At 37.8% G+C, this 474,365-nt stretch overlaps 10 protein-coding genes across 25 annotated transcripts; 6 read left to right on the forward strand and 4 right to left on the reverse strand.

Moving 5' to 3' along the window:
- Positions 1-3,989: 3,989 nt before the first annotated feature.
- On the reverse strand, positions 3,990-102,290 carry LOC134533057 (uncharacterized). Its single transcript, XM_063370250.1, has 8 exons — positions 102,021-102,290; positions 41,070-41,280; positions 39,199-39,537; positions 38,057-38,211; positions 32,730-32,901; positions 30,307-30,485; positions 28,795-28,950; positions 3,990-6,391 (listed from the first exon to the last, which is right to left on the reverse strand). Exons 1-8 carry the CDS (start codon positions 102,264-102,266, stop codon positions 6,116-6,118), a joined length of 1,734 nt encoding a protein of 577 aa, XP_063226320.1. The 5' UTR covers positions 102,267-102,290; the 3' UTR covers positions 3,990-6,115.
- Positions 8,473-21,292, forward strand: LOC134533056 (serine/threonine-protein phosphatase 4 regulatory subunit 2). The gene is made up of 2 exons (XM_063370249.1): positions 8,473-10,416; positions 18,260-21,292. The coding sequence occupies exon 1, from the start codon at positions 8,598-8,600 to the stop codon at positions 10,389-10,391; it is 1,794 nt and encodes a 597-aa protein (XP_063226319.1). The 5' UTR covers positions 8,473-8,597; the 3' UTR covers positions 10,392-10,416; positions 18,260-21,292.
- A 10,194-nt stretch (positions 102,291-112,484) lies between the features above and the next one.
- LOC134533059 (uncharacterized) lies at positions 112,485-116,529 on the forward strand. Its single transcript, XM_063370255.1, has 3 exons — positions 112,485-112,698; positions 114,049-114,194; positions 116,269-116,529. Exons 1-3 carry the CDS (start codon positions 112,617-112,619, stop codon positions 116,443-116,445), a joined length of 405 nt encoding a protein of 134 aa, XP_063226325.1. The 5' UTR covers positions 112,485-112,616; the 3' UTR covers positions 116,446-116,529.
- Positions 115,434-144,067, reverse strand: LOC134533058 (cap-specific mRNA (nucleoside-2'-O-)-methyltransferase 2). 4 transcript variants are annotated; one of them, XM_063370253.1, is made up of 14 exons: positions 143,943-144,067; positions 142,508-142,672; positions 139,325-139,510; positions 137,925-138,086; positions 136,074-136,232; positions 134,687-134,794; positions 132,796-132,907; positions 131,319-131,525; positions 130,842-130,942; positions 130,057-130,218; positions 127,963-128,130; positions 121,814-122,215; positions 119,213-119,378; positions 115,434-118,641 (listed from the first exon to the last, which is right to left on the reverse strand). In XM_063370253.1, the coding sequence occupies exons 3-14, from the start codon at positions 139,463-139,465 to the stop codon at positions 118,472-118,474; spliced, it is 2,058 nt and encodes a 685-aa protein (XP_063226323.1). In that variant the 5' UTR covers positions 139,466-139,510; positions 142,508-142,672; positions 143,943-144,067; the 3' UTR covers positions 115,434-118,471. The 4 variants fall into 4 exon arrangements, with proteins under 4 accessions (XP_063226323.1, XP_063226324.1, XP_063226321.1 ...); XM_063370254.1 differs by having other exon boundaries at positions 139,325-139,526; XM_063370251.1 differs by having other exon boundaries at positions 115,435-118,641; positions 134,687-134,881.
- Positions 144,068-204,939: 60,872 nt separating this feature from the next.
- Positions 204,940-215,446, forward strand: LOC134533067 (large ribosomal subunit protein P2). Of its 2 annotated transcripts, none has more exons than XM_063370270.1 (4): positions 204,940-205,206; positions 207,626-207,798; positions 211,452-211,553; positions 215,312-215,446. In XM_063370270.1, the coding sequence occupies exons 2-4, from the start codon at positions 207,627-207,629 to the stop codon at positions 215,383-215,385; spliced, it is 348 nt and encodes a 115-aa protein (XP_063226340.1). In that variant the 5' UTR covers positions 204,940-205,206; position 207,626; the 3' UTR covers positions 215,386-215,446. The 2 variants fall into 2 exon arrangements, with proteins under 2 accessions (XP_063226340.1, XP_063226339.1); XM_063370269.1 differs by having other exon boundaries at positions 205,082-205,206; positions 211,413-211,553.
- Positions 215,447-216,280: 834 nt separating this feature from the next.
- LOC134533062 (alpha-actinin, sarcomeric) lies at positions 216,281-357,409 on the reverse strand. Of its 2 annotated transcripts, none has more exons than XM_063370259.1 (16): positions 357,004-357,409; positions 239,766-240,000; positions 238,327-238,501; positions 236,514-236,674; positions 234,283-234,368; positions 233,411-233,503; positions 231,979-232,209; positions 229,354-229,430; positions 227,387-227,780; positions 226,294-226,530; positions 224,752-224,836; positions 221,383-221,486; positions 219,157-219,284; positions 218,614-218,863; positions 217,996-218,154; positions 216,281-217,605 (listed from the first exon to the last, which is right to left on the reverse strand). In XM_063370259.1, the coding sequence occupies exons 1-16, from the start codon at positions 357,118-357,120 to the stop codon at positions 217,447-217,449; spliced, it is 2,691 nt and encodes an 896-aa protein (XP_063226329.1). In that variant the 5' UTR covers positions 357,121-357,409; the 3' UTR covers positions 216,281-217,446. The 2 variants fall into 2 exon arrangements, with proteins under 2 accessions (XP_063226329.1, XP_063226328.1); XM_063370258.1 differs by lacking the exon at positions 234,283-234,368 and adding an exon at positions 236,109-236,194 and having other exon boundaries at positions 357,004-357,340.
- LOC134533063 (uncharacterized) lies at positions 357,276-380,478 on the forward strand. Of its 3 annotated transcripts, XM_063370262.1 has the most exons (10): positions 357,348-357,615; positions 358,948-359,027; positions 362,997-363,193; positions 366,063-366,189; positions 367,052-368,419; positions 369,925-370,086; positions 370,263-370,405; positions 374,603-374,855; positions 375,969-376,069; positions 379,803-380,478. In XM_063370262.1, the coding sequence occupies exons 3-10, from the start codon at positions 363,092-363,094 to the stop codon at positions 379,923-379,925; spliced, it is 2,379 nt and encodes a 792-aa protein (XP_063226332.1). In that variant the 5' UTR covers positions 357,348-357,615; positions 358,948-359,027; positions 362,997-363,091; the 3' UTR covers positions 379,926-380,478. The 3 variants fall into 3 exon arrangements, with proteins under 3 accessions (XP_063226330.1, XP_063226331.1, XP_063226332.1); XM_063370260.1 differs by lacking the exon at positions 358,948-359,027 and having other exon boundaries at positions 357,276-357,615; XM_063370261.1 differs by lacking the exon at positions 358,948-359,027 and having other exon boundaries at positions 357,346-357,615; positions 370,266-370,405.
- A 1,688-nt stretch (positions 380,479-382,166) lies between these two features.
- Positions 382,167-406,798, reverse strand: LOC134533064 (uncharacterized). 3 transcript variants are annotated; one of them, XM_063370264.1, is made up of 11 exons: positions 406,537-406,798; positions 405,354-405,495; positions 403,755-403,840; positions 402,548-402,623; positions 399,853-399,996; positions 396,648-396,807; positions 393,217-393,387; positions 389,570-389,684; positions 387,092-387,223; positions 384,165-384,274; positions 382,167-383,390 (listed from the first exon to the last, which is right to left on the reverse strand). In XM_063370264.1, the coding sequence occupies exons 1-11, from the start codon at positions 406,628-406,630 to the stop codon at positions 383,235-383,237; spliced, it is 1,386 nt and encodes a 461-aa protein (XP_063226334.1). In that variant the 5' UTR covers positions 406,631-406,798; the 3' UTR covers positions 382,167-383,234. The 3 variants fall into 3 exon arrangements, with proteins under 3 accessions (XP_063226334.1, XP_063226333.1, XP_063226335.1); XM_063370263.1 differs by having other exon boundaries at positions 387,092-387,226; positions 406,537-406,792; XM_063370265.1 differs by lacking the exon at positions 387,092-387,223 and having other exon boundaries at positions 406,537-406,791.
- Positions 406,799-413,092: 6,294 nt separating this feature from the next.
- On the forward strand, positions 413,093-436,551 carry LOC134533066 (fumarylacetoacetase). Of its 3 annotated transcripts, none has more exons than XM_063370266.1 (9): positions 413,093-413,594; positions 416,890-417,000; positions 417,949-418,070; positions 420,988-421,128; positions 424,045-424,298; positions 425,345-425,551; positions 426,294-426,439; positions 429,985-430,102; positions 435,374-436,551. In XM_063370266.1, exons 1-9 carry the CDS (start codon positions 413,511-413,513, stop codon positions 435,448-435,450), a joined length of 1,260 nt encoding a protein of 419 aa, XP_063226336.1. In that variant the 5' UTR covers positions 413,093-413,510; the 3' UTR covers positions 435,451-436,551. The 3 variants fall into 3 exon arrangements, with proteins under 3 accessions (XP_063226336.1, XP_063226338.1, XP_063226337.1); XM_063370268.1 differs by lacking the exon at positions 413,093-413,594 and adding an exon at positions 414,516-414,615; XM_063370267.1 differs by lacking the exon at positions 413,093-413,594 and adding an exon at positions 414,744-415,217.
- Positions 436,552-463,862: 27,311 nt separating this feature from the next.
- On the forward strand, positions 463,863-471,310 carry LOC134533071 (fas apoptotic inhibitory molecule 1). 5 transcript variants are annotated; one of them, XM_063370281.1, is made up of 4 exons: positions 463,863-464,082; positions 469,232-469,577; positions 469,691-469,740; positions 470,746-471,310. In XM_063370281.1, the coding sequence occupies exons 1-4, from the start codon at positions 464,080-464,082 to the stop codon at positions 470,893-470,895; spliced, it is 549 nt and encodes a 182-aa protein (XP_063226351.1). In that variant the 5' UTR covers positions 463,863-464,079; the 3' UTR covers positions 470,896-471,310. The 5 variants fall into 5 exon arrangements, with proteins under 5 accessions (XP_063226351.1, XP_063226350.1, XP_063226352.1 ...); XM_063370280.1 differs by having other exon boundaries at positions 463,876-464,088; XM_063370282.1 differs by having other exon boundaries at positions 463,876-463,922.
- The last annotated feature ends 3,055 nt before the right edge of the window (positions 471,311-474,365 follow it).

A 474,365-nucleotide genomic window follows, 5' to 3' on the forward strand; every position in this document is an offset into this window, starting at 1 on the left:
TGTCTATTCATTTACAGTATCTTGAACTGTTGTGTAATTAGGTGTTATATACTTTGCAGTTATTGTTACTTACAGTGATGTATTTTTATACAATTTTTTGAATTGTAAAATATTTATTTTTAACTAGATATATTTATAGGAGAAGAATGTGGACAGTAGATTGTCGTTGGAGTCTGTATTTTATTTATTACCTTTTATTTGCAACTGTCCGCACAACTGGATCATGACTAAGTACAGCGGATGGTCATTTTTAAATGTAGCTTTTTATACTGAAAATATGTACAGCATTTTTAAACACGGAAATCCATCGCTCACATAATGCCTTAAAGAAATCAGACTGACAGTGATAGTTAAAGCATTATCTAATTTTTTTTTTGTATTATTGAGATTTTTGAATGATGCATTAGATAGTAGACATATTTTAAAAGATAAACACTACACATACTGAACTATTTTTAATATGGCTGTGGGACTTTGAGCCTCCAAAGAAAATTAAAAAGTTACAAGACATGAATGTAGCTTGTGGTTAACTGCAGTTGAATGTTTGTAAATTTAAAGTAATCAATGTTTAATACAATACTTTTTATCAAGTTATATACACACATTTACGTATTCCTGTACATTGTATAATAATATAAACATGTATGATCTTCGAAGTTTTGCAGGTATAAAGAAGTTGTATTTTAGTTTCCAAAATAATAATATGTAATTTTTTGTGGGGGGGATGGGTGGGTGGGTGGGTGGGGGCTCGGAGAGTGAGCGAGAAATGTACTTTCATAGATCGTAAAGGCCACATACATTAGTCATGTAATTTTTTTTATTGCTATAAAAAGTGTTCTGATTTTGCTGTTATGTGAACAGCTAAAGATGAGTGGATGAATAAGTTCCTTTTGATAGACTTTGTAGTTGTGTTAAAATTTTTGTTATATTATTGTATATTTGTGGTCACATCTTCATTGTGGTCTCGTGTTGGTCTTTGTTTTCAGTCACAGAGATAAGAACAATTCATTAATTGTAGATAATGGCTCCTATTTTACATTAAAAATTTGAAATATTTTTATTAAATTTTTATTTTTGCATTTACAGTATTGATTTGTTATGTTTATTGATAATTTTTTTTAATCATACAAAAATATTTATGCATTTTTGGAAAAAAAAATTTGATGAATGATTATGAAATTAGTCCCTGACATGAACTTAGTAATTCAGTTCATCAATGCAAACTTGAGTGTGAATTTACAAATACTCTATGCTAATAGAACTACAGTAAATGCTCATGTTATCCTTGCTTAAATTTATTTTTAAGTATTGATTCCTTATATTTTGAAGCACTCCGGCACACTTCTTCACTTAGCTGTTTCATATTTTTCTGTCACCTTTGTCCCTCCCACTCCTCAGCTGTCACATTTGTCACACTTTAAACCTGAGGGGGGTGCCCTAACACTGCTTCACGTCTCCAGTATCCGTCTAGTTTGTTTCATGCGCTGTTTTTATGCTTCCTCCACCCTCCACCAGTCGGTCCGGCGAGTGATGTGACTGGCTGGCTGGCGGAAGAGATACCAGAAAAATCTAAAAATAACAAGCCAGAATTTTTGTGAGTGATCTTATCTTGAGCAGTGGTGGGTTAACTTTACCTCTTCTGCGGTTAAATGCCCGTGAACAAACAACGTACATGAAGGCAAATTTACTTGTCTATCATGACCAGTTTTCATGAGACAACTGTTTTCCAGCAATATATTTTTCATGTGCTATTTATTCCTCACTGCATAATTTCATGCCAAACATTGTAGCCACCTCTCCGTAAGATGCGCACGTAATGCAGCATCCATCTTTGATGTATAGAAACTTTCCAGTGTTAAGTCCGTGAAAAGAATGCCTCGAAGAATTGGCGTGTTGAAGTGTGACTTATATTCCCCCAGCCTGGCACAAGTTTCTCGCTAACTGTAATGTGCGTGCTAGTGCTAGTTTTATAAGAGGACAAGGAACTAAGAAGAAAGAGCCGCCAGAGAGTAGAAACATTAAATACAACAGAGATTGGGCAGCTGCCGCCTTTCCCCTTCCCGCAGTAGGCAGCACACAGCAAGGAATTGGAGAGGACTGCATGGCGAGTCAGTGCCGTATTGTTTACGTTCCAGTAAGTCGAGACACATTACACAAATAATGCCTCATAGAATTCTATGAAGATATGGTACGACCCAAATTAGAGGGTGGCTCTTGATGTGGAACAATGGGTCAATGGGTCAATGGATTAACACGGATAATTGAGAGTTTGCTCTATGTTCTATGTATATAGAAGAGGGTGTAGCTGTATATTAATTTAGGTGATTTTTTTCTTCTCCATTTTTCAACTTACAAAATTTTCTCAAATTACCTAATCTTTAATAAGAACAGAATAATTTTTAATGCTGGTATATTGTTTTATACTGTGTGAGATTGATCACATTCATTTATACATGTACATATATATATATGATTAATAGCTGTTCAAATAAATCAAGAACTAGTAGATATAACAATTACCTGATTTTTCTTCAGTGAAACATGGCATTCATCTTGAAGTCAAGGGGATTAGGTCTTGACAGTACAGATACCCTTGTGTCTGGTTCACCACAGATTTTAGAAATCTGTCATTTATTGCAAACTCTCTGTACAATCTGCAGTCCTGTTTAATTTTGAATAGCATGGCAATAACAATCCACATAAATACGGTATATAGGTAGGGCATATGTACATGTGTAATTTTTTTAATTCTCAGTAAACTACTATATTTGTGTTTGTGTTCAAATGGGTTTTCAAAAAGCAGTTATTAAAAGAAAAAATTTGTTTGAGCAATACATTATTGTAGGCGTTAGAGCATACCTTTTTCATTTGTTGCATGCATTTAAATCTTTGTATCACTGCATAATGTCTTAATGTCCCATAATTGCAATTCAACATGACAAGTGAACTACAAGCCATATAGAAATGATGGGGTGCCATTTTAAGGTGGTGGCGTTCAAAATACTGCCTATTTGTGCATTTGGAAGGGATTGGCATGAAAGTGCAGTACAAGTGTACACACAGTGGCAAATGCTAGCCATAAATTCAAGTGCTGTATAGGCGTATGAAAATATCACTGTCTCGTATGTGAAGCACCTGATAGGTATATATGTATTTGAATTCAATTTTAAAAATTGAATATTGCCCATATTGTCTGTGAAATCAAATTAAACTGCATTCTACCAGAGTAAAATAGAGCAATAATAAAATATACTAAAATTATGATACACAAATTTTAATTTCAAACAAATCTTTTTAGCTATTTTCTAAATAATTTGCTTATTTCGGCTAAGTTAATTTAAAGTGGCAATAATTTGTAAAATATTTTGTTAAAATTGTATTTCAAAATGGATCATTTCATGCTTAAAATGAAACAAACCCGTATTTTAGACTATCACATTATAAGTGACCGGACTCATCTTATTGTAGTACTTTGGATTTTGTCTATGACACATGTGTATGTATAATAAATTATTTTTTTTATTTATGTTTGTCACGACTTACCAGCATTGAAGTTAATACACAAAAGCAAAATGTCCACCAGACAGATTTTTTCATCTCATGGATGGAAGGTTTATGGTTGGCTAATAAAATGAAAACCAAACATGTTTTACTCCCTTGCATTTTGCTTTAACATGAGCGTGAAGTGAACTACAGCAGTGACCACGGTAGTACTACAGGTACTGGTAGTGCCTTAAATGTTACACTTGACTCATGTAGCGATTTTCTGGTTATCATTCTCTACACTAGTTTTTATAACCAGCGTTCTTCGTGATACTGCCATGTCTTTGTAAGGCAAGGCTAATTTTACAATAATAGATTCTAATTTTATAAAATAATAGATTCTAATTTTGAAAAGAAAAAAAAAAGATAAGTTTTCCCACCCTTAAAAATGTATAAGAATAATTGTGTTCTAAAAATTAAGTGCAATAAATGCTCTTTCAATTTTTGTTGAACTTCAATGATACAATTTATTTACAATATTGGATACATTCCTATATCTAAAGGTAATTCACACACACCTATATAAGTAATGCTGTTATAGTTTTTTTTTTATGTAAATAAAAAAAAGTAAATATCCCAATTAATTACAGCATGATTTGAACTAGCATTCTTTTATGTGATTTTTTTTTCCATGTGCACAAAATGACAATGGTACTTGTGTAGTATTATATACCATGCAACAAATTAATAATGTGACAAATGAACAAACAATATTTTGCTCTTTCCTAAATAGCTATGTATTTGCTTCATTCATTGTGTATTTACTTAAACTCATTTAATATAGTTGTGTGGTTTATATTATGAAGAAATATCTCCGATGCCCAAGTGTTTAGCCCCAGTTGCTTTCAGGGTTAGTTTACCTCACATTTGCCAGGATGCACTATTGGCAAATCATGGCAGAAACACATTTGGTAATAGTGTCTGGAATTAAGTTTACAGGTTTAATAATCTTTCTAATAATAGAAAATAATAATTTTGTAAATCAGAAAAGTTGTTAGTGCCTGAACTGTACAAATAAATTTTTTGCAAATATGAACTGGTATGGTAATGGCATCTTTACTTGTTTAAAAAATATAGATACAAAAATTACAATAGCGTTAGTGTTCATGGTTTGAGGTTACGTGTAATGCAGCAAGTAAAATCATAATATCAGAGTTATTCAATATCTGAAGTTAAAACACTGCATTAACAACATACAAAATTGAAGATATACAAAAATGTATAAAACTCGTTTGGGTTTCTGAATAAGTAATAAGTATTAAATTAATTTTCACTAACCATGTCCATAACTCAAGAAAATGTTAATGCATAAGTTGTTGATGTGCTGCTGTTTCTGCTCTTATGCACAATTATGGAGTCTTACAGTGTAACAGCAGTTCTTATTTTAACTAAATCATTACATAAACACTTGATATGTCTTAATATTACATATGTTATCTTTACCAGAGGCATACCAAAGGTGAAAGTGCCCTCTTCTTGTTCCCTCTTTTTTCCTGCATTGGTTCTGGGCAGTAATTGCAAACGCACCATGCTCACATTGCGAGAGTTGTGGGTTCGATACAAACACTCTGGTATGACTTTAGTATATAAGCATTTGTTTCATACCAAAGTTGTTAGGACTCCATTACAATATTGGACCAATACAACATACGTGTTTAGGTAAAAGGTGATCTATTAAAAAAAATACTTATGTATCACAGATTTAAAAAATACTATTTTGTGTGTGTGTGTGTGTGTGTGTGTGTGTGTGTGTGTGTGTGTGTGTGTTGGGGGTATTTTACAGTTTATACCAGTAGAAATAAAAATTACATATTTATTTATATTTTTGAAGAAAAAAAATTTACATATGTCACAAGTACACTAAATTCTAAGTTAACAATAGTGAGGATTGGTTTACTTACAATCTTCTTTCTTCCAGAAAGTATGATAAATGCATGGAACCAAAAGCTAAAAAATGCTTACAACCAAATGCAAACAGCTGCAAATCAATGAATTTCCTAGCAGTCTGACAACCAGCAAATGCAAACAATTTTATTGGAAAAATCTGTGGAAGTGTACATCTAAACAAAACAAAACAGTGTGTAGCGAACGGTTCAAGGAGCAAGACATCACAGTCGCAAGACCCCGAACTAGCGTTCCTGGGTTCTGGGTTGGATCGTTATCCAAGCAAATCTGATTTTGGCCTCCACTGGGTTTGCATGACACCACCAGGTGAGTGCTGGGATGATGGTTTCTATGGCAGAATGGATCACTTTCCCACTGCACTCCAAAAACTTTCTTCAAAAAGTACGAGAGATCGGATATCTTCTCGACTGTTTTAAAATATATACATATTATTTTAATATAAATTTAGTGTCTTCAGTCCCACGTTTGTATTTGGGTGGATTATTTGATCGAAGGGAAATAATCTGGCATCCCCGTCAAGGTGATGTGTCAAGGTGGCCCCCACATCTCTCAACTTGTGTTTCGCCACTGATTTTTTACATCTCGCCAGTTGCTTCAGGTTGTAAAATTCACTGGTATTAAGTAATAATACCTCAACCACTCGAAGAATTACAAAATGATTGTCCAGTCACACGAGCGTTTTGAGCTGCTGGCGCAGCACCTTGCCGGCAGGGCTGCGTGGTATCGCGTCCACGAACCGCACGCCGCCCGCCAGCCTCTTGTACGGGGCCACGCGAGGCTCCAGGTGGTCCACGATGTCGCACTCCGTCACGGGGGAGTCCTTGCCCAGCACCACGAACGCCCTCGGGATCTCGCCGGCCCTCTCGTCCGGGACGCCCACCACTGCCACGTCCGTGACCCCGGGCAGCTCGATGATGATGTTCTCCAGCTCGGTGGGCGACACCTGGGGCACACGGGCACATCACTGCACTTGTCTGCGGCAGGCTGCGTGTTTCTCGAGTATAATTAAAATGTAAATAATTTAAATTACACTTTGCTGAATGTACACCCGTTTCAATTGATTACAGAACAGAAATTTTCCTAATTCCAATGTTATATCAATGTAAATCACAAAAAAAAATTTTTTCGTAGTAGTAAGTATTAAATTTAATGTTTTCAAACTTATGACAGCACAAACTACGCCGAACTGCAGAAAAAGAATATTTATGACATGATTATTGAGAATAGTGTAGTTAATAACCATTGATATTTTACGAACCTACTTTTAAGAATTGTTATTACCATGCCATAGAGTAACAATTCAGATATTCTTTATTAAGTAATCATTGCAATCGTTTTTATGAATTATTTGAATTGAGGGAGGTCGGAAAACAGAAGTTAACAGCAGACTACTGTACAGTCGAGAATATTGCAATGCTTGTCAGTGATGCATACTGGCCATTTGGTCTGGTGGTCTGGACTCAATCCATAGTGTTGTTAAGAGGACATGAGAGTTATGGCCAGTGTTGTTAAATGGTGAAAGTTAGTGAATATACCCCCTGGATTCAGAAAAGAGTGCATCTTAAAGCTATATTTAAAATTTAAAAAAAAATACTTTTATTGTTGTATGAACTAAAAAGTAAAACATAATCTATAAATTTAAGTAATTTTTTCAACAGTGATAGAATGATCTACAACTCTGTATAGCCTAATTATTTTAATAAGCTTAAAATCAATTAAATAAACAATACAATTTTTAATTAAGAAAAAGCATGGGGTTCTCTCTTCTTATATTTTCATAATGACTATCATAACAAATAGTCATTATGGATAGAAATACTTCCGACAAATTTCCCACCATACCCCAGCCTCATGGATACACAAAAAGCATGTAGTGGTTTTTGCCTATCTGAACCCCCCCCCCCCCCCCCCTACTTTTTTTCAGGTCATAGTCATGAAATTATTGTATTGTCATCAGTTCTTCATGTTCTTGAAATTTAAGTAATACTCCTTGCAATGCACTGCAAAATCAATTTTCAGTCCCATAAATTTCGGGGGCAATTGACTTTCCACCCACCCCCCCCCTCCCCCTCGGCAATTGACTTCCCACCCCCCCCCCCCCAACCCCCTTCTGACACCACAACACACTAGTGAGTATGGTGGTGCCCAAAGACCTCAAGAGCATATAAAAATTAAGTACTACTTAAATTATCTTGACTTTCGAAAAATCAAGGGCAAATTACCTCCTCTTGACTTGGGGAAGGGAGAAGGGGAGCAGTTGAACCTCGGACACATTTTACACCATGCCCCAGCCTCTTGGATCGGAAACACTCCAAATCAAAAGAGAATATATTTTTTCAATTTCAGATATTTTGGGGGTTGGCCTCCAGGTGAATTTTATCCCTGGGCTTATTTCCCACCATGCCCCAGCCTCATGGATAGACAAAAAGCATGGTTTCTGTTTATAGCCTCTATAACCGCCCCCCTCACCACTTTCAACAGGTCATAGTCATGAAATTATTGCATTGTCATCCAGATTACATATACTTGCGAAGTTTCAAATCGATACGACAATTATTAGAAGTAGGTATGTTAAAATTGACTTACAATATTTGATTACATAGTTACAAGTGAAGCTAATACAAGCATGTTAAGAGCTCTGTACAATATAAAAGCAGTACCGCAGATTTTTTTTTTAAGCTGAATAATTAATTTACTTTGAGAATAAATGCAGTAGTATAACGTACAATTCACTCTACATAATTTATCAAAGTCGCAATTCAAAATTTGGCGGGTCGGAATACTGCCATTTTATTCCTTTTGATCTATTCAAGAAATATACTGAGTTGGTCACAACTGAGTTGGTACAACTGGCAATAAACAGTACTAGAAAGTAATTCATTTAGCATTCATACGTATTTTAGTCTTGTTTAAATGTCATGAAATATCCATTTTAATATACATGTTTATACTTCTTGAAATTTAAAATAAATTTATAACATGTGTTCGATAAAATCAACTCATTTATTACATAAGATAAAGTTTGTTATTTAAGTATCTGTTGGTTGGTGAAACTGATAGTAGGAAATGTATGTTGTTGATCGAAACGAATGATTGTGTGCGTTGGTTTGTTGTGTTTAGTTTAAGATCTTTAAAATTGTAGTAACGTCATGGAAAACGCCGAAGGAATTTTACAAACATTGGAAGAATACGTAAAGTTAAAGCCTAACGATATACCCAGTGAATTAAATGATTACCTAGCGCATGTCGCGAAAACGGGTGACCCTGTTTTTCAGTGGTCGGTGGTGAAATTTTTGTTCCGAGACAAACTAGCAAAAACTATAACAGAGTTCTATGAAAGTTGTCCAGCTATTGATCTGCCACCGTGTCCAAACGTAGATGCATTTAATTATGAAGTACTGAAAAACAGTTTATTAGAACGTTTGGACACATTTTCAAGCGCGCCCTTTACAGTGCAGAGAATTTGTGAGTTACTTATATACCCGAGGAAAGAGTACAGCCGGGTTGACAAGTACATGCGCGCTATCGAAAAGAATATTTTGGTGGTAAGTACCAAAGAACCGGGAATCCCTAAGCGACCAGAAGGCATTCAGTCAGAACCTGTAATGAACGGAGTCATTGACACAAGGGGTATTGAACTAGGCGAAGCTATTGAAACAGTTAGTAGCGAAGGTGTCAACTTGATGCATGCTGATAGCAGTGATGTGCCTGTTCCTGAAAGTGTAAGACTATTGGATTGCTCCACTGCTGATGAAATGGGCATGGAAGAATGTACTAATAGACCACTTGCCAGCATGAAGGCGTGGCAGAAAAATCAACCAACTGTTCTACTTGTTACTGGTAATGGTGATAGCAAGACATATGGAATTAAGGAGCAACAAGACAGTCTATCCACTGGTGACAGAATAATAGAAAACATTGAGTTAAGCAACAACGATTGTACAAAAATTAGCAATATATCGGAGCCTGACACTTCTGCAGAAAGTGGTGTTGAAGCATTCAATCAAGTCATCATAAATGAAGTGGCAGATCAAGTATGCAGTTCGAAAAACGAAAGCCCTCTAATCGATGAAACAGACAAAGCAGTTTTTGACATAAACTTGTCAGAAATTACGCCAAATAAAAGTCCTGAAGAAGATGTTGAAAACACCATTTCTTCAGAAATCGAAAGCACAACAGAAAATATTGTTTCAGAAGCAATCGCAATAGTCGAAGAAAACATCAAGAAAGAATGTGAATCTGATGAAAACACTGAACCATCTACAAGTACTAGTGAAGTTTGTCACGAGGCTTCCGATCAGTTACATTCTTCAGCAGAACAAGAACCAATTGTTGAACCACTTCCAGACACTTTAGATAAATTGACATATGAAACTCCCCCCACTCTTGGTACCGTAATAACAGTTCGAGAAGATGTAACAGAATCACCTGGTAAAGAAGATGATAAAGAAACATGCAGTGTAACAATATCTGAAATTGTTTGTACGCAAGAAGAAGAAGAAGAAGTATCTGAAAATTCTGACTCCCTTGTGGAATCTCAAAGTGTTCACGAACAAGATGACAGTCATCAGTTTGTTGTAGCAGAAGAAAGTGACGCATCAGTTAACATAGAACCTGTGAAAGTGGCTGTTGACGAGACCAGTTTATCAGCTGCACCTCAGCCGTCTGCAGCGACTGAGGTGCTCTTGCAAAGCGAGCAGAGTGCAACACAGGAAGAGTGTGAAAGCAGGGAGTCGCTGGCGAGCGGTGCGATGGTGGCGGGTGGTATCGAAGAGGACTTGTGTGCGGAGGCCAATGACATGGAGCCAGTGGAGATAGAAGCTGCAGTGGAGCAGGACGAAGCGATGGATGTTGACGAGACCAGCCTGCCCATGGAAGTGGCCACGGAAGAGGAGCCCATGGACCAGTCAGAGGAGATGCCAGGGGCTGGAGGTGGCAGTTAATGGTGTTATTCTTAGCTGTTCTAAAGTAAGTTGTAAAACTAGTGCACCGTGAACAGCTAATGTCAGTTCTGTGAATAAAAGAATGTTTACTTAAATTTTTATGTTATATGATTTGGTTTCTTGTAGAGGTAAGGGCTTTTCTAAAAAAAAAAAAATGAATGAACAATTAGGGCTATTTATGTGGCCTGTATTTAATATTGCTTCATTAACCTGCAAAGGAATGTTTTTTTTATCCTGAATGACAGCTATTAGTGGGTCATTGTATAAAAATGAGGAAAATATAATGGTAAAACTTACTTAAAACTAGAAAATATAGATGGGAAAGTGCTTAAAATTATGATAAACCCTCAACTAATGAAATAACATTAAGAATGGAAAATTATCTAAAAGTAAAATTCTAAATAAAGTACATAGCTGTAATCATTCCATATCACTTATCCAAGTTTATCCCTTGATATTGATTTAATGATAATGTATATAGTATTGATCCTGTGGTTTATGATGCTTGCTGTTTTAAATTATTATGTTGAAAGATCCTGGCCAATCAAAAAATTGGACTATCACAATACAAACTATGTGTCTTGTGGAAATTTATTCATTTGTGTTCGACTTATGATCATAATTCAATGTTACAAGTGTTTGTTATGTCCAGGATCTAAAATTTGATATTAGATAATATGAAACTTTTAGGTTAACAACATTTAAAATACTTAAAAATTAATGTGGATAGCTGGTTAGGTTAGGTTAGGTTAGCTACGTTAAAAATACTGTAAAATCGTTTGAACGACTGGTTAAGAATTACCAATATAAAATGTAGCTGACTTAATATAACCAACCATCCTTACTATTTTAACCCATTCGCTCACTTTATTTTTCTCTACAAACGCGGCCCTTTTACACCAATTAATTTAGTCCAAAATCACAAAAATTATCATGAGAAAAATTACTGGTTAGAAATAGTTTCGATTACAACATATTAAAATTTATTTTAAGAACCACTTATTACAGAACTGTGCATTGATTAAATAAACATATCAAACCATAATTAAGATTCAATAATTGGTTTTTGTATGATAAATCTCAAAACATTCTGGCACATCAATAATCATAACAACGTGAAGTGCAACCACACAGCGCTTGCATTCCCAACGTGTTTCGCTCTTTTTATTATGAGCACTGCACACAACACAACGTCTGGATGGGTTTTGCTTGCCAGGATTCGGTGGAATGAATCTTGGGAAATGAGCCCAGTGAGCAGCTTGAAGCCTCATTGGAGTGTCACCCGCAGATCTGCGTCCCCGCCGTTGATAGTGTGGCAAAGTCAGTGATGCCATCAGTTCTTCCATGACATCAATTCTGAATGCACTGTACTTGGCCTTTTTTCCAGTAACTGACATCCACAGCAAATATGTGTTGTAAAGTGCCATGTCCATTACATAAAAGAAAACTTTTTTGTAACCTTTTACATACCGCCGCATGATGGGAAAGGATGCTAACTGTTGGTCCTGCTTATCTACACCTCCCATCCAAGTATTGTAGTTGATTACAACTCTCGGCTTCATGACAGCCATCTTTGTTTTCCTGTCTACCTTTTTTGTCATAGCATAGTCAATTTCACTATTGCATGTAGACAACACTAAAACTGGTTTTTTGTCCATCCACTTTACAACGCTCATACTTTCACTGTACCTGATCATACTTTCCCCTCTGTGAAACTTCTGTTTGAATTCAGTATCTTTAGGCATGTTTTTTCTGTTATGCCTAACAGTGCCAACATCATTAGTTCCATGATTATGTAACTCTTCAAAAAGTTTTGGCGAACTGTACCAGTTATCCACAAACAGTGTGTGACCAACCCCTTGATATGGTTCCATTAGCTTCATTACAATAGCTTCACTGGCTAGTGTAGCTTGTTTGCCTTCTGTTTTCCCTGTGTAAATATAAAAGGAAAAACAGTACCCAGTTTTCGAGTCACAAAGTTTGTATATTTTTATTCCAAACCTAGCTCGCTTTGAAGGGTTATATTGTATAAAACACAAACGGCCTCGAAACTTCATCAGGGACTCGTCCAATGAAAGGTTTTCCCCTGGACAATTTAGCTCAGGAAATTTTTTTCTGAAATAATCTAGCACTGGTGCTATTTTACACAAACGATCATGTTTGTTCAGAGCATTGTTGTTTTGGAAGTGAAGATACCTGGAGATGTCCAGAAACCTCTTCAAAGACATAACTTCACGAATGCCTGGTGTACGAGTCATACCTTTGCCACTCCAATATGAACGAATGCTGTGTTTTTTTGCTTGTGCCATCATAACACACAAAGTGAAGTATGCTTGTATTTAGTCACAAGTGATGGGAAACCAATTAGAATTTGGTTTTACTGCAATGCACTCTGTGGCATAGTCATTGGTTTCAGTGCAGATTGACTGCCACAAATCATGATCAAACACTAACCGAAAACAGTCTAATTTTGTAGGGTTTGGTGGAAAATTGTGGGTGAGTAAAGCCACTGGATTTACACCAACATTACTGTGAAATGGTATTTTAGTTATAATTTTATTACCTTTTTCGTTGGACCATTCGTGAGAACCGATAGGCGCAGATGTGTCAGATTTTGACAGATTGTTGCCTTGGCCGCACTCTTCTAATTCAGAAATGTTCACTGATGAAGAATAACTACTTTCACTGTCACTATCACTATTATCTGACATTTCCACAACATCAGAATCACTTTCATCCACCGCATTGCTAATGTCATCAAAAATCCGCTTACATTTTGAACACATTGTCACGTGTCACCAAATGTCATAACAAAAACACGTGCGTGAATAAAAACAAATATATTTGTTTACAGCAAAGATTAGAATAAGACTTAACCACCAAAGCAAAGAATAATACTTAGGAAAGAGAGTAAACACGCATTCTAGTGAAAAATCGAGGAACTAAATTTGTAAAAAAAGTTTAAAAATGCTATGGATTTTGGACGTCTGTCAGACCGACTCGTGCACGAAAGTCATTTAGGAATGCGACGGCTGACAGACCGATCTGTGCACGAATGGGTTAAAGTATTTTTAATGTAACTAAAAAACTGTTAACATAATTTATAAGGCTGTGTATGTAATCTGTATGGAGGCATAAGGTACTATGTCAGCTTTCAGGCAAAATGTACTTAACCATAAACTTGACCATCGTTTGACATTCATTCTAGTGGCACAACTTTAAGATTTATGATATGTCAAAAATATAGATTTTTTTGGTTATAAATAGCAGAGCACTATTTAAAAAAAAATTTAATTGCTCTAATAAAAATTTTTGTTTTTGTGACACAATGTCTTATACCTTCAAAGTCCAAAAAATATATACATATAAAACTTATTTTAAATGTCGCTAATCTAAACTTACCAACTGGAGCATTGCAATATTTCTAGAACTTGACATGTAATTAACAGTTTTATCGTTCGCCTGTGCAGTAGCGCGCATACGCTGCCATGTGTAAGTCCTTGCTGTGCTTGCAAACAGTTTGCATCAATAATGATAGGAACGTTAAAATCAGACCTTCCACATATGCGACAAGTATCAAGTGACGTAACAAAGAGAAATGAACTCTTAATATGCTACTCTAACTGCAAATTAATAAATAACCAAATACCTACTACATAGGCCTGCAATTAATTAAACTACTTAGTCAATATTTTAATCATCTTAAATACAATGAAGTTACTTCATAAATATTTTATTATATTTGTCATTAAGATAGAAGTAAAAACAGCCCATTACAAATGACTAGTATTGCTGTAAAATAAACAATTAATTTTCTAACATTTGGCACATTTGCATGGAATGTGTAGAATGCTGTATTCAGTACCTATGAGGCAAAAATATGTTTTAGGAGAATAAACCTGCTTAGGGTAATAACAAAAATGTATTACCTAGTTCAAAAGTTGTCTTTAATTGCAGCAAGTATCTTTCTTATGTCACTTTTAAGGTCCCTGTTATCATTGAGGCAAGCTGTTTGCAAACACAGTGGAGACTCGCACATGGCGACGCCTGTGTTACTGCATAGACAAATGTTAAAATGGTAAACTACTTGAAGTACCACAATGATTCCAAACATGTTAATAAATGGATAAAAGCATTTTGGAATATTTTGTTTTCTTTCAGAAAAGTTGCTTTCTTTCATAGTTACTTATTATTGCTTGTAATTTACAGAAAGTTTACAATTTTGAACGGTTGTTTAGGTTGGTTACATTTAAAATACGATTAAATTGTGTGAGCTGTTATTTTGGTTAACTACATTTACAGTACCTTAAATTGTGTGAAACAGTTGTTAAGTTAGTAAAATTTAAATAACTCATGCTTACAATAAGCATGAATAGTTACAATGGCACGTGTGGAATATGTTCCTATAGAGGTGTTGAGGGGATGACTCACGGGCCATCTGTGGCGGTTAGAAACCTGGGACGAGGTGTGTTTCAGGAGACAAGGTGGATGGAGAGGCTGAGTTAATTAAGGGGTTAGCAAATTGCAGAGAAGGCTACAGAAAGGATTTAAAGGAGGTGGAGGGACAATGAGAAAAAGTTTCATTGGCAGAGTTTGTAAAGGTCTTTAATTTACGATCGATTAGAAATCTAAGAGCCCATAAAAGTCATTATCTACAGGATATCCAATTATAGAAAGTATAGAAAAATCAGGGAAGTTGGAATTTGCCATGGAAAGTCAGCCAGGAATCAAAGTAAAATCCTGAAGTCCTGGAAATTCCTTAGTGATAATAATTTGAGGGGGAAATATCATGCTCCATTCTGCATCACCTAGGCTATTGAAGCTTTTTTTCCCAGATGGTGTTTTAATGTATACACTAAAATGGCATACATAAAGTTCTGTTTGAAATTAAGTACGTGGAGAGAGAACTAGGGCAGTAACGGGGATGGTGAGGCTGAATTTTCTTTATTTCTTTCTGAAAATTGCAATGTAGGGAAATTTGAAATATTGATTAGGGAAAAGCCAGAGAAATCTTATTAGCTCATATTGCATTATGTAGCAGCTTATCACCCATTAACCAAGCCACCACAATTCAGACACCTGTTTGGGAGCAGCCTTAAAAAAAATGCAAAAATTTGAATTTTTTTTTTTTTTTTTAAAGTTTGTAACTTTGGCTCACAACTGTACCGGCTGTTCCGACACTAAATGTCCTCACGAACAAGTTATTTAAAATACTAATCAAATATTTAAAGAAGGTGCTAATTAGAAGTGCCTTAATGAAAGGTAAGGAATAAACTTTTATATAAAAAATCTTATTGGTGGAACATTAACATTCGGGCTTTGAGCACAACAACGAAACCAAATCTTGGATTAAAAACTCAGCTAACTCTATAAGGTATATATAATATACACAATCATTATTGTTACAATAAGCTTGCATTTACTAATACAGCTAAAATTTGCTGTAACAAAAGTTATTAGAGCTTTTGCTCTCCAAATAAATGTGTTACCAAAATATCATAAAAGCTTTACGGCCTGTTACAAGTAAATTTATAACATACATTCAAAAATTTGTATACAAAAAATTCTACCAAAGGGATCCGGGTCTCCATAAAAAGTCTCAAAAGTTCTCATCAGTGCACAATTTCTAACCTGAGCTCAGTTTTAAAGTTTTCATTCAAAATTTGGTCAAAACAAAATCACTATAAAATTTATTTCTTAACTGGAACGTGATTATTCCTCTCTGGAAATTATTAACCTTGATTCACACGTCCATGCAGTGGTGATGTTCTTCGCGTGTCATTAGAGTCTAATCAGGAAACCTTCATCAGCTGACTCAAGTTCATGACTTTCCAGGGGCAATTCACAAACTACGGGTGTGTCATTCACGTGGTTTAGAAGTTCTCAGCAGGAACTTGCATAATAATAACCACTAACTAAAAACCTGGTTACTGGCCTGAAACAACATGCTCTTGAGTGCATGTTTCCGCCGACTTTAGCACCACAACACACACCCATACCAGGACGTGCTAGCTTCAACCATCGCCTGTGGTTCAGTAGCACTGTCTCGAATAAATTGGAGCACGTACTTTACACCAACATTTTCACTCGTTCCCGTAAACGAAAGAAACGTGAACATGCATACAACAGCTCTGTCCTTGAGCACGGCCCAGCTTATTCTCTCCAGACCGCGTGGCGTCAACAGTCACCCCAACCACCCCGCTCTCTAGGGGCCGTGAAGGCAACTCAGTTCCGCCTCTCAATAAACATCTGGTCTCACACGTGAAATGTACACTTATGTTACTGATAAATACAGCCACATTACGCAAAAACTTTTAATAAATCTGAATAAAAATTCAAATGGAAACAGGTAATTAAAGAAAAAAAATTTTAATCTTACCAACCTTTACACAATTTCAATAAAGCGTAAATAAACAGGCCGTAATATAAAACTTAAACAAATTAAACTAAGAGCTAAAACGAATTAAAATATTATCACCATTCTAAGAAATAAAACAAAATACAAAAAATAAAATTATTAAAAACCAGACAAAAAAATTAAAGTATGGGAACAGTCCAAAAGCCAACCATGCAATGGGGCTTCAATTAAAAATGAAAATTGTTACTTGTTGCCGAAGTACTTTAAACGATAGAGACCTACTTGAAGACAACATGGCTGCATCTAATAGTGAACATTTCATAAAACGAAGAATATTACAGGAAAATTGGGTTCAATGATTAGAATGACAATCATTGAAAATAAAATCCAGTTATGTGAAGTCTAAAATAAAGTTAAAAGCAACTATGTTTTAAAATATTTTTGATGTTGCTAATTTTGTGACATATTTTTGAAGTAACAGTCTCAAACTTCTATCAACTGCAAAACCTATTTATTTTTTACTTTTGCAACATATTTTATCTTCAGAAAGACAGACCTGGTACTGAATGATCTATGTTATACTTAAATTATGTTGTCAAATATCATTAATTTTTGTTGCATTAGTTTATAATAAGTCATAAACAGTCATTTTAAGTCCTTAGGTTTTTTTTTTTTTTTTTGCAAAGTAGGATTTCTAAATTGTGTGGAGGAGGCTAGATTGCATTATAAACTAGTTTAAATAAGAGTTGTTTAGGGGATCAATTGACATTTAATGGTAAACAGCAAATCATAATGAGTTGTGCAGCCATGAAACACCATCTGTATAATTAATGTTAAGGATGCCATATATTCCACCAAATTATTGCTCAAAACAAGTAGGTTTAGTATAGTAGGTACAGTAGGTTTAAAATACAAATTGTACCCAATGCCAACAAACTATCCAAATTATGTTCCTAAAAAAATTACACATTGAGTAAACTTTCTTCAGTGCTATTCCATGAAGCAAGATAATGATAATGTGATAATGAGAATGAATAGCTAAGCTAATAATGAATGGCTAAGTACTGAAGAAACAACATGGTTAGCTCACTTTAAAGGCAATATATGAATATTAATGAATTTGCTACATACTCCAAAATAAATGTTTAAAAGACCATCTCTTATCTTCTCCAGAAGAGAATGTATCTTGCAATGCATTTTTCTTGTAGTAATGATTGGATTTGTTTTCATTCAGGACTTAAAGTACATATCTATAAAATAAGCAGCTGTGTACGTACTTGCATGTTGACATCAAAAGGTGTGTTGTGTTTACCTACCTGATAATATCGTGAGAGGAGTATGTTCATTCACATTGGTTTGGGAAAATGTACAATGAATTGAATGAAGCCAGTATGAAATTATTGCAGGTGTGGCACAACTATAATTTATTGACAATAAAACTGTCCGATGCATGTTTGCCAATGTGTTTTGTAGTTAACTGTGCTAACCCAGAATATGTGCGTTTTTCCAGGGTGGTTCGTTCCAAGAAGTTTGGTTTCCCCAGGATGCATTACTACCATGTTCGTTACTGCCTCAACATGATGTTCAGCTTATCACAAATTTTGGTTGTTATCCTAACGAAACAAATTTTTGGACATTCTGAGGTAGGACAGCCACAAATTTGCAGTATTTCTTTCCTGCAAGTATGTCTTACATTGGCACATCAACAGACTGCGATTTATCTGTGCCTTTTACCACTTGACCATTGTATCACCAACATTTTATGCAGAATACTAAAAAAAATTATTTTGTAGGTGTTGATTTTTTACTACACTGGTTGATTGTCATTTTAAGGTATCACAAGTGGTTAGAAAAGGTAATAACTAATAAGTGTTGTTTATAACTTAAGGAAAGCAAAAAACATTCTGATAAGCTAGATCTCAGATTTTCAGTGCAAGATAGTCCGTTAACTGTGTGAACATAAGGAACGTTGGTTGAAGAGTGGAGTTGGTGCAGTATTGTAATGCTAAAGGTGACTGAAATATCATTTAATACACAAAACTGCATAATTTTGATGATGCATTTGCGCTATTTATTTTCAATGTGTTGTGTTTAACATGGGATAGCCCAGAAGTTAAATTATCTGAATGCTGTCTACTGTATTTGTGTAATTTTTTTAGCAAATTTTGTAGAAATATTTGTGTAAGTGAACATGTTTCCCGCGTGTGAAGATATTTGTAGGAATATGTGTGTTGGGCTTGCTGTTGTGTTCATTTTAGTGCTGTACAATGTTTAACAGAACTAGGCAAACCAGAGAATGTTTAATGTTCGGATAGCAGTCCTTGACCGTATTGTGTCCATTGGATGTTTGGAAAATGCAACATAATCAATAGAGCAGTGATATTGTTATGAATTAAAGCATGCAAAGAATAATTCATGTAGTTGTCATACAGCTGATAGAGCAGCCAAAGTTTTTGTAGCCTCAATAGATATGGGCCCTGCCCACTTTCCATAGTACAAAATGGAAATAGAAGAGGAGACTTGTTTGCATGTGTAGCTGAAAACAAGACACGGCATGCCCCATGCCTTTGACTCTTGTGGGGAGGGTAGGAGGTAGTTCCGAGGTCTGGGAGGGGCAGACTCACTCAAAGCTGTGTGTGCAATGTGTTGGTCCATAGTAGTGGAATTTCTCTATCCAATTGTAACTTGATGGTTAGCAAAGGTTTTTTTTATACAGCTTTCATGTTCCAACTATTAGTATCAAGGGACAAAACTGCATATGCATTATTTTGTAAATAATTTGTTTTCAGTGTGGCTAATGATTGATTAGTAACAGTGCAGATTCTTGGCCTTTAATTTGAAATTATTTGGGATTTAAAAAAAACTGTTTTCATTAATTATTTGAGTTCATTTAGAGTTAAGTTTGGTTAAGTACTATGGTCAATTCATTGTTTTTTATTGCACAGCTAAGCATTTTCTTTGACAAATACATGTAAGTACGTAACTACCGACAGCAATATTCACTTCAGAAATTTGTTTAATATATTTTAAATGAAATAGAGTGGCTTCTAATCAGAAGTTGTGAAAGGTTTTTTGATTATATTTAAAAATTAAAATGTTGCTATGGATGAAACACATTATTCAGTTTTTATTTTCCTGGGCTTCTGTGAAGAAGTATGAAACTCAGTATAGTGAACAAAGTATTCAGATTGTACTGTTTTTTTAGCTCATCTGTGTAAGTGCACGTGTAATTTTTATCTTTGCTCATAAACCATAGTGAGTTGCTTTAGCAATGATATTTAAAGCATTTTTTTTTGGGACCAGTGTTAATATTGACATCTTTTAGCAGTCTTCAGTATCCATTAGCAACATAATACAGGGTGTCCATAAAAGAATGTCCCAGTTTCAATGTTATAATATAACATTAATTTAGATTATTTACAACAAATCATACATCAAATTGAAGGTAAACTAACCTAGTTTTTTTTATAAATGTTTAATATGTGCACCTTGTTTAGTTACACTACTCATATCCAACCTAAAGGCCAATTCTTCCCACACTTTGGTTAACACGTCTGGAGTAATGGAAGCAATAGCCTCTTCAATTTTGTGTCTCAACTTTGGCCAATCATTAGGTAGCGGTTGAACGTAGATACAATCTTTTATAAAGCCCCAGAGGAATAAAACTGCATGGCGTTATGACAGGTGAACATGGAGGCCAGCGAAATAGAGCTCTGTCATGTAGACCATTGCCACCAATCCAACGGTGAGGGACTTCGATGTTCGACCACTTTCGTACAAAGAAATTCCAATAGGGAAAGGGCTCCATCCTGTTGCCAAATAATGTTTACATTTTCACCCTTTACTAATTGGGGAAAGAGCCGTTCTTTTAACATAGGTGGCGCTGCAAGCGAGAAAACAACAAAGCAGTGCTCGTGATTGCGCTTATCTGAAACAGTTATAATTACTCTTTAACTGTGACCTTGAATCAACACACTACAAAACTTACAATTGATGCTATAAAATTTTATAATCGGGACATTCTTTTATTGACATATTGTATAGTGTTGATTGAGTCCATGTACTGAGAGCAAGACCACATTACGACAAGGCTCATGTTTTGCTATAAAGGCCGTCAGCCTTTGCCTGTCCCCATTGTTTGTTATATGAAAAACTACACAATGTACGAGTCCTGCTATAGCATTTTGTTTATGTTCTGGAAGCCAAAATGTTGAAATTAACAGTGTCGTAACATTAATGTTTTCCAGCGAGAAAAGTGAAGAGCCTCGCACTTAGGTTCTGGGGCCCCCAGAAAATAGTGGAAATTTTCTTCATAGCTATTTAAGCCATGCTCTGTTTGGAAAGTTGTTACAGGTATAAGTAGTAGTCAACTGAGAAATAAACCATTAGTGTTCTGTACATTTTCATTGTATCACTTGCAAGTTTTCATTTTCTTAACAAAAACAAATCATGATCATTTCCCAGGTGTGTACATTTCTCAATTTTTGGGTAAATATTGCTATAAAAAATTATATAAATTAACCAATAAACAACATTTATTGTATGATTTTTTTCTGCCAAATGTGTTTTTAAAGATTGTTGCCCCTGCATATCTCACTTCAAAGACTAGCAAATAATACACTTTTTGTGTCCAAGTGATATTTCACCATTTATAAAATTATTTTGTAAAATATCTTAGCGAAGGGATTTTTATTTCTTCAGAACACCCCACTCTTAGATTGCAGTGCGGAAATAAATGGGCACATTCTCTTTCTTTCTAACACATGCCGACTGCCGTCAGCACTGTCCTTGTTTCTGTGCGTGCTGCTACCACATGTCATACGAATTTAACGTTGTGTTTTTTAAGGCAAAGCAAGTTTGCATATTGTATAGCATCAAAATAAGCATCAGGCAATAAATATACTTTGCATACTTAATGGCATTTTAAGGAGCCAAAAAAAAATTACAAAAACCCAATTTCCTCACTGGAAACTGTTTTGAAGTATTCCAAAAAGCATCAAATCAAAAAAATTAACCTACAAGTGTATTCAATTAAGATGTTTTATGTTAGTAAATTCATGTTTTAGGATGCCAATAAATATGCTCTCTGTTTCAGTTATATAAATTTTTTAAAATCCTAAAATACGTTTCCTCAGAAACTGACACATCAAAAAGTTGATCAGCTGCAAAGTTTTTTGCTGTTAAAGTTATATGGGGGTCAAAAGTGTGAAAAATGTTCAAAATGAATGGCGTTTGTCTTTAAATGTTTAAATGCACACCATCTCAATTGCTCTTACAGTTTTCATGTCCATAGCTGTGAAGATGTGTCTTATCAACGCAAGAGCGCACTGTCATACAGGCTTGCTACCAAACTGCTGACATAAGATGAAACGAGGCTTGTGTGTTTGGAGGAGTGAAGTTCTAACCTGCAAGCAAGTTCAAAAATTCAGGTTTCCTTAGTTCAGCTATTCCCTTCGACGCACATTTCTGAATACCAGTCTGCCAGTTAGTGCCATGTATCGTGACCAAGCAACACATTTTATTTGGTGTCTCGTTACAGTTACAATTTTGACAGGTTATTTATCCACATATATGAATTTATTATCTGCCTTTATGTGAATTACATAAATGTAAACTATGCAAGAGACTGTGCTGAAAGTATTTGAGTATTTTTCAGAAACATGCGTGTGAACAATGCAATTAGATAGCTTTGGTCAACTTAAGTCGGCGGTAGTGATTAAAAGGTATGTGTTTATTAATTTACTTATCAAGTTCACTTCACAATTATCACATGAATCCGTTCCAATGAAAGTGTGAACGTTTTTTGTTGCAAGTTAGAATAAAAAAGTTGTGATTTACTATAAATTTATAAGCATTATAGTATAAAATAGAAACACATCTAATGAAATTCGAAATGTGTTAGAAATCTGGTAAAAGTGCTTACCATGGAATGCAATCTAAGAATAATAGAAAATAGTGTAAATAGAAAATGCTACATTATTAAAAAGCTAGAATTTTTTTTTCAGTCAAATATTGCAAAATAAATCCTAAATAGTAGTAATTTTATAAAATGCAAGCAGACATATTTAAGGTAAAGGAAAGTTACTGTCTTGATAGTGTGCATGTGCCAACTGAACAGACTGAAACAATGCACTTGTATTACATGAATCATATTTTTTCTCAATTTAGGAATGTTGCGGATGTAGCTGTGATCGGTTGGTTTTCTCGGAGTACTCCCGTTTCCCCCAGCTATGCATTCCACCAGTGCTCCATTAGCATCTCGGCATCTTTCGTTGTGTCTAATGACCTCAATGTCTATGAAATGTTAAGCTCAATACACTACCTTTTTCACCTTAATACATGAGCAGCAAGATAGTTTTTGTAATTTGATGTAAGTGGCGTATAACATAATGGTATCATCTCCATAGCATAATATAATGACCACAAAGAAAAACACAAATTGAAAGAGCAAAACTTACCACATTTCAACCACATTTTATAAACCACAGAAATATGAAAACATTAATATGTTATACCAACCAAAAAAAATTATAATTGGACAGGATACATACTACTCATTTGTTGATGAACAAGAAATGCCAACTGCTTTTAAAATAGCTATGAATACTGTAGACATAAATAAGACAACCCTTGATACAGGCTTACAAATGATTAGATAAATGTGGTTAGATATTTATTATGCTTGTTGCCATACCAAAATATTACATTAAATACCTGTGTTAGCAGTGGGGAATGAAGTATGTTGTGTTGCCTGACACATACACATGTGGCCCAGAATTAAGCATTCCACAAGTTCTACGGATAAAAAAAACTTGCAGAACGTAAAAAGAAAATTTTAAACAATGATTTTTAATATTCCAGTAATGTTAGCAGATAATTTACAAATCTATAAAATATAAGCTCTAACAGCGTGTTCACATTCTGGAAAATCAGGGAAATGTCTGGGAAGTTGGAAATGGTTACGGAAAGTCTGGGAATTTATTTGAAATCCTGGAGAAGTCATGAAAATTCCTCAGTGATGATAATTTGAAAGGATAATGTATGCTTCAGTCTTTAATCAAACTATAAAAACTTTTATTTTTCAGTGTTTTTTTAAGGCATAGTCAAACATTCTTTAAAATAGGGTAGTAAGGTTTTCTTTAAAATAAAAATAGTGGCTGGAGAACAAGGCCAGCTATTTGGTTGGTGAGGATGGATTTTCTTTATTTATTTAGCCGTACTGGCCATGTGTTGCTGAGGCTCAGTCTGATTGAATGGGGGGAAAAAGAAAAGAGAAAGAACACAATTTTTTTTGTAGTTTGTTTGAAGTAGGTACAGATATACAAAGCATCTCTATCTAACTATACTTATCTCTATATATATTCCTATCTATACCTTTATTTTTTAAATCAGAAGATGAACACACAAACATTCATATTGAATACACAAACATGTTTTTACCTGTTTATCTATTTACCTGTCACAGATGTGACACAGGTATATAAAAACACGAGTGTATTCGAATGCAACGTTGTATAAAAATTTCAAAGCGATCGGTGAAGAACTTTTGGAGATTTAAGGTTTTGAACAACAGAACATTTACATTTTTATTTACATAGATTTGTTGAGGAAATTTGCAAAATGGGTAAATTGTGTTTTAAAAAAATTAGGGAAATTTTATTACAGATTTATAAAGACAGATGTCTGACCAAAATTAGTGATCACATAGGCCACTCTGATCCTGAGAGAAACACTGCCAGCCAACCAATGACCGGGAAAAGAAGGAAGGCCAGGGATGTTCAGCCTCGTTCGTGGCCCATCCGGCACACAGTACTGAGATGTACGTCAGTCAGTGGGCTGCACATTGTGTTTCCTTATATACTAATGATGGTCAAATCTGCACCAAAGTATGGGACATTTAAGGGTTTTACCAGGTTTATGACACATGTTTTTTATGATTTAAATCATTATTTTGGACATACGCCATTGCCAGTTTGCACTGTCTGTCGCAGGTTGTTGTTTGTGTGAATTTACTGTTATTGTTGCAACTGTATCGTCAGCCCACTGTGTTTGTTTGTGCTGTAATAGTGGTCTGACTTATTTCTTCCACTAAATTCTTTATGCTGGCTGTACATTTAACATTAGCAGATTTTGGCTTGTTTTCTGTGTGTTTGTGTATTTATCTTTGTCTGTTCCTCGGGTTTTCTCTATGACATATAGTGCACACTAACAATGGTGTAGTATGTCCAAAATAATCATTCAAATAACTTTTTTTTTTTTGCAGATCTCTGTTCTGGTGATGAAATTCAAATAAAATTGGACATAATAAGTATTGCAATAGTTTTAAGCTACATGTTTACATGAAAAAGACATTTTTTTAATTTGTATTTGTCATTGATGCAGTTTGGTCACGGACATCTCACTCTGTGTATGTTGGGCACAAAATTCTTGTACTGCGCAGCTCATTGCACTTTTTTTAATTAATTATGTTCACTTTCACTCTGGTTATAACAGCTTACTTATTGCAATCCAGCACACAATCATACCTCATTTCCCATTAGTTCTAGGGGGCTGAAAATATTTTAGCTTTATGAGTTTGATTTTGAGGGTGATTGGATTAAATTTTGTACCTTATCGAACAGCTTCTGTGGAGTGAAAAATAACACTGAAATTAATTTATACCTCAGTACAATGGTGATACAGCTCAAAATAGGAAATTTTTCAGTGCACTCCTTTTAGTAAATTGCTGTTTCTTCAACTGGATACTGTAATGTGTTAGGATATTATTGTAACTTTCAGCTAAGTTATATATTTAATATTTTATGTAACATGTCATAAAATGATTAATAGTTACAATTTTTTGAATTGCCTTTTTCTTTAATTTTTTTGAGATGCAATAGTTTTCTCAAACATTTACCCCCATTGTGTGTTCTTTGGAATGTGAGTATTACATGAGTACTTCTATAAAGTATACCACATTTTTAATAACTATGGCTGAAATAATCACATACTTACAGAAACAAACCAGAATGTAAATCATGTTTGATTTTTAATCTGCATTGTCTGAAGTAGTCACATTACTAGGTCCCAACAATTTTCATAAGAAATAATTTTTGCAGTTTAATAGTATTATTAAAAAATGTATCAAAAACATCAAAAATATTTTTAAAAAACACATGTGAGATAATTTCTCAACACTGTACACTGTAGCAACACACTTGTTTCATGTTTTATGGTTGATCAGATTTTAAATTTCTGTAGAAGTCCCAGAGTACACTTGACATAACATAATCACTACACAAAGTAATAAGATAATTTATGTTCTTATAATCAACTTTCAAAGCAGAATCGTAGGCTTATTTCAGTTCAAACTGTGAAGTTGTTTTGGCAAGCTCTTCCATTGACACACGTGTGCTCTTTTTCTGCAAAGTTTGTTTTGTAAAAACTTAAAAGGTTTACATTTTGCTACATGTAATACTTTTATATCTGCCGACACGACTATGTCACTATCTTCATTCACGTTGTAGTTTCTTACTATACTGTCCGCAAGTGATTTGAAATAAAATATGTCAGCCTTGTCCATTTGTACTACTTTCTTTATAAGGCGTTTTTCTTTGCTAATTTAATCACAGGAACTCGCTGAGATGGATGACTTACAGAGTTCTTCTTTCAAAACTCTCTTCTCTTACTAAGTCATTTTAGTTTTGTGTTATGGATTCAATACCATTCCATAAACTTCATGACACTTAAGTACAAAGACACAATATGCTTATTTTTATTTTGGTCAACATATGTCAGCTTAAAAAAATTAGCTTCTTCTTCCCTGATTCCTCCATTACTTTGATGACAGCTGCAAAATGTCATTGGCACCCTTCTTATCTATTGCTTCATGCCAGTAAAAACAAGTTCCACCCCTTAGTAACAACATCAAAAATGGCAAAATTGAAGCACAATTGTTTCCTCTTGTAAAACAAGGATGAACATTCTCCACAAGGAACTGGGAGAACTGTGTGTAATCCAAAACAGCAAACTGATGATGTGTCATTGGTTTCACTGTTTGCAGTGTCACTTTTCATCATCCTCTATTGCTTTAATACGGTTATTGTAATCTATTTGCAGTGCTTCTCTATCTGCACCACTTCTCAGTCTTTAATTCATTTTTTGGCTGATGAAAGAGAGTGTGTGAGTGTGTGTTCAGTGTATTAAAAACAGAAGAATAGTAATTTTTTTTTAATTGCTTCCCTGTTTCTAAACATTTCAATTTATATAACTCATCCATAGTATAAATGTTTAAACTACCATCTAGGTCCTCTATTGGTTCTTGAATGACATTAATGGGATTCAATTCTATGAAATGACTGTGTTTCTTTACATCAGCTTTCAGTTACTCATGAAGCTTTTTCTTGTTCTTGTGTTTACCTCGCATGTTATTTGATGAGGTGCCTTCTGTACTTGACTTGCTCCAAGATGTCTGTATGTTACTATTGCTAAAGCTCAATGTTTTCTAAAAACATCTTCTTAAACTTTTAGGTTTATTATTTACTTCAAAGTGAAAACTAAATTTTTTTTGACAGTGTGGATGTAACGATACTTTGGCTCAAACTTTTTTGTGTGTCTTAATGTAAACTCTCAGTGCTGATTTATGTTTCTCATTACCCTGAAAACATTTTTTAATGTTAGTAGCTGGTCTTCGCTGATTTTGTCGGAACATATTTACAAGACAAGGTGGTTGAAGTTTTCTTGCTTCAACTTGTCTTCCTTTAGAGTTGATATAAGGTTCACCAGAATTCAACCTCCTTTTGGCAATCTACCTTTTCCACTCCGAGATCAAACTGTTTCTGGATTCCGTGTGCCTTTGATTGTTGAAGTTGTGGCATAAGAAATAAGGACTCCTTTGTCCTGACATGCTAAGCACACCCTCACCCCTCTAAGGAAGAAACTGTGGCTAGGCATGTTTATTTCGACAGCTTCCCCATGAAGTAAATGTAGCCAGCCAGATGTTTATCTTGACAGCTCACTCAATTATCTTCCCCCTTTGCCTCCCTGAGGATTGATAAAGAAATGGGTTGCTTCACAGCACAAATAAGGCAAGAAGACATTTCCCGTTTATCCAAAAAGACATACACAGGACATACAAAGAAAGTATCATGTTATGTTTCTCTGGTTTCTTACACTTTAATTTAAAAATAAATAAATTCATAAATTAAAGGGAACTTATTTTCACAATAAGAAAGAACTAATTAAATGATAAATGTTAATAATCTGCAATAGCAGCTAAAAGTTTCTCAGTGTATATGCTATATAAACAGAACCCTCCAGAAGTGGGTGTGTGTGTCCACATTTCTGGGTGGAGTGGAACTACACCACACCGCTTTTGTGAAAAGTCCTTTGTAAGTTTGGATTATTTTGCTGGAAGACAGGCACGTCGATGATACGCCAAAGCAACAGGGCGCGGATTGCCAGCGTTTTTTTTTAGAGCAGGCGACAATATTTTTTCAGGCCCTGTGCAGAGCATGACCAATGGTGTACGCTGAGAGGTAGCGTACGATGATCGTGGTGGCAACCTGCAGTGAAGCTTCAACCAAGTAAGTGTCTGGCTGAGTCCTCCCTTTGCCCGGATACGAGTTTTTCAAGAAATTATGTATGTTTGTGACAGGAAGTTTACTACATATAAAAAGTGGCATTTACGAACTTAATTTTTTTTTAGTATGAAAGGTCTTACCAAAATTTTGTGATAAATGAAAAAGGCACCAGTTAAAGACAGAGATATATTAAATCTACAAGGACTTTGATGCAAAAACTTTGGTTAAAATGGGAACTGATTTTTTATAGGGTTTAAAATTTTAAATTTAATATTTTGTTTGAGATTACATTTTTGTACCGTGGCCAAGTTTAAGTTTGTAGTTATTTTTTTTAATGAAGTGCAGCTTTGTGCCTTTTTTGAAAGTAAGATCATGCACAGTTTCATCAGTCATTTATACAAAGGTTGTGGAAAAAGCTGGATTTCAACATCCAAGTTTGATGGCCACCCTGACTGCTGAACTGTGGCTAGCACATGTTGCTCACCTGGTTGCCCTTCACCTTGATGAGCTCCTTGGTGCGGTCCACGATGTACGTGTAGCCTTCCTCATCGTAGTAAGCCACGTCGCCCGTGTGCAGCCACCCTTCCTCGTCCAGGGTTTCCCGCGTTGCCTCCGGGTTGTCGAAGTAGCCCATCATCACCTGAACAGCACGGTTCTACGTTAAATGGGACACGACGTAATAAAACTCACGAAACAACAAAAATCACTCAAATTTTCGACTACATGGTGGCCTTCGTCAGGAGCAGAGCAGACACCACACTTAAGTGTCCTGTCTGCTCTGGATGAAGGCCATGCGGCAGAAATTTTGAGTTATTTTTGTTGCATTCTGTGTTTTTATCTTTTCGTGCTGTCTCGCTTATTATCTGCACTATGTTCATTAAACATACAATGGTATTTCCTATAGTGATGCGCTCTGATAACCAGTACAAAAATGGATTTATTACTTTTCGTAAATAATCACTACGCAAGTCTCCAGAAATTCAATATTTGTATCTAAATAGTCAGTACCTTAATAAAATTCTTTATTAAAAGGATTTTTCATAGATGAAGAGGTATACTTTCATGCATAAAATTTGTGCACAGCAAAATACCTATTAAGCCTTTGACTAATTAAACAAACACAACTTTAAAGTAAAGCCTTAAATTACAGAAAAATTGGAGTTACGATGTGTTCAGAACTATAAACAAGTGAATAGAAAAGATGGGTGATGTCTGACGGCATGAAATTAATATTACTGTTTCATGCGGGTCTCTGTTTTTTAAGTATTGGTTGGAAATGATTGAGTTTGAAATCCAGAAAATTAGGAACATCATACCGATACTAAAATGATTAACGTCGGTACATCATTAATAGTGAAAAGTAACGTGTACAGTGTAGCACGGCAGGGCCATAGGCGTGCCTACAGGGGGGGCCAGGTGGGCCATGGCCCCCCCCCTAATGTAATCACTCAGATCGGTATTTTCTCTAATGCGTTCGTTAATATTCGTATATTCGTGGCACTGTGACACTCAAACTGTTTTTCAGTGTTGCAGCGTGCTAATTAACAATATTTTTAAACATTTTATCGTTCTGGAAGTACAGCCGCCTTAGTTTATTTAAAACACGAGGTCATGGCCAAGCAAAAAAAAAAAAATATGAGAGGTTTGTTAAAGTTCTGTTGTCTGAATTGCTGTGTTTGCATTCACTAAAAAGAAGTTCATTTCAAGGTAGATCTGGACCAAGCTATTGGAAAATTTGAGGGGGGAAAATGTGTAAGTACCCTTTAAACATTGTCTATGGGAAAAAAAAAATATGTTCAAGATTGTTAAAATAATACGGATATAAATATTTACTAGTAAACATATCTCGCTGATACTGCACAAAAATATAAACATGGCAATGAGTGAATGTATTTAGGCTATTTAACATTCTAAATTCAGCTTCTGATTTAAAAATATAGCAGGGCCCCCCCCCTAATGGAAATGTCTGGGCACGCCTATGGGCAGGGCGTGGTACCTGGGGCCCCCTGAAGAGCAGCTGCCCGGGCTGGTGCGGGCCCAGGTCCCTCCCGGAGTCCACGTCCACGACCCTGCACTGCGTGGAGGGAGTCACCTGGCCGGCGGAGCCCGTCTTGCTCCTGGGGAAGTGGTGGTGAGCCACGAGCAGCACCGGGGATGCCTCCGTCATGCCGTAGCCTGCACACCATCGCGCTGGACGGTTATCCCCTCACCCAGGGGCGTAGCAACCGGGGGGACGTGTCCCCCTCAACTCTTTGGGTGGAGGGGACTGTCCCCCCCCCCAACTTTCTACACCGTGATATTTTTATTTTATAATATTATTCTGCCCAACTTTATTTTTTAGTTCCTTCACTCGTCAAATTTTATATTAAGGAAACAATAATAATTTTAACATCGATGTATCCAATGGTTAGATACGAAAACTGCTTAAAAAGCGCTATTTTGCACTTTTAAAATCGAAATTTTCCGGTTGAGGACCCCCGGACCCCCCCATCGTCTTAGTAAGAGGGGAATGAGTTTACATGACATCAAAATCATTATTTGTCCCCCCCTCCCCCCCAACATTATGAACACAGCTACGCCAATGCGCCTCACCCCTTCCCCCACTAGAATTTATATAAAAAAAAAAAAACCTATAAAATTATATCATTCCCACCAACAAAGGGAAATAATTTCAAAGCCTAACTGAGGGCAAAGTGATTCAAATAACCCCATCCCAAATGAAATTCCGCACATGCTCCTGTTTTTCACAACTGCTTATGAGTTTGGTTACGTACAGGATGTCTTCCACTAAATGAGAGATGTATCAAAATAATTTTTGAATTGTACCAAATGCAATGCACACACTGCTCTTACGAATGGAGTGAAACAAGGGAAAGCGTAGTGACTGAAAGAGAAGAAACCAGCAGGAAAACAACATGGGCATGCGGATCGAAGGAAAGGAAGCCGTGTTAAATGATGACTACACACTGAGAACTGACTACATCTGCAAGAGTGATGCAGTGACACTGTCTTAAGGAATTCTTAAATGTTTCTCTTTACAAAAAAATATTTTAATATTTAAAATTTCTTTCATTAAATTAACATGCATTAAAGTGCATACAGTTCCTAGTAACTCTGATACCAAGCATAGTTCATGACTGTTGAGATAAGTTATGCATGTGAATGAGGATGAGAGCAGAATGTAATCTGTAGGGAGGGATGAAAGTCAAAAATAAATATCCCCACACAGATATATCTGTAGATGTGAAACAGTTTATGCATTTATGAATAAGAGGAAAACTAACTTATACGTTTCATTAGAACAAAATTTATTTCACTGAAGGTAGGTGTCAACTTCTGATCAGTTTTTGACATTTACAATATTCTTTACTTTCAGAGCATTACATGACAGTGACATAAAAAGAAAAGTTTTACAAATATAAACACATCAGCTTATTTTTTTGTACTTAAACTCTCATCTCAAAGTTTTTTTTTTTTACAATATATAAAATTATATTTTAAAAAAATCTATGGACTGAAATTTTAAAAATAATCTTAAATTTAAGTAATTTGTTCAACAGCGATAGAATGAACTACTTTTCTGTTTAAAAAAAAAAATTTTTAATAAGCTTAGAAAAAGAATAAAATAATAAACAGTACAATTTTAATGGTAAAAAAAGCATGGGGTGCTCTCTCGTGCTAGCAATATTAAGACAACTGATACCCAGCACCCCGTGCTTTTTTTTTTTTCATTAAAATTAATTGTTTTGTTTATTACTGGATTCTTATTTTAAGGTTATTGAAAAAAATTTACGTTATACATAGTTGTAGTTCATTCTATCGCTGTTGAACAAATTACTTATGTTTAAAGATTATTTTTTACTTTTTAGCTCATATAATAATAAAAGCATTCTTTTTAATACAATTTTATTTTTTACTTTTTAGTTCATATTGAAAAAACATTTTTTATAAATTCCTCTGAGTGCACCACAAAATCAATTTTCGAAGTCCCAAAGAGCTTGGGAGCACTTAAAAATCAAGTTGTGGTTTTTTGCTTATAGCTCAAAAGAAGTGGCTTTTTGCCCTCCCTCTTCAGGTTATAGTCATGATATTATTGTTTTTTTCATCTGGATTACACATACTTGCAAAATTTCAAATCAATACGACAATTAGAAGTAGGTTAAAATCAACTTCCAAGATTTGATTACAAGTGAAGCCAATAAAGGCATGTTAAAAATATTTTAATAGAGAGGAGAACGCTTGTTTCCATTATTCAGTAGTTCAAGATAGGTAGTCTGGTTGTTCATGCAATGACGAAACAAATCATTCATACTGACAAGAACTGCGAGCGACATCTTTGCCAGGCTGTAACACGTTACACAGAGAGTTTCGAGATCCCTCGGCAAACCAAGACCCTTTGGAACACCGTACGGCACGTACCTTGCATGGTTTCAATGTGGTCGGCTTTGGCGCGAAACTTCTGTATGAGGTTTTTTGGGGCAGGTGCCGCCCCGGACATCATCTTTTCGACCGAGCGGAGATGCTCGGAGGTGACGGAGGGATGCGTGGCCAGGAACAGCATCAGAGACGGCACCACGAACAAGAACGTAGGCTGCAACACATGCGGAGGAACACAACTGCAGCTGTGCAGCCACTACGTACAGTCCATTCAGACTTGTCCGAACACTTCTAACTTCTACCTTTGGATAAGTGACTGGCCATATAAATTGTTTCATTTCCACGTTATGTGGACAATTAGAGTAAAATTCTGTCAGGAGAGTGTGCAAAATTTAATTCTGAGGGAGGGGAGGGGGGGGGGGTGTGTTTATGAACCTCTTGCATGTTTGCTTTTTCAATTTCTTTCCATTTGTTGGTGTGATTATGAAAGGAAGTTTCATACATGTTTTAGGATTTCAGAGGAGGTTATATTCCCTCCCCACACATACACACACTGTACGCCCATGGTAATGTGTCAAATTTAAAGGTTAAAAACAGAGCTTCCAAAAATGTTCAAACAAATGTGAACCAACTATACTTGCACATTGACAAACAGTGTTCCCACAAGTGGAAAGAAAAGGCAGTCAATCAGCAACAAATGTGTATCCACAACAATTTAAGCTTCCATGCAATAGACAATAGTTACCGTAAACTGGGGTGAATAGGGACAGTTTTTAATTGTTTTTACAAGTAACTTTTAAATGTAATTTTTTTGTGAACAGGCAGTATTTTTTCCTTCTTGCACTACCCTTAAGCTATTCATAGCCTGTTATAAATGTTTGCTACCTGCGGTCATTTAACATATATTAATTTTTTTATTGGTGTCCCTATTCACCCCAATGTCGGGGTTAATAGGGACAATGGTGTATCATTAATGGTAGTCCCTATTTTTTAATCACTGGGGTGTATAGGGACATAATTTACAAAGCATCAAGCAGACATTTACATTTGTACCAAATAAGGAAATAGTAATTATTTAATTTTACATGGTATTTTCTATTTTATTTAATGAAAGGAGGCTCCTAACGAAATGTTGACAATATTGACCTGTTTACAAAAAAAAAATCTTTATAGCAATGATCAATGCACACTAATAATATTTGGAACACATGTCAATAATTATAAGAATCATGAAAATGCTCTCAAATTTACACTGAGTTCAAGTCGAAAGTGGATTTGGAGTGAATGAGTAACGTCCCCTGCGCACAGTTGGTTCATTCAGGACAGCTAAAATGTCATTCTTTGAGAAGTCACTTTCATCTGGCACATTGGGAAAAACAAATATGTTTGAGCACTTGGTTGATTGCCGCAGAAATGTTCCAATGTACCGGTGCTCATCCGTCTCAAATTTCTTCACTATCCTTCCTATGAAAATCTTGATGCCCCGATCATATGCAAATCTGACTTTTACCCAGTCCCCTTCTGTTGGATCTTTTTCTCCTTCCTTGCCGTTAGGTATCTCACATTCACTGGATGCGTGTCTATTTAAAACCAATTCATCAAGTTCTGACATCACATGTTCTGATTCAGAATCACTTGTATCAGATCCCTCTAAATCTGCAACTGTCACACTACGCCCTGCAGGGACATTTAGTCTCTTTTTTCTGCCCCTTGTTACTTCTTCATCAGAAGTTCCATACCTCATAGTTTTTAGGAATTCTGTTAGGCTGCTGTCTACAGTCTGTTCTTTTTGTTCATCCTCATTATGTCCAGAAGGTAGCTTGTCAAGCACTCTTTTCCTGTTGAGAGGAAAAATGCCTGCCTTAGCAAATCCAGCCTGGATGTTATGTTCAAGTTCCCTCTCCATCAAATTCATGGTCTTTTTCAGGAGGGAAGGGAAATATTTCTTATCAAATGGCTTGTGTTTTCCTTGAGCCTTGGCCTTCGTTTCTTCTAGAACTTTTCTCCAGCTCATCTTGAGAGGCCTGAATAGACTGACATCCAAAGGCTGTGTCAGATGTGTCGAGTTTGGAGATAGGAAAACAAACAAGATTTCATTTTCCTCGCATAATCTGACTACTGTAGGAGATAAGTGTGAGCTTAAGTTGTCACCTATAAGAAGTTTCTTTCCTTCGAATCGACGACAGTATGGGATGATAACTCGTTTGAACCAGTCGAGAAAGCAGTTGCCATCCATCCAACCGGACTTACTACGATTGTAAAAGGTTCCAGGAGGTCCACCTTCACTCCACAAATCGTACAAATATGTGGACTTGTAAATCACATATGGAGACAACATCTTCCCAGAAGCAGTTGCAGCAAACATGACAGACACACTTGCTTTACTCTGATTCATTACTCGTTCTGGGTACTTGCAGCCTCTTTTGAAAATGAGTTTCCGCCGGCCTGGGTCGTCGGAGAGTGCTGTCTCATCATAATTAATTATTAAATGTGATGGTATGCCATCTGCAGTCGCTTCTAGTTCATCAAAGAACTTATTGATGACAGGAGGTGAGACTTCTGCTCTGCTCCTTTTAATGTTTTGACATAATCTTTGAGAGAGGTCAGTTTTGTGTCGAGTTAAAAAGCGAAGTACCCACTCATAGCCAGGCATGTTGTTTTTGAATTTTGCTATGGTCTTGCCCTCTCTGTCTAAGTGGTATTTGACAAAACAGCGTAAGTCGAACACACTTAGAGGATATCCCCATCCAGCACAAGTTTGGAGGCACGCAACAATATCCTTCTCAAAATCTGAAGGGAGCAAAGTTTGACCACCTTTACTCTTGAAATCAATATGTTTACCTTCATTGTCTCTAAACTGCTTCAAATAACGATGCAGGGCAGACTTTGAAACACCAAATTTTTCTTCAGCCTTCCTAATAGTCATGCCATTTTTAACTGCTTGCACTGCCAGATTCACCTTTTTCCTGTCTATAGGACGATGCTCTTTTGAACGAGGATCCCTTTTGTATTTTCTAGGCATTTTAATCACTGAAAAAGAAAGTAAAGTCCTAAATTACAACTTTCAAAACAAAATATAGAACTGAATAATGTTAGTTATAATAAATTTAATTTAATAATATTACTAATAACAAAAACTGTAACAACAAAATTGTTGTAAGTGATTTGTACAAGTTGATTTTATGTCCCCATTCACCCCATTTTTATGAAGAAATTACAAGCTTGATAAAAATCAACTGACAATTTTTTTAAAAATAGGAGGATCTTTAATATTTTTTGTGTAAAAACTTACCAGACTACACTAAAAGCTGACATTTACTTCAAGAAAACATAGAAGCTGAAATAAGCTTGTAGCAAACAACATTTGTGATGGCACAATATGGCCTCCCAATTCAACAGCTGTTAACTAGGGCTGCCAACATGAAATAAAAGCTACAAAATACAATTGCACTTGCTATTTTAGATAAACAAACAATTTTTTAACGTAGTCTACTATATATAAATTTAATACTCATTAGTTTAAGCAAAATATATTATAAATATAGTTTTTCCCAGTTTTTGTCCCTATTCACCCTCATGTCCCCATTCACCCCAGGTTACGGTACTGCTTTTTCCTTACTGTAATCTCCAAAAGCTCTTAGTAGGCTATGTAGCATGAGAATTTGAGTAATCTTCTGGTCCCGCTGCACATAAAAATTTCCTTGAATAGCCAATTACATCTTGAGACTGGTGTGAACTTCATAAGTTTACATAAACCTTTGTATTAAAATCAACCCAGCAACAGCAATGCTTGTGTTCTGGACAAATGTTGACACTGCACATGCATACTCATGCATACACACAACAACACACACAACACACAAACAAAAAAAATCACTCACTCTCATTCACTTTACAAATGTACAGGATGTAGTAAACTTCCTTTCCTAATTTCAAAGGAAAATCTTGCTCTATGTTAGACTACAAATAAACTATACAGTACATACAAACTTATGAACAATAACATCATAATAATATATAATTATGGTGTAACAAGTGTGTTCGGTTTACATTCCTCATTTATTTTTGGTTAAGGTGTGTTTCTGAGTCTTCACATTCTGTTATTTTTCATTTATAAAAATGTATTTGAAAGAAATTTCAAAATTAATTACAACAAACATAATGTTTTCCTTTCAATTAAATTTAAAAAAAAAAAAGATAGAATGCATTACCTTCTGAACTTTCAGCTAAAAATACTATTTGCTTTAATTACCCCTTAGCACACTAAACAAAATGCTGTTGTGACCAATTTGTACGTAAAATTTATTTAATTACAGTATGTTACCTACACATAGTTGAGCATGATTTTCCTTTATGCTAAAGAAAATACCTAAATTATGTTATTAGCTATTTATTAAAGAAAATTGTTAGTGTTAACATAGTTGAAAATACATTAGCTTTAACGCTGCACTTCGCTTCTTTAATAATATCATAGTTGTCTCACTCCCTTAAAGGGCCTGTCCACAACAGTCCGAACCTGTGGGTGGTTCATGCCTTATCCTAATGTGAATTATGTCACATTGTCACACGAAAAACTACCCTGTCTGCAATTGCAATGTCCGATGTCCAAAATACTGATTTCTAAATTGATCACCAGAGCACAGTAAATATACAGCGCCGAAAGAAATGTTATTCTATTGTCTTTGTTTAATTTATTAAGTGAAACTTCTTTGGGCACAATGGGAGTAAAATTTCAAGGCCGAATTTTAATGCTACGTTTTCCTGAAACTTTGTTCTGAAACGACTTCTGGCGCTAGTAGGTTGCGGGCAGTGCAGAGAATTCCCGGGCCTCATTCCCTTAGGCGAGCTCCACGTGGTGGCATGCGGCTCAGGTTGAACCCTACCATGCTGCAGGGTTAGACGGGTCGCGGCGGTAGGGACCCGCCTGCGCCTGATCCCACCCGACTTGGGCAGAGGGCAACACAACGGGGTTTGAGCTTATTTTGCACTATGCCACGGGCCATATTCGCAAGAAAATATTGTTCTTTCAAGTACGCATTGTTTTAGGTACTTGTGTAAATCAGCATTGTTAAACAATGTTATACGAGTATTAATTTAGCTGTGTAGCTAACTTAATATTTTTTGCTTGCACATATAATGCTTTTCACGCTTTTATTTTACAGGGTAATTATTTGTCATGAATTATCATTTGATTAATTAAATCACACACCGTATTATAATTATGAGCCCACAAGCATGTAAATATATTACGCCCAACTAAGAATATTTTAGTTAAAATAAGTTTCAACAAATCCTGTGCGTGGAATATTATTTTTTTTTTTTTTATTTGCAGCCGATAAGGTCCGGCTGCAGCGTAGCGCCATGCTCACCTTATATTTGAGCAGCGCATTGAGGTAGTCCTCGGGCACAAACTTGGGCAAGGTGATCAGCTCCGCCCCACATCTCAGGACCACGTTCATGATGGTGTTGTAGCCGTAGATGTGGTACAGTGGGATCACACTCAGCACTCGCTCGTGGGAGGTTGCTGTGAAATGGCACGGCAGAGTGGGCGGTGAATCGCTATGATCCCACAAACAAAATACGCTCGCAGTAAGCCCTGATATGAAGCTGACTTTAACATAAATACACACTGATGTCAAATAATATCTAATTTCATTATCGTAATCCTAACAATTTCATTGCTAAAATAATGTTTTTATAGTGACAAAAAATGAACAATACAAATTTGTACAGATAAACCCAATTGTTAGCAAAATTATTATTTTCTACAAGAACGTAACTGAACATCAAGGCATGATCAATTAAAGGAAAATGGGTATGGGGAGGACTTCTATTCAATAAAATTCAGTTTATGAATGTATATTTCGGGCTATATGGTTTTATTTATAACTAGCTAATGCCCAGTGTGCGTTGCTATGCCTCTTTAAATTTTTTTTTTCGTAATTTGTTTGAAGTAGGTTCACATATACAAAGCGTCTCTCTCTATATAAGTCCCTCTATGAATCTCACTATATATATCATCTCTCTATATATCTTTCTATATATATATTATAATATAATATTATATATCCATATCTCTGTATCTCTCTATGTATTTATGTTTCTATATTTATATCAATCTATCTCCTTATCTATCTCTCCACATATGTATCCCTCACTTTATCTCTCTATATATCTGTATATCTCCCTATCTTTATCTCTCTATGCCTCTCTCTGCATATCTATCTTTCTATGTCTATATCTTTATCTTTACAAAACAGAAAACGAACACGCACACATTCATTTATATTATTTATATACACACACACACATACATTTTTACACATCTATCTTTTTACCTTTCACAAGTGTTATAAAAACACGCGCGCATTCGAAAGCAACGCTGTGTCAAAATTTCAAAGCAATCGGTTTAGAACCTTCGGACATTTAAGATTCTGAACTCACGAACATTTACTGTAACGGTTAATGCCGGGTATTGCAGGCTGCGGCCAGAAGAGGGGGCCTTGCTGACCTGAGCTCGGCCGGAAGAAGCTGAGGTCGGGGTGGTGCACCATCTGCAGGTTGCTGACGAGGTTCCTGTGGCTCAGCATGACGCCCTTGGGCGCGCCGGTGGTGCCGCTGGAGTAGGGCAGCGCAGCCAGCGAGGCGGGGTCGGCCCGCGGCAGTTCGGCGCGCCGCGACTCGCGCACCAGCCTGCGGTACGACAGCGCGCGCGACCCCGCGCAGTCGTCGTCCGCGTCCACCACGACGACGGGCAGGTCCGGCGCCGCCTCGCGCACCACGCCCAGCAGCGCCGAGCTGGTGACGCAGCAGCGCACCTTGCTGCCCGCGTACTGCCGCCGCACCTCGTCTGCACCAGTAGCGCCACTTAATGTCGTACAAACTTTACAACTTAAAAAGAAAATATAAAGTTTTCCGTTATTTGAAACATGGCTCACCCAGTTGGGGTAATGCCATATGATGGAATCAGGGGCGCAACAACAAGGGGGGGGGGGGGCAAGGGTATTTTGCCCCCCTTCCTTCTGAAACCTTGAAGTGGGGGCAAACGGGAGCAAAGAAAGTGCTGTGTAATCAATTTTTAGATAATAAAACTGCTTAAATAGCACCATTTTCCACCTTGAAATACAAATTTTCCTGGGGGAGAACCCCCGGAACCCCCCGCTTCAATAGGGGGGGGGGGGATCGATGATTCTTTATAAAAAGGTGTATTGCCCCCCCCCCCCCCCCCCCTTTTTGGAAATTTAGTTGTTGCGCCCCTGGCCGTGGCAGTAGTGCATTTCCTCCCACAACAAGCGGCAGTTGCAAAGAAGTCTGTGTCACTTGTCTTTTGTACAAACTTTAAAACTTAAAAAGAAAATATAAACTTTTCCATTATTTGAAACATGACTCACCCAGTTGGGGTAATGCCTTATGCTGGAATCACAATACAGCTACGGGCACATCACGTTTGACTCGTCTGTGACGTCAGGGCGACAAAGTTCGCGGGCGCAACGTTACTGAAATGCGTTATTAGTATTCGTATGTTTCTATTGCTTTGCGTTTCTAAATTTATCTATGAAATCTAATTAATGTGTTCACGCAAATTATTATTTTTTAAAACAAACGATAAATCTGGAAAAAAAAAAAACTTTTTCCTCAAACATGCCGATTAAAAAGAATTTGTAAACATGGAAACATGGTGGCTGTCGTAAGTGAAGTGCATATGTATTCGGTGGTGGGGAATTGTTCCCTACGTTTTTTTGTCACGCAGGTGAAACCCTCATGTTAACAATACATATAAGGCCATCAAGAGATACTTAGTGCCAGGGGGCAAATCATTTTGTCGGGTGCCTCTCCCCATTATTTAATGTACACTTCAAATCCTTAGCAGAAAAAAATAACTGAGTATTTCAGTGCTCGCCAGAGATGTGTAATTGTGTATAACACCTAACTTCGGTAACGAGCAAATTCATGTGTTCTCATGTTGCAAATAAACAATAATACAAAACTCGGACACAAAATTTAAATGTAGGATTTTTTTAAATAATACCAAGCGTGATAAATATACGCCAATTGTGTTTCACACGTAGTTTCCGCAACGCCGCTAGAATTCGCTTCCGGAGCAGATACGTCGTCTATTGAATCATATAATTAGCAGACCGAAATATTAAACCGTATAATAAAACGGCTCCAATAACAGCGACAAATACTGGACAAAAAAATACTAAACCCCCGGCTTTGTATTTGATTTTCGACAATGAATTTTATTAAAATACTGCCCATCTGGTTAAAATTCACTGTACAGTTAAGTTTCCCTAAGTTTTGTGAAGTTTGTTTCGCGCCACCCGCACAGATGGCAGCACCGTGGTCTACACGTGGTTGTTGGCTGGCGCCGCCATGTACCTGGGGTGTAGAGCGGGTTGGAGAAGGTGACGACGAGCGCCGCCTCGTTGGCGCCCAGCACGACGGCCGCGAAGAGCGGCGAGTTGTGCAGGTGCACGCCCAGAGTGTCGCCCGGCCGCAGCCCCAGGGCGAGCAGCAGCGCGCAGGCGAACCCGCGGCTCTCGTCCCGCAGCGCGCGGTACGTGTAGCTGAGTCCCGACGCGGCGCACACCTGCGACCAGGGCCCCCAACTTCGCTCACTGCGCCCATCCCTGCAGTGTTCACACGGTTCTGTTGACATGTCATGTCGTGTCACATCCCTGCAGTGTTCACACGGTTCTGTTGACAAGTCGTGTCACATCCCTGCAGTGTTCACATGGTTCTCTTAACATGTCATGTCACATCCCTGCAATGTTCACATGGTTCTCTTAACATGTCATGTCAGATCCCTGCAGTGTTCACATGGTTCTGTTAACAGTTAACAAGTAGTGTCAGATCCCTGCAGTGTTCACGCGGTTTTGATGTTTCCTTGTGTCTTTAGTGTGTGGATACTTTGCAGGGAGCATCGTTTTGTGAAATAGTTGAAATGGCTGAAAGTGTTGTATTTCCAGACCAACTGGATGAAGAGGAAGAATGTGCTACAGCAGTAGTGTGTGTCGTGTTAGCTCTTCGCGGGGAAAGAGAGAGTTATGTACGTCCTATAAATGTAAAAAAATATCATCTGTCTTTCCCATTTCCCTACCGATCGCTTCCCAAGCTTCGCCCCTAGCCTGCCTTGTAAGTACGTACCATTTCAATCACTTGTTCCTCAATTCCTAGTATTATCTGATGCACAACACGTCTGACGAAATATAGAAGTCCAGAACGTAGCATGATGCGTGTTACGACGTGTTAAGACTAGCTCGACATCAGGTAACGTAATAACAAGTGTTAACACTGTAAGACAGAACAGTGTGAGCACACGCATACGTATGAAGTATTGATGTATTTATCCTGTAACACGTGTTAACACGAAACGTCAACTTAGTGTGTATGCAGCTTAACAACGCCATATCTACCAACACCAACATCACTGAATCATTCACTTCTTATGTTTATTTACAGACATTTTTGACGTGACGTCTAATAAATCGATGAACGCCGGCTGCACGCACGAAAAAGTGTCCCGTTACGCACATTGTCGCGTTTCGCTGTGTCCCGTTACGCTAATTTTATATTGCTCTTTGCTTTGCTAACCTGAACCTCCTAGCATTGCGACCGAGTTCGTGGCGTAATTCTGTTTTCATGCATTTCAATGTAACATTTTCATTGCTCTTTGCTAACCCGTTGTAGCATTTTCATTGCTCTTTGCTAACCCGTTCCCCCTAGCATTGCTGCAGAGTCCGTGGCGCAAATACATTATTTTTGACTGCATCTTGGTGTTGGGTAAGCCATTTTCCTTCACGTCATCCTTGAAACACTCCCATTCGTTTCCTACTTTTCCTATCATCGTCCTATCCTTAACAGAATAACACAGATTGGAAGAAGTTAAATAGAAAACATGTATAAAAGATATAGTTAAAATAATCTTTTCGTTAAAGTAATAAACATATTTGAATTAATGAGTGCAAATAAAAGTAAATTTATCAATTAAATTGTAGATTTAATTTCACTCCTTCTTTGTATCCATACAAAATAGTGATAATCCAATAAAAATGATTCAATTTTATTCATAATAGTATGCAATCATTTCATCAATGTTTTGTTATGACGTCACGTTAAACTATCGTCCATAAACCGACTTTACAGACAACGTTTTTTTATCTCTAACGTATTAGCTCTTGGTATACGGCGTTTGGTGGGAGTAATTTCGTGAATGCGGCGCTTGGCGCGAACCAAAGATCACAAAGCCAAGGAAAAACTTTAAAGCATTAACTGTACATAGCCGGGGTTTGGTTTATTTAAAGATGTGCTTGCACATGCCTCTCTGATGAATTTAACATTATAAATAGGATGCATAACTATAATTTGTATAGTATCATTTGTGAAGGTATCGGGAGACCTCGGTAAAGTACATTATTTAAAACGTTATATAAAACCTTTCTAAAATATTAAATAAATTTCTTTATCAGGTAAATTATCCCGCCAAAGATTGACATTTTTTTTATTTGAAATTTTTTTTTTTTTTAATTCTTCAAGAAATATAGCTAGGGTGTTTTGAGGACTCGTGGCTCAGATGAGTTTGCTCGTGCTGACAACACAGTCTGCGACACGAGTGTCGCGAACTGACTATATCGTCGCAGCCAGGGGCGCAACAACTAAATTTCCAAAAGGAGTGGTCGGGGGGGGGGGGGGGCCAATATACCTATTTATAAAAAATCATCGATCCCCCCTATTGAAGCGGGGGGTCCGGGGGTCCTCCCGCGGGAATATTTGTATTTCAAGGTAGAAAATGGTGCTATTTAAGCAGTTTTATTATCTAAAAATTGATTACACAGCACTTTCTTTGCCCCCGTTTGCCCCCACTTCAAGGTTTCAGAAGGAAAGGGGGGGGGGGCAAAATACCCTTGCCCCCCCCCCCCTCTGTTGTTGCGACCCTGGTCGCAGCCACGGCGGGCTTGCCGTGACGTGGCAGTGACCCGGGGGTGGGGTGGGGGGACCGCGGGGGGTCCCGGGCCTCGGAGCGCCTCTAGACCGTGGTGGGGGGAGATGACTGGGGCTCGGCTGAGAGCCTTGTAGCAGCTTGAAGCTCTTGTCGGGCAGCCTCCGTAGCGCGCGGGCTCCCAATTGGCCGCGTGACCGCCAGTTGACACGGCGCGGCGCCGCACGATCGACCACGCCAAACAGCTCGTCGAACGACACCCGGCTGTTGCCACATACACGCCAAAGAGCACGAAAGTTTAAGACACGACATTTAAAATTTAAAAAAAAAAATGTAAGGAAAAAAATTTGGAATGATACAATTCTGAAACACATTATCATCTTGTGTTTCATCAAGAGCATTTTTTGACAATATTCAATTCTTACTTTTTAAAAATCGTAATTAAAGACGCCATCTTTGTTTCAACCATTTCCCCCCCCCCCCCCCCTTCAATAGCTTCATCTTAGCTCTCGGTATACGGCATTTGACAGGAGTAATATCATGAATTCCGCGGCAGTCGCATGGAACGTAGATGTGTAACCATGGTACTGCATCTCTGTGGCGGATGACGCGATCCAAAGCTCACAAGGCCAAAGGGAAACGTTTTAGTAATAACTGTTTGATGTGTTTTAACAAGATAGGCAGTATTTTAATAAACATTCCCTGTCGAAAATCAGGTCCAGAGCCGGGGTTTCATATTTTTTTTTTCAAATCTTTTTCATTATATTTTAATCTTTCGCTCTGCAAATGAATGATTCGATAGTCGACGTATCTGCTCCGGCAGCAAATTCTAACGGTGGGTGCGGAAACTAAGCGTGATTCGCTTCAAGAAATGTAATTTAAACACAATTGGGGTATATTTATCAAGCTCGGCATTGTTTTAAAGAATGTTACGTTAAATTTCGTGTCAGAGTTTCGTATTGTAAGTGTATTTGCAAACTGAGACCTAAATTTGTTCGTCACCGAGCTTGGATGTTAAACATCACTGGCGAGTACTGAAAGACTCGCTCACAATTTCAATTATTTATTTTAATATTAAAAATGTTTTTTTTTTTTTTCTACTTGACCACAGTACTTTATTAATGGAATGCCTTGTTATTAGTGACCAACAGTTACAAATAGTTTCTCCTGTGAAATAACAATTAATGTTTAGAATTTATAAATCCCCCCCCCCCCCCCCAGAATTTATACAACTGTAGTATCAGTGTCAAACGACAGTCTTAGAAAACTCAATAAATAGTAAAAATGTTAAAATTATTATAATTATCCATCATATAACTATAATAATTTTAATGTTAACAAGCCGGGTAGCGTCAATCTGGCAACAGCGGGCGTCATTTTCTCTGAGCTGCACAGCCTACAGCTCCAGAACTATCGCCCGCCGCCTCCGGGCAGCGAACACAGCACCAGGACAAGTACTCGGGGTCACCGACCTCTACGCGGTGGACCACGCTCTCTTCGGGGCCTCGGCGGGCCTGGTCCACGTGGTGAGGATCGCGGATTCGACCCCAGCACGCTAACTCGACTCTCGAGTAACGAGCGCCGTGTCGACACCATAGTGAGTGGTTCGGGGTCACACATCTCCGTGATATAGTAATAGTCGATCCATCTCCTGGGTCCGAACCCTGGTTAGGGTATACTAGGAGTAGCTGTCTTCCTGCCATTCTTACAGCAATACATTTACCAATCTTCTTTTAAAACTCAAATTGTTTTCTGGGGCACGCGAGGTTTTGTTATAACTCTACGGCATTTAATTATTTAAACCTTTATTTTGAAATTAATTTTCTTCATGTCTTCAATTCATAAAGCTTCATATAATCTAAGATTCTCAGTCAGTCGGTTGCTACAAACGTTCATTATCTTAATTCTTTTAAAATTTCATTATTATTTTATTATAGTTCGGGCTGCTCTCGATTTTCCTCAAATATTTTTAATATTTCCTATTGTGGTTTGGGGTCAGCTTTTATCATGGATGTAACTGTTGCGTAACTGGTACCAACATATAAACAAAACAAAAATGTCACCATTTCATTGATCAGTCGACCTGTGAGACGTAAGTGGGAGAACATTAACACGTTATCATGGTTACAACTTTTTTTTTGCAATAACAATTTTCTATCAATTTATATTCAAAAGTCATCTTCGTTAAATCACTTTAATGGAATCCCTTAAGTTAATAGCGACAGACGGCTAAAAATAGTTTACCCCGAGAAGTCACTGGCTGTTAGTATTGAATTCATTTTTTTGGGAATGATTACAATTGTAATAATACTGTCAGTAGACAATATGTCATGGGCTTCGCGAATCTCTTAACATTTGACATGCATTCATACGAAATTTCAAATTGGTAGGATATGATCTTGTCACAGGGATACGATCTCGTCACAGGGATATGATCTCGCCACAGGGATATGATCTCGCCACAGGGTACGATCTTGTCACAGGGATACGATTTCAACAGTAGGATACGATAATACAGGCGTGACTACGTACAATCAATGAAAAGGACGTACATTTACACGAACATTCAACTCAGTAGGATGCGATCGCCAATTTACGCTAGGATACAATGCCTCCAAAAATCTTTGATTCCAGAAGTCATTGGCTCTAACAGTCATTGGCCACAAAAGTCTTTGACTACAAAAGTCATTGGCTCCAAAGGTCTCTGGCTCCAACAGTATTTGGCTCTACAAGTCTTTGGCTCCAAAGACTTGTAGACAAAAAAATTCATAACTCCCTTAGTAATGACACAATCGAATCCGTTAAATTTCTTTGTAAATCTTATAATTTTTATCTAAAACTTTTGTCTGGAAATGTTTTTGATAAGATGAGCCATTGCTGCAAGGGAGTGAAAAAAACAAGGGTAGAATTTTTAAAAATTCATAATTTCCGTACCATGTACACTATTAAATTCGTTCTATTTGGTTGGAAAATCTTGAATTATTGCCTGCAACGTTTGTCTGAAATAATTTTTTATACTACCTACCATGACTGCAAGGGGTGTGATAAACAAGGTATGAATAACAAAAAAAAAACCTCCCTTAGTAGTCAAATAAACTTGAAATACGAAACTCGGACACGAAATTGAAAGTATAATTCTTGAAAATAATGCCAACCTTGATATACATGCTGAAAAATAATTTTTTGATTTTCAAGTACATGCTAATATTTCTACAGGCGAATCACACACATACTTCCTGCGCCCGCCGCTAGAATTCGCTGCCTGAACCGTAAACGTTGCTTGCCACCATCATCCGCAGATGACAGTACGAAACAAACGGAAATTTTTAACAAATTAGAACCGGCTCCGATAAAAGCAAAAAAGACTTGATAAAATCCTAAACCCCGGCTTTGTACCTGATATTCCACAAGTAATATTATTAAAATACCGTCGAACTTCTTAAAATTCATTAAACAGTTAATACTTTAAAGTTTCCGCACACGTTAAAAGTTATACTTCTATGGAATTACTAAAATATTAACCTGAACCATTTTAAAACACATATTATAAAACATAGTATATGTTTGTATATTTGTTTTTGTTCCTTGAATGACTAAAATCAATTTGTTAATAATAATTGCTACAAATAAACATTAACCTTACTGAGCTGATTCAAAATTATTATAATCTTATTAAAATAAAGTAAAAATGTTTTCCAGTGACCAGATTTTAACCAGGTCCCTTGAGGTTAGCCAACGCACGCTCTATCGCTGTGCTACTAAGCCTCTTTGGAATTTAGAAGGAGAATATATATTATAATGATTGCAATAACATTTTTCTTAGGTATTTTAAAACTTGAGAATACTTTATACTATGACTATTTTAGTTTACGAAATATATTCCGGGGTAGTTTCACTATCATAAAGTTTCAGTTGGAACATCAACACGTTTGGTATGTATTCTAATGTTTATACGAAAGTGACTATATACGGATTTATTCCGTTCATAGACTCCCGTTCCATTAAAAAAAAAAAAAAAAAAAAAAAAATACTCCTACCAAATGCCGTATACCGAGAGCTAAGATGTTTACACATCCAAAATAAAATATATATTTACAAAGATACAGAGGACTATGAAACAATCAGAGCTGTGATGTCTAGCTACTACCTTTGAATATATATACTGTATAGAAGTCGCGAGTGGATAGGATTTACTCTACGTTTTTCAGAAACGTATGATGAGCAGCTTGGGAACTTCATCGCTGCAGTGCGCTGCCGTAACGCCCTGTATCGTCTTAGTTGTTATTTACACGTTAGAGCGCAGACCTGTCGCCCGCTGTCATTCCCCGCACCCCCCATTCATCATTCACTGCAGCTCAATGTCGTTCAACGGGAGGGGAAGGGGTGTTTGAAGAGTTCGACACTTGTCTGCTAGGGACCACCACAAGTCGATGCCCTAGAGATGGTGGCGATTGCGGCGGTGAATTAACCAACTACCTCAAAACCGTATTAGAAATTTTAACATGGGCTGGCGACTTCTATACAGTATATATATTCAAAGCTACTACGGAATGAGCAACCATTTCCACTCCCCTGCCCTATTTCCGCCAATATGAACATTACAGCGCAGGAAATATGGCAGAGTAACTGGACCTGGATGTGGTCGTGGTCAGACCGGTCAGAACAGGCGAACTAAAAGCGAAGCTGCGAGAGAGGCGGAAAGGTTGTTAAAGTTGGTCATTAGCACTCGGGCCTTGGCCCGTATCCCCAGCGAGTGCCGGACAAGACAAGTCACTTCGCGTTTGTAGGATGATGAAGGCGTAGCGTACAATCTGCCTTCGCAACGAATGAGATGCCACGCAAAAGTCGGGTTGTACTTATTATCTGGAGGAATCAAAGCTATACAGAAGTTTATGGCGCTAAAATAAATCTTTAGTGTCCTTTATGTGTTAATGGTTTATTTTCGCCGCAGAGACGAGAATAACGAATGGCATCTCGCTATAAAAAATAAAAATAAAACAGCGAAGTGGTGTTATGCCCTGAGATGACCCCTCCCACCCCTTTCCTTTTTGTCTGGATGTGTCTTTCACCTTGTCTCTAGGCTCTAGCTGTTATTGTCTTAGCGCGCCATTTGAGGTGCCTGTGAAGTAGGCAACCCGCGACTCGGCGGAGAAAACGTTTCCCAGTGAAAGGGGAAAAAAACGCTCCAGCGACTACACCGATTGTGACGTCAGTGGAAGGCGGCCATTGTGGCGAGGCTGTTGAAGACTTTGGTAGAAGCTTCTGGGTTGTCATCGCGGCCGTCGCTGTTTTGACTGCTGGAGAGCAGCCGCCCACCGAAGAAGACGGTCACCACGCCGCGCCGCCCCCTTACGACCCGACTCGCCGCCCGAGCGCCGCTGGAAAACGCGATATCGGTACGACAGTTGAACGTATGCTGACGTTCGGCAGCGGCTGGTGTCGTTTGAGCTTGCCGGTGGCGGCGAACCCTTGACCCGACTCTAGTCAATTATTACAGCTCGGACCAAGTTACATGCGGGTACGTAAGTTAACGTAACCAGATTCACGCTTACGTCGTACGAAAAAAAACTTAGCAAATAAGGGCAGTTTTGAAAATAAAAGAGTGTTTTCTTGATTTGCGAGTTTCCTCTGCTCGAGTTTACAATTGGTTACGTTGGTAGGAGAAGTTTTTGTTAGCCTCAATAGAATAATTCGCAAGCGGTAACACCTGGCTTAGGTGTACCATATCAAACGGACATTCAAATTTAGGGCCAGAACCGCCGACTTCCAGCGGTTGTCCTTATGTATGCGCATGGCCCCCACAAGAGTGGGGCTGGGTGGAACCCTGGGTCCAGGGCCCGGGCCTGTTTGTTTTGTAATGTTTAACTATTATAATGTTTTAAAAACTAGAAAAAACATATTGAATATTTTTTTTATCCGATGAGATTTTAGAAGATTCTGCACCTACATCTAATTTTATTTTTCTGTAACTATTTCCATTTTTATCTCAGTGTGTAAAATAAAATATACATACTCGCTGTGGTTATTTTAAAGTAAAATAATTTTATTAATAAAGCTTAGTTTGGACTTATAAAATAGTAACCATAAATATACCCTGTATTTTCAGGTTAAATAACATTTTAAAAAGAGTGTAGGTAAGAAATAACCATGCAATTATAATTTAGCACGTGACTGTAAAATTGTTGGGGGGGGGGGGGGGGTTCCATTCTGGTTCCAGAGCCCGTAATCGAATGTGGGGGCCATGTGTATGCATCTGCGTAGAGACGTGCTTGCGGACGTATACGCGGACGACCGGCAGTGCTGAACACTGCCGTGGACTCGCTGGAGCGCTCGTTGTCTGCGAGGCGAGTTCGAGAACGAGTACGCCTGCGGCCAACCACCGGTGTAGCGAGCGACGGCTCGCTGTAGCTGAAACAACACCAGGCAAGTGACGACGAAACTTTGAGACCACTGTAACCGAGTGGTGCCAACTGCGAAAGTTTAACGTTTTTGTGTCACCATGACTTTTCAGTACGACTGATTAACCGCTTTTTAAGTAATATAAAGGAGAAGTTAGATGGTTAGCATTGAACTTGTGCAGACTTCACGCGATTCTGAATTATTTGCTATTGCTGTGGTAATAGTATTAATAATTTTTAAATAAGTTGTTAAAGAAATGTCTAATGGTAAACGTAATATTTTTTGTAACTAGCAGGCTTGGTATAAATATTTTTGTGAATATTGGTCAGTTCCTAATATTGAGGGCATGACCACAATCCACAGTTTTAATATGGATGTTGTTTATTTCTAGAGTTTTTGTATACTGTGTTCATTGCCATCGTGTAATAGAAACTTTAATTTGTTGCTATAATCATCACGGTGCAATAATAATAATCCCCGGTATCGAGTTTGTATCAAGCAAGAGCCTCTTTGGTTGACCTATGTTTGTTATTGACATCACTGCTGTTAATAGTAGTAAATAAAAATGTGTTTGTGGCTCTACGCACCTGCTCTTTGCTTTCGAGTTTCCACCTAACACACCCAAATTTCGGAATAGGCAACAGTGGAATAAAGTGGAAGAAACACATGACATAGGAAGCAGTCGCACTTTATCGCCGAGTGGACTTGCAAATAGGATCGTGTAGCTTTGTGGTGCACCGTTACATAATGCAAGCAATTGTTTCTGCCTTTGGGAAGCGGGTTTCAGGAATTTTCTATTCAAGTAACTAGTCTCAACTTGAACAGTGTCAGTGGTACCAATTACCCAACTGCCGCTTGCAAAGCAACCCATGGTGTTTGTTTGCGCACGCTGATAACCACGTGAAGCTTGTAAGCTGTTTACAAACATTGTTGACAGAACAACACCGACAGAAGGCAGGAGCACACGCAGAATTACATTTCGTGGGGGCATAAACCACTTTGCCCGATATGTGCTTTCAAATCCTTTCCTTTTGTTGGTGGGGATAAATAAATATACATATTTATATTTTTAAGTGAAAACTTCTTTAGCCGCGTTGAGCGATTTTTGGTAGGGTTGAAGGGCTGCACCTCGCGGGTTTGTCGGACAGGTAGGGCGATCGCCGCGAATTTTGTTTGCCAATTTAAAAAAAATGAAAATGACGCAATTCAAAACATAAACAAATTAGCTACAAATAGCAACTTCGTTATTAAATTTCGCCTTCTACGTAGAGAGAGTTAATAAAGTCTCGCATTCAGGACATGTGTTCAATCTTAATGGCTCCATTAAAACGTGATTATCACCACGTGGGTAACCATCGCTTTGGAGGGATGCTGGTGCGTAACATTACCACCATTTATACTTTCCTTCCAAATAGTTAAATCATTCCAGATAAATTCTGAATGTGAAATTTGTTAATTACAAGAACGTTATCAAACTTTGCTAGTAACAATATCGCAAAAAAAGTAAAGAAAAAAATTTAAAGTGTGTAAAAGAAACCCAATTGTTGGAAGTGACGACTGCTCTTATTAAGGAACCGCATGTAGACTACACCGGTGTCTTTGTGGGTTTTTAATCTCAATTTGAAAATTGTCTTAGACTGTACCATGTATCCAATGTCATTAACTTAGTCACTTCGTCACTGTCAACGGCACAAATTCGTGAACCGTAACATTACTTCATGGAGAAGTTGGGGGGGGGGGGGGGGGGAGAGAGAGAGAGAGGGGGGGGGGGGTTGCAACCAACAAGAAGGATAAATAAGGGGAAAAGGGGAAAAAATGATTGTGTGTTTAGACACAAGCATATAGAAGAAATTCGGGTTCGATACCCGCTTTGTGCCAAAACCAGATTTTCACAAGTGGGAAAAATTTATCTAATTTGACACCGAGATCAATCGCAGACCCTTAACTAAATATTTTTTGGAAAAAAAAATGTATATGTATATAAAAATTTCCAAGCTTTTATAAAAAATAAAAATAAATGTATAAATAAAAATGTAGTAATGTGAGTGAAAGTGATGAAAAACCACCGGAATGGCTGTGCACGAACTGTAATGCAAAGACGACCGATCGTAGATTATCTGCCGAACTTGAAACAGGTACAGGAATCATTGAAGAATATGAGAAGAAAATCAGTGATCTGGTAGGAAAAGTAAGTAGTTTAGAAAAAATAATTAATCTTCTGTATCAAGATATTCAATACCTGAAAAACAACAATGATAACCAACAAAAAACTTCAGAAACATGGTCCACTGTGGCTTCTAAGCAAACATCACGCCAACGACTTCAAAAAACACCAGATAGAACTATTCCTCTTAACAACAGATTCATACCTCTTCAACCTGATCAAATATGCCAAAATACTATGTTCAGAGAAACTAAAATACAAAGGACAAAAAATATTAAAATTTTGCCTCTTCAAAAACCTGAACAATATTCAAGGAACAGTGTTAACAATGTTAAAACAAGAAAACAAGAAACTAAGACAAAGAATAATCTCTTAGTGCTGGGAGACAGCCATGCTAAAGGATTAGCAAGTGAAATCAAGTCGCAAGATCAAGACATAAATGCAGTAGGATTTGCAAAACCAGGAGCTCCACAACAAGAAGTTCTTCGGTGTTTAAAAGAAGACCCCAAATGCCTACAAACTTATAACAGTGTGGTGATTATAGGAGGTTCTAACGACGTGGCAAGGGATCAAGGAGCCCGAGCGGTGCATCTACTTGAAGAAAGCCTGGAATCGCTAAAGGAGAAAACAATAGTGGTCGTAAGTTTACCTCACAGGCACGATTTGGTCCCAAACTCTTGTGTTAACCAAGCAATCAAAACAACTAATAGTAAAATCAAGGGTGTTTGCATGCTTTACACAAATGTAAATTTTATTGATGTAACTGATGTTAGTCGAGACATGCACACTACTCATGGACAACATCTCAATAGAACTGGGAAATCTTATGTAGCATCCAAAATTTGCAGTATTTTTAAAATGGTTAAACAACATCAGCATGATAAACCCACTTTTTTAGAACACTGGTTAGCAAGTGGAAAAAACCTTGTTAAAAATAAAACAGTCAATCATAGTCCTCAACTACAACCCAACAATAAAAAATCTACTTTTCTTGATAAATGGCTACTTGGAAATAAAAATAAAAACATGAAGCCACCTTTTTTAGATTAAATCTTTTAAAGGAAAATAAATGCACACCCCTTGCATTTAAAGTTAAAGTTAACCAACCTCAAAATCACACCATACGAAACTCTAAACTCTCAAATGCTTCCACGCCAAGTTTATCTGAAAAATTTACTATCATGCACCAAAACATGCGCAGTTTGAGAAATAAAAAAATTGAACTTGAAAATATTCTATACTTGCTGCAACCTGACATTCTATGTTTATCAGAGCATTGGTTAAAACAGGAAGAGATTTCCTGTTGTCATTTCGATAAATATGTACTTGCAACAAGCTATTGTAGAGATAAAGTTAGTGGGGGTGGAGTCTGCATCTATGTAAAAAACAACACAGCCTTCAAAGTCTTAAAACTGGAAAACTGGTGCCAGGATAAGGTTATCGAGGCAGGTTGTGTAATACTACCTCATCTAAAATCTTGTATTATTGTAGTTTATAGATCACCTATTACCTCTAACTTAAAAATTTTTTTCACAAGTATTGAAAAAATCTTAGTTATGACAAGGAAACAGAGCAGATATCAAATAATCTGTGGAGACTTTAATATTAATATGAGTGAAAGTAATAATAAAACAGACACTTTCAAGAACCTCCTCCTACAATTTAACTTAAAATGCTCAATTTCTGAACCCACTAGAATAACCTACTCAAATAGAAGCACCCTAGATAACATCATAACAAACATAAATCACATACACTACACATCTCTAAACTATGTAACAGCCCTGTCTGATCATGATGCCCAAATCATTGCACTAGAAAAATCTATTTTAGATAGTAATATCAAAATTAAAAAGTTGTTTACAACTTACAATATAAGAAAATTTAATGATGATAAAATTACTCTTTTCAATAACCTGCTACAGAAGGAGAACTGGCATGAGGTATACTCTCAGAATGACTCTAATATGGCGTGGAATGTGTTTTCCAACACATTCTCACGGATATTTGAACGAGCCTTCCCAAAAGTAACAGTAAAAGATAAAAACAACACTTCCAACAAATGGATGACTAGAGGACTTCACATTTCATACAATAGACTTAGATCACTCTACCAAGAAAAAAGGAGAAATATAAGTGAAAGTCAAAAAATATACATTAAAAATTATGAAAAGATATATAAAGAGTTAATTAATACAGCTAAAAAGCTATATAATAATAATATAATAGATAAAGCACCTAATAAGTGTAAACAAATGTGGAATTTAATAAAACAAGAAACTAAACAAGGTCACTGCCATGTAAATCTATCTCTAAAAATAAAGGACTGTCTAGTTGAAAATCCAATTATAATTGTCAATGAATTTAATAAATTTTTTACAACAGTACCTCATGAACTAGTAAGGCAAGCTGACCCACAAATAGCTGATATCACCATCCCTCAAAAAGACAAAGGTTCAATAAACATAAACCAAGAATCTATAATTTTCAATCCAATTACTGAAAATGATATACTTAAAATAGTAAATATTCTAAAAGCAAATAATTCAGCTGGCTTAGATGAAATACCTATGACCATAATAAAAAAATGCTGCCATGCCATTAAGTATCCACTAACATATATTTTTAATCATTGTTTGCTAAACGGAGTGTTTCCTGATAGGCTAAAGTGGGCTAAAATAATCCCGATCCACAAAAAGGGAGAAGCTACTAGTATGACCAATTATAGGCCTATTGCAGTACTTTCTTCTTTCTCAAAAATTCTTGAAAAAATCATTGCCCACCAGTTAATAGCATTTTTAGAAAAATATAAAATAATATCACCAAATCAGTTTGGCTTTTTAAAAGGGAAATCAACAGAACAAGCAATATATCACTTTATAAACAAAGTAGTTGACTCTTTCGATAAACAAAACCATGTCTTAGGTATTTTTGCTGATCTCTCTAAGGCTTTTGATTGTGTAGATCATAAATTGTTAATTACAAAATTAGAATCATATGGGGTAAGAGGAGTACCACTTAAAATATTTCAATCATATTTACATAACCGTTATCAAGTTACAGCACTTACTCATAGAAATAACAATGGAAGATTAATAGAATACATTTCGCAAAAAAATCCAGTAACCATTGGTGTACCTCAAGGCTCGATATTGGGGCCAATATTATTTATACTATTTATCAATGACCTTCCACAAACAGTAAGATTAATTAAAGGTGAAGCAACTATGTTTGCTGATGATACAAGTGTAATAATATCAGGAACTGAAAAAACAGATTTTATAAACATAACAAATACAGTGATAAGTGAACTCAATAAATGGTTCCAAAAAAATAAACTTGTCCTCAATATTTCTAAATCCACTATAATGAAATTTTCACGGTCAAAACATTTAATTCTGGAAGACGAAATTAAGCCTATTGGAAACAGAAAATTGGAAATTAAAAATGAAATAAAATTTCTTGGTTTAGTAATTGATAAAAATCTATCCTGGAATGTGCACATAAACACTATTTCTAAAAAATTAAGCACTATGTGTTATGCTATGCAAACCATTAAAAATATTTGTTCGACTCAAGCTGTCCGAGCTCTATATTTCTCAAACGTTCAATCTATCCTTGAGTATGGTATTATTTTTTGGGGAAACTCAAGTAAAGCAATTAAATTATTTCGCCTTCAAAAAAAAATACTAAGAATAATAAAAGGTAAAAATAAAAAGTACCATTGCAAACCTCTCTTCAAGGAGCTAAACTTTCTTACACTCCCCTCCTTGTACATATATCATACCATATTGTTTGTAACTCAACATATAAATTTTAAACAAAATAGTGATATACATGAATATAATACCAGGGGTCAAAATAAGTTACAGATAGTAGGGCATAGAACCAATATATTTGCACAAGGCCCGTACTATTGTGGCATAAAATTAATTAATAAACTTCCAAGACAGATGATAAATACTAGAAATGATAAGAAATTTAAAAAGGAATTAAAAGAGTATTTAACTAATGAAGCGTTCTACTCTGTTAAAGAGTTTTTAGATGGGTGATTCATATTTTTTGAAAAGTGATTATATTAAATGCTCTGCAAATATAGTTATTGTATCTGTTTTGTATATTAAATGCTCTGTAAACATTGACTATTTATGACTTGTATCTGTCTTGTCTTGTATCTATTTATATATGTATATAAGTCCCACTTTTGTTTTTATTTTTTAATATATGTTATATAATTTAATGTATCAAAACTGTATATTAATTGCTACTGTATATGATTTGCTGGTAGCACCATGACAAAATATCCGCTGTACTGAATTTGAGTTCTGTATGTGAGTGTCCTATGTGTTTTGTATTGACAACTCCCCTTCAGGCTGCCTGGTGAAATGGAGGCTTATAAATAAATAAATAAAAAAAAAGGTATGAGATTATAAGTCTATTGAATAGCTTTACTACATTATAGTACTAGTTCTCAATGGCTTGAAATGTGCTTTCAGCAGAGTTTCTAAAACGCAATGAATTCGTTTTATTTTAACTGCTTAGTGAGTCAAATTTTCTATTTTTAAGTCATTCAATTTGACCATAGGATTTCATGAGTAAGAGACGGAAGGGCCTTCGGCAAATTCATGAAAACGTTTTCTGGTGGGGTGATGAGAGACAAACATTCACACAAGAAGGCGCACAGTCAGCATCTGCTGTTAAAACATATTTTTTTTCTAAAGGAGTTTTGTTGACTAAAAAAATTGTTAAAGAATCAATAGAGCGGCTATCGTTACTATATATTTACACTGCGATTCTTGACAAAAGTTAATATCATACATTATGTAAAAGTTTAATCATTCTCTTGTGCATTTAATAAAGAAATTTTGAATTGGCATGAGTTTTTTTTAAATTTTTCAGACAAATACACCGTATTCGCAAGAGGGATGGTTGTCGTACTCGCGCCACTAAGGGAATAGAAGAAGGCGCTGTGATTACGCCAACTGCGAGTAGTCCATTGCGTCCGCATGAAAGCGATCTCAGCCTGGAGACATTCGCACAGGTTACGGGGCTCAGCTCCGAGAACGTTCTCGTAGTAAAACGAAGGATCTGCGCAGAATATATGTTGAAGAATCGCAAAGGTTTCTATGAAACTGCTAGTTACTAGAGTTAAATAGCCTGTAAGAAGTTCTGGATTGTATATTTCATTTTTAGTAACCACTGTTAAAATTGTCGTCAACAGATCGGTTCACGAATACATGCTCACGTACTTCGGTTTTCAGGAATGCAGCGGGAGCAGTACGAAATTCATTTTTTCTTTATGTAATAATCCATACAACGATGCCGCATAGATTTATTGCCACGTGTCCCTAAAAGCATCGAGGCTTTCGCGGATACAATGAAGAACTACAATTGGTAAGACCTCTACGGGTTGGTTGATCAAAATAGGCTAAAGCAAACAACAATTACAGATGCTTCCGAGCGTACAGAGTCAATTGTTTTATTATTTGCAACGAAGAATTTATTAGGAACCTCTCAGAGAATGCAGCTGTAATGACTGATACAGCAATCGACGGAACTTTTAAAGTAGTGCCCCAACAACCACCAGGCCTTTCCCAGCTCCTGACAGTAGTCGTCTTCTTTAGTTTTAAGTTTGAGGCTGCTGGCGAGCGAGTTGATAAGAGTCTGAAGGGGAAACTTTACAATTGGTTTTGTTGTTTTGTGTTTAGGGTGGTTTTAATAGTTCTCCGCGTTGTCACTTTTTCTCCAGGTTTTAATTAACTTCATGAACTAGTTAAATTCTTGAAAGGAATCCAAGACAAAGCTAGTAATTATTTTTATATAAGCTGCAAATAGATCAAAACAATTTTTTTGTGTGCTTTAAGCTGAGTTTTTCATAAGATTTATCTTTAAAATTTCTCAAGCAAGTGTTTTTGTTAATGTAGTGATTACTGTGCTTCCCTGTGTACTATTTCACTGTGTCTTCCTGTTTGTAAAGGAGTTTATTTTTTTGCACATTTGTTCACCCTACTCTTTCTCTTTCGTTCTAAGTATTTTTTATGTTCCTTGTGTAAATTATTTCACGTGACAGTAATGTTTAAATTTCTTTCGGTAGTTATTTTGGTAACTTAAATAACGTGTTTTTTCTGATAGAAGTGATTTGTTACGGGTCATCTGATTTGGTAATTTGTACATATTCTGCAGCCATTAATAGTTACAGTGAATACTCATTGATTCTATTTCAGAGAGTGGTTCGCCCAAACAAAAATATGACGTGGATTAGAATTCTGAGCAAGGCCTAGATATTTTGGTGTGTATGTGTACGTCAGGAAGTAGTTGACATAAAAGTTGGAAATTATATATATATATATATATATTTTAGAAATTTTTCATAGGTTTTTCAAAATATATTAAATTGTTTACTAAGGAATTTTTTTTTTTTACAATTTATGTTTTAAGCTAATAAACATCTGAAGCATATATATTTACGCAACTGACTCGAGTTAAACTTACATGACATTTTATAACTTATGGGCTTCCATTTAAAGACCCTAGAAATTTAACTTTATCTTTTATAAAAAAAAAACTTTTCTCTTTGGGTTGCGTGAAGAAGGTACTCACTTTATCTTCATAGAGTTTTTATCCTTTGTTATGTGGCTCTGTATATTTAGGACTACACGACTTTCATGTGGCCTTTGGGAATAGTTAATTTTTGTTGGAAAATTAATAGGCGTGGTTTAATTTTTCTGTGATTAATTAAGTTTACCATGTGGTGACTGATTTTATCATACGTTGTTTCAGTCCGATAGTCCTGTTTTTTTTTTTTTTTTATTGTAGCAAATACCAGCGCAACAGAGCTCCAGAACCCTCCCTCCCCTCATTTTCCCTACACCAAAGAGAAAGTATAGCACGGTAGTCACCAAGAGTAGCCAGAGGTGGTTTGTGCTGTTTGGCTTAATGAAAGCCATGGTGCAATTCAAAGTGGATATTGTGACTAGCGGATGGCTTTCATATGTATTATTCCTTCCCCCAAACCGTAGTTTCAGATTTCTTCCTCTCATCGGCTTATCCATAGACATATGTTGTTCAATGGGCGGTGGTGGTGGTGGTGAACAAAGGAGCGGGAAGGGGTAGAACTCTTAGAAGCACTCACTGGTGGCAGAATCTCCAGCTATTTTACAGCGATTTAAATCTTTATTTATGAATATAATATTACTAGAAATTAACTGAAATTTGTTGAAGTGTAAACTAATGGATGATTCAATTTTTCAAAAAAAAAACTACATTAAAAAGTTTAATAACATAATTTTAATATTCTTAATTTTTAAAGCTTTGACTTTATAAACATATTAATGTTTTACATTAGGGAACGTTTTACAGCCTGACACACAAAAATGTTTAGTTCTTTCGAAGAATTTGGCTATGAACCATAAGTCATGTAAATAATTTACTTATTAAATTAAACATCATTGCAATGAACCCTCAACTTAAATTGAGTAACGTAGACTTAACTGTATTACAATATATGTTCATATTTTAAAAACATAGTTGTAAAAACACATCCATGTTATCACCATCAATATTTCGAATGCTGTCGGCAGACACATTTATAATTCCTCCTCTTTTTTTTAGGTCGTGCGGTGAGGAGGAACGGCTTAGTAACTCTCTGCAGAGAAAACACAAACGTCGCTGCTGCTATCAAGATGTTGGTGGCCACACCCTACCAGCCAGCACCTTACGACACCACAGTACCTGCTGTCAATATCGAAGATGGAATTGCGATAAAGACATACAATAATAATATAATAATTTTCACTCTTCTAAAAATAGTTTAAAAGTAAAAAAAAAAAAACAGTCATGGGGACTGTCTACAGAAGTGAAATCTTAAAACTTTGTTTTTAAATGTGTAACAATACATAATTTCTACGTCAAATGTACGTAAGAAAATGATTTTGTTATTATATCAGTATGATGTCAGCATACCATTTATATTTACATCATTTTTTAGTCACAACAGATGTGGTATGTCATAATTACGTAAAAATTCATTACCTAGCTATGACTTACCAGTGATATCAGACCTAGGTCATGTGTTCACTGGGCAATGCACAGTATAATTGAATTAAACTTTTCACGTGGTCCATTTAACTTCACTTACTGCTACTACAGCATGACGGTGACACACGAACTCACGAGATTTCACCCAACCAAAAAGAGTCCAACACGCACGTGATACACTCGAGTATATACCATGCATTAGTGTATATAATGCGTATACATGTACACAGGCAGCTGCGCGTCGCCAGTCTGGGGCGCTACACGTCGCTAGCATGTCGGTGACGCGAACCCATAATTTTTTGGCCCTACCAAAAAAAATCGCTCAACGCTGCTAAAGAAGTTTTCAATTCAAAAAAACTGAAATAGAAGTACTCTTCCGTACTCAGTGTGTTCTTAAATTTTTTTGACGTGACAACGTCTAATAAATCGATGAACGCCGGCTGCACGCACGAAAAAGTGTCCCGTTACGCTCATTGTCCCGTTACTTTGTGTCCCGTTACGCTCATTGTACGCTTGCGCCGCATCTATCATTTCATCAATATTTTGTTATGACATTGTCACGTTAAACTATCGTCCGTAAACCGACTTTACAGACAACCAATTTTTTTTTTTCTTAAACAGACACCACGGGGATACGTTGAGTAGTTTTCAAATCGCGTGTTTCCCCCCCCCCCCTTTTCTTTTGACGCTCTGCACACCGCGTGTGTGCCCGGGTGAGCGGAGCCCTGGCGCTCAAATTAAATTTATATATATAAACCCGCTTGGATCTGCACAACGCCAGTGGGCGGTGGCGGTTAAAGGTCGCGCGAGTGGTCGTCATAACGCGGCGAGATTACCGGTATCAGTCGCTGGGGCTTATCGCCGGCGGACTGTGGACGTTGCCTCGGCTTCCAAGGGTCGCACCCGCGCAAAGCTATAGTCGGGCCCACAACAACCGACAGTTCCCAGAAGTGGCAAACAACTGACACTGCGTATCCTTCTGCCCGCTCTTCTTATGTAACTAACCACGTTCGCAAACAATCAACATGATGTGTCGCTTTGCAAGTGACAGTTGGGAAAACGGGTGTGCCACTGGTATACTACTTTCGAAAACTGCCAAATTTGAGACTCGTTAAGTGACACAGCCAGGGGCGTAGCCAGGGGGGGGGGGGGGGGTTAGGGGTTCAACCCCCCCCCCCCCCAGCACTAAATCTTTAATTAATTTCTTATTCATCACTCAAACAAATTTCATATTCAAATTAATAAAACTTTTACGCTTACAATATTTAAATTTAAGTACCGAAAACTGCTAAAATAGCACTATTTTTCACCTTCAAATCCAAATTTTCCCGGGGGAGGACCCCCGGACCCCCCGCTTTAATACGGGGGGGGGGGGCCATGTTTTTAACACCCCCCATACACAATTCCTGGCTACGCCACTGGACACAGCCTATACAGAAACATTTTTTTGTACATTTGCAAAAAGATTCCTTTGGAAACAATTTGCCAAGGAATAGATTGTAATACTACGAGTAAGATATTGTAACTTTGTACAACACATGGCTATTGTTATTTCTGCATACATGAAATACGTTTTCAGAAATGAACTGAGTACTTATTACGAAAAATAGCGCATACTTTTATATTTTCATTGATAGTTCATTCAAGCATAACTTATTTTTTTACACCATGGAAAATATAATCGAATATTCATTAATTTGATTTCATTGTGTAGTGTCATGAATATTATGTGCGCGGTTAATACCGGATAGTTACTCAGGGAACCGTCCTAGAGAGCTAGCATAAGCGGGAGTGCGTCGTTTGCCCTACAGGCGTTTGCCCTAAACGCATTTTCGAAGCATATTCTCGCATTCCTCATTCCAAACAGGCGTTTGCCCTAAAAGCGTTTGCCCTAAAGGCGTTTGTCCTAAAGTCGTTTGCTCTACAGGCGTTTGCCCTACAGGCGTTTGCCCTACAGGCGTTTGCCCTAAAGGCGTATGTACAAAATTTTTGATAATCACATTCGGGCCAAGCTCCGGCATTTGCCCTAAAGGCGTTTGCCCTAAAAGAAGTTTTTCGACAGTCGTTTGCCCTACAGGCGTTTGCCCTACAGGCGTTTGTCCTAAAAGTTTGCGAATTTTCAATAATCCGAAAATGAATGCTTGCCGGCGTTTGCCCTAAAGTCGTTTGCCCTACAGGCGTTTGCCCTACGAACCTTTTCGAAGATAGATGTCCTTACGTGTGTCGCCCCTGTTGACAAATGTTGGAACCATTCTCCAAATGAGTACAAAGTACAAAATTCACAAATTAGATGGCAGCACATACGGTTGGCTTTTCCAACGTTTAAGTCTAAGAATGCAGCTGGTAATTGAACCTTACAACAGATGGTGCGCCAATTTCAGTGACTGGATTGTATTTTTTAAATCAATTTTTAACAGAGAGGTTGATGATTTAATATTTCCCAAGGAACTAGCGAACGAATTAACATAATTTAATATTGCTGCTATATATAAAACAAGCGTTAACAAAAGGAGCTTACAAAATTTTATTATCCTTGCCTGCTGGAATTTCCAATAAAAGTCGTCTTAAAAACGATGAACCTAAAATAATTTAATGCAGAGGATTAAACATATGCATTTATAAAAACATTTTCAGTGTTTAAAAGTTACTGTTAAAATAGCCTTCGAGACCTTCATGCCTATTTTCAATTTTTATATAACACGTGCCCAACTGAATCAGTCGTTTCATTAATATGTTTGTAGAATGCGGTGAAAATACTTCCATCGAGAGTGTGCATATTTTGCTAATTCGCCCAGACCATCTATAGCTTAACCCCTAATAAGTTTTAAGGGAACAAGTGAAGTATAATAAAAGACTGATTTTATTTGTGACAGCCAATGAAATGTACAACTTTTCAAAATGCATTTAATCAATTCATCCATATTGCCACAATATTTGAATGAATGTCATAGGTATGAGTGTAAACTAGGAACGATTTTGATATGTCGTGGAATGTACAATAATGAATTACGTAAAAGTATAATACACAAAGAAAGATCATTAATTATAACTCTGTTTCAGATGCTAATGAATCAGCATATTCGTAAAAAAAGTGCAATTTTAGTTAATATATTTTCAAAACAATTAAACAAACAGAATTTACTGGAAAATATGTTATTCATAACTTAGTAGGAGCAAGTGACGTCTTTTCACCATCACCTATGTTTAATAAATAAATACGTTATTTGTTATTTTTTTTTGTCTCATTGCTATGTTCATGCTGTGCTGGAAGGACTTCTAGACTTCTAGATTGTAATGACAGTTTTATTTTTGAGCGCGCAGTGTATGCCATGTTGTCTACGTGTCGTCTTTGAAATCGTACAAATGACTTGTAGTTTTTATTAGTTTAGTTTCATATTTTGACATGGTTTATGAATCAAAACAAAACATAAATTTGTATACAACCTTAGTACACATAACATGGTAATTGTATGGTTTCTCAGCCGTATTTATAGTGATATGCGATTACGTAATAGAAAAGGTGTTTTCGTGTATGCTGCTGAAAGAGTTCACTCCTTAAAATTTTATTTATGTGCTATGTGATGAATGCCCTATTGCGATACTTATGTAGGCCCTACCCGGCAGCCTAGTATTGAGAGCTAGGGCGGTTTAGCATTGAGCTTGAAATCATTGTCATCAAATCCCACTCGCAGAAAGCAGTGCTTCACTTGTTTTTATTTCGTTCTTATTCATGGACACTATTACTAAAATTATTTATTACCACGATTTGTAATTTTTTTAATAAGAATATATGTATAAAGTTACACAAATGTTTCAAATTAATAGTTTTTAGGGTATTCCTTAGTAGGCATACTAGGCAGAGATTTGCTTAATTAAGTGTGGTAGGGACGACATTTGGAAATTTCTGTGATTGTTCGGAAAATGTCTTATATATAACATAATATTATTTGTTTATATTTATATATATGCAAGTGATTGATTACTATCATGTGTTGAATATTATTATTACTAATTGCGTGGGCTGGTTTCAAAATTTCCCGATATTTTATAAAATTTATTTTAATTTGTAACTTATGTTTTAATATTTGTTATTAAATATGAATATATTTTGTCGCATATAAGGCAGGTTTGTTACTAACAAACTCAACATTTTCGGTTAATTGGAAGACAGTACCCTTCCCCCTCTTTTTACCCATGTATGTGAAGTATAATTACTACAGTTCATACTAGGTAACTTATTATCCATCTCAAGTTTCTTTCGACACATAAATAGCGTGACTTAGATAAATCGAAAGTAATTAACCTCACAAAAGCTTTGAAGTTAAAGGCTGTATTTTTTTTTGTCCTTTTACATTTTGTTTCCGTGTCATACTCATTTGAATCGTAAACAATATGGATCGGTATGAACTGATAGACTGTAGTTGATACCGGCCCAACAATATGTCACATTCATATGAAAGCAGTTAACATTTTTGCATTGTTGCAACGAAAGTATTTGTATCAGGAATTCAAATATGCGCTTTTTTTTATGTGCCTTCTTTTCTTCCCCTTCCCCTTCTCCCTCTAAGGACATAATGTAACGCATTAAATAACAATACAACGGAGTTGACAGTTGTCTTTATCGTAACATAACCGTCAAATATCGAGTAAAAATATATTTAACAATATATAAAGTATTAATATTGTATAAACGAACATATATTTTAACGCTTTGAGTTTATTATTCGCACATTAACCATCATCACTACTAATGCATTTTGACAATTCAGATAGGCGCTATATGCGTAAGTAATTACTTATTATGTTTTATTATTTTTATTATTAATAACGTATGCTTCACAATTAATACTTAACTTAGTAAATTTGTTTAATTTTTCTTTTCAGGTATCAATATTATTTATTTATTTTTGTTTTGTGTCTGTCAGGTTACACAGCTTGTTTACCTCTTGTAACATGGGAAATTACCTCGGCTACCAAATCTATAGATTATCTATTTTCGAGATGAAAAGTCTATACAAAAGTACTGACGAAACAACTATTAAACGCCTATTTACATTATTGTGAACTGGAAAATATAGTTTTTAAATTTTTTTATGTTTGTCTATTTGTCTGTATTTCTGTTCCGGCATCAATTGAAAACTACTGGTGGTATTTTGATAAAATTTTTTTTTCAAACAAAGGTCTTCGGATATCGTATATACTATGCTATATGAAATTGCGGAATTCCACCCCTAAAGGGGTGAAAAAAGTGTAAATATGGTTTTAAGATTAACAATTGAATCTCCAAATTTAATGTAGCAAAATGAAAGATATTTGGTGCCAATAATAAACGTAACTTACTGGAACTAATAACCGCAAATTTTAATTACTAAATTCAACCCCTAAGCGGTTAAAAAGGGGTGAAAATTGTGTTCATGATTATAATCATATCTTTGAATTTAATAAAGTTTTACAAAATATAATGGGAACCAATAATAAACACACAAAAACTATAAACAACAAAATCATCATATTTCGAAATTCAACCCCAATGGGTGAAAAAGGGATAAATATGGTTTGAAAATTGAAAAATTATATCTCCGAATCTAAAAACGCGCAGTAAAATACCATGGGTACTAATAATAAACATTCAAAAACTACCAACAAAAATGTTATCATTTTGCAAATTTCAACCCCTAAAGAGGTGAAAGGGGTACCTATATATATGGTTTTAAAATAAAAGTTTTATCTGTGAAAATAATCTATTATAAGAAAAGATATTGACCACCAATAATAAACATACTAATTCTACCAACCACAATTTTTCCATTTAGTGGAATTCAAGCCATAAGCTGTGAAAAAGGGTTATAAGTATATTTTAAAAAAAAAATAACTAAGTATAAAGAAAAGAAATGTTAGTAATAATAAAGACTTAAACACTACTAATCAAACTATAATCATTTAGTGAAATGCAATAGCTAAGAGGTTAAAAAGGGGTGAATATGATTTTGAGGTAATTAATGCAAATTATGGAAACCCCAGAACAAAACAAACTGGAATACTTCTTCATTGTGTACTTCAGCTGTATGTTGTGTACACATTACGGAATAAAATAGTATGAACAATATGTAGGAGTTTAACCGCATTAGTACTATTATGCTAATTAAGAAAATGTTTAACAGCTAGTATTCGCATTATTTACCTATATGCTCGTAATATTTAAAGTAATGATAGCGTAATGCACGTCTGACAGCTGAAATTGAAATAAGCAAAGCCCCGGGAAAAAAGTTGAACCTTTTTCCAGCGATATTTTTGTTAAATCGCCAATACTGTTTTTTTATCATACGATTTTTTTTGGTCGAAGACCTTACATCACCTTATGTTCCGAAATATTTTACAGAAAAAATATTCGATAACAATGAACTTAGCGCAGGGAACCATCTGTTGGTGAATCTAGGAAGTTCTAACCAAACGAATTCCCACCAAACCTCGATATAGGCTTACATACGTGCCATCTAGCGACGTTTTTGTAAACTTTGCATTTAGAGGGAAAACATTAATTGAGGTACTGCCACCTGCGGAGGAAATATAAACTACAAGAACACTGTTTGAATCGATACATAATTGAAAAAACCTACATTACCCAAAATAACCTAAACTTCATTTACCCTAAAGTCATTTGCCCTACAGGCGTTTGCCCTAAAGGCATTTGCCCTACAGGCGTTTGCCCTACAGGCATTTGCCCTAAAGGCGTTTACACAAAATGTTTCATAATCCCATTCGGACCAGGCTCCAGCATTTGCCCTACAGGCGTTTGCCCTAAAAGAAGTTTTTCGACAGTCGTTTGCCCTACAGGCATTTGCCCTACAGGCGTCTGCCCTAAAAGTTGGTGTGGTTTTGTTAATCCTAAACATAAGTGCTTGCCGGCGTTTGCCCTACAGTCGTTTGCACTAAACGGCATTTGCCCTAAAGTCGTTTGCCCTACAGGCATTTGCCCTACGTTTAGGGCAAACGCCTGTAGGGCAAACGATGTGTACCCGCATAAGCCATGTTCATGTTGCTGCGTAACGAAATGTGGCGTAGCAAGTTTAAGCCTATCGGGTTTTGAATGATTGGATGTAGTCAGTTCTGAGGATGAGTGTTGATATGATTAAAATGGATCGTCGACGGAATGAGCTGGCAGAGGAATCTGGAGTGCCACGAGGGGTCGTTACCACAACGCCGAAATACTATAACGCCGAAGGTCAAAATTGACCACAACGCCGACAGCTAGAAAACTGCTGTGTACCACAACGCCGAAATAACAACTGAATGAATTTGTGATTCTTGAATGTACCTTAACGCCGAAATACCACAATCACACCCAGTGGCGTAGCGTGGGTGGGGCGGAGGGGGCGGCCCGCCCCGGGCGGCAGCTCGCGGGGGCGGGTCGCCGGTGAAGCGGGTTGAGATATGATCTATGATTCATTCATTACATGTGTCAGACACACTATAATGTTACATTTTTATCTAAAATTTTGCGCACCAGCTATTTTTTAATATTTATTTAAAAGAAAAACTGCGAAATCACTGATAGAGCTCTTTATAACGTTTGTTTGTTTACATACGAACGGCAACATCGCATCACGCTGCGCCGCCCGGCCGCCCGGCGCGCGCGAGCCGAGTTGAGCGGCACTCCTTATTATGTTAATTACTCATACAAAATCTTTTGTTTCACGCGTCGGCCCGTGTCGATGCCTCTCTTTCGCACTCATTGAATTTAGTACTACGCATTGTACTGTAAAGTTTGACCTTAACCCAGGGCAAACCAAACAACTTCCGCGAACCGGGACACAGTAAAACTCCTATATTGCCCCGTACCGCGAGCGCAGGTAAACCCAAAAAAATATTAAAACCCAAACTAATAGCAGGCTTAAAAAATACTAATAAGGTTGCGAACAGTGAGAGGAGGCAGCAAGTTAAAAAGACGCAAAATTTATATAACAACATTTATATATATATATATATATATATATATATATATATATATATATATCATAAAATCGTTTCATCACAAATCGGCGCATCCATCATAAAATACATACCCTATTACTACTTATAAAAAATAGCTATATAATAATACTAAAAAATACTTTAACAATTTCCCCAAAAAATTATAATTTGATCATATACTTCGGAGCTCCGAAAATTAAATATAATTACCAAAAAGGCATTAAAAATATATAAGAACATATTAATACAAATACAAATACAAATATAGATACGCACCGGGCGTATCACCGCTGTAAATACCAATTAACAGGCGAAATCTAGCAAAAAATTGACACACCTTAACATGCAAATAAATATACCAAAAATTTAGCAAATTACAAATTATGGGTTTACAAGCCATTTTCTAACGGTCGACGCCTTTTTTATTCTAGGTCTGGCAGGAATTGGGTGAAACACGCTGAACGTAAAATCCCAGTTTCAATTTTATTAGTCCGTTAATTTAAATCCCAAAAATCCACAAATTATAGTTTCGCACCAGGGGTCAAGGGGGTCAACGGGGCAGTGGCACGGCTGGCACTTACTTGCTTTTTGACGTCGTGATGTCCGGTCACCAAATACACTCGTTTGCTCACGAGTGTTTTTAATGGCAAACCCTTGCCATTATACGTTAGCGTAGCTGCAGGTAATTGTACGGATATGACGAATCCTTCGCCATTCCGTCTTGGAGTTTATTTCGGCGCACATAATTCATCCTTGGAAAATTCTCGCGATATTCACACACGCCTCACCAACCACTCGCGTTCATCGTACCAAAGCGTTCTAAATTATATAAATGAACCCCGTTCATATTCAAAAAGGAACACTCGTATACAGTTACTTCGATGTGGAACCATAACCATGGCCAACCCGCGTTTTACTTCACGTGCGCGCCCGCCTGGGCCTACCAGGCGACTCCGCTCGCCCGTCTCACCTGACGTCACACAATCAGCTGTTCTGCTCGCGCGCCGTCTAGCGCAGCGATTACCAACATATTCGGTAGTGTCCTCGAACTTTCCAGACCAATTTAATAACTTAAAATCTTAAACTTAAAAATAATAAGACTAAACAAGAATTACAAATTTATTTTTTAAAACAACATATAACAAACTTAAATCCAAAATAACTCGTATTACCAGGGCATCCGAAATATTAATAAAATACGTTAACCATTTCTGCCAACATAAACATTATCAAAGGTAGCAGCTGTAGCACACATGCTACAGTACTGATCTTTGTTTGTTTTAGTGCATCGTGAAGTACCGTTACGCAATCACGCTTTACTCGTATGTTTGTTTCGCGAGAGTTTCGGATACGGAACGAAAGTCATTTTGACTGTGTTTCGATCTTTTAAATACTGTCGAATCTTCTAAAACTAAACATTTATAACTTTACCCAATCTTTGAACTAGTTTTTGAAAATGAAAAGAGTCAAAGAAAGCGGTGCGGAATTCCGCAAAAAAAAAGGCTAAGAAAGAAGCAGATGCGAAGAAGTCTCAAGGTGCATTACTGAAATATTTTAGTTCCAGTTCTGGTTCGAAAGCCACGTTAACGTCTTCGGTGGCATCCTGCAACAGCGGAAGTGATTCCAGTGTAAGTAGGTATATGATTCCTCCATCTAGAATCATGCATGGCCTAGAATTAATCCAGTTATTTATTATTATTATTTATTTATTTATTGTTTACAAAAGTTACAATATTTCTTACATTAGTCTCGCAAAACCTATTCACCTAGGTTTGTCTGGGAGTACGGAGTCACACTCGTTCATTAAAACTTATTTTATAATACACTTAAAATTGCTCTAATAGCTGTTTGAACATTGATTATTGTTTAAAAAGTATGGAGTGTATTAACATAAATTACATTGAGTTAAGGTACATCTTTTTAAGTTTACGACTGAATTTTGTTCTGCTACTTGAATAAAACTTCAATAGGGGATGTTTTGTAAATCTAGTAGTAGTCTAGGAATATTTTTTTGTTTTTTTGTTTTTGTTTTTGGATAACTTGATTATTTATGGTACCTGTCATACAAAGAAAACATAATTTTTCATTTAGCTCAAAAATGGCGCCAACGATTTTTCTCAAATTTCTCGTCATTTTATCTTTTAATAACATCTATAACATGGCTTACTCAGTCAGTTTTTACCGGGAAACTCTAAAAAAGGTAGCTGCCATACAAAATCGATTTTGTTTGTAAATCTTCCTATAAGCCCGGCAAACCGCGCCGTCACCAAAACCACTTTTGTTTTGTGATAGATAAAATACTTATTTGAAATTCGAACGTGTCCTCCGGCCAATATTCATGGGAATACATAACTTATTTTACAGGTACAAGAAGAAGACGTACCTGCCGTCGCAGTTGGAAGTAGTTCTGGTCCCACCACAGAGCAGGGTCAAGACGAAGTCGACTCATCAAAAGTACCTCAAGCATCTAGTCATAAGCCTGCAGAAAAAGTGAATGTTGCCAAAGAAGACATAATTGAAATCGTGCCTTCTGCTCCTGCCGAAATCAAAGATGTGAATCTCGACGATGTAGGTTGCTGGCCTTCTCCTATGACCGACGAAGTAAGAACGCTTCTAGTACGTCGCGGATCTGACGCACAGATTTACCTGCAGCAACGAGGACTAAGTGTGGATAAGTGTGCTCAGAAACTCTGCGCTTTGAAAACCCTCTTAGTGGAAAGTAGAGACCGTTTCGTGCAAGAAGCAATTGACTTTGCTAAGACTCTCTGCGAAAAACTCGGAATCGAACTGAAAACGAGAAGAATTCGCAGGAAAAAACGCATGCATGGCGATGAATCTTCTGGTGATGCAGCTTTGTCTCACAAACAGGAAATCCGTCGAGAGATTATCGCATCATTCGACAAGATCATTCAAGAAATGACGACTCGATTCCAGCAAATTCAAGAAATATCGGACAAGTTCGGATTTTTGATGCCAGCGAAACTTTTGGACAGCAAGTTCGAGTGTGATCTTTCCCATGTATTAGAAGACATCGACAAGGACGAGTTTCAGATGGAGCGGAAGCGTCTTCAGCAGTTTGTTGTTGTTGCCTGTTCTGAATCAGAGGAAGATATAAGTGGTAAAGGACCACTGGAGCTCCTCCAGTTCATTCAAAAACTGAATCACGGAATTTCGGTTCCAAATATAGTAATCTTGATTCGTATATATTTGACTTTGGCGATTAGTGTTGCAAGTTGTGAGAGAAGTTTTTCGAAGTTGAAGCTAATAAAAAATCACCTCAGATTTACTATGAGCTCCGCTAGACTATCAAACTTGGCTATATTGTCGATTGAACAAGAATTGACTGCTAATATTGATTTTGACAAAGTTATTTCTGACTTCGCTGCTCGTAAGGCCCGTAGAATCCGCTTGTAAAACCGCTCATCCTATTTTAACTTCAATAAAAGGTACCTCATTGCATGTGAAATTTAATTTTAAGTAAGCACCTATTGAATGGGGGCGGCAAAATGGGTCTCCCGCCCCAGGCGCCGAGATGTCACGCTACGCCACTGATCACACCTAACCTTACCTAGCGTAATATAACATAACCTAACCTAACCTAACCTAACCTAACCTAACTTAGCCTAACCTATCCTAGCCTAGCCTAGCCTAACCTAGCCTAGTCTAACCTTACCTAGTCTAACCTAACCTAGTCTAACCTAAACTAACCTATGTGGCAGTCCTGCAATGACATTTTTCGGCGTTGTGGTATTTCGGCGTTGTGGTATTTCGGCGTTGTGGTAATTCGGCGTTGTGGTACACAGCAGTTTTCTAGTGGTCAATTTGGCATTTCGGCGTTGTGGTATTTCGGCGTTCTGGTGCGTCCCCTGCCACGAGCACCGACCACGGGGGCGGCGACCTCGCTGGGAGCCTGATGGCAGGCGCTCGCTCTCGCAGCTTCGGGGTCTGCGAGGGCAGGGCGCGAGTGTCGCCCGCGGCATGCCGACTGCTGGCAGCTCGCACACTTACTTGCGTGGGACTTCTTCGCTCCCGGTGCACGGCACTTGGTGGCAGGAATTTCGCGATGAATGCGACGGCGACCGAAGTCGCGTGGAACTAAGGTGCTGCCATCTGCGGCGGTTGGCGCAAACCAAAGTTCACAAAGCAAAAACATAATTATAATTTGGAGAATTTTTAACACGACGGGCAGTATTTTAATCAAATTCACTGTCGAAAATCAGGTCCGAAACGGATTTGGGGGGGGGGGGGGGGGGGTAGTATTTTTTGTCAAGTATTTTTCGCATTTATCGGAGCCGTTTCATTATATGGTTTAAAATTTCGGTCTACTAATTTGCTTGATAAACGTAAACGTCAAAACTATGTTTCATGGAAAACTTCGAGTATATTTTAAAGTTTTCTGCTTATTGCATGCATACAGGCCAAAAATATGGGCAGTTTCATATTATACGTGTACTTCAACATGAAATCTCATGTATTTACTCGTTACCGATGTAACATGTTACAAATCTCTGGCAAGTATTGAGAGACTCGCTAACTTTTTTTTTTATTATTACAAAAACCACAGGAGCAAGTGAGGTTGGTTGCGAATGTACTTATAATAGATCGCATAGCTATGAGTTTAGTTATTTTGGTAAGTATTCATTATTGCGTATTCAGTTTAATTTTAAATAAAATACAAAATGAAGAAAATAAATGGTTGTTTTTGTGTTTATTAATTGTAATTACCAAGATATATTTGATTTTGAAAATAAGTATCAAATATTTGAGACATATTGTTCCCGTAAGCAGATGTTCTGTGTTACATATTCAATTGTACTTTTAAGTGAAATATTAAAATTAATTAATCAGCTGAATATGTTTACGATTTGTACCTTATAATTACCAAAATTTTATTTCGAAGATATGCATTATAAAGCAACTAGATACGCGATAAGGAACATTTTTCCCGAGAGCAATTGTTGCATGAATCATGTCTTATTATAGTTCAACGTAATATATTAAAATAAAAAAAGCAGTTAAACATGTACTGTCAACAGTATGTAACCTCTAATATAGGCAGTTATTTTTTAAGTCTCTTGGAAGAATATAGTTTCACGCAAGAATTTTGGGAAATTTCTCTTGAATCTTGGTTTTTAGTTAAGCCGTATTAATCTGAATTTGGTACACCTTGCGACTTGACAGAATTTCAAACCCGAAATGACCTTAATCTGGTGCTCTCACAGTTCTTGGCATATCACAGTATGCTGCATGTGTCGCGTTGACCTCCTCGTTCAAAACCAAGTGTTTCCAGCCATAGGCGTGCCCAGATATTTCCATTAGGGGGGGGGGGGGAGGCTGCTAAATTTGTAAATCAGAAGCTGAATTTAGAATGTTAAATAGCCTAAATACATTCACTAATTGACTTGTTTATATTTTTGTGCAGTATCAACGAGATATGTTTACTAGTTAATATTTATATCCGTATAATTTTACAATCTTCAAAATATGTTTATGAATATATGTATATGAAAAATATGTATTAGACAATGTTTAAAGGGTACTTACACATTTTCCCCCCTCGAATTTTCCAATAGCTTGGTCCAGATCTACCTTGAAATGAACTTCTTTTTAGTGAATGCAAGCACAGCAATTAAGACAACAGAACTTTAACAAACATATTAAAATGTTATTTTTTGCTTTGAAATACATACATTATCGAGAAAAAAAATTAAATCAAAATTATAGATGACACAGACGACACTAAAAAGGTACATGTTTTTTAAACCACAATAGCTTGAATTTTCAACTGACCTGGTTTTACAATGAATAAATGTTCAATCCATCAAATTTTAAAAACATTAAACAATATTTTGATTTATGTGGTGATATATTGTACTCAAGTATTTTCAAGTTAACTCAAAGCACTTAATTCCAACACAAATTTTAACAAACCAGCAAAATATTATTATTTACATAGTAATACATTCTACTTAATTATTTTCAAATTAACATAAAGTTCTTATAAAAGACACACATTTTAACAAACCTGCAAAATATTTTCATTTACATGGTAATAAATTCTACTAAATTACGTTAGCGCAAACTTTATCCCAAAGTTCTGATTACAATCACAAACACAAATATTAAAAACCTGCAAAGCATCCTATTTTTTTTTCAATCAATTACAAAATTTAATAGACTCAACAAATTGAGAACAGTTTTGATTACAAAAATAAAATTTTAGAAAAATTCTACTGTATTTAATTACGTTCAAGTTAACCCAAAGTTTAAGTTATGGTTACGAACACGCAAAGAAGTCAAGGTAACTTTCTCTCAACAGCTTGGAAATATATATCATAATTTTAAGTTGTTTTCCAATGAACAGAAATATAATGATATCCAGGCAATTGTAAGTTAAACAAACCGGCAAGCATTTTTATTTACCTGGCAATACTTGCACAGTTTCAGTGTCACAGTGCCAGGAATATACGAATATTAACGAACGCATTAGAGAAAATGCCAATCTGAGTGATAACATTAGGGGGGGCCATGGCCCACCTGGCCCCCCCCTGTAGGCACGCCTATGTTTCCAGCTACGATCATTCCGTACTTGGTGCTCTCCGGCAGCACGCCGACCAGTCGTTGCAGTGGTCACGATCATGACGTCACCGTTCTATAAAAAAAACCGTAAGCTACGTGACGCCATGCGATGAGAGAGCGCACCGCGCGGTAACCTTGCTATGTAACAGACGTAATAAGTCAAAAAGGAAATAATTGTACTCGTTCACCTTCGCCACATTTGTCCATATACAGTGTCGCCACTGCCACGTCACGTGATCGTGACGCTGGAGTCACAAAGGCGGGATGGGCGCGGCCCGTATCAGATAATATTCACGTGGCATGTAAATCCTTACTCCATCCTTTTAGCCATCGACCACCCAGTCCTGAACGTTTGCAGTTTTCGTTACACTCGGATGAGTCACCGCCTCGACTAACGTAAATAAGTTTCGATTCAAAGAAGATCCGAATGGGAACGATTTTTTTTTTTTTTTTTTTACCTAACCCAACAAAAAATAAGTGTACTGGGTTGGAAAGGGGTGCGTCTCTGGCCGCAGTCACGGTGGGGATTAGCCATGCAGGGAGAGGGTAGCATGCATCGTGTGCTTTGTGTGGGGATTGGCCAGCCACGACAGTAATTGGCGCCATGACTAACTCACCTATCTACCCGGACCCACATACAGTGCGCAGAGCTTCAGAAAAAACAACGCGATATCAAAACTACTCAAGATATCCGAGTGGGGTCTGCTTACGAAAAGCATTTAAGAGTTCGCTGAGGCCCGAAAAGTACTTTTGATTTCGGATTAAATTTTTAAACCGTATTTTTAGAAGATTTAAAATGGCTAAAACGCATGTTTTCAGAGTAATTTTTTGGAACAACCAGTACAGATCATTGAAAGCACTTAAGGGACTTGCATTACACCTTTATCTTCATTTCTCCGCCATATAACGTTACGGTCACCGATCAAATTTCACAGTTATTCTGTGACGACGAGAAGACTTCGCGCCATTTCAGAGCCTTGCGCTTAGAGGTTATACCGCGCTAGAAGCACCAGCTAGTATCGCGCTTATCATCCTGCCTCACTAACACTCATACACCCCTGGCCTGGGTAAAACCAGCATGGACACAGGGAAAACCCTGGGCACAGTCATGCGGGGAGCAAAAGTCATGCATTAGTAACGTAGGATGGTCTGGATGAAGAGATGGTCGGGGCAGAAAAGAATCTACCATGCAGAGGTTTTTGTAACCAGAGACGAAAGCGCTCCTGGTGGTGGGTGACTGCACTAAACACCCACCGGGATTCCAACAGCACCTAAATAATAACGAAAGAAGAAAGATAATACAACTTACAACTATGCACTTGATTAATATATTCTACAGTGCACAGTGCGCCCTGTAAATTATTTTCGCATGGGCGCACACTGGTTTGACCTTACTCAAAGGGAATTAGGCCTCTCCGTCTTGCAATTTCCAATATTTTGATACCGCTCGCAGTAAAGCTTCAGTGCTATTTTATGTTTTTGTTTTACACGGCATAGGACTTATCTTTGGCTACTTGTTGTGAACTGGTGAGGTTATTACTATGATTGTAGTCGCCCGCGTGAAATCCTCGCGGCGTGTATACAGACTAGTGCCTGTTAGTAAATATTTAGTTGCAACAAGACATATAAGGTATGGGAGATGTGATCGATGCCTTGACATGCCAAAATTTGGGATAAATAGTTCAAAATTAGAATTTTAGCACGAAGAAGTAAAAATTCAAGATTGCGGGGCCTTATCTCTCGAGACAATAGGTTAGGGCTGATTATTTTTATAGTCTATTTATATCGGAAGGTGAACTAACGCGGATTATTCATACGTGCGACAACGGGGCCTCCCCCTCCCAACTCTCCGCAAGTAGCGCACGTACGGCGCTCCGCGGACTAGACGTGTGTCATTAGCGCCGCTGCGCGCGGCAGAAGGTAGCGGCCAAAGAAGAGTCTAGCGACAGCAATGCTACCTTCCTGCAACTGGCAACTGGCAACTGGCTCGTTCCGGTGCCGGCTGTCGCACCGCTCACGCTCGTTCCGGGGCCGGCGGCACGATCATATATATCATCTGAAACTTCTATTTGTCAAATATGGCCTCGTGGCTGAGCGCTTAGCGGCGATATCATCTAATCATAAGGTTGCCGATTCGAATCCCGGCAGGTGCGAATTTTTTTTTGTACTTGTAAAAATAAATACGAGCACGTATAATTTCAAAAGTAATAAATATATTTGAATAATGAATGCAAATAAAAGTAAATTTATTAATTAAATTGTAATTTTCAGATAAGGACATGATAACTAATGGTCAATTAGGTTAGGTTAGCTACATTATAAATACTTTAAAACTTTGTGGATGGTTGATTTGGTTAGGATAGTTACATTAAAGATACTTAGAAATCATGTAAACGGTTTCCTAGCGCTGGATAGCTACATATAAAAAAGTTATTTGCTAAGCAACCATAAAATGATTTTAGAGTATTTTTAATGTAGCTATACTTACCTAATATAACCAACCATCCACTAAACAGTCTATGTGGCATTTTTATACTGGAGAGAAAAAACGTGCGCGTAAAAATAAAAAACATCCAGGGGGTAGGCGCTCCCGATCGGCCAACTTCGGAGAGGATCGGCATTTAGAACCAGTTGCAGGACGGTAGCATTGCTGCCGCTAGACTCTTGTAGCGGCCAAGCCGTGCGCGCGGTCACCTTGCCGTGGGAGCTTGTTCCACTCCGCGCGCAGTGTTGCAACACTGGCTCGTCAGCTGGCCAGGCCGACAGCTGCGAGCCTCGACACGCCATCAACTGTTCCCGAACATTTTCCTTCGTTAAAGCGGATAACAGCACACAAGGAGATGGTGTCTGCTGACAGTATTGTGGTCAGGGCCGCAACTAGAGTCTCTGGCACCCGGGGCATGAATGGATCCATGCCCCCCCCCCCCCCCCCTCTTTTTTTGCACATACCACACCAATAAAGCGGGGGGTCCGGGGGCCCTCCCACGGAAAAATAGTGCTATTTAAGCATTTTCCATACCTACATGTAACAGTTTCTGTGCTACTGTACCTTCCATGAATGAACCCACTATGTCCATAAAGTAACTTAGTCCGTATAATCACTAGACTTGTTCATTAAATATGTTGAGACGTTATATTGTCAATCAGATTAGACATTCCTGGCATGCAAGTTAAAAAACTATTTACCAGTTACCAGTTGTAGTAGGAATTACAATGCAAGCGATTTCGGCGCCCCCACAGCTTTGCGCCCGGGGCGTATGCCCCGCTTGCTCCCCCCTAGTTGTGGCCATGATTGTGGTTACCTTTCGTAACTGAACCGAAGGACACCATGTTGGTCTCAACAGGTTTTATGCTGTAACAAATATTTTTAACGTTCAGTATTGAAAAATGTAAGGCGAGGTCACATATTATGAGATTTTCACTATTACAAAGTTTCTATTAACAGTATTATTACATACATTTGCAGTCATTCATAAATAATGAATTCAACACTTAACGCCAATGACTTCACAGAAGAAACTATTTGTAGCAGTCAGTCAATATTGCTTCAGGCATTCCATTAAAACGGTTGAAAACGAAATTGCGTCATTAGATTCCTATCTCTGTCTCACACGGCATGTTGATTTTTTTCATCTTTACTTTTATTTATTTATTTTTAATTTTTAACTCGACTCCTCCCTTTCAATTGCTGTCCCGCCACAAAAATATTGTATTTGCAATATGTTTTTAAATCCTTGGCCTAGCAATTGTAATAGAGATATACTGTAACTGTTACAAATCATTGTACTCATCTTCGGAATTTAAATGGGAAAGAACCCTCCTACTCAGTGTGCTTTTTTTTATATACTAATCCACAAACCTGTAACAAACGTTTTAGAAAATTCTATATTTTTTTCGTGAAACAAAACTTTTTTTAAATTTTTAAAATGTTTAAATTTTTAAATTTTAGATCCGCGATGATGTTCTAATTTCACAGTTTGATTTTTCAGCAAGCACCGTCATGTAAACGGTACCGACGGAACGTGTGTGTATGTATATATGTATGCGTGTGTGTACATATAAAGAACGTTTAGGATCCGGACTCTAGTCTTGGAACCACGGGCATAGACACTTGGAGAAAGGGGGAGGGTGCAGGGCACAGGGGAAGAGGTAGACGAGCCCCCCCCCCCCCCCCCCCCTCAAGAATTCATAAGCCCTCGCCGTGAAGGCAATCGTAACCGTGAAACGGGAACGATAAACGGAATAATAACGCAAAAACTATGTTTTAAGAACAACATTGGAATAATATAACGTTTTACGCTTATAGCATGCATATGAGCACAGGTGTGATTCCCAACATCAAAACTGTGTTCCATGGAAAATTTTCAGTAAATTTGTCTGCTTATTGCATGCATATATGCCCAAATATGGGCACTGCGAATTTCCGCGGGACCCCCCCCCCCCCCTTGCGAATCCTACAGATTTGCTCATTGCTTGAAACCATCTCAGAACACTGTCTTGGACACAGAACTGAACTCGATCTGAAGTCAAGTCACGTGGTGGTCTCGAATGGAGCAACAGTTTTGTCTTCGCTCACAAGCGAACACTTATCTCGGACCTTTGAATATATATACAGTACAGAAGTCGCGAGTGGATAGGATTTACTCTACGTTTTTCAGGAGCGTATGATGAGCAGCTTGGGAACTTCACCGCTGCAGGGCGCTGCCGTAACGACCTGTATCGTCTTAGGTTGTTATTTACACGTTAGAGCGCAGCACTGTCGCCCGCTGTCATTCCCCACACCACCACCAATCATTCACTGCAGCTCAAGGTCGTTCAACGAGAGGGGGAAGGGGTGTTTGAAGAGTTCGACACTTGTCCGCTAGAGACCACCACAAGTCGATGCCCTAGAGATGGTGGCGATTGCGGCGGTGAATTAACCAACTACCTCAAACCGTATTATAAATTTTAACCCGGGCTGGCGACTTTTATACAGTATATATATTCAAAGCTCGGACTGAGAACGAAGCTTGTGTCCGACCACGAGAGTCGGCCTAGGCGAACGTGATAGTGGCTCGGAGAGATGAGAACAACACGGCCTTCGCTTGGCCCGCGGCATTCTTGGCAGCACACTTCAGAGCGCAGCACGCGAATCATCCGACGATCCAGCCAATGAGCGGGTACAGGCCTGTGCGTGCCTTTGGGAAGCACTCGAAGCCAGTTCCGTGTATGTAGTTACATAAGTAAATTACCTGTTAACTTCTGGGAAATGCTTCCACTGGTCAAAAGCTATGATTACTATTCCGAATTTGTAATGCAGGACACGTAAGACCACCGTGACCCAACCAACCACTCATTCCGGGTTTTTATATGCACGTACTGTTTTCAGTGTTAATAGGGAGGGCAGTTAATGTGCCATCTTGGTTCAACAGGTTTTTAGACCATAACCAAATTTATGTTTTTTAATTTTCCAAATTTGGATTCGTTAAAGCATAACACGTAGCTTATTTGAATGCCTGGAGTTAATAGTGTTTGGATGCTGCAAATGGTTACCCCTGTGAAGTCATCGGCGTTTTGTACTTAATTAATTTCATTCCAAAATTACTGCAAATGTAATACTACTGTTAATAGACACTTTGTAACAGTGAAAATCTCATAATATGTGATCTTGCCTTACATTTTTCAATACTGAACGTTACAAATATTTGTAACAGCATAAAACCTGCTGAGACCAATATGGTGTACTTCGGTTCAGTTACGAAAGGTAACTCCTTCGACAACTATTAACACACTGGAATAAATCTGACGAGAGAGAACTGAGATAGTAAAAAGGAAACAATAAAGAGCACAATATTGTACAGACTAGAAGATTATCTACTGTAACATGACTACCGCTTAATAAAAAACATTTTCTTTCGTTGACTCGTCTACTAGAACTGCTTAGGGGCTTACAGACCTCCGAGGGAGCTTAAATCCAACGACTTTCAAGCTAAACAAATAAAGTAAGCCCCTGGAAGTCTATAAACCAGAATATTACCAAAAATATTACGTCAAATCATACGATCTACTGACCAGTGAATACAGTACGATATTGTTACCCATAGAAATACATTTTTACTACTTGTTTATAATTACTGCAGACAACAATAAATAATCGTTATGACTTATGAGTAATTAACCTAGAAAACAATATATAATTAAAAGGCTAGCTATGACATGATATCCCATTTGAACGTTTCTAAGTAATACTTGCAGGTGCTTCATGTCACCCATTTTTAATTTTACTAGTTTTTACGTCACCAGGAATACAGTATGCTCGTTGATAGGTACTTGTTACTGGTTTACAAATTAAATTTTGCAGCATAAAAATGTTTTTATATCAAATTTATATTAAATAATTATAATGTAAGCTTTCGATTTATAACTTTGATCATGTAGATTACGGTAAGATTAATTCCTGCATCAATTCAATGGAGTTAACATGAACAAGTGAACATCGTTAAGTGTTTTGAAAATGCACTTAATGCATACAGTGGGAAAGTTATTTTTTAAGAATTCCGAGAAATTTTCGATAGGCTACTCCTTTCCAATTATCAGTCGCCAGTAACGCCTGTTTAACTACTAAATAAAATCGTTACACGCTAATTTCACAAACATTTATTCTCACTCGTTGTTTTGCACGTCATGCCAGATTAAATCAACAGTATCCGGACAAACGGAAACTGAAACCCCTGAGTCATGCACAACCGAGTCAAGCGATAAAACTACGGCTTCTAACTAGCCAAAAACTCGATTCTCTGATTTTTCCTTCGTTCTGTTTTCAGACTCAGTTAAAACATTGACCAACATCAGTTCAAACATTTGTGAAATTTTTCGAGATGTGGGTGTTTTGTTTTAAAATCTAGAAAATATACAAAAATTTTTACAATTTTAATGTTTTCAAAATTTAAATGTTTGAACTATCTTGGGTGAAGATTGAAAACAACATTTTCTTACAGCAGGAAATATACAGCTATTTCGAATGGTACGATTGTATTTATTATCACCTCAGTGTGTTTGTTATTAGCATTTTTATAATGTTAAAGCAGCAAAAAGTTGAAGAAAAAAAGTGATATACCTCCTGAACGAAGGTTTATTTTAAATATTTTATACGTTTTTTGTTGTTGCTTTTTAACCATACAATTTACTATCAGAGTTTGGTCATTAAGAACTGAAATATCCTGTGCAGTGCAAATATGCCAACATGAAAATCAATCTTGTTGAAATATTACTGCGTGGTATCGCAAATACGCCCAACATAAATTCCAGTGACATATTATTGTTTTATTTTTATTTTGTAAATGTGCCTATTTGAATTCTGACATGGACAAGCACAATAATAAAACGAGAATGCTAGTTTCTCTACTAGAGAAAAGTTTTGGAAACGATTTGGTATAAACTTTTCAAATTAGGCATATTTTTCACAACATCGCTGTTACTTCGACTTGGAACCTCCTAAACGGATTGTTCATTGAACTGCAACAATCGTTTTCCAAGAGAAAGAAGTCAATGCTATAGTCAAACTATGACTCAGTGTTAGAATCATTTTTAGATGCAACTTTAGTTGCTCCTGTTGGTTTATTACAAATATATTTACAAAATAATGCACCGTATTGGTAATTTGAGGGGAAAAATACAGATATGAATCTTCAATATTACGGTTTTAACTTGTAAGAAAGTTATTTTGTAAAAATGTATTATTTTACATTTTTTTTTAGTGCAACTGATAAATTTAACCTCTGTTGACATACATTCACAAATACGTTGATAAAATTTCGGAATGCCATTTAGCTGGGAGATCGTATCAGTGGCGGCTGCAGACTTTGCGGATCCCTGGCCCATTTACTTTTCCAGGGTCCTAATGTTGTGGATAGTGGCTTTACCAAGGGAATGGATTGCCTTGGGGGTTAGAATAGTCCACAGAGAAAAGATGGCTCCCGGAAAAATTTGAAAAATGAACTCATTAAATCATCATTTTCAAACCAACCAGGAGCTTAAATTTTGAAGGGGGATTTGCTAATTTATTTATATCTTAAAAGTACAAAAATGAATAACAATAAAAATGAATTAAAGATATTAAAATTCAAATAAATAACGTTTACGTTATAAAATGAATAGGAGAAATCGCTTCTCCACATTTCCTACTTTTTATAATATCCGGTCCAACAATGTTCAGTAAAATTCAAAATCCCTTGCTGTCATTCTAACAAAATTCTCGCACCCACCTTGGAGACGTAAATCTTTCATTAACGATTTATAGGCTTCTTCCGAATGTATTTTCCCCAGAAAACTTCTAATCCATCTCGGTCGTTTTCGCCTTTTTTTTTTTCAGTAGTTTATAGTATGAGCCTGCCATTACCACAAAAGCTGAAGAAGCTGAGCTGTCCATTTTCGGTCAAAATCGACAAATCACCCAAGAACACACACGGGAAAACACTGAATTCTGATTCACTGTACAAACTTAAAATGTAGGCTTGCACTCTAGACCTCTATAAAAATGTCGTAGGTATGGCAGGTAATTGGAAACAGTCGAAACAATGACCAAGAACTAGTCAGAATGGAAACATACTTTTAGTAACGGAAGGACCGGCGCGGAGTCCTAGCTCGCCGCCCCAGAAGTATCACACACCCCCCAAAACCACTGTGTACCCTCCTCTCTTCACCAAATCACCCCACATAACCACAGATGTAAATGAATTCCTAATCGTCAGCTTAAGATACGTCAGTTTGTGGAAAGAAAAGCGCAGTTTTATCAAGTGTGAACTCGAATGTTAGAGCAGGGAGGTGGTTGCCGAGCGCCTTTGGACCCTCCTCCGGTAGTCTCCAGGTCGCTGGACCCGACGGTATATTCCCGGGCTCCATCGTACAACGAAGAAAGGCTGCCGACAGGGCCGGCGCGTCCATATAGGCGAACTAGGCAACCGCCTAGGGCGCCAAGTAGCTGGGGGCGGCGCAGCACGACACATAACAGCTCATATAATATGCCTAACGATTATTGAAACTAGATGAAAATGGATTTTTGTAACAGTTTGGAATGTTTATATTGATATAAGTAATTATTTAAAGTCCACGGTGACCTGTTTATGATTTGTAATAAGTAAAATAGTAAAAAAAAACACAAGCCTGCTTACATTTGATTGTTGACAAAATCTTAGGCTTACGTGATGTATTTTGAGGCAAGGAAAAAACATTTGGTGGGGGCCGGCGGGGGGGGGGGGGGGGGTGGAATAAAGTTTTTCGCCTAGGGCGCCAATTTACCTTGCACCGGCCCTGGCTGCCGACGTGAACACAACGTAACGTGGGGAAAAATCAAATGTAAAGACAAAAGGGGTTCTTCGTGGTTTATCGCTGTCCGTGTCCGCGGAGCGCCGACCACTGCACCGCGCGTGCTCCGACAGTTTCCGGAGCGTGACAACTCGAGCGGTTGACCAAATGTCGCGACTGACAGACTTCCTGCAGCCGTGACCCCGGCGGGAGGGTTATCCTGCTTGGCCGACACACAGCTACACCAGGGGCCCGGTGCTCGAGCGGTCAAACCAACCCCCCACCCCCCCTCCCCAACAAGCACTTTCCCGCAATTTGAAAACAAGTGGTGGAAGTTGCCGCCCCGATGGACAACAACATATGTATGTATTTATTTGGCAAAATAAACTTTTAGAGTGTTAACTAAAAATAATTATCTCGTCGTAAAAGAAGGAGTCTCTAACAGTGTTAACAATTGATTTTAAAAATGAGAATTTTTTTTTAATGTTTAGTGATTGTTTGTAACTTAAACGTATTAACACTCAAGAAAGTTTATTAAAGCTAGCGACAAATCGGTTTAAAGGTCATCCAATGAAAACACATATAAATATAGTTTCAATATTATTTAACAGATTGGCAACATATGAGAGATATGACTACGGAGGAAGAAGCAATTATAGCTATAGAGAGCGTGTGAAGGAGCCGCGATACTAAACTACGTTGGGTTCCTTTGCAACTCTCGCCGCCGCAACACCTACCCCGGAGGGCACGGGCGGCCTCGGGTTCGAGGCCCGGCAGAGACCCGAGACTCGGTGTAGAGCCTCGTGGCGAGACACGATCGAGGAAAGGCAAAAGAAGAAATACGAAAGATGAAAGACAAAAGAATAAATACGAAAGATGAAAGAAAAAAGAAGAAATACGAAAGATGAAAGGCAAAAAGAAGAAGTACAAAAGATGAAAGACCAAAGAATAAATACGAAAGATGAAAGAAAAAAGAAGAAATACGAAAGATGAAAGACAAAAAGAAGTACAAAAGATGAAAGACAAAAGAATAAATACGAAAGGTCAAAGAAAAAAGAAGAAATACGAAAGATGAAAGACAAAAAGAATAAGTACAAAAGATGAAATACAAAATAAGAAATACGAAAGATGAACAAAGGAAGAAATACGAAAGATGAAAGACTCCCTCTTGATCCCGACCCACTTGCTTTTTAAATCTTGGGGAATTTTCACCGTCTGCAATACGTGGCACGCTGACCTGGCGAATTCTTGCGCATCAGAACGCTGACTTGCACTTAGCATTATTTCGACATGACTTCCTACAGCCACTGCTTTCGCAAGAGTCCACGTTCAGTTGAATCGGATCCGCTATCGCAGCATATCGTATAGCACTCGTGCTATGGGGCAAAGGTGGTGCAGTGCTAAGACAGGGGACTCGCACCCTTGTTCAATTCGATTTTGATTTGATAGAAGTATACAAAGAGGCTTAAGGCGACCCCAGCCACGCAAGCGCGTAGCGCGTTAGCGATAAAAACAGCTGAGAACCATCCTGTGCTTTGGAGGCTCCTCCCTCACAACAGCCAATGAAACATTCATTTCTCAATATCCTTGTTCCGTGCAGTGTTAATATTATGGAAGGTATAGCCATTCTTCTGTATTTAAAAAAAGTTCCCAATTTCTAGCCCTTTGTCGGATTTTGCCCTTTAACGAACTCTACCGAGATTTTCCTTACTGTATTTTATGTATCAGTTCAGAAGTTATTCGTGCAGAATTACGGCAGTTATCGTTCCCATAAATAAACTTTCTAGTTGACGGTGGTTTTGGGGTCTATGGACCACGAAACGAAAAAAATAAATATATATATATATATATATATATATATATATATATATATATATATATACTAGATAATGCCCGGCATGCGTTGCAATGCCTCAATCAATTTTTTTTTGTAATTTTTTAAACGTATACTAAGCATCTCTCTTTATCTCTCTAATTCTCTATCTCTCTATGTATATCTCTATAACTCTCTCTATCACTCTCTCTATCTTTCTATTTATATCTCTATCTCTCTATATATCTTTCTAGCGGACCCGACAGACATGGTCCTGCCCAAATGTACTTTTTGTGAGATATGGATATGGCGGTAAGTATTTCTACGCTGGACATTTTGTATCTTCTCATTATACATACCCCTCCTCTTGGGCACGCCACTGCCGTTACCAAAAACCTTTCCCATGGTTACGCAGAAGGCAACAACAATGCAAAATCCCGTTGCCATGGAGGCTAATTATCAACAATGCTTATTTTTTGCTTTTAAAGCGTGTATTTTTAGTTTTTCTTAACTCAGAATCGAGATAAAATATCCAATTGTGAATCTAAACCATCCTCGAATCCCCGTGAACTCACACACAAAATTTCATCAAAATCGCGTACAAACAGACAGACAGAAAAAGTACTGTTTTATTATAGTAAGATAGATAGATTATTCTTACATGTTCGCATCCATGCAGTATATGAAAAATCAGCATGCATATCCCCACACCTATAACTATACGTATCTGCTGCACACGACTTTTTCCGCATGGAATTTTGTATTATCTTGCACCATTTAGAAATTTAAACATTATAACATAACAGTTGATACAGTTGTAGTATGTAGTTTTCTTACGTTCACAAATGATAATTTTTCTCACCTCTATTTCAGTCTTTGCAATAAAAATATGTTACTACCTAAATTTTGAGTAAATATGTTTCTACTTTCAAATGTAATGACGGGAAGACACTTCATAAAATGTCTTTGTAAACCACATTTACTGTTTTTTCCGTCTTGAGCTAGAATGTAAAGATTGTCTGCATTACTGACCCGCGAGCAAGCTACATACATTTCAGAGTGAGAGAGAGAGTGAGAGAAAGACACCTATTGAATGTCTATCTAACTAATTTTTTTATGAGAGCATATTTTCATTAAATAAATCATGAAATCATTCAACGATGAAAGCTGTTTATTTAATTAAGCGGACGGGTTCGCTCCAAGGAGAAAATTGACGCGGCGAGACCTCGTGGACATAGAGAAATGACACACACTCACTATTTGTGTGGCTATGAAACATGATTTTTTTCTGCAATTTAAATTGTAATATACAAAAAGGGTATTGAAAATTGAAACAAATATGGCGACACTATAAACTGTCAGGATCTTTATTTTTTTTCTTACTCTCTACTTAGTTCCTTACAATAAAAAAAACATAATGGCTTCTAATAATGCTTTGCAATTTTTGCTTTTAAAGCGTGTTTTTTTAGTTTTTATTAACTCAGAATCGAGATAAAATATCCAATTGTGAATCCAAACCATCCTCACTATTTGTGTGGCTATGAAACATGATTTTTTTTCTGCAATTTAAATTGTAATATACAAAAAGGGTATTGAAATTTGATACAAATATGGCGACGCTATAAACTGTCAGGATCTCTATTTTTTTCTTACTCTCTACTTAGTTCCTTACAATAGCAAAACTTAATGGCTTCTAATAATGCGTTGCAATTTTTGCTTTTAAAGCGTGTTTTTTTTTAGTTTTTCTTAACTCAGAATCGAGATAAAATATCCCATTGTGAATCTAAACCATCCTCGAATCCCCGTGAACTCACACACAAAATTTCATCAAAATCGGTCCAGCCGTCTAGGAGGAGTTCAGTGACATACACACGCACACAAGAAATATATATATAAAGATAAAACATTTTCTTGGAAGTCGCACCACGGTAACGGCTACAATAGGTAGTCTTTCCTCGGAATTTACCTAAAAACCAGCCTTGCGTGTGATATCGAGCCTTGACCCTCTCCTCGTGTTCGCAGCGACATTGATTTTTATCCCTCCCACCCTTACTTGGGCGTGTGTTTTGTCTGCTTCCCCTCCCCTCCCCTTCCCAAGGCCGTATAGCAGAGTCTTCTTCGGCAGTCGGAGTGACCAGTGGCGGCTCTAGACTTTGCGGGGCGCTGGGCCGTTTACTTTTCCAAGGTCCTAATACGTTTCGAAAACAAACGTTTTTAAGCCAACTTGGAAATTAAAATTTGACCATTATTTTTGCTAATTTATCTTAAGAAATTTTGATTTTTTTTTCTAGAAAAACTATACTCAGATTAGTTTTGACTAATGCTAACAGTCAAATTCCGGTGAAATCGCTTCATCATATGAGGCAATTAAATCTCTGAATTTTTTTGTTCTATGTAAATCATGAAAACTCAATTGAAATCGAAAGGTATTGGTCACCACTTTAAATTATATGCTAATATATATATATATATTTTTCGTATTTCCAATAATGTAATTATTCACAAACAAACTAGACAAACAAGGATTACAAAAAAAAAATAAGATGGCGGGCGCGGGGCCCTGGGCGGTTGCCCGGCTCGCCCTGCCTTGGTCACCCCTGGTCGCGACCACGGCTGCGATACGTTGATAACTGCGTTCATCTGGAACCACCGAGAGGAATGAAGGGTTCCGATTGAAAATGTTTCCTCCTAGTAGCTACTCTCGCCCGTAACGAACGACTGGGCACGCCCACCTGGGCCCACGCACCATGTACACAGCTTCAAAATAAACCAAGCGATTTGAAAACTGTTTTGAGATATCAGAGAGGGGTCTGTTTGCGAAAAATCATCTGAGAATACGCCGAGGGTGTATGAGTAGTTCTGTCTGCGTATTTTGTTTTTAAACTGTTTTTTTCGAAAAGTGAAAATGGTTAGAATAAATTCTAGGCATTAACACCGAAAACAAATTCTTAAAAGCACTAAAGGGATCTGCACTACACCTTTATCTTCAATTATACGCCATCCAAAGTTTGTTACGGTTACCGCTCAAATCTCACAGTTGCCCTATGCACGAAGAGACGACTGCGCGCCAGTTCAGAACCTTGCCCTGTAAAAAAATAAGTGTACAATTGCATTAAATGTATGTGGCAGCAGAGTCTCTACCAATGTTAGTGTGAAGTTACACCTAAACGTGTTACATTTAGAGTAAAATTACATTTTCTATGGTTTGGTAAACATGCCATAGCCATGGGTGAATATTTACACCGTGTTAAATAAATTTATAAGTGCGTGTATTTGTACATTACCCACATAACTGTCAGTTAATTTTACTGCAACATTCACTAGATTTACACTAACACTGAACTGTTAATTGTCACTACTCCCAAAAATATTTTACTTTTTTGTAGCTTATAGATGTTATTGAACAATGTGTACTTATTATTTCATTTTAATTTTCTCATATATTTTAATGACAATGTCAATACTTTCTATATTCTCATTGACCTAGCGGAGGATCTAACCCACAACCTGCTGCTGCTGCTAAGTCAAGCATATTAACCTCACGACCATCGAGCACTTATAATAAGATACAACTATCGGAAAACATGCTCGGCCCATTTCCTCCATCCTCACCACAAATACCTTTCCCAAGCGATTACTCCCTGAGAATTTTGCAGCGCGTTTTTATACATGGTAGGCTAATTGAGGGGGCCCGCCTATGTCAGGGGTGTATTTGTGTTGGTGAGGCGGGATGATTCGTGCGACGTTCGTTGTTGCTTCTCGCGCGGTGTCGCCTCAAAGCGAAAGGCTGTGGACTGGCGCGCAGTCTTACTATTGTTGCAGCCAACTTCTCTTCTACAGTACGACGCTAGCCCTGGCTCGAACTGGAAGATAGTCTGGAATAACACGTGTTCATCCGAGGACAAGCGAAAGTTAGGCTCTCTGAAGGAAAACTATTTTGTCGTTATGTAATTTTACCCCGGTAAAGATTAAAAAAAAACTGAATGAAATGCCCCACAAACACCAACAAAATACTGAAATAAAATACTGTTCTAAAAACAACAACGCAAATGAAAAAAAGTAACTAATGTGCGTGAACGAGTCGTTAGTTCCCAGTCAGCCAGACCCACTGGGAATGCGTCACAGATATTTAATATGGAGAACAAATCTTGGCGACGTCATCGACGTTAATTCGTCGATCTGCTCCCCTTCTCGTGGAATGTTTACTTGGTCGCGGGTTCAACCAACCGATGCCAAGCACGTATAATGCGACAAGAAACTAAAGAGCCTTCTCCGACGTCCCTGTGCGCATCAACAGCCATCCCCCCTACTACGGCGGGGAAGGAGGGGTGGCAAACCAAACAGTCGCGCGTGAGTCAATCTTACACGATCAGCAACGGCGTAACCCATACAATTCATCATTTGACCACACTCTTGGCCAAGGGTGGATTCAGGATTTTTTCTAGGGGGGGGGGGGGGCACAATGGTCGTAACGAACATAATTTTAGCGGGATCGTAATAAACTCCATGTCAATTTTTAAGCGTCGAGGGGGGGGGGGGAATCGGGGGCACGCGCCTATGCTCTTGGCCCGGAATTTAGAAACTGGTTTTCTAGATCGGATGATGGAGTTAGTCGAAACAGTATATGGCCATAATGGCAGTGTTCTTATATTTGAATTTTTTTTTGTTTAATATCATGATGGTGTTTTGATTTAAAATTAATGCATCGATTCTCTGTTTAAACCACAAATATTTAAAATTTTTAATATATCTAAAGGCAAAGGCTCATTCAAATGCAAGGCTGAAGAAACTTAGATGCACCGAGTCTAATTTACGGCACAGTTAGCTAAAAAATTATATTTGCGCCGAGATTATACCGAAGTGGTTTAGAATCCATTATGCATGAATGTCCCGCTTCAAAACATTAAAACAGGAATAGAAAATTACCAATGTGCGTAAAAACAAAGGGGGAAAAACTCTACCGAACAATTAAAATTCTCACCTATTCCGAATCACAAAGACTGCTTTCCCCACTGTCTGAATCGCTTGCAATGTCACTGTCACTTTAACATCAGAAATTTATTATTTTATCAATTTCAAAGTCAATTCTCCCGTCACGTTTCACATAGTTCCCTTCAATATTTTTCGTGCTTGCAACACTCTTTCCAAATAAATTAAGTGGTCTTATTGCATTAATAATATCAATTTTAATTCTTATAATTATACCACTTTATAAAAGAAATTTTCAAGGAAACACGTTTTACCCTATTAATCAAATAACTTTCTGATCAATAGTGACTGTAACAACACTTCGAACAATTATAGGAACTAAACCAGTAGAACATTATATTACAATAAGTCAAATCATAACAGTAATATATTTTTCATATTTACTAATAGATAATATCATCATAATATTATGAGATAAAATACTAAAAAAAACTAAAGTTTTTATAAACATATAATTTTTGAAAATATAAAAGAAGAGATTAATATCTCTATTATTTTGTACTAAAATTAGTTCAATACAAAAATATAGAAACAATTAAAACATATAAAAAATATATATAATTTAAAGATAAAGGCAAATATCAATTTGAGAACAGCTGCTGAACAACTTTTCGCACAATGTTTCTTTTATAATCTAGCGATGAAGAGATTCCTTCCCCCATTTTTTTCTTAATTTTTTATTTCTGCTCATACCAGCTCAAACGGGTTCAAATCAGCATTCTATTGAGGCAGGTAGGTGAATGGCATCAGAGCCACATTCTGTGATTGACGCATCTGTTTCAAATTGTTTTGTTACTAAAAGAAAAAGACTCATTTTCATTATTGTTGAAGAAAATGAAATAATGTTGCCAGTTAGCCAGTTTTAGGTGTCTCGTTTTAGGAATGGTGCCGAGGATTCGAAGACCCTCACATACACGAACGACCTTAACTCCTTCAATGGCCGGTCTCTTCTCCTTATTTCCTCCTAAAAGAAAACTTCTATCGTTCAGTTTGTTGTGGCAACCAAGGAACAAGGCTGCTAAGAGAACTGACTGAAGACTGTTGTGATATGGTAGTGAACTTAGGATAGTTATTATCGTGGTAGATTTGGAGGAATGAAACCATCTAATAAACTTTGCGTGGTGCATGAAAATAATAAAGCGGAATATTCAACCAAAGAAATATGTAGATCCGACAAACATTAAAATATAACCAAATTAATGACTCTAGCTGCAATGAGATGTGGTTTTACCAAATTGCTCTAGTTCACTTACATACATATAGACTATCATCAGATCAAAACGTTGATTAATTAAAAAATAATAGTTATGATAATAAAATATGGCAACAATAACTGTAAACATGCTCACTGTGTACAACATTTAGAACAAAAAAATGCAGTGAAAGTGGTTGTGCTACTGTCACCTGAATAATTTCAAATTATTGCAATGTCTATTTCATTACTTGTAATACAGTGTTGCATCACGTAATTGTATTAGGAACAGTTATGCTACTATGCTGTCATATTACAACACCGACTGCATCATATGTCACACATAATCATTGGCCACGCTAAACGTTGTGGTTGTGTATGTGTATAAATATCTCCACTAATATTAAAAATCAGAATGTCTGTCTTCACTTTCAATGCTCAATTGTTCATTCAATCTCCATGAAATTTTGCGAATTTATAGCTTGTGATATGGTAGTGAACTTAGGATAGTTATTATCGTGATAGATTTGGTTTCCCTGGTACATGTAAATTACAGATTGTGGTTACTCATAAATGCTATTCCAGTAAACATTTACAGCAGCAAACGTAGGTATAAGAGTATAATTTGTTCCAAGGTTTTTATTAATAAAGCATTCAAAAATAAGCATTTTATATTTCATCCATTATCAATTACTTGCATGTTGACAGAGATTTTCTTTGTTTTAGATCAGGCTAATTTCTACGCAGGTTCTGTATTTATATTTGAGTATTGTTTAATATAATTACACATCATGATGAAATGTATCTAGAAACATTTTTTTTAGAATGAGACAAAACTTTACTAACAGCTTGTCACAAATGAGTGCTAACAATGTTAGAACAAAAAATTACTTACAAACACTACAGTAGTAATATTAATAGACATACACACTCAAACAGGAATCTTTTCTCTGAAAGTTGAGGTAGTGGTACATTTCATTAGGTATGTTATTGCAGGCATCACTTGTACCATTTTTCTTGTGGAGTTAATTTTTTCTACCCGTTATTATTAAAGGCATTTCAGAACTTATTTGCCCAGAAAAAGCTGAACCAACGTTGAAATACATTAAAATAACTTCTAATCAATTTTTAGAAATAGTAAATACAAAATTCCCGCCTTAATTTCAAACGTCCCGCCGGACCGTAGCTGGCGCAGCTACACCGCTAGAATGCGTTTCAGAGATTGTTTGGATATTCAGTAGATGGCAGCAAAGTCGCGCGTTTCAGTCTGGGTAAATAAAAAAAGCATTGGCTTTCCGTCTTCCTCTTTACTTGTCTTTGACGCTATCGTCACGTGATCTCCCAGCCAGAAACCTTGGGATCTGCGCAGGTTATGTTGCTTCTTGTCGCACTACAGTGACCTTGGACTTGACTCACACGTTTGAGGTCATGCAAGCAATGATGCCAACTGGTGAACGAACAAGCGCGCACAGTTTAGGTCAGGCGCACAACTTTACAGTGCTGAGAGAAGTCACGGAAAAACGACCCAGGAAAGCAGCAACCCTATAACGATATGATAACGATTTCAGTTTATGTTTTTAAAAACACAAGTTTCTGAATTTGCAAAAAAATAGATATATAATTATAGGTTCTGTTGCCAACTAAGGTGGTCACACAAAGGTCAAATTGCAGAACATGATCATTTCTTTTTCAATGAAAAATAGAAAATATTACGCCATTTTATTTCTAACAAAATTAGAATAATTTTCTGCGAAAAATACCTAATGCCATAGGCGTGCGCACGGTAGGTGCCACAGGTGCCTTGGCACCACCATTAGGGTTAACGTTATTTTGTTTTTTACAAGCAGAAATAATACATACTTACAAAAAACCGTATTATTTCCAAAAAAATATGTTTTCCAATCGTGTCGAGTTACAGATATGTGCTCATAACACTATCAGTATATCAATTATCAATCGAACCAACTATACACACGGAAACAAGCCAGTTGCAATTACTTGTGTTGTACACGCGGGCCGCGGCTACGAAACTTCTGAAATGTAAATACTTCTCCTAGTTCTTCTCGAATTACATAGAATGCGCGCTCGGTGTCCACTGTTCACTCCACTCGGCAGGCGCACGGAATAATAGCCGCCGTCCGCCAGGGTTTATTTAAAAAAAAGAGAGAGAGCTTAGTTAGTTAAAATGATAGCCTTACTCGATGACTTATATGCAGTCGCCGACAAAACATTTTCGTTGTATTCCAAAAGTTAAAACTTTTGCCCACTCTTATTTGCGTATTTTTATTATTTTAATATTTTACATATTTAAGGTATGTTACAAAAACTCCCTTGATTTGTTGATTTTAAAACTTAACATTTGAGAATGTTTTTTCTAGCATTTATTTGGCGTCTTCATAAAACATGTTAAGTACGGTTTTTGAAAGTCACCAGCATGAATTCCGTGCAAACAATTTGTGCAATTTACTTTATGGCTCAACAAAGCTTAAAACTGTAATTAGTTTAGTAGTTTTCCTGGTGATTATAACGTTCAAAGCCATAATTTGTCATAAAAAATTTTAAAATTTTTACATCTGTGTATTTAATGTTTTTGTTCGGAAACACCTTAAATAGCACCATTTTGCGCTTTCAAATAAAAATTTTTACGGGGGAGGGCCCCCGGACCCCCCCTCCCCACCCCCCGCTTTAGGTTCGGGGTCCATTAATGACAGGGCTGTTGTGTAATCTGGCACCACCAATACTGAAGTCCTGCGCACGCCTATGCCTAATGCAAGTAACTGTAACTTAGATTGTTATTGATCGCAATGACAAATAAGATATACTAACAATAAGTTAAAAACACTAGGTTTTTTGAGTATCTTGTGATTCCCTTAGCCTAGCAATAAAATGGTAGGATACACTCATAACAGGGAAAACTTTTTATTTTATTTTATTTAACAATGAATACCGGTTTTATGATGGAACACGGGCAGCTTGTAGGTCTATGCTATGTATAGCGATGAAGGGAAGGAAGGGCAGGATTGTCTGTGCCCAATAGTAACTTTTTTTCTTCTTTTTTTTTTCCCACGTACGAGCAGCCTCGGGCTCACAGAGACGGATTAAAATTTTTGTTTGGTTAATTTTAGTTTACTCCATACACAAGGTATATTTTGTTTGTGCGAATTTGGACAGATATATCGGAAGAATAACGTCACGCAAAATTAACTATGACAAATTAAATAAATGAAAAGACCAAATATTTGTTCTTGACTTAAAAAAGCTTTGAAACCTTTCTTTGTGATGAGTGTGGCCAGTCAGGCACCAGTTGCCCCTTCGCTCTGCCTCTCTGCCTCACAGCTTACCAATATATTTATTTCCGCTCCCCCTCCCCCCGGCACATCTATTCAAAGACATACATGCGTAAAATATAGGCTAAAAACCATAAGTAGTACCTACCTATAAGTGAGAGTAGTAGGGGGCTTACACTTTTATAATATTCTACATGTAGCTTATTAAATGATATAATTAATTTATCATAATCATAAAACAATTACGTTTAATTTTTAAAAATTTAATAATAAAAACTTTTGATGTTTTGAGGTAATAAAAACTCAATTTTACACAGTACTTTTGGATTTAATTAACATGTGGCCTAACTCGCAATAGCCTTTTTAAGTTGTATAAAAAATGGGAATGAAAAATTATACCTTTAAAAGAGTTGAGGGAGTGAGTTTAATCATATAAATTTAATTCCAGAGTTAGTCTGTGAATGTGAGATGCTTTGTCAGTTAGCTTGATTCAGCCTATTTACAATTAACAAAATCTAGATCTTTTGAAATTATAGCTACATAATATGCACTTAGTTGCCTGTCGAGATCCCTCTAAAGGTTTTTGATGTGTAAACATCTTAGCTCTCCGTATACAGTTAGTTAAAATTATTATTATTATTATTGAAAGTTTTGTTTACTATATTATTTTGCAAAATATTTTAAATTGTTCACGCAAATGATTTTTCCAAACAATTGTTAAATTTGAATGTAAAAAAAAAAACAGTTTCTCAAACAGTTCCATTAAAATCAAATTTTAAAAATTAATGGCTGTCGTATAAGGGTTATCATTTTTTTTTATTTGTCGAGCGGTGAAAAAAACGCATGTTCACAATAATGCGATATTTTGCTTTCGCATCGCGTCTGTCGCGATACTGCGGTTCCAGCATGATAAATCAGAGGTCGATGGTTCAACGCTGAACAGAACGACTCATATCAACTGGTGAGCGCAAAGTCGAGCACAGGGAACGGCTCCAGGAAAGAACTATTGTGCAAAGAAGGATGCAGTTGCAATAAAAGTTTTAATTTTTACATATTCTCAGTCTAATTCTGTATATTTATTCTCTTAGGAGGAACAGGATATTTCCATACTCGGTTTTGTTTAAATTAGAGACTAAGTCAGTATAATATGAAACATAAATATACCTACTAACTTTTTTTTTTTTTTTAATAATAATTATTGGGAGGTAGGGGCTATCCTTGGTTATTTTCGATAACGAGGTACGTGTTTCGGCAACACTGATCGCTAAAATAAAATTTTTCATAAACTTCGAAATTTTTTCCTCTTCAGGATGTCAATTTTCTTTTCCATATTCAAGATCATTTGTTGTTGTCATATTTTTATCTCGATAAAGACAATTTATCTGATTAAATACAGGGTTTAAATACTCGGTATCAATAAAATGATAACAATCGAGATAAGGTTCGAGGTAAAACGTAAATAACAGATTACTGACATGAGTTGGTACTTTGATTAGATAAAATTCTTAAACTACTGTGGAGTAAACCCAAGGGCGAATCCAGCCCTCAAAAGGATTTTCTTCGGATCACGTAATTGTATGTGTGGATCGTGAGTAAGCCACGGTTGTGCGTGCGTGTGTGTGTGTGTTATTTTTAATGTACGATTCTGTCCTCTTCATAACGAAACCTACAATTGCACGCGTAAGGCGGACAAGAATATTATTATGCCACAATCAAACGAATTCAACCGCTGTACTAAGCGAGTTCACCGACCGATAAGTGAATGACAAACCAACTTCTCCTTTGTACATCGCGATAGGAATATTTTGCTCACGTTTTTGCATAGTCGTTCTATGAAGTTGGCTGCGTAATGATTCCCGGAAAGTCAAATAACGCAAAAACGTACGTATATTAATAATGTCAATGAACAAAGTCCAGCAAACAATATAAACGCGTAGCTAACAGCAACAAGCAGTCATGATTTGTGCTGCAGCTAGCTATGTCTCCAACACTGGCGGTCCCATCCACCCATGCCAACTGGAGGAATCCCACTATCCTACTAATAATATAAATGCGAAAGTTATTTTGTTGGTTTGTCCGTCTTTCACTCAGCAACGGAGCAACGAATCGACATGACTTTTTGCATAGAGATAGTTTATGGGTAGGAGAGTGACATATGCTACTTTTTATTCTGGAAACAATTGCACGGTTCCTGTGGGATGGATCTGGAGCATAGTTTTGTAATTACCTCTTCATGCTAAGTATCCATGGCAACTGGCTTTCGCATTGTTGATACCTTCTGCGTCTCCATGACAACGGCCATTGCATCGGTTGCCTGCAGTTCGTGTTGGATTTGTCGATTAGTTAACATTTCTACTCGATTTTGATTTTGTTTTGTTACTGGGAAAATCAGTTCCCAATGGTGGTTTGGACCGGGTAACGCCGGGTACGTCAGCTAGTATAAAATAAATGTAGCCTACTCAAGACTTAACATGACATTTAAAGTGAGTTTATTTCTAAAAATTAAATATCATTTTTCATTTTTAGTGCTTCTCTACGCGTGTTTTTTTTTTTTTTGAAACTTGAATACTTTAAAATCAGGTAAAACCACAGTTTTAATCATGACTTTCAAAACACCGGAAATGCGTTCAATTAGCCTCTAAGAGGCCATGATTTTTTTTTTATTTTTTAATTTTAGACTTAACATTTAACTGGTAGGTTTTCCATTGTACCTAAAATCTTCCCGTAGTACGTACTCCCCACAATCCCGAGCTGGGTCCGCTACTGATCTCCAACGAGATGGATGCGTAAGCAAATGAAGAAGAGAAGGCCGACATGCATCGCTTGTACGGACGGCAATGCAGTGGAAGGTGGAAGGCACAAAGATTGTAACGGAAAAACGCACGCCAGGTGCGAGAACCTTTAAGCGACTACACTTGCATCTCTGCTCCTTGTTTGCGACTTACAGACGCAATGGCGCGAAAAGTGTGTGGCTTCTCATTCGTTCTCTTTCTGTCCCTCTAGCGCTTCACTGGTTGAGTACTGACCATGTATTTTGTTGTGAATTTTGCTTGTCTAGGTGTGTTCTATACCTTTTAAAGTGTGCACCACGAATTTTAAAACATTCTGATTATATAAGTTGCACATATACACATGTGTAGCAAGTAAACTATCCCGTCTAAGTGCAATACCGGTAATGACATCGTCAAAAGTGATATAAACATTTATTTGTCTCCGTAAAGTTAAATACGCGTATAACATCAATCTGAAAACTTAGACAGGAAATTTATTATTTTAGCTTCTGACATAACTCTGGCTCTAGCTAGTTGTCGTAGAAACACCACCAGAATCGATGACAAAAATGAATACATACGCGTTCTGAGAACACGCTATTATCAGTTAGAATGAATTAACTTCAATAAAAAAAAAAAAGTGAACGAGACTATCAGTACTTGCCAGAGAAGTGTAACATCTAACCTCCGTTTACGAGAAAATTCATGTCTTCTCAAGTTGTAAATACTCTTATAATATGAAACTATAACACGTAGAATTATAATAAATATACGAAAATTGTGATTTCAACTACATTTCTCTTGACACGAATCAAACGCAGTTTACGAACCAGTCGCTAGAATTCGTTACTGGAGCAGCTACGTCGACTATCGAATCATTCGATTTTCACAGCAAAATGTTAAACTATAATATAATGAAACAGCTCCGATAAAAAAGAGGAAGAAAATTGAATAAAAATTACTAAACCCCGGATTTGGACCTGATTTTCGACTAGGAATTTTATTCAAATATTGCCCATCATGTTACAATTCATTAAACAGTTAATACTTTAAAGTTCCCTTTGGCTTTGTGAACTTTGGTTCGCGCCATCTGCCGCAGATGGGAGCACCGTGGTTGTTACATCTCCGTTCCATGCAACTTTCGTTATATTCATTAAATTACTCCTTACAAATGCCGTATACCGAGAGCTAAGATGTAACACATAAAAAAAATCACAGCACATACGGTTTTACAAAACATGGGCTCGCAACGTAAATCCAGTTGCAATATTTACTGTTATTAGCTTGTTCTACGCGTGTTTATGTATTCATCTTTGTGGTCTATTATTGATGTTTCTCTGTGACAACCTGTGTAAACTATCAATGGCGCATCTCCATGAAATTATTTTTAATCAATCTTCTTCACTACAATATTCATTATAAGAGTGTAATGTTTCTGCAACGTTACATAAATGTGTCTAAGACCTCTGAGTTCACCATTTTGTGTGTGCAGTACGCTTCAATACGAACTACTCTTACTAGTTGCTTTTACACCCAGCCACTTATAATCTCGAACTGTTTTTTTTTTCTAGCTTACCTTGTATATGGACATTTTACACGCGAAGTAAAATAATTTGGTAAAATAGGTTAACCTAATCGGCCAGTTTCCGTCGTACGGCAACCAACAAATGTTAAGTCTAAATTTTAATTACGTATCTCGCATAATAATGCTGAATTGTTGTCATATTTTAGTTGTCAGGCCTCTAGCCTCCCGTTGTGGCGTACCGGGATCAATTCCCGACGGAGACAAAAACCACACGCTATCAGGGGCGTAGCCAGGGGGGGGGGGGGTTTAGGGGGTTCAACCCCCCCCCCCTTAGCACCAAATCTTTAATTAATTTCTTATTCATCACTCAAACAAATTTCATATTAAAATTAATAAAAAATTTTACTATTACGATATTTACATTTAAGAACCGAAAACTGCTAAAATAGCACTATTTTACACCTTAAAATCCTAATTTTCCCGGGGGAGGACCCCCGGACCCCCCCGCTTCAATACGGGGGGGGGGGAGACATGCTTCTTAACACCCCCCATACACAAATCGTAGCTACGCCACTGCACGCTATTACTATCGCGGTATGCACTCCGGTAACACAGCATAGCTTCATATTTTAAAGATAACTCCGCGGAGAAACGGGCCTAGTAACACAGGCTGATTGTGGAGGGGCGATGGTCCCTCTCCACATCCTAAACCTCTCCTATAAAAAAAACTGTAGAGATTACTAAGTAAAGGTAATCTACTCAAGTCTGCACCCGACCTTTGAAGTCGGTACAATTGTTCTGTGTAAAATTTTTATTATTTTATTTCAATTGTTAAGTGCTACTTTACTGTGGTAATTTTTTTTTTTACAAAGTTCTCTTAAATACAGATAAAAACATAAATTTGATAATGATTTTTCAAGACTTCAGAAATGTGTTGAAATATCAACTTAAGAGATTATAATTTTTTCTCTCGATATTTTGGGATTTCTATTTAATTATAAGATATTCAAATACTACCAAAAAGGTCTCAAAATAAAATTTCGAAACTGGGTCCGTAACTGATTGTGACTAACCAAACCAAATTATATTGATATATTTTAAAACTATTGCTTGTCATGCTGCGATTTTGGAAAAATTTGCAGAGTATTTGTTTGATAGAGTAGATAAGGATGAGAGTGTACATAAAAAAAAGAGGAGGCGGGATTTGTATATTTTCTCGTGCAATACTGCATCTCACAATGCAGTCCACTCCCAGTTTATTAACGAGTGCATTCAAGATCCAATTAAAATCGTTACTAGTTTTTATTGCCAGATTTAAACTATAATTTCAGTGGATGACAGTGTTACTTAATTTATAAAAATATTTAATACCGACTATCTATATAACAGTGCTTTTTTTCTGAATGGACGTTAAATTTCGATTAAACACATTTCTCTGAAACATGTCAATTGAAAAAAATACAAAAATTTATGGCGTGTGAAATCGCCAGAAAAATTTTATATACAATCGTATAATTTTTGTTCGTCGGGCGGGTAAAAACAGCATGTCAACAATAACGCGATAATTTGCTGTCACATCACGTCCTTCGCGTTGCTCTGTCATCCTGTCGTGACTCCAGCATTAGGGACATGCACACATTATGAAAATCACTCTACTTATTATTCAGGTCTATGGTGAAATTTTACACAATTGTATGACTACCTCCGTGGTTATGCATTTAGTAAACACTTAACACACAGTAGAGTGCGCACCAGTAGTAGGCTCTTGATATAAGAAATAGATCATTATGCGGGTCTGTTGATATTCAAAATGTAAACAAGTGCACGTGGAATGTGCCATTGTTTACATCACATGAAGGGCCATTCGTATTGGCAAATAGTAAACCACCCAAGAGGCGCGCGCGCATAATATGAAAAGCAGCCTACCAAGCTAACAAAAAAAAACCGTCGTAGTAAAAACGGATTTTATATGGTACCGATAGTACATTATCATATTCAGTGACATTATTTCACTATGTTTACCGTGATGATATCGCTCCCTAATAAGGATATACAAACGCGATAGGACCAGTACAAGAGGGAAAATAGGACATACGTACAGAAAGACCTAATCAGAAATAACCTTACTGTGCAACACATATTTCGCGATTTTCTATCAACAGGCGGTCCTGGTACTGTACATAAAACGAGTAAACATATAAGCACGCCCGCTCAAACTGCATGGGACATGGTAATTGATCTAGCGGCGTATGCGTGAATTATTATTGTGAACGTTATCTTATGAAAAATAAAACTTATAACAATAGGCGCTAAACAGACGGCGAATAAACCGAACAAATAGCCGGTGTTTACTAAAGTACTGCCAACTTTACAGTTACTCACCATCGCCGTGCTATCAGCCCACTTGTCAACGTTCTGCCAAACATACTCCGGCAGCGTCATGTCGGGAATCGTGACGGGTGGGAAAGGCGACTCAAGTATGATCCTTCCCGGTCGACTGGGGTAATCTTTGGTAGCGTCCTGTGACCGATACGAGGACGACGACAAAATTCTACGCACAGCACGTGGAGGCAGCACGAACCTGCCACGGGTTGGCACCACTGCGCGGAACACCGACAACAGAGCCATGGCTGCAAGATGACTGACCCGCCACAGCTGTACGACTAGTGTTTTGTCGCCACGCCGATAGATATCTCTCCCTTCCCTCTCTCTCAACCAACCGCTTGCTCCCTCCTTTTCCGACCCGCTTTGCGGCTGAGAAAATGACTTGCATTTCTCACACTTCACTCGTACACAGTTAATCTTCGTATCTACGTTGTATGTTTGTGCTTATGTTTACGTAAGGGGCGTGGCCGGACGGAGTTCATAACACCGTTTCATTACAGAGCGTTCAAGGGAATTTATGTACGCTCCATGTCCCTATTCCTCAGCTAGGTAATTGAAAGGTCAAGGTTGCATTCTCTCTCCCCCCTAACTTTCCCCTCGATCTATTTTAGGCTTCAGTCAGCGTTCGCTCTCGCCGCATCCTGCATTACAATTCGATGCGCTCAACCGGGTCAATGAACATGATTGCAAACCTGGGGCTTTGAATATATATACATACATACAGTATACACATATATACATACAGTATATACAGTACATATATTCAAAGCCTGGGGCAAGCAAGTCATTTGAAGCATGGGACTGCGTTTCTTATATTCGCATCACAAATGTTATGGACAGCAGGATTTAGAAACCATCCAGGTATTCGTCCATCAACTTGTTTATCGTTGTACTATGTGGTGCGTCATAATTTTTAAACAAGTTTATTGGAACATCTTAGGGTCATTTTTATACGATCTTTATTAACTTACAAAAAAAAAACATTTTCTGCAATAATAACAATTACAAGGAAAAAATGTAGCAATCACAATCGTGTTATCATTCACATTTATACTGTTACGAGTGGAAAAACAGATCCGGAAAGTATAGCCCAAATATTTGACTAATATTTATACTATTAATTAAATTATAGCTATATATATATATGTCCACAAACAAATCACATCTTCGCAAGTCCACTTTTTACTCTCCACAAGAAGCTTGGTTCGACAGTGGCTCTCTCTAATCGACTCTCACTCATGGCCCCCACATTGGAATACGGGCCCTGGACCCAGGCTCGGAGACGCCCCCCCCCCCCCCCCCTCCTCATTTGCTACATTATAATTGCATGGTTATTTCCTACCTACACTCCTTTTAGAATATTATTTAACCTGAAAAAACATAGTATAATTATGGTTACTATTTTTATAAGTCCAAACTAAGCTTTGTTTATAAAATTATTTTACTTTAAAATAACCACAGCAAGTATTTATATTTATTTCACACACTAAGATAAAAATGAAAATAGTTAGAGAACAATAAAATTAGCTGTAGGTGTGTTAAATCTTCTAAAATTTCATTATATAAAAAAAATATTCAATTTTTTTTAGTTTGTAAAAAAATTATAATAGTTAAACATTTAAAAATAACCCTCAGCCCCACCCTTGTGGGGGCCTTACTCTTACTACGCACTTCGGTCCCAACACACTGCCCCGCACCACTCGCTCGTCCGCCGCGCACACAACACTATATATCAGACCAGGGGCGGATACAGGGCCGGGCGACCCGGACAATCGCCCAGGGCCCCGCGCCTAGTGGGGCCCCGCGTCTGCCCTCACCCTGGCACCTGTCATGTAAGGTGTTCGAAATTTAGTTGTACACCCCTAATGTCTATTAGAACCTCTTTTATATGTATTACCCGCAAAATGCAGGGGACGAGTGTCAGATAATAGGGTTGGCAATATGTGGATCACATTACCTGACACTTGCCAGCTGTCGATGCTGATAAGTGTTTGATTCAGGTTACAGTTATCATAGATACGGCGACAACAAGGCTTTGCTCTGAGTGTCGTTTTCCTCTAATATATCTCTGGGGAAGGGCGGTGAAAAGTACATACAGTTGTGCTTTTTTTGTTTTATGTTTATATTACTTCTGCCAGTTATCAAAGGAATTGAAAGTATAGGTCGCTATGTAAACCCTAAACTTCCTCTCAACCTTCTAAATTTACGTGACTTTAGTCAGCGGCTGATAATTAGGCTTCCCTTCCCTTTTACGATATTCAAAAGTGGAGGGGGTGTGAACGTACGCGTTACAGACCGATGTTGTTACTGCAGTGTCGCCAGATCAGTGGAAATATTAAGTCATGTATCGTGCAGTACACATTTTGAATCTCTATTCGTTCGTCCTGTTATTTTGTTGTAACTACTTTCAATGATATTTATTAATAGGGATATTTATTTTTATTAGACAGTTTCATAATCAAGGCTGAAATTTTTATTTGTTAGTTTCAGTCAGATTAATTTACAATGAGCTCTCGTGATCGTGACTTTGGTAGAAAATATGATTCTGGCAGTTCCAAACGGAAAATAATTGAAAAACACAAAGAACTTGAAAAAAGAAATTAAGCAATTTTTTAACAAAATATTTAAAGACTGATAAAATTACTGGAGATAAGGAACAGTTGAACTGTAATATTTTGCCTTGAAATGTTGTTGTTGGTTTTTTTTCTCCTTAAAACCATTTATTTTCGTAAGTGAGGGAAAAAAATTACCCATGTGATTTTTGTACCAAATTAATTTTACGACTAATTTAAATAATAGCCTAAACAGCTATATAAATTAACCCTCATTTACATGTGGCATATATTTGAGTATTTGTACAAAAACAATCCAAATTTATTTTCGTATTTTTATTTTTCTTCTTTGTAGGTATAATTTTATTTGATGTGAAAAAATATCGTATGTGTGTAAATAAAAAAAAAAAGGAAATATTGTTTTTTGTTTTTGCTTTTGATTTTTATATTTTTATTATGATTTCACTTTTAAAAATATTGACAGCTTTTATAGACTTATAAAATGACCAGATTTCACCAGAATTAAACTGCATGCATTAATAAAACCAACCCAATTACAATTTCCACGAAAGAAAATTTCTTACCATCGTCGAAATTTTGGTTCAATGTATGCTCAAAAGTTTAATTTTCTATTTTTCCGGGTGAGTGACCACAAATCCCCCTTTCTCCAGTGGTATTCCATACTCCAGTCTGATAAGACACCCCCTCCCTCTCCGAGATACAAGGGCCCCGCTGAAATAAATTGTCCAGGGCCCCGCACAGTCTAGGTCCGCCACTGTATCAGACGCTCGCCAAGCAGGGTCACTCACCCTCTTCACTTCACTCAATCTTGCTCTTGCTCGCCGGTGTCGTCACCAGCATACTTCACTTACGCGACGACTTACATACTTGAGAAGCTTAAAATAGTTGCATAATGATTTAACACCCGAAGCGCCGAGAAAAAAAGGCGTTCTAGTTACGCCTCTTCACGCAGACGGGACTACGGAAACGTGACGAAACTTTGAGGGGTACAGATAGGGTGCCGTTCTAATCGCATTACCATGTAGCGAACTGACGGGCGCTACCTGTGTCCAAGGGCGTAGGAACCGAGGGGGGACAGGGGGGACGTGTCCCCCTGAACTTTTTGAGTGGAGGGGACTGTCCCCCCCAACTTTCTAGACCGTGATATTTTTATTTTATAAAATTATTCTGCCCAACTTTATTTGTAATTTCTTCACTCTCAAATTTTATCTTAAGGAAACAATAATAATTTTAAACATCGATGTATCCAATAGTTAGATACAAAAAACTGCTTAATAAGCGCTATTTTGCACTTTTAAAATCAAAATTTTCCGGACCCCCCGTCTTAGTAAGAGGGGAATGGATTTACATGACATCAAAATCATAATTTGTCCCCCCCCCCCCCCCCCCAACTTTATGAACACAGCTACGCCTATGCCTGTGTCCCGGGCAGTGGCGTCTCGTCAGGGCAAGCAAGGCAAGCAGTGCTTGCCCAGGCAGTTTCCAGACATTGTATTTTTTAAATAAATATTTTATTCAGAATAGTATTTTACTTTGGCTCGTGCCATTAGGTGTATGTATTTTTTACACTATCTTCTTGGGACCCAGTACTGTGCGCTGTGCGCTATAAGAAAAGAACTCGTTGACACACAAAACATGCTGTTTTAGAAGCGTTGCTAGGTTTAGAAGCGCTGGTAGGACCGCTTTCAGCAGGAAGGCTGCCGCAGTAGTTTCCTTTCGGGAGGGGGGGTGGCATGGTACAAAGGTTCGAGGAGGTGATTGGCTGTAAAAATACGTGGTAGAAGCTACGAAGGTAGCGCTTTCTTGCCGAATTGAAGCGAACATGGCCGAAGCAGACGGTGGAATTCTTCCGCCGACTGCTTCGGCTTTGTCCGCCACAGTTCGGCAGGGCAGATGGCGAGGTCGCGTTTCAGTCGGCGGTCGTCTCTCGGGGCGCGTGCATCTCTCCCGCGGGCTGTTAGCTGGCAGTGCGTGGGGGATTTGTGGGCGTACGCGTCCCGCGGGTGGCGGATGCGGGATCCCAGCTCGAGAGTTGCAATCTCGCTGGGGTGACTGTGAATAACCAATAGCAGTCCGCGGACCAATGGCCGGCCTGTGGAGTCGTTATCACGGCTATCGGGGTGAAAGGTAGCCTGAATGTAGCTCGGCGCGTGGCAGGAAGCAGCTTCATCGGCGAGGCACCGCAGGGGAGCTCGATGTGCCCTGGATGCGAAGTGTAGACGAACTGCGGGCTGGAAATTGCGGAGCTGTGAACTGCCGCGCGCGCAACGTAACTGAACAGCATCGTAACTCTGAAGGAAGAGATGGCGGCACCTTTAAGTTGGGGCCCTGTTGGAGCCAGTGGTAGCCTGGGCGGCGCGACCTTCAACCGTCCCGGGATTTTGGAGGACAAGAGGTTCCGACTCGCAAGATACTTAATTCGCCTGAACGACTTACCCCCACCCTGGCTTGTAAGGTTGTTGGCTGTTGACTGGAAGAAGGAAGATGAAGATGGCACAATGTCAGGCTGCCTTTCGCCCTGTACGCTCGCAGTTCGAGCCGGTTTACTGGCTCGTCTGCCCACATCTGGTTTAACTGTGGCTGCCTGGGCAGCTGTGGCTGGGCTGACGAGTGAAGTCGCCCGTCCCTGGGGGCGCATGCGCCCCTGGTTAATAATAACCCAGGAGTACCCAACATTTAAATGCGGGCCGCAAGGCCCAAGCACCCAACTCCAGCATGGTTGATTTTTCAGCCCCTCCAACTCTTCTTACCTGGACCCTTCTTCCCTCTTGTCCAGTAGTTACCTGCTTGCTTAATGCATGTTATTTGATCCCCGCATGAAACGGCCCAGGGTTTTCCCTGTGTCTATGCAGGTTTTACCTGGGTCACACTTAGCTAGCTTTTAAGCTAGGCGACCAATGGGGTGTCAGTCATGGCGCCAATCGCAGCCATGGCTGGCCAGTAAACCCCAATAGCATACGATGCACGCGCCCTTGTCCCACATGGTTAAAAACCCGCATGGAAGAGTGTATAGGCCTGAGACACTTAGGTCCTCCCCTAACACTTAGAATAATTTAGGCTAGGAAAAAAAATCGTGGCGTTTCAGGAATGATTGACGTGCCAGTTTCTTGGTACACGTACCAGTTAACAGAGTTTCTGATCACGTATGAAGATAATTTCTTTTATGTTGGTACGAAAAATACCAAGATTTAATTTTTACTATTCTAGTACATTTTTATGAGGTTCTTCTCTTTATTTTAAGTACTTACTTTGCCATGTGTTGTCTGTTTATATATTTTGTACCAGATATCGATGATACTACACTCCCACTTAGTATATAAGTAATGTAGAGTAGGTATTTTACTATCAGAATAATGTAAGTTAAACATTATTTTTTAAAAATAATTTATTTAAAAAAAAGTCAATTTTTCTACCTGTGGAATAATCAATGTTCAGTTAAGAAAACTACTTAAATAGCACCATTTTGTACCTTGAAATCCATATTTTCCCGGGGGAGGGCCCCCGGACCCCCCCCCCCTCCCCCATCATGTTTTGATGTGAACGGAGTTGTTGCTTCCCCTCATGTAAACCTCACGCCTCGCCACTGTGTCCGGGAGGTTGGGTCTCCCCTGGACCTCCCGCTGGCCGGCACGCCGGCCTGACTGTCTTTTGTAAGACATGCCAGAAGGGCCGTCGAGAATGGGAAAGGGAAGAGGAGGATGGGCAAAATTCCCGGGTCTCGTTTGAGTTTCAAGAATTTTTTTTAATGCAAGTGTTTACCCTGATAGTAAGAAATTACAAGTTTATTGCGTAAACAAGTTTATGCAATACTCGCTACAGCTATGGCCACGGTACCATTACTTTTTTTTTTTAGTGAGGGGGGGGGGGGGGGCCCCTTCAAAATTGTTCTTTAAGTAATAGGGAGGTGCCCGTAAAATTTTTCCCCCGGGCCATTCGTTTCTATCGACGGCCCTGCAGACATAGAAAAAAATTCAGCGTTACCTAAATTGTTAACATAATATAAATTACTTGTGTCATTCGGTGGCTTTTCATTCCAGGCGTTATTAAAATTATACAGGTTCTTTGGAAATTATCCCGGAATATTTCTAGAGGTAATACTTATGGAAACTGAGGTAGAGTTTAAAAGCCACTTACAGTCTAACTAAATTTCTACGCATTATATCATTTAGAGAAAATTATTTGTGCACAGTTAAAAACAAAAAGTATTTTTAAGTATTTAATTCGAGAAAAAATGTTTTATTGTACGGCGTTCTTCGTTCATTAAAAAAAAAAAAATTCATTCACATCTCACCTTCAACAAGATAAAATAAGGTAGCATTATCTTATTGCATAAAAGATTTATGCCCTTCTAATGATACGGATATTTGATGCATTTGTGACCTAAACGCAAGTTTCCTATTTTTTACTGTTTCATAGACGCATCGTTTCTTCGTACAATACACTAAACAATTTTTAATGGTAATTGTTTAACGTCTGGGACGTAGGCAATACTTTGAGCACGCAGAGGTAAACATAGTATTTAGATCGGGGAATCGCAGACCGACTAATTGTTACCAGGCACAGACAGCAGCAGAAATCACGTTATCGCTGTAGTTCGTTTGTTTGACATGCAAGAGGAGCCGTATGGTTTTCGCATCTCCGCTGGCACACGTGGCGAGCTCTCGGGTCATTGAAGCCTGCTGCGTGTCGGCGAATCCCTCCCAAGAGAACCGTGGTGCGTTTTCAGGTCAGCCGAGTCATTGCCGCTGAAAACTTCTGCAAGCATTGCACGTCCTAGACTCCTGGGCAGTTGCAAAAGAGAGGGGCGTTTTTGAACACAGGTGTAGATAACAATAAAATAGCCTATGCGTAACATCAGAAGGCGCAAATATGCGATAGCGCGAAAAACTCCAGCATTATTCCCTACTAGCTTTCCAAATTTTCGCAACTAAAAATAATTTTACTTAGGTAGTTTGTTCTTTTTCTCTCAGGAAAACAGAAAAAAATATCCACTAGGGTTTTCTTCGGTTTATTTGTTTGAATCGAGTTAATGCAGGAGCGTATGCAGAACTTCATTAGGCGGTAGAGGCGGGGAAGGAGGGTAATATAACCATTTTCCCTGTTATTTGTTGGTGGGAATGATATATGTTTTAAGATTTTAAGGGGGAAATATACCATCACTCCCTTCCCTAGGGTGCATCCCAAACAAAAAAAAAAGCCAAATGTGGGTTTTTTAAACATTTTAAAAATTTGTGGGGAAAAAGCAAGCATTAATGACTAGACATGGAATGACAGAACAATTTTGTACTCTATTCGTGGATGGATTTGGAAAATCGTCGCGTGAGATCGAAAGGCCTGCGCTCACCAGTGACTAGGCGACGAACACGCCGGTACAAGGGCCGTGCGGGACTGGTCAGGAGTGACAACCCTTGCATTGGGGTGTACGTGTATGTAGAGGCAGGAACTAATGTTGCCCCCCCCCCCCCCCCCAACAACCCTGTTCCACCAAAACTCTTGTCTAAAACAATTTTTAAACGTTTAAGAACAGAGCATGGCTTACTGCACAGAAATACATATATTTTGAAATTTAGTCATTAACAATTTATAGTTTTGTTTGCGAAAAAATATCGTTTCGTGAGGGTAAAAAGGTTACTTAAGCAGTCGTAGACTACACTTAGATATGTGCATAGGCAACTTGCAGTTGATACTCTAGTAACAGTTAGTTCAAACTTCGGAATTTGCTTTCTTATAAAGAATTTTTTTGTCCCTGTAGTTCCGTGAAAGGTCCTAGGTCCTGTACTGTCATACGCGAGCGACGCTGACGGGGCGCGCTGCTGCGGGTGACCGCGAGCACTGCCACCTGGCGGTGGATCCAGAAGCTCGCGAATGAGAGGGCTCGTGTTCGGAAACAGGCGTTTGCCCTCTGGTTGCCGTAGGAAACGTCACTCAATCCCGCGTGATTCGCAATCACGCGACAGTAGCTTCTTCAGCCCCCGAGTGTCACAGTCCGCCAAACAGAAGCGCCGACAGCACTAGCGTGCCGGAAATCACACGTGCGGTCCACTCAGGAATGAGGACAAGGCAGATAGCGCGAGGCCGAGCTCAAACACCGGAACCAGAAAAACCGGTACTATTAGGTTTCGTTTGTTCAACTTGCAGTAAAGAGACGGCAGACGTCTATCCCTTCGTTCGTGTCCGGCGTGCATAGCCTAAAATGTCTACATTCCCAATTAAAGAGCAAGAACAATGGACACAATTACCCCTACTAATACTCTCTTAGAAAGTGCAGAAAATTTATGTACTATTCAAAGAAGAATTCACCTAAAATAAACGAAAGTTGTTCGTAATTTCATAGAACTGAATCTTCATAAAAACTTAAGAGTTGTGCTTTTAGGGTAAACACACACACGTAGAAAAAAAATTTTTTTTGCAGCCCTAACAATTTTTTTTAATGTTTCGCTAACATACCAAGATAATTATTGTGGATTCATGTTCAAAGTTAGTAAACTTAGCACCTGTAAATTAACGAAGATAACGAAACATTTAAGAAGATCCCTGGAGAATACGTAACCAGCATTCTTTGTAAATTTAAGATGTAAATTTCTAACCGTGTAGATGCTTTAATCGCCGTGTAAAGAGGTAAACACGTAGTGATTTTGAGTTTAATTACGAAAATATTTTGAAATCAAATTTGTAAAAACAAAATTCGTACCGGTATGTTGCTCAGTATGTTACTCATTAATTCACTGATTGCCTGCAAAATTGCCAGTCAAGCCCCCAATGTCGTTTATGTGACCCCCCCCGATGTTACGACATGAGTACAAGCAATTGAGATTATATCAGTAAAAACACAGCTCTCATCAACATCAATTGATAACGAGCAGGCTAAAATTAACACACTGAAATTTTGCAAGACCGTGTTGTTTTGTTTTATTACAAATTTATTAAAGGTAAAATCTTGGACATACACCGTTGCTGGTTCACACTGGTTGTCGTAGAAAAAAAACAACCAAGAATGGTCAACAAACAAGAATACTTGATAAAACCTCAGCAATGGACAACAAATATGAATGCCTACCCCCCTCCCCCTTTCCGCTATAATGGACACTAATTTCCCCCAATTGCAAGTAAATTAACGAAATCGTTTAATTGAAATCAATCAAATCGTTTGTTAGTAGAGTAGTGATTCCCTGATGACGTGGTGGGTCCGTGTCGGGTCCATCTGCAAATTGTGTGTGTGCGTGGGGGGGGGGGGGGGGGGAGGTGACAGGAGATTTTTGGGTGAGGGCATGCAATACCCATCAGTCAGATTGGGAGTCCAACATTTTGGCAATCACAACGCTTTTCTAACGTCTTGAAAACTCATTACCAAAACTGTGGTTTTTTTTCTCTAAGATATTTTAGAGTACCATATATACATATTTTTTTAATCTACACAATACAATAGCACCAGAAATGTAGAATCATACCTACAGGCCAGGTTGGCTCCAGAGCCACTCCTGTCGGGCAACCGCCCAGGGCCCCACGTTAAACTTATTATTTTTATTTTCCTAGTTCGTCTAGTTTTCTGTGAAAAATACCGACAAGAGTGGTACTACTATAAACAGAAACAAATGTAGTTTTGATAGTGGTAATTCAGTTCAGAAGCTAAGTAAACTTTTCTTAGCAATTTGAAGTGTAAGGTTAGTTCATTCCTTAAGCTTAAGTTTTTAAAAATGGCCTTTATTTGACTATTAATGAATAAACAATGCAACATGAAATTTCTCCCTTAAAAGTTACCATTTATAACAGAGTTTTTAAGGTTGTAAAAAAAGTATATTTCTCCTTAGAGCACATACTTTTCACATTTTTTCCTGTACTGTTGCAGAAACATAGAGAAATATTGTGAAAAAATTAATATACATCTATTAAAAACAAAATGAAACTTGTTTCAATACACAACAGAATTTTTAGGCATGCTGTAAACATAAATAAAAACAGTAGCACATTCAAAGTATAGAATTAAAAATCAGTTTATTTTTTCCAGGTATTTTCAGTCAAAATGGACACAATGTATGACGAAGAGTTCCAACAAAATTTGAAACTGGCGAAAAATCTCCTCGACAAGATAAAATCTTATGAAGGTAACAAAATGTCATTATCTCACTTCAGCATCAGTGACATTTGTGAATAGAGAAAATTATCACAAGAACCCAGGGAAGGATCTGGGAAGGGGGGGTTGTGGGTACAGGGGGGTAGGGGAGGGTCTGTTTCAGGCACCAGGTTGTAGACTACAAAAAGTGTAATATAAAATTTAAAAACTATTGATTTTATTCATTATCAATAATCATACAGGGTTGATCAAATTTAACTTAAAATGTTACATACATTGTAAATGGATGCAAAAAATTTATGTATAGTATGTTTATTGCTGTTGGGAAGGGGAATGGGCATTTGGAGGGAAAGAGGGGTGGCTAACACAAATTTTGCCCCGAGTGCAGGAATGTGCAACTCTTGCCACCCCCAGAAGCTATCTCCTGCGTCACACAGGTACGGATGTATTGCCCCAGGTGACCCCACCTGTAAAGATAACGACACCCACGGAACCAACTGCATGTTGCGTAACAAACACTGTGCACTGTATCAAATATATTACTTGTGTACCGTAGCAAAGAAGTGGGGCCGCTGAGAGAAACTAAGGGCCTGGGGGCAAACAATTTTGTCGGGCCCCTTCCACATTACTGTGGGAATAAGTGTAAACATGATGTTGTGTCTACCATATAAATTGCAATGTTTCCAATGAATCCTTTTTTCAACAATAGACTGGTAATTATTGTCTATCAGGGTACACCCACGCATTAAAAAAAATTTGTAAGTAAACGTGGGGTCCCCCCTAGTGCCAGGGCCCCAGAGATTTTGCCCCCTTGCAACTCCCTTTCGATGGGCCACGTTGAATGAATGCCAGCTCACTTGCCTCCTGCAACAGTTCTCCAAGTAGGGTCGAATTCGCAAGTGGAAACTAAGGCGGGCGTTGTAATAAGCCTGAGGGTTTTCTTTCAGTACTCACGTTTCCCCCACCCTTGCATTCCATCGCTGCTTTATTCAGATCGCTTCACACCTCATCTGTCTCTATGAACTTAACGTCGATGAGCTGTTAAACCCAAGTTAATTGAAACATTTATAACATACTAACAGAAGTCTCAAGTTACCTACTCTTATCCGATAGTAAACAACTTACCTGTATCAAATAATATTACAATTTGTTCTTGAAATAACTTATTATACAATTATTAACTTTATAATAATAATTTTCCTTTATCACATAATTTTTGTACATTAATAGCAAAGGTAGTACACATTCACAGTTTTTGTCATTTGATACTTAGTGTTTATGGTCTGTGTTTCATTACAATAGTCTGAAGTAAGAATATTCTAGAGGACTGATAAGACGGTAGACCAGAAGTGCTAACCTGAAAGTTAATTTTTCCTTCCAGACAAAGTGATATCTGCTCGTTGGATCTCAAAGCTGTGCAATTTGAAGTCGAACGACATCCTTGTGAAGAAGTACAGGAATGCATTCTTCCGGTACATGCTGCGGGTAATCCAGGAAGAGGCGAGGCATGTAGATGAGTGTGCAGAGGTTGGTACAGCTGTAGGTGTCGACTTGCGAAGTAAACATTCAGATGCTCATATATATTTACCTAGGAGTTATCTTTTTTTGATTTGCAAAATAATACTTTTCTCTTCAACAAGGACAAACTTTTAGTAAATTATACAATTGCTGATTTTTAAATGCACAGTTTTCTAAATTCTACAAATGCTCATAGTAATAAAACCATGACAGCTACATATTTTACTAGCGTTAGTAGTTTAGCCATTTCTTTAGTAAAAAAAATCATAGTAGTGCCTTAAACTGCTTATTCTACATTCATAGTTAATGTTAAGTCTAATAGCAGACTAAAGAACTTTAATATTGATTAATGTTAAAAAAGTTTCTAATTTTTTTGTTAAAATAAACAGCAAGAAAAACTGACATTTTATTAGTACATAAACTTGTAAAAAAAATCAGGGTTTTAAAAACCACATGTTTGGTTTTACCATAGAAATTATGCTTAATTTATGATATTATTTATAATAAGTATTGTAATACATATAATAAGTTTACCATCTCCCATTGCTTGTTCACAGCATATTTTTAACTTGTCTTTAGTCATGACTCAAGTATCAATGCTTGAGTTCTCAGAACCTTGACACTGGAAGCATATCAATGATAACATGTAACAATTATTAGTTCAACGTAAATGAACATACCTAGGACACTTACCTATGATCTTTTAATGCATCTAACTTGACTTGAACTGAAAATTAGTTTAAAGCCTAATGATTTACTTCCACATAATCAACAAAGTAAATAGGGAAAAGGTTGAAAAAAAAAATTTGTTATTATGGGAATTATTTTTCTAGTTACACTTTTAGAAAGGCTTCAACACTTGAAACTGCTTTCCCCAGTCAGCTGCCAATGTAACAGTGAACATGTTCACCTACTCAGCAACTCACAAGTGGGAAAACATCGACAGGCATCACCATGTCAAGGCGGGTTTCCCCAAGGTACTCCTGTTTCCCCCACCCATTCAATGGATAGGGACAATATAATATGGTGAATTGCGATACAGCCGAAATAACACCAAAATGCAAGTTAACACACCATAAAAAACTGAAATTCAACAAAAAATCATGAAATTAATCTGCATATTTAATAAAATTCAACTCAGATTACAAAAAAATAATATTTTAATATACAAGTATTAAAGTTATTTGGCATGGAGTTATTGCCAGAATGTATATACAAAATAGATTGGAAAAAGTTTTTTTTTATATTGCTACTGTTATTAGTAACTAATTTTTACATTACGACAGTGGGACATTTAACAAAAAGCACATATACTTGTGATTTATTTTTATTGTCTCCAGTAGTTAGACCTGCTTATTACAAATTATTATATTTTAAAAGTGGATCATGTATCAGTCAAATTTACATTACTTTGAAGTAATTATCATTGAACAAGTTAAGTGTCATATTTGTTGAAAATTGTGCTATCTATAAAAAAACAAAATAAAAAAAACAAGAGTTCATAAAAAAAACAATAACACAGAAATCTCATTTTAAAAATGAAACCATAAAAGCTTATGTCTATCAATGGAGCACAAAGGAGCAATGATAAGCCACTGGTCTTGGATTTCATAGGACCTGTGATTGACTCCTGGTCCAGCCAGTTTCCCATCACTCCAGGCTGGGATGGTTTCTTACCATATGCAATGGCTAGAGACAAGGTTTAATGGTTATATTTTTGGCCCATTTTCATATTTAAAACAGAAGATTTCATTGTTTTTATTGTTTTTGAAGTTTATAAATTATTTTTTTGTAATACTTATTCTAACCAAAACAGTGTAATGGCTCATATGCTGCATTTTTACAATAGAATAATTTGTAGTAAATTGCCTAAAACAAAACAGGAGAATAAAAATATAAACCATGGTGTATTTTTGTATTTTAAAAATCATTCCATAAGAGATGCATGCTCAAACAATATTAAATATAATCTTCTAATCCATTTGTGCAAATTCCTTGAATTAAAAAAAAAAATAATAAAGTTAAACGCTGCTTAATTGGATAAGAGCCTTGAACTGTGCTTCTGATGGGGACGCTGTGACAGGAGAGCACGGACTCGGAGTCCCAGGAGGACCTGCACTACAAGGCCACGTGCCACTGGTCGCCCGACAAGCGCAGCTACACCGCCATGAAGCCCCTGGGCCACCACGGCGCCCTCATCTACATCGCCACGGCCAAGGACCTGGCCCTGGGCTGGGACGTGCCCCAGAAGCAGCACTGAGTTGCTCACTCTGACACCGGCCTTCCTTGTACTTCCACAGAGGCATCGTACGAATCACAGACTGAAGTACATTAAGGTCATTTACTACTGCATTTTTTTTACATTTGTTTTAATTAGCTATATATACATTTTTTTTTTTCAGGTGATATTACAGTCTCACAAATTTATCTGCATTTCAGTTGGTAATGAAATGAGGAATACCTAGGAAGACAGATTATTTATAAATTTTTAGGGCTAACAAATACGTTACACGCTGTAATGTAAGTAACCGTATCTTGCCACCATAAATTTAGACACACTTAGTTGTAATAAGATGGAATCCAGAAGTTAAAGTTCACTGGTACTTAAATAATACCAGCAATTTGGGTCACAGTTTTGAAATGACATATACCATAAAATATGTTTAGCATTAATTAAAAATAAATTAAAACAGACAATTTATATTTATCATCCTTTAGTTTTTTAAATTTTGTGAAAATCGACAGCCTTAGAGAAACCTTTAATCATCTCACATGTATTCCTTTGCTACAGACCCACAGACTTAAATGTAAGACGAGTCTAGAAACACACGTAAATTAGTATATCCTTTTGAGACACTTGAGAGATCCAGGTGAGTAGAAGTGTGTCAGACGACCAGCAGACACAAGGATCAATGAATCTATGTTAAAGGATGGTGGCAGTCAACTAATTGACTTTCAGCAGGGCTTTAGAACTTCTGCAACTAAAACATCTACGGAGAAGTACCTTTCCTTTTCTCGAAAAAGAGAGAACGCAATATCAATTATAATTTTTAATATTAAGATAAAAAATATTATTTTTAATCGTCTCAAAGGACAGTGTAGGATAAGTTAAGTACAGCAGACTCCTGATTATTCAGATGCGGGTTATTCGGTTTGCAGATTAACCATGCCATATTTCACTTTTATAAACCATAAAAACAAAAATCATTTTGCTTTTCCTCAGTAGCTGCTACAAGACAGCACCTTTGCACACGTCATTGTTTGCCTAAACGAAAATTATCATTACTACGGAATACGTTTATGTTATGAATGTTTGTTCATAATTTTTTTTAATAGTCACTAGTCTATAGTTGTTCACTCGCCTCGCAGTAATTATATTCTGTGAATTCTCAAACAGATGTGACGAAGCTCCTCTAAAAATACTCCAGACCCAAAAACAATATAAACAAGAGCCTTACTGGCACAGAGGTGCACCAGTGACATTACACATACTAAAACAACAGTTGACTAGCCACCACGTTTCTTATCCTACATCCTAAAATACGTTCTTACCAAATAACCAGTTCTAATTAATTTTATAACCTGCCAGTACACGGGTAAAGAAAAATTACATGATTGCACAGGTTGAGTGTCTCAGACCCATAAATACATTTGCACATTGTTTTTGTTTAAATGCTCTGATTATTTTGAATTTTCAATTCATCGCAAAGCATTTTCATGCACTATACTCTGCTTTTTTCTGTATTGCAATGAAATTAATCAATATTTGCAAAATTATTACCATACAGTGAAAGGGGAAAAAATTTAGATTTGTGTATTTTACTGTAAAAATTAAACTCAATATTACTGCCGACAAACATTTATCTAAACACAGGCAGAAGGCTATCGCTATTGTGACCCATGTTGCAGTTGAGTTATATTTGTAAACAAACTTTAATGGATATTTTATAAGAAAATTATGATTTAATCCAATATATGGGATACCTTAGTTCCAAAAATCATAAAATTTATTCAACAATAAAGGCATGATTGAGGAAGAAAAATACAACACTTTCACATTTATGTATTAATAATAGGTTTTTGAGCTTTTTTAAAAATGATAAGTTTGGGAACTGTGCAAATAAAGATTGTATACATATAAATCAAGTTTCACATCAGTCTTTGGAATGCACAACACTGACAACACACTTAAAATGGCAGGCAGTCATTTATAGGTATATTTATGTCTTATTATAAAATGGCAGTGCCTCCGTCACATGACTAGTGTAGCTGTTTGTGCTCGTTGATTACTGTTGAGCCACTACATGTTGTACAATGTCTTCAACATGTTCGGCAATGCTCATATGGTTCATGTTTATAACACACAAGTAAAACTCTCCTTCCACTGTTAAGGAACAGTTCTCAGCACTCGCTTCTTCAAGTTCAGAACTTACTTTGTCCTCGTAACTGTTAATACCTGGCAAAGAAAAAGAAAATTAAACCCTAAATTAAAAAAAAAAAGCATGAAAAATTACAATTAAGCTCTAACTGGAATTTTTCAAGCATTATTTCAATATTTTAACTTTATAATTAAAAAAAAAAATTAGGTTCTAGTTCTAATAACAAAATATCTCCTAGTAAATTTTAGATCTGCTGTATGAAGTGTGTGATATTTTTGACAGTTGTGTACACACATTATAGAGTTGGACTCTGATAATTTGAAGCTGAAGGGACCACTGAAAAACTTCAAATTATCCTAGATTTAAGAAGACAAAAAAAAAAAAACACCTAAAAATGATAAATGTTTATTTACACCTAAAAGAGGTCCATTGTCATCATTCAATCAATTGGTTCTTGAGAAATAAAGATGTGTGAGTGCGTGCATGTGTGTGCGTGTATGTGAAGAAGAAATGAAGAATGCATGAAAGCAAGCTAGAAATACGGAGAGGCAGCCAGCCTTTCAGTCATCCGCCTGCATAAACTAGTTGAAAGACATTAGAGATGATGTCTGGGCACAGAGACAGAAAGTTAACAGCTACAGTACGTACCACAAAGCTTGTTTATAGGCAACAGGGACAGCACGCTCTCATGCAGATCCATCCTGCCGAGCTCGAGTTCTACTTGCTCCAGAACGCTCTTGCACTGCTGCACGTTGCGTTGCAGACAGCGGAACAGCAACGCGCAGTCTCTCCCGCGAGGTCTGATGAAGCCAACCTGAACACACGTGGCTATTAAAAACACTTCACCTGCTTACTGATTGCAATCTAATGAAATCTGGAAATCACCATTATGATCGTTTTAGGTTTCACTGAAAAATTTTGATGCTTGAAATAAATACTATGCCTGTGCAAAGGTTCGACTAAGCAAACCAACTGAAGCTCTTTTATGATATTCAATTTGGCTTCGCCAGGAAATTTGTTATTCATTTTATTCGAAGCTTTGAATGTGATGCAAAGCTTCACGTTTGTTGCGAAGCTTAAAAAAATCGGAAGCCTAAGATACGCTAAGCCCAAAATTTTAAGTGAAGAGAAAGTTTATATTTTGACAATTTAAGAAATTATCTTCTCTCACCTGAATGAGAAAAACATTTGCCTCACGTTGCAAGGTTGTAAAAACAGTGCTTTTTACAAAAGCACACATGCATTCGGGAGAAAATAAAAGGTATGTGCTAAATTTATTCTTAACTAAGTTTAAGACAAAATTAGAATATTTTTACAGGTTGCTGCAAGTAACATTCAGAATAGAGACAGAACTCCGAGATTTAAGTGATCTCCAAACCCCTTGGGCATTGCCCTACTACTCCTACATTTAAATCATGCCATAGTGTTGGGATCAAAAACATGAGCCCAACACGTTAACATCTTGGATAATAAGTACACAGAGATAGCCTTAGTTTAAAAAAAAAAATTAATCAGGAATGCACATAATTACATCTGCTTCAAGAGTACCTATAGAACCATAAGTCTATTTCTATTGTACATAAATAAAAAAAACACATTAACAGCCAGAAATTTTATATACAGAACTTTAAATAAAATTTTATTTCAAGGAACTTATTTTCTTGATTTGATGACAATCTAGATTGATGTACATTAGAATGTGAATACCGTATTTACTCGTGTATAGCGCGCCCTCGTGTATAGCGCGCACCACGATTTTTGCAACAAATTCCAAAGAAAAAAATTTTTTTTCCCCATAAATAAATTTTACTAACATTTTGTGGTACCTGTACGTGTGAAACAAATTAATAATTTAAATTGATGTGTGGTGATGCGTCAGGAAAATACTTAAACTCTGCTGTGTAGACGGAAGATAATGAAGCGCTGTATCGTCACAACTGGTAAGTGGACTGTAGAGATGGAGGGAGGGAGGCATGAACGTGACGCGGAGGACTAGATGACTCACCGGTAGCAGCTTCAACGAGGAAGCGAAGGAAGTGGGAGGGGGAATGGCGACAACATTCTCTCTTTCTCTCTCTCTCTCTCTCTCTCTCTCTCTCTTTTATTTTACTAGCTGCGCTGGCTTTCTGTAGAGGGGGAGGTCTAAAAATAAACAAGAGACGTGCGAGCTTGCGCGCACATGTGTGTGTGTGTGTGTGTGTGCTGTGAGCGTTATTGTGTGCGAGAGACCAGGTTGCGTGCCTGCGCGCGTGCGTGTGTGTGTGTGTGAGAGGCCTTGTTGCTTGTGCGTATGTGTGGGGGCTGGCCAGAAACGTCACCCCACCCGGCAGTTAACGACTTCCACTCCTCCTCCCCGCCACACCCCCTCATTTTTTTTTCCGTATATAGCGCGCATCCTTATTTTTTTCCTTTACTTGAGGGGAAAAAAGGGCGCGCTATACACGAGTATATACGGTACTTCTTATATTCCCAGTTTACAAGCAGCATTGCTGAATAATAGGGATGGCAAGAGACTCAAAAACTTTAGCCGAGTCAAGTTCATTACACTCGAGAGGACGAGACTTGACTAATATTTTTTTTTGTAACATGATGCATGCAATGCATACATACATGGTAGATGGATTAATTTTTGTCTACAACATAATTTATTTATTATGTATTTTACACATAGTTAAATTCCATTTTTACAAAGAAATTCTTAACGGGACATTTGTAAATGTCTAAGAATTGCCATTTTTGAAGTCAGACTTTCATGTCTAATCCGAAAATGGAAGAGGAAAAGGAAAGCTAATACCGAGTTAATATTCTGTTTATTTAGATTTTTAGTTTTGAAAAGGTTATAAGTTTATATACATGATTTTGGAACGTTCATTTAAAGATGTCAAAAAAAAAAAGCATTCAAGGAAGAAGATAGGTTTTTTGAGAGAAAAAAAACATATATAAAAAAATTCAGAGTACTAATGTTGCTTGATTACATCAGAAAAAAAGAACAGTTTCTTTTTATTTGACCCCTTTTTTTATAGCCTGGAGGACTATGAAGTCTAGGGATATAATTTTGAAGAAAAGCCATTAAAATTTCAAGATTATTTTTTTTTACTTCCTGACATGTTTTCAAATCTTTCTTCGATAGGACATTGTGATACTTTAAGTACGTAGTTTACCAGTAGTTCTCCGTTTAAATGAAACTAGGCTCAGCTCGACTCGACCCAAACACATGCAGACCCGCCCATCTCTACAAGGAACCAGCACCTGTTGGAAGGCATGGCAGAGCAAGTAGGCGACGGCGACATTGAACTGCGTGAGCAGCGGGTAGCCGAGGAGCAGGAGGTGCTCGCCCTCGCCCAGGTCGCGCAGGGCCGCCACAATGGCGAGGAAGCACGCCCGCTTGGCCTCCTCCTGGCCGGCCGCCACCGAGCGCCTCGGCGCGTCGCCGCAGTCCACCACCCGGACGCTCTGCCAGTCCAGCTCCTCCGGGAGCGACGGTCGCACGCCCTGTGCTGAGGGCAGGGACCGTGTCCTCTCGAGGGTCCCCGTGGCCCGGCACGCCTCCGCAAACACCCTCAGGACGCAGCCACGGCAGAACTTGGAGCTGCTCACACGCTCCACCGCCTTGCCCCTCGTCAGGCTCACGCCGTCCACTTCCCCGGAGAGCTGGAGCACACGCGTCAGAACACACTGTAAACATCCTTCTCTGCTTGTAGACACCTCATATTAATTGAATTCATCTGTCATTTACACACTTATAAAAAACCCTATTCTAACAAAATGTTTCACAAAAAAGTCTTTGTATTAAAAATTCCTCCTACTGTCACTTCTGACAGAAAAATGTGCTGAATGGCTGAATGCACAATGCGTTATACTTATAGCATAGTCTCTGGCACATGTAATGAGATTCCACATTTGTAAGATGCGAAAACACTAGATCTTGGAAGAATGCAATTATCACAACCTTTCTTACTAATGGCACCACAGTCTGATGTCACTGTTTAGCGAGATTCAAATCAGTCTGACAGAAAGACGAAGGTAAGGTACCTGATCTCATAGACTCCACACAACAGCGACATAAGTACAGTTACATAAGATGAATACGTAGCAGCTTTACACACTTCAGATTGGCTTAAAATTCATGATTTTACATACTACATGCTGGAAAATACAGCATGCATTTAAATACTATATTGCATTTGTAATGCAGGCAGTTACCCTTAAATGTAAAGTATAGCTTGTCAGGTACTAGGAGTATGTTACTGGTACACTCAATACAGAATTATGTATTTAACCGAAAAAACTGCACACAATTTTTTGTCAAGCTCCAAGGTTGGTTAACCTGCTGTTGTTAAAGGATCAAAGATAACATGCATAAGGTTTGCGAGAATGTGTTTGTGAGAAAAATATTGAAGTGATTACCCCAGGTATGCAGTTACTATAATCTACAGTTGCTGAAAAAATTTTAGATAACGAAAAATGCTCAGGTATGGGAAATCGCGCTTGGGAAAGGAATATGTTGTCGCACAAAGTCGTACATGTGACTGAAGTAAAAACAATATTTTTGTTTCTTAGTGATGGTGGTATTGTAATAAAAATTCTCTTTGAAAGGTGAACATATTGCCTGTGCTTATTCACCAATTTCCCAATTTATTTCATTAGTAATCTTTATAAGATGGCATTGATTTTGGTCATTCATGGCAGAGATATTATTGCGATTCAGCCTAGTAAACAAATCAGCTGTGGTTGGTAGACATATTAAATTTAAGAGAATTTTTATTATTATCATGGTAAATGTGTTCTCTTTAAAAATTAAAACCATAATATAATTACTTACTGCCTAATACCATTAGAGAGATTATTAATGGAAATATTTAACATTTAATAGTAGTACTGTTATGGCATTAAAGAGTGCTGACAAAAATAACAAGCAGACAACACTGGTTAGTTTTACAGAAAATCTTAAAGTAAATAATATTTACCTAAGTCTAGAATAAACATTTTATAGAAACTTGAAATATGGTCACAACTTTTGTTTTTAAAAGTTTTGTGCGATGCTCATTCTAAAAAACTATTATTTGTTGTTATAGTCTAAAAAATGGGTATAAGACATACATGTTCAAAAGTGTGGCTTATTAGGTAGGAAAAATACAGTAATCTGCAGTTGTTATACACACCCAAACAATGATATTACTAGTAGGGATAGACCAATCAAATCTCTAAATACCATAAAATCCTTAGTATTCAAAGGATTGAATATTCAAGGAAAAATATACAAATAAAAAGATTAGAGGAAATAAGAAAATTAAAAAATTTGACACCGATAATGTCTGAAATTTACTATCCCAACTTTTTCTTCATACCTATGCTGTTATCATTCCCCCAAGATATTTTACTTTTAATATTTACAAATAAATTACAATGTATTGATTCTAGAAACTTAGTTCGTGAAATAAACATTTAAAGGGTTGAATGTTTCTACACCATACTTAATTTTTTTTTATTTCTTGTACATTATTTAAGTTTAGATCCTTGAGACCTATATTTATGTTAGAGGGGTATATTCAAGATACTCTTGGGGATTTGAATTAGAGATTTGTATTTGAGAAAATTAGGATATAACCCATTACTAGAGATGGTGATTTATAGCATTTAAAATAATAACATTTAGCATTTTGAATTTGAAATTTAGCATTTTGTACCATTATGAATTTGAAATTTAGCATTTTGTAGCATTTTTAAAAACAATATTTAGCCAATTCTCTCATTTTACATTACTGAAGAAAAGTATATTTTTAAAAAGAATTAAATAATACACATATTAATTATTAACAACCACAGAAATAAAGATCTAGTACAACTACAAAGATAGCCTATCTTGGCAGGTTTCCAAACAACATTTTAGCACTTATGAGTGCAATAAATTGAATACTTAAAATCACAATAAATATTTTTTAGCCGTGTTCATGGCCATAGTTGATGTAGAGTGCACAAATAATGTTATTGAAACTCGTTTTTTTTCAAATTTTTTTTTTTTCAATTTTTCGTATTTTCAATTTTCGCCTTCTTTTGGTTTTCGATCATGCCAGAAACCGTTGCTTGCCGTTTTACCGACCTTTTCTTCATCCAATTTCTCGGTGAATCTTTTTTTTGCAGCCTGATGCAAGGTTAGTAGAGAGAGGTTGCCTCGATCGCTTGCGCATCGTTCTGCGCATCGCGTCACTTGCAGCCCCGGCTCGGCTTGCCAGCCCGTCCGCTCCTATCAGTTACTTAGTTTACAATCACATCTGCTCGTAATAACGTGTCAAACTACAGCGTAATGCGGGAAGAGTTATTGTTGTGAGGAGTTTAATTGAGAGTGCGTGTGTAATAAAATGTTAGTGCTGCTTATATCATAAGTGCACAGGTGCTTCGTTAATTATAACTAGCAGGCAAAATGTTAAGAACATGAATTTAAAGTGAATTTGTTTTGTTAGGCTAAACGCTGTTAAAAAGTTGTATTTAAACATTAAAATGCCAGGTACGCGGTGTACAGTGGCTGTGTGTGCAAATAGTTTGGTAAAAACAAAATCTTTACCTGAAACAAATCATATAAAATATCATCGATTCCCACGCGATGATCATCTGTTGAAAGTGTGGGTTCAGAAATGCCGACGTGATGGTGAGTGGAATCCAAAAACAACTTACATATGTTCAGAGCACTTTACAGATGATGATTACGAGCCCGACTTGAAAGCTGGGTTGTTAAATACATGCGCTATAAGATGTCTTAAACCAAATGCTGTACCTTCATTAAAACTTGGAATTACAACACCTGTAGAAACATTGGAAAGTCATGTGCGCCGAGAAGACCGAGTTAAATGCAGGGAAAACAAAAAAAAAATGTTATGTAAATTAATCGTAGATTCAAATGAAAATGTAAGTAAGGAAGAAACATGTTCTTGAAGTCAGTTAAATCATTCAAAGTCTTGTTCTAACAATGTCTCGGTTGAAATGCTTAGGAAGGAAATCCAAATTCTTAAAGAAAATTTGTTTCTTGCTGAAAGAAAGTCAGTTTTAAATTTGGAAGTCATGAAAAAACTCAAAAAAAGAAAACGTAAATATTAAAAACAAACAAAAAACCGTTCTTCGTTAGAGTTCCGCATGCGGAATATTCTTTCAAGTGTTTTTTCAAAAATCAAATTGACTTATTACTTTCGTTGAAAAAAAGAGTAAACTGGGCCAATGAGGAAATAGCTCTCGCTTTCACGTTACGTTATTTCAGTAAGCGATGTTATTTAATTTTAAAACAGAAACTTAACTTCCCATTGCCTGGACTTTCAACTCTTCAACGATGGGCATCTTTATTTGACATGAGAAAAGGTATTCTAGTAAACCATGTTTGAACTTCTGAATGTAGCACGTTCTTCGTTGCTAGACTTCGAACGCATTGTTGTTCTTTGACGAAGTAAAAGTGAAGAAAACGCTCGAGTATGATGCAAAAGAGGATGAAACGATTACACGAAAAACTGCTCTATTCATGTTAGAAATTTATTATTAAATCTAAATTCAGTTTATTTATATTGCAAACATTCCCAAAACGTTTTAATGAGCTATGGCTACTTGTATTAAACATTAAGAAATTGATATGCAATTATTATAAATATTATAATCTTGCTGAGAAATAAATACAAATAAACCATTTTGTTTACTAGTTACATATTAATAATATTAATTTTTAAAAAAATCTGGATTCATCATTAATATTTTGAAAATTTTTACTGTCACTGAAAAAATATGTTTAAATTAATTATTCATCTTTGTTTTCAGTCACAGCATGTTGTCATTTGAAAAGCATATCAAAACGATTATAATTAACAGTAATCCACAAAGCATAAATGAAATACTATAAGTATTGCGTATCAGACATGTGAAACGAGCCGAGCTGATAAGAGAAAGCCGTCAGTCAGCAGGTGTAGTATTACGGCTGGGAACGGCGGGGCTGCAGATGACGTCAGAGCGGAGTGTCGGGCTGTCTACATTGTTCTTATGGGATCGAGACAACCTCTCTCTACTAACCTTGAGCCTGATGTCCCTCAGATTTAACGTGCTTTTCAAGTACATCTTTTTTTTTCCACTCCAGACGGCGATTACATAAATTGCACATTAAAATATTCGTATCACTTTCGTAGAACTGTACTTTTGTATTCATTTATGCGATCGCGAATGGAAATTACGTTTCGTCCTATTTTTATCACGAGAAATAACAGTATACAACACATTCACGAGTATGCACGTATTTGTAAACACACCACCTTCCACAGACTACACAAGAACGCGGCTTTCACGTGAAACACAGCCAGAAAATGGGACTACAATTGTTAGTGCAGCGAAGCAGAGATGTCGCAGTATGGTGGCCTAAAAACTTGTACTCTGCAAGATGACAGACACTCTTCCAGCTAGTTGTTCTTTGCTTTGTTTACAATCGCGAGGCACGGATGGCCATTCTTCATTTAATATTTACGAACAATATAGTGTTGTGAATGACGTGACACTAAGATACTTGTGCTGAATACGCCATAAAATGATGGGTTTCTTTTGATACTGAACTGAAACGAAATACAATCGGTAAATAAATTGTGTAGAGTGAACACGAATCTATATTTTTTACCTTGATTTCGCATTTATCTCGGAATAGACTAGATTTCGCATTTTATAGCGGAAAAAATATAATTTAGCATATTTTCGCATCTATTTCGCGAAAACGAAAAATCGCCATCCCTACCCATTACTAATTTCTAGAAACCTAAATAAATTATGATGCATTCATCAACTGTATATCTGTCATTCTTGCCAATATTCTCGCTACAGGTCGCACTCATTGTTGTAAGATGGCACATGACATTCAGTTAATTCCATGTAACATTTATAAGAACATATTTTGGTTTGTTGAAGTGAAACTTCTTTGGTGAGGATGCTACAATTTTCAAGTGTTACGAAATTTCCAATCGCATGAGGGGAATAGTTAGGTATGTGGTGGGGGAACTGGTAGAAGAGGAGTGTGTGTCAGCGGTGATGCCACTCCCAACGCATGCACTAGCGGTCGAATGGGAGATAGGAAGGCAAAAAAAGAAGGGGGGGGGGGGGTTTATAGGTATTTAGCATAGCAAGCTATATGCTACTTGTAAATAAAGGCCGGGATTGGGAGAGAAAGTAGTGATGCTAGCTACGGAATTTTCGTAACGCTGCTTGTGTTTGTCTACTTCTCATTTTTTTTTATTTGATATCATACCTGCATCCTTACTAAAAAAAAAAAGAGAGAGAGAGAGACACACACACACACACACACAAAACTAATAAGTAAGAAGTTTCACTTGAGTCACGTGTGGACTTGTTTTCTAAGACACAGACTGAGCCGGGAAGCAGGGCCTCACCGCCAGCCACTCGACGTCCTGCTGGTAGGGCCACGCGACCTGCATCTGGCGCAGCTGCTGCTGCAGGACGCCGAGGAGCTGGGCGGGCAGGAGCGCCGCCCTGCCGTGGCGCTCGCTGTACGAGAATCCCTCCTCCTTCGGCTCCTTCAGCAGCTCCGGGATCGCGCACTGCGCAGCCAAGCATTGCTGCTGCACTCTCTCCCTCTCTCCCACACACGCAAGCACACACGCTCTAGAACTAGCAATGAGTTCCTTCCGACGCATCTCTTTCTACCACACTTTATTCAGGGTGAGACATTTTTGGCAGGTGTGTCAGTGAACATTTAGACTTTTACTGGCTGAAATCATCTTCATTTATAAATATATAAGATTTTCTGTGAGTTTGTATTGTAAAAAAATCCTCAGTGAAATTTTGCATACTTGATCTTCAAAACAAGAGGAAGGTCACAATTTACATGACAATAAAAAAAAATAAAAAAAACCTTCCCAAATCATTCTAAATGAAGTCTCTTCACTCCGTGTTGAGTCCAAGAAATGCCGGGAACTTCAGCTGGTATTCTTTAAATTTGACAAAATAAATACTGATATATACGCAATTAGCTTGTCGGGTGATACATGAACCTGTGTGTGTTTATTAAATCACAATATTAAGTTCTCAAAGTTTGGATGTTTGGTGATGAAACCTGTCAAAAAAAACTCATATCGCATAGAGTGTACATGTGTTCAGAAAACAGGCAGAAAAATAAATTAATTTATTTTTGCATAATTTACAACAATAACACATACCTATTTAATTACATAAACATTAAGGTATGTTAAGGGAGGGGTTACCAAAATATTTAATTTTGATTCATACTCATGAAAAACCATATTTAAAATTGATTTGGTTTAATGGAATCAAACCATTCAAATTATAAAAAAATTACGAGAGAGACGTACAGAATCACATTTCTAAATAAGTATTTTTTTTTTAAAAATAATCTATGCTTTTAATACCACATTTATTGGCACATAGTCACCACACACTGAATTTAATTTTGCCCCAAAAACTGGCAAGGAAATTTCATATTCAACCCCACAAAACTGACATATTTGACCACCAGATAGTGGCAATCAAATTCACACAATTTTTTAAATGACATACCATGTAATTTTATTTGTAAAAAAAAAATAACTATTCACTGCCTGGCTTCAGGCCTAAAATTATAATTATTTTATCTCCAATTCTAAAAAATAAAAAGCTTTAAAATTATCATCATCTTTGATAGTACAGTAACTAGTAACATACTGTGCCAAATTGGTTGGAGTAACAAATCATAACATCATCAGAAACTAAACAATTTAAAATGAGATCAGAACAGTTCCAATAGTTCCATTACAAACTTTGGAACATAAGAATTAATTTTTATAAAATTTTTTTTTTATTACATAGTATATATTAGTTAATTTATGACTATACACAAGAACAAGCAACATTTATACATAGTTCATTTAACATTACATAAATTAATATACATTTATAAAAATTAAATCTATTATTTCACTTTATTCAAAATTACATGCAAGAAAAAATTTAATGAATAAATATAAGGAGTTAAAACAATAGTATAACAAAACCTATGATCCTATGTGCACAGTGCCTCCTCCACTCCCGATAAAGGCTGCCAAAAATACTCTAAAATTCCAGTTTTTTTTCCCGTCATTAATGTTGTGTTTTGTCTGCTTTTCCATGTTTGGTGGCTTTATAAGTATGTAAATCAGTAATATGAGAACTTAAGCATCTCATTAATATTTCTTCTAGTTCTGAAACATATTTAACTATCAATTTTGAAATCTTTCCTTTTGTTGGAATTGAATATAAAATTATAATCAACATTAAGGTGTTTTTCAATGACCTATACTCTAATCTATACATCAAGTGTCACAGTAGAGCAATAAGACAATCTTGCTCAACTCATTTAATTTTTTGAGCTAGATTATTTTTGTTGTATGTAAAAAGCAACACAATGAGAATAATGTATGAATGAATGAATGAAAGGATGAAATAACAACTTTGACAATCAAAATGTGAAGTGAGCAAAGGAATACACTCACCATTTTGCTTTTGTTCAGAATCTTTAGGTTGTCATCGATCGGCTGTACCTGGTACCTCCAGAAGAACTCGTCCACAACCATGCGACGCAAAGTTTTCACTCGTGACCAGTCCACTAAGTGCCTGAACATGAACGACTGAATGTTGTTTTCTATGACGGACACCTGTGGCGAGATCCCGACTGTCACATAAACACAGTGCAATTTAAACACGATGCAACAACAAACACTCTTAACCTGCGCATGGTAACAAGACTGCAGTGTTCCACAAGCGATTTCCTGACCCCTCTAAGGTAAAATATTTGGGTAACCCTCTTTGTCAAATCATTACATACCCTGTTATCTGACTACCTATGGCAGGCTGGAAATAAAAATCAGCTCAAATAAGCTGCATGCTTCCCTTTACTACCAAAATTAAATCTTCCGATTTTTATCAAGATAGAATGAATGAATTAGGGTTTAATGTCTCGTCCACATCAGGGTAATAGGTAGAGAGAAGATTTTATGGTTTTGTTTTCAGGCCAATTTTGTTTTTAAAAGAGGTGAGTTTAATGGTTTTTTTTGTTATGATTTCAATTATATCTGACTATTAAATTAATTTATTTTAGTTTTTAACTATGTTTCAAAATTTTTGAACTTCAGAAGATCAAAATGCATTCCTTTAACAAGCATTCGTATATAAAATATTAAAGGCTGATATATATACATCCTAAATGCGAAAGATGCACCTACACCTTCCAGAAATGTAAAACTATTCACGACTACCATAGAAAAATAATTCCAGCTACCTGTATCTCCTTGAACAGCTTGGCACAGCTACAGAGCTGCCTTAGGAATGTCTTAGGTATGGCTTCTTTGGGGAAGAATGCCTCTGTCTTTGGTTCTGGTCCTGTAATGATGGAGACAAAAAAAATTTACTGTTTTGTCCACACTCCCTACATGTATTAGTTGACGGATGATAAATAACAAAGATGGAAAGGCACGTTCAGAAGTACTAGATGAAAAATTACACACACACACTAGTGATATACTGTTAGTGAACGATCGGTTCAAAATGAACTAATCTTTGAGTGAACGAAAGAATATGATTCGTTCCTTCTGTCAAGAATCTGTTCTTTAAGAGTCGATTACTCGAAAGCAGAACGTGACGGAGAATGTAAAACGCAGTCGAAATCATCAATACTAAAAATTATGATGGCCATTCGGAGTGTTGTAAAAAGGTTCGGAGAGCTGACGGATAATGGATGTAAGACTGGCCAGCTAACCGTAGTGAAGCCTCAGGACGGACAGCCAGGGCTGGACGGAGCTGGAGCCAGCATACTCGCGGCAGCAGAGGTACACCTCCGAGTTTCCCTCCCGACTGGTGGCGGGCTTGAACACGACTACGGAGCGGAACACGCAGCACAGCAGGTACACCAGGCAGGCCGTCTGGCCCTCGTAGAACGTGAACATCTTCAGCAGAAGGCTGCCTCCTGGAAAACCGACAACACACCCACTTTGTCGTGTACATCAGTGATGCTCGATAGGAGCTTTATGTACCAGATGTGCCGCAAAAATTCACCTGTGATAATGCTGGTAACAACAATCCTCTTACTGCCCAACTAAAAGAAGAAAAATTAACCGGTACAGGGTGGCCACGGTGGCCACTCTTTTGGCAAAATCAAATTCCAGGTTTTTTATCCAGGATTTTAAAGTTTTTCTTAAAAATTTTCATGAAAATCACTACTCTAATGAAAATATATATAGCTAATAATTTTGGTAACAACAGAGCGTTTAATACTGTTTAAACAATGGGAGTAGCAAACAACAGAAATAATAATTAGAGACTGCATTGGTACAGATAATACAGAAAGCATAAGGGCATAACTAAAATTACTTCAACAGCTATTAGGGATTAAAAAAACTTTAGATATGACAATAATTATTATTAACATAATTATATAATTGAAATTCTCAATGTCATATGAGCTACATTCCTAGTTTTAATTCTTCACAGAGAACTATTATATCACATGAATTATGAATCCTGAGTTGTAAAACTACCTCCCTACTTGATCATCCATATTTTTTTTATTATTTACTATCATAAAATAACTTTAATACTTGTTGTAGAAGAATAATACCTCAAAACTAATTGTAATGATAAAAACTTTATAAACACATATTATATGTTACTCACTTTGTGTTGTACTGAAATAGTTACATGCTGCATAATATGGCATAAAAATAAAATTTAAAAAAAATAATGTCGCGATCTGCTAATCTAGTTTCATTTGTGTTCAATGTCATTTTGATTTTTTTGTTGGTTTTACATTGAAAATGAGATCCTCCATTCTTTCACGTGTCAAATCATGGTATTATTTTTTGGTCATGGCATCTCTTTACTATTACTGTCTGTGAAAATCTTCACAAGTAAAAGTAAAAAAGAAACACGAGAGATGAAAGAAATTGAGCGGCAGGCTTTCCCTCCCCCCTCAGCCCAAGGACATTTCAGGGCAACCCATACGTCACATGTCACACCAACTGCCACTTCGAGGTTTGCCAGTACACAACGTTAAAAAATGGTATAAGTGACGCAGTCTGTTGGCATGGCGAGTTGTACATTTTTTTGTGGATTTGCATGCATGTTGCTTGGTTTGGTTTCACATCTGAACTGCAGTCACATCTACTACGTGTGTGCCTCTAACACAAAAATCCCTTGAGAAGCCAGTTCCTCAACCTGACTCGCAGCTGTACACTCACCTGGGGCAAGGACCATCAGGGCGGCCACTGCCTCGCAAAAATGGAGGGAGGAGACATGACACTCCTGCTCCCCCGGGTCGTCTTGGCAGTCTATGCTCCCATCTGCAGTCACCTGCAATCATAGTCCCCACAATCAGTTAGCCTCCAGTTTTTTTTAAAATAAATAAAAAAAATCACATATTTTACAAGGTCAGCCTCTCACCTACCAGAATCCTTTCCACACTCTGCCTCAACAAAACAAATTTCCAACACTGAATTTAGTATTTGTTCATGCCTATAAATACACTGCATAAATGTTCATACTGATTTCTCAGTTCACAATGATACTTGCTCTCCCCACTTTCTAAATACGTAAGTTTATTAAAGGTTAACCAGTATTTTGTAATCAGAAGTAATACTTAGTTAAGTTTTCTGGAATGATTTAAAAAACAGTTATTGATTCTTTCTGAGCGGTATTTGTGCATTTGAAGCATGTTTTATTAACATAATTTACATTTATTTTAAGATTTTTTAAAAATATTTCTGATTTTTTTTTAAAACTTTATTTTGAAAAATTCATTTGACGGTACTTCCACCTAACTTGTTCTTGGTTGGTTAAGATTTAGTTAGCTCATGTAATTTTATTTTATATTTTTTGCTATGGTGTTTATCTGAAAGTGGGTTGATGCAATTTTCCAGTCACGTAAGAGTTAGAGAGAGACAGAGTTCTGTAAACGTGGGAAAGACTCTAGATTTTGTTGAAATGCTGTTGCAATGTGTATGTGATTAGCTGATTATATAAAGTGTAATTTTGTGATTGGTTGAAAATAACGAAACATTAGCATCCTTGCTCCTTAATCAGAAATAAGGGCAGCCAGGTTAGTTGTTGTGTGGTCATGGTACCAAAAGGTCATGATCGGGCGATGGCTCAAAAATAATATAATTATGTAATTGAGAAGCGATTTTCACAGCTGTAGTCCAGACGGCGCCAATTTATACACATTTTTGGATCTTTTTTTAGAATTCTGTCCATAATACCTCAAGTTGCGAGTGATATTCTCGCCTTCGACAAGGCTACAACTCAGAAGCCAAGCAACTCCAGACAATGGCCACAAAAGCCTGAGATCTTTAACCTCTATGAAGAAAATACTGCCATCTTAGCCAGAAATCTTGACCAGCTGGGACAGAAAAAGTCAAAACTTCTTAGTTCTCTGGCATTCATGAATAGATGCACACACTTCTACAAAGTGCTTTCCAAGTTCACACAAATCCTCCAAAACTGTCAGACTCCAGCAGCACAGCGAAACCATCGAGCCAGCAATTGCTATCTCCTGCAAGATAGAATAAATCAGACTCAGCATCAACGCCATTTCAATCCAGCCAACCCACACAGTCAGTTGGCTCAGAAGTAGAGATGCAAGTGGGAAAATATATCCACTTATTTTTCCCGAAAATATTTTTTTTTTCCAGTACCAACATAGATTACATGAATAAAAATAGGTTGATATACTAAGATAACAGTACAGTCTTTGTGTTCTGTAGATGTGTATAGTGTTCAGTGTTTATCCTCTATTATGAAACTTTCATATTACTTGTAAAAATTTTACACTGCAAAAAACATTAAAGTTATAAAGTAGGTACAGAACTGTATAGTATATCTGTATGTAGAGTATATTTTGTCTTTCTTAACCAACTATTGACTCACTTATTTAATTATTTAGTAATGATTGTATAAAATAGTTGATAACATTTATTTGCGTGTTTCTGTAAAAGTATAACCAGTTGGGAAATTTTTCAGTTTTCAAACATTTTTTCCAGTAAATAATTAGAAAATTTTTCCAAAACTACTTTTCTGGAAAACTAACATCTCCAAACAGAAGCTAGGTCTACGAAACAGAGCCGAGCAACTTACCAGCAGCACATCTCCCATCTGCACAGCTTCCGCCACCAACTGGTCCAGATTGCTCCGGTTCATGAGGTCACCGGTGAAGTCCGTCCCGAACCTCCACCGCTCCAGGGTCTGCAGAATGAACCGGTCATCGCTGATCATACAGTTGAGGGGGTTGCCCTCGTAGTAAGGGTTCAGGGTGGTGCTCAGCCAATGCCACTGCAACAGAACCCCATCACGCTGAACAGTCCAGTGTGAACCCTTATACACATTGTAGTAGTAGGGAGTCCGTAAATACATGCTCAACTAATTTCAGCACTTCTTTCAGGATCGTTCAATAAAATTTTCTTATACCTTTATATCACAGGCTCATTTTTATACATCCTAATAAGAAAAACTGAACAAAGCAAGCAAAAAAAAAAAAACAAATCTACTATTCGCACAAACGTGTAGATTTTTAAGATATAATGCTGAAAACTTATCTTCAAATTATTTAAGTGGACAGTATACAACTATATATTCATATAATATGTGACAATAAAGTGAAGCGAGTATTACAAAAAAAAAAAACAGGTAGGAAAAGGACTTCTGGAAATTAAATTTTCCTGACTTCCAGCACTGCTGCTGTTTGTTTCAGGCCTTCAGTTTTGTGCACACTCAGACACATGGTACTCACTGCTGCTAATCCATCCCGTCTTGTCATCACTCCCCGTCATTTATGGTGGGGGGAGGGGGGGGGGAGGTAACAGATTTTAAGACAGAAGTCAGTAGTAGTTTAACAGTATATCAGCTAAATTCAAGAATTATGAAACCACTGTAACAGTCCATGTCTGGTTTTCTCCAACTCATTTCAATCTCGGACCACAGACCTTTGAGAATTTATTCAGTGAGTAATTTCACACGAAGAGTACAGGAGACTATCTCAATATTATAATTACATTGAGGAGTTCCTATTTCCTTCATTTCTGTACTGTCATTGCTCCAACATCACCCTCACTCACTCAGGAGTGATGCAAGCTGCTTGAAGAAGGCAGCAAGCTCCACCTAGCACTGGCACTAGCCTTCTCTCCTCATTCAGACGGGAATGTGCTGTAAATGCATTTTCATTTACCAATTGGAAAATACACTACGTGCAAAGAAGCCTCCTTGCGTAACAACCTTCAATAACTTGGCAGCCAGTCTATAAACACCACCAATAAATTTACATTTTTAAAAACATTTATTAATATAGTTTCATTGTATTAAACACATAAAAGTTAACAATAGCCTTTTGGTTACTAAATAAGTTACAGTCACAAAAATCGTCAAATGGGAAATGAGATCATACAACTTAAAAATTGCCCAAATACAATTCGCAACTGGCAATGGTACTGCAGGTAGAGCTGAACTAACCAACGTGGTGCAGACCCACCTTGATGGTGGGGCATAGCACCCTCAGGTAGTGGTTGAGGGATGTGATGAATGCCCCTGGCGCCTCACACAGGTGCAACGTGTTCAACGATCCCGACACGAACACAGCAGGTGGCACAAGGTAGTTTGATGCCACGTTCTCATAGAGCTTGCACCATGCCTGGGACACAAACACTGCTATGAAGAGTCGTCATAACACCATCAAAATGACTCACCTTCTTACCTGAAAGTGAACAAACCAACCCTCAATTCTTCACCCCATGATAAGAACAGCAACTCCATTCAGTTTGTGCAACTTATGGGCCAATCTTGTACTATCAGTAGGAACATCAGATAAAGGTAAACCAAATGTAAAAAATTTAATGCACCTGCCTTATCTACTACTAAGTGCATGTTTGCAAGCAACCAAATTTTCATGAAATACAAGCTGCTTAGTAGGACAGTGTGCACGTCAGTGTATAGGAGGAGGCAGTCCAGTTGGGTTTTGCAACCTGAAACTATCAAGTAAATTGTTTGCTCGGGCTCATTAATCATGAAACCAACTCAAACAGAGGAATTGGCATTCACTAAAGATTCTGCTTTTGATAAATGTTGCTCTGAAACAGGCTCTAACCCAAGAAAAGAAATCCCCTTCAAGTCAGATATGACAACAGATCTGAGATCTTACCCTAACAAATTGGGATACTACTTATATACTCAACTCTTTAATATGAGGGTGACTGACTTCAAAGTATGATTTGTACTGCGAGGTTTTTACCTGTTGATAGCTAAGAAACAAATTGTGTTAACTGAGAGATGTTTCTTTCTGTGTTTTGCGACCACTTGTCCCTAATGTTTGGCACCAGGAATGCGGGACACCTTGAGAGCCTGTGGCCTAACAACTGTTAAGCGTGTTCGATGCTAAGTGCGGGCCAGGTCAGGAGAATTGGGGCAAATACCAGGGGGCAGAGTTAGAGTCTCGTCGCACAAGGGCGACATCACGACCCTGCAGCGAGAGTTTTGCCAGGTGATAACCCTCCCACGTGATAAGCGCCCATTTACCATCCATTCTCATGTAGCACAAACCTGTAAAGGCTCCCGACATCAGTTTCAACTACCATTATACTTGAGTTGCTTGGCTTCTGGGTTACAGTTGCATCAAAGGTGAAGATTTTACAGACTTTGTTGACCTTGCAGTTGCCATCACGGTATCAGTTACTTTAGTACCTAGTTAAAGGTAAATGCTACCCTGTTGATGGCGACTGAAAGGTAGACCAAAACGCCGGTGAAATCTTCACTTTCGACGTGGCTACAACCCAGAAGCCAAGCATCTCGAGACAATGGTCATGAAAGCCTGAGATCTTAATTAATATTATACTTATGCAATGTTTGGTTCAGTGTATGTTGAGGGCAAACACTTATAAATTAAACATTTTTCCAAAATGATGGTATAACTTTTTGTAGGTAATTTTTTTTGACATATGCTTTATTTTTCTGTCCTAAATCCTTTTAAAAAGTAGTACAGTACAAAATATATTTTTAACCACAAGTGTAGCAGTCTTAAAATTAAAATCAAATTTCACAATCCCTAAAAAAAAGTACTTTTGGTGCTTGATAAAATTGCAAGCAATTTTTTCCTTGGAGCATTTTCTTTTTTTTTAGGTGTACTAGACGAGAAAAAAATATTTTTAACTTTATTTGAATTTGATTTAGAAATTATATAAATACTGTGATTCTTGTATTTTATAATATTGTGGTTAAAACAAACATCATTATTGCAAAAATATGGTCCCTTCAGGTTTGCATTAATAAGGTTTAACGGTATGCAACACTACATTACAAGAACGAGTTAATGTTCTACACTGCGGTCTACCTGCGTGATGAACTCTGGGTCAACCGCTGCACGCAGGTGCCACAGGACGTCTCCTGCCTTGTTCATGGAGCGGGTGTGCGCGTGCCATTCCTTCAGAGGCAGGTCGTTGAGCTTGCTCTTCACGCCGTTCAGCTCCACCTTCAGCTGCTGGAGCTGTGGCAACTGCGAGACACACGACACACTGTTCACCGGCGCCTCGGGTCTTGGTTTCTTATTCCTACACGAGTGTACCTACATGTCATGAAAACCTTTCACTTATACTCGAACATCAGTTTGTATTACTGGAAACAGCAATTTTAAAAGAAAAAAGAAGAAAAAAAAACACCTTTTCCTTACGACCAGTGTATTTTCGCAGTTGCTAGCACTGTATTACAATGATTAGACATTTATAACCCTTGTGTCTTATTTAATAAATCATGTAAAAAGCAGTGTCTATGAACTAAAAAAAAATGCATTAGAGCAAAAATGAACTGGTTCATCCTATTTTATCGCAAACCTGCACTGTTCTACATCCCAGGGCGTGAAGGGTTACCTGACGGAACATTTCAACACTTATTTCAAATACTTTACTAAACAGGGAGGAACAAGGAATGAAAAACTCCAGGTGGACAGATGTGATTTTTGGGCTGGCTCCACTAACATTCCAGGAACAGAGTAAAGCATATGTGCAGCACAGATGTAGCAATCATGGTAGAAAAAGGCCAAAAATAAATTTTCAAGCCACTTTCCAAGTTAAATATATATTAAATAATTAAATATTTTAAAATAGTAATTACTTATGTAAACCTACATTTTGTACTCGTAACGACACCATGTTGCTTATCACTCCAAATGCACTACAGCATTTTGCCAATCACACCCTATGTCAGGCACCCTTTAACTGGACCAAATTGTTGTATGTTACTTGCAATGTTACTGCATTGTATATACTTAATAACTACAAAAACCTTTTACATGAAGATCTGGAGGGTATTAATTTTGTAGACACTCAGAAATACTAATAATGTATAGTATTATAGATTGAAAAATTACATTTCAATTAAGGAGCTTAATAATGAACAAATGGACTATTTTAAATTAGCTCTAACATGTTGGTCCCTTGTTCAGTACAGGCATGAATGATGATTGTATTGCATTAAAATATGTACACGACCATTGAAAAAATGTTTAAAGTCACAAAAATATACCAGTAAAATATATTACATATTAAAATTTACAGGTGAAAATACTAAGAACTACTAATATAATGAAAACAAGCTTCATGGAATTAACAAATAAATAAAGTTAGGTGTTGAAACAAAATTAAATTTATTGATTTACCTGTTTCAGAAAAGCAGCTAAAATTCCATAATTGCCAATCCAATAGTAACAAAATAATTCCTTAATTCCTTCCATGTTACCTGCCAGGCAGCTTCCTTGAAAAGCGTTTCCGGGTTCGGCAGTTGCCAGCCGCTTCCCGGGGGCACAAACTGGAACCTCTTGGTGAAGTGACGCTGCACCACATCTTCCAGCTTGTCCTGGGCCCCTGCGGCCCAGTACATGTCGGCCCGTACCACTCCAACTCCCGAGGTTCTTGCGCTGGGGCTCTGCACGTCACCAGAACTAGTGTGTGTAGAGTTCAATGGATTAACTTCAAAATATTAGAATAATATTTATTTTTTAGCACAATCGTTTCTTGGTCACCCTGCAACAGCATGTGTTCTAATAATTCCCATTATTTTCACTCCTCTCCAGTAATAAATGCAAATCTGCACCACTTTGCTTCTCTGAAAACAAGCAAAGCATGTGGGGAGGGCACACACACATCTACCTCCTGCTTTTCTTCTTTTTTTCTTCTTTTTTCCCCCCCTATTTAATTGATGCTCTGGTAAGCAGACTTGGAATGTTTCAAATACAACAGGTTGGTACAAATAGTATTTTTTTTACTACTGCATGACAGTCACTATGTATATGTTTTAGAGCACTTAAAAATATAAGAATTTACATTTTAAAAATGTGTGCGTAGAGTCCACTTGTAACAGGAGTGAACCTGCTTGTTTATTAGGTATAGATAGAGATAAATTATTTACACTGTCAATCACACTATTCACATAAAAATTAATGAACCTTACAAAGTTAATTCCACAAATCAATATCTCTTTTCCACAAAATAACTAAATTGTAAATACTTTAAATAAAATAAAATAAACATGGTAGAGTTAATTGTTAGCCGTTACGAAAACTGACAAATAGACAAAACACAAGCAGCTTTACGAGAATTCCATAGCATCACTGCTGCGTCATTTCTACCTCTTCCCTGCCCTCTCCCCATTCGGTCATTACGACTAGAATATAGCATGCTACACTACTTACCTATCTCCCCTCCCTTGCAGTCTTCCCATTCGACCACTAGTGCATGCGTTGGAGTGGTGTTGCCGCTGACACTCTCATTCCTCTACTACCGGTTCCCCCACCACATATCTAACTATTCACCTAATGTGATTGCAATTTTCGTAACACTTGAAAATTGTAGCCCCCTCACCAAAGAAGCTTCATTTCAAAATTATCCCAAAATCTTTATTGGTCTATAAATTGCACTAATAATATAAGGAAGGGTACTTTTACACATTTGTTCATAACACATGAAGAAAGGAACGAATAAAATTTGCAGGATTTCAAAATGTTTTATGGGTAGTTCTGAAAGAAAGCCTCATAGTATTTGTAAAACTAAGTACTCTTTAAAATGACGAACTACTGAAAATACTTCAAGTGAATACACACTGGCACTTAAACTAAAACAAAAGCAGTGAAACATTGCTTAGATAATGCTCGTAATTTATATTTAGACCAGACCACATGTGGCATCTTTTTCTTGGTTTGCTGTTGATGGCCGGTGTAACAAGCTTTGTAAAACATAAAAGTTTTCTTGGATTGAGAAAAATTGGAAGCCTACTATTCAAAAAGATTTTTTGGCATGCCCGATCATTTACGTTTGTATATTTTGGATGCTCTAATACTTTCAAAGTTTACCAATGTTTGCCTCTAGCTCATACAACTTCGGTAGCACCTATTATATGGTTATGTACAATTTAAATACGGTGAAATCGTTAAACGGTAGGTTAGGATAGGCTAGCTACATTACAAATGTTATAAAATAATAACAAAAATTTATTTCTTTAAGGTATCTACATTTTAATTTGCAAATTCCTAAGGACAGTATTTTAATGTAAATAAACTTACCAAACCAACCATCCACTCTTTTCAAGTATTTAAAATGTAGCTAACCTAAGCTAACCAACCATCCATTCTTTTAAAAGTATTTTTAATACAACCACCTTAACCTAACCAAGCATCCACAATATTAAAAGTATTTTTTATGCAACTAACCTAGCCCAACCGACCATTCTAAAAATATCAAAAATTTGTAATACCAACACTTAACCTAACCATTAGTTAAAAAGATAAAACTACTAACATTACGGAATTTTTAATTTTTATTTCTAGGAAAGTGAATTTCTTTCAGAATTAGCAATTTTTAACCAATCAAGGGTGGACTTCGAAGTTATTAATTCATATAATCAACAAACAGAAAATTTTTATAATCTCTTTTTGGTAAAAATGTACGAAAATTCATAACCTGCAGCAGTGAGTAAATGTACTTCCCAGTCTCATGTTTATCAATATCTTTTGTGTAGAATGTTTGAGGGTTTGTAATCACGCTCTAAGACAAGAACCAAAGTATTTTATTGGCCAAGTGAGTCGCTCACCATTCACAAGAATACGTAATTTTGCAATTTTTTTTCGCTCTTAGAATTACTAATTTAATGTTTTCCTACATCTAGCCTTTGGGAGGAATATGCTGTGTTTTGGATATCAGTGAGTATGTGCTCTGGTTTAATTTTGTCTCGAATGTCCAAGTTAGTTAAACATCAGTTTTAGTTCTTCCGGTGACAGCTTTGGCTTAAAGGTCCGGGGCTAAACAAAGGGAATGCAGGATCACTATAAAAGTTAATAAAATGTTTAAATGAATGCAATGTTCTTCTGTATTGATTTTATTTAACGGATCCCACCCTAGAATTTTCACGACTATTTGCAACTATGCGAGTAATATACTTATCTGAGAAGTATAACATAAAGCCAGGAAGAAGATGAAGATGACAATTATGATGATTATTATTATTTTCATATCGAAGCACAGTGAACATTTGTTGGACCATAGTATGTAAGCAGCATTGCAAATGCTGTTTTTAATGGACTGTAACCTAAAAGTGTAATAACATAAAATATTATACACAGTGTGTGTGTCAAGTAGTATATAACATTGATGTTAAAAACCCGCAATGGTGATTGGCTCTATGCTCCTGACCAAGGAACTTTCACTCGGATCTACTATTATATATACTACTGAGCGTTGATGACAAAGCTGATCAGAACCTTTCAACATTAGAACTGGCTGACACAGAAAGGTATTCGTTTTTATTACCAACTCATCCAACCAACTACAAAGAAACACTAATTTTTGTGCTCCAAATCTACTTTGAGAGGAAATAATTAATGTAGTCAACAAGCCTCAAGTAACAACGTTGAGACAGATGGACACTCACCAAGAAAGGATGTGCTGAGTATGTTAGGATGTGCAGTAGCCACTGTGACGTTTCCTGGCCCACTGCTCTGCCCCACACATCCAGCTGACTTCGCTGCCACTCAAGGACACAGCCCGCAATGCAAACACTCCCATAAACTCACCCAGGTCGTGTTCCTACAGCACACTGAAGATAAAAAAATAACATAACCAGATTTCATTTACAAAACAAAAATGTATTGTAACAATCACAAACTTACCGATCCACATATTGAATTTAACATTTACTGGTTATGAACATTAAAACCATTGTGTGTGTAATTAAAATAAAAATATTTTTAAATAGTAATTACTGACATCAAGTAGTTCAAATAATATTCAGGACTAAGTCAACCTAACCAACCATCCAGTCTTTTATAGTAATTTTAAATATATCAAACGTAACCTAACCATTCATCAACTTGATTCAAAATATTTTTAATGTAGCTAACTTAACTCAATAGACCATTCTCATGATATCACATATTTGTAATATATAAACCTAACATAACTAGTTAAAACAGTATTTACTGCAAACTATTTGTAGGGTAAATTTCTTGTATAGGAAATGCTGCAAAAAAAAAATCTTTCCAAAACAATGTTTTTTTTAGTACTATTGACCCTTGCAGTGATTATTTTAACCAAAGGATCAGGTTTGTTACAATTAAAAAATTGGGAAACTATTTAGGCCTACAGGTAAAGTGGTATATTCACATCTGTATCAAATTAGCACCATATTAACTCTATTAATAATAAAAATTGTTTCATAGTAACAAAAAACATGGTTTCATGATTGAAACTAACGTGTACGTAACCTAATTGCGGTAACGCAGCCACCATCTTGCCCGAGTCCCTACTATGTAATAGAATGAACCATACTACTGTGTTACTAAACAGCTTGACTCAATAATGACAAAGGCCTTAAAATCAGAACGAAGCAAAGCGACAGTATCAAGTGGCTTGACAAGATACTTGTTGAGTAATTGTTCCATATTACACATCCCAGTTTATCCCTTGATCCTGATGTTATGATCCTGTAAATATTAATCCTGTGGTACGTGATGCTTGGTGTTTTAATTTAATCTGTTGAAAGATCCCACACATAACATAATTTTTTGATAAAACAATGAATAACGATTTTTGAGTTGAATAAAACATATTTTATATGATCAACTAACAATCATGACTCATTGTTACTACAAAAGTTTATGTTGTGTATAGGATCTTTTGACGTAGGCATGCTTAATTAAAACAGCAAGCATCATGTACCACAAGATCAAATTATCCAGGATGTCATCAGGATCATGGGATAAAATTGGTTAAGTAGGTACAGAACTTCTAACATAGTGGGAGATATGATTGTATAAAAGCAATTTCAATTTTTTTTTATGGAAAAAGCCTTTAAACTACAAATTTACCTTTACACCTATAAAAATTATAAAGACCTCAAAAGGAGTACACTGAGTCAAAATAAGGTGTGATCTCCTTATCTCAGCCAGTTTTGTTTTGACAATTACTACTTACAATCAGCATTGCCAACCCTTCAGCAAAAAAGTCCGTACGAAAATGTCATTTGGACCGTAATTCCCGATCCAGGTCCGTACATTAATTTTTTTTTAAGATTATATTAAAGAAAACTATTGAACAATAATGACTTCAAGATTTAATTTTGCCATGAAATAGAATTACGAAATAAACGAAATAAAATCTTGTTCTTACCCAACACAGTTATGGAACAAACTACTTGTGACGTCACAACAGATTGCATGCTGGGAAGAAACAGCAGTTTTTTTTCACAAAAAAACCGCACGTCTGCGGTCTGCCGCGTTCTGCCGTAGGATCAATGCTACGCTTCGTGCTTGTAACGCGACTTCAGCTAAAGTATAAGATAAACACCAAATACAAGTTTGAAATTACTGCCCATTATTAAAATATGTTTAAACGCTGAGAAATCTGCGAGAAGTACTCCTTTATTGTCAACAGCAGTAAGGGTTATTTTCGTCGACTCGTTTATTATGGATGAAATGCCTAGTAACAAAAGTCTGCAATCTTTTAAAATTTATTGATGAGAGCGAATTAGATGTATAAAATAATGTATAAAAACTGTTCAGCCCATGTTATTACATACGTTTTCAGACATTATTTGTGCAAAATCAGCTGTTCCTACCCATGATTTAGTGCACAAACGCTCTTGGCAGAGTCGTCTATTGCGTACCTAATATAACACAACGTCGGGTCATACATTAACGTAAATGATATGTGTAAATCAAAAATCTTATCACTGCTTATCAAAACAAAATATATTACAAACCTGCTGAAAACATTGCCCCACTTGACCTATTAAATTAAAAACAAATCCTTTTGGCAGACAAAACAATGAAAATATGCCTTGTCACTTATAAAAAGAAAAAAGGTTACCTACTCACCAGATATATCTATTACTACTGGCCAAAGACTATATACTACTGGCTCTTTTTTATCAGCGTCCAACTCCAACCAGATAGTACGGGCATTCCCCTTCGGTAAAAAATTACGAAGCGCCGTATTCCCCGCACGGTAGCCATAATAGCCCTAAGTAGAAGTGTATTAAATGTTGAGATTTTCAAAACTAGTTAGATATTATTGAAACAATTGTGTCAAATATTTTATTGGGCAGAAACCACATACTACTTATGTTGATTGTACCGTACAAATGGCGTACGATCCAAGGGCAGGACCGTACGTCTGCACGCACAGTGAAATTACCGTACATGTACGGTCAGGACCGTACGGTTGGCAAAGCTGCTTGTAATAAATATATGCTTATATTAGTTTAGCTATCTATGGTATGTTATACAGATTAGCCAACTTTTATTTTTACAGAAATGTTTCACCAACCCCACAAAAGTAGGGTTTTTTTACTATTAGTACTTCAAATTTGCTGTTGGAAGATAGTGGGAAAAATGGCTGCCATCATGTTTTTTAGGTAACTTGGAGCTCGTCACATGATAGGTATCTACACTTTCTTTATTTGTTGTAGATATTGTTAATACACATTATATGCATCTTAGTAGGTAATGCTTTAAATTCTATTTTTAACAAGGTAAAATAAGAAAATATTAAACAATCATCATTATAATTGGATGGCTGTACATAGGGACATGAAATTTGGCAGACTACTGGTATTTTATCAAAATAGGAAATTATAAGGATTTTGCACTGATTGTTATAGAAACTGTTGTCTTGTTCCTTGGTTGTCATAGTGAGTAGGTACTCAAATGTTTAAAAACACCAGTAGTCAGCCACTTGACTTGATTGGGCCTGTGCATGGCTGACCTCTGGTTCTGCCAGTTCCCTAGTACAGCCACAAATATTTAATTGTTTATAATGAATTTTTAAGTCAAATTTAAGCAAATTTGATAAAAAAATATATAATACTTAGTCGTTAATCTTTGTCTTAACCAGATAATATGTTGGTTTAGTGTAGAACCGTTCAGTTTTAGTTAACCTATTTAAAGACAAACTAACATTGTTAAGTAATTAATTTTATAGCTACATAGCCTATTCAGTTAATTATCGGGAAAAATGTTATTAATATAGGTTTGGCACAACCAGTTAGCATAAAATAAAGAGAAACGCAAGGTTTAAGAGATGGCAGCATCAGGAAAACGTGTCATCCACAGTTACACTGAAGATGCTATGGCTGAAGCTTTACATGCAATAAGAGAAAATGAAATGGGTATTAGGGCAGCAAGTCGTGAGTTTGGGGTGCCAAGAAGTTCACTACAAGATCGGCTTCATGGAAGAGTTAAAGAAGGTCCAAGGAAAATGGGTCCGCCCACAGTTTTGACAGAAGAAGAAATAAATTTGTTACGTGACTAACAAATTTAGCTAAAAGTGGTTTCCCCAGAAAAAGAGAAGACCTGTTAAATACTGTGCAACAAATAATTAAGGCATCAAACAGAGAAACTCCTTTTAGGGACAGCTGCCCTGGAAAGAAATGGTATGCTGCATTCATGAAGCGACACCCAGATTTGGTCTGCAGAACAGCTGAAAGTTTAACAAAGGGCCGTGCAATCGTTAGGTACTGAAGAATTTATACGAAAATGGTTCAGAGACTTTGATGAATATTTGGAAGAGTGCAATTCCAAGGATATCTTGAAGGACCCAAGTCGGATATTGAATGGAGATGAAACAAGTTTTAGTTTATGTCCAAAGAGTGGCAGAGTGATAGCTCCGAAAGGGTGGAGAGATTTGTATGAAGTAAAATTGTGAAATGAGAAAGAGACTATTACTGTCCTTTTGGTTTTCACAGCCAGTGGCCAAACTCTTTTCCCAATGGTGGTTTTCCCATATGTAAGGCCTCCTCGTGAGGTGATTAACAGTATTCCTGAAAAATGGTTGGATGAGAAGTGAAATTTTTTACGAATACATAGCCAATGGAGTAAATAAGTGGCTGGAGAGTGAAAATGTTACGAAACCCGTCCTATTGTTTGTGGATGGCCACAGGTCACATTTGACAATGGATCTGAGTGATTTTTGCAGTAAGAATGGTATCATACTTTATGCTTTACCGCCCAACACTACCCATGTAATGCAACCAGCAGATGTGAGTGTTTTCAAACCACTTAAGTCGGAGTGGAAAAAGACAGTAAGGGAGTGGCAGCAGCGTCCACAGAAAACACAAATACTTGTGTGACAAAACAAACATTTTGTCCATTATTAGCAAACGTACTTGAACAACCTTCACTACGGGAGAGTATTCAGAAAGGTTTCCGCAAGTGTGGACTCTACCCTTTTGAACCAAATGTAGTAGATTAGGGGAGGTAGGGGAGAGTTGATACACAGGGAGAGTTGATACAATAAAAAATTTTCAAGTAATTATCAATGTTGGTACCAATGATAAGTTGTGAATTATATGTTAGGTTCTAATAAAAAAACACACAGGTAAATCAAGATGGCAGCTTGAATAGTACACGAAGAAAGAAGCTCATAGTGTTTCTTCCAATGTAAGTTTTGTTTCAAGCCTACTGAATTCTGTTCTATAAAAGTTTTATACAATGAAAGCCTGTCATAAAACTTTTAAATTCAAAGAATATATACACTCAGTGAACCATAATTGCTTTTATTAGTTTGATTCTAACCTGTATGAGTGCAAGAGATTATGTTTCTTGTATAAGGCACAACAGGGGAGAGTTGATACACCCGAATCAGGGAGACTTGATACAGTGAATCATTTCTCCTAAAAAACATAAGACTATTTTTTATTTTGTTTTGATAGCCTGTTTGAAGAATCTGTTTACAGAATTTCTTGATATTATTTTATTTAACTGCTGTAAGCCTTTAAACTATGGTTTAGAAATGAAGTTAAAAAAATATTGCCATATTCTGTCACATTTATTAGGGCTCTGTTTGGATTGTACCTACATTTGGTGTTAAGACTATTTTAACCTTAATATGTTTGTTCTTTTTTAGATGCCATTTTTGTACAAAAGAAAAAAGGAGAACTCCAGGACAATCTATGATCTAGGAGAAGTATTTGGACAAGCATTCCGAAAATCATTTACTCCTGCAAACATCCTAGCCGGTTTCAAAAAGGCTGGAATTTGGTCCTTCAACAGAGATTGTTTTACTGATAATGATTTTATGCCATCATTGGTTATAGACTGCCTGCTAAAAAATGCTGCTGAACCTCAAGATGCTATTATGAGTCACGAAGAGGCATCATCCAGTTCCAACACAAATAACGGTTGCAACAACATGGTGTCACCTTCAAATATTAGGCCCTTACCTAAAGCTAAAGCTAAGGACAATGTCCATAACACCACTAGGAAACCAAGAAAGAGAGCCAAGTCAACAGTGCTGACAGACACGCCAGTGAAAAATCAATTAGAAGAGGAATATGCTGAAAAACAAAAGTCCACAAAAAAGGCTCTTTTTCCTAAAAATAAAACAAATAAAAACAAAAAACCGTTATCCTCAACAGTGTGCAACTATTAGTTCTTCTGACAGTGAAGAATACGAGACAGAATCTAAGAATGAAAACATCAGCAGCTCTGAATCGAGTGAAAGTGAAGCAAAGCGTATACCTAAAAAGGGATAAACATAGCACACATAAAACATTATAAAATGCTTTTAAAATTATGGAATTCTATTTTGAGGAAAATAATCATGTTCGGTTCTTGTGTCATTCACAACTAAGAAAACAATTGTTTATTTTGTGGGATTAATTGAAAATCTCTTTGATGACTGTGTGTAAAATAAAATTTGACAGGTATGTTTCCAATTCAAAGTTTAAGTGGCCAGAAAAAGAAGACATTACTGTGATAGATGAAAACCAAATAGTGAAAGTTCTTAGTGAACCCACATTTACTCTACGAAATGACAGGATTGAAGGATTCAGTTTCTTAGAAGGTTTTCATGGTTATAACATGAGGTAATGCTGTTAAAGAAGTTTTTTTTTTATGAGACTATATCGTTTTTTTTAGTGTTCAAAATTATAGGTAATTTTCATGATCTGTAGAAAAAAATGTAATATAGGCCTATTTTGTGAAAAATGTTAAATGTGTAGTAGTAAAGTGTTGTGAAACTGTTGATTCTGTTTTGTTTAGTTTAGTTAAATGTATTTATGGGTATTATTTCAAACTATTTAGTTTCCTACCATTTAATTTGGTAAATCTTCATTTATTAAAACATTTATTTTTATTTAACATACTTTGTTTATGCTTCTGTGCAAAAACAAATCTTTGAAACCATTATAAATAAACATACTTAACAAGTGTATCAGCTCTCCCTAACATACGTATCATCTCTCCCTAGCATGGGGAGATTTGATACACTATGCAACACTGTGTAATATTATAATTTACAGGCACTCACGCAAACATAATTACTTCATTATTTTTTATTATGTGCTAATAACACCATGGATTAGGCAGACATGAAGATATGAAATATTTGGCTTTTATTGAGCACATAAAAATATATATATATAAAAAGTGTCTCAACTCTCCCCTACCTCCCCTACCTCAAATGTGTTCAGAATCGACTTGAAGTTCTCAATGAACCAGTTCTAGTTCCATCATATCCATTTAGTAAAGAACAGACGTCTGCTGCAGAGTTGGTAATCTCTAAATTAAGACCACAGCTTTCACAGAGGGGATTAAATACTCACCATGTACTTGAGGAAATCCAAAAGGCCAAGAAGTTTTCAATAGTATGTCAGATGATAGTTGTCCTACAACTGATGAAAATGAGTCAATTTCTTTGGAAAACACAACTGAATTGAGTGAATTAGATATTACCAATATGAAAGTCTTTTTATAACCAGAAAGTTCATCACTGTGCCCTGTTCTAGTACAGATCACAAATGAAAATGAACAATGCAATCCTGCTGTGCTTCCCAACAATGACATAGCTCAAGTCTTGAATGGACACGAAGGCTCTAGAAACATACAGGAAGTCAATGCAAATATACATCAATAATGTCTGTTACAGAAAATGTAAGGAACATTGAACCCCTATCAGCTGAGAGTTTGTCTCCTGTTTCAGATGACGAACCAAAAGTTCAAGAAAACCTTAGCCAGCAATCTGAGAGCAAAATACCTGCACAGAGTGACTTAGCTCTATCGCCTTTTAAGAGACGCTTGTTTTACCCACAACCTATACAAAATATTAAAAAGAATCAACCAAAATAAAGAGCTCCAAGTGCTGTTTCATCGATGAAATGGCGATAGTTTATGGAGAAGAAAGACAAATTAAAAGCAGACGAACTTGATAAGAAACGAAAATATGTGCTAATAGAGAATATCAGAAAACCACAAATAAAAGGAAATAAAAAATAAAAATGGTAACGAGAACACAGACATTGATGAACCTTCTTGTACACCAGAAAGTGTCAGTATGAAGGAAAAACTAACTTCAAAAGTATGGAAATTTGGCAAGACTTTCCCTCATGTACGACCAGTAGGAAAAAATGAAGAGGTAGGTACCTGTGCTTTTAACCATTATTAGCTATACTTTCAGTAAACTTGTGTTAAATAGTATTTGTTGTACATTCTTTACTAATATTCGAAATTCTTAACTTTCAGGTGAAGATTGAAGAATGGATGCTTGTTTCCTTTGAAGAAGGTGGACATAATTCAAGAAGATTTTTAATAGGAAAAGTTATTGGCGTTAAAAACGATGGGTTTGACGGGAGTTTCCTCAGACCAAAGACCACAAGAGAACATTCTGGTTACGTGTATGGCTTTCCAGATATAATTGATGAGTATCCCTTCATAAAAAAAGATATTGTGGGCAGACTACAAAATCCTGAACTCTATAGCAGGGGACTTTACAGATTTCATATTAGCCACAAATATATTCAATCAACAATATGTTTTACATAGGGACTCTACATTTTTGAAGATAAAGTGGCAATGCTTGTTTAAAAACATGTTAAATAATAAGTTTTATATGGTGAATAAATAAATATACTTTTATGTTGTAGGACCAACAGAATAAATTATTACTATATGCCAGAAGAAAACACGTTTCTTGTGGCTAGACTTCGGACTTCGGGGTCTGTATGGCTGACAAAAAAAGACGGCTGGCTGAGGACTGGTTAATGTCGAGTTTTGTGATAATTATTATTTTTTATTAAAATACTAATAAAATTTTGATCATAAGCTTTTTACCTTACACTAGAATACATAGTTAAAATGACATGGCTAGAATTTTTAAACTAAAATTATGGGTCTAAATATTTTGAGAGTAATGGGAATCATACTAGTGTCTTTAAATGGCTGCCTACTGGTGCAACCACCCTACAGCATTTTTGCCTGGCGGTTAATAACGTGATGTTTTATTCCTCGTGCGTACGTGTCTCGAAGAAATTGCAGCAATTTCTGACGATCGGAGTCTGAAATTAACTACAGATTTGCCATTAAAACTAGAACGTAAAATTATTAAACAAATGAATTACAAATACGGTGTCTATTTAATAATATTACATCATTAAATTATTGAACGTTTTAAATGGCACTGTGTAAACTCTGAACAAATGAAATTTAAACTTCAAAGGCTTGTATTAGGTATTACGATGATAATTTACTAATGCAACCAAAATAAGGATAAAATCCACTTGTAAACTCATCATTACCTCTTTTATTTATGAAGTAAAATCTGGAAAAAAAATTATATATTTTAACTTATAATTATAAGATACTAGACTATAAAATATGTGCACTAGAAAACAGTCGGTTCACGTTGCTTTTATTATAACAAGTCTATACAAATAAAATTTAACATTTTGTTCGTCAAACAAAAAAAATTAAAGCTGGAATCATAATAATTTGTAGCGTCAGTCCGTCACCAGTCCGTCAACAAGCCACCGAGCGATTCACAGTCATCTGCACGTCAGTCAAATACTTTTTCATCTTAATGGTGCCAAGAGACCAGAAATATTAAATACTGGTGAAAAATTATCTTGTATAGATATATTATATTATCATGTAAGTTAGGCACTTAATAAATAATTCAATTAATTTTTTTGCTTTAATATTTATTATAATATTTCCAATTGTAAAAAATATATTCAAACGTATGTTATGACACCGTCCCCGCTGCCTGATTACTGAACTAATGATTTAAGCTGTGGAAATTTAGAATTTTAACTCGAGGGCGGGGTTCTTTGCCTCGTGGCTGCAGGCAGGGACGCGTCGACAAAGGACTCCCCGGGCTGTTTAGGCCACCCAGGACGCCGTACCGATGAAGGGAAAACACTTGAATGTTAACTGATTTTATTCACACGTCACATGGTACAGTACGTCACATGGTACATGGCGCCGTCACGTAACTGGCCGTATCATCGTCTACCTTCTAATCTCCGCACACGCAGCCCTCGAACGGCGGCACTGATTCACGACTTGCGGAACGTCCCGGAATTACCCCACCAGGGGTTGCAGGCTATCCTGAGACTATAGCGGTAGGGAATATGATGGCGCGTGACGCGTCGGGAGGTTGCGAATAAGGGTGCGCCGGACGGCGAAGCAAGGAAATGTCTATGATTAACTAATTAAAATACCTTTACATTAAACTAGATAAAATTATGGAGTTACGAAAATACATGTGGTGGCTATCTCTCCACTTAGCACGCCCTTGACAAGTATATTACACACGTGGCTGATAGCCAAAACTAAGACTAGAATTATTGCCGCAGGATAAAAGCTGACATGGAATTGTTCTGCAGAGCGAAGCGAATTCGATACAGAAATACAGTTCAGGTTAGCTTGACATAGTTACCAGAGTTCCGTCCTCGCTGTGGCTTAGTGGACACGAATGCTGGGTGCGGGCGCGGCGGTACCGGGGCACGGAAACTCACACGCGACCGCGGCACATACCAGAAACTGAATCGTTAGTAAATCTTACTGTGTGCGTTTAGCTATTAAGCCGCCCTGCGTGGGCAAAGTCCAAACTCCTGGCGGAGGTATTACAGCGTGAAGCGCGGACACATCTACGTGATGCCCTTAACAATAGTACTTACATATTATAAGAAAAAATGCTCATGCCTGAGACACATTCAATAAGTAAAGGACCGCGCATAACTTTGCACGGTCGGTTTAGGGCCGGCCGTGGAGCAGATGAAAACGGATTACGAAAATTGAACTATTGAAAACTACATGCTGGTTTTGGCGCGAAGGTGAAGGCTCCACGTGCGCGGGGTTGCCGGCTCTGATGAGTGCTAGACTGCGACTGACGCCGCTCCCTGGCAACCCGGCGAGGGAGGGCTCGATTTCCCGCGGAAAGTTACGGAGCGCGGGAAGATGGCGACGGCCAGCATTGTAACACAAAAGCACCGGGATCAATATGTATTAATTATTTGGAGATTTTAAAGACATAAAAAGTTTTAGTTTTTCCCTTAATTACAATTGCATGTGCACTATGTTCCGATGGCGCATCACCACACCCGGCCGGGCGCGTCACACAACACAGCCGGCCGTGACTAGTGTCACGCCGTTCGGTGCACTGCCCTAACTTACTCTTTTTGGCACGCGTGGGCGTGTTTGTTACACTCGTCCTAATCAGGTGTTGAGGACACATAACGGCATGTGCTCTCAGAGGGAGCACCGACGGTGGCGTCAGTTACTAACATTTAAACAAATAAATATAATGATAAACCTTATGAGACATTACAGGTTGCCGGCGATAAGTATCTTGCTAACATTTTGAAGGTTATTTCATCCGTCCGTCCGTCAAATGTTAAAGCTTGGTAAGGTTTTGACAGACGGATGGAATTTTCCGGGCCATCTGATTGGCTGCAGATCAAGTGATGGACGGACGGATAAGATGGATTATTGTGAGTCCAACTTTATAAGTTATTTATAATTTACAAGCTTACTACATCCATATTTTCACAATAAACTTCTAAATTGAGTAGTGATAAAGAACACTGCTGCTGCTTTCAATCATAAAAAAAATTATAATCGTACTGTTTGAGTTCAAATATAAATAAAACAATAAATGACACTCTATGGAAGTCTCCTTAAATTTATAGTGCCCAGTTGAACTAATATTATAGAAAATCTTCTAAAATAATGTAAAATATATGGTTTTGTACCAAACCTGTTGTTTGACAAATAAAAGGATACATTTTTGTAATATATGAATAAAACACCGAAAAGGGAAACATTTATAAGTGCAAATAGTTAAATATATGCACACTTGTTAATCGTTTACTATCTAAAGTGCTAAAGTTAGGTGGTATGCTGGCAAATGCCTTCCAATGTCATTCTATTAATATTGTGATGGTTTTGGTCATTCTTGAGGAAACAATTTCTACATTTAATTTTTATCGAATTGACAAGTATATTTATTCACAGGTTCTCTTAGTGATTACCTCACCAAATCAGCACTTACAATATATATTTTTTTTAATTTATGGAATTTAAACAAAAGAGATTCATTACTGGGTCTAATACTATGTCTTGAGATGGCTGAGAAACACTATCATGCAAGACGAACTTCCTTCTAAGCCCTCTTATTGCGATCGTGAGTGAGCATCCTGCCGCCCACATGAAAAATAAATTTTACATCCGCGCATCATGCCATGACACCTGTTGTTAAATAGCAGAACTACTTGGTCATGAGTATTTAAAAACTGAAAATCAACTCTTGCTGACGAAATATTAAAAACTTTATTTAAGTATCAGGTTTTAATGAGGTCTTTGTGTAGGAATTCAATTCTGCCCTGTCCAATTCTTCTTTTGGATCCATCCTGCCACCCAACTACACCCTGACTCCCACCACCTACCAATGATAGTTGGCTCCCAGCCATAAGGGGCCAACTCCGCCTCCAGCACCGATCCACACCGCAACAACTCGGGCCTCTCCAAGGACTCCTGGGCCTAAATGATCTATTATCAGTCCAGTATAGTCAGTGAGGTGAGTTAGTCAAGGCTGGCTTAATCCCCCTCCTAACATGTGATGGATGCTTCCTCTCCTGCATGGCTTAAACAATGAGAAGCACTTAGAGTCTCTCCCTAACCCAGACCCCTCCCAAATACACTTAGTTTTAGTTAGGTTAGGGAAAAAAAATCACTTGGTATGCATCCAGTACTAAGCAGAGAAAATGTCGTGAATCTTTTTTTTTAATAATCAAAACTGCACCATTATAAATTACGAGTTTACCTTGACACAGGATCCTTAACGCCTTGAGAGGAGCGTGTGAAATATATGTCCTCACTTAACTCTAATTGGTTGTTAAGGGTCAGAAATCCTTTGGCCGAAGACATTTTTCAATTATTATACATCGCAAGACCTGTAGGGGGCGCGGAAGACTTGTTGAAGAATTGGACCACTTGGACAATTTTATCCTGAAATACATTTATATAATAGGTACTTATTTATATTTTTTGAATGATAAAATAAATGTAATGCAAACTAAAAACTCTAAAGACAGTAATTAGTCTCTAATTACCTCGCTGTGGATGAGACATCAGGTCTAATCAAATTAAAACACGAGCTGAGGTTGACGGCTCTACTGACTTTTGCATTTAGGCGAATATCGGTCTTTATTCGATATCGTATCAACAAAAGAGCGAGGCGGGGTCTCAAAACCATCTTGAGGATACCTGCGTTTTGTTTTCGTACGTATTTAGCAATAAACGACTTTGCCCGACGATAACTTTAGAACCCCTGAATGGATATTCATATAATTGGGTAGGTAGGCATGAAGGTACAATATAATTTTCAAATGTGGACATAAGATAAATCGGTCGAGTGGATGTTAATTTAGTGGGGAAAAAGGAAGGATAAAAGTAGTGTACAAATGGGGCTCCTGGCCACAGGCTTCAAGTTTGTGAAGTCGGAGCCGAACCCAGCGGCCTTTGTCTTCTAGAACTTTCCGGCGTTTTGAATTATGACATCACACTCGCCATTTTGTTTTATAGAACTTTCCGCAATCTTGGATTCCGCCGTTTTAAATTATGACATCGCGTATACCATACTGAAATTTTGTAATTATTATCCAAAAAATCATAAAACATATTAATATTTATTAACAAAATTTTTTAATTACACAAACATTGGTAGGCCTACACATTTTTGTTTTATTTACAATATAGTTTACACCAATCATCCCGCACCAGCCATTTACGAAGGAAACCATATTTATAGTTACATAGTTTCTTTAAACGGTTTAAGGATATTTTTAACACACATCCATTCGTTTCTGGAATATATAGCAGGAAACATATTTGTATACTGCTTACATAATTAAAGGACATTTTAGCTTAAAAGATCTCTGGAAAAAAGATTTTAAATTAGGCCAGCCATTTCCGTTTGTCTTCCAAATAGTTGCAAATATCTTTACAGACTCGCTGATGCAACCTCTCGGTAAAGGAGGAATCACTCATTTCTTTCCATGTACCCTTGTTGACTTTGAGGGTTTTATGACGCCAGCTTTCAATAAAATTGAAATGATAGTCTGTTGCTTAGCTTAATAATTAGAATGTGTAAAAATTAAAATTAATCTGAAAATTTTGCAAACAATCACACGACTGCCGCAAAAAAAAAAATTATATTCTAACAACGAGACTGGTTGCAGCAAAAGACTTTGAATATAATTTAACGGCTATTGTCTCACTGAATAAACTTTGAAGTCAAATGGCTCCGATAAGGCTGCATGACTAATGGGCATATCTTTACAATGTAGGAACAACGTTTTGTCTATGACCTCCCGCAGCATTAGCATTTTTTGAGTTTTAGATTTATTGACTGGAAATATCCACACCCGCCATTTTATAGATTGCCTCCAAAATATACTTACTAAGATTTATTCACTTCTCGTCCCACGAATATTACATTTTAAATCTCTCCTAACCGATTACATGCTACGTGTTAAACAGCGATGGTTTAGTTGATATATTAATTCTTTTATGAACTGTTTACTTGACAAACATAAACTTTTTATGATGAACTTAAAATTTTCTTTAAATTTGTTTGATGTGATCCAACAATTAAGAGATTAGTGCCCACGTTTTTTTTATTTTTGCATTACTGGGAATAATGGAAATCGCACTCTCGGTTCTACCTGGTTCGCTATTCACAGTGAAACGTCAATACCGAGTGAGATTTCATTTAATAAAGTTAAGACTATTGCAAACATTGACAGTGGGCTTATTGCAGAATATCTGATTAATCAGCGAGTTCATTAATTAAATCTTTGCGTAGTTTCCAGGCCGTAATTGTAAAGGCTATATGTTATCGTTTCCGAACACATCTGAAGTTCGCCGCTCGTCGGGCAACTTCGCGGTCGGAAGATTAAAATAATCATTTTCGGGAGGGGGACAGTATACTATTCTTCACTATTTGGAATGTTTTAAATGAAGTTAAATTGACACAACCAATTTTAGTCGCGGTCATATTGACGTGCGGAATCCTATCATCTCGGAAAATATTAAGAAAATATTTTGGTGAGAATTTTAATACTTCAGCAACTATGTTACGTGTTATTTACGTATGTAACTAAACCTTACATTAACAAATTTTCATTTTAGAGACGATGAATTAAACATGCAAAAACTTACACTCACGAAAGAGATTTTGCAATAATTTAATTTATGTAAACTACCTTATCTAACCAGAGTTTTAATTTTTTTCATAGAAAAAATTCCGAAGATGCACGAACGTTGATTATTCAGGTGCGTGACTCGGGGTTATTCTAGGCGGTTATTAAGGCTCAGGTTTTACCCACTGCAGAGAGTCATCGGAAAGCAACGAGGAAGCTCTCCCCACCGGATACGACACCCTGTCGTTACGCTGCCAGAACATCACTCAGCCCACCAACGCAAAAACCAGAGGATTGGTCGCACAAAGCTGTTAGTTGGACTTCAACATTTTTTCCCCGACGTTCGAAATTACCCCAGTCAGCGCCGAGGTATCAGGAGAACATAGCCGCAGAAGAGATAACTCGTTGACACCACGCACGGAGCTAGTATCCACACGCTGAGCGAGTTTATATTGAAAGACCACTCTGCAGATTCACGGCTTTTGGGTAAGGGAAAACTGCCACCAAAGTGTTAAAATACTCGCCGACGATTGTTTTTTTTTGGTTTACTCGTCGAGTGAGTGCGAGTGAGAAGGGCATATGTGGTAAGATGCTTAATAGAGGACATAGTTTGTGTGACTGGGGGCAGCGGTGACATATAAGGCAGAGCAACTCAACCCGACTTTGACCTACCAACATCGGACTTTGCTGTGTGAAATACTGAAGTGGGATAAAAGAAGTACGCAGACAGAGGTTAACAACACGAACGTCGTGTAGGGCTTGGTTCGTTAGTAAATCAGTTACACTAGTGTGGCAGATCACCGGAGCCGACGAGTCGGAAGAGCGAGGTGTGGTTGCTCTTTTGCCCAGCGGTTGACGGCGTCATCGTAGCCTGGTGTTCTACACCCGGTGGTTGCCAGGAAAGCCCGCATCGAGCGTCGCGATGGAAGACTACCATACTGGAAGACTACCATAATGACAATATTCCGCCTGGCCTCTTCGAAAAAGGCGGAAAAGTACCACAACGGAAATATGCCATAAGTCCAAAGGACGAGACGGAATTCTGCCATATTTTCTTACACTCTCCATGGAATGAGTACAGCGGCATTGTGTATAGAATACTCGGTAGGTAGAGCTGTCAACCCTCTAGCTGTTTCTGAAGTTAACTTTAAAGATTTCAGATAGCGCTTCAGACGATGATAGTTACAATTACCAATGTTTCCAAAAAAGTTATATGAGAAGCACTGTATTCTTATTACGACGATTAAAAAAAAATGCATGTGGTACCCAGTATTCCTTTCTGTCAAAATTTCTTATACATTCTACGGAATGAGGAAAACGGCTTCATAGAATTTACATTTTTGCACACTGGAATAATTGAAGTAATTGTAGATAGTTATTTAATGAGTGCAAATCCAACGCAAATATTCAAGGATTTACTTATGTAATGTTTTTTGTGACTGAACACAAAAAACTTAAATATTATAAGGTTTTTAATGTCTATAATAAATTATTTAAAGTCTACAAAATGTGTTTTTAAGATGCTGAAATGCGAGGGAAATATTTTTGGGGTAGTTTGTTGGCACAGGGCAAGCAGCACAGGCGCTCTAGGGGAGATATAGGCTCGTACATCAAATGTTGGTGGGCTTTACAAAAGTTTGCAGTCTTTCAAAAATATTATATTATATTATATTAGAAAAAAATATTACTATGCGTAGCATATTATCCTGCTTCATTAAAACTGTTAGATCTAATTGAAATTCAGTTTTTGTGCCTTACAGCACCTATAAACGAATTAATTATGACATAAAATAACAACAAAAACACATTAACACAAGATATACATCAATGCGACAAAACATGAAACAACACAACACACAGATAGATAAAGATTGATAAAGTTCAGTTAACCAATTAGTTACTTTGGTTTTCACAAAAATCTTAAACCGAAACTAAAATGGTGTATACAAAATAAATATGTAGATTACAAAAGTTTCTCCAATGAATATTTGTAGATTATTCAAAATGAGTTATAATTTTTTACACATTTTATAGTTACTAATGGTTTTCAAAGTGTCACTAATTCTGTAATTCCAAGATGGAATTCTTAATCCAAACCGAGTCATTATGTCTGAACCAACAAAAATGGTAATAAAATGTTTATAATAAAAAGTGCATCACTGATCGAACGTCTAATAAATAGACATGCAAATAGGTTATATAAGAATGTAGCATATTGAAAATAATTTAAATGCCTGAAATTTTTAAATATTAATTTAAAAAACTTTATCTACATACTTTCAATTTTTTTCTAATTAAAATCTTTTGATGCAGAGAAAGTTTTTAATTTAATAAGACCTAAAGATCTTCATGTGTTGCTAATATTATTATCTACATGTTGGGGATAAAAAGCTTGGCATCCAATATAAATCGAAGGTGTTAAAAGAGGACACCACGTTTAATATCATTACTTACTATGTGATAATTCTGATTAATTCAATTAGTTTTTTGACTAAAGGTTATACAATAAATGCTATCGTAATTCAGAGACATTTCTTGACTTGAAAACCAGATTTAGACAGCTGAAATATCTTGCTTAATAGTTTCACAAACATATTTTTTTTTCCTTCAGCATCTTTCTTGATCAATTCCGATTGTAGTTAGAATATCATTTATTAAAATATTAAAGAGTAGTTGAGATAAACTACTACTTTTCGGAACACCTAATACCATGAAATTGCATTTGCAAATTTGACTGCAAAGCGTCTATTTGTAAGATAATTAAAACAAATATATATCACGCATTGTTTGACGAGACCTAAAATTGACAATTTTTTAATCATAATATTATGTTGGAAAGTATCAAAGACTTTGCTCATATTGAAATAAATAGAATATTTCATTTACATTTGGATTTATACTGGTAAACACACATATAAAAAAAATTGTGTGTTAAAGACGATATTCCTATTTGAAAACCAAGTGGTTTTACAGAAATAATATTTTTAGGAATAAAATTCATGTGCCTATAAATATTTTTTTCGTAAAAAAACTGCTAAAATACTACAAAACAAAGGTTTCTGACTAGAATTTAACCGTCAATAATACTTCAAGAAAATATATACCAATAAATGGTTGAACACATAACCATTCACTGACTGATGCACAAATGATGTACAAAAGCAAAAAATTTTTTAAATGTTTGTTTGAGCTTTATTTATAACATGTTGGAATGATAATGCTACAGTTACTAAAAACTAAAACACTACAAAAAATATTTTTGCAAAACTCCGTTCCCCCAGAGAAACCCCCGGAATGGCCACCGCATGGGGAGCCCATTTGGAAGCCACCTGGAAGGTTTTTTTCTTCCCGATTGAAAACTACGTGGTTTTTCAGAAATAATATTTTTAGGCATAAAATTTATATGCCTATAAATATTTTTTTTTCGTCAAAAACGTCTAAAAAAAACTACATAACAGAGGTATTGATCAATAGTTTGTGACTAAAATTTAACTGTCAATAATACTTCAAAAAAGATATACCGATAAACTAGCTGCCCGACCCGGCTTCGCACGGCTATACTAATGGAAAAAGAATTATGCCACATCTCCCATTTACAGTAATGGTAAATAATAAAAAATTCCGTGAAAATTTATTACAATTCTGTATAATGTACCGATGGTTTCCCGACTCGTGCACGCAACATAAAACTGATGTACCCGTACTTCGCTACGGCAGTCTACAGGCAGATCACTCTTGCGCCGCTCATAATACATGCCCCTCGTTGTGGGTACGCCACTGCCGCGCGATGCCTGTTGCCATGGAGACGCAGAAGGCATGAACAATGCAAAATACTGTTCTCATGCAGACAAAGTACCCACTGTTGCCTGGTTTTAACCACCTATGCTATGGGATCTAATTTTCGGAAAATGTCATCCTGCGTAACATAAGGAACATTACTGTGAAGTTTCAAGTCTGTAAAATATATATACTTGAAAAAAAAGGGCAATTTTTGATATTTAAAGTACTTGCAAAATTTCAACGGTGATGAGGACTGCACTAACAATGAAATAGCCGTTGCCATAGAGACGAATGAAGCATCAACAAAGCAACAGCCGTTGCCATGGTGATTTCCTACCAAAAACTGGAAATAAAAAAAAATTTAGGGGTGGACTACCCCTAACATTTAGGGGGATGAAAAATAGATGTTGGCCGATTCTCATAGATACCGGATAAGCACAAAAAATTTCATCAAAATCGGTCAAGCCGTTTCGGAGGAGTATGGCAACGAAAACTGTGACACGAGAATTTTATATATCGGTATACAACTATTCACTGACGGATACACACTTAATTCAAATATTTTATGTTCAAAATCAAAATGTTTGTTTGAACTTCATTTATAACATGTTGGAGAGATAATGCCACAGTTACTAAAAACTAAAACGCTACAAAACTACAAAAAAATATATTTGCAAAACTCCATTCCCCGGAGAAACCCCCGGAATGGCCACCGCTTGGGGAGCCCAAGAAAAGAAACGGGCTCCCCATTTGGAAGCCACCTGGAAGGTTTTATTTCTGTTCCACCCACCGTTTCTTTGGTAACCTGACTTGTTACAAGGGATTGTATTCCTACCAGAGAAAATGCCACCATTTAATCTGGGCAATCCGCCTTGGAGGAGCCGGGGCGCGAACCCGGGTCCTACAAGTCACAAGGCAAGCGCTCTACCCCAGAACCAGAGTGGTAGAGCGGATACTTGCAGTCTTTTTAACAATGATATGATGTTCTTCCACGAGATTACTGTGGTTTCGTGTGTCATTAATACGTGCAGTACATGCAGTAACATCAAACCTCGGTAACGAACAAATTTATGTGTTCTTATGTTGTTCGTTCAGCATGAATTATGTAATTTCATAACAGTGAAATATAATTTGTATAACTAGTCTGGCAATTTTTTAGTTGATTTCCTGCAAACAATCTTACAGTCCCGTTGTAAAATAATTATATAGAAATATAGACTATAGTAAAAACAAATGTAAGGGCTTGCACTGTCGATGGTCAAGTTATTTTGAAATAAATGTTAGATATTAAAAGAGTGTGTTTAGTTAAAATAGTTTGGTCTAAGTCAAAACATGAAGGTGGCTGGTTACAGTGTTCTATATGAAAACGATGGGCTTATGAATCATGCTCGGGTTGTGATGACAATGATGATGACATTCTTTGCGAATTTTGTTCTTAAGAATATTTGTGTTTATGATTAATGAACAATGAAAAATAATGAATAATTAAGATACTTTGAGTCCCTTATCACATTTGATTATTTCCTGAGTCAAATATATATAAAACTTGAATTAATATAAAAAAAATGACATTTTATTGAGACTATGCCACTTTACCCGCTTTGTGGGTTTATGGAGGCCACTTTACCCAACCTGTGTAGGTAAAGTGGTCAATTTCCCATTTCGGCTTTAAACTTAAAAAAATTACTATAAAACGTCTTGATGTAAGTCAAAATAAGAATGTGATATCAAAACTACATTAGTTTGAGAGAATACATTCATAAAGTAACTTTAAAAATGCTGATATTTATCCAATAGACAGCCATTCGAGCTTCAGGGTGGCTACTTTATCAGACCTTCTCCTCTCGGAAAACACGCTCACATATCTGTTTTAATCAGAGCCGTCGTGAATCGGCCCGTCGAGTGCAGAGGCGCGGGACAGCCGCATATCTCCCCCGCCGATGCTAGGGGGTGTTGACACGACGCTCCAGCCCGCGATACGGCCCGCGCGGCGACAGCTGTGCCCCAGTCCGCGCCGAGGCCCGACGTGCGCCGCCATGAGGCCCCTGGAGCGCGCGGCGCGCTGCGAGGTGCACCAGAGGGAGTTCCTGGCGGAGGTGAGTCCCCCCGCGGCCCCTCGGCGACTGGGGGACACCGGTCGAGGCCACCATCGGCGTCGCAACCGGGGGGGCCCGGGGAGGGGGACACGTCCCCTCCAATAATATATTTAGTTTCGTAGTTATATTAAAAATATGATTTCTGTGATACAACCCATATGTTGCGCATGGTGCATTTAGTCCAATCGTGGTAATGTGAGCACTGTGTTTTTACAAATTTGTTCTCTGAAAATATTCTTTATAAAAAATAAATTATATATTGCAACCCACTATAATTAGAATATTTAGGAAAGAAAAATGTCTAAAAACCACCTTTTTGCACCTTCAAACCCCAAATTTTCCCGGGGGAGGACCCCCGGACCCCCCCGCTTTTTTTCCAGGGGATGGATATTCCTCAACAACTAAATCAATTGCAGTCCCCCCCCCCCCCCCCCCCCAAAAAAAATGTATCCTTGCGACGCCCATGGAGACCACACAGGAAGCTACCCCATGTTCGCGTCGTATGCTGTGTTCGCTAGGATCAGATCAGTCAGTCAAATGATGATTCCGAAGATGATTGTATTCTGCTGGCTCTCAGTACGTAAACGTAAAAATAAATTTGGTTCATTCCTGTAAATATTTGGTTGATGTTCTCCGTGTGCCGCTGATTATTATTCTTGACGGACTTCTGCTGGTATTCTCCGAGTGATTCTGGTCATTCCTGAAAAAAAAAAATCGCTGCATGTATTTCTTTTTTCAATATGAGATACGCAGTTGAATTCAGAGTTTCGTTTGATTGCTGAATTGCCTGTTGCCGAATTAAAACGGAGTTCCGACATCTTCTACTACTCATAAGTTCTCCCAATGAGGCGAGCAGACCGTACAAGTGCATAGTAGTTTTCAGGAATGTTCAGACAAAAGCGTTATTTTTAATGTTTCTGTTTACATGTGAGTGTTTATAAAACTTTTCGAGAGTGTTCCACAGGTGGAAAAGCAGATGAGAGAGGCAGAGAAGAGATGCCACCTCAGGAAGTGCGGCTACAGCTGGCTGGTGTCCTGTCCGTCCCAATCCCGCCTCACCTCTTGGCAGTACTTGGGTCTGCACGACTTGGCCGCCAAGGTGAAGCGTCATGATGATCACGATATTGACATAAGAATACTGTCAATTGCGCTTCCTTAGCGTGGAGGTGACTTTAGGCTCATTCTCTTTCGCCATGTGCAGTGTTTCATTTTCTTGTCATTGCGATGCTTTGAGGGCTTTTCCAGTAACATAGTTGCACTCATGCAACTATGTTTCGCCTAAAATATTTTGAAGAGATCTTTTCTAAAGATGATCCAAAAAGCGATAAAAAAATCTCTTCATAATTAATATACCTTGCGTTTAGTAAATATCTGGCGAGGAAAATTTTCACCCAACAAAAAATTTATTTAAGATAATAAATTTACAGCAAAATCCTTTAGTTAAACATAAGGTCAAGAAAATTCAATATTCAATTCGGCTTGTGATGCCGAATCTTAATAAGCTCTTTAGTGGCCTATAGTAAGTAATAAACATCACGATTATAATCACACGCAGTAAACTTCCTACAAAGCTCAGGGTCAATTAATAGTGAATTTTTTTCCTTGCGACAAAATTAATAAGGAAATGGTCTTGAACATGGCACTGAAGATTTTGAATAATCATAACCTCTGCTTGGAAGCCAAGACTGTGTTCAGTGTGTTCAGAAAGCACATTGGTGTTTGAGCTGGTCATGAAACTGAACTGAGTCATCATGGGTTGTATGACGCATGTATTTCAAATTAGATGGCTTGGAAATATGAAAGTTACGTACAATCACGTGACCGAAGTGAGGGGACGCGACAGCATCGTAGTGGAGATGATGGGAGTAGCTATTGTGTCATAATTTATGAACTCTGTCTTCATTCTTTGTCGATTTAAATGCATTGTCGTATTCCAACAAATGCAACTATCGAGGCAATTCTGTATTGGGGGCACACGGTAGTCAAACGCCACTTGCCAAGACGATCCGGGTTCAATTACCGTCTAGGTGGAACGCGAATTTTTCGGAAGTGGTAAACGTGGCTGACGTTACCCACGAACAGGTGAGTTTTCTCCGGGAACTCCCGATTCCCCGCCTATTCATTACGTAAACCCTCCATTCTCATCTCATCAGATTCCACTCTCTCTCTGAAGACCTTTATTTCGACGAAACGTTTAGCATGTTTCTTTATTAATTCATTCATTCTCTAATGACCACAAAACAACAATTGTCTGGTTTCACGTGTTGGTAAGACAGTAAATGCATATTTAATAAAATAATATGCTTTGGGGAGGAGAATTTCTCCTGTTTTTGGAACAAAGAACTTGACATTGTGTGTACCAAGCATAAAATTAAATGAACAGGCAAGTTGTTTATATATTTTTAAGTTGATTTAAAAAGTGCTCAAACGAACATGAACCGACATAATCTTTGAAGCTAGCCGTGAATTCACTACAGCATAAAGACTCTTTTTTTTCTTCCAGCTGGTGGCCTGCGCCATATTGGCGGGACTCCTTAACATTGGGTGAAGTGTAGTTTTTGCATTGCATTGTTGAAATGTAGCTTCATGGGAGTTTTTTTTAAAATTGAAAGTGACTGGGTTTAACGGCAGAAATTCTAATTCATACTTGTTAACCATCATCTAGCATGGTAAAGTACCATTCCAGTTTCAGTATGGCGATGGTGTGGTACAACGTTACTGAAACTACGTCACGTGTTCTCGCCTGATCGTCTGACCATTCCTAACTCCGCGATAGAAGCAGCCCGTTGTGCGCCGGTTCTAAAGGCCCTGTCATACTGTCAAATTATCGCCTCCAACACTTCCCAATATGTTGGGTCAGATAAAGTTGGAGGGCTACGACGTCACAGAAAACTTCACTATCGCAACCCATGTTTGTTTGACAAGTTGGATGATATTTTGCGTAAAGGACAGGTTCTAAAATATGTTGGATCCAATCAGCCTATTAACTTCTTTCCTATCGGAAACGGGAATGACATCCGTTTCCATCACAACGAATCTTTAAAATGTCAATGAACACATGGGCGAATAAAGAGGCTATAAAATTGAAATAATTAAAATAAGGAAATTATGTATCTATAACTTTGAAAAGTCTCTGAATTTACTTTTTATTGTGTAACGAATATTATCGTGGGGTAAATTTAGATATGTTTAACAAAATTAAAAATCCACAAATAGCATGAAAAATTCAAAAAATTCATTCAGAAGTCAATATCAAAATAATATTAAAATTGAAAAATTTGAGATACCTCATACCAAAAAAATTAACTTTGATAAAGTGACATAATTTGAAACTTATTTAAGGTTATATATCCAAGTTGATTTAATGAAGAAAATTTGAACTTATTTCCATTCAATACTCCCCTCCAATTCTATTGTCAAATATACTCGGAGACAATTATTTGACAGTGTGCCAGGACCTTAAAGCCTTGTTTGCACTGGTCGAGTAGGGAGGTCGACTAAACCGGGCCGAGAACTCGGCCTAGCATGGTCGTGGCCAAGTCGTTCACACGCAAGACGACATGGAGACACGCAGGAGGAAGGTTAGCGGTCGAGTCGCTGGGTCTCCAACCTGAACCAGGGGTCGGCAGACTCTCCAGTGAGATGATCCAATATTAAGTAAACAAATTCTCCATAATTTTTTTTATAGAGAGAGCCGAAACATTCATTTCCTCTGTATCTACATGGGTGATTGAGGAGTCCCAGCGTGAGGTGGGAGACTGGGGTAGGCGCCAGAAGTGATGACAACTCCAGAGGGCTAAGGGAGCATCCAACTTTCTGGTTAGCTGAGTGGGGTAGGGGGCCGAAGGTGGTACATATGCTGGGATGGGTAGCCTCAGCCCCTGTGTATAGCCAAAGCTAAAACGCCCTTCCTGGTTGCGTATGCGGCGTATCCGCATCCAAGCCCATGGGGGCCCCAGGGCGGTAGGGCTACTAGGCTAAGAGCGCTGGGTTAGAAAAGAAAAGGGGGGGGGGGAACCCTTGCACGGCATAATAATGTATCTATATGGAAAAGAGATAAAATCAAAATATTTTATCCACAAATCCAACATAAAGTCTTAAAAATAAAGGTTATTTAGGGGGAAAAAAAACATGTAAATGTAAAAAATATATGGTAGTCATTAGTAGAGATCTACTGATAAAACATGAAAACCTAAACTATTTTAGTTAACTAATTAATAAAATAACAGAGCAGCTGGGCGAGTGTAGTGTTGAGGCGGTGACGGTAGGAGCGAGCGCAGGTTGAGGACATGCCTCGTCTGATTGTGGTCGGCGCTGTGGCAGCGCAGTGAGTTGCAGAGCCGTGAAGTCCTGTGGAAAGAGCCACATGCGGCTCGCGAGCCACGGTCTGCCGACTCGCCCTCCGTCAGTGTCAAGTGGGGTGCTCGACTTCACCCGACACTCGCCCGACCGTTCGCACGGGGGCGCGGAAGACTACCATATCGGAAGACTACCATAATGAGGGTATTCCGCCTGGCCTCTTCGAAAAAGGCGGAAAAGTACCTTAACGGAAATCTGCCATAAGTTCAAAGGACGAGGCGGAATTCTACCATGTTTCCTTATACACTCCATGTAATGAGTACAGCTGCTTTGTTCTCGAAGTAGTGTATAGAATACGTCGCTAGGTAGCACTGTTAACCCCCTAGCTGTTTCTTAGGTTATCTTAAAAAGCTAGTTATAACTGACGGTTATACTTTCTGTAGTTCCAGTCATAAATCAACTCAATATATCGCGCACTAATGGAAACAAATGTTTCCAAAAATAGGTTAGATGAAGCAGCACTGTATACTTATAACCGCAACCTGTAAAAATAAAAATATGGTATTTTTCAATTATGGCACTTTTTCTCCTGTTTCGATGGGGGGCGACGGAAAACTACCATAAGTTAAAACGTGACCATACAGTCCTAATACTCGAATGATATGAGAAATTTATGTCTATTATCTTAGAAATAATTTGTATAAATAAGCAGCAAACAAAGTCTTGTGATTCTAATTCATGTGTTAACTCCAGGTCACTAGTTGAAATGAAAAGTAATCTAGTGACTGAAAATCTCAATTTCTGACAATCGACGGTTAAGTAAGTAAAATATTGCATGATTTATATCATATGTTTAAAATGCCACGACAGATTGTTACCAACACATGTATAACCATATATAGTACTGAGGTGGCAATTCAATTCATTTAATTTTACGTCATGTATATCAAAAGAACGATAAAATAAGTTTGTTTGAGGGAAATCAACTAAAAATTGCAAGACTAGTTAAACAAATTATATTTCACTATTATGAAATTACATAATTCATGCTGAACGAACAACATAAGAGTAGTATAGGATAGTATTTTCTGGGACTGGCTTCTGGCTGTGGATTGATGATTGTCGACCGCCATCTTGGATTGTGACGTCACAGCGGCCATCTTGGATGACCTTGACCTTGACCTTTGACCTTGACCTTTAATTTAATCCTCAAAAATCGCCAAAAATGACCAAAATTGGGCAAAAATTGCCCAAAATTCCTCAAACATCGCCAAAATTTCAATTTTTTTGAAAAAAATTTCCGCCAAAAAATCTCAAATAATTCCACAGTTCAAAAATTAGGATTTCGAAAATCCTCAAAAGTCGCTTTGCCCTAGAAAAAACGAAAACTCCTAAAAGCGGCTTAAAACTCCTAAGAGCTAGCCGCTTATAAGCCGCTGACCTTGAAAATAAGGATGTCATGGCAGCCATATTGGATGATGATGTCACCGTTGCAAATTTTGTTACGCCCGCCATCTTTAACTTTTTTATTTATTATCCGATTTTAATGAAATTTTTTTTAAAATTTATAAAAAAATTTAAATAATATAAATTTAATAAAATATTTATAAAAAACATACTTTTTAGACACGGAGTTCGGAGTCCTCGGTTCGAACCCGACGAGTGCAAAAAAAATTAAAAATGGCTACCGATCCTTCCCTCTCAGTGGACGCAGGCAGACTGACCCCCACCACTTATGTCAAAGTATACATATCTTCACCTAGTATGACGTCATGTCCGCCATCTTGAAATTTGGACGCCATCTTGAAAATCTTTATTTATTATCCGATTTTAATGAAAAAAACTCCAAAATTCATCAAAAAATTAACGTATTTGAATTCTGTTTGATTATATCGATGTACGTCCTTGGTTCGATTCCCGGCGAGAGTAAACGGTTGATCCTTCCTCCATGAAAGCTACCTAGACTGATCTACCACCTCCAGTACCAAGGTATATATCATCAACTGGTATGACATCATGTCCGCCATCTTGTATTCATCCGCTGGAGACCGTCATCTTGTTTTCATCTGCTAGAGTGTGCCGATACCATGTAGTATAATTTTATGTTCACCATACCTTTGTCCTCAACTGTTGACATTGAACTTTGACCTTGACCATGAACTTTGACCTTGACCTTGAAATTTGACCTTGAACTTTGACCTTGACCTTGAACTTTGACCTTGACCTTGAAAATTGACCTTGACCTTAAAATTTGACCTTGACCTTGAAATTTGACCGTGACATTGAAATTTGACTTTGTCCTTGAAATTTGACTTTGTCCTTGTCGACCATCATGGATCCGACATTTTATGTTCAGTACATGCTACCAGGAGCTACCACCTGCCAGAGTACTCCATCTTGTGTGTGTACTTGTATTATGGAGTACATTTCCATCTGGTTAATTTTATTCTAACCCGCTACAGTGCAGTAATCATTTATTACCGAGGTGCCCCCGCCATCTTGAAATTCGACCGCCATCTTGAAATCATGTAATAATGTAGCTAGAAAAGCGGGAAAAAAATCCAAAATTCATTAAATAAATCACTCATTAACTTACATATTGATTCGATCCGCTCCCGTCCTCGGTTCGATACCCGATCGATGCAATAATGTTTAATTTTATGAAAAAATAATAATTTCAATATACCATGTTCATCATTCTTAAAGAGACTTTAAAACCTCTACTAACATCATCCTATCAGACATCAAGACCACCATATTGGAAATTCATAATTGTAATGTTAGAGATTCGTGAAAAAGTTCAAAATTCATTAAATAAATTTGTAATCTATATACTGATTGATTAAATCGACTAAGGTCCTTGGTTCGATCCCTGGCCGATACAAATCAACTTTAATTTTAAAAAAGTACCAGAAAAGTGTAAGGTTCGAGAAATAAAACACCTCAAAGTCTTTTACAAACATAATATTTATTACACAATTTCTATCCTACTACAGAATCACTTGCGAAAGCCAGCAATCTTATAAACATTTAGCCCTGCATAGACGTGCATCGACTACTTCTTAGCTCCAAATGGCTCCAAATGCTTCAAAAGGCTCCAAATGCTCCAACAGCTCCAAAAAAAGGCTCCAAATGCTCCAATAACCACCAAATGCTTAACACAGCTCCAAATGGCTCCAAATGCTCCAAACGGCCTCCAAATGCTTGACAGCCTCCAAATGCTTGACAGCTTCAAATGGCTCCAAATGCTCCAAACGGCTCCAAATGCTCCAAATTGCTCCAAATGTTCCAAACGGCTCCAAATGCTCCAAATGCTCCAAAAAGCTCCAAATGCTCCAAACGGCTCCAAATGCTCCAAATGTCTCCAAATGCTCCAAACGGCTCCAAATGCTCCAAATGTCTCCAAAAGGCTCCAAATGCTCCAAACGGCTCCAAATTGCTCCAAATGCTCCAAACGGCTCAAAATGCTCCAAATTGCTCCAAATGCTCCAAACGGCTCCAAATGCTCCAAATGTCTCCAAATGCTCCAAACAGCTCCAAACGCTCCAAACGGCTCCAAATGCTCCAAATGTCTCCAAATGCTCCAAATGGCTCCAAAACCTCCAAATGCTCCAAATGTCTCCAAAAGGCTCCAAATGCTTCAAAAGGCTCCAATTGTTCCAAGAGCTCCATCTTCAATTGATTCCAACTGATTCCAATTACTTTTCTTATCGAACTTGGCATGGTTACTAACATGTCTTTATTAGTATACATTTTGACTGGCAGTGGTAACGTATTTTGCACCTTTAAGTTATAAGTTTTATTTAGAAATCAGATTTCGATAAATGGTAGATACCATTTGGAAAGAAAATATATTAATTTATCTTCAAGTTTATACACATTTAATTTAAGCCATTATTGTATGTAGCCAGCTTCCCTCAGTTCTTTGAGTATGAAGGATATTTCTTTAATGTTCGAATAGTTTCCTGCACAAAGCGATCCATGTAGTAGTCGTAGCCTGTCAACCAATATGTTAGGATCTTCCCATGAGGTATAATCAAACTCTTCTGCTGCGTTCATCATCCTTGCATGTTTATAATAAATATTATTATCACTGGTGTCTATCGTTTTAACACCAACCTCAAGGTCACTTTCGTCATCGTGACAGTGATTATCACAAGCTTGATCAGGATAATTTATTTTATTACGACGTTTCCATCGTTTTGGTCTCAAACCACCATCACAGTCTTCGCTCTTGCATGCTTTTGGTGCTTCAGCACAGTACTCAATCATGTCAGCCTTAGATGTGTCAGCACAGTCTTCGTTCACGCCAGCTTCTGATGTGTCACCACAGTCTTCAATCATGTCAGCACCACAAACTTGATCAGGATAATTTATTTTATTACGTCGTTTCCATCGTTTTGGTCTCAGACCGCCATCACAGTCTTCGATCTTGCCTGCTTTAGGTGCTTCAGTACAGTACTCAATCATGTCAGCCTTAGATGTGTCAGCACAGTCTTCGTTCACGCCAGCTTCTGATGTGTCACCACAGTCTTCAATCATGTCAGCACCACAAACTTGATCAGGATAATTTATTTTATTACGTCGTTTCCATCGTTTTGGTCTCAGACCGCCATCACAGTCTTCGATCTTGCCTGCTTTAGGTGCTTCAGTACAGTACTCAATCATGTCAGCCTCAGCTGTGTCACCACAATCTTCAATCATGCACGCTTCAGATGATTCATCATAGTCTTCGACCTTGTAAGCTTCAGATGGTTCTCCATCTTTCTCATTTTCATGGAGACGACTAGATATTGGAGTAAATATATTTTCATTTCTAATGTGGTTACAACTTCCTTCGTTTGTTTTAGATTTTAAATTATTATCTTGATCTAGATCAGTAATTTTAGCATTAGCTTTTTCGCCTTCGTTCTTCTTCCGCGATGTTGTAGCCTAGTCTTCGTTATCTTTATTCATCTTAATTGTACAGGTCTTGTAATGTCTATCCAAGTAATATCTTCTACCAAAGGATTTCTGACACTGACTGCAATGAAATGGTTTTTGACAAGGACCCAAATTACACTCGCTTCTCTCATGTCGTTTAGCATTCTTTCTCAAGGTAAACACCTTGCTACAGTATCTAGAGTGATGACGTTTCGATACAGCGTCAGATCCTAAATCGGAATTCATATTAGTTACCGAGACTAATGCCAGATGCAAACTAAGTGTTTTAAATTAGATATATTACTTAAATAGAATTTTTTAATTATTTCATCAGCGAGAATTAATTTATCTCATTCAAAGGTACTTTTTGCAAGTAGTTCTGCTTTTCAACAACAGATGTCGCCACATGTTACTTGCAGGTAAATAATATTTAGTTCTTTTATGCGGGATGCGGGATGCTCACTAACGATCGAAATAGAACGATGGCTTCGCTAGACTCCAAGGAGAAGGAAGTTCGTCCATCCTGTTAGTGCTTCTTAGATTTCTCAGAAATTATTTGACTGAGTAATGATAATTTTTTTTTTAATTTCCGCCTGATAAAAATATTACAAGTAATGATTGAGTAGCAGAAGTTCACTAATTATATGCAACCTTGAATAAAAAATGACATGCTTCATTAAGTAAAAAAATCCTTCATGCAGAGATAAATTCCTCATCAGTAACCAGAAGCACTCGGAGAAAACCATCAGATGTATAGTCAGGAATAATCAGAAGCACCCAGTGAAAACCATCAAAATATTGTCAAGAATAATCAGGAGCACACGGAGAAATCCATCAAAATATTGTCAAGAATAATCAGGAGCACACGGAGAAATCCACCATAATACTGTCAAGAATAAACGGGAGCACACGGAGAAAACCGCCATAATATTGACAAGAATAATCGGAAGCACACGGAGAAAACCGCCACAAGTTTTCTTTGATATCATAAAATTTCAGGAAAAAATAATAAAAAATAAAAATAAATTAATAAAAAATTTAAAAAAATAAAATAAAATAAATTATCCTGATCAAGTTTGTGGTGCTGACATGATTGAAGACTGTGGTGACACATCAGAAGCTGGCGTGAACGAAGACTGTGCTGACGCATCTAAGGCTGACATGATTGAGTACTGTGCTGAAGCACCAAAAGCATGCAAGAGCGAAGACTGTGATGGTGGTTTGAGACCAAAACGATGGAAACGTCGTAATAAAATAAATTATCCTGATCAAGCTTGTGATAATCACTGTCACGATGACGAAAGTGACCTTGAGGTTGGTGTTAAAACGATAGACACCAGAGATAATAATATTTATTATAAACATGCAAGGATGATGAACGCAGCAGAAGAGTTTGATTATACCTCATGGGAAGATCCTAACATATTGGTTGACAGGCTACGACTACTACATGGATCGCTTTGTGCAGGAAACTATTCGAACATTAAAGAAATATCCTTCATACTCAAAGAACTGAGGGAAGCTGGCTACATACAATAATGGCTTAAATTAAATGTGTATAAACTTGAAGATAAATTAATATATTTTCTTTCCAAATGGTATCTACCATTTATCGAAATCTGATTTCTAAATAAAACTTATAACTTAAAGGTGCAAAATACGTTACCACTGCCAGTCAAAATGTATACTAATAAAGACATGTTAGTAACCATGCCAAGTTCGATAAGAAAAGTAATTGGAATCAGTTGGAATCAATTGAAGATGGAGCTCTTGGAACAATTGGAGCCTTTTGAAGCATTTGGAGCCTTTTGGAGCTGTTGGAGCCATTTGGAGCATTTGGAGCCATTTGGAGCATTTGGAGGCCGTTTGGAGCAATTGGAGCCTTTTGAAGCATTTGGAGCCTTTTGGAGACATTTGGAGCATTTGGAGTATTTGGAGCCGTTTGGAGCATTTGGAGACATCTGGAGCATTTGGAGCCGTTTGGAGCCATTTGGAGCATTTGGAGACATTTGGAGCATTTGGAGCCGTTTGGAGCGTTTGGAGCTGTTTGGAGCATTTGGAGACATTTGGAGCATTTGGAGCCGTTTGGAGCATTTGGAGCAATTTGGAGCATTTTGAGCCGTTTGGAGCATTTGGAGCAATTTGGAGCCGTTTGGAGCATTTGGAGCCTTTTGGAGACATTTGGAGCATTTGGAGCCGTTTGGAGCATTTGGAGACATTTGGAGCATTTGGAGCCGTTTGGAGCATTTGGAGCTGTTTGGAGCATTTGGAGCATTTGGATCATTTGGAGCCGTTTGGAACATTTGGAGCAATTTGGAGCATTTGGAGCCGTTTGGAGCATTTAGAGCCATTTGAAGCTGTCAAGCATTTGGAGGCTGTCAAGCATTTGGAGGCCGTTTGGAGCATTTGGAGCCATTTGGAGCTGTGTTAAGCATTTGGTGGTTATTGGAGCATTTGGAGCCTTTTTTTGGAGCTGTTGGAGCATTTGGAGCCTTTTGAAGCATTTGGAGCCATTTGGAGCTAAGAAGTAGTCGATGCACGTCTATGCAGGGCTAAATGTTTATAAGATTGCTGGCTTTCGCAAGTGATTCTGTAGTAGGATAGAAATTGTGTAATAAATATTATGTTTGTAAAAGACTTTGAGGTGTTTTATTTCTCGAACCTTACACTTTTCTGGTACTTTTTTAAAATTAAAGTTGATTTGTATCGGCCAGGGATCGAACCAAGGACCTTAGTCGATTTAATCAATCAGTATATAGATTACAAATTTATTTAATGAATTTTGAACTTTTTCACTAATCTCTAACATTACAATTATGAATTTCCAATATGGTGGTCTTGATGTCTGATAGGATGATGTTAGTAGAGGTTTTAAAGTCTCTTTAAGAATGATGAACATGGTATATTGAAATTATTATTTTTTCATAAAATTAAACATTATTGCATCGATCGGGTATCGAACCGAGGACGGGAGCGGATCGAATCAATATGTAAGTTAATGAGTGATTTATTTAATGAATTTCGGATTTTTTTCCCCGCTTTTCTAGCTACATTATTACATGATTTCAAGATGGCGGTCGAATTTCAAGATGGCGGGGGCACCTCGGTAATAAATGATTACTGCACTGTAGCGGGTTAGAATAAAATTAACCAGATGGAAATGTACTCCATAATACAAGTACACACACAAGATGGAGTACTCTGGCAGGTGGTAGCTCCTGGTAGCATGTACTGAACATAAAATGTCGGATCCATGATGGTCGACAAGGACAAAGTCAAATTTCAAGGACAAAGTCAAATTTCAATGTCACGGTCAAATTTCAAGGTCAAGGTCAAATTTTAAGGTCAAGGTAAAATTTCAAGGTCAAGGTCAAATTTCAAGGTCAAGGTCAAAGTTCAAGGTCAAATTTCAAGGTCAAGGTCAAAGTTCATGGTCAAGGTCAAAGTTCAATGTCAACAGTTGAGGACAAAGGTATGGTGAACATAAAATTATACTACATGGTATCGGCACACTCTAGCAGATGAAAACAAGATAACGGTCTCCAGCGGATGAATACAAGATGGCGGACATGATGTCATACCAGTTGATGATATATACCTTGGTACTGGAGGTGGTAGATCAGTCTAGGTAGCTTTCATGGAGGAAGGATCAACCATTTACTCTCGCCGGGAATCGAACCAAGGACGTACATCGATATAATCAAACAGAATTCAAATACGTTAATTTTTTGATGAATTTTGGAGTTTTTTTTATTAAAATCGGATAATAAATAAAGATTTTCAAGATGGCGTCCAAATTTCAAGATGGCGGACATGACGTCATACTAGGTGAAGATATGTATACTTTGACATAAGTGGTGGGGGTCAGTCTGCCTGCGTCCACTGAGAGGGAAGGATCGGTAGCCATTTTTAATTTTTTTTGCACTCGTCGGGTTCGAACCGAGGACTCCGAACTCCGTGTCTAAAAAGTATGTTTTTTATAAATATTTTATTAAATTTATATTATTTAAATTTTTTTATAAATTTTAAAAAAAATTTCATTAAAATCGGATAATAAATAAAAAAGTTAAAGATGGCGGGCGTAACAAAATTTGCAACGGTGACATCATCATCCAATATGGCTGCCATGACATCCTTATTTTCAAGGTCAGCGGCTTATAAGCGGCTAGCTCTTAGGAGTTTTAAGCCGCTTTTAGGAGTTTTCGTTTTTTCTAGGGCAAAGCGACTTTTGGGGATTTTCGAAATCCTAATTTTTGAACTGTGGAATTTTTTGAGATTTTTTGGCGGAAATTTTTTTCAAAAAAATTGAAATTTTGGCGATGTTTGAGGAATTTTGGGCAATTTTTGCCCAATTTTGGTCATTTTTGGCGATTTTTGAGGATCAAATTAAAGGTCAAGGTCAAAGGTCAAGGTCATCCAAGATGGCCGCTGTGACGTCACAATCCAAGATGGCGGTCGACAATCATCAATCCACAGCCAGAAGCCAGTCCCAGAAAATACTATCCTATACTACTCATAAGAACACATAAGTTTGTTCGTTACTGAGGTTAGATGTTACTGCATGTACTGCACGTAAGAAGACTGCACGTATCCGCTCTACCACTCTGGTTGTGGGGTAAAAGCGCCTGCCTTGTGACTTGTAGGATCCGGGTTCGCGCCCCAAGGCTCCTCCAAGGCGGATTGCCCAGACAAAATGGTGGCATTTTCTCTGGTAGGAATACAATCCCTTGTAACAAGTCAGGCTACCAAAAAAACGGTGGGTGGAACAGAAAAAAACTTCCGGGTGGCTTCCAAATGGGGAGCCCGTTTCTTTTCTTGGGCTCCCCATGCGGTGGCCATTCCGGGGGTTTCTCCGGGGGAACGGAGTTTTGAAAAAATTTTGTTTTTAGTTTTGTAGCGTTTTAGTTTTTAGTAACTGTATCATTATCATTCCAACATGTTATAAATAAAAAAAAAAATATTTTAAAAAAATTTGCTTATGTACAAAAATATTTTAATTAAGTGTGCATGAGTCAGTGAGTGGTTGTGTGATCAACCATTTATCGGAATATATTTTCTTGAAGTATTATTGACGGTTAAATTTTAGTCAGAAACCTTAGTTTTATAGTATATTTTAGAAGTATTTATAGGAAAAGTTTTTTATTCCTTTATATATATATATATATATATATATATATATATATATATATATATATATATATATATATATATGTGTGTGTGTGTGTGCGTGTGTGTGTGTGTGTGTGTGTGTGTGTGTGTGTGTACCAGTATAAATTCAGATGTAAATAAAGTATTCTATTTATTTCAACATGAGCAAAGCCTTTGATACTTTCAAATATAATCTTATAGGTGCTGTAAGGCTGACAGTTTTAATGAAGCAGGATAATATGCTATGCATAGTAATATTTTTTTAATTTTCTAATTTAAAAAAATACTTAAATTTCAGCAGTGTTTATTTTTGAAAGACTGCAAGCCTGTGCAAAGCCCAACAACATTCTATGTACGAGCCTATGTCCTCCCTGAGCTCTTGGTGCTGCTTGCCCTGTGCCAACGAACGACACTACGTACACAAAAATATTTCACTCGCCTTTCAGGATCTAAAAACAAATTTTGTAGATTTTAAATAATTTATTATCGACATTAAAAAATTAATATCTGAGTTTAGTTGTTCAGTCACCCTAATAATGAGAACATTACATACCTAACGAAATCCTTGAATATTTGTGTTGGATTTGCACTATTTAAAAAAATGATGTACCAATTACTTCAATTATTCCAATGTGCAAAAATGTAAAGAATGTATAAGATATTTTGACAGATTGGAATTCTAGGTACCACATGTATTTTTTTTTTTTTAAATCGTAATAAGAATAGAGTGCTGCCTATAATACATTTTTGGAAACATTTCTTTCTTCTCGTCCGCTATCTGTAATCTTTAAAGTTAACCTGAAAAAACAGCTAGAGGGTTGACAGCTATACCTACCGAGTATTCTATACACTACTTCGAGGGCAATGCTGCTGTACTCATTCCATGGAGGGTGTAAGAAAATATGGCAGAATTACGTTTCGTCCATTGGACGTATGGCACTTTTCCGTTATGGTACTTTTTCGAAGAGGCCATGCGGAATACTGACTATATGGCAGTCTTCCGTCGCCCCGTTCGCACTGGCGCACGGGGACAGGGCGAGCAGTGACTCGACGTGAACGAGGCTTAATGCTCTCAAGACGCACCAGTCGCGGCAGTCGCTCTGACTTCTCCACAAGTACCTACTTGCACCATCGTGGACGTGTATGGGAAGGAAAAACAAAATTACGTTTTGCTGTATAATGATTCAATTATTTAAATGGAAAAATCGTAAGATATTGCGGGTTTGCTCGTTAGCTATAGTTCAAGGTTGCTCAAAGGTAAATTTCCCAATTCTGTTCTTTGTCCTTGATAAATTATGACGTGAAACAGCAAACAGTTCATATTTTATGTCAGAAACTTCCCTAAGGACTGTGACTTTTTTTTCCTGTCAATAGCTCTGTGGGAGGAACCTCAGCCATGGTCTGCGCGTTGCCTCGCTGCACACGAGGTGTTCACCGGCGCCTCTCGCGTCGGTGCTGCGGCCTGGCTCGCCGGACGCCGGCGCCGCCGATCGTGTGTAGAGGGGCTTAGGCCAGTTCCACAGAGGCCATGGCCCCCACTTTATATTACGGGCCCTGGACCTAGGAGCGGAGACAGGTTCCCACCCCCCTTATTTCTTACCTACACTCTTTTTAGAATGTTATTTAACATGAGTTACTATTTTATAAGTCCAAACAAAGCTCTATTTATAAAATATTCAATATGTTTTTTTTCTAGTTTGTAAAAAAATATAATAGTTAAGTATTTAAAAATAAACAGGGATGGGCCCGGGTCTGAAGGGTCCAGCCAGCCCCACCCTTGTGGGGGCCATGTCAGCGGCACGTGAACCGGAGACGGATCTCACGGGATGCAGCAGGCGGATCATCTCTTCCGTTGACGTGACTCCGTGCGAACAACAAGAGCCGGAGTATTTGGCTGCGATCAGAAATGTTTTTTTCGAGTGCAATGCAATATAGTGAACATGTGATAATCTCGTAGTAACCATCAGGGGCGCAACAACTAAGTTTCCAAAAGGGGGGGAGGGGGCAATATGTCTTTTTTATAAAGAATCATCTATCCCCCCCCCCCTATTGAAGCGGGGGGGGGGTTTCGGGGGTCCTCCCCCGGGGAAAATTTGTATTTCAAGGTGGAAAATGGTGCTATTTAAGCAGTTTTATTATCTAAAAATTGATAACACAGCACTTTCTTTGCCCCCGTTTGCCCCCACTTGAAGGTTTCAGAAGGGGGGGGGGGGGGGCCTGTTGTTGCGCCCCTGGTAACCATGTAAGTGGCTCGTGCCTTGCAGCTGGACGCCCACGAGTGCGCGCTCGCCGTGCGGGGGCTGCGGCGCGCGGCGCGCGGGGACCCCGCCCTCCAGCCCTCCGCCCTGCCCGCCCTCGCCCGGGCCGTCCTCCAGGACATGGTCCGGCAGAGGCAGAGCGCCGACTCGCTCGCGTGAGCAGCCACTCCCCGCTCGCCCAACACGTGCACCGCTGTCCCGCTTCATGACCATGGTTCCAGGCGTGACGTCGTCTCCGGGTCCCAGGCTTTCATTCTAACGTCACTAAATATCCCCGTCCTGCACCAAATTATAACATATGCGACTAATAAAAATGTTTGTTAAGTAATCATACATAACCCTACTATTGATAAAAATTCGAAATAAATTCAAAATACTCTGCTAATTTTTTTTTGTGTGTGGGTTGAGGTGGGGGGGGGGGGGGGGGGGGAATTCTTTACATGACTTATGCGGCAACAATTTCTAATCGGTAAACAAAAAATAACTCTGTTCACTTAGTAAGTTATTTTCTTTAATTAGCTATCTTTAAAAAAACTTGCTTCGTTAAATATATATATATATATATATATATATATATATATATATATATTAACATTATGGATAGTCAAATTTATACGATTAAAAATTTTTGCCACATAATTCTTACAAATATTTTCCCACCTGATTTTATTTTTATTTGTTATTAATAGTAGAGTTAATTATGGTTGCGTTCAAAAATGTTTATTTAGTCACAGTATCTAATTATTTGGCGCAGTGTGTAATTTGAAAACTTTGGAAATACATGCCCATAACTCGAAAACTATACGACATTTTTTGAATTTGGTTTTGTTTTATTTAGAATCTTAATTTACTGGCCCATAAACTAATATCGGTTTGACGCTGAGTTACAGGACATTTATAATTATTTCGTATGCCGAGAACTCAACTGGCGATGCGCTAGAGGACTTTACTTGCTGTGTTATGAAATGATGACAAACATGACAGAAAGGAACGGAATAACAGGACACTGACGAATTTAAGGAAGATTTTTTATTCAACAACTTACAAACACTAGAATCAAAATTTCATCAGAAATGTCTCGTTTATGGTACACAATCTTTGTGCTTCCCTTGCATTGCCGTCCGCAAGCCCGTACTGTTTATGTAAGTCACCTTCTCTTGATAAGTTTACGCATCCATCTCGGAGATCCGTAGCACAAATGACTATACGATTGTTTATAATAGTTTGCTGAAAAGCGCCCTCTAGCGCTTTACCAGTTTAGTTACGAGCATAGATTGTATGGTGACTTGTGCTTGTCTACTTGAGTTATATCACCGCCTAGCCAATGTACCACAGGTAAAATCATTCCCCGTAATCTCCTAAGATAAATCCTGTTTCCACAAATATTTACGTCAGTCTAAAGTAGTTTACAACTTAAAGTTTTCTTCCGTTGTAAAAATGATAATACCATTTCCAACTGGAGCACTATTCTTGGAAGGGTGATTAATTTCAGTCAATGAGTTCATCCTACTACTCGCGTTCCCCCCCCCCCCCCCCCCCCTTATTATAAAACAAATGTTAATTCAGATTCATCAGAAGTGTATGCTTTAATAATATGGCTGTTTCCTCTGTCTAGTTTTACTTCTTGAGGATTTTCTCATTTTCGTGAGGTCTGAGCAGGAAGTATCCAGCCATTTACAATGCCTCGTTGACGCTACGAAACTATTGTTAGACAATCTTATCGCGCACGCGAAAACAGTTATTAAATGTCAATAAGAAACGAAAAAATGACTATCAGGAATAACAGTAATTATTGCTGAGAAAAAAAAAATTTTCCCTCGTTATTTGTAGAGCGATTGTTGAGAAAGTTTTCGATAAATTTTTTAACGCCCGTTTCAGTTGTTTACAGGAAAGTATCGACGCAATACTGGATCTGAAACTGCCTGGTAAAATTCTGATGTTTTTGTTTAACATTTTGATTTTTATATGGTTCAGTAATGTTTTTTTCTGAAAGCAAAGTATTTGTATGAGTATCGATTAAGTATTCATAACCAGATTCACTTATATGTTTTACTTGCTGTTTCAGGGATTGAAATGATAAGATTAGATATATAAAATATTAGATATATAAAATATAAGTTTATGTAGAATATGTGTTGATGTTTACATAAAAAAATGCGGTATCCAGGTTGATTTATATATTTTTAAGTGTGTGCATCTAATTTCGGGTAATACATTTTATTTCAGTTAAAGATTGTTAAACTTGTAGAATTTTTTATTGCTTAACTTTCACAAAGTTAAAAATATATTGCATACTTTTTGCATAATTATATTCCAAAGTTAAAATTTTAACGTTTACGGGGCTTACAATTTATGACAGAACTGAAAAATTTTAGGTTTAAAGACATTTATACTGACTACTTTATGATATGGTTTGAAATTCTTTTAGAAAAATTATTCTTTATTTTACCTAGCCTTTAAAAATACTCTAATTTGTGAGTATTTTGACATCCAAGTATAATTTTAAAAATGATAGTAATATCGGATTGAAAAAAAAATTCAAGCAGTACATAACTTATAGAAATTTATTAGTAATAATTCAAAACATTTTCTATTGACTATGCGGGATGTTGCGGTGCAATGTCTCACAGAATGACTGTATTTTTTCAGCATGTTGGTTCGTAAGAGGCGCAGCTTTGCGGGAATAATCGTCGAGATCCTGCGACTTGGACAACTGACCAGAGTTTCTCCGGATCCGACCGCTCGGACGTCGAAGCTCGATCCCATACACACCGTGTCCGGGCGCGTGGAAACAAGCAGTGAGACACTCGCAGTGGCGACTGGCTGCAAGTTGAGCGGACACTAGCTTCCTTTGCTTCTTCAGCATGGGTTGCACGAAACTACGACAAGTAAGCATAAGCAGAACAGATTTATTTGAAATAAAACAACTGTCCGTAGAATGTGTTGGCCAATCCAAGCCCGAGGTGCAAGGTGAGGATTGAAAATTGGGGGCCGCCACATGGATTCCTGAAAAGTCCTCAAAAATGACTCAAAAATCCTCAAAGTGACTAATAATGTATGTGTTTCGAGGGAATACTATCCGTTAAAGAGAAAATGTCCTATATTTTCCACAAAATATTCAGAGGGACGAAAGACCAAAAAACTGCTTAAGACTCCTTAAAAAATTTATATTCAAGCCGCTGAGCCTGAAATTTGTCCTTTGGCCCTCATCACGACTGAAATCTGACACATTGCGTGGAATTTGACAACTCAATTTTATTTTATCCTAAAAACTAAATAAAAAATATTAAAATATTTTTTTATATCGCACTTACGTCATAGAGACCAGAGTCCTCGGTTCGAACCCGGCTAGGTCAATTAAGTAAAACATTAAAAATTATAGAAAATAAAATAAAATGGGACATACGCAATTTAGTTTAGAGTCCTCGGTTTTATTTCCGGTTAAAGCACTTGTAAAAAAATGTCAACATATCCTTTCTTCACAACATTTACTAAGTAACTGAATCCACCACTACTATCAAGAAATATATATTACGCTAATCACTATGACGTAATGGTGACCATATTGGACGCCGCCGTTTTGAATTTACTTGACGTCTGCTAGAGTGGCTGCCGTCATACTGGTTTAGTTTTTAATCACTAGGGTGCAGTAGTGTATCACCATAACGACAGCTGTCGAGGTGTCCGCTATCTTGTCGATCATCTTGGTCTCCATATTGTAAATACGTAATAATCAGCCAAACAATTGAAAAAAAGTTATAACGTAACCAGCAATGACGTATGTCCAAAACAACATCTTAAAATGAGATTATATATTATGCGAGTTAAAAAATACAACGAATTTAGTTTCTTGGATATTTTAAAAACTGCATTTTATTATAAAATTTATACTATACACATTACCTCAGAACATTATGGCTTACAAACAGATATTTCCTTTTTATTTATGAAAATCCGGGATTATTTTTTTAAAATACACGTACAGTAAATTTAGTATGCCATTATTTTTTTTAATTGATTAAAACCATGACATTGAATTTTTTAAAAATTAGATTTAACTTTTATTTTTGGGTTTTGTTATTTAACTTAAGGCTCTACATTAACATAGAAAATTGTTGAAGTCAAAATTTGTGTCTTGGTCTGACTCTTACTTCTGTGCAGTCACACACGCCAAGTGAAACAATTAATTCCTCTCGTGGTCATATAGCAGAGCCTGTTAATTAACACCAAGCCTACTACAACACAAACAATTATGAAGTTTTTAATGTTAATAATGTGGAGAAATAATTATAATTTGAAATAAGGGAAATAATTTAAAACCAAGATGGCGGTCCCTTAAGGGCGTCTTATAGTATTTATTTTACTACTGTTGTATTATGTGTGATTAACCTTGGTATTCGATACTTTACAATTAATAAAAAGGCCCCTCATAAATAACTTTAAGTGTTTTTTTTCTCTCTTTCAGGATGGGTGCAGAAATTCTGAAATAATAGCCACAGTTCATCATGCGACATCACGTTTCCTCAGGAAAATAAAACATCACAAGTAAAGCAGGCTGAAATTGATGAGCTACCTAGTGACATAATATAACTACTGTCAAAGAGTAAATAAGTTGTGTTACAGATGTTGAATCTGTACAATAGAATAATTAAATGTGTATATTATATATCAATATTTGTCTTATGCGCATGAGACTATAATTGTCTGACGATTTGCCATCATAAATGTCAAATTAAATTTGATAAACAATGACACGTGCGTGTTTTTACAAATGTTGGTTAAACATTTTGTTCACTACTGATGAAAATGTAGTAACTTTATGCATACCATAATAACGACACAAGTTATTAAAATAATATAAACTGCACTAAAAATTTGACAAACAAAATGATAATGAGGTTTTATAACATCAACTCTGTACCTCCCCACGACACATGTTATTCTTGACACTTTTTTTTAAACTAAGCTGTTCAATGTTGAACATGATACTTTTCTACCACACAGTTTTGGTGCGCAGTCTATATCCATATTTAGTCTTATAACCTGTAACACTAGAGTTAAGCCAAATACACTACATCTAATATAATATAGTTTCATAATTGTTGTGCAACAAATCTGCTGTTGCTGTCAAACCAGTCCAATAGCTGGCAGAAGAGTGTGCAGTATAAGTTATACACCAAAACCATTGGCTGAAATATAGTGTTTGCATTGTGGAAAAAGTGTTAAATTGCTGCATTTTATGGAGGTGACTGTGTTTATCGACGGAAATTCTAATTCATAATTACTAATCATCATCAAACTTCCACAAGCACCTTTTCCAGCAATGTTTTGGGCGTCACAATATGACGATGGCGAGGTAAATATATATATATATGTGTGTGTGTGTGTGTGTGTGTGTGTTAATACGTCACACCATGTCCTCCTGATAGTTCCTAACTGCATGAATATTGATATTGTATTTGTTTAAATTTAAGATTACTGTAAAAATATATTATCTTAGAATAATGTTACATTTTATTACGTAATTTAATTAGAAAATGATTGACACCAGAATATAATATATTATATTTAACTATTAGATCATTAAAATTATTGTTGTGTCACTCCATGCTATAATATTATTTGTCCCATGTTTGCCTGTGTTGATAGCATAGAGCTTCCCATTATTGGTCTTAGTGTATTTGGCTAAGCACCTTTCTCTACCAAAAATTTAAATTTCAAGGTTCATCTCACATGCCGAGTTGTTTAAATAATTTGCGTGACATTTATATGAATTATAGCACACATATTCCTGTAAATTTATTTCCACAGTTACGTTTGCCTTTATTGTTGGATCACAAATTTCCTCGCCAAATATTTCCTAAAGGTAATTTTAAAGCTGAAAAAGTTCACGTAAGTGATCATGATAATACAAACTAGTCTGACATGTTACCGCTATTGGATAATGTTTAGTAAAACGTAGGGAAGGGCCAATAAAATCTTCTAATCCTCAAATACCATCAAATCTTTAGTATTAGAAGGATTCAATATTCAAGAAAAAAGTTTCGAAGAAAATTCCTTGATAAAATGAAGTAAATTTCAAAATGCAACACTGATAACCTCTGAAGTTTACTAGGTTAGTTTTTTTCTTCATACCTATCTTGTTACCATTTCCCAAGATATAGTACTTTTAAAATATAATTTTAAAAATAAAATTACAATATGTATTGATTCTGGAAACTTAGTACACGAACAAACCATTTTAAAGGTTGAATGTTTCAACAGCATAGTTTGACGTCGACCCATCTACTTAGCTTCCGCAGCCCGTTATGCCACGCCAACGTCTTCTCCTGCCGTATGTCGCGAGTGCGCCATATTGTGCTGTGCAGTGCGGCTAGGACTGGAGGGAGAAGGGGAAGCCTTCTTTTCACAGACGAGAGAGCCAAACGCCCGATCGTGCATCTTCGGTTTTTTTATTTTATTTTGGACAACTCATGATAACTAATGGTCAATTAGGTTAGGTTAGCTACATTATAATTACTTTAAAACATTGTGGACGGTTTATTTGTAGAGACCGGAAAAATTCGTGGATTCATTTCGTGATAGGCTGAAATTCAAACATGTGTTTAATTCTGCTGGTTCTGCTATTGGCTCGCGGTTTAACTGGAGCTCTCTGGGCGAATGAGAGACTATCGACCAAAGAAGTGTCGAATCACAAGCTACCCAGTGGAGACGACTCACAATTTAGTAACCAATGAACACGCGTGTTTACTTGAGAAGTGCAGAGGGGTGTGGCTCTCTCGTCTGTGAAATGAAGGCTTCCGGGGGGGAGGGGGGTGAAGGAAGAGAAGACTCGCGCGTCAGGGGGGCCAACGGCCGAAGAGGAATTTCCTTTGAGAAGACTCGGAGGTTGTGTAAATAATTATATTAATTAATAATTGTAATAGTCTCCCGCCTGCGACACGTCAGGGATGCGGCGGGACCCAGAGGGAGGGTAGAGAGACGCGCGGAGCGCGGAGCGGCAGTCGCTGACAGGCCTTCACGGTGGACAGACGTGCCACGCAGGACGCCGAGGCGGGCAACGCGTAAGTGGGCGCCGGCGTTGTGACGTGGGGAGCGGCAACGGCTTTCCATACTACTGGGGGCAGTGCCCTGGTCTGGGAGCGAGCTCGGTTGGGCAGCGCCGTTAGCTCTATAGGTAGGGACCGGAAAAATTCGCGGATTCATTGACCTCTAGGATAGCCTCCATTATCCTCTGCACTTCTCAAGTAAACACGCGTGTTCATTGGATACTAAATTTTGAGTCGTCTCCACTGGGTAGCTTGTGATTCGACGCTTCTTTGGTCGATAGTCTCTCATTGGCCCAGAGAGCTCCAGTTAAACCGCGAGCCAATAGCAGAACCAGCAGAATTATACACATGTTTGAATTTCAGCCTATCACTAAATGAATTCGCGAATTTTTCCGGTCTCTATCAATAGGTAGAGACCTGCAAAATTCGCGGTTTCGATGGCCTTTAGGATAGACTGCACATACCCCTCTACACTCGGGCAAATAACGCAAGTTCATTGGCTGCCGACTTGTAAGTCGTCTCAGCTGGTTTGTCTGTGATTCGATCCTTCTTTGGTTGAGGGTTTATAACTGGTTGAGATTCGTCCAGATGAACAGTAAGCCAATGGCAAAATTATCTAAGAGGTATATGTGTTTGAATTCTAGCCTATCACCGAATGATTCCGCGAATTTTGCAGGTCTCTATTAATAGGTCAAGCAGCAGGCACGGGCCAATCGCGGCATGCCGACAGCGACAGGATAGACTGCAAATTACCGCCACGTTAGCGTGGGACGGGGAGAGGCCAATGATAAGACCGCACGCTTTACCAAGGAACAGTCATCTCTCTTTCCCGCTTAGTTTGCACATATAGCCTATGGGTTTAGAGTTAGATTTTCAGTGTTGCATATAGTTTGTGCAGGACAGTGTGTCAGTGGTGGAGTAGGTGAACAATACCTACTCGCGTTGCCGCGCAAAGCTTCAGACTGTCGCAGGCGGAGCCGGGCCAGCCCCATGTAATGAGTCCTTGTGCGAATAAAACATAAGTTTTGCTAACACAGGCTTTTAATAATTACGTATTCGAGCTGGTTCCTCCCGGGCCAATCTGGCCGAATCCTTCTCTACCTAGAGCAGCTGGGTAGCCAGGCATAAATCAACGAGGTAGGTACAGCCTGGCGACGTCAAGTTGATATTTTTAATTTCTTGTACATTACTTTATTTTGGATTCGGATTCTAGAAAATTGGAATTGGACCCATCACTAGTAAAAATAATGAGATAATCAGAGACGAAAAAAAAAAATTAAGAGAGCAATGACGATACATGAACAGAAGTTTTTACCTAATGGCACTGATAATGAAGTTGAAATGAAATAACAGATGTTGCTAGAGATCCCGAGCCTTCAGAAAAGGCACAGGAAAGCACGGCATAAGTTGGCAAAGAAATAAGGGAAATAGTGCAAGCTAGCACAAGGTAGCACTGGCTCCTCGGAATCTGCCGCCCGCAGGTAGCCACCGCAGGACAGCGAGTACTTTGTTGAGGAAGGTAGGTGCGTCAAAGTCTGGAAAGTAAACTAACCAGTAGTTTGCCTCGAACTGACACCTCGCGATTTTCCATTTTTGGTGTATGATAGGAAGAGCCGATAACATTGGACACACGTTTTCTGGCAATATCTAGTTGTGAATTTTTCAGTACAACGAGCATTATTATTTACATGATTACTCTAGTTTTAGAAGGAAATATGTAAAAATACACTTCTTAATTTTATTCCAACCTGATTATTGTTACACTTTGTAAATTTAAACCCCATCTTGCATCGATTGCAGGTTACTAAATAACGCTTTGACTATATTTTGGGTTATTATGATTGAAAACATAATAAAGACCTTTTAGAAGAGTCCTCACTTGACTATATATCTGAACATTTTTACTTTCCCTTTGACCCCAATAAATGTACAACCCCTCGAACGATTTAACTCATTGTGATGAAACGTCAGCACATAAACTTTAATGTATTGTTTATTTTTTCCAAATGTGTTTGTTGATGTTTAAAACGATATTATTATGATTTACGCATCTAAAGTAATGTACTGTAAATTACAAAAGTCACTATATTTTAATCATGCTCTATGAAGTCGAGCAGCCGTTTGCAAATTCAATAGCTGAGACCCCTGTAAAGGCCCTAGGTTTGTTTGACTCGAGGTCTCTCGTGCTCCTCGGGAGTTGAAAGAGTTGGGAGCAAGTTGACCTGAGGGCAAAAAGAGTCGGTAACTTTTAATACACGAAGAAAACGCGATTTGTTGTAAAACAATGATGGCGGAAAATATAGCAGACATCGTGAGAAATTTGTTGTGAAATGAAGATTCATCTGAAGATGAAGTAGCTATTTATTTACCATATATTGGACTACAAATTATGAGAGAGCTTTATGAAGGTAAAAAAAAAATATAAATATTGCTTTTTGACTTTAAACCGCCTGTGGTATGCATAAGCTAACCTGTACTAGGAAACTATTGCAAATCTTTTGATTGTTAAATAAAGGATGCCAAATAAGTTATATTGTAATGTTTTTCCGCTTCAATGTCGTCATCTATTAAAATATTACCGTCATCACCAAATGTAGCTTGATAACATATTGACTCCGTCAAAGTCGCGCCAAAACAACCAGCAGACGACTTGCCCTGGCAACTCTTCCTCGAGAGGAGAAGCATCGAGAGCATGACCTGAGTGACCTGAGAGCAACTTGCCCCCGCGAGTAGAACGACCATCCGCCATACTGCTTCCGGAAAAGGGCGCCCCGAGAGTTGACAGGTCAAAAAGAGACCTCGAGTCAAACAAACCTCCTGTCACACTGTCAAATTTTAGCTTCCAACACCTTCCAATATGTTGGTTCCAATATCTTTGAGGGTTGTGACGTCACGTTAAACGTCACTATCGCAGCCATGTTTATTTGAGAGATTGAATGTCTAGAGTTTCCTTCAAATATTTTACGTATAGGACTGGTTCTAAAATATGTTGGATGTTGGATGGGATCAGCCAATCAGAGTTATCTAAAATAAAGCGGCCGCTTTTGTTTCCGTTTCCGAAGTGTAATAGTTTAAGTATCAGCAATGGCGAATACTACATGGGAAAGAAATGCAGTAATTGAACTAATACTATTTTATTTCCTGCTGGAATAATTGTTATTGTATATTTTCCTCCAATTGAATCTGTATGTACGGAAGTGCAGGGACTTTAAAAAGTTACTGTAGTTTTGTAATATTATGGTCCATAAAACAGAAAACAATTTGTATTCAACTTACGATCATTATTTGATTGCTATACCAGTTTTGCTTATGTTCAGGTATTTTTGATACACTAAATTAAAACAGCAAGCATTGCGTACAAAATGTGCCATCAGGAATGAAGTTTCAACTGGGATATGCATTTCGGAACTTTTACCTACAAATCCAAATTAATAACATCTAAAATAAATTTTAAAATATTTCAATTCAGAGACTTGTGTTAAAGCAGCATCTCTAAGTAAGCAAGTAGCTCTGGTGATTTGCAAGAATGGCCTAGAACTATTAAAATTCTGCCTACGTATTCAATTATTATTATTTAAGTTTTGAAAGTAATACCATTTTTCGTGAATGTAAATATTTGTGTAGCAGATCTTTGTCAGTAGGCCTATACTTCCCAGGCTGTACGAAACAAGCATACCTGGTCTAATATCTCATTAAAAAAAATTATTTTAAAGAGATAATGTGACTGAGGTGAAGTTAGCTTAAAGGCTCTGGTTGAGGTTTGTAACAGTAAATAAGCTTACACACTTAATTCAAAATAAAACAAAATTACCAATTTCTAAACACAGCAAAAATTAACACTTTCCCTTTAAAGTATAGGAACAATTTTGATGAAATACAAGTGAAAGTGTCCATACAACAGCAGCTAGTTGGGTGAGAAAATATGCGGGAATAAGAAGGGATATGCCTAATTGCATGTTTACATTTAATTGTATGTTTTATTCTTACTAAACATACCTTTAAATATTGTTTTTGAAGAGCACTGTAAATTGCACCACAAATTTCAGGTACAAATTTTGAGATGGTGTTGTGTGGAATACTTGTAGAGAACATAAGGGACTTAAATGATTCCCCTGTCGCCAAAAATCTTAATGTAACTGCCAGCCTCTGCTTTGCTGGTATAGCGCAAATGAGTATCCTTCTTTGCAATGCGAGACTCCACAATTGAAAGAAGAAGATCAAATCTTTCAGAATCCATTCTTAAATAGTTCTGAAATGAATCGGCATCTTCGTATCGAAGTTCATGACAAAAAAGGGTAAAACACCTTTTGTTTGCCGGGAAAGTATCCACTGTCTCGTCCACCATCTGCGTTTCCTTTTCTTAGATTTCTCTTCTAGTTTACTGACACTTGCTACAATTGCAATTACAGCTACAGCTTTTGAAACACTTTGATGCTCTTAATGCAGGCATTGCAAACACCTGGAAAACGTAAATTTTAAACTGTGTATGATCACAATATACCTAAATTTGAATATAACCTACTTAAAAAAGTCCACGTTCCTTGACCCAAAATTTGTTTTTGATTCTAAATACTGTCATTTACAGTTCTCTACAGAATGTTTGGTAAAACGAGCTCACTCAAAGAAAATTGATAGTGTGACATGACTTCAAATATATTTTACAGTGCTCATCAAATAATATTGAATACAATATATTTGAAGATGTATTTCATCCAAAATCACCCTTCAAATTTTGTTGTCCAATATATTGGAGACAATATATTTGACAGTGTGACAGGGCCTTAAGGAAAATTGCTTAATAAATGTTCTTTTTAAGTTTTATTATCTTATAAACATAAACTAGATCAATTTTTGTGATTTCAAAAATATGAATGATTAAATACTGTTACGTTTTATTAATGTGTGTAAGAGTGTCTCTTGCGTATGACGCCATGACGTCAGAGCAGAAGCACTAATGGGAACTATGATGTGAACTACGGTGACTAATGTGAATAGAACTAGAAATAGACAGATTGATCTAATTGATCTAATGTTCAACAAACTCTTCTAATTAATACTTATTTTAATTGTTTAACATAATATCCATTATTAGAAAGTTGTAATATAACTTTTATGCTAGCTTGTATATATTGTACATATATTAGAAATAGTGTGTGTAATCATATACATGTATTTCATAAAAATTATAACCATGTTGACAATCCCTATATTCAGAGAGCCACTGCTCATCAACTGAGTCTATTGGGTGCTAAGAAAATAAATAAATAAATAAATAAATAAAATAAACCACTATTTGAAACTGAACTGTTTTAAAATATTGTTATATGTAAAAAAAACCTTATTCTATAATGAGCCACTAAAATGGCCTAACGCAGTGTGGAAACGTGGCATATAATCCGAGTGTTTTAGCTAACTATAATAGCATCCATCCTTTAGAATATGCGTACAAAGTGTACAAGAAGTAATAGCTAATTAAGTGAATAGGGCAATGCTAAAAAGAATTGTAAATCGGCATAATATGCTGTTATGTATACGCAGTAGTTTATAACATTGTCTACTGACATCCATTGTTAATGTTATATGACGCTAAGTCATTCATTTAAAAACTAGTGAACTGAAACTGCAGACATAAATTTTAATATAAAAATGAGTTATTTCTTAATATGAATATATTCTTTTGGTCACAAACCTGATTATGATTAACACGCGTTTAATACAGTGGTCTTGTTTGACTGTTTTTTTTTGCCTACCACTGAACTTTTTAGTCGGAGCAAACAATGAAAGTGAATAAAAAAAAAACCTACAATAGCGTTGTGTAATCTAAACTGAACTGAAATATTTTTAATTCAATAAATACTGTTGTTATAAGATGTGTCTATCCTAAAAGCCTGCTCATTGTCAAGCTACAGCTGACACAGAGGGCTTATTTGTTTTGTTTCAAAAACTTGCATTGTTATTGAAAAACTCTTAATCATTATATTATATTTGAGCTAGCCATTTTCTTTGAGAATTGAAACTATTTGGAAGTATATTTTATGTGTGGAAGCCCTAGGACAAAGTGTATAGGTACATTATGGTAAAGTATTAAAATATTGCAAACAATTTATTACCAAGCCTATTTATGTTATTTGTGTCAGAATCTTGAAGGATTTAATAACCTTCATGCTCTCATGTTTGCTAAGGTTGAATTTCCATTTACACAAACTATAATATATGTGTTTATATGTGCCTACATTAACTTATAGAGTATTAAATATTTCTCCTCAGATTCTCCGTACCTGTTATACTGTTTATGTGTTTGAGTCAACCAGAGTACCTGAGATTAGCAGCAGAAACACTTGTAGTAGAATATACAAATAAACCAATTCTGAGATATTACTATATAATATATAGCACAGCCTTAGCATTCTCTGACCAGCACATCATACCCATGCTTGAAAATTCTATTGGCACTACATGCCTATCTACACTTTTTATGAATATCCAACCAACAGTTGTAAAGTTCTTTAAATGGTTCATGTTAAATGACTATGTAACAAATTTTGAAATATTTACAATTTGAACATCAATTTTAGGTGCTTATATTGTTTTGTGTAATGGAGTTTTTGACCCTGTTATTAATACTTCAACAATACCTCATCTCTATAAAGAAAAAGGGGTTGGCGTTCTCCTACTGCATGCAAAATTTATGTCATACGATTTTATGCTGTTTTATTGATGGGCAACAGCTTTTGTAGCTTATCGATGCTGGATTAATTTGATAAAGTCTGCAGTGGTTCCAAATAATTAGAACAACCTAAAAGTTTGAAGATTGTGTCTTTTGTTTAAAACACTGGAATTTTTTTTATGTAAACACAACAAAAAATTACTGATATAATTATTTAATTTTATTATTTATTTATATGTTTGTCACATGCCCACCAACAACCGAGGGCTGTTTTATATGAAATCATAGTATACTTTTCATACACAAAAACACTTTTATTATAAATTAAACATTAAATACAATTTAAAAAGATAATTCATGGCAACACGGGACACAGTAGTGATTGCAGTATGGAGTAGCCTACTGTCTATTTGAAAAGTTTCAATGAACATTTAGTTAGCATTATTTTATATATTAAATTTATTGTAATTTTTTAACTTTATATAATCTGACGTCGTCCGGCCGAAGGCCGCCTTAAGCCCGACCTGCAACCGCCAGCATCTGACCCCGCTAACGGAACGCACCCCTAGCCAAACCAACCCGAGTCAGGCAAGCCTCCCAACTTTAACGTAAAACTGTTGCCACAACACTTAACCACCATACCGCTTGACCCCCACACCTAATTATTAGACGCCACTCACCAGTGATTTTTATATAATTTCCCAACCCTGTCTGGGGAAAGTGCGATGCAGGAGAGCCCGGGTCACTCCCACGGGAACGTGTTAATATATGAGCGTGAGTGTCCCCCTTGCGGCCTTCCGCCTTAATCAAGTGTAGTGTTATGTCTACCAAATTAGGCCTCCACTTTTTTACGCATAAGCGTAGAGTAGTCAACAAGTGACGAACATTCTCTAGTGTGACTTTGGATTTTGAAACATAATTTTATGTAAATTTCATTAGCATAATTATTATACACCTTATGTTGCCTAATTTGCCTATAACTAATTATTAATAGAATTAGTGTACAATAATAACTTACTCATGTTTCATATTTTTCGAATAACCGCACTTTAGGAACCTTGGCGCGAGAGAGCGCTCACTCCCTCCCTCGCGACAGGGCCAGACTCCAGTACCGCGCGACTCGCGAACCAGGGCGGACCTAGTGTTCACGGGGAGCTACATTTTTGTCTTCACTGAACTGTTCATTCTGGTAACTATTAACTCATCGTCCTAACCCTTTTTCTTAACTACCCCCTCGTCCTTTTACGGTGCAGGGCTTAGCCCGGCTCCTTAACGTCTTGTTCATGTGTGACTTAGACCCACAGTGTAGTCACTTCACATCGTGGGCCGACTCCCGAGGACTCAGAACTTTATTTAATGTGTCAGGTACACGAGTGCAGATCTCAACCACGTAACAGACTAAATTTTATTCGGACCGCGGCTCACACAGGTGAGCCCGGCCTCCGCTCGGCTTGTAATTTACGGGATTGGCTGCCTCCAATCGCCACCCCAACCGTGACTGGCGTTAGGGTATCACGTAGGAAGCAGTGCCTTTCAACCTACATAGTTTTACAGTGTAATGTCTCGTGTAACTTCCTATGTAAGGTATCGTGTAACTTCATTTGTAACGTGTCGTGTCACTCCGTATGTAATTGCAAACATTCGCATAGTGCAGGCTATGCCCGATCAGTGCGCGCTGCACAATTAAAAGACGTCTCAGAAAACCCGTGTACATTATTTGTAGTAAGTGCTGCCGACGATCCTAGTATACCACGCAAGGGGCGATACACCAACACCTACATCATGGTTAGAGCAGCTAGCCTGGCACCCACCCGGGGAAACACCTAAAAGCCACATATCTGCTAGGACACATGCCCGGTCTCGAGCACGAGACCCCGAGCGACGGCAAAGCTTACCGAAAGCAGTTAACATGGTTAATTTCAATATTTCACTAACTTTTTGGTCTACTTTGCTGACACCATCTTCAAAGGTAGCCGTTACCCAAATATGATAACTACAATGTCGACTGAAACGTTGGTGAAATCATCACCTTTGACACAGCTCAAACCCACAAGCCAAGCAACTTCAGACAATGACAGCGAAAGCTTTCAATTCTTACAATGCATAATTTCTCACAGAAAATAAGGTAAAATGTCCAACATTGAGTATAAACTGTAAAATATATATATATATATGTGTGTGTATATATATATATATATATATATATATATATATATATTCACACCTTGAATGCATCCCAAACACTGATATGTCCCAATCACAGATTCCTCTCACATTAGCCACAGTGCTGAAGTGTAGTGGCCCTGAAGAGACCAGGACCTGCTGTGAGCCCTCTGCCTTGCAGATAATCACAATTTTTTTCCTAACCTAACTAAAAACTAAGTGTGTTTGGGAGGGAGACGATGTGCCTGTCAGGCCGAAGCCTATATGCTCTAATCATGCAGGGTGTTAGTCATGCAGGAGGGGTAGCAAGCATCATGTGATAGGAGGGTGATTGGCCAGCCATGGCAGCTATTAGCGCCATGACTAACTCCCCTCACTGACTATTCTACACTAAAACTAGATAAGTTGGGCCCAGGTAAAACCTGCATGGACACAGGGAAAACCTGGGCACTTACATGGGGAATGTAAACTGTCATGCATTCATATCAAACAAGTTGGTTACGGGAAACAGAAGGATGATTCTGGAAAAAGACTTGGACAGAGTAGAAAAGAGTCTACCATTCAGGGTTAAAAATATTTATAACTCAAGTATCGAAACCAGTCTGTATCTTATTAGCGACACCGGCAATTTATAGGTTATTTTGGATATTAACCGGATGGTAATATCTTTGAATATATATACTGTATAGAAGTCGCCAGCCCAGGTTAAAATTTCTAATACGGTTTTGAGGTAGTTGGTTAATTCACCGCCGCAATCGCCACCATCTCTAAGGCATCGACTTGTGGTGATCCCTAGCGAACAACTGTCGAACTCTTCAAACACCAATGATAGAGTAGGGGGGGGGTTGCGGGGAATGACAGCGGGCGACAGTGCTGCGCTCTAACGTGTAAATAACAACTAAGACGATACAGGGCGTTACGGCAGCGCACTGTAGCGGTGAAGTTCCCAAGCTGCTCATCATACGCTTCTGAAAAACGTAGAGTAAATCCTATCCCTCGCGACTTCTATACAGTATATATATTCAAAAGTAATATCCTTATGAGCATTTATGTGCTTTTGGTGTCGACGATTTGTTTTAGTCCACTGAGCGGATAGGCCAGTGAAGACTGATTATGTTGTATTGTCGGCGACGTTTATTGTGTCACACCACCGAGTAAGGTGCGATGTGGAATTTATTTATTGTTGTTTATAGTTTGATAGCCTACGCCAGTGTCTGCTAAAATGATGTAGTATAATTATCTGAATAAAAAAATATACATATTTTTTGGAACGGTGTTGATTCTACAATTGCGATGTTTCAAGAATCCAAAAAATTGTGTCAAGCAAGTCTGATAGTTTACTTCAAGATGAATTCTGACCAAATGTCTGACATCGTACGGCCGAAGGCCACCCCAAAGCCCGACCTGCACCCGCCAGTACTCGGCTCCGCTAACGGAAAGCACCCCTAGCCATGGCCCACCTGAGTCAAGTAAGCGGACCGCAGCCCAAGGTAGAGAATAGCGAACCATTTTAATTACGCATGCAACGCACTCCCCATGCCTACAAAATTCCCCACACAATAATAAAGTAATCAAAAACAAACAAAAGCCCCTAATTAATAGAGTGCGACGTAGGAGTGCCCGGGTCACTCACGTGAAGCTTCCTACTAAAACAGCTGTGAGTGCAACCATTGCGGCCTTCAGCCTAAATTCGGTAGTGAAACGTGTGATGTAACGCAAACCGCCCCAAATTAGCATTATCATTCGCCACTGGAGTAGTTACCAAGAAACAGACAGTCTCCAGCTTGACTCTAATATGCAAACTTATTTTAGACAAACTTATTAAATGTCAATTCTAAAACATATATAGATATTAAATTAATCATTATGTTTTATTATGTGAATTTAGAGCCACTTAAATTTAGTTAATTATATAGATTTTTACGAATAATGGAACTTTAGAAACTCTGGCGCGACAGGGAGCTCACCCTTCCCCTCGCGCCAGGGCCAAACGCGAGTACAGCGCGACTCGCGGACCGGGACGGAAGCACGTCCCACGGGGAGCCAGCATCTCTTTGTTTCACCGAACGTCCATCTGGTAATTATAGTCACAACCAAAACCTTTTTTTAAATACTCCCCGTGTGCGCCCGGTCCTTTTCCGGTGTAGGGCCTAACCCAACCGCGTCAATTTAACACGCCCCACACAAAGCATTACGTGGGGCCGTGCAGTATACGGTACGGGTCATCTCCCGCCACCCCAGAACTTTAGTTAATCGCCCAGTGCACAGGCACAGGCTACATCCAAGCTTAAACGTGTTTTTAATTTAGTAGCGAGCCGCGGTCCACACAGGTGGGCCCGCGCGTCGCAATTTACCGATTACGAGATTAGCCGATGCTAATCGAACGCTCTCTCTCAACTGCGACTGGCGTGAGGACTTAATAAGTAAACACACGTAGAGGCACGCAGGTGTCCCTCTCAGATAACGTGTGCAGTGTAATCGTGTACGTAAAAGCACCACAGAGTGCCGTTTTGTCAAGTATAATTGTAATAATAGTGTAATCAAAACTTCTATGTGTTCCGACGCCTCATTGGCAGTCATGTACCGCCGAGTAGACCTCGCGCCAAATGTAATGAACCAGTGTAAATCGTGAACAATAAAACGTCCACCCCCGCACCTCCCGTTAGCGACGTGCGACCCGTAGAACAACTAGAACAGTGTATGTAAATTAACCTAAACAACCCAACCTAATAAGGAAACAAATTCCATCACCGTCGACGGTTCTAGCGGACCACGCTGGGGCAACGAACCCACGACCATCACACGGTTAGACACCGAGCTAGCCTGGCGCCCTCCCGGAACAGAAACCTCTAAAAAAGCCAGCCACCCCGCTAGGACCTGCACCCGACCTCGAACACGAGACCGCGGCGGACGGCATGTCATACCAATTAATTTCATCATGAACTAATACGTCACTGCCTGATTGCCAGGATAGGACGATGATAGGAAAAGTAGGAAACGAATGGGAGTGTTTCAAGTTTAATGTGCCTCGAAAAAGTCAAATCGATGGTTGTTCCAATCGAGTGGAAGAGAGGAAATGCGGCGCAAGCGTATAATGAGCGTAATGGGACACAGTGTAATGGGACAATGTGCGCAACGGGACACTTTTTCGTGCGTGCAGCCGGCGTTCATCGATTTATTAGACGTCACGTCAAAAATCAATTTTGCAAACATTCTTAGCTTAGAATTTATGGAATTATGTATTAAAAGAGTTGCTTTTTGAGAATAATTGCAAAATATTAAACTTTGGAATAATTTTTGAGAATGTTGATTTGTCTTTGTTGTAATGAAATAAACATGGCTGCCATGTGCATCTGTGCAAATTTGTGCATCTGTGTATTATTTGCAATTGAAACTGACGTTATGATTTTCGCGTTTTCGTTGTTCCGTATTGCAAAAGGTATAATATTTAACATAGATGGTGAATATTCCCAGCATCGAATGACCACCTCCCAAATGGTTATGATCTTGTGCTCGCATGCGTGCTAAGGTTTTTTTAAAAATGAGCAGCTAGTAAACTTTCCCATTATATTTTATGTTTGTTCAACCCACAATGTTTCCTTTTCTTTGACGCCGTCCCCGTTGCCTGATCTGAATCTTACGTGAATTTAAACTGTTTGGTTAATTTTGGGTCTCAAGGGCGGGGTTCCTGGCCTAGTGGCTGCAGGCAGGGACGCGTCGACAAAGGACTCCCCGGGCTGTTATGGCCTCCCAGGACGCCTTATTAATAAAACACACACGTATTCTTAGCTGTTTTATTCCGTCGCACAATCTACACGTTACACGCTCACGTAACTGGCCGCTTCATCGTCGACCTAAACTCCGCACACGATGAACCTATTCCGGTTTAAGCGAAAGTACGTAGACGTAACGTGAAATGCGTGGGCGATAGGTCCCGCAAAGTTACTTAAGATAACACATTACACTATAATCACTGTGGTTAGTCCCGCACAGATGTGATACAACAGCGGCTGCTCCGCGTGGTGGCGAGGGCCACTTTACGCTGGGTACGGACACGGTGGAATCTGGCAGGATATCACACGCGTGGCCGTGGCACGTCCCAGTTAATGACTCGTCTGAAAGTTTGATATCGCGTTTGGCGCAGTGCCGCCCTGTGTGGGCGATGAACTATGTCCCGATGTGGGACTTTACAGCGTGAGGCGCAGGTGCCACGATGGGCCACCTAGTCAATTACGTATTACACTAAAAGTCCTATGTTGGACTGCGCATTTTATTAATGGACCGCGCGGGGTCGCGAACGGTCAATTCGGGCCGACCGGGGAGCTGAATTAAAATGATATGGCTATAATTACCTATTGTAGTTACTGTGATGTTGGCGCGAAAGTAGAGAGCTCCCCGTGCGTGAGCTGCCGGCCCGGGCGAGGGCTGGATGGCGACTGACTAACCTCCCTGGCCGCCGGGGCCAGGGAGGGGGGAAATTCCGCGGGAAAACTGCGGAGCGCGGGAAGATGACTTCGGCCAGTTTTGTGAGTGATAACCCTTTATAAAATGATTATTAATGTAACATTAATTATTGATGGTTTTAGATTTATTAGTTTCTGTTTATCTTATCAAATGCATGAATAAATAATACCCTTGCGCAGTGCCACACCCGGCCGGGCGCTTTGCACTCGTAGGGGGCCGTGACTGACGTCACGCCGTTCGGGGCACTGCACTATGTTGCGCGCGCGGGCGCGTTCGAGGCGCGGCACTGATCAGGTGTTGAGGACACATAACGGCTTGTGCTCTCAGACGGAGCACCGACGACGGCGTCATCTTGTGGAAGTACAATTTGAGAATGCCATTAAATAAGCATCTTACTAACACTATGCAGTATTATACATAACAGTTAAACTGCATGAAATTTAATCTGACTAGCTACAATAATTGTACATTGCTATAAGCATTTACACAAGTCCGGTACTAAGTAGATATTGCTCTGAATGTCCTACTACATTGTCATCTAAGAACTTCGTGTAATATATAAAATTATTTGGAAATTTTACATAGTACTGACGTCGTCTGGCCGACGACCACCCCAGAGCCCGACCTGCACCCGCCAGTATACGCTCCCGCTAACGGAACACACCCCTGGCCATGGCCCACCCGAGTCAGGCGACCCGAACAGCAATTAAAGACAAAGCCGCGGAAACCTGAGTAGACAAGAGAAGAACCGTACCCATTCCTCCTAAAACATTAAATTAGGATTTTAGCGACAATAAAATCTCTTCCAGACACACCCGTTTGGAGTCTAGCGTAATGAGGTCACGCCTGGCGCGAGAGAGGCCGAGCCTCCCTCGGACGCCATGCCAGTTCGGCAGTTCAACGCAGCTCACGGGCCGGGGCGGACCTACGTCCCACGGAGAGGCAACATCCTTTGTCTACATTGAAAGTAACGTCCGGTAAATATAGTCACTAATTAACCAAACCCCTTTTATTGCTTAACCTCTCCGTGAGTACCCGGCCCCTTTTTTCGGTCCAGGACCTAATCCGGCCGCATCAACTTAAGGACACCCCGCACCACACTTGGTCAACGGGGCTGCTCTTCAGCATACGGCACGGGCCGTCTCCCGCAACGTACAGAACTTTATTTAAGGTCACGCGCACGGCGCTGACCACAAACCCGCAAGGGAACTTGGACAAACTTAATTGCGGTGCGTGTTTCACCACAGTGAGCACAACCCCCGCGCCGAGACATTTGCATACGGGATTGGCCGTCTCCAATCGCGCACCCCCTTAATTCAGTGTACTTTGTATCCCGTATTGTGTATTTCTAACTTGCGTTACCCGAGTAACGAGTGCCACGGAACTTGTGCGCACCCCCTTAATTCAGTATATTTTTGTATCCCGTATTGTGTATTTCTAACTTACGTTACCCGAGTAACGAGTGCCACGGAACTTGTGCGCACCCCCTTAATTCAGTGTATTTTTGTATCCCGTATTTTGTATTGCTAACTTACGTTACCCGAGTAACGAGTGCCACGTAGCCTGTACGCGCCCCCTTAATTCAGTGTATTTTGTGTCCCGCCTTTGTGTTACGAAATTACGTTACCTACGTACCCAGTGAGACGTCTGAGACATAACAGCATCCGAGGCCACGTAACGCGGAACACAAACAATAAGGCGCCACGGAATAACAAGTAAAAACCCCCCGGGGACCTCTGTAGAGTGTTGTATCGTGTACGACTCGCTCCTCTGAATAAAAGGTACGACACCACCACCTCAACTCCACGTCTCTTATTTAAAATCATCTCACGCAACACCGCCGCCGGCCCTAGTGGGCCACGCAGGGGCACATACATCCACGACCCCAAATTCACGACTAGAAACGAGCTAGTCTGGCGCCCACCCGGACAACACAGATCAAGAACCGCCTTTTCCCACTAGGAGCCACACCGGGACTCGAGCCCGAGACCCCGGACGACGGCAGTACCTATTGCTTTCTTTTGTTAATGTTATGTACACTTGAAATTTCCTCTTGTAATTGTACTTCCACCTAGTGGCTAGTACCTATCGCTCATTCTTCACTTTTCCCTTCCCTTGAGCCTTCCACTTCCACAGCCAGTGTACTCGTTCTGTAATCGATATGTAAACAAATATGTCTGTTCAGCACTTGAAAATATAACCACCAGTCACAAACAAACAAAGACTAAATGCATTAAAAATACGTATCAAATCTCTTCAGCACTTCATACAGGATTTATATATACGAGGTTCACGAGAATCAGCAATAATTTACTACACTGCGATCTGAACAAGCAATTGCTTGAGACATGTCGGCAGCAAATTTAGTCTTATTCGTTTTCTTAAGCATGGTCTCGGCGACCTTGAAACATGCTTATGCAATGGTGGTCTCAAGCAACCACTATAATTCAGAAGAATGCCCTCTCAGAAATAAGATGATATTCATCAAAACTGTCTTGTTTGCGATCACTGGAGACAATCTCAAGCAATGTCTAAGGCACCCAAATATTTAAATATATGAATACATTTTAATAATTTTTTGACGAAGGAATCGCTCAAATCATAACAATGAATACCACCCTTTTATTAAGTTTGTTGATACAACCTTGAATTTTTGTGTCATTGTTTTTGCTGGGGAAAGGGGAACCGCGCAGGTCAAAACCTGTAAGTTTGCTCCTTTGTATTCAGTGTAACTCGCGACTCAGGTGTGATAGCTCGGTGATGCGTATTATTTATAGTTTATTTAGATCGATCTATTTAATCCAAAAATTGTGTATATGGGACTAATGAAGCTATGTACCTCACATATTTCATCGTTAAACCATTTTTGGCGCTTTAATTTCAAAAATATAAATGATATTTTATGCTTTTGAATAACAGTAAGTTTTGAGCATATAGTTCTAATATTTTTCACTATTTTCTGCTAATAAAGTCAATTCTACATTTGAGCAGTTTAGTTTTATGAGATGCCTCAAACAGATTTACTAAATCATTTTTTTCTAACCTTTTATTGGGTTGTAAGGATGTTACGCAGTTTCGCACTGCGTAACTATACGACTACCAGGCAGCGCCCCTGGCTATCTGATGGATACCACCCGCAGCACAGGGGCGCGCAATGTTAGAGTCCTGCGCGCCGGACGGCAATGCATCGGGGCCGCTCGGGCTGCTTCGACTCCGCCCGGCTTCGCGGGCTTCGTCCGGAACAACCAACGATGACGTACTTCCGCCGGCGGGTATCCAGACTGTTCCTCGGTCGGGCCCCGGCGGACTATATAAACCGGCCCAGCCAACGCTTCTGCAGGCAGTCTCCGACTGGCCCAGCAGCATGAACCTGCAGTGACGACGATCTACACCATCGGCCTCCTCCGTCACGCTGCCCGACGACGTGCCGACCGCTTCAGGAAGAAAACGGTAAGAGACGCCGTCAGAATCTAAGTCCGTAAGGGACTCTGAAAAATTTTCAACCCGGTAGAAATATTACGAGGGACTTAGAATAAATTCAAGCCGAATTAGTTTGGACTTAGAATTTTCGCAGAGTGAGGAAACAGAAAATTTGCCTCGTCTGTAGAATGAAGGGAACTGTCTCGTGAAGGTTACAGGATAAGTAAATGTTTGACTGGTGTTGAAAGTAAAACTGCAGTGGGGCAGTGTGACAAGAGACTGAGGAGAGGTCGAGTACCGCATAACGTAAAGTGTACCAACTTGCAATACGTTGAGGCTAACCGTAACGTAACCAACGTAGTTTTACGTAACGGATTCGACTGAACTGTTATAAGTTCCCGGACTACACGATCAATGTAACGAGCACTCCTGTGTGAACTCAAGTACGCAGCTACATCGTAGAACGACTGACGAGGCGAGTAAAGATAAAGACTTCTCGCCGCCATATTGGCTGTAAGTAATCAGGAGACTTTTGAATACGACTCGCTGAATACAAGTGTGTGTAAGAACGTGAACATTTTGTGTCATAAATTTGGTATTGAGACTTACACCAGAAACACTGTATAACTTTAAAGAATCAGACCACGATGAGAGAGAATGTAAACTAGTTACGGATAATATTAACTGTACTATAAGCGATTTCATGTCAGTTCTCCTTAATTATTTTCTTTTACCTTTCTTATTCTCTAATTGTAATTTGATATGTTTGGCAAATATTACATTTATGTTAGTACAGTTATTTAACGTAATATTGAATGTGCCAAAAACCAAATGATTTGATGTTCATATTTTCTGCTAATATAATTTGCTGTTTGCTTTATAATAAGGCGTTAATTTAATGTGATTGAATTATATATGTGATCCAATATTGTTAATTATATTTTTCTGTTCACAGACATCGTGGGCACTTGCTGTAATCGTCAAAATAAGAAATCAGAAGGTTGTCATATCTGAGCATGTGTATATTGAAGGATGTGATGTTGTTATTACAAGTTTTGTTAATAAAAGCACTTTTGTTTCATGAACTTTAGAACCACTTTATGAGATTCTCCCTTTGTCCTCCCGCCCTTCCGGACTGGAGGTAACAAGGAATTCTCGTTAGTGACCCTTGTTGCTAGAGGCTATCAACAACCTTGATTAGAAAATTTATTTTTGACAGTAATATCAGAAGCTGAAAGTGTAAAAGGAACACTTCTGGGAAAATACTGTGAGCAGGTTGGCAAAACTGATTAATTATTAATATCCTTTTCCTCTCTCTTGCGGTAAAGAAGGTTGTGAAACGTGGTTTTTGCGTGTGTCACGTTTCGTGTCTATTATAGACTTAAAGGTAAGAAGGTTCGTAAAGTAGTGTGTTATAGTTATGTGTATATTCTGTTTAAGCATTGGTAAATATTTTTCGAAATTGAGAGTGATCATTTTTGTTAAGCAAATTATATTTGGTGTATTGACAGTGTATGGTAGCATTAAGTTGCTGGTAATTTTTAACACCGATTTTATTGCTTGGTTTGACCATTCAGGATTTTAAGATTTGTTTAGGGTCACTTCATGCCTGTGTGTGATGTCAGTATAATATTTTTAATGCGCCATCATAGTATATTGTAACGCAGGTTAAATAAATGGTATGCGTAGACCACGTGGTCTAAAGTCTCGACACATTCAGGCGTTTCTCCTGACCACAGCGTTGCCAGTAGTTAAGATAGGTTAGCTTAAAATTTTACAGTGTTTTAATTGGTCAGTTTCAAAATATATCTGCATAAATTAGGGAAAATTTAGGACATGGAAGTTGACCAGTGATACAGTATTGCTGAACGCTGGAATAGTGTGTGTAATATTGGCAACAGCAATATCCGAAGTAGCGCCATGGAAAAATAAATGTCAGCGTGAGTTTTGGAGTGATCTTAGAGTGAGGAGTAAATAAATAAGTTGAATAAATGATGTTATGAAGTGAAAAAAATAAGTTCACAATAAGTAGTATGTTTTACGAAATTTATTGGATGTGTGTGGAAATAAGTCACGAGAGAAGAACAAGTTCATGTTTATTTATATGGTTTGTGCAAAACAAGGATGTGAATGTTTCCTGCTCTAAATCCCCATATTCCCACGCTAGTTCCATAAGGATGTAGGGGTGGTAATGTCAGTGCCGTCATGTTGGGGATGTCATCAATGTTATGGTATCGGGATATAGACTACTCCCATTTTAAATAACATAAACCATCGGCATGATATTACTAGTATCAATGTTGGTTATGTAATCTAACCAACTTTTCACACAGTTTTACTAGGTATAACAAATTGCTAACCACACATACAAATGGTTTTACTGTATTTTCAGTGTTGCAAACACAACCAACAGCTCACTTGATTTTACAGTAATTTTGAGAGGTGCCAGCCTCATAAAGAAAACACAATTCATGCACATTCAAAAGTAACAGAAATCACTCAAGGAAAAGACAAACTCACCACATTGGATATGGGTACTTTTTTTTTTTTTTGCTGTGAGCACAAAATGCAGATGTAAAAAATCTGGATAATTGCTTTGGAACTGTACAACCAACAGGGGAAAGTCAGGGAAGTTAAAATGGTCACAGAATAATTAGTAGGTCGCTGAGATCATCAAATATTTATGTAATTTTTTTGTTGTGATAGCAAAATTAAACAAAATATACTGTTTTGCTAACGTTTAAACCACCTCTAATAATGCTGAAATGCTTACTTAGTGCAAAAATTGGTTGGTTTTCCTATTTGTAAAAACCTGGGCTTTTTACTGTAAACATCAAAGGGGGGAAAACTTATTTCTGCATGCTTACGCACAAGTTCGATAACCTACACATTTGAAAGTTTTAGTTAATATATAGCAATGTATAGACATTTATCTATAAAACAGCGTTCATTTTGCTAATGTGGAGCATTTGAGTGATACATACATCCTTTTTTTTCCCCCAGAAGTGAAGGTTCAGTAGAATTTTCTATTCAATCCTGGAAAAAAGTAGAAATGTCAGGGTTAATATTCTTGCAGCGCAGATTAAGTAATAATAAAATTCCAAAAAAAAATATGCTGGACGTGTTTCTGTAATTACCCTGAAAATAGAGATTTTGAATTCCTACAGATTTCTGAGAGATTACTGTTTATAACTTTCCTTACAATGCCATTTTTTGCTTTCTCGTGCGGGTCTCTATGTGTATATAATTTGGAGAACTTGATTTAAATCGTGAGAATAGTCAATTACGTTAGGTTAGCTACATTAAAAATACTTTAAAATATTTTGGATGGTTGTTTGGGCAAGTATAGCTTCATTAAAAATACTGTAAAAAAATTTTTTGGTTGCTTAGGAATTACAAATTTAATTTGTAGCTATCCTGACCTAACCAGCCATTCTCATGATTTCACAGTGTATTTTTTTTTTATGTAATTGGCCTTTTCACAATTTAACTAAAGTTCTTGATATCGTACACAGACTCACACGGAAAAAGAAAAAATTGTGACGGTCGTTTTACTGCATAGGTATGTAATATCTATTAACACTGATTTCTCAGAAACAAGTAAGAATATAGAAATGCTGTTTTCAGGATAAATATAGAAACATCTCAAGTGTCCGAAAATATAATTTTTGGAATTTTATTACTACTTCATGGAACAGCAGCACTAATAATATTACCAAGTCAAAGAATTTTGGAATCCCAAACTTTTATCATGTCTGATTGGCCTACTGTCCTTGCACGCATTGTAAAGCTTCCTTGATTCACAGAATGCGTTACGTGGCAGCGTACCTGTTGGCAGCCCTGGGTGGCAAAGATAGTCCATCTGCCTCAGACCTGGAGAAGATCCTCAGCTCAGTGGGTATTGAAGCTGACGGTGAGAAGCTGAAGATTGTAATTGGTCAGCTGAAAGGCAAGAACATCGATGAAGTGATTGCAGCAGGTAAGTGTTTGTTTCACATGCATGTGAGTTTTGATCCCAACCTTTCAAGCATTTTGCTCTGCTAGTGATGCTTTCTGCGTAATTTTTTCGTGTAATGTCTTTTCTGTAAATAAAATATTTAAATTCAAAACCACCTTTTTTGAACACTGAAGACATTCTATTTATTTGCCCTGTAAACAAAGTTTCTTAATTCCTACTGGTTTCTGAGTAATTACTGGTTGTAGGTTACATTACATAGCCCATACAGTGAAACGGCCATTGTCATGTTTTTAAAGTTAAGCTGCTTACACATTTACAAAGCATAAAAATAGTAAACAAAAACAATTGGAAAACAATTATTTTGGTGCTCTCTATTACTGCGCTTTGATGACTACCCTAGAAATCAGTAGATTTGGACATTGGACTTCACAGTGTAGACTGGGCTGTTTTCCATGCAACAATGTGACATCATACACATGAGATAAGAATACACACCGTCCACAGGTTTGGATTATTGTAGATGGACCTTTGTGATGTGTATATATATTTCTTAATTTGGATATTTTAACACAATATAACATAAATAATAACTTTTATAAAATTATGTTACTCCCTACTGTGCATCCAAACCCAAGCATCAACCCTTGACAAAGGTTTTTTTTATATAGCAGTATGGGTGCGCGAAGCGCCAACTTGTTACATGTGATAGCACGTAACCTGTCGTATAAAAGGAATTGTCATTGCGTGTACCAAGCAAAATAACTCCTTTTGTACGTCAGGTTGCATGCTATAGCAAGTAGCAAGTTGGTGCTTAACGCCTACATACTGCTAAAAACAATCCCTGTTTATGGTTGATATCGGGTTTGGATGCACAGTAAGGAGTCCCGTAATTTTTTTAAAAATTATTATTTGCGTTACACTATACAAATCAAAAATATACATGTTATGTATGGAAAACTACAGGATATGCAACGCCATTGAAGCACAACATGGCGATGGTCGCTTCACTGCGTAGGCTATCCTATGTGACCTACAAATATAAATTTCTCAGAAACCAGTATGAATTAAGAAAATCTATTTACAGGGTAAATAGAGGACCTTTGTAAGTGTTCGAAAAAGGTATTTTTTCAAATTTTATTAATGTAAAATTGGTGATGCAAGAAAATTCCAGCTTTCTGGAGCAAGCACAGTGAGTACTGTGTTTATCACATATAAGTAGAACATTTTACTCTAAAATTATAGAATTATGGGTGCAAATTAAAGGGTGTCTTAGGCTGGTATTCCAAGACACAAACCTATGCTTCACTTGTACCGTAACTGTATTCCAAGTGCATGTTAGAACACTACCAAACAGATTTTGATGTCCTATCCATTGCTGTTCTGTTGCCTAAATTCTGCGCATGCACAGATCTCACATTTTAGATGATTTTAACCAGATGGTGAACCCGTGCCTATATAATAATTTTTGTGATCAGGGGGATGTACCAATGAGTTGGTGTGCCAAATGAAACTTTATGATAGTGAAACTATAGTGGAATAAAGTTTGTACAACTTAATGGTTATGAGAAGAAATAATTGCAACTTCAAAAGTACTAAAGAATATTAAATAGGCTGTTCTATTTTTGTGCGATGGTGGTGCTCTCTCTCTAGTTTTTTGGTGTAACAATTGTATTGATGGTTACGAAACGTCAGCCAGAATGCATTGAAACCAGTATCTAGCCTCACGCAGGGCCTCGTTTACATACTTGGCTTACCCATAAAATATACAGAAAATTGTGGTATTGTATGGCCAAGTCTGTTAGTTTACTGGTTTTCCAACATTTTTACATTATAAAAATAAATTTGGAAGAGTTTGGCATTGTATGAGTGACGGGATGTCTATGTCAAACAAAAAAAAAACTGTCATTTGTTTCTCCAATCATTGCATAGTTTCATTGTTTTGTTTATCTTTTGGGCTCTGGCTGTTTGGCATCTGTATTTGTCTGAAGTCTGTGAGTGAATTAGTGTGCAAAATGGCAGTGTTGTTTGGACGAAAATTTTTTAAGTTATATAATTTGTTTTATTTAGCTTCCATTAAACATGCTTTGTGCTACGTTGAAATTGTTTAGAGAAGCGTGTGTTGTAATAACATTTGTGGCGTCAGTACGAATATATTAATGTTTACTAGAAATATGTCCTAGGTATATTTGAAAATAATTTGTTTGAATTTCTTCTCAAAGCAATTCTTTTGGATAATAAAGTGCTTCTCTAGGTAACCTCTGTAAAAGTGGTTTTTATCAGGTAAACTTTATAACAGGGTTCTACTGTATTGGCCTGTTGGAACACATCTGTTTGCTCATATGATGATCTGAACCTATACCATCTTTCGCCTGAAGGGCAGGTGCTGAGACACAAAGGTCTGAGAGCAATGTGGCCACTGGCAGGATGTGTGTAGGTGAGGGGAGGAGAGGTGCAGTTTTCTTCTGGAAAAAAAGTTTTATCAAGTAATTATTAATTGTGGTGTGAATACATTTTAAGATGAAAATGGGACATTTGAATGGCTCATACAACCTACTTTTCTTGCAGAAAAATCGTCAGTATCAATTGGCGCTTCAGCGTTGTTTGTGTGAAAGGTCGGGGAAATTTGTTAATTCAGGTCTGGAAAACCTGGAAAAGTGAGGGAATTTTGGAATTTCAAGCTTGTAGCAACCAGGCAACTAGAACACTTTAAATCATTAACCATGTGACTTAGCACTATTGCATTCTGGTAGGTGCAAGTTGAACCTGCTCTGAAAGCATCTGGACTTTCTCAACAGAACTGCTATTGACTTGCCAGTTGGCATAATGTAAACATGGCTGAACACCCATGGGTGTTGTCAATATTTCTGCATAATATAATTCATTGTACCATTTTTAATTGGCTCATGTAAATAGGTAATAAAGGAAATTGAAGGGTAAGCTATAGTTACCCCCCTCCCCCCCCCCCCCATTATTTTAATGCTTCTTTGAATCTGTGACTGCGCTATTAGAAATCATGCCTCAATAATTCACTGGCAACTTCGATTCTAAACCGCTCAAATTGAACAGCGTTTCTTGGCGAGGTGGGTGTACTTAACCTGTTCCCAAGAAATGGACTTACTGAAAATTAGTTTTTTCTCAATTTAAATGTATTTAGGGATAGGTTTCAAGCACTAGGAAACAATACAGCTAAATTATGTTCTGAATAACGGATGTTGCCCAGACTGTGCCAAGAGCATAATTTTTTTTGTCTTACTGTTAAATTTGTATCTTAAATATGGATTTTTATGCAAACCTTTACAAATACAAAAAAAAAGTGTTCTATATGATTAAAAAAAAGGCTATAATTTTTAAAATGTTAAAATGAAATATATATATATTTTTAATGGTAAATCTGAACCATGTAATGTAATGAAATATTTAAAAACAAATGTTACCAAAAAAATTTTTACACAAAAACATTTCTTTAAGTGTTCGTGAGAATTAATAAAGTCGAACAAGAAGTATAAATTGGCCTGTTGGTATGATGATCTGAAGCTATACCATCTTTCGCCTGAAGGGCAGGTGCTGAGACACGGAGGTCTGAGAGCAGTGTGGCCAGAGCGTGGTCTGAGAGTGTGTGTGTGTGTGTGTGTCAGCGAGGGGAGGTGCAGACTGGTCTGCTGTCTGGTGCGCAGGGCGGGAGAAGCTGGCGTCCATGCCGGCCGCCGGAGGAGCGGCCGCCCCTGCAGCGGCGGCCAGCGGTCCGGCCGCAGCTGCAGCAGCCGCCCCCGAGAAGGGTGAGTCACAGACGGCCCGGCTTGAATTACCTTTGCTTATGTCCTGTGAGATCAGAATATTGCAAGAAAATTTTTTTTGAACGGTCTGAAAAAGTTTTGCCAAGTACACACAGCATGCAAAACTCACCATTACATTCAGAAATGGCTGAGTAGAATTGACTGCCATTGACTTGTTTATAGACATGCTCTCCAATAACTTAAGGGTTTGAAAAGCTTCCAATGCAAAATAATTAGGCTTTTTGACGTGACAATGTCTAATAAATCGATGAAAGCTGGCTGCACGCACGAAAAAGTGTCCCGTAATGCACATTGTCCCACTACGGATATGTCCCTTTACGCTCATTGTACGCATGCGTCGTATCTCTTTTCCACTCGATTGGAACAACCATCGATTTGACTTTTCAATCATGTTTTCGTCGTTTGAATTATTAATATTATGTGATTTAACGATCGTCCACCGATTTTCAGCACAATCGGTACGGTTATTTAAAAGTAATGTTAAATATTCAAATACGTTTTTACCGAACAGTGGTGTTTTACAGTTACACATATCGTCTGTCATTTGTAAGAAGGGGCTAACCTACAAAACATAAACTTTTCAGGAGAGCAGAAAAACAAAATGAGCACACTGTAATGCATCACTGTATTTTAATTATTTATGGTTAGCCCCTGTCATATCTTAAAAACTATTAGAGATACAGTTATCCCCTTCTTACAGACCATGAAGGATGAAAGAAAACATGTATTTCTGCAGTTAATTCATTTTCAACAAAAATGTAAGATGGCCCCTTCTTACAAATGACAGACGATATAATTAAAATTACACCCGGGATCTTTTGCACAATGTTTTAAAAAATATTGTAACACATTATAAATAAGTTTGGTGTATTTGGAATGCGTATGTGTATAAAATCGTGTTATAAAAACAAAATAATAATATTTGCTATGGTGCTGCCATCTACGGTGATGGACGCGAACCGAACAAATCGCGCTATCTATTAGCTGCCGCAGCAACCAGGCACTCGTAAATACATATTTTCCTTTGTTTATCGTGAGGGACGTTATTAATGAATTATAAATAAAATTTCGTGCCCGGGGCCACAATTGCATATCATTTTGAGCACTGGAAGACATAAAATCATAAAATATTCTCAACAAATTTTAATCTGTGGTTTTCATTGCTTATTACAACAACAATTTCGGCAATAAAGGTTAATTATTCTTGCATTTTAAAAATCTTATTACTAGTATAATTTCAAGTATTTATTCTTTTATTATTAAAATAAAAATGATTTAATTTTTTTCATAAAAGTATGCAATCATTTCATCAATGTTTTGTTATGACGTCACGTTAAACTATCATCTGTAAACAGACTTTACAGACAACCAATTTTTTTTATTAACACTAAAGCTCTATGCCCTCTATCAATACCCCAGAAATGTGTGCAGATTTTTTTTTGTTTTTAATAATCACTCAAAATAATAGTCAAATCAAGACATTTTTGGACTATCAAACAATGGCCACTATAACAAATGATCTGCCTTATTTCTCCAGTAATCTCAAATCCAAGGAGGATACAGATATCCAAAGCTGTCACACTACTTTGTTTCCTACAAACTCCTACCTAGAAACACTCATTCCAGAGTAGCTCTAGAAGTAGAATGTATACTTCCAGTAGAACAGGTTTTGTGTGTTCCTATTTAAACAGATAACATTGGTGCATATTCATTATTTTATAGCCTTTTATAATTGCATTAGCCTTTTCATTGCAATTTAAAGAAAATTATTTTATTTTTTAAATTCATGGTTAGGAACATAATTTTAATATATTTCTTACTAAGTGCAAATGGATTGGCGTGATTACTTGACTTGTTTACTATCTCACACAGTTGATGTTACGTGATTGTACTTAAAGTACATATTTTGAGTACAGTAGAACCTAGTTATTTTTTGTACCCAGGATACAAATTCCTGTGGTTAACATTTTTCTTTACTTGCACTATAATTTGCCCTATAGTATTACATGTGAAGTATACCATAGCATCAGTGCGATAAATATAGTCAAAAAGTTTGTTCATGCTCGAAAGTTATGGTATGTACCATCAGGATGTCATTAGTGGACAGAGTTTAGCAAAAAAATGTTATGTTCCTAATCACTAAGCTTTTTCGTGCTGCGATCTTCATGACTTTTTATACCATGCCTTGTATCACAAATGTGTGTTCATAAGCCATGCCCCTTTAAATATGTAAAAAAAGATGTTCTTCTATAGTTAATGTTGTATAAATACTTGGTAGTTTGGTATTTGAATTAAATGAATTTCAATGAAATGGAAAAAAAAATGTTTAAGTGTTTTTTTAAAATCCTATATTTTATTTTATGAAGAAACTTCACATACAAAATTACTGTTTCAAATATTTATATTGAGCATGATATCTTTACAGTCAAACATGATGATCTTGAATTTAAGATATCATAGGATGGAAAATAATTGAATATAGTTAGACATAAAACCACCTGTATGTAATATAAGGTAGACTTGAACACAAGATGACTATGAACTATAACTGGGCAGAGTGGGGACTTATAGTTTGGGAAAATTTGGAACTGAGGGAAGAAAAATTCCTGCTGGAAAATGGGTGGGATTGGGAATTATTTAAGGTGACCAATTTCAAAAGAATTTATTCTTATCCTATGAAAAACCATTATTTAAATTGTAAACACCCAGATCTAGGGATTATAAATTGATTGATGTGAGCAGGTAATTTTCATGAACTTCAAAATAACCACAAAAAAAAATCTTTAATTTTACTAAAGCAAAATTAATAAAAATGCTTGATTTGCAAAATAGTGAAGAAGTTACCTCATATATTGCAAACAAATTTACAACCAATTTTCACTTGAATCTGGCATTTTTATGTTTGTTTTGCTATAGGATTGTGAGTCACAATGTTTTTAGCATCATTAAAAATTGCAAGCAAGCAACTACTGTGTGACTGGTGGTAGATTATCATTAATTTAAACATTGTTATACCTAACTTGTTTACATTTTGCTTGTAGACTTAATTTTTTTATATTAGTACATGTTAAGAAGCAAGAAATTTTTTTTTGTTTATATGCTGTATGTTTCAAATTCTGAATAAAGACCTTGTGTACAAATTTGTGTGAATGCTTTTATGCCACTGTTAATAACTGTGAGTTTGAACTGCTAATGGTTCAATTTTGATTGTATGCATGTATTGACTTGTGCAGTGTTTTCTTTGAAAACAGGTGTTTGAAAACTATTTTGGCACTTGGACACGTATATTACTGAAATATTTTGGACTCTGCCCAGCTCTGAAATGAACGTAAATAAATACAATTTCAGTTTTAATTTGACTTTATGTGGGTTTGGGGGGGGGGGGGGGGGGCAGCTAAATGTAGGGTAGACCTGTTGTAAGGTTGGAAAAAATATATTATAAGACAATTTGAAATGACTTTCAAACTTTTGAAGTATACTAATTTAAAAATTTTTAATTTAGAGGTAAATTTTATAAGAAAAATGGGTTCAATTTTTAAAAATTTGTTAAATGTCCTAGTGGCTGTTTAATCATCTGCATGTTCTGCTCCTTATTTTGTAGCACCTCAGTGATGATCAGTTAAAACACCATCTTTCGTCTGAAGTGAGATGTGATAATAACAGTCTGATAGTCCTACGTTTGGTTAAGCTTCATCCTGTTTATTTCCTACTGCTAATTCTTTATTATGTTCTTCCCACAGAGGAAAAGAAGCCAGAGAAGAAGGAAGAGTCTGAATCAGAAGATGATGACATGGGTTTTGGTTTATTCGATTAAAATGTCTAATTTTGTTGGATTTGCATTTTTTTATTTGAATAAAATATGAGAATTCAGTAAATTGGTTTTTTGAATTACTAATTTTACTGAGAATGCTTAACTCTAATCCATATTAGTTTAGGGAATTATTATTTAACACCACCCTTACATAATAGTATAAAGTTGCCATTAAATTAAAAAGCTGCACAGAAAGGGGTGAATGACATAAAATCGGTAATGTCTTAACTGATCTACTACTGAAATCTCAACCTGTTACTCAATTATGAGCCACTTACTATAAAATAAACTTTTACAGAACATCTTTAGCCATAGCTGCATCCACCTATTCACTGGGATTTTGCAGTGTGTTAATGCTTCTGTTATTTTAATTTAAAATGATGGTTCCACAATTACTAAATTTTTTACCTGCTGTTTGGATTTTTTTTTTGTTGTATACGTCACTTTCCAATGGGTGTCTTAGCAGTCTTACCACTAGTACTTATAACTGATAGGTTGTTAATACAATGTTTAACTTTGAAAAGATCTTAAAATAATGTGCAACAAGTATTAAATTACATCAAAAAAAACTTTCATTCTCTTAACTATGACATCTAACTCAAACGTGAGGTGGAATTAATAGTAGTCATAACTGTCATCTAGTACAGACTAACCATGAAAGTGTGCGAGCTGGACTATCAAATATAGTTTATGCAGTGTGAGACAGAGTGCGTGTGTTGCATGTCAGGCAGGGAAGAAAAGGTCTCGCCCAGAGCAACACTACAGTTTAATCTCTGCAAATTGTTTTCTAGCTGATTTCACTGAAATACTACATACAATATAGAGTTTGCTTGGCATTTATGCAATGGAACATGAAGATAGGTTCTTGGAGATGGATCAAACAGACTGTAACAATTAATATTTCTGTTTACTGAAAGAACTTATACTTTATTCAAATTGTTATAAATTTTTCTGTACAATGCATATTTTCTAAAACGATAATAGAAGTCTTCAGGTTCGTTGTTACTGCCTGCAAGTACATTTTAAAAATAATTTTGTACTTAAGTGGCAATAACTGTTCGTTTATAAGAAAAATAGATTTCTGTTGGAGGAAAACCGTGGAAGGGACGGCAAAAAAAAAAAAAAAAATAGAAGTTTTTTCATCCACGCACAAACATGTACAAAGTGTAGTGCCAAGTTTACAAATTATCACCTGTACAAAGATATGGTAAAGAGTTAAAAATTTATATAAGGCATACATACACCTTACTAGCAAACGCTTACATAAATAAATATACAAAGCTATACACAAAAACAAAAATAAGATTAAAAGGAAAACAGACAGGCAAGAAAATACCTACGTGGCGATGTATATCCCACAAAAATGATTCTAAAAATAAATTTATATACCCAAATGTCTTGTGCATTATGACAAAATACACAAAAAATAAAATAAAAAGGATTTTAGTCCATCTGTATGCTGCCCGTAATAAAATATTTACATCTTTCAGGGAATGCAAGTCCCTACAGCTCCTAAGCAACCAGAATACAAAATTTATGTCTGACAATCATCACACACCTTGCCATTAAGGCAAAAGTTACCTGCTGTTAAGGATTCTTGCCTTTTCTGTACTGAAATGGCTTTTTCCCTTCTAGGGAGTTGTAAATAATTTTGATTGTGTCTATCTTACAAAGACAAGTGATTTCAACACATATTACAATCATTGTAAACGAAAAAAAAAATACTTGTATGACCAATGAATGATCACACACACACACACAGACAAATATGACTGATTAACAAGTGCACGCCTCGTGAGAACGCTGATTGCCTGAAGTCAGCTGCAAAGGCCGAATAATTTCTTTTTAGGCATACACACTCAACACACAACATACTCCGACACAACCTTGGTTGGAACGTGACAAACACTTTGCTGCATCGACTATATCAACTATATCGACTCATTATTATTTTTTTTTTTTGGTATAAGCAAATTCATCCAACGCAAAGTATACTGCCAGCCAAATCCACATGAATGCATCGACCGCCGGGCGAGACAGAGGGCTCCACCGTGGTCATGCCGGCTACAGGTCGGACTCCCCGTATAGGGCCGTCGAGAAGGACATGTAGTCGAGGGCTCCCGGGACAGCGTTCAGGCCCTTGTAGGGTGGCATGCGCTGTATGCAGTACTCTGCCTGGTCGGGCGGCAACTCCCGCCGCAGCTCGTCGGGCAGGATGTACGGCTGAAAGTCACGCATCGGGTGGTTCATGAACGGCTATGGAACATGCCACCTATAGTGGTGAATAAAAGCGAGACTAATCCTCAAATACCATCAAATCCTTAATACTCAAAAGCATCCGATATTCAAGGAAAAAGATACAAAGAAAAATATTAAATCAAATGAAGTAAATAAAAAAATTCAACACTGATAATCTCCATTTTCACTAGATCAATTTTTTTTCTCCTACATACCTATCCTGTTACCATTTCCCAAGCTATTGTACTTTTAACATGTAATTACAGAATTTAAATTACAATATGTATTGATTCTGGAAACAGACTGAAACAACAATTTAAAGGGCATTAATTTATCGTACACATAATGAAACCCAGCAGAAGAAGCGGTAGCTACCTTGTCTCCAGCGAGAATGCGGAAGGAGTCGATGACCTGCTCTGCAGTGTCAGTGTCAGTTGTCTCGCGGGTCATGAAGTCCAGGAAGGCATCAAAGTGTACGTAGCCGGTGTTGTTGGGGTCCAGTAGGGACAGTATCCGCTGGAAGTCAATTTCTCCCTGGAAGCATAATTCAACATCAATAAGCGTGCTCATTACTTTAGACTGCACACTGGTAACTAGTGTGTACAACATACTTCCACATTACTTATATCTTTATTAACAGTGCCTGCCCTGAAACTTTCAATTTCTAATTAGCAAATCACAATTTTCACAACAAAAAAAAATTACAATCAGTCTAGGGCTTATTTTATTTTGGTAACCTATTTATTTGAAGAACTAAGAGAATTACAGAATTAAAACTTTACTAATGATTCAATGCTACATGCAACTTCATTATAAAATTATAATTTTATCTCATTTCGTTATTTAGAACAGTGTTTCACCTAAACCATTAAATAATAACAATGAAGGCCCTGAAGAGTACAACACCCTTCATGAAATGCTGATCCCAAACTTGCACAGAAAGACTCGACCTCTGTCCCAACACAAAACAAGGAACACGGCACATAGAGCTACCTGGCGGTCCTTGCCGATGCTGTAGCCCAGACTGACGAGGCAGGACTTGAACTCCTCCGGGGCCAGGCGGCCGCTGCGGTTCTTGTCAAAGTGGTTGAAGCTGGAGCGGAACTCGTTGAGCTGCTCCTGGGTGATGCCCTTGGAGTCACGCGTCAGGATCTGGTTCTCCACTTCGTTGATGTTGCGGTTGATGGAGGTGAGCAGCTGCTCCCAGCCCACGCGGAGGGTCTCCATGGTGTACTGTGTGTACCTGGAGCAGCACGCGGCTCTCGTCACCCGTCATGCCCTCCAGCCCAACTGCTGTCCATCATTAGCCAACTGCTTTCACTAATAAACATCTACCTCCTTTGCTTACTTCCACATCTGTTGCTTGCACCAACTACATCGGGGAATCCGGTACGTATCATCTATCACTCCAGGTAGCTGGTTAAATCGGCAACTAACTGCGACCCAGCATCGACACGATGTGTGCATATCTGCACTCGCATGTTGGCTAATGTGAAATTCAGTGATCGGAACGAGAGGCAAACGGGAGCGCTGTACCTGTTCTCAAAGATCATGCCCTCCTGCACTGCCTGGTGTATCTTCTCCAGCTCCTCGATGTGCGGCTTGTAGGCGTACACTGCCTGCTCGTACTCCTTCAGGCGATGTAGCTGGTCCTCCAGCGAGCCCTGCCACCACAACACACAGTCGCAACCTTGTTTCAACTTCTGCATTTCAGCTATGCTTAAATTATTACTAAAGTATTTCATTCAATTGATTAGTGTGTTCAAAATGTCACATTGAGGGTTTTAAACATTGGTATTAAAAATGATCATGATGGGTCTTTTTACATTTGTCCCTGGTACGTACAAATTCAGATTTCTAACTTTCCTGTAAACCTAATGGATATTGTTTTATACAGAATTATTTTGTTTCACCTAAAATTATTTAATATCCAGTGAAATTCAGACTTTTCAGGTCACTGCCATGTGAGATAGAAGATTTTTCCATGATTACTGCAAGTCATTATAGTATGAATGACAATATGAAACGTTAAAATGTGAAATACAACCAGCTAGAAAACAGAAAACACAGTACTAATACAGTATAAACTGAGTAAAATACAGCTGACAGTGTATTAATGTCAGCTAGCAGCCAAGGTCAACAGCCAGAACAAACACGATAAAACTGAACGCAAACAGACCACCATCTTGCTCAGTCTTGGAAAAGTTGAATTTGCCATCTGGTGGAAGGACATTGATAAATACGTATACACAAATTGTTTTTCCAACTAAATTTCTGGACGTAAAATTCACGTAGTTAATCAGCCACTGTTTGAATTTGCTGCCAGAGCAACTATATCAGCTATTGAATCATATAACTATGCGTTTTAGGCAAAGCCAAAGATTATGGGCGAAGGCCAAGTAAGGCGTTTGAGGTGTTCATTAAAAAATATTGATTTGCGGTGTGATAGAAAAAAAAATACTATCTTCTAGATATCCAAAATATTCTGCTACTGTAATTTGTTTCCTGTGTTGAAAATCTATTCACAAATTTTGCTGTTTATGAAATTATGAGGTCCCCAGATATAGGTCTACCTAGTATGAAATAATGAATCCAATGGACTGAGAAACATATTCAACATTATATCAATAAGATAAACCAATACAATGAATTCGTATACTATATTTGCTTAAAGTAAAATGTGTATAATCCGGTATTAAAAAAGAAGATTTACCAGTGACGAGGTATGAACCATATCAAAAATTATCCTTAGAGCTCATCAACCACACCTTTTACCACTGCGCCATCAAGGCAATTGGGGTTAAGGAAAGAAACGGCATAGCATTGACAGAGTAATGCAAGTTTTCTTACATATTTTGGAATTTAAAATTACATTTTACTAGGTTTATTTTAGTTTACCAAAAATATTCCAGGGTAGTTTCATTATCATAAAGTTTCATTTGGCACACCAATGTTTACTAAAGTAACTATTTACGGGGTTGTGTGTCTACATGTGAGTCCGCCATATTTGCGTTACATTTATGTCCATTTTCACCAAATTATTCATACTAGGGGTATGCGAGTACTTGAAAAATATTTGACGCACGGGAATAATTTGGTACTTGATATTCATGAACAATTTGAAATTCTATTTGAAATTTCTAATTGTATACATTTAATAATTTGTCACCAATAGAAGTACCTAAACAATGTGGGATTCATTCATAAAAAAATATATATATATTGTAACATTTATAAGGCTAAGATGATTTATTGATAAATATAAATTTGTTTTCTGTAATATGCACATATTGTTTCTATATTTAAAAATTCGGTGATTATAATTCAAAATTATAAATAATACTGCATGCAAGATTTTTTTAATTTGCTACATTTTACACTTTTTTTTACTGTATTTTACATCAATTTTCTTCTGGACTCCTGTGTGAAGTGTGAAAAAATTAAATCACTATGATAAAATTTGAATTAAAAAAAATTATATTCGTGAATTTTGTAGTGTGGTATTCAATTTGAATTTAATTTCAAATAATATAAAAAAAAAAGCCCAATTCTTACCAATTGCTGTATACTGAGAGCTAAGATGTTTATACATAAAAAACAATTAAGATCATCATACATAATTATTTTATGGCAGCTGTCAGTAATGTTCCAATACAGGTACCACAATGCACCAGTTGCTACTTACCATTCCTCATTCGTGTTTGCTTTTCTGAGTAAGGGTTCATCACCAAAACCTACAAGCATGAGGATGTGCTGGCGTACCTGCATGCCCATGCCGATAGCAGTCACGGCATCCATCTGCCTCTCGATCCACGGACCAACCTGGTTGGCCTTCTCTGCGAACTGTCGACGCACCATCTCGTTATCTGGACCGAGCTCAGGACCATACCAGCAAGAACAAATGCGAAGCACGAGCATGAAAAAACTGTTGACACACCCAATGTTAACATGACTGCTTTATCCAAAACCTCGTCACTACCAAACCTTCTGTACCCATGGACACATTAGTGACAATTTTAATTGGGTCAATCTAGAAATATTTTACAACCTGCGAGAAAATTATGAGACTTAACTACCAGTTCTAATTTTAACAACACAATATTTGAAATACTTAGAAAACCATAGCTGGCAAAAATAACCCAATGCTTTAATCAATTCTGCCAGCAATATTTTTGACCCTAGAAACTTTCTTTAAACAAGCCATTAAAAATGATTTAGCCCTTCCAGAAATAAATATTTCTCATATAATACATTTCAGGTTTTTTTTAAAAAAAAAAAAAAAAAAAAAAAAAAAAAAAAAAAAAAAAAAAGAGCGAAGGAAGAGCCAGACCAACTCGCACAGTCAATTATGAAAAAACATAAAATCTTTGAAAGTTAATGAAAAATAGTGGTATAGATATATAGAACCTTGTTACAATGTTTTTCTGCTTATAAAATCCAATACTTAAAAAAAAAGACAAGGTGCCAACAGACGTAACTGCGATCATGTACCTTCGATATATTGAATACACAGCTTAGCCAGACTCACATGTAGCGGTAGTATTCTAGTCCACTTACATTTTGTTTTCATACAATCTTATTTGAACAATTTCATCTATGGTATAGCAACGATTGTAAACAAAAATGCTTGTAAAGTATAAAGTAATCATTTTTTTAACATGTTAAACTGCACAAATAGGATAAGTGTTAGGTTTTTAAAACTTTTTTTTTATTTATTGAAATTTATAAAGCAAACATTATAAGCAGGAAATGCACTACTGGTGAAATGTTTTGACTAAAAATATGAGACGTTATAAGCAGGAACATTGCGTTTTGTCAGTTGGACTGTTACAATCTCTGGCTGTCTGTACATTAAAAAAAGCATGCACATGAAACATATTGCATTATAAAACAAAGTACAGTAAATTCTCTTTAGTACGTACCCCTCCTTTACGTACTATTCTGTATAAAGTATTAACACATCAGTCCCTTGAAAGGCAATGATAATTCATAGGGATTATTATCATAAAACGTACAATTTTCCTTGGCGCGAATCATTATTACTCGGTAATACATACAATTTTTATTTGTGTGAACAAAAAAAGTTTATGTAATATTTCTCTATGTAGTATTTCTACGTAGAATAATTGCATTCACTCGTTTTACTTCGCTATACGTCATATTACGTTGCTTACGTTGCTTTACAAGCGTGTTTATTGATGAACATGGCTAAAAAAAAAACGATAGCGTCTGCAGGAAACAGCGCGCGGCTAAATTTCATTTTGGCGCGAAACATTACTCAACTTACGTATTTACGTGTTAACTGACTGCCAAATCAAATTTATCAACATCAAACGAAGACACGGGGCCAAATTTTAAATATTGTTGAATGTACTATATTATGCATATTATCGTTGCTGAATAAGCAAATGGTTACGGCAGCGATGACGTGTTTTATTACTCGTACCTACTGGCTACACTGCAGCCTGTGACCGAGCGTCTAGAGGTTGGCTACGCTGCATCTTGTAGCTAATCTAAACAGTGTTTTGTTCGCGACGTAACGTAACCTATACGGTAATAACGTATAAACGGAATATACCCTGAAATTGTAATTCAATTCCACTTACACATTGAAAGAACTCGCGCTTTCTATTACATAGATTGTTAGTTTTGTTAAATAATGTATACTAGATAAAATGGCAAGTGAAACTTTCCGCCGCAACTAAAGATTTGTAGGTCACACTATGAGTACCGGTACTAAAAAAGTGTCGGTATTATTAGTATTGCAACAAAACTCGAGATTCTAAAATTATTTTGTTAGTTTTATTTACCGGTAACTTATGCCAGTGCCCAAATTTTTGTAATTAATGTTTTCAAAGTGGAGAAAATATGGAAATATGGAAGATATGGAAATAATACTGTATTGTAGGGCCTATGAAATGAACATTTAAAAATATCTCTGATGCACTGTATGAATGGCTATTACTTCCACTGCAAAAAGAGGTAAGCTTACTATGTATATTTAAGGTTACCTATGTATTTAAATTATATTAACTATGTTTTACTAATATTTTGCATTACTTTACATTTTTAAGTAAGTAAATCACATCATTGATAAAAACAAGGCTTGTAAGACCACATACATACGTTTTAATTAGAAAAAAAAAAAAAAAATTGTTAACATGTGCGGGAAGCGACATTTTTTTGGTTTAGGGTAACTACTCTATAAAGTAGTATCATATTTTTGGTCCCCTAAAGTACTTTATAAAGGGAATTTACTGTACATACATTAAAACTGTTAACTATAATTAATTAATTACATTTGAACTGTAAGAAAACTAAATTACCGAGAGCCAAGAATGCTGAACCAGAAAATTATAATGTATCTTTGCTGCCAGGATTTTGATGCCAGCAATGATTGGCCTACCTATTCCAAGGTTTGAGGTTAGCTTAAAAAATACCTAAACAAATAAAGTTTTAGGCTATTGAATTAAGTTAACTCCTCTTTTCTGTGTATTTGAATTGTTCTTAAACAAATAATGCATTTAGTGCAAAATTCTGTTTTCTATATAAGAACCGGAACTGAGGTTCTTGGTGTAAAACCAAACCAGAACCGAACCAACTAATAAATAACAAAACCACAAAGCCCTGCTTATCACATCTGTGAAGTTTAACATGTTAATCAACAGTTTACTTTACACTTTACATATGTTCTTGCTTACAGTCACTGTTATATCTAATGTTATATTTATCTATTGTAGGTATACAAAATACAAACGGTAGCATTGTATTTGATATATCAAAGGTACGTAAATTTGCATGTGTTTTGTTACTACCTTCTTGGGTGTTTTTACAGATGTACCTACATAGTCCAATATTTTATTTGGCCGACCTTTCCACAATGGCACTAAAAACATATACTAAATTATGCATTTACTTAATACATTTACAAACTGGCCTCAATGTCTACCAAATTTCTCCAAATTACTACTAATTTAAATATTTAAAATATCAAAAATGTATCTAGAATACTGATAATAAATTTAGCCAAAATATTTTTCTGCTTAAGAAGCTGAAATAATCTTTCACTTAACCTTTATACCAGGACAACTGGGTAGCAACAGTTACAAGTCTTATCACACAAAAGGATACTCTGTTGTTTTCTCAGTTCATTCTGCAGGGTTTGGTCTCTCTGGGGCACCAGCTGTCTCACATCCGTCCACTTCTTGGTCAGGTCCTGCCGACACAAAGAACACACACTGCACGACTCTCACGCGACAGAGCAGCCTTTACAAAGAGCTGAAAGCACTCTAGTGCAACACACAGCACAGCCCCCCCCCCCCCCCCCCCTCAAAAAAAAAAAAAAAAACCCACATTAGCACTGCAAAAGTATGTACACGCGTTGCTACATGCAAACTGTTTGAATGAATTTCACTATGATCGCCAAAGCACGTGAAATCACAATGAAAAGGCTGTGCAATGCATGGCTAGGTTTTAGTACCAACTAACGTGCTTTTTTTTGCTAGCGACACATCACCCATAACAAAGAAGGTGCGTAGAGATTTGAGTGTTGGTACCTGGAACCTGAAGTCCTGTAGTCCTTGCCAGCAGCCAACAGAAACAATAACTTAGCGCTCGCCTCCCAGCAGTTATGAATGCCACAGTGTGGTAAAGCAAGTAAATATACTTGACACTTACAGAGTACATGTAAATGCTAAATGTGACCATTTCATACTAATTTTTTTCTGCTGGTTAATACTGCACCATACTGCAAGCAATTTCTGTTTACATTTATTTTAAAAATTAGTATAGTTGACTTTCGACTATTCACGCTAAACTAGGGGAGTGATGCAGCTGATAATCCAAAATCATAAATAATCTATCAATTTTAATAAACATGTGATGCATAGGTATGCCTAATATAGCATTTGCACACAAAATGTTATTTTTACTATGATTTTTTAGTGTCTTCTTACACAAGGTTGGGCAATTCACTAGCAATATTTAATTACTCTATGTCTTCGCAAACAATAAATACAATAGAATGAATCATACAATCTTTCTGGTCATCAAAGAAAGCATAAACACTGAATTTTGCTGAATTTTCAGCATGTATCAGCTTTAAGTCTGCACTCAGTGGCTCCTTGTAAGAAAAAAATAAATTATTACCTAAACTTAAATAATTTTGTCAGCGAGATGTATTCAACCCATAATTTTATCACTGGTGGAAATTTGTAATTTCTCCTACTGAAATTTTTAGCTATAGGCTAATATGCAAATTTAATTTTCCATGACTTCTACAGTAAAGTTTAATAATACATAAATATTTTATCAAGTCAAACTTGTTTTCGAAAACTCACACCTCAGTAATAAAAACACACAGAGAAAAGCAAACAACAAAATTCACTCTAGTGGAAAAAAAATAGCATAGACGCCAAGATATGCATCACTACTGAGAAAAATTATATTTAATCATTGCACAATTAAACTTTTCTTTTAGTAACAGATGGTTACTTTCACATTTGAACTTTGTATTTTATATGTACGTTTTATTAGAATCCCATGCATTTACAAATATTTGCCCATACCTAAAATAATTTCCGACAAAACTGAGAGATTGCAACACTGCTAGTTTACAAGGTTAGTAGGTGCTGCCGCAGCAAAACGAAGGCAGCTTGAAGGCTCGCTACTCACGGTGGCAGTGAGCGTCGTGTAGGGGTTCTCCAGGCCACCGGGGACCTGGTACTTCTGCACAGTCGTCTCCACCTCCCGCACAAGCGACACAATCGAGTTGTACTCCTTGTCTGCCTCCCCGAGCGTTGCCTTGAACTGGTTGTGGGCATCGATCAGCCCTTGGATCTCTTCCATGGTGTGGACGATGAACATGTCGACCAGGTCCTCCCGTGTTCCGTCCAGCCAGTTGTTGAACGGCTGCAACAGCAATGTGCTTCCTGGCCTCCCTGTGCACGATGCCACAATCTACAGCTGTTAAACCAAAATCTTTCTGGTCTCTCAACATTCTCGCACAGACCGATTGCCTCAACACAGCTTACGATGTACAACCCAAAGTAATCGAGAACATTGTAAATACATATCTATTATATTACCATCAAAGGTAAGGAAATTTGAAAAGGAACCAAGCTGAATATATGAGTTAGGTTTGAAACAACTACGTATAGCACTGATAAACCAAAATATTTTCTAGCAATTTTTAAATATCATACATTCAGAATATCATATGTGGCTGAAGAAAAAATTATTTATGAGAATCAAGAGCTTTCTGAAATGAGTGTTCCACATGAACAGTCGCATCACTTGTTTCGGTAACCGACACTTTACACAACCCAGAGTTCAGTAACTCTTACACACTAGAAAGGATATACATGAAAGGCTCATGGCGAGCCAGAGGTCAGGATTTACGCTAAGGTTATCCTTGGTTCAACCTCGTATCTATGCAAGGAAAAAAAAACTAACCTATGAATGCTGATTGATTTTTGTTGTCAATATTAAAGTTTATTTTAAAATATTTGAGAGTTTTTAAATGTGTGTTACTTACCATTGTATGTTACACTTAAAGTCTCCAAAACTTACTTTCTATTAATTCCACTGTCCCATTAATGCTTTTTGATTAATTAAAAAATTAAAAATTAATTAAACCTTGAACTTGATTTCATTATTTTCAGTATTATTTTGTCCTGAGCAATATTTTCCCAACAATTTTTGCGGCCTTCACCATAAACGCTCCTCGTCTAGAATGTCACACCCGTTGGCCGGAGAGCTGACTCACCGCTGCGCGCTTGGCGAACTCCAGGTGCAGGATGTCTATCTTCTCGAGGATGCGCTCGGCTTCGTCCAGGGCGGCCCTGCGGCGCTGGGTCAGCCCGCCCAGGCGGTCCCACTGGTCGCAGATGCGCTGGCAGCGGGCGTTCACGCTCACGGAGTCGTGGTACTCCAGGGTGTTGAGCTCCTGGGCGATGGCAGCGATCTGCTCCACGCGGTCCTGGTGCGCCGCCAGGTCGCTCTCGAACGCCTCGTGCTTCTTCTTCAGCGCCTTCAGCTCGTTCAGCTTGCACTGCCGGAAGTCCTGGCTCTGCAGCATCTCCTCCTTGCCGCGCGTCCAGTCCTCGTGCGTGTCTGCCTTGTGCTTGAACTTCTGAGCGAGGTGCTCGAGCCGCTCCAGCCTGCACGCACGCCCCACGACACTTAGCACTTGCTCATACCACTGTAACGGCTACAATCGTATTTCTTCAAATAGAACCTTCAATATCGACTGCTTGAGTTTATGTACAGATTTAAAGAGTCCTTATACACTTCCCCCCCCCCCCCCCCCCCCAAAATATAATTTCCCTCAAAAATACTAAAACCCAAGTGCAGCATACAAACATTAAAATAATAATTGAATAGATTATGTCTTTGCATATTTTTGAAGTGGTGCCACTACACGTATAACCTGAATATTGTGCTTGCAATAAAATTTTGGATTGAATGATGCTTGTACATATAATGGGTCCAATAAAAAAATTAAAATAAGGTTTTAATGTGAGAAACATTTTTAACCAATAATTAACCTGAAGTTTAAGCAAGTAGCATGAACATTTATTTTTATTCAAGTAGGTAAAAACTAACAAATAAAGCCTTAACTGAGCAATATTCATATCCAACAAATATAACATTCATAGTAGCATAAAGCATGTGCTACGACAAATAAATGTGAAGATAGTACTACTTTATAACATGCTAATTTTCAGGTTTTTTTTTCTCAAACGCACTTGGTAAAAAAAACTATAACTATGTTCATTAAAAATAATTTTTTAATCAGAAGTTTTTTTCTTTAACTTTTTTTTCCAAATTAATCTAATTGTTTGATGGCTGGAGTAAAGGTTGAATGTAGTAGTTATACATCTCATCCTTGTGGTCTCATGGCAATGATACAGAACTAAAACTATTCTGATAATGTATTTGTGTATGTAATTTTATTAATTTCATAGGTAATAAATAATGCCTCAGAAAATAAACCAGTACAAAAAAAAACTTTTAAGGGTTTCATCCAATGATCGGCTGAATTGCCATTGTTGATCTCATGTAGATGATTGTTATGATAACTCACTATAACTGTAATCAGAATACAGTTGCAAAGTAGCCTCAATTTAGACCCCTACATATATGAATTTATGCTATTAAAAGACTGCTTAAATGCTTGAAACTGATAAATACAAAAAAGGATTCTTAACAGTTCCATACTTTATGATATCTGATCTCAAGAGCAGGTAGCATGCACAGAGGCTGCAGGTGTTGGGAATGTTACAACCCGGAGAGACTGTAAGAAACCGGATCACTGGCAAAGGAACAATGAACCCTGATTGTTTGATGCTGATGCATAAAGCAATTTGCAAGTGCATTGCTGCACTACAACCATGTCAGCAACAGTCTATCTAACAGATAATTTATTAAATATAACAAGGATTCACTAGTAAATGGAATACATAGAAATATTACTCACAAAACATCAAGTGCAGCCAGTATAGGAAAATTTAAAAGGTTCAGTATTTGTAAACAGTGATAACAATTTTACACATAAGATTAATGAATTTTTTTTATTGATATATACTGTAACTGATATATACTAGTTACAGTATATATCAATAAAAAAAATTCATTAATCTTATGTGTAAAATTGTGTTGAACAAATATGCATAGGCTTAACTAGCACATTCACAGTTGGTCAGTCACTCCAAACACACAAAAAAAACTTACCTCATCATCTCTGACAGCAACCATTCTTCAAATGATTTTTCTGAAGCCTCCAGACCTTTCCATGCATTTGCAATATCCTGGAAAACAATGACTAATCACTTACTGCACAACAACTAAAATCTAGCAAGTTATACAGGTACATCACACACATAAAAGTGTGCTATAGATGTAGAAACAACGCACCAAAATCAAGGTGTAACAAAAATTTTTGTGCTCATGATTTTGAGATTTTGCTATAGGTACAAAATGACAGGATTGATTCCTAAATCACTTAATTTGGAATTAATGACCAAGACATGAAAATCAGTGTTTTAATATTATTTTATAATAAAAATCTCATTTTGTTACTTTAATTTATGATAAACCAAACTGAGATATCATGATTTGCTGAAACAAATATGTGACAGTTCGTAAAAGCTCAATTGAATATAAATAGATAACAAATAATTGTTCTCTTTATTTTCTAGAGCTTAAATGAAAAGTCTCACACTGCAAAGTAGCAGTATCTAACTCACATTTTTAGCTCACATTATTAATGCACAACAAAACCTATAAACCAGAAGTTAAACTTTTAAATGAGAAGAATTTGTAATGTAAAAGTACTATTATATTTACACTATAAATTAGTAAGCCAATTATACTAATCTGAAACATCAATGCCAATAAATATTAAATCTGCTACTGATGAAGTGCATAAAATATTTTATCAAACATCAATATTACTGGAAATTCAATTCTGGAACTACTTTGAAACTTCACTCCAAATATTTTTGTTACATATAAGAATTAGGTAGGTATACTTTAGATATAAAACATGGTTAATCTGTACTATACATATATCATAACACAGGTGCAATGAAATATGGACCATTATAAACATTATTTTATTAGAAAAAGAATTTAAATTTTTTTTATAAGGTCTCATACTGTTGTGTCATTTTGCATAAACCATGTTCACAAAAATGCTGGCTCAAAACAGGTGTTCATTTAAATTTTATCTGACATTTCAACATGGCTATTATTTTTTTTTGTGATAACTTTGAGAATTTTAAACTAATCTGCAAAATCACTGACTTACTTTATAAGAAACAAAAATAACTATGTGAACGTTTAGTTAAAAACACATAAGTTTATGACCCTTAAGTAAAGCCATGTAAATTATGTGAAGAAAATACAGTTTTACTTTTGCAAATCTTTAACGCTGTTACTAAATAAAGATGGTCTTTTAAGACAATAAGGACAGTTTTCATATAACTTTAAAAAATATTTTCCTGGACAGTTTACAAATGCTTATACCAGTATTTCACAAGTATTTGTGCAGTTAGGAACAAAACCTTGTTCAAAATTTCTTGGTGGCTTAATTGTTACTTCCAGTACTCAAAACTTTGAAGCAAGCGTTTAAAGGACACAACCAACACTTTCAATGCAAACCATGGCATTCGACAAGAACACTTCAGAATTGTGTAGCCAAGAATGGGCTAGATGGGAAAATCTCGCACAAAATTGATTGCCAGTAACAAGTATTAATTCACCATCTAACTTGCTAATAGGGAACAGGGCGTTTGAGTGCTAGAATCACTCACCTCCCACCAACCCACTGAAGATTCAGTTTTGATTCCCGGTGGCGTCAAACCTGGGTTTCTTAAGAGGGAAGGTTGTGGAAGCTGCCATGAGACCATGGGTTTTCCCACAGTACTCCTGTTTTTTCCCAACCAATTCAATCTGACAATGCTCTAGTCTCATCTCATCATACATCATACATCATTTCTAATGGCATACCAGACAAGATTTTTGTGTGAAAACCTGGCTTTGTTGTCATGATGCTACACCCAGTATGAACAATGTGTCTGTTTACTACACATATGCCAACATTATGAAAAAGAAACTTTTTTCTCTTAAATAAACCTTTTAATTATACAGAACTAGCTGAAGTACCCAACGTTGACCGGACTAAACACATTATAAGGAATATCACTAAAGAGTTCCACATCTGTTGGATGTACATTTGAAAAATGAGAAGTTTTTTTTTTTAAAGTCCAACTAATTGCACAATCTCGCATCAGCAAAATCATGACGCCAATCTTCAACTTTATTTTGTGGGAAGTCAAGAAACCCCTAGGCAATAATACATGACGGATGCACTAAACTATAGTGCGTTACAAATTCAAGGTAACACCATCCATTTATAAACTAAACTGTTGTTAGCGCCTTTAGTCTGCTAGCAGCCGCGAGCTTCACCAAGCGGACGGGTTTCACCAAGGAAGATAGGAAGTCCCCAGACCTTACTATCTGACCATGTGACAGACAGACAAATGACACTGCTTGTGTGTATTACCTACGTTCTATGATTTTCTATTTTAAATCTGAATTTACCCCCTTTTCACTTCCTAAGGGACTGAACTTCATAATTATATGTAGTCTATGTCACTCTTCGGCCCATAAACTATCAACATGCAAAAAAACATGTTGATCTGTTGCTCAGTTGCTACGTGAAAGAAGGACAGACAGACAAACATACTTTTACATTTATAATATTAGTAGGGAGGGGGGAGGGGGGGGAACTCCAAATCTTCAATGTCTTGAAAAGATGTTTCGCTAGTAACAAGCAGTAATGTAAGCACTCACAGACACCATCTTGCCCTCGGTGGGCATGTAGGCGGGGCGATTGGACAGCCGCAGCTTGGTCTGCAAGGTGTTGAAGTTGGTCTCCAGCTTGGCCTTCTGCTCGACGCGGGGGGGCTTGTGCTTGCGGCGGTACGTGCGGTACTCCTCCAGCTTGCGCTGCACCCCGGCCAGCGAGTTGTCCGTCTGGCGGGAGTTCAGCCACGGCATCGTGCGCCGGATCCACTCCAGCAGCTGCGGAAACACGCCCGTCTGTGCCCTCCCCTGCCAGCGGCTAGCAACACTGACCACATTTCCATTGTGTCCCGTGGCTACTTGACGCCCTGGACCTGCGACGAGTGGCAAGAAGAGGAGGCAAACCTAACCTACCATTCAAGCGAAAATTTGTTACAACTTCTCGGTTGTAAACATCCGGTAACCAGATTCCAGAACTTTTACACGACCTTCTAATTTATAACATTTTTACATCAAAGGGTCGTTATAAAGAAAAATTAAACGCAACGTGTAATAATTATTTTGTGAGCAGGAACGAGCCAATTTTTAAATTAGAAAGCTAAAACCTTTTCAGAGATATTTCCAAATAATTTAAGTTTGACAGTCCAAAACTATTTATGTTCATGCGCGATTATAAACTGATTTGAAGCATCAAAAACAAGATGCAAGTTAACCGAAGCTTGCTGAAAATTAACATTCTGTGACTTCCAGTACCATAAATGTTTATTTTGGGAACTTTTTAAAGACTGTGATCAGTGCTACATTTTGGTTACTCTTTTGACTTTGATGACCTCTAGATACTTTGTTGTATTAACTAAATAAAAAGTAACACACAATAAGCTGATTTAATGGCTAATCAACTAACCACTTACTCAACACTAAAATACTTAGGGCCAATTTCACCTTGCTTAACTACTCGAAGTTAGTGAAATGCAAGAAATGATTGGTGAAGTAAAAAAGTTGGTTTAAAAATGTCAGGTAAATTTAAAAAAACTTTATTTAAACAAATTGGCCCTTAACCATAAAGAGTACGTAATCGTTAGCCAAAGGATTTTAAAATTGGTATAACTATGTCACTATGTCCTAATTGTTTTTCAGTTTTAATTGAAATTTTTTCAGTGGATAATAAATAGAAGGCTATATGAACATATTTCTTAGACAGAAAATATTTCTACAAATGTTACTTAAATGTTGAAACCAACCAGTGTTATAAATTTTCTGGTACTGGATTTTAATAAGATGGATGGAAGAAAAGAAAGAAAAAGATCCTAAGGAGAGAGTATTTAAAGAAATTGTCACAAAAGCTATGGTGCAGTTAATGTAATTGTTTTTTTTTGGAGAGCTGCAACTTTGTAGTTTTAATTTAAGTAAGGTACAATGGTAACACACAGCAGTTGTCTAATCAGAAGCAAACTAACTGCCCTGTACCTAGCGTACTTACATCGCTAGCTAGTCGCTCGTATTCCTCCATCAACCTCTCATTCTCTTGGTTCACCTTCAGTACCTTGCAGATCCTGTTGGCCGCTGTCTCCGCCTGCAATAAGGAACTTGTCTGAGACAGCTTCCTGCAGTCAAATACTGTATTTCACCAACAGCTTGTCAAGTTACTATAAAAAAAAATTATATTACATATAAATTTTGTTATATTGCAAATACAATTTTTTCCAACTAACAGTTTAAAAAAGATTTTTAAACATACAAACTATGATAGAATAATACTATTTAAAAAGGTAGTTACTACATTAGCGTTTGATTAACAGAAGTTCTGTATAATCTGAGCTGGCCTAAAGTGCCATTACCAGCAAAGACTGTTGAAATATTCGCTCAAGAGCCTAGAAAATAACGTAACTATTGTCAAAAGTCTGAAGAAAATTAACTTCAAAGATACACTTTACTGGTTGAGCAAATCGTGGAGTGATGTAAAATAATCTACACTGAAGGAAAGCTGAAAAAACATCACACTGAAAAATGGTATAACTATGTCAACTGAAAACCAAGAAAATTTTCTTTTCATATCTGTGTTATCAGAGAATTTTCTGATCCAAGGTAACTGCGATCCACATTTACTTGGTTAATCAAGAATACTGTATTAGATTTTCAAAAACTTTTAAATTATGTAAAACAAAGATATGATGTTGAGAAATATTTGTTTAAATTAACAAAATAGAACACATGTATACACACATGCAGAATAAATTTTCAACCAGCATTCTTGAAAAACTATTAGAAGGTTTTCAAAACCAAACAAGTATTATAAATGCTGGCTGAGAAGATTAAAAGGGCTCCATCCAGACCAGGTACAAATTGCCATACCTTCTGCGCACCAGAGAAACAATGGTAGTAGGACGACACATAGGTCATGACGGCACGCTCGTCTGGCATAGCGGTGTTGTCCAGATCTGCAAGGCAGCCAACATCAACCATGCAGCGTTAGATCTCTACGACAGTCAGTGGTTAGCACGGTGTGAGGCGTCGCCAACTGCGAGAACTACTGTGGTGAGTGCTTGACTGGATGTTCACCCTTACACACGTACATGCTTCTGATGTGGCAATATAATATACTGGTTGTCAACCTTAAACCCTGGTTGTCAGCCTTCAACCTTGCTTGCAACAAGCACATCATTTCTTGAATAGTATTCTAGATTAATCTAGCACAAGCTTAAAAAAACTCTACCAAACAGATATATAATTAGAGTAAACCTCAAAGGAGGATTTCACCAATATTTTCTACATTTGTAAATTACCAAGAAACATTTTCTGTCAACCAGATATCTTTCCAATATTGAGGCTTGCTAATAAAGTATACACGTTTACTTTCATGAAATAAACAGTTACATGTTCATTAAATTTTTCTTTACTTTCTTTCAGTTTAAACACACATATTTACACATCTGTTTTGAAAGCAACTAAATTAACTCATATTTCATGTGACATCAACATGAATTTTCAAACAAAGATAAGGTGAAATTTACTCTACATATTTTCCTGACATCCCAATTCCTGCACAGTAAGATGATTAGTTAATTATATATTATATTTTCTGCAGCTAACATACATATAAAACTATCAGTATTTTTTATTATAAAATTTAAGTAATGAACGTCCAGTCTAGCCTCAACACACAGACATGAGCACTATGACACACTTGTGTTAACTCTAGTTCTATATCACACTGTCAGCACCAGCCAAACATCAAAAATGTTAAAATGTTATTTCAGAAACAATATGCACTTTACCAAACAGCACAGACTTCTATGTTTAATCATGAAATGAGTATAATGAGTCAGGAATGTAAGGAAGTAAATATTTCATTACAGCATCATCCTAAATACTTTAATTATTTGAACATTATATAATGTTATAATGTGTACAGTAATATTAAAAATCATGATTCCTTTATATAGATCCAATTTTTTCATACTGATAGCAATTTTTAAACATGCCATGCACTAAAAAATTAGAAGTAAAATTAAGTACTTCTGGCAACAGTTACATTCTTTCATTACTTTTAATATCAATTTGATGATAAATTTAATTAGTAATGAATTTCAAGTTGTCAAATTACTCTTTTTATTAAGATATCTGCATCATGTTATAAAAAGTCTGTAAACAGACACACATATTTTGTGTATCAAAGTGACAAATTATTCATAGAGAAGAAAATGGAAAACTATTCTGCAACTGCCTCAACAGAGAACAAATCACAATAAATTTAACAGTTGTTAAATCCTGTCTCCAAACATACAACGCAAAATAAGGCTGTAAACAGAAACAAAATACAAAACCATGACCTACAGGTATATTCCCATAGCAAGAAGTTAAATTAGAAGTAACGGAGTAAGTCGAGTCTTGATTGATTGCAAATTCAAAAGTGTGTGTGCCATGAATTCCACTAAACTTGAGATGAAAATGAAATAAATTTCATTTTTTTTTTTGCTTCAGGTACTTCAAGGAACTACTAACGGTAGTAGAGAAAGTGTTTCACATTGAAAATATGTTTCTTGTCTCAGCTGGTAAACAGTGATGCCGGATGCTGCCATGCTGGGACGAGCAACTGTCAAACCCAAGCCAAACATTAACACACACGGTGGGAGAGGGGGGGGGGGAGGAGAGGCACGCCACACACGTCGCCACGTTACCTGATGGGCACCCTGGAATGCATGGTAGTAGCACGACACGTAAGTCATGATCGCACGCTCGTCAGGTTTGGGCGTGTTGATCAGATCTGCAAGTTACAAACGCCACCACCAAACATGTTTCCAAACCCGTCAACCACAACTTCGACGAAAACCCAATAAACTTCAACATTACGACACAGTCCACTGCTACACTTGAGGGAAAAAAATGGTGTACGTGGTTTTCTGGTTCCCCTTTTTATGCCACTCAGATTTGGAAACCCAAAGCTATATAACTTTCACTTCTGGACTGGTTGCTGCAACCATTAGTCATAATTCGTAACAAAACAATAATGCAAAAGGCTGAAAAAAAAAATATTACGCAATATGATGAGACGAACATGACGAGTAGCTCAAACAGGAACTCACCGTCAGGGTCCAACATGCGCGGGATGTCCAGATACTTCTCTGCAACGTCAAAGGCGGTGTTCAGATTCTCCAGGGGGTTGTCCTTGGACAGCTTGTGGTAGTCGATGAGTTCCGGCCGGTGACGGTGAATCAAGGCACAGAAAGCCAAGCCATCCTTGAAACTAGTGGCACCAAAAACATAATGTAGAATCATCACACAAAGTTCAGCACCTTCTTACAAAACAATACATAAAAAAGATTTGCCACTACGATGCTACAGCAAAACAAGTTTTTGCACACTGGCCTCAATTTTGTGGGGTGTAAGAGATATTTATAAATAAAAAAAAAAAAAAAAAAGACTACTGCTAAGCATTGTGTAAAAAAGCATCATGAGCTCTGTATTCCAGCCTTCTGCGAGCAACCATGGAAGCTATGGAATTATGGTGCTTCCGTAAATGAAAAGGAATGTTTTACTATAAAATGGTTTATTTTTTAATAGTCTCTATGAATAATACTTATTACAACAATAAACAACACATTTTTTTGTTTAGTTTTACAATAGAATTAATCCAGGCTCTGAAATTTAAAAAAATATTTTCATCAACTGTATAAAAAAAATTAAATCATGTATAATTATAATTAAACAAGTTAAAATTCTCATCAAGCATGACAAAATTCATTGGACCCAAATGATACACAATTACATTAAGAGTAATCATTTTTTATTAAAAAGGATATTATACCAAAGTAATGAAAGATGACTTTTATGAACAACAATCTCTAAACGTAAATGGTGTTGAATCTAGTGATTCTATTTTGTTATTGAATGTTTTTGTCCAATGTTAAAGGCTTAAAATCTTCTCTGTCTACAGAATTTCATTTTGAAAAGTTGTACGTACTTGTACATTTACTGAAAACTATATTTAATACAAGTATAACATTTCAAGTTTTTCCATCTAAATGGAAAATAGTTAAAGTAATTCAGATTCATAAAAGTGGCATTAAATTAAATGTTTCTAATGATAGACCAATACCATTTCTCAATGGCATTTCCTAAATACTATTTGAAAAATTATATCAAACCTACAAATTCCACACTAACAAAAGGATAACTATCAAACAACATGTGTTCAGAACAGGGATGTCTTGACTACTTCTTCCAATCTAATTACACTCCTTAATCCTATTTATAATGCAGTTACTAATAAACAATATTAATTTTATGAAATACAACTTTTTTTACAAATAACTGTAATGAAACCACTGATTATGTATTACCTTTTATTATCCACATATAATGTTACCTTTATATTATATGGTTGCATGTATTTTCTGTGTTACATTAAGCATCATTTGCGCTTGCATTTGTAATTATGTTTATCTGCTCTTTGTATTACCATCTTGGTTATTTTAGTGTTTGTATTGTCTGTTGTAGTCCCCCAAAAAAATTTGGAAATGGGTACTTGTAGATGTTGACTAATTGCTGGCAGTGTTTACCTGTTGTGGCACTTCCCTTCAGATGGTGCCTGCCTGCTCTTGATGCTCACAAGAAAGCAGTGGCTGCATACTTGCAGCGACTACATTTTCCTATTTATTTTTGTGTGTTGTACCCACCGTGAAAACTCCAACTATTGGCGGGCACGAGACAAATAAATAACATTAGCCTCCAATAGGATGTGTGGTGGTTTTCTCTAGGATCAGCAGAACCAACTCGTGTCACTGGTAACGTGGAACAGGAAGTGAAAGGCTGAAGCAACCAAGTGCAGGACACAGCTCGGGAACAATAACCAAAGGGAAATAATGGAAACGAGGATCGGGCTGAGAACGCACCCACCTGAGGTGGAAGTTCTGCACGTTGACGTTCTTGTAGGGGGCAGTCTTGCGCTGGCACCACAGCAGCAAGCCCTCCTTAGCAGTCATCTCCTCCACGGAGATGTCTTGGATGGCGAACCTCAGGATGATGGTCCAGATCATACCCAGGGTCATTTTCAAGTTGCCATCCACAATTTCTGCAAGTTGAGCCCAGCCATGCAGAAGTCTCCATGCACAATTGAAGAAATTGGTATTAGTAGGCTCTAATCCTGTCTGTGCTTTGAGGTTCCTTCAATATAGTATGTGCCTGCATGTTAGTTAAAATAACTTTTTTTAGTATCTAAGGAATATATACTTCATTAGATATTAATGTTTTACATGAAATAATAAACTTTTTAATGTGTAAACATCTAAGCTCTCAGTATAGGGCATTTGATAGAGTAACTTCGTGAAATTGGAATGGAAGTCGATGAACGGAAATATAATAGTCTCTTTCCAAATTTTTAATTTGTCTAATAACACAATGATACAGTACGCACTTGGGAACATCAAGGGATGTTGTTTAAATATCACCACCGGGAAAAAAAGTTTTAAAATAACATTACAATATAATAATATTGTTGAATAAGCTCAATAATGTATAGGTTTTTACGAAGTTTTGAGAGAATGATTTCAGTTGTTTCAGCAAAAAAAAAAAAGTATACAGACATATCCTTAGTGTTTATATGTTTTAAAAAGTTTTAGGTTAATAGTGTTACAAATGGGGGAGGCAAGGGCATAATATACACAAGTTACCTGAGCAGCCTGGCCACTGACGTCACACGCATACCTTCGAGGATTATAGCTGCTCCGCCTTGCCACCCCCCTGCCCGTGCGTCCTTACTTCACAGCGCTGTTATCCATTCCTTAGCAGCATGTGAATTCCCGCGGGCCACTGCGTGCAGTGGCATGAATGACGAAATGCTATTCTGGATGCTTCGAGCAAGCGTTGGGTCGGCCTGAATGACGCGAAATGTCACCACCACTCCAGTCGGTTCCAGAAAGACTGCATAGGCTCCCGCCGGCCTCTGGCCTCCACGGGAGTTCCGAGAGTTCATACAGGTGAGTTTATTGAAGTGAGAGTTTGGCGAGGAGGACAACAGACTGTGCGTATGGCATGAGATTTGTGTGTGTGAGCAGGTGAGAAGTAAGGGAGCGAGACACTGTTGAGCATAGCTCCAATGAGGAGTGTGAACTGGTGAGTCTGACATATATATAGTGATTTGTGAAGAGACATTTTTTTTAAGTGCAAGTTATTTGTGAACAGACATTAAGTGTGGTGATTTCATTAATGATGTAAATATTTGAAGTAAATAAAACTGTGTAAGGATGGTCCAATTAATGTTTATACAGTTTCATAGGCAAGTCAACTTTGGCACAGAATAAAAGCCATTGCAAACAACGAAACAGAGAGAGGAGTACCTTCCGCGCCGATGGACACCAGCTTCACACCCTTGCTGGCGATGAAGTCGAGGGCCTTGTTGACGTTGGCGATCTTGTGGAACCTCATCTTGCCACGGTCTGGCTTGGGCAGCGTCTCCCCCGAAATCACCTCGAGAAGCAGCATCAACTTCAGCCCATTTCGGAAATCTTCGTCGATATTTTCGATGGCCGTGCCAGCTTTACGCAGGTGTGAGTTGCACCAGGCAGTGAATGTCTGTGAATCAAACCAAGGTGCAAACATTACACATTGTACATCAAACGTGAGTGATCAAACTGATCAGCTTCAGTGGAATAGAGTGTATATGGCCTCTTACAGGCCATAGCCATGCAAATCAACATTATGGTTCAAATATAATCTAGTATAAAGTATATTATAGCTTATAAAATTGTAATTAATTAAATGTCATAAAAAGGATTCAATTATAATATTTTTTTTCAGCCACAAAAACCTATTTAGGGTAGGGCCTATAAATAAGAAATTAGACACATTTATATTCAAAACTTTTTTTGAAGTCTTTACCTTGATTAATGACCTACATGAAAAAAATCAATATACTTTGATAAACGAAATATTAAAATAGCTGTAAAGTGTAGATTTAAAAAAATATTATTTTAAAATATTTCACTTTTGGCCTAGAGAAAAGTTTTGTCCTCTAAACAAATGCTAGATAATAGCACAAAAATACATTATTGGAATTTGAAAACTATCTAAAATCAGAATTTTCTCCAAGCAAACTCAAAATTAGTCAACATCTCCTTTAAAAGCATTCAACACAATGTATCAGACCAGGAGAAGGTATTCTGACAAGAATATGACAGCTACATTTGCTCGAAATATTACTACTGTGAAGTGTTACAGCAACTACTAACGAAACCCCATTACAGTACAAGTATCCGTGCTAGGTGCTAGGCAGAACCCCAGCAGAGCACTGGAAGACAACCAACCCAAAGATCCAAACAACTATCCTTTCCCCCCCCCCCCCCCACACAGTAACCACAAAATCACTCCACGTATGGTTGGAGGGACAAGTGTGTGTGAGCATTACAGGTATACAGTGGCATGAGGGGTCATAATACCTTACAGGAGGAACCATACCCCCACAGAAAAGGACGTTCGGGGGCTCTACCCTGGAATCTTTGAAACAACAACAGGCTGGGACTTAAATTTGAATTATGGTAATGCTAATTTGTCTTAGAAAATGTTAATATTCTTTCCTGATAAACTAGTTTTTTAATAAGTTTCCGATCAACCTCTGTCGAAATCGCGTCATTAAATGAGGCTATAAAATCTTTGAAAGTTTTTTTTCTAACATGCAATCATGAAAACACAATTGACTTCGAGATGTAGTGACCAGCTCTTTATGGAAAGCTGTGGCGGGAGTGAGCGGAGGACAGGAGCGAGGGGCGGGTACCTTGGGCAGGGTGACGAGCGCGGGCCCCACGACCGGGAAGCAGAGCAGCAGGGCGGTCATCTCGGCCGGAGGCGCCCCGCTACACTGGGGCTACACTGGGGCTACACTGGGGCCCCGCGAGGCCCGGGCTCGCCCGTCCTGCTCACGGGCCGGCGCCCCACAAGAACCCCCTTTGTGACCCGGCCGGCCCCGCTAATAGCTCCGCACTGGTGCGCTGTGACGTAGCTCAACTCTCTTGCCATATTGCTTCACCGCGCTCGATAATGGTTATTAAATATAAATTATAATTTATATCGTCAGTCGTCTAGACCTGTTTCCACAATACAAACGATGTTTTTAGTGTCCTGGACGTGAGGCACGCTAAACATTCTAGACTCCACGCACTGCAATGGCCGATCCGTCTCTTCCTGCGCGGATCCTGACAACCCCTCTCTGAAGGCCCCCGCCTACCAAGGACCACACACAGTGCTCACAGCTTCAGGGAAAAACCACGCGATTTGAAAACTGCTCAAGATACGTAGTGGTTTCTGTTTACGAAAAACATTTAAGAATACACAGAACGATGATGAGTTATTCTGTTTCAGGGTTGTGTTTCTATAATGTATTTTTAGAATAGTGAAGATGGCTAAAACGCTTGTTTTCAGAATGTTTTTTGGCATGAAACTTCCGGGGCAGATTCTTGAAAGCACTCAAGGAACTAGCATTAAACCTTTATCTTCATTTATCCGCCATATAATGTTATGGTTACCGTTCACGGCGAGACGACTGCGCGTCAGTTCAGAGGAGACACCGTACTAGAAGCACCAGCACCAACACAGATACACCCCTGACTAGGCTAGTGACAGCTGACAGTACCATGGCAGGGTGCAAGTGGGGGAACATGGCGGATACTGGCGTGTGCCGTTGGGTTTCTTGGGGTACTCCCGTTTCCCCCACCCCTTCTTTCCATCAATGCTCCAAGCTCATCTCATCGCCACTCACTGTGTCTGATGATCCCGATGTCGACGAGACGTTAAGCCATGGACCAGTCAGTCAGTCAGTCAGTCATTCATTCATTCATTCATTCATTCAAACCGTGTTCGCCTCGCAGTCAGAACTCGAAAGTGAGAAGGAAAATATTCGCAATGTTCGAGTGTGCGCTCCTTATTACTTATATTTTAAGAGTCATGCGGTCACAAGGTACGCCTATCTTACACTCAGTTTTGTTTCACGTTGATAAAATCGTGAAAGAATGAATTTCCGAGCCTTCTAGGAGTATTTACGCACATTTTAAGAAACCAAAATGAAAACATCCGTTTTCAAACGAAGTGGGTTCGATTGATTTAAACCATGTGATAGTTATTTATGCTCATTATATGTTAAGAATATATTTAAGAACGAAATTCACAGAATAAGAGCAGGTAAGATTCAAGTAGATGTCCGTCTCGTCCTTACAACATGACATTCGGCAGATGGTAGCGCTGATGCTCTCGCCAGAACCAACCCCCCTCCAGAGAATACGTGAATGCAGGTAAACGAAAGAAAAGAGAGCGCTACGTGAAAAAAAAGAAGAGGAGCACTAAATCAATGACATATAAATAAGGGACATTAACTGCATACACATGAGATGAGGGCTTCAACACGAAGCAGCAGCAGCTGACGGTATTTCAGCTTCCCATTGTCGAGATGCCACTCGCGCGTTGCCACCGGGAAGCGGAAGAGGGAACAAAGGACCATCTGGAGGAACAACTTGCCATCAGCCGACCTACTGCAGGCCAATACATCACACACCAACACCCGCAGATACTTCCGCGCCGCCAAAAGGGCACTGCTTGTGCTGCGATCTGGTGACACTGCCCCACAAACAAGTCCGTGTCGACAAGAGGAACCACTTATCTAATCTTCGGGTATGTTCGCTCACAGTAGTTCACGTACTTGTATTTTCTATAACTCTGCCAGATGGCAAATTCTGGCTTGCAGTTGGTTTTTGAATGCTTACGTCGACGACCACACGAGACTATCAAACTGCCATAAACATTGGTACATGTTACGTATACACGAATCTTACTCCAATGTTAAAACATGGGGGGGGATGGGGGAGAGGATGACCTCTTTCACTGTCTATCTATTTATAACGCAGCCCTTTCAATAAGATGGTTAAGTCGAGAACCTACTTTTCTTTGATAGCTGCCAACTTGACAAGGTGTAAACCTGGCTGTGGTTGGTTTTAACCTATAATGTTACGGGCAGTGACTTTTATTAGAAGTATGTTTTAAGATAAAATGGCTACGAAAGTGTTGGAATGATTCTGAAGGAAATGCATCTATTCAGGCGAGACAGACTTATTCGATTATTCAGAAAATTCGCTTTTATGTTGCATCTGATTGCTATGAAAACACTAGATGAAAAATTCCATTCACGAAAACTTAGAATATCTCGGGAATGAAAATATTGAGGAAAAAAAAATAAAGAAAAAAAGAGAGCGTTCCATTCTTTGAAAATTAAAATAGCCGCGGTTCAAGACTTTTGGTAACGTCGAAAAGAGTTTACTTTGAAGCAAAATAATATCGCCGCTGATGAAGGCAAGGTTGCAGGACGGTTATAAATGCGTCCAGTCCTGGCTGAAAGAGACACAAACCTTGAAGCACTGCCAACAGCGCTTCTCTTTCCCCTCTTTCATCAAACTCATTTACCAAAGCAACAAGATTGTGTAAGATAAGAGGCAAACCTACATTATTCAATGCGGTAGGAAAAGTTTAGGAATGTCACCCATGGTCTTTAAGGGGATCTTCTCTCCCCCCTAAAAAAAAAGTAGCTGGGGTATTTAATTGGTTCGAGAAAGCGGAAAACTGCAATCCTTAAGAGCAATTTCTGATCGTGGTTCGATCACATATGCTATATGGTTTAATTTTCTTGTCATTCTTAATATTTAAGGGTTATTCCTGTACATTTATAAAGACAGTTCTCTTTCAGTTCATGTATAGTCAGACATTTTGCCACCAGCTTAACAAAATGCTTTAAAAGGTCATTCAATAGTTAAAAAAAATATGATTACTTTTAGTAAACGTCTGGCGATAAACAGTAAATTCAAAACAGCCGTAGTGGCAAATATCCAGTAATGTCACAAAAAAAGAAGCAACCAACATGACGTGGCTAAATCTGGTTGCACAATTGAAAAAATAACAATATCAGTGACAATAGGTCGTGCGCACAAGATCTGACCGCCATGTTTCCCAACCTACTGACTCACAACAGCGCATAAGATGATTGTGTGCATGGGATACAGGTCGTGTGCGAAGGAGGGAAATTAATATATATTTATTTCTGTAATGAAAGCACGGCGCAACAGCCAATGAAAGTAGAGTATAATGCTGTTTTGCGGAACTAGAGAACTGTTTATAATTACTAAAAATATAGTGTTCACAAACTGTTGAGATATTACAATGCTCAGGCGTATGTAATGCCTGCTTCGAAAAATAATTATTACTATTACTTACAAAAACGTTACTAGCAATTAATGTAAATAAAAAATGAAAATGTTTCGTGGGTAGAATGGGAAACTAAAAATTTTACAAAACCAAAATTTATATATATATATATATATATATATGTGTGTGTGTGTGTGTGTGTTGAAAAACTGATTTGACAAAATGCTGGTCAGATGTCGTCGGATAATCATTTGGTAGTTAATATAGTCATTTACTAACCCTATCAATAGATGTCAGATGCATCGCGAAATATCATTGGCTGAAATTAACCGTAAAATTTTAATTGTGAACGGATTTCGCATAGGTCGCGTGCACAGTTGCGTGCTTGGCCTGCTATGCACTCGCTTACGTTTTTCAATCGTGAACCCAGCTTTAAGCGACGATTCAGGAATGATGGTGTTTGGAATGCCAAGTTGCTGTTGGCGTCTCGAGAACACTCCAGAACTGGCAGCAGTCTAAGGTTTACGTCTCAACCATGCTTTGCGATCGGCAAGTCAATTTAAAAGCCTGGCGGCTGGGAAGCTTCGTAACTACAATACCGAACGCTAACAGCGCATGGAATACTTGCTACAGACACTGGACGCATAATGAACTGTTATTTTATCGTCAGAACATTATTTTAAGCGCGTGTCATCACAGGTCGCTGTTCGGATTTCCGTAATCAACAACTAAATGAATGTGTTATTGTAAAACGGTACCCGGGCACCATTTAGGAAGTTGGGATAAAAAAGGTATATCCAATGAAATGTTGGGATGAAAATTAAATTTTTGTGTTGACTTGTCAACTTCCAGAATTTACAGAAAACCGTACTTTGCGTTAAATTAGTATTTCACTTTTTTCTCTCATAACTTCCTAATTGGCACTCCAGTGCAATAACCCATTCAAATAAAAAAAATTACGGGACGGAACGCAGTTATAATGGAAAAACCCTTGGCTATGTAACTTGTCTCATTGTATCCTGTTGTATTCAGAAAGAATGAACGAGTTAGTACGTATGTCTCGTCGACATCGAAATCAAAGGCGAATGAGAAGTGAAACGGTGAGATAGAGCAGTTACGTCATTACTGGGTTGAGGGAACGGAAGTTCCTGACGGCAAAGACCGTCACGTTCCGTCACGCGCGACAATTCCGAGTTTAACCTCTAACGTAAGCTTGGTGGGAAGTGGAAGGCGGGTAATCTGGCCACTCTGCCACCGTGGCCCTACTTAGGGTCCTATCTCTACTGACTTAAGTCAGGCACGCTGAGAGCTTGGACGTGCTTGGCTATGTCACGCATAACGGCAGCGTCGTAACTTGTTTACGACATGGGAACAATAAACTTTTTGTTAAACGTCAAGTTGATTGTGACCAGGCAAAATATTGGATATTTAATTGTACTTCTATCCCTTGAGTTCAATTGATTTTGGTTAAAACCACATAAGGATTATTTATAATTAAAAAAACAAGCCAGGTTTAAGACACTAAGTAGCCTGCCTGAACAGAGGCGTATGTGTTAGTGAGGCGGGACGATTAAGCGCAAGGTTCTGAACTGGCGCGCAGTCTTCTCGTCGTGCATAGGACAACGATGAGCTCTGAGTGATAACCATAACATTAGATGGCGGAGATGATACAGATATGATGCAAGGCCCTTGAGTGCTTTCATGCCTAAAAATCATTCTGAAAACCAGATTTTTAATTTTCAATGATCCCAAAATGTTTAAAAACGAAATCCGGACCCCTCGGGACCCTCAGCGTATTCTTAAATAATTTTCGTAAACAGACACAACTCGAGTATCTTGAGCAGTACACGATTCTACATAGTATGAAAAACTACTGGTATTTTTTTTTTAACGAAGACACTGTCAATTTACCGGTTTTAAAGGCGCCTTTACAATTGCTGGAGTTCTCCCAAATTTTCCTATCGCCCTTACTGGAGAGATGAAGAGAGGAGGAGAGTCGAAGAGAGGAGGAGAGTCGAAGAGAGGAGGAGAGTCGAAGAGAGGAGGAGAGTCGAAGAGAGGAGGAGAGTCGAAGAGAGGAGGAGAGTCGAAGAGAGGAGGAGAGTCGAAGAGAGGAGGAGAGTTGAGCGGTGTCGAGGGAAGGTCAAGTGGGCAAGTATCCACCGACAGACCAGCGCGGCGCCGGCACGCATGGGCGACACTAGCGCCCAAGAGCCAGCATCCACGCAAGTTGCTACGCTGTATCGTCTTAGGTTGTTATTTAAACGTTAGAGCGCAGCACTGTCGCCCATCATTCCCCCGCACCACGATTCCAACATTCACTGCAGCTCAAGGTCGTTCAACGGGAGTTTGTGCGTCACAAAACTGTAGGGATGAGAGTTTGGGCAGAGGGTGGGTGGAGGACAACGCATGTTTGAAGGAGGGTGGGGAAGGGATGTTTTAAGAGTTCGACACTTGTCCGCTAGGGACCACCACAAGTCGATGCCCTAGAGATGGTGGCGATTGCGGCGGTGAATTAACCAACTACCTCAAACCTGATTTTAACCTGGGCTGGCGACTTCTATACAGTATATATATTCAAAGCTCACACGAGCGGCGCCCCGAGAATGCCGCGCACCTCCGACACGTGTGCTCGCCAATCCAACACTTCGGCCTCGCAGGCCATGTTCCTTACTTCATTTCATCGTCACTGCTATCATTTCGGGACTTATCCAGTGAAGTTATTACGACATATCTCTATGCTGCAGCCTATGTTTCGTCTCCGATGTTCTCAACATTTTACTAAATATTTACTAATACTAGCAAAAAATCAAGCATTGTTCATGATTATTAAACTTTCGTGACCGCAGATGGAAAATTACGTTTAGTAGGTATTTGATGATAAAATTTGTGATCCAACAACAAATACAAAAATTATCCAACAACATTCACACGAAGGTAAATTAATAAACAGTATTGACATAAAAATGAAATAAACTTACATTTAAAGGCGGAAAATAGCTAGCATTTGTGAATTTAAAAAAAGGGGCTTAAAACTTAATTTCCCCTGTACATAAATATATGTTAAAACTATGATTTAAAATTATGTCACTAAAATGTTGTTCCTATGCTTTCAGTTAACTACACAGATGTATACAGCAACAAATCACCAAACAAAAAATTTTTCGACTTTACCCTCACTAAAAGCTTTCATTGTTTTTCTTTTCCTTGCAAATTATGAGAGAAAAATTTCGGAATTCAGGAATAAAAAAGTTAATCTAAAATTTTGCTTGGATGACAGAAGACCATTCACTGATGCAACAGTATTATTAATCGACCGTGAATGTTATGCGTGCATTAGACCGCAGTCTACACCCTGTCCCCTTGTATCGACTGCTACTGACACGCCTCAATGGCGGCTTGCTTGGTCATGATGTCGAAAGAAAGAAAAAAAGAGCTAGAGGCGAGGTGATATTTCGGTCCTTGCTTACTTTTAAAGCAAAATGAGAACAACGTAACCATGGGTTTAAAAAGATTGTGAATTATTTACGAAATCAAAAATACATTTGAATTTTACGCACGCGAAAGAGCTCGACTATAAGTTGAGGCAAAGAATGGCCGTTGTATTAGGAAACTCACAAGAATATACTTAATTTTGGAATTTTTTTAACTTGCGTGAATGATGTGTGTAAAAAGGATACATACTTGGCGCTGAAAGACGATATTCCAGAGGCTTATCGAAGGGTAGTAACACCAATGAGATAATTAGTTATTCCAGGCAAATGTGAGCACTATATTATTTTGTGTATGTATAGGCATTTCCATAACTGTAGCTGTAACAGTGGCGAATACAGACGTTCGTGAGAGGTTAATGAGAGTTGTAGGTAGGAGAAGAGGGAAACTCGTGTTATTTATTGTAATTTTACCCAGTGTTAATTTGTGATAAGGAGGAATCGGGGTGAGATAGAAGGGAGGGGGGTTCCTTGAACATCGTCTTTGATCCATTAATGTCCATTCATATATTGCTAGTAGTAGGGATGTCAAGCCCTGCGAATCAACCTGAAGGACAATCGTCAGATCATTATCACACTAGCAAATTGCGATTTATTTAAAGTTTCAAAACGACAACGCAACCCTATCTCCTAAAACGAATGCCCAAGCTTTGCTTGGCGAAGCAGTACTAGTGTGTATAAGAATCCCCAGAGTAAATGGAATACCACGAGAAAAGTGTTCGTCGCATGAGACTTCTAGCCTGGTGGACACCCGGCCTGACCTGGAAGAGAAACTAGCGACTCACCGCAGTGCTGTGCAAATAGCGGGGGTCGCGGGTTCGATCCCAACGACAGGGCATTAGCAAATTACCAACAAGTAGACGCCTATTAGAATCATGCGTCGTATTTACCCTCAGCGAAAAGCAAAGTGGAGTAAAACTCCACCATTACATTTTACCTTTATGGTTGACTACGGGCTTAATGGATATGTTACCAATAATTGTTGCAGTTTTATTAACATCCGGAGGGGAAAAAAGATGCTAATAGAGTATTACGAAATTATTAAAGGGAGGGGGAAGGAAGTACACCAAGATAACCCATAGTAACGTCCCTCTAGTTTCTCAATTGCGAAAAACCCAAAGTTTACCCCACCGGGAATAGAAACCCGATCGTCTTGAAGGAAAGTAAGTCACCTGACCACTGACAGAGTACACAGAATTTAATAAAAAATTAGTTAACTTAGAAACTGTACCAGCGTACTCAAATTATATGAGACTTCACAATACACGATAAGTTTGAACTCAATTAGTTATATTATTCTTAATAATGTGAGTAGTTAGTTAATACTGTAAAGCTAATTAAGGGAACGGTTTAACAATAACTTTAACTCTTGGAGGTTTTGGGACAACACAAAGCTTAGATAAAATGTCCGGGTAAGAATCCGAACCCAGTAAGACTTTTTTTTCTTTCTTTTTTTTTTTTTTTTAGCGATGCAGCTGTTTTTATGTACAAAAGGTAGGAATTTACGGAATACCTGTAATCTTACAAGGATATTTTTTGTTACGTTTACGAATAAATTTTTAATTGACTAATTTCGGCTAGAGGTTCATCACAAAAAAGTTGGAGGCTAACTAAACTCCACAAAGAATTGTGATAAATAATAATGTTAAACAGCCCCCCCCCCCCCCCCAATTCCCAATTATTTCAATAAAATTATCTCATGACAGCGACAACTATTGTCACTATTGTGAAACTTTCTACCGCCAAACATTATCTAGACGCTTAGTGATCCGTCCTAAATACAAGTTATTTGCATTAAACAAGTTGTTCGGCTCCGACACCAGCCTTGGGAAGCACTTCAGACTGATGCATAATCTAGGGATCGCAGCCGAGACGGAGGGCGTGTCCGCCTCGCGCCAGCACAAGGCCAGCTTGCACGGCGTGCAGTAACTGGAGTCACGACCGCGCGGGCCGGGCACAAGTGTCGCGCGGGTGCTATATCCAGCGCGCGCCAACGACCGGCGCTCTGGACCAGCCTGGCCGGAGTATTCCTGTACCGGCGGGCCGCGTGACTCACCGCCCGCGCGTCCACACGCGCCCACGCGGCTCGTCACGTCTGCAGCTCCCCGGCGAGACGCCCCGTCCCCTCGTACCAGACACTAGTCCCCCAGGGCTGCTGTGGTAGTGCAGACCACTGGACTCGCACTTCCTCCGCCGTGGCTCGGACCAGACACCAGTCCCCCAGGGCTGCTGTGGTGGTGCAGACCACTGGACTCGCACTTCCTAGCTAAGCCACCCTCGTTTCCGAATACCGCGGCCAAACGGTCGAGGGTACACGTCACTTCATCTAAAATTGTTACTAAGTCACTTAGCCCAAAAACAATTTTAGTTAGGTGATTTGGTGTTATTTGAGGCCAAACAACCAGGGGCAACTGACCGGGTGAACGGTCCAGACAAGACGACCGATCGCCGTTGGAGCGGCAGTCCAGCTGCCGCAGTACTCTGCACTGCCGCTTCCACGGGGCTCCCACGCACACGCCCTAACACAGCTCATGCCATTACACTCACCTCCAGCCCAACAACACTGGCCCGGCACTTGTTATCTGTCAAATACCTTCCGCGACACATTATTAAATTCAATTTTTCCTATCAAAATAAAAACCTTCGTTCCGACCTTTTATTGCGGGCACGCGCAGGCTCTGGAGCTTAGCGCTTTGCAGCACATCCTGCAGGGGCAACCTGTCTCGGCAAGCTACACCATGCAGTGAAACGTAGACGGACATTTTACGCTCACGCTGTTAATTGACCATTTTAGCAGGATTTTAATCGATTAAAGGCGAAATAACTCGCGCCAATTTTATTATATTTAGACGCCTGTCGTCACAGCTCGTGGTACAAAAATATTATTCTATTTTATGCCCGAACCAACCTCAAGACCCAGCAGCTCTAGATACTTAGACGTTAACGTTCATGGTCTTGTGTAAGTATTACATCGTCTGCAGTCGCGTGTTCATACCCGTGCATAACAACGTAGTACATTATGATTCCCCGTGCTAATAATATAGACAAATAAAGCAATATGTTATGACAAAAAAATCATAAAACTTAAATGTCTGAGATTAATTTTTCTAACACTTTCTCTCTACCAACACAACGTAAATCACAAGCTTCGACGTTGGGGTGGTCAAATGAAGGTGCTATAACCACCCCAAGTGACACGCTGAAGGAGACATTCAGAGGGATAAATAAATTTTTGGTAAGATTAGATGAGAATCTTATTTTTAACTGCACTTCGATCACTTTAATACAGTGGCGTATAAGAATGCTTCCTGACGGATTCCTTCCATCTTCAAATATTTGTTTCTCAATCATCTACGATGCATTACTGAAACAAGTGAGGAAATATGCATGTCTAGGTTATTTTCCACACTAGTGCCTAATTTTTCTAGGCTCCTTGAAAGGCATGTTACTTTTTAATGTACCTTAAAAATAGTTTATCTGGTCCTAAATATGCCAACTTCACGGCTTTTCTATATTTTTTATTTAAATAATATCGATAAGCTCGTCTTACTTTGTATGCAAATATTGTTTTTCGCGTGATTATTATTTTTTATTTTAAATATTTTGGATGCTTATGTAAAATAAGCCTCCTCATGAACCTGAGCAAGTATGCGCCTCTGGTAAAAACAATATTTCCCGATTACTTATAGTTACTTACTTATAGTTTTCTTTCGACGTCATATAGTCGAGCCTCCCGTGAGACGGCTCTGAATGATTTTCAACCAAACTACATTCACATATGAAAAAGAAACCAAAGGTAGCATTCCTTTCCTGGATGTACTAGTCAGCAGAAAAAACAACAGCCTGGAAACAAAAGTATACAGGAAACCTACGCACACAGGCCAATACCTTAATTTTGCATCCAACCATCCCAAAACAACAAAAACTGGCATAATTCACACACTAACCAACCGAGCTGAGATTATTTGTTCTGATGAGAAATCTATTGCGGTTGAACACAATCATATAAAAAAAGAACTCATAGCCAATGGTTACCCTGTCAACACCATCAAACAGCATTTGAAATCCAACAAAACACTCAAATCCACAGAAACTGAGAAACCTGCAGGAACCCTAGTTATTCCATATGTTCAAGGGCTTTCAGAAAAAATAAGACGCCTAGGAAATAAATATGGACTTCAAACAGCATTCCGTTCTAAATCTACTATTAAAAGTATTGTTACCAAGGTGAAACCAGCCACAGAAAAATTACAAACTCACAACTGTGTGTATCAAATCCCCTGTGAATGTGGCCACATGTACATAGGTGAAACTGGCAGAGCTCTATCCACCCGAATCAAAGAACACAAAAACAACTGCAAGAAGGGTGAAACCCTAAAATCCAGACTTGCTGAACATACATGGGAAAATAGCCACAAAATTCTCTGGGAAGACTCCACACCACTCATACAGGAATCCGATAAAATAAAAAGGAAAATCAAAGAATCAGCCTTCATTATTAGCAATAAAAATATTTTCAGCCAGCAGAGCATTGAATTAAAAAATATGTGGATCCCTTTGATAAAGAGAGAAACATCCCTGCAGCACAAAACAATAGCCAATACTCAACCCACCATAACCAATCCGCTTTAACTACATGGTGCACAGCCAATGGGGAGACAGCTCGTCTGTCATTGGCTGAGCAGGATGTAGCCCTTTCTCTGATAAATACCCTCATTTTCCATTAGTTAGGTTAGGAAAAAAAAAAAAGGAAAAAAAAAAAAAATAATCCCTTCTCAGTCGCACCTGTGTTTCCGTACCATGTGCGTCTCTGCCTGAGGACGGGAGCAGATAGCAGTTCCCGAAACGTCGCTTGTTTTTGTTTAGGTAAAACTATTGTATTTGTTTGTTTTTTCGTTTTGTCATGTTTTTTGTCTCGCTTCAACTGTTGTGCTGAATTATTTTGGGTTTCTATATTTTTGTGTTGTCATCATTTGTGGGGATTTTTTCGTTCTCTTAGTACATTTTTCTTTGTTTTTTCTTTGTTTGCTGACCATATTCCTGTTTCGGAATATTTTGTGGTGTTCATATCCTTGTTGACAACAGCAATTGTTTGCTTAATTTTGTGTGTTTTTTGTATCTTTTTTTTGAGTATTTTTATTTTTATTTATTTATTTTATTTTATTAGTTTTTCTTCAACAGAAAAAGTTCTTAGCAATGGCGTATGTCCAAAAACTTACATCAAGTCAAACTACATTGCTGTAGAGCTATCAACTGATTTAATTGTACATAGTAGCTAACAACTGTGCTTTGCCGGTACCTACCACAATGTCCACACTCAGACATCGCCGTGATTTTTCCGTACTCTCTAAATTAAATGATCTTGATGTCTGTTAGTCAGTTTCTGTCAAAGTGCGAGTTTGGCAACCGTAACACGAAATTGCTCCAGTCGTACACAACTTAGACCGTGAACATCACTCTATCTTCTGTTGCGTTTATCTCATCTTATCTGAGAGATTTACCCATTTCCCGGCGAATTGGCAAATACGTTCAAGCTGTATATCCCACCTGTTCACAACACTAAGAACAATAAAAAATAAATATTACAAAAAAGAAACTCTACCACTAGAAATATTTCATTAGGAACAGATATTTCAGGCAATGCCCATCGTTGTAAAATACTAAAGAATTTTTGGCACTAATTCACACTAAGAAACCCTCGCACGATTGTATATTTGTGATGTAAAATAGTTTAACAAAACAAAACTTTGTTCTGAATTTTTTTGTCTGGGAAATTAAGGCAGGTTACATACATCTAGAAACACAATCTGAAATTTTTGAGCCGTTTTTGACCCTATATGCAGATTCTCTGACTGGCACGTGCCTTTGGTTGTTTTTATTTTATTGTTCTTTAAGAATTAGGTGAGAGTGACTTCACGGATTCTTCGTTATGCAATACAAAATACCACACCCATTTTTATACTCAGTATATAGTGGTAAATTCGCAATAGTATAGGCATAGGCCGACTGACGGCTCGAGCATTAACTTAAGTTAGTTCATTAGGCACCAGTTAAAAACGCTGAGTGAGTCACGCGACGTGTGTATGTTTACCTGCAGGCTGGAGGCTGGCCACGAGTAAACACGGGTGTATTACGAGAGGCACCAGGTGCGCGGGAAGTTTACGAGCCTGCGTCGCGGTAAATTGTTTACCGAGCGGGCGGTAAACACCGCCGGAAGGCATGAAGCAGGCGGGAGGCCGTCCTTCAGCGCGATGTTCCGACACGAGATGAAATATCGCCGCATAAGTCACCGCTCCAGTCGGCAGTGAAGGCGCTCTCCGACGCAAGGGGCTGACACTGAACAAGGGCCACGAAGCTCTTTCTTACCTGAAGTCTGTCCTCATAATATTACCAACCTCGAAATAATGCAAAAACCCGTATGATTTCAAGGTATGCTCTACATTCAAGAATCGTTTTCAAATAACCTAAAAATCATGATATTGCATTTTAAATATTTAGCGTTTATACAGCTGTTTAATATTAGTGTATTGAAATTATCACTATTATTGTAGACATTATTTAAAACTATTCGAAAGGGTTGTCAGCACACTGTAAAAATTAATACCGTTTTTGTGGCAGATGTTTATAGTATCACGCAAGTGTATACTTTCTTGTTATTTGTAGCTAGAAAACTTGAAACTTCTAAATCAATTCGTTTCGAAAATGAGCCGGAAAATTTGTTGGGTGCGATTTACAAACAAAAATCTCCCCGAAAAAAAAAAACAAAGGACTATTAAGAAAATAACTAGCGTAAGTAAATTGTATTTTGACGAAACTAAGACATTACACAATTTACACAAATATATTAGTAATTGGCATTTAGTATGCAGTATATAGGAACTTCATATTAAAACGATTCTTTTTTATGTATTGCTTGAAGGTTTTGTTCACCATGTTTATCGACTGATGTTGGATACGAATAGACACACCTACCGCCTCCAAAAGAGACTATCCAAAAAGGTCCTTTCGCCAACATGGGAGAGACCTCTCAGTGTCTCGTGCTTCGACACCTGACTAGATCACCAATCACTGGGCAGGAAGGCTAGCGCCTGATCCCGCCGTCTGTGATTCGATTCAGGGAAAAACATGCTGCGTTTCTAACGAAGATAGCAATTTCTTCTCAAATGTGTTTTAAAATGTTTCATTAACTAAATAAATAACTATCATTCCTATAAGAAATGGATTACACTTTGTGAGTTTAAAATTGAAATCTTAAAAATTAACAGCATTTCGCACGGTGATATCGAAGGCAATACGTCGAGTTCAAGATTAAAAAAAAAAAAACTTTTTTAAAACCATTCCTGTCACTTCCGAGACCAACAGGTATAATTGTCATTGGCGTGTTACGGATGTCGCAAAGCCCCACTTCTTTCCACGCTGACTGTGTGTCTATAGGCGTAGCGGAGCGCGAAGGACAGGTAACTTATCAACGGCCGAGCAGTAAATGTTTCTGATTGCGACTACTTCTGAACTGACTACTCAAGAACACCAAGTACCGGCACGACAGTAAAGGTGCTGTAATGCAACGGCATTTTAGAAAACTAATTACTATACAATAAACAGCTTGGCTACGCGCAGTAAGTAATAAGTTACACTCTGCAATCTGCACGTTTCACACATCTGTGTTAAGTTTGTGGTATCATAACTAAGCTGGAGAAATTACCTCTGTTAATTATTTTATGTACATTTAGACAACGGACTTTATTCAAACCAGACGTTTATGTTGTTAAGCATTCTAAAATAGTTAAGAATTTATGGCATTTATTTCAAGTATTTTTATATTACGTGATGTTTGTTTTGAATTGGCGGAATTTAAAATTATAACTCCGGAAAGAGGCGGAAGATATACGTATTTTAGATCATCTTGAGTGTCCTTCGGTAAAACTAACAAAAACAATGTATGGCAGCATTATAAAATGTTATAAAGCGAATTCGCTGAAATGAATGAATTTTCCACGTCTGTGAGATGTTAAAACAATCGGAATGACGGGAAGATGAAAGGGTAATGTATTTGTAGTGTGAATTGTTAATTTTAAACAATCTCAGCGTAACGTCAAGCTTTAGAGAACAATAGTGGTCATAGGGTCACGTGTAGCTAGCCGATGTACATTTTATTTCGAAATCTAAATATTAATGAAAAATTCACTTTTCACTTATCTCCGATGTCTAAAGTGTGTGTGAGTTTTGTAACTAAATATATTAATTAGTTCATCTGTGAGTTATACAAACTTCCCTGTAACAAAACAAAACTAACTGCATCATACAAATTTTAATGCATGATTTGATTTACTTGTGTGTGATAAGACATAATATGCATTATGTGTCTTGTCACTACATAGTATAAAACAAAGTCGCTTCCCGCTGTCTGTCTGTCCCCATGTATGCTTAGATCTTTAAAACTACGCAAAGAATTTTGATGAGGTTTTTTTTTTAATAGATAGAGTGATTCAAGAGGAAGGTTTGTATGTATAATACATGCATAATATAGTAGATAAACACTGATAATTTTAGAGGTTTCTAATGTTATGTAAATAAACACTTTCTTTTTGCGCTTACATTGCAAACGCTGGCTGAACCCTACGAGATATAGATCAAAATAATGTACTACAATTTTACACCTTAAAAAGGTCTACAAAAATGTCCGCGATGGTATATGTCTATCTCTTAGGGATAACCTACAATAACAATTTTTTATCCTTTACATTTTACGAGAAATAATGGCTTATTTACGAAGCGGTTTTAAGCAATACAGCGTTAATCCTTATCCAATTAAGTACCTTAAATACATTGTTCATTTAATATAGATCAATATGGCCCTTTACAACATGTAATTTAAATGGATATTTTCGAAGATATTGCAGATTTAAAATGCAGGGACATAGCGGTTGCGGCGGTACCGGCCGGGGGCCCGGTATATAAAAACACTAGCTGCAGTACCCAGCGTTGCCCGGGCTGAACATAGGGTGAAGGGGAACTGTTTAGAGATCAGATGTAGTTAGTAATTGTCTTCGTAATTTGAATGTCAAGTGTGCAAAATAATTTATATCACTTTCAGATCCCGACAGACGTTCTGCCAGTTTATAGTTATTTACCTGGTCTGTATGTAATCTAGACTCTATAAAGCAATATAGAAAAAACTGAAAAATAAGGGATTACTAATATTGCAAAGATCCCATTATCTAGCTAATGCTCGGCATGCATTGCAATGCCTCATTCAGTTTTGTTTTGCAATATGATTGAAGTAGTTACACATATACAAATAATCTATCCATGTCTCTAAATATATCTTTATCTCTATCTACATCTATAGTCCTATATATCTATGTATCTCTCTGTCTGTATTTATCTCTATATATCTACATATATACCTCACACTATCTCTATGTATTCTATGAGGGTATTGATTGCTTCGTTGTTAATATCACACGGGTGTTTTTTACTTGTATGGGAAAATTAAGAATGATAAGGCATCTAGTGCGTGGCAACAATGTTAATAGGCAATAGGAAATAAACTTCTAGCGCCTGCGGCATTGCTAACACACACTTCGTACGTGTACTGCATGTTGTATATAACCCCCTCCAACGCATTTGATTCTAAATTGGACTATTAGTAAGGATCCCTAATGTTATTGATAGTAGGAGGAGCATAAGGATACTATGACCAATGTAAACATTGAAATGTAAACACCGGCCCCAGTACCCCCATGGGCGCCGCCATCTTGTTTCATGGGCGCCGCCATTGTTGTTGACATTGGCTACCAGGGCGCGCCACCGTCGCCGCCACTGGACGCCGCCATTGTTGTTGATATTGGTTACCAGGGCGCGCCGGTAGGCCGCCATCTTAGTTCAGCCTTTAGTTACCGGAGCGCGCCACCATCGCTCCGAATGTGGGAATTGTATACAAAAAACCTGGGCGCTAGGTGGATTCGATCCCGGGGACGCACCAACATCGTGGTCAGGAGGCGTGCGCCTTGACCACTAGACCACGAAACCATTTGAGGAGAGTAGAAAGAAATAAGGAAGACATGCTTAACCCGACATGTTTTAAATTTCGAAAAAAATGCAACCATACTAGCTATGTCGAAACCGTTAGCAAATACAGCAACCCCACCCCCCAGCGTACGCTTAAAACAAACACCACCATAATAGCTATGACTAAATATCTGAGAGAAACATAACCTCAAAAAAGCGCCATAATAGCTATGTCTACCCCACACCCACCACCAGTATGCTTAAAACAAACACCGCCATATTAGCTATGACTAAATACCTGGGAGAAACATAACCCCAAAAAGGCACCATACTATGTCTACCACACCCCCACCACCAGTATGCGTAAAAGCCCCGTCATACTAGCTATGACTAAAGAAACATAACCTCAAAAATCCCGCGCAGAGAGAGCGAGATGTTGTCCACTGGAGCATCACTCATAAACTGCGCAATTATAACCCCCCACATCATATTATAAGCATAATAAAGGCACCATGTTGTATGCTTAAAACCCCCGCCATACTAGCTATGCCTAAACAGTCATATTTAAATTTCGAAAAGAAATAAATCGAAAAAAAAATATATTTCTATAAACCCCCACCACTCCACAACCGCCAGAAACCTCGCTCGTGCGCCGGCGACCAGGAATGTGTTTACCTGCTGGGTGACAGCGAAAGTGATTACCACAGAGAAACAAGGGCAGGCCATCGCTGCGTACTGGAAAGGAGCAAGCACATGCTTAAAGACCCCGCCGTACTAGCTATGCCTATAGACCCCACCACCCCACAATCGCCGCCATGTTTAAATTTCGAAAAATAAAATATCGCTATGCCTATAGACCCCACCACCCCACAACCACCATGTCCTTAAAAAAAATATGCTTAAATCAACCACCGCCATATTAGCTACGACTAAACCACTCCAACCCCCCACTACGAGTATGCTTAATCGCCATATATAAATTTCGAAAAGAAATAAAATATCGCTATATTTAAATTTAAAAAAAAATACCGTCATGTTCATTAAATTACCGCCATACTAGCTATACCTAAACAGGTAACTGTCGAAAACAACCCGCGATGTTTCAGTATGCTTAAAAAACACCACCATATTAGCTATGACTAAAACAAACATAACCTCAAAAATCCCGCGCAGAGAGAGCGAGATGTAGCCTGCTGGAGCGTCACTCATAAACTGCGCAATTATAATCCCCACATCATATTATAAGCATAATAATGTCTTTAAAAAAATGCTTTAAGTAATAAGCATAGTTAAAATTTATAATATCGTAAAGATAGAAAATAAGCATAGTTAGGACAATGACTATTATCTTACATCAAGTAAAATAAATAATGTAAAAACAATGTGTAGTAATGAGCTCTCGGCCAATGTGTTAAGCATAGGGACTATTACATTAAGCCGAGTACAAACACCGTGCTGTAAGCCTCGCTCGTGCGCCGGCGAGCAGGAATGTATTAAGGGACCCCTACAGGTAACACGAAGCGTTCAGTAATTAAAAATAAAACGTAGATGCGGCACGATCGACAGAAATAAACCAAATAGTGTGAAGCGACATGTACCAGCGTAAATATAATCCCCACATCATATTATAAGCAAAATAATACCTTTTAATTAATAACAGAAGCCCACTCACGAATATGCTTTAAGTAACAAGCATAGCCAAAATTTATAATATTAGGAAAACAGAAAATAAGCATAGGTAGGACCCCCCCGCAGTTAACACGTAGCGTTAAGTAATTAAAAATAAAACGTAGATGCGGCACAATCGACATAAGGTACCGAGGTAATAAAAAAAATAGCAAATAAGCATACATAAAATAAAAACTCATCGGAACGCACCCCAACCACCCCGGCGACGTGTAACAAATAAAAACGCAGACGAAAAGATATATTAAAAAAATATAAAATAGATATAGTACAAAGCGGGAGCGGCCCACACACGAATATGGTTTAGTGTTATAAGCATAGTTAAAACCAAAAATAATGTAAAGCAAGTTAAGTATTAAGCATAGTTACTATTATTTTACGTCAAGTAAAAAATAAATATTATACAAACAATGTGTAGTAATCGGCTCTCGGCCATAGTAATAAACAAAATAAAAATAAAATGTAGATGCCGCACGATCGCCAGAAACAAATTACGTATGTTACCGAGATAATAAAAAAAAATAAACTATAGGCGCCACCCCCATTCCTAGTATGCTTAAAACACCCACCCCCAAGTATGCCTAAAAGAAACCCCAACCATACTAGCTATGCCTAAATCAATTGCAGCCATGCTTAAAAAACCCCGCCATACTAGCTAAGACTAAATGGAGTGCCACATATACACACCGCCATCTTTAATGTCACAGAGGAGAGCGAGAAACGTAACGTAAAAATGCTTGAAGTAATAAACATAGTTAAAATTTATAATATCGTAAAGACAAAAATAAGCATAGTTAAAAAACGTAGATCACCATTTAATAGTACTGGACCAGATAACATAAGCCATAGAGAAAGCATGAATAAGCATAGTTAGGACCCCTACAGTCAACACGTAGCGTTAAGTAATTAAAAATAAAATGTAGATGCCGCATTAACGCCAGAAATAAATTTACATAAGTTACCTAGGTAATAAAAAAAATAGCAAATAAGCATACATAAAAAAAAACTCACCGGAACGCATCCCGCCCACCCCGGCGACTTGTAACAAATAAATATAAATAAACGTTGAACAAACAACCGTGTAGGGGAGCTGTAAGCCTGTTCGCGCACCGCAAATAAGCATACATAAAGGAAAAACACACCGGAACGCACCTAATCCAACACGGTGACGTGTAATAAAAAAAAAAACGCAGACGAAAAGATATATAAAAAATAGTAACACCTATGTACCCCGTGTAGAGTGCAACCCGCACAACCGACAGCATTTAACGATAAGTAAATTATTAAACATATTACAAAGCGGGAACACACGTCTGTACTGCGTAGACGCACTCCTCGAACTGTTGACGAATTCCTGGTACGACGAAAGCCAGCGAGAAAAGAAAGTTATTTTTCGACCCTGGCCCGCCGCGTGCTATAGTAGCTTGCAGCAGACTACACAGAACACGCCTAAGCGTGGAACACAATTAAAAAACGTACAGCCCAGAGATACATGAAACCGCCGAATGCATGTGACAAAAAAATTACCATAAATAACAAAAAAAAAACAATTAAAACATAACAAAAACAATCAAAATACACTCACAAACGCAATACAGCGCAATGCAGTGGAAACTCCCATGAAATAATAAAATCGCTTATTGAGACAGCATGATGCAAAGAGTAAAAAAAATCCCTATACGTAAAATAAAACAAACGCGAAAACAAAAATATGACGTAATAAAATAAACAAACGACAGCAAAAGCAAGAAAGGTTATAAAAATACTAATTCAGTTACACATTGAGGAAATAAATGACGGACCCCCCAAATACCACTAGGCTAAACACAACCCATAAGTAAATCACAATAAACCAAAACCAGAATTTTAAAAAAATCTATCTACGAGAACAATATTATAAAACTACCACACTCTCCAACACACCAAATGGCATGACCCGATAAATGACAACACAAATAAATATCAATAACCATAAAATACCTACATAATCAAAATACGTTATTAAGCAACCGAACGAACGGCACAACACCAGAGACAAAACATGCTATTCCCATTAGTTAAAAAGACGCACATACGAGTCTGTAGTGCTAGCCCAGCTAGTATACATTCATTATGGTATTTGTGTAGGCAATAAATAGGAAGTACAAAGCGATATAGCCACAAGACGTTATTAAATATAGTAATAAAGTGTATGTATATCCATTAAATAATATACATGTAAGTAAATCGTGTTATACCCTAAACCAAATAACTGCAGGTTTAAGCTCTTATGGTCATACTTTGTAGGAATATAAACATAAGTCGTTTTAACGGTCTGCGTAATACAAATGCTTATCATCAGCTCTGAGTAATATACCATTCATAGAAGTAAACACAGCATGTTATTCTAATAAACTATGTAACATTATAAAATAGTTATACCATCGTTACTAAATAATCATTCAAAAAAATATTAACTGCTATCCATCCGTCCCTTTCGCTCATGACATAGTGTGTGGTGTTCTAAATAAGGAGTGAAAGAATATTATATGAGTCATGTTGTAAATGCTTATAAGATTATTGTTAACTTTCCATCAAGGCTAGATAAAACACAATCTCTATATAGTGGTAGAGGAATAACCAGAGACCAACTATAGTCCTCATACTAGTAAATAAAAATAATTAAGGATATATCGGGGTACATATAAGAACCTATATAACTACACCCAATAAGCATAGGAAGCTCTAACGTTAATAACAAACCGTAAAATAAAAGGTTACTGGTTCAGTTTTAAATAAAAACTATATTCTACTACTACGCATCCCATTAAGCATAAGAAGGACTATAATCCCATACCAACGAAACCTGAATAGAACACACCAGTAATGTTTGTGAAATAACACACTAGGATAACATATTAATAACCACTTAGCCAAAATCGTTTACAGACATAGCAAACACCGCTTCGACGATGGTCCAGAACACGACAGACGCCTCGGCGGACCACTAGTAACTTTCACTTGCCGGAGGGGCAGACGGTAATAAGTATTGTTTAATACAAACACGCAGCGTCCTCCGAACACAAACCTCCAGCAGGATAAAATAATATATTAAAATATGTTTTGCCTTGCAAACGATTAATTACGCCACCCATGCCTTTAAAACAAAGATAGTGAACGACGAGGCCCGACAACAACTTTATAGTGACAAGGAGTAAAGAAGGAAATAATAATTACATGGGGTGTACGAACACTCATTTGCCCACCAACTATGTACTACCTACGAGTGCTAATCCATTTATTGCCAGACATAAAATAACCATTTTTATCTATAGAAAACACCTTTACATTAAAATAAATAAGTATGGAAGTAACTGAAGCGTGTACACAAACAAAACTGTATACCCCAACATATATAATTCGTTAATAATAACATAATATAGTTATCAGAAATAACAAGACAACTCGAAAAAAAAAAAACCAAACAACGCCTACAGGCATAGTGCAACCTACATCGAAACAACCACTAGATGCCCAATCCAAGACTCAAACCCAGACACCTCATAAACCCACAGATATGGCCAGGAGAAATTACATTCCATATACTACAAATGCTGTACTAAAAAGACACATGTATGCCAATGAGAACAGGTGTAACCGCCATAACTGAAAGTACTATATAAAAGAAACAATACATCAATACCACAGCCTCAAAAAAAAAAACACAAAACAGGAGAATGAACTAAAAGAGCAATTTCAAAAGCCTAAACTAAACAGAAAATTAGGTAAACAATGACGTATACACATGAGAGTACAATTAAGTAGAAATATATATTAAAAATAATACATTACCTAGCGTAAGAAAAACGCATTCAGAAAGACCAGACATCAATTCCCCTCGCAAAATGTTCAATGGTACCCATAATAACATACATGTGAAATAGAAAGAGTTAAACACCAACTTTAAAGCGACAACCACTCGTTAAAGACGTGTAAAAGTTTAGATACCAACCATACAATTTTAAACAATTTAAATACGAAACATATAAAAAATCCTCGGGTAAGTCGTATATCTAGAACCATACTGTCACCAGTAGTTGCCTGTACACATAATGAAGTAATAATAAAACATCCAGTGGTTACAAACAGAAATATTACAAAAATAAGCACTTAACAATGACTTAGGTTATCCAGAAGCATATAGTAATAAATATACAAATAAAAAGCAAACAAAATTACAAATAATATGGAATCACCTCAAAAAAAGTAAACAAAGTTCAGACATTACAAACACAGAAAGCTGAAAAAACGCAAATAGATCAGTAAGAAGAAGCTTCAAAGACCAATTCCCTCGCGGATAAAGGATGATAATCATTACAGTAGCACACATTGTCCCACATATGTATCGAAACACAAGGTTAGATCGTAACACACACAAACCCACACGACTTCCAGGATGTTTCCACCATCATGTTTGGAACCTTTATACTTATTGTTAATCTAAATTTACATTGATTAACAACGAGAACTGTAATATATAAACAACAGCACCGATAGTAGCTAAACACAACACACTTAATAGAATATTCTCCATCACTTTCACAAACCCATCCGTGAAATAAAAAATGAAGCAGCCAAGAAAAAAGTATCGATATAAAGACCTTAAACTCTGCCGTCCACCGCAACCCAGCATGAGTTGCCAGACGTGACCTTCACAGACAAAAGCGGTTGCCAGTGCGCAACCAATATGTAATTATTGTAAAAGTCTCAATTAAAAAAAATCAAACATGGACGTTCATACAGGCTAGCTTTTTCATAGTTTAAGGGAAAACAGGCCGGAACACAACTTGGTAACATAATATTAGCTATTCCTAAACCTTAAATACACACAATGTAAGAAATCGCACTAGCCAACTTAACACTCATATTCCACAAAATATAAGTTCACCGAGATACAATGACAAACGAATATATACATGAATGATAGATAAGTACTATACAAGACACAAAAATTCAAAACATATTTATCAAAGTACACATTCAATACTAACCCCAATGAAGCAGAAAACTCTATTACACCCCAAGCATTGTATATGAAAGTAAGCACATATCACAATTGAACTAGAAAAAAATAAACATAAAAAAAAAAAGCTAGCGAACACAGACAAATATTCATCATAACACCATTGGGTGGAAAGAAGATAGTACCATCAATTTCAGCTCTACAACCACATGCATTAAGAAATACATATACTTTTATAAACCACACATGGATATTTTAGTGTATAATCGTTGTGTAGCAAAATTAGGAGGATAAAATTACAATGTATTTAAAAAATAAATCTAATTACAACTAATAAAAAGTATGTGCGCTAACTCACAAGTGTAAAACCATTAATGAAAACATACAAAACCTCTCTCTCTCTCTCTCTCTCTCTTTGTCTCTCTTATTCGCTCTATATACTGGTTGCGAAATTCCACACCGATGCATTGTAACGTCAACTACATTCCGTTTTTGAGAGGGAAACGAGAGCAACTCGAGAACACTCGCAGACTCACAGCAACGTCCGCCACATTTACACACAGAACTAACCACTCATACCCACCGGATGGGATACGAACCCCGAGCAAAAGGCAAATACCTCCGCTTAAACACAATAACAAGTGATCTAAATATAGAACGATAGTGCTAACGCGAGCAAACACATTGGTTAAAAACTTTTTAGAGTAATGGAAGCAATACGCTCGTCAATTCTGTGTGTCATCTCTGGAAAATCATTACGTAGCGGCGGCAATCTTTACAACATCTTTTATAAAGAACCCGCAAATTTTTTTTAAGAATATTGTTATGAATTAATTTTTTTAATAATTAATTTATGTTTATTTGTATATTTATGTTTATTTGTTGAAAATTATCAAAAACTAATGGTTAAAAGCAGTCATTTTATAATAAAAAAAATGAATATATTTTAAAATTAGTATTATTAAACTATTTTTTTTAATTAATTGAAACATATATGTTAATTTGTTAAAGGAAATAAATTTATTTTAAGAATTTATTATTACAACATTTTAATTAATTTAAATCTATGTTGATTTGTTGATTAATTTTCAAAAAAACTTATGGTTATACGTGGATTCATATTATAGTAAAAAATAATATATTTATTTAACATTATTTCACTACCATCGACCGACAAATACTAGGTTTTTTTTTTGTTTTCATCATTATCTTTGATTTTTTTTTCCTTTAGGGTTCTTTATAAAAGATGTTGTAAAGATTGCCGCCGCTACGTAATGATTTTCCAGAGATGACACACAGAATTGACGAGCGTATTGCTTCCATTACTCTAAAAAGTTTTTAACCAATGTGTTTGCTCGCGTTAGCACTATCGTTCTATATTTAGATCACTTGTTATTGTGTTTAAGCGGAGGTATTTGCCTTTTGCTCGGGGTTCGTATCCCATCCGGTGGGTATGAGTGGTTAGTTCTGTGTGTAAATGTGGCGGACGTTGCTGTGAGTCTGCGAGTGTTCTCGAGTTGCTCTCGTTTCCCTCTCAAAAACGGAATGTAGTTGACGTTACAATGCATCGGTGTGGAATTTCGCAACCAGTATATAGAGCGAATAAGAGAGACAAAGAGAGAGAGAGAGAGAGAGAGAGAGAGGTTTTGTATGTTTTCATTAATGGTTTTACACTTGTGAGTTAGCGCACATACTTTTTATTAGTTGTAATTAGATTTATTTTTTAAATACATTGTAATTTTATCCTCCTAATTTTGCTACACAACGATTATACACTAAAATATCCATGTGTGGTTTATAAAAGTATATGTATTTCTTAATGCATGTGGTTGTAGAGCTGAAATTGATGGTACTATCTTCTTTCCACCCAATGGTGTTATGATGAATATTTGTCTGTGTTCGCTAGCTTTTTTTTTTTATGTTTATTTTTTTCTAGTTCAATTGTGATATGTGCTTACTTTCATATACAATGCTTGGGGTGTAATAGAGTTTTCTGCTTCATTGGGGTTAGTATTGAATGTGTACTTTGATAAATATGTTTTGAATTTTTGTGTCTTGTATAGTACTTATCTATCATTCATGTATATATTCGTTTGTCATTGTATCTCGGTGAACTTATATTTTGTGGAATATGAGTGTTAAGTTGGCTAGTGCGATTTCTTACATTGTGTGTATTTAAGGTTTAGGAATAGCTAATATTATGTTACCAAGTTGTGTTCCGGCCTGTTTTCCCTTAAACTATGAAAAAGCTAGCCTGTATGAACGTCCATGTTTGATTTTTTTTAATTGAGACTTTTACAATAATTACATATTGGTTGCGCACTGGCAACCGCTTTTGTCTGTGAAGGTCACGTCTGGCAACTCATGCTGGGTTGCGGTGGACGGCAGAGTTTAAGGTCTTTATATCGATACTTTTTTCTTGGCTGCTTCATTTTTTATTTCACGGATGGGTTTGTGAAAGTGATGGAGAATATTCTATTAAGTGTGTTGTGTTTAGCTACTATCGGTGCTGTTGTTTATATATTACAGTTCTCGTTGTTAATCAATGTAAATTTAGATTAACAATAAGTATAAAGGTTCCAAACATGATGGTGGAAACATCCTGGAAGTCGTGTGGGTTTGTGCGTGTTACGATCTAACCTTGTGTTTCGATACATATGTGGGACAATGTGTGCTACTGTAATGATTATCATCCTTTATCCGCGAGGGAATTGGTCTTTGAAGCTTCTTCTTACTGATCTATTTGCGTTTTTTCAGCTTTCTGTGTTTGTAATGTCTGAACTTTGTTTACTTTTTTTGAGGTGATTCCATATTATTTGTAATTTTGTTTGCTTTTTATTTGTATATTTATTACTATATGCTTCTGGATAACCTAAGTCATTGTTAAGTGCTTATTTTTGTAATATTTCTGTTTGTAACCACTGGATGTTTTATTATTACTTCATTATGTGTACAGGCAACTACTGGTGACAGTATGGTTCTAGATATACGACTTACCCGAGGATTTTTTATATGTTTCGTATTTAAATTGTTTAAAATTGTATGGTTGGTATCTAAACTTTTACACGTCTTTAACGAGTGAGTAGGTGTATTTGGTATGTCCTGGGACAGTGGCTGATGGCTGGGGATCCGGGGATCCGCGGCCGCCATCTTGGATTACGTCACTTCCGGCCGCCATCTTGGATTACGTCACTTCCGACCGCCATCTTGGATTACGTCACTTCCGGCCGCCATCTTGGATTACGTCACTTCCGGCGGCCATCTTGGATTTGATTTTAACCTTTGACCCCGACGACCATTTTGTTTTCTAGAACATTCCACCTTATTATGACGTCATGTCCGCCATCTTGAAAATCCTTATTTATTATCCGATTTTAATTAAAAAAAATAAAAATTAATAATTTAATTTTAATTAAATGTTACAATTATCTAGCACCACACTCCTATACATTACGTTTACATCATCGAGCGCCCCACTCTTCTACATTACGATTACATCATCGAACACCCCACTCATCCCTGTCGCAATTTTTCGTAACACCACCATCTTTTAAAATAAATTTATTATAAAAACAATAATCTAAACCATTATCGTCTGCTGAAGGCAGCCATCCTGGATTCCGCCATATTGATTTCATCCGATGATGTCATCACCATCCTAAAGCACCTTAGTGTATGTAAGGCCGACTTTCTATCCCGTACCAATGTTGTTATGAACCTTATAGACAAAATCCACAAAAATCCAGTCATTTTGTTGTTGTAACCACCATTTTTTCTTAAAGGCATAATCATTTACAGGTTTTAACTAAAATATATGTTATCAATACTATCGTTGTGGATGTGTTAGTTAAAGTAATGATAATTTTAAAAACATTTATTACTCCATCTTAGCTGACCAGAAATTTTTCAGAGTCCTAACTCACAAGTAATAATCTCGTATCATGTTTGCGTACCCATGTTTTAAAAGCTGCACGGAAGCAGATATTTTAAATGTTTGGGTATATATCCATCTCCCTCCCCTAAAATTTTTAATGAAAGAAAAAAAACAAGCAGCTTTAATCGTTCACGAGAATATTATGCTACAAACAAAAATACCGATTCACATTTGTACAGTATTAGATGATCCCCTATCTTCACGAGCGAGACCACATCCGACACATAACATTTTACGTTTCAACTTAATGTGTGATCGCTACAGTGTATATGATGCAGTTACAACACTCACCTCAGCCATTACCTACTGTCGCTACGAGCAAAGCCATTACCTACTGCCACTACGAGTTGCACTTCATATCAAATGAAAAAAGTATTTTTTTAAGTCGTGGCAAGAAGTCGAAGTAAATAAAATATCAAAATAATATTTAACACTATTTAATAAAAAAACACACAATCCTTCACACCATCTTCTCCCCCTTGTTAACAGAAGGCGTTACCGACCCTCTTCACAACACCCCGCTCCGCAGTACTTTCCATACTAGCATCAAATACTTTGCCCACACAACTATACAAGCACAACACAGCTCCAAAGTCCTCCACAGTCAGAGCGGAGGTGTTCACAGGTACATCTGAGATGTCTTCCCTGGACTCTTCGTCTTCATTCATCGCAAGAACTTCTTCCTGGCCGCTAGCCTCCTGACAGCACGCATAGAACTCATCCTCAACAATCTTCTCATAGGTGGCCCGACACATCTTACTAGCTCTGTTGATAACTACGAATGATACATCCTAATGCTGCAATTGTTCAACTGTCCCCACCCCTCTACCCTTTCTATTGCAGTCCTGTTCGTGCGTGCCAAGCACACATGTCACTGACGCACGGCCTTTGACGTCAGCAGACCTACCCCCTCCCCCTCATCATGAACCATCCACACCCCAAATAGCTGCGTCATTTAGACCTGTCGCCACGCGTCCCCAGCCTCTTAATACCATTTTAAGCACCTTCGACGAGCATCCCGACCTCTGGTAACTAGTGAAAAGTTTCAAACAGCACATGAATAAATACATTTTTTATTTATTTTAGACTTGCATTTATTAATATAAAAATTTACAACATTTCAAAACATTATAATTTATATGGCATCAGTAGATTTTATCCAACTGATTTTCACATTTATCGAATCCTAGCCACTTCACAAACAAGGCATCATCTTTCTAATCTATCAATTTTTCTATTTAATAATCGCTTGGGTACTTGGTAGGCTGAATTTGTTCCCCATAGAATCCGCCACGTATCACCAAACCTCGTAAATCTTCCAAGTAGTAACATCTCGGATGGTAATTATGTGTTTTAACAACACGGAATATTTATGTTAACCATTTATAAATACATATAAAATATTCAATTTTAGCTCTAAGTTTTACTACGCCTAGATTATTTGCATCAAAATAAACAGTTTCCAGGAGTGAGTTATCTTTTACATTAACAGGCACCATGCCAGTTTTTTTGTATTTTCTGTAACATGTAAATCCACATAATATAACTCCCTTTTGCTGCGAACTCCCTTCACATGACTTCCTTTAGAGCAGGAATAAATCATTCATCCACCCATCCTTTATCTCGGTGAACATATAGTTTAATTATTTATTTCGAACAAGGCTACAATACTTCTTGGCTACAAAGCTACAACCTACAAGGTTCCAATCGGCTACGAGTTTACAATACTACCAGGCTACAAGACCACGAGGCTACAAGGATACATCAAACACATAGAAAAAAATCTGGGTATAAAAATACCAACTCAGCAAATTTAAAGCCTACTGTAGAGCAGAAATATCCCTGAAATATGTATTTTATGCTTCCTACAAGACCAAGGGGTTTTGAACCATTACATATTCAGCCCTGGCTACAGGCTTGACAACAGACATTCAATGAAACGGGCACACATTTGCATAAAACATTCAACTCAGTAGGATACGATATCTAGGATACATTAGCTAAAATACTAAAGGAAACGATAGGAACCAGCTCAAGCCGGCTACAATGCCTCCAACCACATTTGGCTCCAAATGATTTTAGTTACAATGTAGCACGTACCCGCCACAATTGACGGCAAGACGTTATTATGACTCTCCATTTTGTTAGTCATTTATTACGAATTTTACATCTTTAAGTTAGAAGTTGTTCTACGAGAACCAAACCTCAGCTAGAAATTAGATTACAATAAATAAAACAAACTTTTTTATCCAAAGTATAATTTGGTTTTTCACTTTTATACACATGCAGACAAAACAAGTTATTGTTGTATGTAGCATACATTTCTTATTTCACGAAGTATAGAGCATATTTGTTTGGTATTGGGTAAATTTTCTTCATTTTTGCGAGGCAAGTAGAAGTCTTAACCTATCTACCAATAGGTTAGAATGTTTCCATGTGGCATAATAAATATCTTCGGCTTCTAACATCTTACGTAAATTTTCATTACTAATACTTTTAAGACCTCTAAAGTTCCGTTTTTAATACCAGCCTCAAAGCCATTAAAATTGTAATCACCCCACTGACAATCATAAGCCTAATCTGAATAATTTAGTTTAATAAGTCGTTTCCATCATTTTGGTCTCAACACTTTATCACAGTATTCAATCTTGTGAGCTTCAAGTTCTTAATCATAGTTAGTTCTTGTAAGCTTCAGGTGAATCATAGCAGTCTTCGACCTTTTCAGCTTTAGGCTGTTCTATAGTGCTCTCAATTTCATGGAGGCGACTAGAACTTGGTGTAATTTTTTTAATTACCCATGAAAATGCTACTTTCTTCGTTAACTTTTAATTCCAAATAATTAACAAGACCTGGGATAGTACTATTAGAATCATCATCTTCACATTTCTCGTGATCATTATAGTCGTCTAATATTTTGCTACCATTTCACTTCCTTGCTTTTATAGACACACAATTCTTAACATTAACCAGACCTCAAGGAGGGAGAGAATCATGTTACAAACGAGTGTTTCACGGCTGTACTTAGCCTATTTAACGAATGAGTAATGGATATTTTTATTCAAGTACCACCTGATTAAAATGCGGAAATTTCTTATTTGGTGTCAGGAAATCACAATACAAACGGATATCTCTCAATATATTCCAAGACCAATACAAAAAATAAAACTCAATAAAAGATGTATGACTCAAGAAAATCTGGAAGCTCATTCCATTAAATTAATTTATTAACTCAGAATCATTCCTCTAAAAGAATACAGACGTGTTTTTTTACTAATGTGAACACACATTTTAAACACTAATACTCATATTTCAAACACAATTCATCATATTTCAAACACATCTCAGCATATGTCAAACAATTATCCACACAATTCACAAAAACCGCATATTTCAAGGCCAAGAGCAGAAGTTTGAAAGATGATCTTTTCTCTTCTAGAGCGACTCGTGATGTTACAATCATCTGGTTTTCGTCGATGCTATAGATGTTTATGCAGGCACGAGGATTCTGTTTCTCGAACAGAGGTATCTGGCGAAGTGGATTGGGAAACTCGTTGTTAGTGAAGTTGAACTTCCCCTCCAAGTCATTGTAGCACTGATTAACATGCTCAGATGCTCACCCGCATTTAACTTGACCAGAATTGCACACTTAAAACATATGTGCTCATCTAAGTATTTACAGATTGACCACCGCATATTTTTCTTTGATGCAGGTAGGTATTTCGATGTAGGAGCTAGCTCGAAGTGGATCAAGCTTGTTAATGTGTAGTTGTAGTCGCCATAAAGAGACCATCCGGACCCCTTTCATAATTAGTATTCTTCCTCTTTACATATCTTAAAGATGTATTCAGTAATGACATCCTCCACTTCACGAACTGCAAAGAGTGGAACATTCGTGGTTTTGAAGGCCCTCTTGTCTTCACACGTACCCATTGGCTTTTCACAATTGCACTCAAGCACGATGTAATACTTGAGTGGACCATCCTCTTCAATTTCCTCTAGAAGTTGGCTTATTAGTTTAACCTTGATAGAGTCCAAGTATGTACATGTGTCCTTGACAGAACTGGTATTATTTTCTACCACACAAGTCTTCAAGTTACCCCAGATTCCCACTTCTGCAATGATGAAGTCGTGGATGTTGGACAAAACCCGCCTCTGTCACCAGCAATGTTCGGCTGGTGCTTGGCTTAGGTATGACTACAGGCTTAAGCGCGGTCATTCTATGCTTCTTAGTTGATAGTGGATCAGGACCCTTGCACACTTTGGTATGTGCTTTCAACTTACCAGCCCTGGCGAACACTTTAGCATAGTTCCCACACGAATACATGTTATGGCTAGGGTTGAGACCGCAAGCCGTCTTCTCATGATGTGTGACATGGCTGGAGTTTTCGAAGGTTTTGAAGCAGAAGCTACACCAGGTGACTGAAGTCGTGAGGGCAGCACCAGTACATGTTGTAAGATATTACCGCAATTTATCACTGCGAGCAACCATCTTTCCACACATATGACACTGCTTGAGGTCATGCTGCTGGTTGCCAGCACACTGACGTTCATAACGGTAGCAGTTATTAGCTGCCATATAGGTAGCAGGGCAGAAACGTCATTTCTGCATGGTTGATGTCATCACAACAATCGGTAGTCTGTGCTCAATGCACGGAACACACGAAGGAAGCCCGACGTACGGAGAACTATAACAGAAGTCTTAAGAAAACAATGTAGCTACCCATTACATGAAAATGTTTGCATACATAACTTCAAACCTACAAAATACAGCTTTAACAAACCAATCCTTAAGTTAGCACTACCTTACCCCGAAAAAAATCTAAAAAATCACTAAAATGTTAAAGTACTGTAACTGACAAGTTACACAGAATTATTAAAAAAATATTCAAAGTCCTGGTAACTGGTAACTTTTACAAATTTTTAAGTACATAGAAGCATTTAGCTCAAAAATATTCAAATACCACACAACAAATGTTTAAGTACAGAGAAGCATTTAGATGAAAATATTCAAAGCCCTATATAGTTACATTTTCAAACAAAATATTAAGTACACAGAAGCATTTAGCTCAAAAATATTCAAAGTCCACACAACTCCCTCTCCACACAAATGTTTAAGTACAGAGAAGCATTAAACTGAAAAATATTCAAAGTCCGCACAGCTACATTTTCACACAATAGTTTTAAGTACACAGAAGAAGCTAGCAGAAAAAAATGTTCAAAGTTCTGATAGCTAACAAAATTACTTAAAAGATCATATAGATAGCTATCTAAAAAAGGGAAAAAATGAATACACAGCCTCAAATCCACTCATTTACACGAAATCCAAAAAATTAACCCACAAACTACAACTAATCATACTAACCCTCAATATAACAAAGAAGCCCCTTGCTTGAAACCAACCAAACATAAAAATTGTTACAATTTTAGCACAAAACGTAGCTCATGTGCAGGTTTTCATAACTCCTGAGTTTCGGTAGGTATGTGATGTGTGCAGGGGTATGGGGTAAAAACATGTAGCAACCATGCAACAAGTATGATTAACCTCTATAGCTTTGACCAAGTACAACCACTTTTGGCTTTGCCAATTAGAGATGGGGTCGCGAGGTACTTTCACAATCATGACTCATCTCTCAAAAATGTCTGAGAGCCTGAGCTATCCACAAAAGTCTCAAGCAATTCACGGCATCGTGGACCCATGAGTCCATCAGCACACAACCATTATCTACACACACAGTTAAACTTCTGCATGTCAATACTTGACATGGTAAATGTTATAGTTGTGAAAGGAAATAGTTAGAAAAATTGAAATCCAATACTTTTTTGGATTCAGAACATACACATACATGTGTGAAACTAAGCATGGGACTTGAGCGAAAACACTAGTTGCTCACGAAACATTTTGTGTAAATAACTTCATACCTACAAACCCACTTTAAATCCATAATTCATAGTGATAAATTATCAAACCAACCCACAACACCATCAAATTATTCCGCACATTAGCATGTTGCAGCTACCCCCACCACCCTTTGAATTCAATCTAACATAAAAATCACTCAAATACCACCAATGTAAAAATTACAAGTCGAAAAATTATGCATGAGTTCAAGTATGGAGGTGATCTCATCCATATCAGTATAGGCTCCTACACAAAAAGAAACAATTAAATGTATCACCCCGGCCACCAAATCATTTAGACCATCCCAAGACACATATAATATCTCTTATGCTGCCATTATTCTGAAAATCACAAGATTCTTTGTTTTTAACACCAGCTACATAGTCATTATCCTCATCATCTTCTCTGATATCATCGACACAGCCATCATCATGATCAACATACTCATCCAGATTACTGTCATATTTCGTAATCTTAGGCGTCGAAGCTTCTTCTTTGTATTGAAACATTCTTTATAAGTGTCCATCAATTCTCCAAGTTCGAAGGCTCCGGAGAAATGGGCTGAAACATATTCTCACTATTCACAATAATGATACTTCCACCATCTTCGGTCTTCCTTAAACCTTCAACATCCTTAATTTCAAGTTCTTTGTCGAGATCAGAAGAGCTACGAACATTCATCCCAAGGAATAACATTCATCAGTGAGCATAACTTTACAAGTCTTACAATGTATTTTTAAGCTCTCTCTTAGAACAAAATACCTGTCACACCGATCAAAACTTAACATTTTATATAGTTGGTTTTTGACATCATTCCTTCTCAATGTAAAACCCCTGTCACAATAACAACACCAGTGACCTTTCCATGACGTTAATAACACCGATCCAGATTCCATATTAGTTTCTACGACAAATGTCAGAAGCAACCTGAAAGTTAAACGCAAACACTAAACTTAAATAGAACATTAAAATAAACTATCAGCGAGAGTTAATTCCGAATTTTAAATAATACATGGTTAAGTAGTTCCGCTTCTCACCAACATATTTTGCAACATGCCGATTTAAAGTAATTAATTATTTATTTCTAATGAAGTAAACCTTATACAAAGTACACAATATTAGTTAAGTAAACATAAATGTTACCCACATATGACTACAAATGTAGTCAATTCGGCAGCAAATGTAACCAATTTTCTCCATCTGTCTACAAATGCAACCCAGCCTATGTATTCCGATCTTCACCCCACTTCGTTTCAGAGTATGATGGGTGCATTCATACTGTTTATAAAGCTATGTTATTATGTAGCATGCAGGATGTATACTTGGTGTTCACAAGAGAAGTAAGGATTTGATAGGTCTCAAGGGAAAGAAAATCAAATTTGTGTTGTCCTCGTAACAAGCTACATTTTGCTTCTATGTAACAAAATAGTGAATTTTAATCAAGTGTCATCGTTATTTTCATTTGTTTAAACTAACTGAAATTCTCAGCACATAACCAGTCACATGTAGAAATAATCTGACAATGGTGGATTATTACCACAGAATTCACTGAAAAATGCTATGTGAGAATCAATTTTATTTCTAAATAAGGTCACATTCGCCAGTTCTAAGAGTGAACATTATGGAGGATGTATACTTGGTGTTCGCAAGAGAAGTAAGGATTCGATAGGTATCAAGAGAAAAATCATCAAATTATTGTCAGGAAATAAAGCATAAGCTCACGAAAAAAAAAAATTCTGACACAGTAAAGTTGAAGCAAACTTAGAAATCCATCGAAATTTCACGTGAAAAAATAGGAGCACTCAGATAAAACCATCAGGGAGACGATGTCGTTTATAAACATCATATATTATCAATTTTTTTAAAAAAGTTCAAATTTAATCTTGCTTAAGCAACATGAGAGTTCTGGCACAAGTCATCTTGTGAACTCTTTGTTTAAGCAACATGAGAGTTCTAGCACAAGTCAGCTTGTGAACTCTTTGTTTAAGCAACATGAGAGTTCTAGCACAAGTCAGCTTGTGAACTCTTTGCTTAAGCAACATGAGAGTTCTGGCACAAGTCAACTTGTGAACTCTTTGCTTAAGCAACATGAGAGTTCTGGCACAAGTCATCTTGTGAACTCTTTGTTTAAGCAACATGAGAGTTCTAGCACAAGTCAGCTTGTGAACTCTTTGTTTAAGCAACATGAGAGTTCTAGCACAAGTCAGCTTGTGAACTCTTTGCTTAAGCAAGATTAAATTTGAACTTTTTTAAAAAAATTGATAATATATGATGTTTATAAACGACATCGTCTCCCTGATGGTTTTATCTGAGTGCTCCTATTTTTTCACGTGAAATTTCGATGGATTTCTAAGTTTGCTTCAACTTTACTGTGTCAGAATTTTTTTTTTTTCGTGAGCTTATGCTTTATTTCCTGACAATAATTTGATGATTTTTCTCTTGATACCTATCGAATCCTTACTTCTCTTGCGAACACCAAGTATACATCCTCCATAATGTTCACTCTTAGAACTGGCGAATGTGACCTTATTTAGAAATAAAATTGATTCTCACATAGCATTTTTCAGTGAATTCTGTGGTAATAATCCACCATTGTCAGATTATTTCTACATGTGACTGGTTATGTGCTGAGAATTTCAGTTAGTTTAAACAAATGAAAATAACGATGACACTTGATTAAAATTCACTATTTTGTTACATAGAAGCAAAATGTAGCTTGTTACGAGGACAACACAAATTTGATTTTCTTTCCCTTGAGACCTATCAAATCCTTACTTCTCTTGTGAACACCAAGTATACATCCTGCATGCTACATAATAACATAGCTTTATAAACAGTATGAATGCACCCATCATACTCTGAAACGAAGTGGGGTGAAGATCGGAATACATAGGCTGGGTTGCATTTGTAGACAGATGGAGAAAATTGGTTACATTTGCTGCCGAATTGACTACATTTGTAGTCATATGTGGGTAACATTTATGTTTACTTAACTAATATTGTGTACTTTGTATAAGGTTTACTTCATTAGAAATAAATAATTAATTACTTTAAATCGGCATGTTGCAAAATATGTTGGTGAGAAGCGGAACTACTTAACCATGTATTATTTAAAATTCGGAATTAACTCTCGCTGATAGTTTATTTTAATGTTCTATTTAAGTTTAGTGTTTGCGTTTAACTTTCAGGTTGCTTCTGACATTTGTCGTAGAAACTAATATGGAATCTGGATCGGTGTTATTAACGTCATGGAAAGGTCACTGGTGTTGTTATTGTGACAGGGGTTTTACATTGAGAAGGAATGATGTCAAAAACCAACTATATAAAATGTTAAGTTTTGATCGGTGTGACAGGTATTTTGTTCTAAGAGAGAGCTTAAAAATACATTGTAAGACTTGTAAAGTTATGCTCACTGATGAATGTTATTCCTTGGGATGAATGTTCGTAGCTCTTCTGATCTCGACAAAGAACTTGAAATTAAGGATGTTGAAGGTTTAAGGAAGACCGAAGATGGTGGAAGTATCATTATTGTGAATAGTGAGAATATGTTTCAGCCCATTTCTCCGGAGCCTTCGAACTTGGAGAATTGATGGACACTTATAAAGAATGTTTCAATACAAAGAAGAAGCTTCGACGCCTAAGATTACGAAATATGACAGTAATCTGGATGAGTATGTTGATCATGATGATGGCTGTGTCGATGATATCAGAGAAGATGATGAGGATAATGACTATGTAGCTGGTGTTAAAAACAAAGAATCTTGTGATTTTCAGAATAATGGCAGCATAAGAGATATTATATGTGTCTTGGGATGGTCTAAATGATTTGGTGGCCGGGGTGATACATTTAATTGTTTCTTTTTGTGTAGGAGCCTATACTGATATGGATGAGATCACCTCCATACTTGAACTCATGCATAATTTTTCGACTTGTAATTTTTACATTGGTGGTATTTGAGTGATTTTTATGTTAGATTGAATTCAAAGGGTGGTGGGGGTAGCTGCAACATGCTAATGTGCGGAATAATTTGATGGTGTTGTGGGTTGGTTTGATAATTTATCACTATGAATTATGGATTTAAAGTGGGTTTGTAGGTATGAAGTTATTTACACAAAATGTTTCGTGAGCAACTAGTGTTTTCGCTCAAGTCCCATGCTTAGTTTCACACATGTATGTGTATGTTCTGAATCCAAAAAAGTATTGGATTTCAATTTTTCTAACTATTTCCTTTCACAACTATAACATTTACCATGTCAAGTATTGACATGCAGAAGTTTAACTGTGTGTGTAGATAATGGTTGTGTGCTGATGGACTCATGGGTCCACGATGCCGTGAATTGCTTGAGACTTTTGTGGATAGCTCAGGCTCTCAGACATTTTTGAGAGATGAGTCATGATTGTGAAAGTACCTCGCGACCCCATCTCTAATTGGCAAAGCCAAAAGTGGTTGTACTTGGTCAAAGCTATAGAGGTTAATCATACTTGTTGCATGGTTGCTACATGTTTTTACCCCATACCCCTGCACACATCACATACCTACCGAAACTCAGGAGTTATGAAAACCTGCACATGAGCTACGTTTTGTGCTAAAATTGTAACAATTTTTATGTTTGGTTGGTTTCAAGCAAGGGGCTTCTTTGTTATATTGAGGGTTAGTATGATTAGTTGTAGTTTGTGGGTTAATTTTTTGGATTTCGTGTAAATGAGTGGATTTGAGGCTGTGTATTCATTTTTTCCCTTTTTTAGATAGCTATCTATATGATCTTTTAAGTAATTTTGTTAGCTATCAGAACTTTGAACATTTTTTTCTGCTAGCTTCTTCTGTGTACTTAAAACTATTGTGTGAAAATGTAGCTGTGCGGACTTTGAATATTTTTCAGTTTAATGCTTCTCTGTACTTAAACATTTGTGTGGAGAGGGAGTTGTGTGGACTTTGAATATTTTTGAGCTAAATGCTTCTGTGTACTTAATATTTTGTTTGAAAATGTAACTATATAGGGCTTTGAATATTTTCATCTAAATGCTTCTCTGTACTTAAACATTTGTTGTGTGGTATTTGAATATTTTTGAGCTAAATGCTTCTATGTACTTAAAAATTTGTAAAAGTTACCAGTTACCAGGACTTTGAATATTTTTTTAATAATTCTGTGTAACTTGTCAGTTACAGTACTTTAACATTTTAGTGATTTTTTAGATTTTTTTCGGGGTAAGGTAGTGCTAACTTAAGGATTGGTTTGTTAAAGCTGTATTTTGTAGGTTTGAAGTTATGTATGCAAACATTTTCATGTAATGGGTAGCTACATTGTTTTCTTAAGACTTCTGTTATAGTTCTCCGTACGTCGGGCTTCCTTCGTGTGTTCCGTGCATTGAGCACAGACTACCGATTGTTGTGATGACATCAACCATGCAGAAATGACGTTTCTGCCCTGCTACCTATATGGCAGCTAATAACTGCTACCGTTATGAACGTCAGTGTGCTGGCAACCAGCAGCATGACCTCAAGCAGTGTCATATGTGTGGAAAGATGGTTGCTCGCAGTGATAAATTGCGGTAATATCTTACAACATGTACTGGTGCTGCCCTCACGACTTCAGTCACCTGGTGTAGCTTCTGCTTCAAAACCTTCGAAAACTCCAGCCATGTCACACATCATGAGAAGACGGCTTGCGGTCTCAACCCTAGCCATAACATGTATTCGTGTGGGAACTATGCTAAAGTGTTCGCCAGGGCTGGTAAGTTGAAAGCACATACCAAAGTGTGCAAGGGTCCTGATCCACTATCAACTAAGAAGCATAGAATGACCGCGCTTAAGCCTGTAGTCATACCTAAGCCAAGCACCAGCCGAACATTGCTGGTGACAGAGGCGGGTTTTGTCCAACATCCACGACTTCATCATTGCAGAAGTGGGAATCTGGGGTAACTTGAAGACTTGTGTGGTAGAAAATAATACCAGTTCTGTCAAGGACACATGTACATACTTGGACTCTATCAAGGTTAAACTAATAAGCCAACTTCTAGAGGAAATTGAAGAGGATGGTCCACTCAAGTATTACATCGTGCTTGAGTGCAATTGTGAAAAGCCAATGGGTACGTGTGAAGACAAGAGGGCCTTCAAAACCACGAATGTTCCACTCTTTGCAGTTCGTGAAGTGGAGGATGTCATTACTGAATACATCTTTAAGATATGTAAAGAGGAAGAATACTAATTATGAAAGGGGTCCGGATGGTCTCTTTATGGCGACTACAACTACACATTAACAAGCTTGATCCACTTCGAGCTAGCTCCTACATCGAAATACCTACCTGCATCAAAGAAAAATATGCGGTGGTCAATCTGTAAATACTTAGATGAGCACATATGTTTTAAGTGTGCAATTCTGGTCAAGTTAAATGCGGGTGAGCATCTGAGCATGTTAATCAGTGCTACAATGACTTGGAGGGGAAGTTCAACTTCACTAACAACGAGTTTCCCAATCCACTTCGCCAGATACCTCTGTTCGAGAAACAGAATCCTCGTGCCTGCATAAACATCTATAGCATCGACGAAAACCAGATGATTGTAACATCACGAGTCGCTCTAGAAGAGAAAAGATCATCTTTCAAACTTCTGCTCTTGGCCTTGAAATATGCGGTTTTTGTGAATTGTGTGGATAATTGTTTGACATATGCTGAGATGTGTTTGAAATATGATGAATTGTGTTTGAAATATGAGTATTAGTGTTTAAAATGTGTGTTCACATTAGTAAAAAAACACGTCTGTATTCTTTTAGAGGAATGATTCTGAGTTAATAAATTAATTTAATGGAATGAGCTTCCAGATTTTCTTGAGTCATACATCTTTTATTGAGTTTTATTTTTTGTATTGGTCTTGGAATATATTGAGAGATATCCGTTTGTATTGTGATTTCCTGACACCAAATAAGAAATTTCCGCATTTTAATCAGGTGGTACTTGAATAAAAATATCCATTACTCATTCGTTAAATAGGCTAAGTACAGCCGTGAAACACTCGTTTGTAACATGATTCTCTCCCTCCTTGAGGTCTGGTTAATGTTAAGAATTGTGTGTCTATAAAAGCAAGGAAGTGAAATGGTAGCAAAATATTAGACGACTATAATGATCACGAGAAATGTGAAGATGATGATTCTAATAGTACTATCCCAGGTCTTGTTAATTATTTGGAATTAAAAGTTAACGAAGAAAGTAGCATTTTCATGGGTAATTAAAAAAATTACACCAAGTTCTAGTCGCCTCCATGAAATTGAGAGCACTATAGAACAGCCTAAAGCTGAAAAGGTCGAAGACTGCTATGATTCACCTGAAGCTTACAAGAACTAACTATGATTAAGAACTTGAAGCTCACAAGATTGAATACTGTGATAAAGTGTTGAGACCAAAATGATGGAAACGACTTATTAAACTAAATTATTCAGATTAGGCTTATGATGGTCAGTGGGGTGATTACAATTTTAATGGCTTTGAGGCTGGTATTAAAAACGGAACTTTAGAGGTCTTAAAAGTATTAGTAATGAAAATTTACGTAAGATGTTAGAAGCCGAAGATATTTATTATGCCACATGGAAACATTCTAACCTATTGGTAGATAGGTTAAGACTTCTACTTGCCTCGCAAAAATGAAGAAAATTTACCCAATACCAAACAAATATGCTCTATACTTCGTGAAATAAGAAATGTATGCTACATACAACAATAACTTGTTTTGTCTGCATGTGTATAAAAGTGAAAAACCAAATTATACTTTGGATAAAAAAGTTTGTTTTATTTATTGTAATCTAATTTCTAGCTGAGGTTTGGTTCTCGTAGAACAACTTCTAACTTAAAGATGTAAAATTCGTAATAAATGACTAACAAAATGGAGAGTCATAATAACGTCTTGCCGTCAATTGTGGCGGGTACGTGCTACATTGTAACTAAAATCATTTGGAGCCAAATGTGGTTGGAGGCATTGTAGCCGGCTTGAGCTGGTTCCTATCGTTTCCTTTAGTATTTTAGCTAATGTATCCTAGATATCGTATCCTACTGAGTTGAATGTTTTATGCAAATGTGTGCCCGTTTCATTGAATGTCTGTTGTCAAGCCTGTAGCCAGGGCTGAATATGTAATGGTTCAAAACCCCTTGGTCTTGTAGGAAGCATAAAATACATATTTCAGGGATATTTCTGCTCTACAGTAGGCTTTAAATTTGCTGAGTTGGTATTTTTATACCCAGATTTTTTTCTATGTGTTTGATGTATCCTTGTAGCCTCGTGGTCTTGTAGCCTGGTAGTATTGTAAACTCGTAGCCGATTGGAACCTTGTAGGTTGTAGCTTTGTAGCCAAGAAGTATTGTAGCCTTGTTCGAAATAAATAATTAAACTATATGTTCACCGAGATAAAGGATGGGTGGATGAATGATTTATTCCTGCTCTAAAGGAAGTCATGTGAAGGGAGTTCGCAGCAAAAGGGAGTTATATTATGTGGATTTACATGTTACAGAAAATACAAAAAAACTGGCATGGTGCCTGTTAATGTAAAAGATAACTCACTCCTGGAAACTGTTTATTTTGATGCAAATAATCTAGGCGTAGTAAAACTTAGAGCTAAAATTGAATATTTTATATGTATTTATAAATGGTTAACATAAATATTCCGTGTTGTTAAAACACATAATTACCATCCGAGATGTTACTACTTGGAAGATTTACGAGGTTTGGTGATACGTGGCGGATTCTATGGGGAACAAATTCAGCCTACCAAGTACCCAAGCGATTATTAAATAGAAAAATTGATAGATTAGAAAGATGATGCCTTGTTTGTGAAGTGGCTAGGATTCGATAAATGTGAAAATCAGTTGGATAAAATCTACTGATGCCATATAAATTATAATGTTTTGAAATGTTGTAAATTTTTATATTAATAAATGCAAGTCTAAAATAAATAAAAAATGTATTTATTCATGTGCTGTTTGAAACTTTTCACTAGTTACCAGAGGTCGGGATGCTCGTCGAAGGTGCTTAAAATGGTATTAAGAGGCTGGGGACGCGTGGCGACAGGTCTAAATGACGCAGCTATTTGGGGTGTGGATGGTTCATGATGAGGGGGAGGGGGTAGGTCTGCTGACGTCAAAGGCCGTGCGTCAGTGACATGTGTGCTTGGCACGCACGAACAGGACTGCAATAGAAAGGGTAGAGGGGTGGGGACAGTTGAACAATTGCAGCATTAGGATGTATCATTCGTAGTTATCAACAGAGCTAGTAAGATGTGTCGGGCCACCTATGAGAAGATTGTTGAGGATGAGTTCTATGCGTGCTGTCAGGAGGCTAGCGGCCAGGAAGAAGTTCTTGCGATGAATGAAGACGAAGAGTCCAGGGAAGACATCTCAGATGTACCTGTGAACACCTCCGCTCTGACTGTGGAGGACTTTGGAGCTGTGTTGTGCTTGTATAGTTGTGTGGGCAAAGTATTTGATGCTAGTATGGAAAGTACTGCGGAGCGGGGTGTTGTGAAGAGGGTCGGTAACGCCTTCTGTTAACAAGGGGGAGAAGATGGTGTGAAGGATTGTGTGTTTTTTTATTAAATAGTGTTAAATATTATTTTGATATTTTATTTACTTCGACTTCTTGCCACGACTTAAAAAAATACTTTTTTCATTTGATATGAAGTGCAACTCGTAGTGGCAGTAGGTAATGGCTTTGCTCGTAGCGACAGTAGGTAATGGCTGAGGTGAGTGTTGTAACTGCATCATATACACTGTAGCGATCACACATTAAGTTGAAACGTAAAATGTTATGTGTCGGATGTGGTCTCGCTCGTGAAGATAGGGGATCATCTAATACTGTACAAATGTGAATCGGTATTTTTGTTTGTAGCATAATATTCTCGTGAACGATTAAAGCTGCTTGTTTTTTTTCTTTCATTAAAAATTTTAGGGGAGGGAGATGGATATATACCCAAACATTTAAAATATCTGCTTCCGTGCAGCTTTTAAAACATGGGTACGCAAACATGATAAGAGATTATTACTTGTGAGTTAGGACTCTGAAAAATTTCTGGTCAGCTAAGATGGAGTAATAAATGTTTTTAAAATTATCATTACTTTAACTAACGCATCCACAACGATAGTATTGATAACATATATTTTAGTTAAAACCTGTAAATGATTATGCCTTTAAGAAAAAATGGTGGTTACAACAACAAAATGACTGGATTTTTGTGGATTTTGTCTATAAGGTTCATAACAACATTGGTACGGGATAGAAAGTCGGCCTTACATACACTAAGGTGCTTTAGGATGGTGATGACATCATCGGATGAAATCAATATGGCGGAATCCAGGATGGCTGCCTCCAGCAGACGATAATGGTTTAGATTATTGTTTTTATAATAAATTTATTTTAAAAGATGGTGGTGTTACGAAAAATTGCGACAGGGATGAGTGGGGTGTTCGATGATGTAATCGTAATGTAGAAGAGTGGGGCGCTCGATGATGTAAACGTAATGTATAGGAGTGTGGTGCTAGATAATTGTAACATTTAATTAAAATTAAATTATTAATTTTTATTTTTTTAAATTCAAATCGGATAATAAATAAGGATTTTCAAGATGGCGGACATGACGTCATAATAAGGTGGAATGTTCTAGAAAACAAAATGGTCGTCGGGGTCAAAGGTTAAAGTCAAATCCAAGATGGCCGCCGGAAGTGACGTAATCCAAGATGGCGGCCGGAAGTGATGTAATCCAAGATGGCGGCCGGAAGTGACGTAATCCAAGATGGCGGTCGGAAGTGACGTAATCAAAGATGGCGGCCGGAAGTGACGTAATCCAAGATGGCGGCCGGAAGTGACGTAATCCAAGATGGCGGCCGGAAGTGACGTAATCCAAGATGGCGGCCGGAAGTGACGTAATCCAAGATGGCGGCCGGAAGTGACGTAATCCAAGATGGCGGCCGCGGATCCCCGGATCCCCAGCCATCAGCCACTGTCCCAGGACAAACCAAATACACCTACTCGAGTGGTTGTCGCTTTAAAGTTGGTGTTTAACTCTTTCTATTTCACATGTATGTTATTATGGGTACCATTGAACATTTTGCGAGGGGAATTGATGTCTGGTCTTTCTGAATGCGTTTTTCTTACGCTAGGTAATGTATTATTTTTAATATATATTTCTACTTAATTGTACTCTCATGTGTATACGTCATTGTTTACCTAATTTTCTGTTTAGTTTAGGCTTTTGAAATTGCTCTTTTAGTTCATTCTCCTGTTTTGTGTTTTTTTTTTGAGGCTGTGGTATTGATGTATTGTTTCTTTTATATAGTACTTTCAGTTATGGCGGTTACACCTGTTCTCATTGGCATACATGTGTCTTTTTAGTACAGCATTTGTAGTATATGGAATGTAATTTCTCCTGGCCATCTCTGTGGGTTTATGAGGTGTCTGGGTTTGAGTCTTGGATTGGGCATCTAGTGGTTGTTTCGATGTAGGTTGCACTATGCCTGTAGGCGTTGTTTGGTTTTTTTTTTCGAGTTGTCTTGTTATTTCTGATAACTATATTATGTTATTATTAACGAATTATATATGTTGGGGTATACAGTTTTGTTTGTGTACACGCTTCAGTTACTTCCATACTTATTTATTTTAATGTAAAGGTGTTTTCTATAGATAAAAATGGTTATTTTATGTCTGGCAATAAATGGATTAGCACTCGTAGGTAGTACATAGTTGGTGGGCAAATGAGTGTTCGTACACCCCATGTAATTATTATTTCCTTCTTTACTCCTTGTCACTATAAAGTTGTTGTCGGGCCTCGTCGTTCACTATCTTTGTTTTAAAGGCATGGGTGGCGTAATTAATCGTTTGCAAGGCAAAACATATTTTAATATATTATTTTATCCTGCTGGAGGTTTGTGTTCGGAGGACGCTGCGTGTTTGTATTAAACAATACTTATTACCGTCTGCCCCTCCGGCAAGTGAAAGTTACTAGTGGTCCGCCGAGGCGTCTGTCGTGTTCTGGACCATCGTCGAAGCGGTGTTTGCTATGTCTGTAAACGATTTTGGCTAAGTGGTTATTAATATGTTATCCTAGTGTGTTATTTCACAAACATTACTGGTGTGTTCTATTCAGGTTTCGTTGGTATGGGATTATAGTCCTTCTTATGCTTAATGGGATGCGTAGTAGTAGAATATAGTTTTTATTTAAAACTGAACCAGTAACCTTTTATTTTACGGTTTGTTATTAACGTTAGAGCTTCCTATGCTTATTGGGTGTAGTTATATAGGTTCTTATATGTACCCCGATATATCCTTAATTATTTTTATTTACTAGTATGAGGACTATAGTTGGTCTCTGGTTATTCCTCTACCACTATATAGAGATTGTGTTTTATCTAGCCTTGATGGAAAGTTAACAATAATCTTATAAGCATTTACAACATGACTCATATAATATTCTTTCACTCCTTATTTAGAACACCACACACTATGTCATGAGCGAAAGGGACGGATGGATAGCAGTTAATATTTTTTTGAATGATTATTTAGTAACGATGGTATAACTATTTTATAATGTTACATAGTTTATTAGAATAACATGCTGTGTTTACTTCTATGAATGGTATATTACTCAGAGCTGATGATAAGCATTTGTATTACGCAGACCGTTAAAACGACTTATGTTTATATTCCTACAAAGTATGACCATAAGAGCTTAAACCTGCAGTTATTTGGTTTAGGGTATAACACGATTTACTTACATGTATATTATTTAATGGATATACATACACTTTATTACTATATTTAATAACGTCTTGTGGCTATATCGCTTTGTACTTCCTATTTATTGCCTACACAAATACCATAATGAATGTATACTAGCTGGGCTAGCACTACAGACTCGTATGTGCGTCTTTTTAACTAATGGGAATAGCATGTTTTGTCTCTGGTGTTGTGCCGTTCGTTCGGTTGCTTAATAACGTATTTTGATTATGTAGGTATTTTATGGTTATTGATATTTATTTGTGTTGTCATTTATCGGGTCATGCCATTTGGTGTGTTGGAGAGTGTGGTAGTTTTATAATATTGTTCTCGTAGATAGATTTTTTTAAAATTCTGGTTTTGGTTTATTGTGATTTACTTATGGGTTGTGTTTAGCCTAGTGGTATTTGGGGGGTCCGTCATTTATTTCCTCAATGTGTAACTGAATTAGTATTTTTATAACCTTTCTTGCTTTTGCTGTCGTTTGTTTATTTTATTACGTCATATTTTTGTTTTCGCGTTTGTTTTATTTTACGTATAGGGATTTTTACTCTTTGCATCATGCTGTCTCAATAAGCGATTTTATTATTTCATGGGAGTTTCCACTGCATTGCGCTGTATTGCGTTTGTGAGTGTATTTTGATTGTTTTTGTTATGTTTTAATTGTTTTTTTTTGTTATTTATGGTAATTTTTTTGTCACATGCATTCGGCGGTTTCATGTATCTCTGGGCTGTACGTTTTTTAATTGTGTTCCACGCTTAGGCGTGTTCTGTGTAGTCTGCTGCAAGCTACTATAGCACGCGGCGGGCCAGGGTCGAAAAATAACTTTCTTTTCTCGCTGGCTTTCGTCGTACCAGGAATTCGTCAACAGTTCGAGGAGTGCGTCTACGCAGTACAGACGTGTGTTCCCGCTTTGTAATATGTTTAATAATTTACTTATCGTTAAATGCTGTCGGTTGTGCGGGTTGCACTCTACACGGGGTACATAGGTGTTACTATTTTTTATATATCTTTTCGTCTGCGTTTTTTTTTTATTACACGTCACCGTGTTGGATTAGGTGCGTTCCGGTGTGTTTTTCCTTTATGTATGCTTATTTGCGGTGCGCGAACAGGCTTACAGCTCCCCTACACGGTTGTTTGTTCAACGTTTATTTATATTTATTTGTTACAAGTCGCCGGGGTGGGCGGGATGCGTTCCGGTGAGTTTTTTTTTATGTATGCTTATTTGCTATTTTTTTATTACCTAGGTAACTTATGTAAATTTATTTCTGGCGTTAATGCGGCATCTACATTTTATTTTTAATTACTTAACGCTACGTGTTGACTGTAGGGGTCCTAACTATGCTTATTCATGCTTTCTCTATGGCTTATGTTATCTGGTCCAGTACTATTAAATGGTGATCTACGTTTTTTAACTATGCTTATTTTTGTCTTTACGATATTATAAATTTTAACTATGTTTATTACTTCAAGCATTTTTACGTTACGTTTCTCGCTCTCCTCTGTGACATTAAAGATGGCGGTGTGTATATGTGGCACTCCATTTAGTCTTAGCTAGTATGGCGGGGTTTTTTAAGCATGGCTGCAATTGATTTAGGCATAGCTAGTATGGTTGGGGTTTCTTTTAGGCATACTTGGGGGTGGGTGTTTTAAGCATACTAGGAATGGGGGTGGCGCCTATAGTTTATTTTTTTTTATTATCTCGGTAACATACGTAATTTGTTTCTGGCGATCGTGCGGCATCTACATTTTATTTTTATTTTGTTTATTACTATGGCCGAGAGCCGATTACTACACATTGTTTGTATAATATTTATTTTTTACTTGACGTAAAATAATAGTAACTATGCTTAATACTTAACTTGCTTTACATTATTTTTGGTTTTAACTATGCTTATAACACTAAACCATATTCGTGTGTGGGCCGCTCCCGCTTTGTACTATATCTATTTTATATTTTTTAAATATATCTTTTCGTCTGCGTTTTTATTTGTTACACGTCGCCGGGGTGGTTGGGGTGCGTTCCGATGAGTTTTTATTTTATGTATGCTTATTTGCTATTTTTTTTATTACCTCGGTACCTTATGTCGATTGTGCCGCATCTACGTTTTATTTTTAATTACTTAACGCTACGTGTTAACTGCGGGGGGGTCCTACCTATGCTTATTTTCTGTTTTCCTAATATTATAAATTTTGGCTATGCTTGTTACTTAAAGCATATTCGTGAGTGGGCTTCTGTTATTAATTAAAAGGTATTATTTTGCTTATAATATGATGTGGGGATTATATTTACGCTGGTACATGTCGCTTCACACTATTTGGTTTATTTCTGTCGATCGTGCCGCATCTACGTTTTATTTTTAATTACTGAACGCTTCGTGTTACCTGTAGGGGTCCCTTAATACATTCCTGCTCGCCGGCGCACGAGCGAGGCTTACAGCACGGTGTTTGTACTCGGCTTAATGTAATAGTCACTATGCTTAACACATTGGCCGAGAGCTCATTACTACACATTGTTTTTACATTATTTATTTTACTTGATGTAAGATAATAGTCATTGTCCTAACTATGCTTATTTTCTATCTTTACGATATTATAAATTTTAACTATGCTTATTACTTAAAGCATTTTTTTAAAGACATTATTATGCTTATAATATGATGTGGGGATTATAATTGCGCAGTTTATGAGTGACGCTCCAGCAGGCTACATCTCGCTCTCTCTGCGCGGGATTTTTGAGGTTATGTTTGTTTTAGTCATAGCTAATATGGTGGTGTTTTTTAAGCATACTGAAACATCGCGGGTTGTTTTCGACAGTTACCTGTTTAGGTATAGCTAGTATGGCGGTAATTTAATGAACATGACGGTATTTTTTTTAAATTTAAATATAGCGATATTTTATTTCTTTTCGAAATTTATATATGGCGATTAAGCATACTCGTAGTGGGGGGTTGGAGTGGTTTAGTCGTAGCTAATATGGCGGTGGTTGATTTAAGCATATTTTTTTTAAGGACATGGTGGTTGTGGGGTGGTGGGGTCTATAGGCATAGCGATATTTTATTTTTCGAAATTTAAACATGGCGGCGATTGTGGGGTGGTGGGGTCTATAGGCATAGCTAGTACGGCGGGGTCTTTAAGCATGTGCTTGCTCCTTTCCAGTACGCAGCGATGGCCTGCCCTTGTTTCTCTGTGGTAATCACTTTCGCTGTCACCCAGCAGGTAAACACATTCCTGGTCGCCGGCGCACGAGCGAGGTTTCTGGCGGTTGTGGAGTGGTGGGGGTTTATAGAAATATATTTTTTTTTCGATTTATTTCTTTTCGAAATTTAAATATGACTGTTTAGGCATAGCTAGTATGGCGGGGGTTTTAAGCATACAACATGGTGCCTTTATTATGCTTATAATATGATGTGGGGGGTTATAATTGCGCAGTTTATGAGTGATGCTCCAGTGGACAACATCTCGCTCTCTCTGCGCGGGATTTTTGAGGTTATGTTTCTTTAGTCATAGCTAGTATGACGGGGCTTTTACGCATACTGGTGGTGGGGGTGTGGTAGACATAGTATGGTGCCTTTTTGGGGTTATGTTTCTCCCAGGTATTTAGTCATAGCTAATATGGCGGTGTTTGTTTTAAGCATACTGGTGGTGGGTGTGGGGTAGACATAGCTATTATGGCGCTTTTTTGAGGTTATGTTTCTCTCAGATATTTAGTCATAGCTATTATGGTGGTGTTTGTTTTAAGCGTACGCTGGGGGGTGGGGTTGCGGTATTTGCTAACGGTTTCGACATAGCTAGTATGGTTGCATTTTTTTCGAAATTTAAAACATGTCGGGTTAAGCATGTCTTCCTTATTTCTTTCTACTCTCCTCAAATGGTTTCGTGGTCTAGTGGTCAAGGCGCACGCCTCCTGACCACGATGTTGGTGCGTCCCCGGGATCGAATCCACCTAGCGCCCAGGTTTTTTGTATACAATTCCCACATTCGGAGCGATGGTGGCGCGCTCCGGTAACTAAAGGCTGAACTAAGATGGCGGCCTACCGGCGCGCCCTGGTAACCAATATCAACAACAATGGCGGCGTCCAGTGGCGGCGACGGTGGCGCGCCCTGGTAGCCAATGTCAACAACAATGGCGGCGCCCATGAAACAAGATGGCGGCGCCCATGGGGGTACTGGGGCCGGTGTTTACATTTCAATGTTTACATTGGTCATAGTATCCTTATGCTCCTCCTACTATTGATAATATAATATAGCCTATAGCCTTCCTCGATAAATGTACTATCCAACACCGAAAGAATTTTTCAAATCGGACCAGTGGTTCCTGAGATTAGCGCGTTCAAACAATCAAACAAACAAATTCTTCAGCTTTATAATATTAGTATAGATTCTGTAGTATATTTGGTATCTATCAGCATTGCACCCGTGCGAAGCCGGGGCGGGTCGCTAGTTTTACAATAAACCAGGTTCCTGAATATTGTGTGTTGGTAAGCGGACGGTTTGACTAAAATACAGTTTTTGCATAGCGGAAACAGTTTTAAATTACTTTATTATATGAAAATTTCTACGTTTAACGGCCGAGACTCTATTCATACTTGCTAACCATTATCAGACATGGTCAAGTAAGTACCATTTTTGCGATGTTTTTGAGCGTGGCAATATTACGATGGTAAAGTAAAAAAAAAGTAACCAACTCCATCCCAGCATGATGTCTTCTGAAATTCGTAACCCCATGTTTGCAAGTGCCAGCGACATATTCTGGGTGTTTTGCGGGCTACGCCCACTAGGTGTCATTTCAGTCAATTGATTGTTTTCTAGCTTATCAATTTAGTCAACTTATTTGATATTCCAGTGGAAATTGATTTAATTTGCAGAAGTCACGAGGAATTATGTGGAATAAGAAATAATACAGGTTTGCGTACTATTTGTATTTATTTTTTATATAAACAACAAGGGTCAGACGGATGTATTTATCCAGAGCAATTCACTTAAAACTTACAGAGTTGTTCCAACTGCGTGGTTCGGTATGAACGTAAGCCTTTATTTTCAAAGTGGATTCAAAATTGAAATAAATTAAAGTAGCAGAAAATATTAGTCGTGTGCACAATGTTTGTGATTAAGAACCTACTGATTCACAACCACGCATAGTGCGGTTGTGCGCATGACGTGAGGTCGTGCAGAAATTAGGGAAATGAATACATTTTATTTCTGTTACGGACGCATTGCGCAACAGGCACGGAAAGCTTCGTAGGGCAGCATTTTGGCGGAAGACTGAAACTGTTAATATTTATCCACCATGATGGCAAGAAACTGTCGTAATATTACTGTGCTCAAGTAATCCTTTCTTTAGAAATAAATTATCATAATCTATATAAGCGACTCACAATAAATGTACATCACAAGTGACAGTTCTTTTTTTGGATTCCTTAAATGTTGTAAGTTAAAAAAATGTTGCCTGTTATAACCTGATATAATTTATGAATTGAAAAATAGTGCCTGCAGGCTGCTGGCTATTTACTGACACCACCTGAAGATGTCAGATTCGTCGTGAAATTTCAATGGATTAGTTTCACGCATAAGAAATAAATTGTGAAAAAATTTCGCACAATTGTACCCAATCGTGTGCATAGGCCTGCTATGGCTTCAGTCTATACGTCCAGTGTAGTGCTTGATGTACAAGTACACCTCGTGATAAACTGAGTTTATACACACTTTGAATGCGTGGATCATTGTATACAGTTTAGCTGACATCAACCTTACATTATAGATGGTAAATTTTATTTTTGTTATTGTTTTTGTGTGTAATATTGTAAATTGTAATTTAATTTTACGAAAAATAGAAAGCTTAGTTTAAATACAAAATATTAATATATGTTGTGTTAGGAAATGATGATGGGTTGATTTGTGAACAGTTGAAAAGCCTGTCCCGCAGCCAAGCGAGCGTGTCGCGCCCAAGAAGTGGCACGTGGCTTGACGCGGCGCTCGGCGCAAGGAGAGGTTATCACTGGTAAGCAAGAGAACCGCGAGACCGCGATCAACCCGCGAGATGAAGCGGCAGAGGAAAGAAGTTCACGTGGACATACCTAAACTCCACGAAAGGCATGCGAAGTTTCAGATTTTTTTTTTTATCGAATTGTCTCGTGAGACGTGGGCGTAGATCCCGGAGGGATCGTAACTGTAAAATGGGAATTAAAACCTTAGCCACACACACACACACACCCTCCGAAATCATACAGATTTTCGCCTAGATTTGAGACATAAGGTCATTTGGGGAAGGTGACGAGAATAAGACAGGGAGGGGGAATAGAGAGATAAGAACAGAAATACATTTTCTTTTTGTTAACTTTTTCAAGCCATAATGATTTTTTACGTTTTTAAAAGATATCTTCAAAGGCCATAAAATAATATCAACTGAAAGTATTATTATAGCTGTATTCATTTCCAAAAAATTGATCAAATACTAAAACGTCAATTACTTCACAGGGGTAACCATCTGTAGTAGTCAGTCATTAACTTCAGGCACCCCACCAAATTACATAAAACGCTTTAACGAAGCCAAAACTTGAAGATTGTAATGGCCCAAGATGGCTTTTTCCGGTACCTATCTCTCCCCCGTGTAATGACGACACGAATTAAATGAATAAAGTTTTGCAATAATAATGTAACTTCAAGCTTTCCAACCGAGGTTGCAAAAAGAAAAAAAGAAAACCTAACGCAAATGCCACGTGACCAACCTTGCAAAGAGCATGAAACGTGGGCGAGTGACGGGACAGGGGGCAAGTGGCGTCAACACGACGGTGTTTACAACTGGCCGCTAACAAGGGACGCAGCAGCACGTGGTGGGAGGCGCGCGATCCGCCCGACTCTCCGCCGGGAGACGGCGGCGCTTCAGCCCAGCCGACCACGCAACCAAGGAACCGAGGCCGCGCTCGGAATCTCTTCAAGGGCACTCACGACCGTTCTGTACAGCTTTAGAGATACCTATTTAAAATGCAAGCTTCCCCCCCCCCCCTTTTGTCTTTCACTTTCATTTGAACTAAACATCTTGCCACTATTTGCACACCCGTTATTCTTACGACGTAGATTTGGCATTGTAAATAGAGAGTTAGTTTGCAGGAAGTATTTTTGGGAAACTTTACCAAAAAAATCTTCCGCAAAACCAGAAAATTTTTCAACGATTTGTAGGCTTATTTCACAGAAACAACTAAATTCTATCAAAATTTTTAAATGCAAACAACAAAATTATAACTCACATTTGGTTTTTCTTTACAACTTTAATTAATGGCTTTGGGCAAGACCTATGCTACTCTCCACCAAACTGATAGCAAAATTAAAAAAAAAGTAGTCAAAAATCTAAAGAAAAGAAAAATTGTATAACGTGCATCAACTTATAATAAACTATGTAAATCGCTGCTGATAATGGAAAAATAAATTTCAGAAAAATTTATGAGTTTATATTTTTACCAGAAACGGAAAATATCGTTTTGGGAGAGGTTTCCCTCTCACATCTCTAATTGTGAATGCATTTTAATACTTCGCACATGTTTTTGTTTATATGATGTGAGTTATGTAACAAAGTAACAAACGCGTTCTTTCTTCTATCGTTCATGCCACCAAGCTTTTGACTGCGCTGATCTCGCATTCCGCACATCTTTCCATCGCGTCAACCATTCATACACGAGCAGCACGTCATCCCAGCACAAGCAATTAAGGGCGAGAGAGAGGAATGGAAAGACGCCATATCAACAGGTTTTTCATGAAAAAAAAATTCGTTAACGGCCCCCCTCCCCCAAGATAAATCACCTCTTTCATGACCATTGTTTATCTGGGCCCGTTTGTTCAGATGTTCCATTATAAAACCATTGCATTTTGTTTCTGAATCCAATATTATGTTCAGATATATGCTACTTGTTATCTGCCATTTTTTAAAACGTCAAACATATATTTATTACTTTAATTTTTGTTTAATTGCGTCGCGGTCAATCACGATAAATTCCCTTTCTGAGTTTCCATATCAGGTTAACACATACTACATTGTTTTTATGATCTATTTTCAATCAATTTCTTTATCTTAAAAGATATCTTAAGGCATATTAAAATATTTTCAGAGACTATAACATAGTCAATTGACAGTATTATTACAGTTGTCATTACCAAAAATTATTTCAATACTAAACGCAATGACTTCAAAAGATCAATTACTCGTCACTTCAGACATTCCAATAAGTTATACCTATGCTTTAACGAGGCCGAATTTCGACAATTAAACGACAGAAAATTGTTATGGCTTAAAACTATTGAAATCGACTATTGTATTCAAAAAAACCTTACGTCAACAAAAGGTTTGGACAGTTACATTATCATTATCAACATGCATAACTGCCTCTGTGGTTGGTGACTGCAGGTGTTGTAACAGCTCACCTTCCATTACCCAAAATATCCTATTGCCTTCACCAATATCTCGCATTTGTTTCTCCATAATTTCAGTAGGGGGAAGTGTATCCCTCCCATTATCACCCTTCCCTTTTTGCAAACGCCACTGCTTGTTCCTCCCAAGATTCAATGACCAAAGAAAAGGCATTCTGTAGGTTAACTCAGTAAAATTCTTAGGGGTATATATTGATAAGCAATTAAAATTTACCGAACACATAAATAATATTGCGAAAAAATTAAATTCAGCCTGCTATGTCTTGAGGTATCTTGTAGAATTAGTCGATTTAAAAACAATTAAAACTGTGTATAATGCATATTTCCATACAATCATGTCATACAATATTGAAATCTGGGGAAATGCCAAACTAAACGGAAATACACAAAAATTGCAAAAAAAAAAAAAAAAAAGCCATTCGCATAATAACTAAAGATAAAAAAAAAAAATCTAGCTGCAGAAAAAAAATTAAAAAATTAGGAATACTAACATTCACAAATGAATTCATATACAGAACATTAATTTTTTGCAATAGACACCAAACCAAATTTAAAAGAAACAAAGATATCCATCATCATAATACTCGAGGCTGCAATAAATTGAGACCCATACAACACACCACTACTCAATTTGAAATAGGAATAGAGCACATTGGCAGAATACTATTTAATAGCTTACCTTACAAAATAATGGAAATCAGCAACATAGATAAATATAAAGCTTCCATAAAAAATACACTTGAATGCAATCCATTTTACAATTTAAAAGAATTTATGGAGTATACTGCTGAAAGAGGGGAAGCATTCTGGCTACAGCAACAACAATATCCTTATACCCTAAATCCTGCTAAATATTTTTTTTCTTTCTTCTGACTTAATAAATATAATAAATTGCTTGACATATCATGTCTGGGTATGTATAAAAGAATTAATGTAATATTTGTAATTCAGATTATCTGAATTTTTTTTATCAATGTTTGTTTTACTTCAAAGGTATATGTATGTAAAACTAATATGTATGTGTATTTAAAACTGTGTATGTAAAACTGTATGTGTGTGTGTGTGTGTATATATATATATATATATATATATATATATATATATATATATATATAAAACTGTAAATATGTAAATGACATGTTTCATAGCCTTATGGTTTCTACCAAAAGAATGCTCAATGGAACACAAATAAATAAATAAAAAATAAAATAAATAAAGGAGCCCGAAGCGCGGACCAATGGGCGCAGATGGGTCCGGACACTCGCGGCGCTCTGCGGGGACCACGGAGACCCTGGGTACGACGGCCGCGCCGGGGGGCTTAATTTAGGACGCCGGGCGGCGTTACCAGCTCGTGGGAGCAAGGCGTCGGGTAACCGCCATTTATATCGCGCCAGAGGGCCGGGCGCCGTCTATAGCCCGTCCGCGACAACCTCCGGCCAGGCAGGCAGCAGGCACGCTCGCGGAACGAACACGTTGTAGCGCAGTCCAGAGAGACAAGCATTGATCGAGAGCAAACCGTAGCTCAGACCCACGGGCAGTTCGGAACAGAGATGGTAGTTTTCCAGAAAAGTAGGCTATCATTAGGAACATTTCCTGCAAAACAAGAACATCTTCCGAGTTGTAGGTACTTTCACAGAAACACATAAATTGTATCAACCATGTTATACAAACGTAACCAACTAAAATACGTGAGTACATCAATTGATAGAATAGTAAATAAGTATAGTAAGATTTTAGTTGCTGGAAACAAAAAAAAATATTAATGTATTTAGGTAGTAAAAAAACATAAAATACTGGCACATACTTTCTTTACGCTGAAAGTAATTATTTCATTATGACAGTATACAAAATATAACATCCAAGCACAATTCAGACTACTGTATTAATTGGTGGCAGCATATCAGCTATCTCCCGCAATTATTTCTGATGTTCACGTGCTTGTGAACAGATTATATCGCGACGTCAATTCCTTTACTTTCATGATAGCTTTTTCCGTTGTAAATTCAATTTTATTCCAAGGAAGGTACAACCGGGAAGGGAACTTCAGCCCCACACCTTCCCACAACCCAAGAAACACACACTAATATTTGTCGTTCATTCAGCGGCCACGCACTGGTCCTCCCCCACGAGTTCTGTTGCTGCGACTATACAGTTTCTTACATAATATGAGGAGACTTCCCCTCTCTCCCATGCAGCTATTTTCGTTCTCCAAAGTGGCACAGATGAACGGTTTGTCGACAGCAGTTATACCGGCGCCAGGGAAATAAAAACTTGCAGCCTGCTCAATAAAAATAAAATGGGTGCGTGCAGGCCTACTTATGTACGCGCGTTAGAAGTTACACTTACTTGGGGTAGTAAAAACTAACTTTAATTTTGTATGAAAATAATTAACAGAAATAAAATAATGAAAGGGCTGGAGTGATATTATAAATATGTTTGGTAAAATATAAATTCAATCAAATTAAAAAAATGTAAATAAATTCTCAGTACTCAATATTTATATAAACACGTGTAGGTATAAATTTAATTAATTTAGTAACATAATAGAGGTTAACTTTAATTAATACTGAAAACCAATACATATTCTGAAAGTTTATTCTAACATTTTTTAAAATTATTTATTAAATAATAATGTAATATTTTACAATGAAAATAAATTATACATACGAGAACATAACCTCACTGATATAAACACACTTTACCAATTTATAAAAACAATTTCTATCACTAATAATCACAATATATAAATGTTTGAAATTATATGTACGAGTGTTTAATATTACTAAAGTGCGCGATTTAAATGCACATACATAATTTATAATTTGTATTTGTATGTAGCTATCTTTCATCATGTAAAAATTTCGCTGCATGGGTATGCGCGCATCATACAAACTCACTCTCATCTTTTCATATAGCGTGTAAATAAGTATAACTTTAAAAAATAAGGTCGCGCTTACAAGCGGTGTTTATCTCGTTCCTAGGGTTCATTAACTAAACTAATATGAATACCTGCGATTCACTTCTGGCTATCGTATCTGCACACAACTGCATAAAACTTAACGTTACCAGAGCTTGGTTCACGTCTATTCCAACTGACAAAAAAATTAGAAAAATTCCTTTCGGCACAGCCTACAAGCTTAGGTAGATTTAAAAGTACCTCTTTTTCTTCTCGAAATGTTTTGGAAACTTTTATAAATTCCTTGAACATTTTAAAACTTAATTTAAGGTACTTGCGGGTAATAAGGCCTACCTAAGGGGGAATTACTATAAAATAAAACATATAGCTGATAATCAGTATGTTTAAGTGGCAACAAGTACTACATTATTTTAGTAATAAATGTAAAATGGAACATTGTGAATTCTCCATGAAACGAAATAAAATTAGCACATTTACAAACACAATGCAAATAGGCCTTATTATACTATGGTAGGGTAATAAGGCCTATAGCTATACCATGTAAATACATACAAAGCAGTAACTTTATTTGGTGCAAATATGCCAAAAATGAATCATATAGTAAATGCAAAATGAAATTCAACATAAACACGATAATTTTGTCCCACCTAACAGCAATTTGCACACTCAAAGGCATCATAATCTTCTGCTGTTAATCCTATGCACTCTTCATGATACCACTTGCCGCAACTGAGGCACTGGCGCATATCAGCCACCCTATCATTCCCACATTGATGACAATACCATCCTGTTTTCATTAAAGAAACATCATTCTTGCTAGTGTCCGATTTTACAGTTTTGTCTTTTGTATTATTTCTCTCAAAAAGCTCTTTCGTGACTGGTGTTCCGCTGTAATTTATGGATTTTCCGTATTGCCGGTGTTTTCTCCATTGTCTTGATAGGTGTTGGAATGAGTTCATTAAAACTATTATTTTGTTCTTGCAGTTGTGAGAGGAGTACATCGTCGTCATCATCTTCATCATCTTCATCATCATCAGTAGCAGAAGCAATCACGCGGTGCGATAACCTTCCAGTCAGCTTGACTGATGCTTCATTGAGCTGAACTTGTGCTGCAGAGGTAGATGCTGATGAAAGGAAACATCTTCTACGTGGTATTGTGTTATGGGTATCTGACGTCTTCTGGTATGTTCCTGATGTCAACGATCTCTGGGAGTTGGAAGGCAGCATCAGTTCGTTGTCGGTGGCATCCGGTGCCAGTCGCACAGGATCTTCTTTCAAGATGGATGGAGCAAAAGCTGTTTCCGGGATTGCTGCAGAATCCAAAGGAAACAGGCCAGTTGCCTTGAAGCCACTTGTAATGTTCTTGTGCGTCATACATTTGGACCAGACCTTCGATAGAATGACATTAATTCGTGCTTTCGTGAGTTGCTTGTGTGGATTCTGGTCCAAAAATGACAATACTGCGGCATCTCAGTGGTGTTCAAAAGATCAATATATCTATCTGTAGACCAGATGACGCAGGTTCGGTGGTGTCACAGGCAGGCTTATGTCCGCATATCTGATAATTCTACTTACCAGATCAGCTTCTTGGTTTTCGGTCAAGATAGATTTTCGTCCCAGAGATTTCTTCATACTTCATACTCTTGAGATGATTTCTAATCCTTCTTCTAGGGATCTTGTACTTCTCTGCGGCCGCATACGTACTTAGAGATCTTTGCACGGCACGAACTGCAGCCGCAAGATTGTCTTCTGACCATACTGCTCTTTTGGGCGGCATCGTGGTCGATGTCTCTGCGCATAAAGCAAATTCCAATAATTGCACACATGTCCCATTTTAAATAAACACAGCATAATGCTGCCTCCCAAATGTTGTAAATACACAATGATTAAAAAGATTTTAAAATGGTTTTAGAGTGCATTTATATTGTTAGCATGTGTTACTACCATTTATTATAAATAAAACATAACTTTTTAACAGCCTTTCTTGCTCCTCAAAAAGTTTCACATATTATTAGGTTTTATTATTTATTACGTGACAATTTAAGCATGCTCCATTGCACTTTAAAATTTGATCACCAAATAGTAATGTTTAATTAACATCCTTATATGATAACAAAAGCAATGAAAATTATTCAGTCAACATTCAGTAGGAAAGTACAGTATATTGAAGGGCAAAAAATGTGGAAACGTATAAAGTAACCATTCATTGGAAAAAATATTATTTTAAGAAAAAATATTGTTTTAAGAAATGCTAATCCTAATCAAATCATAGATAAAGAGTCATTTTAGTATATTTTATTTTAAATATAAGTTATCATCACAACTGAGAAACAAAAGTAAATAAGTTAAAAAAAATTTTGCCCCTGCTCGATTTGAACCCATGATCTCTGGCCATGGAGTACTTTTACTACAGTCATTAGGTTACATTGATATTGCAGATGCTAGTGTAATGCCATAGTATATTGACAAAAGAATATCAACATCATTGTAAATGCAAACAGAGGACAAAACCTATCCGGAGGGTAATAAGGCCTATCGATTATTTTGATAGGCCTTAATACCCGCCTACCTCTTTATTGAAAAACAGACCCTTTACAAATCCTAACAGCATCAAAACCTTATTCAAACAACATGGTTCGTAAAGAGCTTGAACTGGGGAAAATATAGAGCATACATTTACATAGTTTAATGTTACTGTACCAAAATTACTTACGATTGTTTCTGACGGATATTTGTTACACTCGCTGCACAACCTTCTTCCGCACAAACTGGCGCGCCACTGGTGACAGCGGGGTCACGAGGGCCCGTGTGCAGGTTACAACTTGTCTGCGCCTAATGAGTGTATGCCAGGAGCGAGAAGGCATTCAGACATTCCCAATACATTCTTATCGATCGTAGGCCTTATTACCCGCAGGTACCTTACATAACAGCCTATATGTTCACCAATATCCAAAAAAGATCGTTTTAATATTTTCTCATATTCCATGCAGCGAATATGTTTTGAATGATTTTTACTTAATGCATCTAGCATTGAATGTCGTAACGAATTTCATATTATGCCTACTAAGGTAGTTAAGCAATTATTTTTGTTATCCAAATACTATTTTTCATCCCTTGCACTAACTAATGCATGGTGGTATGAAGTTTTTTTGGACAAAAGTTTAAGGTTATATTAAGATTGTTATTAACACATTCTGACGACACTGATACTAATGGGTGGAAATAACAAAGGTAGAAAAACAAAATGTCATTACTTTTTTAAATACATTTAATTTAATTTACATTATAATTTATTGTAAAACGCCTAAACTTTATTTAAAACCTTTGGCTGGAACAATTTTTGTTGAAACGAACTATTACTGTAAAAACAGGAGTTGATAATTTTAAAATAATTAAACTTTTTTAGTACCAAATTCGTGGGAATTTATTAATAAAGACCTTATGATAAATAGTGTATGGAGGTAAAAAATAATTACATAACTACTATAGTATGCATATTTGAAATTCGTTAAGTTAAAAAACGTTCAAAAATGTTTCGCTGCATGGAATATGAGAAAATGTTAAATCGTTATTTTTTTAATATCGACGAACTTATAGGATGTTATTTCGGCTAAATTAAGTTTTTTATATGTTCCAGGAGTTTATAGAAGTTTCCAAAATATTAAGAAAAAAAAGTAGGTACTTCGAAATCTACCTACGCCTGTAGGTTGTGCCGAAATGGATGTTTTATTTGTAGTCTTCAGTACCAAATCACTAATACATTGCATATTATTAAGTCGGATGTATGTAGGGTATCTGCGAAAGGGGCATAAATTTAATGGGTGGTAGAGAATGCCAAAACAAGTAATTTTTGTTAAGGAGCAATGTCCGGAAACGGAACTCCGCAAAGTTACTGGCGTGAACAGTAGCGCGCCAATTTGAATTTATCGCGCGCGTGGGACTAATATATATAATTTATATATATATATATTTTTTTTACTTTTGTGACATGTCTGGCCTTTTGCTGTGGTATTTTAGTTTTGAATGTTTGGTATTACCGTTTATAACTTCCAATGAGTATTTCTACATAAAATCCTTGAACAAGATCTCCATGCTACAGACGCTGTGTATCACAAGTTTTTACTAGCAAGAAATTTTCTAACAGCATAAGATTATAATTACATAGCTAAATGTAGGGGAAAAAAATTCGTTCTGATTGTGTGGCCTCCAGGTAATGTTGAAATAAACATTTTTCGCATCACGAAACTATCACAGTGAGATTTATGTTAAGTTATAGAGTGAGGCGTAAAATACAGCCGGCATGTCGGCTTTTTTGTATTGTGGATAGTCCGGACCTGTTAATTAACTCAAGTGACAGACTTCTGTAGAGAGGGAAAAAAAAATTGCCAGTCGTTCAACAAAGAATTAAATGTTTAGGTTTAAACTGTAAAATGGAAAGAGTAAACATTCGGATGTATAAGTAGCCTACATAAATTTAGGCAACTACCACTGCAGAACCTTAGACCCTTTATAAAGCGTTATTAACATTATTTCATCCCTAATTCCCAACTTTTAGCTGAAGCCTTGCATTCCACAAGCTATAGCTGTCGGATGCACAAACACCGACTATCGGTTTTTAATTGTAACTGCCCATAAATTGAGAATTTTTTTTTCGTCGCACATTGTAGTCGCCAAGTTTGGAAGCGACCCTACAGACAAATCCGTGGAAAAGATCTGCAAAACCTTTGGATAAACGTGTTAATTCACTCATTTCTAGGATGTAACAGTAGCCTATATAGGTTCTTGGAAAAAAATGTAGAATGACAGTATCAATGTTGTACTGAAGTATGGCGTGTACTGCATGTTGTATTATGTTAATTAAGTCCTGTTGTTACATAAGAACATTAAAACTTCAACGAATACATTTTGTAACATTATTTGGTTAATTAAAATTATTACATATAATACAACAATTAACCACCAGCAACTCTGTACAGAAGTCCATAAACACAAGGGTTTTCTTATTGCGTCACATATTCAAGTTTATCCCTTGATTCTGATGATATGATTCTGTACATATTTATCCCACTGTTCCTGCTGCTTATTGTTTTCATTTAGTACATCGAAAGATCCTGGCCACAAAAAAACTCGAATATCACAATAAAAACCAATAATGTCAGGTCTTGCTGATTTTCTTTTTTTCGTATTCAACTTGCAATCACAATTCATTGTATATGACAATTATTGTTATTTCTAGGGTATTTATACGTACTAAATGAAAACAGAAAGCATTATGTACCAAAGGATCATTCCATCAAGATCAAGAAATAAACTTGGATACGTGATACGGAACTTTTACCCATTTAAGCTAGGAGATCGCCCATATTTGTATGTGGTATATATTTACACATGCATACACACACAAACATTGACTAGCTTCCAATCCACTGATTTACATGAGTTTATGGCTTTACAGCAATACAATTCTTAACACTGCATCGGACTTGTTATGCTCAGCTAAAACACGTAAATGTTGAGCACTCGAGAGCAGGCAACGTATGTGTGCCATGGGAAAGCCTAAATGTACCCTTAATATCAATGGTTGCCCATTTGAGTTATATAAACACTAAAAAAAAACACTACATTTAATGGGAACTGCAGTCCTTAAAATTAAAAGGGGCGAATTATTGCGTAAAACGGAGTTGGTAGTTTCGTGTGATTACTATTCAGAAATAATATCTCACTTTGCACTAAATTAGCTTAGAGTTTCAATTCAACCCCTAAAAGAATTTCGAAAAATGGAAAAAATAACACTACTTAACTCTTAACGAATGTAATTCAAGCTAATTACACAAATTGGATTGATTTTACTGAAAAGGGAAAAGTTATTTCTAACACCCAACTTCATTAGGCTAAATAAAACCAAATACATATTACAAATCTGTATTGTATGGATCGTTATAATCCTTGTGAACATTGAAAATGGTTTGAAGGAAAAAGGTTGAAAGAATCATAAAAACCTAACAAATTACATCACATCTTGTTGAATGAAATCTCTGCCAAACATATTTCGCTCAAGAGTTATCAGAATCAGACTTGTGTACTTACGTGAAGAAAAAAAAATCAAATTATGTCACTAAGGAAGTTCGTGCAATTTAATAACTTTCAAATGACGATAATTTTAGGGTCTCAATTAAGACACATGGATACAAGACATTACTGCCTCTAAAAAGAGCGTATCCAAAAGGACTTGGGGGAGTGGGGGGGGGGGATGAGTTTTCCCCTATTTCGAAAAGAAAAAAATAAAATAAGTGAGCAAGGAGCTGTAGTTGAAAAATGTGTAACTAATCCTCACAAATTAAAGGAAAAAAAATGTTTTTTTTGGTCATTGTTTATTATTCTATAGCACCCATGGATTCTCCTACCTAATTTAAAAAAAAAAGGTTGCATTAAAAAAATTAAATCCCCCACTCCCTTCCGTTTACAGCTGGGTAAGCACTTGGTCCATAATATTAATTTTGACCGGGACTGGATTTAGTACATTGGAAGGGCAAGCATCGGCATAGCTTTTAGCCATGAAAAAACCGCATTCGTGGATCGTGTGCACAAGATTGTTTTCGAACCTACCGATTCACAACCACGCATAGTACGTACGGTCCGCGTGCATTGGAGGGAAATTTATATATTTCATCTCAGTTACTGAAGCACGGCGCAACTCCCAATGAGCACATACCAGGCTGGCAATTTGGCGGGAGTTTCAAACTATATATTTTCGAAATATTATATTGTCCAGGTAATTCCAATCGTGGTAATTATATGCAAACCTTAACTAGCGATAAAAGAAAATAAAAATACTAAAATATGTTTTCAGGTTATAATCGTTTACTAAAAATTTCACAAAACCTATAATAACCTAAATTATGACAGAAAAAAAAAACTCGTATTTATATGCTTCTGCTCAGCTGTCATAGAATAGACGAAACAGCTATCGAAAAGTTAAAATATTTAATTAATAAAACTAGGCACTAAAAGCTGTCTTATACTTACTAAGAATTCATTAGCTAAAAATGCACCAGAATACAATTGTAAACCTATTTCGAACATGTGCGTGAAGTCTTACGCATAATAGTTATGCACTCGCTTACGTTTATGTGTAATGGTGACTCAGCTCAAGTCATCAATCCCTACGCTCCCAATAGCCGGTGTTGAATGAAGGGAAGGGAGGGGAGTTGCGGTCTGACCCTCCTGCCACCCCTCCCTAAACCGAAGGGACAACGACAAGCCCCACCCCTCTCCCGGACCAAACATTCGGGGTGCGCAGGACCAAAGGGACGGTGAATCAAAGAAGCGTCAGGAAATCCCACTACAACCGAACACAGCAACGCGCGCGTGCGTGCGTGCGTGCGTGCGTGTATATATATATATATATATATATATATATATATATATATATATATATATATATATATATATATATATATATATATATATATAAAGGGCGTGCATTTTAATAAATATGGAATGTTTTAGCGGCCACTGACTGAGTTTGCGTGACTTGTGGGTTCTAGCCGCGTCGATAGCAGAGGGTTCACCGAGGTTTCGGTATAAATTGCATTCGCCATCTTCTGGATGGCAGTCTCTTTACGCCATGCCTTCAGAGGGGTCCAGGGTTGGGCCAACCGGGCCGAGCCGCCCCGCAAAGACACTGTTCATTTTTATTTGCCTCACTTGTCTAGTTTTATAATATAAAAAAAATTACATCAATGAAAAAAAGAATTAAATATTTAATTATCATGTAATTTAAAGTGCTCGTCAATACTTTAGGATACCAAATGAGTTTTCATGATTTCGTATTAGAAATACGTTCCAAGATTTTATTGCCTCATATAACGCGATTCATTAGAATTTTATCGTCAGCATTTATATAAAACTAACCCGACGGTAGTCAGAGAAAAAAAAAAGAAGCAAAATTTAAGGTCAATAACCAAAACCATCGTCAAAATTGGTTAGCTTATAAGTTGTTCCAAAGAATTTATTTTTCGAATATTCCTTTTTCTTTTTTTCTCCTTGTGACTATTCCTCGGTAGGACCTTCTCCAAAATATTTCGGACCCACAAAAGTAAATGGCCCAGAGCCCAGCAAAGAGTAAGGCCACAACTGCAGGCCTTCAGTACCTAGACGTAATTTTCTTATTTAACCAGTACACTTATTCTTCCGCATCGGCGTGTTATCACAAGCTGGTAAAAGCGAAAGCGACTACAGGCTGTCACTGAAATACGGGAAAAGCAGGTAATCGTGCTATTCACACACACACGCGGGTTGCAGATGAGAGCGGAAGGTCCGCACATTGATTCGGCCACGCACCAGGAGGAGATTGCGAGGAGGGGGAGTACACGGAGGGGGGAGGCGCGGCGGCCAGACGGGACGCGACGTGACGTCACCGACCCCCTACCCAGCCTCCCCCTCCCACATCCCCGCCCTGACGCCATTTTAGGACATGGCCCTGGGGAGGCAGGGTAACCCAACGCTGGGGCAGGGGAGCAGTCTGCCGGGTAGTCCGCGGCCCGAAAACGTCGACCGCGACCCTCGTTGAGTGTCGCGGCGATCGCGACAGCTCCGAACCACTTGGGGGCGACGCGGTGCTCGCAAGTGCTGGGATACAAACCGCGACCCTCCGCCGCATGGGCGCGCGCGCGCGCTAGCGATCAAGGCCACAAGAGTCCCTCGGAGGTTACGTCAAGGCCGAGTCTACCCACTAAACCGCGTATTAGGTTTCTTGCTTTCAAGTGCGGACATGAAATTCACAATCGGGCCAACACACAACCTACTTGCACATAAAGCGCGTGCTAAATACTAACAATATAATAAGTCGATTTAAATTTTAAGTTACTAAATTACAGATGCTTTCAAAATACGCCTTCTCATAACATTACTAACTAGATTGTTTCTGCTGCAAATATTTTCCGCACCAGTAAAAGCAACACGCTGATAAGAACTTTGCAAAAAAAAAGTTTGTGATGTAAACGCCTCTAGACTAATGAACGGTTGATAGCTTTCCGCCCGATACTATCAAACTCACTTCGTACACATTCAATAACATTTTGACGTATGAACGAAGGTAATGTCAGTATTTTAGTGATTTTCTGTATCCCTCAACATGGTCGAACGGCATTTACTACAAACCTGTGAGCTATCAGGTGTCTTGTGAAATACGATATATCAAATGAAACTATCATTATACCTACTATCAAATGTTTATATTAATTTCGTAGTATTTATGGGGCCCACCTACAAGGGCACGGTGTGCAGAGCTTCAGAATTAAAAAAAAAAAAAAAAAAAAAACACGCGATTTGGAAACTACTCACTTATCCCAAGTTGGGTCTGTTCACGAAGGTGAACACGAAGGTGAACACGAAGGGAGGGGGGAATAGTACCGTTTCCGTATTTCGTTTTTCAACTGTATTTTCAGAAGAGTTATAATGACTAAAAGGTTTTTTCAGAGTAATTTTTAGGCATAAAACAACCGGTACAGATTCCTGAAAGGACTTAAAGACTTACATTACACCTTTGAATTTCTCCACCATATTATTTTACGGTAACCGCTCAAATTTCATATTGGTCCTATGCAAGACAAGAAGACTGACCGCGCCAGTTCACAGCCTTGCGCTTAGAGGCGATACCGCGCTAGAAGATCCCAGCGAGCGTCGCGCTTTATCATCTCGCCTCACTAACGCAGATAACACCCCTGACTAGGCCGGCCCTTATAACGTCTGGTCGTAGACCTTAAATCTTGGACATTTGGGGTGAAATCAGCCTTGGTTTAGGGCAAGGAACTATTTTGACATTTGCGTGCAGTGATCCCTGGAATTAACGTGGAGCCCGAATTCTCTCGCCTGCGGTCTTACCACTGCACCACCCCAGTGCGTTCAACCATTGAATATATATAACTTATAGAAGTCGCGAGGGGATAGGATTTATTATTCCAATTTTCGGATCCAAAACTGTGGTAGTTGTTAGCTCCGCCGCTAGACAGCTCTTCTTTCCACAAGAGGGTACTCGTAGTTACCAGCTTCCACGCCAGAGCGCTGTAGCGTCGCTTTTTTCAAGGTCATGCGCGTAATTTTCTGTCTCACTCTATCGAGAGGCGGTGCCTTTTGTTGAAATCCGAGCGCTTAGATACGGGCGGGCGCAACTGAATTGGAGGAGTACGACCACCGAAAAAAAAAGTGCTGTTAAAAGATGCCAACATAAAAATTTAGGTTTTAATTATAAGAAAACTACAGAAATTTCTTAAACGTAATAACGTAAAAAAAAATACTGACATTCGTAGTTCAGAATTTATAAAATGTTGTGTTAACGGAGTGGCGCATTGAGTAAAATGGCAAAACATAATTTGGAATAATTCTTGACAACGTTGAATGATTTTGGTAGCTATGAAACAACTATGGCTGCGATGACTGTTGAAACGCGTGCACGTAATGTTATTAGTAACTGAAACTAATGGTATGATGTCATACTTTGTGGCTATGCAGTTTATAATTTTTTTAACATAAGATGAAGCATTTTTACATAATGTTTTGGTTGTTTCGTAATTCAAAATAAATAATCTTAAACGTTATATGGTGAATATTCCCAGTAACGAATGACCACTAAAAAAATCAATTTTGCCAACATAGATCTGAAAAGTTAACGATTTACTATGCTAAGTTGCTTATAAATAACGCACATTTCCCGGATCTCCAAAGAAAATAAGAGTTTTTGTTATAGCATTGAGTTGCCACTCTTTATATTCCTTGCTTTGAGGTTAGATACACAAGTTATGCTCGTAAAAACGATGCGCAAGTATTTTGAATACAAATATATTTTCTTTTAATAACCGAAAGGTAAATATTATTTCCATGAAATATAATACAATTATTTAAACACAGACAACATATAGGAGCTATTTTTTGTTTAATATTCCATCTGGCGTGATAAATATTATATTTTAAAAACAGTTTGTGGATTTTTAATATAAAATAAATATTTATTTATGACATCAATTTAAGTTGTTCAAAAAATTCGCTTTGGTATGAATTCAACCAAATTCATGTTATTCAGGGCAGAACATTAGAAACTACCAAAAAAGATTATCTACATTGCTGTTTTGTGTAAATCTGTGCACGGACTTAGTAAGTGATATATTTATAATTCCTCATTTTAGCAACCCATTTTAACACAAGAGAAAAAGGATTTTATACTAAAAATTATTATGTTAAACCATTAATTAGCAGGAAACATGTATGAATAATCTATTTAAATTTGCATTTGAACAGTGAATATTATTTTTCAATAATAAATATATTTTATCATCGTATATTTCGGATGAAAAGTTTGTATTTCCATCTAATCAGAAGAATTATGACACAGTTAATTAAATTGCTTTACAAGTTTTTATTCACATGAAAATCATTAAAAATTGGTTGGGAAGTTATATAAATACACAAAAACAAATCATTATACATACAATTTTATTATCTTAGTGGATTTAAATAAATGGTGTCCCAGTGACTACTGCGAAGAAAAAAATCTTGCGAAAGGTTTCCTGGTAATTGAAATTCGTCAAAAAAAATCTATCTCTCATTTTTGGTGACATTTCTGACAAGTGGTACGATGAAATTTGAGACTGGCAAATGAATGTTGTGAAGCAATAAACAAAATATCACATTCGTGAACTACAAATGTAGGTATAGTTGTTTTTATTTTATAGTAAAAGTATATCTAATAACCCGTGACTTTGCTCACGTAATTTCCGGGTATTGCTGATATTCTACCATTTTAAGAAAAGTATGAATTAAATTCCCTAAGATTTTTGAAGAATTATACACAAAGAACTGTCAAGTATAGAACATATTTAATAAATAAAAATATTTTTACGACTTATTTTTAATTGGTTTAGCGTAAGCCTATTTTAACTTTTATTTAAAATTAAGTACCTACCTTATTTTCTATCTCCCGGTTTAGTGACTTTGAGAATATATATTTCCTTGATGAATTCTTAACTCTTTTCCATCTGACGAAGAAGCCAATTAAAATATAAACTAAGACTCGCGCACTTATTGTATGTTAAGACTGCCATCGTTTGAAATTACTGTAATTTTTTTAGTTATAGTCATGCTTAGGATAATAACATAATATGCCTTATTACGCATACATTTCAGTATTCATGAAACCAGTGCATTTTTATTTGAAATGTAGAGCAGTTACCAAATTTCTTATCTCGCATATTGATTTTTTGGTATGGCTAGTATTACTTAAACTAAATTTTTGAATTTTCACTGATGTACTCTTTTCCCTTTTCTATGTGATTTAGAAAATATAGCAATATACGTAAACCAATTAAACCAAAATCATCCTGAATTTTTATTACCGAAAAAAGTTAAATACAAAAAATTTTAATATGCGTATTTAATTATTTAATTTATATATATATCTTGCCAATACTGATTTAGTGGGATCCATTTTTTATTTTTAAAAATAATATCTACCCCTTTTACTACTTAATAGATAATGTTGAATAAGAGAAGGTTGTTTAAGGTATGTTGATTTTCCTTGCCAATATCTAAAAGTAAATTTGTACAAACGCGAAATATAATTTAAATAAGTATTTTACTTTTAAAATAAAACCATATTTTGAACGGAACACTGACTATTGGCCCAATACAAAGATTTAATAGCTAATTTTCACTTCACTCGGGTACAGAAGCCCATCATTCAGTGATTTCCGTGGCTAGCTTCTTTTGGGATTTCATCATTCTCAAACGACGGTAAAGGAAGCTCCTCTTCAAGGTCGCCTAACGATGCTGATAAGACCTGCCGGGTAATTTGAATCGGTCTTTGATTTGGGTGTCTGGGGGGGGGGGGGGGGTGAAGGATGATGTCACGACTGGGCTGGTTAACCTAGTTCTGCCAAATACCACCAGGGGCGTATACGGCCGATACCCAGCGATGAAAGCGATCGCAGCGACGGAGCTTGGAACTACAACAATTCTTCTGAGAAACTGGACAGAAAATTTAACCTGGGCTCGCGACTTCTATACATTATATATATTCAATGGTTCAACCATCGATTATCGCGCGTTCTCACGCGTGATAGGAGGTAGCGCAATTAATGTATTTAATCACACCGAGATAACCGACGACCAACTATGTCGTCAGCACAATCTTCGTCTGATAACACGCGCTGGAGGTATAATCCAGAAAGATACCGTCGAAGGCCGCCATGACGCAGAGCTTCTGCGAACTCGGGCCAGCTCTACCACTCTGAATCAGCGACTTCAGCAAGATGCCTGCTGCTCACTGTTGATATACGCTGCTGGTGAATGGCGAATAGATGACTATCACATCGGGAGACGATAAGAGAATGGAGCACTGGTGGAGCGAATGGGTCAGTTAAACGGGGACACGCCAAAAAAAAAAAAACACCAACCTTCGCACGGAAACGCCCGCCAAGTTTCCCGCCGGGAATCAAACACGGATCGCCTGCGAGTGATTTGACCAAAGCACCGAGACCCTTTATAAAACTGCGTTAATTATGTCACTACCAGCACTTTTTTTATAACGAATATATAGGCTGTACAACAAGGTATACCTATAAACTGGCGGCCGTCTGCAATAGAAGCCATTGATTTAATACAATTTCTCGGACATACGTCATTGTAGTTTTGCATTATATGTCATGGAAAAAATTAAAAACGCAAACTAAGAAATAAAAATGAAGACAAATTCACAGAGAACAATAGTCTAAATCAGCTATGGCAAACAGTAAAACCCAAAACGATGTACCTAAACAGGTATAATGGACACAACGACGACAGAACAGACGAACTAATTCGAACTTAATATCAGACAACACAAGAATTCCGAGGAAGAAATTTAGTCATGAAAAAAATAATAACAGCACAGACGTACAAAGTGGGCCAACAACTAAGACAGTTTCAACAACAACAGTAAATGCAGGCAGACAACAAATCCTGGACAACGCAGCAAATATACGAACACAACGATATTGCGGACAACACCGACGAACACAGTAGGCTTCCTTATGACAGAGCAGTTGCGATGTTTCGGTAACTGGCATCTGTTCCGTCATCAGGCAAAAACAGACTGACAGACAATGGTGCATGTCCAAGAAATTGTATCAAATGAAAACTGCCCGTAGCATGAATCATTTAAAAAAGAAGCCACTGGCCATTCAGCACCGACTGATGTGATTCATGTGGCGACCGTGGCAGTCGATGCTACAGCATCTTCGTGTTCGCAATCAACGTCGCTGTGTCGGAACAGCTGGGAACGCCACTTCTCTGGTCGCCGCTCCGTGGCAGGCGCTAGCGCGCGAGGCATCGATCCAACGGCGATCACCAAGGGGCGTCCCTAGTTACGGCACAGGCTCCATCCGAACAGGCATCTCATCCACAACAGTAACCGCGCGGAATTACACACCACTGAAGCTAGGCAACAAACAGTTCTATAAGTGGCGGACAGCAAACAAACATTTCACCTCTTAAACAGTTCACATGAAATGAGATTTACATCAAATTTAAGATTAAAACGTTAATAAAGAAGCTTAGGCATTTTCAGAGTAGATTATAAACGCCGCCGAGAATCGAGCCCTCAATCGCCGCATAGGTGGAATGCGAGTGGTGTGCCACTCAACCAACGTAACCAAAAACCCCAGAGAAATGATCACTGCATAAAACCGTGTTCGCAACACACAGCAGAACTAGTAAGAGTAATGTTACGAAATTATAATTGGCTTGCATGTGTGCAATTTCGTTAAGGCTTGGCTTCACTCGCCATTCTGGATTTTTTTAAAATCATTTACCGTATTTTGAACGAAGTATTTCGAAAATCTTAATCTAGAATAAAACCTTGTATTCATAGGCCAGAAGATAAAACACAGAAAATATCTTCAATGGTAAATATTTACCTAAATTTATACAAATAGCAGACAAGTACATATCTAGCGCTAACAAAATTGCAATGCTAATACAGCAAAGTATCCGCAGGAATTGCAATAAAAAAAAGCAAAATTAGGTGCTTATCCATCCACGCGCGTTAAATGTGAAACTTCACACTTCAATAATTCACTTAAACAATAAAATACACCGGGGAGGTTCACAATTTTAACAAAAATGGCGAAGAAAAATCTATCAACCTACGCCTACCCCTCTCCACCCTCGAGCACCCACTCCTGAGTGTTGCACTTTTCGTTTTTCGTTACGCTCTGACGAGTCATCTCTTCGACAGCCCTACCGGACACGTAATAATGTAATAAGTCAACAAGGTTAAACGTCTGGAATGATAAAAGAAGTGGATAGTGGGATTGCGGAGGAAGTCGAGGTGCACATGTCGGACGGTAAACAAACAAGGCACGTGGCGCCCATGGAAGGGCGGATTTGACGGGAGGGTGTGCGCACAGTTTTTGGGAGGTCGGGGCGGTTCGCTGCTCGCGTCAGACCGTCGACCCGGGCCGGTAATTAGAAGGGGCGTTGGCCAGCCGACAACATCGCACCGCAGGGTAACTCCCTTCATCAGCCCGTCAGCACGATCCATCATCTCTCCCGAAAACAAGTCCAGCTGAAGATGTGGTCCCGTGCAGACAGACAACCTGCTGGTAAGAGGCGGCACTACTGCGGTGGGTCTCTGGACACACTTTAGGTACGAACACTTGTCCATGGGGCCGCATTGCGCAACCTGCGCCATTGTAAAAAACATTTCGGGACAGCCAGCGAGTGCTCCACTCGTTGTGAGGACTTATCTGTGCAGCATCACAACAGTGACGCCGTGATAGAAGGCACGTGACTTTTTAATTTAAAAGCACTACTGCGAGCGGGTAAAAGTTAGGACAGTTATATCAAGGAAAATATACATATAAACAGCCAATAATTTTCTCAGCTTACATGTTATAATTTTTGTGATTGCCATTTTGCAGACATTTGAACTATACATAAATATTTTTTTCAAGTTCCGAGGAATAATTTTCTAATTTGATAAATGGTGTTTAATGAAATAATTTTGTGAGAATTATGTTGCGTTGTCACTAAGCTGTTTTGTTTTGTTTTGTTGTGTATAGTTCAGGTGAACTGTAATATAATATTGTACAGCCTTAATTACATTTTCAGTAAATGTGTTGTAAAGGTAATATTTAAAGCAAAGGCCTTAATTAAATTTTCAGAAAATGTTATACCAGTAATATTTAAAACAAAGGTCTTTTTCAATAATTTGTTTTTAATTTTATATTTGCAAGTGTATTATGTATTTTGTGTTCACAGAAAGTCAGTTCATGAGAACGAATGTACAACGAGACCAAGTGTATGAACCAGAGAACATGTTCAATGTTTATTTTTTGTTTCAAATTTAGTTTGAAAATAAAATTATACGTACGCAAAGCACTTCCTTCGCTCGTTATTAAAAACTACCGTCTAGTGTTGCACCTCCCGTGGTACAGCACTGGGCAAGAAGGTTCCACCATGTTAGTCAACTAGTGGCTATATTTAATGGCAAATGATCAGTGTCTAGACAATTTGTTTTAATTCAAATATTCAGTTGAATTGCATAATGTGAGTCCACACACTTAACAATGATTAATGAATCTCTGTGCGTTAAAGCTAAAGAATAACGAGTAATCCTAAATTCACTTCATCCACTGCCTAGGGAAGACGTTTCTCCAGCCATCACGGCGTTTACAGAGTTTATTACGTATCTTCCGTAGACGTGCGCAGTCGGTCAACACACGCGATCGTAAAGCAATTCTGCTGGAATGCCGCTGCTGTAACGACGAAGCGGGTACCGTATTAACGTTTTATTTCACTACACTTCACTGCACTACACTGCCCCGCTGCTGGCTTGCACCATGTTTGTTTTACAACTACATTGTGTACAGTCACACGCGATGTAAACAAAGTAAGACGCATAACACATTCGCCGTCATCCGTGAAGACTAGATTGAGAAGAGCAAGTAAGCAGCAAAAAAACAAAAAAAAAAAAAACATAGAAACGTGTTACGCCGTCGGATTACAAATCATAGCACAACCAATTAGCACATATTCCGCAATCCATAGAATTGTTCAACCAATAAGCAAATATCCAGACTTGCTTTCTACAGCACTGAACCTGAAAAAAAAAAGTTATTTTCCCATCACAAAGATTACTTGAAATAAATATCCACGAGATTTTTGATGAGAATCCTCTGTAAACATAACTATAACTTTAATATGGCCAGTAACAAGTTAAAATAAAAAATTTAAACATGATACGAGCGATTTGGGATTTGGGCTCGTTGTTAAAATTACTTTTCTTTTGGCATTAAGTCAATGTTGTGAATTAAATACAAACTTCGACATTTTCTACACAATATTGGCCTAGTGCTAAAGGAGAAATTAAACATCTTACTTTTAGTATTTATTAAGGGTGGCAATTTCAATGATGTCAGTTAAAATTTCATATTTTATAACCATATTAAAAAAACATCAAAATGTTAATTAAGGTGTACCGAACTGCTATGTCACGCATAAATCCGTCAAGGGGTAATGATAAATTTTTAGCACATAAAACTGTAGCGAGTTTAATAAATGTTAAGCATTTTCACACCAGCAATTAAACAAACACAATCGACATAATATTACACATCCATAACACGTTTTACACTAAGCCTGTAGACATCACAAATGTCCAGATGAACAATAAAAAGTTGGTCAGAGATACCATATATACGCTGTCCTTGAATATTTTACAACCATATATCCTACTAAAACATAAAATATCTAAAACAGTGAACCAGGAATTTTTATAGAAACATACCCAGAATCGTCATCTTACTTACAAACGCTACAATATACGTATAGCACACGTAGAATATATATGATATTAAAATCGTCTATTGCCACAGTTGCACTATTATCAAAGAAATGTCCAGGAAACTATTAGACAAATCACCGTGCATATTTGTGACCCCAACGCTGAACTGTCGAAATCGCGTATTCAGTTGGCTGTTGATGTTATAAAATCTCACGAAAAAATGTCCAAATTTCACAAGAGTCTAGCGGCGGCAATGCTACTTCCTGCAACTGGCTGCAAATGCCTCACCGCTCACGCTCGTTCCGGGGCCGGCGGCGCGATCCCGCAACGGGAAGCCTTCTTTTCACTGACGAGAGAGCAAAACGTCCGATCGTCATCTTCGTTTTTTTTTTGTTCATTGTAAATAAATATGGAGGTGTTGTTAAAAGGAAAGACCATAAACAAGGCAACGGTATTTATTTGTAATTGTTTTTAGAGGAAAATACCTAATTGAAGAAACGTACTTCGTGGATGTGTATTTTTCAAACCGTATAAAATCTAGGAAATATTCTCGGGACGCCCCATATTTCCTTGCAATTTTACGCAACTTGTAATTTTCAGGTAAGGACATGATAACTAATGGTCAATTAGTTTAGGTTAGCTACATTATAAATACTTTAAAACATTGTAGACGGTTGATTTGGTTAGGATAGCTACATTAAAGATACTGTGAAATTATGTAAACGGTTTCCTAGCGCTGGATAGCTACATATTAAAAAGTTATTTGCTAAGCAACCATAAAATGATTTTACAGTATTTTTAATGTAGCTATACTTACCTAATATAACCAACCATCCACTAAACAGTCTGTGTGGCTTTTTTATACTGGAGAGAAAAAACGCACGCGTAAAAATAAAAAACATTCAGGGGATAGGCGCTCCCGATCGGCCAACTTCGTAAAGGCTCGGCATTTGCAGCCAGTTGCAGGAAGTAGCATTGCTGCCGCTAGACTCTTGTCAAATTTCACTGTCGTAAGTAGAGTGTTATGTTTTGTATTCAGTGACTAGTTCATTGAAACAGCGAATACATCCAATTTAAACTTTTGCATTTAATTATTTTAATAAAAGCGCAAGTCTTTTGTAGATATACCTATCTAGTACGATTTGTAAAAAATATTAATATCCATGTGTATGGCTTGGATAGAATGATATAGATTTATACTAGGAAATCGTGATTCAATGCCTCAACATGGCGCTGTGCCCAGACAGGAAAAGGCTTATATAATCAGTCTATGCTACGCTAAAAATATTTGTGATTATGTGTGCTCACCTAGTAAAGATACTCAAAATTCTGAAATGGAAGGGGGAGAAAGGGAGAGAGAGAAACGAGCAGCAGCTAATCAACAAACAGCTTAAAACAGTGAGCAAATTTATTGGTTTCCACTGTTAACTCATCAGTTGGCGGTGTGCCATCACTACAAGCCGGGGTGACTACCAACACATGATTAATGATCCCTCCATTAACAAGACGTTCCAACCACTTATCCCAAAAAAAATATCGGCATGCGGAGATCATCGCTTACCTACTACGATGCCGCAAGATGAAAATGATAATGGGACTTCACTTACCAAAGGAGAGTAATAAAACGCATTTACTTAAGTGTTGAAGTCATATGTTTACTTTCCATGATGATTCCTAGCAATTAAAGCCAAAATGTGTGATTTCAGCAAACATTAACAATATCACCGAAACAAAATATCAAATAACTAAAGACTATATATGATAGTGTGCATGGAATTAAGTAGACTACACGCGATAAGATACACACTGTCTAATATTATTATTAATATATATTATTATTAATGTTAATATTGTATTTCCTTAATATTAGTTTGACAAACAGACTGTAAGGCTATTTTAATAATTGGACTATGGTATGCGTTACCTACTTGCGGAATATTTACAACAGACAAAGCTCCGTATAGCCACGCCTTGTGACAACACTAGCAACGAGACCGCCGTGTAGCATTCAAAAGTGTTGGGGAAATAAAAAAAAAAAGGGGGGGGGGTTGTAAATGGCTTCGAGAAATATTGGTTAAAACAGGTTAAATTTATTAGTAATGCTAAGCATTCGCTGTCAATGGCTGTAGTTAGAAAATGTGTAACTAATTAATGACTTCAAAGAGTTTGGTCCAGTAATACATCATAATTTTACAGCTACGGAGGTAAGAATACAATCTACTTGAAAAACTCAATAACTTATGTTATACTTTTGTTATTATTATTTTATAAAGAAGGTCTTGATACACTCATGTAGTTTTAAGCCTGAAAGCTATGACACAGACGGCTCGCTGGTGCTCAGCATGTCAGAGATCACGAGTAAAGAACTAAAAACCGCACCACACATTTTCATTCGGGAATGACAGCTACCAAGTTCATATGTGAGCTACGCGATATCCATGAAGCATCGTGACAAATGTGAGAAACTTACTTTTCCCCCTCGTACCTCAAGTACCAGGAGAACTCACAGTCTTCGCCCGTCTTTAGCACCGCAAGAAGCTGAACCCAGTACAACTCGTAATATGTTACCAGCATTTATCCACACTTTCAGAGCGACTGGAAACAGTCACTACCACCGGAAGATTACGGACGATAGTGAGTAGTAACAAACCCAATGTCGAGTTCCAACGGGAAAAATATTTCCCCGTGAACACTCACGTCGTGATTAAGGAATCGGTTTTAAAATAGAAACCATTGTGATCGAGGTATTTCCTCGGGTATGACTGTTTTCTCCACGCATCCACATTGATTGCACGGCTCCTATCAATGGATCCAACGCATTCTGCAGACAAGTCAGAATTGATTGAAACATCGATAACCTAGCGGGATGTTTCCGGAAATGAACACAATGCACAAACGTCGTGGCTTAGAATGTCGTAAAACAGAACCGGTACAAGGTATTAACAATAGCACACGTGACACGGAACTTTATCGAATTTTATGTAGTTTCGGATGTCGAAACACATCATTACCGAGACTACGTAATAAGCTCGCTCTCTCTCTCTCTCTCTCTAAAAAAAATAATAATAATGCGATTAATGTTCCTAAACATGCTATGGAAGTTTTAACCTATACAATGTACCTATTAGAAATGAGCCAGAATTTGTTTAGGAAAAGTCAAATGCATATTTGTACGAGAAGTATATACAAGTTCTGGGTATAAATTATATTGTCATCCGCCACCCTGGGTTTGGTACACCAAGGCTGCCATCTTATATAATATGCAGAAACCTTTAAAATATACAGAAAGTTTTCCATACAGCATAGTTTTGTCATTTACGTTTATCAACCCCGTTTCACAGACATGGTTTTGCGAACGCAAGCTTCAGTGTCGAGCTTCGTATTTCTAGAGACACCCAGGCCGACAGTAGTAGGCGACGCAGTTTCTCACACAGCTGAAATTGCAGGTGTTTTAAGAGCTCACGTTGCATCACCCAAAATAACATAGGTACTGTTTTAAATTATATTTGGCAATTTTTTTCGTAACTTGGAGAGGGGGGAATCTCCCCTATTCACTCCCCCTGAAATCCACCAGTTTTACTTTCGAGTTATTGGAAAAAGCAAATCAGAGCACAGTGTAATTTGTTGTTGTTCAAGAGTTTAATTTCTATCTGTTCTTGGCTTCTGTTTAAAATGTGTAGTACAGTAGGCGCAGTGTAACTGAAAGCTTGCCGAGCTATGAAACCACCCTTGAATAAGTGCAAGGTGGTACTTTTTCATGTTTGAAATTTCATAGCTGTTATGCAGAAAATAGTAACTTGGACTAGCATTTGCTGTCCTTAAAGAATAAATTCAAATAACGACAGGCTTTGAAATATCCTGCAGCAAATATGTACTTATCGCAGGGACGTAACCACAAAAAGAGGGGAAGATATATCGGGTTAAAGACTATATTCTCCTCCCACCACTTAAAAAACCGCGAACTGGGGTTCTCTTTATGTAATCGCAGTTATAATATTGAGAGTTCAAAAAGATCATATCCCGCCCCCCAGTGAAATAAAATCCTTGGCTAAGCCCCTGAACTTATATGTACAGTACACTCTGTTCAAGACAAAGCGAGTGTTTTATTTAAGCAACATTCATACGGGGACAAATGACTACTGTAACACAAGTTTTTTTTTAATATATAATTTGACACACGTTTAACTAGTCTAGGGCAACGAATACGTATTTGTTCCGTTTATCACGTCAAAATATTTTTTCAGCGTCTCCTAAATCCCACCTTATATTGAAATGGCCCTAAAAGTATATAAGTATTGGTGTTTCCAGATAGGACGTGCTGTACTGATGCAGACACAAGCAGCGGGTCAGGTGGGACCGTAGCCAGCACGGCCACCGCCGCTATCTGATTCAAGAGACGGGGGAGCCTTATCTCCGGTCGCGAGCAATAAACCCTCCCTGGCTGCGGCACAAACAGCCAACCACTTCTCTCTCTCTCTCTCTTTCTCTCTCCCTCTCTCTCTGCCCCCCCCCCCCCCCGCAAACTCTTTTTACTTTGTTATCGTCACCCCACACAGCTAAGCACGTGCCTACTGACTTCATCATGCAAGTCTCTGGTGGCGAAGAATGGTGACGGCGAGGAAGTAGTTACTTACCCACAATGTAAAAAAAAAAAAAAAACTAACCGCGATAAACAAACCTAACCACTACGAAAAAACCCTAGCCCATATTTAAAAAACCTACACACTACGAAAAAAAAACATATTAAAAAAAAACCTAGCCACAAGACACTGGACATTGAATAACGAGAAAATTAATAACAAGTCGGCTAGAAATAGTTCACCAGTGAGCGTGATGTCACTAGCAAGTTTCATCCATGTGCTGCAACTAGCCGATCCATCAGAAATGATATATTCTAAGAGTGTTTGGTCACAGATGGTTGGTTATATACACACACTCCCTGTATAAATAAAAAAAACCTCATCTAACACGAGCTACTGATCCCAATTTAGAGTAATTTCTCACCATCTCGAAAATATTATAAATAATATCAGTAACCACGACATCAGTTCCAGGCATTTTTGAGGAAATATTGATTAGGCTAACACGTTACCTTCATGAAAAATGCTAATCAGAGAAGACAGCGATTTGTTTCTATTGACGTTGCGTGATTAAATTACGATTATTTTTCTTCGCTCAGGCGTATTTAAATTGGCAACTGTACTTGTCAAAACTTTACCCGTATTATAATTAAATAAGAAATGCATTTCGTTATAAAATAATATTAAGCACCAGTTGATAGGTGTGTGTGATCTAAGACTTCGCTTCACCGTGTGTGTGCCTAGTGTCGCCTGCGCCTCGACACTCAACCTGAGCGAGGGCGAACTTTGCCCAGGGCGCAACACAACACAGGCCCGTCTAAGGTCCGCACACGCGCACACGCGCACACGCACACACACGTCTCCGTCGTCTCCCAGCAAGAGAACGGGCTTCACCTCGATCAACTCTGTGCGCGTACCAACCTTACCGTCTAAACTGCTCCACTCGTTACTGGGGAAAAACTCTTGGTCGCCACAAATCGCATTCTAAACCAACCTGAAACAAAAGAAAAAATCATTTACTAAAATGTAGCCAACTCCAAAACACATTCTTTATTCTTTTATACACAATTTCAATAACTATAGCTAACTAATCAGTTAATTTTCTTAATTCAACTTCAAGTTGTTTTTGTTGTAAATCCCGTTAAAAGAGTGCTCCTGTTTTTGTATATAGAAAAGGGCATTAACAGACGAATGCTATAAATCAAAATTTATTCGCGCTCTAACATTTTTTTTATGTGTGAACATCCTAGCTCTCGGTATACGGCATTTGGTAGGGGTAATTTCGTGAATAGAACGAAAGTTGAATTAACGGAAATGTGTAACCACGGTGCCGAAGTCTTCAAGGTGGCGAACCAAACGTGTGGACACATAAACACGTATATAATCACTTTTGTAAACATTAGGGGACATACCAAACGTATTGGTGTGCCAAATGAAACTTTATGATAGTGAAACTAACCTGTAGTGTATTTGGTAAACTATAATAGTCATTGTAAAATTAAATTACAAGTTTTAAAACAGGTAAGAAAACTGCCATTGCAATGATTATAATGCATTTTTATCCTCGCAAAATCCCAACAGGCTCCGTAGCACAACGGTAGAGAGCACGATTGTAAAGCTCAAGGACGAATTTTTTTCAAGGTTCAAATTTCGTCACTGGATTTTTTTTTTTTTTACTTTCTAAACATAAAATATAAGATTATATGATAATGATGTTTAATAAGCTCAATACGGTCAACGTTGTTTGTCGGAAGAATTTACAGAATGTTTTCAGTTGTTTGAACAAAAACAAATATATGTACTTAATGTTATGTGTTTGAAAATGTTTCCTGTTGATATTTTAGTAATGCCATATAAGTATAACTTCTAATATATGCGGAAACATTATGGTATTATAGTTTAGTGAATTTTGACTAGATGGGCAGTATTTTAATAAAATTCATAGTCAAAAATCAGGCCCAAAGACCGGATTCAGAATTTTTTTCAAAGTCTTTTTAGCTTTTATAGGGGACCATTTCTAATAGTTGAAAATTTCCATCTGTTTCGTGCTGATATCTGCGCGTGATGGTGGCAAGCGAAGTATACGATTCAGGCAGTGAATTCTAGCAGCAGGGCAAAGAGTATGTGTGATTCGCATCCAGAAATTTTGGTTTTTGAAAAGGGAATATTTAATTTATCATTATATGTATCACGCTTGGCATTATTTGAAAGAATTCTGCGTTATTTTCTTGTTCAAGTTTCGTATTCTAAGTTTATTTGCAACACGAACAACATTGAGAACACATGAATTTGTTCGTTACCGAGGTTAGTTGTTTGCACATCACTGGAGCGTACGGAAAGACTAGCTCACATTTTTTTATATTATAACAGTAGTAAATCGTTTAGTATGGAAATGCCTTCGTTATGGGTGATATCAAACATTCACATTGACAGTTATTATAGTTGTAGTCATTAAAAAAATGAATTCAATACTAAACCCCAATGTCTTCACAGAGAAAATTGTTTTTATCAGCCAATATATATCAACCATTAACATCAGAGATTAAAATTATTTATATGCTACGATGGAAAATAGTTTGTAATAACTGTTGAAACCAAGATGGCATATTTCTGTTCCTTTTCCTCCCCCTTGACAAGAAAACCCAGTTCACGAAGGTACAGTCTTGTAGTAACAAGTGTAAGAAATTAGTACTTGTATCCATAAGATGTTACTAGTTACTAACAGGAATTTTACACAGGTTGTGTGTGTGTGTCAAGTGTAGTAGTTGCTACACGCGTAACTACTAACAAGAGTTGCAATCATAACGCACTTTTAACTAACAAAAGTTGGCAACATAACCTTATTTAATCAGTTGCGGCATTAATTAAGATTTTGATTTATCTGTTTTTATAATTTTAACTCAGTGATAATTTTTATAGGAGAATTATTATTACTAAACGTATTATTACTAAACTTGTAATAATTGTAACATGCATACCTTTTGAGGTGGGCAGAAAAATACAAGTAGACAAGTGTCAGCTACAAGTTTATTAAGTATCTACAATCGTCAATAAACCAGAGTTTTTAAGTAGCCTAAAAGTAAATAACTAGAGACCCGGAAATTTCACGGATTCATCCGGTTAGGATAAAATTCACATTCCTGTTTTTTTTTTCTGTACACACGTATTGGCTGATTTCTTTCCGCTACACCTCTCCTTGTTTGGAGTGAGTCGACGTGATTCTTCCACTCTAATGCCAGCTGGTAGTCAACTGGCATGCAGTGCAGGGGAATTAAGGTCCAAACATTCTACCTCGTCGAACAAAAGAAGCCGCGAAATTTCCGGGTCTCTCTCTACGTTAAGTAACCTGTAAACCTGTGAAAAATTCACTTTTATTTAATTACAAGTTTGCAAGAATGGCTTTCGTGAAACACTTGTAGCCGTGTGCGGCCGTCATCGCACCTCGGCAGATAGCGCCGCGGCACCGCCCTTCCGTGTACTCGCCCTACTCGCGCGGTCCACCCTCCAGATACCACGTGGTTCCCGGAACCCGCGGATGTGCCACGTGTGACGCACACGGGAGTGTCAACATCGCAACTATCAGCACAACTATTACGAAACCAACTTATTGGGAGCGCATTCCAAGACATTTTCATGACGGTTCAGCGCCGACCTGATGATGGGTTTCCTGTTCGAGCTCCGAGTACGAATGGAATACACACAGTGTTTTAAATAGTAATATTGAGTTACATTTCGTTCGTAAGCGAACCTTTCCACCCTTTACCCCTTATCATATACGATTAGTCTAACGGCATAAAAGCGAGGTCATTAATAATTCCAATACAATACACAAACAATCGAGAAATTTATAATTTTATTAAACCTATTTATAGCCCCCTCAACCTTTTTTTTATGGCAGCGGGTTAATATCGTGCTGCATGGCTCGCCCGGACATTGGTTGGTACTTCAAAACATTCGTACTACAGAAGTCAGCTGTGTTACGTACTACCATAATGACACAAACGAATACAAGATATGTAGGAATATGTAGGAATGTAGACTGTTCTGATGTGCAGTTTTAATCGCGAAGACCACATATGAACATGAAGAAGAAACGGGGGGGGGGGGGGGGGGGGGGGATGTACCGGCACATTCTACAGAACCCTATTTTTAATGTACGCCTAGAAGCCGTAATCAAGACGATCTGCCAATCTGCCGCCACATATAGCGTTTCCATCCATAATCCTCCGAAATAAAATGTCCATGAGACAAAAATCTTGCCGTATAAAGAAAGTGTAGGAGATTGCATTGCAAGTTGTGTATTATCACGGACATTAACACAAGAAAATTTATTTTTCATAGCTTAACTATTGAAAACTAATTAATCGTGACGACTTTGACAGGAATTTTAGTATTCATCTGTAAAGGATTTTACTATCAAATTGCCAACTGAGTTTTTAGATATTGAAATAAGTTTCAATTTTTGTTCGCGTTGGTTGGCTACAACTCAGTTCATCGCCAACACAACGCCAAAGAGAAATTTGTGATTATAGTGTTGCACAATGCGATCATTCAAGGGGCGACAAGACAGCCCCTAGCCCCTTCGCTGCAGCCGGGAGAGAAACCAGTGCTGCGGCGGAGAGCTCCCCGCTTTTCACGCCGAATGACTTTCCTTCCCGACAAAACTATTACCTGCCTGGCGCCGGGTCCCGTCTACAGCGAGAGAAAGTCCGCGACTGCAACTCCGACAGAACAATGCGACACCGCAAAAAGCATTCACCTGTAGGAAGTGGAATGGTATCACGTAGAAAGGCACGGCGTTATATGCTTGCGGTCGGCTCTTGCAGTACACACGTTGAACGGTGGTTGCCGGCATTTAAGGTCTGGGTAAAGGGTCACAAGGGTGCCTCTTCGATATGGCATCGTCCTCTCACTGCTAGCTTATAAGTATCCAAAACCTTCAACTTGAACAAAACCTGTTACTGTAAACTTATTAAATCTTTCACTGACGGGCGGGTTAATGATATTTTCTACATATTTAGACATTCATTGTCGACATATATTTTGAAAGCGTGTCACGATGTTTCTAACTTGATAATCGAGGCTACCAACACGAGGAAAACGGGTGTGTGCATTTAAACATTAAAAAAAAAAAATTAAGTCTCGCCTACATATCTTAAGTTCACGTGGCAGAAAGAGTTGGTTTGTTCGTGGGATGGTACAGCCTGTTCACTGAAGGGCGTGACAATGTGACGACCAGCATTCTTGACGCAACTGCTTGACCGGGTGAATAATAATTCCGAGAGAACAATCGTCAGCACCTTTCACAAGATGACACTAGTTTTCTTCTAAAAACCTTCAGCTCCTGCATGGAACTAACACGCAAACTGTTTACAGCTACGTGAATTGTATTCAGTATCGGTGAAATCTCAAACATGTAACGTTTCTTTCAATTTACAATATTTACAAATATGGTGATTATATATATATATATATATATATATATATATATATATATATATATGTATATGTATAATATATTGTAACCATTCGGAATGTTTAAATGTTGCTTATTATTTTGCAGATATTTGTTTTTCAATTATAATTACTATAATATTTCATACTAAAGTTATCATAGTGTTACAGCAAGCTATCCATCATTTGTGCTACCCATCATTAAGAGTTTTAATTAGTTAATCCTTATTTGCCGTTTAACTGTTCCTAGTTTAATCATTTTTTTTTATAATTTGATCATTCTTTTTTGTGCCGAGTCTGCACTAGGAACACATTTCTTCTTGAATTTACACAATAACACAGTTATCCAGGTAGGAATTATTTCACACAATATTACTCAGAACACTGTTTTTCTTTGGTGCTTTACCCAGTTTGATTTTGACATTTCTAGCAAAAATGCAGTATAAGGAAGCGTAGAGGAAAGTCGTGTTTTAGCTAGACATCGGAGAAGACGACTCCTTTGTGAGAGGCGATCCAGATTCCCACGGGACCCCGCACAGGAGTCAAGAAGATCACGCGACGACCGCAAATTAAGTAGTTGTTATCTACACTAGTTAAAATCTCAGGACGTCTGTCATTTTTGGCTACTGACATAGGGTGTAACGCCGAATACGTAACGATCTTCCGCGTCGGGCGTTGGCAATACTCCAATCAGAAAGATTCGGCCGAGTCGCCGATATCGCCCTACATCCTGGTCCGAGACAGTCATCTTAGGTGATTTTGTCCCAGTTCTTAGCAGTTTCCAGCACCCTGAACGAGCTGCTGTCGCTTTAGTTCCGGATGCCTGCAGTCGTAACTTTAGCTTATTCTACATTGCTCCAGTCCTCCTTGAACAGTCAAAGTAAAGGTTTTGTTTCCATTATAATATTTATTATTTTTCATATTTACTTTATTTCTTGCTATAATTATAGTAATTCAAATGTAAAATATTGATTTTCTGGGTTTGCATAAAATGATTATGTGGTATTATAATTAATACTGTACACATCACCATGTACTCACCTTATCATAACACTAGTTTTGAGAACACATTCTATGGATTGGTACACGCATCTTGGAATAAGAGGCTGCCTATAGCACGGGCCGTGCCAGCTTTCTTACACTATATATATATATATATATATATATATATATATATATATATATATATATATATATACATACATACACACACACACACACACATAATCTATGCTTATTAAAAATCCCTATTTAAACTGTCAATAACTCTCTCAGACTAGCCAACCAGAAGTGGAGAAAAATATAACACTAGTTAAAAAGCTAGGCTAGAGTGCAGAATCCTGAGCGAAAATTACGCAACACTGCCTGGTCTTAATATATTGTTACGAACTTATAATGTGGGAGAACTAGGTTCGTAAGGGATAGCCCAATTAAGTTTTATTGGTTTTATTAATTACTAATATTTACATTACTAATAAATAAGAGTACTTTAAAAAATGTATGATCACCAATCACTTGCACTTATAACCCCTTATCACGCGCGCGTAGCGGTCCTTTCTGCGTTCGTTCAATATATATATTTTTTACTGTCTTCACTATTTTACTTTATGATGGATAGGTTGTTTCTGAATATATTATGAATTTTGGAACCATCGCAATATTATGTTTGCTCGAATAGGCACAGTTTTATAAAACGTAATAGTGATCATGAAACACACACAAAATCACCGCAGAAGTCCGAATCTATGGGAAGAGATAAAAACAAAGAAGCCATCTTGGTTTCAACAATTGTCAGACAATAACAATTTTTTTTGTTTAATTTTCATAATTTGGCTTTGTTAAAGCTTCCGCTCCATAATTACGCTCATAACTGACAATGTAATAGATCTGTATACCTTGGGAGACAGGGGTATAATGAAGCACGAATATTAGCCTACTCCATAGAGATGAGTATAAAATAAAAATGGAAAGGTAAAAAAAAAACAAGGAACACGTTTTAATTATTAAATTAAAGTGTTTGTTATATTCATCATTTTTAATGGATGCCTTACGAATAACTATGCTCATAATTACCAAAAAGGCTTATATCTCAGAAAGTTTTGCTCCAAACGAAAAACTTTGAAAAATTTCCCTTTTTGGGAATACACATTTGTGTCAATGGGAAACTTTTGATGACGCTTTGAATTTTGTACTCATGACTTTTCAAATATGTTATTTTTATTTTTTTTAATATGCTCATATCTTTTTAGTTAAATTTTTGTTATAAAACAGTTGAATTTTGTATTTTATGTATATAATACATATTTGTATGCCCGAAAGTGTTTTTGGCAGATTTTTTTTTTGTAGTTATGCACTTTAGAATTTTTATATTATATTCTTCTTTTGTTGTCAATTAATTTATTGCTGCTAAAATTATCAGTAAATAACACAGCTACACTTTATATACATACAATTTTTTTGTCAAATATATATATATCAGACATTATATATGTATATATAAGAAATAATTTACATTTGCATAGTATTAAAATAAATTGAGTTTTTGATAAAAATTTTTGTGTACATTAAGTTAAGTGTTTGTTATATTCATAATTTTTCAACGGGTGTCTTAGGTGCCTTACAACTAATAGTGTATAATTTAGTTGAAAGGCTGGAGTTAAAAGTGACTGGCTGCTAAAAATAGTCTACCATGTAAAGTTTATAACTGAATTCATTTTCTGGAATGACTATAACTTTAATAATGCTCTCTATATATTCCTGTGAAATCACTGCCTTAAACAAAAACACATTTACAACAACATTGTTTAAAAAAGGTTGTTATGAAATAAAAACTGTTGGAAATAATATGGCGTCTTTCGAGACATATATTTCCCTCATAACCCTTTCAGGATTCGCCCACTGAAGTGGACTATTTAAATCTAAATGATACATTGACTTTAACAAACCTTGATTGTGTGATTTAAGATGTACCTACATTCTAGTGGGCATCATACTTTATGGCTATGAAATAAACTTTATTTTACTTTTATTAAGTACAAAATAACAACACAGTAATATTATAATTATAGCTTAAAATTATTACCACATATGAGATATAAAAAATAGTTTGGTTACATTAAATAAATTATAATAGGAATCAAAGTGTGCTGACTTCAATTTCACTCCAGGTCACAGTGTTACATTGAACAGTACCAAATTGTTCCGGAGCCCAAATCCTCAGGCGCGACGTCTCACTTGGCGATCCTGTACGTGGTACCGCCGCTAATGACGTATCCCCCCGGGCAAATACCAGGACGTGACCGCGAACTGCGTCACGAGCAGCGGCTTGCCCAAGGCCTCGAGAACCGGGTCGGGCACTTCCACCCAGGTACCGGGTACTACGGTACCGCGGTCGCGCTTCCGGGCAGTGACGCGTCAGGACACAGCGCCGTGGCTTCCCCGCGACGACTCATCCTCGCGACAACGCCATCGCCGTGTAAACAAGCGCTATCGCGCATGCGCACCAACTGCTCACGGTACACTGTTTACAATTTTCACCTTAAACTTACGAAGAAAGCTGGTTACGGATTATCCAGGAATTTTCATAAATTTATCGTTAGCCATCTTCGTAAATTTACAGGTCCAAAGTTCACTTTTTTTGAATTTGAACCCACAAACATTCAAAAACTGGTTAAGACTCGTGGAAAAAACACATTTCTTCCACGTGTGTATTTACCCTGTTTATACCAAAAAAACGAACTCTGAAGTTGAAATACTGCGTATACAGTTATCTGAAATTACGAAAAACTTAGTTTATTTGAGATGAGTTCTTCGTTGAAATGTCCGTATTTTTACTGTTGACTTTTAACAGTGTCGTCTCTCATACCCCGCGTGTTTTCTTTCAGAAAAAAAAAATTTACCTGACATTTCATAATTCTCATATTTGTTATGATTTTGACAGCCAAGAAACTTGAAATGAGTTCTTGTGATAGAAATGCAAACCATATAATGAAGTAGCCAGTGGCATTGCAGTTAAACCTAAAAAGTTTCAGTTCTGCAATAAATTAAATTCTCCTTATTTGTACAACCCAAAAACGTTAAAAATGCAACTTTGGCAGCTAATTATGCAAAAAGTATGCGCTGTATATATTTTTCATTTCGTGAAAGTTAAACAATTGAAAAAGTCTAAAAGTTCATCAGTGATTAATATAAATATAAAATCATGACCTGAAATGGGAGGCACGCCCTTAAGTTCGTAATTTAAGGAAAATTACGAGTGTTATTCTACCGTTCATAAACATCGGGGCAAATAGTTTCACTAATTCATGTCGTAAATTTATTTTACAAAGGATGGCGAGATTGAGGAAAAGAGTTGTCCTATGCCTGCAATTGTGTATGACCTAGTAACTATAACTATGACCTAATTAGAGAAACATACTGTAGTCAATGTATTTTTTACAGTTTTATTATATTGTATTAAATAATTTTTATCATAAAACTAAACTCAACACTTGACTCCTTTAGCTTTCGAATTCCACAAAAAGTAAAAGACCGACTTTAACCATTATTACATTTGATGATATAAATTTTTATTTAGGAAACCGAACCTGCCCTATTATCTAACCCCCTTAGGGGAAGGGAATATGGGGAAATGGTAAACGGTATTGGTAGATTTTTCGTATTTAGCCAACGGCCAAACTTTTTCTTTGATAGCTACAAATACAGGGTTTAATTTTAATATAAAACAATATTAAACCTATTTTCATCCCCTTAATAGAGTAATTTCGGAAAATTGTTAAAATAAGTAAACAATTTTTTGTAGGTTCAGAACTCATGTCCGATGTATTGGACTCAAGCTTCGGATATCATTTTATACGAACATAAACTTATCTCTTTTTTTGCCCCCTTAGGAGAGAAATTTCGTACAGCCTGTGTGATAATAAACTAGTAAGGGTAGCCTCTGTTCCAAATTTTGTACGAATCGGTTCTGTAGTGAATACCTTTATATGCAGTGGTATTAAAGGTTTTGACAGGATAAAACTGTCTTAGTAAAAAGCGCCCACAGGGACTAAGCCGCGTATTGAGTTATTGTCCAGTAGGTATCCATCAGCGGCGGCTCCAAGGCCGGGGCCCCTCTATGGTACTTTTTGTTTAGTTTTTCTGTGAAAAATAAGGACATTGATGAGAAAAACTAAATTTTCAGGTTTTAAAATCATAAAAACCTTCGAAGATTTTATTGTTTAATGTAATGACGCGATTTCACCAAAATTTGATCGTTAGCATCAATAAAACTAACCAGAATATAATTTTTTCTAGAAAGAAAATAAAAAATTTTCCTGCCCCTTAACCCTGAGAGCTATTTTATAAACTCCAATAATAAATCATAGGGCCCTGAAAAATTAAATTAATTACCCAGTGCCTCGCCAAACCTAGGGCCGCCATTGGTCTTCACAACATGACATTAAATAAATCATAGATTGGCTTTGGAATATTTACAAATTCGTGGTCTCTGAAGATTAATAGATTCGTACAACTTTTGATGGAAGTTAAAGTTTAACGCACGAATTAAAGTATTAAGAAAACATAAGTTTACCTCCAAAATAAAATTTTAAAAATTTATGCTTGGAAGGGGCGATCACGAACCCTCCTCCCTTTCGGGAGCCGCACCTGGTGCTTGCACGTCTCGCCCTGTGAGCCGGGTTGCGACACTGCCCTGCTATCTGCGAGTCTCCCAGGGACACCCACCGCCTCGCGCTGACCCACTCAGCAGGTCTATCGCCTCGGCACGGCGGGGGTTCTGCCGCGGTGGCTTGGTTCAAGGAACACACACCTTCTAGACAAGATTTTACCACGAGCCAAATCTTGCAACGCGCAACAAGTGTCTTATTTTACTGCTTATATTTGTTGTAATTTAAACTATCGATAATAATTGAACGCTACGTCTTGTTGACAGCGCGGTCATTACAAGTCGGACAGTTGCAGCAATAATAAATGCCAGGAAATAAATGCAGGAATCTGTTATGACTTGATGTAATCTTTTGGACATACGCCATTGCTAAGCACTTTTTCTGTAGAAGAAAACTAAAAAATACCCAAAATACAAAAAACACAAATTAAGCAAAAAATTGCTGTTGTCAACAGGATATAAACACCACATAATATTCCATAACAGGAATATGGTCAACAAACAAAGAAAAACAAATAAAAATGGACTAAGAGAACGAAAAAAAAAAAAAAAAACATGATGATGCACCATTCCATAATTCACCTTGAGGAACTTCAGGAGGCCATTGAAAACAAAGATCACGAAGGCAAGATCATGATTCGAATCCAGATCCTTCTCAAGGCCAGCCCAGTATTTTGCCACTACGCTACCTTGCTCAGTGGCTCAAGAAGCGCAAAGTTAAGACATTTCTTAAAAGCTACCGCCTGTGCCTAATTAGCCCTCGGAGGCTCATTACACTACATTCGCGGGTTTAGATTTCAACTCTACCACCCCCCCCCCCCTTTTATTCCCCCACCAATCAAGAATTACTCAAATTTAGGAGCACCGAGTATACGAGTGGTTAGGAGCTCAATATTATAGTAGTTATTACATTGGAAGTACAGACACTTTACTAGGGAATGGAGAACCGAACGTCGTCATTTTGGTTTAAATCGTTATTATGTAGTAATAATTATTTAACTTCTAATATTCAAAATTTGTTCTCATTAAGGCAGATATATTACATAAGAAATTTTTGAAAGCAACAACATTCAGTCTGTTAACATTATTTCAATTGTAGTCATCACCAAAAATAAAAATACTGAATGCCAATTACTTTAGGGTAACATATAAAATTATACACTATGATTTAACGAAGCCAAACTGAACATTAAACGACAGGCAATACTTATGGTCTAAAAACTGTTGAAACCAAGAAGGCGTCTTACGGCTGTCATCTCCTCCCTTAGTTGTTGAAAAACAACATTTTTATTAATTTTTATAGCTTGTTAAATATTGCAAGTAATGTCATCAAGTCAGATTTTTGTGAAAATATGGGTGAATTTGATAGGTACTTGTGTGTTATACTAAAAGTAAAGAAGACTAAAAATTATTCATATGCTTTTCTTCAATTTCCCATTGCTCTATCAGCTAAATTTACAGCTCTTAAACGAATTTCGACTATTTATTGTATACCTACATACAAGGATAGCATTTAGACATATAGTTTAAGAATAACTCACGTCGTTTATTGACTTGCAACCCGTTTATTGTAAACTGCAATCGTGATAAAACAACATTCGTATTTGCCAAGTTAGCACAATTATGAATAAAAAACACATTTGGGCACAGCCTACAGGTGTAGGTAGATTTCGAAGTATATTTTTCTTCTGAAAATGTTCTGGAAACTTCTATGAACATTTCGACCATTTTAAAAACTTAATGTGCATGGCAACCTAGTTGTTCTCCAATATTCCAAAATGATCGATAAAACATTTTCTCATATTCCATGGAGCGAAAATATTTGAAATGTTTTTAACTCAATGCTTATAACGAATATCATATTATGCCTACTAAAGTAGTTATAAATTTTTACGACCTTCAAAAAATTTGTTTTGACCTAAGTTTAAGATAACATGAAAATAATTTAAAATAAATTCGAACCTTGCAAGAATGGTTTATCTTATCAAATATTGTTTCAGCCAAAGGTTTTAAATAATGTTTAGAATTGTTGTAATAAATTATACCGGATTTAATATTATACCTCTTAAAAAAGATTATTTTTTTGAAGATAGTAGAGAGTTTTATTTTCTGCCCCAAACATTTGGGATGAATGTTTCAGACCATAGTTTTAAACAGTTTTTAGAACATTTACAATTTATTGTTAGAGATTTTATAGATTACCTAATATGGATGGCAGCTACAAGATTTTGTTCATACCTTTAACCCCTGTTTATTTCCCCTCTAGCATCAATAGTTGGTTGTATCAAAAAATTGTTTGTGACAGAAGTTTTAGATAATATTTATAATTTTTACAAAAATTTAGAACAGATTTGATAGTCAATTACTAAGGGAGTTATTAATTTTCTCAACCTTCAACCCCTGTTATTTTCCACCCTTGGTAGTAATGATCATATAAAAAATTATATATGACAAAATTTGTAGTAAAATTGTAAGGTTTTACAATTAAATAGAATGGAATTTATCGCGTACATAACACACATTTTTTTATTATCACTTGTTTTTTCAACCCCTTGCAAGAATGGTTTACCTTATCAAAACTTGTTTCAGACAAACGTTTTAGGTAAACATTACAAGATTTACCAACAATTTAATGAATTTTATGATGTGCTTACTAAGGGAGTTATGAATATTTTGTACAGTAACCCCTGTTTATTCCACCCTTTACAGCAAATGGTTGATTGCATTAAAAAGTTTCTAGAAAAATGTTAGGATAATATTTATCAGGTTTTTCAAATATCCTGAACGGATTTAATAGTGTGCCAACTAAGGGAACTATGAATTTTTTATTCTTTGTTTTTCCCACCCCTTGCAGTAATGGTAGGTAGAAAAAAAATTTTTTGGGATGAATGTTGCAGATAATATTTATTAGGTTTTACATTGATTACTATATTTTCCATTACTATATTTCATTGATCAGTTTGAAAGTGATTTGTGCAAAATAACTACTGTTATCATGACCATAAAAATGTGATCTGTAATTTTTTAAGTTGACCATGGTTTTAAAGGCTATGGGCCACGAAACGAAAAACTATATAAAAATGTTCCGGAAATCACACCATGGTAACGATTACAATAGGCATGTATCTTTGAAATCCACCAAAAACGCCAAGAATGAATGGCATACTGTGTTTGCTCTGTTATGAACGTAGGAGACGAGGACGCGATGCACGCCAGATACCCGGACGCCTCTGACGTCACTCGCGCATACCATTGGGGGATTAGGGCAGCCTGGCCTCACCACCCTCTGCCCCCGCGGCCACCCTTCCACGGCGCTGTTATCTATCCCTAAGTGGCTTGGGAATTCCGTGGGCTTACATAGGCCGCCGCGTGGAGTGGCGTGAATTAGAGGTGGGTTGGGACAGCAATTTTCGGTATCAGTCCCAACCTGATACTGATACAGTAATGTACCTAGGTACAAGTCTCTGATACTTCTGTATCAGACGGTCCCAGGAGGCAACAAAGCTCCGCGTACGCAGACCGTGCGACCGGAAGGAGAATCTGATACATTATTTATCACGCCCGGTAATTCTCTACCTCTGTTACTCTCATGCCCGCCTGATACAGCCAGTATCAATCAGTTCAACATTCACTGCAGTTCGTCCTGGCCGTGTATCACCATGTACATTGTTGCGGGCTGTCATGCTTTGTAGTTAGTACCTATATTTATAGTGAAATAAGGAATGGATAAGTGCACGAAAAAGACTTCATTTGTGTGGAATTTTTTCACGGAAAATAATGAGTTTGCTAATTGTAATTTGTGTAAACAAAAACTGAGTTATAAATCATCGACTAATCTGAAGAAACATTTGAAAAAACATTGATATAGTATGCTTACTAATGTACCTATCTGTTTTTTTATTTTTTATTTTTGATAAAATCGTGAATTTTTAATGTATAAAAACACTAGTTACTAATTGTTTTCGAAAAAAGAAAGTCCATATGTTGATTACATCTGTTATTAGTGTCAACTGAGAATTTATTTGCATTTTCATAGCTGTTAGGTGCACAAATATAAATATTATATCTTGTATTAATGTACTTTTTAATATTAAAATTTCATTAGTTTTATTATTGAACGAGACGGTGCACGCACTGCGCACTGAGCGTACTTTGAAGTAGGACAATAAACAAAACGACTTGTAACCAGGGCTGCCACTCTGATATTCATGAAAAACCTAGATAACCTACAAAAAAACCCAGACACATGGGTAAAAAACCCAGATGCGTCTAAAATGCTATCGTTGAAAATGTTTGCGTACTAATTCAAAAATATAAACATAACTGGTTTTAATATAAAACAATTAATTACCTTACAAGACTGAAAACGGTTAAATACAACCAAAACAAGAAAATTACACTGCAGCAAAATGGCTGTATAAGTAATTCTTGGACCAGTACATATCATAAAAAAACCTACAAATATATACATGACAAAACAAACACCATCACTGCATCCTTTAAACCGGTAATTGTTTTTATAAAACTGCATCATGTACGTTAGTCTTTATTCAGAGTCTGATTCTACAAGATTGGTTTGAAGGTTAATTGTTGCATTGGTTTTGTGTTCTGCAAGCCTCTTTGAAGAATGTGTCTAATTTAATATTCGACTTAGCTTCTTGAAAACTAGTTTTGTGTTTATATGTATTTTTGTGTGTGAAACACATAGACTTGTTTGCATTTATCAAACAGATATTGCAACAGATACAGTAGCTACTACCTTTATTATTGTTTTAGGTATAAAAATAATTAAAATTATAAAAAACCTAGAATTGTTGGAATTCATTATTTAAAAACCCAGAAACCCAAACACCATTGGAAAAACCCAGATCTGGGTGGAAAAACCCATGAGTGGCAGCCCTGCTTGTAACAATATCGCTTTGCGCCTCTCCTTCAAGGCTTCAACGCCTTCCCCTGCGCTTCCTCCCCTACATTCTTTCCCTTCTTTATCCCTTATTCGTCGTTCCTGCTCCCTCCCCTTTCACAAGCTCCGCCCAAGTGACCGTCATCTGCGATCGGGTACTGTATTCATTGGCCGTGGTGTTGTTCCAGCTGAATTCAAAACTGATACTAAAGTCTCTGATACTTTTCAAGTGTACTCGTTTGCCGATCCTGATACAGGCGCGTATCAGTGACAAAGTATCAGGTTGATACTTTTCGACCCACCTCTAGCGTGAATAATGGGCCGCTATTCTGGATGCTTCCAGCGTCGGGTCGGCCCGGCCATGACGCGACACGTCACAACCACTCCAGTCGGTTCCAGGAAAACGGCCGACGAGTATAATTTCAGGCGAGTTGAGTGAAGTGCGACCGCGACCGAGACTGTGTGCGCGGACAGGTGCGAGGTAAGGGGCGAACCACTGTCGAGCCTAGCTCCAGTGAGGAGTGTGAACCGTGGACTGGACGTATACTTAGTGATAATGAACAGACATTTTCAAGTGCGAGTGATTCGTGAACAGACATTAAGTGTGGTGATCTGATTAGTGAATAACTGTATTAAAACTAATTGGGCTATCCTTACGAACCAGTTTTCCCCCACTCGTAACCGCCCTATGGGCAACGCTAGGCGGACCCGTACGCGCGGGGTTGAGTGTGAGCCGCCGGGGCGCTGGTAACGCGAGGCGCCGACCAGGCCCCGCCAAGCGCGTATAATTAACACCGAGGTCCAGAATTGGCCGGCGGCCGACAAGGGGAGGTGGACGCCGAGTCAATGGAGGCGGCTGCGCCCTACCTCCCCGGTGTCGACAATCCCGCCGCTAACACCACCGCGCATGCACTCGACTGGAGCGGTCACGCCCTGTCAGGTCATTTCTCGTTTGCGATACGGCACTTCTTACTTCAAACAGATGAGCAGTTCAATATTAGCTTTGAATATGTATACTGTATAGAAGTCGCCAGCCCAGGTTAAAATTTCTAATACGGTTTTAAGGTAGTTGGTTAATTCACCGCCGCAATCGCCACCATCTCTAGGGCATCGACTTGTGGTGGTCCCTAGCGTCGAACTCTTCAAACACCCCTTACCCCTCCCGTTGAACGACCTTGAGCTGCAGTGAATGATAGGCGGGGGGTGCGGGAATGACAGCGGGCGACAGTGCTGCGCTCTAGCGTGTAAATAACAACTAAGACGATACAGGGCGTTACGGCAGCGCACTGCAGCGGTGAAGTTCCCAAACTGCTCATCATACGCTTCTGAAAAACGTAGAGTAAATCCTATCCACTCGCGACTTCTATACAGTATATATATGTGTGTGTGTGTGTGTGTATTCAAAGATATTAGCTTCATTTTGTGCTGGACGACGACGGCGAGGACACAAGTACATATCAACTTGATGGCGCGAAAAGAGATGCTTAAAACAGTAACAGCAGCAAGTCTATATTCAACATTTCTACTATCTATACACTATTGTACCAACATAAAATAAATACCTCACGCGAGTTCACACTCCAAGACTGATTTTCACGTGATTTATTTTTTTGTTAGTGAGAGATTATTTACCACGGGGTCGAGCAGGATAAGTTCAATATTGATCAAATTAATGTATGCATAGTTAAATTAAAGAAATCGGCCAAATCTAGCTAGCATATAAACTATCCACGACAGCATTCCAATACATTGCCCAACAAACTTGCATGTATTCTTCTATTTCGAGAATGTTTTCATATTTACCTATCGGATACTATATTGAGCTTCAGAATCTTGTATAGTTAGCTATACTACGAGAGAAAATGCTAGGTTACACTGGTCAAGGTAATAGCAAACTTACACACCACAAACGCCCACAAAAGCGCGAGGTTATACTATCTATCTAAAAACAAACTATTCGATTGAGTAATATATATTTTACTATATATATAGCCTCAAAACATTTCTAAACGTTTATTATTTGGATCGGATGCGTATTTGGGGAGTTTATAAACTTGTGTATTTATGTACTAAATTTTACGGCTTGTCACCAAAAACTTGTAAAGATATTAACATCAGAACGTGATTTGTAATTTCTCTTTCCAAAAACAATATACACATACACAGTTGAATGCGTGGGCTGGCTTACTTTCTTTCATAACGAAATGATTGCACGACTTGCAAGCTGATCAGACTGAACGATCTACCTACCATCATTCTACTTTGAATGACTACGTTGAGTTTTCTGCGGCTACTCGTAAAAAATAATGACTACTTTCTAAACACAAATTAATATTTAAATCTAAGTTTTGTTCATGACGGACAATTCACCCGTAATTAAGTTAAATTTTGTAGTGGCAAGATAATCCGTGGAGGAAGAGAAGTATTAAATTAAATTAAACTTACATTTAAGACTGGTATTACAGGGTGCCAAATTCGAGATCAACCAGGCCACTGTTAGTGTGTTTTAAGTATAAATGTTCTACTCAATGTCATTTTTTATAAACCACTGGTGGGTTGGTACAATAACTTTGGTGCTGGATGTACTTCTATTAAAATTTTCCTCCAGTAACAAGTAGAAACAAGCAAAATTAGTCTAAAAATGTGTTCGTTCACGACATAAGTTTGGTTGATAATGTTCCAGGTTTGAATCCTGGGCAAGCCATGAACGTGGTCACACATTAGATGATTGATCATAATAGAACAACACAATATAATAAATATTTACACACATATGACGTCAGCGCGACAGACTTTCCTATTAAGTTTTTTTTTTCTATTTCCATTACGTCGCGGGCAAGAAGTTACTGAAATGAGCGTAAAAATTTTGTTTTCGAATTATGGATTTGTCATTTGTAATACAATTACTATTGTGTACTAGTTAGTTGAAATGCGCCCAAGGCGTCCGTTGAATAATGTTCAATAAAACAATTTAATATACACGAAATATTGATTTAAAATTTAATTAATTTTAATATTGTGAAAATGAATATTATTTCTGATATGATAAAAGTATTTAACAAAAAAAATTGTTTTTAAGGAATCTCTTCAAAAACTACATTCCATGTGAATCGTCACATTCAATAACATGTAATGAATTATAACGACATACGCAATTAAAATTGATTTTAAGTGATATAGTGAATGTTTACTTAATTATTTTGCTAAGTTAATTATTCAAATTATAAAAGTAAAAGAATGATTAAAATCTCACAAATTAAATAAAAATAAAAGCTCTTCTTTAACGCCATCTTCGGGCGAAAACTTCAAATGCACTTCTTAAAAAAAGATTTAAAAAAATTATGAAAGTGTTGCTGTGTGTAGAACACCAAGTGCGGCTACCTGCAGTGTGTTGGCCTCTGACTCCTGGTGGGCGACTTCCCGTCGCACGCTGGCATTCTGCAGGTAGGCGCTATCTCAGTGTTACGCGATCATTACGTCAGTGATGAGCGTAACTATATAAAGGATAATTTTCGAGGTTTTGTTTAAAAAAAAATGTTTGCTAAATCCTTTAGTACCGTTACGTACAATGCCTTTTTCCCGAGCGAATGGGAATGTTACATTTTGATTTAAAACATTTTTTTTTTTCTCCCTCAAAAAGGTCCATTAACAAATTTGAAAAAAAGATTGGTAGGCGTTGCATATGTCATACGAATGAAATGTAAATAAACACTACGCACCCAGTTGTTTGTTTCTGATTTTCGCGCAGTTAAAAGCCGCAATAAGGGTGGGTATACTTCAAAAAGTGACCCATCCAAAAGTGGCTTAATGACATTAAATTAGCTACTATTTGCCTACTAAAGAGCAGAGGTGTACGATATCTCATCAGTAGACTAGGAATAAAGATGTCGCTATTCTGATAAGTCCCGATAACAAGAATTGACTGTCAATTTAGTCAGTTTTCCCTCCACTTTTTGTCTTGGTTACGACATAGCTCTCGCACAGCTGGCACGGCAGCGCCGACTGTGGAATAAGCACCATGTTACAACAATGTACTCTGACAATGCACAACTGTAGCATTGTCGCGGCCGGGCCGGCCGAGGGCGAACGCATTCCTGGCGCGGCCGTTATCTGCCCGCATGCCCGGACGGTGAGTCCCCCCTCACCGGCCGGTCTCTCCCCAGCACGCGCAGGCGCGGTGGGCGGCGGCGCCGTGTGTTCGCAACTATCTGCGCCGCGTCGTCATCACACGTGCACTCTTCATTTCAGCACCCGTTCACGCACACAACACAATATGTACACCTCAAACTGGCGAACTTACAACCCAGCACATGTCAGAAAAGGAAAGTTATTCAATACATTGTCACACGATCTTAAAAAAAAATAACAATTTAAACGGAGTGTTTCCACTTTCTTACTCCTTGGCACATCGCAATCTTTGACTGGTTCCTGCAATGGGATAGATTAATTCAAGGACATACGCCATCGCTGGTTACTCTGTACGCATAAGCCCACGAATCTTGGTTTCAACAAATTCCATAGTTAGAACCTACTGCATGCCAAGCCAAAATAAAAATGGAACCTGTACTAGCAAGCTGGTGATTAGTGTTTTGAAAATTCAACGTAGAGGGGCATATCCCCTTCACAAATAGGCTAAGATAATCGGTGTATGGCCTACATAAAGTCCCGGGAGCCGACAAAATGACAGGTTTTTATCAGCAGTCCTTGGCGAACGGTAGGTTGGCTGGCAACCAGCGCCGCGGGAGACCCGTGTAAGTGACGCAAGGCGATAGCGCGGCGCCTATACAAGACAGCCTGACTTCTGGGAGGGGCGTGGAGCGACATAACTTACACCTAGTGGCATGTTTGCAGTAAGAATGTGCGAGCTAAGAATATCACACATTTATTGTTTTTTTACAGAGTAAAAAAATAAATAATATATTTTCAAAAATAACTTAAAAGCTTTGAAGCTCTCATACTTAATGTGTACAACTAAATGAAGTACCCGTCGCCAATGATTACGATTAAGTAAAAAGCCATTTAAATTATATGCTTTATCTCCATCTCCAGTTTCTTCCATGTGGAAAAAGCTCAATACCGCGGTCCAGATCACTGAAGTAATGATGAGTAGCGTTCGTTGTAAGTTCAGGCAAAATTTAAGTTGACTATTAACAGCATGTTTCGTCGAATTGTTCTGCAGTTTTTCTTGAAACAAAATGCAAAAGTACGTAATGATATATTCACCCCGAAATAAGATTTGTTTCGGTACAAAAAACTAACCAGAACCACCACGCACCAAATGGACTAACTTTAGAAGTTCACAGCTGTGAGAAAACGTAGGTATCTAAAACAATCTCTGCTCACACGGTAAAACATCCCGCGTCAAAAATTCGCCCGTGTGAATCATCGCGTTAAATTTCGGAAGAACTATGATCAACTAACTATTCGGGGATAATCGTAAATAACTTACTTTGAACAACTAACAATAATTTAATTTGAAACAGTTTTAACTCTTTATAAATATCACTTCTTCCTTCCACGAGCAGTATTTGCGTTAGTGGAGCTGGTGCTTCTTGCGCGTTATAGCCTCTAAACGCAAGCTTCTGAACATGTGAGCAGTCTTTACGTAGTCCATACAGCAACTATGAGATTTTAGTGACAATAACATTATATGGTGGAAAATGAAGATAAAGATGTAATTAAAACCTCTGAGTGCTTTCAAGAATCTCTACATGATGTTTCATGACTAAAAATTATTCTGAAAGCATGCGCTTTAGCTATTTTCACTCTTCTAAATACAAAGTTGAAAATTGGAATCCGCCCTAAACGTATTCTTAAAATGCTTTCCGTAAACTTATATATCTATCAATTTCAAATGACGTGTTCTTTTTTGAAACTCTGCACATATGTGTGTCCAGGTAGGCGGGGGGTCTAACAAAACTGGAAATCTAAATCCTGTGTAGTTTCTACGAACATCCTGGTATCCTTTATTAAATATGTATTTTTCGATTGGGGGGGGGGGGGGGGGGAACGTGAATTCAATGCAATTATAAACAGAGTAGGTATCCAGGGATCATCATGGGCAGAAGAGCTGTCTCGAGCATTAGTCTGGCCTGCAGCGAAGCGGATGCACACCAGGCGGAGATGCGCGGGTTAATAGCCGACGGCGACCCTGTTCCCGACCAGGAACCCAAAAATCCGTCGTAACCAAACTACCGACAACCGGCTGACGGGAGACGAGGTCGGCGGAGAAAGCCGGGCGGCGGTCACGTGACCCACACCGCGCTGCCCTCCATTCTCCGACGGGGCGTCTCGCCCTTCCACCGGAAGAACACACGTGCGGGCAGCTGCAATCAGACTACTCATTTGTAAACTACTCGTTACCAGCTCGCGCTGCAGGACCTGCCCGGCCTCCCGTACGGCGTGGAGACAGGCCGAGTATAGTCTACTATAAAATCAGCGTTTATTTTAAGGATCAGCTTCATGAAACTTCTATGAAGAAATATTTAAAACAACTGAACTATATAAGAATATTGGTGGTATGCGTTAACCAACTAAAGAAACAATGAAATTCTAGATGGTTGACCAAATTACAGTTTTTCCCCATCATAAATCAGGATGTACACACAAATATGTAATAAAAATTTCCTTGGTTTTTCATAGATTCCAATAACCAAAATAAGAAATTTCCCTTTAATTTTAATTTAAGTTTTATGCAATTTTCTGAAAGAAATAAAGAATATTCTGCCTCCGCCATCTCCATAGTTGGCCTAATTCCATATTAAATTCCATTATTTCAAACAGAACTATCACGTGCCATTTTATTGTATGGATGACTATGCACTAAAACAGCACATGAAAAAAATACGCTTTCACAGCCTAGGTGATGACAGACTGGAGCATGACATTTTACCTTTCGAGTTACTATCACTGGAGTTTTTCCATAACTTTTCCAAGATTTATATTAAATTCCTTGACTTTTCCTGACCTATTCCAGCTTCCCTGACATTCCTGAATGTGGACATCCTGTAAATATTTGCCAGACTTTTTACAAATAGCAAAGAATATTCACCACACACCTGGCTATGAAATTTGCAACAAAACACAAAACGTAGTGCTTCTTTAGTCAAACATTCGTAGAAATGGTCCCAAGACGAAAAATGGCCAGAAAATGCAATAACCCCAAGGCAGGCGAAGCCTATTCCACGAGATGAAGGTCAGACCTCTGAAAGAATTTCAAGGCCGACTACATGTTGACCGAGACCCAGTTTCCTTATGCGCATGGCGTTGTACATGAACTTGGCGAAGAATGAGAGGGTCTTGAAGAAACAAAAAAAGCTTCCGAGGTAAAACGTCCTGGAACGTCGCACATTACCGGTCGAAAATAAGCGGAGAAAACCCTGGAACTACGAAGCCGCGCGCAACACGCAAAATGTACGCGTATAACTAGTTGCGTATCAAACAGGCGACACAACGTAAAGTAATGCACCGTACAGCGTGATTCCGTGGCCCAGTGTACACACAGCACGCCATCTCTCGACAAGCGAGGCAGCACTCAGCGCCGCCTATCTAACAGCGCAGCGGCGGCTAATGGCTCAGATACCGCCGTGGGCTTTACGTGAGCGCGTCGCTGGCGGTCAGACAGCGGTTGAAGTAAGTTACACACCGCTGCGCATCCACAAACACGATGCAACTTCGCCTTGACAAGATAACCCATCAGGAGAAATTACTGCACACGTAATAAGGCTAGTTTACGACAAGATGATAATAATAAGCCATTACATAGCCATATTTTAAGCACAGGACTAATACTTAATGTTAATTCTTAAAAGGGCCTAGTCATGGCTGTATTGGTGTTGGTGAGGCGGAATGGTTAAGTGCGACGTTCGGTGGTGCTCATAGCCCGGTACCGCCTCTAAGCGCAAGGCTGTGGACTGGCGCGCAGTCTTCTCCTCGTGTACAGGGCAACAGTAATATTTGTGCGGTAACCGTAACATTAGAAGAAATTAAGATAAAGGTTTAATTCAAGTTTCTTGAAAGATTTACATAATGTGTATCGAGTGTCTCATGATTAAAATGATTATAAAAACCCGTGTTTTAGCCATTTTCACTATTATAAATATACAGTTTAAAAACGAATTACGAAACAGTGTATTCTCAAATACTTTTCTTAGACTGCAATGGGGGTAAAACAAGTCAAAAATTATGTGGAAAATAAAGGTACTACCTTCAATTATTTAAATGAAATAATTTTGCGACATAGAAAAAAAACTCGGAAGTTCTAGAACTGCATTCAAATGAACATAATCCACACGCTCAGTGTTCCATCTTAAATACTTTCTGTATTTTTTTTCACATTAGAAGTGTTTTTCAGATCCAAATTCAAATACGTATGCCAGCCTTGGGAATCACTTTAGATCGTAAGTCGTAAAGAGGTTTTCCAGTTTATTTTTTTTTTTTCCGTGATGAACCAGCAGCCTACGATTTTACTGGAATTTTTCTTTAGAACCATTTTTTTTACAAGTCTCTCTTTAAAAGTCTTGGAATTTCACAACTAAGCTTTCGTTACAAATCAAAATATTCAGCACCTTTTCAAAAATAAATATAAAGGGCTCCTGAGTCATAACTTCGTAATCGAGCTATTATGTTGGCAAAACCCGAGTGCTTTAAGGTTTAACAGTTTTGACGCTGTAGAACACACTCTATATAGAATGTAAAACACAAGTTATTATGCGGAACGTAAAACACAAGTCATTATGCGGCTAGTACATTCGCGCTTTTGAAAAAAAAAAAACTGAAAAAAAAAAAAAAAAATACTGCCAGTACACTGGGAGTGAAAGAAATTTCCACATGAAATCGAATACACCTATTCAAGTTAGCGGCACTTATAGGAAAGTGGTTCCAGACTTTACGAAAAGTGCTATTTTAAAACGATGTCCAATACAACATTGGTTTCACTTAGTTTCCCAACGCACTTAGCGTATTCTTACAAGCCCATAGAAATGTTTTTTGGACATTAAGTGTGTATATATATGTGTGCATGTATATGTAGATATGTAGATATATATATATATATATAGCAAGGGCGCGAAGCGCGCCAGGTGGCCTGGCGGGCCCGCACTGTAACTGACGTTACGCACGCATACCTTCTGGATTATAGCGGCCCGGCCTCACCACCCCTCTGCCCACGCGTTTTCATTCCTCGGCGCGGTTATCTAGCCCTTAGCGGCCTGGGAATTCTCCGATCTTACCGAGGTCACCGCATGGAGTGGCGTGAATAAAGCGCCACTGTTCTGGATGCTTCGAGCATCGGGTCGGCCCGGGATGACGCGACATGTCACAACCACTCCAGTAATTTCCAGAAAGATGGCCAATGGGTATAAAAGCGGCGACGCCGGTCCCCCGCGGGAGTTACAACCGGCGAGTTGAGTGATGTGCGAGTTCGGCGAGCGGCGCAGGCGCGGAGCGACGGGGCCGTGCGAGTGCGACCGAGTGGCGCGAGACTGTGTGTGCGGACAGGTGCAACGTAAGGGGCAAACCACTGTTGAGCCTGGCTTCAGTGAGTGTGGACTTGACAGATACTTAGTAATTTGTGAAGTCATTAAGTGTGGTGATTTAATCAGTAATGTAAATATCAATAGCAAATAAATATGTATAAAATTCATTGGGCTATCCTTACCAAACAGTTTTCTCCGCTCGTAACACACACACAAAGCAACAGTCCTACAATTTTTAAAGAAAAACAACTGCAATTGGACACATTTTTTTTTGTTTAGCAAATACTTTCAAATTGCGCAAAAATAGCAAGCTTTACAGAAGCTCATAGCTATATTTTTATGATGATTTCTTTGAAAGTCAATTGAAATAGCATGCTAAGTAATAAGTATATATTCAAATTGATTTTTGCGATTCACTGTGCACCATGAAACCAATTTTATACTGTATAGACTTGGGTTTACCCTGCGTGGTTTGACGCAATAGCCAACCTAATACAGAGATACTTAAAATTTATGTTCTGTAAGCTGAGCACTACTAATTTGTATATGCTACAAAACATACATTAAATTACACACACCCTACATTAAAAAAGTTGCCAAAAAACTCGAGAATCCCTTCGTAAGGGACTAAAAAAAAATTACACGCACGCAGATGTGTGTGCAGCCACGTAGTCGGACCTGGACCTCAACACTGCGGCCAATAAGGTCGAACGTGGGCGCCCGTCGTTGCGGAACTACGCCCCTAAGACGCGCGCCGCCTGGGACGAGAGAGCCCCCCCCCCCCCCCCACACGCACATTCCTGGGAGGACTGGGTCCAACTGTAAATAGTATGTGGAGCATGCGCAGAGCGGCCCGCCGGTATAAATAATTCCTGCAGGGCCCTCCCCCACCCCCGCGACACTCTATTAATACCGCGCCGTGGATACAGTTACCAATTACCGCTGAAACGCTCAGGTGATGCCTACCCCCATCCCCTTTCTCGTGACGAGTTTTCATGTCTAGTAATTATACGTAACCTGCAACAGGCCCGCGCGGGAAGCTACACCAGCGGCTGACAAACCACAAACTAGCAGTAGCTGCTCACCCGGAACACTAACCCATATAACCGAGACCCAGAGGCTCGGCGAGATTCCTTGCAATCTCCCCCAAGGTATGCACACGCCTCTCGCCCGAACTGCGTTCCACACAGTACTGCATACTGCATATCAACAGCAGTTCTGCTTAGGGTATTGGAAACGACACCCAACAGAGCAATGGTACTGTTTGAATTTTATTTCAATTTGTTTAAGTTTACTGACCAGATATAATTTTTTTTTATTTTTATAGTTATCTAAACAGCGTAGATTTGTTTTATTCGCCGTCACTATCCTAGAAAGACTTATCTCTTGAAGCGTGCACTTCACTCCAGTAGCTGCCACGGAAGAAAATAGAAAGAAAAAAATTAAGAAATGCAATTTTTATTATTTAAGTCACTGCGTGAATTAAAACTTTAAGGCGACTAGGTTGTTGTTCAACTCTGTCAGTGAATTCTGTGTCGTCTACCCTTTTCCTACGAACACTTGAGCATGCGCAGGCAGTTTTGCCTCGCGTCTCCCATCGTTGACGGATTCCATGTTTTGACACGCCGTAACGTGCTAAATGAGTTCAATGTTACATGTCGCTTGAACGGTCAGGTCAATCTTGACGGCCTCGCATACAGCTCGGGAAACCCGGATGGCTTGATCAATCAAATCTGCGTATTCAACAAGGGATTCATTTAAGGCGGCATCACTCGCTTCATTTGTCTTAAACATCTCGTACCACGTGGTAGCCTCGGCAACAAAATTCTGTAAAAAAAAAACTCCCTTATTAAGATTTTTCATGCCTTCTGCAATGCTTGAAAATGAAGGTTTGTCTCATTTTCTTATATTTTCTCGGTGGAGCTGCATGCGTCGCCGCATGAAATATTTTTTTTTTCATTCAGATCATAACAAGTTCTATAATTTTCACTTTGAATTTAACGCAATATGTGCCAGGAGGTTTTTTTTTTTTTGCTCCAGACACATGATTTTTCAAAATTTCGGCCCTAGAGTCAGCTCGAAAATGTAACAGATCTTTGAAAACAGAACTCGCATCGACTTTCCCGTGAAATTGAAGTTCCTGCTGTCCGCAAAATAAAATTGTTGATACAAGTGATCGATATTTTAGTTTTTAGACGATTTTCTTCAACAGTATGCCGTAATTAAAAATTCATGAAAACTCACTCTTTATGTTCATGATCTTTTCAAAAAAAATTATAAGAAGTCAGCGCATCTCAATGCCACTTTTCGCATAAGATTGTGCAGCTTCATAAAACTTTTGATATTTAAGGAAAGGAGAAAATATGAACTGTACTGTTAGACCATGCTGCACTGGAGGCCGTAATAAAACACATGATCGACACAGAGGTCCCTTTGCTATAACTGAGTAGGCCAACCGCGGGTAGGTTGTAAGCCACTCAGTTCGAATGGCTCATTTAGCATTTTTAAAATTGTAAACTTTACTAAGAGTCCAAGGATATCTTAGTAATGTCTAGCAAAGATCGTCATCGAATTGATTATTAGAAACTAAACACAACCCAACATCCAATAATGAATTAGTTGTGCTACAACTACTAGAATCGAGCGATGCATCTGGTTGATCTTTACTGATAGAACTGATTTTATTTAGAGAACTATAACGAGATTAGGTAACAGAAACTACAAACACAGTAATCTGGGTACAAACATAACGTATCAAGGCTGGATGTCGTAATATATCCGACTGATGGCTGTTTGCACAAAAAAAAAGTCTTATTCGCTCATAATTTGAACAACCGCTCAGAGGCACGACCACTCACTCGCGGCTACTAGACGTGGACTAACTAGGCAACGCAATGTTTTTAGTCTGAGTGCAAACAGTGTTACAGGTTTGGGGTGGCGAGGTCACGCACCAGGCGGGGCCCCCCGGCAGAGACGCCTTTCAAACACCAGCTCGATTTGAATTTCACATTAATTTACTTGACATGACTTAACTGCTTAATTTTATACACCTACCTACAATTATAAGAATGCACTGTTATGTATTATATCTTATTAGTTAATACTATAATGTATAGATGCAGATACACATCGCTGAAACTAATCCTGCCGGCGCCCACAATTGAGGAAATTGTAACTTGGTGGTGGGAAATAATAGCAAAAGAAACGTTTGAGCACTATTTGCTGGTTCGCTCAGTTCTAGATGATCGCGATACCGGCCAAGTGCGAAAGCTTATTATGTGTAAAAAAAAAATACGGGAAAAGAATGAAAGTTGGCCAATGATAATAAATTTTAAAGCGGAACGTGGTATTGAAGTATTGGCAACAGCGAAAAACAAAAGAGCGCCGTAGAAAACAGACGAATGGTATTAAGTAATAGCAATTTTGTTGGCTATGTGGGGAGTGTAGTCATAGAAAAGAAGTGTAGTAGTGACGAGAGAAGAGGAAGATCATGTTTATTTATATTGTATCATTTTAATGGTAAAGTCTACAGAGATAATGTGTGGCTGTGATTGTAGTAGTGACCAGGTATGTAACGGTTCGTGTTTCACGATATCGAATAAATTAAAATGAGGAATGGCAAATTGTTTTTGGTGTAAAAATAATGTCTACAAAATAAATATTAGCACAAAACGATTATTGCCATAATGCTAAGAAAGGTAACTTTTTTTATGGCTTTTAAATGCTATTTATTTGTAGTTTTACGTGAATTTCGTTTGATTTGTTAGGTAAGAGGTGTGTTGTGTTTCATTTGCGATGTTAGGTGAATCATAAAAGTTATTAGGTAATGTAGAAGTAGCTCGTTTTCCTGTATGTGAAATATCTCGGTAATATTTTTCTGGGTATCGTGAACTATAATATAGTCGAATCTATTTTGCGATACTACAGGTATTTTACTCCTCATAATTAACCACTTCTCACGAAACTTTTATTTTTCAGTAAAATTAATTTTTATAATAAATAGATTACGCTATTATTTTTTCCCCGATACAGCCATAAGTTGTAACGTCTACAGTTATAATTTTATTGATAATGAAAAATAGGTTTCGTAATTTAGAATAGTGCCGGGAAGGGGGGGGGGGAGAGATTATTATCTAGTTTACGATATCGGAAAAATATAATATCCAAAAAATTACATGCGCATATTCCCACGCTTGTCACGTGAGAAAGCAGGGGTAGTAATTACTTAAACGAAGCCATCTTGGTGACGTAATCAGTATTGTTATGGTATCGCGATCTAGAATAGCCTCGCTGGCACATATGGTATGGGGATAACACATTTGCCAGTTACCTTCTAAGAAATAGAGTTCACTTATTATATTGTGCGCCGACCAGGCCAACGAATAATTGGTGCATGTTGCAAATTGTCAAATATTCACACTTATGAACTCAAACTAACATGACATCAGAGAATATGACCATATGATTCAGAGAAAATGCAAATTTAAATACGTAATGTACGTGTACGTGGAAAACATCCTCTCTCCTATTATTGGAATATTTTCGATTTGTTTGTAATTGACAAGGAATAATGCCTATAGCATACTCATATACAGCGAAAGTTCTTTAATAAACACGTTCGAGACCTCGGTCATGCTATAGTTGCGATTTTACCATATTATGCCACATCAATTTAGTTTCGACGGGAATACCAAATGTAGAAATGTGAAAGTAGCCCGCTAGAATACGGGAAACACTGTACTGAACTTATGCTGACAGTAACGATAAATCCTGAGCGATTTTAAAACGCCTGGAGCACGTTAGTGCGAAACGCGACCAGGCGGCCAAGACCAACTTCCGGAAACCACTCAGGAAAAATCTGAACGCGAGCTGCTTGATTCGTGCCGGATTACATAATGTACCGAACCGTGTAAGGCCTGTTCTACAATGGCCCGGAAACAGACGGATTTCACGGAACAATGTTTCTACAACAGCACGCAGACGAAGACGGACCTGTACGGATTAGCTCGGCAATGCTGAGCTCTTACGTTTACGTTGCTCAGAGCGACCAATAGAAGCTGCGGCGGTAGCCATGTTTGTTTATATTCTAAATAAATTAAAAATAGGTTTAAATACAAGAATTTCAAGTGTTCTATTATAAATTGTTACTTATTTTTATTGCATTACATAAATTCAGCCCGTACTATGATCTCGACGCATACATTTTATAATAGAATTAACATTTGCGTAAGTTGAAATGGAATCTCATTGGTTGCCATTTGTTACGTTTCCGTGTATTGTGGAAGCAGCAGACGCAACAGTGCAATAATGTTCCGGGAGATCCGTCTCCGTCTTTTCCCGTGCCGTTGTAGAACGGGCCCAAGAGGTAAATGGGCTTACGGGAGGGTAATAAAAACTTATCAAATAGATTCCTTAGTAAACCTTTGACACCCAAGATGAACAAAATGCAAATATTTTTTTTAAATATCAAATTACATCAGCACAAATTAACAAACCATTAGCTAAACACTCGACTGACTGTATATTCATAGCAATGACCTTGTGCCAAATGGCCAGGTAGCCTAAATGGCACCAAGCCAGTAACTATAATTAGGAAGGAGGTATACTACAAATTAGCACATTAGGATGATGACTGCCAGGTAGCAAGAATGAAAATAATCAGACGTTCATTGAAATGGCCTACATCTACTAGGTTCCACGGTTAGAAAATGTTGACTATAATTTCAAATATTTTAACCAGGCAAAGATTAACGTGCAAATTTCCAAAACAATTCAGTGTAAAAATGTAAATGAAAAATGTCTTGAAATATTGCAATAATTAACTATGGATGTTAAAAAATATGAAAATTAATATATTTATGTTACAAAATAATGTGTCGCCTACTCATAAATTGTGTGTTTAGGTGGTGGGTGGCATTCCAGTATGTTTGTGTCCATAGTAACATAAGGATAGTATAATTTTTATCAAAGATAACTAAGGAAGTAATGAAGGTTTAAATTGACTAAACATGGAGAAACTCACCTAGAACAATACACACAACACAATTAATTCTACACAGAAAGTATAGGTATTTGAAAAAATAAGACTTAACAAAATCAAAATATGGTGATGATAAATAAATGTTAATTTAAATACAAAATAAACCAGAGAATCTCTATTAATATAATGCAAAAAAATCAAAAGATTACATTTCTACAGTTCTCAAATAATTAATGTTATGCAAAATGACTCACTTAAGATGATTAGGTAATTAAATTACAAATCAGGCCACATGTACATTCTTAAGTATTCGGAATTGGTGTTTTATAAAAATTATAATAATAAATGAATATAAGCTACTTAGAGTATTTTATACTTTACAATGTTTCAGCTCACATGTCTGAAGATACTGCAGCAATCCTATAAACCAAGATGATCAATCATCAACAAGGCAGCAAACATCTCTTGGCCAACCAATCCTTGCAAAATGGCAGTAATTCCTGCTGGATATTGCACCAACAATAATCAAAGTGAATTAATACAAGACTTATTGTCAAAATGAAACTTTATTACAAGCCCATATTTCAGGACTGACTCATTTACCATGTTATTTAAAAAGCTCTATTCTAAAATCCTTTTTCCTAGCATTGCAAACAATAGGGACATTCAAAAAAAAAATATTAACAGTGTACAGAGGGCATGCTAGCTACTTGCTGTGTTAGAAAGATTTAAGATACACTAACTAGCTATAACAGTTACCATGGTGCCACTTTCAGAAAATAAATACTGGATGTGAGAAAAGGAATGAACTTGAAGAGGAAACCAATAAACCCCAAAACAATAGTCAACTCAAAATCCATTACTCCCTTTGAAGATACAATATGAAACCCATTCAAAACTGTAGTAAAAAGCTTCTAAATATTCCAAATATCTTTTTTCTGATTTTTTTGTGCACACAGGAAATAAAAGTTTTTTAGTGCTTAGCTTATGGGAGTAAATGGATATACCATTTCCATGGGAGTTTTCACTAGTGGCACAGCGCAGACCCTACATGCCTGTCTGGGCCATGTTCCATTTTGAGAATATTCTAGAAATTATAGATGCATTTAATAGAAAACATTTGTGAACATTTTGGCTACATGAAATATGAGAAAATTTCTATTAATATGCAAAATACTCATGGTGACTCCAAAAACATAATTTTTTTTTGTTATTTTTAATGTTTTACTTCGCTATCTGGTGTTTTTTCCCCTCAAAGAGGTGGTTTTTTCCAGGAAGGCTAACTGTTTGTTAAATTTATGTAAGTACTGTAAACTTATTCTTGCAAAATTATAATTTTATCTCACACTGGATTCTAAAAAAAAACTCAGAATGCCATTTTAGAATACTAATAATTATGCTTGAGGATTCTTTAAAGAGGCATTGCAATATTGCATTAAGTTTTTTACTCTGAGAAAGAAATTATTTTCAATTAGGTTTTTTTTTGTTGTACCATTACAATCATGTTGAATATGGTAGATGGCATTTACATAATCATTTGTCTCGTGAGAATGCAAAAATAAAAATTGCTGCAATCTACCAACTAGTTAGAAATAACTATTAATATAATTTAATGTAACCAAATACATAATGTTCATTAATCATATCTTAGCATATATATGTTTTGATGTGATATTTGAGGTGTTTCAAATATATGTTTATATCATGTACAGTAGAGTCCCACTAATCCCAACACCACTCTTGTCCCGTCATCTGGTTAATCCAAAAGGGATTTTTTTTTAAAAAGGCAGGATTTACTAATTTCCATAGGTTAAAAACTGAGGTAGGTATATGGTAGTTTTAAAACTAAAAATAAGATGCAGGAAAGAATGTACGCATTTAAGGAAATAAAATTGATTTTCTTTTTTTCAACCGTTTTAACTATATAAAACTTGAATTACATTTTAAAGCAAATTCAATTTAATCCGTACTTTTGGTGATACCCACAGGGTCTAGTCCCATCTAATTCGAATTAAAATCATTAGATTGTAGATCAGTTGATGTATCATAAAATTTTTTAAATTTGTTTCTTCTTTTATGGTTTTTTGTAAAGTTGTGGTATGTAGTGATTCATTTAATAATTATTTAACAAAGAAGTTATTGTGTGAATTTGTGTTTTTTGCACATTTGTTTTATAATTTCATGGAATTAATGGTACAAAACATTTTCTCTATGAATTTCAATGTCTTAAAAAAATAAGCCAAATGTTGATAGTTACTCGAAAAAAAGGCGAGTTTTTTTACGTACTGTACATTTTATGGTACTTCAGATTGCTGTCAGGTGTGATGATTGACCGAAAAGAATAAGTGTGTTTATATAGTGATATTTTTTTGAGGCATTAAAGGCAATCATAACTTAAGTGAAAGGTTGATTATGCTAGTTCAGTTACATAAATAATATATTATATTAAGTCATTTAGTATTACAATTTCTACAAAAAAAAAAATTTCTAGGATAGGTATTTGAATGTCTAGGTGTCAGTAACTTAAGTTTAAAGTTGTTATATTAAGTAAGTAATGCAGGGCCATTCAAAGGGAGGCAGAAAATGCTTAGGCCCCAAGCACCAAGGAGGATGGAAGGGGTGAATAAGTTTAAAATTTTCTTTATTGCTTGGGTTTACACTGATAGGACGAAAATTACATGTCTATTATTAATATAATTCATTGGAAACCTTACAAGTTATGCAATATGTGCAGATCACTTTTACAGTTATGACCGTAGTAAAATTTACAGTCTTAGGATTTTTTTAATTTTTCGAAGTTTTGAAAAAATGTACATTAAGTTAAGTAATGGGGAGGGAGCCCATACAAAATACATGTCCCCGGGTCCTTGGTTTCTCTTTATGGTCCTGAGTAACTAAGATAATAGGAAAGATGTTAAAATAATAAAATACTTGGAAAAATTAGTAGAGTGAATATCGGTGGAAAATTATTAAAATCGCTGGTTTGTCAAGGAGAGTAAATGCAAACAAGCTAATAAAAATTTGATAATGCTTTCTTTTTATTTAGTTAATGACATTTTTTTTAATATTCCTGTAAACAGCATAGTAACATTGCAAGTATTTTACAAGTAATTTGCCACAAACTGTGTGAACAGTTTTTAGATTAGCTACACTTAAAGAGATTTAGGCATTCAGTTTTTAAATGTACGAAACATAACCAACTGTTTTTACAATTTTACATGACTAAATATTTTTAACATGCTTAACGTAACCAACTATTAAAACAGTCAGTACGTAATCAGAAAAGAATTTAACATATCACATTTCCCTTTTACACAAGGGATAAAATATGTCAGGCACTGAAGAGATGCATTTTTGAATTTTTGTTTGCTTTTTTTGTATGCACCCCTCTCCTCAACCATTATAAAATTGCTGTGACAATTATTCTTTCACATACATTTTCTAATTTTTAATGCTTTTCACCCCACAATTTCCCATAGACTTTCTTGCCTTACCCACTACCAAGTACTTCAGAAATCAATAAGGAACATGAATAATATTCAAAAATAATACCATTTTCTAAAATAATTTTTTTCAGGTGCACTACCACTTTCAACACTTACCTCCACACTCTAAATAGAATGCATTCTAACCAACCTTAATATTTTATTCATTTTCTGATTGACAGGATATTACCATGAGTTACCTGTTATATTGTTATCTTAACTGAAAGAAAACTTCTACGCAAATATTTTAAAGTGGATTCTACAATGGTTCCCAGATGAGCTATAATTTTTATCAATGAAGACTACTAAAAAAAATTCCTTTGATTTTATTTACATAGGTATTGGTGATGTAAACTGTTACCAATAACCCAAGAAAAGTATATCTGAGGAGGAAATTATTTTAAGCCAAGAGTTTAAATGTAAGTCGTTCGTGATAAAACATGTTAGGTGTGTATTTACCGTACAAGACCCAATTGTTCTGAAACGAAAAAAGGGGCATAAAACACCATAAATTTAAGTGAACGTAAGTAGACCATAGTGCAAATAAGTCCTGACAATACTATGAAATTACTGTAACTGTAAATTAATTAAGTACATAAAACAAAACGTTAAATAGGCCTTGCAAGTGCATATACCCGGCATGAAGTTCAAATACTTGTACTTGTACAAGTACTTGCTAGATTTTTAAACAATCTGCGTGCCAAAATATGCGTGTAAAAATATTCCCTGGAATTTTGGACATAAAACCGTTGATAAACTAAAAATGCATGTAAAATAATACTGTCATGAGTGTGTTTTGGATGTAAACACATAAAGGTCAGGACTGTTTTAATTTACTTAAAATCCCTAGAAACGACACGCGGTAGTAATCTAACAATACATCTTAATAATCCAAAAGTCGTTAATGATTGTAAAATTAAACTAACCTTTTTCTGTTGCTTTTCCCAGGCTGGATCAAGAAGTCCTTCTCTCTCCCACTCCTCTTCGGGCTCCATATAGCCATCACCGTACTGGTCTATATTATTCATCGCGTAATCAGTCATCGTCGTTTCAAACTGCTATTTCGGGCTAATTGACAAAATTGAAAGGTCCCTTCCACGGCAGAAATCGAGGCAGGGCGCGACACACCTCCTCACGCACCGTACAAAACCCTCCTGCGATCCGTCGTGGCAGTACCGCGTTGCCGTTTAGCCGTTCTAAAACTGGACGTCACGTGACACCAACAGCTTCGAGGCACTGCGTTGTAAAAATACTTCGCGTTAGCGAGTGTTCCTAAACTCAATATTCAGCGAACGACGGTAGAATGCGTTAGTGTTCGTAAACAAAAAAATACTAGTATTCCTGGCTATCAGTGCATCTGCTGAAGGCTGTTTTCGTTTTATTTTCGAAATTCAAAGAAACAAATCTTTGAATTAAATGACGATTGTCATAATTGTGACATGAAAGTACGTCTATCAATATCAATATTATTATTATCATCAAGTAGCTGAACGGTTCTCTTAAAATGTCTTCAGAAAGCGGTTCGATCTCCACAACCGGTAATGCATGTTTACTGTTTATAATTTTTTGCAATTTTGTATTTTTTATGTAATTGTTTGCTTAACTTAAATAATACTTAATGAAGCCTCATACAGCGGCACTGCAAATACTACCTTATTTTATATTTATTGACTTAATGGCGAAGTTAAGGCTTTTAGCCTTCTCTTACACCTAACCATAGTACTACACAACTACATAAAACTCATACTTCATAAACTTATAAAACTAAACTAACAGCTTAAGAACTAAAATCCAGACATTTACACTACTGAATAACATTAACAACAAGAGTTAATAACATTAAAAGTTAAAAGAACTTAAAACAGCAATACAGCAGATATACGAGTGGTTACTAACATTACATATACACAAGCAGAAGTGGTTGTGGAATCACTGGCAACATTGAACAATGTATTTTGCAACCTTATGTTTGAACTTGGAAAGTGTTTCTGAGCCGTGCAACTCTGCAGAGAGCCTGTTTCAGTTGCACACTGGATAAACAGTGAAGGAGTTGGAATAGTATTGTGTCTTGTGTGCGGGAATACAAAGTTTAAGGTCTGATTTATTGTTTATTAAAACTGTGGGTTTAACTTAATTAGACCTGTTGGTTGCACAAGTAAACGATTAGAATTTTTCAAAATTTTCTAAACAAGTGTTAAGTCATTTAAAATCTGTCTTTCATGAAGTCATAACCAACCAAGCTGGTCATAAACTCTGACAAATGAACACGAGACTTTACGTTAAAAATCAACCTTAAACATGTATTTCGGATCCTTTGTAACTTTGATGCCAGATGTTCTATTAAATTATCTTACATCACATCACAATAGTCAATGATGGGCATTAGAATAGACTCCCACTAAAGTCATCTTCCCACAAAATGGGAGAAAATAAACTGTAATTCTCAGAACCCAGTAGTAATTTTGAAACATTGTTTTCAGGGTAAATAGACGAACGTCTGTAGTGTTCAAAAACATATCTGGAATTTTATAATGTTTTTTTGGGAGTATTCTAGATTCCGATTCAATAACAATACTGATGACGTCACCAAGATAGTGTCGTTTACGTCATTACCTCCCCAACATTCTTACAGGACAAGCGTAGGAATATAAAGGTTTTGGGTGGAAACTATTAACTCACTATTTTTGCCGTATTTCATTTTTTAATATTATCCTTTTTCAGTATTTTAAACTAGACTATATAATCCCCACTCTAGTCTTATGCAATACCAGTATTTTCGTATCAAAGAAATTATGAATGTAGATGTTACAACTTGTTGTGTTATCGTGAAATATAACAGTTTGCCCTATTAATTAGAAACTTCATTATAGGTACTGAAAAATAAAAGTTACGTAAAAAGTGGTGGATTATGAGGAATAAAATACCGGTATCACAAAACAGACTATACCAGGTAAGATTCTATTCTACTTCATGATACCTATTTAATATCTTGAAAAGTCTCACTTTCAAAAAATTAAATAAGGTTTTCGCAAAATAGACTAGGCTGGGTGGAGTTATATTCTACTTCAGGATACTGATGAAATATCTTGAAAATTCTCACTTTCAGAAAAATTATATACCAGTATCACAAAATAGACTATTCCAGGTGGGACTGTAGTCTACTTTACAATAGTGTGAAAATATTATGTCAAAATGTCTAGGTTTCACAAACTGAAATATCGGTATCGCTAAACAATCTAGACTTGGTAGAATTTAAGTGTAATTTACGATAAACAATATCTGTGAAGACATAATGTTATTTTGGGCGATGCAAGGTGAGTTGTTACAACACCTGCAATTGCAACTGTGTGAAAAACCATGCCGCCTGTGGCTACTACTGTAGACCCATATGTCAGTGTGTTAGTTTTTTGGATACACGTGTTCAAATTTTGAATTTTTTTCTATTTTTCAACCCCCTACCCCTATTCCTCCTCCTCTCCTGTAAAGAATCCCCGTATTGCCCCTTCTTTATGCGTACCATCTTTTTCCTGTTCTTAAGGAAATTGCCAATCCACTCCACAACTCTCCTATCTTTTATTATGACCCCCTTCATCTTCTTCATCAATTTCACACAAGGTACCTTGATGAATGCTTTCTCAAAGTTGATAAAACATGTAGGTATCTATCTGCTGATCCATATTGACTCCTTGCACTTTCCACCATATCATTCAGCAAGCCTGCCAGTTTCATATTGCATAAGTAGCTCCTTTTTAACCCATGTTACCTCTCATTTGGCCAGTGCCTCCTTTCCATTTCCCCTACCACATACATGTCCACTACTCTGTCCATTACTGGCCTGTAGCTTGATGGGTCCTCTTTAGTCCCCCATTATGTACTGGTACAGCAATTGTCTCCTTCCATTCCTGCAGTATTTTACCATCCTTGAGTGATCTACCGAATATCACTCACAGGTACTTTGCCATAGCCTCACCTTAACGTTCTATTCCCATATCCATCCTTGCCAATTGCTATCTTACTATCTAGTCCTTTTACTAAGCAAGCTTAAGCACAGTTCACACTCATCTACCTGCAGTTTTTTATACCTTGTGGGCCAAACATCATGATTTCCTCCATTTATTAGTAATTTATACATTACAACCATGTATCGTAGTGAATTTCCTAAAAAAGAAAACACCATGCTTGGAATTTTTTCTCGAATAACTCGCAAAACTCTAGGAAATTACTGTATTGTTAGTGAAAAACTATAATAGTGCTTGAGATGTTCATGTCCTCAAAAACTGACCTTCATAGATACTTACTGTTTAGCCTTCTGTTGTAGAGAAATGCAAATTGGCACCTGAGAGTATGCAAAAAGCTCTTAGGTCTTGAAATGTATCATCCCGATATTATTCACAAATTTCAAGCCACTATTCTCATTTCTGTGAAAGTAATTTGGCATAAGCAATTTCAATAAATGCTGAAGACAGTATACTGCTTTTGGAGATGAAACTTTCCAGATTAGCCAATCAATTTTTTTTTAAACTAAAAGTCTTAATTTTATGTAAATATGAACTTGAATTGTATAACCTAGATAGGATATTTACTAAGTAATGTTTACTAGAAGCACATTAGGGATGGCTTAAAATCTGATGTATCTTAACTTTTACTCTAAGACAAAACATCACTTATGTCTGAGGCATAGTTTATAACCAGGATACTTATAAAAAGCTTCTTCTATACCATCAAAGTTGGACTAGTTCCTTCTGTGTAGCAAACACTTAGACTATGTGTCATGGAGCAAAGTAGCTGAGTGATTAGATTCTGGGCTCATTTCAAAGCGACCAGTTTAAATCCTAGTTTCGCCATCCCTCTTTTGTATTTCCATGGTTTCCTGTAATAATTCCAGGCAGTTGTTGGGATGGTTCCATGCTATAGCTAGTATTCTAAGTCTGTATCATGTGTTACCATCATTAATAATCTTCTATCAGCATGACACTAAGTCCAAATGAAATACTGTTATGAGGTTACTAGAGGCAATGAGGCAGCCTAGTAGACTCAGTGCACCAGCAGGGGTCCAGGGGAGGCCCTACTTCCCAGACAGATAGTGCCCGTCACCCCGTTACATGGTAATCCTGTCCCCCTCAAGGGTTCCGCAAGGTTCCAGAAGTTTCTGCGTGATGTGACGGAACTAGGAAGCCATTATACTCGGAGCTTCGAGTGTTAGTCAGGGATTCTGATGATGTGACACTTTGAAGAGCTAGAGTCCTTTCCAGAGTGAGGCTGTTAGGTGTATAAATGGCGAAGCCGGCCCACGAGGCAGCGAAGTGAAGAGGGTGGGTGACCCACTGATGAGCAGAAGCGTATGGTGAGAGATGGATTTTGTGTGTGAAGAATGACAGAAACATCCGGGTGTTGTATTTACGGTGGATGAGTGAGTAGTGTTGAGACAGAGGTGCACGGTAAAAGACAAGCAGTAGAGTGTGCCACTGTCAAGCCGAGCCCAGTGGGGAGAGTAAATTCTGGACTTAATGAAAGAGGGATTGATTTGTGTAAAGACATTTCAATTGGTGTATTTTAATTAATAGTGTAAATATTGGCTAGTAAATAAAACTGTAGTTAATTATTAATTAATTGGGCTATCCTTTCAAAACTGTTTGCCCACTCATAAAAATACATTTAAAAAACTTTTGGATTGGTAAATGAGGTTTGGTATATGTAAGCTGGAATTAGTGTTGCAGGTGACCAGCATCAAAAAAAAAAGCAGAAAAATGGAATTATCAGGGCATTTTGAATTTCTAGAGAAATTAGGTAATAGTCAAGGAATTTAATAAAACTCTTAGTCAAAGGTTAATTTTGTATCACTAACTAAATAACTGTGCTATGCATTTTGTATTTTGGTTCAGTATTTATTTGTTTCAATACTACTGGGGTAAGCATGTTTAAAGCAGGTATTAATGGTTTTTGGCATGTCTGCGTGTATTCCATATGTGCTGGTGCCTTGGAATGCACTGTAAAAAAACATTATTTTGTGCGTAGTTCCAGGTATTTTCACTTCTCTGTAAGCAGTTCTGTCCTGACATTTGAAGAATCCAAAAGTACATTGTGATGAAATCAGTGTTGAGAAGAACCACAGAAAGTGAAAAAGAATGTCTCAATTATAAAATTTAATATTATCAACTATAAGTTATGTAGTGTGTTGGTTAAAGTCACAATTAAAGAGTAACTCAAACAATTTTACATAAGTGCATGTGCGAATACTGATTTGTTGTTTTCTCGCTTGCAATGCAACAGAATGGCTCTTTCCCCAATTAGTATAGGGTAAACCTGTAAACTTTATTTGGCACCAGGATGGAGCTCCTCCCACTTGAAATCTCTTTGTACGAGAGTGGTTAACCGTCAAAAGTCCCTGACCGTTGAATTGGTCGTAATAGTTGAGACGCCAGAGCTCTTTTTCGCTGGCCTCTATAACATAAGGCCATGAAATTATTTCTTTTAGGGCTTTATCAAAGATTGTGTCTACATTCTGACACTACTTAGTGATTTGTCAGAGTTGATACACAGAATTGAAGAGGCTATTGCTTTCATTACTCCGGACGTGTTAACCAAAGTGTGGGAATAATTTGACTTTAGGGTGGATGTCTGCCTTATAACTAAAAGTGCACATATTGAACATTTGTAAAAAAAAAAAAATATTTACCTTCAATTTTATGTATGATTTTTTATAAATATTCTAAATTAACATACCATTGAAATGGGGACATTCTTTTATGGACATCCTCTATTACAGGGTTTTGGTGTTTGAAGTTAATAAAAGACCTGGAGAAGTTGGGGTAAAGTCAGGGAATCTTATTTTTGTATTTTACTGGAAAACCGGTGTTGGCTGGTGACTGTTGCATTAGCCACAGTGCTAGAGCGTGACGCCTGCTTTGTTGTTGTCCAGCGAGCTGGCTGAAGTTCTTCAGCGACGCGGGGGTGCCACGGGAGGCAAGAGCCTCGTACGCGTCTGCCTTCGTGGAGAACCGCATCGAGCGCAGCATGCTGAAGGAGCTGAGCAAGGACATGCTGCAGGACATGGGCATCCGGCCCATGGGCGACATCATCGTCATCCTGCGGCACATCCGGGAGCTGCCCAGCGAGGTAAGCCGGTCTGGCCAGGGTCGAAACGAAACTGCCCGGGGACTGGGAAATGAAATAACACGTTCTGGCTCTAGTTTACACTCACTTAGGGTGGCAGTTATACATGGGCCATAACAAGGAAAAAAAGTATTTCTTTGACCTAGTGTCATCAATAATTCAATATTTGAGATTGGAGACAGCTAAACTTAAGTTTTTTTTGTACATTAGAATAGAATTTTAAGATAAGTGATAGCAACATTTTCTTTATACATTAAAAACCTAGTTTCATCTTGCTTTATGCATACCTTCAGATCAATCCTATTTAGTCACTTGTCAGAAACATACGGAATGTAGATATTCAACAAGGTGTCCAGAAATTTTCATCTAAGCCTAAACAACTTTTGCAAACCCATGTACAAACTACATGTATAACAAGCTGTCAGCTGATACTCAAGTATAATGTACAAAACTATGCACGTAAACAGAACACAAAATTGAATATATGACAGTAAGTACAGATTGATATATTCACAATTAACTATGGCAGCACATTCAAAAAAAATTATTAATACAGCTAGATAAGCACAAAATATTTGTAATTAAGATTTCCATCATAAATGTTTTCAGCTTATTATATTTATATAGACACACACACACACACACTACTGCCAACAGATTTATTTATCTTTCATGTGCCAAATTCCTTTCAAAACTGGAAAATCAGCCTCACCTGTAACCACAATCTTTACCTATATAGCAAGTTTTGTATGGCAATAATATACCAACGGTGACCTGAATGATTTGTATTCCCATTAATTGAAAAATAATTTTTAAGTGTAGTTTGAACTCATTTATTGAGAAACAGAAAAAATTTGTAGCTTGTAAATTACAATTTTACTGCTATTCATTATATTACACTCAAAATAAAAATAAGTATAAATATTGGATGTATCCTTACATGTGTGTATGTATTTGTTTATATTAGACATTATTTTTCTGTAATTTTGTTAGTACAATTTTAATTTTACAATTCAAAAACTTATTTTGTACTGTAGTCTCTAATTGATGATAAAAATAGATATACAGTGCAAATTTCTATGTTTGGCACATTCTGTAATCTGTCACCAATGGAGCCGCTTCTTGTGGATTCCGACTGTTGACTTTGAGCACTAGTTCACATTTCTGAGCTGCCAGCATTTCTAATTCATTCAGATTTTATCTTAACTGTCTGTTTTCATTTTAGTACAATGCTTCCCATTTTCTGACATTATATTTCACAGGTACATTTCTATAATTATTTTTTTCAACAAGAGATCTGAATCTTGGACGCAACATATCAGATGCGTTTTTAAACAATGCTCTTCTGTGTTTTTTATTTCTACAAAACAGCTTATTATAACTGGTTTTAAATACTATTGTACTGTGTATTAATTATAATCTGGGATTCCGATTGTAACTATAATCTGGCATGGCCATGGTCTCAAATATGCTGGATTGAAGACCTTTCACTCTATAGCTTATATTTGTTCTTAATAGTTATGTGCTATATAACATAAAATATTTCATTTGGACAATATATATTGTAACACATGTCACAAAAATATGTGGTAAATAAAAATATTGCTTCCAATGAAATCAGTGAAATAATTTTGTGACAGCGACAAAATTTGTGGTGTTTCTAAAACATATTCAATCAAACATTATTCAGGTATGAACTTAGTGTTCTATCTTAAATAATTTTTCTATTATTTACATTAAAAATGTTGTAAGCTTCAACTTCAACACACACACACACACACATTTCGAAATATTTTCTTTGTAAAAAAAAAACCAAATGTGTATAGTGACCCCCTCCCACCTCCAGTTTCATGTTATAGTATGTAAAATATGGTAGATCTTCTTATATATGCCGGAGTACATTTTTGTAAATAACTTCAGTGTTGGCACTAAAATGAGTTTGTGTGTAACATAATCAGCCATAAAATTGTACTGTTATTACTTGTGATTGCAGAATCACTGATTTTAAATTTATTATTAGAGATTATAAAATGTACCTAAATTTTGCAGAGGAATTTATGTATTTATATAATAATTTGCAAATTATCAATTTACTCAAGCAGGGTTTCAGTTTATTTTACAAAATTACCGAAATAAAATTTTTCATACTTCTGTGATGCAAGTTAAGTTTTTTCCTGCCAAGACACCTACAATGTGTGCAGTTCTTGCAGCAGAAACTGGTAGAGGCAATGTCAACTATTAGAGAAGTGTATCATGGCGGGTGAAGGTGGGGCGTCATTGAAGCCATAAAATCACATAACATGTTACTATGTGCAAGGTTGAATGCAGTAGTGCATTTCAAGACCAAATACAGGATTGACTTCTGGAGGGAGCATGAGGAGTCTGGAATACTCCCTCCCCAATAAAACTGTGTAGCTAACTCAGAAAAATTTTTTAAATGTTAAAGGATAAATACATTTTTCAGTCGCATGAATACCATGTAAAGCTTTATAAATCTTATAAGGACGTCTCAATAAATCACACAACAAAAAACAGTTTCAGCAATTTCTTGATACCTTAATATCTACATACTACTTATAACTGATTCTAGATATTAGATCCAGACTGCTATTAAGGGGGGGGGGGGGAGGCATGTTCCTCCGTGCCACCACTCTGGATTCATCTATGGTGCATTTAAGTGTAAGTATTTTCGCTTCAAATTACTACTGAAAATTTTATAACTTTTACAAAAAGAAATGTGTGTTGTTGTGTGCCACTTGTAAACAAATGCACACAACAAAGTTTACTTATATCAGCTGACAGTTATGTCTGCAAACAGGAAGCAGATGTGGACCCTGTGCATGGAATGTGAGACTGCCCGCTGTGGTTCCAGGAAGTGCTGGAGAAGATGGCTGCTGTGTCGGGCGGCAACAGCAGCGGGAACGTGGCCAAGGTGCGGCCCCAGACGCCCGCGACTGCTAAGGAGAGCAGCCAGAAACCCACCCCACTTGCTGAAACAAGTGGGTATTGTGATGTTTTCCCACAGAAACATGGATTTATTTTTCTATTGCAGTAATGTCTCAATTAACAGAGCTTCAATTAGCCGACGTTTCCTATTGTCCGAGCCGACCTAAAGTGCCATTACCAGCAAAGACTGTTGAAACATTTCCTTGAGGACCTAGAAAATGATCTAACTGTCATCCAAAGCTTAAGGAAAATTAACCATTTACTGGTTTGGCAAATCATGAAGGAACCTGAAGTAATCTACATTGAAGAAAAGCTGGAAAAACATTACTTCGAAAAATGGCTCAATTACAATCAAAGCAGTCCGATCTAATTTCTTTACATTTCTTCGCCATAGTGGTGGAAAAACTGTGGCATGAGAGGAGTACTGTTAATGATCCATGTGAGAACAGATTGCCACTGGGTTATATTGTTCAACTACCCATCTTGCTTTTGTTAATCAATGAAATAACTATATTTAACTAAGGCAATTTAGATGTACATATCATTTTTTAAAATGAAACATGCTTTGGACTATTTTAGCGCAATGGTTCACATCGTACCAATCATTACGATGCTGAATTTTAATTTAATTTTAATTTAATTTTAAAAGTAACAAAAAATCAAAATATAATATAATAAATATCATAAAGCTGTAAACTTTTATTGATGTTATCTTTTATAATCTGCAGTATTATGCTTCTCACAGTAGGAATGAGAAAATATTTACTTATAATTATTTTTTTGTTACTTTTTTTTTACAATTCTCTTTGCATTTTCACTAGTCATCTTAAAATCTGACCAGCGTAATGTGGTTAATGACAGTTAATGATTTTTAGTGTGGTTTTTCTAAGGAGCTGTTGTTTTTCTCTTATATAGGTGATGCACAGTCGGTGAGCACAGTCACAGTCAGACGGTCGGTCCCAAGGGTGCTGCAGAGGGTCCCTAGAACAAATAGTCAACAAGTGCAGTTGCAGAGGAGTCAGAAAATGCAGACGACCAGAGTTGAACGCATGCCAGGAAACTGTGCGTCTGCCGTGAAGAAAAAGATCACAGTGAACATCAGCAAGGGCACCCCGTTGAATGTGACTAAAGCTGCTACCCCATGTAACACATATAATGCTACCCAATCTAACACATCTAAAGCTACCCCATCTAACACATCTAAAGCTACACCATCTAACACATTTAAAGCTACCCCATCTAACACATCTAAAGCTACCCCATCTAACACATCTAAAGCTACCCCATCTAACACATCTAAAGCTACCCCATCTAACACATCTAAAGCTACAAGTTTGAAGAGAATTGCAAATTCAAAACCCAGGCAGACGCCAAGTGTAAGCAGACCTCAAAATAGTGCTGATGTTTTGGGAGACGTGGAGTTGGAGGTGAGCCGTAATAATGAGGCTCCAAGTATGAATGATTCAAATGCGGTGTCTCTAAGTGAGGAACAAGAAATAAATGCGGTGTCTCTAAGTGAGGAACAAGAAATAAATGCGGTGTCTCTAAGTGAGGAACAAGAAATAAATGCCAGCCACCAGCAGAACAAAACCATTCCAGCCATGGCCACTAAGAAGGTCATCACTCATTCGAGGGGTATGGTGAGTGCAGGTGCCAAAGTGAAACTAGTAAATAGAGGTGAGAAAAGGCCTTTTGTTGGAACCAGTGCAGCTGTAGCTTGTACTCCAGAGGGCGGTAATGCGGTGACAGTGCAGAAAAGGGGTATTTTGAAGAAAATAGCTTCCCCGGCGAAGGTGACGCGCACGACAGGTAATATGGAGCCGACGATCATCAGAAACTTTGTGCGCCACACCGGTACCGTGGCATCCGGCGATGGTCCACGGGCAGCGGAGGAGGCAGGTGTGCGTGGCTCTGTGAGCCCCAGCAAGCAGCAGCGTGTGGTGTGTGAGCCCATGCTGCTGCCTGCCATCGAGGACGACGACGACGAAGACGAAGACGACTACGAAGAGTCTGTCGCGCAGGAGCCCCTGTGCGGCGAGCAGGACGAACCTGGCGACGAGCAGCAAGTGGCTTGGCGCTGCCCCCCGGAGGCAGTAGCGAGACCAGCAGTGCAGAGGAAGAACGTGGTGTGTGTGCGCTCCAGTAAGCATGGCGGCCAGCAGGAAGCAATGCCAGGCAGGATGGTTAGGAGGCTGCCACCCAGGTACGAGGGCAAGTACAAGGTCATCATGCCAAAGAATTGGCCCCGATCCAAGCAGACTGCCCCAGAGGAGGACTGTGAGGGTAAGTTGTGGACTTCTTATGTTTTTTAGAAGTGTCCTAGATCATTTAATGTGAGTTAAAGTGTGCAGGTATCCTTTCTCACCTGCAGATTCTCAAACCACAGGTTTTGACTATTCACACATATGCCTTCTAAACCATTTCCTCAGCTGCTTATTTATTGAGTCTCCATCCAGAGAACAACTTTGTTATTTAGCTTTTGACTTAAATAAAATTTAATAGAAGGGACCTGGAAAATTTGCAGATAGTAATTTGACTTTAAATATTTTAAACTAAAAACAGTAACAACAGAATCAAATTTTTCATGCTTTGGCACATTTGCAAGGAATTTTGTTAAATTCCTTCTTTATGTTATGTATCAATAGAATATTTAAAGGTGGGAGTGTCGTAAAGTTTTAATTACCAGTGCCACCTTTAAAAAATCTGACAGTAAAGTTTGTTTTGATTTGTAGTTGTTAACTCTTCTCTACATGGTGAACATAAAGATTTACACATTTTTCCCTGTGTTTCTTGACCCTTTGGATACTGTTATTGTAGATGTCTACAATTAGTGCCTTAAAGCATTCTTCTGCTTCATGAATAACATCATCTATGTTGTTAAATTGGCAATCCAGATAGATATATTTTTATTTCTGGGTACAAGGAGTCACATGCGAGATCAGTTAATAAGGTAGATGCTGCAAGACCTCAAAGCCACGTGCACTTGCTTTGTCTGTTGCAACTTGTGATGAGTGAACCAGTGTATTGTCAGCCAGGAAACAAACACCTCTGTAGAGCATACAGTTATGTTTCTTTCTCAGAGCATCTGTCAATAGATAATAGTTCACATGCAATTGCAGCTTCATATCTTATCAGGTGGTAAACAGTTTCAGGGAACTGGCTTCCTGGAATATGAAGGTATTTGTCTCAAATGTTTAGTCAGTTCCAATCTATTCCTCTCAACAGACAGAAGGTAGGAATATATAGCACAAACCTTCTTAGCACGTGCCTGGATGAAGTGCTTTACTTGATTTCAGGATTTTGGTCACTCGTGTCCCTTCAGGGATGTCCAGGTTCAATTCCCAGTTGAATTTAGTCTGGATTTTACATGTATGAAAAGGTGGTGGACATCACCATGAATTAATTCGTTTTCTTGGGGTACTCCCATCTCCCCCCAACCATTCATTCCGTCAGTGCTCCATTTGCATATCACTCATTGTCTAATGACCTCAATGTCAACAAGACGTTCTTTCATTCATTAATTACTGAGACTCTTCAGAAATTTATTTTCTCTCTGTCTCTCTCACACACACACACACACTAAACACAGAGAGAGAGAGAGAGAGAGAGAGAGAGAGAGAGAGAGAGAGAGAGAGAGAGAGAGAGAAAGAAAGAAAAGTAAAAAATAAACAGGGAGGTTGAGACAAAGAATTAAAAACTATCTTTTATGCCTAGATGTAAAACTAAATGTTTTAAATGAAATATTCTCAAGAATATAAGTGTTTTGGTTTGTTTTTTTCTGCTTGCAGATAGTTTCGACAGCATTAACGAAAATGGCAAAATATCTGAAAATTATGAGATGTTAGTTGGTGATGAGCAAGATGAAGGTAACGAAGAGTATGGAGAGGGCTGGCGTGAAGAGTGGGCGGAAGAAGAATTAACTGAAGAAACTTACGAAAACAATCAATTAGGTGTGTATCAGCATCAGGTTTACTTGCATACCATCATATGAAAAAAATTTCTTATCATAAGTTTGATGAGCTAGTTTTATAAAAATCATGTTGAAATAATAGTATTTTTTTCTGTAATATTTAAAACTGCTGACTGTGTGTAGACTGTTTATTGACTGTTCTGTTTTCCTCACCAGAAGCAAACTTCAGAGTGCAGTCAGAAGAAAACAAGCAGTCTGTCTTTCAGCGTTTGGGATACAGAAACAGGAGTAAAGGTGGCCAAAAGTTTGTTGGTTTCGGCAGAGCTTCCAGTTCGTTATGTTATTACTTGAACAACAAGGTTAGTTGGTTTTACTGACCAGAAGCTTGTTAACATCTATGCTCACCATACAGCCTTTTTCTTTCCCCTCCTTCTTTATTACAGAGTAGGCCTATTAAGACTCTTGTCTACCTTTTCTTGTATTGGTTTTATGAGCAATCATTCTTTTAAATTGTATATGTATAGTAAAGCCCTCTTATAAGAAATTCCTTTTAAGAAAATTTTCCTGCATAATAACTTATTGTTAATAAGTTTAAAATATTTAGTACTTGACCCATACAAGCAATTTTAACCTTTTTACTAAGTTTCAATTTCCAAGTATCTTGAGAAACATCTAACAGGGTTTATCTGTGATTTGGCTTGACACCTGTTTTTGTTTTAATTTCATTAACTATAATCTATTTAATGATGGCTCATTTAGAGCTGTCATTGTATTTTCCCATAGGTGACAAGAGTGCATATGCTTCTGCCACACAAATACTGGAGGAAAAACTATGTATGTTTTGGTGCCTGATAACACTGATTTGCCCATTAACAATTAGTCAGTCTTAATCTCTAATTTATTGGGTTCATACAGTGTTTACAGAAACATTTTTCATTTGGGATTTCTTAGAATGTCAGTTAATGAATTTTGTATACCTTAAAATAAGTTATTTTATTTCGTTTACGTATTTATTTGTCATGCAGAGAGTTGGCTTAATGCTAAGACCATATGCTTGCATACAGGACTGGGGGTTCAAATTCCTGTCTAGCTATCCTTATTTTTGTTTTCAATGATTTCTTGTTGTAAGAATGACAATCCAGGTTGGATTGCTGTCAGCATCAAATATAATATTTTCTCAAGTATGAATGTACATGACGGATGTAGCTTTGAGCTGGTAGGTTTTCTTGGAGTGCTGCTGTTTCTCCTGACAATGTTTTCCATTGCTTCTCCATCTCAACATTAAATGTTAGATTTGGCCCCAAAACGGTCAATTGTAGTCATTGGTAGAATATAGAATTTGTCTCACTAAGAGCCCGTCTACAATAGTCCGAACCTGTGCGTGGTCTGTGTCCTTATCCGAATGTGAGTGACGTCACATTGTCTCACCGAAAACTGCCCTGTCCACAATTGCGATGTCCGATGTCCGAATGTATTGATTTATAAAGTTGTCACCAGAGCGCAGTAAATGTGCCAAACCAAATGTTTTTGTTTATTGTTTTGATGCTTTGTAGTTTGAGATTGAACTTACGAAAGTTTTGGGAGTTCAATATTATATATTTATTCAGTAAGGCAAAGTGGCAAATGTAAATGCTAAAAAATGAACTCATATCACACTGCCAGAAATGTATTCGTGTGTACCTTCCATTTCCTTCAATAACAAAAACAAACACCGCGTTTCCAAACGGGAACCGGAAATTCAAATATCGTGAGTGTTCTGTTCTTTTTCTGTGTCCGAAGTACACAGGTTGGGACAAAAAGTTCAAGTTGACGAATGTCTTCGGACCAGGTAGGTTCGGACCTTCGCCCACTTGACGCATGACGTCAGAAGGTCACATGGACCAATCAGCGACGAGTGTCCTTCGGACACAGTTTAGGACATTGCTATTGTAGACGGGCCACTAAGAGAGATAAGGCTTGGATGAGTGATTTTGTAGAGAAAGAGATGGAGGAATGTGATGTTGCTACAATGTCTCTATTGAGATGAGATCTACACAACGCTCAGAAGGCTTACCACCAACTCCCATTTCAAAAACCTTTCAAAGATGAAAAGAATATCACAGTTAAGATTTTTATGTGAAATAAAAATCATCCAATTTGCCCCATTGAATTAAAATGGATTTTATGGATTCTTAATATGATCAGGCAGATGTGTAGTCTATTTTAATTCGACAAAACAAATATCCCCAAAATATTGCAGAATCTTTTCAGTTACATAATTTAGTTTATAATGACTTAAAATGTTCGACAAACTGCAAAGCTCTATAGAGCAGTAATATGTTTCAATTCATGAAAAACGTTTAAATTTTATAAATAATTTGTCAAAAATTGGCAATAAAGAACCTAGAAGTTTGGACTTAAAAATTAAAAATGTGATGAAATACAAAATGTGAAAGCATGAAAAACATGAAACCAAGAAATATTGAGAGCATAAGTAGCATGATGTGTCCGAGATTGGGGTAGCTCAGGAAATCTCTCTTGAGTCTAGTAGATGACTGGTTTCTAAAGTCTCATAATTTTACATGAAATTGAGTTCAAAATAAATATTAATTTTTTGTTTGCACTGTAGTTTGTAAAAAATCTAAGAAGAATCTTCAGGGAGTTAAAAGTTAGTTTAAAGCCATAGTTGCAGCTGGTTACTTTTTGTACTGCACAGTTTTGTTATTCATATTTTATTAGTAAAAATTTACCTCTAATTTTGTTTCTGTATTTCAGTTTAAGCTTAAGATTAAAAAAAATTTTAATAATTATTTAGGGATTTTTGACGTGACAACGTCTAATAAATCGATGAACGCCGCCTGCACGCACGAAAAAGTGTCCCACTACGGATGTCCCACTAAGGATGTGTTCTGTTTGTTCATTGTACGCATGCGTGGCATCTCTCTTCATGCTCATTGTACGCATGCGTGGCATCTCTATTCATGCTCATTGTACGCATGCGTGGCATCTCTATTCATGCTCATTGTACGCATGCGTGGCATCTCTCTTCCACTCGATTGGAACAACCATCGATTTGACTTTTCAATCATATTTTTGTCGTTTGAATTATTAATATTATGTAATTTAACGATCGTCCACCGATTTTCAGCACAATCGGTACGGTTATTTAAAAGTAATGTTGAAAATTCAAATACGTTTTGAACCAACAATGGTGTTTTACAGTTACACATAATAATTCAAATTACACCCGGGATCTTTTGCACAATGTTTTAAAAAATATTGTAACACATTATAAATAAGTTTGGTGTATTTGGGATGTGTATTTGTTATAAAATCGTGTTAATATTATACCCCTACCGTGAACAAAACTTTTATAAATATATTTTTATATATAACATTTGAAACTACATTACCATAGTATGGCCTCGTGGGTGTGTGGTTAGCGTACCTAACTCATAAACTAAAGGTTGTCGGTTCAAAACCCGGTAGCTGTGAATTTTTTTGTTATTGTAAAAATAAATACGGTGCACGCAACATTTCAAAAGTAATAAATATATTTGAATTAATGAATGCAAATAAAAGTAAATTTATTAATTAAATTGCACATTTCATTTCACTCCTTTGTATCCATACAAAATAGTGATAATTCAATAAATATGATTCAATTTTATTCATAAAAGTATGCAGAGGTAGATTTTATCATGCAAAAGATAGAAAAATTAAAAAGAAAAAATTCTTCCTCAAAGAATATAAAATTTTTAATGCCTAAATGGTTTGGTTGCAAAAACCTATTACGGCTCAGTCTCAGGCTGAATATGATATTTCCTTTTCTTCTGGATCAATAATTTCATCAATGTTTTGTTATGACGTTGTCACGTTAAACTATCGTCCGTAAACCGACTTTACAGACAACCAATTTTTTAATTTACTTAAAGTCTACCTAATAAAAAATATATTACAAGTTATAGCAATATTAACTAGTACTGCGGGTAAGAAAAATTCTGGGATTTTTCTCAATTTTATGTCATGTGCCAACCAGGCCAAAATTCAACTTAAGTTTTGAAACTGTGGTGTGAAATTTAGCCTGGCTGCATCCTGTAGCCTATTAGAATTGCTTCAAGAGGTTAGTAAGCAATGACTTCAACATTGTGTGTACGTATGTTTATGCCACATCTACCTCTTGGAAAACAATGTTGCTGTAAATTTGTCCGATATAAAAAGTAACAGTTTACCTAACAGGATAATCATAATTTAAATTCGAAACATTCTTTTTATATTTAGTCTTTAACTTGATACTCATTGAGGTTCAGGTCAGAGGCACACAATAATTGCATGGACATCATTTTATCATACATTTTTAATCTCGGACCATCCTGCAGTCTGTTTCTTTAGGTATTTGCAATTTTTTGTGTGGTGAGTAAGCTTGTCATTGTATATAGTTGAGTTATTAGTCTATTTATGTTGTTTCAAGAAGTGTTCAAATGAGAAATGCCTTGTGCTAGACCATTAGTTAAAAGTTCCTCTGTAGGTGTGGTAATTACATCAGCAGTTTACAGTGCACGTGTGTTGGTTTACAGCCACTCTCTGTATTCTCGCGGCTGGGTACAGCCCACTACAGGTACGGGTACAACCGACCTTACAAGCCAGGGATTGCCCTTGGCAGAGATCAAAGAGAGTACAGAACACATAGCATTGTGATGAGAAACTCCAACCGTCCCTACAAGGCCGTGAACACCATCGAGTTGCAACCAGCGCAAGACACCAGTGTGAACAACTCGTGGCAGACAGGGAGACAGGTGATCAACCAACCAGTGGTTGTCAGGAAGAAAGGTAAAATGTAAAAGAGAGTAGCTATCTCTGACAATTAACCAATTTTATTTTTCATTCTTCACTTTCTCGTAATATTTTAACTGTTACTTTTTTCATCCAGCATGTTGTGTGTGGGTGGTATAGGGCTGTTATCAGGGTGATTTCACAGAGATTTTCCATTGTCTTCCTAGTGTGATGAAAAGAAGAAATTATTTGCTAGTTGAATGATGAACTGATACCATAGAATCACTTTTGTCACCACAGAAGACGTGAAGCTCAACAAAGCAAAAGGATAAGTATAAAGGACCAACAGAGAATGGTTATCCAGTAAAACAAATTATTAACATTTATATGATTCCACAAGTGTACTTAAAAAAAAAACACACACACTATATAATATTGCAAAAGAAATAAAAATATTGTTTTACTAAAATATTTTTAAAAACCAACTACAAGGACTGAAGATGATTAGACAAGGTATACTTGATTAAATTAAGATAGCACAGATAAATTCAGCATCAGATACAGACACATGTATGCACAAAGTATGGACAATAAATGAAGACAGCACAGATGAGCATGGAACATTTTTTTTTATTTAAAGCCATCTCAGCTCATTTGTGTTGTCGTTGAATTATCTATACTATGTGAATATGCATATGTTTCTATACTGACCTCATTTGTGTATTTTTAATATTATGTTGCATTTTTTTAAAAGTAGTTTTTGTCTCTATATTCTGCTTGCAGAATTATCGTGTTAACTATTTGTTTTACTGGGTGAACATTAAATATTCTCTGCTCAGCCATAGGTTTTCTGTGACAACAAAAGCAATGGCATCTGTCCAACATTCATCTGAAGTCATAATGCCCATTGCAAGAATCCTTCAAAGATGGGAAGATAAGGGTCACCTATAATGTACATATAAAGGGATTTTTCACAAGTAAAGTCATGGTACTAAAATTGGAAGCTTTATTTTACTCACCTTTTGCTTAGTGTAATTACTGTACTTGCAGAAGGGAGTGTTTTTCGTGCTTCCTTGCTTTATTTAGTTCTTCATATTGTATGTTATCCTTTGGTGCAAATATTGTGTTTTAAAACCTGTCAAAATAAATTGTATACTTGTTGCTTTTCAGGATCCACTTTTGTGCACCAGATTCCGAGGAAGAAAGTGACTGCCCCTACAGAGTCAAATACCTCGGACCTGCTTGCTGCATCAGCCAAGAAGACTGTGAGGGTATGCATCACGTGATGGCCTGCCAAAAGGGTTTACCTGTTTTGTCATTAGTTAGTGTTGTTAGGAGGGTGAAAAGTGTAAGATTTTGGTTGTGCATATGCGATACTGAAAAGACTATGAAATGAGATGAAATGTAACCTTTAAACTTACATACACTAGCTGCAATACCGTATTTATCCGCAGAAGGCTCTACATTGCATATGGGTCGCATCTTTAATATTGAGCTAACAAATCAAACATTTTTTACCGTAAGGGTCACCCTCGAATATGGATCGCGCTATAAATCTATCTCCAGTAGAATACAAGTGAAGTTTTTAAGGTCTGTATCTCATCTTATTGCCATGTAAGAAACACAGCAATGATGTCATTTATCTTTTCCTTCTCCATCCTTTATTAGTTTATTACCCTTGCGATATCCAACAAAAAATATAAAGGAAAAGAAGAATAATTTTTATATCCATGTTTCTCTTCCCATCTGTTGTATATATTTTATCTGTCCTCCCCAAGCGAGAAAAGACAGCATATTATTTCCTTGTCAATTTTTTTCATCAGTTCCTTCAATAAAAACAAGCACATCCTTTACAGCAGTTTTGTCATAAATAATTTGTTGCTGTAGAAAGTGTAGGAAAACATGCAAAAACAATTTTCAGACACAGTTGCGTCACAAAAACCTGTCGAAATAGAAACGTGATGATTGTGTACAGTGCCAGGTCACAGACATTTACAATGATAAGAGAGGGAGAAAGAGCCATAAACACTGCTGCATGGCCACGCGCTTGCAAGCACACGTGAATGCAACCCTCCTCCCTCCTTCTGAACATTTTTTTTTTCCGCTTCATGCTAATTACCAGCCCAGCAGCAGACAGCCATGTCACTGACCATTGGCTAGTTGCCGCCCAACAGGCAGCAGACATAGTTTAACAGCTCAGCTCATGATGCTTTACACTCACTGCTGAGATGTTTCAGTTTAACAATTTATAGTTACTCGTAACTTATTTATTAAAAACAACACTGGCTAGTTATTTAAGCACATGGTCAACAACCATGAAATTTTATTTTTATTTTTTATTTCTACCAAAAATCGAAATTGGCTCACAGTACATTTTACTAGTGAAACCTCGTTTATTCGTTCCCGCATTGTAGAATTTCCCGGTTTAATTGTTCAATGTCCGTGGTCCCGAAAAAATCCCGCAAGAACAATGTTAAAAAAATCCCGTTTCCATCGTTTACGAATATTTTTTAACCCGGTTTAACGGGTTGAACTTTACAGGCTTTTTACCGATTTCACATTCAAATTCCCGAGAAATATTCCAGTTTACGTGTGTCTACACGACACGCAATACCAATATTTACATATGGCGGCCATTACTAAAAGAAAACGAATAAAGTAAGCATGACGCTGTTGCTAACAGGTTCACCAACTTCGATAAAACAACAGACGAAAGCTAACGCTCGCACGATAGTTCTTGCTTTGTGCGATAATCGACACAACAATATAACCGTGGTCGATATACTGTACATACTAGCCCAACGTAAACACGTTTCTATTTAGCGGCAGTGAAATCCTGCGAGAAACATAGACGAAATTGTTCATCCTAGCGTTTCCGTGGCCGGCCGTATATGCGCGAGATTTTCTTTGTTTACGGTAAATTAGCTTTACGCGTTTAACTCTAATGCACGTGTGAAATTTGTAAAGGTTCATTGATATGTATCGGCCTACAAAAGAGGTTAAAACCATTAAAGAGCGTTTAGAAATTATAAATGCCGTTGAAAAAAATCCAGGCGAAAAACGGGTTGATTTGGCAAAGCACTATGGTATTCCTCCATCGACTCTTAATTCTATCTTCGCTAGAAGAAATGAGATTCGGAAACAAGCAAGTCAGTTCGGCCAGTCTTCAAAAAAACGGAAAATGGCAAGACAGTCGAAATACAGTGAGCTTGAGAAAGTTTTGTTTTCTTGGTTCCAGCAAGTTCGGGCATCAAACATCCCAGTGGATGGTACATTTTGTTCATTTAAAAAAATTAAGGAAGTAGTGAAACCCCTTATTTACGTTACCGTTATTTACGTTTTCCCGTTAATTGCACTATATTCTTCAGGTCCCGTTTGGTTCCCATTTAATCCAATACAATACTTTCACGCGAATTACGTCTCAAAAATCTAATCCATCCCGCTATTTACATCACGTAACAACGATAGTAGGCCTAAAAACATTGTGAAAAACGTAACTTTTATAGTCGGCAGTGAACATTTTAAATCGCAAAATAAACATATTTTATAACATGAAAAGTTGCTTTTATTTCTAAACATATAATAATTTAAGCCTAGGCGTGTAAAAGTCCGAGTAATTATAGCAGGAGGCAATCTAAAATGTACTCGGGAAAAACGTAAACTCACGAATGTATAAACGTTCTGTTACTATATTTATGTCACAACTTAGCCGAAATACCGGTACGAGACATAAACCTCACTAGATAAAATGAGCGGAGTCTTGGTAACTGTTTTAAACGTATTTTATAATTTCGGAAGTATTGTACAGTTGACACATATTTTTTAAACTAACCATTTATATCTGGGGATCGTAAATAATTAATTATTGGTATCAAGAAATCAAGGTGAACGTAAACTTGAACACGTCACGGCAGCGAGAAAACTGGTGCGTATACCAATAAACTGGTATTAGAACTGGACAAAACTGGTACACGGGAGGTGGAGCTTATATTTTTTTCCGCTAAGCTCGCATCTATTGGCTGACTGCTGATGGAACGTCACGAGTCTGGGCGGAGTGTTGAGTGAGTTATACTGCGCATGCGCAGCTCAGACAACAGAGAGAGCCAGCCGGCGGGTACGTCGCGCCATAACAGCTGATTGAGTACGATGACCTTTCTCCGCGCACGGCGCGCTATTGACGGTAAATGTCCAATTTGCGGCCCTTTTATTTAAAATTTTTTTACTGTGGTGCAATGCGTATGTGTAATGTAGCCCGCATTTGTTATGAACGCTGCAGGATGCGACTGTATTTTAATTAACTTTAACGTATTTCTTACTTTTCCCTTTATTTACACTTTCCCGCTTTTTACACTTTTTTACTTTGTCCCCATGAAAAGTGTATATACAGTGTGCTGCTGGTGTCAGTTTATGGAAATACCTAACTGATTCACTGAAAGTTTTTGCAATAGTACATACATTGTGCATTTGGTAACTTTAGAGTGTGTTCCCACATTGTAGGATTTCCTGGATTATCAGTTTTTTACTCATGGTCCATTGGAAAACGGATAATCAGGGTTTCACTGTAAACAAAAATCTGCATAAAATGTGTGACCCATACACAGGAAAATACGATACTATGACCAGCCCAAGGGCTTATCCACCACCTCAGTATTTGACCGGCACTTAAAACCAAACGTGAAGTGGTGCTTCACATTTTGGGAGGGGTGATTTGGAGGAGGGGGGGAAGGGGAAGTAGGGAGGATTAGTGAAGTGTTTTCATTGGCAGTAATGAAACCAGATAAGAGAGAAGTCAGAATTTTGGTAAGATACTAGCCGCTTAGGCTATTTTAATATATTTCTGATATATTGAAAGGTCTTTTTTTTACATATCTGTTGTTATTTCTAGTTATAGGGATTTGCGAGGAGGGGGAGGGGGGGGCGATCGGCCCCATAGAACCGCCACAGTGTTCGAGGCTGGAAAGTGGTGCAGCGAACTGAAGGAGTGGCCACGTGGGTTTGTTGCAGTTCGGTATGAGTGAGGAGCTGAGCTGCAGCAGCGAGCCTCGGAGCACTCCCAAGAGGTCACTGAAGCCGCTCCCTGGCTCCATCACTCTGAGGACCGGCATCTTTAACAAGCGCAACTCGTAGCCTGCGAGGCATTCCTGACGCACCAGCACTGACCATTATTATTCCTTTCAAGGAATTTATTTTTCATTTTAGTTTTCAATCAATGTGTAAATGGCAAAAGCAAATTTTTTTTTTCTAAACATCAATTTTGTTGACTAGATAAAAAGTTTCAGGTTGGAAATATGTGAACTATGTACACACACCAAATATTTTTTCACGTGTGTTGGAGCGTTGGAAGTGTGGATGGGTGAAGATTCTGAAAAAATGTTAGGGATTGTGTTTGCGTAGTGTGCTGGGGAACTGGGTCTCTTGCTTGCCAAGTGCAGTGAAGTTAACCGAAGAAAATTGGGTGTTGGCTGCATGAATGTCTTGAACTATGAATTGTGAAAAAGAGGTTTTACTGTAATTGTCACATTGTTTTCAAACTGATGCATTTCGGAATTGCACCTTTATTTTCTTCATGATTTTCAAAATATGGTGTTTTGTTTCACATTGAGAGAGAGATGTAATTCATACATCACTTGTGCAAATTTGTTGTAAAATTTTGTTTTGCAATAAAACTACATTTTCAATATTCTTTTCTATAGCAGTCATATTTTTCCACAGTGAATTGTCTATATAGTAAGATATGTGTTCAGGACTAATTATGTGTGCTTGATATGCATTACGTATTCTCATATTACATAGTTGATGGCTTTTTATTTCTACCTAGCTTACCTTGAACATGCCATGACATAAGTTGTAAATCTTCGGCATGGACAAGGGAAATACATGTCAGCTGATTCTCATCATCTTATTAAATTTTATAATGATACTAGCTGACCCGGTAAATGTTGTTTTGCCATATAAATTATTTCTAGGGAATTTCTAGCTGCAGTACCCGGTGTTGCCCGGGCTGAACACAGGGTGAAAGGTACCTTTTTCGAAATCAGATGTAGTTAGTAATTGTGTTCTTAATTTGTATGTAAAAGTGTGCAAAATAATTTATATCACTTTCAGATCCCGACAGACGTTCTGCCAGTGTATAGTTATTTACCAGTATATATATCTAAAAATTGATGGTTTGTATGTAGTCTGGACTCTATAAAGCACTATAGAAAAAAGATTAAAAATAAGAGATTACTAATATTGAAAAGATTCCATTATCTAGCTAATGCTCTGCATGCATTGCAATGCCTCATTCAGTTTTGTTTTGTAATATGTTTGAAGTAGTTAATCATATACAAATCATCTATCTATCTCTCTAAACATACATTTATCTCTATCTACATCTTTATATATCCATGTATCTCTCTATTGCTATTTATCTCTTTATATTTACATATATACCTCACACTATCTCTTCATATAAATATCTATATAGCTCTATACATCTATATCTCTCTTTATCTAACCCATTTCATTCTCTATACCTCGCTCTATCTCAAAATCTGTCTCTCTCTATCTCACTATATATATATATATACGTATATCACTCTATCTCTGACTCTCTTTTATATTTAAATAAATTGTGTCATGCGTGCGCACTTAGACAACAAAAACAGACGAAGTGCTGCTATATAATATGAAATAAACAAATTTTTTGACACGATTCGTGCTCCAACTATTGAAAAATAGTTATACCTTCTCAGTAACCTTCATGGGCATGCCCATAACAACTCACCAAAATTTCATCGCAATTGGATGAATGGTGTAGGAACGCATACGGTACAAACAAACGAAAATTAAAGACATGACAAACTCATCAAACGATGGTGCGTTTAAAATTAGAGGCAGTTCTATCTATTGACGAAGTTAAGAACAAAACTGTTATGAGCGCCTTTATTTTGCTAACCGCTGCGAGCTCCACTAAGCGGGCTGGTCTCACCAAGGAGAAAAATATGAATTTGCCAGACCTTACTATGTGTATGATCGTGTGGTAGACATAAAGAAATGACACTCACTCACTATTTGTATGTCTATGACCTATGATTTTTTCTGTTATAAAATGAAATTATTAATTTTTTACTCCCTTAGGGATGGAATTTCATATTAATATGTGGTCTATGTGTTAATCCAGGTAATGAGCTCACTGTAGGCGGGGAAGGTTGATCAAGTGTTAATTGATCAGCTATCGACCGGGGTTGAAAAATATAAAATTCTATTAAAAATTAGGGGTTGGTGATAGAAGGGTGAAAATTTAGGGTTGTATGTATTTTCTAATGCCAAATTATTAAAAAAAAAATTTTTTGTTAAAAAATTAAAAAACAAATGTTTGGGGTGGACAACCCTAATCACTTAGGGGTATGAAAAATAAATAGTATCAGATTCTCAGACCTACTGAATATGCATATACAAAATTTGATAAAAATCTGTCAAGCCGTTTCGGAGGAGTATGATAACTAACACTGTGACATGAGAATTTTATATATAAGATAAAGAAACTAATATCATCATTAAAAAGGTTCCGGCTTCATCGTTTGTAATAACTAAAACACACATAATGAATTAATGATAAGTACATATCAAGTACAATAATGTTGATCAATCACTTCAACAACTCGTGGCAAGACACTTAAATGTGAACCTAAAACAACATTACACATACTAATGCCAGTCAGTTAAAAAACAGCAACTAAAATGTTCAAAATCTTTTGTAATGTTATAAGTTCGTGAGAAAGTTATAAATTTGAAAAGAAAAAAAAAGTACAGCATTTCTAGTGCAATGTGTAGGCCAAATATTTTACGGTTTTACACTTTGACAAGTTTTGTTTATTTTTAATGTATTGTGCATTGATGATGATGATGATGATGAGTTGTTTTAGCCTATTACTGAGTGTCGTGAGCACAGGCAATGTTGTGGTGTGACAGCCGTGACGTTCCTACGCTTGCCAAGGCAGGATGATTCTGCTGTGATTATCACACATTAATAATACATAAAATGACCGAAATATCAAAACAAAAAATGGTGGTATTGGTACTAATAAACCTACTTTTGTTTTTAAGCATTTGGAAGGATAAAAATTGTGTGGTTTAGTGCCAACATGTTTTCAAATTTAAATTTTACTTTTTGTCACTGACTTATTATTTCAATCTTATTAATATTGTTAAACACAAAACTCAGCAGAAAAATGGTCTAGATTGCACAAACATACAAAAACTTGATTAATACTCACAAAAATTCACAACTCACAATGGGTGCCATCTTCAGACCACAACACTGTTCCAGCTTACCCACGACACCATCACAAACTTTGCTCATTCCCAATAATACACATTTAAACTTGTACCAAAACTTCCGACAAAATAAAGCTATTAAATATTCTCCTGAAAACTGTCTCCATGCTATCTTCACCCCTTTATTTCTGGGGTCTGGGGTCTGGGCTCGGTGCTTCGTCTTGGCGGGGGTGGCGACGGAGCGGTCACTGGAACTGCAGTGCTGAGGCGTGATTGGCTTATCTCCCTTAGCTCAGTTAGGTCCTGGCTCTCCTCTGGCACGGAGTTGCCCTGTCACAGTGACACAGGCATCGCACTATTCGCTCGCAGGCGGAGGAAGTTAAGAGATTATCGTTTAAAGCAGTAAAACATTTATTTTTATATACCGTATTTACTCGTGTATAGCGCGCCCTCGTGTATAGCGCGCACCACGATTTTTGCAACAAATTCCAAAGAAAAAAAAATTGAAATTTTTTTTCCATAAATAAATTTTACTAACATTTTGTGGTACCTGATTATTTAAATTGATGTGTGGTGATGCGTCAGGAAAATACTTAAACTCTGCTGTGTAGACGGAAGATAATGAAGCGCTGTATCGTCACAACTGGTACGTGGGTGGGCGGGAGGGAGGGAGGCGTGCCGCGCTATGTTGCTAAGCTGGCGCGGAGAACTAGATGACTCACCCGTCGCTGCTGGGACGAGGAATGGAGGAAGCGAAGAAAATGGTCCGGGGGGGGGGGGGAACTGGCCCCCCCCCCCAACTTTTTTTCCCCGTGTATAGCGCGCATCCTTATTTTTTTTCCTTTACTTGAGGGGAAAAAAGGGTGCACTATACACGAGTATATACGGTATATATATATACATATATATATAAAATTAATACGTTTTTCTTACCTTTGTAGGTAGTTAATTTCAAATGCAAGTTGATACCTTAAAACCTAAATCTATAAAACTAGCATTTTTAATTACCAATAGTAAAATTTAAAGTTCTTAAATATTTCTTACAATAATGCATAGAAACATCAAAATAATTAACCTATCTTACAAGAAGGCAGACTATACTACCTCCAACACAAGTCGTGAGAGTCCTTTCTGTTGGGAAGGTGCTGCAATACTGTCTTGGTACTTAACTGCCGCCAGCAAAGCCTTCATACCTGGACTCCCCACGTGATTGTCTGGAACAAGATGACTAACTGGTAGAGCCAACATTTTATGGTGTTATAAAAAAGTAAGTTTCTTCATTAAAAATAGACTATTTTATCTTTATTGTCATTAAAAATTAAAATCATGTGTAATCAACTGCATTAACAATTCATGGTAAGAAAGACCCTTAAAATATGTAGGCCCTACATAAAACGATAGTACTGTACATATTGATAAAGGTAAGTTAAACAAAAAACTGCAACAAGTTTCACATTAAATATTCTTGTATTGTTTCTTAAGTGTACTATTATTATAAATCAGAAAATAAATATGCAATATTAAAAACCCAAAATCATTATACTAGTGGTGTGCGGGATCTCGACTTTTGGGAAAAACTTCAAGAGGGCAGTATTTTTTCCCCCATCGGAAGGGAAAAACCAAAAATTGCTAACGTTCAAAAAAATTTGATCTTCTATTATCAACAGCAAGCCATTTGGCTTACAACAAAAGAACAACAAATGTTTATGAAAAATGGCACATTTAATAGAAAAATTATTTAAAAATTCAACGTCTTCCACTAAAAATAATCCCCAGAAAATTATGTATATTATGATTATCGTCCAAATTAATAATGAACGGCTTGAAACGCAGCGATGGACGAGACACTGAGGTCCACCGAAACTTATGGACATGTTACAGACGCACACCCCGTCACTTCTTTCACAATGCGACTGAGAATCTCGGTTGGAAAATATTTGTGCTTTGGCCTGTCATCAGGTTTAAGCGCACGTAGCAGCTGCAACTTGCAGGCATGCAGCTTTAGTCGCTTGTGGAGCATCCTGTGCACCGTGATCGTTGGTAGCTGCACCTGTCGAGACGCTTGACGGATTGATTTGGTTGGGGTCCGGATGAATGCCTGTTGCACCGTCCCACCCGTGCTACACTCGTGCTCGGACATCCAGAACACTTCCAGTTTCCTTGAACCTCGTGTACCCCTGCCGGATGGTCAGACGTGATTGGGGTGTGTCTGTAAAGTGTCCGGAAGTTTCGTTGGATCTGGGTGGCCGATTAGGTCTCTAGCCATCATTCCGCACACTGTGCCACTCCTGGGGGTGGCCATTTTTGTCTATACCTCACCTGCACAGACAAAAGAAAGAAAGAAAATAGAGAGAGATTTGTTGCAACTGTTGGTATAGAACAAAACTTTAGGTGTGAGTGAACATTAGGCCACAAACTGCACCTTTCTATCTGTCTCCATTTCTGACTTATACATGATCAAATGATAATTGGAAAGATAATTTTGTGACATCATGTACGTCACTGCAGCTCAAGAAAGTTATTTATTCACAGCCAAATTCAGCTCTTTGCTGTTTTAGAATTGGTATGTGACACAAGAACATTATGAATACATAATTATATTGGGTTAGCTACATACTAATACAATACAATTGTACAAAAACAAACCTAAAACAGCAGCGGAAAACTGTAGCTCCGAAATGATTGTAAACTGAAGCAACATGAACTAAGAACCCAGGGAAAATGAATTGGTTTCATTTCCATGATACATTTCATGAACGTTTTGCTTTTGCACTACCTCTTCACTGTTGCAATGCAGGAAAAAATGACTTCCAAGTGTGAAATAGTTGCATTATGTCATAAAAATAGCCATTGAGTATGGTAACTAGGTTTTTTATTTAAATTTTTTTGTAATTTTATTTTTGGCTCAACATTTTATTATATTAAGGTCAATAGAAATTACAAGGATATTAGGAAAGGAACCAACCATTGCCTGCAGTAGAGAGCCACCCCAACATTGGTCTGCAGTGGTTTCGAGAAACTATGGGAAACCTAAATCAGGATGGTCGGACCCGTTTTCAGGGTTCGTACTCCTTAATATACTTAAAAAGTTCTTAATTTGTTTTGAATAAGGACCCTGGAAAATCCTTTAATTTCACTTATATAAGCCTTAAAAACTCCATAATAAAGACTGACAGCATGCAAATAAGGAATAAATGTGGGTATTTTAATGTTATTTTGTTTCCTACTTGGCAGAAAACAATGCATTCCCAGTATCATTTATGAATTTTGGGCCACATAATTAGATGTTATGAATAAAAAAATGTTTTGAATTTGTTTATCGTAACTAGGTGCCTTACTAATAACTTATAAAGTAATTGTAATAAGTGATTAAATTAAATGGTAGGGGTGTAAATTTTAGATAGACACTATGTTTGGGTTAGATATGTGTTCCAGAGATAATACTCGACCTGTAAGAATTGAACTAACCAACAAAATTATTTTTTGTACATTAACTGTTTGTGGTGTATTTTCTTAATTTTTGATTGCACAAGAGGGTATGAACATTGGTTTTAGGTCAATCGTCTGAAATGAAAGTCCAGTGTCTTACAGTAGGCACACTTTATTCAAAATCTTGGGAAGCCATGATACCACCCTTAAATAAGACCCTATTTTTAGTACTTATGCAAAAAATACTAACTTTGACTAGCTTTTTCGACCTCGTTTATGAATAAATTCAAATACCATTAGCAGTAGTGGACGTGAGAAGGGGAGGATAGGGGGAAATTTCCTCCCTTAAAGATATGAAAAAGGTGAGTTGTTGTTACTGCACATGCAATCTCAAACCACAAAGGCAGTGATGCATGTTGAGAATGATAATATTGATAATGTTACTGCCCAAACCCCTTGTTGACTCAAATTTTTAATAAAGAATTTTTTTTTTCTTTTCCAAATTCCTGCATGAGCCACTTATCCTGTGCCTACTGTAGTACTGAGCCACCTCACTACATCGCGGAGACTGCCTCTGGAAGAGGAGGTGTGTTGGGACTCACAGGCGAGGCTCAGGTGTGCCAGCACGCGGTTGCCGACGCACCACAGCTCCCCGCCCTCTGCCACCACCTCCTGCATGAAGGGGTGCTCATCCACCAGAGGTCCCTCGCTCACCCCCTGGGCAGACGCCTTCTCTGCTGCGGCCGAGCATCACCACACCATCACCCTCGTTACACGGTGGACCATGGCCGTTCCGGGTCTGCGATTCTGCCGGATTGTCAAACGTATCATTTCAATTTTAACAGGAATGTAAAATGTGAAATATAACCCGTCATAATAAAGGAAACACCCTACTGAAATGAAAACAGACAGTAACAATAAACTCAGAGCGAACTAAAATCATTGGCAGCGCAGTAATGGAACCTGGCCGTTAAGAGAAACCAAGATGCCAGGGAAAAAATAATTTTATCCCTATTATTTAATGTACAACTTTTCAAAAACCACAGTTAAATAATCTAAAGATTGTAATTTTTACCATGGCCATAACTGTAAACCTCTGTGTATATTGATTTCTTGTAAAATTTCCCATCTTGGATTTTTCCATCTTTTTGCTATAACCGTAATTTTGAACTGCTTATCACAATTTTTGGCATTTCAAGACATAAATCATATCTTCCAGACCCTCTATACCTGTTACAACCACATATTTACTAACAGTTGTAAGCGCAGTGAGGAAACAAATTATTTATCGCAGGAGACTATACAACTGTCATGATAATCACACCATTCACAAGTGTTGACTTCAACAAGTAGCCAAGGTTAAGTCCTATGTCATGTTGACCCAAAAATTAAGGACGGAAGCCTTTATTGTAAACAATATCAAAATATTTGAAATTGCAGGATGGCGAGGCCTAATCACCCTTACAATAGATTTTTAATTTTTTTTCTATCAAGGTAAACCCAAGCATTAAAAAATCCAGAAACTCAACTCATGTCCCCTGGTGTCCGGCTCCTGGTGATGTGTCTCTTCCCTCTCGCTGGTCCTGCCTGAATAAACCCGAAAAAATTTGAATGTAACTCTGTTCAATTAGTGCCGGATTACAGAATGTGCCGAACCATGGAATGTCTGATCAAAGACTTTTGCCTGTACCTCTCTTTAAAGGATTACAAGATGGTTTATTTCTACTACCAGTTCACTACAGAGTGCAAAAGTAGGTTTTTCCTCATACATTCTTCTATACTGAAATGCATATGTTCTTTAAACTGAGTGTGGAAAAAAGGAAAATAGTGGATGACAGGATGAGGTATCATGCTCTACGGCCATTGACATGTTATTCAAGGCCTGAGGTGCCTAAGGTGTTAATATGATATCACCGTATATTTAGGAGCACACGAACCCAGCAAACGTCTCCGCTCAGGGCGTCATCCATGTGGGAAACGAGACTCAAATTCTCCTCAGCACAATAACCGTAAATTAACTTAACCTGGCCCATTCCTAATGCCGGATATGCTTATATACAAGTAGAACCTTGGCACATAAGGCATCCCACATGTTTGATGACTGCTGAAAGCACACCTGGCCAAGAACATACACGTAAATTGGCATATACCAATAAAACACCTCACTGCATGATCAGTTTAGGTTGGGTTTGGCGCACACTCGGGCTGAACGATAGTTTTGTTTATTGCAAACAGCCCTCGTGGGTTACATATTGTTATGAGGCTGCTAAAGACGAGGCAGGCCAGTCAGCATGGAACACCATCCTACAGGATTTCTGCATATAGTCAAGTTATCTGAAAAGAAAACAACTAATAACTATAGCTGGTTCAGTCACAAGGGTTAGTTTTATGCACCATGTTGATATTGATTATGAATATTATCTAAGGGCTTTTTCTGTAAATTTTAACAAGAAACCTCCTTTTCATTTGTTGTTCCATCACGAATATTATCAATAGATATTAACAAAGTGTAACATAATGGATGTGAAATGTCACATAAGTGTTTATAATTTATCACTTGTGTGACTTTTTACACCCATTATATAAATATAATTTGAAAATATTTGTGACTGAACAACAAATGCAAGGAAGGTATCATGTAAAAATTTACAGACATAGCCCTTAAGTTATAATATTGTCGACAAAATTAAAAATCAATATGGCATTTGAGACAGAACCTTAGATGAACATTTTCGGGAGTCATGCTTAAGAACTACTTCCAGTATTATTTGGACACACGCCTAATGAGTCTAGTGATCCATAGGCATATGTCAAAAAAGATTAAACCGTTACTCTTTAGAAATACCATAGAAACATTTTATTCCTAAGTAAATTTGTGACATAAACCAATTTTAGCAGCCACAAATTTTAAACATGTGACATTTTATAAGATGGTAAATAAGGAACAACTTTCCTTAATGTGCTACCAACCTAACCAGAGTGTGATTGTTTTTTTCATTCGCAGTTTATAGACAGTAATTTCAAAATTGTTCAGATGAGCCTGAACGAACTTTGTGACTGTCTGTAGGGTGCCTGCTCACCTTTCTTCCTGTCTTTGCTGCTGCTACTCTCCCTGCGCAAGGATGCTCTCTCTGTCACGCTCCCCTGGGGCCGCTGTGTGGTTCGAGGCATCTTCCCTGCTGACTGCTGCTCCCCCTGAATGCATTGAATTATTAACACTGTCCTCTCGCAGCTAAAACCACCCATAAATGAAATATATATGTACAGCATGTCCACAAAATACCATTACAACTTCAAACCTAAATTTAAAAAAATAATGTGACAAGGTATCTGGATGGGGTTTGTGGCATTGTGATCAGAATCTCTCAAATTTTATATGTGAATTTTTATTTCTGTTTGTTGCAGTTGTGAATGGTAAATGACATCCAAACATCACAGAAGAAGGCTACACCCCAAGAGAAAGCGCAATGTTTATCCTGGTTCATCGAAACAAAATCAGATATGCAGGTGCAACGGATCTTTAGGACCAAATATGCGAGAGAACCACATTCACGACCCACAATTCGTGAGTGGCACAAAAAATTTATGGAGACAGGGAGTGTTCTGCAGCAAAAAGGCAGTGGTCTGCCAAGCACGAGTGCGGGAGACATTGAACGTGTTCGTGAGGCCTTTGTCCGGAGCCCCGGTAAGTACCGCTGCGAGACAATTGGAGTTACCTCGTTCGACTGTTCACAAAGTTCTTCACAAAAACCTGAGACTGTGCGCTTACAAAGTGCAGTTTTTACAAGTTCTTCAGCCATCGGATGGACCACGCCGCAAGGCTTTCGCTACAGATATGCTGGCTCGAATGGACGTGGAGGAGGATTTTCTTGAACGCATTCTGTTCACTGACGAGGCAACGTTTCATGTGTCAGGTCTACTAAACAGGCACAATGTGAGGATATGGGGATCTGAGAACCCACATGCCTCCAGAACACTTGTGCGCAATAGCCCAAAAGTTAACGTGTGGTGCGGGCTAATGAGCACCCGAATAATTGGGGCATTCTTCTTCGCCGTAAAAACAATCACAGCCAATGTCTATCTCGATATGCTTACTGAATTTGCTGTCCCACAGTTGGATGGAAACATCATGTCATCCTTCAGCAGGATGGGGCACCACCTCACTGGGGAATGGCAGTTCGTGCCTATCTCAATGAACAATTTCCTGACAGGTGGATCGGAAGATATGGTCTGATACCGTGGCCACCTCGTTCGCCTGACATAACCCCACTTGATTTCTTTCTTTGGGGTTATGTTAAGGATTAACGATTAAGTGTACCATACAAATGTTCCCAACATCGATGAGCTGACACGGTATCGGACCATATCTTCCGATCCACCTGTCAGGAAATTGTTCATTGAGATAGGCACAAACTGCCATTCCCCAGTGAGGTGGTGCCCCATCCTGCTGAAGGATGACATGATGTTTCCATCCAACTGTGGGACAGCAAATTCAGTAAGCATATCGAGATAGACATTGGCTGTGATTGTTTTTACGGCGAAGAAGAAGAGGATCGTGGAAGCTGTAGCCTCCATTGATGCAGGACTTCTTGAGCGAACGTGGAAGGAAATTGAGTATAGACTTGATGTGCTGCGCACAACTAATGGTGCACATATTGAGATTTATTGACTGAACAACTAGACTAAATTCACATAAAAACTTGGAGAGATTCTGGTCACAATGCCACAAACCCCATCCAGATACCTTGTCACATTATTTTTTTATTTAGATTTGAAGTTGGGGATCGTCCATTAATCACGTGAGGTTCGAAAGGGGGAGGGAGGGGGTCGGGAAAAATCACGAAATATCACAAGGGGGGAGGGGGGTGTAGAGAGATATCACGTGTATTTATTTTTTCGCCCGATTTCTACTAAACCGAAAAGCGACGCGTGACCTTGACTCGCCGTAGCCAGGCAACAATATCCCCGCCCGCCGCAACATGAACCACCCGGCTCGGCTTGCCAGTCACCAGTAAGACTGTGATTTTGGCGCCGAATACATGCGTAAATCACATATAAGCCTTTCCTTTATTATTTTTATGCCAGTGAGAACAAACCTGCAACCTTAATGTGTGTCTGGACATTTTTATCACTGTGCTTAATTTTCCAGAATTAAATTAGATTATACCTATGTTTAAAGATAATATTCTAAAATTTTTAAAAATATTTTGTACCAAAAAAATACACGTGATTTATTGGGGGGGAAGGGGGGGGGGGGGGGGTTAGTCTAAAACCTCACCACAAATCACTAGGGGGTGGGGGGGGGTTAAAAATTTGCTAAAAAAACATCACGTGATTAATGGACGACCCCTTGTAAAGGTTTTTTGTGGACATTCTGTATATATATATATATTTTTTAATAAAAACTTATTATTCTTTATGAGATTAGACCCGATAAAAATATGTTATCAATCTAATGACTTCACTTAATTTTGAGCAGTTATTAAATAATACATTTCCTTGAGTTTTTGGGAAGAATATAATACCATATTTGCTCCCTTAGCTACAACACTGCCACGAATACCATGTCTTCAGCTGGTATCTTCTAATTCCTTTCATGTGACTTCTGGCCTAAATTGTATACCACTGACTATGCCAAATCCAAGTATACAAAAACCTGTACACTTTGCCTCACAAATTTAACTAATGGTAATGAAAAAACCTTTATAGTTGAAATATTATTTGTTAAAAAGAAAAGTATTTTAAAATACTCTTAATACATGTGCAGGATTTATATATTTTTTTATTATGAGATCCAAAATAAGCTTGCGGCTTTCCGGGACATGCTGCAATACCTATAGGTAATTAATGCTTTTATACACTAATATAAAGTAAGTAGTAAAGCATTAGAAAAGAAAAGTGTCATCTGGAAAAAATGTGTTCAATATGTGCACCTTTAGTTACACGGTACACATCCAACCTAAAGTCCAATTCTTCCCACACTTTGGTTATAACACATCCGGAGTTCTGATCTGTGTCTCAACTTTGCCGAATCATTAGGTAGTGGCAGAACGTAGACATAATCTTTTATAAAGCCCCAAAGGAAAAAAAATTACATGTTGTTGTGTCAGGTGAATGTCAAGGCCAGCAAAAGAGAGCTCTGTTGTCCTGATTATTATGAACAATCCAACGGTCAGTGACTTCAAAAGTTCAACCACTCTCATACAAAGAGATTTCAATAGGGAGAGCTCCTTCCTATTGACATAAAGTTTAAAGGTTAACTCTGTACCAATTGGGGAAAGAGCCATTCTTTTGCACTGCAAGCGAAAAAAAACAACGCAGTATTTGTTCCTGAGCTTATCTAAAACTATTTCAGTTTCTCTTTAAGTGTGACCTTGAACCAACACACTACAACACTTACAGTTGATACTATTAATTTTTAAAACTGGGACATTCGTAAATGGTCATACTGTATTGATAGGGACACCTGTATTTCGCGAATACATTTCATGTCAAGGTATTTCACAAAATACTGTAGCTTTTCTCCTGTGGTTATTGGCTGAGGTCAGTGAGAGGTGACGTCCCGCTCTTGACGGGGCCAATGAGAATGTGGTCACTGTACTGCTGCACGCTCACAATTTGCCATGACTCTTAGAAAAAGTTACAGTGTTTTGTGAAATACCTTGACATGAAATGAAATCGCGAAATGCAGGTGTCCCTATGCATTGAATTAAAGAGTACATCTCACAGTGTCTTTCTGTTGGATCAGTCTCTGGATATTCTTCCTACGTCTGAGCCTAGCCTCACTATGGGTGAGTGGGAACCTCTGCAGAGACTCGGCCAACCAGGAGGCACCATCGTCGCCGATCCTGTTGCCCGCCAGCAACAGGCACACCAGTATCCTATTGGTCCTCAGCGCCTGCCACACATCATGTCCCAGTTTCCTTGAACCTGCAACTTGATTGTTATGCTCTTTTGTCACTTACATATTTAATAACTTAAGTTCTTTTCTGAACTTATTTCATTCTGAACGTTAAAAAAAATTATACAAAGTTTAGGTATATAGCTTGGCAAGGTTCACTTGTTTACAACTTGTTTACATTCAAATACAGTAGAATCCCGCTGGAACGACCCCTCACGGTTCCCGAAAAAACGGTCGTACTTACGGAAGGGTCGTTCCAGAGAATTTGGGCAATTTTTGGCCAATTTCCCTCCCCCCCCCCCCCTTCCCACTCTTACGGCGTCACCATTCGTCCCGCCGCGCCGGACACGTCTCTCGGCGCCAGGCGAGCTAACGGGCGGCGGACATAATAACCAACCGACGTGAGAAGGGAAGCGGACGTCAGAGTATTTTCCCTGGGTTTTAAAAGTGTGACAGCTGAGGTTGTTATAAATAAGGGTCGGGCCAAAAAGCTATTATACATGGTACGTAACTGGGTGGTTTGAAATATAGAGCGGCCGAGTTTTCGTACGTCGCGCCCCTCAAATTTTTCAGTTGCACATTGCGGCCTTGCTTCTGTACTGCATTCACAATTTCTTCTCTCTGTTTGAGAATCGTGAAGAGAGTAGACTTCGGAATGTTGTATGCTGCGCTATCTTAGTCTTGGAAATTGTTTTCTTATCCACTTGCTGGATGATCTCATATTTTTTCATTAGCGAAAGTGTATTTCGCTTGGCACTCATTTTCACAAATGCGAAACGAAAATCCCAAAAAAAAAAAAATCAAAATCCGTGTAAAACTGCGTGTGTCGTCAACGATCGTTCATAGAATCAAGCCAATAATTTTACCAAATCAAAATCCAAAAACAAATGCGTGTGTCGTCAACAATATACAAAATTCACAAAATCAAACCACTAACCAAATCGGCGTCCAAGAAACAAAGCGTAATAAGTCGTCAACAATAATAAAAACCAAGAAATATCCGAATCAACAAGCAAAAGAAGCGTATCCACCAGCGAGCAAGATCACACTAACAAGCCACAAGACAAAGACACGGGATCGAGACGGCAACAGAAATGTGCATGCGCACCACTGTTTACCGTTATCGCTAGGGTGGCCAGTCTAGACTCTGGAGGGGTGGTATCTATTTTTAGCCATGCGTGCGCCTGCCAACAGTACAGCGCTCGCCAAGAAAAACGTGACGCGCAGCGCCGTACATAGTGTGTAGCGCACTTGTTTTTCATCCGATTTTACTCTTTTTTTTTTCGAATTTTTTCACGGTTCCTCGAAAACTGGTCGTTCTTACGGAATGGTCGTTCCAGAGGGGGGTCGTTCGGGAGGGGTTCTACTGTAACTGCTTATAATTTACTTGCATTCAATTCCTACATCTACCACAGTGTATAAGAAAAGTTTGGGTGTGCATTTTGTAATTTTGCACCTCTGTATGTATCAGCTTTGAAATAATTTTCTACAGGCTGAATGGTTGCAAAAAAAAAAAAAATAATAATGATGAAACCTCTATATTAGCTACAGCTAAAGATTTTATGGTTTTATAAAAAAGCAAGTTTTGTAATTTCAAATGGGCATTTTATCTTTATCATCATTAAAAATTAAAACACATGTAATAATAAGTAGATACATATAAAGCACAATTATGTTGATCAACTTCTTCAACGATTCATGGTAAGACACTCAATGTGTGTACATAAAACAATACTACATATATTGATGAGAGTAAATTAAAGAAAAAACTGCAACTAAAATATTCAATATACTTCAGTAATTTTCTTTAGTGCACAAGAAAGTTATGAATATGAAAATAAAATTTAGCTTAACATTTTTTTATGCAGTGTATAGAACCAAGGTTTTATAGTTTTCATACATCTGACCAAATTTGTTATAATTATGTGTGATTTAAGTGTATTTCTAGTGCCAACTGACATATTTTAAAGTTTAGTTTTTTACTTTTTGTCACTGGGTTATTATTTCAGTACTATTATTATGCTATATACTACTTTTATTTTAAAAAACCATACATAGGATCCAAATAGATTTTTTTACTTAATAAATAATATTTAAGTTTTTAAATAAAATCCAAAACTAAAGATTTCTGAAATTCATGATATTTTAATATACTAAATGAAGCAATTGAGGTGAATTTTGCTGCATTTCAGTATGATGTAGCATATTGACTTTCATTTTGGTATCTGGTGGTGTATTGACTTCATTTTCGCTGTTATTTTAGTTTTATCGCTATGTATTTATCAAATAATCTTGTCTCTATTAATAGGATGTAGAATCTTACATATGGGAACTTCAAATTATTGAGGTAGGTTTACTGATAAAGTGATTATTTTACAGTGATAACTTGTTACTGTGTGAACAACACACTACACTGCAGCCACGGCCGTAATGAGGGAGGGGCGGGGTACAAAATCCCCAGGGCCCTGGTTTAGTTTTGACATTTTTTTAATGCTTAGGTTTATCCAAACAGGACAAAAATTACATGTCTATTGCTAGTATAATTCATAAGAAACCTTACCGCACAGATCACGTGTACAGTAATGGCCAGAATAAAATTTACAGTCTTTTAAATTTTTTTTAACTGTAGGATTTTAAGTTTAACTCTAATAAATAGGTAGCAACAAGATTTTACTGTGAATTGCAAAAAAAAACCTAAATAACCCTGAAAACCAATTCAACACACCACCCCACACAACACCTAAATGCCAGTTAATACACTTTTCAACACCAAAATGCAACTAAAATCATGAATTAATCAATATTTTAACTGAACTTAACTCAAAATAATTATTAATTTTTAATACACCTACTATTTATTTCAATGATTGCATTTTATTAGCATGACATTTAAAAAATCAAATAAATAACTTTGTCTTATCTGATCTCTGGTTAACTCATTTTTACATTACTTTTTACATTCTCAAATACACAAATACTCATCCAAATATTTTTTTGTGATAATTCTTCTGTTCTATCAATGCTTATTACAAATTATTTTATTGTAAAAATTCATCATGTACCCCCTTTACACTATCTTGATAAATATATAAAAATAAAAACAATAACATTGATATATTCTGTTTTTAAAACAAAATACACCTTAAAATAATACCATAAAATCACGTCCCTGATAATAGGGAGGGGGCCCAACAAAATGATTTGCCCCTGGGCCAACTCCCTGGGTGCAGTCCAGGGGAGAAGGCCAGTAGCTTCACCTCTGCCAGGTGACGGGCGCCCTCGCAGGTGATGCTGTTGCACGTGAGGTTGAGGGAGAGGAGGGGGCTCGTCCCCGTGTCCTGATAGGCCAGGGCTCCGGCCAGCGAGAGGGCTCCGCCGTCCGACACCCCGCACCATCGCAGGGACAAGCTCTCTAGCCTGCGACATCCCGTGAGAACTTACGAGCACCCTCCAGCTCATGCCTGGCGAAGTCTGATTGAAACACTCGCGGCTTTCAACAAATAATTGCAGGACAAAGTTTAATATTCAGTTTGTTTAATAGCTTATTACAGAGCTTAGAATAAGTGATTTTGTCATGAGCAGACATCGATACTAACTTCTTGACAAGTTAAAAGTTAAGTTAAGTTGTTACTTTTTGGAATATTTTAAACTTAATTCATTTGTTTTGAAAGTAACTACATAACTTTTTACTTAAACTAGTTAGTTATAGAGCTAAAAATAACTGAATTGAAGTTGATTTAAAAGTCAGCTTTTACTAATCATTTAAATTCATCTTTGTTCATTAACAGTTAACACTTTATTTTTATGTAAATGTTATCGAAACATTTGCATGGATGTTTACATCGTCGTCATACTTTATATATGGTTTATAAGTTAAAGTGGGTTTATGATTTAAAAACTTAAGAATTTTAAGCTAAACCAGTAGGCAGATGAGCACACGGTTAAGTAATACTGCGAATATCCAATTTATAATTGAACTAGTGGTAGTCAAATCCAGACAATGAAATTGGGTGAGAGTGCAGACATGTTATAAAAGCTGAACTTTTGTACTTTGGGAATCATCTGCATTTGAAGTGCATTTCGTTAGGAATTGTTGCAGACTGATAATTTGTTCAGCGTAACTTTTTTATCCATGGTGAATTTGGTTATGTACCTACCTACTTTAAATACCAGACATATCGCTATGATTGAACCTAAAAAACTGCAACATTTCAACTCGGAATCTAGAAATAGTACACAAACAAGAATCACAACTACATATATAATACTATTTAACATAATGCTAATGTAATCTTTTCCAAGTCACCATAAAAAGTATGTATAGTTAAAAAATATATTAATGAATTGTAAAATTCATTTTTATGGACTAGAAGAATAGCAAATGTTTGCCACACGTACATCAAAATAAACAATTTCCGAAATTATAAAACAAAATAAAGATTCAGATCGGAGTTATCTTTAATATTTCGAGCAATTTTTTTCTAAGAATCTTATTGTTTTTTTGACATTATGATAATAATTCCATATTATCTACTTTGTAAGGGAAACTAGATGATGTAACAGAATAGGGAATAAACATCCACCTATTAGAGAACATGTCGTATATATTAACATAACAAACTTCTTTCGTACTGTATCATAACCTGCATTCCACAAGAAAACATTATTTTTAGCCAATAACAAAAATAAATTATTTTAGTTTGAGGGTGTACCGGTGTTACGTTTTGAACTAGTTGTGTTAATAGTGGGCGCCACCACGTGAGTGGGCACGTGGACCCGACTAAACTCTCTTGTTCAGGGCGTTACGTGGCCCGTGTGAGGTGAGATATTAGCCCTCCTGATCTCGATGTTAACACCTGTTCCTAAACCGAGCCCGCTCTCAGCGTCGGGCACACTTCTACCTAACCGCAGCGGGCCCCCCGAACACAAAGACACGTGACTCAATTAAGTTGGTTTTATTGATACGTTACACGTCCTCCTACAATCTTCCCTTTACACAGTTAAAACGCCCGAGGCACGAATCGGTATAAGTTGAGGAGGCAGACCACACCCGTGGCTGCCTCAAGCTTTTACGTAAAACGAAGGTGGTGAAAAACTCCTGAGAGTATAGAAATTAATTATTAAACAGCCCCACCGGCCGAGAGAGGCCCCGAGGATGAGAAAGAAAAACGATTTGGATTAGTTAATAAATTAACAGAGATACTTATCGGTGAGACAACGGTGATGTCCTCGGGGTGTCTGCAGAGACGTCCGCTCTCAGGCGGCTGTAGAAGGAGACTGGGGCGAGACAAGGCTCGTGGTAGGAAACATGGCGCCCTTCGCACCGAACACAATTACCGTTAACATCCCTGCAACTGCTTGCCCCGGGTTATTATAGAGAATAACATGAACTCTTTATAAAATTAACATACACACATCCACGACCAGACTGTCTGTAATAATTACTTGTGCATGAAATTAGTTTAAATAAATTTATTTACTAGTTCCACCGTCGCCTGCTAGGGAGCGTCCTGGGCCGTGCTTGCACTTACTTTATTACAAAAAATATTATATTAAGAAAACAAAATACACTCACTTGACTGACCCATCGTGACACTGTTTAGGGGTGAAAATAAAAGGTTAACAATATTAATTTAAATACCTATAGGGGTGCGGCGCACTGCAGCTAAGCGCCCTCTTGCGGTAGTGCGTGGCGCGCAATTCAGATCCCACACGACTATGTACGTCACGGTACAAATGCCGGGCAGGATAGGAGTGGGAAGAGGAACGGAGGATGATCAGGCTCATGGGGTGAAGCCCCGGCTGACGTCAAGTTCCTCAATTTAATATTCCTGCTTTTGTGTTGTTTATTAAATACTTACCCAGTGGTTCTTGTAGTTTTGATTATCTTATAAATGCTCAGACTGAGTTAAGTAATTTGATTTTTGAGAGTTAAAGAATATCTTTAGTTGTTCAATAATACCATATTTCAAGCAACTACCTAGTTTAAAACTGATCATACTTTATTTGATTTCTTTGTGATTCAATAATTTTTATTACTAGCTCTGATGAATCCTAAACTTCTTTATGTGTACAACCAATTGAATGCTAACAAGTAAAAGAGTACATATTTATGGTAAAGTATAGAATTCTTGTTGAACTAGGTTACACGACAGATGTGATTGATCTATCACGTTTTGTGCCCCGACAACTATTGTTATCAATTAAATATTCCATTAAAGTTTCGTGGTTTTAAAATTTCAATAAAAATTTCGTTTTTTGGTCTCAAGAAAGTTTATGTTATATAATATTATTGAAATTGTAAATGAATTGTATATTTTATTTCAAATATTTTTGAAAAAGAGTCAATTTAAAGGCAAATAAATATTAATTATGTGTGTGATATTCGCAATACCAGTAATGTATCAAAAAATGTATTACTAAATTAAAATTTTATGGTACAGACAGTAATTTGTAGAGTACCTCGCCCTGGGGTCGAGCAGCGGTCCCAAGTCGCCCCCAGGGAGCGTGTTGTAGTCCAGGCTGAGCTCTCTCAAGGTCGTGGCTCGCACGACTAGCCTCGCCAGCAAGGACAGCTGGTCCGTAGCGAGCCCGCAGTCCTCCAGCCTGCAACAGCGCCCAGCTGCCGGCCATGCTGCGCTCTAGGGCTGTAGCAGCTTGTGCTATCAAGTTAGTACATTTGTTCAATGTCGTCAAAATAATGTTTCTTATGTTCCTCAAATAAAATATTGTGCTTTTAAACTTCCTGAAATGTGATTTCATATGCTTTTGTTTGAGTATTTTTGTTTAAAAAATTGAGTTACCATAAAAATGTAAACATTTTAATAACAACACATAAATATTCTCATATTATCTCTTGACTGATTGAACACCGAGAGCCGATAAATTCCTTGCTTAACACATCATGATGTAAACTAATACCTATTTAAGGTCAATTTGCAACCAGGTTTTAGAGAAAGGATTTTATTAAATTTTTAAAAAAAAAATTACATTTTGTGGGGAGAGGAATTTTCTCGATCCCCATCCCTTGGATCCAACTCTGCATCAATAAGAATGAATCAAACCCTATTTGGAAATTGGCAGGGTATAAATGTGTGAATGCAGAGCTCAGAAAATCCAGGTAGATAATAGAAAGTAGGACCTACAGTAGTGTCTTGATTATCCAATGTAATTAGATCCAAATGCAATTCAATGGGGAAAAAATTTGAATTTTACAGTCTAGCCATTCCTCATCAAATTGAGTTCATCTAAATGAGAAATTCAACAGTCTAATATAAATTTTCAGAGAGAGATAGACAGTATGGGAGACGTTGTTTGTAAAAAGTAAACTCTAAAACTACTGGACCAATTTCAAAAATTCTTTCACTGTTACAAAGATACTTTATCCCAGATGGACATATAGTCCATCTCTATGTTTTATTTTTTGAAATAATTTTTCTGTAAGATATAGCAATATTTGTAGATAACACCTGAGAAAAACAACTAATTTGCTTTCTTGGCTTGGCTGATTAAACTGTTACAGATATCACAAAACATCCACCGGCTCTGCCGTGCGTGCCGACATGTGATGTACACATGCTATTTCATACACCACTATATCTTATATGCATTTTGTATGTGAACATAATTTTTGGATCTTAATTCGGTTGTTTTGTAATTTTATTTGACAACATATTAACACAGTATTGATTAAATAAATTATAATTTGAAGGCCAGATATGAAAAAAATTACTTTTAACTTGACATAAATTTATATAAAATTGTTGATGTTGACGTCGACTCAAGTGTCTCCTCGGCTCCTTCAGGCCGTTATGCCTCGTCAACGTCCTCTCTTGCAATACTAGTGCACCGACTGTGAAGTGCGACGGTCAGGGACGCACCCGCGTGCGCCCTAGTATGCCAGTGGGCTTCTTTGTGTGTGTAAATAAGTATGGTTTTTATGTATTTTTAAACGATCACGAGCCTCGATAATTGTGTATATTTTGTAATCGTAACTAATTAACTGATGTGTAAATTCGCTTTTTGATTAATGTCTCGCTAAGTTGTGTAAATAATTCTGTAATTTCTCTCAAGTGTTTCGCAGTGCTAGTAATGTAATCGCAGTCTGGCACGTCGTGGGGTGGGGCCTCTCCCACGCCAGCCGATTTCTCCTCCCCTCCTCCGCGGCCCGCGGGCCTCGGCCCGCTGGCGGGCGGGGAAGGGCAGTGGTGTTCAGGGCGCGATCGAAGACAGACGTGCACGCCGCTCCGCTCTGCTTGCGAGGCGCGTCTTCTGAGCTCGTGGTCTGACGACAGTGTAACTTCACGGGTTGTCGCGGCAGCAGAGCTGCATCCATTGAATCGCTCACTCTGTTGAGTTTTACGAGTTTTCCGGGATGTCACCAGACGACCGTCATAAGCCGTGTACGCGCGGTTACAGACCGCCGAACCTTGCAGTCAGTACGAGACTTTTACGTGACGGAACGCGCACGCGTTGCGCATCATGGCGGAGCAATCTTAATCGGGGCCATTGTTACGGGAATAACTTCCCAGTTTGTGTCGGGACGTGTTAACGGACGAGACTTTCTTCCGGGAGTCCGGGTCATAGCGGGGAGGGCGCTCGTTCCGCGACGGATCCGCCAGGCTGCGGCAGGCTCTCTAAGCGACAATAAAAGGGGCTCGTGGAACATTCAACACCGAGTTATCCTTGGAACTGCCCACCATTCTTCCTCCTCATCTAAACTTCCCTCCAGGTCCCATATTTCCCGGTCCCGGCCACGTTGGCCTGGACCCACACCTCACCGACGAGAGCTGCACGGGCAAGACAGGGCAATTACGCAAACGGGGAATCAGGGACCTTAAGCCGAGGGACGTCAATGCTAATCCTTTAAAGAAATATTAATCTGTTAAAAATATTTATCAGCCCATGGGAAGCTGAGTACCACAGCTAGTAATTTACACATAGTTTCTTCAACCATTGTACAACTGTGGCTTCCTTCGACAAGGAGTTCCTCCGCAGCCAGCAGGAACTCCCCTCAACATTCTATTATTTCATGCATTTTAAAAAACGGGTGTGCACTCGTGGCATGACGCCAGTCTTCAATGCTGTGTCACTAACATTTGGTACATGGTGTTGCAATGCATCTTGAGGAGAAAATGGCCGCATTGCGGTGACGAACCTGAGACTGGTGATAGTCGGGAATGCTGTCAAACATCTCCCGATGGCTCGGAGCAAGTCTGTCTCCAATCTGAAACCTACGTGAAAAAAAAAATTCCAGGAAGGTATTACTTAGTTATCATAGCTACTGGAAGTGAATTTAATAAGGAAAGCTCAAACGATACAATGTTTTTACATTAATAACCTAGCATTATTTTACGACTTTCATTATTTTATTTATCAATTCATACACAATCTAACATTTAGAAAAAAATGCAGGTCATTCATATACATTCATGATTCTCTGTATCGAAAATCGGGAAGTGTGGAACTTTAAACCACATGGGCCTAACCAGAAGAGAACTGGTGCAGAACTGGCAAATCAGCTTGCTACTCATTGGAGCCAAGCTCAAAACAAGAGGATCAATAACAGATCGTAGAGGAAATTCTCTTTACAATATAATAGAAACTATATCAGAGGAAACATAATTTTTTAAGATTCCATTGATTCCATTTACTTACACGAGAGCTCATGGTTACATGCTTGCTGCCTACAAGCATCATTATATAAGGAAAAAAACCAGACCGGGTCACCATTTATGTGTTGCAAAATTGTTCTGAAAGAATTACACATTTCTTATATTCAACTACACTTCACAGGTGACAGCAAAGTAAGTCTTTTGGAGAAAAAAAAAATCCACATTAAAGGGTGTCTTGAATAACACTATATCTGTATGTATTATCCTGCTGCCTTCATAATACACCACATATAACTCACTGCAACAGCTTAATACACAATACATGTCATTTGTGAGTGTTCGTTAGGACGAAAATCACTAAGAGTGAGAGAAAAGTCACGACAACATGGGATCATACTTGTCATACATTACAAACCAATGTTAATTTACAATTTTTTTTTGCATAAAGCTGCCCCGCACGATTATAATTTATTTCAATTGAAAAATACACATGCAAACCTTTCAAAAACTTTCACTAACACCACTTGTATTCATGGGTTTAATTCATCCCTAGGGATAGGCAAGGCCGTCAAGACACTACGGCCTTGGGGTCAAATAACTTATCTCAATTCGAGATTATTTTATAGATTCGTAAACCTTTTAGTTTGGTGCTCATATTTTAGCTAATTCAAGATAAGTCTCACTTACAATGTAGTAGTTTGACAAAAATCTTTCTAAAAAGATGAGAGGAATAGACTAAATGTGGCAAACCTTTAATTGCAGCCTTTTGTACATCGCCATTCTTGTCAGACTGATCAAATGTAACTCTGATGACTGGCACTGGATCTTCGTCATCTCTAGAAATGACTACATGAGTTTAGATGTCTTTTTTGATAAACAATTTGTGAGAGTACAGTCATCTATAGTATTTCATGTAGTTTGGAGCTAAACAATAATCAAGTGTTTATTCTAGAAAAAAGATTAAAACAGTGTTTAGATTAAACTGAAAAAATTAATAAACAGGGTAAATCTAAGGTTCAGAAACAAAAGTTTTTTACAACACTAAAAGTTTATGAATCACGAGTTATTTGATTTGTAGCCTGTGAGTAAATAAACCTGTGACTATTTCTATATAATGTAAAATTCAATTTTTTTTCAGTGTAGGCCCTACACATATTTTCAAGCCAAGAGAATTATTCTCTTAGCAGTAATACTGTTTGCTGCCTCCTTGATACAAGTCTATATCACTTTGAGTTTGTGTTTTGCTAGTGTGGAAAGTAAGGTAGTATAAAATGTTACAAGTTGGATTTCATTTGTTTGAGACATATTTATACTTTCTTGCTTTTGTTGGAATGTTTTTAAAAATAAAAGATGTTTAGACATTTAAAATTTAAGGGTTAGTTTTTTACATGCCATTGTACCTCATAATAGTTTATTTCTTAGTCCATGCCATATGTGTATATTTTGTGATATAAAGTGCTTCCACCACCTACTTAGTAACAATTTTATGGGTTCAACATTTAACTGCTTATTAATCCATAAAATTGTCACAAATAACTGTCCTGGTCAGTGGCTAAATCCACTTTCTCTCTGCCCCTGTTAAAAAACACAAAAAAAAAATTCTATCTCTCCTACCACCATCTTCTGTCACTTCTTACTCTGGGTAAAATAATGTTTTCGATAGGAAAAAAATTCAGGAAAGAAATTGACAACAATGTTCCTCGCCCCATTTCCCACCTAGCAATGGAAATGCACTCATTATTTAATATGCTTTTAGCAGGGGCGCAACAACTAAATTTCCAAAGGGGGGGTAATATGCCTTTTTGTAAAGAATCATCGATCCCCCCTATTGAAGTGGGGGGTCCGGGGGTCCTCCCCCGGGAAAATTTGTATTTCAAGGTGGAAAATGGTGCTATTTAAGCAGTTTTATTATCTACAAAGTGATTACACAGCACTTTCTTTGCCCCCATTTGCCCCCACTTCAAGGTTACAGAGGGGGGGATAAATAACCTTGCCCCCCCCTGTTGTTGCACCCCTGGCTGTTAGCATAGTTAGCACTAAACTATCTCAAGGAAATTTGTATGTCTGACTTTCATTCTGTGCAGAAAGAGTTAAATGATTTGATGCTTGTACATTCAAATATGTTTTAATTGTAATAACTTCATTAAAAGTTTATTATTAAAAATAATAAACAAAACATTATTTTGATTGAATGCCAAAAGATAAAAATAATGCATGTACACAGTTTGTGATATGTGAATTATTAAGTAATCTTAGGAGACTGAAAGTTAATACATACCTAATAGGATTTGCCCAAAATATGAAAATTAGTTGCATCATTAGTTGATGAGTTGCTGTTGCGGTACGCACCTGTCGTCAATATGGTCTAACTCACTCTCCGCCGCAAATTCTTCGCCCCCGTACGTTGGTGTCACCACCACAAGTGGTACACGCAAAACACACTCCTCCGCGCAGATCTCCACGAACCTTGACGGGAAGTCCCGGTTCGGGCCTGTGAGGACGACATAGAGCCACACTACAGTAGAGACGCACTTCGCTAAAATGCTGCTTCCATTGAGTAAATATAGACAAATAATACAGGAATTGTAAACAGTGTGATAACCAGTTTTTGGTTTAACATCTGGATGCATACCAACACGTGACACCCAAATCAGTTGACATCAATTATGCATAGTCTATAAAAGTTAAAATATATTAGTTTATTTTAATTAAGTAAAAATTAAATACATAATCTGCAAACTAAATGGCTTTTAAAACTCGTCATTTCATAATTTATTCGAAACGAGCGTGGTCTTCATTTGTAAAAGAAATTTTTGGTGTTCTTTCGAAAATTATTGAAAACATTTTAATAGTCAGCGAAAGATATTTTCATTATTTACTGTGATATCATGTTTAAGACAATGTTTCTGACTCTAGGTGGAAACAACTTCGACAGTCAGTATTTTGTGAACTGGGGCCAGGAACATACACTATGACACAAAGGGATATAAAAATTATATTTTAACTAAATTTGGTTTGCGAAGTGTTTTTTTTTTTTTTAATTCAATCAAAGTGATATATTCAACATCCAACTTATGCATAATTTTCACAGTCTTTGGTGTACTTCCAGTATCATAACAAGTGATATATGTTAATAACACACTAATTTAAAAAAGTTCGAACTTATAACAGTTATACAAGTTTTAATACAAATAAGTACTACATTAGAGAGGATATATATGTACTCCTTTAGTCCTTTTACCTTATTTTCAGACACCAACAGTTTCCCCCCCCCCCCCCCCCCCCCCAAAAAAAAACCCACCCTTTTTTAAAATAAAAAAAAATACAACCCACTAAACATTACCAAAAAAAACCTGTACATATAATAACATTTAAATGTTGCAAACAAATGGTAGACAGAGATAGACATAATTTAATTTTATGCATGTATGTGTGAATTAAAAAATAAAATAAAAATTGGTTTTTGCAACATGAAACAACCTTTTAAAAAGCAATAACAAAACATGACTTATTAAAAATAATCTTTAAGTACCTGGGTCAAGTACAGAAGAAACAATTTCAGAACCTTGTATATCTTGTGATTTACGAGGCTTGGAACTTCTAGCTTTTCGTTTACTTAGTCTCATTTTTTTTTTTTGTTTTTTAGTGTTTGTAAGCAAAAAATTATAATACTTTTCGAAACGATTACGAGACTATTTTCTTCTAATTATTATAGCTATTTAAGTGCTTTAAGTTAAACTAAATGCAGAGTAAATAACTATGTAACTATGTAATAACAACCATAGAACAAGCATTCTGATAGTTTCATTTGAAACTGCGAATGAAAAATTGAAAAGTCAAGAACTTAAGTTGTTTTTGGAACAGTCATTTAAGGCTATTACAATTATGATTTTAATAATTTCTTGTTTCTAGGTTTATATATAGCTGAGCCATCTACTGCGGTTTAGTGTTTGAATTCCGGGGTGAGCCAAGTGGGAAGATTGGTGCTGGATGGTTGAAATATATCCAGGAGGGCACTAGGCTAACTTGCAAACTAACCAATTGTGGTAGCATGAGTCGTTGGCCTTAGTGTGGTTTACTTAGCTAGAGGCTGTCGGATGTTGCTAAATGAATTAACTAACTATTAAAACAGGATTGGGTTTGGAAATGTTTTGAAATACAGTCTGCGAGTTAGGTTATGGTTGAATCCCAACCAGGTTGTGCTTATTCGCTACCTTGCCCAAATGTATTGGAATACCATCCTAAGAGTTTTTTCAGTATGTTTATTTAAATAATAGATATCTATTGTATTCGCTTGTGATGTACCTGGTTTAAGTGCTAGTAATAACAAGTATCCATAAGTTTTAGTGATAAGAGCCGATAGTCATATTGTGTCAGGGATGCTTATAATGTTAATTAAACTGTAATTGGAACTTTATATAAATATATTAGAATGAGTAAAATGGACAATTTGGGCATATATTGAAATACTATGAAGATTATACAGTAACAGTAGTTTTGTTTTTTAACCATGCATGTAATAGTAATTTAAATGAGAGAAAGAAAGCTTGGTTTTGAGATGTAGAGGCAAACAACGAGTGAGGTTGTTAGCAGGAGACGAGCGACTCGAGGCAACAGACGTGCGTCGTGTGACGAGAGAGATTCATATTTTTTCTTAAATCTGGATAACTGCAATAGTCACTAAAATCACATAAAACCGGTTTACTTTGTTACTCAGAACTCATTTGATGGGTACCCTTAAGTAAATTATATATACCTACATCCTTTGGGTGTTGGCGTGTAAAACATGTACATCTGTCATCAGACCTCTTGCGGCAGTAAAGTCTGGTCCCCACCCCACCAGTACTATTCCCCTACTAGAAGAACATACTCTCCAAACAGACCACATGAGTCAGAGAAGCTCTAGTGTTAATATACAAGTAAATAATAAGTTGACGCCATCCCCACTACCTCCATTGAATTTTACGTGATTTTTATATGGTTCGTGATCTCAGGGAGGGTTCGGCCTTGTGGCTAATGGTAGGGGTTAACGCAGTAAGGCTTCCTGAGCTGTTATGGCCACTCGGGACGCCTGAAGAAGAACACAAAGTTACTGATTGATGCCTGATGTATTTATTACGGCACAGCACTATACAAAGTGCTGCCCGTCCTGGCCGTAACAGTTGTGCCGAATCGAATAGTCACACGCGCAACCTACTCCCTCAGTGGCGGCTCACGATTTTACTGCGCGTGAAGGACGTACTATTGCACATGATGCGGCGGTTACAGAATAAACCCTAACATGACATACTATACCCCAACTGACAAAACACTTCACTATTATACATTACGTATTACACTGGGCTAATGACACGTAGACCCGTAACTCTGGTGACTCTACCTGACTCTTAGACTTGTCCCAGATATTGACTCGTTAGTAAGTTTGGTGGCACGATACTGTGCGACGGTTACAGAATAAACCCTAACATGACATATTATACCCTGACGACTAAAAACACTTCACTACTACATATTACATATTACACTGGGCTAATGACATGTAGGCCCGTAACTCCGGTGACTGTACATGACTCTTAGACTTGTCCCAGATATTGACTCGTTAATAAGTTTGGTGGCACATGTCGCCTACTGGCTGCCCCGTGTGGGCTGATACTATTTAGCCGGTAAGCTAGGTTGTTGCGTGAAGCGCCGACGTAACGTCTCGTAGATTCCCCACAGTACTTACGTGTATTATGCTGAACACTCATCTTGGAGCACTGAATTATTTAAGTGAAATACCTCTTGGTAAATTGAGGCCGACCACGGAAAGGTACGTAAAAGATTAAGCAAGATTATAACTATTGAAACTACATCTCGGTGAAAGCAAAAGTTGATGGTCCCGTGTCGTGCGGAGGCTGCCGGCCTCTCCGAGCTCCAGAAGGATACTGCCGCTTTCACCGCGTGCGACCCCCCTCGCCCGCCAGCCCTCCCGCGGAAACGTGTGATTTTCGCGGGAAACTGAACCGGCCAGGTTCGGGACAAGGCACACAGTGAAACATAATTTTGAATGAAATGAAATATTAAATGATGAAAATAATGTCCAATAAAATCCTGTGGAAAAATATACATAATTACATTTGTTGTAGTTCGGCAGAGGGATATGCCACACCTGGCAGGATCCTTCCGCCGACGTAGCACTTGTTGCCTGGCGTTCGCCTCGTTGCACGATCTACACTTTGTTGCGCGCACGAGCGCGTTCGGTGCACACGCCTTTGTGAGACGTGGATGAGGCATAGCGGTCTATGCGACATAGAGGACCATTGGCGGTTGGCGTCAAAGTGCAGTGCGTTTGTGTGTATGTGTGTGTGTGTGCATTCATAATTCTTCCTTTAAATTATTGAGTTAATCCATACTGTTAACTGTGTTTTCCTAAGGTCAAAATAGTAAATGGAGTGGTCAGCAAATGCTAGATGATCTTCATTTTGACTAGTGTTTTTAAAATTATTTATTTACATTAAAATTTAACTACCACATTTTTAAGGCCTTCTGCCATTTTTTTTTATTTTCACAGAATATATTAAAGATAATTGCTGTATGTTTAAATTTGTAAGTTTTACACCAACCATTGGCGCTCCTCTGATGCACAGACCTTTTTGCCACATTTACGCCTGCCCTGTAGCATGTGAGTGCTACAAAAACATCCGGGGCCGTCTTTTGCAATGTATTGCAGAGAGAAGAACATATCTGAAGGCGATTTGCCAAAAGCCAACCACGGGGCTATCAAATTTCCATGTAAGCCTCCGCCGTACCAGGTGGATATCAATCTGCTAAATGTAGTTCCCAAACTTTATGTTTTCTTTACTTGTTAATTATTAATTAAAATCTCATCACTTGTCTTTCTTTGATGTCGTCAAACCGAAGGCCACCCTAAAGTCCGACCTGCAACCGCCAGTATCCGACCCCGCTAACGGAACGCGCCCATAGCCATGGCCCACTTGAGTCAGACAAGCGCCGCGGAACATAGTTATAATCAATGCCCTTAAACTTAATCGGCAAGACAAACCGTGTCACGTACATGGTAAATTCAATACACATTAAAGAATACGCCACTTTAAATTAACAACACCGTGCAACACAAGTGCGACGTAGGAGTGCCCGGGTCACTCACGTGTGGTTTTTCAGTAAAACAGCTGTGAGTGCTCCCCTTGCGGCCTTCAGCCTGATTTCAATAGTTTAATATGTGACTTAATTAAAACCGCCCCAAATTATCATTTATCATGCGCCACTGGAACAGTCATCAAGCGACGAACAGTCTCCAGTGTGACTCTGATTATTCAAACTTATTTCATACAAACTTGTTACATGTCATTTCTAAAACATATATATAGAGAGAGTTAATTATTAAATTTTATTGTGTGAATTTAGAGCTACTTACATTTTGTTATTAATATATTTTTTTACGAATAACGGAACTTTAGAAACTCTGGCGCGACAGGATACTCACCCCTCCCCTCGCGCCAGGGCCAGATGCCAGTACAGCGCGACTCATGGACCAGAACGGACGTACGTCTCATGGGGAGCCATCATCTCTTTGTCTTCACTGAACTTCCTTCTGGTAACAATAGTCCAACTTCGAAACCTTTTTTAATCTCTCCCCGTGTGCGCCTGGTCCTTTTCCGGTGTAGGGCCTATCCCAGCCGCGTAAACATAACACTCTCTCCCTCCACCTCGACTGGCGTGAGGACGTAATTTTAGTGACGGTGCGTCAGAGCGCCCAGTGTATAATGATAGTGTACTTAATGTAGGGAATTCGTGTTACTGTAATTGCAAGTGTAATCGCCTAATTAAACGTCCACTCCACACACTCCGTGCGCGACGTTTAAACGACAGTGCAAAACCGTGTACATTATTTGTGAACCTCCCCAATCCAGTTAGGGATCAGCGTCCTATGCTGTGTAGGGCCAGTGGTACAGCAGGCATTAGGGACCCCTAACATCACTACCACCACCGCCGTTCCTAGTGGGCCACGCAGGGGTCTTTGTACCTCACGACCCACCTCGTGGCTAACCCCCGAGTTAGCCTGGTACCCTCCCAGACACATTTCTCCGCAAGAAAACAGCCTTTCCGCTAGGAACCCCGCCGAGTCTCGAACACGAGAACCCGGGCGACGGCATCTTTATTAATTAAAGTTTATTCACTGTGCGATCAGGCCACAAAATTCAGCCCTAATTGTTCCTGCACTCTGCGTATTTCGTCCGAGAAACATGGCCTTCTGTGGTGGCAGCTTCAGGAGGCAGGCCAATCGTCGCTTTCATGGCTCAGAGGCCGGATGCATCCGTGCTGAAGCCATAGGTCTTCACCGCTTTGTTCGTCTGACGTAGTTACAATAATGTAAGTACATTCTAATCCTCTTCCATCGGCCCTGTGGCCAGCCTCACCTCGGTGCAGTTTTAAAGAACTCACCACTGAACATATATTTTTTCAGTCGCGAATTCACGAATTTTAGCTTCATTACTCTTGTTGCCGATAGGCCATATGTGAGCCTATTCTCGGGAAGGAAGCTGCATTTGTGAACTGTTGACTTTCGCCCTCACTGGGTCATCCACAGACGAAATGTGTAGACACTTTTCTAACATAATTTAATTCGCATTAATTCTTTTGTGGGACTTTTGCTGTAGGTCACGTCATCATTTGAGGAACGTGAACGTGGGAGCCTTCACCCATGCTTAACCATCGATATGCTTATTTAAACCAACTGAACTCTATTCCCGCGAGACACAACATACGTCTGTTGTCCGCACGCCTTCTTTGGGACTCTGTCCATCTGCTCTTCTAGCATTTTGTAATCTTAAATTGTGTTTGTTTTGTCATCTTAAAGTGCTCTGCAATGTAAAAGTGTTTATATGTAAGTGTTATATATGTACTATGTCATGAACTTTACATGTCAATCAATCTGTTACCACGTACTGTCTCTCGCGGACCTTCCCTTAGTGACATCTTAAAACTGTTCATTTCGAGTACCGATTACTAATCGTAACACTCATGTTCTATTATTTCGCAGGGCTGTGCTCCAGCACCGAAACAAAATGGTCGAGTGCTGCAGTAGCACCATGTAAAGTGTCTTTTCTGCATTAAAACATCATCGTTCTGTATCTTTTGGTCTTCATTTCGTAATTGCTGTGTCTCGCTACATAACCAGGAAGCCTCCTTGAGAACTCACCAGGCATAACATTCCTAACTTCACCCAAGGACTGCCCAGCAGATGACATGTTTAACATATAAATATTTACAGCTTCTTTTGTGGGTTTGATGCTATTTTTTCTCCCTGCTCGCGCTGCCTCTCCTTCGGCAGTCTTCATCAGGCTACAGTCTGGGGTGGATGCATTGTCCCGTAGGCAGTTATTGATTTCAGTACTTCTGGTAATTATAACTTTTCATCCTAAACCTTTTTTCTTATTGTCCCCGCGTTTTCCCTGACCATTTACGATGCAGGGCATAAAACAAGACATGTGTGAATAATATCACGTGTTTTCGAAACACTTATATCATTCAGAGACCCTTTTCAGCTTAACCTGCATTTCGAGTGTCTGGTGTGTATTTGGATTCAGATTAAACCATAGCCTCCGAGTCTAGTGGGCCACACTGGAGCTGACGATCCAAGAGACATCATTGGTTTGCTGCAAGGGCTAGCATGGCACTCTCGAAGAGCAAAGTCAAACTTCATTCATCCAGGCTCCCAATAAGGAACACACTGGTTGTTGAACACAAAACTGTGGGTGATGGCACATCAAGTGTGTGTAGGTTTCAACCATTAAGTAAATCATTCATCATAAAATGCAAGTATTAATTCAAATCTAGGCTCTTGTGTAATTAATACATGGGAGGAGCCCAAATATCATGCAAAAGGTACGTGTTACATCTGGCTAGAAGTATCGGGATCAATAATAGGCCGCCCATCAGAATGATCCATAAACCCCGAGATCTCTTCAAACTGCCATACCAGCACCGTCGTTGGCATAAACATAAGAACTTTCGTGACTACATTATGGTCACAATTTTGTGTTAGACCTTATGTCTCATAGAAGAACATATATACAGACACATACACTATCGCACACGCGCGCGCGCGTCTAGAATGAGAGAATAGTACCTTAGTTTAGTTAGTATATTAATTTACCTTATCGCGTTTTGCTCAGAAAAATGTACCTGCTGTTTACATGTTACGTTATAAAACAGGATTTTTAATTTTAATTTAATACAAAGTAAAGAGGAACCGAAATGTGCACTGTTTTTGAATTTGGCCAGGAACGACATTAGGCTAACCCGCTACTGTATATGCAATGTTTTTGTTTAACCTTGAAAAAATGTCGATTGTTTGTTTACCGGCCTGTTGACATCCATGCGGTGGTAAAATATGGACTTGTTTTACAATTCAAATAAACTGGTTTCAGGTCAAACCTTGGATTTCAGGGTGGAAGCAGGTTGATTATGTAATTACTTTTTGAAAAGTAAGAGTAGCCGGGAAACATGAAGTCTTTCATTAATTATCCTGATAATTCTGATTTTCCTCTAGAAAATTTACCGTATGGAGTGTTTACAACTTCCAAACATGTAAGTAATAATTTTTAAATTCCCTGGTGGACGTTTCAGACCTTGAAGATTTTGAAAGAGTTTTGTGGAATACTTTTCATTCTTATATAAATATTGTATTCATTATTATGTTTTGGTTTTCCTATGTACATTTCGTAGTTAATTTAATTACTTTATCTTGAATTCATCAGTTTGTAAAATATCTTACAGTTCAACTTTTGATAATGCCGTCTGAAGAATGAAATATTTAAAAGTTTTAATTATGTGGTTTGGTTTAGATGACCATCTTGCTGGGCCGCCAAATTTTTTTTTCCAGAGGTTTGTTGAGATATGATACGAACCAATATTTCTAAAAAGTTTCAGATATCATCTATGATTTATTATACACTATTCAAAATTTTTATTTTATAGTTGTTATACTTGGATATAGGGGCTTTTTAGAACGGTAAGAAAATATCGAAAAACATGGTTTTCACACACTACACACATTCCTAAATTAATAATGAAGGGATTTTTTTTTAATTCCTACTGATTCGTGACAAATAACAGTGCTAAATATTTACTTGGGCGGTATTTCCGAAAAAAAAATGTTAAAAATCCGAAAATACCTTTATTTTATGCTCTTCAACTTCCTCTTTTCATTAAAATCGGCGGAGATTAGAAATTCCAAATACTTTAGGAGATATCGAATTTTTAAATTTCTTCATATGTAGTTGAGCGGTATTTGCGAAAAAAAATGTTAAAAACCCGAAAATACCTTTATTATATGCTCTTCAAATTCTTCTTTTCATTAAAAGCGGCGGAGATTAGAAATTCCAAATACTTTAGGAGATATCGAATTTTTAAATTTCAGCACAAAACCAGCGCATTCCTGTGGCGTGCGTGCACCATTGTTTCTTGTTTACGTACGAGTATCTATTTTTTTATTGGATAATGATGTCACGTGATTGTTCGTGATAGGCCAGAATTCAAATGAACTAATACGTGATTATTTAGTTCAATTATTGTTTAAAACGGTGTTTAATTACCGCCTCCAACTTAGGTGAGTTTTTAACGTTTCTAATTTTAAAGTCTTATTTGTTATTTTGATATTGTTGCGCAAGTAATAAGTAACAAAAAAATTTACGTGAGTTGTTACTGTACATCCTTTGTTACGGGTTTGTTAGGTAAGGTCAGTTACATTATAAATAATTTAAAACTAAAGAATAATTAAAATTAATTCACATTATTTTTAATATCACCTTAGTTTTAAAGTATTTATAATGTAACTGACCTGACATAATCGACCATTTTAGTTTACTGTTCACCCTCTGTCCGGGTTTGTTTGGTCAGGTCAGTTACATTATAAATATTTTAAAACTAAACAGCCATTAAAATAAATTCACAAAATAATTTTTAATGTTGGCTTAGTTTGAAAGTATTAATAATGTAACTGACCTGACCTAATCAACCATTTTATTAATTACGCATTCACGATTCACGTATTCACGAACACACAGCAAAATAACAAAAATGGCGCCGCTCGAATGGTTCCACAGGTCTTGTATTGCAAAATTAAAAAATTCGATATCTCCTAAAGTATTTGGAATTTCTTACCTCTGCCACTTTAAATGAAAAGAGGAAGTTGAAGAGCATAAAATAAAGGTATTTTCGGTTTTTTAACATTTTTTTTTCGGAAATACCGCCCAAGTAAATATTTACCATAACAGTTTAAAGCTTACATTACAATACCTGTGTTCTCACATTGCTGCCGCTGCCATTCATTGTTTATACGTGATTGTGTCTCTCTTTGTTTAGCACAACTGTGGCCAACTATGGAGAACCAAAAATATGTGAATTTTTTCCATTTTATGTATTGAAGTTTATTCCTGGATCCTGAAGGCTTGATTCTGATTGCATGATCATGTTGGCTTGATCCTGTGGTACATGATGCTTGCTGTTTTAATTCAGTCATCAGAAGATCCAGTACTTTATAAAAAAAAATATTGTTATATAATAATGAAGTATCATTGTAAGTCAAATAAAAAGAATGATTTACAGAACTAAAACAGCAAGTCTGTACTACAGGATCATGCCATAAGGATCTTTCGATGTAGGCCTACTAGGTATATTAAAACAGCAATCATCATGTATTACAGGATCAAGTCTTCAGGATCCAGGGATAAACTAAGATACATGAAACACCAGTCATATCAAACATAGAATATACAATGGCTGTTATCAAAGAATTCTTTGAAAATACTGCAAAACTCAATGTATCAACTACTTCAGTGTGCAGCATTTATTTCTCACAGAAAATGAACAACGTTAACAATTCTATTAAAATTTTTGGCTTCCATTAGACTTGTCCGTTACGTGGCTCAAAATAGCACATACTTTAAATGCAATGTAACAAAACAAACATTTTGTAATATAATTACTTAGTCTAATAAAACAACAAACTTGAAATGTAATCATTAGAAATCCTTTACGATTGTAATACAGTCGTTAGTTAAACAAATTTCATTACTATAACATCTACATTGACTAAGTTCTCCCAAAAAAATTAAAAATAACATATGGGTATACAATGAATGTCTGCGATAGCGTAAATACATGGGTATTGTAATGTAAACTGTAATCTGTGATTTTTTAACAAACCAGCAGGAATAAAGAAACCTCCCTTTCAGGGTTCAATAGAGTTACCATCTAAATTCAAACTGGCACATGTTACTGTTAGAAATACTACAATAGTTTAATGTCTTTCATGTAGATGCAAAAAAGTACACCTGTGTGATTAATGAGGTAGGCTCCAGACATCATGTACCCAGCCAGGCAAGCACCTTAAGGCCATGTTAATAAACTAGGCAAGAATGCAGAAACATGTGCAGCTAGACTGCATAGTATATAATTTCTAAGATTGGCTAGTTGTCAAGGTTCACCAACTCATGGATGGTAATATTAAAATTGCAAGAATAATTGTTAAAGGTATTAGTTAGTTTGATTGAAAACAATTATTTGCTGTACATTTACTAAATTTAACATGTAAAAGTGCTATTATAGCACAAAACAAAGGGGGGGGAAAAAGTAGAGAAAACATGCAATGATTCACATGTTATACTGAACATTAAAGTCATATTCCCTAATATTGTGGTTTTTTTTTTTTTCATTATATCTGTAGAAAAACTAAATTATTAAAATTCTTCAATTTTAGACGTGTAATAGCATTATGCCTAATCTAAAAATAATAAGTAAAAAATGTTTCTCTTAACTTTGGGAATGTAACGAACTGTTAGATGTGTTGGGAATTCAGTGGTGTGATTTTCTTCTGTTGAAGGCTGTCCCTCGTATTGGTGTCGCCATAGGCAACCAGATCCTGGACCTCAGCGAGGTCAGCCACCTGTTCATAGGTCCAGAGCTCAAACCACACCAGCATGTCTTCAGAGAGGCAAGTCACTGGCACGCTTTGTCCCCAGCTGTCCTTGTTCAGAACATCCCGAATATTTTGTAAGGTGATGGATCGTCCTTTCAAGTCAATAATTTTCCAGTATTATGTCATTTGAGTGACTGAAATGTGCTTCTTGTGTGAAACTTCTTAATACTATTTTAAAAGATACTGCATGGTTCAAGATACTTTATGATGTTAAAATAAACCCATTTTTTAAAATATGTAATTAAATTTAAAAAAGCTTATGAACCAACCAATTATTTTGTTATAGTCTACAATAGGTATTAGAAAGTTAATTTTTTTTCCCCCTTCAGCAATTTGTTTAGCTGTCATACACATTCCGTTAAATAAAATTAATTACTTTGTTTTTCTGAAAACTATCCTAGCAAAACATTTGTCAGTAATTTTCTCAGAAATGTAGAATATCTGTGAATAAAAAAACACAAATTAAATTATGTAAAGCACTAACACAATAAGCATGTGTAAAATTATTTCAGTAATTTTTTTTTATTATTAAAAATCACAAGTGCTGAATTTTGTGTTTGTCTCCTAACAGATGTATTTGCCAAAATTGAAATGCCATGTCCTAAAATTGCTTCCTTTAAACCTCTATCTTGACCTAATTTTGTTGGATTTCCCCAACTTAATAATTAAATACGTAATATGTATCCAGCTGGCTGAAAGATAGGAAAAAAATAAGGGAACTATTTTGCAACCATCTGACTGCTGCATGTCCAGACTGTGTAGCAGTTTATGAACATGCATATACATGTTAGAGCCGGTTTGTTTATGATGTGCAAGATAATGGTTAACTACTGCAGGTAGAAAGATGAAACCCTCTCACAGTATATATTTTCTTAATTTTTTTTATTTAAAAAAAAAAAACCTTGTCCACAGTACTTTGTACATGTCTGGCACACTGGCGCTGAGATGGCTTCCTACCCTTAGGCAACCCTGAACAGCTTCATGTCCCTGGGGCGCGCCGCGTGGATAGAGGCACGCAGCACGCTGCAGGCACTTCTGTCTGCTGATGACTGCACGTTGCAGCAGGATGCCCCATTGAGGGCCAGGTAGGTCTAAAATGCAATTACAGTTATTAAATTGATAGTTGGTGTCCCTTTCTCCCTCTTAACGGATGCAGTGCTGGACACCCATCGTTATTAACCCCATAGTGTGTGTAGCTGCACAGTCATCGTCCCTAAATGTGCCCGGCTCAGCGCTGCTGCGTGACCTTAGACAGTAGTTTTTCACCTGCTGCTTCCCTTTCCTACACCATCTTCTCGACATCCATCACCAATTGATCCTGCTCTCTCCCCCCATTGGTTTGAAGTTCAAGGGGTTGCAGTAGCAGTAAGTGTTAGACAGCAACACAATTTATCGCCTTTGGAACTCTACGTTTCCATCCTCTGCTGGAACTGCCTGCACTTCAGTACTGTTGAGTCGAAGGAATTTTTACGAATGGTATGTTTGTGCAGTTACCGGCCTGTTTATGGGCGCTTTATCTTCAAAGTTTTACTGCTTTCAGCCATCCATTTCTGGACACGGTCTTGACCATCCATTTACAGGTGACTTTCCACGGCATTATGCGGCCGCCGCAACTGGATGACCGTAGATTGCCACAGGCAGTTCAGAATCTTGTCCTGTTTCGTGTTTTGAACTCAGTTGGCACTAGTGATGTACTGATGTAATTGTTTTAGTAACGTTGTTGACTTTGGACACGTGCAGTATGCCATAACATCTTTGAAGATCATTAACTGAAAGGAGTTATAGATATTTTTAGAGGTCGAGTGATTGTAATGTCGCCCTCTAACCACTCTCCACAGGTGCAATGACTGTGGTCTTGGGGGGTGGGATTCTTTATTCTGTGCTGTCCCTCCACGGGGAAGCTGGGTAGTAGGTGGCCCAGCTGGTCAAGCCTCTCAATGGTAATGGTACTGTAGTGGGTGTGGGTGGTGCGCTCAATTGAGTGGCGGGCTGTGCCACCGGCAAATCATGGTGGTGACATCCACAATCTAACTGGCAGGGCTCCCCCTCTCGGCTAACCAGACTCCAAGGGCTTTCCGCTGCTTCACTCCCCTTCCATTTCAGAGTATGGCTGAAGGCCGAGAGGGCTAGGAGCCAGGGAGAAGAGGGTTAGATAGGCAGCTCGTGGTGGCCGATGCCAGTCCGATCTGGCTCGTGGTGGTGCGGTGTACTGTTGTTGCATCCCTGACCAACCACCCCATCCTCAGGTGTGACTATTCTCCCGGCAGACCAATGTAGCGGGTTACTTCCAGCCAGAGCATTTGGGATTGGATAGCTAAGGGCGTCAGATCCGTAGCGTGGATCGTTTCCAGGCAGCCTAATATTGGGGGGGTACTCCAATCTCTAAGAAACCACCTCACAGCTGTGTTGGCAAGGAACGAAGCGAGGTGCAAGTGATGGACCCAGGTCACCAAGCTGAGTTACCTGTCTCTTCCCTCAGGGTCAACGGGGATCTGGTGAAGTGCTTTGGCGAGTGAGAGACGGTTAACTGATAGATAGTAAAAGAAGTTTTTCCCTACTGAACAGAGAAGGCATGAAGTTGTAACCCGCCCTGTTGCTTTACTCCAGCAACACTGCTGTCAACAATCCGTCCTCACACTCCTGCCCCAAGGAGGGTCAAACTTCGCGCGGGTGGCACGATCCCACCGCACGCGACAGTACAAAATATAGTTCCCCTTTTCATTCTGCAAGTGTGAGATGCTTTAAAACCAAACAATGTAAGAGCAGGATTCAAATTCTTTAATTCTCTCATGGCTGTAACTGAGTAGCATTTTTCAAACTAACTCCTAAGAACATTAAACTATAACTCTATATTTACATTTACATTTAATTCACTTGATTGACAAAACAAAATATTAAATGAAAGATCCTTAAGTTTCTATAGTTCCTGTGCGTGCACTTTTACGGTATTATGCATGAAATCATTTGTGTCTGTCTCGAGCAATCACTGCTTAAGTGGGTAATGTTGCACCTCTCGTAAAAAGCATCCAAAAAAAAAGTACGTCCACTTCAAAAAATAGTAAGACACGGACCCACCCTTCGCCTATTCTGGCAACAAGGTGTATGTGCGTCGACTCCTTACTTTATATGCGTTGACTGGGGCCCAGCTGGTGGTCCACGCAGGTCGCGGCCACCGCCACACCTGCGGCCGCCAGCTCTCGCCGGCCCATGTTGCTGTCGTCGTCGCTGGCTCGCGAGTCCCGTCTCACCAGCTCTCGCGCCACAGCTCTGCGCGTCACTCCGCCACGTCATCGTCGTGCACCTTCGACCGTCCTCTGGATTGCTCGGAACACCCAATACCCACTCAACACTTGGCGTCCATTTTGCAAACAATTTCAGTTTCATTTTAGTGTCCTAACGACATTACTTTAACAAAATGGCAATGAATATTTTTTAATTAAACACAAAAGTAATTACTTCTTCAATGAACATAAACTCACGTAGGTAACTGCTAACTAAACAATGAAGAAAGTTACCGGAACCGGTAACAAAGTCCACGGTGGATGTTTATTACGATAATTAATACACTTGCTACCCTCTGGTTTTCTTTAAAGGTTTGTCCTACAGTGCTCAAACAGGCCCTAGCTCATGAGTGTGTGACGGCAGCGGCTGGCAGTAAGGGGGTGCTGTAGGATTCACTGCCCTAGGAACACTGGACAGAAGGGGGTTGTTGGGCGAGCGTGGGCAGAGGAGAGACGAAGGACCTCTGCTGTGGTCGGTGCACCTCAGGTAGGCTCTGATCACTCCTCTTCTCAAGGCACAAGAGGGGTGGCAAGCATTGGGTTGCCGGCCTCCAGTAGCCAGCAAGTTCCCTGGTGCATCTAGGACATTACAGTGGGGAAACTGATGTCGGTGCCCTTTGATTGGTGCGTGGGCACTCAACAGAAATTGCATAATAATTCAGCTGTTGCTTGTACAAACACCTAGTTTGCACTTACAACACACTGTTGCTGTTTCCTCCAGGGCCTTTGTTGCTCAGTCGGAGGCCAAAATGCACGTCCCAGCTCACATCGGAGACTACACAGACTTCTACTCCTCCATCCACCACGCTACCAATGTGGGCACCATGTTCAGAGGACCAAAAGATGCGCTGATGCCCAACTGGTGAGACACAGTGTAGTAGTAGTAGTTAAAGTGTTTGTTTTTCCATAAATGTAATATGTACTACATTTTACCTGCTTAATCCTGTTATGCAAATATTATCTACATTAATTTTACTCTACCCAGTCCTTGTGTGGAGTAAAATAAAAGTTTTCTGAGTAAACAAGTTCTACGTATTTTCCATTTGCAGGCAGCAAGCAGCTGCCTTTCTGCTAACATCATAGAGCTATTACAACTATAAAATATTTAGTTTCAATACTTGCAGTAGTTATTTATGCCTAGAATCAGTCTGGTAGTTTTTATATTTGAATAGCTTTGTAAATCGTAGGAGCCCTAGTGGCATATAAATTTTTTATCCCTGTACCTATTTTTTGTCTTGCCATCAAAATGCAGAAATTAATGGTAAAAAGATTGGGTCACACCCTTAGGCAAAATGGTTATCAAAATTACATATAGACCCAGGTGTCAATGTTAAGGAACTAGAGCAACAGCAACAAAGTTTTGGTTAGTAGTAAATTTTGTACAGAAATAGTGCTCTTAAAATCATTTAAAAGACTATGGTGTTAAGTGTAACATAAATTTTATATTTTGACTACAGTATTAACATGGTTTTGAGTATTATAGCTTCCTAAGGAATTTAAACCTGTTAGTAGTGCAAATTTGAAAAAATTGTCTGCATAAGCAAAAAAAAAAATTTTTATCATACAGTTGTATATTTTAAAATTCTTAAAGCTTACCATATGTCTATACATGTTTAATGACTATTAAACAGATATAGTACCGCTTGGAGCAAATGTGATTGGTTTAGAGGTAGTACTAAATCTTTACCAAACCAATATAAATACTTCACTTTACATAAGTATTTATTATAGCTTGGGACCTAAATTTCTGGTATTCATACTCAATTTTTTAGGTTATCATAATTTTACTTAATGTAATATATTTCTGTTTTCTGATGTTCAGTTGCTTTTATTTGTGCTGTCCTGATGTGCTAACTGAATCTGTTGTACTGCAACAATAGTCTAGTTCAGATTTTATATTTATTTGTTTATTTTAATTATAGTTGTGTCACCTAATATTTTATTTATGTTAATTACATGCTCTTTGGTTTAATTAATGCATATCTATGAAATACAAACTCTATGGTATAATATGAACATTAAAATCCAACAATATGAGAGACCCCTCTAGAGACAATTGAGTTTTACAACGGTAAAGTAATATTTTGATGGATGTTTTAATTATGTAACATTTTATGGTCAGTAATTGTTATTTTTAATTTAATGTGAATATTATGTTTTGGTGTTATTGTTGAGCACCTGATTCAAAAGTTAAATGTAAATTAAGTGTAACTGTCACTAGATTCCGGCCAATGAGGAGCCGCCTTGCCAACAAAGGCATAAGTTTTAAATAATTAAAAAAAAAAGAGAGTTTTTTATGATGGCTTCGATGGGACTTGCATGCAGTATATCAAAGAGATAAATATCAACAAGAATGTAAGCTGGAAATAGGCATCCGCACAAATGGACGATAAGGATTGATTGAATTAAAGTGTATAATTATTGGTAGGGCTTTATAAAAATGATAAAGTAATTAGGAGTGCATATTTTTATGTGAGTAACATATGCCCTATTTTCCACCATTCATCTTTGGTATGGAATAATTGTAAAATACACTACCTAACATTAAATTGGATCTATTGTTGTGATTTGAGACTTTGAAAAGACTGTAAAGTATTTTTGAACACACAAAATCTATAAAAATTATTATTTTTGTTAAATACCCATTAACATACGACTTGGTGATCTAGAGGTCCAGGGAGACGTTTCTCTGTGTATCTACCGACCAATCAATAAAAAAACTGAGAACTAGCAGAGGTAAAAATACAAAACTGTGTAAAAATAATAAATCCTAGACTTTGAGAGACAATTGTTAATTTGGAGTAAATGTGCGCAACCTAAATCCAGACTTTTTTTTTTTTTAAACTACATGTGTTCTGGAGTGCCAACATCTTTGTAGGTTTTATTGTAATAACATTAACAGTAATTCTTGTGCTGACAGAGATAGAGCTATGTATTTTAATTAATTCAATTTATGATTTTGGATCCCTTTTGTTCCCTAGGATAAAAAAAATATGTGTGAGCTAAATCTTAATGTTTGAGAGTAATTTGTTTTATAATAATAGAAATACCCATGTCCTATGGTATTATCACACACTCAAGCTTAATAAGGGGAGAATCCTGGCGCCCACAAATAGTAATAATATTCAGCACAATAAATAATGACACTACACCAGTAAAAGCAAAAGTAGTGGAGAAACATATTTACCAGTTTCATATTAACAGGTAATAACGGACTATAATAATAAAAAGGAGTCAGAGAGAAAGAAGGGACAGTGGCTAGATCCACGACATTGTTTTAAGTTTTGTTCTTTGTAGTGTGAAGGTAATTTGTAAAGTTTTAATAAACAAACACCTAACAATCTCTGCCTGGACGTCAGTTCTTATTGCTGGCTCTCTCACTTAAAACACTAATTCATCCTACAATGTAATTCACTACATTTTGGGAGAAAAACCATGGATTGGGAATTTTCGCATAGATTTTGTCATGCATGCTCATGAGCTAATATGGGTGCTTTTGTCAGGGAAATATCTTATCCTCGAATTGATCCAACCAGACCAGTTCAGTTAGAAAAAAGTATGTCCTGCAATTTATGAATCTGTCAAACAGATGCACTCTCAGCCTACATCTTGTGAACATCATGCTGGAGGGTGTGAAGAATATTGGTTTTCAGTGTTTGTGGCATGGTAAAAGCTGATTAAGTGTTGCGTCATCGTGGTGCTCTGTTGTACACGGAAAATGTGACCGCGAGGCTGTAAACCACGGCGAGTGTGAGAGGTGAGCGCTGCGTACCTGCAGGAAGCACATCCCGGTGGGCTACCACGGCCGTGCATCCTCCGTGGTGGTGTCCGGTACACCCATACGTCGCCCCAACGGCCAGACATGCCCGGTGGAGGGGGCGGACCCCGTGTTTGGGCCCTGCCGCCTCATGGACTTTGAGCTGGAGGTGGCGTTCTTCGTGGGGGGGCCGCCGACCTCGCTGGGGCAACCGGTGCCAATCTCGCAGGCACAGGACCACATCTTTGGCATGGTCCTCATGAACGACTGGAGCGGTGAGCATCCTCTCCCTTTATCTCACGGTTCTTCAGGTCGACATACTGTCTCAACTTGAGGGTGTGTACCTATTTGCATGTAAATGAGCATTTCATACTTCATTTATATTTGTGACTGATAAATTGTTCTCAATACATTTAGATTATCTTGCTAAATTTGTACAATAGTGAAGGAACATGATTCTAATAGTGAAAGTGCTGTTTTGCTGAGGTTATTTAAAAAAAAAAAAAAAAATGAATATACAATATACATGTTCACTGGAATTTGAATTAATGACTTGCGTGGCATTTAACATTAAGTTTAACATTGTGTGCAAATTTTAAAGAATTTATTAGAACAAATGCACAGTTTGGGTACTTATATTGATCTGATACTAAATGTAAACCATCTTGTATGAATCCAAAACATATATATTTGTACTGGTAAGTTACTTAAAAGTGAGAAATATTTTAAAGCACTTTATAATGGGGTTACATTGTATATTGTTTGTTATGTAGTCTATGAAGTGTAGCTCAGAACGGGATTTACTTTGTTGAATTCCTTTTACTGCTTAAGGTAAATGATTAATACTGGTAGTGTGAGCTAGGTAAAGGGAGAAGGTTGTAACTGGTCACTATACTCATATTAAGTCCAGCCTTGGTTTCCTTTGCCAGTGTTATTTATTTTCTTGTTGTTATTTTACCCGGTCAAAAACTAAGCTTCCAGCAGGCACCAACATTTATTACAGTTCATTCTAAAATCTATTGGCTAACACATTTAATTTGCATGTAGTAATGTGTATAAGTAGTGAAAGTTGGTATTTTTTTATTGGCTTTAATATTTTATAAATTTATTAAATGTAAAAATGTAATTTTTAGCTCTAATTTTTCTGTGTTTCTTCCCCATTGATAGAATCATTCAAAGAACTTATATTAAGGTTGATACATAACATTTCTCCCACTGTATACTTTTAACAATTTTTTTTTTTTACTTGTGAACATCGCTTGACTAGCTTGGATAAGTCTGGGAGTAATGAAGTGTGTTAGTGATGTCCGAACCCATGCAGCCAGGGACATACAGAAGTGGGAGTACGTGCCGCTTGGTCCGTTCCTCAGCAAGAGCCTGGGCACGACTATCTCTCCATGGGTAGTGTCCATGGAGGCCCTTCTGCCCTTCGCCGTCGACAACATGGAGCAGGACCCCCGCCCCTTTCCCTACCTGCGGCACGACGACAAGTTCAACTTCAACATCAACCTCACCGTCGACATCAAGTGTGAGTTACCATCCGGCAGTTGCACGCAAGTTATTGTCCTGAGCATTGACTGTGTCGTTGAGTAGTGGTTTGCAGACATTTTAGTCAGACAGCGCTGTTAGTAATAGCCGTTTTATATGATTATTAAACCTTATATTCATTGTAATTTTACCTTTTTTTGTATGGTTTTTACTCATACATAGTAGTCGTTTTTGAAACACTTCAAATATTTAAAAACAGATCTGGTCAGCAGTCGTATTCTGGTGAACTAATGAGATAAATCCTAGTTAGTTGAGTCTATTTATCAGTTCATGTAAAACATGAATATTTAAATTTGTTTGAAACCAAATCTATTTACCATTTCAGTTGCAATAGATTAAAATGTACTCTTTGGTTATACAGTTGTTTGCATAGTACATACAGGGCATAAATTGCATAAATTTAATGGGTATCAGAGTAAGCCAAAAAAAAAAAAACTAATTTTTTTTTTAGGTGCATATGTCTAGAAATGAAATGTCTGCAAAAGTTACAAGTGCAAACAGTAGCGTGCAAATTTGGATTTGGTGGGCTTCAGGAGACTAATCCACTGGCTGAGAGGATGCACAATTATAGCGCAGTGGTGTTAAAACGCCCTGCGGGTATCAGGCAACGAGCGAAGCTGAAACGTTTATAGAGAGCAACATAAGTAAATAATTTGGATTGATGTGTAGAGTGTTTCCTTGGAAGTGTGAGGCACTCTAGCTGTGGCGTGTCTCGGTTGCAGCGGAGGACTCGGTGCAGACGACGGTGTCCCGCTCCAACTACAGGTACATGTACTGGACGCCCAAGCAGCAGCTCGCTCACCACACGGTCACCGGCTGCAACCTCAACCCTGGGGACCTCATGGCCTCCGGCACCATCAGCGGCCCGGTGAGACTCCCTCCGTGTTGTGCCAGCCGGGATTCACGTACCTGGAAGCAGAGGTCGCCAACGCATCGCGCTCGTGTGGCAAGGGTCATTGGTTCCTTCTCAGCACCCCGGCACGACTCAGATTTATAAGCACTTGGTTTGTAGCCGATTGTAATCTCGGAGGAGGGGTCCGCCTAGTTAGGGATGTAGGCCTATTTGTGTTAGTGAGAAGACAGATGATAAGTGTAATGCTTGCTGGTGCTTCTAGCACTGTATCACCTCTGAGCACAAGTTTTCTCGTCGTGCATAGGCAAGTATGAGATTGAGATTTGAGCGGTACCCATTACATTATACGGCAGAGAGATAAAGATTAAGGTGTAATGCAGCTACCTTGCGTGGTTTCATGAATCTCTATCTTCTCTTGGCTTGTTTTTAAATGCTGTTTTTCAACGGACAACTTTCTGATGTCTTGAGCAGTTTTCAGATTGTAGTTTTTTCACAACTGTGTGACATAAATCCCTGTCAACCAAAGCAACGACCATAACTCAGCAGGCTGACCAAGTTTTGTAACTTGTTGCATCTCATGTGTCAGCACTGTGTTGGAAACCGCAGAGTTGGAGAGGTTTTTTCAGGTTCACTGTTTGAATACCGTGGAAAGAGTCAGTAAATTGTTGGCTTGTAAAATTATTTGACCTAAAATGTTGTCGCTTAGAATTTGTACTATCTTCTTCTTCTTCTTCTTCAAAGTTTGAGTTCTGATGTTCTTAATAGCACTAATTAGTTTATATTATACCTCCACGCTGTATCACCTCCATCTGTTCACCAAGTAGTTTCTGAATGACATTTTTACATCAGGTTAAAGCAACTTGTTAACATTAATCCTGAGCCAGATGTAACAAAAGTTAGTATTACTAATTAACTCTAATAATGATTTTACATTTGGCTTCCAACGTTTATTCAAATGTACAAAAACACTATATATACAATAATTGAGAAACTAACCATTGAGAAATTAGCCAGATATACATATTATTACAGTAGAACCCCGATTTTGCGAACACGGATTTAACGAAAACAGCGATTTAACGTAAAGGTTTTCAGGAACCAACAAAAATCACCAATTTATTAAAATAATAATATATATTTCCAAAAAATGCAAGTAAATAGTAATGGAATCTTATTAAAAAATACACTCTGTGGTGTCAGTAATAGAATGGAGGTTCTATATATTAATATGTGCCTTTGCATCATCTGTCCAAATACGAAAAAATTAAAAAAATTGTTCAAATTGCTTAAAAACTCCGGGCGCTGTAACTGAATTGCGTAGGTGCGTCCCATTGCGCGCGCCTGGATAGATAGACTGTCCGCGACACATGACGTCATGAAGGGTTTCTTTGTCCGCATCCCCCTCCCTTTTTTCATCCTTGTTTTGACTCACCACGTTATCTTCCAAATACGCCCGCATAGTAACAGTGCTAGCCAATAATCACACGTTTCCAAATATTCCCTTTCCCATCCTCCAGGTTTTTTCAACTTGTGACCACGTCACACCAATACGCCATTATCATTATTCTCTAGATGTGTAAAAGTAACGAAAAAAAGCGTACCCGTATGTATTCGTTACTATAACAATTAGTACTCCTATCGTATCGTTACGTTACTCGTTACTTCTGAAACCGCATTAAAAAGCAATGTTATGTTGCACCAACGAATCGAGTCGTATTGCGTACGCGTACATTATGACGTCGCGTAAATAATAATAAATAGAATATAAACAATTAACAATATTTGATAATTAACAGTTTTTGTTAACCAAGAAACAATTAAATCTCATTAATGCGGCTTTTTTATATTATCTATTTTAAGATAATAACAAAAAAAGTGAAAATACGCGATAATAAAAAACAAAAACATACATATTTCTAATTTGTAAACAATACTTTCTTACGTTGTTTTTGTTCCAATCTCAAACTTTGTCTACATACACAATACCTTTAATAAACAGTAAAAAACTTTGACGACGAATTTCCAAATTATACTTTACTTAATAAACAAACATCGTTCTTTGTAACGCAAATTCATCGAATATGTGCGCGCATGCGTAAAACATACGAAAAATGCGAGTAACGAGATGCAGCCGTGTGTAACGTTTCGTTACTCGTTACTAGATGGCGCACCCGTTACTCAGTACCGAATACATACGGTTTGCTACAGCTCTATATTCTCAGTAAGAGCTTTGTGCGCGGTGTTTAGTTTTTGGAATACGTTTTTTATAAGTGCTGCGCAGCTGAGCGAACAAAGAGAGTCAGCTGGCGGCCACGCCGCGCCGTAACAGCAGCTGACCGAGTACAATGACCTTTCTCCGCGTACGGCGCGCTATGGACGGTAAATTTCCATCAATTTGCGGCCTTTTTTTTAAATTTTTTACTGTGACGCAATGTGTATGTAGCTCGTTTTTGTTATAAACGCTGCAGGTTGCGACTGTATTTTAATAAACTTTAACGTATTTCTTACACTTTACATATTTTTAAACTTTTTTTTATGCCTCATTTTTCACGGTTTCTAAAAATCTGTATGTACGACCGAGGTGTACGTACGAACCGGGGGCCGTACGAGCGAGATCAAAAACGTTGAAGATGGAAAGATGACGAAGTCTGAGATAGCACGGCAGCACAAGATATCAGCGTCGACCCTGTCTACGATATGGAAACGTAGGTACGCGATTATGAGTGCGGGGGTCATTGAAAATCGGTAAATCGGATTTAACGAAACATCGATTTAGAGTAAACATTTTCGGTAACCGTAGCACTTCGTTAAATCGGGGTTCTACTGTATATTAAAAATCTATGAATACAGTCCATTTAAAAAAACACAAAAAGCATGGGATTAACAATACGTGGATAAAATAATATTTATAATAGCTTTAAAAAATATTTGTCCATCTGTATTAGATGTAGAAGATATGGATGCCTTTAACATTGTAACCTCTGTGTGCTGCTTCCCAAAACCTGATGTTTCTGCAACCAGACGACATGTAACTCATTTGCTCTGCGATACATTTAGTTGTTTTGCAAAAGTGTGCTTTGCTTGTTTCCTAAGTGAGTTAACTCTGACAAACCACCCCTGATCGGACGTAGTAGAAGCTGTAAGATACACTCCAGTGCTTGCACGTGCTAACTTTGTGGCCTTGGGAAGACATGGACAAAAATAAACCATTCCCTACCACTCTCGGTGTTATGCCATTCTGATGGCTAGCAGAAAGTTCCCTATGACACATGTACATTAAACTGCTTTAAAACGTGTGTATGGTTATTTGTTAGGATTGAAAATACTGCCATCACTGCACATTTCAGTGTCTATAGCAAAGTTTAATTGCAGCTTATTGCAATTACATGGAGGATATGCCATCAAACAGCGCATTATTGTTCTTCGTTGGTACTTGATTGTTTCCGGGCTTGCACCAACACTCCAAATAAACATGCTGATATTCACTGGTAAAACCTGCACTCCTGTGATATCGAGATGACAAACTGCAGTGCAGTGAGGTGCTGTGTGTCGTATTGCAGGCATCCGACTCGTTTGGCTCAATGCTGGAGCTAAGCTGGAAGGGCACGCGACCTGTACATCTCCTGGACGGTAGCTCCCGCAAGTTCCTGCAGGACGGTGATGAGGTCATCATCAGAGGTGCGTCTTGCCGTTAACTTACAGTCCGCTCATACCTTTAGGCTCAAACCTGGGAGAATCGCCCTGTTTATAGTGTGTTTTGATTGTTTCCTAAGTGTATTACAAGAGTTTTCACGTTAAGGTTTATCATTTGATTTATTTTACATTAGTTATTTATTTTGAATATTAAATAATGTTTTTAGTAGTGAGGAGAAAGTAATACTAAAAAATTTGTAGAAATTAAATTAATTTTTTAGTAGGCATGGTTTTTGTAATTAGAGCTGGGCCGATGCCGATTTCCGATCGTAATAATCGGCCGATTTTGTTAATTTTGCCGATCATAATGATCGGCAAAACGTAGCCGATTATTTGAGCCGATCATTGGTCTCCTACTGCAAACTTATAACATTGAATAATTACTTATACCTAACAACTTTCCATGTTTGTTTACGGTATTTTTCGGGAAGAAAATTCAATTATTCATCGAAAAATAATAGGATTTAATAATTTAAAACTAACCACACACGAAAAAAAATATACCAATAAAGTAAACAAATAGCGTAAGTTTTATAAACATTGAACAGTTACATACCTAAGTATCAATTTCCACGTATATTTACGGTACTTTCGGTAAAATAATTTTCCATTATACTATATGCAAAGTTATTTCTTATCATTTACGAACCGAAAACTGTGTATTTGTTTACCATTTACGGTTAATGTTACCGCAATGGCGAATGGCGACTGTTGTTTAGGTTCGTTATGTGACGCCAGAGATTAGAGTGACGCGCGTCGCGTGACGGAATTCGTACAGATTAATGGCGCTAGTAATCTCGTGGTTAGTAAACAACTACCTCTTCGGGAATTCATCTATTTAGTTTTTTCTCGCTAAATATGGCCTATTGAAAGTTTTGTAAGGATGGGCCGGTCGAATCCTCGAATCCTCGAATCCCACCGAATCTCTAGTATTCGAAAGATTCGAAATTCGAGGGAAAAGATTCGGGATTCGAGGAAAAATATTGATGTAAATGTAGTACTTTAAAAACTTAAATGCTTACAATTTACTTGGCCTGTTTACGTTTTCCTTGGAACACATCCTATTGAGGTATAGTAAAAACTCGTTAATACGTGATGGTCAGGACCGAGATAATCACGGAATAGCGATTAAAAGCCCGGAAGGTCTTGTCAAGCTTCTCAGACACCGGCGAGCAGCTGGGTTTAGGCCATTCACGGTAAGGGCCGGCCGTCTTCGAACTAGTGTCTCGGCTTAAAAAAATACAGCACTGCCTAGCCATTAGTTCACGGTCATTTACAACAGCCGAAGAGATAAAGATAAGATCTTGCTGACCTTGCACCCCCCCCCCCTCCCTCCACCTCGTACAGCCGAATGCCAGCCAGACACGTCACTCGCCAGGCGCCTGCCGTGCGTTGGCGGGCGGAAACAAACAAAGGGAGACGGGAAGCAGAAGTCAGGACATCCCCCTCAAGTTTAAAGAGTGACAGATGTGACAGCTGAAAGGGGGGCGACACAAAGGGTCGGTACAAACAGCGTTGCAGAGTTTGGCGGCCCACGCGATGGCTTGCAGTGTTTGCCGGCCGCCGGCCCGCGTGACGTTAATTTTAAGCGCTGACAATTTTTACTTCTCTTTTTTTTCTTCTCTTTTAAATCGTCCAGGATTATCCGATTCCCGAATTTGCGCATCACGGATTAAAGAGGTTCTACTGTATTGTACTTTTAATTCGTTATTATATAAAAAAAAAAATTATGAAGCATGTACTGATTTGGGAAACTTACTTTATATTCATGAACATGGATGCATTGTCGCTACATTGGCGTTAAATAAGGCATAAATCACATATGTATTCTCAGAATATGCTAAAAAATAAAATAAAGCACATTTAGGATCTAGACTAAATATGAATCTTTTTTTTTTTTTTTTTTAATAACTTTACCGAGAAATCTGTTACTTAGTAATACAACAATAATGCCGACTTTCATCACAAGTTACGGTCGCACATGTAGTAATAACAATGAAATAATGAATGACAAAAATTAATACATTATACAATTATTATTTTAATCGCAATTCAATTTTAAATATTCTGATACACATTCTATTTATGAATTTTTTTAGGACCAAGTTTGGTTTGTGTAGACTACCAACGTTAAAATATGTATTATCTGAGAATTCCATGATGGCCAACCAATGAATTTGTTAGGCAATCATTTCGAGCAACATAAAAAATAACTAATATTAATATAAAAAATTTTAATGGGTAAACTAGAGAAAACACCCCGTCACTTTTAACTTCGGGCATATTAATCACTATGCTTTAGTGAGGCTTAATTTTAAAAGACCACGACAATATTTCTTATGGCCTAAAACCATTGAAGCCAAGTTGGCGCCATTCAGTTTCCATTAAATATTTCAGGAAAGCGTTTACTTTCATTTGGGACTTTAAACAAATGTCAAGTTGGTAACTACAAAATATTGTTCCGTCGAATGTTGAATTTCGTTTTCCGATTTCCGTGGATACATGAATCACTGTACTCACAGATATTGCCTGAATGCCTTAAATCCACCAAGTCAGATTCTACAGCAATTGATGAAGTGACCAGATTCTTACGTGATCTTACAGTTAACCCAGAAATAAACATTCTCGAATACTGGAAAACTCAATCTGCGTGTTCACCCAGGCTACATAAACTGTCCAAAAAATATTTGTGTTCACCACCTGCGACAGTGTTCTCTGAACGTTTGCTCAGCACTGCAGGAAACATATGTGACCAAAAACGGAATCGTCTTGATCCAGACCGTGTCAAAATCCTTGTTTTTTTAAATAAAAATTTAAAGGCTTAAATAATTCTGCATAATGTTTAAATTTTTCTCTTAACTTATAAATTATTTTATAATTAACCCTTGAGAACTGGATTCAGATTCGAGGGGTGGATTCGAGGTACTGTTTGGGATTCGGATTCGAGATTCGGATTCGAGAAAAATGGGATTCGAACCATCACTAAAGTTTTGTTTAGCAAAATTAATATTCTTATCCTGTTTAGTGGGAAATAGAGCTAATTTTTTTTTATAAAAACCTGGTTGATGAAGAGTTTTTGTTCCCCATTTAGTGGTATTTCGTATTCACAAATTAACTTACTATCGGGAATTATCAAAAGTTTGTTGGCGGCACTGGGGGTAAGGAAGGGCAATAAAATTATCATCACTGACATCTACCGGCACACACGGATCACAGAATGACGGAGTTGTGATTAGGTAAAGATTTGGTTTGACCTTATTACATTTTATTTTTAACGCACTATTGTAATTGTTATTAGTATTGAAAATTTAAATTTGAAATTCTCTCCTTAAGTAATTCACACTTACATTAAAAAAAACTGTCAATTTTAAATCCTGTGATGTTGCTTGGATAGGCCACACATTTCCAGTTTTTTTCAGTTTGTTTAAAATTTTGTTTATTACAAAATTAATCAATTCAGAGGTACTTGAAAGGCTCTAATCGGCTCAGAAGATCGGCAAGATCGGCAGCAGATGATCGGCATCGGCATGATCGGCAAAATAGGTGATCGGCCCAGCTCTATTTGTAATGCTAAATTTTTTACTTTCATATTAACATTTTCAGGTGAAACTTTTTTTCCTAAAGTAATATTAACATTAACACTTTATCATCTGCCAAAATTTAAGGTATCAGTAGTTGGGAGATATGAATATTTAAGGTATTATATGTTCCAATTTTCCTACTTACTGAATAAATTAATGACTTTATGGTTAAACAATCTTGTATAGTGGAGGGTTGGCAGCATCAACAGAAAGGACTCTTCTTACAGTGTTATTAGGCAAAGGGTGTAGTTCTAATAACAAGCGCAGGAAAGATCACTTACTGGTAATCAAACCCTGTATTTGTGTTCTGGTATTTACTTTTTCAGCAGTAAACAACATTTTCTTTAGGTCCCATTTAGGTGTCATTAAATGTAATGCAATACTTTCCCTCAAATTACATCATGGAAATTACTTTTATCTTGCTATTCACTTCTTGTATACAACATTAAACCTGGTTTTTATTTACATTAAATTAGTAGTTTTAAGACTGTCTTGCACAATATGATTTCCCATCAAATACGATCAGATGTTCCCGTCTGCTATTTTTTGGAAATTTTACTATGTACGTTATTATTTCTCATATTGAATTTTTCCAATAACTACAATCCCCAAATAAAACTTTTTTTCTTCTTTTTTTATTATTATTTATAATTGTGTTGTTTGATGTGTAAATTCTCTTTCAAGCACGTTTTCAACTATCTGTTCCATTGCTGCTGTGTAGTGTATAAAAATGTGTAGCCAGTGTTGGTTGGCATCATGTTTGGTTAGGTTGATGCCTTTATAGAGTATGTGCATGTAGTCAAATATTGATATTAATAGCTCGTCGATTTGCATTCAGAACACACACACACACACACACACACACTGCCATGTGCTGAGAGAACTATATTTGGTAGTTCGCACTCTTTCATAGTTAGTATGTATTACAGCGATAGTGATCGGTACGGTATGTTAGTTCCATCTTGTGTTTGAGTCGTAGTTTTTGTTGCCAGTTTATTTTAAGTTGATGCAAAATAATAATTTTTTTTTCTTAATATTTATTTACTTGTTATATGGAGTCAACTAAATTGAGAATAAATGCAAAACTAGAATATTTGTTTAATGAGTAAATTCTCTTTCGAAAACTTTTTAAACACCAAATTTTTTGATATTTTTTTTTCAACCTTATAATAGAAATAAGAATTAATTTATTTAATAATAAATCTCAACTTTTATTTATGTGATGTATTTTGGGCATAGTTTATTAGTAGGCTATACATTAATTTTTTTTAAAATTGAAGTTGAAGTATTTGTTGAAGAAGAATACACAAAGGAATTGAGGTACATATGTATTGGTTGACTTTAACAATTTTAACAATTTTAACTAATGTTTAAGATTCCACCCAAAAAAAATTTTTGTGATTGCATGTGGACAAGCAAGGTAGTGCTACTTCCACTTTGTCCAGACCAAATGTTCTTGTGTCTGTCATGAAGGTGCAAATAAATTTTATAACTTTAATTACTGAAACTGGAAACTACTGCTTTTGTAACAGTTGTTGAGAATAATATGTAATATACTTCAAATAAAGTTACTAGTAGCACTTTTTATGGCTTTTTTGTTTGTTTTTTTCCCCCTACTTGTATTTCCATTACCATCATTTTAGCTTGTGATTGATGAAACTGTTCGTTGTTGCAGGCTACTGTGAAGGAGATGGTTTCCGTGTGGGGTTCGGCACTTGCTCCGGCAAGCTACTCCCTGCCATATCCATGTGAAGACACGTCAAGTGCACTTATCGGCGGCTTACATCTCGACTCACTCTCCTCTTCATGGTCTAATTTCATTCCTTCTTCCATTGCACGTACGTGCACATTTCATTCCTTCTTCCATTGCACGTACGTGCACATTTACATGTTTGCAGGAGAATGTTTTCTGTACACTGCATCGCAGGATGCCAGTACCTACTCTAAGTGGCATTTTGAAACTGGTAACTACAGAGTGGCTTATTTTATTCTGTGCCGAAACCAGTGGCCTATCCTCTGTATGATTGCAGTAAGTGGTGAGTACACTTTTCTGCAGATGAGCTTTAAAACAGTTTATTGTCATGTGGCGTAGGGAACTCACTATTAGCCTGCACGACAATGGCACAAGTGCTCTGAAAGTGATGTGGATCGGCCTCTTGCCAACGTCACGATGCCTGTTGCTGCACACACTGGAGTGTGGCACTCAGACGTTTGAAATTTGTCTTTGTGCCAATTTGGACAGTATCTTCTCAACGCAAATGAAGTGCCATCAGTAATACTATCCAAAATATATCACTGGTCTTGTTATGTTACTACATTAATTTTTTGTGTAATTTAGTGTCCTGTCCTATGTATGTTTCTTTCTATCACCTATAATTCTCATTATTTAGTACTGGTTCGTTGATAGCATTTTGACACTCTAGGATAACTGTTGCAGAATGACAGATACAAAAAAATTTTAATGGAACTTGTTGATCATTCTCCAGCAGGTTGCACTGTAAATACATGACATACAATTCAAGAGGTTCGTTCTGCATTGTTTTTTATGGCAGTTTCCATGTGATGTTTTACTAAAGTTTTAATAATGTTATTTTTTTTATGTTTTTAATTGCTAAGACATACTTATGTACAAATTTAAACAAAAAGTAATCTGGATGATTATATTATTTTTGACCATAAGTTTTTATTATTATTTTTTATTATAATTATTAATGGAGCTATAATATGTTGCTCAAAATTTTTATGCATTTTTGTACTATGTAGGTATATTTCTTTTTCATGGATACGTAATATACATATATTGTATATGGTAATGGCTTGTATATGTGGAAATATAATTTTTATCAAATAGCATTAGACAATTATTATTTTCCTCCACCAATTAGAAAGTATTATTGATACAGTGTACACAGATTGAAATATTTAATAATTGGATAAAAAAAAATCTACTAAACAAAAAATCTAGATTGTTGACCACATGCTGGCATGTGGCATATTTAAATACCTAAGTAGTTATTTAAAAAAAAAAGGCATTTTACTTAAGCTGTAGTATACTTATTTTTATAAAACATAGGATTGATGTAACTTTAAGTACTGTGTGAGAGACCACATCACCTACAGCTTCTACTTTAAACCCTATGTTAGTGTCAATATTAATGAAATTTTTTTCTTAAATACATATGTTAAAATTTTATTTTTTTTTTCTCCCATGATCCCTCCAAACCTCAACCCTCTACCACCCACCATACTCAGCAACCCCCTCCATTCCCCACCTGGGTAACCGATTCATTGAAAAAATTTCTGTACCCACCACCAGGCTTTTTGCTTGTGCAAAAAGAGGGAGCACTAACAGTTGTCAGGATTATTACTTAATAGATCTGTTGTGCTTTTCATTGACAGCAACAAATAAAAAATAAATAAAACTCTTCGGTCATTCATCACTTGGGTGATAGTGGACCGAGCAACTGTGATAGCCATTTTATCCAGTACACTAAACTACAAGGGCAGAGTGAGGGTTGCACGTTTGTGGCACCTGCACTCATGGGGGTCGACAGAACATATTGATGACAACCGTGGGTGTCCTTTGTATGCATACATTATGTCTCATTGCCACTCATCAATTTCAATATGCAAGGTGAAAGGTATCGTTTCAGCGACCACACAATTGCTAGGCATTTGCTCTCGTTGATGTCATTTATCCTTTCCGCCTGCCTAACTTCACACTGCAGTACCTATCTGATTACATCTATATTGCCATCCACTCTCATGGTATTACGCACAACCTATGCATTTTTGGCTCGCATCTGTCTGGACCACTAGTCTGTGCTGTGGGTTGTATCGTGAAAGTTTCGTGCACTCGCGGAATTTCAGCTTAAGCTCCTCGAAAGAGGCCTGTGTCTGTTCTGTCCACTGATAATGTTTTTGCGTTGACAACAATGTCAGGGGCGCTATTGTATTTGAAAATCACAGAATGTATTGCCTAATTCAGTTGGCTAAGCCAAAAAATTTATGCAACTGTTTCCTTGTCTTTGATACGGAGTATTGTTCTATCAGCCCTTATTCAGTCTATTCCCCTCTTCGTCCGTGTAGTGGTACAGAAATGGCAGTTCTGTTCTCTAAATTTTACATTTATGGTTAGCGCATGTGAGGCCATGGATCTCCATACACTCCAACACAATGGTGAGGTGGTTGAGATGTTCCTCCAAGGATTGGGACCATACCATTACATCGTCCAAATATGCGAGCACAAAATAACCTATAAGTTCATCTAGCACTTGTACCATCAAAACTTGAAAAGTAGCAGGGGTGCATTTTAAACCAAATTGTATAGCATTAAAATGGAACCGTCATCCGTCAGGTGTAGTAAAGGAAGTTTTCTCGCAATACTCCCCGCATACGGGTATCTGCCAATATTCCAACTTTATGTCAATTGTGCTCATAAGTTTTGCATTGCCTAGGCAGTTCAGCGGCTTTTTGTAATTGTAATGAGATTGGAAGTCGATGCAAAACATCCATGTACCATCTCGTTTCGGCGCTAGTTTAATTGCAGGATTGTACCTGAACATTGTCGGTTCAATCACATGGTACTGCAACATCGCTGCCACCTGTTCGATTATTTTTATGATTTTTTTGTTGCAGAGACATGTACAACCACGTCAGAATCGTCTAACAGTATCTGTGTTCATTGTGGTAGTGGCTTAGCGCAAAGTCTGTACACTGTACGATGCTTCTGTGAATCGATATGGACTCGTCCACTGCCACCTTTCTGCTAACAACCATACCATGCCTAAAATAACATCTTTCCATAATGTGTCACAAGGGCTGGCAGAGACGTCTACAAATCCCCAATACATATTCAATGTTTGTTTGCCCTAGCGTTACACACGATTGACTTTCGGTTGCTAACATGAAGTTTCGGGTGGATGTGAAACATTTTGCAGCAAAATAAAAAGTGATTTCACAAAGTTATGTGATACGGCGGTATAAACCAGGGCTGTTGGCTGTTTATTTACTATCACTGGAATGTGCATTAGTCCATGTTGGTTTACTCCTAATTGCCTTAAAAGTTAAAATGTTGTCGGTTGGTGGCATTGCTTCCTTTCCACCTCACCGACCATTTCCCGACCTATTGTGTGAGTTGATACACTTACTGTGACGTCGTCCAGCCGAAGGCCACCCCAAAGCCCGACATGCACCCACCAGTATCCGACCCAGCTAACGGAACGCACCCCTAGCCATGGCCCACCCGAGTCAGGTGAGCCTTCGATGCCAAGGTAGAATCAAGGGCCGTGTCTAATTAGTTAAACACCTCGACCCCAGTTCACTAATAATCAAAAATAAATTAATGACAACTCCACTATTAATTAAAACCCCCGCATAAGGAAAGTGCGACGCAGGAGTGCCCGAGTCACTCACGTGTAAACTTACCTTAATCAGTTTGTCAGTGCCTCCTTTGCGGACTTCAGCCTTAATTAATTATAGTGTTGTGTTGACGTAAATATTACCTCCCTGTTTTTATGTGTAACTAGCCACTGGAGCAGTCAGCAAGTGACGAACAGTCTTTGGTGTGACTCTTAATATTTAAAATTAATTTACGTCGATTTGCTATCCATAATTATTAAAAAGTATCTGCCAATCAGATTAAGTATTAATAATTAATGTGTGAATTTAGAGATGCTCTCAGCTTCTTATTATTAAAATAATTTCCGAATAATGGAACTTAAGCAACTTAGGCGCGAGAGAACGCTGAGGCCTCCCCTCGTGCCAAGGGCAAACACCAGTACCGAGCGACTCGCAGACCGGGGTGGACCGCGTTCCACGGGGAGCCATCATCCTTCGTCCACACCGAACAGTACATACTTCTGGTAAATAATATAGTCATTCAAACCAATCTCTTTTATTCGTTATGTTAACTCCCCATGCATCCCCGGTCCTTCTACGGTGTAGGGCCTAAGCCAGCCGATTAATTTTTAAACTCCCGCAAGAGACATTACGCGGGGTAGTCCACTTTACGGAACGGGCCGACTCCCGCTAACAGTGAACTTTCATTAATGTCGAGTGCATAGACAACCATGACAACCACGAGTGAACTTTGTATCTAATTTAACTGCGGACTGTGATTCCCACAAGTGAATCCGGACACCGCCCAATTAACAATTTTCGGGATTGGCCGCTTCCAATCAACCTCCCCCTTAACCTTGACTGGCGTGAGGGTATAACTAGTGACAGTGCATCAGAGCACTCATATTGAACTAATTGTAACTTTGTAGTGACGTCGACCCAAGTGTCTCCTTGGCTCCTTCAGGCCGTTATGCCTCGTCAATGTCCTCTCTTGCAATACTAGTGCACCGATGGTGAAGTGCGACGGTCAGGGACGCACCCGCGTGCGCCCTAGTATGCCAGTGGGCTTCTTTTTGTGTAAATAATTATGCTTTTTATGGAGTTTTATAAGGTCACGAGCCTCAACAATTGTGTATATTATGTAATCGCTACTAATTAATTCATGTGTAAATTTGCTTTTTAATTAATTACTCGCTAAAGTTGTGTTAATATTTCTGTGATTTTCCTCAAGTGCTTATGCCGTGCTAGTAATGTAATCGCAGCCTGGCGCGTCGCGGGGCGGGCCTCTCCCACGCCGGCCGATTTCTCCCCTCCCCACCCCGCGGCCCGCGGGCCTCGGTCCGCTGGCGGGTGGGAGAGTGCAGTGGTGTTCTGGGCGCGCTAGAGAGCAGACGTGCACGCCGCTCCGCGCTGCTCGTGAGGCACATTTTGTCATCTCGCAGTCCGCCGACAGTGAAAAGTCACGGGTCGTCTCAGCAGCTGAGCTGCATTCATTGTATCGCTGGCCGTATTGAGTTTTACGATTTTTCCGGGACGTCACCAGCCGAACGTCATAGGCAATGTACGCGCATCTACGGACCGCCGAACCTCTCAGTCAGTACGAATCTCTTACGTGACGGACCGCGCACGCGCTGTGCATCATTACAGGACAATCGTAACCGGGACGATAGTTACGGGATTACCTTCCCAGTTTGTGTCGGGACGTATTAAAAAGACGAGACTTTCATCCAGGAGTCCGGGTCGTAGCAGGGAGGGCGCTCATTCCGCGACGTGTCCGCCAGGCTGCGGCAGGCTCACTATGCGACAATAAAAGGGGCTCGTGGAACGGACAACACCGAGTTATCCTTGGAGCTGCCTACCATTCTTCCTTCTCACCTAAAATTCCCTCCAAGTCCCGTATTCCCCGGTCCCGGCCACGTTGGCCTGGACCCACACCTCACCGACGAGAGCTGCACGGGCAAGACAGGGCAATTACGCAAACGGGGAACCAGGGACCAAAAGCAGAGGGACGTCAGTAGGGTAATTCTGTGTGCGACATGCAAGTGTAGTGTAAGTGTAATTTGCAACTGTAATAGTTCATCTAATTAAACGGCCACTCCGCACCCCCCGTGCGTGACGTGCCAACAACCATCTAAATCTCGAGTTCGTGTCTATTATTGAATTCAGCATCCCTACACCAGCTAGGGCCCTCTCCAACCACGAAATCCACCGACGATCCTAGCGGGCCACACAGGGGCAACGCACCCACACGACCCACATTTGGTTAGCCGCTGAGCTAACCTGGCGCCCTCCCGGAACGTAATTTCTATAAGAGCCAATTTCCCACTAGGATATACGCCCCGTCTCGAACCCGAGAGTCCGGACGACGGCAACTGTGCCAATGGGATTGTTGACCGTCACAGTACCTGCATGATGTTGGGATGGATACACTGTAGGTATCTTTTTGCTGCCGTGGTTTGTTGTGACAACCCGCGTGCGGGTGAAGGTGTGTGTACTGCGGGTCGGTGTGCGCATGCACGAACGTTTACCTTGCTCCGATAGGGCGGGGATCAACTGTGATTACCCTCCCTTTCCTGGCATTGCCCTCGATGCAGTGGCAGAGTGATAGATGCCACATGCTGCTTTCTCTCGCAGCTCTCGTGATGCAAACATTGTCTTTGCATCTCGTTCTTCTTCCATTCCTGTTTGTAAATAAATTGTGTCAACTTTGCATATGACTCTCCTTAACATACCTTGGTATTGTGGCTGCACTCTCTCCATGATCGTTTCGAGTCCTTGCAAATACACAACCGAGATCTTATTCTATCAGTCCTTCCATCTCTATCTGAGGTTCACTTTACAATTTGTCCTGGCACATTTTTGAGCTAGCTACGTCCGAGTATCGGCCCTCATACTGCTAACAAAACTCGTCCCATGTGACATGGTAGTAACATACAGAATTCCACCACACTCTTGCATCACCTAACAACTGTTCGTCTACATTTACTGCCCAATCCTCAATTGGTACACCATACTGCGCTAATTTTCTTGTTACCGAATGAATGCCAGTGGCTTCTCATATTATAGCCCGGAGAAAGTTTGATGTCTTTGGAACTTAGATGGAATGTTAATTTGTGTGTATGCAGCCACAGTGACATTCATACGTGGCTGATTGCTCCTCCCATGGTGTGGTGTGCTCAGATAGTTGGTTACCACGAATTGTAGTCTGGTCGGTGTGCTGTGTGATAAGTTTCGCGGCTTGGGCGTTTATCGACATAGGCGATTGAAATGTCATTCTTGTGCCATTGGCTAAAATTGATATCTCTCGCACACAAGCTTCACAGTCGAAAATACCCACTCGATGTGTGTGCCACTCCAACCAGGGGCGCAACAACTAAATTTCCAAAAGCGGTTGGCGACGAGGGGGGGGGGGGGGTAATATACCTTTTTATAAAGAATCATCGATCCCCCCTATTGAAGCGGGAAGAATTTGAATTTCAAGGTGGAAAATTGTGCTATTTAAGCAGTTTTATTATCTAAAAATTGATTACACAGCACTTTCTTTGCCCCCGTTTGCCCCCACTTCAAGGTATTAGAGGGGGGCAAAATACCCTTGCCCCCCCCCCCCTGTTGTTGCGCCCCTGACTCCAACACTCCCATGCAATTAACATGTCACACACATATACACATGCCACAGGTCGTTGTTTGTCTTCTGCTCCCATCGCATTCTTTGCTGTTACACACGTCGCCTGTCATTGTTTCGTTCCGTGTCCATTTTTGTGTTCTATCTCGCCTTAGCTACCGCACATTTAGGTGCAAAGTCTGACGCCACTCCCGCTGCCTGTTTAGTTTTTTAATTAAATATTAACGTTGTAAAAGATCTCAGGGGTTTTAACGGGGGTTCGGCCTCGTGGCTACAGGCAGGAGTGCGTCTCGGTTCGGAAATTACCTGGGCTGTTCAGGCCACCCAGGACGCCTTGTAAATGAATGGTAAACGAGTTACAGGACACTGCACTTTATTCAGTATTGATATACTCATTCGTCCCGATAATGGCCGCGTCCGTTGTCGGACCGCTGTGACACGCGTATCCCTGTACGTAACGGCGCGCGCGACCAAGATAGATTGCAAAGTTATATCGATAAGCTGAAACAGTGGATTCTCGTCCCTATGAAAGGTTTAGCAGATAAACACGAAACTGGTGTTGCCACAACTTAGGCTGGCTGGTAAATACGTAGAAAAGTTCCTATGTTCAGGATTGTTTGCAGTCTAGCCTGCTACGAAATATTAACGTCTCTGAAATTACGTGGACACGCCAGCTGGAGACATACACGTAAAAGTCCCTTGGAAATGAAAGTTATTTAGATAAGACACACGTTACAAATTACACGTATAGAATGATGATAATTAAAAAGGCGAAAGTTAGTCAGTATTATTCTCAACACTTATGACGGAGGATCTACGACGATGACGATTAATTGGCTAATGAGCCGGAAATTGCGTACCACTACTACGCGGTCCTTAAACTGGACATGGAATTACGTATGAAAATAAAGTTCCCTGATGGGAAGAATTTAATAAGTTAAGAGTCGCACGAAATATCGTGCGACTGGGTTGGGGTCGGCGCCGAGCAGATTAAAAGATTTACAAAACTTACACTATTGCTGAAATGTTGAAGAGATGCTAGAGCTGATGGCCCGACGTTCGCGGAGCGCCCGACCCCTGCGAGCTCCCAACGGTAACTGAGCGCGAGACCGCCCTGCGGCCTCGCGCCTAACCACGTGGAACGCGGGAAAACCGACCCGGCCAGTGAACGTTGTGTAGCTGTTGTGGCGTCTGTGCGGGCTAGCTACGTCCGGTTCGGGCGAGCCCGGAGTCGGGCTCGGAGGTGTGTCTGGTGGCCTATCATTCGGGGGTCCCGTTCCTGTTGGGGCCGGGTCATTTACTGCGAGACGCAGGTCGTCTCGGTGCACTTTGGCTGGTCGCCCGCTGGGGGTGCGCACGGTGTATGTAGATGGTCCGGTTCGCCACAGAATTTGGCGGGGTTCAGACCACTTGGGGGCCAGCCCCGCGCAGAAGTTATTCTTTCCGGAAGACAAATGGTGTTGCCGCACATACACCCACTGACCGGGTTCAAGCTGAGCCGGAGGGCGGGTGGATTGCGGTGTCTTTTGAGTCAGGAACTGTGTCTGTTTTACGCGTGCCTGCTCCCTCATGGCTGCGATCTCCTCCCCCCATAGGTCCTCTGTAGCCGCCGCGGCCACCCGACACTCTCCAGGGAGGGCCAGGTTCTGCCCCAGGAGTAGCTCGGCTGGAGAGTGGCCCGTGACCACATTGGTACGTCGGCGCAGACAATACAGCAATTTGGGCAGGTGTATGTCCCACTTTGAATGATCCTCCCCGAGGCGGAGGCGGAGCTGAACCTTTATCTCCTGGTTCCTCCGCTCGGTGGGATTCGCCTGAGGGTGGTATGTAGGAGTGGTATGGTGGAAAATCCCCCACCGGCGGCATCCGGCTCGCCAGCGCCCCCCGGTGAACTGGCATCCATTGTCTGTTAGAAGTACCTTCGGAAAGCCGAATCGTGGGTAAACCTCCGTTTCTAGGAGGGACAAGATGGTGCCTGACCTGACGTTAAAGACTGGGAAGGCCTCGACCCAGCGGGTGAAAAGATCGGTAATGACAACCAAAAATCTTTTCCCGCGTGACGTGCGGGGGTACGGCACCATGATGTCTAAGGCTAGTGTGTGAAAGGGTTCATTTGGTCTGCGGGGCTGCTGCTGCTCTACCCCGTCGGCTCGCCGCGACTTGCGCTGCTGACACAGCTGGCACCTCCGCACGTAGTCGCGGACGTCCCTGGCAACACCGGACCAGTGGAATTCCCGACTTAGCGCCCCTCGCGTTTGCTCCGCGCCCGGGTGGCCGTCCAGGTCGTGATCGTGGTAGAAGTTTAGGACAGCTGAACGGGCCGCCGCGGGTACGTACGTTCTCCAGGCCTCCATGTTCCCTGGTACCCATGTCAGCAGCTTCCCGTCCACACATCTGTGGTACGGCTGCACCTGTTCACCGCACCTGGCCACCCACCCCCTTGCTGACTCGTCGTCGTGCTGCGCCTCCAGCACGACACGATGTAGGGCCGTGAGCGTGTCCGGGAGAGACGTGTCTGGATCTGTGTTGGAAGCGGTGGCGTACAGAACTGCGGGTTCGCCTGTCCCCGGGGTGTGCGCGGGGTGTCCTACGGGCGGTAGCAGCTCCTCCCAGCTGCCCTCGTCGTGATACTCGGTGTTAGGATCGGGGTGTCGTGATAGCTCGTCAGCCAGTTGATTTTCGCGCCCTGGAACGTGTTTGACGTGGAAGTCAAAGTTTTGGAGTGTCAGGGCCCACCGCGTGAATTTCGACTTCCGGCCCTGTGCCGAGTCGAGCCACTTGAGACACTGACTATCAGTACGCAGGGTAAATGGCCTACCCTCCAGGTGGTGTCGGTAGCGCCCTACCGCCCACACGACCGCGAGGCACTCCTGCTCATTGACGTGATAGCGTCGCGCCGCTGGGCTGAACTTGGCGCTCGCGTATTCCACTACGCGCCGTTCCCCCTCCAGACCTACTTGGTACAGCACCGCCCCCATCCCTTCCTGACTAGCGTCCGTTTGCAGGAACACGTGCTCCTCGGGGCGGAGGCGGGCGAGGGTGTGGCAATCCCGGAAAAAGCGCTTCACGTCAGCCAGCGCGTGGTCCGCCTCGTCTGTCCACCTGAACCTGTTTTTGGGGGAGAGAAGGGCTGTCATCGGCGGCGTGATAGTGGCGAAGTGGGGAATGAAGCCCCTCAGCCAATTGAGTAGGCCTATGAGTTGCTGCAATTTTTTGCGGGTACGTGGTGCGGTCTTAGACTCAATTAGGTCGAGTTGCGCTGGTAGGGGTCGGCATCCGTCCGCGCTCACAATATGACCCAGGTACTCTAGTTCCGTAGCGCCGACGTGGCATTTGTGGGGCGCGCAGGTCAGCCCATGTCTGGCCAGCCATTCGAGGACCATGGCAAGGTGCTGCGCATGCTCCTCCCACGTCCGCGACCAGACAATCACAACGTCCAAGTAGGCCGCGGCAAACTTGCCCACGAACCCATCCAGGACGCGGACCATCATGGTCTGGAAGGTCGCGGGGGCGTCCATCAGCCCGAACGGCATGGCGCCGAACTGAAATCTGCGGCCATCGGGAGCGGTGAATGCTGTTTTGGGTCTGTCCTCCGGGCATACTGGGACTTGCCAATATCCTGACTTGAGGTCTAATGAGGTGAAAACGCGGGCGTCCCCCAGTCATGCCAGCGCATCCGTTATGTTAATGAAAGGTGGGGGTGCTGGTATGGTGATGGAATTGATGGGTTTGAAGTTGACACAAAACCTGAGCGAGCCATCCTTTTTTTCGCCATCACCACTAGACAGTTGTAGGGCGACTCGCTCGGCTCAATTACCCCATCACGTAGCATTTCTGCTATTTGTACCTGAATGGCCTCATGTTCTTTGGGTCCGAAACTGAAAGGTTTTACAAATTTAGGTTCATGGGGACGTGTAGGGATTGTGTGCTGCGTCACCGTGGTGCGGCGTAACATGTCCGCGGCCGCGAACACCTGGGGGTGCTGTGCTAGAACCTCGTTGAACCGGTCTATGTGTTCTGCAGGTACCTCATTGCGCAATTCCCCCACAGTGATGGCGGGCGCAATCACGAGTGGCCTGTCCCCGCCAATGCTGTACACCGTCCTGCGACTCGTACGTCCCACGTGTACCTTACCGTCCCTTACGTCGATGGACGCGTCCTCCTGGACGAGCCACGGGAGCCCCAGGATGAGGTCGTCCCTCAACTCCCGCAGCACCAGGGTGGTGGTCTGACTGCTCATATCTCTAAAGGTGATCATTATCTGAGCGCGCCCAGACGTGAGCACGCGGGTCCCACGAGTGGCCAGGAGGACGACCTCCTCCCCCGGCTCCAGCTCTGCCTCAGGTACCAGGTGGGCGGCGATGTAGGAGTGGCTCGCCGCAGTGTCCACCAGGGCGTCGACAGGTCGCCCGTTGACCAGAACCGGCACACGGATCAGGCCCCTCGCGTTGTCACCTGCTCGTCCCAGCCGGTTTGGTGGTGCCGAAGTCGCTGAGTGTGCCGACGTGTCAGCGTGGAGCAGCGGCGACCCGGGGCGGGGCGGCGACACGTGGTGCGTGGCACCACCGCCTGACGTGATAGGTGGCGGTGGTGCGTGGTCGCGCCCCGCAGGTGGTGCCGAAGTCGCCGAGAGCGCTGACGAGTCAGCGTGGCACGGCAGCGACCCGGGGCGGGGCGGCGACACGTAGTGCGTGGCACCACCGCCTGACGTGACAGGTGGCGGTGGTGAGTGGTCGCGCCCCGCAGGTGGTGCCGAAGTCGCCGAGTGCGCTGACGAGTCAGCGTGGCGCGGCGGCGACCTGGGGCGGGGTGACGACACGTGGTGCGTGGCACCACCGCCTGACGTGACAGGTGGCTATGGTGCATGGTCGCGCCCCGCAGGTGGTGCCGAAGTCGCCGAGTGCGCTGACGAGTCAGCATGGTGCGGCGGCGACCCGGGGAGGGGCGGCGACATGTGGTGCATGGCACCACCGCCTGACGTGACAGGTGGCGGTGGTGCGTGGTCGCGCCCCGCAGGTGGTGCCGAAGTCGCCGAGTGCGCTGACGAGTCAGTGTGGCGCGGCGACCTGGGGAGGGGCGTAGACACGTGGTGCGTGGCACCACCGCCTGACGTGACAGGTGGCGGTGGTGCGTGGTCGCGCCCCGCAGGTGGTGCCGAAGTCGCCGAGTACGCTGACGAGTCAGCGTGGTGCTGCGGTGACCTGGGGCGGGGCGTCGACACGTGGTGCGTGGCACGACCGCCTGACGTGACAGGTGGCGGTGGTGCTCGGTGTCCTACATGCCGGTTCTGTGGAATCACACGTTCAGGCAGGCATGCTGTTGCTGTCGGGGGAGTGCGTCCCCGCACCTCGCCCGCCAGTGTAGTGCTCCGAAGTGCCGGACCTCTATAAGGCACCACCACCCGCCTGTCTTCTGGTGCTATGTGCTGTTGTCGCGCCGTCCCCTGTTGCCGAGCTCTTGCGGTGAGCGGCTGCGGTAGCGGCTGCACGTCCCGCTCAATTTCCTTGGCCAGTTGCACGAAGTCCTCCAGGTCACGTCCGGTGGCGCCCCTCAGATGTGGGCGTAGCTCCCACCTCATCAATTCGACCACCAGTCCAATAGCCTCGATTAGGTTTCCAGTGGTAAGACGGCGATGAAGTCGAACTTTGGCTTGTATGAATGACTCGACGTCCTCGTCGTCACCTTGCGGGGTACACCAGAGGGAGCGCTGGCACTGCGCCCTTGCCCGCGCGTCGTCGAACCGGCTTTCCAGCCGAGAGGTGAAGTCGTCCAATGCCATTTCGCCTTCCCCGACCATGTCCCACCAGTCACGGGCGGCTCCTCTGAGCTGGTCACTCACTCGCTCCGCCACTCGTTTAGTGGAACGCCGTGACGGGCCAAAAGGTCGCGGCAGTGACAGCTGAATATTCGTGGGTGTTCATGTTCCTGCCCGGCGAACTCGGGGAGCCTAATTCCTGCGCCTGCGCGGGCTGGGCAGGCCATGACCGCTACTTGCGTCGGCGCGGTCGCCTTACATTCACACGCCTGGCACATGAATAGTCCGTCCCGGAAAACTAGGAATTCTCGCGCGACTGTACATGTTCGGTGGCGCAGCGTGCGCACTGGTAGCAAGTGGCTAACTCATCTGACTGTCCGCGGCACTGTGCGGCCCCGCACTCGCCCCCTCGTACGTTTGGTTTCTGCGGCTCCTGTTTTGCGGGCTGGTCACTCTCGTCCCAGGGACGTCCCGCGGCGTCCGTCTCCGCGGTGTGCTTTACCGCCCGCAAGCACGTCTCCCATGGGTCGTCCCCGTTTATGTTGACGTGTGACCTGTCACGCGTTCGCGGCAGACAGTCCGGACGACGGATCAGGACGTTGATGACAGGGCGCGAGCAGGTAGGGAGGACCGCCTCCCCTCACCACCGAGTCGGTGTCCCATGCTCGCATGCCTCCTGTCTCGCGGATGCCCGGTGATGCGTGCGCGGCTGTCACTCTGTGACGTCACTCTGCGCCGAGCAGCTGTCCTGCGGTTGCGGCGCGCCGTTCCCGCGGTTCCGAGACGTAACCGATCGCGGTGAGATGCCGTGTAACCGATCCCGGCCGTATCTCGCGGTGCCGACGTTATCGCGTCGCGGCGAAACCGATCTTCTTGTCTCCCGTTACTATCTCGCCGCGCCGTCTCCCGTCGCTATCTCGCGGCGCCGTATCCCGTGACCTGGCGCGCCGGCTTCCGCTGCCGCCTTGGCGTGAGACTGTCGCGTCGGAGTTATGAAAATAAAATTAAAATTTTTTAAATACAAATGTTCCTTATTGAATAGTCCCGAAATGATAAAAATGTCACAAAAACTGAATGCCACTTGCCGGCCTTAAACTCACTCGTGCTGAATTAATTTTGATGTACTTTCAAGTTTGAAAAACGTTCAAAAGTTCGTTTTTCGAAAGCCACACTAGTTGTGCGCCAAATGACGCCACTCCCGCTGCCTGTTTTAGTTTTTTAATTAAATATTAACATTGTAAAAGATCTCAGGGGTTTTAACGGGGGTTCGGCCTCGTGGCTACAGGCAGGAGTGCGTCTCGGTTCGGAAATTACCTGGGCTGTTCAGGCCACCCAGGACGCCTTGTAAATGAATGGTAAACGAGTTACAGGACACTGCACTTTATTCAGTATTGATATACTCATTCGTCCCGATAATGGCCGCGTCCGTTGTCGGACCGCTGTGACACGCGTATCCCTGTACGTAACGGCGCGCGCGACCAAGATAGATTGCAAAGTTATATCGATAAGCTGAAACAGTGGATTCTCGTCCCTATGAAAGGTTTAGCAGATAAACACGAAACTGGTGTTGCCACAACTTAGGCTGGCTGGTAAATACGTAGAAAAGTTCCTATGTTCAGGATTGTTTGCAGTCTAGCCTGCTACGAAATATTAACGTCTCTGAAATTACGTGGACACGCCAGCTGGAGACATACACGTAAAAGTCCCTTGGAAATGAAAGTTATTTAGATAAGACACACGTTACAAATTACACGTATAGAATGATGATAATTAAAAAGGCGAAAGTTAGTCAGTATTATTCTCAACACTTATGACGGAGGATCTACGACGATGACGATTAATTGGCTAATGAGCCGGAAATTGCGTACCACTACTACGCGGTCCTTAAACTGGACATGGAATTACGTATGAAAATAAAGTTCCCTGATGGGAAGAATTTAATAAGTTAAGAGTCGCACGAAATATCGTGCGACTGGGTTGGGGTCGGCGCCGAGCAGATTAAAAGATTTACAAAACTTACACTATTGCTGAAATGTTGAAGAGATGCTAGAGCTGATGGCCCGACGTTCGCGGAGCGCCCGACCCCTGCGAGCTCCCAACGGTAACTGAGCGCGAGACCGCCCTGCGGCCTCGCGCCTAACCACGTGGAACGCGGGAAAACCGACCCGGCCAGTTTTGGACTTAAAGACAAGTTACACAATAAATACTTATAAAACAATTAGACATAATTTCCCTTACATGAATCCTCTTTTAAATTGTTATTAATTTAGTTGTTTTAATTTGACAAAATAAATATATAATTAATTAGGCGCATTGCCACACCCGGCAGGGCGCTGACGTCGCTTTGGTGTTCGTCGCGGCGCACTTTCACACACTCGGCGGACATCACGCTCGGGCGTGTTCGATGCACTTAGGAGCAAGTGTTGTTGTGGCATAACGACCTTTGCGGACCAGAGGGAGCACCGGCGGTTGGCGTCAAGTCGTTAGTCTATTTTTCGTGGTCGTCGGAACTGTTAACAGATCTCAGTGGCCCATGGGTCCATTTTGTGCTCGGTCTTGTTCGCAGCTACTGTGCATGTTGTAGATCTGCAACTTTGAATGCTATGTGCTCATTGTCTTCTGTGCCCGTAAAAGTTTCACTACCCGTAACATCATGTACATGATATGGATTTAATGTCAACTGGTCTGCAATAAGTTGGTGTGATGTGTGCCACCACAATGTCCGTAAATGCTTTCACGTTTTTCCAACATGGTCGCGTCGCTCGTCACTCTCCTTTGTCACACAGTCGCATATAAAAAAGGCGGTTCTCCTTGCGCGTAGTAATCCGCTTTCCTTGTTGCTTTGCCACCTTTTTGCATTCTGGGAATTCAGGCCATACTAGTCGGGCTCCATTTAACATGCCTGTGCCCACTGTGTGCACATATAGCAATCTGTAGAGGTCTCATCTTAGGATTTCGCTTTGTTCGGCTGGACCATCTTCCACACTTCGTCTATCGTGAACTTCACTGCTTCTAACCTGTGTTTATGCTTAATGCACGGTGGTATTTAGGCTCTACATATACCTTAACTACGAACCACAGTTTTAGATAACTACTTGTTGTTAACCATCACTATTTAAAACTAAAAGAGTTCATCATCTAATTCCCGTTGCTCATTGCGCGTCCACTGCCTTCTCCTCGACCCTCTCCACGATACTCTCGATCCCTTGCTTCAACCTTTCGAAGCCAGCTTCCGTTCCGAGCTGATGTCACATGAATGTTGAGCAAGTTGCTGATCTCTGACAAAGAAGGCCATCATCAATGGATTATATTAATCCTCCTTAGCTCAATGTTTGTCTGCTTTTAATTTTTTCTTATTATTCAATTAAGTGTTTTTTAAATTTTGTAATAGATATTTTATTTTTTAATATTTATTTATAACTTAATGATAATCAAAATAAATATCGATCTATAGATAAATTTTGGTTTTAATGAAGGAGCGGCTATACTGTAAATATTAATTTTTTTTATCGTTGGCTATTTGAAAGCAATAGTGATCACGGCTGGTTATCTCTTATGGCTAAGCTGCTCACGGTAGAAATAGTTCGAGGTACAGCCACACGACCTTGAGCGGTAGTGTCGTTGTTTACACTTTTGAAAAAAATAACCTTACTAGTGTTTGGCAGTAGTGATGGGCAGAACGGTTCTTTTGACCGAGTCGGTTCTTTTGGATCAATTCCGTGAAATGATTCGTTCAGAACGATTCGGTCATCTCGGTCAATTCGTTCTTTTCTGTGTATGGGATCTGGCTCTTTTATCAGGTGTCGTAACTCGTTCATCCTTTAGAGTATTATGTACGTGTTTTTGTATTTGAATTTGAACATTGCTTTCCGTAGCCAGTGAATCACAGTTGCGTATATGAAACAAGATTATTTATATTTTATTACTTTTTAAGTTACAAATATTAATATATAAGCTATTTACACTTTAGTGACAGTAAAGTGTTTACATGTAGACCAACACATTTACAGAAAAAAAGACAAAAATTTAATACTACTACTGCGATTCAGTATGAAGAGAAATAAAATGAAGTACATTAATTAACCCAAATATGGTAAGTGTGAACATTTGTAGTTACTTTCCCTGTTATTTTTAATTCATATGGTTTTTTTTTTTTTTTTAGTTTTTCTTTCTTCCTAATTTGTGTATGTGAATGTGAAAAAGCAATTTTAAACCACTACTTAACAGTTGACATTTTCAGGTATAGATACTTTTCATGTTACCCTATTTTATTTGATCAGTTATCGTTTGCTCATGTGAACATGCGCACGCTGTGATTACTAATTCTTCAGACTCCTGACGTCATGAATCATTTCACGAACGAATCAGACCGGGCGCGTGGCCGGTTCTCTCATCTCGTTCTCTCGTTCTCTCGTTCTCTCCGCGTTTTCGTTCTTCCGAATCTTTCAAGGTACCGGCTCTCAAAGAGCCGGATCTTTACATCGCGAACGAATCGCAAGATTTCGTTCTCTCAAAGATTCGTTCTTTTTGAACGAATCGTTAACGAACGACCCATCACTATTTGGCAGACGTTATGAATTGTGTTCAGCTTCAACGTAGTGGTCATTTGTATGGATTTGAACAGTGGTTGTTGCTTGGTTTGGTGATCATGTAATTATTTCTTATCGAGTGACTTTTCCCTTGACGTGTACAAGTATGTATACCAAGAATTGCTGTGTGCCGGGATGCGAAAATAGGACTGAAAGTCGCCACAGATTTCCACGTGTTTCCGATGTAGAAAGGTTTGAAGTTTGGAAACGTGTTATTGCAGCACCAAGATTTGCCCAAATAACCAACGAGCATATATACAAAGTATACCGAATTTGTAATTGCCATTTTCGTGATGATTGCTTCAGTCCAGGAACAAAGAGGCTTAACGCCAATTCAATTCCAACACTGCTTTTGCCAGGTAAGAATTTAAAATAGTATTAAGAATGTCAGGTAGTCAAAAACAGTAGCTAGGCTTAGGTTATTTCTAAGACCATATCTTAAGAGGACTTCACTTTTCACTATTTGTACTTATATATCAAGAGCAATAAAGGAGTGAAATAAGTTGGGGAAGGACATGGTTAAGGATATTTTGACAATGGTTAGTAGGGTTGAGGGATTGAGAAGAGGTGGGTTAGGCTAATCGGTACTTTGGGATTAACGCCACCTGAGCCGCTAAACCATAAGTTTCCAATTTAAACAAGTATGTTGTGACTGACCTAACCTAACATAACCCTTCAATTTTTTTAATTTAAATTTTTAACTGTTAACGGGGTTTCAATTTATGTTTTATTTTTATGTATTTTCATCACTGATAATAAAGCCATGTAAATTTACAGTTACCAACGAAGAGATTTGTGAAAGACAAGCATCTTCAAGCATGGATTGTTCATCGCTTCCTGAGCAAGCTGAGGAAAATACTGTGGGCACACAACCTGCTACAGGTATGATTTAAGATAATAATAATAATAATAATAATTGATTCACTTGCAATTGGGCTTTCACCCGGTGGCAAGGTTCTCCCTCTCTTTTGTCTCTCCCTACTCATTTTGTGTTAAAGACACAGGGGTTGGGGGGGGGGGGGGTAGTTTTAGTCTATCTCATGAAAAGTTTCCAGGTTTTGACATTTCTCTTCTGAGAAAGATGCCTGACAGTTCCATTGCTTTGGCCTTTAATACCTCACACTTTCCTGGAAAAACAAGACCTCTACAAATCTTTTACACACAATTTTCTCAAAAGAGAAATGCCAAAATCTGGGAACCTTACCCAAGATTGTTACCATGATGAAATTATTCACTTTCAACATTTGACTGAGTTTTTGCCATTCATATAACCAGTTATAGCATATTGTACATAGTTAAGGATATGTACTGAAACAGTGGTGAGTGAATTAATTTTGTTTTTGACCCCAGATAATGTTCTTAACTATCAAATAAATGTATCATACAGTGCATGCTACAAGGCTGTAGAGTATGCAAAAACAGTTAAGAACAAAGTAACAGTAGCTATGGTAACTGCACTTAACATTGTGCTACAACGAAAACTGTCCTTAAGCATGGCACGTTATAGTGGAATAGAAGTAACCTTGCAGCATTGATACATCAAACTACATATTTTACTACTTCTGTATTTATTTCTGACTAGAACTGAAATACATACTCAAAGTAAGCTACATTCCAAATTTTGTCCTTTAATTATAGTTCAATGTGTTGAAGCAGGGCAGTGATGAGCAAATCATTGGGAATGTTTTATTTTATGTTTATATTTTCCTATGTGTCTGTATTTTCACCACTCATAATAAAACAATGTAAATTTACAGTTACCAACGAAGAGATTTGTGAAAGACAAGCATCTTCAAGCATGGATTGTTCATTGCTTCCTGAGCAAGCTGAGGAAAATACTGTCGGCACACAACCTGCTACAGGTATGATTGAAGTTGATATTGTAGACTTAGGTGTTATATTCTCTGTAGATTGGTTTTAGCTTCAAATAGCCTGAAGAACTATAATTTTTATTGGTACTTTGTGATTAACGCCACCGTAGCCGTTGGTTACAGTAGTTGCGGCGGCGGCCATGTTGGTTATTGTTTACGTTCACATTTCTGATTTTTCGGTAAAATATTTCTGTCCTGCAAATATAAAATTGTGTTTTGTTCTGTTTTTGGCAAATCCCAAATTCACATTTTCTTAGTATTCAGAAATGGCATCATAAATCAGCAATATAGTGACTGACCAAAACAAACCTAACCCTTTGTCTCGGAACATAGATGTTTGAAATGTTTAATATTTAATGTTAAATCAAAACCCTGTTAACAGTCAAAAATTGAAATTAAAAAGATTGAAGGTTTAATGTTAAATAAAACCCCGTTAACAGTAAAAAATTAAAATTAAAAAAAAAATTGAAGGGTTATGTTAGGTTAGGTCAGTCACAGCATGCTTGTTTACATTGTAAACGTATGGTTTAGCGGCTGCGGTGGCGTTAATCTCAAAGTACCTTTTTATTATTCAACATTAGGCTATTCCTTACTTACTGGCCACAGATCCTTCATTATCCTTTATTTAGTGTAACTAATTTTTTTCATGTAATGTGTGTGATTTGAAAAGGCATGTTGCCAAGCCCTTATTCTTAATACATAAAGGATGATTTTCTGAATGTCAGTTTGAAATGTAATTCCGCAATTCTTTTACCTAATAGGTTTCAGAAGCACACCTTCAGTGGACATCAGCAGAAAGAAAAGAAAATGCCTTTTTCCTTTATTAAAAGCAGTGGGTTCTCGTACTTCTGCTGAGTTGACACCCAAGGCAAAGACATTATATTTCACTGCACAGAAACTAAAAAGATTGGCCCGGTATCATTCGAAGAAAAAGTTAGATTTCAAGAAGTCCTTACAGAGAATGCAAGATTTAACAAGTACCAATCTGTTTGATGAAGTGAATATTAACCCTATTGCCAGGCAATTCATAATCTCTCAGTTGCAGAACAGTGGTTCTAAACCCAAAGGAAGAAGATTTACACTAGAGGATAAAATCTTGGCACTTGCATTGTACAAGAACAGTAGACGAGGTTATAGATTGTGGCGGAAGTTGTTTCATTTACCATCAAGAAGAGTATTACTAAACATTCTGAAAAGATTGCCTTTTCAGCCTGGCATAAATGATTCAGTCTTTTCTCAGTTGAAAAGTTCAGTCCATAAGCTGAAACCTTCAGAGAGAATGTGTGTTCTCATGTTCGACGAAATGGCAATAGAACCTGGCATTCGCTGGAATGAGGCCTCTGACACTATTGTAGGATTTGAAGACTATGGTCGCAGAAGGGAACCCCAATTTGCAGACCATGCGCTAGTCTTCATGGTCCGAGGGATCACAAAGAAGTGGAAGCAACCAGTGTCTTACATGTACTCCAAAGGGACTGTTAGTACTCCTGAACTTGTATTTAACATAAAAGAGGTGATAAGGCAACTGCATAAAGCAGGTCTAGAAGTTGTTGCAACAGTTTGCGATCAGGGGGCAACTAACATGGCTGCTATTAATTCCTTGAAGAATTCTACAAGAGAATCCTTCATTAAAAAAGGGGAAGAATGTCGTTCTGTAGGTTTCTTTGTTGATGGAGAAGAAATCATTCCTTTGTTTGACCCCCCACACTTGCTCAAAGGAATCCGAAACAATCTTCTCAAATACTGCCTGATGTTCATTGAAGACGGAATAAAAAAAGTAGCTAGTTGGAAACATGTTGAGCAGCTATATAATGTTGATTCAAGTCGACCCAGCCGACTCCGTGCGTGCCCGAAGCTAACAGAGCAACATGTCAACAAGGACAAACTGAGAAAAATGAAAGTGAGCACATGTGCTCAAGTTTTCAGTCACTCAGTTTCAACTGCCATGAGATACATTGCAGAAAGACGTGAGTATGGTCAATATTCTCCATATTTACAATATGGGGTGGCTGTCAGCCTTGTAAACATGGGGGAAAAGGGAAATATGCATGAATGGTCCTTGCCAAGGCCAAAAATGGAAATAATATTAGAATAGAATTCTTTAACTTATGGAATTATTTTTGGTTCCATTTCATTTCTTTAAAATAAATATGTACCTTGGAACATCTATCTGTCAGTTTTCAAGTGACTGGGAAAAAATTTAAGACATATGGACATTTCTTACATGCAGACTTGATATGCAGGTAAATGTACAATGGATGCTGTGAATTCACTAGCATTGCCTATTCTAATATTAAATGGGTTGAAAATTTTAGGGTGTTGTTAAATCATGAAAATAAACAGAAACATTCATGGGGAAGCAGTTATGTCAGTTTATACACAAATTAGGGCAGTTTAGCAACTTTATGCTGTAAACATAGCTCAATACATTCATTTATGTTTACAATATTTGTTTGTGCTTACATTTTTAATGAACATATTTTCAATAATTATACACAGCTTTAGTTTGGTTAGTTATTTGTCAACTACATTTCAAAATCCATATTTTATTAAGAGGGATGAACATTTAAGGTATGCATTTGAACTTTAGGAATTGATGTCAAATAAAAAATTGTTGTTATAGTACTTATATGTGTGTGTGCATTTTTTTGTTACCACGAATCTTACACAGATTGTACATTTACAGCTGTTCCAGGAATGCCTGGTGTTGATCCCGAAGCAACACAGACAGCAGATCTACTGCTTTTTTTTGACGAACTATTTGACAGTCTGAATGGCGTTTCATTGACGAATAAAAGTGGCAAGATCTATAGAACAGCTATGACAAAAAAGTCTCATCATCTTCGTCTGTGGAGGAAATGTTTGCGAGTGTTAAGGACCATGAAGTTCTACGATAAAGAGAACAAACCATGTAACGTTCATTCCATCAAGAACTTCATCGCTACCTTAGAGGGTTTGATAGAATTGTGGAAAAAATTATGCACTACCAAAAATCTGAAACATTTACCAACTAAATGTTTTAACCAAGATCCAATTGAAAACTTTTTTGGTTCAATCAGAGCTCATGGAATTAGGAATGTAAACCCAAGTTGTACTGCATTTGCTAATTCATTCAAGTCACTGTTGATCAACAACTTTAACTCTGCACATTCAGTTTCTTCTAATTGTGAAGAGGATGATTGTGTTGGTGCACTTGACACACTGAAAAGCTTTGTGATGCAGGATGTGGAAACAAGTATGCAGAGTGATTTCATTCCAATTCAAGAAGAGGCTTTGCAGGAAGGTTTACAGCCTTATGACAAAACGGTAGTGATGTATGTTGCCGGATTTGTTGTGAAGAAAATGAAGAGTAAATTCCAATGTCACAAATGCCGCAAAAGTCTTTGTGCTGTAGAAATCATGCCAGAACATGCATTAATAATTTCACGTGAATATTCAACTGAGAAACAATCACTGCAATATCCTTCATCAATCATTTCAGAATTTTTTGAGAAGTCTGTCATGAAGGTATTTTCAATACTTCCAGAAATTTGTCACTATAGAGGATTTGGAAAATTCATCAAAAATATCTTACTTAAAGACATTCCAGAAGAAATATCATCATGTGAAAAGCATAATGCAGAATTCAAGGAAGCATTTGTAAATATAATTTGCAGAATAACAATAAATTTTTGGTGCAAGAGAGTGAATCATATACTGTCTGGTATACAAAAACCCCTGAAAGGTGACATTATCCAGGAAAAGGCGCACAGGAGATTTCTGAAATTCAAGAAAAAGTAAAAGATTGAACTCAACATATTCAGGAAATTATTACCGCTTCTGTCATTCGGAGTACAAATTGTATTACAAGAAATGATCTTACGCAAATGTTGACATTGGATATTTCTACCATGGTACTACCATTATTCTGCTTCACCACCCTGCTGGAGATTTTGCCACACCTGCCCCTGGACGTTTGCCGCTGGGCTTTACCACCAAGCCCTGGACGTTTGCTGCTGGGCTTTACCACCTGGCCCTGGACGTTTGCTGCTGGGCTTTACCACCTGGCCCTGGATGTTTGCTGCTGGGCTTCACCACCTGGCCCTGGACATTTGCCACTGGGCATTACCACCTGCCCCTGGACGTTTGCCACTGGGCATTACCACCTGCCCCTGGACGTTTGCCGCTGGCCTTTACCACCAAGCCCTGGACGTTTGCTGCTGGGCTTTACCACCTGGCCCTGGACGTTTGCTGCTGGGCTTTACCACCTGGCCCTGGATGTTTGCTGCTGGGCTTCACAACCTGGCCCTGGACATTTGCCACTGGGCATTACCACCTGGCCCTGGACGTTTGCTGTTGGGCTTCACCACCTGGCCCTGGACGTTTGCTGCTGCGCTTTGGTATGAAATACCGGTAGTGAATTTTTAAGTCGGGATGAGGTAGAGATAACCTGAATGAGCTGAGCAGTGGGTAGATGGGAATGTAATCAGCTGCATGACTCAGGCTCTGTTATTATTTAGATCCTATGTATATATTATTTATATCCTATTGTGGTCCCTAGACCTATCCCTCCTTGCATAAGCTACTCCAATGTTGCATGTGATGCATCTCAGGGGGTTCGCGGCCAAGTGGCTAGGGATAGACTGGGTGGAATTACCACGTAAAGGTTGCTGATTACGAAGAATAGAGTTCAGGGTTTATTGCAGAAGGCTTTTATTGTTGAAAACATAGTCCGTTACATGGTGCTGCCGCCTTACGTAGTCTTTGCACGGACAAGGCCGGAAGCTGACCTTAATGACAAGTAACTGAGATATTTTGGGTACTAATTTTGAGGTTAAGCAATTTTTTCAAAATCTTAGAGTGAAGTCCACATCTATTGAATGTCCGCATCTACTGAATTTTTTTGCTGGTCCCCTGAAAAATGATAGATAGAGGTTTTACTGTATTGAGAATGATTTATATTGGCAGTTGTATCCCGTAGGTGGCGATGTGATCGAGTTCTGGGATTTTTATTTTTCGCATATCAAGACATAACCTTACATGGTAACAGTTGTTCAGTTAGGTTGCCCTGGTAACTGTGAAACTGTTTTCATCTTTATTAGTAAACATTATTATTATTGTATCAGAAAGATAATTACAAAATTAATTTAATCTATTATAAGTACTGAGTCACAGCAATGGGTGGCTAGATCAGCTAGTATTTAAATAACATACACATATATTTTCTACATTGATTGGTTACATAATTCTTGTTACTGAAATGTATATAATGTACATACATGTCCGTTAACTGAAGGTGCTGATCATGTACTATTAGGTTGTAGAATTTCTGACATCGGTAGCTGTATTCTTACATTAATGTTGTTTCTCATGGGACTGATGTAAAATATTTAAGTGAATGAGGAATTTATATTAATGCAGCCTTTAAATGCAGTAAAATAATGAAATGAGACCCTGAATGTGTTACATGTGTGCAGTGCTTCAACCTATCAGATTTAATTTTAGGGAATTTCTTGTACTATTCTAAATTAAGTTTTATAGTTCTTGTGAGTTTGCTGTGGTATTAATATTTGAATTATTCATTTGCTAGCAATGAAGCAAATTGAAGTAATTTTTTTGTTTAGACTTCAAATTTGTTATGTTGAAACAACAGTAACCTAGGTATATTCAAGCTTTTCGAGAAGAATTAGACGATTGTTTGTGTTTTGCCTTGTACATTGTCAATGATCTTTACAAAATTGGTTTTTTTAACAGTGGGTTCTTATACATAAATTATATACTACACAAATTACAACTAAAAACAAACATATGAGGTCACAATGCAATACTATTGAACATGGAAGAAAAGTTACAAGGTTAGCATGTTTTACAATATAAGTTCAACTAAAGTTGTTAAATATTGATTTTTTTTGCATTCAGAGAACAAATTCTTTGCATGTGTTTGATGACAGTCTGATTGGGTATTCTGGTCACGCACGTGGCTGGGACAACCTGGATAGCTCTTATCATATTGCATTTCATGAACATTTCATGGAATCCAGACTATTACAGGTGGCTGTATTAAGCAACAAGTTAGATTCGTGTAAGTTATGTCACATTATCAGAATACTGTATCATAGCTTCTTAGCCTGGTTGTTATGGTACACTTGCCAGCAATTATTTCTGTTCACTTTTTGTGTGCAAGCATTTAGAAATCTGATCACAAATGAAGTAATTTGAGTAGGGATGTTACGCTACTTAGCTAACTTAGTATGTCACTTCTTACAAAATGCTACTTTGTCTGCTTGTGTCAAGTGACACAAGTATCAAGTGACACAAGTGTCAAGTGTCAAGAGACACTTCTGATTAGTTGGTGAACTAGTACTAGAAGTTCCCCAACTTGCCTTCCGATAACAAGATTTTGTACATTAATTTTTATTTTTTATATTGATATGATTTTGTCTAAATATGTTCAGTATTTTTAGCTGTATATTGTAGAATGTGTAGGAAGAGTTGTTTTAGCAAAGTTCTGATTGTCACAAGAAGACTGCTGCATTCAGAAAAAATTTTTCTGTGTGCTCATGTATATGTTATATTACACTAATTTATATATACGTGTGTGTGTGTTTCTAACGATACCTCAATCTCACATGTAAAAGTTGTTTGAAACACATGTTTACAATGTTTCAACATTTATATTTTTGTAACACAAAAGTTTTGAGAAATATTGTCATGGTAGTCTTAAGTTGTAGGTAATCTGTAATGTATTATGCAGAAAATTTCTGTAAGTAAAGGATTTAAATTATCTCTGTGATTGTAAATGGTGTCATATAAAACATGACCCAGAATGACAGTACCTTTTTCACAGGGTGTACACCAACATGTAAAACAAGGAAAATTCAGGGAATTTCTAGCTGGTTCAGGGAAAAATTGTACAAATGTTGTAAGAAGAACAGTAAATTGATTTGTAGACACTGATAACACCTGGGAAAACTGGTTATATTTTTCAAATGTGTGCACCTGTTTCTATTAATTATAAATATGATTTTTTTTATTTCATTCACAATTTTGACTGTGACTTGGTGTGTATGGTTCGTAATTAAAATGTTTGAATCAAGTTACGTTAATGTTGTTTCATTACAGCGATTTATCTCATGTGCTAATCTATATTGATTTATGAATAAGGAATAAGGGTACCAATTCAGAGAGACTTTTCAGCCAAACCACACTAAAAAATCAACTCTAATTTTTCCATTTCAGCTTGGTTGTATTCATGCATTGGAGGTGAAAAAAATCATCATGGGCATGCAACAAACACCAATAAGCTGGCATACTATTTTTTTTATTTATTTAACGTTGTATCTAAAGATAAGCCAAGAAATTTAGTTAGTCTTATATTCTTAACATTCGCATAATTACCATCATTTACTGCAATGTGTTCATTTATCTGCTTATTATTATTTCCTAATAAAAACTCTAAATAATTTGTTTTACCATAATTCAAAGTCAATTTATTTATAGCAAACTACTCCAGGGTTCGTACGCCTCCTTAATATCCTTAAAAAGTCCTTAATTTTGTCCTTAATTGCATAAGGGCCCTTAAAAATCCTTAAATGTCACTAATAATCCTTAAAAACTACTTAATAAATACTTTTTTACAAATAATCCAAAAACGTATTTTAATATTCTTTTGTTTCCTTTTTGGCAACGAACAATACATTTACAATTTGCAAATTTCGGCCCATGTGATTAGGTTGTTATGTAAAATTATTTTGATATTGTTTTTTCATAATTGGCATTTCACGTTTAAACAGAAATTTGTGTTTTGGTGTCATATTAATTATAAATAAGAAAATGTTAGAGGGCTTTAGATAGACACTATCCTTGGGTTAGATATGTGTTCCAAAGATAATTTTGGGTACTATGGGCTTATCTTTATAAATTGAACTAACCAACAAAAATTGTTTGCTAACTATCAATTTGTCTTCTCTTAAATATATATATTTTTAATATAAAAGTGGTTTTCTAGCTCTTGATAGTGGTAATGGGGTCCTTAAAAAGTCCTTAATTTTTGATTTTACAAGAGGGTACGAACCATGTACTCTTTTAAGTTGTAAGAATGTTCTTTATCTATTTTACAATAACTGATTATAAGAATTCATTTTAAATAAGATACTAGTATCATCAGCAAAAAAGGATAGGGCTAGTTCCAGGTCCAAGACTATAAGGAAGATCATTAATAAATACAAGGAACAGCAATTGTCCCAGAATAACAATAATGGGAAAAAAGTTTCGCAGCCAGCTTGATGTACATATTTACATCATCAGCATTCATTTTCCTCTTTTTTGGTAGGATTATTTAATCTGAATATATTTCTATTTTTACTCTAATTTGTTTCATTGTTTACTTGGTGATTAATAACACAACATTGCACTGCATGCCGGTCAAATTGAAGAAATGGTGATGAGTAGCTCGAAGTTTCGGGCTTAAAGATTAGAATATTTCCAGCCGAGCTGAAGATAAGTATTCGGCAGAGCTTGATTTTAGAGTACTTTACAGCCTTTTTAAGGATAGTGTAACACATATTATTTTCAATTTATGGCTAACCTATCAGTGGTCAAAATAAGTGAATTGATAATTAAAATTTAACTATTTAATATGCAATTCTATTTTATAGCTTTTTTAAAAGAATTATGTTTTGACATATATGCAGTAGGTTATGAATAATTACCATTTTGAATTTTATAAAATTTAAAAATTGTCCTATACAATTGTTCCACTAGTCAGTAACTGCCAGAACAGTTCAGTAATATTGCCTACTGTTTATAGTTTCAATAATTAACTCCAACAAAAGTTGTAAAAATAGTCCATTCCGAAGTGGTATAGGTCACATTTGAATTTCCCGCCTTGTCTTAGTTCAAATCTCCCGCCATCGCCGCCATTTTGAATTTAGTACGAGGTCCAGCCACCAGGAGCGCTGTATACTGTCAATGATTAATGTGAAAGAGATATCCATCTAAACTATCCTTTATCTATGATAGTGATTGTAAACGTTCTCAGCTTGCAGATTTCCTGTAGCATATATTAAGTATTTTTTTCAGAAGAACCGCATTTAAAAAAATGCACAATACTTGCACCATGCACAGCTTGGTTACATCACTACTAATATTTTAATAGCCAGGATTTTTGTTTCATCATATTGGCACGTTTTTGTTGCACCCATAAAATTAAGTTATGGCAAAAAAATGGTATGGGTATGAGACTTACACTAAAATTAAAATAAAACCTATCATAGGAATTTTTAGTCATAGTATTTAATTATTTGGTACAATATGGGTATTTAAATTCTTTTGGAAAAATTCTAAATGCAAAAACTATGATAGTTTTTTTAATCAGGAACCGTTTTTAATTGGCTTACTCACAGTCTTCTACTTGACTTTTGAGACCTCGGACATCTGTACACAATCACACACAATGTTGCACACTAAAACCATTACTGTTACGCATCTAGAACAACTGTGATGATTCTTGAAATCAAAGCCATTTTGATGTTTGGTACAAGACATTTGTGTCTAATGAAGTTCTGTGACACACATTGTACAGCTGGTCAGTTACAGTTTGGAGTAAAAGTTCCTTGTCATTATCTAATTTTATCCCTTGAGCCTGTGATACATGTTGCTTTCTGCTTTAATTGGTAATTGTTCTGTATCACATATCCAAGTTTATCTGTAGATCCTGATGGCATGGTCTTGTATGATTGATCCTGAAAAGTATTTGGTAAAATAGGAACTAAAGTGTTTTTAACACTTTTACCGAAACCCTAGGCCTCACACCACTAACCGAAACCCCCAGTCTGTCAGACCTCAATATAATATAACCCATTATTCCATTAGGTTTTAATGGTAATTACCCTATATAGTATGAAAAATGGTGTTTATTGAAAGAATAAAACCAATTGAGCCAAAAACTACATTTATTTTGTATGAAAAAAATCATTATAAGATCAAAATATTATGTTTTAGAATGTTCAATGAATTTTCAAATGTTTTTCAAATGTTCAAAGAAAATAAAAACATCACCTGATTAGGAGATGACTTCCTTTGCACATTCCAAACAAAGTTTTCTACTGCACTCCAGACAGATAGCCTTTGAACAAAGTATGCATTTGTAGGCCGTCTTCCTTTTCTTTGCACTTGGGCACGTACCGCAGGTTTTCCTCTTCTCCATTTTGTCACTCGGTCCAGCGTCAGCTTCGTCTCCTCCCTTGCCTCTACGTTCTTCGGCTGGCACGTCATTTCCAAGCACTCTTCTGATGTCTTCTTTCAGGGTTCGTTGAAGGCTTGGAAGAGAGAACCTTTTTTGAAGATGGGGTTTGATGAGCTCAAAACTCAACTGTTTTATGAACTCGAATCGTGTCAGAAGAGAAGAGTTCTTGTAGCTCATGTACGGGATGAACGAATTCACGGAACCAATATACAGCATTCTGTAGAACATTGATACTGGCCATCTTCTTGTTCGCCGGCTCGAAGAATAGATAGCACACTTCATGTCCATGATGTCAACTCCACATTTAGTTGCATTATAATGCGCTATTATCCCAGGCTTGCCTTTATTCTCGTTTGTTTCAGTTGAATGATGCAACGATGAAATGAGGATAACAGCTCGGTTTTTCTTTGGCACATAGCTCAGTAAAGTAATTCTGTCTCTAAATCCATACAATGATGAGCCAACTGGACGTACAGGATCTTGTAGAAATACTTCTGAGATAGCCTTCTTGTCTTTTCGTACTGTGCCGACGTGAGTTTTCTTTTCAGTAACTCATCTACAACTTCATGTGAGCTAAACCAATTATCTGCAGTAACGATTTTGTTACTGTTTACGATCGGTTTACAAAGTCTTACTACAGATTGAGTTGGTATGGCAAGGGTTTTTTCTGTCTCACTCAGTCCCACGGAATCAGAACTCTTTCCGGTGTAGATGTAAGCATTTAGAAGATAGGAGGTTTTAGCGTCACATAGACACATGACTTTGATTCCATATTTCTTAGGTTTTTTTGGCATAAACACCTTAAACCCGCACCGCCCTCGAAAAGGTACGAGCATCTCATCAATCGTTACCTCAGAAGATACTGAGTACGATCTTTTGCAGTTTTCAATGAAATTTCCAAATATTTCAGATATAGGAGCAGCTTTGTCTGTTACTCTTCTTCGATTACGTGTTCTAAAATCATCGAAGCGTAGACACATTAGAAGTATCTCGAATCATTTGATGGACATAGTCGCTGAATAAATCTGTCTACTGTAAGGATCTTTTGTAAATACAGAAGTTATTTTCTCTTCATTTGAAGATAAAACTGATGATGCCAGCAATAATCCAATTAGAGTGTTGAGCTCCTCAATGTCTGTATCTCTATAGTTGTTTTTTTTAGTCGTAACTGACAAACCAGCTCTTATGGCTTCAAGTTTTATATTGGTGTTTACCAGGATCATGTTCATAATTACGTCATCAAACAATAGCTGCCATACCTCTTTTTTGCTTGGTTGGTTTCCGAGTGTTCTACCTCGTGCTTGTAATCCAGGTAAGCCCCTAATAATGTTCCTAGCAGGTGTTCTCACGTTTCGGGGTGGTGGCTTGTTGGTCCATGCGTTTGGCACTACTAGCTCAGTCTTCTTAGTTCTTTCAATGAAAAAGACTTCTCTTACAGCTTGATTAGCTTGATCCACTATTGGTTCGTTCGAAGCATCCTCTTCTAACATAATTTCATCTTCTTCCTCAGAACTGTCATCTATAACTTGTCCTTCGCGCCCTGGTAAAATGAAGTTGGGATCTTCGTCGGAGTCGTCCACTTCACTTACACTGCTTGTTTCATTGTCAGGGACGTCATTATGCAACAAATCTCGGATAATATCACCAAACCGTGGATCACTAGGGTCCAAACGTCTTCGGGGTCGGTTTTGATTACTACCACCCTGATCCTCATCCATAGTACAAAACAATATTTTACACACAGATTCAGCCTAAAAATGTTATACACACTACTTTAAATCCTACAACGTAACTAAAAACTAAAAAAAGAAATCAGTTCAAACATAAACAGAAACCCTCGGTCTGTGTGACCGCGCGTCACCACTACACTTACAGAAACCGTCGGTCAGGGAGACCGGTTTGTTTACGATTAGGGCTCAGTCAAGGTCAAGTGCCGCACTCAAACTGAACAAAGGATGTGTCAGCAGTAGGAGGGGAGGGTGGGGGGAAGGTACTAGGGAGGTGGACCCAAGACGTCCCACTAGTGTTGCCAACATTAAGATGTACAATTTCCTAGCGGTCTGTGAGACCGGGGTTTCGGTAAAAGTGTTAAGGCCATTACACGTACTTCATAATGAAAGATTATAGAACTATCAGTTTTACCAGTGCTTTTAAAAATAACTGTCACCAATTTCCTTTGAAATAATTTATTGCAAACATACAAAACTCTTCCTGTCTACACTAGCCCCATGAATAATTTTGATTAGTCCACTTTAGTCCCTGGATGGGGCTAAGTGGATGAATGTAATGTAATCACAAAAATAAAAATTTTCATATCTAAATAAAGATAATTGGGCAATGCTTGGATTACAAAATGTAAATGAATATAGCCTTTTTGTGTTACCAGGGGCATAGCCAGGGGGGGGGGGGGGGTTAGGGGTTCTAATCCCCCCCCTAAGCCCCAATTATTTTTTCTTATCTGAAAGCAGGTTAGCTAAAAGCCTGGGTGTCTTACTGCTATCACCGGCCACTGCACTAGAGGGGAAGAGTAAGCGAGCCCTACCGATTCTCCTTCCCTTCCCCTACCCCTGTTGCGAGCAGAAGCTATAAGGTTGTGACGCCGTGACGGGTCCCAAGCTTTCAAATATCTTACACCTACTGTATTTAACCAGCGCGGTAATTATAAGCAGGTGGTGACTGGGCTTCCAAAAGTGTAAGGATCGCTGTGTGTGTATAGAATTGAGACGACGACATGGTGTCATGTAACTTCAAGCTAAAGATAATTGTTTCCAGGAATAGATGAGTTCTGCCGAAACCCAACCCTTTTTATTTCTTTTTTTTTGTATTGTCGAGCTTTGAGCATGATTTATGATTTTGAGTGGATGTAAACAAGGCAGTTGGATTGATAAAAATATCTTAAATTATTTTTTACTTCATCACTCAAACAATTTTTTTATTAAAAAATTAATATTTGTACCATTACAATATTTAAAGTTAAGTACCGAAAACACCTTAAAATCCAAATTTTTTCGGACTCCCCCGTTTTATTGGGGAGGGGGGGGGGGCATGCTTCTTAACCCCTTCCCCCATACACAAATCCTGGCTACGCCACTGTGTGTTGCTACATCAAAAATGGCTATTTATTTGACGGTTAAGAACTTAAAGGTAACATGAAAAAAATTGTCCACACTAACCCCCCTCTCCCCTACATGTGAAGTTGACTTGTTCCACAGCTTTATTATAGTCTGTATGTGTTGCATAAATAAAAAATAAATTTAAAAAAAATTAGCATTAAGTATTACATGCATACTAACCATCAAAATTGGTTGACATTTAGGGTAATAGTAGAAATTTTTGAAATAAATATGAGTAGCCTGTGTTGCTCACAACGTTGTCATAAATTCATGTCTGAACGGGACAGAATGTAGGATTTTCTGTCTTACCATTTTATATCACCACTATCCTTTAGGATTTTTGAGTGTCAGCAATTTTGACTTAGTGAATAGTTCCAAGGAACCTTACAGAATGGCAATGCAGCCTTTCACTAAGAGTTCCTTGCATCCTTCTTGTCTTTGAGGTGCTTATAGTGCTCTGTATTAGTACAAATGTGAATACAGTTATTTGTTTAGTCAGCTCACTGCTCTCAAAACTTATGTGTATTAATGTCAATTGATCAACTTGAATGCTTACTAATTTTAATTGTTGTTTGTAAAATTCTACAAAAGTTATTGTGGGACATATCTTAATAACTCAACCCACCCATTCCCCTCCTTACTGACTGCACACCTGATAATTTTATAATCACTAGCCAATGTTATTTCCATACTGGCTTCAGGCTTCAGGTTACTCGAGACTAGGCAAACAGCAGCTGTTTGGCCTACCACTTAATTTAAGTTATAATCAACATTTATAAAAGTTATGGAAGACATAGGTAGTGTGTACGTATTTATATTACTGAAGTTGACACAAAACAGTTGGAAGTTCAAATCAGTTGCTCCCCAATGAACAGTACTAAAGGCCCAGATCTTTGATGTGTCAACATCAGTCAGTGTGGTTGCTAGTAGTTTTGCAAGTATTGCATGTGGACACGGTGGCCCCTGACCAGTGGGGTCCCAACATGACCAGCACAGAGCTAAGGACGTGTGTGCACAGGGCGCGCGGATGTCGGACGACGTGGTGGCCGCCTGGGACGTGCCACTGAGCGACCGGGTGCACAGGATAGAGTTTGAGCACGGGACGACATCAGGCAAGCGTGTGGTGCGGCTGGACGGCAAGGAGCTGTTCCGCAGGGACTGGATGTTCAAGCTGGTCGGTAGCGAGGAGTTTGACATCGGCCGGGTGCACTGCGTCATCAAAGTGGAGCCCTCGGGCGCCTTCTCCTACTCCTACGAGCTGGAGGTGGACGGCAAGACCTACGAGAAGTTCACGGAGCTGCAGACCAAGGCGATGAAGACGTGGATGGTGGATGTTGGCGACGAGACGTACAGAGTTGTGCTAGGTATGTGCAGCGGTAGTTTGGACCATTATTTTGTTCTTTAAAGTGTTCAATTAAAATGCTATCATAAAAGATAGTTTGTTTTCATACCCCTGTGCAATCGTGCTTTGTTTCAGAAAGAGACACATTGGACGTTTGGGCAAATGGTCAGAAACTTGAAGCGACAGTAAGTTCTTTACTATTTTTTCTCAAGCTGGTTAGAATTAAAATAACATTTAATTTTTAATTTTATTATTATTTTTTGTTTTAAAAGAAGAACTATATTGGATGTAAAAAAATTTATTTTACTGTAACCAATAGCCTTGGTAGTGGTGGGATATTGTGTAAAAAATATTAGGTAGTAGTGGTTTGTAACTTACTTTTACACACTGGCAATAGTATGTTTAAGTGTTAATTGTTGTGGGCTTTTATGCTGATTGTATCCACATTTGAGAATCATGTTGAAATGTGATGAGTTGTTAATAACTTAGTTGAGTCAACTCCGTAACTAAATACTATTCACCTTAATAAGTGCTTACTACATTTTTGTTTACGTGTGAATGGAGGTGGTTTTACCTGATGCTATAGTTTTTCCAAATGCATGCATTTCTCATGATGGCACTGTTTCTAAAAATTAATGTCAAGCTCTAAAAAAATTCAAAGAAATTGACTTATTGTGACTAATGATAATGATATTAGTTTGTAAAGAACCAACTGTATAAAATTATGCTTATGCACACACACAGAAAAGATTGCAAATTGTTCCACGGTAACATGCTGGCCTTCCATCCTAGTGTGTCCTGGGTTCAATCCTCACTGAGTCCAGGCTCCAGACAGACTTCCACTCCTGTGGAATCCAGCAGGCATTGCTGATGACCGTTGACTTCTAGCAGACCCAGAGGACCTGAGTTATAATCCAGCTCCAGCCAAACCTGATTTTGGTTTTCTATTGAGTTTATCAGTCTCTAATGACTCGCTGTTGAAGTGATGTTAGGCCCGGTAAAAAATAAATCTTTAAACTCTTGGTTTCAAACCAGGTTTAAAGATGACTGGTTTCTTGAAAACCCTTCAGTTCAGCTGGTGCAAACCAAACCATGGTAGCTATCAAATGTAAGGAATGATCGTGAACAAGTATGACGTGCTAGAGCAGACTGCGAGTGAAGGTTCGTCATGACGAAAGTTTGTGTTGCAGGGGGAGTTTGTGGACGATGGAACCGAGACTCACTTCTCGCTCGGTGGTCACCCGGCGTACATCAAGGCCGTGACTAGCGGCAAGCGGCGGGAGGGAATCATTCACAACCTGATCGTTGACGATGCCGTCATTCCAGAGATGGTCGACTGATTGGACCATCATCCACCATTATTCTCACTGCTCCCTGGTATTGCTTACTTGCATTTTACAGCACTGTGTGCAGGAAACAGGTTGTAATTACCTATTCGTAAAGTATGGTGTGTGTTTCTGGTGTAATACAGTTTGTTAAATGCAAACAAATACAGACAATCTCAAATATCTAAAAAAAAATCTGTTAAGTTGTGCTGTATCACTTTTTAAGCACTCACATATAGAATATTATGGATGTGTTTTATCTTCAAATTCTTATCAAATAAGTAATATTATTTACTTGAGAAAAACAAGATGTCCACGTTTGATATTTTGATCCCGTGACTTTGATTAGAAAGATTTTAACTTTTTAAAACTTGTTATATGAATGTATTATTTCAAAAAATGTATCAATAAAAAATGTATGATACATAAATTTATTTTTCTACTAAAATAAAATTAACAATAAAGTAAAATGTCCCAATTTCTAGCATTACTGTCATGTAAAATTCACTAAATAATTTACTTGGGGTTACTTTGCTCCTTGGGGTTAAACATTGCTCCATTTAAAGAAAAAGTTGTTTTGTACCTAGGTTCAAAATCAGCTTTAATTCGACTGTGGGAATTTTTTTTAACATTGTAGTATTGGAGGTTGGCAGACATGAAAAGTTTAATTTTCCATCTAACATATTGGATTTTCAATTAGTTGACAACTAGAGGTGTGTTCGTGTGTGTAAAATATTTCATGAAATAAATCTGTGTCCATCGCACTGAATGTTAGTTCATTTAGAGGTAAGTTGTCTTTCTTTTCATAGCTCATTATGTGTACTTGCCGAATAATATGTTAGTTTTACGTTTCAGAGCAATTTTTGACTGTCACAAAATTTTTAACTTTTTAGGTTAGGTTTTTTTTAAATTTTGGGGATACATTGCACCACCACAAACGTGGAGCAAAGTATCCCCACAGTAAAAGTTTGTACATATGAAGGAGTTTTGGTTGTCACTGAATTAAATATGTTCTTTCTTCCAGGTCGGTTGAAATGACACAAAAATATAAAATAATTGCGGGAAATAGAAGATATTGTGACTATAGCTCAGAAAAGTTAGAAGAATGTCTTGCAGCTATGAGAAATAAAGAAATGTCCCAACGGAAGGCAGCAGAATTGTTTAATATTCCCAGAAGGACTCTAATCAATAAACTGAAAGATGGTAATTCTGGTACTAGCCCACGTCCAGGTTTCCCACAATTATTCACTGATGGTGAGGAAGCTGAATTTGTGCGGTGTGTCATAGAAATGAGTGAGTGTGGATTTCCGGTGACCTCCTTAGAACTATGGATGATAGTGAAATCTTATCTAGCTAGGTTGGGAAGGAATGTACCTAGATTTAAAGGTAACTGTCCAGGTCATGAATGGGTGTTATCATTCTGTAAAAGGCATACTGAACTGACTGTGCGTTTTGCGAGTAATATTATAAGAAGCAGGGCAGCAGTAGATGAAAAAATTTTACGAGAATACATAGACCATTTGGGTGTTGAAGTGAAAGATGTGCCTGCAAGCAGTATTTGGAACTTCGATGTAAGTAACTTAACTGATGACCCAGGAAAGAAAAGGGTTCTCGTAAAAAAGGGGGAAATTTGCAATTCCTCCAAATCCAGCATTTCCCTGATGTTTGCTGGTAATGCTGAAAGTGAAACACTTCCACCATTTGTAGTCTACAAATCGGCAAGTATGTGGTCTACGTGGACCATAAATGGCCCTCCAGGCTGCCAGTATGCAAATACCCCAAGTGGATGGTTCGACAGCAACACTTTCTGTGAGTGGTTTACAAGCATGATGTTACCAAGACTTAAAAAAAACTGGATGGCAAAAAGGTTGTGATCTGTGATAATTTATCCTCACATTTAACGCCACATGTTTTAAAGTTATGTATAGACAATGCTATATCGTTCATATGCCTTCCAGCAAATAGTACACATCTTACCCAGCCTCTAGATGTTTCTTACTTTCGACCCATGAAAGTAGCGTGGAGAAACATACTTTCTGAGTGGAAGGCTAGCAAGCTAGGTTTGAAAGAAACTGTACTGCAAAAACAACACTTTCCATTTCTTTTAAATCGACTCATGGATAAACTAGCTACAAATTCGGCAGAAAACCTAAGGTCAGGATTCAGGAAATGTGGGATACATCCTGTTAATGTAAATGAACTTCTGTGTCGTCTTCCTTTACGAACATGAACATGTGACAAAGGTACATATTTTGCAAGAGACATTTATAGAAGCACTTCACAACAAAAGATCTGAATGGACTACAGGTGCTCAAAGTAACAGAGGAAGAAAAAAATTACAGGTGACTCCAGGTCAGTGTGACGGGTACAATTCCTATTGATTTGGGAACAAAACTGTGTACATATGACAGCAGTTCGGAGGAAGATGTTGATAATCTTACTATTCAAGATTCATCTGGAGAAGAGAACTTTGAGCAGTATCGCAAGCAGCAAGCCAGTTCATTGGCTGAGGAAGAGATGGACTGTATAGAGACTCCGGATGGATGTAAAAAAGCACATCAGGATTTGCAGAAGTCATCAAGAATGTGGGACAGCATATTGTATCCAAATATGAAGATGAATATTTTCCTGGTGTGATTACAAAGGTAACTGAAGAAGGAGTGACTAAAGTTCCATGAAAAAATCACTTAAGTCATGGAAGTGGCCTACACCTAAAGATGAAATACCATTTTGATGATTTAATCGGAAGCATCCACCCTCCGAAGGTGATAAATCGTCGTGGTTTCTACTCTGTCCCTGAACTAGATCAATTTTGGAATTGAGTTCTACACCAAGAAATGTATGAGGATAAAACTAGTTTTTTTATTCAAAATATCACTATCAATTTAAACCTACTTATATTATGATGTTAATGAGCATAATTCGAAATGTTGTTTGTTGATCTTAAAATTGTTTTATTTTGATACAAACTGTATTTTACCTTTAATAAAGGTCATACAATGCTCCATAGCTAATAACCCATTTGTAAGTGTTGCTTTTAAAGGCTGGTGCAAAGTATCCCCATCTTAAGGTAACAATGCTCCACTTTTTAAAAAAAAATAATGTGAGCAGTGTGTGTATTGTTTTGTACAACAAGCAACACCAAAATTTTCTATGTAACCCACTTTAATGAATAAAAATATAAAACATTTAATTATTCCATAAAACACCAATTTACAAGTCAATATAATTAAAAATATAAGAATTATGGAGCAAAGTAACCCCAAATTACCCAAAGGTTCTAATATCAACCATAAGTATACCAATTGGGTTGCCCAAAAAAAACTGTTTAGAATACCTGAAAATTTAGGACAATATATTTTGACAACAAGATTACTTTTTATATCTTTGATTTCAGAGTAGTATGAATACTTGTAAGATAAACTAATATTTACTGTTTGTAAAATACATATTATAAAGCAAATATTTGAACAAACTTCAAAACT

This window comes from Bacillus rossius, chromosome 6 (assembly GCF_032445375.1).
Source record: "Bacillus rossius redtenbacheri isolate Brsri chromosome 6, Brsri_v3, whole genome shotgun sequence".
Taxonomy (NCBI): domain Eukaryota; kingdom Metazoa; phylum Arthropoda; class Insecta; order Phasmatodea; family Bacillidae; genus Bacillus; species Bacillus rossius.

What these genes read in the sequence shown, in the direction of transcription:
- LOC134533059 (XM_063370255.1), top strand. Translation starts at nt 112,617, where the DNA reads ATGGACACAATGTATGACGAAGAGTTCCAACAAAATTTGAAACTGGCG. An exon ending in CAAGATAAAATCTTATGAAG is followed by an intron (nt 112,699 to 114,048) that starts GTAACAAAATGT and finishes TTTTCCTTCCAG; the next exon opens with ACAAAGTGATATCTGCTCGT. An exon ending in ATGTAGATGAGTGTGCAGAG is followed by an intron (nt 114,195 to 116,268) that starts GTTGGTACAGCT and finishes ACGCTGTGACAG; the next exon opens with GAGAGCACGGACTCGGAGTC.
- LOC134533064 (XM_063370263.1), bottom strand. Translation starts at nt 406,630, where the DNA reads ATGAGACTAAGTAAACGAAAAGCTAGAAGTTCCAAGCCTCGTAAATCA. An exon ending in CTGCTCGACCCCAGGGCGAG is followed by an intron (nt 396,808 to 399,852) that starts GTACTCTACAAA and finishes GGGATGTCGCAG; the next exon opens with GCTAGAGAGCTTGTCCCTGC. An exon ending in GCGCCCGTCACCTGGCAGAG is followed by an intron (nt 393,388 to 396,647) that starts GTGAAGCTACTG and finishes GATGTGTGGCAG; the next exon opens with GCGCTGAGGACCAATAGGAT.
- LOC134533062 (XM_063370259.1), bottom strand. Translation starts at nt 357,120, where the DNA reads ATGACTGATTACGCGATGAATAATATAGACCAGTACGGTGATGGCTAT. An exon ending in GGTGTCCATCGGCGCGGAAG is followed by an intron (nt 238,502 to 239,765) that starts GTACTCCTCTCT and finishes CTCAACTTGCAG; the next exon opens with AAATTGTGGATGGCAACTTG. An exon ending in TGAACTGAGAAAACAACAGA is followed by an intron (nt 221,487 to 224,751) that starts GTATCCTTTTGT and finishes AGCTCGGTCCAG; the next exon opens with ATAACGAGATGGTGCGTCGA.
- LOC134533063 (XM_063370260.1), top strand. Translation starts at nt 357,582, where the DNA reads ATGTCTTCAGAAAGCGGTTCGATCTCCACAACCG. An exon ending in CGGTTCGATCTCCACAACCG is followed by an intron (nt 357,616 to 362,996) that starts GTAATGCATGTT and finishes GTTGTTGTCCAG; the next exon opens with CGAGCTGGCTGAAGTTCTTC. An exon ending in CACCCCACTTGCTGAAACAA is followed by an intron (nt 366,190 to 367,051) that starts GTGGGTATTGTG and finishes TCTCTTATATAG; the next exon opens with GTGATGCACAGTCGGTGAGC.
- LOC134533058 (XM_063370251.1), bottom strand. Translation starts at nt 139,465, where the DNA reads ATGTACTGGGCCGCAGGGGCCCAGGACAAGCTGGAAGATGTGGTGCAG. An exon ending in TGCTATGCCCCACCATCAAG is followed by an intron (nt 134,882 to 136,073) that starts GTGGGTCTGCAC and finishes GTTCTGTTGCAG; the next exon opens with TGGCATTGGCTGAGCACCAC. An exon ending in GCCTATAAACAAGCTTTGTG is followed by an intron (nt 118,642 to 119,212) that starts GTACGTACTGTA and finishes TTTCTTTGCCAG; the next exon opens with GTATTAACAGTTACGAGGAC.
- LOC134533066 (XM_063370266.1), top strand. Translation starts at nt 413,511, where the DNA reads ATGAAGTCTTTCATTAATTATCCTGATAATTCTGATTTTCCTCTAGAA. An exon ending in TGTTTACAACTTCCAAACAT is followed by an intron (nt 413,595 to 416,889) that starts GTAAGTAATAAT and finishes CTTCTGTTGAAG; the next exon opens with GCTGTCCCTCGTATTGGTGT. An exon ending in CCTCACCGTCGACATCAAGT is followed by an intron (nt 425,552 to 426,293) that starts GTGAGTTACCAT and finishes TCTCGGTTGCAG; the next exon opens with CGGAGGACTCGGTGCAGACG.
- LOC134533071 (XM_063370279.1), top strand. Translation starts at nt 468,146, where the DNA reads ATGCTTCTTAACCCCTTCCCCCATACACAAATCCTGGCTACGCCACTG. An exon ending in TGACGGTTAAGAACTTAAAG is followed by an intron (nt 468,245 to 469,231) that starts GTAACATGAAAA and finishes GTGTGTGCACAG; the next exon opens with GGCGCGCGGATGTCGGACGA. An exon ending in GACGTACAGAGTTGTGCTAG is followed by an intron (nt 469,578 to 469,690) that starts GTATGTGCAGCG and finishes GCTTTGTTTCAG; the next exon opens with AAAGAGACACATTGGACGTT.
- LOC134533056 (XM_063370249.1), top strand. Translation starts at nt 8,598, where the DNA reads ATGGAAAACGCCGAAGGAATTTTACAAACATTGGAAGAATACGTAAAG.
- LOC134533067 (XM_063370269.1), top strand. Translation starts at nt 207,627, where the DNA reads ATGCGTTACGTGGCAGCGTACCTGTTGGCAGCCCTGGGTGGCAAAGAT. An exon ending in CGATGAAGTGATTGCAGCAG is followed by an intron (nt 207,799 to 211,412) that starts GTAAGTGTTTGT and finishes TGTGTGTGTCAG; the next exon opens with CGAGGGGAGGTGCAGACTGG. An exon ending in AGCAGCCGCCCCCGAGAAGG is followed by an intron (nt 211,554 to 215,311) that starts GTGAGTCACAGA and finishes TTCTTCCCACAG; the next exon opens with AGGAAAAGAAGCCAGAGAAG.
- LOC134533057 (XM_063370250.1), bottom strand. Translation starts at nt 102,266, where the DNA reads ATGGCTCTGTTGTCGGTGTTCCGCGCAGTGGTGCCAACCCGTGGCAGG. An exon ending in GGGCTGATAGCACGGCGATG is followed by an intron (nt 41,281 to 102,020) that starts GTGAGTAACTGT and finishes CCCTGGTCGCAG; the next exon opens with GTGTGCGCCGCGTCGGGACT. An exon ending in CCACATTGAAACCATGCAAG is followed by an intron (nt 30,486 to 32,729) that starts GTACGTGCCGTA and finishes GATGGTGTGCAG; the next exon opens with GCTACGGCATGACGGAGGCA.